The sequence below is a fragment of the Rhodnius prolixus genome, unplaced genomic scaffold, assembly GCF_049639745.1.
Source record: "Rhodnius prolixus isolate KJV_2025 unplaced genomic scaffold, Rpr scaffold_6, whole genome shotgun sequence".
In the NCBI taxonomy this organism is placed as follows: Eukaryota; Metazoa; Arthropoda; class Insecta; order Hemiptera; family Reduviidae; genus Rhodnius; species Rhodnius prolixus.
In genome coordinates, this window is record NW_027411634.1 from 22,255,318 (window position 1) to 22,742,904 (window position 487,587).

A 487,587-nucleotide genomic window follows, 5' to 3' on the forward strand; every position below is an offset into this window, starting at 1 on the left:
CTTTATGAAAGGCAAAACGCCTCAGGAGACTAAAGAGAAGCTTGATAAACATTATGGTGACTCTGCACCTTTGATTAGAACAGTTTATAAGTGGTTTCAAAATTTTCGGAGTGGCCATATGGGCACAAGTGACGCTGAACGTTCTGGACGCCCTGTTGAGGTTACTACTCCAGAAATCATTGATAAAATCCATGATATGGTGATGGATGACAGAAGAGTGAAGGTGCGTGAGATTGCTAGTGCTGTGGGCATCTCGAATGAACGGGTACATAATATTTTGCATCAACATTTGGATATGACAAAGCTACCCGCAAGATGGGTGCCGCGATTGCTCACGCTTGACCAAAAACGAAATCGTGTGAAGTGTTGCAAGGACGGTTTGCAGCTGTTCCAGAAGAATCCGCAGGACTTTAAGCGTCGTTTCGTCACTGTGGATGAAACATGGATACATCACTACACTCCTGAGACCAAAGAACAATCTAAACAATGGGTTACCAAGGGGGAAGACCCCCAAAAAAGGCGAAGACCGTTCCTTCGGCCGGAAAGATTATGGCGACTGTCTTTTGGGATTCGCAAGGAATAATCCTCATCGACTATCTGGAAAAGGGTAAAACTATTACAGGTGCATATTATTCATCGTTATTGGACCGTTTGAAAACCGAGCTGCAAGAAAAACTCCCACGATTGGCCCACAAAAAAGTCCTTTTCCATCACGACAACGCACCAGCTCACACCTCAGCAGTTGTGGTCGCAAAATTAATGGAAATAGGGTTCCAACTCGTTTCACATCCTCCCTATTCTCCAGACCTGGCTCCTTCGGACTACTATTTGTTCCCCAATATAAAGAAATGGCTGGCGGGAAAAAGATTTTATTCAAACGAGGAGGTGATTGTAGAAACGAATGGCTATTTTTCAGACTTGGACAAATCCTATTATTCGGAAGGGATCAACAAACTAGAGCAGCGTTGGACGAAGTTTATAAGCCTAAAAGGAGACTATGTTGAAAAATAAAAAAGTTTTACCCCAAAAAATTAAGTAGTTTTTATTTTTGCACGGACTTTTCAAACGACCCTCGTATGTGAATAGGAGCTAACAAGGCAGCACTGAATAAGCTTCATGTATACCGAAACAATGTACTCCGTATCGGGAACACTTTGTTTCATACAGAATGAAAAAAAAAAAAAATCCACAGAGAGCTGGATGTAGCCGTATTTTAGAATATTTAGCAGGACATCATTCAGATTTCTAATTACCGACGAAGTACAGAAGCTAGACAACCGATATCAATGACTCGGACAGAAATCATTCCACTTCAATTAAAACTAAATATTAAATATGAAAATATTTAAAAAGAAGAAGAAGTGTATCGCTCAGTACAAATTGAAACTAATTTATGAAACTTCTATTACCTATTTTGGTAGAAGCTGCTATGTCTAGGGGGGCAGAGCCCTCAAGTAAGATTCTATACGTGAATATTAAATAATTAAAAATAATATTTTGATTAAAATAAAAGAAATACTATTGACTTTAGTTGTAGATAGAATCCTTAGCAAATACGAGTACATTTCTGTTATTATCGCTTGCCCACTGTAACAGACCTGCGCCTGTTTTCAGCTAGTCACGTCAGACCTCAGTGCATTACTGTACTTCAGGCATTGCCTATCTACTCTTTACCGGCGTCTGTAAAAATATTACGCGATCTTCCAAGAAATACATATTTTACTGTAGTACATATATATTTTATTATTATTATTATTATTATTATTATTATTATTACTATTTTAACAGAAGTGTTTCAACGTTAAGTGGATTAATTATTTAAATATAAAATGGTGAAAAAAATAAATACAAATTTAAGTGAATATTCTGAAAACAAAACAAACAAATATGAACATTTGGTAATTTAAAAAAAATTAAAAAAAATGGCAATGCAAAAAGATATAAATTACTTTAGTGTTTAAAAATATTCATATGAAGAACTTGTTGAAGAGGAACTCCAGGAATAAATTGAAAAAAGAAAATTTAAGTAAGTACTTATTCAAATTCTTTTATTTAATTTTTAATATTTATCGTTTTCATTTTCAAGTACGATATAAAAGAAATCGATTTTTTTTCTGTTATACAAGGTGATCCATTTAAAACGCGCCAATCGCTAATAACTTTTTAGGAAAGCAGAATTTCGAAAAAACCCACGAAGTAAACTACATGCTTTTTTTTGTCTACTTTTCAAATTTTCAACCCCCGATGCTGTATCTATATTTTTAGCGAAGTTATGGCTATAAACCTGATTGGGATTTCATAAGGACCACTGGTTTTGACAATGATTATGAAAACTACATACAAAACTGTGAAAAATGACGTCAACCCCGTTTCGATATCCCTAATATTAGTTGAGATATTTAATATCTAAGTTACAATTTTATCTATTAGTGGTCGGTTTTCAATATTAATTTTCCACCAGAAATACACCAGTTTTGGGAGGCCCTCTGGCTGCAATAAAAAAGAAAAAGTTATTTGTTACGGCAAGATATTCTTACCGTAATCACAGTTCAAGAAGTCTTGCATACTGGGTGCATTAAAATGATGTGATGATTACTTTTATTTGATGATAAAACAAATTTATCCTGATTCACCCACAACCATTATACTGTACTACACGTTTTAAAATCTTCAATTATTATTATTCTTTTACTTTGCGTCACCAATAACATTTTTTGCAGTCAGAGGAACTCCCAAAACGTGTATTTCTGGTGGAAAATTAATATCGAAAACCGTTCGCGAATAGAAAAAATTGTAACTTTGATCTTAAATATCTCGACTAATATTAGGGATATCGAAACGGGGTTGTCATTTTTCACAGTTTTTTATGTAGTTTTCATAATTATTGTCAAAACCAGTGGTCCTTACGAAACCCCATTCAGGTTTTTGCCCGTAACTCCGCTAAAAATATAGATACAGCATCGAGGGTAGAAAATTTGAAAACTAGACTAAAAAAAAAACATATAGTTTACTTCGTGGGTTTTTTTCGAAATTCCGCTTTTCTAAAAAGTTATTAGCGATTGGTGCGTTTTAAATTGATCACCCTCCATATTAAATGTCCTTAAAATGTAGATTAGATACACCCATATATATTTGCTTCTATCATTGCTTAGAAAACCAAATTCTGGTACTTATATTAATCCAAGGCATATTTAGTTATCCAATAAATAATTGAATTTAAAAAAATAATAATAATTGAATCAATTTTTATAGAATTTAAAAGAATGCTGGGAAAAGTAATTCCTAATGCAAAATATCTTAAGTTATATAAAGAACTAAATGAAGATCTAGCAGCCAGCAGTTATACTAATAATGGTTACTCAAAAAATTTAAAAAAAGTCACAAACCATTTATCCTGACAGATAAAATTGTATCTCAAAACTTTTAGTGTCGATAGATCTGAAGAAATGATATGATTTGTGAGCACAGCAATATTGGAAATATTGAAAATGTGATTCACATTATAGAGAACTTTCCCATCTTGAGAGAGTTCCTGTATCCAGGATAGCTAGGCCTATATCAATCGAGACGAGCTGATATCTGACAGCTGGAAGAATGTTTGCACTTATGCTGGAGAAGGCAATGCCGAGCTTTTCTCATAGAAATATGATGCTTTAAATCATTCAACATTTATGTGATCTCTTAATTGAATCAAGTTCATGGATGCAGAATATATCATATTATCCGAAATTTATGGTTGAATTTATAAATTGCAACTTTTGTAGCTTCTTTTCAATTAAAAAGCATACAAAATATTTTTATTTTATTAACAGTTCCAGCCTTTTGTATTTTACTTTATTGCTCTCTGTAAATATATTTTTGGTTGTACTTGCCTGTTTGATTATATTTCTTGCATAGTGCTGCACGAGAAACGAGACAAATCTCGGTCTCGGTCTCGGTCTCGGTACCGAGACGAGACTTGAGCAACCGAGACCGAGATCGAGACATGATTTATATCTCGTCGAGAAATCTCGGTCTCGTCTCGGTTTTTCAAATATTAATTTTTAGCTACAAAATTATAAAATTGTGTTCTTTATTAATAAATAATCATTACGAGTATTGAATTAATTATTAAAAGATACGATTTTATTATATTTTAGAATTTTAGAATTAATGAATTTGAAAAAAAAGACTATCTATGCATCTAAAAAATATTGCCACAAATTTTCGTTTTTAAGATACACTTTGCCCAAGCATCGATACATAAAAGAGCTTTTACTGAGTCAGAAGTTAGAGAAGATCTTCTATTGTCATTATCATCGCAGCTTGCGAAAATAATCTTTCCGATGGCACTGAAGTTGCACAGATACTAAAAATATCTTTCGCCATTCTAGACAAATTTTTGAAGGAATTCTCAAGTGTTTTCCACCATTCTAAAATGTCAACGTCTACTGGTGCTTGGTCTAATTTGGTGTAATTAATTATTTCTGTCTTCCATGCTTCGGTGATATTTGCTGATTTTTGAGCAAATGGTGCAAAAATATTGATGCAGTCGCCGTCGTCGTCAAAAGGTGAATCATCAGATTCTTTATCTTCACCAACAGCGATAACTAATGGAGCGGGAAGTTTGTTGGGAGGTGTATTTTTTAATTCACGAATCGACTTGTTATAGCAGGCAGATTATGTTATTTGGGTCTTTCATTTGGCGCGTTTTTAACATCTTTTTGAAATTATATAAAGATATATAACAGTAATAGTAATATATGATGCATTGAAGTGTAAGTAGTTGTCTTCTTTTACACACATTTTCATTACCAATATATAAATTAAAATAATTATTAGAAAATAATAACATTTTTTGAAAAGATTATTAATAGCAAACCGCTTTTAATACTTAAACAAAAATTCAAAAAAACCGAGACCGAGACCGAGATATCTCGACGAGACCGAGATCGAGACTGCATAAAGTCTCGCCTCGTCTCGATCTCGTATTGGCGGTGCCAATTAATTTATTGAAATTATTTTTTAAATTAAAACTTTTGTAATGTTGACGATATTCCTTGTTATCACCATTTCACCAGTAATGCTCTTTTCTGTCGTCCAGAAACTCCATCAGTAACCTCCTTTTTAAATCTTTACTTCTTGATTGTAGACTCTGATGAAATGATTTCAAAATTCCCCATTTTTGCATTGTCTAGTAAAGTTTTATGCCCGGATAGTTTTTTTACCGTAATAATTCTAGCTAAAAAATTAGTTACGTTCTGAAATTTGTTTCAATACAGGACTAAATAATTAACATGTAGTCTCATTGCATTTTTGTTAAGTTGGGTAGGTTAACAGCCCTCTGAATGTAACCTGTATTGAATGTTTAGGGCAGTTTCATCCATATGAATACGAGGGTCGTTGGAAAAGTCCGTGCAAAAATAAAAACTACTTAATTTTTGGGGGTAAACCTTTTTTATTTTTCAACATAGTCTCCTTTTAGGCTTATACACTTCGTCCAACGCTGCTCTAGTTTGTTGATCCCTTCCGAATAATAGGATTTGTCCAAGTCTGAAAAATAGCCATTCGTTTCTGCAATCACCTCCTCGTTTGAATAAAATCTTTTTCCCGCCAGCCATTTCTTCATATTGGGGAACAAATAGTAGTCCGAGGGAGCCAAGTCTGGAGAATAGGGGGGATGTGAAACAAGTTGGAACCCTATTTCCATTAATTTTGCAACCACAACTGCTGAGGTGTGAGCTGGTGCGTTGTCGTGATGGAAAAGGACTTTTTTGTGAGCCAATCGTGGGCGTTTTTCTTGCAGCTCGGTTTTCAAACGGCCCAATAACGATGAATAATATGCACCTGTAATAGTTTTACCCTTTTCCAGATAGTCGATGAGGATTATTCCTTGCGAATCCCAAAAGACAGTCGCCATAATCTTTCCGGCCGAAGGAACGGTCTTCGCCTTTTTTGGCGCAGATTCCCCCTTGTTAACCCATTGTTTAGATTGTTCTATGGTCTCAGGAGTGTAGTGATGTAGCCATGTTTCATCCACAGTGACGAAACGACGCTTAAAGTCCTGCGGATTCTTCTGGAACAGCTGCAAACCGTCCTTGCAACACTTGACACGATTTCGTTTTTGGTCAAGCGTGAGCAATCGCGGCACCCATCTTGCGGATAGCTTTGTCATGTCCAAATATTGATGCAAAATATTATGTACCCGTTCATTCGAGATGCCCACAGCACTAGCAATCTCACGCACCTTCACTCTTCTGTCATCCATCACCATATCATGGATTTTATCAATGATTTCTGGAGTAGTAACCTCAACAGGGCGTCCAGAACGTTCAGCGTCACTTGTGCCCATATGGCCACTCCGAAAATTTTGAAACCACTTATAAACTGTTCTAATCGAAGGTGCAGAGTCACCATAATGTTTATCAAGCTTCTCTTTAGTCTCCTGAGGCGTTTTGCCTTTCATAAAGTAGTGTTTAATCAACACACGAAATTCTTTTTCGTCCATTTTTTGAAAATCACTCGACTTCCTCGATTTAAAGGAATGCCAAACACAAAGAAATAGACCGATCTGGCTGAAACTTGGTGTGTGTTCTTCCAAGAGATGCTACTAACTAAACATAACCTCGATACGCGCCAATGGTGCTATCTCTCTGACTTTGCACGGAATTTTCAAACGACCCTCGTAGCTGTAATTTCCCCACCTCCTCAACCACTTCATAATCAAGCTCTAACATATGGCTTCGTCTTCAACATTTTCACCTTTCTATTTAATAATACCGTATTCAGGTAAAAGACGGTAGTTGAAATTCTTTCTTTAAAATGCTGTGACAGAGGCAGCATTTCAATTTTGTTTCGTGTTTCTCTAGAATCCTCCACAAACATTTTCTCCTTACTATAATCTGAGATTTTGTCAGTTTAATTTTCATATTCTTCAAATCACAGTACTTTTTTAATTGGTTTATCATTTATTGCGAAACTAATTAGACATTAAACAAAATCAACAGCGTATTTTAATAATTACATTGTTATTCTGGCTATACCTAAACCTTATCAATATGTTCCTCTACATCTTTTATAAGTTCCATGAATAAAAGTCTCTTGTTAAATATCCTGTACGCAGATATTTCATTCTGACCATACTCAACACCAATTACAACATGTTTATGATGGTGACATTCCATTTGATTGAGATGACAGAAACGACGGCTTTAGCATAATGATTATTTAAACATATTGAAATATTATGGGAACTGAGTATAAAATCTCAAAGGAGCTGGCTATAATCCTGCTTAATAATAGGTTGGCAACTAAGTAATTTCGGTTTTGAATTATGATATGAAACTCATTCTTTTTATTACAAAAAAATAATTTTTAATCAATGACATATTTTCCATTTTGTTCAATGACATTTTGCCATCTTTCTTGCAGCTTCATGATTCCGCGCTCACAGAACTTTTGGTCCTTATCAGCAAAGAACTTTTCCAAGTGCGATTTAAGGTCATATTCATCTGTAAAAGTTTTGCCGTTCAAATAATTCTGTAAACTCCGAAATAAGTGATAATCAGCTGGAGCCAGTTCAGGGCTGTATCAGGAGGATGTGCCATCACTTCCCAATCAAGCTCCAATAATTTCCCGCGAGTTGCCAAAGATGTGTGCGGCCTTGCATTATCATGGTGGAACACAATTCCTTTTCGATTTGACAATTCTGGCCGTTTTTCTTCGATTACTTCTTCAAGTTTCATAAGTTGTTGACACTAAACCTCTGAAGTGATGGTCTGATTCTTTGGAAGCAATTCAGAATACACAACACAACAAATGATCTTTATTTTGGTGCAATTCTGCTTTCGATGTGGTTGGTGCTGATTCATCTTGCTTGCACCATGATCGTTTTCGCAATATGTTACTGTAAAGGACCCATTTTTCATCACCAATTATAATTCTTTCCAAGAAACAGTCCGTTTCATTGCGCTTAAGATGCATATCAGAAATTTTGATTCGTTGTGTTAAAGTGAATCTCTTTCAGTTCATGCGGTACCCACATATCCAGCTTCTTAACGAGTCCAAGACGCTTTAAGTGTTTTTCAATTGTTGCATGGGATACATTTAACTTCTCTGCAATCCCTCGAACAGGTATATGACGATCCTCTTCAATTATGACTTTGATTTGGTCATCATCAACTTCAGTAGGTCGACCAAAGTGTTGCTGCTCATCTTTGAGGGAAAAAAATCTCCAGAAAGAAAATTTTGTAAACCAATTCTGACAAGTGCGCTCTGTTAAGCAGTCAATGCCATAAACTTCGCATATCTCTTTGTGAGCTTCAGCAGCTTTTTTCCCCTTTGCGGAAATAAAAAAAAAGTAAAATATGCCGAAAATGTTCGTTTCTGCACTCCATTTGAAATTGACCCAAGAAGTAAGGGTTTTGGAAAAAGCACGCATAACTTACCTCTAAAGTAACCTCAATATTACCTTTACTAAATATGATAAGGCAAAGTACGCCACCAACACGACTAATTAAAAAAATGAAGGTCTGCTCCCTTTGAGTGAAAACAGAAATTACTTAGTTGCCAACACAAATATACATTTTCCTGAGCTTGAAAAGAGCAGTTGTAATGATAGTAATAAAAAAAAGATTAAAGGTGGAAGTAATTAGTGCTTCTCCATTTTAGTTTTTAAGAAAAACTGTCTATTTACATAAAGTTCATGGGGCGAGTGGTGGTCTAGTGGTCAAAAGCGTGTCTTTGTAAGCGAGTGTTCCCCAGTTCGAATCCCGCGTATGACTACTTTTTACGAGGGTCGTTTAAAAAGTCCGTGCAAAGTCAGAGAGATAGCACCACTGGCGCGTATCGAGGTTATGTTTAGTTAGTAGCATCTCTTGGAAGAACACACACCAAGTTTCAGCCAGATCGGTCTATTGCTTTGTGTTTGGCATTCGTTTGAATCGAGGAAGTCGAGTGATTTTCAAAAAAGGGACGAAAAAGAATTTCGTGTGTTGATTAAACACTACTTTATGAAAGGCAAAACGCACTCAGGAGACTAAAGAGAAGCTTGATAAACATTATGGTGACTCTGCACCTTCGATTAGAACAGTTTAGTATAAGTGGTTTCAAAATTTTCGGAGTGGCCATATGGGCACAAGTGACGCTGAACGTTCTGGACGCCCTGTTGAGGTTACTACTCCAGAAATCATAGATAAAATCCATGATATGGTGATGGATGACAGAAGAGTGAAGGTGCGTGAGATTGCTAGTGCTGTGGGCATCTCGAATGAACGGGTACATAATATTTTGCATCAACATTTGGACATGACAAAGCTATCCGCAAGATGGGTGCCGCGATTGCTCACGCTTGACCAAAAACGAAATCGTGTGAAGTGTTGCAAGGACGGTTTGCAGCTGTTCCAGAAGAATCCGCAGGACTTTAAGCGTCGTTTCGTCACTGTGGATGAAACATGGATACATCACTACACTCCTGAGACCAAAGAACAATCTAAACAATGGGTTACCAAGGGGGAATCTGCGCCAAAAAAAGGCGAAGACCGTTCCTTCGGCCGGAAAGATTATGGCGACTGTCTTTTGGGATTCACAAGGAATAATCCTCATCGACTATCTGGAAAAGGGTAAAACTATTACAGGTGCATATTATTCATCGTTATTGGACCGTTTGAAAACCGAGCTGCAAGAAAAACGCCCACGATTGGCCCACAAAAAAGTCCTTTTCCATCACGACAACGCACCAGCTCACACCTCAGCAGTTGTGGTCGCAAAATTAATGGAAATAGGGTTCCAACTCGTTTCACATCCCCCCTATTCTCCAGACTTGGCTCCCTCGGACTACTATTTGTTCCCCAATATAAAGAAATGGCTGGCGGGAAAAAGATTTTATTCAAACGAGGAGGTGATTGCAGAAACGAATGGCTATTTTTCAGACTTGGACAAATCCTATTATTGGGAAGAGATCAACAAACTAGAGCAGCGTTGGACGAAGTGTATAAGCCTAAAAGGAGACTATGTTGAAAAATAAAAAAGGTTTACCCCAAAAAATTAAGTAGTTTTTATTTTTGCACGGACTTTTCAAACGACCCTCGTATTTGTTAGGAAAAAATTGTTTACAGTAAAGTATGAGCTTCCGCCTCGTCCGCGACACCTAATTGGTGTTTGGAAGTTAAACTCCGCCTGAAATAAAACAGTACTCTATATAAATTTCACCGGCTTAGTTTTTTAAGCAAGAAAGGTTATTTCGTTGAACTATACTGTGTCAAACTCACTCCAGCAGAGCTATAAGATGAGACGATCAGTTGTATGTGACCTTATTACTAACAATTGCGACCTTTTTTGAAATCTGCTCCAGACAAGTTCTCTGATATCTGAAATTTATAAAAAAAATCTTCAGCAGCCAACCGAGAGCTATTTTTACAATATGTTATAAGCACGCTACTTCCTATAATTAGGAACATATATTTAAGGATACATACAGTTAACGGGAATTCTGTTGTTATTATTTATTATTTTTATAAATTTTTTGTAAGCTTTGAACCAGTAATGATTGTCTAAAAAGGCAATCGAATAATCAGTAAATGAAAGCAATCTAATCTTACAGAGCAGTTTGGAATTTTTTTTTTTTTTTTTTTTAATTTATTTTGTTATTTACAATCTGTATAATACACTATACAATAAGTAAATAGGGAGATTGAAGTATAGAGGCGTGAAAGGCAGGAGGAAAGAAACTGCCCAGCGGCAGCACTTTCTACAGGATATTAATTTTAAGCCTTCAGACTGCGAGGAAGTCGCGGGGCCACTGGCGATTCAGTCGGCGAAGAGGATTGTTAGGAATGTCAGAGGAGGCGAGAGACTGTACTAGAGGATTGGAGCAAGTGGAGAGAGCACTATGGAATTTTTGATATTTAGTCTTGGCTAATTGGTGTACGAAAGGTATGTTGAGGTCGTTGTGTAGAGTGAGGTTAGTTACGTAGAAAGGAGCGTCAGCTATCTGTCGAAGTAGTTTTGATTGAAATGTCTGTACAGTCCGTATGTTTGTAGGTTTGGCTGAACCCCACAGCTCCAGTCCGTAAGTCCACATTGGTTTGATGATAGTACTGTATATTAATCGTTTGAGTTCAATAGGTAATTTGGAGCGTCGTCCAAGAAGTCTGTAAAGTAGTTTCGCACGTTTTGTCATTGCTTGTCTTTTAAGTCTAGTGTGTGGGTTCCACGTGAGTCGCTTGTCTATGTAGAGCCCAAGGTAGCGCACCAGATCTGTATAAGGAAGAGGATTGCTGTTGAAGAGAACAGGTGGACAGGAGCCCCGCCGGAGAGTAAACGTGGCGTGCTGGCATTTCTGTGAGTTCATTTTAATCCGCCACTTCTTGGCCCAGAATTCTATTTTATGTAAGTGTGTCTGTAATTTGTATGAAGCTGATGTAGGATGTGTACTTGTGGCTAGTATGGCTGTATCGTCTGCATATGTACAGAGTAGTGTAGAGGGTTGTACAGGTATGTCTGATGTGTATACTGTGTAGAGAACGGGGCCAAGTATACTCCCCTGCGGCACTCCCGCCCTCACTGTGGAGAAAGAAGAGATTGCTGAGCCAGTACTAATTTGAATGAACCTATCTGAAAGATAGGAGCGCAAAATGAGGTAGTATGTTGAGGGAAGATGCTTTTTTAGTTTGAACAGTAATCCAGGATGCCAAACACGGTCGAAAGCCTGGCTTACGTCTAAGAATGCCCCTGAGCAATACTGTTTTTTCTCCAGTGCTGAAGCAATAACATCAACAACCCGGTGGCATTGTTGAATAGTGCTATGATGACACCTGAAACCAAATTGGTGGTCTGGTATAACACCAAACTCCGACAATATGGGGTTAATACGCTTAAGTAACAGTTTTTCAAGAACTTTTCCTAGAGTCGGCAGTAGGCTGATAGGTCTGTATGATGAGGGTAGGTGAGCAGGTTTTCCAGGTTTCGGAATCATTCGCACCACTGAATACTTCCAGGATAGCGGAAAGCAGTTTGGAATAATAAAAGATAAGTGTGATAAATATTTTATAAAAATTAATTGAACTTACTCAACATTATCACAGCCTAATCTCTGTTCTCAGAGAATATCAGATCTAAGTATCTGTCGCCCAAATCTCTGAACATACGACCATAAAGAAATAATCAATAAATGAAGTTGAAGTTTGGTGTCCAAAGATTCACATTTTCAACTTCTCATTGCTTTGATTACTCTTATCGACAAAATATTCAGCCGCCATTCTAAACTTAGCTGAGATTGCCTGGGTATTCATCCAAATAGATTGAATAGTTTTTAACGTGCTTAAAGAATGACTGTTATAAGTAAAAGTTAACTTGACAAATGGCGTGATTACAGTAATATTTACACATAAATCATTTAGGGTGCAATAATTGGGCTTGAATTGGACATTCTTGTCAGATTAAGCATTTTTGGTGAGAACAAAACCACTAAAAGATCTCTCCTACTTTGCACCATTATTCCAGAAATATTTTACACCATCGCAAATGTACATTTAGAACAACAAAAGACTTGGAGATTCTTTCTTTCTAAACCTCTATTCGTTTCATTTAATAACGTTGGCATACCTGTTATTATTTTCATTTTTATATTTGCTTCATTGTAAATTTGTTTTGTTTTTACTTTAATGTACTTCCAACTATCGCTGATTATTAAATAATTTAAATCACAACTTCTCTTAGGGAAACAGCGTTGAAACCTTTTCTAAAATCATCAAAGATTTGAACCTTTTCAACTTTAAATTAATTGTTGATGGGAAAATAGAAAACAGGTCTGTACATGTTCAATTCGATCGAAACCCTATTGTTTTTTCATGATACATGATTCTAATCTAACCATTTCTGTAAGACGCCATTTCCCAGCATTTGTGTGAATAATTTACTGGTACAAATAAGTAATGTTCAGAATCAACTGGTTTCCTTTCTTTTTTTTGATAAATTGTATCAAATTTAGATACCAACTTTTAGTAACTATCTCCTGATTCCATATTTCATTAAATACTCGTAGATTCTGGAAGTCCGTGACACTAAGCAACAGGCAAAGATTTATAACTCGTTTGGGACGAGATATCCATTCCAGTTACTTTATTAGATTTACTGTTATTTATTGAGTACAAACTCTACATCAATTGCAATTTTTCGATCTTAATTTGGATGAGTTACATCAAAAGTCAGGGATGTATTCGTTTTTATTTATTAATTTTTTTTTTTTTAAATAAAACCATTCCCAATGTCTTAAATTATCTTGGTCTAAAAGGATTTTCAATTTAGAATTAAATTTATTCAACAGACTAAAACTGTTTTATATTTTTTTCGTTTCTGAACTGAGATTCTATCCTCTTTGGACTTCTCTTTTGTCTTACGAGATCTCTATTCTCCTCACCAGGATTAATCACTCTTCCATAAAACCAATTATTATAGATTTATATAGTAGTAGTAGTAATAGTCTTTATTGAATTATACTAACTTGAATATTAATTTAACATATTTACACCACGTTTACTCTCCGGCGGGGCTCCTGTCCACCTGTCCTCTTCAACAGCAATCCTCTTCCTTGTACAGGATCTGGGTGCGCTACCTTGGGCTCTACATAGACAAGCGACTCACTTGGAACCCACACACTAGACTTAAAAGGATGACGAAACGAGCGAAACTGCTTTACAGACTTCATGGACGACGCTCCAAATTGCCTACTGAACTCAAACGCTTAATATACAGTACTAACCTCAAACCTATGTGGACTTACGGACTAGAGCTGTGGGGTTCAGCCAAACCTACAAACATACGGACTGTACAAGACATTTCAGTCAAAACTCCTCCGACAGATAGCTGACGCTCTTTTCTACGGTGACTAACCTCACTCTTCACAACGACCTTAACATTCCCTTCATAGACCAACTCGCCAAGACTAAATACCAAAAATTCCACACTACTCTCTCGACTAGCTCTAATCCTCTTGTACTGTCTCTCGCCTCCTCTGACATCCATAATACTCCTCACCGACTGAATCGCCAGTGGCCCCGCGACTTCCTCGCAGTCTGAAGAGCTAAACGCCATTATTCTCCTCCTCACATTCCCCTATCTCATATAGAGAGTGCTACCGCTGGGTAGCTTCTCTCCTCCTGCTCTTCCCGCACCAGTTCATCTCATTCACCTCCTATTTACTTATTGTATATATTTATACAGATATTAAATTAAAAAAAAAAAAACATATTTACAAATAAACTAGCAATCACCATGGTCATAGACTGTCGATGGAGTCGTTTTAATAAATAATGCAAAATTAATAATTAAATGAACAAAATCTCTGTGGTTCCATTATGTACAGTTTGAATAAACAGAACTAAATAAGAAAAAGCAAAAAGAAAGAAGAAGAATAAAAGAATGTACAAAAAAACTGTTCTGTAAACTAATAACAAAGAAATATACTAAAATAATAGATAAAGTTATCAAAGAAACAGAAATACATTGAAATAAACTTAATTTAAAGACTGATTAGTTTCCTTATTTACCATTTATCATTTCTATTTTCTATTTATGTAACATCTATGTCGAACCTCTCAATAACGGACACTGGCGGGGGAAAGCAAAGTGGCCGCTGTTTGGAGGTGGCCGTTAGAAGGAGGTAGGCAAGTTTCATAGTGAAAAAATATTGGGTCTTTTTTCCAAACATCTATTTAAAAATTGTTTATTATTAATAGATTTAAAAACGTACATAATTGCATAATTATTTAGCTATATGATATGCATCAAGTTCTTCTTAATTATCCAAAACATTTATCAACTTTATTAAATTCTCCCGAGCACATTGCTATTGTGAAAAACAGAGTTGCAAAGAAATCCAAACCAACAAGAAATACCATCCCCAAAGAGACAATTCTGAAAGAAAAGGATTGTCCAAAAAAGAAAACGCTCACCTTCCCCAAGTTCCGATGAAGAGGACGAAATAGGAATCGAATTTGAAGAGGAAAGTGATGCCATTTTAGAAATCGATGAAACTGAATGTACAGGATATGGGGAAAGCTACAACAAGACCAGAAACAAAAGATTGGTTGGAATGCATAATATGCCGGAAGTGGTTTAACGAAACTTGCTCTTCTTTTGCATACGCTTGCCAAAATTGTAGTAAAAGCGCATTTAAAAAGAAGAAGAATAAGTAAATATTAAGTAACCATTCATTTTTTCCTGTTATTTTTACGTTTTACTAGTGCAATTTCATTTACAATATGTGGCCATCTCTCCCAAGTTACACTGGCCAACTCACCCAACCCAGTGGGGATAGACGGCCAATTGCTATTTTTTTGTTTGTAAGAATAAAAAAATGTTTCCCTCAGCATTTTTCCTGAAATTTTCTCCTTATCTCATGTTTGTGAGCGTATGAAGTTTCCAAAATAATAATAAAGTAAGCCTAGCCCTTTCCAAAAATTTTGCTGGCACCCTCCAAATAAAATGGTGGCCATCTCACCCGACGTTACCCTACAAGATAAATAAATATTAGATAAAATAAGATATAATTTATATAGTAGAGACAAAATTATTATTAAATTCATCCACTGAATTACTATTAAAATAGAACTCATTAATAATCTATTTCAATTATGCAACCTAGTCGCACTTAATTTAACTCTAATTATTCAACTAAAACAGAACAACTGAAATTGATTTAATATTCAATTCTGAGAGTAAGTGATCTGTAAAATAAGTTTAATCATTTAGCGCTATAAAATCTAGTCAATCTGTCAATAAAATTTTCCTAACAAGGTCAATGACACTTCAGTTTTAGTGAGCCATGATGAAAATTGGGAAAATTGAACAGGTTTATGAACTCGAAGCTCTAGTCATTACAAAGGATCAATCCCATTACTTCAATTAACCACCGACCTCTAGAATTAATTTGGTTATCCACAGATTTTTTTAACTGCCACCAAAAACAAGAACAGATAAATACCTGAAATTATTTTTAGTCCAAATTATTTAAACCACTCACCTTAAAATTGAAATTGCCGCCTACAATTAATGTCACTTAATGCCATTCAATTCTGGCTAAAAGGCCCAACAAAGTGACACTAAAAGCGCTTATTATTTATGAATTATTGAGGCTAGACACTAAATAAATTAACTCTATAATTTAATTTTTACAAATATACAGGGTGACCAGAGTTATATGCTCCACCCACTTTTTTTTTAAACGGCGGGAAATTTCGAAAAAATAAAAAACACGTATTTAATCATTTTTAGTCTAGTTTATTTTTAGTGATTGACCAATTTTTTTAAACCCCTGTATCTCGAGATACAGCTCCCAACTTTTGTTTTTAAATGGAACGTTATATTTTTTGTTGCATATTTTTATAGCATTTGAGCTCCTAAAAACAACAAAAAAATTTTTTTTGAAATCGGTTAGGTTTTTCAAAAGTTATGGTAATTTAAAATATGAAAAACAAATTTCAGTTTATTGTAAAAATTACGTTATTTTTTTTTTAAAGAATCTGTTCAAATTGGACACAATCAACGGATAGGCAAGCCAAAACTCTGGACTCCCACGCTTTGCTTGTAGCAGCACTTATGGTGGCGAAGTCAAGATCTAGGCAGGCTAGAGTTATTCGACGTTTCAGATCATCGACTGAAGCCACGGGATTAAAGTTACTGTACACTTTATTTTTTGTAGCTATCCCCACAAAAAAATAGTCCATTGGGGTTAAGTCCTGAGATCGAGGTGGCCATTGGATGGGTCAATGAGTCCCTAAGCACTTTTCATGGAAATTTCTGTCCAGGTAACCTCGAACAACTCTCGCATTATGTGCCGGGCGACCATTTTGTTGAAAACACATATCTAGTCGACGTAGATGATCATCTTCAAGCAGAACTGGCAAAATGTCTCTTAAAAAAAGTTAGATACCTTGCAAACAGTTAAGTTCTCTCTGTAGAAGTACGGGCCGATTAGATTGATTTCCTAAAACTCCACACCAAACGTTTGTAGAAAATAAACTACCTGAACGTCGAATAACTATAGCCTGCCTAGATCTTGACTTCGCCACCATAAGTGCTGCTACAAGCAAAGCGTGGGAGTCCAGAGATTTGGCTTGCCTATCCGTTGATTGTGTCCAGTTTGAATAGATTCTTTAAAAAAAATAACGTAATTTTAACAGTAAACTGAAATTTGTTTTTCATATTTTAAATTACCATAACTTTTGAGAAACCTAACCCATTTCAATAATTTTTTTTGTTTGTTTTTTAGAAGCTCAAATACTATAAAAATATGCAAAAAAAAAATATAACGTTCCATTTGAAAAAACAAAATTGGATGCTGTATCTCGAGATACAGGGGTATAAAAAATGGGTCAATCACTGAAAATAAACTAGACTAAAAATGATTAAATACGTGTTTTTTATTTTTTCGAAATTTCCCACCGTTTAAACAAAAAAGTGGGTGGAGCATATAACTCTGGTCACCCTGTATTACTATTTTTTTTAAGTTTCTATTCGGGAAATAAGTGTTGCCAACAAAATGCAATTAAATCACCACTACTTCTGGCTTCAGTCGCCATTCTCACAGTGTTATTAAAGTATCACTTATAATTGTTGGAATATTTAGCAAATTAATATCTAATTAGGTTTAACGCAAGCAAATTTCGTAAGTGATTGAAAAACTCGATTTCCTGAATTGTTCCATTTTTCAACCTATATTACTGCAATTTTTCTTGAGTAATTAGCCTTTACCCTTTCGTAGTTCCTATTCTGTGGCTATAATTAATAGCTCACATCAAGAATATTCCTTCTTTAATTCATTAAAGCGCCTTCTATTATCTTCTAAAGGAACACCAAGTCGTTTTTACAAATCACCGATGTATAATTACGTTATTTTCCTTACATTTATCTCTTTGCTTGAACCAAAATGGTTTTCTTTAAAGATTCTAGATTAGCCTTCATTAAATTCATTTCGCTGGCCATATAATTACATCAACTTGTGCAGCTGTTACTTTTATTGCCTCATTATCAATGTTATTGCTTGCATAATACCTTTCTAGGGTACAAGATCTTTTGGAAGTATGATTAAATTATATAAGTAACAACCTTTCAAAATTTGATTTCAACATACTGGAAGTAATTAGTTTCAAGTAGCGGTCACAAATTATAATAAAATACTCTGGCTACAATAAGGAATGAATTGTTTCATAAGATGCGAAATGATAAAAATGAGCTCAGAATAAATGCAATTGAATTGTTCACATTATAAATTAAATATGAATATATAGGTTTCGAGACCGGAAATTATTTAATTAAGGATTCAAAAGTGGCGAGGAATCGTTCTCCAGTTCTGGCTCTTAGTTTCTGTAACTTAACCAACCCGCATAGCCACGTAAGTTTCAATAATTATAAAGAATTTATTGTATTTTACTTTTGACGTGAATACGTCTTTAAATTTGCTATCATATAGAGACAATCCAAAAAAACCTAATGATAACAAAATCGGGGAATACAGTTTGGCATTATAGTTTCGAATCTATCGTCTACATCCAAAATTAAATTAGACCACTGGATAGCTAAAGGATCAAAGAATTCATTACAATAAGCGAGGACTGTGACGCATCGCGCGCGGTGGAGGGGGAAGCGCCGCCATTTTGAGATCATTTTGCTGAGTATCAAGATTTGCAATTAGTATAACTTTTGTCCCGGAGAAGCTACGATGTTCGATTAAGTTTTAATCGTCAGCTGTCGTCACAATCTATTGATTGCGTATAAAACATTAGTGTAAAATAGTGACAGTGAATATAATAAGGTGTTAGAATAAAAAGATATCAAAAATATATAATGTCGGCCTATAAGCGTCGAAAAGCCAAAACCAAATACAGAGATCGTATACGGTTGGAAAGGGCTTCTCAAGAACATTCGAATGGTAATAATAAAACACCATATGACCGAGTCAAGCTGTGCCGGGAACGTAAAAGAATGAATGCGGCCGAGCGGATCAACGACGGTGTCAGTACATCTATCTACAGCTGGGGCGGTTGAAATTGTGCAAGTGGATGATGAAATCACTTCTACATCGACAACGGACTGTATAGGCATTGTGTTCGATCGTCGATTATGAAGACACATTGGGCAGCAGCTAGAGCACGTTTCACTACGACGTTTGTCAACAATACATTCGAACATAAGTGTGATCGTCTGTGGTTTCTGCGCTCATTGAAGCTAGCAAAAGAAAAACACTTACCACTGCTTTCATCCTAAATACATAAATAAAAATATTTTATATAAAAAATATAACCCGTTACGTAAACGTATTCACGTACAACACACGGCCGTGTCCATGGCACAGACACAGTTTTTTTTTATTTTTATATTACTGTTTTTTTTACTGATTTTCTGTGTTACTGATTCTCTAAATTGTTAGTATTTTTGTATTTGTAATATCCAGGCCCTGAAGAAGACAATATATTTGTCGAAACGTTGGCAAAAAGACGAGTTGTTTGTTTTTATTTGACCGATTCCTCGCCAATTTTCAATCCTTAATTATAAATTAAAGTTGAGCCATTTTGGGAACATAAGACACAACTAACCTCATATTCTCTATCACGAGATAGACATGGCTATTGAAATCGTACGTTCCTAAATTACTCGTCTATCCATCGAAAGAATCATCTTCCTCGACGCGTCTATCCCGGTATCCATTCGTTGACGTATCTGGACCATTTTTCATTTCTGGCTCTTAAAAAAAATGGCCGTCCTGTGTCCATTTAAGTAGCCATACGTACTTTAATTGACCTTTCCTTAACCCAAGCTGAGTATTATGTGCTTCATGTGCCACTTCTAGACTTTGTTTTATTTTATTTTTGTAGAATCGAGGTTTTTGTTGCCAAATATAAAAACAAGAAGTATTTTACATATTTTTTATATATTGTGATTTTAAATAAACGCAAGTGACCTAAATTTCTTTTACCCAATTACCACTCCTTTAATTCGGAAAGTAGAGCCTGACCCTGAAGCAATTATTTGTATTATGACTAAGGAACGGATTTTCATGTATTTAAAAATGCCAAATATTTAACTAAAATATGCATTTATTTTCGTCAATTATGTGGAAAATATGTGATTTTCTTAAAATATTTTCTGGAATATTTAAGTAAAATGGACATTTTTTTTTATGAAAATGGAATTTTTTTTGGGGGGGGGCAAGTTTTTCCCCCCCCCCCCTTTGTTATTGGCCTCTTGAGCAAGCAAATCAGCCATTATTTAATTTCTTCTTTAGCATCTTGAATATTTACAGAGTTATCCTGTTGTTTGTTATAAACTCAAAGAGCTCTGTGTAAATTCTGCCATCATCAGCTGCCAGAATAGTATTTAAATTGGCAGGTAACGGACATCCCGTCGCTATCACTGCCCTCCACAAACGCTCTCTTCCTTTAGTATTATTAGTACATTCCAGGATTAGATGGTTGGCGTCTGCTATTACTCCTGAAGTACAGGAACACTGGTGAGATGTTTCCACCCCGATCCTGGCTAGATGGTGCGGCGAATAATTGTGGTTGAACCTCATTCGAATGACAGTGCTAACAAACTTCCTATTGTGGTTTTTGTATTTGTAAAACCATGGTCTTTTGGGGACACTACATTGGATGGCTGTGTAAAATTGGCCTTTTCTCGCCTTTGCCAATTCGTATGTCCGCTGCCATTCTGTATAGCACTCCGCTTTTGCATAGTTTTTAATATCGGAGACCAACAGTGAGTATGGCGATGTATGTTGTAGGGAGATCGCTTCCTTGGCTTTACGATCCACGATTTCATTTCCTCTCAGACCTGTGTGACCCTTAATCCAGATTAAATGTACCGATTTGCCTTTTCTTAGAATATTATTTAATAATTCGGAAGTTTTTAAGATTAAAGCGGGAGCATTATTTCCAGAATTTTGTAGTTTTTGGAGAACACTTTTGCTGTCTGTGAGAATTAACACCAGCGATTGGTCTATTGAATCTACGTACTTTAAACATTGATATACAGCAAATAATTCGGCTGTGAATATGGAAGCGAGCTTATTTAATTTGAATTGTAAGGAGACGTCAGCCGAAAGGTCAATCATTGCACATCCCACACCGTCTTGATTCTTAGAACCATCTGTGAAGAGCTGATATCCGTTGGGAAAGTAGCGGTGTAATTTGTTAAGAAGCAGTGCGTTGTTGCAAGAATTTGAATAGTTTTCTTTGTATTGGAAAAAGTTTGTATGAATGTTCTTAGTATTTTCCATAGAAACCAACAGCTCAAAACTGAAAACAGGGAGCAAATCATAGCGTTTTATTTCTAAGGAGAAGTGAGATAGTTGGCTGAACTGGTTTACTAATATCGGGCTCCTCTTCTTGTGCCAGAACTTGTCGGTAAAAACTCGGGCTGATATTCTGCTTATCCTTTGAATGCTGGGTTGTCTTTTGATACAGAACCTTTCAATGATAAACCGTGAAGCTAACAACTTCCTTCTGATTGCCAAGGGTTGTTGCTTGGCCTCTGCTAGGAGCGCATTAGTCGGCGTAGAAGTCAGGGCACCCAGACTTGCTCTCAAGGCTTTGTATTGCAGTTTGTCTACGTGGTTAAGGTGAGTGGATGCTGCATCTCCATAGAGGAAGCATCCATAATCCAATCTAGATAGAATTAGTTGGTTGTATAACATTAACGATGTTGCAACATCTGCCTCATAGTTAAGGTGGTGAAGGTATCTCAAAATATTCATACTTTGTTCGCACTTTTTAACTATATAACTAATGTGCTGTCTCCAGAGTAATTTACTATCGAGGTACATTCCCAGTGTTTTCATGACCGGCTCTACCCGTAATTGGAGTGCTCCCAGTTTTACTGGTGATTGTAGAGTATACTTTCTTTTTCGAGTAAACACCGAAATACTACTCTTCGCTTCGGAGGGTGTTAGTCCCTTGTTGTAGCACCATTTACCGAAGATAGTCATAGCACGATCCATTGTGTTTATAGCTTCCTTTAATATTCTGTTACTGCAATACAATATTATGTCGTCCGCAAATTGAGAGATACAGACTTCCGGACCCAAATTCTCACCGACGTCTGCTGTGAATATGTTAAATAATATCGGGCTTAGTACTGCCCCTTGCGGCAAGCCCATATGAGTTTGTCGTGGACCAAATAACCTTCCACAACATCTGACTTTTATAGTGCGAGATGCAAGGAAATTACAGACATGATGTACAATTCTTGAGGGGACCCCTATAGAATCCATCCTGTGAATAAGACTGGGGATATGGACGTTGTTGTACGCATTTACTAGATCAAGGTTTGCAGCGATCTTGAACTTACCGTCTGTAAAAGCTTCATATGCGTCCATTACAAAATTGGCCAAAGCGTCCAAAGTGCTGCGTTTTTTCCTAAACCCGTTTTGGAATGCCGGAAGTTTGTCCTCCGATTCTATCCACCATTCTAGCCTGGTTTTAATTAGCCTTTCAAAAGTTTTTGCTACGCATGAGGACAGAGCTATTGGTCTGTAAGACAGATAATTTCCTGAATCTTTTCCTGGTTTTAAAATGGGTATAACTACTTGATTGCTCCATGCTTCTAGTCTTATTTGATTCATCCAAATTTCATTCAAAATTTGAAGTAATTTAGTTTTGCCTGGTTCTGCAAGGTGTGTAAGCATGGGGTAGTGAATCCTATCTTCTCCTGGAGAAGTGTTATTATTTGTTTTCAACGCTGTCAGTAGTTCTAAGTAAGAAAACGGCTTGTTTAGTTCGTGAGGCCTATCAGATATTTCGGGTAACTGAATTTTCTCAGGAACAATTTCCGGAGTCAAGGCATTGAGGAACTCTGGGATCCACTCACCACTTGTAGGTCCAACCCTGTGGAAGCCATGCCTGAGAGCCTTTACCTTCCTCTATATCTCCTTTATTGGAGAGGATATGTTAAATGACGAGCAGTATTCAATCCATTTTTCCCTCTTTTTTATTTATATATATTCTGCGGCACTGAGCTGTAGCCTGTTTGCACTTTATGAAGTTGGCCCATGTAGGAGAGTCTTTATACATTTTATAGGCCGTTCTATTTTTTCCCCTCAAGCTGTCACACTCCTCATCCCACCAAGGTTTGGGTGGGTGTTTTGGTTTACGTCCTAGGTATGGCTTTGTTTGCGGAATAACTTGATTTGAGACTGTATGAATAATATTTATCAATTTGTTGTAATTAGTTTGCGGGTTATCTCCTAATTCTAATTCTGCTAACAGTTTTCCCGTCAACAATGTATAATTGTTCCAGTCCGCCATCCTTAGATTCCATTTTTTGTTAAGTATGGGATTGCTATTATTGATATTGCCAATGCTAATGTCGCAAATCTTTATTAGTATGCCCATATGATCAGATCCAAACGGTTCTTCTATGACTGACCACTCCAATCTAGTAGCAAGCGCTAGGGAACAAATCGTAAGATCAACTGCCGATGGCTGATTCCCTGGTCTTTGCAAAAGAGTTGGTGTGCCATCATTGATGATCAAAAGGTTTTCATTGTGAATAGCATCTATTAGTTCATTACCTTCATAATCATTCAGTTTACAACCGCAGCTAGAATGATGAGCATTCATGTCACCACAAATCGTGATTGGTGTCTTCCAATTTTTAAAAAGTGTTGTCCACTCATTGGATTTAGTTTTATGTTTTGGGCCACAATATACAGATACAATGGTAAGATCCAGTTTCATTAGTTCTATGGTTATTGCACATGTTGTACGTATTCTGCTGTTATTAAATGTATGTTGCACATTTAAAGTTTTATACCTGTAATGGTTTTTGATAATGATACATGATCCTCCATATCCGTCATTTCTGTCGGCTCTCACAATATCGTATCCAGGTATGCTGAAATTGTCCTTCATCTTTAACCAAGTTTCTGAGACCACAGCTATATCAACTTTATTTAACTTCAAATACAATTCTAAATAATTTTTGTTACAAACGATTGACCGTATATTTATTTGTAAAATCTTAATCATGCAAATGTATTTTTAGGAGAGATTTTGTTACTGTACTAGTAATCTTCTATCTACCCTTCTACAACACTTTTTTTGGTGAGGTACTTTGATCGAATGACGTTGGTCATGATGTTAATAAAGTAATGGATTATCCTGTCCGGTATTATCTGCTCTTTGCAATTCATGCCCTAGCCTCGGCTAGGGGGCATTCCCTGACATTATGGTTTTGAGAGCAATGCTCGCATCTCATTTTGCTTCTACACTGTTCTTCAGAGTGTCTGAAACGTAAGCAATTTTTGCACTGCCTAATGGAAGGAATGTAAGGGTTTACTTTACATTTTGCTCCATATAATGAAACGTACTGTGGAAGGCTTTGACTGTCAAATTTAACGAAACATACCGGCAATTTTTCAGTCAACAATTTGTTATTTACGTAGGTTTTGCGAGTAAGCCGTCTAATGCTAATGGGCATGGACGGAGATATTAGTTCGGCCAGAATTTCATTGTCCTCTAACTCAACATCGACATCCCTGATTACGCCAGTACATTGAACTCTGAAATTGGGAATGTATGCAATTATTTCTCTTTCCTTGAGAATTTCCAGATTTAATAAATCATTGGCAGCCTGTGGTGAACGTGTGGTCACTTTCATTCTATTTTGACCCGTTACTGAAATATCGACTATTTCATCTTTATATGTACTAGATGCCTTAAACAGCCACTTACCCAGAGCCATCCTATGTAACTTACCCAAATTGCCTTTATTTCCTTCCAAATTTACTACGTATGGACCTTTGTCAGAATTGCGATACCGATTTTTCGTGGCCTTATCAATGTAATCTGATTTACTAGGAGGTTGATTTTTATTATTGGTTCTGATTTCATGGACATGAACCTTATTTACGCTACTTGATACTGCATCCCCTCCTCTTTTATTGGCTCGTACCATAGCTTCATTAGGTGCTGTAGTGGATGAATGAGGTGTGACTTCTACTTCCATATTCTTACTTCCATTCTCACATATTCGTCTTGTAGTATTGTTATCGACACTTTCATTAACAATGTCTAACTTATTTGAATTATTAGTAGTAAACGGTGGCCCGGGGCCACCGCTACTCACAGACATTTCCACCCAAAAAAGTTCTAATTTTTTAATAAATTAACTATAATGGCAACTGTAAAACAAGAAAATCAACCTAACTGCTATTTTTAACTGAGAAATTACTAATATCACACAGTGTAATAGCACAAAACTTTTTCCAATATTTAATGTTTGAAAGTTAAACATATGCAAGTTATAATCATTTATACAAGAAAAGAACATTTTTACAATTTATAATAATTTATTAGGAACAAAATAATTTGTTTTTACAAGTTATAATGATTTATACAACAAAGAACATTTTTACTATTTATAAAAAGATGTGTTAAATTTTCAATTTTGAAATCTTCACTCTTCGAAATTGTTTGCAACCACATGAAATTTCAAATGTTGGAACGTAAAGTGACGACGATCTGGGCGTAAGATGGATTTGTAACGACTAAAATCCTTTGAAATGAGGATTTTTAAGTTTGTGGAAAGGGATATCTGCTCTAACCAAAGCCCGACACAGATCTGTACTCAGTGTAGACTTACTTGATGATGGAGATGTAAGGAAGGCTTGATAGGACGTCCTCTCTTTCTTTCTGTTTTTATTCTCTACGTGCGATCCGGTGGCAATATGTTGGGTGACTTGGGAACGTTGAGAGCAAGAAACGCGCTTGTCACAAGCTATGCAGTACAAAATGTCTCCATCACTTCGAAAAAGTTCTGCTGGAAACTCGCGAAGATATTTAGCAACCAGTTGTTTGTTTGAGGCCGATGTTCGTGGCATTTCACCCAAAAAAGAATAGTGTATTCTTTGACCGAACGAAGTGAATTGGACACTTCAACGAACGAGCTGAAAGAACAGACAACTTCAAAGAACTAACAAGTGCCCGTCACTGTTTAGCAGCATTCTGTATAAATTACAATAACCATTGTACCCACTGTGATTCACAGCCCTACAGTCTGTGGTTCACAGTTCCTGTCAACCACCTCCCAATAGGAAAATATGCCCAAAATGAAAAATATGTACATATTTTGATTAAATATGTAGAAATATTTATTTATTTTAATCAAATATGTATAAATATGCGATAACATCCAAATATGTGGAAATATGTGAAATAAAAGTAGACTCAAACGGCTTAAAAAGTGTCAGTATGAATACTTCTAGTTGAAAAACGTCTGTAAATTGCCTAGAAAAAAATATGTAAATACATACGAATCCGTTCCCTAATTATGACTAATCATTAAAGCACAATGTGGACCAGTTGATTTAACATTTGACCAACTTTATTTTAATGATTTCTTTATTAAAAGCTCAAAATAGTCAGTAAATCGCCGAAACGAGTGTTACTAATATATCATTTATTCTTATTCGTGAATTATAGCAGTTTATTTATTTATTCAGTTGAATAGATCCGCCGATAGGAAGAACCCCTTTTAGAAAACTCTTTCCTCTAGTTATTTCCCCTTAGAGGAGAAGGTGGTAATATGGTCCTTTTTTACCTAGCATATTTTGAACACTACTGAATTTAAAATCTACTCTGAAGTAAAATCATAGACATACATAATTTGTCTTTGTAAATTTTTAAGTCCTGAGTGGATCACAGCAAGGAGCTGGAGTTACACTGAAAAAGTCTATCGCGGTGCCATATTGGGTTTTCAGAAAGTGTGGTGGCAATATGGGATACCCATAATAATTATAGTTAATGTTCTCGTTTCTCCATGAATTGTATTATTATTATTTTTTTTTGTTATCATTTATTTAGTTACAATCAAAGCATTTTGCGTTATAAGCAATAATGATAACAATAAATAACATTCACACATACCAGAGTGGAGAAGTTACCCAGCGGTAACACTCCAAAAACATTCTACATTCTACTGACTTTTCATCAGAGAGGAGATCGCGAGGCCACTGTCTTTTAAGACGTCTGAAAGGGTTGTCTGGAAATGTTCTCGAAGGCAGATGTTGTACAAGTGGATTGTGATGTGTTTGAATGTTAAGATGGAATTTTCTGTATCGTGTTTTCTGCCACTTGTGTTGCACGCAAGGAATGTTCAAATCTGTGTGAATGGGGTTTGATTGGTGACGTAGAAAGGAGTGGAATTGTAAAAATAAGCATTAAATACGCTACAAAACTATATTTTACACAATTATCGTACATTAAGAGATAAAAATTAGGGTGTAATCAGTTTACTTCAGATAAATGTCAAGAAATTTTTGAAATAATCTTTTTAGGCCCTTTATAGTACCTACCCTGTGGGAAAAAAAGTATTTATAAGGCACTAGTTTCGTCCTCAGTGCCACTTTTTCACACTAGTTCGGCAGTCGATTAACGAGGTTGTTATAAGGGACAACGCTGTCCCATAATACCACCATACACCGCGTACAATATAACCTCATTTTTTCCCCCAATATACATTCATATTTGAAATCCATAATACTGGCAATTAAAACTCTCTACTTTCTACATTTTTAATGTCTAAGGGAGATTATTCTAACTTTCCTCGGTATTAACCAAAAGCAGAGGAAAATCAACCTTAAGAAAACTTTTTAGCATTGACAAAATCAACACGGTCCTCTCTTGGACAAAGCTGCCACTCGATTGACGCGCTGCCTTCTGCAGCAGACAAAGCCTACCCAAAAGGGTAGTAAGGCACCAAAAACTAACAGATAGCACTACAGGGTTTCACAAAAACAGGGATGTCCCAAATTCCAACCCCGTCCCATATTACCACCTTCTCCTCTATTAAACGAGCTTCACTTTGAGAAAAACCATAACTCAATAACCTGCACCCATAGACACGGGAGTAGCTCGAATTATAAGCACATAGGCCCTTCTCCTTAAACACTGTAAAATAAATTTGTGTCACTGGACTGTACTCTACGTTTGCAGCCAGAGAAAATTTTACATCTAAAAGAAAACTTAATTGGATGTTCCAAATCTATTACAATTAAAAGCAACAGCTGCAAATAGTAACTCCTGCAATGGTTAGTTAATTTGGTCACATAAAAACAGCTGCGTCTCCTACTTTAACCACAAAAGAGCCCTTAATTCTCATTCCTACACCAAAAAATTCGCACAATTTTACTATCCCAACTAATTCCTTCAAAAATGTCATTCGATGCTCTCATATAATTCTCCTACTTTACTTCCATATCGCTAAATGTTCTGCCAGATAGAAAATTACTTCTGCCAAATTCGTCCTTGAAAAGGATTATTATAGATGGTACCCATTTCGACTGTCAGTTATATCAACAATGGCTTTCTGTTCCTCTTTAAAAGGCATAAAGCTACTTTTATCTTCAATTATAATAAAGCTCCTCAAGAAAATCTATATTAATATGTATAATTATAATTGGTATATCATATTTTGTAATTGTTTATTGATAATTTACATTTCATAATAATTTAGATGTTTATTATCTTTTGCTGCACTCAATTAGATTTACTTTACTACCACAGAGGGGTCAGCCAGATTCGAGTATCGAGTTACAACGTATTGAGAATCAGGTCTAGAAATGGTTATTACCAAATTAGACACCAAATCAATCTGCACAATGTGCAATTTAAATAAAATTGAAACCCTGAAGCACTTTCTCTTTGTCTGTCCGCTGTATTCACCAACGAGAAGACACTATCTGGGAAAGTTTCTTCAAAAAGAGTCCCAATTATTAAATATTTTAAAAGTAAACACATATGATCGCCTAAATAAGATCTACCATTATGTTATAGAATAATATAAAGCTGAGATCATTTGTAAGAAACGAATAAAGAAATAGAATTTAGCTACAATGTTTAATTTACATCAATATGATTATTATTATCTTTGGATAATGTAAAGAATAGTTACCCGGAGGTGTGGCCTGATTATTTTTAGGGCATGCGCAGTACAGCACACTTACCGTTGAGTTTTTAAACTACTTCCCGCCAATGTACTGTATATAATTTGTTTGAATTTCTTAGCTCTTATGTTTCGCGCGCATGCGCAGTACACTTACTGCATAGCAACTGCTTACTTTTTAATGTAAGGCTGGAAACATAGTGGCGCGGCGAGCAAAGCGGCGATGATAGCTGCTTCAAATCAAAGAGAGCGACGAGCAGCGAGCAAAGATTCGCATGCACATAGTGACGAGTTTAGACGCGTTTCTCCTTTCGACGAAACAAGATGGAGGAACTATTTTTATATGAAAATTCTTCGTTGAAACTTTGGAATTTGCAGCAGCTTAGTAGTAGGAGCTGCAGTGTACATGACATATGTAAATAAGTCTAGAAATGAACTTGGTGAATTTCATCACTTGTACCAACAACTTCGGGAGCATCCTGGCAAGTTTCATGCGTATTTTCGAATGTCTATATCAACATTTAATTACTTACTAGCCCAGTGTAACCCCATTAATCAAAATCAAATTTTATTGTTTTTGAGTAATACAGCTCATAACATGAGTTAGGCACAATATAGAAAAATTAACTATGTAGGTTATTAACTAAATTACAAATCTGTGTAACCCCATTAATCCTAGCAGTTACTTTAAGATAAGAAAATCAAAATAAATAAAAATAAAATAGAAATATATGCAGATAAAAAGAAATTATTCAATTAAAAAAACACAATAATTTTATTAAATCACTACACCATGATTTGTCGTAAATTAATGTTGTTCATCTGAAAAACTGGAGTAGTACGACGCTACAGAAGAAGGATTGGAGAATTCGTCCTGATCAGAAGTAGTAGGACGTGAAAATGTAATTTAATTTTGCCTAGTATTTAGATGAAAGTTAGCATTAAGGGATTGAGAACCAAATTAAATGTAGCAAAAATTACCTGAATTCTCCATTAACTACTAATTGTTAATTAATTTAAACTATTAATTATTAAAAACTATTGTAGCTTCACAAATACTATGGCCCCACAGAGGTTTCTTTAAACAAACTAAACCAATAAATGTATCAATATCCATAACCTTTGAAAAATAACCTTTACAAATTGAGCGCGATGAAAGCGAAGAAATCAAACATGTCATAACGCTTCGCTCTACTCTCTAGAGATAGCTTTGCTCGCCACTATGAGCGGTCCCATATGTTTACTTGTGTTTGATTTCGCCGCTTTGCTCTTCGCTATCATCGCCGCTTTGCCCGCCGCTCCACTATGTTTCCAGCCTAAGTGAGTTTCCCGCGAGTGCCCTGTTTGTGACTTGAGGTGCCTTTTTTTTGTAACTTTATGAGCATGAGCGTTTTAAATTTGCAGTTTTTTTTTTTTTTAAATTAAAGCATGAATGTAGTGTGAGTGAAGATGGAGTAATGAATGTTTTAAAATTTTGTATGGATGTTGGTTTGGATTTTCTGGAGGGAGTCCGCCAAGCATACCCTCCTCAGGAAAAGGACTCCACAGAATAAGGTAAGTTTCCTTTGTGTTGTTCTTTGTAATTATTGTAACGAATCTTGTGACTCAAATTAAAAAATTGAGGGTGATTAGGTAGGTTAGAAGGGGGTGTGGGGGCGAAGCCCCCCATTAAGAAATAAATAAATCAGGGGGTGTGGGGGCAAAGCCCCCACATAAAGGGGGGTTTAAATAAAATTATCAATCTTAAATAAATAAATCGAAGTGATTCTGATTCGCTGTTACCATATAACCCGCCAGATTTAAATGTAAATATAAAATAAAGAAATAGTTTTATATTTATATTTGAATATGGCGGGTTATATAGTAACAGCGAATCAGAATCACTTCGAATTAGGCCACACCTCCGGGTAACTATTCTTTACATTTACCTTATCTTTTTGATAACACAGAAATGTTTAATTTATATTATTACTCTGTAACAGTGGTTATTTAAAATTATTGTACACTTCAGAACCACGTAATACGTAAATTTACATCAAATACAGAAATTTATCTATCTATCTATCTATGTATCTAGGTTTACTTTACATTATTTCATTAATTTTTACATTATTGATTACAATATTTTGATTTTTTTTAACCCATTGTGAAAATAAGTAAATAAATAAATGATAACATTTACCTAAAAAAAGATTTCAAATAGAAGTTATAGATCTTCATGAATATAAAGCGTTTGACAAAACAAATTGTAATGCATAATTATATTGTAGGTTAAGAATGATAATTCATAATATATTATGACATTTTTTTAAGAGGTTTTGGGTATCTGCTTGTGGACATAGAAACATCTGTTTTTAAAAATTAACACTAGGTTATGCGTTTAAACATGGGGTAGGTTTGGTGTGGTGATTTAGAGATGCATTTTTTTTTTTTTTTTTGTTATTTAAAGTGGTAGTTGCTTAGTTCGAGATCCACGGAATCTACTAGTTTTTATTTCCTAAAAAACAAAAGTTTATAGTAAAGTAGCTGTTTGAGCTTCGGTGTACAATACCTCTAATTTGGTGGATGAATATTGAACCTCTGCAAGAGGCACAATTTACTTTTCAATGGTTGAATGAGTATTATAGTTTGAGTAAGTACAAGTAACACTGTATTCTGAATCATTTTAAATAGAAAAGAAAAACTTTTTTTAATGTTCGCTATTAGGCTACAAAAAGCAAGAGGAACCTATCAGTACTCTGATCAGATTCTGGTTAAGTTCAAATTTGCATATCGTACATGCTATGTAAGGTAAAACAGCAATCCAATGGAGGGCTTCAATATTAACATAGTATAATTGAGATAGTTGAATCTGATAAAGTGAAGTTATTTTAATCACTCACTTGGTTTCAAGAAGGTCCTCCTCTTGCTGAAGTACAGTACAACGAATAAGAATAGAATCGTTCATTTTTTTTTTAATTATTCCTATTTTTTTAACTTCAAACTCTAAAAATTACTTCAATAATTGGTTGTAGGTTGTGGGTGCAACCTTAGGTCAGCCGATAAACCACCTTTAACCTTCCTCTATTTGAAATGGAACCAGCTGTACTCAGCTAACTCCTTATCTACATGGGAGAATCTAATCGTTGGATGCAAATGTATCGTTAATTATAGTTGCAATAATTGGAGTGTAAAAAAGCGAATGGATGCTACCAAACTGAAGGGTTTGTATTTATTTATTTTAGTATTTTTTTAAAAATTAAAACGGGATTAAAATTCCTCCAGTTTTTTGCATAATCTTGCTCCTTTTGCTTCTAAAAATATAAATTAATTTAAACTTAAATCCAATTATTAATCTGTTTATTTCTTAAATAATATTTCATTACAAATATTGCAATCAAACGTACAGCCCATTTTCACTGACCATCAGGGGTGTTTCAGCATTATTTTACTTATTTTCTTAATAGTACCTAGATTTTAATAAAAATAATAAAGGTTCATTAGTTGTGCAGAAATGAAGACCTTCTTTATTTAATATATAACTAACTCTATCCTTATTTGTAACATCTTTTAATTAAATATTACAAAAAATAATAAAGTATAATCATCTAGATCTAGAATAACGTAACAGCCCCGCAAAATATGAAGTTAAACGATTTTATAACTTTAATAAAATTATATTATTGATTATACGTACTGTAAATTAAGTAATGAGACTGATTATTTAAAAGTTGTTTATTCAAAAAGAATTACAATTCTATATTGTCACCTTCAAAATAACTTCCTTCTGAAGCCCACACAGCGCTGGAGACGTTTCTTCCACTCCGCATAGCAGTGCTCGAACTCCGATACTGGAATAGCCTTCAGCTGGTCGATTATAGCCGTTTGAATGTTTTCGACTGTCCCAAAATGAGTTCCCTTGAGGTGATTTTTGATCTTTGGGAAGAGAATAAGGAGGCTGAGGAGCCACAGGAATGTTTTTACTGGCCAAAAACTCGGTTTATTGAAATTGCTGTGTGACAAGGAACAAATGCATGCTAATTTGTTTTTTCGATATCCACAAAATCGTCTACAAAGAGTTTCTACCTCAAGGTCAAACGGTCAATCAACACTTTTACCGAGAGGTTCTTGAAAAACTTCTAAAAAGGGTCATTCGTGTGAGACTAAACATCAAGAACAAGTGGGTGTTGCAACACGATAATGCTCCTTGTCACACAGCAATTTCAATAAACCAGAGTTTTTGGCCAGTAAAAACATTCCTGTGGCTCCTCAGCCTCCTTATTCGCCTGACTTGAGTCCTTGTGATCTTTTTTCTCTTCCCGAAGATGAAAAATCACCTCAAGGGAACTCATTTTAGGACAGTCGAAAACATTCAAACGGCTGTAACCGGACCAGCTGAAGGCTATTCCAGTATTGGAGTTCGAGCACTGCTATGAGGAGTGGAAGAAACGTCTCCAGCGCTGTGTGGCTTCAGAAGGAAGTTATTTTGAAGGTGACAATATAGAATTGTAATTCTTTTTGAATAACAAAATTTTAAAAAATCAGATTACTTAATTTACAGACCTCGTATTATATTCCTTCTTTTTAGACGTCTTTCTCATATAACAGTTCTGCATTAGTTATGGTAATGCTCCCTAACGAATGCAATCTGATCTTGTTATAGACAGCAAAATTGATGCAGGGCCCTCGTTAAAGATACAGACAAAATTTATGAATAATGGCCTTATAAATTTTTTTAAGCATCTCTAATCTGTCTTTCATTATTAATTTAAAAATTCATAAAAGTGTTATTGGATAAATAGGCATTATTGCGATTAGTATTTAAATATTGGTACAGTGGGTGGAAAAGAACTATTTTGAATTTTGAACATTTCTTGATCACAAATGGTGGCCATTATTTTATTAATTAAGTTCATCCCTTTGCTCTAACCGAGCTTTAACTTTTTTTACTGCAAAGTTGTACTTACTAAACAAAGTAAATCCACATCCCAACATATTTTTTTTTTTATTAGCATGAGCTAATATTTGTAAAATCCTCTTGTTTTGCATCTTGCCTACGTTACCAAGATATCTGAAATGTACAAATACATCATGCTGAACCCAGTTTGTATTTGTAAAAATTAATTCGGAAACTTATCCATGTTGCTTCCATCACCAAAGTTGCGCTCCATAACAGAAGATCTTTCGAGAGACAATAAAAGAGATTTTAATTTTTATATTGAAACTGAATTCTTTCGAGAATTCCATAATACTTTTTTCTTTTTTTTCACTTTATTTGTGTATTTACAACTGCAACAATTGTTGCATCAAGTAAACATGATCTTACTGGTTCAGTTCACTTGTTATGACATGATTAGAGCAATCACCCACTGGTGAAACTCTTTCGCAATGATTTAGTCACAACAGATCTCTAGGCCATTTTCGCTTCAAGCGACGAGGAGGATTGTCGGGAAGGTGAGGAGAGGAGAGTTGTTGGACAAGAGGATTAGGATGGAGAGCTAGGAGGCTGTGAAAGTTGCGGTAGCGAGACTTTATTAGGTTAGTGACAAAAGGGATGTGTAGGTCAGTGTGTATGGTAAGGTTAGAAATGTAATAAGGAGCATTCAGGATTTTCCTTAGGATTTTGGATTGTAATGTCTGTAGGCGTTTGGAGTTAGAGGGTTTGGTTGAGCCCCACACTTCTGCTCCGTATGTCCATATGGGTCTTAACAGGGTCTTGTAAATAGTCAGTTTGTGATTCACGTCGAGTTTGGATCTGCGGTCAAGTAGTCTACTAAGTAGCTTGTAGCGTCTGTTCACGTCTTGTCGTTTCAGTCGAGTATGTGGGTTCCAGGTGAGTCTCTTGTCAATGTACAGTTCTAAGTATCGTACTGCGTCAGCTGGAGGAATCGTTACACCGTTCAGTTGAACTGGTGGACTCGCAGATTTTCTTATAGTAATCGTAATGTTTACTGACTTTTGTTCATTAATTTTAATTTTCCATTTTCGGAACCAGGTTTCGAGAAGCTTAAATTGCTAAAAGTCATTTTAGATATTACAAATTTATTGCTATTAACACAGTTTAAATTCGAGGTCAACAAAACTCCCATATTCTTTACATTTTCTATTAACTACTTTGAATACTACTTATTTTTAATGTATTTATTTGTACAGATTGATTCCATGTCGATGTTTTGGACAATAAGCCTGAAAATTTTTATATTGTCAGCTAAAACTACAAAATTGCGAGTAACTTTAATTTTATGCCAGCTAAATTTATGCAATCAACCGATTCCTCATACAGATGGTTCAGATATGTGTGGCTATTAAATAACGAGACTGATGCAGCTACAGAAGAACTATGCATCAGCCAAATCCTAACGGCCGACAGCTGTTCATGCAGCCTTCTCTTTCGATTGCAGCGTCTCACGTGTTTGTAGAGAAATCTGTCTGACCGAAACCGTCGTTTGTGTAAGAGGTGTTAGTTTCGTTTTGCCGAAAACATGTTACTACACATGTAGTAGAGCAACGAATTGTCGTGAAATTTCACATGAAACTGGGTAAAACCGCTACTGAAACTTATCTTTTATTAAAAGAAGTTTATGGCGATGAATGTTAATCACGTGCGCGAGTTTTTGAGTGGTTCAAGCGTTTCCAAGATGGCCGTAGAAGACGTCGGAGATGATGACCGCCCGGGTCGCCCTTCCACGTCCAAAACGGATGAAAATATCGATTATAATTACTACCGTGAGGTGCTTGCTCAACTCCGTGTAAGAGTAAGGAAAAAACGGACCCGATTTGTGGAAGAACAAGTCATGGGTTCTCCATCAAGACAACGCGCCGGCTTACACTGCATTGTCTGTCACAAGACGTTTCTAGCCAAGTACAACATCCCAGTTTTAGGCCATCGCCTGAGCCCCATATGGCTTTTATCTGTTCCCCAAAGTCAAATCTGCATTAAAAGGAACACGATTTTAGTCCGTTGTAGCTGTAAAAGGAAAAGCGGCACGCGTCATGCTGGAGCTGACAGAAAAAGACTTCCAGCACGGTTTCGAACAATGGTAAATTCGCATGGAGCGTTGTAGGGATAGGGGAGAGGTGTATATTGAAGGTGATAATAACTAAATATGTATAAATTTAAAATAAAATGTTTTACAGCAATAGTCTCGTTATTTAATAGCCACACCTCGTATACCTAAGTTATCTAATTGGTAGAATAGCGTCCATTTGTCTAACGAGTCAAACGCTGGACGGAGTATAGCGTAATTTCAGTTCTGTTATATTGAGAAAAGATTTGATCTATTAATACCTCTAATACCCCTTACTTGAATCCCGCATGAAATACATGTAATAAATCCTACGAATTTTCCAAACAATTAATCCATTTTGCAGTATTCAGCTATCGCATTAATAAATGACAATCTCAATCTCTAGATTTCCACTAAATACCCTTAAATCCAATATAAAGTTGGAAGTTAGTGGATCTCAGATACAAAGTTTATTCTATTTATGTTTATATGTAAGGAACGGATTTTTATGTATTTAAAAATGCCAAATATTTAACTAAAATATGCATTTATTTTCGTCAATTATGTGGAAAATATGTGATTTTCTTAAAATATTTTCTGGAATATTTAAGTAAAATGGACATTTTTTTTTTTATGAAAATGGATTTTTTGGGGGGGGGGGGCAAGTTATAATTATTTATACAAGAAAAGAATATTTTTACTATTTATAAAAAGATGTGTTAAATTTTCAATTTTGAAAACTTCACTCTTCGAAATTGTTTGCAACCACATGAAATTTCAAATGTTGGAACGTAAAGTGACGACGATCTGGGCGTAAGATGGACTTGTAACGACTAAAAGATCGTTCAACATCTACAGATGTTATAGGTGCCTTGCTGAAAGAAGTTATCTCGTTGGTTGTAAAGGGTACACGATGTTCTGAGGTGACTTCTGTTCCACTGATAATATCAGAAATCTGACAGATGGTCTCCCACCCTTTGTTCTTGCTCAGTACTTCTACCAGTTTTGATCTGATCAGATCTCCCTTACTCCCAGGTATTCCTTCCACCTTTTCGATGACTTTTTTAACGTTGGACACGCTTTCTGTCAGTCGACCATTTTGGGACTCAAGTTGGGTAATGGCTTGTGCAAGAAATACGCAATTGTCAGAAATGAATGCAAGGTTGTTCCTTAAATTAGGTTTCTCGAATAAAGACTTGGCTGTATTTATCGCTACTGCTTCGTCTTCGAGATGTGAAAGGACATTCTTGATTTTATTGTAGTTTTCATAGTAATACTGAGCTGCTAGGGAACGGATTAGCTATGTGGTTAGCATACTGGACTCCCACGCGGAGGTCCCGGGTTCGAATCCAGCAGCTGACCCTTAGATTTTCTCTCCCTAGGAGCTTCTTACAGCTCACTGTCCGGTGATGGACAGTGTTGTCTGTAACGAGAGAACACTGTCCGGAGGCCGGCAGTGCACTGGAAAAAGCTCCGGGCGCTAATAACCTCAGCTGTTGATGCGCCAAAAAAAAAAAAAAAAAAAAATACTGAGCTGCTTCCAGCCAAGTACCCCATCTTGTCAATATTGGTTCTGGCGGAAGGCACAAGTCTGGATAGAGATCTTTTAGCATTTTAATGCGACTTGGTGCTTTTAAAAACACTTTTTTAACCACTGTGATTCACAGTCTGTGGTTCACAGTTCCTGTCAACCACCTCCCAATTATGAAAATATGCCCAAAATGAAAAATATGAAAAAAATATGTACATATTTTGATTAAATATGTAGAAATATTTATTTATTTTAATCAAATATGTATAAATATGCGATAACATCCAAATATGTGAAATAAAAGTAGACTCAAACGGCTTTAAAAGTGTCAGTATGAATACTTCTAGTTGAAAAACGTCTGTAAATTGCCTAGAAAAAAATATGTAAATACATACGAATCCGTTCCCTATTTATATGTAAGTATAAATTTATTTTTTAAAATACTGTCCAAAAGTTTGTTGCAGTGATTGATTGTCTCTTGTGAATTTTTTTCACTAACAATTATGGTATTAATGGGAAAGTCCAAAAACTTTATCACTTGAAATGTACTTGATAGCGATTACATCATCAATCTTCAAGAAATAAAATATTACAGGTCATTAGCAAAATAATACAGTTACTGTTCTAAAATCATTTCGCAAGTAACGCCTATAATACGAACCAGGAACAACACCTCGGCTAAAGAGAACAGCCTTAATTCTATTTTTATCCTGCCTTATCGATTGCTTAAAAATAAATAAGAAAGTCGAATCATTTTTTCATTAATTTTTTTGGTTTTTACTCAATTTTTATTGTTTCATTTAATTTAATTTTCATTATAAATGAAAAATGACAATTTTTCTTTTATGGAGAGCAGTAAACGTGTGTTAACTTTATACTGTTTAAAAATATTCTTCAGCAGCAAAGTAATACCAACTGGCCAATTCCTATTTTCGCCAATAGATTAAAGAATAAAATAAAACTCTTGAAATTCCCCATTTACAAAATATAAATTCAACAGTACGAAAAAATGAATGCCAATTTCAGCCTTTATTATTATTTATTGTTCCCATCTTTCGACCTAGGGTGCGTTCCACTAAGCGCTCACAACGATCAAAATATACCTCCAGCCGTTCCAAATGTCGACCGTGGTCATAGTGGTCGTGGCGAATACGTCACTAATGACGTCATTATTTTCGCTCACGCGAACCCCACAACGCCCCATCTTAAGAGCTGGGTCGAAGTGGGCGTTCAGAAATTTGGTGCAATTTTTTAAAAGCAAAGATGGCGACCGAAAAAATTATCTCATGTAAATGAAAGTATTATTTCATGTAAATAATAGAATGTGTTTCTCGAAAGTCTACTAAAAATAAATAAATAAATAATTACTTATCCCTTTACACACTAAATCACTGAATAACACAAAATCATTTACCTGAAATAACTTTTAAATTCTTCATCTGAATAAAGATCAATTACACTGATAGCTAATAATACGTGGCCTAAGTTTTCGCTTTTCACTATAGCGATTTTGTAAAATTGCATTCCACTGTTCATCGGAACTAGATGAAGAACTTTCTAAAGCATTATTACGTTGCATTAATAAATATCCAATGTTGCCATAAAAGACATTTTAATCTTATTTAAACGTAAATTTTATAAATACTCCACGAAAATGTAATATAAAAAATTGAATTATATATATTTTTTCTGCAACCATGTAGGGAAGTTCTCATTACTCAATTAAAATCAGCTGTGTAATGCCCAACTTCCCACACTAGTGGGGGGAAATTCCCATTAGTGACACTTTCCGCACAAGTGAGTGGAAAAACTTTATTGTGCTTCCTTGATATAAGAAGTTTTGTTATTAACATAAATATTTTCTGTAAAACTCTAATAAGCTTATTTAAATTTATTTTATTTAAATAATTAAAAAACGAATATTAAAAAATAAAATAAAAATTGAAAGGAATATAGAAATAAAAATAATACTTTAATAAATAATTAGATATTTTTAATTATAACAGTTAAAAAGGTTATAGTGTTACCTTATAGAAATTTAAAATGGATTCTAGTGATTCCTGTTTAGAAAACACTCCTCCATCAATAAAAGAAACAGCAGAAAATGTAATAAGTAATGTAAATACGTAAGTAATGTAAATAATTGTAATATAACAATAAATGTTTATAATAAATAAATTACTTTTTGTAGACTGTAAAAATGAAATTTTTAATTTTATTAGTTAATAAATGGTTGCAGAAAAAATATAATATTTAACTCGAGTGTCAAGTATTTTCTACACTTGTTAAATAAATAACTATTTTTAATATAAGTCAACTTTACCAATAATTATAAAGTTTATTATAACTGCATATAAACGGGGTTAAAATTAAAAAAACAACCTCTTCAAGCTTCTGACTTATTTTCGAGGTCGCCATTTGTAATGTTTACATGAACGGTTAAAACGCCCCACAGTCCATTCCACTTGGGTTTTCAATAGTAACGCTCGTAAGCAAGTGAAACGGGTAAAACCGCGGTCGTGAGCGTGATCGTTGTGAACGGTTAGTGGAACGCACCCCTAAGGAATAGGTAATCTTTAGGAGTGTGGAATGTTTTACACTGTGATTAAAATAATTGTATTAAAATGAATTCATTAAAATAATGAATCAGTTACCAGAAATAATGAACAGAAAAATACTTATATATTCTCAATTTAATATTTTAAATAACAATTATGAATTTCCTACAGATATTTTATAAGAAAATAATTCTGTATATGTAAATGATAAAATGTATTAATACACTATATATATAAACTAATCACTTTGAATTTAACTATGATACCCTAGTTCTAAATATATTTTTGTATAAATTTCGCAATAAATAGAACACTTTAATAAGTTACTCAGGCAGCATAATTTAGAGTAGAGTATGGATGTAGTTTTCTCCAAGAACTTTGAGTACTATGTGCTTAAAGGTTCTGAAAGCGCTAGAATGACAAAAGAGCCACTAGATTGAGACAGCGGTACCGAATCGGTATTGATTTATTAAATTAATTTCAAATAGATAGCATTTCAGCCTTTATAACTCCGCCTTAGAACTTAGCCTGGATTTCTAGCGATACAAATGTAAATACAGGATAGAATAATCCTGTATTCTGTACAAATATCGAATTTGGAACTATTGCTTTCGGTCTTTTATATGAAATTAGGTTAAGCAGGTTCAAATAATTTATTAAAGAAAAGAGATACTGGAATGCATCTTGCTAATTAATTATTTTTTTCTGTCAGAGTTTCTGAAAGTGCTTACTATTTAGAAGGCATAAAGCAAATGTGGTCTTATTATGTTCTATATTTAGTATAGAAGTACAGCATAAAAAATTGGTCCAAGTAAAACAAGGTTGTATACGTAAATATAACAGGGTGACCAGAGTTATATGCTCCACCCACTTTTTTTTTAAACGGCGGGAAATTTCGAAAAAATAAAAAACACGTATTTAATCATTTTTAGTCTAGTTTATTTTCAGTGATAGACCCATTTTTTTAAACCCCTGTATCTCGAGATGCAGCATCCAACTTTGTCTTTTAAAATGGAACGTTATATTTTTTGTTGCATATTTTTATAGTATTTGAGCTCCTGAAATAAAACAAAAAAAAATTTTGAAATCGGTTAGGTTTTTCAAAAGTTATGTTAATTTAAAATATGAAAAACAAATTTCAGTTTACTGTCAAAATTACGTTATTTTTTTTAAATAATCTGTTCAAACTGGGCACAATCAACGGATAGGCAAGCCAAAACTCGGGACTCCCACGCTCGGTTTGTAGCAGCACTTATGGTGGCGAAGTCAAGATCTAGGCAGGCTAGAGTTATTCGACGTTTCAGATCATCTGCTGAAGCCACGGGATTAAGGTTACTGTACACTTTATTTTTTTAGGTATCCCCACAAAAAATAGTCCATTGGGGTTAAGTCCAGAGATCGAGGTGGCCATTGGCTGGGACAATGAGTCCCTAAGCACTTTTCATGGAAATTTCTGTCCAGGCAACCTCGAACAACTCTCGCATTATGTGCCGGGCAACCATCTTGTTAAAAATACATATCTAGCCGACGTTGTAGATGAACATCTTCAAGCAGAACTGGCAAAATGTCTCTTAAAAAAAAGTTAGATACTTCGCACACCAGTTAAGTTCTCTCTGTAGAAGTATGGGCCGATTAGTTGATTTCCTAAAACTCCACACCAAACGTTTGTAGAAAATAAACAACCTGAACGTCGAATAACTCTAGCCTGCCTAGATCTTGACTTCGCCACCATAAGTGCTGCTACAAGCCAAGCGTGGGAGTCCAGAGTTTCGGCTTGCCTTAGAACAGATTCTTAAAAAAAAAAATAACGTCATTTTGACAGTAAACTGAAATTTGTTTTTCATATTTTAAATTACCATAACTTTTGAAAAACCTAACCCATTTCAAAATTTTTTTTGTGTTTTTTTTAGGAGCTCAAATACTATAAAAATATGCAATAAAAAATATAACGTTCCATTTGAAAAACAAAAGTTGGGAGCTGTATCTCGAGATACAGGGGTTTAAAAAAATGGGTCAATCACTGAAAATAAACTAGACTAAAAATGATTAAATATTTGTTTTTTATTTTTTCGAAATTTCCCGCCGTTTAAACAAAAAAAGTGGGTGGAGCATATAACTCTGGTCACCCTGTATTTACTCGTACATATCTACTTAAATCAAACATTATTTCAAAGAATAGAAAAGGGCACCTGCATTAACATGGTGCGAACTGTAGGGGTTATTAAAGGTCAGTCAACATGCACGATGCACGTATAGATGAAAAGAATGTATACCACGGAATGGTTGATTAAAAGGTAAAATACCAGCAATCCTAGACCCTATTTAATTAAGTAATTGCTGAGAATTTGTTCTTGCTGTACAGGTACCAGCATTACCATTGTTTTTAAATTCACTTAAAAGCAGGCTGACCAAATGCAAAATGAGTATTGCTAATTTTTGAAAGTGATACTGGAATTTGTATTTATTTAATTTTTCTCAGATACCCCTAACTTATCGTACAAGAAAATGAACAGAAAATACTGTTCTTTTTTAAATTGTGTCGCAACAGAACAGCCAATGACACAAAATGGTTGCTAACCAATGCGAGAAATCGACCCGCGGTTCTCACTTCTTGCAGCTGTATTACAAATTTGGTTTTCAGACTACACTTTTTGGTTTTTGACCCAAAATCAGGTGTTAACTCTTAGTACTTGGCTCAGTTATGGTGTGATAGCAACCAGCTTCATTTAATAACCTTCAACATCAATTAGACCACAGCCAGCTGTATTCATTACAGCTAGAATGCTCGAATTGTGCTTAATTGTAGAGGTAAACGTAGAGGTACAATAACTAGTGCTGCACGAGACCGAGACGAGGCGAGACTTTATGCAGTCTCGATCTCGGTCTCGGTCTCGGTCGCTCAAGTCTCGGTCTCGGTCTCGGTCTCGTCGAGATATCTCGGTCTCGGTTTTTTGAATTTTTGTTTAAGTATTAAAAGAGGTTTGCTATTAATAATCTTTTCAAAAAATGTTATTATTTTCTAATAATTATTTTAATTTATATATTGGTAATGAAAATGTGTGTAAAAGAAGACAACTACTTACACTTCAATGCATCATATGTTACTATTACTGTAATATATCTTTATATAATTTCAAAAAGATGTTAAAAACGCGCCAAATGAAAGACCCAAATAACATATCTGCCTCCTATAACAAGTCGATTCGTGAAATAAAAAATACACCTCCCAACAAACTTCCCGCTCCATTAGTTATGGCTGTTGGTGAAGATAAAGAATCTGATGATTCACCTTTTGACGACGACGACGACTGCATCAATATTTTTGCACCATTTGCTCAAAAATCAGCAAATATCACCGAAGCATGGAAGACAGAAATAATTAATTACACCAAATTAGACCAAGCACCAGTAGACGTTGACATTTTAGAATGGTGGAAAACACTTGAGAATTCCTTCAAAAATTTGTCTAGAATGGCAAAAGATTTTTTTAGTATCTGTGCAACTTCAGTGCCATCGGAAAGATGATAATGACCAATAGAAGATCTTCTCTAACTTCTGACTCAGTAAAAGCTCTTTTATGTATCAATGCTTGGGCAAAGTGTATCTTAAAAACGAAAATTTGTGGCAATATTTTTTCGGTGATAGTCTTTTTTTTTCAAATTCACTAATTCCAAAATTCTAAAATATAATTCAAATAATATCTAAGTTCAAAGTATTAGATTATTAATAGTGAAATTTATGAAATTGAATGAATGAATGATATGAATAGTGAAATTTAGTGAATTTATGTAAAAATTATGTAATTCGAAGGGGGACGCCACGGTAGCCGAGCGGTGCGAGACCTGCGAAGCTAATATGTATTGCGGTACTGGGTTTGATTCCCGGTCTTAGGCCTTGGATTTTATTTAATGGTTAATATGAGCAATTTACAGTAAAGTATGTTTGCTAGTCGCCTCCGTCCGCGACACCTAATTGGTAGTTGGACGTAAAGCCCGGCCTGAAAAAATAGACGATTACTTTACTTTGCTTACTTTACTTATGTAATTCGAAGTCAAATAGATGTAGTAATATTGAACATATAGTATAATAAAATCGTATCTTTTAATAATTAATTCAATACCCGTAATGATTATTTATTAATGAAGAACACAATTTTATAAGTTTGTAGCTAAAAATTAATATTTGAAAAACCGAGACGAGACCGAGATTTTTCGACGAGATATATATCATGTCTCGATCTCGGTCTCGGTCTCGGTTGCTCAAGTCTCGTCTCGGTACCGAGACCGAGATTTGTCTCGTTTCTCGTGCAGCACTAACAATAACTGTACATATTTTCGCAGAGACAGCAATTTGAAATATGAAGGAAATGAAAAACTCTCAAACATAATCTCCTTATATCTCCTTTGAAAATACAACTAGAAAGCTGGAATAACGCACAATTATATAGGTGTAGGTGTCCTTATTTTCTGAAAGGTTTGAGTGTAACCTTTATCTGCGGTAAATTTTATTTTCGAACAAATGATGATTCTCTCGTTTAAGTTGATCAAAATGCATTTACAACTTTTAGTGCCAGATTCCTTAACCTGTTGAGCTATTTTGGCGTGCAATGTATGTACATCTTTGATAATTTTCTCCTTTACTGAAAATAACGTACATCGCACGTCTACTAAATTTTCTGAGATACTGTACAACTTGCTAACTTTATGTAGTTCCTTACTCTCCTACTCATCACACATATTCTTCCGATACCTGGCTTGACCTTTTCATTATAGATTCCCAAGATAAACTTCTGTCCTCGTCGCAGCACCCTGTATCTTTCCTATCCGCTCACGATCTCATTCATATAACTTATAACCTACATACCCCACCTTTTGTTCCTAGGACCTTTTCCTTTCGCCATCTTGATTCCCTCTGTTTTGAACCATTAAAAACTGACCTTGAAACCCTTCCTTTCGAAACTTTATTTTATACCGACTCTATTGATACCAAGGTTGAAATCCTAACACATCACCTCCCATGCTCCCATTAAAACCTGTCATGTTCGACGTCCTCGTGCACCCTGGCTTACACCGGAGCTCAAGGACATGATGGGGAGAAGAGAGGCAGCCAGGAGGAGGTTTAGACGCACGCGTTCTCCTCATGACTACTCTCTGTACAAGCTCCTGCGTAACCTTACTCTGACCTCTGTCCGCCGAGCCAAATCCCTTCATATTCACCTATCTCTCTCCAATGCTCCTGATTCCAAATCGAAATGGGCTATCCTTCGTAAGCTCTCCCTCTGTAAATCCAATCGCTCCTGCCCCATTTCAATATCTCCTGATGACCTGAATGTCCACTTCACTTCCTTCTTAACCAATGCCTCTTCTAATGTTCCTGCTCTCATTTTACCCTCCTTTGATCCTAACAATTTCTTTTTCCATCATATTACTCCTGAAGATCTCCTAACCTCAGTTCTGAAATCCCGTACAAATGACTATGGCCCTGACAACATTCCTGTTAAATTAATTAAAGCTTGCCTCCCAGCGATATTGCCAGTCCTTTACCATATTTATAATTTCTCCCTTCAGAATTCTATTTTCCCATCCTGCTGGAAAACAGCCCTAGTCCGTCCTCTAAATAAAATCTCAAATCCCACCTCTCCTATTGATTTTCGTCCCATCTCTATTTTATCAAATTTCTTCAAACTCTTTGAACGTTTAGTGCAATCCCAGCTTTCTAATTACCTCGAACAAAACAATCTCCTTAATCCACTCCAATCTGGCTTTCGTCCTTCTTATTCCACTCAATCTGCACTCTTGAAAATTACCCATGACTTGCAGACGGCTATTGACGACCAAAAACTTACCATCCTTATACTCCTAGACTTCTCCAAAGCCTTTGATACCGTTGACCATCATATCCTGCTATCTAAACTACAATCCCTCTCTTTTTCCAATAGCACCCTCCGTTGGTTCCAATCCTTCCTGTCTAATCGTTCCCAATTCGTTGTCACTCCCGATAGTAATCCTTCTTCACTTCTTCCTTTGTCACTCGGTGTATCTCAAGGTTCTTCCCTATCTCCCACCCTCTTCTCAATTTACATCAATGACCTTCCTCTTTCCATCTCTCATTCCCAGTATCACCTCTATGCTGATGATTTTCAGATTTACCTATCCTTTTCCCCGTCGGATTTGTTTGAAGCTGTATTTAAACTTCAAGATGACCTCAATAATATCTCAGCATGGGCCACGAACAATAAGCTTACCCTGAATGTAGAAAAGACCAAAGCTATAGTTATTGGCTCCAACCCACTCCTTAAATAATTGGCTCCTCTTCCTAATCTTTTCCTTTACAATACCCCAATAAAATATTGTTCCTCTGTGAAAAACCTTGGTATCACTTTCGATCAAAACCTATCCTGGAAAAACCATGTTTCCCAAATCTCTCGTCGTTCCATCCATATCCTTAAGCAGTTTAATAGTTCCCGTCACCTTTTTCCAATTAAGACCCGGCAACTCCTAGTTTCCTCTCTTATATTCCCCCATTTCGACTATGGTTGTTTAGTTTATGGCGGTCTTTCTGGTGATATTGAAGCTAAGCTTAAGCGCCTCATGAACTGCTTCATAAGATTTATTTTCAGCATTTCCAGAGACTCTCGCATTTCGCACTGCTACGATGAGTTGAAGTGGCTTTTTCCTGTCTATCGCCGCCAATATTTTTTGGCTTCTTTCCTTTTTCAAGTCATCCAGTCTGAAAGGCCTTCCTATATTTTTCAACTCCTTAAGTTTAAATCCTCCATCCATTCCCGTAACACTAGATCTCGCTCATCTGATCTCTATATTCCCTCTCACCGTACCTCATCCTTTGACAAGTCCTTCCTAATACGTGCTACCTCTCTCTGGAACTCCTTGCCTTCATCTGTCCGCCATGCTCCTACCCTATCCATCTTTAAATCCCGTCTATTCAGTTATCTACTTTCTATTCAGCTTCCTCCGAAATTCTAATTGTTTTAATTTATTTCCTTAATTTCTGCTGTTTTATTATTTTATTTTTACTTTCATTTACACTTATTATATTTTCACTTTTGTAAATACTTATTTATTTATTTAATTTCTGTATAATCACAGGCCAAACTGTTAAGGCCTCTATTTGTTCCTGTATTTATTCTTAGGGGACAATTGTCCCAGAATAATAAATTTCTTTTCTATTTCTATTTCTATTTCTACCTCCTACTATCGACCACCTCCAAACAGCGGCCACTTTGCTTTCCCCCGCCAGTGTCCGTTATTGAGAGAAGTTCGACTGTATTATCCTTATTCAGATCCCTAAAATGGGATAATGATAGTGAAGGTAGTGATATTATTCGACCACTCTCAAAAAGATAGCGAGCAATGATAAGCGAGGATGAGGAGACTGGGTAGTGAATCTAGCGATACTGTTTGTTCATTTCGGGGAAAAATCTAGAATTTCAGACGAAGAAGATGGAACTGTTTGGGCATTTCTCGAGAATTTCTGGTATAGAGAAATCAACGCTTGAAGTTATGGGACAAAATGTTACACAGTTACAAGTAGTCAATGCTATATTGATAGCATATTTTGCTTTTTTTCCCCAATGTGATGGGCACACATTTTTGCTGATTGATTAATAGCGCGGAAGAGGTTAAATAATAAAAAATTTCTTTTGTGTTATGTTATAAGAATCTATTTTTGATTTTTATGTTTCAAAGATGTGTTTCAATTTCTTAATACATTGTGTAATGTCAATCAGTTCCATTTTCTGAGTATAAACCAATGTCTTTTTTTAAATTAGGAGTTCTCTGGAGGGGCTAAATAATTATTCGAGAGGACCACCGGCCGTGTTGTAAATCAATAAAACGTATCTTAAGATAAGATGACCACCTAAGAAAATCAATAATAAACTACATGGTCAGCGAAATTAGCTTTGCAATAAATAATATAGGTTAAATTCTATAACAAGTGAAAGTGGATCGATAAACGTTTATTGAAAATAATAGATTACTATATAAGTCACAGGCTACTGGCTGACCGGTAACAGATAAGGGAATGCTGAAGACAGCAATCTATGGATATTATTAAGTGACCACTTCATCATGGACCCCAGCATCCCCTAGTACCAATACAGTCCTATATGCTGGACATTAGTAATTTTTGTAATTACTGAAATTGAATTAAATTTAAATTGCAAGTTTAATAAATTTATAAATGTGTAAAATTAGAAATAAAGTATTTTCTTTAAAAGTGATGTTTATTTATGAATAGCATGACTAACAAAAACAATAATATTAAATGCAGAGAACACATTATAACTGGTATTATTGTGGTAGAAGGAATTTATATAAAATACGATGAAAAATAGTCACATAGTCTCAAAATTTAATTAAACGTTTAAAATCCTAGGTTTCAGTTACAGTTTTAATTCTAGAGGTAGAGAAAATAAAAAGATTTCTCTTTGTTTCAAACTTTTGGCAATATCTCTCTTGATTGAAAAAAATATAACAATCAATAACAATATTTACATATGGTGGTTTAGGTTAAATGTAATTAATGGAAGGTTTGAACAAGATAAGGTTATGTATAACTAAAACTTTGAAAGCAAATTACCTTCTATTAACAACTTCATTTAAATATTTTGACCTCTAGTAGAGTTATTGAAATAATAACAGCTTTCCATTCAAGTTATGGCTGAATTTTATTTTTCTGGAGCTTACTTTTAGGAGAACTTAACCAAAATTAGGTAATAAAATATAGTTTTTACAAGAAAGAATTTCTAACTAACTATAATTGTGGTAGAATAAATGTTTCTCGGGAGTAACCTTACTAATATTTCACGATTTATAAAACCTAATCCCATAAAAACATTTTTTAAAATAAGTTTCTTTTGTGTTCTCTGAATAGAATTAAAACAATAGATGAAACCGAGAATGTTAAACATTTAATACAGTTTTGAGACTAAATGTTCGGCTATTTTTTCTTCCTATGGTGCATAAAACGAGGAATATCGAGTACACTTCCCCATTGAATCGATAGAGCCATTTACTATCGATAGAGTGAAAAGCATCACATTGATGGGAATATGATGAAACAAACTTCAATTGAATTGTACATCCATTAAATGTAATCTGATTTTAATTCTATTATTGCATTAAAATATTTAAATAGAATAGGTTTATTTTTTTTAATATTTGTTTGTTTATTTTGCAACTTTATGCAGTACAATAAGCAAAAGTGATGAGAGATAAGGGATGGCACAAATATACAATATGTGTGTACATACATACACGCGCACATGCATGTGCGCCAAAGGCGTGATTGGAGTGCACGACGACCATTCAGTGATGGAAGCCGTTAGTTCGCCAGATTGGCAAGCTTACACAGCAACCATCCTAGGAGGTCGGCGTTGTGTTGAGATGGTCGCGTGGCCACCGTCGCTTTAGTCTGCGTTGAGGATTAGAAGGAAGTGTTGTTGTAGACATGTTGTAGATCAGAGGGTTGTAGTGACTGTGTAGATTTGAGTGGAGTTTTGTGTAGCGAGATTGTGCTATTTCCAGAGACGAGTGGAATATTTAGATCAGAGTGTATAGTATGATTGGAGCCGTAGAAGGGAGCGTTAACTATTGTTCTCAGGATTTTAGACTGTAAGGTTTGAAGTCGGTTGAAGTTCGATTTTTTGGCGCTTCCGTAGAGCTGTATTCCGTACGAGGGTCGTTTGAAAAGTCCGTGCAAAAATAAAAACTGCTTAATTTTTTGGGGTAAACCTTTTTTATTTTTCAACATAGTCTCCTTTTAGGCTTATACACTTCGTCCAACGCTGCTCTAGTTTGTTGATCCCTTCCGAATAATAGGATTTGTCCAAGTCTGAAAAATAGCCATTCGTTTCTGCAATCACCTCCTCGTTTGAATAAAATCTTTTTCCCGCCAGCCATTTCTTCAAATTGGGGAACAAATAGTAGTCCGAGGGAGCCAAGTCTGGAGAATAGGGGGGATGTGAAACGAGTTGGAACCCTATTTCCATTAATTTTGCGACCACAACTGCTGAGGTGTGAGCTGGTGCGTTGTCGTGATGGAAAAGGACTTTTTTGTGGGCCAATCGTGGGCGTTTTTCTTGCAGCTCGGTTTTCAAACGGTCCAATAACGATGAATATTATGCACCTGTAATAGTTTTACCCTTTTCCAGATAGTCGTTGAGGATTATTCCTTGCGAATCCCAAAAGACAGTCGCCATAATCTTTCCGGCCGAAGGAACGGTCTTCGCCTTTTTTGGCGCAGATTCTCCCTTGGTAACCCATTGTTTAGATTGTTCTTTGGTCTCAGGAGTGTAGTGATGTATCCATGTTTCATCCACAGTGACGAAACGACGCTTAAAGTCCTGCGGATTCTTCTGGAACAGCTGCAAACCGTTCTTGCAACACTTCACACGATTTCGTTTTTGGTCAAGCGTGAGCAATCGCGGCACCCATCTTGCGGATAGCTTTGTCATGTCCAAATGTTGATGCAAAATATTATGTACCCGTTCATTCGAGATGCCCACAGCACTAGCAATCTCACGCACCTTCACTCTTCTGTCTTCCATCACCATATCATGGATTTTATCAAACTTGGTGTGTGTTCTTCCAAGAGATGCTACTAACTAAACATAACCTCGATACGCGCCAGTGGTGCTATCTCTCTGACTTTGCACGGACTTTTCAAACGACCCTCGTATGTCCATATTGAGGCAATTAGGGCGGTATATAGTGTTCGTTTGTTCGTCAGGTTCAGTTTTGTTCGTTTGTCGAGTAGTCTTTTCAACATTTTATACCTCAGATTGAGGTCAGTTCGTTTGAGTCTCGTGTGAGGGTTCCATGTGGTTTATTTAATAATGAATTAAACAAGTTTTGCTAGCAAAAAGAAGGCTGTTAGTTTAATCTAAGTACAAACCTCAAGAAAACAGTATCTAGTGGGTAGGTAACCATAAAATTTTAAAACTACTTCTAGCACAAAACGAATTTTTATTTATTATACGAGATATATTGTACGAAGTCTGCATTATACTTCACTGAAGCCATATTCTATGTCTTAGCCTTTAAATGAGATATTTTTTCATTCATTTGCCGTGGAAAAGTTCTTCAATGAACAAGATATTTCATCACACACCAATCTGGTGGTTGCCCTGTCATTTATTTGAACTCACATTCAATAGATAATCTCTCAATTACGAAGAGATAAATCCCTCAGTAATGTTATCGAAAGTAAATGATGTTACAATACTAATGAGTTCGAAACTGTAGCCCGTTTATAGGCTACTTTTAGCCATATTGTAGGCTAATAAACTGTTTTCAAGATCACTGTTAATGAGCAAGGCTGTCTCCCTCATATTCTTATCCACAGGTTTTATGCGTTGAACGAAAATATTTTAATCCTCTCGTAACAAAAACCAAAAATTTGGATTAAAATATTTTCTGCAAATATTTCTACTTCCAGCTTTATTTCTTTTACATTTTTGGTTTTTCGGATGAGTTTTCTTTTTAAAAATTAAATGGCTGGTTAACTTCTAAAAAATACGAGGTCCATCAACCAAGCTTCATTGATCAAAGAGAATTCTTTGATTTCTGTACCTTTTAGATGTAATCAATAAAAACCAAAATTTAGTTTCCTATGACCAGTGACTTTATCGGTTATGTATTGCTTAATTTCTTTTGCACTGACCTATACAGATTATCATCCATCTTCAGAGACTTGAGGTTTGTGTAAATTGTCTTCCACTTATAATGCTTTAGTAAAGCGTTTCCTAACTTTTTTTGGCTCGCGTACCCACTTGGCAGTACATCATGCTAAATTGTACCACTTCGTAAAAAATGATTGTATTTCGTGAAATTTGTCATTCCGAGTGTGTTATTTTATTATTATTATCTTTATTTGTATAGAGATACAATGTATCTGTTACAAAGGAGTTCAAGTTCATGTTCACTTTGTAAAGTGTAAGATCTTAGTTTTAAAACTTTTTTAAATAATTAAAAATTGCGCACATATTTTTCTCTTCAAAATTATTAATTAATTTACAAAGTTCTTCTTTAGGATTATTATATTTGTGCCCAAATCTTCTAAATTAATTTCTTTTAAGCATTCAACTACCTGTAAGTACCAATTAAATTTAATGTTGCTTGGATAGAGCTTTCTCATTTACAATTAGTCTCTTTAAGCAGATTTTTACATAGTTATCATTTAAGTTCTGTCACATGATAATACTATTAAATTTTCTTTATCTTTTATCGATAATGATGTAGCTTTTCCTTAATTTTCTTTACAGAAGGGGTTTGAAAACCAGTTATCATTTGTGTTTTCCGGTTTTGGGAAAATACTCCATGAAAGACAATTTTAATCCTATTAAATATTTTCTCCTATATCTTGAGACAGACTAACCTTATTACTTGTACATATTAACAACTTTACTGTATAATATTATTAATTAAAATAATTTTTATGAATTATAGGGGAAAAAAACGTTTCTCTGGTATTTTTATGATTCAATTTTTTTTTAAAATATTTTTTATGACCGCCATTATTGGTTATTTTTCGCGAACCACAGATTGGGAAACGCTGTTTTAGTCTACTAATTGTCCGAACAATTCGTTTTCTTAGAGTTTCACCCTACTTTGAGAAAAATTTCTGCTTAAATTTAAATTGCTTAAATTTCTGATTAAGTAAATAAATTTTAAACTCTGTTTTAGTCTTCTGAGCAGTCTGTTGCCTTTTATTTCTAAAATAATTTAAAATTGGCTTCTGGTATACGATAGCTTAAAACTAAAAGTAAATTTATGAAATATGTAACTCTTAAAAGTCTGAAGTGCTTTTGTAATTCATTCGTTTGAAATGCTAACTATTCTGCAGTCAAACAAAAGTTTTAGTTTGTTTTTTGTTCATGAAATTTATTGAGTCAAATTTAAGAAGTTAATAAGAAAGCGACTATTCTAATCTATTTAATCAATTTAAAGGCTTTTCCGTTGTTGATTAAAGGTCTAATGATTCTACATCAGCACATTTCTGTTCGTAGGCCTTTCAACAATTAGTTCTAAGAGCCGGGTATCAATCGTTAGCAGAAAACCACCTAACCTCCTTTCTACTAAACTTGGCCAGACTCCAGGCCTCTCTGCTTGGCTCTAACGGGTTGTTCATTTCTTATTTGTCAAGCCGGATAGGTCTCTATTGTGGTAATTTGTTTTATTGACAATTTGCTAGTTTTCCTCATTATAGTGATATAGTACTCCTTAACAAAAACTTACAGTTTAAAATGTTAAGTATAAGGGTTGATTAAACGCCAAAAGGTACACAAATCAGCGAGTACCCAACATTTCATTAATACTTCATTAATAGTTAAGTAATTCTACTGCATTAATTTTCATTAATAAGTTATTTTTTAGAATTTATTAGATGTCACAGACCCTTATGCTGGCCATTTTCGTCTACAAAATATATGTTCAAGTAGCACTGTAGATTGACTGTAATATCTAGTTATTTATAATAATCAAACTATTAATTACAGATTAAAAAGAAAAACGTTATAAAAAATTCAAAACCTTTTTTAAAAAATGCTCACACCAACATACATCAACGATTTTGTTTATTTTATTTATTTATTTTTATTTTTAAATAAAAATCGTCGGTTTAAGTTCATTCTTCGATTAAAGTAATTGCTATTTTATGAAGTAGTCAAACGTTTATAATAATAGGTAATAATTATCTGGCTTTATCGCAAATAATATAGTTTTCTTCAATTACATTCTCAATCTAGGTATTCATCCCACAATGTTGTGTATATGTAATATAAAGTAAATAAGATATGCATATTTTTAGGGCAGCTAATTATTCCAGTATTTTACTATAAGTAAAATTAGGGGGATTAAATTAAATTACAATTGAGAAATGAATAATTGTTGTTGAATAATCTGCTTGTTATTAACTGTGTGTTATTTATGCTCACGAATATTTCGGTAAGACGAATTCAAGACAGTAGCCTACTCTAACTTTGTCTTTTTCTACTTTAACATGCATGTACATATTTATGTGATTTATCATAATTATAACAAAAAAATATTATAAATGAAGTGGCCAGCATAAGGGTCTGTGACATCTAATAAATTCTAAAAAATAACTTATTAATGAAAATTAATGCAGTAGAATTACTTAACTATTAATGAAGTATTAATGAAATGTTGGGTACTCGCTGATTTGTGTACCTTTTGGCGTTTAATCAACCCTTATACTTAACATTTTAAACTGTGTTTTTGTTAAGGAGATTTTTGTACCTTTTGGATAGATTTTCCTTTTTGTTTATTTTACAAAGTTACATATCTTCTCTACAGATTTTTTTAAAATTTGGAATAAACAATTCTATCATTATAATCTGATAAGGTGTTAAGTCGGAACCGTAACTACCAATGGAGAGATCTTTTTAAAGAATGATTATAGTTGCGTTCCCCCAAACCATCCTCAATAACCATTTTTTTGAAAAAGCGTTTTGAAAAACATAGGATGGTATTTGTACGTAAATAGCAAAATTAAACTGCGATTTCAGTACTTCCTTTTAAGAGGAGTAAGAAAAATAAACTACGATTGCAGTACTTCTTCCTAAAAGGCAAAGAGGCAAAGATCTTTTAATCGAACGACAATTCATTGATTTAAATCGGTTTACTCATTGATAATTTAAATGATTGCAGTACTTCCTCTTAGTAGGTGCAAGAGCATCAGCAACGTAGAGGAGCTTTAACCACTTATTCGAGCTGAATTTTATCAAAATCGGACTAAGCGTTATAGAAATATTGGTAATAATAGTTTTAGAAAGGGCCTTATTTGGGTGGGGCAAACTCCCCTCCTTATGAGGCACGGCATCGAGACTTTTAAAGTGCAAATCTGTACAAAATTTCGATTCGAATGACCCTTCATTCATGCAAATCGGTTCACGTCTCGATAATTTGCAACGATTGCTATACTTCCCCTTAAAAAGTGTAAGAGCAGATCGTCGCTTTAATGTTACGTAGGGGAGCCCTAACGCTATCATCCTACCAAATTTTATCAAAATCGGACCAAGATTTACAGAGTAATTAGTAATAATAATTTTGGAGGGGGCCTTACATAAAGGGGGCTAACTCCTCTCCCATTCAATGTATAGGATCGAGACCCCCAAAAGGCACATCTACATAAAATTCCGAATCGAATGACACCTCATTCATGAAAATCCGTTCACGCGTTTAGGCGCTACGTTGTTTACAAAAAAGGTAACAAGAAGAAGAAGAAGAAGAAGAACAAGAACAACAACAACAACAAGAACAAGAACATTTTTTGAAAAAGCCGTTTTTGCTCATTTTTGGCAACTTTTTTCTCGAAACCTATTAGATCTGGGTTGTTGCAAAAAAATTACAGATATAAAGGAGGGTTTGCCCTATAATTTAAAGAAAATTTGGGAATTTTATCTTTTATAGAAAAAGAGAAAAAAATTGTCAAAGTTGGGTGTTTTTCAACGTTACGCTTTTTCGTGCAGTTTTTGACGATCAACCCTTATACAACTGTCCTACCGGACAGTTTTAATTACCATTATATTTTCAATTTTTTATTAAATTATACAAAAAAATATTAGTATACTGGAAAAAGCTTTGCCCACCCACCTAAGTACTAAGATGCAGATGCGCCTTATGAACCAATTGATAAAAACATTCATATAATTTAGAACTTTTAATTAGAAAAATTGATCAAAGACAGTGTCTTTACTAATTAAAATATCTGCAAACAGAATAAACGCACGGTTCAAGAAATAGTGCAAATAAAAGGAGATATTTTCAACGATGAAAATATAAATGCCAGTTTCAGTCATGATAAACTTTATTCTGCCGAGCTTTCGACCTAGGGACTAGGTCATCTTCAGGGCTGTGGAACATCGTACTTAAAGCGTGTTAACAATGGTTCTATTGAAATGAATATGTATAATATAACGAAATTTACAAAAAATATTTACCTAGTTTACAATATACTGTTTTACATCATTAGAGGGTTGGTGTGTCTTCTGTCTTGTCTGTTCATGGATCACTGTATGTGATCGGTCTGTGTGTGATATGTGTTTGCTTGTAAGGAAATCAGTGTTACCAATTGTCAAGTATTTTGTAGTAAGTTAGCGTTCGAGGTGTGTGGCTATTAAATAACGAGACTGATGCTGCTACAGAAGAACTATGCATGCGCCAAATCCTAACGACCGCACAGCTGTGCAGCGTAAAGCCTTCTCTTTCGATGTGCAGCGTCTCACGTGTTTGTAGAGAAATCTGTCTGACCGGAACCGTCGTTTGTGTAAGAGGTGTTAGTTTCGTTTTGCCGAAAACATGATACAACACGTAGTAGAGCAACGAATTATCGAGAATTTCACATGAAACTTGGTGAAACCGCTACTGAAACTTATCTTTTATTAAAAGAAGTTTCCAAGATGGCTGAGAAGACGTCGGAGATAATGACCGCCCGGGTCGCCCTTCCACGTCCAAAACGGAGGAAAATATCGATTATAATTAATCAACATTACTACCGGCAAGGTGCTTGCTCAACTCCGTGAAAGAGTAAGGAAAAAATGGAACCGATTTGTGGAAGAACAAGTCACGGGGTTCTCCATCAAGACAACGCGCCGGGCTCACACTGCATTGTCAGTCAACTACGTTTCTAGCCAAGTACAACATCCCAGTTTTATTCGCCTGACCTGGCCCCCATGTGACTTTTATCTGTTCCCTAAAGTCAAATCTGCATTAAAAGGAACACGATTTCAGTCCGTTGAAGCTGTGAAAGAAAAAGCGGCACGCAGAAAAAAGACTTCCAGCAGTGTTTCGAACAATGGTAAATTCGCATGGAGCGTTGTAGCGATAGGGGAGGGGTGTATATTGAAGGTGATAATAACTAAATATGTATAAATTTAAAATAAAATGTTTTACAGCATCAGTCTCGTTATTTAATAGCCACACCTCGTACGTATATGTTCGTTTATATTGTTGGTGTCAGTTTTGAAATTTAGACTGTTTTCTGTCTTAGATATGTACATCATTTCTAGCACTTTCCTTTTTTGTGTGTGTTGGTTTCTGATTTAAGTATCTTTGTGTTTGGGAATTCGAAAATATATTGATATTTTCAAGTCTAAACTTTGCTGTTTTCTCAAACATGGTTAGGTTAACTGCATGCTACAAGCGCCGTTTGAAAAGTCCGTGCAAAGTCAGAGAGATAGCACTACTGGCGCGTATCGAGGTTATGTTTAGTTAGTAGCATCTCTTGGAAGAACACACACCAAGTTTCAGCCAGATCGGTCTATTTCTTTGTGTTTGGCATTCGTTTGAATCGAGGAAGTCGAGTGATTTTCAAAAAATGGACGAAAAAGAATTTCGTGTGTTGATTAAACACTACTTTATGAAAGGCAAAACGCCTCAGGAGACTAAAGAGAAGCTTGATAAACATTATGGTGACTCTGCACCTTCGATTAGAACAGTTTATAAGTGGTTTCAAAATTTTCGGAGTGGCCATATGGGCACAAGTGACGCTGAACGTTCTGGACGCCCTGTTGAGGTTACTACTCCAGAAATCATTGATAAAATCCATGATATGGTGATGGATGACAGAAGAGTGAAGTTACGTGAGATTGCTAGTGCTGTGGGCATCTCGAATGAACGGGTACATAATATTTTGCATCAACATTTGGACATGACAAAGCTATCCGCAAGATGGGTGCCGCGATTGACCAAAAACGAAATCGTGTGAAGTGTTGCAAGGACGGTTTGCAGCTGTTCCAGAAGAATCCGCAGGACTTTAAGCGTCGTTTCGTCACTGTGGATGAAACATGGATACATCACTACACTCCTGAGACCAAAGAACAATCTAAACAATGGGTTTACCAAGGGGGAATCTGCGCCAAAAAAGGCGAAGACCGTTCCTTCGGCCGGAAAGATTATGGCGACTGTCTTTTGGGATTCGCAAGAAATAATCCTCATCGACTATCTGGAAAAGGGTAAAACTATTACAGGTGCATATTATTCATTGTTATTGGACCGTTTGAAAACTGAGCTGCAAGAAAAACGCCCACGATTGGCCCACAAAAAAGTCCTTTTCCATCGCGACAACGCACCAGCTCACACCTCAGCAGTTGTGGTCGCAAAATTAATTGAAATAGGGTTCCAACTCGTTTCACATCCCCCTATTCTTCAGACTTGGCTCCCTCGGACTACTATTTGTTCCCCAATATGAAGAAATGGCTGGCGGGAAAAAGATTTTATTCAAACGTGGAGGTGATTGCAGAAACGAATGGCTATTTTTCAGACTTGGACAAATCCTATTATTCGGAAGGGATCAAGAAACTAGAGCAGCGTTGGACGAAGTGTATAAGCCTAAAAGGAGACTATGTTGAAAAATAAAAAAAGTTTACCCCAAAAAATTAAGTAGTTTTTATTTTTGCACGGACTTTTCAAACGACCCTCGTATTTCGTATCAAATCATTGATGTTCTTTCTTCATTCGGATTACACCCAATTGTTCAATAACTTGTAAAAAATTGTTCAGAAAATACAGATAATTATTAGTTTATTTATTGCTTGCAGAAAATACAATTCATGGCAAAGACCAATTGTAAAATTTAACAACTCATCAATTATACAAAAATAAAAGTGAAAGGAAAAACAAATAATAATAAACAAAAAAAGTAAACAAATGGAAATCCTTATTTTACATGTGTAAATAAAGATGAAACAAATTTGAATAAGGCCCTGCTGTAGCAAACTACAAACCATGTGTACATATGTAACACTTAATGAATCTAGACAAAGAAATAAACTTTCTGGTCTTTTCAAAAATTAAATAAACTTGTATAAAAAGGAGACAATAAAATGCCGAACAATCACAATCTAAAGCATATAAACACGCACAACTCAAATACAAAAGGAAACTTTAAACTACTGGCGAAAAGAAATATCCTAAATATTATGTATCATAATATTGTATAATACATTCCGCTAAAAGCATGGAGTAATGGAGTCAAAATAGAACTCTTTGGTGGTAGAAGATTTGATAAAATTGATCCAAGAAAATGCTTGTATAAAATTATAGGTTCTTTTTGGAGCGAATGTAATTTATATAGAGAAGCCAATTGTGGAGGAGACACATTGAAATATGGGATATTTATTACCTGTGTAGGGAAACAGGACAAGGTATTGATTCAAGAAACTTAGCATCCCATTCTACAATCGTGACCGCCATACTGAAATGTTAAGTGAGCAAATTGATGTCTATGGTTATTTGAATTTGGCACACCATCGGACAGAGTCTAGTATAACATGACCATCACAACACGTACAAAATTTACTACAAGGCACAATGTTATTGGAAAATACTGGTACCTTGCAGTTTCGTTTCACTCTACACGTGATTAATAATACAAATAATGAATATATACGAGGCGTGGCTATTAAATAACGAGACTATTGCTATAAAACATTTTATTTTTTTATACATATTTAGTTATTATCACCTTCAATATACACCCCTCCCCTATCCCTACAACGCTCCATGCGAATTTACCATTGTTCAAAACCGTGCTGGAAGTCTTTTTCTCTGAGCTCCTGCATGACGCGTGCCGCTTTTTCTTTCACAGCTTCAACGGACTGTGAAATCGTGTTCCTTTTAATGCAGATTTGACTTTGGTGAACAGATAAAAGTCACATGTGGCAGCCAGGTCAGGCGAATAAGGCGGTTGGCCTAAAACTAGGATGTTGTACTTGGCTAGAAACGTCTTGTGACAGACAATGCAGTGTGGGCCGGCGCGTTGTCTTGGTGGAGAACCCATGGACTTGTTCTTCCACAAATCGGGTCCGTTTTTTCCTTACTCTTTCACGGAGTTGAGCAAGCACCTCACGGTATTAATGTTGATTAATTATAATCGATATTTTCATCCGTTTTGGACGTGGAAGGACGACACGGGCGGTCATCATCTCCGATGTCTTCTCGGCCAGTTTGGAAACGCTTGAACCACTCAAAAACTCGCGCACATGATTAACATTCATCGCCATAAACTTCTTTTAATAAAAGATAAGTTTCAGTAGCGGTTTTATCAAGTTTTGATGTGAAATTTCACGACAATTCGTTGCTCTACTACATGTGTAGTATCATGTTTTCGGCAAATCAAAACTTACACCTCTTACACAAACGACGGTACCGGTCAGACAGATTTCTCTACAAACACGTGAGGCGCTGCAATCGAAAGAGAAGGCTTTACGCTGCACAGCTGTCGGTCGTTAAGATTTGGCGCATGCATAGTTCTTCTGTAGCAGCATCAGTCTCGTTATTTAATAGCCACACCTCGTAATTCGGGATAAGCCTATTTTTAAGTCTAACGATCACAATACTTCCAGGTTATACCAATTTTTTGCTATCTGCTTTCGTCCAAAAACCCAATTAGTAGTTGTAAACGTAAAGGCTGCTTGAAAAATTAAACTACTTTGCTTACTATTTTCTAACAGGAGTAAGCAATAAACAGCAATGGTTTCTGATATAATTTTTCTTATAATTTGTGTCTAAAAGTATCAGTTTTTCAAATAAGTTTAATGTTTTTCTTGAGCTTCATCTTTTCATCCTCAGCAGTTAAATTTAAAAAGGCAATAACTTCAGAAAAAAAAATACATTTACAAAGGATTTTTTTAGTTTTACCATTTTCTCGTTAAATGAACATCCTTCTCCAACAGAATTTCCATTGATTTGTAACTGCACTATTGAGGAATAAAACTGCAAGCTTAAAATCTATTTAATTAGGAACCTACCACGTACAAAATATCTATTATCGTAAAGCCAGAGAATTCGTAGAAAGTTAATAATATCTAGAGCATCAATTTGTGGGCGTCTGAGAACATTTTGAAAGAATTCATGGTATAAAAACAGATCCAATTAATAGTAATGGAAGAAGTTGGAAATAAATAGATTAACTTGTGAAGCTCATATAATTAAGAGAAGTTAATTAAATTCGAAACCAATCAATTAAATAGGGCGTTTGTTCAAACAAGCTTCAATTGCGGTATCATTTACAACTAAATATATTTTAATACAAGATTTACGGAAGTTAGTTTTTCACTTACAATTGTAAAGAAACTTACAAAGTGGAATGGTTCCCTAGTAACGAATGAAGAGAAAGAGGTCATCCGAAGTATGTGCTGATATGGATTATTTGGAAGAAACCAGTACTGTTCTATGGGGGACCTGCATCTACCTCATCGGCAGCTTCCAAAGCTATCGGTCATAGATTTAAAGCGGTATTCACAATCATTTACGTCAGCTTCAACGCCCACCAGGTAGCTAAAGTGAGGTTAAAATAGTGCTTGGTAGCCTGCAGTGATCCTATCCTGATGTATACAGCTGATAACTTTAGATTGGGTAACCTAATGTAACCTGCCCAAGATAAGCCGCCTTTGTTTCCATTTACAAGTACTCTTCGCTTCTTTAAGCTTGCTATTGTTATCTTTTCATCCACGGACCCAATTTGCTAAGTTGCTGAGGAAAGCGGTTGAGTATAGTGATAATATGGGTTTGTGTTATACTAAATTTTTTTTTTTTTTTTTTTATTATCCTTTTAATGAAATTTACACCTGTACCTACAGGTACAATAGGTAAATGCGATGAATGTATGTGAATAGCGTGGCAGACGTGAATGACGGTCATCCATTGATGGCCGCCGTTAGTCACCCAGTTGGTCACGGGGCCAACGGCGCCTCAGCCGTCTTCGAGGATTGGAGGGTAGCGTAGTTGTAGACAGGTTTGCAGCTAAAGGGTTGGGATGCAGTGAGAGTTTTTGGTGAAAATTTTTGTATCGAATTTTGGCAAGTTCGGAGATGAGTGGAATTTGGAGATCTGTATGTATAGTGTGGTTGCTTACGTAGAATGGAGCGTCTAGTATGCGGCGGAGAATTTTGGATTGCAGTGTTTGTAGTCTATTGAGGTTGGATTTTTTGGCTGTTCCGTAAAGTTCGAGTCCGTAAGTCCATATTGGTGTGAGAAGAGCTGTATAGAGTCGTCGTTTGTTCTGTAGTGAGAGTTTTGAGCGTTTGTCGAGTAGCCTGGCTAGAAGTTTGTATCGTTTGTTTAGTTCGGTACGTTTAAGTCTCAGATGGGGGTTCCAGGTAAGTCTCTTGTCTAGGTACATTCCAAGGTACCGCACATGGTCGGCTGGTGGGATAGGTGTGTGTTGTAAGAAGACAGGTGGCGGAGTTTGACGTTTGAGTGTGAAGACTATGTATTTAGATTTAGTTGGGTTAATTTTTATACGCCAGTTTTCTAACCAAGGTTCTATTGAGTGAAGGTGGGACTGTAGTGAGCGTACTGCGAGGATAGGGTCAGAGTGTGTGGAGAGAATGGCAGTGTCGTCAGCGAAGGTGTAAATAGAGGTATTAAGGTTAGAAGGTAAGTCGGCAGTGTAGATTGTGTAAAGAAGAGGAGCTAAGACACTTCCCTGTGGCACACCAGCAAGGACGGGATAGATAGAAGAGTGAGTAGTGCCTTGAAGAACTTGAAAGAATCTGTCAGAGAGGTAAGAGCTGAGTATGAGGTAATAAGTGCTAGGAAGGATGCGTTTTAGTTTCCACAGTAGACCTTCGTGCCAGACTCGGTCAAAGGCTTGCGAAACATCGAGGAATACTCCAGCGCAGTACTGTTTTCGCTCGAGTGAAGAAGCGATGGTGTCTACAACACGATGGGCCTGCTGGATCGTCGAGTGGCAGCTTCTGAAACCAAACTGATGGTCCGGTATAATTTCGAGAGATTCTGTAATTTCGTAGAGGCGTGGTAACAGAAGTCTCTCGAATATTTTGCCCAAGAGAGGCAGTAGGCTTATCGGTCGATAGGAAGAAGGTAGTTGAGTCGGTTTGTTGGGCTTGGGTATCATTCGAACTGTAGAAAATTTCCAGAGTATAGGGTAGTAAGTAGTTCTGAGAATAGAGTTGTAAATGGTAGTGAGGAAGACTATTGCTTTTTTGGGTAGTTGGAGTAGGATGTTGGCAGTAATTAGATCGTAACCAGGGCTCTTTTTTTTATTGAGATTAATAATGACTTGCTTGACTTGGGAGGGTGTGAACGGTTTTGGAGGCATAGAAAGAGGTAAAGGTATGTCTAAGTCCCTAATAACGTCTTGAGTATGTTGTGAGTTGAGAACGTCAGGATGCGGAATGAAGACAGTTGAAAGGTGCGTTGCAAATAGTTCAGCTTTTTCCGAGTCACATTTAGCCCAGGAACCGTCAGTAGTACGAAGAGGAGAGGAGGTACGTTGAAATTTTAGAATACGTCTAGTGGCAGCCCAAAGGGAGTTGTCTTCAGTAGTCAGAGATTTGGTATATTCGGTGTATTGTTTGTTGTAGTATTTGCGGAGTTCTTTTTTAAGTTGGTTTGTCAGGTGATTAAGTTGTTGTTTATGAGATGGGTATTTTGTACGTTGCCAGAGAGATCTCGTACGTCGTTTGTTAGTTATGAGTGTGCGCAAATAGAGGGGTAAGTTATAAGGTATGCGAGCAGGTTGTTTAGCGGTGCAGTTAGTCGTCGCTTGCCAGATACTCTGCTGGATGGCGGCAGTGAAGTGATCAACGGTATTGTCTAATTCTTGGGGTGTTTTGAGAGGTATTTTGAGGTCAATTTTCTTCTCAAGTAAGTCTCTGAAGAAGTCCCAGTCTAAAGGTCCGTTTATTAGCGTTGGTTTTGGTGGTCTAAGTTTGTGGTGGATGTCTATTGTGAGGATGACTGGACTATGATCAGAGGAGAGTTCATTTAAGGTGAATGAGTGAGTATGAAATGATGAGATGTTAGAGCAGATGAAAAAGTCAAGCAAGTCAGGGAGTTTATTGGGAGCAGTCGGCCAGTAAGTTGGTTGAGAAGGTGATATGTATGAGAAGCTAGTTAGAGAGAGTGCATTGTAGAGTAGGCGTCCTCTTGGGTTTGCCACCCGACTACCCCAGCGAGGATGCTTCGCGTTGTAGTCCCCACCGCTTATGAACCTGGGACCCAGAGACTGGAAGAAGGATAGAAATTGGTTTTGAAGGATTGTGTGATTAGGTGGACAGTACACTGAAGCAATGTTGTAGTGGAAGGGTTCACTTTGGAGAGAGATCACAGTAGGTTGTATGTAGTTTGAGGCATTGTATGGAATGGGAAAGTGAGATAATGAATTTTTTATGAGAATAGCAGAACCGCCATGTGCAGTACCATCAGGATGGTCAGTTCTGTAGGTTTGGTAGCCATTGATGTAGAAGCGTGTTTTCTCAGTGAAGTGGGTCTCTGTTATAAGGGCAATGTCTATCCGTCTGTCGTGTAGGAGGATGTCCAGCTCTTGTCTGTGGTTAGTTAGTCCGTTTGCATTCCATAATAATATAGTAAGAGAGAACTGAGTTAGAGGCATTAAGGAGCGAGACGGGGAAGTAAGGTGTTGACAACGGTGGTGAGAAGAGTGACGAGAGGAGTAAGGAGCGATTTGAAGTCAGAAAGGAAAGAATTTAGCAAAGTGGTAATGTCGGAAGGAGAGGCTGACTGCTGAGGCGGCGGCGGACCCGCGACCACTCGGGCATAAGATGAACAATCGTTGACGGTGGCTGAAATGTTGTTCCGTGGGAGGTTCCCTGATGAGGCCGAAGCAGCAGGTTGCTGAACAGACGCAGCTACTCTGTTGAGGGCTGAGGGATGGTCGTAAACTGGCGGTCTTCTTCTTGAGCGTTGAAGTTCCCGGTGGACTATGCATCCTTTATAGTTCGCAGGATGTTCTCCATCACAAAGAGCGCATTTAGGACGTTCTATGGTGAGCTTGCCACATTCTTGAGTGAAGTGCTCGCCAGCGCACTTGACGCACCTTGGTCGATGCTGGCAGTAACTTTTGGTGTGACCATATTCTTGGCAACGTTTACATTGCACAATAAGCCGCTGTTTGTGAGGTTCCTCAACTGTTATTCTCGTGTAGCAAAGTAATTCTAGGTCAAAAATATCCTTGTTATTATTATTTGGCTCGAGGTCAACGAAAAAAAGTGGTAATGTTTGCTTTGTAACAGGATGAATAACTGGAGTGATACTGCGGGCAATATGCCCATGTTCCGCTAGTTCCTCTTTTATTAAATCGGGAGGTGTGCTTTGATGCAGATACCTTATTACTACCCGATATGCTTTCTCCTGTTCAAGTTGGTAGGTATGAAATTCTGCTTTTTTCTCCCTGAGGTAGTGGATTATTTGTCTGTAGCCGTCAACTGTTTTCGCCTGTATAATTAAATCAGTTGCTCGGGCTTTGCATGTAAAGCAGTTTGGACCGATTAACTGTGTCAGTGCTTTACAGAGATCAGCGTACTTGGTTACGTTTTTTAAATATATTGGCGGTGGTTTCGGTATTTTCTGAGACTGAGTAGGCACAGATGCAGGCATTTCATCTGGAGCAGCTAGGGGAGTGAACGGGTTGTAGGTGAGTATTCCTGGAGCTACTATTGTGTCTGGCATGGAATTTGCAGTTGCACTGCTAGGCTCTGGATTCAGCTCGGGGAACAGAGTGGGTTTGCTTGCTAGGCTTGTTTTCGTAGTTGCTGCAGGCGGAGCATTTTTTTTTTTGTCTTTGGGGGGAGAGCTGTGAGGTGAGATTGTTCTTTTTTTGGTTGTTTTTGAACTTACAGAGGAAGTAGATAAGCTGGCGGGAGATGATTTGGAGTTAGATGTGTTGCTGAGACTCATCTTTAGAGTTGGGAATGGAGAATTGGAAGATAAATAAAGAGGGGTGAGAAATTGTCTTAGCACTTGGTTTTACACTCGGAAAGTCAAATACTTACAGAGCTGAAGGTTAGAGGTCACTATGAATGTTTTGCACAAAAAAACTAACAAAAAAAAAAAAAATTATATTTGCATTGTTCTTGCACACCGTTAAACTGGTTAAAAGTACTTTACAATCATCTATTAACACAACTTAAACTCTTTTAAACTGATTATTTAAGAGAGCAAAATAAAATAATTTTCTACTAATACTAAATTAAATTCATTATAAAGCTCCTTTTTGGGGCATGTGGTTTATTTCACACATTTTTCCTTGGATACCAACAAATTTTTCCTCCGAATAATAATTCCACCCAGACTAAATTTTTTTTTTTTGGAACTCCTATCTCTTGAAATTCTGTTGATTTTTCTCCTCAAGGTTGTGTATCATTTGAAAACTATAATGAAAGCTGAAACTATGTTCGTTCGACTTTCCTAGGATTTCTCTAACAGAGAATATCTGGTAAAATCTGAAAGGGTCCGTAATTCAAGGCACTCTGCTGCCAAAGAGATGTGGCTATTAAATAATGAGACTGATGCTGCTACAGAAGAACTATGCATGCGCCAAATCTTAATGACTGACAGCTGTGCAGCGTAAAGCCTTCTCTTTCGATTGCAGCGTCGTTTGTGTAAGAGGTGTGTGTTAGTTTCGTTTTGGTGAAAACATGATACTACACATGTAGTAGAAGTAGAGCAACGAATTGTCGTGAAATTTCACATCAAAACTTAATAAAACCGCTACTGAAACTTATCTTTTATTAAAAGAAGTTTATGGCGATGAATGTTAATCACGTGCGCGAGTTTTTGAGTGGTTCAAGCGTTTCCAAACTGGCCGAGAAGACATCGGAGATGATGACCGCCCGGGTCGCCCTTCCACGTCCAAAACGGATGAAAATATCGATTATAATTAATCAACATTACTACCGGTGAGGTGCTTGCTCAACTCCGTGAAAGAGTAAGGAAAAAAACGGACCCGATTTGTGGAAGAACCAGTCACATAGGTTATCCATCAAGACAACGCGCCTAGCTCAGACTGCATTGTCTGTCAAGACCGTTTCTAGCCAAGTACAAACATCCCAGTTTTAGGCCATCCGCCCTTATTCGCCTGACCTGGCCCCATGTGACTTTTATCTGTTCCCCAAAGTCAAATCTGCATTAAAAGGAACACGGATTTCAGTCCGTTGAAGCTGTGAAAGAAAAAGCGGCACGTATCATGCAGGAGCTCACAGAAAAAGACTTCCAGCACTGTTTCCAACAATGGTAAATTCGCATGGAGCGTTGTAGGGATAGGGGAGAGGTGTATATTGAAGGTGATAATAACTAAATATGTATAAATTTTAAATAAAAATGTTTTACAGCAATAGTCTCGTTATTTAATAGTTTGATCTTGAAATTTTAAAATTCCTGTACACAAACTTTGTTACAATAACTAATTGATCAAGAAAATATAAAACGTGCATAAAGTAGTACAATCAAATAACAATAGAATACTGAAATATCATAATGAACCCTTTAGAGATAAAACATTTTCATGTTTATTAATCAATCGATTTTATGTTGTCTAGTTTCAAATTGCCATAATCACACTGCAAAAAGTCCACACTATGAAAAAGTAGAAATCGATTGTTTTTTTTTATGGGCGAACAAATTGATTATCGAACGTAACTTATAAAATTGTTATCGATAATTGAAAGCTTCAAACACTTAGCGATAGAAGTTTTTAAAAAAACCTTGTTACGGATGCCATAGTAAAACGTATTAAATCGCTCAGAATGAAAGCTAATACTTTAAAAATTGTGTTCAAATAAAAATTCCTATTTTAACTGGTTTCATGTAAATATTTACTTTAAAATTTATATACATACAAAGTAAAAGAGTTCGATGCTCGGTCTAGGCGTTGGATTTTATTTAATGGTTAATATGAGAAATTAACAAGTATGTTTGCAACCGAACGTACCTAATTTTAAAAAATGAACTTTACTTTAATTTATACAATGTAAACAATTAAAAGGTCTTTTTGTATTTTTTTTTTTAAAGCAAATCAATTCAGTTTTTATCAAAATTATTTCGTAACTGAGAATTTTCTTATATTGGCCCCACCCGCAAGTAAAATGCGAAAAATATTTTTACTTTTCTTCATCAACTTAGCCAACAGCTAGTCACACGAAACAGGCTTTGTGTGGCATAACCAGGACCTGTGGGAAGACTTGGGGTCTTCGCCCAAAAATGACCCACTGGCTCTATACAAGAACAGTCATACCTATTATCACCTATGAAGCGGTGGTGTGGTGGAGGAAGACTGAACAACAGACGGCCATAAAGGCTCTTGCTAGAGTACAAAGGATGGCCTGTATGTTGATTACAGGGGCCTTTAGCAGTGCCACTACTGCTTCAGCTTGTTATTCAGGCGGAGGCAAGGGCTGGCGCGTACAGACTAGCGAGAAATGGACAATGGAGGCGCATTAGCTCCTCTATTGGACATATGAATATCACAGACAAGGTCCACCCTTTGCCGGTCATAGACATGGTTGGGGACAGTGTCTGTCCTAAATACAGTTTCGAGACTCCGTTTCAGGTGATCCTCAAATCGAGGACTGAATGGAGGGTAAACTGGACAGAACAGTGTCAGAAGGGAGCCATGTGGTTTACGGATAGCTCCAAGATGGCTTGTGGTACCGGAGCTGGAGTGTGTGGGGCTAAACCTAAGGTACTCATTGAGAATGCTCTTGGGAGATATGCCACCGTCTTACTGGCCCGAGGTCTTTGCCATTAAAACTTACGCTGAGGAAAATCTGCGAATGGATCTTAGAAATGGGGAGATTTGCATCTTTTCGGACAGTCCAGCGTCACTGAAGGCCCTTACATCCTTCAGAACTACCTCTTCCCTGGTCTGGGAATGCAGAAAGGCCCTAGAACAACTGGCTCGGCACAGTAAAGTCCAATTGGAATGGGTGCCGGGCCATGTGGGGATTAAGGGGAATGAAGTAGCTGATCAGTTGGCCAGAAATGGAGCTACTACTCCCTTCATTGGTCCGGAACCAGTTCTGGGGATCACTAGGGGTGCAGTTCGTGAGGCCCTCAGAAATTAGATCTGGAAAGAACACGAAAAGAACTGGGTGATGCTTCCTGGTGTCAAACACAGCAAGAGCGTCATGCCCTTGTTGTGCAAACAAAGAACCAAAGTGACTCTAGGTTTGGGCAGAAATCAGATCACTCTGATTACGGGCCTATTCACGGGGCACGGAAGGTTCAGGAAGCACCTGCACAAGGTAGGGCTTATTAGCTCGGAACCGTTGTGTAGATTGTGCCAGGAAGAGGAGGAAACGGCCTCTCACCTGTTGTTCGATTGCATTGCAATTGAGAGACTGCGCTACGACATCTTTGGTACCTTGAGACCAAAGGAGATTGTAGTGCAGAAGGAACTGGTAGGGAAAGTCCTCAACCTTCTTAGAAGGGGAGGTTTCTCCTACTAGACTTAAAGGAAGGCACAATAAGACTCTTGGTGGCTGCAGTGCGGTGGGGCATAAGGGGCCTGTCCCGCCGTGTAAAATCTAAAATCTAATCTAGCCAACAGCTAAAAATTGGGAGAAGAATATAACTTGATCACAATACAATAAATGTCGTGAGATTGTTAGGTTAGTTAAATAGAATTAAATGCTTCAAGCATACTAAACGATTTCCTATGCCTTCCTAGATAAAGAAATTCCAGAACTCCTTTACACCCAGTGAGTTAAAGAGGTAAACTGATTCATAAGATTACTTTTAAACCGAATTTTATTATTATTTTAATAATGTATCCTACATTTACATCAACCTAGAAAACAAAATGGGTAATAATTCGAGTTGTATAATAAATAACAAGGGTAATATTGTATGATTTAAAAGCCAACCAGACATAACTAAGGAAATTGAATACAGTAAAATGTGCTTTGAATAGTTAATAGTATTTTGAAAGACTTTTCTATTCATGCTTTCATATAGGAATGTCTCGTTTCTAAAGATTTATGTATTTATAATGTAAGTGAGGTTACAAATAAATTTAAAAAACCATACTTCTTTCAAATTTGCACTGATAAAGCCGATATTTCATGAAAAAAAAACTACAAAAATAAATAAATAATTTAAAAGATCTGGTATTATTTTTAAAATTTTGTGGTATTACTAAACATTGCCTTCTAGATTAAAACTTTAAAGTACGCAGCTGGGCTCCAGTGTGGTACCACTGCCATCAGTTTATCTCAAAATAATTATGTTGTTTTATGTAAAAGGAATAATAAAGAAACTGTTTTATTTATTAAATGCTGAAGTTCACTGAAAAAGCTTTGGTGAGGTTAAAAATCATCTCATTTTTCATTAAAACTGTCCGGTAGGGCAGTTGTATAAGGGTTGATCGTCAAAAACTGCACGAAAAAGTGTAACGTTGAAAAACACCCAACTTTGACAATTTTTTTCTCTTTTTCTATAAAAGATAAAATTCCCAAATTTTCTTTAAAATGTAGGGCGAATCCTCCTTTACAACTGTAATTTTTTTGCAACAACATAGATATAATAGATTTCGAGAAAAAAAGTTGCTGAAAATGAGCAAAAACGGCATTTTCAAAAATGGTTGTTGTTCTTCTTCTTGTTGTTGTTGTTGTTACCTTTTTTGTAAACTGCGTAGCGCCTAAACGCGTGAACCGATTTTCATGAATGAGGTGTCATTCGATTCGGAATTTTATGTAGATGTGCCTTTTGGGGGGTCTCGACGCTGTACATCGAATGGGAGAGGAGTTAGCCTTCTTTATGTGAAGCCCCCTCCAAAATTATTATTACTAATTTCTCTGTAAATCTTGGCCCGATTTTGATAAAATTTGGTAGGATCATAGGGTTATGGCTTCCCTACGTAACATTAAAACGACATTCTGCTCTTACACTTGTTAAGAGGAAGTATAGCAATCGTTTCAAATTATCGAGACGTGAACCGATTTTCATGAATGAAGTGTCATTCGAATCGAAATTTTGTTCAGACTTGTATTTTAAAAGTCTCGACGCTATGCCTCATAAGGAGGGGAGTTTGCCCCACCCAAATAATAGACAAAAAGAAAAATCTATCCAAAAGGTACAAAAATCTCCTTAACAAAAACTTACAGTTTAAAATGTTAAGTATAAGGGTTGATTAAACGCCAAAATGCACACAAATCAGCAGGTAACCAACATTTCATTCATACTTCATTTATATTATTTAAGTAATTTTACTGCATTAACTTTTTATTTAATTTTTTAAAATTTATTAGATGTCGCAGACCCTTATGCTGGCCACTTCATTCGTAAATTGCACGATTGCAGTGCTATCTGTGAGAAGTAAAAAAAATGTAACAAGAATTTTGTCTTAAAGCGCTGGAAAAGATAACTTCTAATAATATCATTTACTACAACGTAAGAATGAAAAAATATCTTATTTATTTATTTATTTATTTATTGTTATAGTGGTCTTGTTTGCACATTAACCATTACTTTATATTTTTAGTACTCAGGTTCTATCACTACTTCATTCAACCTACAACAAAGGTGCAGAATGGTGTTTACTGTCAACTAATATAAGGCGACTCTGAAACGATAATAGAGAGTTACATTATAGTTTGCCGATAATTTTTTTTAATAATACCCTATAATTAGACTGTGAATGTTTCTCTAGGTCAGCGTTTTCCAACCAGTGGTACGCGAAAAATAATCTATTAGATTAGATTTAGACGGGTGGGACGGGACCTATACCCCACGGCACCCCAGCCACAAGAGGCTTATTGTGCCTTCCCTCTAAATCTAGTAGGTGAAACCTCCCCTTCTAAGAAGGTTGAGGGCTTTCCCTACCAGTTCCTTCTGCGCTATAATCTCCTTTGGTCTCGTAGCGCAGTCTCTCAATTGCAATGCAATCGAATAACAGGTGAGAGGCTGTTTCCTCCTCTTCCTGACACAATCTGCACAACGGTTCCGAGCTGATAAGCCCTATCTTGTGCAGGTGCTTTCTGAACCTGCCATGCCCTGTGAATAGGTTTTCTGCCCAAGCACAGGGTCTCTTCGGCTCTTTGTTTACACAGCAGGGGCATAACACTCTTGCTGTGTTTGACACCAGGAAGCATCACCCAGTTCTTTTCGTGTTCTCTCCAGATCCAATCTCTGAGAGCCTCACGAACTGCACCCTTGGTGATCCCCAGGACAGGTTCCGGGCCAATGAATGGAGTGTTGGCTCCATTCCTGGCCAGTAGATCAGCTGTCTCAATCCCCTTAATTGTCTGAAAAAATGCAAATCTCCCTATTTCTAAGATTCATTCGCAGATTTTCCTCAGCGTAAGTTTTAATGGCAATGACCTCGGCCTGAAAGACGGTGGCATATCTCCCAAGAGCACTCTCAATGAGTACCTTAGGTTTAGCCCCATACACTCCAGCTCCGGTCCCGCAGGCCATCTTGGAGCCATCCGTAGACCACATGGCTCCCTTCTGGCACTGTTCTATCCAGTTTACCCTCCATTCAGTCCTCGATCTAAGGATCACCTGAAATGGAGTCTGTATTTAGGACAGACACTGTCCCCAACCATGTCTATGACCGGAATTGAGTCGGAATAATCTATAATGGCGGACATTAAAAATTGAATCATAAAACTACCAGAGAAATTTTTTTTTCCGATAATACATTATTTTAATTAATAATAATATTATGCAGTAAAATTGATAATATATATAAAGTAATAAGGTTAATCTGTCTCAAGATATACGAGAAAATATAATAGCACATTTAACAGGATTAAAATTGTCTTTCATGGAGTATTTTCCCAAAACCGGAAAACACAAATGATAATTAGATTTCAAACCCCTTCTGTAAAGAAATTTTAAGAAAAGCCACATCATTATCAATAAAAGATAAAGAAAATTTTATAGAATTATCATGAGACAGAACTTAAATGATAACCTTGTAAATATCTGCTTAAAGAGGCTGGATTGTAATGAGTAAGCTCTATCCAAGTAACATTAAATTTAATTGGTACTTACAGGTAGTTGAATGCTTAAAAGAAATTAATTTAGAAGATTTGGGCACAAATATAATAATCCTAAAGAAGATCTTTGTAAATTAATTAATAATTTTGAAGAGAAAAATATGTGCGCAATTTTTAATTATTTCAAAAAAGTGTTAAAACTAAGATCTTACACTTTACAAAGTTGATAAAGTGAACATGAACTTGAACTCCTTTGTATAGAGATACATTGTATCTCTATACAAATAAAGGTAATAATAATAATAAAATAACACACTCGGAATACAAATATGCACGAAATACGTACAATCATTAACGAAGTGGTACAATTTAGCATGATGTACTCTAAAAGGTTGGGGTTGGCTCTAGGTTAACGCAATACCAATAAAAGAGCATATAACCTAAAGCAATGTGGAATAATCTAAACGTGACTGCGAATTGCGGCCAAAATGTAAAAAAATATATTAATTTTAGGTTTGTAAATGAATTGAATAAAAAAAAAAGAAAGAAATACATTCTTGTAAAGCTATCGGCGTTGGTAATAAATTTTGTTTAATGAGATCTCATCAAATGAATCATGATTTTAATTAAAAAGTGATTGGAAATTCAGCATCAGAGAATAAAATGAATGGTAGCTATTGTGCTAAAAATAGGAAAATAATATGTTGATATCAGGGAAAAAGTTGGTCCCGATTTTGCCGTTGCTTTTTAAAACTAAGGTACATTTACATATTTCTGAATTTTACTAATATTAAAGACACTTTTTTTAATGAAAGCCCTTGAAAGGGTTCAATGATCATCTCATTAAAGTTAACTTTAGGCTAACCATTTTTATCAAGGGATATGTCAGCCCAATTATACAGAGTGAAAAGCCTCTCATTCCACTTTCCATTAGGCTGATTACAACTAGCTATGGGTACCTCTTTATGAGAAATATTCAGTTTAAAATTATGTACAAAAGAAACATTCTAAATTTAATTATATTCTTCATTTTCAATTAAATGTTAATAAAAACTTACCTGTAATTAATGTTCATTATTTTTGGTGACTGAATCATAGTTTCAATAGGATGAAAAATTAATGCCAGTTTCAGTCATGATAAACCTTATTATGCCGAGCTTTCGACTAAGGGACTAGGCTGTGGAACATGTTAACAGATTGTTAACAATGATTCTATTAAAATGAATATGTATAATAAAACGAAATTTACAAAAATTATTTACCTAATTTACAATATACTGTTTTTTACATCATTTAAGAGTTGGTGTATCTTCTGCCTTGTCTGTTCATGGACTGAATGTGATCGGTCTGTGTGTGATATGTGTTAGGTTGTAAAAGAAGTCAGTGTTGCCAATTGTCAAGTACTTTGTACTAAGTTGGCGTATACGAGGGTCGTTTGAAAAGTCCGTGCAAAGTCAGAGAGATAGGACCACTGGCGCGTATCGAGGTTATGTTTAGTTAGTAGCATCTCTTGGAAGAACACACACCAAGTTTCAGCCAGATCGGTCTATTTCTTTGTGTTTGGCATTCGTTTGAATCGAGGAAGTCGAGTGATTTTCAAAAAATGGACGAAAAAGAATTTCGTGTGTTGATTAAACACTTCTTTATGAAAGGCAAAACGCCTCAGGAGACCAAAGAGAAGCTTGATAAACATTATGGTGACTCTGCACCTTCGATTAGAACAGTTTATAAGTGGTTTCAAAATTGAGTGGCCATATGGGCACAAGTGACGCTGAACGTTCTGGACGCCCTGTTGAGGTTACTACTCCAGAAATCATTGATAAAATCCATGATATGGTGATGGATGACAGAAGAGTGAAGGTGCGTGAGATTACTAGTGCTGTTGGCATCTCGAATGAACGGGTACATAATATTTTGCATCAACATTTGGACATGACAAAGCTATCCGCAAGATGGGTGCCGCGATTGCTCACGCTTGACCAAAAACGAAATCGTGTGAAGTGTTGCAAGGACGGTTTGCAGCTGTTCCAGAAGAATCCGCAGGACTTAAAGCGTCGTTTCGTCACTGTGGATGAAACATGGATACATCACTACCCTCCTGAGACAAAAGAACAATCTAAACAATGGGTTACCAAGGGAGAATCTGCGCCAAAAAAGGCGAAGACCGTTCCTTCGGCCGGAAAGATTATGGCGACTGTCTTTTGGGATTCACAAGGAATAATCCTCATCGACTATCTGGTAAAGGGTAAAACTATTACAGGTGCATATTATTCATCGTTATTGGACCGTTTGAAAACCGAGCTGCAAGAAAAACGCCCACGATTGGCCCACAAAAAAGTCCTTTTCCATCACGACAACGCACCAGCTCACACCTCAGAGTTGTGGTCGCAAAATTAATGGAAATAGGGTTCCAACTCGTTTCACATCCCCCCTATTCTCCAGACTTGGCTCCCTCGGACTACTATTTGCTCCCCAATATGAAGAAATGGCTGGCGGGAAAAAGATTTTATTCAAACGAGGAGGTGAGTGCAGAAACGAATGGCTATTTTTCAGACTTGGACAAATCCTATTATTCGGAAGGGATCAACAAACTAGAGCAGCGTTGGACGAAGTGTATAAGCCTAAAAGGAGACTATGTTGAAAAATAAAAAAGGTTTACCCCAAAAAATTAAGTAGTTTTTATTTTTGCACGGACTTTTCAAACGACCCTCGTATGTTGTTTAAATTGCTGGTGTCAGTTTTGAAATTTAGACTGTTTTCTGTCTTAGATATGTATATAATTTCTACCTGCAATGTATAGGGTTGGCAAATAAGTTCGTTCGGTTTTTGATGGTGGAATAAATAACAATTTTTTTGATACACAGAATAAATTTTAATCAATTATATATTGACCATTGTTATTGATGACTTCTTGCCATCTTTCCACCAACTTCATTATACCACGTTAGTAGAACGTCTGTGGCTTATCGTCGAAAAACCAATCAAAATGTTTTTTGACAGTCTTCTCATTATCGAAAGTTTTTACGTTCATGGAGTTCTGCAACTATCAGAATAAATGATAATCAGAAGGTGCCAGGTCCGGTGAATACGGAGGATGAGGCAAAACACTCTAGCAATTTATTCCGAGTGGTCAATGATGTATGCGGTCTGGCATTGTCATGGTGGGAGACGACACCTTTGCGATTTGCCAATTCTGGACGTTTTGTGTGGATAGCTTGGTCCAATTTGGTTAACTGCAAGCAGTATGCGGTTGAATCAATTGTTTTGCCTGACGGTAACAGCACGTAATAGATGATACCTTTATAATCCCACCATACGGAGAGCATAATCTTCTTCGGATGCAATTTCGCCTTCGAGCTTGTTTGCGGCGGCTCACTGCAGTGCTTCCATGATCTTTTGCGCACTACATTATCGTAGACGATCCATTATTCATCTCTCGTTACCATCCGCTTTAAAAATGGGTCGTTTTCTTGACGTTTCCGCAACGAATTGCAAATGGATATGCGAGTGGCTAAGTTGGCCTCGGTTAATATTCAGCGGTACCCAAAGAGCCGAGAAACGTACGAGTGCTTAAGTTATTTGAAAAATTGAAAGCAAAAGGATGAACTTGCTTTTAGAAAGAATTTTCATTGTCGAGTTCAGGTGAAAAGAATGTTTTACGGCGCAGTCGAGTGAAAAAGAAAAAAAAAAAAAATCAGAGAAATAGAACTCGAGCGGACGCAATAATAATTTAAAATTCGTCGACTTTTTGGGGAATTCATTTCTCAGATTTATTGGAATAGCGCCTTTATAAAGTGGCTTTTAATATTTGATTCCTTTGAAAGAGATTTGAGGCGATGACAGCTAATAAAAAAAATACTGTAGATTGCGCTAAGGTTTTAAAAGAAAAAGTTGTGAAATAGATGTTAAAAGAGAGAAGTATTATTTAAATAGAAAGAAGCTGTGAGAAAGAAAATAAAAAATTAAAATGAAAAAAAAAAGCAAAGGAAGATGAAAATGAAATGAGATATTTAAACACGAGAAAGAGTATTGATTTTGTGACAAGATGCTGAGGAGTGGCATCGACTAAGGTGAAAAGATTACCACCATTGGAGAAGAGATTTGAAAAACCACTGGGGAATAGAAGTTGTTTGTGCAAATCGAGTTCCATTTCAGTGCAGAAACTTGACGGGAAAGTTGTTTCAGTAAAAAAAAAATATGTATGAGGAAGTATGATTGGTTGGTTACTGGGAAATAGTACATTTCGACACCAATAGAATGAATGAAGACTGTGCCTATCAGGAAGTTAGTTAGGAACTTTTTTTCTCTCTGTCTCGCTTTATGTTTTCCTGTGTTTCATTTACAAACTGCCTATTGGCTCAAGTAAAAGAGACTAGTTATATATATAGATGCCATTCATTACTCTGAATTCACCAGTGAAGAATGGATTTGGAGTATTAATGAATTGAAGAGGATTGAAAAGCACCAGGCATAGGACCTCTTGATGAATGAACCCTATTTCCGCTAAAGCTTGCTGGGTTTAAACCCTTGTCCAAGTCAATGAATATCATATCTACGTTTGTTTTTTTTTCAGTTTTCTACTCTTATTTACACTAAGGAAATTAGAAGTTTATTTACAATTTAAAATAGATTTACAAAAGGAGGTATCTGGCTGCAGTGCCAGGGTGAACCAGTAAGTAATGTCCATAGTAATGTCCTACTGTGTATACTACATCTGAAGTGGACTTCAAAGACGTATTGGCCAACTTCATATTTTCCACTGCACTTGAGTGTCGTTACTTTACTTTTTTTTTTCTAAAATCATTACTTTTTTCCAATAAAAATGTTATTACTCAGAAAGTTTTAGTCCCGAATTCGATTCTGATGACACGGTTAGAAAGACAGATAAATTTTCTAAAAAACTGACACCATTTCGAAGCATAAGTTATTCTCCAAACAGCCTCAATCTTCCTCCTGAATACTGGAAAAATAAAGGTAATCGAAAATTTTTGAAGAAAACACATTAGGCCCTTTACGTGATCATTATCAGACCTAGGTGCTGGCCATTTTTTAGTAAAAGTTTCCTTGTTTAATGGGCTTTCAAACGGTATATCATTTTCCAGGATTCCTTTTATCTTCGAGCGAGAAATTACGTTTGTTTGGCAAGAAAACGTGTTCATGAGCACGCCAACAGTGTTATTTTATCAAGTTGTTTAATTCATTAAAAACTCTTTTAGATGGACCAGTAGTCAATTTTTAAAGTCGCTTGTCTTAAAATAAGGAAGCCAAAGGTTACAAATTGCACTTTAAACATTTTACATTTACTCAAATATTTCAGTGAGATCAGAAGTAGGTCTGATAATGATCACGTAAGGGCCTAATGAGTTTTTCTTAAAAATTTCGATTACTTTTATTTTTCCAGCATCCTGGAGGCAGTTTGGAGAATAATTTTTGCTTCAAAATGGTGTCAATTTTTAGAAAATTTATCTGTCTTTCTAACCGTGTCATCAGAATCGAATTCGGACTAAAACTTTCTGAGCAATAACATTTTTTTATTGCAAAAAAGTAATGATTTTAGAAAAAAACTTTAAAGTGACGTCACTCAAGAAAAGAGGAAAAGATGAAGTTGGCCAATACGTCATTGAACTCCACTTTAGATGTAGTACACACAGTAGGCCTATGGACATTACTTACTGGTTCACCCTGTATATTGTACAATCAATTTACTTACTGGCAAATGGACGTACAATGGAGTGGTAATATAAATAAAACTGAACTCACAAACATTGAGAAAGCAAAAAAATTATATAACTACGAAACGTGACAACTAAGCGTAATGCTTCTCGGCTTGCAAAATACAGCTTATTAGATACTCTCAATGCAATGATGACAATAAACACAGGATTTTGGGCGAAATCAGAGAAGCTTCCCATTCTTATACACTAGACCAACGTTTTCACACTCCTTTATGGCATATAAGACGACTTACAGCAGACGGAAATAGAAACTGATTTGGAAAACGTTCCTTTTCTTATCCCAAAACCATTTAGCCCACCTGAACATAAAAATGTATCATCCAGTTCCTTCCTTCTAGAAAAATCCCCTACGATCTCATAACACCTGGATTTCCCTTAGAATAGATTTTATCTACTTTATCTACACCTATATACAGGGTGTCCCAAGCTACTCGTATATGGATAACGACTTTTTCTCGCAAACTAAGATAGCTATAACACCAGAACAGTAGGCCTATGGACAATACTTACTGGTTCACCCTGTATACACTCCATAACCTTAATATTTACATCGGTAAATCCGTCCAAACTTACATACTAAGGCAAAAAAACATAAAAAATACCTTACTATATACAGTTAATGAAAGCAAGATATGCTATAGCCTTTTGTGCTTGTATTTTTTATAACGAAGAGAACTTAAGTTGTAGTCTACAATACTTCTTAAGGGTAGGGACTATGTGTACAGGAAGATACAAATTTTTCCGTAGCATTGTAGATAAATGTGGACCGCTGGCAACTTCAAGTGCTACATGCATCTAGTCTATGGGTGTCCATCGGGGATATGACCCAACTAGCATTCAGCATTTATTTTGGACTCTTTGTAACTTCCCATAGTTGGTAAGACAGGTATTGGAGATAATAAATTACATTTTTGATTTAAAAAAAATCCATGTTAGAGCTGCGGTTTAAGTGAGGAAATAGATTGTACATAATACCTATTGCTTTGTCGCAAACTTGTATCTGTGTTTGGTGAAAGTTAATTTGGAGTCTAACACCAACCCGAGGTATTTAACTTCCTTACTCTACGGAAGGGAGTTACCGTTAATTTGAACTAAACTATTCACTACCGGTCTACGTGTAAACAATTTAACTTGTGTTTTGTGCATGGTTTGGCCTTATTTTCCATTTTGTGAAATATTTGAAACTTTTGTCAAAGGCTATCGATAAATGTTTGGCTATTGTGTCAACTCTCAATGAAGAAATAAAGAAGGCAGTATAATTATTTATTATTATTGAAGCTTTAAAAACACAAGTATTCTTCTTAATAATCACTTACTATCTGCTGTTATAAAACAAAACCATAACTTATGTCATATAACAGATTCTATAGAGATGTTGAGCATCATGGGAACATGTCCAGCTTATCGCTAATCCAACGGTATCATCAATCATATGAGGCTGAATGCCCAGATTAGGCTTAGTTTATAAGGCCATCTTAAATCGTTTTGTTCAACAGAAAAAGTATAGCTTTCATGACAACCAAACGTATCTATCGTGCGGATTATTTGCAGGCAACATTATCGGATGTATAAAGAAAAGAATAAGGAATATCTAGTAAAACTAGCAAAGATTTTCATTTTACAGTTTCTTCTGCACTTTTACTTCCAAAATTAGACGACCTAATGAGTATGATCTAATCCAGGCATAGAAATAGAGTCCGATGATGCCACTAATTTTGAAAAATTGCTCTTGAGTTCGAGATAAATGTACTTTAAGTAAAGTGGATCATTTTTTGGAGAATGAGCTTATTGTACGAGTTCCAGAAGCTGTTCCAAAAGAATCCGCAGGACTTTAAGCGTCGTTTCGTCACTGTGGATGAAACATGGATACATCACTACACTCTGAGACCAAAGAACAATCTAAACAATGGGTTACCAAGGGGAAATCTGCGCCAAAAAAAGGCGAAGACCGTTCCTTCGGCCGGAAAGATTATGGCGACTGTCTTTTGGGATTCGCAAGGAATAATCCTCATCGACTATCTGGAAAAGGGTAAAACTATTACAGGTGCATATTATTCATCGTTATTGGACCGTTTGAAAACCGAGCTGCAAGAAAAACGCCCACGATTGGCCCACAAAAAAGTCCTTTTCCATCACGACAACGCACCAGCTCACACCTCAGCAGTTGTGGTCGTAAAATTAATGGAAATAGGGTTCCAACTCGTTTCACATCCCCCCTATTCTCCAGACTTGGCTCCCTCGGACTACTATTTGCTCCCCAATATGAAGAAATGGCTGGCAGGAAAAAGATTTTATTCAAACGAGGAGGTGATTGCAGAAACGAATGGCTATTTTTCAGACTTGGACAAATCCTATTATTCGGAAGGGATCAACAAACTAGAGCAGCGTTGGACGAAGTGTATAAGCCTAAAAGGAGACTATGTTGAAAAATAAAAAAGGTTTACCCCAAAAAATTAAGTAGTTTTTATTTTTGCACGGACTTTTCAAACGACCCTCGTAAGAAGCCTCTTTGCTGAATAGTAAGCATTTAAAATGTTTTAACCCTTAACTTGGTATCCTCAAAATCTCAACTTCAACTGGTATCGTCGGGTCAGCTTTGACCCGAAACTTTAAATGCACATTACTTTTAAAAGGTCATACATATAATTAAAGTCGATTTAGTTTTTCTTAGAAAATTTATTTAGCAAACGAAAATGGTGAATATTTTGTTAAATTTGTTTCATAAGATTAAGAAAAACCAAAAAAGTTTTGTTTTTCCATAATTCTGCAAGTGCTGAATTGCCATGATGCGAGTATAACGTACTTGTGTTGTTTTGGTACAAAACACCACCGTTTTGTTGCCAGTAAAAACAAACAATGAAGCTCCGACGGTAGTTTTCTTTATTTGGAATTATATAAGAGGGGTTTTCTTTTTTATTTTTTTCGTAATGTCCCCGAGTAAGACAAATTTAGCTTGCCTAGTTCATGGACCAGCTTAACTGAACACAACCAGTTATCAGCAATAATATTAAATATTATGTAATGTTTACTATATAATATTTAATATTTTAGAATAATATAAAAAAAATAGAACAGAAAACAAACTCCAAAACGTAAAAATAAAAATAAAAAGTTAGAACGTAAATGGTATTGTCGGGTCTAATAATGCACTTTATTTGTGCATTGGAATAAGTAATTCCAACACTTCCTCATTTCACTAATTAAATAATTTACTTCACAAGACTCCTTCACCGCCAGCTTTGCTTGATGTTTGAGTGGCTTAACCACTTCCTCCGTTGTTAGCAACCATCCCTACACCTCAGAATAATAAGTGCACAGGTTCTTCTTCCTGAAATTCCACTGGATCCTGATTTAGTAACTTTTGGAATTAGTCTACCCATTCATTGATTCCGCGATGTAATTAACTGTGCATAGAAGTTATACGAAAATGCAAAAACCACTTCTAGTCAAGTTTGAATTTCTTCAAAAGTATTTAGTTCTTATTTACATTACTCTGGTGCTGCTGAGACTTGAAAGCCTTCGAACCTCTAGGGGCCGACAACTTTTTAGTGAAACAGAAAATCAAACCGGGAAAGCCATTAAAGTTTTCAAGGGAGCCATGGAAAGGCATTTAAAAAAAAGCAATTATTCATCGTTCTATCCAAACGATTACCTTTACTGTTTAGGTCCATGCTAATGGAAGCGTGAATTCTAACCACAAAATAACCTTTTTTATTGTTTTGATATTCTTCCATCATAAGGGTAAGTATTCATAAGTAAATAAGAAAATAAATATAATAAAAGGATAAAAAAATGCTTTAATGTTTTACGTTTTGGAACAACTTCGGTGTCGTTCTTTTTTGCACTTTATTCGTTTATTTATTAAGTATTTATTTTATTTGGTACAATGCAACACTCCTCTTAACTACTATCTACAATTCAGTACTAAGAACAACTTACTTCCCGATTCTATGGAAATCCTCCTTAATTTACCCTATTCCTAAACCTAACTTCTTCTTACCGACCAATTAGTCTACTGCCAATTCTTGGCAAAATTCTTGAGAAACTTCTTTTAAAACAAATTCTTCCCATACTCGAATCCTCTAATATAATTCCAGACCATCAGTTTGGATTTAGACGACAACACTCTACTGTACAACAGTGCCATCGAGTGGTAGACACGATTTCATCCTCCCTTGAGAAGAAAGAGTGTGCTCGGGTGTCTTTCTCGATGTGAAGCAAGCCTTCGATCGAGTGTGGCACCCGGGCTTGCTCTGGAAACTCAAGGGCATTCTTCCGTTCACTCACTTCCTCATCTTGAAGTCCTATTTGTCTGATCGTCATTTTCAAATTCAAATCGGGACATCGTTTTCAGCTAAACATCGTATTGAAGCGGGTGTTCCTCAAGGAAGCATCTTAGGACCTATCCTATATGTTATATACACTGCAGACATACCAATCCATCCTGAAACTGTCCTTCTAACTTATGCAGATGATACCGCTATACTTTCTCCTCACATTGATCCGGTAACTTCACATAGAAACCTTCAAACACATCTCTTTTCTCTTGAGGAATGGTTTAAAAAATGGAAAATCAAGTTAAATGAAACAAAATCTCAAAATATCACTTTTACTCTCCGCCGCATCACTCTTCCTCCCGATCTTTTATGACTCAATTCCAATTCCTCCTGCCAATGTTGTACGTTATCTTGGGCTTTATTTAGACAAAAGACTGACTTGGAACCCGCATACACGACTTAAACGAACTGAAGTTAACAGGCGTTATCGACTACTTAAAAGACTACTAGACCAACGTTCAAAACTTTCACTTAACAACAAACGACTGATTTACAATTCCATACTAAAACCCGCCTGGACGTACGGTATTGAACTGTGAGGTTCAACGAGACGCTCCAATATTCAACGAATTCAATCTCTCCAGTCTAAAATTCTCCGCACTATCGTTAACGCTCCAATTTACGTTTCAAATCTAACCATCCACACAGACCTGGAAATTCCGTTTGTAGGTCCAGGTTGCACGAACTCGCTATTAAAGCTTTCATCAGAACTTGCACTCTCATTCCAATCCTCTTGTCCGCCACTTATCATCACATCACCATCCAGATCATCCTCCCAGACGACTGAAACGCCAGTGGCCTCGCGATTTTCTCTCTTCTGAGGAGAGTAGCTAATCCAAGAGATGACTTAGGGAGTGTTATCACTGGGTAACTTCTCCCCTCAATAGTGAGTTTGTAGTGGTGTCAGCTATTGTCATTGTTACTAATAGTGCACCTAGCGCTGGTGTAACTTTACAAATAAATAAATAAATAAATAAAAAAATTTGGTACAATAGTCTTTAATATTTGTTCTTAACATAGTATCTTTTGAAAATTCTGATGTTCGTGTAGACCTAATCTGTTCAATCATGGAAGTTATATTTGTAACTTTTTTTTATCAAAAACTTAGGAATAATTAGGTAATATACTCGTAAATGCATAGTGAGCAGTCAGTCATTGAGATGCTTATTGTTAAAAGAGTACAGAACTTTGACACCAACGAAAAGCACTGATTTAATAAATTGCCTATTTGACAACAAGAATATTTTCTCGCTGATGTCCATATTAGTTTTTCTCACATTTTCATTAACCTAAAGAAATTAAAACTTATTTTAAATTCAACTAAATTTTCTACGAAACCTAACAAATTTAAGGTTTAAGATACATTGAATGAATCTATTGAATTGAAATTTAACCATTTATTTTGTCAATTTATAAATATTATATTTATCAATTTTTTTTTTTTTTCTACTCAATAATCAACTATGTCGTAGCTGTCCCGTTGCTTAACTTACGTTGTAAATATTGTGGACACAATGCTGGGCACCTGCAAAATAAAGAAAGTATTAATCTTCGTATATGTAATTCACATATTTCAAAAAGAAATGTATCCTAGAAATGTATTTATGTAAATATTTATTATTGCATGACTTTCATTTAACCTTTAAGAAGTTACAAACTGTACGAGATGTGGCTATTAAATAACGAGACTGATGCTGCTACAGAAGAACTATGCATGCGTCAAATTCTGATGAAGCTCAAGAAAAACATTCAACTTATTTGAAAAACTGATACTTTTAGACACAAATTATAAGAAAAATTATATCAGAAACCATTGCTGTTTATTGCTTACTCCTGTAAGAAAATAGTAAGTAAAGTAATTTAATTTTTCAAGCAGCCTTTACGTTTACAACTACTAATTGGGACGAAAGCAGATAGCAAAAAATTGGTATAACCTGGAAGTATTGTGATCGTTAGACTTAAAAATAGGCTTATCCCGAATTACGAGGTGTGGCTATTAAATAACGAGACTGATGCTGCTACAGAAGAACTATGCATGCGCCAAATCTTAACGACCGACAGCTGTGCCGCGTAAAGCCTTCTCTTTCGATTGCAGCGCCTCACGTGTTTGTAGAGAAATCTGTCTGACCGGTACCGTCGTTTGTGTAAGAGGTGTAAGTTTTGATTTGCCGAAAACATGATACTACACATGTAGTAGAGCAACGAATTGTCGTGAAATTTCACATGAAACTGGGTAAAACCGCTACTGAAACTTATCTTTTATTAAAAGACGTTTATGGCGATGAATGTTAATCACGTGCGCGAGTTTTTGAGTGGTTCATGCGTTTCCAAACTGGCCGAGAAGACATCGGAGATGATGACCGCCCGGGTCGTCCTTCCACGTCCAAAACGGATGAAAATATCGATTATAATTAATCAACATTACTACCGGTGAGGTGCTTGCTCAACTCCGTGAAAGAGTAAGGGAAAAAACGGACCCGATTTGTGGAAGAACCAGTCACATAGGTTATCCATCAAGACAACGCGCCTAGCTCAGACCGCATTGTCTGTCAAGACCGTTTCTAGCCAAGTACAACATCCCAGTTTTAGACCATCCGCCTTATTCGCCTGACCTGGCCCCCATGTGACTTTTATCTGTTCCCCAAAGTCATATCTGCATTAAAAGGATCACGATTTCAGCTCCGTTGAAGCTGTGAAAGAAAAAGCGGCACGCGTCATGCTGGAGCTCACAGAAAAAGACTTCCAGCACTGTTTCGAACAATGGTAAATTCGCATGGAGCGTTGTAGGGATAGTGGAGGAGTGTATATTGAAGGTGATAATAACTAAATATGTATAAATTTAAAATAAAATGTTTTACGGCAATAGTCTCGTTATTTAATAGCCACACCTCGTATGTATAAATTTGACTATAAATAAATCTAATTATTTTTATAAAAATCCAAACTCTCTTTTGAGATAGTTGATGCCATTTTCTTTGTATTATACCTGACAGAACATGTCTTTGACCTTAAAGTAACCTTAAAGTATTTAATATAAAAGTTATAATCATTTACAGAGTAGTCTAAGTAGTCTGTAAAAGTAAGCTGAATGGCCATTTGTTGAAAATGGTTCGATGCAAAATTATTGTGCTTTGTCTTAGAATAACCAGAATAACGGAAAGGGATTGGATATACTCTGGTGACATGGACAGTTTCATAATCCTCCACTATTTCTAAAGTCTTGGCCAGCCACCACCCTAAAAGAGTAAAGATACTAAGAAATGTAAATTTCCAGGCAAAAAAAATTTGCTCGAAGTTTCTTTGCAAACGGAGAAACTAATTTGTTCTAAGATGTAATAAAAGCGAAATGATTTCAAATTAGATTAGCAATTTGTTATGTTTTTTTGAGTGTCATACCTGTTGAATCAAAGCAGATTATTTTCATTTATTTGGGAATCATTACAATCTACATGCTCCATTGTGGGACGACCTAATCAGGATCAAAGGGACAAAGCTTAAGGTTCAGCTAACGTGATGGATTTATTAGGGATGATAGGTGATGCAAGATTCTGATTAAAGTAATTAGTACTGACAGAGGATGCAGTGGGGGTATTGGACCTTAAGCGTGAGGAACAATCAGGATGTTATGGATTCTAAGGTTTAAGACATAAAACAAAAATACGTCAGCCTTGTGTTAAGAGTAATTGGCTCAGAAGTCCTGAATAGATTTTACGAACTTTGGTTTGGTTGAACCTCACAGTTCTGGTTGTAATTTAATATTTGGGTGAAAATCCACAATAGTATTCAAATAATCCATTTAAATAACTCTCTGTTGACTACAAGGAATTTCCTATAGAAGTTTGGTGAAGTAAATTTTACACTCTATTAGAGAGAGAAAGAATTGAAATAATTAAAAGGTAAATTTAAGATCAAAGATACAGAAATTTTACATTTCTATCAGTCAATTAACAACACCAATTAACGTTTGAGAACTTATTTCACTTATAAAAACTTAGCTGAGGCAAGAGGCGAGCCTTTGGTTTGACCAAAAAGTAACAGTTCAAACAAAATAATTATTAACATAATGAACACTACAGTATTTCTGAACATGATGAACTAAACTCAGACAGCTTTACTCTCTAACTAATAACGAAATTTGATCGCCTTCTCCCAAGAAAACTAAGCCAAATATATCAAAGAAAGAAATGAGCCGTAAAAACTGATAACCTCAGCTTTGTGAAATATCTTAAATTGGTCCAAGTCATAGCTTTTTATATTTATTATAAATTTCCTTAAAAATAAAGATTAACACCATTAGACGACATTTCTTTGGCCATTGAATAATAAATAATTTATTTCAGAAGCCATTTTGATTAACTCCTTGCTCTAATGTAAATCGTAGCAATAATTCAACTCAAATTCAGTAGCAAGCGCTGAATGATAATGGTAAATTTATTTGAATTTACATTATAAATGGAATTTTAAAAAAACAATGTAGGGGAGAGTGGGACACCTTTGAACAGTTTTAATTTCTCGCCAAATATTTAAAACATTTATGATTGGTAATTTTCTCCATATGTTGTGGTAGACCTGTTGTATAATTGACAGAGTTTCCCTTCCGTTTTCATTGTTTGGTAAAGTCCAGAATTGAGGCATGTTATATTTTGTGTAAGGTGGAAGTAAAATTTTTGTTACAGCTTTGGAAGTGTATTGTGAAGATTGTAGTGGACAAGGCGTAAGTATTGTTAGTCCATATTAACATTTGGAATTCCTATTTTTTAAATCAAGTATTTACAAAAGTCTACTTGCTTGCAAAAAGTGTTGGATATTATATTTTCTTTTATGGAAGGAGAGGGGGCGTTATTTCAACATCACAGTTAAAATGTGCCGCCCTACCGACCTGCAAGTTTGTGACTTTTTTTTAAATGCTTAATCGCTGAGAAGGGGAAAGTGGTCCGAACCTACATTAAGAAGCGCAACGAACCGAACATTTTCTTGATTTTTGAACTAGATTTCAGTGGTTTAAAAGAGAAAGTAATGTAGTAGTGAGAGAAATAACTGATAGAAGGTAGATTCAGAGTAAAGTAATATCATTTCTTTCTATTTTATATTGTGTTCAAAGGTACCCCACCAGTGGGGCAGATATTAACATTTGACACAACATTTTTAAATTCAAAAAAATGTAGATATGCGTGTAAAGTACCAACTGTTTATTGATATAGATCTGTTAAGAAGACTTGAAAGTTGTAGAAAACAAAATAAAAAGGTTCAATAATACGATTCTGTGCACTCTGAAACAGAAAATGTAAATTCTGTTCAAATGTGCCCCCCTCTCCGCTACATTATTTCATTGCATTTCTCCATTTTTTTTGGTTTTATGGTGTTAGTCGAATTGTTCAGTGAACATCTCAAGTAATGAATTTTCTGATTTGGCTAATGGACGGCCAGGTTATTCTGATCATCACCCAACCCTACTACAATTGTATCTCTCCTTCAGGCATTCCAATTACTTCTGTCATCATCATCTACAACTCAGTTTTGAGTGTAGGCCTTAGTTTCTACCAAACTAGTCTAATCTGATACAACTTCTCTCAAAGAAAGTTTATTGGCAATAACTAGGTGTAGTCCTATCCGATTTTAGAATTATTCACACCTGCGAATACTCAATGTGAATACAGGGTGTCCCAAGCTATATGGATAACGACTTTTTCTCGTAAACTAAGATAGTTAGAAAAAAAACTAAAAAATACGTGTTCCCTTAGTTTTTTGTAAGGAATCCAAATTTAATTTGTAAATTTTTTTCGGTGCTTCCAGAAGCGAGATACAGGCACCAACTTCATTTTTTCAAATCGGGAGGTGTGGTTTTTATTTAAGAAATAGATTCTGAGTGACATTTTACAAGTTATGAATGAAAACATGATTCTTATAAGAAATTTCAAAATGATAATATTATAACGGTTTTTTGATTGAATAAGAAGAAAAGTACTATTTTATTATAAATTTTACTCCTCATTAATATTACAGATCATGCTCGAACTGGCCTCCACCATTAGAGATGCATAGACATGCTCTTTCCTGCCAATTGTCCCTTACTGCCAAAGAAATAGATTCGGCTTTAACCGAGTTACAGGCATGTATTATTCTTTGCTTTAGTTCATCTACAGATGCAATTCCGGCTTGATTCTTGATACACCTAGATTTAGAAATGCTTTTAGGTAAGCAGAAATAAGGAAAGAAAGAAAAAAGTTATGAATAATCACCTTGTTTTTCAGGTATCCCCAGAGGAAATAGTCCATAGATGTCAAGTCCGGTGAGAGAGGTGGCCACTGAATCGCCTCCTGTGTCGATATAACATGCCCATCAAATTGCCTATCGAGATATTTCTTTACATGCCTGATGGTATTATAGCTATCTTAGTTTGCGAGAAAAAGTCGTTATCCATATACGAGTAGCTTGGGTCACCCTGTATTTAGGTGTAGATAAAGTAGATAAAATCTATTCTAAGGGAAATCCTGGTGTTATGAGATCGTAACTAGGGGATTTTACTAGAAGGAAGGAACTGGATGATACATTTTTATGTTCAGGTGAGCTAAATGGTTTTGGGATAAGAGAGGGAACGTTTTCCAAATCAGTTTCTATTTCCGTCTGCTGTAAGTCGTCTTATATGCCATAAAGGAGTGTGAAAACGTTGGTCTAGTGTATAAGAATGGGAAGTTTCTCTGATTTCGCCCAAAATCCTGTGTTTTTTGTCATCATTGCATTGAGAGTATCTAATAAGCTGTATTTTGCAAGCCGAGAAGCATTGTGCTTAGCAGTCACGTTTCGTAGTTATATAATTTTTTTGCTTTCTCAATGTTTATGAGTTCTTGTTTTATTTATCTTACCAGTCTATTGTACGTCCATTTGCCAGTAAGTAAATTGATTGTACAATACAGGGTGAATCAGTAAGTAATGTCCATAGGCCTACTGTGTGTACTACATCTAAAGTGGAGTTCAATGACGTAATGGCCAACTTCATATTTTCCTCTGTTCTTGAGTGACGTCACTTTAATTTTTTTTTTCTAAAATCATTACTTTTTTCCAATAAAAATGTTATTACTCAGAAAGTTTTAGTCCCGAATTCAATTCTGATGACACGGTTAGAAAGACAGATAGATTTCCTAAAAATTGATACCATTTCGAAGCATAAGCTATTCTCCAAACAGCCTCAATCTTCCTCCAGGATACTGGAAAAATAAAAGTAATCGAAATTTTTGAAGAAAACTCATTAGGCCATTATTAGATCATTATCAGACCTAGGTGCTGGCCACTTTTTATAAAAGTTTCCTTGTTTAATGGGCTTTCAAACGGTATATCATTTTCCAGGATTCCTTTTATCTTTGTTTGAGAAATTATGTTTGTTTTGCAAGAAAACTTGTTCACGAGCACACCAACAGTGTTATATTATCAAGTTGTTTAATTCATTGAAAACTCTTTTAGATGGACCAGTAGTCAATTTTTAAAGTAGATTGTCTTAAAATAAGGAAGTCAAAGGTTACAAATTGCACTTTAAACATTTTACATTTACTCAAATATTTCAGTGAGATCAGAAGTAGATTTATTTTTAAACAAAAGGAACTATGCTTTTTCATAGTTAAATAATGATTATCTTCATTCTAAAATAAGAAACTTAAGTAATTTTAAATTCAGGCCATTTGACCGGTGACGGTAGGAATAGTTATGCATAAATGTCGGTAGGTTTAGTGTTTAACGATCATGTCCAGTTTGTAGTTGAAAATTTTGACAAATATTTGTACCTGTAGTTCTACTACAATAATTAGCAAAAACATATTTTTAACGAGTGTTCTGCGTGTTTTATGCGCGCCAATACGGTTGTGAGTAGGAAAAATATGTACATAAATAAGAACCAATGAAACACGTTATAACTTTATTTTGAATTTGGATCGACTTTCTATTGGTTAAGGCAGAACTGAGGAAGACAGAACTGAATTGGTGCGTTAAGTGTTTTCAGTTTGAACGTTTTATAAAGGGAATTTAGTTGTTCCATTTACTATAGCGTGGTGCCTCAAATTAGGCGTAGAAATGCCCAAGGCTTCAGCTAGTTACAGATGCCACTCAGGCCGCTTTGGAGCTGGTGAAGATTGGGCTGTGTACGTGCTCTGAGCAGTCGATTAACCTTGTTTAAACAGGAGGATATTACCATAAATCCTTATGGGTCACCAACAGTTGTGATTGGTTTAGGTTATTTTCTCTAATTATTCAAAAGCATCCCCAGGAAGGCAGAAGTCTCTCTCTTCGCCTTCAAAGAGCGGGGACACTTCGATTAAGTGTAGGTATTTTACACAAGATAGGTCCATCAGTTCTGAGATTCAGTTCTCTGCTGAGCATGATAGTCGATAGTTGCCCGTTTTGCAGATATACTAGTGAATTCAGGGGCAAATTCATTTTGCAGAGAATGCTTCGGAGATCTGAAGCTCAAGGTTAACTTACTTACGGTTGCCTTTACGTACGTTCAGCACTCTTTCTTTTTTTTTGTTTATCACCAATTTCGGACATTCTCCCAATATCAGAGGTTGGCTTAGTTGTTGAGTTAGGGAATAAATCGACGATATTACCCACTACTATGGCCCTAACGCCTTTTTTATCATCCTGAAATGATTCACCACCAGCTGACTCGCTTCGATAGCCACAAAAAGGAGTATGCAAAACATCCATCAGCTTCTGGAATTCCTCCGCTGGGAGAATTGAGGTCAAAGAAAGCAGCTATTAGCATGAGCACTGTACTGACCTTTCTTCATCTCTACATTTATTTCTTTTGCAAGTGCCTTTTAAATCCCACTAGGGACACAACTAGACATTTTCTTACGTTACAAACAATTTACATCAGCTATGGGAGCTGCCATTCTTATTCTAACTTCTAAGTTACATCCAATGTAAACGCTGACAGCTCACTCTACACTTCCTGGTTCCTGACATTCTGTACGTTTTCGGCACTACTCGCAATTTCTTTTAGCACGAATCAATAAACATTTACAAACCCTTGGTTCAAGAAAAGCTAACTTTCACCGCTAAGACTGTTCTACAAACATTAATTTCAGGATCTAAAAAGCAAAATCTATTTTTCTGAATTCATTATAATTTTTTTTTTTTTTTTTTTGGCGCATCAACAGCTGAGGTTATTACGCCCAGAGATTTTTTCAGGGCACTGCCGGCCTCCGGACATTGTTCTCTCGTTACAGACAACACTGTCCATCACCGGACAGTGAGCTGTAAGAAGCTCCTTGGAAGAGAAAATCTAAGGGTCAGCTGCTGGATTCGAACCCGGGACCTCCGCGTGGGAGTCCAGTATGCTAACCTCATAGTTAATCCCTTCCCTTATTATTATTACCATTATTATTATTATTAATGTAATTCGCAGTAACAAGCAAATATGATAAATGTACTAGTGCTGTATGAAAATCAAACATAAATAATAAACAGAATTACTTGAAGGACTTGGTAGATCACACAATTGTGACTTTAATAAGTCAGTTTTCCCAAATATGGGAAAGCCTTTTTATTACATCGAACGCTAGCCAAGATTTGATACCAAATTTGCCGGGTTTATTTGGCATGTACTGAGTAAATCTGCACCTTGACTTTGTTGGGAGCAATTGTCCTTGGAAGAGATATGTGCTATTGGTTATAAACAGTTTTGACAATTCTCTACGAATTTGTTCCAAAATTTAGAAATCAATGCAAATTTATCGGTTTGTAAGCGATGATTTCTTTGATCCAATCGAATAAACCTCATAATTTCCGTCTATACATTTCTGCTCACAGTGTTTGTGAAGAATGCTCGTCCCTATTTTTTGTTCCATAGAAAAGGCCAATATCGTACATTTTTTGCCTCATATGCACCACATGCAAACAATAATCCGATAAATGCATTATCAAATTGAGTTTTCGAGATCGACAAAAGACTAACGTGGAATCCGCACACTAAACTGAAAAGACTAGAACTCAACCGACGAAACAAATTACTGTTACGACTAATTGGCAGACAATCCAAACTACCACTGGAACATAAACGACTAATATACAACAGTATACTTAAACCGATCTGGACTTACGGACTTGAGCTGTGGGGTTCAACCAAACATTCCAATTCACAAAGAATACAGTCCTTCCAATCAAAAATTCTCCGACAGATTACAAATTCTCCATTTTATGTGTCTAACTCTACTCTCCATAACGATCTCAAAATCTCATACACAACTGACGAATCTAAATCTAAGTAAAGAAAATTCTTTGACTCTCTTCCATTCTGTACCAATCCTCTTGTTCTAAATCTCGCCTCCACAACGATTCCAGATCGTCCTCCACGACGACTGAAACGCTGTTGGCCTCGTGACAATCTCCAGTAATGTAAGAAACTCCAGCGAGAGTGTTGCCGGTGGGCAGCTTCTCTCCTCAAGTTGATCCAGTCAGGAAGACTTCTTTTATCGTATTCACTTATTACGAATTCTATTCTTTGTAGATTGTGAATAGCAAATAAATTAAAAAAAAAAAGAAGAGTTTTCGAGAGAATTCTTTTGCCCCCCCCCCCAAAAAAAAAATAATAATAATAATAATAAATAAATACAATAAAATATTAAAATAAGTAAATAAAATGAAAATATTCAGCCGGTCAAATGACCGGTCGCGATAGTTTAGACGGACTACAAATTTTTCTCAAAAATCAAATATTAGGAAAAGAAGTGAATATTAAAAAAACAATTGTATACACATTTTAGGAAAAGTCGTGAAGTTTAATGGCGGTATGATGACGCTGTAATTAGAAAATGTGAACCAAATTTAAAAAAAACGGTCAATTGATCGGTCGTGGTAGGTTTAGTGTAAATTAAAATTCTTCAGCCATTTTTTGTTTGATGTTAAAATAAAATTAAAAAAAAAAGCATTTAAACTGGGAACTTTTAACAAATAGATTAAAAAACGAAAAGAAAACAAAAGACTGTCACAAAAGTGACAGAAATGTTTTCATTTTTTGCTTTGCTTTGTTTTAGATATTTTGATAACCTGTTTCTCAGTAAAAACAAGACTCGTTAATACTATTATTTTGATTAGAAAAGAGATATCCAGCGTGCATTGGTTTCTCAGTATTTAGTAGTCTCTATGTAAACATTCCATAAATTCTCTCTAAGCTTTTAAGATTCAGTGTTGCCAATATTTCAACAACTTATCACAAAAAACAAAGAAGTTGCGAAGGATAATAATTTGTGTCAACTATTGGATAACCCGCTTTTCGATACGAAGATCGTTCTTTTTTCTTTCTCGAATGGAGGGCTTCAGAATTAAAATGTATTAATGGCGGCGGGAACTAATGATTTTTCAATCAATAAAATTTAACTTCAATACTCGATTATTTTAAAAAAAATTAGCATTTAAAGAACTGTCCTGTAATAGTTGATTATTATAACAAGATTATTAATAATTCCACGTATTAATAATTAATTTATGCAAAGATGGAGTTTGTATTACCTTCCAATGTTTACAGTAAAATTAACAGTGTTTGATTTGTAAACAGTGTTCGAATGTCACTTGGTGTTAAATGTTTGCATCTGTTTGATTTTTTTTTTCTGTCAAGTATTTTTATTGTTTTTAATTACGGTCAATGTTATTTTATTTTATTTTAATGACTTTTTGGAAGTTGATACTTTCATCATGATGTTTTTTCTTTAACACACAAAACTTGAATTACCAGTCTGTTTTCTCTCTAAATTAATTTCCTGAGACTTAAGGCGAGGAGAAAATGGTGACTTTAACAAAACTTTCTCAGCAATCCATCCACTTGGTATATTTGATTTAAAGTTTGAAATTTTACAAACTGAAAATTAGCAATTTATAGAATAAGCCCAATTAGCTTGGATTCGAAATAATTATTTAATCTTAATCTTCACTTAAGCCCAAGTTATCTGCAAAGTCTATTAGTCTCTCTTTCTACTAAATGTTACTTTACGTTCCTTTCAGTTTATTGTGAGGATCTAACGAATAATATTTAACAAATGTCTGAAAAGTGACCCAAAGTTCTATACTTCAAAAGGTGCGATTGTCCAAAAATTTAGACAAGTTTTCTTTTATCGCCAACAAATTCTAATTTTTCACCAACCTGTCGACCAATGGGTGGAATGGGTGCCGGGTCATGTGGGTATTGAAGGGAATGAAAAACTGATTATCTGGCCAGGAATGGAGCTAACACTCCTTTCATTGGTCCAGAGCCTGTCCTGGGGGTCACCAGGGGTTCGGTTCGTGCGGCTCTCAGAGATTGGATCTGGAGGGAGCACGAAAAGAACTGGGTGACGTGTCCTGGGATAAAACACAGCAAGACCTTGATGCCTTGGCTGTGTAAGCAAAGATCCAAAGAGACCCTGTGTTTGGGTAGAAATCAGATTACTCTGATTACAGGCCTATTCACGGGGCACGGTAGGTTCAAGAAGCATCTGCGCAAGGTGGGGCTTATCAGCTCGGAGCCGTTGTGCAGATTATGCCAGGAAGAGGAGGAAACGGCCTCTCACCTGTTGTTCGATTGCGTTGCAATCGAACGTTTGCGCTATGAAACCTTTGGAACGTTGAGGCCGAAGGAGATAGTAGCGCAAAAAGAACTAGTAGGGAAAGTCCTCGACCTCTTTAGGAGGGGAGGGTTCGCCTACTAGAACTAAGAAGGGACTGGCACAATAAGTCTTCTGTGGCTGCGGTGCCTTGGGGCATAGGTCCCGTCCCATCTACTATCTTATCTTACGTTCCTTTCAGTTTATTGTGAGGATCTAACGAATAATATTTAACAAATGTCTGAAAAGTTATCCAAAATTCTGAGTTGAGGTAATATCAATATTTCAAAAGGTGCGATTGTCCAAAAATTTAGACAAGTTTTCTTTTATCGCCAACTAATTCTAATTTTTCACCAACCTGTCGACCAATTCGGTGTCTTCTTCAGGGCCTGGATTGTGTGTAAATTTTTTTTTCTCCTTGAATTCCCAAAGGACGAAGGAAAAAATATATATTTATACAGGTTTTTTTACTAAATGATATTGTGGTCTAACACCTCATAGAATGAATTTTAATTAAAAATATGAAATGAAATAAGCAAAGCAGCAAAATATAATCCTTTATAGCACTTAATGCACATACCGACAATATTCCATTTCATATTAATATAACCTATAGAACAATAACCTCCTGTTTAGCCCGCGGTTTATACAATAAAAGGAAGTTTTAACCTAACCTTTACCACAGTTCGTTTTTGTTACTCGCAAAACCAAATGTGTTATTTTAAAGTAGGTATAAACCACTAAGTTAATTGTACGGAAATGATTACATTATTTATAAATTTTATTTATAGATATTTTCTATTTTTGTTTTGCTTTTTAATTACTTACCAATAAGGACCTAAATACCAAACTGTAGTTGAAATTGTTGTAACTTTCTTAGTTGGTTTTGGTGTAGTGGTAGTGGTTGTAGTTGGTGGTTTTGTTGCATTAGTTGGCTTGATTGTTGTAGATGAAGTGGTTGTTGTACTAGATGTAGTAGTTGTGGCTTTTGTTGTAGTCGCCGTTATTCCTGGCCACAATACTGGCACCGTACTATTTAGGATGAAATAATTATTGCACGGGCATCGTGTACACTGTTGAGTACAAGGGTATGGACTATAAGGATATGGATAAGGATATTGTGAGGATGTGGGATAAGAAGGAAATGGGTACATCAATTGGCTCACCTGGAAAAAGAAATGATTTATAAATTAAAAGAATTTATGCAGATTATTTACTTAGCTTCACCTTAACCAGTTAAGAGTGGAATTTAGTTTAAAAAAACAACCCCACAGTGTGCGGAATTAAAATCAGACAATGACGTGTATACACGTCGAAGGCAGGGCAAAACAACCAGAAGTTTACAACGTCGTAATAGTCACTGCAAACACTTTTTCTGCAATCTCTCTGGGGCTTGAGATTACAGAGCTTCAAAATTTTGCACCGCTTCACGTATGCATTGCCTAGTTAACTAGAGACACAAGAGCTTTTTTTACAAGGAAGAAAAGAGCTTTGAATTCTGTGCAAAATGAAATCATGCTCGTACTGAGGTCTGAATCTCTATCTAAGGTAAAAAGCGGCATTGCACAAGGGTTGAGAGCTTCTATTTGTGCGTGGTAATTCCCAATCTCTAATGCGGAGACCAAACATGTACCAACCACTTATCATTTGGCTGGCTCCCACCGCAGTTCTATTGGTAAGATAAAGGAAACATCTCACCAAATAATATTCTTATTGTATTTTATTAAAATTTCGAGTTTTTATAGCTAATTGTAATTTGATATTTTTTACATCGTACAGGGTGATCCATTTAAAACGCACCAATCGCAAATAACTTTTTAGGAAAGCGGAATTTCGAAAAACCCACGAAGTAAACTATATTTTTTTTGGTTTAGTTTTTAAATTTTCCACCTCTGTAGCAACAGTATCTTCATTTTTCACGGAGTTACGGCCAAAAACCCGATTGGGGTTTCATAAGGACCACTGGTTTTGAAAATGATTATGAAAACTACATAAAAAACTGTGAAAAGAGACGTAAATCCCGTTTCGATATCCCTAAAATTTGTTGAGATATTTGAGATCAAAGTTACAATTTTATCTATTCGTGATCGGTTTTCAATATTAATTTTCCACCAGAAATACACGTTTTGGGAGGTCCTCTGACTACAAAAAATGTTATTTGTGACGCAAAGAACAAAAATAATAAGAATTGGAGATTTAAAAACATGTAGTGTAATGTAATGGTTGTGGGTGAGTCAGAATAAATTTGTTTTATCATCAAATAAAAGCAACCATCACATCATTTTCAAGCACCCAGTATGCAAGACTTCTTGAGCTATGATTACGGTAAGAATATCTTGCCAGGGAGGGGCGGGAGTGGTCTAGTGGTCAAGAGCGTGGATTTGTAAGTGGGAGATCCCAGTTCGAATCCCGCGTTTGCAGTCATTCTTATTACTTAAAAAACCAAAATCCTTTTTTTAATAAAGTGTAGTACTACGCGGGATTCGAATGATGATCTCCCACTTAGAAAGCCACGCTCTTGATCATTAGACCAACACCCTGGCAAGATATTCTTACCGTAATCATACGTCAAGAAGTCTTGCATCTTGGGGTACATTAAAATGATGTGATGATTGCTTTTATTTGATGATAAAACAAATTTATCCTGATTCATCCACAACCATTACATTACACTACATGTTTTAAAATCTTAAATTATTATTATTTTTTTACTTTTTACAATTTTTGCAGCCAGAGGACCTCCCAAAACGTGTATTTCTGATGGAAAATTAATATTGAAAACCGTTCACGAATAGATGAAATTGTAACTTTGATCTTAAATATCTCAACTAATCTTAGGGATATCGAAACGGGATTAACGTCACTTTTCACAGTTTTTTATGTAGTTTTCATAGTCATTGTCAAAACCAGTGGTCCTTAGGAAATCCCAATCGGAATTTTTGGCCGTCACTCCGCCAAAAATGAAGGTAAGGAATCGGGGGTAAAAAATTTGAAAACTATACCCAAAAAAACATAGTTTACTTCGTACGTTTTTTTCGAAATTCCGCTTTCCTAAAAAGTTATTAGCGGTTGGTGCGTTTTAAATGGATCACCCTGTATATACACGTCGAACGCACCGTAATAGAGATTTGACTCTCTTAACTGGTTAAGGAAAAACGATGCCAAAAAAAGGAGCATTCAGTTTATTATCTTCGTATATTTAGCATCCTGGGCCATTTCGTCCTTCACTACAAAAAATTAATTTAGGTTCGATTTAAAAACTCGTTTGGAATTTAAAGTAGTCGTTTTTATTATCTGTGTACGAGTATAACGTTATGAGGGGAAAAATCAAAATTATTTTACTTTATGCGCGAGTACCTTTTTTATAATTTATTCGATACTTCACAAAAATCTATCTTAGCCACTACAACAGTCCTGGGCGAGATCCCATTAGAAGAAAAGCCAAGAATTGTTCGAAGAAGGACACCCGAAAGTCGTGCTTAAGATGGACGGACGTACCATCACTTCTTCCAAAACCTTCTATTCCAGCAAGCAACTCATTCTTATTATTCTACAAAAAAAGGAATGTTGCCTATTTGATCTGTTATATTCTTCTACAACTGCCTAGCAATATCATAAGCAATGCCACCTATATTTTATAAATCAATCCTTCATACGTACTATGTTTTCCCCATTCTATTCAGATTTCCCTCGAGAAGAATTATTATTATCAAACTCTAGAAAAGCTATCTATCTCCCCAGTAACTGCAATAGGAAAAATATATGAAAAACTAGCTTTAAATAGAATTCAAATAGACATTATGCCGAAGGATGAACCCCAGTCACCATTTTTGGCGTTGTTACTCCATTATTCAGCAGGCAAATCGCGTTATTGACATCATTGCCTCTTCATTTCGGCTAAAACATACTTTCTTGGAATATTCATAGAATATACAGGGTGTTCATTTTAAGACGGCTCAAATGCATTTCATGCTTAAACGGTTGATCGATTGGAAATCTCCTGTCACACATATTTAAATTATTAATATCTTACTTTTAAAGGTTCAAACTTATTCTTTAATTTATCAATTAATGCACTTTACGCAGTTTGTGCAGCATGTACTGTGTCTTTAAGGCTGGAAACATAGTGGAGCGGCGAGCAAAGCGGCGATGATAGCGAAGAGTGAAGTGGCAAAAACAAAAACTAGAAATAGATAGAGTTGCTCTATCTTCGCTTTGCTCGCCACTATGCGCGGTCCCATATGTTAACTTCTGTTTGATTTCGCCGCTTCGCTCTTCGCTATCATCGCCGCTTTGCCCGCCGCTCCACTATGTTTCCAGCCTAAAGGTGCCTTCTCTGGCTCGCAAGCCAGGTTAGCCAGGAGGATATCTACTAGTTTTTTTGGGGGCAATTAAACGCAACTCTCCCAAAATTACCCAAAAAAGTATTAAACCTGCTTGTTTGTAACAGAAGTAAAAATTATTTTTTAGCCCCTTTTGTCTAGGCTTGTGAACATCTAAAGCTCTTAACATTTGATTATTGCTTAGAAAATCACTCGGAAAACTACTTATTTCCCGATATTAAGAAAAATACTAGCTTTACTGCCTTGGCAATATTTTCAGTAGAAAGGGGATGAAAAAATACATAAAAATGACGCGTGCTCTTCTTTCTCTTTGATAACACGTTAAAAAATTGAAATATGATTAATAAATACCAGATTTTGAAATTGCCTAGCACCATTAATTTTGAAGATATCGAATTGTGGTTTCCGGTTTCTTTCATAACTTTTTATACTCTTTAAAACTGTGTATATGAAAATGGGGGGTCATCTGCGAACCCTCACTTTTGGTCGCAGGAATCTAAAATCAAGTCACATATTCTGAAACTAGAGGTGACGGGCAACAAATTTTTCCTCTACCATTTTTTGCTCAGATTAACTGTTTAAGCATGAAATGCATTTGAGCCGTCTTAAAATGAACACCCTGTATATTCTGTCTTTGACCGGGTTTAGTACCAAGGTCAACAAGATCAAGGATTCGCTTTTACCTATTTTATCTGTTCGATTGTTACTTCCACGTCTTCATAAACCCACTTCTATCTATCTAGTCTATTGAGGCGTTCCTAAGGGAAGCCAACTTGTCCCCAGGCTGATCTTGTTATCCATCCTAATAAAACTACTCTACCATCTTGTCCCCAAACTCCGTCCGTAATCTACAAAGTCACCTCTAATCTCTTTAACCCTGATTACGCCATTACACGATCAAGGTAAACCGTTTGCACATAACATTCACCCTAACTTGAAAAATTGTCCTTTCTTTTTATTTGTATCTCAATAACATTCAATGTTCCCATTACGAAGTACTCGGTCTTAATCATCTAGACTAAGCACTTAGATAGAAACCCACAATTCCAAACTAAAACGGTTGGACAGGTAAAAACAGAAATAAAGTGCTGACAGTAATGTTTAACAAACCCTCTAATCTGGGCTCTATTCAACAAAAGAAAAATACACTGCGTCTTATTCACTCCTTTTGTCAATAAAATCGTCAATTACGGCTGTTCCCGAAACCTAATCGATAGTTGAGGTTAAAGCTCCGCGTGTAAAAGCGATTGCTCAACTTTATTGGCACACGGACTTTGAACTATATTGGATAGACAAACGAACAATCAACCAAATCCTAGAATAATAGTAAATGATCCATTTTATTTCTTCAACCTTATTCTCCTATTTTCCAAGATTTAGACCAATCTCCACCACACAAAATCCCATGCCAAATTAGAGTTCCATTATATTCCTTTCCTCTGGAACCTTCCAATTAACCTTCCTCGCTAACTCAGGCGCTAATGGCCCCGTTTTAACTGCATAAGTCGATCGCCTTAAATTTGTTATCAACTTGTAGTAATTGTCCATCAACCAATAGGTTTTTCGCCGTTCACGTTTAATGAATTTTTGAGTTTATATTTGGTATAAGTATGAATGTTCTATATTTCTATGAGTTTAATTGTTGTATTATTATTGTATAGTCACTAATAATTATAATATTTGATTGAAACAATGTTCAAATGTTATTCAAAGGTGTTCAGAATGTTCAGATTATTTTGCCTTGTTTAAACTGTCCGGTAGGACAGTTGTATAAGGGTTGATCGTCAAAAACTGCACGAAAAAGCGTAACGTTGAAAAACACCCAACTTTGACAATTTTTTTCTCTTTTTCTATAAAAGATAAAATTCCCAAATTTTCTTTAAAATATAGGGCAAATCCTCCTTTATGACTGTAATTTTTTTGCAACAACATAGATTAAATAGATTTCGAGGTTTTGCTGAAAATGAGCAAAAACGGCTTTTTCAAAAAATGTTCTTATTCTTGTTGTTACCTTTTTGTAAACTACGTAGCGCCTAAACGCGCGAACCGATTTTCATGAATGAGGTGTCATTCGATTCGGAATTTTATGTAGATGTGCCTCTTCGGAGTCTTGACGCTGTACATCGAATGGGAGAGGAGTTAGCCCCATGTATGTGAGACCCCCTCCAAAATTATTATTACTAATAACTCTGTAAATATTAGCCCGATTTTGATAAAATTTGGTAGGATGATAGGGTGAGGGCTTCCCTACGTAACATTAAAGCGGCGATCTGCTCTTACACTTGTTAAGGGGAAGTATAGCAATCGTTTCAAATTATCCACAAGTGAACCGATTTCCATGAATGAAGTGTCATTCGAATCGAATATTTGTTCAGATTTGCACTTTAAAAGTCTCGACGCTATGCCTCATAAGGAGGGGAGTTTGCCTCACCCTAGTAAGGCCCTTTCTAAAACTATTATTACCAATATTTCTATAACGCTTAGTCTGATTTTGATAAAATTTAGCACGAAGAAGTGATTAAAGCTCCTCTACGTAGCTGTGAAATGCCATCGTGCTCTCAAACCTACTAAGATGAAGTACTGCAATCGTTAAAATTATCAATGAGTGAACCGATTTACTGCAATGAATTGTCGTTCGATTCAAAATCTTTGCCTCTTTACCTTTTAGGGAGAAGTAAAATAAGAAGAGAGGAGTTCAAATAAAACTTTAATTTAATTTTGAAGAAGAATTATACATTTTATTATTATTATTATCACATAAAAATTATTTTAAGTGAAGTGGCCAGCATAAGGGTCTGGGATATCTAATAAATTCTAAAAAAATTTAATGAAAAGTTAGAGCAGTAAAATGACAGACGATATCAATGAAGTACATATTAATGAAATGATGGGTACTTGCTGATTTGTGTACCTTTTGGCGTTTAATCAACCCTTATACTTAAGTTTTTGTTAAGGAGATCTTAATTATGTTAATCTCAAGTTAAAGGAAGGTTAATATGTTATTGATACTTTGATGATTGGCATTATGGATTTTTAGTCTATTGAGGAGTGCAGTTTGGTAAACAATTATGGAATTATTTATCAGTTTTATTTCAAAGATTGAGACTTGTAGCAGTTTATCCACATATTGTTTCAGACTCCGTCCTGTAGATAAGCAGTTAACATAATTTAAAGAATATATGAATTCATATAATTTGAAACAAATTTAGACCTGCAGGAAACACTTAATAGAACGAAAATAGAACCATTAAAATAAATGTATTATTCATAATAGAGGTATTGTAACAATAACACGGAGAAAACAGAGAATTAATGGTCATTATTGTAATATCGTTCTAATTTAATATTATTATTACTATGATAAATTGAAGTAACAAATTTAAGCTCTTTACTCTAATAATTAATGTATTGTTCTTAATAAATACATATAAATATACTCGTATACATATAAATATATAAATGCAAATTAGATTAATAATAATAAAGAAGAGGCGTATATGATTAAAACATAATTTTTTAAAAGAATTGTGTGCACAAACCATTAAAATGTAAGTATATATTAAAAATTAATGCTTTGAAGCAGTTTTGAATGCGAAATGTAAAAAATGTGCGCAATTAAAAAGTTAAAAAAGGTCATTCAAGTGAGGGAATGAACGAAATAATTGTCGGTACTGAGAAAGAACCATTCAGAACTGAAAATTATTGAAAGCTAAAGAAATCTAGTAAATTAAAAAAAAAGATTTCATCGCTTTTTGTCCGTGATAAGAAAAAGAAATCCTTAAGCACAAACTTGAATGACATGAATAAATATGTTTTTCATTAGCTGGCTTTTCTAATTTCCTGTTTACTTCTTCAACATGATCTTTGGAAAATCAGATTGAAAGGAGCTTAGAAATTATCCAATCTCTTTCCGCAGCAGAGGGGCACAATTTACCAAGGACTAGCTCAAAAGATCTTTACCTTAGAAAGAAAGTAAATTTAGAATGAATTAGAAGTTAGGAGCTCGGTATGGAAAGAAAGGGAGTATCAGAAAGTATAGGAGGTCATCATTACCAGGATTATATAATAATAAAAGAGGTCAAAAAGTTGAGCTCTTAATCTCTCTTTATCCTTTGTTTTCCTTTACTATACCCCAAAAGAATTGATAAAATTAACGAAATAAATTATTTTATTCATAAAATAATAAAATTAAAGCTGCTTGGAGCACCAATAAATAAAATTCTGGGTAAAATTTCAGCCACGTAAATTATCCTAATGTAGTTCCAACGTTTGTAATCGCAGAGCAACTAACGTTATGGTAGCAATGATATTGTTGGTGCATTGCAGTGGCGATAAAACTCGAAAAATGGGTGTCTTATGATTTGAATTTGTCGACATAAGTTTTTAAGTTGGTAGTTTTGTTCTTGACTGTATGTGGACAACCAAAAAAAAAACGACTCATTTTTGATAAAAATCGTAACTTATGTTGAAAAACATGTACTGCGCACCAATAAGAATCGATTTGGATAGTTGTTGGGCGTGGCTGAATCTCCCAAAAACTGCTTGCAAGCTAAAAGCATTGGACAGCGGTTGGTGTCAACCTCTACATATTTTTATAAACCGCAAATCATGGTTAACAAAAGGGATTCGATCTTATTGCTTGAAAACGGTCAGCCATGCGTTTATCGTTCAAAAATTGACCCCTAACTAGAGGAACATACACCACTGAAATTCATGCAAAAAAAAACAGCATTCACCAAATACTAGGAATCCCCAGAATTTCATCTTTGAATTGATGGTATAAAGCGAACTGTCCTTGTTAGTAAAAATGATCTAATGAAAATGTTGTTTCTTTCGACTAAATCGAACAAATATTACTCGAGTTATCGAATTTCAAAAAATGGCTTCTAGCAACTAAGCTGTACGAAAACTGTGATTTAGTTTGAATGCCACGCACAAGTCCAAGGGAAAGAAAATAGCAGAAGGGAATTAACTAGATCAGCGTTTCCCAACCTGTGGTACGCTGTGGCGGACATAAAAAATTTAAAAAAAATAAAGCATAAAAATATCATAGAAACGTTTTACCTTCTAATATATGTACGATATACAAATTATTTTAATTAATAATATTATACAGTAAAGTTGTTAATATGTACAGTAATAAGGTTAGTCTGGCTCAATATATACGAGAAAATTTAGTAGCACATTCAACAGGATTAAAATTGCCTTTCATGGAGTATTTTCCTAAACCTGAAAATACAAATGATAATTGGATTTCAAACCCCTTCTATAAAGAAAATTTAGGAAAAGCTACATCATTATCAATAAAAGGTGAAGAAAATTTAACAGAATTATTTTTAGTACAATAATGTTAAAGAGAAAAAAAATAATGCAATTTATAATTATTTAAAAAAAGTTCTAAAACTAAGATCTTACACTTTACAAAGTTTATAAAGTGTACACGAACCTGAACTCCTTTGTAACAGATACATTGTATCTCTATACAAATAAAGATAATAATAATAAAATAGCACACACTGAATAACAAATTTCACTAAATACAAATCATTATTAAGAAGTGGTACACCACTGAAACATGATGTACAACCAAGTGGTAACCGAGTCAAAAAAGGTTGGGTAACGCTGCTCTATGATAATATAATCCTAGCTGTAAATCTTGGCCAACAGATTGTGATCTTTCTAAATTTGAATTGGATTCATTTGTAGCTATGAGAACACATTTTTTGCGTAGTACGTAGGCTATTTTACCATTCAAGCGAAACGAACACTAGAAATAGGGCAAAACCCTAGGAAACCAATTCCAAATGCATCCTTCATCTTTAGACAAATCATTAAAAGAAGTAACGATGAATAGATTGAGTGAATCATTTGATAAGCCACAATTTTGAAGAAAGATTAATGATATACTCACCACAGGATAATTAAAAACCACAATTATAGACACTAATTCCAATTCAAACATGTTAGTAAAATAACTGAATATAATTTAACATTAGACTATACTACAACTTTGGTTTTAAAATACTTTGCCGTTAGTGATTGCTGTTGAATGAAACAGCTCTAATTTCCCGTTGCCAACATGTATAAAATGAGGAAAAACTAATTCGTAATTATAGTAATTTGTCAAATTTTAACGTTTTTATAATAACGTTTTAGTGACAAGGTTGAAAGAGCATTAAATTATTATTGTCAGTGAGTTTTTGTTATTCCCAATCATTTATTTCATCTGTAATTTTCTCACAATTTTATGTGACTGCAACATAATTTTAACTGTTATAGCATAATAACGCGACCATGACTGGATATTACGTTGTGTAAAATAAATGATGTGGCACGTAATTATAATCAAACTATCCTTGATTGTATTTTAAAATGTAATAATTACTGTAATAATAATAAAAGCAAGGTAAAGCGTTAATGCAGCATTGATTGATTTTTTTGTATTTGTATTTGTGTAATGATTACTTTTACGTACAGAACATGGTCATTAGTGTTCTAAGTGAATTCGCACCGAGTTGTTACTCTAGATGGAATTGGGTTTGATTGATGAGTTCCATTCTACTAAAATTCGTCGGAAAAAAAACGACGAACAGACTCTAAAATTTCCACTTCCATCGAATGTTGTCATCTTCTTTGGCGACAATAGACCTTTCTAAATTCTTCAATGCCTTTTCAATCTAATCATACAGTTAAACCAAAATTGAACTGATAAAATCTGATTAATTTGTTACCGATAAAAATTGGCCACATTAGAGTTATAGAATAATTTTATATTAAAATAATTAATTAGCAAATGGTGGTGTACATTTTAATTAATTCTAAAAGAGTAGTAGAAAGTATAATGTTTTTAATATATTAGTAGCAAAGAAATAGTACAGATATGAATCGTTGTCAAAATATACAATAAGAAAACATCATGAAATCAAAACAAACAATAGAACATCATGAAATCAAAACAAACAATAGAACATCATGAAAACAAAACAAAGAAGAGAAAAACATGAAATCAAAACAAACAGAACAAGATCGACCCAGGGAGGGGATATAAAAGGACGCTGAGGGAGAAAGACAAGAAGTAGTTTTAAATGAAGCTTAAAGTGCACATCTCTTTGCATTACTATCGTCTTGGCTGGAATACTATTTCAATTTTCAGGTTAGGAAATTGTAAGTTCTTGAAAGTAATTTTGTGTTTTACTTGGACAAGATGTGAGGTAAAAAAAACAATCACGGCCGTGATTGTAAACATGTTGCAATTGTTAGTACGTACAATATTCCTAGTTCAATATTGGAACAAGTACAGTTGAGATAAGGTTGACTAAAGTAAAATACAATATGGCTTTTCAAAATAAAACTTCTCCAGTCAGATAATTATTCCTATCTCTACTAATTAAGTAAACATTTTTGGTTTTAATAAGAAATTACAAACTGCGTTCCATAGTGATGTTAAAATTTAGAGTAATTAGCATTAATTTAGTACAATTATAATGAATAAAGTTTAGCATTCAGACTCTAAATCTTAACCGGCCAACAATATCTTATCTCGTCAAATTCGAATTAAGGACATGATGTTTGTTTAATAACCTAGTCATCTAGCACATTTATCTAGGCTAGTTTTAACTTCCTCTCTGGTCAGCGCATATTTCCGGCCATTAGACCATGATAGACTCATGGAGTCTGGCTAGAAATTACCAACAAATAATTGGGTCCATTGTTTGTTACTTCGGTCAGTAACAGAAAAATTCATCAGATCTCCGAACATTTAGTACTAATGACGCTCTTCGGTACAAAGAACTGCGTGGACTTAACCACATTTTAAATAGTTCAGCTAATCAGGCTACAATAAACAAGCGTGCTACAAAGAATCAAAAATCAAAGATACATACGTTGGAATATTGTATACAGTTCAGCTAATCAGGCTAATTAAATGATGGATGATGGATTAAAATCCGAAACCAGTCTGGACTACAATAAACAAGCGTGCTACAAAGAATCTACAACCAAAGATACGTTGGAATATTGAATACAGTTCAGCTAATCAGGCTAATTAAATGATGGATGATGGATTAAAATCCGAAACCAGTCTGGACTACAATAAACAAGCGTGCTACAAAGAATCTACAACCAAAGATACGTTGGAATATTGAATACAGTTCAGCTAATCAGGCTAATTAAATGATGGATGATGGATTAAAATCCGAAACCAGTCTGGACTACAATAAACAAGCGTGCTACAAAGAATCTACAACCAAAGATACGTTGGAATATTGTACACAGTTTAGCAAATCAGGCTAATTAAATGATGGATGATGGATTAAAATCCGAAACCAGCCTGGGGCCTGGGCTACAATAAACAAGCGTGCTACAAAGAATCTAAAATCAAAGATACGTTGGAATATTTGCTACATCAATAAAATTGTTCAATAAGATTGAATAAATGCAAAATTATTTGATCTTTTTAGTGGTGGTTGCTTAATATTGGTCAGCCTCGTAGTTAGTCATAAATATGTATGTTTTTCTGGAATGAATTAATGAGAATCGATTCACGCTATCTTTTGATTTATAGCACCTGAGTTTAGGCTGTACATTTTAACAAAATAAGTTTGCTTGCTTTCCCTATAACTTATCTGTGTCAGAAAGGTACTGTTTATACTAGACTAATGAATATTTATTAAATGAACAACAATTTGTTAGACAGTTAAGCAATACTTCTAAACAAAACTATAAATAAATAACATTTTTTTGCAAAAAAAAGATTGAATTAACTTAATGTTGTTAAGGTCTTATTTATATCTTGTGCGTGATGAATAACTTATCGATTTCACAATTGGCAATAAACAAATTAACTTTCTCACGTTTCCAGGAAGTCAATTACATTATAATCCAGCGTTCACCATTTTTACCTGCTACTGCATGGAATCAAATATGAAGTCTTTTGTTATTTAATTCCTGAAATCCTTATGATAAGAGAACTTCTCACTCTTTACTGCTTTTTGTTTATTAAAACTGTCCGGTAGGACAGTTGTATAAGGGTTGTTCGTCAAAAACTGCACGAAAAAGCGTAACGTTGAAAAACACCCAACTTTGACAATTTTTTTCTCTTTTTCTATAAAAGATAAAATTCCCAAATTTTCTTTAAATTATAGGGCAAACCCTCCTTCATAACTGTAATTTTTTTGCAACAACCCAGATCTAATAGGTTTCGAGAAATAAGTTGCCGAAAATGAGCAAAAACGGCTTTTTCAAAAAATGTTCTTGTTGTTGTTGTTCTTCTTCTTCTTGTTCTTGTTACCTTTTTTGTAAACAACGTAGCGCCTAAACGCGTGAACCGATTTTCATGAATGAGGTGTCATTCGATTCGGAATTTTATGTAGATGTGCCTTTTTGGGGTCTCGATCCTGTACATGAATGGGAGAGGAGTTAGCCCCCTTTATGTAAGGCCCCCTCCAAAATGATTATTACTAATTACTTTGTAAATCTTGGTCCGATTTTGATAAAATTTGGTAGGATGATAGGGTTAGGGCTCCCCTACGTAACATTAAAGCGACGATCTGCTCTTACACTTGTTAAGGGGAAGTATAGCAATCGTTGCAAATTATCGACACGTGAACCGATTTGCATGAATGAAGGGTCATTCGAATCGAAATTTTGTACAGATTTGCACTTTAAAAGTCTCGACGCCGTGTCTCATAAGGAGGGGAGTTTACCCCACCCAAATAAGGCCCTTTCTAAAACTATTATTACCAATATTTCTATAACGCTTAGTCCGATTTTGATAAAATTCAGCTCGAATAAGTGGTTAAAGCTCCTCTAGGTTGCTGATGCTCTTGCTCCTACTAAGAGGAAGTACTGCAATCATTTAAATTATCAATGAATGAACCGATTTAAAGCAATAAATTGTCGTTCGATTAAAAGATCTTTGCCTCTTTGCCTTTTAGGAAGAAGTACTGCAATCGTAGTTTATTTTTCTTACTCCTCTTAAAAGGAAGTACTGAAATCGCAGTTTAATTTTGCTATTTACGTACAAATACCTTCCTATGTTATTCAAAACGCTTTTTCAAAAAAATTGTTATTGAGGATGGTTTGGGGGAACGCAACTATAATCATTCTTTAAAAAGATCTCTCCATTGGTAGTTACGGTTCCGACTTAACACCTTATCAGATTATAATGATAGAATTGTTTATTCCAAATTTTAAAAAAATCTGTAAAGAAGATATGTAACTTTGTAAAATAAACAAAAAGGAAAATCTATCCAAAAGGTACAAAAATCTCCTTAACAAAAACTTACCGTTTAAAATGTTAAGTATAAGGGTTGATTAAACGCCAAAAGGTACACAAATCAGCAGTACCCAACATTTCATTAATACTTCATTAATAGTTAAGTAATTCTACTGCATTAATTTTCATTAATAAGTTATTTTTTAGAATTTATTAGATGTCACAGACCCTTATGCTGGCCACTTCATTTATAATATTTTTTTGTTATAATTATGATAAATCACATAAATATGCACATGCATGTTAAAGTAGAAAAAGACAAAGTTAGAGTCGGCTACTGTCTTGAATTCGTCTTACCGAAATATCGTGAACACAAATAACACACAGTTAATAACAAGTAGATTATTCAACAACAATTATTCATTTCTCAATTGTAATTTAATTTAGTCCCCCTAATTTTACTTATAGTAAAATACTGGAATAATTAGCTGTCCTAAAAATATGCATATCTTATTTACTTTATATTACATATATACAACATTGTGGGATGAATACCTAGATTGAGAATGTAATTGAAGAAAACTATATTATTTGCGATAAAGCCAGATAATTATTACCTATTATTATAAAAGTTTGACTACTTCATACAATAACAATTACTTTAACCAAGAATGAACTTAAACTGACGATTTTTATTTAAGAAATAAAAATAAATAAATAAAATAAACAAAATCATTGATGTAAGTTTTTATAAAAAAAAGTTTTGAATTTTTTAGCCTCATAATTTTTTTTTTATAACGTTTTTCTTTTTAACCTGTAATTAATAGTTTGATTATTATAAATAACTAGATATTACAGTCAATCTACAGTGCTACTTGAACATATATTTTGTAGACGAAAATGGCCAGCATAAGGGTCTGTGACATCTAATAAATTCTAAAAATAACTTATTAATGAAAATTAATGCAGTAGAATTACTTAACTATTAATGAAGTATTAATGAAATGTTGGGTACTCGCTGATTTGTGTACCTTTTGGCGTTTAATCAACCCTTATACTTAACATTTTAAACTGTAAGTTTTTGTTAAGGATAGACAATTCGGAATCAATTCCTTGATTATTGTAGCAAAGGATTATTTATTTATTCAAAAAATGTATCTATATTTAAAAAGTTATTGGCTAGAATTATTTTTTTCATTTTAAAGGTATTTCAGTAGCTCTTATTAATTTCTGAAAATTCTTTTTAAAGTAAAGTATGTATTTAATTGAAATATGAAGTTTCATTGGACTGTTCTAATCGTTGACAAATGACCAACGCGAATGTCTTACGCATTTTCGTAGTCAGAGGCAATCTTTTACCATAAATGCCCAGAGAATATAAATTGTACTAAAATTTCAAGTCAAAATGAAAAATACTGCATTGCGACTGCCTCGTCTCTTCAGAAATCCTGTTCATCTTACGATAAGAGCTACTCTTCCTATGCACCCTATCTATTACAAATGATTAGATTAGATTAAATTAGGGTGGCCTCAAGGCCTGCGCCACCGCGACCCCTATGGATCTATTTTGGCTCCTTACAAATGATAATAGTGAACATTTTTAAAAGCAAAAACATTTACTACTAAAAATAACTATCGACCAATAATTAGAACAAACGTTTTGGCCAACAAAGTGGAATATTTATAGTTTCTCTCTGCAAATCTTATTAAGTAAACAGAGAAAGAAATGGATCGAGGAAGCCGGATTACATTTTAAACATTCATTGGGCATTTTGTCTGGCCCTAAAGTTTTATTGCTTTTACAATAATCAATACTTGCTACTATTTCGCAACCAGTTTTGATACTACCGTTAAAAATATACAGGAAAAACCTCTACATCGTCACAATTTTAGACGGAAGAAGTGGTGTTCGAAGTATACCAAGATCGGTGATTTACCTTTATTTCTATTCCTTATATTCTATAAAAAACACCTAAACTCCGAACCATTATCAGAGATAATTATTCTAGATTTACCCTTAACTGGTATTCTCAAAATCTCAACTTCAACTGGTATTGTCGGATCAGCTTTGACCCGGAACTTTAAATGCACATTACTTTTAAAAGGTCATTGATATAAATTTTTTTTTTTTTTTCTTTTATTGCAATTTAGCACTGCAACAGCTGTTGCAACAAGCAAATACGGTGAAAGGGAAAAGAAATAACGGGAAATCATGAGTGGAGAAGGCACCCAGTGGTGCCACTCCAGTAACGTGCTTAAGATAAGAGAAGATCACGAGGCCATCTTCTCTTTAATCTCCTTAGAGGAATACCTGGTAATGTGGAGGAAGATAGGTGTTCTATGAGAGGGTTAGGATGAGCTGCTGTAGAGGAATGAAATTTGAAGAAACGAGTGTTAGAAAGATCTGTAATGAAAGGAATTTTGAGGTCATTATGGATAGTGAGGTTAGATACATAGAACGGAGCGTTAAGAAGTTTTCGAAGTATTTTTGACTGTAATGCCTGGAGGCGTAGTGAGTTGGAACGCTTAGTTGATCTCCATACTTCGATGCCGTATGACCAAATGGGTCGCAGTAACATTAGATATAAGAGTCTTTTGTTATGTAGGTTAAGTTTCGATCGGTTGTCAAGTAGTCTGGCGAGAAGTTTGTAGCGTTTGGTTAGTTTCTTGTCTTTTCAGTCTAGTATGGGGATTCCATGTCAACCGTTTGTCTAGGTGCAGTCCAAGGTAGCGTACTTTGTCCACAGTTGGTGCAGGAGTTTGGTTCAAAAAAACCACCGTTTTGTTGCCAGTAAAGATAAACAATGAAGTTCCGACGGTAGTTTTCTTTATTTGGAATTATATAAGAGGGGTTTTCTTTTTTATTTTTCTCGTAATGTCCCCGAGTAAGACAAATTTAGCTTTCCTAGTTCATGAAAGTAATATTTTGAGATTTAGTGATTTTTTCCATTTACTTAAACCATTCCTCAAGAGAAAAGAGATGAGTTCTGAAGGTTTCTGTGTGAAGTTACCGGATCAATGTGAGGAGAAAGTATAGCGGTATCATCGGTACAATTTAGGAGAACAGTTTCAGGATTCGGATTTGAATTTAAGTGATAAGTTGATCCAAAATTTTTGAACATTTAGAAAACACAGTCGAGTAATTAAATTAATTTAAAGAAAATTATTGGAAATAATGTAATATTTAAAAGTACATTCATTGATACTTCCAAAAAAGAAAAGCCTTATCGGGTTTTCTTTTTTCAAATCTTGAGAACAGTAGATGTATAAATTTCTATGTATTTATATAAAATAACATCCCACTATTTAGATAAAATTAAATTTATTCATGAATTTTAGGAAAAACAAATTTAAATTTTCCGCTTTTTCGAAGCTTTAATAAAAACGGTTACTCCTTTATGAAGAAATCATGCATTCCTAATCAGTACTACCAACCCCGGAGTGCACATGCTAATAACAATGGCATTTTCTCCTCTAACCCCATTTTTTCTTTTTAAATTAGAAAATGCTATTGTTGTTACCAGTGTTATTAGTGTGGCTATTAAATAACGAGACTATAAATAACAATTCAATAAAATCCAAGGCCTAGACCGGAATCGAACCCACTAACCAACAATACTTCTTAGTTTTGCGAGCCTCGTCTCTAACCGCTCGGCTATCGTGGTGCCTTATAATTTTGTATAAATACATGTTATATAATTTCAATATTCATTGATGAAGTGTTTATTAAAATTTGTTGGTACATACGAGGTGTGGCTATTAAATAACGAGACTATTGCTGTAAAACATTTTATTTTAAATTTATACATATTTAGTTATTATCACCTTCAATATACACCCCTCCCCTATCCCTACAACGCTCCATGCGAATTTACCATTGCTCGAAACAGTGCTGGAAGTCTTTTACTGTGAGCTCCTGCATGACGAGTGCCGCTTTTTCTTTCACATCTTCAACGGACTGAAATCGTGTTCCTTTTAATGCAGATTTGACTTTCGGGGAACAGATAGAAGTCATATGGGGCTCAGGCGATGGCCTAAATCCGGGATGTTGTACTTGGCTAGAAACGTCTTGACAGACAATGCAGTGTGAGCCGGGTGCGTTGTCTTGATGGAGAACCCCGTGACTTGTTCTTCCACAAATCGGGTCCGTTTTTTCCTTACTCTTTCACGGAGTTGAGCAAGCACCTCATGGTAGTAATGTTGATTAATTATAATCGATATTTTCATCCGTTTTGGACGTGGAAGGGCGGTCATCATCTATGGACGTCTTCTCGGCCATCTTGGAAACGCTTGAACCTCTCAAAAACGTGATAAACATTCATCGCCATAAACTTCTTTTAATAAAAGTTAAGTTTCAGTAGAGGTTTCGCCAAGTTTCATGTTTTCGGCAAAACGAAACTAACACCTCTTACACAAATGACGGTTCCGGTCAGACAGATTTCTCTACAAAAACACGTGAGACGCTGCAATCGAAAAAGAAGGCTTTACGCTGCACAGCTGTCGGTCGTTAAGATTTGGCGCATGCATAGTTCTTCTGTAGCAGCTTCAGTCTCGTTATTTAATAGCCACACCTCGTATCAAAGGTTGAAAATTAGTTAACTTAATTATATTTTTATTATTTCATTACTTTATTACTTTCATTAGGTGTCGATTTGTTTTAATCGATTTTTTTTTTAAATATTGTATTTAACTGTTCTAGTTTATTTATAGTTTCTAAACAGTTAGGGCTGTTTCCGATAATATTAAAGCAGGATTGGTTACCTACATTTCCGATAATATTAAAGCAGGATTGGTTACCTACATTTCCATGTCGCCATTTCTTTTCTAACTCCTCTTAAAAAACCCCTGAATAAAAACCAATTGAAAAACTAATGAAAGTAAAGATATGAATTTGCAAAGGTGCTTGTGAAAAGGGGTTTCTAACGGTAAATACGCCTCTCGCTCCAGTCTCTAGCAAGGGTCTTTAATCAAATTTTCCCGAGTGCCACTAATTGAATGGAAACCATTTTCCACTTTAATGGAAACCATTTTCGAAGGTAAAACGCTAAAAATATCTGTTTAATAAAATGTGATTTCTCGTCAGACTTTTTTCTTTAAATATCTTAAAAGTTCCTTATTCAATTTTTTATTCTTATTTATAGGATGATGTCTAAAATCATTTCGAAGAACCAACCATCCCATTTCCAGAACTTTTTTTAAATTGAATTGTCTAAAAAAAGTACCAATTTAAATTTATAGACCAACATGAGTATACGAAGCTTAAAGAAATTGGAACCATTTTGAAAATACCGAAACATTCACTAAATTGTGCTTCCAGGTTTCCGCTGGGGCTGATTTTGTCTTTAATTGTCGGTTCCGTCAGTGGTACCTACTCCCGATATTACGATACTTTTCAATTTTCAAGATTTTATTAGATAGATGGATACATAGTTAGTGTTTTTATTTACAAATTTACAAAAAACATATAAAAATTCAATACGAGGGTCGCTTGAAAAGTCCGTGCAAAGTCAGAGAGATAGCACTACTGGCGCGTATCGAGGTTATGTTTAGTTACTAGCATCTCTTGGAAGAACACACACCAAGTTTCAGCCAGATCGGTCTATTTCTTTGTGTTTGGCATTCGTTTGAATCGAGAAAGTCGAGTGATTTTCAAAAAATGGACGAAAAAGAATTTCGTGTGTTGATTAAACACTACTTTATGAAAGGCAAAACGCCTGAGGAGACTAAAGAGAAGCTTGATAAACATTATGGTGGCTCTACACCTTCGATTAGAACAGTTTATAAGTGGTTTCAAAATTTTCGGAGTGGCCATATGGGCACAAGTGACGCTGAACGTTCTGGACGCCCTGTTGAGGTTACTACTCCAGAAATCATTGATAAAATCCATGATATGGTGATGGATGACAGAAGAGTGAAGGTGCGTGAGATTGCTAGTGCTGTGGGCATCTCGAATGAACGGGTACATAATATTTTGCATCAACATTTGGACATGACAAAGCTATCCGCAAGATGGGTGCCGCGATTGCTCACGCTTGACCAAAAACGAAATCGTGTGAAGTGTTTCAAGGACGGTTTGCAGCTGTTCCAGAAGAATTCGCAGGACTTTAAGCGTCGTTTCGTCACTGTGGATGAAACATGGATACATCACTACACTCCTGAGACCAAAGAACAATCTAAACAATGGGTTACCAAGGGGGAATCTTCGCCAAAAAAGGCGAAGACCGTTCCTTCGGCCGGAAAGATTATGGCGACTGTCTTTTGGGATTCGCAAGGAATAATCCTCATCGACTATCTGGAAAAGGGTAAAACTATTACAGGTGCATATTATTCATCGTTATTGGACCGTTTGAAAACCGAGCTGCAAGAAAAATGCCCACGATTGGCCCACAAAAAAGTCCTTTTCCATCACGACAACGCACCAGCTCACACCTCAGCAGTTGTGGTCGCAAAATTAATGGAAATAGGATTCCAACTCGTTTCACATCCCCCCTATTCTCCAGACTTGGCTCCCTCGGACTACTATTTGTTCCCCAATAAGAAGAAATGGCTGGCGGGAAAAAGATTTTATTCAAACGAGGAGGTGATTGCAGAAACGAATGGCTATTTTTCAGACTTGGACAAATCCTATTATTCGGAAGGGATCAACAAACTAGAGCAGCGTTGGACGAAGTGTATAAGCCTAAAAGGAGACTATGTTGAAAAATAAAAAAGGTTTACCCCAAAAAATTAAGTAGTTTTTATTTTTGCACGGACTTTTTAAACGACCCTCGTAGTCTGATTGCTAACCGTAAAGAAAGGTGCGTAATGATGGTGCGTAGTATTTTCGATTGAAGGGATTGGATGCAGTTAAGATTGGAGCACTTGGCTGTACCGTACAATTGAAGTACAATGCTGTATTGAGTCTCTTTATGTTTGTTATAATCTATTCGGATCGTTTGTAGAGTAATCATTTCATCATTCGGTAGAAGTTCATGTCGCTTAAGTCGGATATGGGTATTCCACTTATGAGACGTTTGTCGAGGTAAAGTCCAAGCTATCTGCTGGTCTTGTTCAGATAAATTGGCGGGAGTTCCTTGTTATTGAGAGTAAATGTTGTGTAATGAAATCTAGCCTCGTGGACCTTTATTCTCCATTTGCGAAAGCATGGTTCGAGGATATGAAAATGAAACTGGATGGATCGAATTGCGTTCATTGGATCTGAATTATGGGATAGGATTGCCGTATCATCGGCTTTCGTATAAATTGAACTGTTGGGATAGAGGGGATAGGTTCTCCATATAATTAATTTATCAGCCGTATCATTAATTTGTAAATCCACTTTTTTGGATTCTGGTGAAAAAAATTCAAAATAAAAATCTGCAAGGAGTTGTAGAAAGCAAAAAATCGTATATATATCCGGCCCAAATTTCAAAAATCCTATTAAATAAATGAAAACTATAAATACATTCTTGCGTTATCTCTGAGAATTCCTCCTGCTATTTGATTGGCTGCAAAATGAACAAGGAAATAGATATTCTAATTTAAATTACAGATTAAGCGGTGGTCTTGGTTAGCTCTTCTGGTGTGCTCTCTTTTTTTTATAGAGTTTTCTAACTGCTGCCTATTAATCAGATTTGAAGTCAAAAGCAAAGATCTAAAGAGAAGTAAAATGTCAGCTTGCGATAATGAGTACTATCTTTCAACTTTAACTACGTCGTACAATTCCAGATTTAATTGAATTTTCAGGTTGAATAATTGGGCTGCAGATCGTACTTAATCATTTTTCCTTTCACTGTCACCCAATTTAGACAATTACGAGGGTCGTTTGAAAAGTCCGTGCAAAAATAAAAACTACTTAATTTTTTGGGGTAAACATTTTTTATTTTTCAACATAGTCTCCTTTTAGGCTTATACACTTCGTCCAACGCTGCTCTAGTTTGTTGATCCCTTCCGAATAATAGGATTTGTCCAAGTCTGAAAAGTAGCCATTCGTTTCTGCAATCACCTCCTCGTTTGAATAAAATCTTTTTCCCGCCAGCCATTTCTTCATATTGGGGAACAAATAGTAGTCCGAGGGAGCCAAGTCTGGAGAATAGGAGGGATGTGAAACGAGTTGGAACCCTATTTCCATTAATTTTGCGACCACAACTGCTGAGGTGTGAGCTGGTGCGTTGTAGTGATGGAAAAGGACTTTTTTGTGGGCCAATCGTGGGCGTTTTTCTTGCAGCTCGGTTTTCAAACGGTCCAATAACGATGAATAATATGCACCTGTAATAGTTTTACCCTTTTCCAGATAGTCGATGAGGATTATTCCTTGCGAATCTCAAAAGACAGTCGCCATAATCTTTCCGGCCGAAGGAACGGTCTTCGCCTTTTTTGGCGCAGATTCCCCCTTGGTAACCCATTGTTTAGATTGTTCTTTGGTCTCAGGAGTGTAGTGATGTATCCATGTTTCATCCACAGTGACGAAACGACGCTTAAAGTCCTGCGGATTCTTCTGGAACAGCTGCAAACCGTCCTTGCAACACTTCACACGATTTCGTTTTTAGTCAAGCGTGAGCAATCGCGGCACCCATCTTGCGGATAGCTTTGTCATGTCCAAATGTTGATGCAAAATATTATGTACCCGTTCATTCGAGATGCCCACAGCACTAGCAATCTCACGCACCTTCACTCTTCTGTCATCCATCACCATATCATGGATTTTATCAATGATTTCTGGAGTAGTAACCTCAACAGGGCGTCCAGAACGTTCAGCGTCACTTGTGCCCATATGGCCACTCCGAAAATTTTGAAACCACTTATAAACTGTTCTAATCGAAGGTGTAGAGTCACCATAATCTTTATCAAGCTTCTCTTTAGTCTCCTCAGGCGTTTTGCCTTTCATAAAGTAGTGTTTAATCAACACACGAAATTCTTTTTCGTCCATTTTTTGAAAATCACTCGACTTCCTCGATTCAAACGAATGCCAAACACAAAGAAATAGACCGATCTGGCTGAAACTTGGTGTGTGTTCTTCCAAGAGATGCTACTAACTAAACATAACCTAGATACGCGCCAGTGGTGCTATCTCTCTGACTTTGCACGGACTTTTCAAACGACCCTCGTACACTCATTTAGACCGATCTATAAATACTTTAAAGAATATCTCTAAAAAGCACTAGTGAATTCTGGGTAATTAAAATATCTAATGTGGTATTTTTAATTAAACGCTAAGATAAAATTATATTTAAGATTTACTTCGGAGTAGGTACAACTTCTTTTCTGATTTTGTAAATATTGATTATATTCAGAACTTTATTTCTTGATAGTATATACTACATTTTGTAGAGTCGATAAATCAACTGTTGTTAGTATGTCGAGATAAACAGTGAAGGACATTCAATAGTAATTGTCTCTGACAAAAAAAAAAAAAGACTTAGAACAGAACAAGTACAATCGCACACTATTTATTTATCGATATGTTACCATAGTGGGCGATCGACCGCATTCGATCAATCTCACCATATAAATGAAACAAACAATGGTAGAAAACAAAAACCAAAAAAACGGTATTTACAGTTTTGTGTATAAAATTACCATACAGTTGTTATCCACAAAAAAATATTACATTGCTAAACTTTAATTCTACTTTAATTTATTTTATTATTATTTTTTTTCCAGAAAGATATATCGAAAGATGCGGAACAACACTGAAGCTACAGTCCAACCAAAGAGCACATCGACCACTAATACTGGAGGCAGTGATAATGGCAGTGGAATATCTGAATTAATGATACCGCTATATATGTTGATCTTTATACTAGCGGTTGTTGGTAATTCCTTAGTTTTGGCGACATTAACCAGAAATAGAAGAATGCGCACTGTTACCAACGTTTATCTATTCAATTTGGTGAGTAAATATGTTTTGAGTTTATATATGGGTTTAATTTTTTGATGTTATTATGGGTAAGTCTGCTTGGGCTTGTAATACGTACTGGTAAACCGCGCTGGTAAATTTTGGTATAAATATTTAGAATAATTAAGGTTATTTGAGTATTTTATTAACTAGTCTGGCATTTTTAATAATACAATCCAAAAAAAGAAAAATAAGTGCACTTATTTTTTAGTAAATATATTACAATCTACATTTATTTCACTATATAAAATTATTTTACAAAAATTATTCTTTCTGTACTTATTACTTACATTATTAATAACAAACTTTTAAATTCTTGTTTTACATTATTTTATGCTAACAATTGGCAAGAGATAAAGAGCAGCTTTTTGTAAACCATTTTATTACAATTTAGTACTACTTCTATCCTGAGAGATTTATCTCCTTCAAAAAAATGTAAATAGGTGTGGTTACCAAGTTCATTGGTTACCCAAGAAGTCCTTCTGCGAGACATCTTATTTATTTTATCTTTTTTTCTAAAAACTCTCAGACACCATCTTAATGAGTTTGTTTCAAAATTCATGGGTAAAGGTCCGCTTTGATGTTCAAAAAAATGTTTTTCGCAAAATGTTATTATGTATTTACCTATCACTCTGGTTTGACAGGATTGTTAATTAAAGGAAGGTTATGGGGAAGGTTCTAAAAGCACGTTTTCTTCAAAACTTTTTGTAAATTTAATTATAATATATTAATAAATATAATAATTATAATAAAATAAGGAGGATATTATCTGAGTGGTTAGCGAATACTGGATTCCAACGCGGAGATCACAGGTTCGAATCCATCTGCTGGACCACAGATTTGATCTTCTTCCTAGGAGCTTCAAACAGTTCACTTTCCGGTGATGACTAATATTGTTTGTAACGAGAGAACACTTTCTTAACTCCTTAACAAAAACTTACAGTTTAAAATGTTAAGTATAAGGGTTGATTAAACGCCAAAAGGTACACAAATCAGCGAGTACCCAACATTTCATTAATACTTCATTAATAGTCAAGTAATTCTACTGCATTAATTTTCATTAATAAGTTATTTTTTAGAATTTATTAGATGTCACAGACCCTTATGCTGGCCATTTTCGTCTACAAAATATATGTTCAAGTAGCACTGTAGATTGACTGTAATATCTAGTTATTTATAATAATCAAACTATTAATTACAGGTTAAAAAGAAAAACGTTATAAAAAATATAAAAAAAAAATTATGAGGCTAAAAAATTCAAAACTTTTTTTTATAAAAAACTTGTACCAATGATTTTGTTTATTTTATTTATTTATTTTTATTTTTAAATAAAAATCGTCGGTTTAAGTTCATTCTTCGATCAAAGTAATTGTTATTTTATGAAGTAGTCAAACGTTTATAATAATAGGTAATAATTATCTGGCTTTATCGCAAATAATATAGTTTTCTTCAATTACATTCTCAATCAAGGTATAATTAAATTAAATTACAATTGAGAAATGAATAATTGTTGTTGAATAATCTACTTGTTATTATCTGTGTATTATTTGTGCTCACGAATATTTCGGTAAGACGAATTCAAGACAGTAGCCTACTCTAACTTTGTCTTTTTCTACTTTAACATGCATGTACGTATATATGTGATTTATCATAATTATAACAAAAAAATATTATAAATGAAGTGGCCAGCATAAGGGTCTGTGACATCTAATAAATTCTAAAAAATAACTTATTAATGAAAATTAATGCAGTAGAATTACTTAACTATCAATGAAGTATTAATGAAATGTTGGGTACTGCTGATTTGTGTACCTTTTGGCGTTTAATGAACCCTTATACTTAACATTTTAAAAAAATCATTAATGTAAGTTAGCTGACCCTTAGATTTTCTCTTCCTAGGAGCTTCTTACAGCTCACTGTCCTTTGATGGACAGTGTTGTCTGTAACGAGAGAACACTGTCCGGAGGCCGGCAGTGCACTGGAAAAAGCTCCGGGCGCTAATAACCTCAGCTGTTGATGCGCAAAAAAAAAAAAAAAATTAATGTAAGTTTTTTATAAAAAAAAGTTTTGAATTTTTTAGCCTCATATTTTTTTTCTTTTTAACCTGTAATTAATAGTTTGATTATTATAAATAACTAGATATTACAGTCAATCTACAGTGCTACTTGAACATATATTTTGTAGACGAAAATGGCCAGCATAAGGGTCTGTGACATCTAATAAATTCTAAAAAATAACTTATTAATGAAAATTAATGCAGTAGAATTACTTGACTATTAATGAAGTATTAATGAAATGTTGGGTACTCGCTGATTTGTGTACCTTTTGGCGTTTAATCAACCCTTATACTTAACATTTTAAACTGTAAGTTTTTGTTAAGGTACCTACTATATTTTGAGTTCAATGGAATATTTGGCTGTTCTACAATTTTTAACCAATTCTCTTAATTAAAACAAGTTTATACGCATTATATTTCTAGTAAAAAATTTTGGGCTTCTGTTGTTAGAATAAAAATGCAAAACCTCCAGGTATAATTTTAAGTTATACAGGGAAAAAGGTAGTATTTTGGATTACAAATATAAGAGATAAATTAATTTGTGTAAGAAGGAAGGTTAAATATAAAAAAAATTTAATAAAGAAACATAAATTTGTTAATATTATTGTACCTTCTAGGGCAGTGGTGGCAAATCCATGGCACACGTTGCTAAAGATGGCACGTTTTAAAATTTGCATGACACGAGGCCCAATTAAAACCTTTCTACTTTTAATTAATGGTTTTCACTCTTTTTTTTAAATCTTTTATTGGAATTTACCACTGCAGCGATTGTTGCAACAAGCAAATATGGTACCTGATGACAAAAAATAAAAGAAAATCATGAGTGGAGAAGGCACCTAGTGGTGTCACTCCAGTAACGTGCTTTGCTCTCACGATAAGAGTAAATCACGAGGCCATCTTCTCTTCAATCTCCTTAGAGGATTACTCTGGTAATGTGGAGGAAGATGTATGGAGGAGGATGTTCAGTGTACAGCGTCGAGACCCCCCAAAAGGCACATCTACATAAAATTCTGAATCAAATGATACCTCATTCATGAAAATCCGTTTAGGCGCTACGCAGTTTACAAAAAAGGTAACAACAACAAGAAGAAGAACAACAAGAACAAGAACATTTTCTGAAAATGCCGTTTTTCCTCATTTTCAGCAACGTATTTCTCGAAATCTGTTTAATCTATGTTGTGGCAAAAAAATTAGTCATAAAGGAGGATTTTAAAGAAAATTTGGGAATTTTATCTTTTATAGAAAAAGAGAAAAAAATTGTCAAAGATGGGTGTTTTTCAACGTTACGCTTTTTCGTGCAGTTTTTGACGATCTACCCTTATACAACTGTCCTACCGGACAGTTTTAATGATTAAAAAATACTTTTTATTATAATAAAATGTACCAACTGAAAGCTTTAGTTTGTTTCTCAAATTCTGTCCTTAAGAGAATTTAATTAAGATTATTGTGATGAGGAAGTCCAAGATTGTTATTAAAGTTTGTTAACGTCAAACAAGAGTATAAAGAAATCTTTATTAATTCAATTTCAGAATTATCTTATTTGCTTCCTCAAAAAATTACTTTGTTTTAGATTGAAATTGCCCAAATTGAACTGCCTTAATCTCTTAAAATCTCTTATTGATAGTAAAGATATTTGGATTTACAGCAACGCGGCTTTTGTTTAAAAATTGTTGAAACTATTTACAAATTTAAGATCTTTTTATCTTAAAAATGCTTTTTGTGGACATCCTGGATAATCAGGGCTGTCAAGGGGTGTTGCTGGAGGCAACAAGGCAGGGTGTTTGCTAATTTCAGGAAGATTGGCTAGCCTTAGCCTTCCTCCAACTCGTAACACTCCATCAGTATGCAAAAACAGGCCTAAGGTTTTAACTAGGCGTAATTTAGGTCGAGGGGACTGGGTATCTTGGTTTTCTTCTATGAACGAGTGTTGCTGCGCTCGAATAATCAGGGCGCGCAAGGCTTCATTACGTTCTTTGACCTTTAATGGACCTGACATGTGATGGGCTGAATTTCTGGCATTATGGGCGAATCTCAGGCACCAGGCTACTACATTTATAAGTGTGTGCAAACTGGAAAACTTGAATTCCAATTCCTCGGGGCAGGAGGCTGCGATCGATACGTTAAGAGCCTGGGAGCGAATTTCTGCTCCCACAATCGGGTCTGACAAATCTGCATTTACTTGTCCTAAGGGCCATGAGTCTGGTGGTTTACTAACTCCTGGGGACGTAGCCCACGTGAGGCACAATCAGCAGGGTTCTGCGAGAAGGGGGCATGAAACCATTGGGAAGCGGGTACCTTTTCTAATATGGCAGCCATTCTATTGCCTACGAATACCTTCCAATGCGGAGGTGGGGTAGCTGTTATCCATGCGAGAGATATGGTGGAATCGGAAAAGGCTAAAATGTTTGGAGAGGGTATTTGAGGGAAGAGGAAACTGACTTTATGGAGGGTGAGGGCCAGGAGATGAGCGGCGCAAAGCTCCAGACGTGGGAGCGTGACAAGTTTCATTGGAGCCATTCTGGCTTTAGACATGACTAGGCTAATGATTGGTTGCTCAGATAATGACACAAGATACATTACAACCGCTTTTTAAAGCAAATCCTACTTGGAAGAATAATAAATTATGGAATGTCCTTTATCTCTTGAACAACAGGGTTCATGATTCACGTTAAGCTCAAGTTACTTTTGCTCGAAATTAACTTAGTTGGAATGTAAAAAATAGGAAAAAAAAACCAGAATTTCATTAAAACAAAAAAATCAGAAGTAGTGTTCTTATTGTCTTGTAAGGCTCAAAGAAATAAGGCATTTTGCAGAATTATTTTCGTGAAAACCTAAAAGGAAATTAGATTGAGAGAGGAATAATAAGTGGATTCACGAGTACGGAAAATATAACCTTTTCAAGTGCCACTTCAAGTTTATGCTTTAGAGGAAATCTTTCTAAAGAAAGATTTATAGTTAGCAAAAAATATTAATTAAAAGGAAAGAAAGAAAATTTTTTTTAATTAATAAAATTAATTATTTAACGAAGCAGTAACTCTGTAATTATTATAGTTCTTTGGCGAGCCGGACATTCACCCCTTAGTTCTTCTCTTGGTGAATTCGTTTACACTTCCGCACTTTATAAAAAACAAAAAAAAAAGTTCAGTAAAGGTGTGATATTGATGGCCAAATTTCTGTTAGATCTCATGGGAAGGTATGCAAACAAAATTGATTCTTTTTGATGGCAAATGTTTGTTTTTTCTAGGGTTATCGCATAAACAGGATCAGGTTATAAAAACAACTATTTCTCTGTCATTCAAAACTTTAAAATAGCATTCATGTTTGTTTCCTGCTCTCTACCTGAAGAAATCAAGTTACGTATGAACAGGTAGACATTCACTTTGTTTCTCCAATCGCACACTGATGATAATGAGTCTGATTCTCAATCTGTATAAATAGAATAAGAGCTGAAATATGCATCATAATCAAATGTTAAATTGCTTCTAAATTTATACAAATAAGGTTTATCCTTATGATGATCTTAACATAGACTTCTCAAAGAATCACTTTACAATTCTATACTATTGGTGCGTTCCACTAAGCGCTCACAACGATCAAAATGTACCTTCAGCCGTACCACTTGACGACCGCGGTCGTTGTGGTCGTGGCGAAAACGTCACTATTTTCGCTCACGCGAAGCTCAGAACGCCCCATCTTAAGAGCTGGGTCGATGTGGGCGTTCAGAAATTGGGCGCAATTTTTAAAAGCTAAGATGGCGATCGAAAAAATTATATCAGGTAAATGAATAAGTTTACAAGTGTTATCTTATGTAAATAATTGAATGTGTTTCTCGAAAGTCTAAAAAAATAATAAAATGTAAAATTACTTATCCCCTTACATACTAAATCACTGAATAACGGACCAGTTACACTTTTATAGTTAAAAATATGTGGCTTAAGTTTTCGCTTTTCACTATTGCGATTTTGTATAAAATTGCATTCCACTCTTCATCGGAACTAGATGAAGAACTTTCTAAAGCATTATTACGTTGCATTAATAAATATCCTACTGTTGCCACAAAAGATATAAATATGTACTTCACTTTAATGAGGAGAGTACAATTTAAGAAGGAGAGCTTTAATCCTTCCTTAGCTTTAGTTTCGTTCGGCAAAAAAGGTAAGTTGAGCGTGTCTTGTCAGATCCTTCCAGAAAAAAAACATGAAATGCTCATCTCTGTCGCATCACTCCGGTAGAGCATCTGCTTTCGTCTTTAGCCATACTTCAATGGCCCTAAAGGGTACTTCTTCTTCTTCTTTGTCTCATGCGTTTCATCGTCGAGCTTTAGATAACTTAGGCCTTTAACCATCGGACGAACTCTTCTCTGTCACTTGCCAATCTTCGGATAGATGACCTTCTGTGACGCCGCTTGTGCCAATCGTTCGATGTAATCTAAATAGCCCAATCTTGGCCTGTGGCCTTCAGATTTGGCCTCCATCAAGCACCTAATCTTCTCCTTTTCTCTGCTTCTCCTGCAGACGTAGCCAAACCACCCCCAACAGCCAATTCTCCAACTTGGATACAAAGGGTTGTATCTCTAAGCTGCACCTTATCGTTTCATTTCTGATTTTATCCTTCGACACGGCGGAGAAATCTCATTTCAACATCCGTAACCCGGCAAGCATGCTTATCCAGCATAGACCCGCGATTCTGTCCCATACTGAAGAAGACGGTCTTTTAGGCGGCCAGTTACACTTTTTTGCTGACCTCTCTTTTACCGACCATAGTATTCCTAATCAGACCGTAGGCTTTATTGGCCACATCCACCCGATTCAGCACCTCTTAATCAATTCAGCCATCCTGGCTAAACAAGACTCCTAGGTACCTAAACTCCTCTACCTGTTTCACACTCCATCCGGATTGATTCCTGTATCCTTCTAACATTACCTTACTTTTAATCACTATTCCTTTCCATTTGAGCACTTCATACCATTCAGCTTCTTAATGCTGCGGATGCTCTTTGGTACTCGCTCCCTAAAGAGCACATTGGTACAAAATCTGTAAAGTTCCCAGGCGATCTTTTTAATCAATCTTTCCCTAGTCAAGCCCGTTTGCCTCCTCTATACAATTAGTACTTTTTTGCCTTGACAGCAAATTTAGCCTTACGTTGTTATTGTAATTCCTTCAGAACCTCTATTTCTTTGTGGCATTTTTTGAAAATCTTCGATCTATTGTAGGACGCTGTGGAGTGATCTGACTTACAGAAAAGCTTGCGATTCTTCTGCCTGTAGTGCCCTTAAAAGTTCAGAATTTAGGGCGCACTTGGTGAAGAATTCAGCCGGAAAGACTGCCGGATTGTTCCAAAGAAGAATGACAATGACGTCGCCAAAATCCTTCCTATAGAAGCCAGTTCCAAAAACTGCCACTAGACCTTTTTCTCGGGAGACAGGTGAAATACAACTTACTGACACATAAAGCCCGATGAATTAGAAATCGTTAATTATTTGATGACTAAATCTAACTTTGTAAATTTACATTTATTCTAATAATAACTCTTTCTAAGTCCTGATGGACTCGAGGAAATAGATGGTGGGTGGAAATCATTAAATAAAGTGGCTAAAAAGTTAAAGTAGTTAAAGTACCACTTTACCTCACTTATTCCTTGATTTGCAAGTAGAAATCATTAAATAAAGGGAGCGAATTTGTTTATAATTGCATTTAAAGCAGCAATTGCTCTCCACGTTTCTAACTATAGATATTCAAAATAAAGCTTTATTCTCTACTTCTGATTGAATCATTCTCAAATAATGTTAAGATTAAAATACATTTTACGAGTAAATTCTACATATAATTACATTAATGAAATGTTCTCTATTTTATAAATAGTTCGCCCACTATAAATGTAGTGATATCAAGAGAATCCACTATAATAACAGATTCTGATAAGATTTTGACTGTTAAGTATTCAGTCCACTGCTATGCAAATACTAATTGACAGTTAAGGGCTTGAATTGGAATTGGCTTAGGCAGAGGAATCTTAACGTCTCTTCTGTTTACCGCGCCTCAGTCACTAAGTATTCTTATAAATACTCTGAGAATTACAAGGCTCTGTTTTCGCAACAGTTTTAAAAGTCTTTCAAGAGGCCACCATTATTGTTATAATGGCCTTTAAATGGGTTTTGGGTGCCGAAATAGTGATAAAAGGTCTAGAGGGAAAGACTTGTACTGTAAGAGTGTACAGTTCGCACCAAAAGGTTACGTATTAGACTCATATTCATTTTTAAACTTTCAAACCATAAATGCGTTAGATCGAAATTATTAATTATGGAAAGTATTGCATAATTTATAAATATCGGGTTGGCAAATAAGTTCAGATTCATTCCGATTTTCTTTTTTTATTCTCGGCGCAAGCGCACAACTCGATTGTTCATTTGAAAGATTATGATAAGCGTAACCTTTCTATGAATTTCGGTTTAACAAACATTACTATTGTGGCTGCTGCGTAGCTGTAAAGATGGAAGTAAATAAAGTGCATTTTCGTCATATTTTGCTCTATTATTTTAAAAAGGGCAAACGAGCTGCTGAGGCTAATAAAAAGATATGTTGTGTTTATGGTGATGATGTCTTAACAGAATGCGTGTGCCAAAAGTGGTTTGTCAATTTCTGTTCTGGAGATTTTGACATTAATGATGCACCCCGCTCCGGTGGCCCGACCGAGATTAATTCAGATGATGACAAGGGCGTAATCGATAAAGATCCATGCCAATCGGTGAGAGAGATAGCAAGTGCACTTAACATATTGTATACGAGCTCCAAAAATCATTTGCGCCGGTTGGGATACGTTTCTGGGCTCAATTTTTGGGTACCGCATTAATTAACCGAGGCCAACTTAGCCACTCGCATATTCATTTGCGATTCGCTGAGGAAACGTAAAAAAAAATACCCATTTTTAAAGCGGATGGTAACGGGAGATGAAAAATGTATCGTCTACGATAAGATCATAGAAGCACTACAGTGAGCCGCCGCAAACAAGCTCGAAGGCGAAATTGCATCCGAAGAAAATCATGCTCTCCATACGGCGGTATTATAAAGGTATCATATATTACGAGCTGCTACCGTCAGGCAAAACAATTGATTCAACCACATACTGTTTTCAGTTAACCAAACTGGACCATGCAATCCCCACAAAACGTCCAGAATTGGCAAATCGCAAAGGTGTCGTCTCCCACCACGACAAGGCCAGACCGCATACGTCATTGACCACTCGGAATAAACTACTGGGATGTTTTGCCTCATCCTCCGTATTCACAGGACCTGGCACCTTCTGCTTATCATTTATTCTGATAGTTGCAGAACTCCATGAACGGAAAAACTTTCGATAATGAGAAGACTGTCAAAAAACATTTTGATTGGTTTTTCGACGATAAGCCACAGACGTTCTACGAACGTGGTATAATGAAGTTGGTGGAAAGATGGCAAGAAGTCATCAGTAAGAATGGTCAATATATAATTGATTAAAATTTATTCTGTGTATCAAAAAAAATTGTTATTTATTCCACCCTCAAAAACCGAACGAACTTATTTGCCAACCCTATACATTATATTAAGTATTATTATATCACGGTAGCCGAGCTGTTAGAGGCGAGAACTGCGAAGCTAATATGTATTGTGGTACTGGGTTCGATTCCCGGTCTGTAGGCCTTGGATTTTATTTAATAGTTAATAAAAGAAATTTACAGTAAAGTATGTTTGCTAGTCGTCCCTGTCCACGACACCTAATTTGGTAGTTGGACGTAAAGCCCGCCTGAAAAAATAGGCAATTACTTTACTCCTATAATTATTATTTGCACTATTTACTGCACAACTCGATTAAAAACAAAAAAAATGGAGAAAAATTGTACATTGTTTTTAAAAGTTCCGTTTATAATATAGATACAAATAAATTTACCGTTATCATTCAGCGGCTGCTACTGAATTTGGATTAAAGTGTTGCAACGATTTACTTCAGAGCACTGTGTTAAACAAAATGGTATTTATTATTCAATGGCCAAAACATTTTTGTCGTTTAATGTTGTTAATCTTCATTATTTAGGAAATTTATTATAAATATGAAAAGCTATGACTAAACCAATTGCTTTGTCACTTAAATTTAAGATATTTCAAATTGTTTGACGAGTAAAACAGTTTGTGCAGTGAACGGCTTATATATGAACAACTAATCAAATAATGGGTTACATTAGAATATTTGATATTGACACAAATAAGGGGAGAATTGTATCTCGTAGAAGGCTGTCTATAGCTTGTCTTTTTCCCATCACTACCCTAACTAAATGGAGATGGTAGAAAATAACATTGTCTGAAATATTGACATATGTCTTCAGCTGGAGATCGCTTAAAGGCATCGAATATACATCCTCATTTGTTTGTCATTTTAGAACCATTTAGAATTATATATTTCCTTGCGTTATCCATCTCAAAATTTTGTGGAACTTTAAAAATTGAACGTTCCACTTTTTGCTTGATGAAGTGGTTGTAGGAATATGATTAGGATCTGTTATAGAAGCCCTTGGAAATTTAGAGTGATGCGTCAAGTTTAAAATTAATAAGCCTAAGATGGGTTTTATTATTATTATTATTATTTGTAGTAATTTACTCTGATAAATCAATAGAATTACATTGAGGTTTTGTGAGGAGAGCTCAATAATAATTTTAATAATTTTTCATATTAACTATTCAATAAAATCCAAGGTCTAGACCGGAATCGAACCCACTAACCAACAATACTTCTTAGTTTTGCGAGCCTCGTCTCTAACCGCTCGGCTATTGTGGTGCCTTATAATTTTGTATAAATACATGTTATATAATTTCAATATTCATTGATGAAGTGTTTATTAAAATTTGTTGGTACATACGAGGAGTGGCTATTAAATAAGAGACTGATGCTGTAAAACATTTTATTTTAAATTTATACATATTTAGTTATTATCACCTTTAATATACACCCCTCTCCTATCCCTACAACGCTCCATGCAAATTTACCATTGTTCGAAACCTATGCTGGAAGTCTTTTTCTATGAGCTCCTGCATGACGAGTGCCGCTTTTTCTTTCACATCTTCAACGGAGCTGAAATCGTGAACCTTTTAATGCAGATTTGACTTTGGGGAACAGATAGAAAGTTGGGGCCAGGTCAGGCGAATAAGGCGGATGGCCTAAAACTGGGAAGTTGTACTTGGCTAGAAACTGTCTTGACAGACAAAGCAGTGTGAGACGGCGCGCTGTCTTGATGGAGAACCCCGTGACTTGTTCTTCCACAAATCGGGTCGTTTTTTCCTTATTCTTTCACGGAGTTGAGCAAGCAGCTCACGATAGTAATGTTGATTATTTATAATCGATATTTTCATCCGTTTTGGACGAGGAAGGGTGACCCGGGCGGTCATCATCTCCGACCTCTTCTCGGCCATCTTGGAAACGCTTGAACTTCTTAAAACATCCATCGCCATAAACTTTAATAAAAGATTAGTTTCAGTAGCGGTTTTACCAAGTTTTGATGTGAAATTTCACGACAATTCGTTGCTCTACTACTTGTGTAGTATCATGTTTTCGGCAAAACGAAACTAACATCTCTTACACAAACGACGGTTCCGGTCAGACCAATTTCTCTGCAAACACGTTAGGCGCTGCAATCGAAAGAGAAGGCTTCACGCTGCACAGCTGTCGGTCGTTAAGATTTGGCGTATGCATAGTTCTTCTGTAGCAGCTTCACTCTCGTTATTTAATAGCCACACCTCGTAATTGACTGTCAATTAATGTCCAAACATAATTTGGAAAAAAAAGCTGATTACATTATTTTTTTTTATTATACGCTTATTTCTTTGCATACTTAACTTCGCTTCCCTCTTTGTGGTTTTCTTTCATGACGTACAAAACAAGATTTCCAGGACGTTTTCCACTCTGCTACTAATATTAACATAAAAACGTAACATATTAAAGCTTCTTGCAGTATGTGAAGACATTTTGGGTGAATTCCTAACACATTTGCATTAAGTTCCACAGCCTGCATACCGTTCCCAACCAAGAAAAGCAGAAATGTTCCCATATATTTGCAAGTAGTTTCATTTTAAGGTGCATAATATTAGAAACACTTTTTTCTCTTTTCCATTAACAAATTCCATTTCCAAGCATTTCATAACTTACGTATATTATCTAACCAAGTCGTTTAATAGCTAAAAGTTATTATACACTATTAAACAACGGACCGAAATTAAATTATTATTAAAAATTAATTATAGAAAAAAGTGTACAATTTGTCTGTAACTCAACCACACCCTGAAGAAGGCAATATACAGGGTGTTCATTTTAAGACGGCTCAAATGCAATTCATGCTTAACCCTATAGTGCATCGTGTTGCATATCTGCTACATAATCTTTAGCTTTGTGCCGGAGAACTCTCTTGGATTTCATTTGAATTAAAATATGATGAATATATGCCGCAACATGTCTAGTGTCAGTTTATATAAGGTTTATGTCGGTTCTAGAAGGTAATGAGCTAATATAAAGCCAAAAGTGAAAAAAAGTCAACACGACCGTAGACTGTGGTAAAGACCGCGGAGAAATTACCGTTCTTGTGCCTATTTTATTGAAAATTAACATTTTTAAAAATTTTACGTGCTTGGGAAAATTAGTATTTATCTATTATTACTTTATAAATTTGATAACAATTTTTGCTTAGACCAAAAATTGAAAATCATTTGTGTTGCATATATGCAACATCATGTTATGAGATAATATGTCTTCTAACTTTGTACACTGATGTCTGATAATATCAATTCCGTAATTTTGCTTGAAGTTAGTACTATATTAGTACATCTTCTGTCCACAATTTATAGCATAGAACCGAAAGATAAAATTAGACGATTTGACAGGCTAAGCAAGGAAGTTAATTGCCCGAACGCAATGTATGTCGCAAAAAGAGTACAGAAAGGAACTTGGTGAGACCTTGTGTAAAATAGGCAGATCCATGGCGCCTAAAAGAGGAAGGCCATCTCCTTCACTGCACACTTTGAGGAGAAAAAAATCTGCATCAGCGAGACAGCCAGCTAGCGTCAGAAAAGATGGATTAGATCATTGGCCCTTATGGGATTTGAAACGAAATATATGTAAATTAATTGGTTGCACGGGTTATTTTTATGCAAAGTGCAATTTAAATTTTTGTTTCAACAAAGACAAAAACTGTTTTTATAATTATTATAACCAATAAACTTTTTTTCCCATCAATTTTACATTTGATAATCCCATCCTCATTTTACAACAAAATCAATTTTTTAACATGATGTTGCATATATGATACATAACATAAATTTCACTTTCCTGAAAATTACAAGCGACTAATATTTTTTAAAATATTTTTTCGTTGTTTTATATCAAAATATAATATTAAAAAAAATAAATTTGAAAGAAATAAAAAATCATGCATTAGAGGGTTAAACGGTTGAACTGAGCAAAAAATGGTAGAGGAATAATTTGTTGCCTGTCACCTCTAGTTTCAGAATATGTGACTTGATTTTAGATTCCTGCCCGCATACGCAGTTGATAACCTCCTGGCTAACCTCCAGGCTTGCGAGCCAGAGGAGGCACCTTTGAAGGCACACTACATGCTTCACAAGTTGAGTAATGTGCATTATTTGATAAATTAAGGAATAAGTTTGATCCTTTACATGAAAGATATTGATCACTTAAATATGTGGCTGGAGGTTTCCAATTTTTATGGTAATTAAACGCAACTCTCCCAAAGTTATCAAATAATTATTAAACCTTCTTGTTTGTAACAGATGTAAAATTAATTTTTACCCATTTTGTGTATGCTTGAGAACATCTAAAGCTCTTAACATTTGATTTTTCTTAGAAAAATCACTCGGAAAACGACTTATTTCCCGATATTAAGAAAAATACTAGCTTTACTGCCTTGGCAATATTTTTAGTAGAAAGGGGATGAAAAAATACATAAAAATGACGCATGCACTTCTTTCTCTTTGATAACAAGTTAGAAAATTGAAATATGATTAATAAATACCAGATTTTGAAATGGCCTAGTACCTTTAATTTTGAAGTTATCGCATTGCGGTTTCCGGTTTCTTTCATAACTTTTTATTCTCTTTAAAACTGTGTATATGAAAATAGGGGTCAACTGCAATCCCTCATTTTTGGTCGCGCGTCAGTCGCGTGTGCGGGCAGCAAACTAAAATCAAGTCACATATTCTGAAACTAGAGGTGACGGGCAACAAATTTTTCCTCTACCATTTTTTTGCTCAGATTAACCGTTTAAGCATGATATGCATTTGAGCCGTCTTGGACCGCTGCTTCAGATCTGCCAACCGTAGAAGAACCTAACATAATTTTATATATTAAGTGTGGCTCCAGTAAAAGTGTTGTTCTTGTTTGGCGAGTCCACTTCTACTTACAGGGTTATAATATATATCTAGGGATGAATGGATGAGGGGATGATTAGATTGTGGTGGTGATGATCAACAATTCAACAGCAAAATTGATGAATGCTCTCAAAACATGTCCAGGACGTAGCATTTGTAATACATAAATTCTTCTCATTTTTTAGGATAACTCATTATATTTTCAGAGACATCTAACAAACTCAAGTACAAATTTTTGGGTTTGATTTCTGGTCTTGGCCTTGAATTTTAATTATAAGGAGCTGTATAGTTGCGTACAAGTCAATGATGGGTAATTGGACGCAGAGTCCGTCAGCTATATACTTCAACTTAACCCAATTAACACTTAAATGAATGTTGTTAACCAAGTATTTCTTTTTTATCTTACATAATTCTGAATCCTCCTTTTCCATATTTCTGATTTTGTTAATTCATTTGAACCAAGATCAATTTCAATAAACAATTATTACAAGTTATCTTCGTCGCTTTTATTTTTAAACGAATAAATGAAAGTTAAATGCCAATATTGGACGAGAAGGATGTCCAGTGGACCAATAGATTAGCTCTTAGTATAATTAATCATAAACTATTGATTTCCTATTGTCTGTAGTTGACAGATATCAAATGACGAATCCTTCTTTACAGTTCTCAATTAATTTAATTCAAAAACTTAAGTTCTTGACATGATTTAAAAGATTTAATTAGTTGCTATAGATTTTAGTATTTGATCAAACATTTCAACCTTTCTGTGTATTTTGTTAACTCAATTTTAAACTTTTACTAATTAAAGATGTCTCTGTATTGTGAAAGCTCTATTAATTTAGGACATTTTATGCGCTAGAGGTGAAAATGGATTATCTATTTCATCAGTCCTAAAATACATAAAGTTCTGCCTGGACCACCAATAAAGAAATGCGTACATTACTTGTACTGCGTTCGATTTCTGGGCCTTAGCTTTAAATTTTCTTTAATATTTGCGCAAAAAATGAAGCTATGCGTACTGCTTTTCTACAATCTACAATTAAAAAAAAACAAAACATTCTTTTGGTGATGCAATACCTTAAGCAAAACCTTTTACATGACAATGTGAAGTCTCACTGTTTACGTCATAATAGTTATTAATTTCATCTAGCTAGAATTATCATTACAAAAAACCATTACTTAATCATAATAGAACTAGCGTGCCTTATCTGTATGAAAGAGATGTTTGATTTAACTCTATTTACTATCGCCATTTTTGTTGTATAGTTAGATTTCGAATTATCTGTGAATTAACAGCGGTCTCTGTATTAATAACTAAGCCAGAAGTGGAATATACAAACAGGGTAGACCTAATTTGGAATTACCATTGTAAAAGTAATGAAAAAATAAGGAATTCTTGACTAATTTGATTGGAAAGATTAAAAAATGTGTTTCTTAATATTCGTAACTAAGCCAGAGGTGGAATGTACAAACAGGGTAAACCTAATTTGGAATTACCATTGGAAAATAATGGAAAAATAAGGAATTCTTGCCTAGTTGGATTGGAAAGATTAAGATTTGTGTTTCTTACTATTAATAACATAGCCAGAGGTGGAATATACAAAAAGGGTAGACCTAATTTGGAATTACCATTGTAAAATAAAGGAAAAATAAGGAATTCTTGACTAGTTTGATTGGAAAGATTAAGAAATGTGTTTCTTAATATTCGTAACTAAGCCAGAGGTGGAATATACAAACAGGGTAGACCTAATTAGGAATTACCATTGTAAAATAAAGGAAAAATAAGGAATTCTTGACTAGTTTGATTGGAAAGATTAAGAAATGTGTTTCTTAATATTCGTAACTAAGCCAGAAGTGGAATATACAAACAGGGTAGACCTAATTTGGAATTACCATTGGAAAATAATGGAAAAATAAGGAATTCTTGCCTAGTTTGATTGGAAAGATTAAGATTTGTGTTTCTTACTATTAATAACATAGCCAGAGGTGGAATATACAAAAAGGGTAGACCTAATTTGGAATCACCATTGTAAAATAATAGAAAAATAAGGAATTCTTGACTAGTTTGATTGGAAAGATTAAGAAATGTGTTTCTTAATATTCGTAACTAAGCCAGAGGTGGAATATACAAACAGGGTAGACCTAATTTGGAATTACCATTGGAAAATAATGGAAAAATAAGGAATTCTTGCCTAGTTTGATTGGAAAGTTTAAGATTTGTGTTTCTTACTATTAATAACATAGCCAGAAGTGGAATATACAAACAGGGTAGACCTAATTTGGAATTACCATTGGAAAATAATGGAAAAATAAGGAATTCTTGCCTAGTTTGATTGGAAAGATTAAGATTTGTGTTTCTTACTATTAATAACATAGCCAGAGGTGGAATATACAAAAAGGGTAGACCTAATTTGGAATCGCCATTGTAAAATAATAGAAAAATAAGGAATTCTTGACTAGTTTGATTGGAAAGATTAAGAAATGTGTTTCTTAATATTCGTAACTAAGCCAGAGGTGGAATATACAAACAGGGTAGACCTAATTTGGAATTACCATTGGAAAATAATGGAAAAATAAGGAATTCTTGCCTAGTTTGATTGGAAAGTTTAAGATTTGTGTTTCTTACTATTAATAACATAGCCAGAGGTGGAATATACAAAAAGGGTAGACCTAATTTGGAATCACCATTGTAAAAGTAATGAAAAAATAAGGAATTCTTGACTAGTTTGATTGGAAAGATTAAGAAATGTGTTTCTTAATATTCGTAACTAAGCCAGAGGTGGAATATACAAACAGGGTAGACCTAATTTGGAATTACCATTGGAAAATAATGGAAAAATAAGGAATTCTTGACTAGTTTGATTGGAAAGATTAAGAAATGTGTTTCTTAATATTCGTAACTAAGCCAGAGGTGGAATATACAAAAAGGGTAGACCTAATTTGGAATCACCATTGTAAAAGTAATGAAAAAATAAGGAATTCTTGCCTAGTTTGATTGGAAAGATTAAGATTTGTGTTTCTTACTATTAATAACATAGCCAGAGGTGGAATATACAAAAAGGGTAGACCTAATTTGGAATCACCATTGTAAAAGTAATGAAAAAATAAGGAATTCTTGCCTAGTTTGATTGGAAAGATTAAGATTTGTGTTTCTTACTATTAATAACATAGCCAGAGGTGGAATATACAAACAGGGTAGACCTAATTTGGAATCACCATTGTAAAAGTAATGAAAAAATAAGGAATTCTTGCCTAGTTTGATTGGAAAGATTAAGATTTGTGTTTCTTACTATTAATAACATAGCCAGAGGTGGAATATACAAAAAGGGTAGACCTAATTTGGAATCACCATTGTAAAAGTAATGAAAAAATAAGGAATTCTTGACTAGTTTGATTGGAAAGATTAAGAAATGTGTTTCTTAATATTCGTAACTAAGCCAGAGGTGGAATATACAAACAGGGTAGACCTAATTAGGAATTACCATTGTAAAATAAAGGAGAAATAAGGAATTCTTGCCTAGTTTGATTGGAAAGATTAAGAAATGTGTTTCTTAATATTCGTAACTAAGCCAGAAGTGGAATATACAAACAGGGTAGACCTAATTTGGAATTACCATTGGAAAATAATGGAAAAATAAGGAATTCTTGCCTAGTTTGATTGGAAAGATTAAGATTTGTGTTTCTTACTATTAATAACATAGCCAGAGGTGGAATATACAAAAAGGGTAGACCTAATTTGGAATCACCATTGTAAAATAATAGAAAAATAAGGAATTCTGGACTAGTTTGATTGGAAAGATTAAGAAATGTGTTTCTTAATATTCGTAACTAAGCCAGAGGTGGAATATACAAACAGGGTAGACCTAATTTGGAATTACCATTGGAAAATAATGGAAAAATAAGGAATTCTTGCCTAGTTTGATTGGAAAGTTTAAGATTTGTGTTTCTTACTATTAATAACATAGCCAGAGGTGGAATATACAAAAAGGGTAGACCTAATTTGGAATCACCATTGTAAAAGTAATGAAAAAATAAGGAATTCTTGACTAGTTTGATTGGAAAGATTAAGAAATGTGTTTCTTAATATTCGTAACTAAGCCAGAGGTGGAATATACAAACAGGGTAGACCTAATTTGGAATTACCATTGGAAAATAATGGAAAAATAAGGAATTCTTGACTAGTTTGATTGGAAAGATTAAGAAATGTGTTTCTTAATATTCGTAACTAAGCCAGAGGTGGAATATACAAAAAGGGTAGACCTAATTTGGAATCACCATTGTAAAAGTAATGAAAAAATAAGGAATTCTTGCCTAGTTTGATTGGAAAGATTAAGAAATGTGTTTCTTACTATTAATAACATAGCCAGAGGTGGAATATACAAACAGGGTAGACCTAATTTGGAATCACCATTGTAAAAGTAATGAAAAAATAAGGAATTCTTGCCTAGTTTGATTGGAAAGATTAAGATTTGTGTTTCTTACTATTAATAACATAGCCAGAGGTGGAATATACAAAAAGGGTAGACCTAATTTGGAATCACCATTGTAAAAGTAATGAAAAAATAAGGAATTCTTGACTAGTTTGATTGGAAAGATTAAGAAATGTGTTTCTTAATATTCGTAACTAAGCCAGAGGTGGAATATACAAACAGGGTAGACCTAATTAGGAATTACCATTGTAAAATAAAGGAGAAATAAGGAATTCTTGCCTAGTTTGATTGGAAAGATTAAGAAATGTGTTTCTTAATATTCGTAACTAAGCCAGAGGTGGAATATACAAACAGGGTAGACCTAATTTGGAATTACCATTGGAAAATAATGGAAAAATAAGGAATTCTTGACTAGTTTGATTGGAAAGATTAAGATTTGTGTTTCTTACTATTAATAACATAGCCAGAGGTGGAATATACAAAAAGGGTAGACCTAATTTGGAATCACCATTGTAAAAGTAATAAAAAAATAAGGAATTCTTGACTAGTTTGATTGGAAAGATTAAGAAATGTGTTTCTTAATATTCGTAACTAAGCCAGAAGTGGAATATACAAACAGGGTAGACCTAATTTGGAATCACCATTGTAAAATAATAGAAAAATAAGGAATTCTTGACTAGTTTGATTGGAAAGATTAAGAAATGTGTTTCTTAATATTTGTAACTAAGCCAGAAGTGGAATATACAAACAGGGTAGACCTAATTTGGAATTACCATTGGAAAATAATGGAAAAATAAGGAATTCTTGACTAGTTTGATTGGAAAGATTAAGATTTGTGTTTCTTACTATTAATAACATAGCCAGAGGTGGAATATACAAACAGGGTAGACCTAATTTGGAATTACCATTGGAAAATAATGGAAAAATAAGGAATTCTTGACTAGTTTGATTGGAAAGATTAAGATTTGTGTTTCTTACTATTAATAACATAGCCAGAGGTGGAATATACAAAAAGGGTAGACCTAATTTGGAATCACCATTGTAAAAGTAATGAAAAAATAAGGAATTCTTGACTAGTTTGATTGGAAAGATTAAGAAATGTGTTTCTTAATATTCGTAACTAAGCCAGAGGTGGAATATACAAACAGGGTAGACCTAATTAGGAATTACCATTGTAAAATAAAGGAAAAATAAGGAATTCTTGCCTAGTTTGATTGGAAAGATTAAGATTTGTGTTTCTTACTATTAATAACATAGCCAGAGGTGGAATATACAAAAAGGGTAGACCTAATTTGGAATCACCATTGTAAAAGTAATAAAAAAATAAGGAATTCTTGACTAGTTTGATTGGAAAGATTAAGAAATGTGTTTCTTAATATTCGTAACTAAGCCAGAAGTGGAATATACAAACAGGGTAGACCTAATTTGGAATCACCATTGTAAAATAATAGAAAAATAAGGAATTCTTGACTAGTTTGATTGGAAAGATTAAGAAATGTGTTTCTTAATATTCGTAACTAAGCCAGAGGTGGAATATACAAACAGGGTAGACCTAATTAGGAATTACCATTGTAAAATAAAGGAAAAATAAGGAATTCTTGCCTAGTTTGATTGGAAAGATTAAGATTTGTGTTTCTTACTATTAATAACATAGCCAGAGGTGGAATATACAAAAAGGGTAGACCTAATTTGGAATCACCATTGTAAAAGTAATAAAAAAATAAGGAATTCTTGACTAGTTTGATTGGAAAGATTAAGAAATGTGTTTCTTAATATTCGTAACTAAGCCAGAAGTGGAATATACAAACAGGGTAGACCTAATTTGGAATCACCATTGTAAAATAATAGAAAAATAAGGAATTCTTGACTAGTTTGATTGGAAAGATTAAGAAATGTGTTTCTTAATATTCGTAACTAAGCCAGAAGTGGAATATACAAACAGGGTAGACCTAATTTGGAATTACCATTGGAAAATAATGGAAAAATAAGGAATTCTTGACTAGTTTGATTGGAAAGATTAAGATTTGTGTTTCTTACTATTAATAACATAGCCAGAGGTGGAATATACAAACAGGGTAGACCTAATTTGGAATTACCATTGGAAAATAATGGAAAAATAAGGAATTCTTGACTAGTTTGATTGGAAAGATTAAGATTTGTGTTTCTTACTATTAATAACATAGCCAGAGGTGGAATATACAAAAAGGGTAGACCTAATTTGGAATCACCATTGTAAAAGTAATGAAAAATTAAGGAATTCTTGACTAGTTTGATTGGAAAGATTAAGAAATGTGTTTCTTAATATTCGTAACTAAGCCAGAGGTGGAATATACAAACAGGGTAGATCTAATTAGGAATTACCATTGTAAAATAAAGGAAAAATAAGGAATTCTTGCCTAGTTTGATTGGAAAGATTTAGATTTGTGTTTCTTACTATTAATAACATAGCCAGAGGTGGATTATAACAATATGTTTAACAATTCTTTGTTTTACGAAGTATAAATTGTTGATAATAATTAAATGTGTCGCAAAAGTTTGCAGTCAAATCTAGAGAGAAGTAGATAACTAAAACTATATAACTTATTTGGAAAACAATACAAAGCAAAAGTTGAACAACTGAGATAAAAATCAATAAAAAAGGCCTTAACTTTATAATACTGAACTCACATACAGCAAGTTACATATAACAGTTACATTAAAAAGCAAATTTAATAAGTCTCTTTCTATACCTGAGGCCATATTGCTGCCATTAATATAATTTCTTATAGAAATGTATACAATAGATGGAAAAAAAAAAGAAGCTCTCAAACAGGCTGTGCACAACAATTTCCAATTTATTATATCAATGGATCTCTTGTAACGTTATTTTAATAAAATATTAATTGAAAGTTCTAGATTTGAGCAAAATAATTGGTAAACCTGAACGGCTGCTTAATAATTTACTATTGAGATACTTCATCCAATTGTGGTACCCTAATTGTCACTAAAATGCAAATCTTCTAGCGTATAACCTGTCCAGAGTTGTAAGCAGATTAATTTGAAGCTTGTTTAAAATCTATCTAAAATGTGTCCCCAAAATTAGCAGTTTGAGGAAATTGATGGTGAATTGATGAAAAAATGTGAGAAACGTCGTAAGTGAATGTGTATGAGACATTATTCACTCTACATTATTTTATATATGTACGTACATATACCGAACTGCCCTTTTTTTGAGGTTTGATTTACGTACTCGAATATACTCCTTAAAGGGAATTCACTGCCGTTATGATATTAGGCTAAAACCCTTCCTAGTGTCAATCAGGTATGCTTTCATCCCTCTTTAAAACACACATTACTCAATAAATGACAATACAAAAATGAATTTATTGCGATTGAATATAAGCAAGAGATAAGCAAAATATTTCCTGCAATGTTTCGTTTACTTTTGTTATTAAAATGTTGAAAATATAAAATTATTTCATGGCTAAAAATGAATATAATAAATACTATAATCTGCTAAAGTAAATAACAAGTTTTAATACTGATAAAACTCATGGTTGTTTAAAAGTAGTAAAGCAAAGCAGGTGACTTACTTTTATTTACAGGTTCATTAATCAAACTGTTTGTATCGAAATACAAGCTATAAGGGAATTCCTTTTCATTTGAATACTTACTTATCTCTTGTTCCGGTCTATTTAATTGAATTAAATAGTTCATTCGATAGGAAGTGACGTAATATTAATTTTGTTTTCTTTATTCAACGTCTAACTTCTAACCTTTAGTTTTACATTTATCGATTGATGTTATAAATATCGAAGATTTTTTTTCACTTCAATTAATCTTTTCTTATTTTCAAAATAAGTATCTATTGTTCGTCTGAGTATTTTTGTTTTCTCTTTTACTAATAGAAAGACGTTATTAAATCTAAATTATAATGTAACTATAAATCATTAATATAAATTTTGATCTGACGTAAAAATCTTTACTTCAAAGAAATGCAGAGAATTAATATGGGGGACTCTTTAGTTAAAGCTAGATGTATGCATCCCCTGAAAATGAAATATTAAATTATGACAAGACAAACATAGCGTATATTGTATAGAGAATTATATTGTATAGAAATTGTCACATACAATAAAACATCGAGTTACATATGGATCTGCAAAGTCTAGGAAGCTATAACATATTTACCCTTACCTATATACATTTAGATTCCATGTATAACAACTATTGGGCGATAGAAGGTACTTTTCACTATATATAAGTGTCTGTATTTTGCTATGGAAGTTTACAAAAAGATGGTAGGTTATGTGAGAGCCATCTGAACTAGTATGTTATTCAATATCTAAATGGCCGAAATTGGAATAAACTGTAAAACTACCACATTTATCGTAACTGGTTTGAAGAGATCCAAGAATATAAGTACAACCATATTGCACATTTAGAAATAATTTTTACTGGATACATTTCTCTTACAAAGTCTTAAGCCCCTTTGTATTGATACACTAGTTATAGATTTATATAAAGAATGGCTGCCCATTTATCAAACGATTAATAAACAAAAGGCAGTATCCAAAAAAAATCTATTTTTCTATGAAAATTCACTGTTTCAAACGAAACCGAAATTTAACTCTAAATATCTCGTTTCCTACTCGACAGATTTTTACGAAATTTTTAACGATTATAGAAAAAAGTTGTCTCTATAAACAGATAAAATATAAACAAAATCTATCGTGTAGTTTTCGAGATATTTGAAGATAAAGATTTCACTGTTTCAAACGGAACCGAAATTGAACTCTAAATATCTCGTTTCCTACTCGACAAATTTTTACGAAATTTTATACAATCATAGACAAAAGATGTTTCTATATACAGATAAATATAAACATAATCTATCGAGTAGTTTTCGAGATATTTGAAGAAAAAGATTTCACTGTTTCAAACGAAACCGAAATTGAACTCTAAATATCTCGTTTCCTACTCGACAAATTTTTACGAAATTTTATACAATCATAGACAAAAGTTGTCCCTATATACAGATAAAATATAAACAAAATCTATCCAGTAGTTTTCGAGATATTTGAAGTTAAAGATTTCACTGTTTCAAACGAAACCGAAATTTAACTCTAAATATCTCGTTTCCTACTCGACAGATTTTTACGAAATTTTAAACAATTATAGACAAAAGATGTTTCTATATACAGATAAATATAAACATAATCTATCAAGTAGTTTTCGAGATATTTGAAGAAAAAGATTTCACTGTTTCAAACGAAACCGAAATTGAACTCTAAATATCTCGTTTCCTACTCGACAAATTTTTACGAAATTTTATACAATCATAGACAAAAGATGTTTCTATATACAGATAAATATAAACATAATCTATCAAGTAGTTTTCGAGATATTTGAAGTTAAAGATTTCACTGTTTCAAACGGAACCGAAATTGAACTCTAAATATCTCGTTTCCTACTCGACAAATTTTTACGAAATTTTATACAATCATAGACAAAAGATGTTTCTATATACAGATAAATATAAACATAATCTATCGAGTAGTTTTCGAGATATTTGAAGAAAAAGATTTCACTGTTTCAAACGAAACCGAAATTGAACTCTAAATATCTCGTTTCCTACTCGACAAATTTTTACGAAATTTTATACAATCATAGACAAAAGTTGTCCCTATATACAGATAAAATATAAACAATATCTATCCAGTAGTTTTCGAGATATTTGAAGTTAAAGATTTCACTGTTTCAAACGAAACCGAAATTTAACTCTAAATATCTCGTTTCCTACTCGACAGATTTTTACGAAATTTTTAACGATTATAGAAAAAAGTTGTCTCTATAAACAGATAAAATATAAACAAAATCTATCGTGTAGTTTTCGAGATATTTGAAGATAAAGATTTCACTGTTTCAAACGAAACCGAAATTCAACTCTAAATATCTCGTTTCCTACTCGACAGATTTTTACGAAATTTTTCACAATTATAGACAAATGTTGTCTCTATAAACAGATAAAATATAAATAAAATCTATCGAGTAGTTTTTGAGATATTTGAAGTTAAACATTTCACTGTTTCAAACGAAACCGAAAATGTTACTCTAAATATCTCGTTTCCTACTCCACAGATTTTTACGAAATTTTAAACAATTATAGACAAAAGTTGTCTCAATATACAGATAAAATATAAACAAAATCTATCAAGTAGTTTTCGAGATATTTGAAGTTAAAGATTTCACTGTTTCAAACGGAACCGAAATTGAACTCTAAATATCTCGTTTCCTACTCGACAAATTTTTACGAAATTTTATACAATCATAGACAAAAGATGTTTCTATATACAGATAAATATAAACATAATCTATCGAGTAGTTTTCGAGATATTTGAAGAAAAAGATTTCACTGTTTCAAACGAAACCGAAATTGAACTCTAAATATCTCGTTTCCTACTCGACAGATTTTTACGAAATTTTATACAATTATAAACAAAAGATGTTTCTATATACAGGTAAAATATAAGCAAAATCTATCAAGTAGTTTTCGAGATATTTGAAGTTAAAGATTTCACTGTTTCAAACGAAACCGAAATTTAACTCTAAATATCTCGTTTCCTACTCGACAGATTTTTACGAAATTTTATACAATTATAAACAAAAGATGTTTCTATATACAGGTAAAATATAAGCAAAATCTATCAAGTAGTTTTCGAGATATTTGAAGTTAAAGATTTCACTGTTTCAAACGGAACCGAAATTGAACTCTAAATATCTCGTTTCCTACTCGACAAATTTTTACGAAATTTTATACAATCATAGACAAAAGATGTTTCTATATACAGATAAATATAAACATAATCTATCAAGTAGTTTTCGAGATATTTGAAGAAAAAGATTTCACTGTTTCAAACGAAACCGAAATTGAACTCTAAATATCTCGTTTCCTACTCGACAAATTTTTACGAAATTTTATACAATCATAGACAAAAGATGTTTCTATATACAGATAAATATAAACATAATCTATCAAGTAGTTTTCGAGATATTTGAAGAAAAAGATTTCACTGTTTCAAACGAAACCGAAATTGAACTCTAAATATCTCGTTTCCTACTCGACAAATTTTTACGAAATTTTATACAATCATAGACAAAAGATGTTTCTATATACAGATAAATATAAACATAATCTATCAAGTAGTTTTCGAGATATTTGAAGAAAAAGATTTCACTGTTTCAAACGAAACCGAAATTGAACTCTAAATATCTCGTTTCCTACTCGACAAATTTTTACAAAATTTTATACAATCATAGACAAAAGATGTTTCTATATACAGATAAATATAAACATAATCTATCAAGTAGTTTTCGAGATATTTGAAGAAAAAGATTTCACTGTTTCAAACGAAACCGAAATTGAACTCTAAATATCTCGTTTCCTACTCGACAAATTTTTACGAAATTTTATACAATCATAGACAAAAGATGTTTCTATATACAGATAAATATAAACATAATCTATCAAGTAGTTTTCGAGATATTTGAAGATAAAGATTTCACTGTTTCAAACGAAACCGAAATTCAACTCTAAATATCTCGTTTCCTACTCGACAGATTTTTACGAAATTTTTCACAATTATAGACAAATGTTGTCTCTATAAACAGATAAAATATAAATAAAATCTATCGAGTAGTTTTTGAGATATTTGAAGTTAAACATTTCACTGTTTCAAACGAAACCGAAAATGTTACTCTAAATATCTCGTTTCCTACTCCACAGATTTTTACGAAATTTTAAACAATTATAGACAAAAGTTGTCTCAATATACAGATAAAATATAAACAAAATCTATCAAGTAGTTTTCGAGATATTTGAAGTTAAAGATTTCACTGTTTCAAACGGAACCGAAATTGAACTCTAAATATCTCGTTTCCTACTCGACAAATTTTTACGAAATTTTATACAATCATAGACAAAAGATGTTTCTATATACAGATAAATATAAACATAATCTATCGAGTAGTTTTCGAGATATTTGAAGAAAAAGATTTCACTGTTTCAAACGAAACCGAAATTGAACTCTAAATATCTCGTTTCCTACTCGACAGATTTTTACGAAATTTTATACAATTATAAACAAAAGATGTTTCTATATACAGGTAAAATATAAGCAAAATCTATCAAGTAGTTTTCGAGATATTTGAAGTTAAAGATTTCACTGTTTCAAACGAAACCGAAATTTAACTCTAAATATCTCGTTTCCTACTCGACAGATTTTTACGAAATTTTATACAATTATAAACAAAAGATGTTTCTATATACAGGTAAAATATAAGCAAAATCTATCAAGTAGTTTTCGAGATATTTGAAGTTAAAGATTTCACTGTTTCAAACGGAACCGAAATTGAACTCTAAATATCTCGTTTCCTACTCGACAAATTTTTACGAAATTTTATACAATCATAGACAAAAGATGTTTCTATATACAGATAAATATAAACATAATCTATCAAGTAGTTTTCGAGATATTTGAAGAAAAAGATTTCACTGTTTCAAACGAAACCGAAATTTAACTCTAAATATCTCGTTTCCTACTCGACAAATTTTTACGAAATTTTATACAATCATAGACAAAAGATGTTTCTATATACAGATAAATATAAACATAATCTATCAAGTAGTTTTCGAGATATTTGAAGAAAAAGATTTCACTGTTTCAAACGAAACCGAAATTGAACTCTAAATATCTCGTTTCCTACTCGACAAATTTTTACGAAATTTTATACAATCATAGACAAAAGATGTTTCTATATACAGATAAATATAAACATAATCTATCAAGTAGTTTTCGAGATATTTGAAGAAAAAGATTTCACTGTTTCAAACGAAACCGAAATTGAACTCTAAATATCTCGTTTCCTACTCGACAAATTTTTACAAAATTTTATACAATCATAGACAAAAGATGTTTCTATATACAGATAAATATAAACATAATCTATCAAGTAGTTTTCGAGATATTTGAAGAAAAAGATTTCACTGTTTCAAACGAAACCGAAATTGAACTCTAAATATCTCGTTTCCTACTCGACAAATTTTTACGAAATTTTATACAATCATAGACAAAAGATGTTTCTATATACAGATAAATATAAACATAATCTATCAAGTAGTTTTCGAGATATTTGAAGATAAAGATTTCACTGTTTCAAACGAAACCGAAATTCAACTCTAAATATCTCGTTTCCTACTCGACAGATTTTTACGAAATTTTTCACAATTATAGACAAATGTTGTCTCTATAAACAGATAAAATATAAATAAAATCTATCGAGTAGTTTTTGAGATATTTGAAGTTAAACATTTCACTGTTTCAAACGAAACCGAAAATGTTACTCTAAATATCTCGTTTCCTACTCCACAGATTTTTACGAAATTTTAAACAATTATAGACAAAAGTTGTCTCAATATACAGATAAAATATAAACAAAATCTATCAAGTAGTTTTCGAGATATTTGAAGTTAAAGATTTCACTGTTTCAAACGGAACCGAAATTGAACTCTAAATATCTCGTTTCCTACTCGACAAATTTTTACGAAATTTTATACAATCATAGACAAAAGATGTTTCTATATACAGATAAATATAAACATAATCTATCGAGTTGTTTTCGAGATATTTGAAGAAAAAGATTTCACTGTTTCAAACGAAACCGAAATTGAACTCTAAATATCTCGTTTCCTACTCGACAGATTTTTACGAAATTTTATACAATTATAAACAAAAGATGTTTCTATATACAGGTAAAATATAAGCAAAATCTATCAAGTAGTTTTCGAGATATTTGAAGTTAAAGATTTCACTGTTTCAAACGAAACCGAAATTTAACTCTAAATATCTCGTTTCCTACTCGACAGATTTTTACGAAATTTTATACAATTATAAACAAAAGATGTTTCTATATACAGGTAAAATATAAGCAAAATCTATCAAGTAGTTTTCGAGATATTTGAAGTTAAAGATTTCACTGTTTCAAACGGAACCGAAATTGAACTCTAAATATCTCGTTTCCTACTCGACAAATTTTTACGAAATTTTATACAATCATAGACAAAAGATGTTTCTATATACAGATAAATATAAACATAATCTATGAAGTAGTTTTCGAGATATTTGAAGAAAAAGATTTCACTGTTTCAAACGAAACCGAAATTGAACTCTAAATATCTCGTTTCCTACTCGACAAATTTTTACGAAATTTTATACAATCATAGACAAAAGATGTTTCTATATACAGATAAATATAAACATAATCTATCAAGTAGTTTTCGAGATATTTGAAGAAAAAGATTTCACTGTTTCAAACGAAACCGAAATTGAACTCTAAATATCTCGTTTCCTACTCGACAAATTTTTACGAAATTTTATACAATCATAGACAAAAGATGTTTCTATATACAGATAAATATAAACATAATCTATCAAGTAGTTTTCGAGATATTTGAAGAAAAAGATTTCACTGTTTCAAACGAAACCGAAATTGAACTCTAAATATCTCGTTTCCTACTCGACAAATTTTTACAAAATTTTATACAATCATAGACAAAAGATGTTTCTATATACAGATAAATATAAACATAATCTATCAAGTAGTTTTCGAGATATTTGAAGAAAAAGATTTCACTGTTTCAAACGAAACCGAAATTGAACTCTAAATATCTCGTTTCCTACTCGACAAATTTTTACGAAATTTTATACAATCATAGACAAAAGATGTTTCTATATACAGATAAATATAAACATAATCTATCAAGTAGTTTTCGAGATATTTGAAGAAAAAGATTTCACTGTTTCAAACGAAACCGAAATTGAACTCTAAATATCTCGTTTCCTACTCGACAGATTTTTACGAAATTTTATACAATCATAGACAAAAGATGTTTCTATATACAGGTAAAATATAAGCAAAATCTATCAAGTAGTTTTCGAGATATTTGAAGTTAAAGATTTCACTGTTTCAAACGAAACCGAAATTTAACTCTAAATATCTCGTTTCCTACTCGACAGATTTTTACGAAATTTTATACAATTATGAACAAAAGATGTTTCTATATACAGGTAAAATATAAGCAAAATCTATCAAGTAGTTTTCGAGATATTTGAAGTTAAAGATTTCACTGTTTCAAACGAAACCGAAATTTAACTCTAAATATCTCGTTTCCTACTCGACAGATTTTTACGAAATTTTATACAATTATAAACAAAAGATGTTTCTATATACAGGTAAAATATAAGCAAAATCTATCAAGTAGTTTTCGAGATATTTGAAGTTAAAGATTTCACTGTTTCAAACGGAACCGAAATTTAACTCTAAATATCTCGTTTCCTACTCGACAGATTTTTACGAAATTTTATACAATTATAGACAAAAGATGTTTCTATATACAGGTAAAATATAAGCAAAATCTATCGAGTAGTTTTCGAGATATTTGAAGTTAAACATTTCACTGTTTCAAACGAAACCGAAATTGAACTCTAAATATCTTGTTTCCTACTCGACAGATTTTTGTAAAACGCTAAAAGGTAGTTTAATCAACCCTTATACTTAACATTTTAGACTGTAGGTTTTTGTTAAGGAGATTTTTGTACCTTTGGGATAGATTTTCCTTTTTGTCTATTTTGCAAAGTTACATATCTGTTTTATAGATTATTTTTAAATTTGGAATAAGCAATTCTATCATTATAACCTGATAAGGTGTTTAGTCGGAACCGTAACTACCACTGGAGAATCTTTTTAATGAATGATTATAGTTGCGGTCCCCAAACCATCCTCAATAACAATTTTTTTGAGAAAGCGTTTTGAATAAAATAGGAAGGTATTTGTACGTAAATAGCAAAATTAAATTGCGATTTCAGTACTTCCTTTTAAGAGGAGTGAGAAAAATAAACTGCTAATACAGTACTTCTTCCTAAAAGGCAAAGAGGCAAAGATTTTGAATCGAACGACAATTCATTGTAAATCGGTTCACTAATTGATAATTTTAACGATTGCAGTACTTTCTCTTAGTAGGAGTAAGAGCATGGTGGCACTTCACAGCCACGTAGAGGAGCTTTAACTGTTTCTTCGTGCTAAATTTTAGCAAAATTGGGCCAAGATTTACAGAGTTAATTTGTAATAATAATTTTCGAGGGGGTCTTACATAAAGGGGGCTAACTCCTCTCCCATTCGATGCACAGCGTCGAGACCCCCAAGAGGCACATCTACATAAAATTCCAAATCGAATGACACCTCATTCATGAAAATCCGTTTAGTCGTTTAGGCGCTACGCAGTTTACAAAAAAGGTAACAAGAAGAACAAGAACATTTTCTGAAAATGCCGTTTTTCCTCATTTTCAGCAACGTATTTCTCGAAATCTGTTTAATCTATGTTGTTGCAAAAAAAAAATTACAGTCATAAAGGAGGATTTTTAAAAAAAATTGGGAATTTTATCTTTTATAGGAAAAGAGAAAAAAATTGTCAAAGTTGGGGGTTTTTCAACGTTACGCTTTTTCGTGCAGTTTTTCAACCCTACCGGACAGTTTTAAACAGAAAAATATTTATAAGTGATAAAAGGCCAGCACAAGGGTCTGTGACATCTAATATATTCTAAAAAATATGTTAGAAAAAGTATAAATGAAATGTTGCTTACCTGCTGATTTGTTTACCTTTTGGCGTTTAATCAACCCTTATATCTTTTAAAACTTTGTTTTTGTTAAGGAGTTAATTAATGCTATAGTATTAATGCTATACTATAATACTATACTGTAGTATTCTATTATATACTGTAGTATTATGTTTGTATTATTAATACTATAGTATTATGTTTGTATTATTAATACTGTAAAGTTTTTCTTGTCCTTTTACTATGAAAGAACTTTTACTTACACAACGACCGGCCCTTTTGTCTACACAGTGGTGGCCTGATACCGACTTTGGTCGCTTATCCCCTAGAACAATCTAGGCCTTTCGTTTCTGCCCAGGTCAACTTCGTTACAATACTATAGTACTATAGTATTATGTTTGTATTATTAATACTATAGTATTATGTTTGTATTATTAATACTATAGTATTATGTTTGTATTATTAATACTATAGTATTATGTTTGTATTATTAATACTAAAGTATTATGTTTGTGTTATTAATACTATAGTATTATGTTTGTATTATTAATACTGTAGTATTATGTTTGCCTAACTGATATTTATTCTAAGAATGGAACTTCCAACCTTCAGCAATGAACAATTAAGTAAGGGAAACTTTTAGCATCTACTGATAAAATCATAAATTCTTTTGTTTATAGTTTAAAAACTGAATTTTTTGTAACTAGTTTCTAACTTTATAAAAATCATAAAAGGTCCATGATTCGTATTTAAGTTTACTACTTTGCTGAAGTTAACCCTCTTTAGCTGACGCAGCCAATTTTTTTGGTAGTGAAAATAATTGAAGAAAACTGTCACTACTTGATATCAATTGATTGTGTACACAAAACGAAACCATTTATTCAGTCAACAGATGTATATAGTATATAAACGTGTAACAGACTGTCGAAAACAACAATATGTTATCCCAAAGCAACACTTGTTTGGCTGAACGGTGGTTGTTATTCTGCTAAAATTGGCCGGGATAGAGTAGTACACGTCTTACAGCAGTGACATCACATTGAGGAACAGCCTTTCCTAGGACTATACCTGGAATAACTAACGGCTTCCCAGCTTGCATGCTAATGAGAGGGTCTTTCCTTGCTGCACCTGAGACATACTGTCCTCTGTAAAATGTGTGCTTTATTGTTCTTAACAATTGTGACATTCTATTGTCTTCTTTAGAGCTCGTTAACAATCTCACAATAAATCTTTTTAAAATGTAAACAAACTCTTAGATGTAAATGTTAAATTGATGCCCCAATTTTTTTTTATTTTTATTTTTTTTATTTATTTATTTTGTAATTTACAATCTGTATAAACAAATACAATAAGTAAATAGGAGGTGAATGAGATGAACTGGTGTGGGAGGAGAGCTGGAGGAGAGAAACTATCCAGCGGTAGCACTCTCTGTAGGAGAGAGGAGAATGTGGGAAGGAGAGAGGAGAAATTTAGTTCTTCAGACTGTAAGGAAGTCGCAGGGCCACTGGCGATTCAGTCGGCGAGGAGTATTGTTAGGGATGTCAGAGGAGGCGCGAGACTGTACTAGAGAATTAGAGCTAGTCGAGAGAGCAGTATGGAATTTTTGGTATTTAGTCTTGGCGAGTTGGTCTAAGAAGAAGATGTTGAGGTCGTTGTGAAGAGTGAGGTTAGTCACCGTAGAAAGGAGCGTCAGCTATCTGTCGGAGGAGTTTTGACTGAAATGTTTGTACAGTCCGTATGTTTGTAGGTTTGGCTGAACCCCACAGCTCTAGTCCGTAAGTCCACAAAGGTTTGAGGATAGTACTGTATATTAAGCCTTTGAATTCAATGGGCAATTTGGAGCGTAGTCCAAGAAGTCTGTAAAGCAGTTTAGCACGATTCGTCATTGCTTGTCTTTTAAGTCTAGTATGTGGGTTCCACGTGAGTCTTTTGTCTATGTAGAGCCCAAGTAGCGGATAACCCAAATAAAATTGTTATACCAAACTAAATATTTTCTCAATTAACTTATTTCTGTGTAAACTTTTTTATAAAAAATATTTTTATTTTCTGTCCAATGAACTTGATTTTCAAACTATTCTTCGAAATACAAAGATTATAACTATTGTATTTACTTCCTTGAAACGAGGAATTTCGAGGTTCTGATCATAGCACATTATACTACACGAAATTGCCCTTTTGTGAGAATCGTAACTAATCCTTGAAATTATTTCCATAGAAACAATTCATTTCCATATGCAGAACCTTTACCTCCTTCAGTAAAACCCCTCTTGACCGGTCTATTGTCTTCCTCCCCTATTGTACTAGCACTTTCAACCGAACCAAATCCTATTCTCCTACATAATGAAACAATCTGACAAGATCTGTTGGACCTAGCCTTAGAATGTCTGGAAAGTGAAGTGAGTGTAGTTTGGATGGAAATCACCCTACGCTACCTAGAGTGTCCAGTTAGATACCAAAGTTACAGGAGAATATATGTTACCCAGAATCCTTTTTGGGGTAGTTTTCTTCATAATATTTAAAAAAGGCAATGAGGCGGAGGAATGAGTTAGCTCCAGGAAATAGTTAACCCTTTCTACTGGCTCCAACTTCTCTACTGTCTATGTAATTCTCTAGCGTACCTAGGTGAGATGTTTAATCGCCGGATGCTGTAGGAACTCATCTGCCCTTCAATGAATCTAATTTACTAAGGCAATACTCCAAAAGTTATTTGTTGATGATTTTTTTTTCTACCTTCAATAGGTGTAAAAGGAATAAATGTTTCTATGAAGTTACTCCAAACCAGGGGTGGCCAACAAGTCGATCGCGAGGCCAGTTCTGGTCGATCGTCGGATAACTCGCCATCGTATCACCAAATGTAGCGAATATAAGATAAAGTAAAGTAATCGCCTATTTTTTCAGGCGGGGCTAACGTCCAACTACCAATTAGGTGTCGTGGACGAAGGCGACTAAATAACATAATTTACTGTAAATTTCTTTTGTTAACCATTAAATAAAATCCAAGGCCTAAGACCGGGAATCGAACCCAGTACCACAATACATATTAGCTTCGCAGGTCTCGCCTCTAACCACTCGGCTACTGTCACTATTTTACACTATTGTTTTATATACAATCGATAGATTGTGACGGCAGCTAACGATTAAAACCTAATCGAACATCGTAGCTTCTCCGAGTCAAAAGTTATACTAAATGCAAATCTCGATACGCAGCAAAATGATCTCAAAATGGCGGCGCTTCCCCCTCCACCGCGGGCGATGCGTCACAGTCCTCGCTTATCGTAATAAATTCTTTGATCCTTTAGCTATCCAGTGGTCTAATTTAATTTTTGATAGATAATTTGATTAATTTGATAATTACTAATTTAATTTGATAGATTCGAAACTATAATGCCAAACTGTATCCCCCGATTTTATTATCATTAGGTTTTTTGGATTGCCTACATATGATAGCAAATTTAAAGACGTATTCACGTCAAAAGTAGATCATATATACAGAATAGGTGGCCACCCCTGCTCTAAACCATACCTCGGACGCCAATACGATTAAAGTTTAGAGATGGTTGCTACAAATCAAGTATTTTGACTTGCCTTATTTCAAAATGAAGGTCACAAAAGTTTCTCGCTAGAAAACAGATAAAACTACTGTTTCTAATTATCCCCACTATCATTAAAAGTACATTTATTAGATTACCACCGTTAAATATTATTTTTCTGCAACCATGTAGGGAAGTTCTCATTACTCAATTAAAATCAGCTGTGTAATGCCCAACTTCCCACACTAGTGGGGGGAAATTTCCATTAGTGTCACTTTCCGCACAAGTGAGTGGAAAAACTTTATTGTGCTTCCTTGATATAAGAAGTTTTGTTAATAACATAAATATTTTCTGTAAAACTCTAATAAGCTTATTTAAATTTATTTTATTTAAATAATTAAAAAACGAATATTAAAAAATAAAATAAAAATTGAAAGGAATATAGAAATACAAATAATACTTTAATAAATAATTAGATATTTTTAATTATAACAGTTAAAAAGGTTAAAGTGTTACCTTATAGAAATTTAAAATGGATTCTAGTGATTCCTGTTTAGAAAACACTCCTCCATCAATAAAAGAAACAGCAGAAAATGTAATAAGTAATGTAAATACGTAAGTAATGTAAATAATTGTAATATAACAATAAATGTTTATAATAAATAAATTACTTTTTGTAGACTGTAAAAATGAAATTTTTAATTTTATTAGTCAATAAATGGTTGCAGAAAAAATATAATATTTAACTCGAGTGTAAAGTATTTTCCTCACACTGCGCAATTTGCACTTGCACTCGCATCGCTTCGCTCGCTCGTGCGTGCAAACCCTGCCTCGCGTGAGGAAAAGTACTACTTTCTACACTTGTTAAATAAATAACTATTCTTTTGTTCTAGAAAATATTTTATCGGAATTTGGTCGAAATTGGAGCATCGGATGAGTATATAAAAAGAAAGATAAATCAGAGTGGAAGTAGTTGACTCACTGAATATAAATATCTTATTTAGAAAAAGAAGAAAACAAAAGAATATAGAGTAAACAAGATGAAAAGGCTGTTATTTGTAGATACGCAAAATATGGTAGAATTGTTATAAAAACCAATCCGAGTCGATTGTATATTGCAAGAAAAGTAGCTCAGTAAGGAAACAATATGCTCCTTTAAATAAACTAATGCATTATTCATGTCTAAGTAAAATTTAATACTACCAACGAACTAACTTATTCTTACCTAAGACAACAATTCTGAAATTTCTAATCATAGAAATACATTATTTTCCTGTAAATAAGAAATTGAATTCTTTTAAAAGCTAGAGTAAACTTTTTGTTAAAAGACAGTAAAAAAAGGTAAACTTTTCTGTTTGCAATTTCATTTACTTTTTCTGCAACCATGTAGGGAAGTTCTCATTACTCAACTAAAATCAGCTGTGTAATGCCCTACTTCCCACACTAGTGGGGAAAAATTCCCATTAGTGTCACTTTCCGCACAAGTGAGTGGAAAAACTTTATTGTGCTTCCTTGATATAAGAAGTTTTGTTATTAACATAAATATTTTCTGTAAAACTTTAATAAGCTTATTTAACGTAACTAAATAATTAAAAAACGAATATTAAACGATAAAATAAAAATTGAAAGGAATATAGAAATAAAAATAATACTTTAATAAATAATTAGATATTTTTAATTATAACAGTTAAAAAGGTTATAGTGTTACCTTATAGAAATTTAAAATGGATTCTAGTGATTCCTGTTTAGAAAACACTCCTCCATCAATAAAAGAAACAGCAGAAAATGTAATAAGTAATGTAAATACGTAAGTAATGTAAATAATTGTAATATAACAATAAATGTTTATAATAAATAAATTACTTTTTGTAGACTGTAAAAATGAAATTTTTAATTTTATTAGTCAATAAATGGTTGCAGAAAAAATATAATATTTAACTCGAGTGTAAAGTATTTTCCTCACACTGCGCAATTTGCACTTGCACTCGCATCGCTTCGCTCGCTCGTGCGTGCAAACCCTGCCTCGCGTGAGGAAAAGTACTACTTTCTACACTTGTTAAATAAATAACTATTCTTTTGTTCTAGAAAATATTTTATCGGAATTTGGTCGAAATTGGAGCATCGGATGAGTATATAAAAAGAAAGATAAATCAGAGTGGAAGTAGTTGACTCACTGAATATAAATATCTTATTTAGAAAAAGAAGAAAACAAAAGAATATAGAGTAAACAAGATGAAAAGGCTGTTATTTGTAGATACGCAAAATATGGTAGAATTGTTATAAAAACCAATCCGAGTCGATTGTATATTGCAAGAAAAGTAGCTCAGTAAGGAAACAATATGCTCCTTTAAATAAACTAATGCATTATTCATGTCTAAGTAAAATTTAATACTACCAACGAACTAACTTATTCTTACCTAAGACAACAATTCTGAAATTTCTAATCATAGAAATACATTATTTTCCTGTAAATAAGAAATTGAATTCTTTTAAAAGCTAGAGTAAACTTTTTGTTAAAAGACAGTAAAAAAAGGTAAACTTTTCTGTTTGCAATTTCATTTACTTTTTCTGCAACCATGTAGGGAAGTTCTCATTACTCAACTAAAATCAGCTGTGTAATGCCCTACTTCCCACACTAGTGGGGAAAAATTCCCATTAGTGTCACTTTCCGCACAAGTGAGTGGAAAAACTTTATTGTGCTTCCTTGATATAAGAAGTTTTGTTATTAACATAAATATTTTCTGTAAAACTTTAATAAGCTTATTTAACGTAACTAAATAATTAAAAAACGAATATTAAACGATAAAATAAAAATTGAAAGGAATATAGAAATAAAAATAATACTTTAATAAATAATTAGATATTTTTAATTATAACAGTTAAAAAGGTTATAGTGTTACCTTATAGAAATTTAAAATGGATTCTAGTGATTCCTGTTTAGAAAACACTCCTCCATCAATAAAAGAAACAGCAGAAAATGTAATAAGTAATGTAAATACGTAAGTAATGTAAATAATTGTAATATAACAATAAATGTTTATAATAAATAAATTACTTTTTGTAGACTGTAAAAATGAAATTTTTAATTTTATTAGTCAATAAATGGTTGCAGAAAAAATATAATATTTAACTCGAGTGTAAAGTATTTTCCTCACACTGCGCAATTTGCACTTGCACTCGCATCGCTTCGCTCGCTCGTGCGTGCAAACCCTGCCTCGCGTGAGGAAAAGTACTACTTTCTACACTTGTTAAATAAATAACTATTCTTTTGTTCTAGAAAATATTTTATCGGAATTTGGTCGAAATTGGAGCATCGGATGAGTATATAAAAAGAAAGATAAATCAGAGTGGAAGTAGTTGACTCACTGAATATAAATATCTTATTTAGAAAAAGAAGAAAACAAAAGAATATAGAGTAAACAAGATGAAAAGGCTGTTATTTGTAGATACGCAAAATATGGTAGAATTGTTATAAAAACCAATCCGAGTCGATTGTATATTGCAAGAAAAGTAGCTCAGTAAGGAAACAATATGCTCCTTTAAATAAACTAATGCATTATTCATGTCTAAGTAAAATTTAATACTACCAACGAACTAACTTATTCTTACCTAAGACAACAATTCTGAAATTTCTAATCATAGAAATACATTATTTTCCTGTAAATAAGAAATTGAATTCTTTTAAAAGCTAGAGTAAACTTTTTGTTAAAAGACAGTAAAAAAAGGTAAACTTTTCTGTTTGCAATTTCATTTACTTTTTCTGCAACCATGTAGGGAAGTTCTCATTACTCAACTAAAATCAGCTGTGTAATGCCCTACTTCCCACACTAGTGGGGAAAAATTCCCATTAGTGTCACTTTCCGCACAAGTGAGTGGAAAAACTTTATTGTGCTTCCTTGATATAAGAAGTTTTGTTATTAACATAAATATTTTCTGTAAAACTTTAATAAGCTTATTTAACGTAACTAAATAATTAAAAAACGAATATTAAACGATAAAATAAAAATTGAAAGGAATATAGAAATAAAAATAATACTTTAATAAATAATTAGATATTTTTAATTATAACAGTTAAAAAGGTTATAGTGTTACCTTATAGAAATTTAAAATGGATTCTAGTGATTCCTGTTTAGAAAACACTCCTCCATCAATAAAAGAAACAGCAGAAAATGTAATAAGTAATGTAAATACGTAAGTAATGTAAATAATTGTAATATAACAATAAATGTTTATAATAAATAAATTACTTTTTGTAGACTGTAAAAATGAAATTTTTAATTTTTTTAGTTAATAAATGGTTGCAGAAAAAATATAATATTTAACTCGAGTGTCAAGTATTTTCCTCACACTCGGCAATTTGCACTTGCACTCGCCTCACTTCGCTCGCTCGTGCGTGCAAACCTTGCCTCGCGTGAGGAAAAGTACTACTTTCCACACTTGTTAAATAAATAACTATTAAATGAAGTATTTCAAGCAAGACTTTTTTGATAAAATACTAACCTAAAAAAACGTACATACATAAAATATAAATTTGTAATCTGCAGTATAAATGGATGAAGGTATTCTAAAGCTTGTGTATGAATGCAAATTTGTAATCTCATAACATCATATTTTAGTTTACAAACTGAAATTATCTGTTTTTACATCACGCTCTAGGATGGTGAATAAACATTAGTGCAAATGAAAGTGCACATTCTGCCTAAAAAAAAAGGTTATTCAATTCAGCACAATGGAGAACAACGGTGGAATCCCACAACGTTTTCCAAAATAACCTTCCTTTTTTTTCAAGATTTGAACGACCAAAAAGCAGATAAATTTCTGTTTTGTTTTTGTCTGTAGTGATGTGTACATCACTCATTCATTTATTCCGAGATTAGCCATAAAGAAAACGGCAAATGTTATCGTTAGAATCTGATTCTTTGTTTTTGATTTTTTTTAACCAATATGCATTTCCCTTGTGAGAAGGTTATATTTATTTGCGAAGTATCCATTTTTCCTTGAAGTAAAACATATTTTGACTTTTATACATCCATATGTATTTTCCACTCAAGGAAATTCCTAATAGACACAAATAAGCTTCTTTTTCGATTATACTGTATCATGAAGGATGACCATATAGTCCTGCTGGCAAAGAGGTATTTGTGGAGCAGCAGTCCACTGTGAAGTATCCTCCATAAAGCTAGGGTAAATCTTACTTTTTCATTGTGTATTTATACAGGGTGAACCAGTAAGTATTGTCCATAGGCCTACTGTGTGTAGTACATCTAAAGTGGAGTTCAATGACGTATTGGCTAACTTCATATTTTCCACTGTTCTTGAGTGACGTCACTTTAATTTTTTTTCCCCTAAACACATTACTTTTTTCCAATAAAATTGTTATTACTCAGAAAGTTTTAGTCCGAATTCGATTCTGATGACACGGTTAGAAAGACAGATAAATTTTCTAAAAATTGACACCATTTTGAAGCAAAAGTTATTCTCCAAACAGCCTTAATCTTCCTCCAGGATACTGGGAAAATAAAAGTAATCGAAATTTTTAAGAAAACTCATTAGGCCCTTATGTGATCATTATCAGACCTAGGTGCTGGCCACTTTTTATAAAAGTTTCCTTGTTTAATGGGCTTTCTAACGGTATATCATTTTCCAGGATTCCTTTTATCTTCGTACGAGAAATTACGTTTGTTTTGCAAGAAAACGTGTTCTCGAGCACTCGTGTTGGTTTATCAAGTTGTTTAATTCATTGAAAACTCTTTTATGTAGACCCGTAGTCAATTTTTAAAGTAGATTGTCTTAAAATAAGGAAGTTCAAGGTTACAAATTACACTTTAAAAAAAAAAATTCTGATCTCTGAAATATTTGAGAAAATGTTAGGAAATATTTTAAACAAGCACTATTTTTATGAACAAAAATTCATATAGTTTGTATTTACTCCAGATTACAATTTCACACACAACTACACTGTTCATAAAGAAAAGAATGTGAATAAGCCTTAACAACCCTTTGAACCCACAAAGAGATAGTACTTTCTAACCGTGTCATCAGAATCGAATTCGGACTAAAACTTTCTGAGTAATATTGGGAAAAAGTAATGATTTTAGAAAAAAAAAATTTTAAGTGACATCACTCAAGAATAGAGGAAAATATGAAGCAAAGACTATAACATGGAGTTAGTTTGTCGGAGAAATGACTAGAGAACTTATTAGTTAAGATTTTTTTGTCTTTAACTAATTTTTTTTTCAACCAGACAACCAAATTCCACTTCGAATAGTGCAGGAATTAGGGAAGGGTTCTCAGTGGTTACCGTTTACTGGATCCCAACGTGGAGATGCAGAGTTCGAATTCAGCTACGAGCACTTAGATTTCAGTAATGTTCAGTAATGTTCATCACTGTGTTGTCTGTAACAGAAGAACACTGTCCGGAGGCCAGCCATAATGTTGACGCGCCTTAAAAAAATATTAAAGATTAATAAATAAATGGTATCTAAAAATCATTAAATTAATTTTGCCATCTTTTAGATTTATATTCACTTTTATATTTACTTGTTCACCTTCTTAAAATCGTTTGATATCCAAATCTTAATTAGTATGCAAATATTTATGTAATGACATGCAACCGAACCTTTAGCTCATTGTTTTGGACTGATAATAAAGTTATCTTATATTCTATTTAAAGGCATGTAAGGTCATGTAAGGTTATCAGCCTAAAGTAGCTTTCTTTAGTTAGCGAGTGTCTTTATCTAAGGCCCTGGATTTTGAACCCAGAAACTTCTAACATGCAAGTCTGTCGTGATTCCTTACAAATTATTAATCAATATACAAATTTTAACCCTTGGTCATTTAACCTTTATCATTTTTGTTCTAATATTATCCTTAAAGTAAGAATATATTTGTTATTTAATCCAAAAAAATCTTTTACTCGTAAAGAATTCATATCTACAAATATCTTAAATAAAACTAAGGCAAATCGTCTGCATAACTCAAAAATTATACTAATAGGCATTATTATGTGAATAGAGCTCTGCTGTAAAGAGGAATAAAGCATTAACAGAATTAACCAATGGACTGTTCATCTGGTAAATCTATTTTTAAGAAAACAAAGAGCCCCATTGATATTGGCAGGCAAATCAAAGTCACTTAGAAACGCCTTGAGTAAACAAAATAATGACATCTGTCCTTAATTATTATTGCAAACAATACATACACTGGGCCAAAAAAGTCTGTGAACACTAACCTAAATTTTATTACTTTTATTATTATCTTATTAGAAACTTCTTTTATTTTCAAATGAAATATACTATTCGATAGAGAGAAACCAGAGTTTTTCATTTTATATTCAATCTTTTATTTTTGTTCAGCAGGAATATCACAATTAAATGTTTAACAAAACAACCCCACATACGAATGCAACAAAAGTCTGTGAACAGCTGTATAAATGTGTAAAAACATTAAGATAACAAACAGAAAAACGATTGAATAAAGTTTCAAAGTTCTCTATTGTATTGTAGAAACCACAACAGTCAGTTTTGTGTATAAATAATCTAATTAGTACATATTTAATCACTAATATGGAAGTTCCCAGACCAATTCGCGAACTTATTGTGAGGTTGCGAAATGAAAGAAAAAGTATTCGAGAAATAGGGAAGATAGTTCAAAAAAACCCTTCAACGGTGCATAATATAATTAAAAAGTACGAAAAGTACGGAAATGTGACGTAGGCCACGCAGTGGACGGCCACCGTAACTTAATTCCGTTCATAAACGGCAAATTCTGAAGACTGTTCGAGAAGAACCCAAGACAAGTGCTCAAAACATCTGTCAAGAATCATCAAGTGGTTATGGTGTAAGCGTAAAACCGCAGACAATTAGAAATAAATTACATGGATACGATTATTGCGGTCGAGTCCCGAGGAAAAAACCTTTTATCAATAAAATAAATCGTATGCGCCGATTGGATTTCGCGAAAGAAAATGTTTTTACGCCTTCTAGTTTCTGGGAAACCGTAATCTTTTCAGATGAGTCGAAATTCAATGTTTGTGGGTCTGATGGACGACAAAAAGTGTGGCGAAAAAAAAATGAAGCTATGAAAATGAAAAATATAAAGCCAACTTTTAGGCATGGGGGAGGCAACATTCTGGTGTGGGGGTGCATGAGTGCTAAAGGAGTGGGCAAGTTGGATCAAATTATTGGTAAGATGGACCAATAAATAAGAAACCGGGAACAATTAAAAAACGCTATTTTAGAAGAATGGGATAAAATTCCAACATTGACGACCACAAAATTAGTAGGATCGAGGAAAGCTCGCTTGTTGGAAGTGATTAGGAACAAAGGAGGTCCTACAAGTTTTTAAAATTTATAATACACGTACATTGTGTAAGAATGATTTATTATCTGCAAAGTGTTCACAGACTTTTGTTGCATTCGTTTGTGGTGTTGTTTTGTTAAACATTTAATTGTGATATTCCTGTTGAACAAAAATAAAAGATTGAATATAAAATGAAAAGCCCTGGTTTCCCTCTATCGAATAGTATATTTCATTTGAAAATAAAAGAAGTTTCTACTAAGATAATAATAAAAGTAATAAAATTTAGGTTAGTGTTCACAGACTTTTTTGGCCCAGTGTATGTACATTAAAAAGATTGAGGCAAAGAACGTACGTGTAACCTTCCTTCCAATAATGCGGAGCAATAATATTATGCACTTACCCAAATGAGATTTAAGTCCAACAAAGCAACCAGTCAAATAAAATAATAAACAATATTCTAAAAGGGAAACAATTGCATAAAACGTACTAATATATATATATATAATTTGTTTTTAAAGGTTATTGGAATTTAATAATTTGAGTTGGCTACACTGCCTTACATTGTGGTTATCACTTTAATGCTTCTTGTGCACACCTCCACTTGTTCTTATGTCTGTTTGATACGTAGTGTTGTTGTCCTTTTCTTTTATTATTACAATAAAGTGTTATAACTGAGCTACTCGTTTTTATAAAATCCAACACTTATTAACTTGTTTCAAAGTTTTTTTAACCAATCTTCTGATTTTTATTTACAATGTTTTTGTTTACTTTCCACGATCATGATTTGTGCTGTCTTTATTTAGTTCCTTGCAAGCAGAAAGTTCTCAAATTTACTCCCAAAATACAGGGAACTTTTTTTCAGGAAAGATTTGGTTAGAGAAATAAATGCATTACTTTTTCATTTTTAATCTATTGAATAATTTATACATAAATCTGCAATTTAATCCATTTCTTCACAAAGAGAAAAGTAGATTCATTACTCTTTTTTTTTGTTCGTAAAGTATTTTAAAATTATAGTACATTTATATAGCGCTTTAAAATATTTAAACAAGAGAAAAATGTTTTTGAAAAAACTTAAGTGTACTTAAGTTTTCGGTGTACTATTCGTTTCAGTTGGGGAAATATTTTAGATGTAAATAATAATTAATTACATTTAAAAGATGTATTTCTTTTAATTATTCAGTTTTTAATTAAGAAAACTTTTTTATTTAATTTAAGTCTTATAAGATATTATCTCTTTTTTTTAATTTCTCTTTTAAGGTAAACAGATAAGACTTTTTAGTCAGTTACATCTTTTTCATGTTATTTTAAAGTGTTGATTTGTTTACATTTCATTATATTTCTCCGCTTGTTTTATAAAATCTGTTTGATTTTAAATTTACTGCAAGACTTATTGAAGTACTCTTTATTTTTTTTTTGATTGGAAAATTGTTGAAGACTCAAGAAATTGAAAAAAAAAAAAAATCATTTAGTTAAGTTAGAACTTCTGAATGAAGAATTTTGATCTCAATTTAGGGTGCGTTCTACTAAGCGTTCACAACGATCAAGCTAACGAACGCGGTTTTGCCCGTTCCACTTGCTTGCGAGCGTTACAATCGAAAACGGGGCGTTTTGACCGTTCATGTAAACATTACAAATGGCGACCTCGAAAATAAGTCAGAAGCTTGAAGAGGTTGTTTTTTAATTTTAACCCCGTTTTTAAGCAGTTATAATAAACTTTATTAATTATTGGTAAAGTTGACTTATATTAAATATATATATATATAATTCAATTTTTTATATTACATTTTAGGGGAATATTTATAAAATTTACGTTTAAATAAAATTAAAATGTCTTTTGTGGCAACAGTAGGATATTTATTAATGCAACGTAATAATGCTTTAGAAAGTTCTTCATCTAGTTCCGATGAAAAGTGGAATGCAATTTTACAAAATCGCAATGGTGAAAAGCGAAAACTCAGGTCACGTATTATTAACTATCAAAGTGTAATTGGTCGTTATTCAGTGATTTAGTATGTAAAGGGATAAGTAATTTTTCATTTTATTATTTTTTTTAGACTTTCGAGAAACACATTCAATTACTTACAAGAGATAATACTTTCATTTACATGATACATATAATTTTTTTCGGTCACCATCTTTACTTTTAAAAATTGCGCCAAATTTCTGAACGCCCGTTTCGAACCAGCTCTTAAGATGGGGGGGCGTTGTAAGCTTCGCGTGAGCGAAAATAATGACGTGACGTTTTCGCCACAACTGTGGCCGTCATGTGGAACGGCTGAAGGTACATTTTAATCGTTGTGAGCGCTTAGTGGAACGCACCCTTAGTAAGATACGTGAGGTTACGTATCAAACGGGTTATAAAGTTTAAAAGCTTCTATATTTCTTTCTAACCGGATGAATCATTGTGACACCCACTAAGTTAGAGCCCTCCCTCCAGTTCTTTCTAATTAGACTTACGAGTCTGGAAAGAGGCGCTCAGCGAAAGTGGAAGCCATGGATTTTATATATATATATATATATAAAAGCACATAGACAGATTTTCCGCCCAATTTAAAACTCCATTATAAGCTCTTCGTCGTTTCTGAAACAAAGCTAACAAAATCCACTTTAATCTTTTCTACAATAGAATTTATGATTAATGAAAAGTAGATCACTGAAAGGGTATCAGCCGAACAGTAAACCAAACTCTAGTCAGCAGAGAACCTGCTTTAGTAATCCGGATATAAATACGTTTCCATTAGTCGAAATTGGCCCAGCAGTTGATACAAGAACTGGTCCGTTTTAAGCCGTTGCTTAAACTGCTTACTTACAATCTCAATCTGCCTCCACATTATTTTTTTTTTCTGATCAATAATTATTCCAATCAAACAAGTATATAGTTTCAAAACCTAGAACTAATCGGCGTGGAATTCAACAACTTACTAGAAGATCGATGAAGAACACTTATTTTGTATATTAAAGTAATAAATTTAATTTTTGCCTAACAATAACATTTTATTTCTTTTTTAATCTTTTATTGGAATTTACCACTGCAACAGTTGTTGCAACAAGCAAATATGGTGAAAGAGAAAGAAATAAAAGAAAATCATGATTGGAGAAGGCACCCAGTGGTGCCACTCCAGTAACGTGCTTTGCTCTCACGATAAGAGAAGATCACGAGGCCATCTTCTCTTCAATCTCCTTAGAGGATTACCTCTGGTAATGTGGAGGAAGATAGGTGTTCTATGAGAGGGTTAAGATGAGCTGCTGTAGAGTGAAATGAAATTTGAGAAAACGAGTGTTAGCAAGAACCTGTAATGAAAGAGGATTTTGAGGTCATTATGGATAGTGAGGTTAGATACATTAAGAAGTTTTATAAGTTTTTTTTTACTGTAATGCCTGGGAGGCGTAGTGAGTTGGAACGCTTAGTCGATCCCCACATACTTCGATGCCTTATGACCAAATACGAGGGTCGTTTGAAAAGTCCGTGCAAAAATAAAAACTACTTAATTTTTTGGGGTAAACCTTTTTTATTTTTCAACATAGTCTCCTTTTAGGCTTATACACTTTGTCCAACGCTGCTATAGTTGATCCCTTCCGAATAATAGGATTTGTCCAAGTCTGAAAAATAGCCATTCGTTTCTGCAATCACCTCCTCGTTTGAATAAAATCTTTATCCCGCCCGAATAGGGGGGGATGTGAAACGAGTTGGAACCCTATTTCCATTAATTTTGCGACCACAACTGCTGAGGTGTGAGCTGGTGCGTTGTCGTGATGGAAAAGGACTTTTTTGTGGGCCAATCGTGGGCGTTTTTCTTGCAGCTCGGTTTTCAAACGGTCCAATAACGATGAATAATATGCACCTGTAATAGTTTTACCCTTTTCCAGATAGTCGATGAGGATTATTCCTTGCGAATCCCAAAAGACAGTCGCCATAATCTTTCCGGCCGAAGGAACGGTCTTCGCCTTTTTTGGCGCAGATTCCCCCTTGGTAACCCATTGTTTAGATTGTTCTTTGGTCTCAGGAGTGTAGTGATGTATCCATGTTTCACCCACAGTGACGAAACGACGCTTAAAGTCCTGCGGATTCTTCTGGAACAGCTGCAAACCGTCCTTGCAACACTTCACACGATTTCGCATTTGGTCAAGCGTGAGCAATCCGGCACCCATCTTGCTGATAGCTTTGTCATGTCCAAATGTTGATGCAAAATATTATTTACCCGTTCATTCGAGATGCCCACAGCACTAGCAATCTCACGCACCTTCACTCTTCTGTCATCCATCACCATATCATGGATTTTATCAATGATTTCTGGAGTAGTAATCTCAACAGGGCGTCCAGAACGTTCAGCGTCACTTGTGCCCACATGGCCACTTCGAAAATTTTGAAACCACTTATAAACTGTTCTAATCGAAGGTGCAGAGTCACCATAATGTTTATCAAGCTTCTCTTTAGTCTCCTGAGGCGTTTTGCCTTTCATAAAGTAGTGTTTAATCAACACACGAAATTCTTTTTCGTCCATTTTTTGAAAATCACTCGACTTCCTCGATTCAAACGAATGCCAAACACAAAGAAATAGACCGATCTGGCTGAAACTTGGTGTGTGTTCTTCCAAGAGATGCTACTAACTAAACATAACCTCGATACGCGCCAGTAGTGCTATCTCTCTGACTTTGCGCGGACTTTTCAAACGACCCTCGTAGGTCCCAGTAACAACAGGTATAAGAGTCTTTTGTTTTGTAGGTTAAGTTTCGAACGTTTGTCAAGTAGTCTGGCCGAGAAGTTTTGTAGCGTTGGTTAGTTTCTTGTCTTTCAGTCTAGTATGGGGGATTCCATGTCAACCGTTTGTCTAGGTGCAGTCCAAGGTAGCCTACTTTGCCCACAGTTGGTACAGGAGTTTGGTTCAAGATGACAGGAGGTAGGATTTTCCATCTGACAGGGAATATTATAAATTTTGATTTCGTAACGTTAGTTATGATTCTCCATTTGAAAAGTCAGTCCTGTAAGTGGATGATGTATGTTTGTAGAGTACGTGTAGCGATAAGAGGATCGGAATGAGGAGATAAGATTGCTGTATCGTCAGCAAAGGTGGAAAGAATGTGGTATTTGGATGTTGAGGTATATCTGCTGTATATAAGGAGTAAAGAAGAGGACCTAGGACACTGCCCTGAGGAATACCAGCTCGAGCTAGACAGATATCAGAGTCTGCTGCTCCACAGTTGACTCTGAAGTATATCGATCTTTTAGGTAGGATTTGAGGATGAGGTAGTAAGTATGAGGAAGAATCTCCCTCAGCAACAGTAACATTAAAAATATAACTACATTTTTTTTTACAAAAACTTCATTTGATAAGTTTTTGTTTGCCATGTCACTTTTCTAGACTTTTTGAATCGTCAAATTCATGTGGCCCACAGCCCAAGCAGACTTGAATTTTTATTGTTGTAAATACTTAACTAAAATATTTATTATTTCCAGGCAGTAGCCGACATTTTATTGGGTGTATTTTGTATGCCATTTACACTGATTGGTCAGTTATTAAGAAATTTTGTATTTGGACGTATCATGTGCAAATTAATACCATATTTCCAAGGTAATTTGATTTTTTAAGTTTTATTAGAGTATTTATTTAATTAATATGGGCACAGATAGTGTGTTTTTTTTTGGGGAGGCAGGAGTTGAATTGATATTGCGACGCGGTGAGCGCTCGTATCGTGGGCACTGTTTGAGAGTGACATCAAAGCAATTTAATGAATAAACAAAAATTCTAGTTCCATTTTTTTTTTTTGCAATTTTTAACCGTAATGATCTGCTGATTATAGGCGCCACGGTAGCCGAGCGGGTTAAGAGGCGAGACCTGCAAAGCTAACATGCATTGTGGTACTGGGTTCGATTCCCGGTCTTGGCCTTGGATTTTATTTAATGCTTAATGAGAAATAGTAAAGTACGTTTGCTATTCGCCTCCGTCCACGACACCTAGTAAATGGTAGTTGGACGTTAAGCCCCGCCTGAAAAAATAGGCGATTACTTTACTTTTTTTTATCTGCTGATTAATTAAAATTTGAAAATTTATAAGAAAGAATTTAATTTCCACACGACCCCATTTTTTTAGTGAGCGACAGTTTTATTCTCTTAAATTGGAAGGTAGTCTTATTTACATAATCAATTCTCCTTCCCTTTGTTTGGAATATCAAGTCATTGATGGCTCAGATGGCGCTAGTGATGGATGGGATTTTGTCATCACTCCATCATCCATAACATAAATAAATTAAAATATTAGGTTAAACAAGACATCACACTTCTTAAAACACGATTTCTTTTCGTATTTCTTCAATTTTGCCGCCCCAATTTCGTCTTTTATTGTACATAAAATCCGGACAAAGCATAAATTTTTTCCAAACATATTTTTGATTGCAAAAACGAAAAGGTTTACAAAAAATTTTTTATCCACATGATCCACAAGGTTATAAAGAACACATTTACTCAATAGATCCCCCGCTACTTTGAATGACCGCCTCCAATCTCGGTCTGAAGCATGTGCAGGCGCGCTTTAATGTGTCACGGTCCTTATCGGCGAATGCCGCTTCAATAGCGGCTCTCAATGATGCGACGTTTGGATGTCTGGACTTGTTAGTGACCCTTTCAACTACGCTGCAAACGTAGTTTGTCCAAAGGATTCAAATCTGGCCAGTATTTTTTCGACCAAAAACATGTCGACATTGTCCGACAATCAATTTTGCACTAAATGTCTGGACGTCATACGGCTTTCCAGACGACACAGTGTCCATCCATGGCTTCACTACATTTGCCAGAACACGTGAATAAACTTCATTTGTGACATTTTCCCCCGTTGTTAAAGGAATGCGGTGGCATGACATCACCCTCACTGGACACTACTCCTAACAAGTGAACATTCGCGGGAAATTTCGTTCTTGCAACAATGAGGACATCTTCAGGGTCTTGGGCGAGCCAGCGGTCATTCCTTCGATTGATTTTCGCATCCACAGTAAACATTTTCTCGTCAGAAAAAAACCTGAGTCGTCCGGCAGCATTGTTTCTTAAGGATCACAAAAGCAGATTGCAGCGTTCATATCGCTTTGTCCTGACGGCTTCGGTAAGCAACTGCTTCACTTTAATTGTGTTAATAGCGGAGGTCCTCGACGATTCGACGCATAGTTTTTTCGCTCATATCTATAACTGATGACATTTTTCGGATCAACTGCCCTGGATCTTCAAAAATCAGCTCCTGAACCTGTTGAATGATGTCGGGCATCCTGACAACGCGCTCCTTCGAGTGTGTTTTTCTCGCCAGTGTTGCAGAACCTTCGTTGGACTTCTCCGACTTATTATACTTCGCGATGACATTATACACAGTCGATTTTGGGTACCCGAAGAACCGAATTATTTCTATCGCCGAGCGCCCAGCGCGAACACTTACGATAATCGCGGCTTTACGGTTTTACTCCGCACATGGTTTCAACATTGTGACTGTTTAGAGGTTATGATGGTTTAGTACAAGGGTCAAGCTATATGAACGCTAATCGCAACATCTACCGGTGGTATAGAAAGGTGGGAATCACACTTTGTATTTTGTCCGGATTTTGGCGCCGCACCCTGTACTTTTCGTTAATAATTCCGACAAAAAAGTAAGACGTCAAGTTGTATCTTTATTTCAAAAAACAGATCATAAACGGATGATCTTGACTTTAATTAATATTTCAGAATGTTCAGTGTTGTGCATTAAACTTGCATTTTCTAGACAATATCCTAGTTTTGATTTATCATTTATGAAGTGAGATTTTCCAGGTCTGAGGATTGATTCAGAAGATGTAGACTTAGTTAAACAATTAGCTTAGTTTGGATACAATATTTTTAAGTAAATAGACATAATTATTTTTTTTCAGCTGTTTCAGTATCAGTAGCAGTTTGGACACTGGTTGCCATATCTTTAGAACGTTATTTTGCGATATGTCGCCCATTGAAATCACGTAGATGGCAGACACAATTCCATGCTTATAAAATGATCGCAATTGTCTGGGCAATGTCTTTAGTGTGGAATTCGCCAATTTTATTTGTCAGTCGATTGCTGGCGATGGGCGGTAAAGGTGAGTAAATTGCAAAATTCTCTATTAAAAACCTAATTGTTATTTCACCCTTTTTAATATCATGACAGGAGCAATTACCTTTTCTGAAGTCATGTTGAAATTTAAACTGTGTTTAAACAGAGATTAAAAAAATGAGGTTAAGATAATAAAGTTTTAACGGAATATTAGGCAGGATTTAGAAAGATAGAGATAAAGATACAGTAGATATCATTTTTAAATTGATTAATATTCTTAAGTGAAACAGATTAAATATACACAAAATGAACTTGACTTGAGCCGACAGAAATCATTTGTGCTGTCAACTTTCTTGCTTATGTACACTAGGATTCATAAATGAACACACACTTTGTTTGAATAAACGTAGTGAAATAAGCGTTGGTGTAACTAAACGGTTTGTTTACCAGAATTGGATTAATCCATGGCTGTTTGCTGCCACCTCTATTATTTTCCATGTTTACAAAAGACATACATGATTCCGTAAAGGAAGGTAAAAGCTTGACTGATTTAAACATTAGATGTTTACTTAAAGAAGAAAGAAGATAACAAGGTGTTTTTTTTTTTGTTAGCCAACCAGCTCTCAATTTTGCAGCATATAGTTAAAAGATTATCCTAATATTTATTTTTAAAACATCTGCCGGTAAATTTAGCTAATTAAATAATATTTTTCCCTAAAATCGTCAGAGGTAGGACTGGCGCAAGAGTATGGATTTTTTTATGGTGGTGAAAATAGAGGTTTAAATGGATTTCATCTCAATTCATGGATTAAATTGAGAGTATTCAGAAGTTTATATGACACCAAGGGTGGCCAACAAGTCGATCGCTAGGCCAGTTTTGGTTCGATCGTCGATCGCTCCCAATGTCTTGGATGGAATTCCGTGTACCATGGTCTTTGAAGCGATTGGTAGAACACAAAACTTTCTAGCAATAGTTTAATGCATTCTGGGTATTTGTCAAGGTCATAGATTCCTAGAATTCCTAGGCCATCGTATCGCCAATTGTAGCGAATACATCTATTCTTGTTTCGGATCTACCATACCTTTGCGAATCGGCATTTTCTTACTTGAAGCTAACGAAGACTAAAACAACGTTCTGTTCTGACTGATTCCCTTTACTGAAGACTCATTATTATTATCTTTGTCCAGGATATACAACCTAATATAACCTTCCTTGGTTAGAGACATGCAAACTCAGTCTTCCCATTGATGTTAAGGCAATAAAAGTAAATTCTAAATCTGTCTTTATCTGTAGCTACTTTGAATTAATAAATATTGTTAATAATTATCCATGTTCTTTTAATTCCCCTGGATGTGAGTTTTTTGGCCCTTTAAATAATTATTGTTGTTGTTTTTTACGTAGGTAGATAAGCCGTATATCTTTATTACAGTACGAGGTGTACTCAGCGAGCTATTGATAGATTAGCAAAAAGTAAGTCATATTATTCTTTCATGATAAATTTTCCTGGCCCAAAAGAAAAACGCGAAAGTGAAATATTGAAATCAAATTATCAGCCATACTGTGCATTTTTATAACAACTTTTTCATATTTACGAACAAATAGTACAACAACTTGCACATTGCAGTTGATAAAAAAATTAAATTGCATTTTAAGTTAGTAAAAATCTATCTTGGAAAAGTGTCGGAAAAATCGAATTTTTTAGGTACCGCATGTACGGAATGCTGCTATCAAAAGTTGGGTCTGGAAATTTATTTTCTTCATGAGCCTATATCTCGAAAACTTAATAAGTGATTTAAAAAAATAATATATTTTACTTATCTACCCACAGCTCACTGGGAATGCACCTTATACTGAAACACAGTGTATAAACATAGTATGCATTTCACACCCCTTCTTCCCCCTTAGACTACGCCTATGACAACAAGTCGATCGCGAAGACACTTTTAAGATAAAAAATTAACGTGTGACTGTGTCATGGACACGGCCGTATGTTGTACGTGAATACGTTTACGTAACGGGTTATACTTTTTATATAAAATATTTTTATTCATGTATGGATGAAATCAAGGAAACAAATCGACGATCGAACACAATCTATGCCTATACAGTTCGTTATCGATGTAGAAACGATTTCATCATCCACTTGCATAATTTCAACCGTTCCATCTGCAGATGAACTGACACCGTCGTCGTTGATCCGCTCGACCGCATTCATTCTTTTACGTTCCCAGCACAGCTTGACCTCGGTCATATGGTGTTTTATTATTACCATTCGATTGTTCTTGAGAAGCCCTTTCCAATCGTATACGATCTCTGTATTTGCTTTTTGGCTTTTCGACGCGTATAGGCCGACATTATATATTTTTGATAATATTTTTTTATTCTAACACCTTATTATATTCACTGTCACTATTTTACACTAATGTTTTATATACTATCGATAGATTGTGACGACAGCTGACAATTAAAACTTAAACGAACATCGTACCTTCTCCGAGTCAAAAATTATACTAATTGCAAATCTCGATACGCATCAAAATGATCTCAAAATGGCGGCGCTTCCCCCTCCACCGCGCGCGATGCGTCACAGTCCTCGCTTATCGTAATGAATTCTTTGATCCTTTAGCTATCCAGTGGTCAAATTTAATTTTGAATGTAGACGATAGATTCGAAACTATAATGCCATACTGTATTACCCGATTTTGTTATTATTAGGTTTTTTGGATTGCCTCCATATGATAGCAAATTTAAAGACGTATTCACGTTAAAAATAATAATAATTGTTAACTTTTTTATAAACAAAAAAGTATTTACTTTGCCTAGAATCTCACATTATATCATTAGTACGGTACCAGGTGTTTTTGCCCTTAACTTATTTTCACGTATAAAGCTGAACTTGAACTAAATTAAAAAAGTTTTTGCGCTACTGAGCAAAAAAACTGAAGGGTTCTCACAAAGAAGAATGTATCTTTACTAGACGCAGTATTAAGTTAAGCATAAGGAATGAGTTTAAGTATTAAACATGGAAAGTTAATCAATATTTCTAACTCAGTAGATATAAATAATTGTAATTTGACTTCAGAAAAATCATTATCTATAACATACAGTAATGGTTTATAGCTAAAGGTGAATGTTTGTAAAATAATGGGGTCAAATGTGGAATTACTCGTAGTATTTCAGACGGCTGGAATAGGCTTCAGTGAAATAGAAAAATTATTTATTTTTGACATGAATACGTCTTTAAATTTGCTATCATATGGAGGCGATCCAAAAAAACCTAATGATAACAAAATCGGGGGATACAGTTTGTCATTATAGTTTCGAATCTATCGTCTACATCCAAAATTAAATTAGACCACTGGATAGCTAAAGGATCAAAGTATTCATTACGATAAGCGAGCACTGTGACGCATCGCGCGCGGTGGAGGGGGAAGCGCCGCCATTTTGAGATCATTTTGCTGCGTATCGAGATTTGCAATTAGTATAACTTTTGACTCGGAGAAGCTACGATGTTCGTTTGAGTTTTAATCGTCAGCTATCGTCACAATCTATCGATTGTATATAAAACATTAGTGTAAAATAGTGATAGTGAATATAATAAGGTGTTAGAATAAAGAAATATATTATCAAAAATATATAATGTCGGCCTATACGCGTCGAAAAGCCAAAACCAAATACAGAGATCGTATATAGTTGGAAAGGTCTTCTCAAGAATCGAATGGTAATAATAAAACACCATATGACCGAGTCAAGCTGTGCCGGGTAAAAGAATGAATGCGGCCGATCGGATTAACGATGGCGGTGTCAGTACATCTGCAGCTGGGGCGGTTGAAATTATGCAAGTGGATGATGAAATCGCTTCTACATCGACAACGGACTGTATAGGCATAGATTGTGTTCGATCGTCGATTTATTTCCGTGATTTCATCCTAAATACATAAATAAAAATATTTTATATAAAAAATATAACCCGTTACGTAAACGTATTCACGTACAACACACGGCCGTGTCCATGACACAGCCACGCGTTAATTTTTATTTGAACCGATTAGGGCTGAATTTCGAGTGGAATGTTTTAATAAGAAGGTTTTACAAAGATTAGAATTTATTGATTACCTAATGTTAAAAGCTGGATTAAATTAAATCTGTTATGTCATTCACTCTGCCGGTAAATACAGTCCCTCGCTTGTTTACCGTTTATTGAATAACAAATTATATAGCAGTTTTATTAAAGTTAATTTTAGTAGGTCTTTTTTAATTTACGTTAAAAATGTTTAGAAGTTCTAAAGGAATAATTTGTTTCTTCATTTTATTATTATTATTGTTATTATTATCATTATTATTTATTAACACTACAGCTGAAATGAGGGAAAAATGACGGAGTGCATAGTGTTCCTGGTCCAGCCTGAAGTAATGTGATAAACGGTCCCGGGCTGGGTCCATCGAGGAAATCGAGGAAGTGAGGTTTTTTAGTGGGTAGGAATCCCACATAACCGCTCGCATCGGTATCTTTAGGAAGGTTTTCCTCACTTATAAAAGAAAAAAAAAAAATTATTTATTATTATTATTATTATTATGCCTTTAGATTCAGAAAATTTAGAAGTTGAATGTATTGGGTTGTCCGGAAAATAATGCAGGATTGTGGTTTTAAAAGAAAAAAAGAAAAATTAATGATTTATAACTGTTTTTATTAATCAAAATAGTCTCCATTGCTTTCTATACATTTCTGCCAACGTGTGGGTAACTTTTCCTATACCCTCTGTATAGAATTTGGAATCCTTGGAATTTATAAATTCAGAAAACGCTTTTTCTCATGTTCTTTGGTCAATAATTTTTTTTGATTTTGTAAATAGCGGTTCAGGTGTCTTAAAAAAATGGTAATCAGTAGGCGAGAGAGTAGGGCGGGCGTGGCAGAGTCTCATAGCCAAGCTCCAACAATTTTCGGGAAGTCAAACGTGGAGATATGTGGCCGAGCGTTGTGTCATGCAATAGAATTGACGAAAGATGGCTTCATTATTGCCAATTTCTGATGCATTTGGTTACAATACGATTCGGCATTGATGGTTTCGCCCGGATTCAAGAAGCTGTAATGAATCAGACCAAATGAAGCCCACCAAACAGTAAGCATCACCTTTTTGTTGATGATTTGGGGGCTTTGGAAAATGTCGTGCTGCTTCTCCTTTGTCAAGCCACTGTCCAGAGCGTCTGCTCTTGTCGTAGAGGATCCACTTTTCATCGCGTCACAATTCTGGACAGAAAAGAATCGCTGCTGTTTCGGCAAAGAAGTGCAGCACAAATTTCATCATTTGTTTGATGTGCGAGGAACCCAACTTCCAATCGCCTTGAGATGGTCATCGACGGTTGATTTGCTGACTTCGAGTTTCCCTGCCAGTTCTCAGAACAGTTGTTCTGGGATTTTCTTCCATCAAAGTTCGGAGAACATCGTCATCAAGGGCAGAACTTCTTCCACGGCCTTCTTTGTCTTCAAGGCTCAAGTCTTTCTCTCGAAATCTCTGGAACCATCGTTGAGCAGTGCACTCACTTTTATACCTGCCTTCGCCCCAGACATCATTGATATTTCTGGCCGTTTGAGCCCCGTTCCGGCCGAGTTTGAACTCGTAAAACAAAATTATGCAAAAATCACACTTTGACATCTTAGTAAAGACTGAATTATTACCAAGTAGCAAAATGTTACAGAGCTAAACAAACATTTTTGTTTGAAAGAGGATTAATAAGTGTTTACATTTATAAAAGTCAAAAGTCCAACAAACATAAACAGTTTACTATTTGGAGGGGTATTTTAAAGAAAACATAAAATCCTGCATTATTTTCCGGACAACCCAATATAGTATATATTTATAAGAAATATAACCGGAAATATAATGTTCAAAACATGTTTATTTTGGACATTTTTACGATATTAATTTTTATTGCATTTTTCTATAATTTATCAAATACCTATGGGGGAAAAATTAGTAAAAAAAATTTACATAATATTTTTCCTAGAAATAACTACCAAAAACGATTGGCTAATCTCATTGGCGAACGGGATGTGTGAAGGAGGCGGACTGTAGCTGATGACGTATGGCACCGTAAGCCACTCCCTCACCAATCAAAGCACAGTTATCCAGTACATAAACTGGTGCTCTTTCACTTTCATTCAATGATGTAGATTTTTACTTTCTTTTACCTCAGGAAAATATTTCGTTAAATTTTTTGATTCTACATTACATTAGAAGTATGAAACCGGAAATATAATGTTCAAAACATGTTTATTTTGGACGTTTTTACTGTATCAATTTTAATTGTATTATTCTATAATTTATCAAATACCTACGGGGGAAAAATTAGTGAAAAAATTTAAATAGTATTTTTCCTAGAAATATTTACGAAAAACGATTGGCTAATCTTATTGGCGAACGGGATGTGTGAAGTAGGCGGACTGTAGCTGATGACGTAGTGACGCTGTAAGCCACTAAAGTGAAGTTTAAAGTTTAATATTAGCCACTTTCATAAGTTTACTGCTTCCTAGGGGCAGCCATTCGATCGATTTTAGGATCTTTTAGAATTTTAAAATTAAAACAAGCGTAGCAAGTACGAGTCAAAGTATAGTTTGTGAGAATTGATTATATTTCTTTACTTTACTTTTTCACGTTATATTTTTATTGTCACAAGCAAATGTGTCGCGAGGATAACATAATGCAAAAAAATAAAATAAAACTGCACAGAAAAACCACCCTGTGGCGTTCCCCGTTACGCTTTATTCCATCAATGTAATCACGAAACGACTTCCACCCAACATTTACAAAATATTGGCACGTGGGGACTCATTTTGTCTAGCTTCAAAAAGAAACGTATGGCCTTATGAAAGGAGTAATAATAAAAATTAAAAGTAAAAAACAATCAGCGATGGAGTTCCTATAAATAATGGAAAACATATGATGAAAGTGACAAAATTCTGTGGCTAATATACCGCCATAAGTAAATAAATGTAAAAGAAAAAATGAGGTCTGATGAGAGCTGTCTAACCACCAAAACGTTCAATAAAGGTTCTTGAGACTATTCTGGTTTTCATTAGTATAACCTTTAATCAAGAGGAATATTAACGAAATAGTATTCAAAAAATATAGCAGTTATCCTTTTTAAATCAATCTATTAAAGTTAGTGTTGGTTTAAACAATTTTGATATTTTCATTGTATTTTTGAACACTTTTGTACAATGCTTATAGAGAGTCCGGTGCGTGGGTGAACGGTGCTGAATTTGTTGTCTGTATTCATTGGCTTTGTTTGTAGATGGTGTTTTCGTGGTTAGGTATAAGTCAACAGATGAGATGTTTGGGGAATCCATTTCTTGGGGAATGTATTTTCAACGTTAGTGTAGCAGAACTCCAATATATTTTATTTTTTATTCAATATTTGTTTTGTGACCGTACATTCTATTCTATTTTATTTCTTGCAGGGACCAGATTGTTTACTGAAATTGTACGAGCTGTGGCTATTAAATAACGAGACTATTGCTGTAAAACATTTTTATTTTAAATTTATACATATTTAGTTGTTATCACCTTCAATATACACCACTCCCCTATCCCTACAACGCTCCATGCGAATTTACCATTGTTCGAAACAGTGCTGGAAGTCTTTTTTCTGTGAGCTCCTGCATGACGCGTGCCGCTTTTTCTTTCACAGCTTCAACGAACTGAAATCGGGTTCCTTTTAATGCAGATTTGACTTTGGGGGAACAAATGAAAGTCACATAGAGCCAGGTCAGGCGAATAAGGCGGATGGCCTAAAACTGGGATGTTGTACTTGGCTAGGAACGTCTTGCGACAGACAATGCAGTGTGAGCCGGCGCGTTGTCTTGATGGAGAACCCATGTGACTTGTTCTTCCACAAATCGGGTCCGTTTTTTCCTTACTCTTTATAATCGATATTTTCATCCGTTTTGGACGTGGAAGGGCGACCCGGGTGGTAATCATCTCCGACGTCTTCTCAGCCATCTTGGAAACGCTTGAACTTCTCAAAAACTCGCGCATATGATAAACATTCATCGCCATAAACTTCTTTTAATGAAAGATAAGTTTCAGTAGCGGTTTTGCCAAGTTTTGATGTGAAATTTCACGACAATTCGTTGCTCTACTACATGTGTAGTAACGAAACTAACACCTCTTACACAAACGGCGCTTCCGGTCAGACAGATTTCTCTTTACAAACACGTGAGACGCTGCAATCGAAAGAGAAGGCTTTACGCTGCACAGCTGTCGGTCGTTAAGATTTGGCGCATGCATAGTTCTTCTGTAGCAGCATCAGTCTCGTTATTTAATGGCCACACCTCGTATTATTTATACAAAAACAATTAAGATTTTATGTTAATATCATAAAGCTAATAATGTTCTATAATAGTTATACAACTTTCGATTAACTTTAATTATTAGGTATTTATTTTTAATAATTCAAATTTTATATCATAAAGATAATAATTCAAAACCAGTTTTATTCGGCATTGTACAAGAGATAAATTATTGCTGTCCCAATTAAAAATCCAAAATTAAAGTAAACTGAAGTTATTGCTGCAATTTACAAAAGTTATTTCTTTGTCGCTTTAATTTGCTCTTGGTGGTGAATGGATTTTTCTCTTTAAAAAAAGTTTGTTTATGCCTAAAATTATATTCATATTCCTCAACATTTCAAAAAGAATTACGATGGGCACGATGACATTTTTCTTAATGAGAAGTAACTTTCCAGGGCCATAATTATTGTAATACTAGTTTTCTCTAAGGTGTAAATATTTGATTTAAATTTTAGATGCAGAATGCCTGCGAAGAATTAAATTCCAATTTAAAGTTTTTTTTCCCATTTAGTTTACAATAATCTCTAAGGCTTTAGGGATAGTTACCCTAAATAAATTATACATGTGGCTATGATTTATGATGATAGAACGTTTACTGACTTCTGCCAAGATCTTGGCCTGATTGTTCATTCCAGTCACAGAGTGATATGTACCAGATAGTGTTAGTATATTCGCTTGTCTGCCTTCACTCAAAACTACCACCTATTATATGGCCATAGGCGCTACTAGACATGAAATATGATTCAGCGAAGTGATCTGGTAAATATTAATTCACTAAATAAATATGTATGTCTGAAACTTATAAAAAGTGGTACTTTTCCCTCATATTGGTATTGTTCGATCCTCGAAAGGATGTTCGGCCCCCCCCTGTTTAGAATTTTTCATCTCTCAGTTGGCAAAACTGCGAATAATGGAAGGAATGGGGACCGCAGAGTGTGTGTAAAGTTTTGGGGCCAGTTGCCCTTGGGCTTCTTAAGAGACCGGTATGCTATGGCCGAATTCGTCTGTGCGTCCGCCATTACTAAGTTCATAGCATCGCTCTATCTAGGGTACGTTCCACTAAGCGCTCACAACGATCACGCTCACGACCGCAGTTTTGTCCGTTCCACTTGCTTGCGAGTGTTACAATTAAAAACTCAAGTGGAATGGACTATGGGACGTTTTAACCGTTCATAAACATTACAAACGGCGACCTCGAAAATAAGTCAGAAGCTTGAAGAGGTTGTTTTTTTAATATTAACCTCGTTTATATGCAGTTATAATAAACTTTATTAATTATTGGTAAAGTTGACATATTAAAAATACATATATAATTCAATTTTTATATTACATTTTCTTGGAGTATTTATAAAATTTACGTTTAAATAAAATTAAAATGACTTTTGTGGCAACAGTAGGATATTTATTAATGCAACGTAATAATGCTTTAGAAAGTTCTTCATCTAGTTCCGATGAAGAGTGGAATGCAATTTTACAAAATCGCAATGATGAAAAGCGAAAACTTAGGCCACGTATTATTAACTATCAAAGTGTAATTGATCGTTATTCAGTGATTTAGTAATTTTTTCATTTTATTATTTTTTTTAGACTTTCGAGAAACACATTCAATTATTTTGCATGAGATAACACTTTCATTTACCTGATATAATTTTTTCGGTTCGCCATCTTTGCTTTTAAAAATTGCGCCAAATTTCTGAACGCCCACTTCGACCCAGCTCTTAAGGTGGGGGGCGTTGTGAGCTTCGCATGAGCGAAAATAATGAGGTCATTAGTGACGTTTTCACCACGACCGCGGTCGTCATGTGGAACGGCTGAAGGTACATTTTGATCGTTGTGAGCGCTTAGTGGAACGCATCCCTAGAACTGTTTTGTACACGGGACTGGACAATCCTTTAGCCGCCCGGTTGAACGATGTACTTCGTTGTCTTTTGATATGTCAATTTGTGTGTATTATAATAAGTTTGAGTCAGAAAACCTGTAAGTCTAACTAAGTTAGCTGTAAGTATTTGGGCCATGATCCGTTTTGTATATGAGTTCAAAATTGTAAAATAAAATTTTATTAGATTTGTCTAAATCGGTTAAGGTATTCTGAGTGTTGGTGGCGTCCCCACCCTTCCCATTGATGTCATTTTATTTTGTGTCGCTCTCCCAAATTGCCTAGGATGGCCTATCAATGTCCCTCATTCAACAATTTTTCAGGTATGAATATTTGTTTAGCTTTGTAAATACTGATTTCAACTCTTATTCATCTTGTAATAACAATTGGTTAGTACCAATTGAATTGCAGACTGGAATGACGCTTGAAACAAGAGTAATAGAATGAGCTAATCATGAAGTCCTAAGGGAGCGGTAATCAAACTTGCCCAAAGCTAATAAAAACAGTACCCCAAAGAATGACTTACACACCAAACTGTTACAGCCCATAAACCAAATACTTGTTTGTCGCCTTCCAAAATCGAAGGTAAATCATTTTAAAAATGTTTAAAAAAATGTGTCTTAGAAGGAAATCATGTCTGAAACTTAGGATTCAAGATTGGCGAGTAATCGGTCAAATAAAAAAAATTAACGTGTGGCTGTATCATGGACACGGCCGTGTATTGTACGTGAATACGTTTACGTAACGGGTTATATTTTTTATATAAAATATTTTCATTTTTTGTATTTAGGATGAAATCAAGGAAACAAATCGACGATCGAACACAATCTATGCCTAAGCAGTCCGATGTCGATGTAGAAGCGATTTCATCATCCACTTGCATAATTTCAACCGCTCCAGCTGCAGATGTACCGACATCGTTGTTGATCCGCTCGGCCGCATTCATTCTTTTACGTTCCCGGCACAGTTTGACTCGGTCATATGGTGTTTTATTATTACCATTCGATTGTTCATGAGAAGCCCTTTCCAACCGTATACGATCTCTGTATTTGGTTGTGGCTTTTCGACGCGTATAGGCCGACATTATATATTTTTGATAATATTTTTTTATTCTAACACCTTATTATATTCACTGTCACTATTTTACACTGTTTTATATACAATCAGTAGATTGTGACGGCAGCTGACGATTAAAACTTAACGAACATCGTACCTTCTCCGAGTCAAAAGTTATACTAATTGCAAATCTCGATACGCAGCAAAATGATCTCAAAATGGCGGCGCTTCCCCCTCTACCGCGCGCGATGCGTCACAGTCCTCGCTTATCGTAATGAATTCTTTGATCCTTTAGCTATCCAGTGATCTAATTTAATTTTGGATGTAGACGATAGATTCGAAACTATAATGCCATACTGTATCACCCGATTTTGTTATTATTAGGTTTTTTGGATTGCCTCCATATGATAGCAAATTTAAAGACGTATTCACGTCAAAAACAAACTCGTCTTTTTGCCAATTTTCTTGAGATTTCTTGAAAATTGTCTTTTTCTTGAAATGTGCCACATAGTAAAACAGAACAACGCAGTTAACTTTAGAACAGACACATCGAATTTAGCCAACTGCTACAATTTTATCATTAAAAAAATAAATAGATATTCAAATTTTGTACATAATTATTGCTGGGTTTGTTTAAATTTACTTCAAATCTTTTGGTTATTTGTTATTTAGTGCATAAGGGTTATTTGGTTTCTCCTGTGTTTTGTGTTTAACGGTTTTTGTTGTTTAAAGAAATTTCCCAATATTTATTGTATTTACTCTTTTGTTGTAATTAGACTATTGTATCTGTCCAATTGTAATTACCAAACTTCCCCTATTAGTCCCGCTATATCTGTATATATATATATATATATATATATATATATATATATACCTGCTTCTCCATTTCTGGCTCTTAGTTTCTGAAACTCAACCAACCCGCATAGCCACGTAAGTTTCAATAATTATAAAGAATTTATTGTATTTTACTGTTTCTTTTTGTATTACTGATTTTCTATGTTACTGGCTCTGTAAATTGTTTTGTATTTTTAATATCCAGGCCCTGAAGAAGGCAATATATTTGTCGAAACGTTGGCAAAAAGAAAGAGTTGTTTTATTTGACCGATTCTTCGCCAATCTTGAATCCTAAATTTAACAATTTACGGTCACGAAACTTATATGTTCATGTCTGAAACCACTATTAACCTAAAACAACTGTGACATTCCTATTTGAATGCAGATATTTCAAAATACGGATTATTTGTATCCACGTTTAATGAGCAGGAAGATAATTGATTTGTTAAATGAGTTCGAAACATTACCAGTACTAGAAAATAAAATTGTGCAAAGAGAGAGCAAGTTTCTCAAGAAAGTTAGTAAGGGCGCTATTATAGTATTCAAAAGTTTTTGTCCCGAGGTCTTTCTGTTTTTAAAAGTACCAAGAACTGAGAAGAGTTCATCCATGTAGAAAGTCGAATCAAGGGAGGAGCAAAAAACTATAAGGTAAAACGTACATAGTAAACGGAACAGGTTTCGTGGTTTAAAGCACCTGTGGTAATTAATTTCAGTGCCACAAACAAAGCCTCTACGTTTGTAACATATAAGTTAATTAAAAGCCATAGTTGTTGTGAGTGTCCACAGTCTCCTTACATTTAGCAAACTAATGGAAGCAAAGAAACTTTTATTAACTAAATGCAGAGATTCTTGTTGCAGCTTCACGTTTTTTGAAAAGAAAATTGCAAAATAAGTGTTCATACTTCTAAAACAATTTGTGAAACTTAAAAATTTTTTGCCTGGCTCGAATATGATGGATCTTGGCTTTAAACGAAGTAGTCTAATATTATGTTAGGAATCGAAGAGTGCAGAAACCTGAGAAGAGGTTGAATATTAACAGAAAAATATTGTAGACAAGATTTTCTTTATACGCTTGTTCCTTACTAACCAGCTAAGATAACTGTGGTTATCATGGAAGGACACAAGAGTTGCTCAAATCTTGTCCATGCCGAGAAGTGATCAGAGAATTATTGTAGAAGCAGCTCGAAGTCATCGTTCATAGAAATACAAATAAGAGAGGCACAGCATAAATGAGCCGTTTATTTTGAAAGTGGGGCAAATTCCATTTTTGAAAAAATGAAGATAATGGTAATTATAAATAAAAACTTAGTTTGATCTTTTTATCTGTAAACAATTTTTTTTTTTTTTTATATCTTTTATTTGAAATTTACACCTGCACTCGTGCAGTACAATAAGTAAATATGCTGTGCGTACAATAAAAATGGCGTGGCAATCATGAATGATGATCATCCAGTGATGACCATCATTAGTCTACCAGTTGGTCACGGGGCCAACGGCGCCTCAGCCGTCTTCGGGGGTTGGAGGGAAGTGTGGTTGAGAATAGATTTGCAGCTAAAGGATTAGGGTGAAATGATAGTTTTTGGTGGAATGTGTTGTAGCGGGTTTTGGCAAGTTCTGGTATAAATGGAATGTTGAGGTCTGTGTGTATGGAGTGGTTACTGACATAAAAGGGAGCGTTTACAATGCGGCGGAGTATTTTAGATTGGAGTGTTTGTAACCTGTTGATGTTAGATCGTTTAGCTGTCCCGTAAAGTTCAAGTCCGTAAGTCCATATTGGAGCAAGAAGGGAAGTGTACAGTCGACGCTTGTTCTGTAATGTTAGTTTTGAGCGTTTGTCCAGTAGTCTAGCAAGGAGTTTGTATCGTTTGTGTAATTCAGCCCGTTTAAGTCTCGTATGAGGGTTCCAAGTTAGTCTTTTGTCTAGGTACAGTCCAAGGCACAATTTAAATTCAGAATCCTTTTTTTTTTTTTTAATGATTTAAGGCGCGTCAACATCTAAGGTTATTGACGCCCGGGGCTTTTTTTCAGTGCACTGCCGGCCTCCGGACAGTGTTCTCTCGTTACAGACAACACTGTCCATCACCGGACAGTGAGCTGTAAGAAGCTCCTAGGAAGAGAAAATCTAAGAGTCAGCAGCTGGTTTCGAAGCCGGGACCTCCGCATGAGAGTCCAGTATGCTAACCTCATTGCTAATCCCTTCCCTACCAGAATCCTAATATTTGGGAGTTTCTTGGTAAAAGCATGTACAATTACATGTAACTGAGATCATAATGGAAGGAGACAAGATTCGCTCAAATCTTGTCCATGCCGTAAATCAGCGAGAAGTGATCAGAGAATTATTGTAGAAGCAGCTCGAAGACACCATGTTACCTACCTAAAATGGAGATTTTCCTTCCTCCGGGAAAACCTTGTTTAGAGGCAACTAAGTGCCTGCCAGCTTAGTGGAGGTGGGGAGGTTCGGGAAGGAGACGATAATAAAAGACTGGGACAGGGAACCGGGTTAGAAATAAATCAAATAAAAAAATAATAAAAATAAAAAAAAGAACGACCGAAAAGGAAGAAAGCAGAAAGGGGGAAAGGAAAAGAAATAGATAAATAAAAGAAATAACTGAGTAAAAAGAAACGGGAGAGTTCCACGCTCAGCGAGCTGCGATCCTGTAATACTGGTGACGTGAGCTAGTTATCTAGCCCACTAGACCACACTGCTCTCTGCTGCAAATCTGCCTTCAGTGGTCACTCCAGTCACCTTCCAACCCACTGCTAGGGCAATTTTCTTTCAACAAAACTACAATTTCAATTTCTATACATGTATTTACACCAAACAAAACAAAGAAAAAAAAGGAAATACTCTTTACAACAAAATCTAATTTGCCCTAAACCAGGTATAAGAAAAAAACCACAAATAAAAATAAATTACGTAACTTAAAAATACATCACCTTGATAAAAAAAAATATGTTAATTAAACAAAATATAAATTAAGGGCCCAGTTAGTACTTTGAAATAATAATAATAATATTCACAATAAAGATAGAAATCATAATAATAATACTAATAATCATCTTAATTAATAGTGTCTTCAAAAAACCCCACACCGACGAAAACAAGATGGATACCGGGTAGCTTCCCGTTTTGAGCACCTGTGTTGGTCGTAGTCTCCTCTCCTAACAGAATCTCCGTCTCTTCTGTTCCCTCAGTCCGGCTCGGCCGTTTTACGGATTTCCGTACGGGAAGCAGAAGGTTAAATATCGTATCGCCACTGTGATACCAATCAGTCGCTGCGGTTGGCCAACCCACACTGACTACTCGCACTACTGCGCGTGATCGCTCTCCCTTCCACCATCTACTCCTCTCCATTCCTCTTCGCTCCTCCTCTTCATTCTCCTCCACACCGCCTCTTCTTCTCCAGCCATAGTCCTCTCTATTTCTCCGCGCAATCCATTTTATCCTAATATCCTAACCCTAAGTACCTATTCTACCCAACTGATCTAAATCTAATTATTTTCTACTAATACTAATCTAATTATTCTCTAAAGCCGCTTAAACCTACCTAAACCCTAAACTTAACCTTTAATTCTACTTAAACCTAACATAACTTAAATTAAACCTAAACCTAACTTAAAACTAACCTGGCTTGGCGGTAAATGGAGTGACCAAAGGGAGGGGCTCATAATTTTTCTTTTGCGTAGCAACCATTCATAAAAAAATACAATTAATTACTTTACTTCATTCAATAAACTTATTAAATTCATAAAAAACTTAAATAATTCATAAAATGAAATAGGTTACTTAATTCATTAAAATTATTTATCCAAGAACTAAGGTTTAGACAGTTATTACAAAAACATTTAACTTATTCCTATTTATAGAAACGACAACTTTACCATGAACGTTTTTCAAAAACTAAAAGATTACCTTTTAAAACTCCATTTCGTACCATACAAAAATCTCTCCTCTAGGGTGACCAAACTTAGTAGCGGACTTAGTAGCTGATATGCAAACCAGGATATACGAGGGTCGTTTGAAAAGTCCGTGCAAAAATAAAAACTACTTAATTTTTTGGGGTAAACCTTTTTTATTTTTCAACATAGTCTCCTTTTAGGCTTATACACTTCGTCCAACGCTGCTCTAGTTTGTTGATCCCTTCCGAATAATAGGATTTGTCCAAGTCTGAAAAATAGCCATTCGTTTCTGCAATCACCTCCTCGTTTGAATAAAATCTTTTTCCCGCCAGCCATTTCTTCATATTGGGGAACAAATAGTAGTCCGAGGGAGCCAAGTCTGGAGAATAGGGGGGATGTGAAACGAGTTGGAACCCTATTCCCATTAATTTTGCGACCACAACTGCTGAGGTGTGAGCTGGTGCGTTGTCGTGATGGAAAAGGACTTTTTTGTGGGCCAATCGTGGGCGTTTTTCTTGCAGCTCGGTTTTCAAACGGTCCAATAACGATGAATAATATGCACCTGTAATAGTTTTACCCTTTTCCAGATAGTCGATGAGGATTATTCCTTGCGAATCCTAAAAGACAGTCGCCATAATCTTTCCGGCCGAAGGAACGGTCTTCGCCTTTTTTGGCTCAGATTCCCCCTTGGTAACCCATTGTTTAGATTGTTCTTTGGTCTCAGGAGTGTAGTGATGTATCCATATTTCATCCACAGTGACGAAACGACGCTTAAAGTCCTGCGGATTCTTCTGGAACAGCTGCAAACCGTCCTTGCAACACTTCACACGATTTCGTTTTTGGTCAAGCGTGAGCAATCGCGGCACCCATCTTGCGGATAGCTTTGTCATGTCCAAATGTTGATGCAAAATATTATGTACCCGTTCATTCGAGATGCCCACAGCACTAGCAATCTCACGCACTTTCACTCTTCTGTCATCCATCACCATATCATGGATTTTATCAATGATTTCTGGAGTAGTAACCTCAACAGGGCATCCAGAACGTTCAGCGTCACTTGTGCCCATATGGCCACTCCGAAAATTTTGAAACCACTTATAAACTGTTTTAATCGAAGGTGCAGAGTCACCATAATGTTTATCAAGCTTCTCTTTAGTCTCCTGAGGCGTTTTGCCTTTCATAAAGTAGTGTTTAATCAACACACGAAATTCTTTTTCGTCCATTTTTTGAAAATCACTCGACTTCCTCGATTCAAACGAATGCCAAACACAAAGAAATAGACCGATCTGACTGAAACTTGGTGTGTGTTCTTCCAAGAGATGCTACTAACTAAACATAACCTCGATACGCGCCAGTAGTGCTATCTCTCTGACTTTGCACGGACTTTTCAAACGACCCTCGTAATCAGCAAAATAAGAAAAGTAAAATCAATGTTTTCCTTCTGGACAAAAGTTACAAAAACGAAATTAATACTGGGTGTATCAACATTATGAACCAGACTGTAAACAAAAATATTGTCCGTATGTTTAGCTGTGTGCATTATATTTGGGAAACCAAAACCTTTTTAAGATATTGCTCATCCGCTCATGTAGAATATTTATTGATGGCTTGATCCGGTCCCATGTGTCACCTACATAGAAGTAAATAATTATATAGTACAGACGGTAAGAAGAAATGGAGTATAGTTATCTAGTTCTCTGCAACTATTTCATTTGAGGTAGTAAAAGTCAACTAGCAAATTCTTTAAAATAACAGTAATAAAAAGTAACAGTACTTGTAACAGTACTTAACAAATATTACCTCCCCAAACGAGTAGATGTCTGCAAATTTAATGTTCCTCTGCCATAATTGTGTTGTAAAGTAATCGTTAAAAAGTTTTTTCTTAATCTAAAATAGCTTCAGTTATGATACCTAATCACAACGTAATATTGTGCTTTAAATTCAAATTAATTCAAATGTAAACTTGGTTTTTATGGTAAGTAGTTATATTTTCACCAAGAACTTGTTTAGTGTTTTGACAAAGTTGTAAAAGTTTGTTTTAAATAAATGGTCTTATTTCTTGTAGAAAATTAATTTCAGATTTAGATTCTGAATTTTGTAAACTATATTTGAAATTACGATGCAAAGTTTATCAGGAAAAAAACTTATTTTTAAAGATACCTTTGAAATATACATACATATTCGTTATTCATATAACTTCTCGCTTCATTTCTGTTGTAAATTAGAATAAACGTATCAGCAACTTGCGAAATCACTTTAAATTGAAACTATGTATTAATTCTACGAGATTTGAAAGAATGCGACTGGTCTAAAAATTACGAACCATTTACCATTACCATTTACGAACTAAGCCCATGCACTAATGGGCTAGTAGACACACCGATTTAAAATTTAAACAGAGCACAATTATTCCTGATAAAATAAACATTGTGCATTAAATATACTATGAAATTAACCTCAAGAAGTGTAAATTGTTATTTTTACATTTCAGGTAGGCACAAATGCCGAGAAGTTTGGCCAGGCAGGAGAAGCGAAGGAGCGTATATAATATTTCTAGATATAGTCCTGTTGATGATTCCGTTATTAATAATGAGCCTAGCCTATTCCTTAATTGTATTAAAATTATGGAAAGGTTTACAAAGAGAACTGAAACACTCAAATAGCTGTCTTCAAACTGGTAAGTTTGATTTAGTTATTTTATTGATTATGTAGTTTTTTTTTTATTTTGTAATTAATTTCGTAATTAATCAGAGTATAAAGAGAGTGATCTTCAACGAATTTAAAAACTTCAGGGATATTTTATGGTAGTTATTTAAAGTGAAAATGTTAAACGAACGTAATTCCTATGTCGATCAACTATAAAATTATTACAAATCAAAATTTTCTGTAGAGTGTAGACAAATATTCAATTACATCTGTTTTAAAATATTTATTTACATCTAAAAACAAATCATAATTGTCAACAATTGTTATTTAAAAAAGTAAGCAGTCATTTGCTGACAATAAGTTATTATTTTGTAGAGAATTTAGCGCTAAAAGCAGTGTTTCAAGGACTGGTATGCTGATACTGTGTTTATTTAACGTTCTATTTTACATGGTTCAATAAAATTACCCTTCCCACAGGGTATAAGACCTCACCTTATCACAGAGATATGAACAACTGCTCAATGTAACTATGGTGGCAATCATTGTGGTGGTAATGTTCGCAATGAAGAAAATGAAATAATATTCAGTTTTGGAAAAATCCCACAATAAGTATTAGTGTAATTACACCCTTCGCCAAACTAAATTGAGAAGAACTACATGCATCCCTTCATTCCGTCGGGATCCGAACTTACAACAAGAAGTTTATGACCAATGTACGCAACTGGTTTGGCAAATGCAAACACTTTTTCGCTAGCCATGTTCTAGACGCAGTGAGATCTGACCAGAAATTTGTATATACAGGGTAACCATGGTTACATGCTCCACCCACTTTTTTTTAAACGGCGGGAAATTTCGAAAAAAATAAAAAACAAGTATTTAATCATTTTTAGTCTAGTTTATTTTCAGTGAATGACCCATTTTTTTAAACCCCTGTATCTCGAGATACAGCATCCAACTTTGTTTTTCAAATGGAACGTTATATTTTTTTTTTGCACATTTTAATAGTATTTGAGCTCCAAAAAAAAGCAAAAAAAAATTTTTGAATTCAGTTAGGTTTTTCAAAAGTTATGGTAATTTAAAATATGAAAAACAAATTTCAGTTTATTGTCAAAATTACGTTATTTTTTTAAAAAGAATCTGTTCAAACTGGGCACAATCAACGAATAGGCAAGCCAAAACTCTGGACTCCCACGCTTGGCTTGTAGCAGTACTTACGGTGGCGAAGTCAAGATCTAGGCAGGCTAGTTATTCGACGTTCCAAATCTTCGACAGAAGCCACAGGATTAGGGTTACTGTACACTTTATTTTTTAGATATCCCCACAAAAAATAGTCCATTGGGGTTAACTCCTAGAGATCGAGGTGGCCATTGGATCGGACAATGAGACCCTAAGCACTTTTCATGGTAATTTCTGTCCAGGTAACCTCGAACCACTCTCGCATTATATGCGGGGCAACCATCTTGTTGAAAATACATATCTAGCCGACGTTGTAGAGGAACATCTTCGAGCAGAACTGGCAAAATGTCTTTTAAAAAAAAGTTGGATACCTTGCACCAGTTAAGTTCTCTCTGTAGAAGTATGGGCCGATTAGTTGTTTTCTTAAAACTCCACACCAAACGTTTGTCGAATAACTGTAGCCTGCCTAGATCTTGACTTCGCCACCATAAGTGCAGCTACAAGCAAAGCGTGGGAGTCCAGAGTTTTGGCTTGCCTATCCGTTGATTGTGTCCAGTTTGAATAGATTCTTTAAAAAAAATAACGTAATTTTGACAATAAACTGAAATTTGTTTTTCATATTTTAAATTACCATAACTTTTGAAAAACCTAACTGAATTCAAAAAAAATTTTTTTGTTTTTTTTAGGAGCTCAAATACTATAAAAATGTGCAAATACAAAATATAACGTTCCATTTGAAAAAACAAAGTTGGATGCTGTATCTCGAAAATGAATATGTGTAATTACTTTCAGTTTGAAGATAAACAAAATAACCAGTAATTTATGGTTAATGTTATTTATCAGGATAACTCCACAGGGAAAGGGGATAATAACAAATAATGTTTGTTAGGGACAATAATTTATTTTAGGGAATTAGTGAGTTTTCCTTCATTATTTAGTCAACATTTAATTATCCCTCTGATCATGCAAAAATGGCACGAAAAAAATCTGTCGTGAAAGCTAGAGCGAATTAGTCAATCTAAAAGTATTCTAATTTTCGGAAAAATAATAATAAATGTTTAAAAAGAAAAAACCGGCTTGAAGTCTTAAATACAAAAATAAGCTTTTTATTTACTGGTTTTTGACTAAGACCACTTCTTAAAGATATTATTTTTAGATTCAGTAACTAAATATACATTTTTGGTAAATTAAGGGTTTAAACATAAGACAGTTTTAAATTTCATTTCAAATTTTAACTTGTGATTCTTCAAGATTTTATTATATTTTACATAATCAATTTTGGATCAGACATACAATCAAAATAAATAGCAGAAATTACCAAGATTTGTTTATCAACACTTTTTTACTCAAATAACTAATACAACTTCACTTTTCTCAATGTTTTTTGTAATAAAATTTCTTCATTTGATTTGACCATTACAGATACAAGTATATTTTTTTAATGCCTAACAAAGGTTCTCAAATAAAACAGTACACATTTAGCTATAACTATATTTAAAAGAAAATGTATCACTTTATACACAAAATAAATAAATCAAAATGAAATTCATTACAACTGGTACAATACAAAAATGGCAATGGTTAACCCATTTCTTCTCTCTTGGTTTCAAAAAAAAAAAACAAAAAAAGAAGAAAATAACCAAAAATGTTCTTATTAATTGTATCTCCGTTTTTGACTGCTTATATATAAAACATTATTACCCCTTAAAAAAGCATCTCCGTACTTTTCTTTTAACTGTCCATTAACATATTCTTCTGTTTGCTCTAAAGCAATATTCATGTAACCGTCTAAACATGCAAGAACCCCTAAAACAATATAAAATCCAAGAAATTAATTTTTTAAGGTCTTGTAAATTGCCAGTAGCTATCTTTAAAATCACAATTTCTGATTACCAACCTCTATAATCTACACCACTGTTTAATTTCACCACTACAGGTCTTCCATGAATTTGTTGAATAAATTGAGTCAATGGTTCTTTCCTACTCATTCTAGGGAAGTTAAATAAAGAAATTAATTTTTTCTTCATTATTATATAAATGGACTAAAATAAATCGAAAAACTTACTTGAAACACGTTCAAATTTTAATGTTAAATGTGTAAAGATGGTTTAGTAATAGAAAATCCACAGTTCCCAAACAAACGTACACTTCACAACGTTACTTCAACATAAGCGTGCAACCTTCACACTGTTATAACTGATGAAACCTATCTCAAATATTACCCATCATGCATTGGAAAAGTGAAGCCATTGGGCTTACTGCTTAGAATTTGAAATAATTCTCACTCAGTGATTTTAAAAGATACAAAGTATAAACTTGAGAAATATAAATTTATTAAAATAAAATAAGGGATAATGATATTTGTTTTTATTTATTCAGAATCTTATTATATTTAATTACATTATACATTGTATTGCATTAATGTATCATCGATTATACCTTCTACCTCTTTTATTGTTGAAAAGAATCTTACTCCGCATCATTTTGAATGGATTTTAGGTAAATTAATTGATTTCATGAACAAAAGACCTACAATACACAGAAAATATTTGTTAAAATTCTCTGAACTTGTACCCATCCTAACTTATCTTGTTTAACTGAACATTGTACATGGCCACATAAGTCTGTGTAGACTTATCATAGAATTTGGCCACAAATCGTTGGGTTTGCCTCTAAACTTGGGGTTAGAATGATGAATTACCCAGTTTACACACTGCTAGATAGCGTTGTTCACATAACATTCTGACATGTTGAATCGCAAGTACTGTACTAGGTGCTTAATTCTACTATAAATTGCTCTGAGTATGGAAATTTCATCGTTATGTTTTGGGTTACACTGACACAATGAGAATTTATTATTACAGCAGGCCGATGTAAAGTAATATTTTAGAACATGCACGATTTTATCAGTTATGAAATATTTAATGATCTTGAAAGCATCACTGGAACTCGATATTCTACTAGAACTAGTTAACCAGAAATGAAATCTTGTTGAAAGCACGTTTAATTGGTATTTATAAAGGATTGATAGGTCAGAGTAACCATACGTTTAAACAGCGCATTAGGGTTTATTTAATAGTTAGAATTGATCTGAGTCACTGTCTGGATGAACGATTTATATATAAGCTTACCCATCATGCATTGGAAAAGTGAAGCCATTGGGCTTACTGCTTAGAATTTAAATAATTCTCACTCAACAGTGATTTTAAAAGATACAAATTATAAAATTTGAGAAATGTAAATTTATTAAAGTAAAATAAGGGATAATATTATTTGTTTTTCTTTATTCAGAATCTTATTATGTTTAAATAAATTATATATGTATTTATATAATGCGCTCCAGAGTCTTTTTCAGTACTCTGCCTACTCACTGATAGCGTTCTCTCGTTATAACCTGTTCTATAAATTAAGTTTTAAAAGGCTTCTAGGAAGTGAAAATGTTAGGGTAGGCAGCTGGACTTTCCGAGTGAGATTTTAGTGCTTAAACTACTGAAGTAAACTGAAGCTAATAAAATAATAAAAATACTAATAAAACTGAGAAAACCTAACAGTAAAATTTTATTTACAATTAACTGGTTATTGTCAATTTGGGAATTAATTCCAGGTACAATTTTAAGATCCTTTATGTTTAAATTCTAAATAAGTAAATTAGACTGAGTGAGATTTCAAATAAAAGTGGAGGGTGAATTCTGTAAGAAGTTGAAGAAAAATATTAAAAAACTTTTAAAAAAATCCCTTCTGTGTAGGTAGATTTCGAACGTGAACTTAATCTCGATGTGGTTCACACAGCATCTCTTCTTCAACTTCACTAATTTTTCTGATACTTTCTGCTGCAGAAAATCTCTTTTTAGAACATTTCATCACATATAAATAAAATAAATATAGTGAATAAAAAGAGTGATCAATGCAGATAACAGATTTTTTTTATTTATTAATTTATTAGTTAAGTTAAACCAGCGCTGGATACGCCATAAGTAACTGTGACAATAACTGACACCACTACAAACTCACTAATTGAGGAGAGAAGTTACACAGTGATAAACACTCCCTAAGTCGTCTCCAGGATTAGCTACTCTCCTCAGAAGAGAGAGAAAATCGCGAGGCCACTGGCTGATTTTAATCGTCTAGGAGGATGATCTGGAAGGTGATGAGATGATAAATGGCGGGCAAGAGGATTGGAATGAGAGTGCAAGTTCTGATGAAAACTTTTATGGCGAGTTCGTGCAACCTGGACCTACAAACGGAATTTCCAGGTCTGTGTGGATAGTTAGGTTTGGAACGTAAAATGGAGCTGTTTAACGATAGTGCGGAGAATTTTAGACTGAAGAGATTGAATTCTGTGAAGATTGGAGCGTTTCGTTGAACCCCACAGTTCAATACCGTACATCCAGGCGGATTTTAGTATAGATTTGTAAATCAGTCGTTTGTTATTAAGTGAAAGTTTTGAACGTTGGTCTAGTAGTCTTTTAAGTAGTCTGTTAACTTCAGTTCGTTTAAGTCGTGTGTGCGGGTTCCAAGTCAGTCTTTTGTCTAAATATAGCCCAAGATTGGCAGGACAACATTGGCAGGAGGAATTGGAATTGAGTCATAGAAGATCGGAGGAAGAGTGATGCGGCGGAGAGTAAAAGTAATAATTTGAGATTTTGTTTCATTTAACTTGATTTTCCATTTTTTAAACCATTCTTCAAGAGAAAAGAGATGAGTTTGAAGGTTTCTGTGTGAAGTTACCGGATCAATGTGAGGAGAAAGTATAGCGGTATCCGCATAAGTTAGGAGGACAGTTTCAGGGTGGATCGATATGTCTGCTGTGTATATAACATATAGGATAGGTCCTAAGATGCTTCCTTGAGGAACACCCGCTTCAATACGATGTTTAGCTGAAAACGATGTCCCAATTTGAATTTGAAAATGACGATCAGACAAATAGGACTTCAGGATGACAAAGTGAGTGAACGGAATTAGGCCCTTGAGTTTCCAGAGCAAGCCCGGGTGCCACACCCGATCGAAGGTTTGCTTCACATCGAGAAAGACACCCGAGCAACACTCTTTCTTTCCTAGGGAAGATGAAATCGTGCCTACCACTCGATGGCACTGTTGTACAGTAGAGTGTTGACGTCTGAATCCAAACTGATGGTCTGGAATTATATTAGAGGATTCGAGTATGGGAAGAATTTGTTTTAAAAGAAGTTTCTCAAGAATTTTGGCCAAGAATTGGCAGTAGACTAATTGGTCGGTATAACAGAATTTAAAAAGCACTTTTGTTTTTACTAATCGATTTGCAATCGTAAGAGATTACAGTTATAGGCGCACTCAGCGAGATTTTTGAAAACCCAAAAAAATATTTGAAAAAATAATTTTTTTCTAGTAATATGTTGTAAAACAAAAGTATTCTAATTATAAAGTGTATTAAATATGAACTTCTCAAAAAAAAATTAAATCGCTGTCAGAACAAAATTACATTTATATGAGACACCTTAATCCATCAGTTGTTTGTATTATAAACATAATTTTCTAAAACAAATGAGACCAAAGTTTATATAAAATTGAACTTCATGGGAATTGCTCCACCGCTATGCAGGGAATGTGTTGTGGCACCCTCTTATTGGAGCACTTCTTTGGTCCTGAATGTTTGATTGGACTTAGTATGAAGAAGAACTCTTTGGGAAAGCCTGAAGGCAAAGTTTTTCTTCTCTTAAGTGCCGGTCTCTACCGTCGTACTTCCATTACATAGACTGAAAATACTCAACATGTATGGTAACCGTTTCTTCTTCATCACAGGAAACTTACTAATTTTCTAATATTGAAAGTTTTCTTCTGCTTTTGGCCTTTGGTTTTCTGCCACTATTTCTGAATCCACCCTTAATTGGCTATGTTTTGCGGCATTTTTCCTTTGTCCTTTAAGAACACTATGAGAACCCTTCTCGCCTCATTACGCTTTGGTCTCGAATTGAATCGAGGAAGTCGAGTGATTTTCAAAAAATGGACGAAAAAGAATTTCGTGTGTTGATTAAACACTACTTTATGAAAGGCAAAACGCCTCAGGAGACTAAAGAGAAGCTTGATAAACATTATGGTGACTCTGCACCTTCGATTAAAACAGTTTATAAGTGGTTTCAAAATTTTCGGAGTGGCCATATGGGCACAAGTGACGCTGAACGTTCTGGATGCCCTGTTGAGGTTACTACTCCAGAAATCATTGATAAAATCCATGATATGGTGATGGATGACAGAAGAGTGAAGGTGCGTGAGATTGCTAGTGCTGTGGGCATCTCGAATGAACGGGTACATAATATTTTGCATCAACATTTGGACATGACAAAGCTATCCGCAAGATGGGTGCCGCGATTGCTCACGCTTGACTAAAAACGAAATCGTATGAAGTGTTGCAAGGACGGTTTGCTGCTGTTCCAGAAGAATCAGCAGGACTTTAAGCGTCGTTTCGTCACTGTGGATGAAACATGGATACATCACTACACTCCTGAGACCAAAGAACAATCTAAACAATGGGTTCCAAGGGGGAATCTGCGCCAAAAAAGGCGAAGACCGTTCCTTCGGCCGGAAAGTTTATGGCGACTGTCTTTTGGGATTCGCAAGGAATAATCCTCATCGACTATCTGGAAAAGGGTAAAACTATTACAGGTGCATATTATTCATCGTTATTGGACCGTTTGAAAACCGAGCTGCAAGAAAAACGCCCACGATTGGCCCACAAAAAAGTCCTTTTCCATCACGACAACGCACCAGCTCACACCTCAGCAGTTGTGGTCGCAAAATTAATGGAAATAGGGTTCCAACTCGTTTCACATCCCCCCTATTCTCCACACTTGGCTCCCTCGGACTACTATTTGTTCCCCAATATGAAGAAATGGCTGGCGGGAAAAAGATTTTATTCAAACGAGGAGGTGATTGCAGAAACGAATGGCTATTTTCAGATTTGGACAAATCCTATTATTCGGAAGGGATCAACAAACTAGAGCAGCGTTGGACGAAGTGTATAAGCCTAAAAGGAGACTATGTTGAAAAATAAAAAAGGTTTACCCCAAAAAATTAAGTAGTTTTTATTTTTGCACGGACTTTTCAAACGACCCTCGTAATCTTGGCAGCACAAATGAATTGCTTACTAGCTCTGTCTAAAAAAACGATGTCTTGTATCCATACAACAAAGAATGTGGTCACTATACCCTAGGCTTTCCAAGATATCATCAATTCCGGCTCCCTTCTTCTTTCATATCATAGCCATCCGAGCCTTACAGTGTCATAACCTTAAATGAATTATTTAATTATTAATGACTGAAAGTGAATAAAACACAGATTTTCTTGAACTATTCAGTAAACCTTTGGAATTAACAGGTTGTGAAGTGCTAATGAATAAGCCGAGAACAGGATGTTGTGGGCAGCTAATGAATAAGCCAAAAACTTATTATTTGCTCTAATCCCCAAATTAAATAATGGTAGATGGAATACTTCACCGGACCGCCTGCACACCTCCACGATCGTCTTAGCGTTCGGAACACCGTATCAGGAAAACATCTAGAATACTCCCGCCTAGCTTCTCCACTATTCCAATCTACGAAACCGTAGATGTATAACATAGAAGATTGTAAAACAGTTCGGCTTATTCATTAGCTCTTCACAACCTGTTAATTCCAAAAGTTTATTGAGTAGTTCAAAATGATGATTTATTCACATTATTTGGCATATTTCTTTAATTAACTAAAGAATAGCACACAGATCTAAACTCGTTAAACGAAAATCCTTTCTTTCGAAATTGGTACCCAACACTCATTTAACATCATATTCATTTTTCTTCTTTTTATTTTATTTATAATGTAAATTTTATATTTTGAATATAGTTCTTAAATTACTTAATTATTAAATTACACGCTTGCAAAAAATCGTACTGGATTTGACGTTTCTGATCAATTATATTCTTATGGTAGGTGAGTTCCTTTCATAATGCCGACGCTGTTTTGAGGCCAACTTTTTTGCAATTAATCACAGATTTCTGCATCAATTTTTAAAATAACCACTATTAATGATATACCTTTCGAAAGGTGTTTGTATGTAGATGTTTTTCATGAGTAGTGCTCGTTTTAAACTTATATAATATTGTTGAGAAAAATGAAGTCCAAGTTTTTGGAAAAAATTAGAAACTTGCTATTTCTTATGTTTGGGCCACAAAGTAAAATACTTAATATTATTATTTTGAAATATAAATATAGCTTATTTAAAAGGAAATTTAACCTTCTTTCTAATGAGCTTATTGAAATTGCTGTAGCTTTAATAGTTTGAGAAATATAGGCAACTTTTTGCTAAAAAGTAGTAACACCTTGAAAAAACATAAAATTAAAAATATCTATAAAATGGAGCCGGATCGTGCCATAGTTTATATGGAATTTTTTGTTGCAAATGATGCCCAGAATCACCTCCCGAAGTAACGGTAGTCTTAATGCTGAACACCCTGAATAGAACTTGTAATATTGTTTTAGTAACATAATGTCAACTTTTTATATACAGCAAAAATGCGTTCTAATTGCAAATAGTTAGTATACAAACCATTATATTTATATATAATACATATAAAGTATATAATATACTCGTATATAGTGTATGTGATCATAAAATGAGTGTTAACGCTAAATGGGAGCAATCATGACGCTGCAAGTCAAGCGGTATAGGCCAAATTGTACGATTTCTCCTTGATTTTCTTTTGTTCGCTTCTCACGGCCAAATTGAATTCAATAAAACACAGTATTCATTAGTGCTTTTGTCTAACTTATAGAACTCTGAAGACCATGTTAAATCATTAAATTGTAAATACTTCTCTCTAAAATTCACTCTAGTGAGTATGTAAAGTTCAGAACTTAAATTCGAAATTAAATGTTAAGTTTTGTAAATGTACGTATTACAATTAGAAAGAGTTTATTTTACAGATCAATGAAATTAGAGGCTGAACAAATTATCCGGGCATCCCATAGAATATTAATCTCCTGCTGCCACAACTACAATATTTTATTGCATGACATTTTAATCAAGAATATTGAAATCTATTGTTATGGGTGAATTGGTGTAATTATGTGCTTATTTGATGACGTTGTGCTGGAATAGACTTTCTTAATAAAGACAATTAAAGGAAGGTTAAATTATGGTATTCCGTGTAACACCATCAAAAACCACAACGGAGATTAGAATAGCAATTAGAAATTATTAAGGTTATTAAAATTAAAAACCAAATGAAGCATACTTAAGACTGACGTCAGTGGCTGGTATAAACTCCATGTACTTGTTATGCTAGGCAAAGGACTTTTGAGGTGAAATGTAGACATCAAGTATATGAATGTTATAACACATAATTAGTGGAAATGTGGCAAACCTATTCATCTCCATCAAAAAGGATGTTTGTGAAATACCAGATTCTGGAACGGTTGGAAAATCTTTTTTAAGACCTAACACCTAGGCTTTCAAATGAAAGGTGACATTAAAGTTTGTTGCTAGGTGCACCGATTGGTGTCTCTTCCATTTCAATCACAGAATCTGCACGTGCCAAAATCTTAAGGGCCAGCTTTCCTCTGAGGTGGAACCATGTTTTATGAGGCAATCTCAGCCGGGATCTACTTCAGATCTATTCTGTTACAATTTTAAAGAATTATTTTTTTTAAAGAATCTATTCAAACTGGGCACAATCAACGGATAGGCAAGCCAAAACCCTTTGCTTGTAGCTGCACCTATGGTGGCGAAGTCAAGATCTAGGCAGGCTAGAGTTGTTTGACGTTCAGGTTGTTTATTCTACAAACTTTTGGTGTGGAGTTTTAGGAAATCAACTAATCGGCCCATATTTCTACAGAGAGAACTTAACTGGTGCAAAGTATCTAACTTTTTTTTAAGAGACATTTTGCCAGTTCTGCTTGAAGATGATCCTCTACAACGTCGGCTAGATATGTATTTTCAACCAGATGGTTGCCCGGCACATAATGCGAGAGTTGTTCGAGGTTATCTGGACAGAAATTTCCATGAAAAGTGTTTAGGGACTCATTGTCCCATCCAATGGCCACCTCGATCTCTGGACTTAACCCCAATGGACTATTTTTTGTTGGGATATCTAAAAAGTAAAGTGTACAATAATCTTAATTCCGTGGCTTCAGTCGATGATCTGAAACGTCGAATAACTCTAGCCTGCCTAGATCTTGACTTCGCCACCATAAGTACTGCTACAAGCAAAGCGTGGGAGTCCAGAGTTTTGGCTTGCCTATCCGTTGATTGTGCCCAGTTTGAACAGATTCTTTAAACAAAATAACGTAATTTTGAAAGTAAACTGAAATTTGTTTTTCATACTCTAAAGTACCATAACTTTTGAAAAATCTAACCGATTTCAAATTTTTTTTTTTTAGGAGCTCAAATACTAGAAAAATGTGCAAAAAAAATATATAACGTTACATTTGAAAAACAAAAGTTGGATGCTGTATCTCGAGATACAGGGGTTTAAAAAAATGGGTCAATCACTGAAAATAAACTAGACTAAAAATGATTAAATACTTGTTTTTTATTTTTTTCGAAATTTCCCGCCGTTTAAAAAAAAAAGTGGGTGGAGCTTATAACTCTATATATTCTAACACTGGACTGGTTTTGGAACATTAGAGACGGAAGTTACTTGTTAATCATAATAACTAGACTTGAATTTCTAATTTTTCCACGTGTTTTTGCACATTAAAGTTCCAAATGAGAGCGATCCTTGTCTGTACATTCTAATACTGGCCCAGTTTTGGGATTTTAGAGATGATATCTTTAATGATACTAACTTGGTTTTAATTTTGACATTATCCTCTTGTATTTGCATTTCTACATTCTACTAAGAATGACTCTTTGTATACATTCTACTGCTAGACTAATTTTGGGGGACTTTGTAGAAGGAAGTTTCCTTTGAATCATACTAACTTGGGTTGAATACCTTATTTTTCCTCGTGTATTTGCAATTCTACCTTCAAATATATGTGACTGTGTGTATTCATTCTAACACTGGACTGGTTTTGGAACATTAGAGACGGAAGTTACCTTTTATGGTAATCACAATAACTTGGTTTTAATTTCTAACTCTTCCTCTTGTATTTGCACTACTACCTTTAAATAAGTATGACTCCGTGTTTACATTCTATCACTGGCCTAATTTTGGGACTTCATGTACGAAAGTTACTTGTTACACATAATAACTAGCCTTGAATCTAATAAATTACTGTAATATTTACTTTTAATAACAGGTAAATATCTTATTCTAGAGAGTATTCATTCACGTTGACATTTGAAACAATAGTCGGTATCTCTTCATGAACTTTTATCGTTTAAAGGTTGACTTATTTTAGATAATGGGTAGGAGAGAATGTTTTCAAAAGTTTATGAAATTGTAGAATAAGTTGCATGAATACAATGATTATTTTAAGGGATAACTTAGGAAAGAAATTGAACTGTGTACACGCTTATCTATTCTCATATAAAAAGGGAACATTTTAAAGTATGATAAAACCTTAAAAGTAACAAGAAAATGTGGGCAAAACATAAAACAAATTTATTTCACTCTAAGAAGTTTTTTATCAAATTAAAAGATTCTCGCTAGTGTTGTGACAGAAGTCGCTAGACCCTAATATCACTTTTTCGTAGTGAAATGATTAGGGTAAATTGCCCAAATTTCGTCCCCCCTTCAGTATATTGAATTTTATTGTAAAATAAAAAGTAATAATAACTTCGACAAAATTTCTGTTGTTACCTTGAAGATTCAGTTATTGATTTTTGCAATAATATTGTTTAAAAAAAGTGATCTTAATTTCGTCCCCTCGGCCACAAGTAATAAAAGAAATTAAATTAAAAAATATTGGGTAATAAAGAATATTGTGTTTTTACAATATACTATATATTGATATAACAAATCTCAAATAAGATGAAAAGACAAAACTCTGAACAAATTTCACAAACAAATTGTTTTTGTTTGTGAAAAAACTGGCATGTCTTTTGTTTGAGAAATAGCCGTACTCATTTTCAACCCGCTTTTTGCTTTGTTGCAGAAAAAAGGTGAGGCAAATTGTTCTTCTTAGCTGACTGAAACGCCATACGAGGCAAGTCTCCGACAGTTAACCCGTAGAAGTTTTCTTCTATTGTCAGGCAGTATTCTGCAAGCATTTGCTCCATGACTTTGGGCAGAACTGTTGGTCGGCCAATATTTCTATTAACCATATCCTCTGGTTCTAATGAGGATTGGACATAATCCTTCAGCGTTGCTCTTGGAACTTGGAATGTCTTTGCTGCCGTTTTGTATCCCATTTCTTTTTTTCTCACCGCCATCACTGCTTCTACCATTGCCTTAGGATTTCATTGTTTATGTTTTGCCATCTAAATCGAAAGCAAATAATCAACTGTTTTCTATAACTTTTTCAAATATGAAATAAAAATAATGTTCTAAATTTCGTCCCCGGGACGAAATTTAGACTACTTAAGGGGACGGAATTAGGAACAATTACATTTTTAAAGATGGCTACCACTATAGAAACAGCACATGAATGAACTGACGTTTCGTTGCAGAATTTCAAAATAAAGACAATGTGTGACATGCCCAAAGCAACATGAACATTTGAACGAACCTTTAAAAGACTGGAATACTGGTTTTGAAACACTACCAAATATAACCACTCATTATGACTAAAAATATAACAGTTCAAAACTCGGCTGGACATGAACCATACCCCGAGTTGACGTTTCCAAACGATTACTGCTTGCCTCAATGTAGCTTTCTTAAAATTGCCATTAGTGTGCAATAATTGGCGATTGTTTTAAATAGGGCGACGAAATTAGGCGCAGGAACGAAATTTGGGCACTTTACCCTACAATTTTGTGCTAAAAACCACTAAACTAAATAGTGTATGCGGTAGGTGGTGAGAATAGTAGTTTTAATCTGGCTGAGAAAATAAGAAAAATAATGTAATACCTATTTTTTGAGGCGAACTTTACGAATAACGTAACAAATTAAGTGTTGTGGTTGGAGGCGACTACCAAACGTTCTTTACAATGAATTCTTCTATTAACCATTAAATAAAATCCAAGGTCTAGAATCGGGATTCGAGTTCTGTAGCACACAATATTTCTTAGGGGGTACGTTCACAACGGAGCTGTGAGCATAGATGATAGAATTGAATTTTTCATTTTTCTGCTAGCTGAACTCCAGTATCGGAACTTCAAAATGGACGTCGAAAAATTATTTAGTGCTGTCTTTACTCATTATTTTTGGTTATTATTTTATTATTTACTTTTAAACAATATTTTGTTTTTTAAATCGTGCTTACATTTATTTTCATGCGTATTTATTTGTTGTTTTTTTTTCAATAAAATCATTACTAACCTAAGAGTAATCACTAGTTTTTCTTCTATGGTTATAGGATTTCCATGACAATTTTTCCAAAGTTTTCTCTTAATTTTGACCTTATTTTTCCTAAAATATAGTCGAATGTGGGTGGACCCATCCTCACATATTCAAAAAAACGATCCGGATAATTTCTAAGTTCCTTATATAAATGGTGAAATTTATCCAAAGTACTTCGTTTTTTATTTATGGGATGTACATGATATTTTCTAAAGCGTTTTTTCTTTAAAATATACCATTTCGTTGCTGCTGAACATAAAAACTCTTCTTCACTACTCGACATGTTACATGTATCACAGCTCCGTTGTGCACACTAATCAGCGATTTTATTTTACTCTATCAGTTATCATTTCTGCTATCATCTATACTCACAGCTCCGTTGTAAACGTACCCTTAGCTTTGAGGGCCTCGCTTCTAAGCCCATAGACTATCGTGGCCCCTCAATCTGGCTAAGATTTATTATGGTTGGATCTCTACTGTTATGTTACAGCGCACTATTCTTTCTCTTACATTTTTACGTACATTTCATGGCAAAGGTAAAACGACAACTTAGTTGATTAACCAAAACTCACCATAATCATTACAGATGGACAGAGCATTGACTTTTCGTTGCTTAGGTATAAACGTTGTTTTGTAGCTAGTACACTTTGAACTCCAAAAGGCATGCCACGTGAAGGAACCTCACTTCCAATTAGATTCATACTTGGTCGTAACTTCATTACACCAAAGTGAGAGCCTTTTACCTTTCAAAGCAATCCAGATGGCCGAGATAAACAAATAAATAACTTTTTATTCGTATTAAAAACTATTTATTTGTTTACATTAAATATTTCAATACAATAAATATTAAATATGTAGTATAAATTATAATTTCTTAATTTTAAATGACAAAAAATTTGCCAAGTAATTTATTAAAAATTTTAGTAAACTAAAAATTAATATAATTATTCAATTAACAACCAGACATTTTACATTTCAAAATTTTTATATAATTTATATAAAAGCCTTACTTTATTTACGAGTATATTAAATAAATCTTAAATTAAATCTTATAAAAGCAATCGTTACTATGGTAACTAATATTTATTAGTGAAAACACAATTATCATCACTTATTTTTAATTAAAATCAAATGAGGTTTCAGATATTATTAAATCACCATCAATGATAATATAGCTACATCTCTATTTTGATTAGTATAAGCGAAAAAAAAAAAAATGATTTATTTAGAGAACCTTTACAGCATCCTCAACAGGATGATTAGAATCAATAGCCTGTTTCTTGGTGAGCTGAATTTTTGAAAAATCTTGAGATATAAATTTTCTATAACCTTCATTGAAAGATATCTAATGATGAACTGTAATGGTTAATCAGCAATAATTTAGAAACATCTGATAATAGATGTAAACATTATCACTTCATGAAAGTTTCTACAAGTAATTGTTCTTAATTTTAAAACGTCAACGTAAAAAACAGTTGGAATGTTGCATGATTCGCAGTAATAATTCTTCCTTTAGAAATTGTAATTTGAAATCCCTAGCGGAGAAATAGATAACTAAATTAAAAATAAAATAAAATTCATGCTGTCCATTTCGATACAAGTTACCAAATTATTATTATTATGACTTTTTAGTTAAATTGTGACAGTTGTTCAAACAATTGAAAAGATTAATTAATCACCTATGATAAATAATGAGGTCAACCGTAATTTTTAGTGGAGTCAGAAATAAATTTAACTTGATCAGAACAAGTACTAATCAGAACAAAGTTGGTTAGTTGGAAAATGATTATTTATAAGTGAAGACATTTAAGGTTTAAAAAGATATTTATTTTACTAAATTAAATGGTTAAAATTTCTTAAACCAGTTCATTTTTTAGTAAAAATTATCTAATAATAAATGAAGTTTTGTTATTAGAATAGGTTATTTCATTTTTTTTATGATCACATGGAACATAAGAACCTATTTAACGCATTTGAGTAAAGATATTTAGCAACAGATTTAAGTACTAAATTACATACTTCTTCAAGCTCCAATTGAAAAGCATTCAATGATTACGTACTTAAATTCTGTCAATTCTAAAAAAAAACGACTTTAATTACCAGATAACAAAACTATACTTGTATTGCTTGCTTTTCACTGTTTTTACCCCTATCTTATACTTAAAAAAATTCTGTAGATCTTAAAAAGTAGTTTACTATTCAGTGACAAAAAATTCTCTGGGGGCCTCTGCATTAGCTTGGTTTCGCGTAGGCTGGAAACATAGTGGAGCGGCGAGCTAAGCGGTGATGATAGCTGCTTCAGATCAAAGAGAGCGACGAGCAGCGAGCAAAGAGTAGCATGTACATAGTGACGAGTTTAGTCGCGTTACTCCTTTCGACGAAACAAGATGGAGGAACTATTTCTATATGAAAATTCTTCCTTGAAACTTTGGTATTTACAGCAGCTTAGTAGTAGGAGCTGCAGTGTACATGATTTAAATAAGTCTAGAAATGAACTTGGTGAATTTCATCACTTGTACCAACAACTTCGGGAGCATCCTGGCAAGTTTCATGCGTATTTTCGAATGTCTATATCAACATTTGATTACATACTAACCCAGTGTAACCCCATTAATCCTAGCAGTTACTTTAAGGTAACAAAATAGAAATATATGCAGATAAAAAGAAATTAGTCAATTAAAAAAAAAAAAAACAATAATTTTATTAAATCACTACTCCATGATTTGTCGTAAATTAATGTTGTTCATCTGAAAAACTGGAGTAGTACGACGCTACAGAAGAAGGATTGGAGAATTCGTCCTGATCAGAAGTAGTAGGACGTGAAAATGTAATTTAATTTTGCCTAGTATTTAGATGAAAGTTAGCATTAAGGGATTGAGAACCAAATTAAATGTAGCAAAAATTACCTCAATTCTCCATAACTACTAATTGTTAATTAATTTTAACTATTAATTATTAATTGTTGAAAACTATTGTAGCTTCGCAAATATGTATTATGGTCCCACAGAGGTTTCTTTAAACAAACTAAACCAATAAATGTAACAATATTCATAACCTATGAGCAATAATAACCTTTACAAATTGAGCGCGATAAGAGCGAAGAAATCAAACATGTCATAGTTAGGCGCGAGCGATTTAGGTCGATTTATTGCATAGCTTCAACAAATTTATAATAAGTATTGCTGCAGTTAATACAACTCTAATGTCGAATTTAGGTAGTCAAAGCCATCTAAAGCATTTTTTATCACTTTTAATAGATATGGATGTGTCTTTTAACTTGTCGAAGGCTGTTTGTTTCGAGTGAAACAATTGTATCATTTACATTGAAAAACACTTTTTAAGGAAATATCCATTTTTTTAATTTGAAAAAGTAAATGTATAAAAAGCAAAATATTTTAGAATCTTGAAACTTAAAAGCTAAAAATTGGCAGTAAGTGATGTCTTAAAAAAGCTTCGAACCTTTAATGATTTAATTTAACATTCAAAATATTTTATTACAGTTTCATTTAATCTTTCATTGTTCACAATCTTATTTGGCAATCTTATCTTATATTTCTAGTTATAATTATAAATTTATAGAGAGAGAAATTTAGGCTACTTCTTTTTTTTTTATAAATATTTATAGGCATATAATGTACAAGGAAACTTCTTGCCAACCTCCTTCTTCTTGACAAAATGAAAATAAATGAACGTTGCGAAAGAAGTCAGATCTAGTCCACCGGAACTAGTTAATGGCGTATAAATGATGCCTTAGTACACCATATCGACCTAGTGGACAGAACCTTTGCTTCTCAAAGCAACAAAAGTGTTGGATCTTTCCAACACAGATGAATCGATTCAGTTTCAGTTTTTTCAGAAAATAGATTCTCCTGCCTCCACTCGGTTTTAGGTTTAGTTCATTAAAAAATTAATGGAATATTTTTGCAGAAAACATTAATTTTTTTTTTGTAAATCTTGAGCTCTTATTTTGTTATATAAGCTTCTCCATTAAATACAAAATAATAATATAAATTGGTACGACTTTAAAACAAAAAATACCAAAATAATATATTTTTTTTTTTAATTCGGTTTTATCACAGATCCTTTTATTTAAAAAAAAAAAAAAAAAAAAAAAATAGGCAGGTAATCGCCTATTTTTTTTGAGGCAGAGCTATCGCCCAACTACCTATTCAGTATTATAATAATTGTTATTGTATATTTTTGATTGGAATTTCAAAAAGGGGACATGATTTTGAGTGCAGTCTGAACACTGAATCACCTCTTGACACTGATCATTTATATTATTTATTTTATTAATATAAAACAATAGAAAAATTCACTTTCATTTAAACAATTTTGTTTTTTGCTTTCAAGATATTATAAATTTTGAATTAAATTGCTTTTTTTATCAGTGGGTAAATAATTAAAATTTATTCTCGCATCATTGTTACCTTCTTGCCATGTCAATTATTATACAAAGATTCCAATACTGTACCCTTAGTCATTTTTTTAGTCCAAATATCAAATTGTCTAGCAACATCCGGTGACATTTCTATCTTCCATGAATCTATTTCACCTCTTCTGATGAACGTTAAAGTGGGATCTGATGGGTCTAATCCATGCCTTTGTTTAACCTCTTTTATAAGTTCTTCACCGTTGATTGCACTATTCGCTTTCATCTTTTCAAATGATAAATGATCGGCCAATTTTTCAACTTGATCAGAATTTAATGATTTGCCTAGAAATTTAGCTGTTTTACGAATTACTGATGATAAGTCCTAGAAAAAATGGAAAAGTATAAATATTAGTGTTCCTTACAAAGATAAATAAGAAAAAATAATGACATTATCTTTATTAACAATCTGTACAAAATTTCGATTCGAATGACCACTTCATTCATGAAAATCGGTTCACGTGTTGATAATTTCAAACGATTGTTATACTTCCCCCTTAACGAGTGTAAGAAGCAGCTTTAATGTTACCTAGGGGAACCCTAACCCTATCATCCTACCAAATTTTTATCAAAATTGGGCCAAGATTTACTGAGTAATTAGTAATATTAATAATTTTGGAAGGGGCCTTATATAAAGGGGGGTAACTCCTCTCCCATTCAATGTACAGCATCGAGACCCCCCAAAAGGCACATCTACATAAAATTCCGAATCGCATGATATCTCATTCATGGGAATCGGTTCGCGCGTTTGAGCGCTACGTTGTTTACAAAAAAAGGTAACAAGAACAAGAACATTTTCTGAAAATGCCGTTTTTCCTCATTTTCAGCGACGTATTTCTCGAAATCTGTTTAATCTATGTTGTTGCAAAAAAAAATTACAGTCATAAAGGAGGATTTTAAAGAAAATTTGGGAATTTTATCTTTTATAGAAAACGAGAAAAAAATTGTCAAAGTTGGGTGTTTTTCAACGTTACACTTTTTCTGAGCAGTTTTTGACGATCAACCCTTATACAACTCGCCTACCGGACAGTTTTAATTAATCAACCTCCTTACTGCTATCGAGTCAATTTTTCGAAATTGTTTTCAATGGAAAGGCCATGAGCGAGAAAAGTGTTTTTTTTTTACCAAATTTGGAGTATATTTGTGAGTGTTTTGGCTCCTAGAAAGAGAATATCTAAGAGACAACCAGCAGGACCTCCGAAATTGAGCGAGTGCATTAATTAAAACTGTCCGGTAGGACAGTTGTATAAGGGTTGATCGTCAAAAACTACCCGAAAAAGCGTAACGTTGAAAAACACCCAACTTTGACAATTTTTTTCTCTATTTCTATAAAAGATAAAATTCCCAAATTTTCTTTATAATATAGGGCAAACCCTCCTTTATAGCTGTATATTATTAGATAATATTTTATAAATTTCACTTTTGGTGAGTGATAGAATTAAAGATAGAGTAGGAAACTAAGAAAAATGGTTTCCTAAAATCACAGAAACGAGCGGTAATCTAAAAAGTTATTCTAAAACAGGATACTTTATTGCTTCAACATCTAAAATGTACTTATTTCATTTAATTTAACTTAATTGAAGCACCTTCAACCAATTACTTTGCACCCATTCTTGCCCTCTTTAGCAACTAATTCAGCAGTCTAACCTTTTGATGAGATTAAATTCAAGGTTACACAGGTAACGCCTTTAATCAGGTAAATTATCTTTTTAAAGAAGTATTTTCGAAATAGATTTTAGTCTTTAATGGACTCCTAAGTTTAAAAATATCAACTAAATTATGCAATACATGATTATTCTTATTCACACACTACTATTCAAAATTAGGCAGCGTAATAAATTGGTGTAAATCTTTCATCTGTTATTAATTCAAAGTATTTGCGAAACTCCATTTTTCCTATACTCGCCATTAACCCAGGGCCCACTTAAATATTTATTAAATAAAAAACAAAACACTTCTATTTCTGAAATTGATTCTTTTTGGGTGGCATCTGTCTTCTAAATATTCATCACTCTTATCTGATTCTATACAGCTAAATCCAACTGAGCACGAAATGATCAAGAGCGGTAGAAAAAATCAGGTAACTATTTCACGTGCTCCATCATACGAGTTGTGGCTATTAAATAACGAGACTGATGCGGCTACAGAAGAACTATACATACGCCAAATCCTAAAGACCGACAGCTGTGCAGCGTAAAGCCTTCTCGTTCGATTGCAGCGTCTCACGTGTTTGTAGAGAAATCTGTATGACCGGAACCGTCGTTTGTGTAAGAGGTGTTAGTTTCGTTTTGCCGATAACATGATACTACACACGTAGTAGAGCAAAGAATAGTCGTGAAATTTCACGTGAATCTTGGTAAAACCGCTACTGAAACTTATCTTTTATTAAAAGAAGTTTATGGTGATGAATGTTAATCACGTGCGCGAGTTTTTGAGTGGTTCAAGCGTTTCCAAGATGACCGAGAAGACGTCGGAGATGATGACCGCCCGGGTCGCCCTTCCAAAACGGATGAAAATGTCGATTATAATTAATCAACATTACTACCGTGAGGTGCTTGCTCAACTCCGTGAAAGAGTAAGGAAAAAACGACCCGATTTGTGGAAGAACAATTCATGGGTTCTCCATCAAGACAACGCGCCGGCTCACACTGCATTGTCTGTCAAGACGTTTCTAGCCAAGTACAACATCTTAGTTTTAGGCCATCCGCCTTATTCGCCTGACCTGGACCCATGTGACTTTCTATCTGGTCCCCAAAGACAAATCTGCATTAAAAGGAACACGATTTCAGTCCGTTGAAGGTGTGAAAGAAAAAGTGGCACGCGTCATGCAGGAGCTCACAGAAAAAGACTTCCAGCACTGTTTCGAACAATGGTAAATTATCATGGAGCGTTATAGGGATAGGGGTGGGGTGTATATTTGAAGGTGATAATAACTAAATATGTATAAGAAACCGGAAACCGCAATTCGATATCTTCAAAATTAAAGGCAGTAAAGCTAGTATTTTTCTTAATACGCAGCTTGTGCAGCATGTAGTGTGCTTTCAAAAGTGCTTCCTCAGATACAAAGAGCAGTTGATAACCTCCTAGCTAAATACTAGCTTTACTGCCGTGACAATATTTTCAGTAGAAAGAGGATGAAAAAATACATAAAAATGACCTATCGCGTGCTCTTCTTTCTCTTTGATAACAAGTTAAATAATTGAAATATGGTTAATAAATACCAGATTTTGAACTGGCCTAGCACCTTTAATTTTAATGATATCGAATTGCGGTTTCCGGTTTCTTTCATAACTTTTTATACTCTTTATAACTGTCTATATGAAAATGCGGGTCAACTGCGAACACTCACTTTTCGTCGCGCGTCAGCCGCGTATGCGGGCAGGAATCTAAAAATCAAGTTACATATTCTGAAACTAGAGGTGACTGGCAACAAATTTTTCCACTACCATTTTTTGCTCAGTTTAAGTATGAAGTGCATTTGAGCCGTCTTAAAATGAACACCCTGTATAATGTCAATCTCTGGCCACATTACATTTTTTTTTTTTTATTTTAGTTTGGTAACTCATGACCAATGAGAATATCTTGGGAATTGAAAGAATCAATTGACTGCTAAAAACTAATGATTATGTTTGGGATAATCTTAAAAGACGGCTCCAATGTCACGTATTAGCTCTTCCGGGCATTGCGCCGGAAGAAGTTCTCTTGGAGGATGACTGAAGGAGAGCTGTATCCGCTATTGATTGCCAAGACAAAGTTACCAAGAACTTCTTTTATCCCTTTTATTAGATTTTTTCTATCTAATTTCATTTCAGTTTTCTAATATCAATGCTGCGCTTCATAAGTCTAATTAATATTATATTTTAGTTATATTTTTTGAAATTAAAAGGAAAATTCGAAGATGATGAATTTGAAACTGGAAATTTCTTAATAATTAAATTTTGATCAATCAAGTTTGAAACAAATCTCCAAATTGCATTTAGTAACAGTGCGAGTGTTCTCTAGAAGTTTTTTATTTTAAATATTTATATTTTTTTCCCTTGTAGACTTAAGTTTAAGATGCTTCTAAATTTTATTTACAGAATTCTTCAAAATTCAAAGAATTCTTTGATGTTTTATTCTGTTTTAAATAACAACTTTATTTAAAGTTGTTCTTTATTTTTGTTAAAAATAATTTTGTTTCTTAAGTTGGTAAACTGATATTTTCTAGATCATATTAAACCTCCATTTCTCTTTAAATGGTAAATGCAGGTCTTTATTTTTTGTTTGTTTCATTTTGCTGTTAACCCATTAACTGCCAAATTTTTGTTTTTTGAGAAATTTTACTATTTTTTCAAAAAATATAGTTTTTTAATAACTCCAGTATTAAATAAATAGTTTTTAAACATTTCATTTTATTAAAAAAATGAATTTCTTTGAAAAGTCCCATTTGGGGATTATGGCAACTACAGGTTCAAAAAATCATTTTTTAAAAAACATTTGATCTTTGTAAAAACTAACTATATTCATCAACAGAGATCATTTTATTATTGAAAGAATGAACCTAAGGGTTTAAAATATTAAGTTTAAAAAAAATTAATAAGAATTGTCAAATTTTTGAAAATAGGAGTGCCATTTTTCCGTACATTCTACATGTATCCCTACAATGCATTTCCTAAGTTTTCCACATCTTCATCCTCGTACCAATATATCTGCTCTTGCGGAAGAGAAAGGTATCCAGTAAGCAGGAGGAATAGAGTAAACTTACGAAGGCAATCTATAGAAAACTGGATTTTATGACTATTATTTTGGCAGCGTCAGATACACACTCACTTTCACGATATTCAGCATTGTCTTCTGATATCAGGGTTTCGAGCATCCTTACAGGTGATTTTCCTCGAAGAACCTTTTCTTTTTTCCTCTCTTTTTAAAGTTACCTTATTACCTTCAAAGAGTTTGAAGAAATCACTTCATTTTCTTCCAAGATGACCTTACAGGCTATTTTTTTTTTTTTTTTTGGTGACATTTTTTAGCTTTTTTAGGCGGGCAAGGTAATTCTTCATTGATACCTTCTTTAGGAAGATTGTTATGAATTTCGATACGTCCTGGTAGGTTCTTTGGGACTGTAGATTCTAAGACATTCTCATCACTCTCCTCGTCATCAGTCAGAGCAGCTACTTTATCTGGTGGTAACTACATGACGTGCATAACATCACTGCCCTCAATTCCATCATCAAATTATTCTAGAAAATAGGGATCATTTTCTATTGATTCTAAGTTCACCCAAAGTGAATTGTTTCGAACCCATAGCTGGAGAAACAAAAAAACTGATTTCACAAAAAAATGTACCTCCATCAGCCATAAGCCCCAAATGGGGATCACTAAATATAAGGTCAATACTCGAAACTAAAGGCTTCATTTGGGAAGAAAACTATATGTTTCAAAAGTTAAAGATATATGGCACATATTAAATGCAGAATAAGTTTTTAACTCCAATTCGTTGATAATTTTTTTAAATAGTGAACTCGGTCATAATTATTCTTACCGCTCACCTTGCGTGTTGACAACTTCAAAACATTATTGTTTAGTTAAAAAAACTCTAGTTATTCCAAACTCACTTAAAATGTTTACACACTGTTTTATTAAAGATATAGAAGGGTACAGTATCAAAACTTCCAATTCTGCCGACAGAAAAACCTAAATAAAGCCATGATCCCCAAATGGGGCCTATGGCAGGTAATAGGTTAATTCCAGAGTACTTGTGCCAATTAGACAAGACATACTGCTACAATGCTAGTTCTTAAAACAATGCTACATTGCTCAACTGAAAATATAATATTATACAATATGTGACCATAATTATACTAGTAGGTACACTCAAACACAAATACGAGTATACTCGTATAAGTATAATATAACCAGTGTAACCAAAAAAATGAAAATAAAACAACCTATAGCAAATGAAAACTAGAGTAAAATGCCACCAAGCATGCTAATCTACGAGGGTCGTTTGAAAAGTCCGTGCAAAAATAAAAACTACTTAATTTTTTGGGGTAAACCTTTTTTATTTTTCAACATAGTCTCCTTTTAGGCTTATACACTTCGTCCAACGCTGCTCTAGTTTGTTGATCCCTTCCGAATAATAGCATTTGTCCAAGTCTGAAAAATAGCCATTCGTTTCTGCAATCACCTCCTCGTTTGAATAAAATCTTTTTCCCGCCAGCCATTTCTTCATATTGGGGAACAAATAGTAGTCCGAGGGAGCCAAGTATGGAGAATAGGGGGGATGTGAAACGAGTTGGAACCCTATTTCCATTAATTTTGCGACCACATCTGCTGAGGTATGAGCTGGTGCGTTGTCGTGATGGAAAAGGACTTTTTTGTGGGCCAATCGTGGGCGTTTTTCTTGCAGCTCGGTTTTCAAACGGTCCAATAACGATGAATAATATGCACCTGTAATAGTTTTACCCTTTTCCAGATAGTCGATGAGGATTATTCCTTGCGAATCCCAAAAGACAGTCGCCATAATCTTTCCGGCCGAAGGAACGGTCTTCCCTTTTTTGGCGCAGATTCCCCCTTGGTAACCCATTGTTTAGATTGTTCTTTGGTCTCAGGAGTGTAGTGATGTATCCATGTTTCATCCATAGTGACGAAACGACGCTTAAAGTCCTGCGGATTCTTCTGGAACAGCTGCAAACCGTCCTTGCAACACTTCACACGATTTCGTTTTTGGTCAAGCGTGAGCAATCGCGGCACCCATCTTGCGGATAGCTTTGTCATGTCCAAATGTTGATGCAAAATATTATGTACCCGTTCATTCGAGATGCCCACAGCACTAGCAATCTCACGCACCTTCACTCTTCTGTCATCCATCACCATATGATGGATTTTATCAATTATTTCTAGAGTAGTAACCTCAACAGGGCGTCCAGAACGTTCAGCGTCACTTGTGCCCAAATGGCCACTCCGAAAATTTTGAAACCACTTATAAACTGTTCTAATCGAAGGTGCAGAGTCACCATAATGTTTATCAAGCTTCTCTTTAGTCTCCTGAGGCGTTTTGCCTTTCATAAAGTAGTGTTTAATCAACACACGAAATTCTTTTTCGTCCATTTTTTGAAAATCACTCGACTTCCTCGATTCAAACGAATGCCAAACACAAAGAAATAGACCGATCTGGCTGAAACTTGGTGTGTGTTCTTCCAAGAGATGCTACTTACTAAACATAACCTCGATACGCGCCAGTGGTGCTATCTCTCTGACTTTGCACGGACTTTTCAAACGACCCTCGTACAAGAATCCAATGTTAATATTTTGTTAGTATTATTATTTTTTACTCAAAAATCCCGACCTTACGATTATCATTAATATAGTCCATTTTTAAAAATATTATACTTCAATAAGTTTTTAATAAATCATAGTTAAATAAGTATAAAATAGTTAATAATTGGTAATTAAAAAAATAATCATCCCTTTATAAACAAATCTAGAGATTGCCAAATCTCAAAAAAAAAAACTTGCGCTTTTTAGCTTAGAAAGCTTACAAGGAAGAAAAAGAGCTTTGAACTCTGTGCGAAATGAAATCATGCTCGTACTGAGGGTCTGAATCTCTATCTAAGGTAAAAACGGCATTGCACAAGGGTTGAGAGCTTCTATTTGTGTGCGTAATTCCCAATCTCTAATGCGGAGACCAAACATGTACCAACCACTTAACATTTGGCTGACTCCCACCATCCCCCTCCGTATAAAATACTTAGCAATTCTATTGGTAAGATAAAGGAAACATCCCACCAAATAATATTCTTATTGTATTTTATTAAAATTTCGAGTTTTTATAGTTAATGGCAATTTTATATTTTTCACAATGAGTATACACGTCGAACGCACCCGTAACAGAGATTTGGTTTGACGTGTATACACATGTTATGACATGTATACACGTCAAACGCGCTTAACTGGTTAATGTGAACGATGTAGAACTTGATAAGTTTCAATAATCGAATATAATTCTTTTAGATTTTAACGCTAGCACCATCATCAATCGTAAATAGGAAGTTTCAATAATTTGAAATTTAGACAATCTTTATGACTTTATGACTCTTTACGATTATACTATATTCACCCGCATTATTCTATTTCCTGATTGGAATCTTTCATCAAACGGTAGAAATTTTCACAGTTGCAAAATATACTCTTAGAAAGGTAAAAATGCAAAAGATTTTTTGTGAGTTTACACAGCTTCTGGAGCTACTTTTTATAAGCTATCAACAAATTTCACATGTTCAAATATTTTTTAATGTTTGAATTGATTTATTAAGAATTAAAGTAGGAAATTTAATGCTTAATTTAATGCCCTTGAATTCTGAAAGTGCTTTTGTTAAGACGTAAGGTCAGGATTTTTCAAATAGAAAAAAAACAGAAATAATCTTAACTTGGAAAGAAATAGGAATAATAATCTAATATACGATCAAAATAATAAAAACATTATAATTGTTTACCTTTTTCATTTCCTCATAAGAATTAATTAGAATGTAAGGTTCAGATTCCAATTTTTTATATTCAATCACGTGCTCCCAGAATGGACTGTAGACAACTGTAACAGGAAAAATAATATTCCAGAATACAAGAAACAATATTTATGTAAACAATGCTGTTAGGTAAAATATTAAGCGGCCTTAAATACGATGTATTGTATTATAATTATGTTCACTGTAGTTAAGAATATTTTGTTTAATGTTATTCATTTTTCTGTTTTTGTTTGTAATGAAACTATTTCACCTTTCTTTTGTTGGTTATATATTTATTACAGTGACTCCCATTAATATTGGGACAGTACATACAGAAGTTCAAAATTGACGAAAATTAAAAGTGGCACCCATTTATTCAAACTTTTATCAATTCATTTCATTTTATAATTACTATTAATTAAATAAAAACTATTTAAATAAGTAAATAAAAATGTTTTGGTAGATTAAAAAAAATATATATAATAATAAGAGCAAATTCTACCTCTCATAAATATTGGGACACTATTATAATTTATAGTTTGTCCAAGGTTTTGCCCGAATATTTATACAATTTGTAAATATTTACCTTAAGCATATACCTATTCAATATGAAATTAATAATTAAATTAGGTTATATAAATCAAGCCAGGTGTAACATGTCGCGCAAAAATACAAATACAACGATTGAACAAAGAAAAATTGTAATTTCTTTGCACAAAGACAATAAAAAGTGTTAGAGAGACGGAAAAACTGATCGGACCTAAAACATCTACTGCGTGGAACATCATTCAGCGTTACCAAAAAGAAAAAAGAATTGTTTCAACCCCACAAAAAGGCCGTCCTCGACTGCTCTCTGAGAGAGAGCAGCGTTATATATTAAAAGAATTAAAAAAGATCACCGACTTAGTGCTCCAAAACTTCTATGTGAAATTTTTGACATGTTCAGAGAGCAAAAAAGGAGCAGAAACAGTTCGGAGAGTGCTAAGAAAACTCGACTATCATGGTAGAGTAGCCTGGAAGAATCCTTTTGTCAGTAAGATAAATCGTGCTAAGAGAGTGAAATTTGCCGAAAAATATTTTAATGAAAATAGTGAATTTTGGAATGATATACTCTAGCGATGAATCAAAATTTAATGTTTTTTAGCCAGATGGAAGGGATATGGTCTGGAGGAAAGCGAATGCTGAACTCGAAAAGAAGAATTTACAGCCAACTTTAAAGGGTTTTAAAGCTGCACCACCGGGTGGAGGTGGGTCAGTTATGGTTTGGGGCTGGATGTCCGCATCAGGATTTGGAGAATTAATGTTTGTTGATGGAGTGATGGACAAAATGGTTTATAGTAATATATTAAAATATAATTTGAAAAAAGTGCCCAAACATTTGGTATTTTAGGGTCTTTTAAATTCTACCAAGACAACGACCCCAAACCTACGGCTTGGGTGATACGTCAGTGACTGTTTTACAATTGCCCAAAAGTTTTCCAAACCTCTCCGCAGTCACCAGATCTTAATCCCATTGAACATTTATGGCAATATTTAGCCAGTGCTTTAAGTAAACGAGTAATATCTAACAAAAATGAATTAAAACGATGTTTCCTGGAAGAATGGGGAAAAAACACTACCTGAATTAACCAAAAACTTGTTTCACCCATGCCTGATCGTTTGAGGGCTATTGTAAATCAAAAAGCAATTATTAAATTATTACCAACCAATTATTAAATAGTAGGAGATTTTAAATACTGAACATTTAAACTCTAGCACTTCTGGTGTCCCAATATTTTTGAGAGCCTTATTTTACACTTTTTCAAAAAGTGCTACCGAACAGTTTGGAATTTCATTGAGTTATACTTATATATAATTTCCACAGATGTTGCTAATGTAATTTAAAAAAAAAAAAATCCCAAACTTTTGTATGTTGTTTTCATTTTCCTTTTAAATCATTTTGTAATAGGTGCCCCAATATTAATGGGAGTCACTGTATATTAAATAAATAAACATGTAATTTTGTAAACATTTAAGTAAAGACACTTTACTATTATTATTTATTTATTTATTTATTTATTTTTTATAATTTAAGGCGCGTCAACATCTAAGGTTATTGGCGCCCGGAGCTTTTTTTCAGTGCACTGCCGGCCTCCGGACAGTGTTCTCTCGTTAAAGACAACACTATCCATCACCGGACAGTGAGCTGTAAGAAGCTCCTAGGAAGAGAAAATCTAAGGGTCAGCAGCTGGATTCGAACCCGGGACCTCCGCGTGGGAGTCCAGTATGCTAACCTCATAGCTAATCCCTTCCCTTTATTATTATTATTAAACAATACTGTGTAATGAATTTTTAATGCAAACGATCTAGATTTGTTGCTTATGAGTAATTGACTTCATCACAAAGTAAATAATCAGGATATCAATTACTAGGCGTTACTTTCTAATTTGAAAAAGCTAATGGAAAAATTAGTCGAATATTTACTTTCATTTAATGCTAAAAGTGGCATTTAATTTAATACCCTAGGTGGGCTAATTTTGGAATGACTTTTTTTTTCAAGTGTTTTGTTTTCTCTTAGGTTTTTTGACGTGAATACGTCTTTAAATTTGAATCCAATGGAAGCAATCCAAAAAACCTAATGATAACAAAATCGGGGGATACAGTTTGGCATTATAGTTTCGAATCTATCGTCTACATCCAAAATTAAATTAGACCACTGGATAGCTAAAGGATCAAAGAATCATTACGATAAGCGAGGACTGTGATGAATCGCGCGCGGTGGAGGGGGAAGCGTCGCCATTTTGAGATCATTTTGCTGTCTATCGAGATTTGCAATTAGTATAACTTTTGACTCGGGGAAGCCACGATGTTCGGTTAAGTTTTAATCGTTAGCTGTCGTCTCAATCTATCGATTGTGTATAAAACATTAGTCTAAAATAGTGAAAGTTAATATAATAAGGTGTTAGAATAAAAAAATATCAAAAATATATAATGTCGGCCTATACGCGTCGAAAAGCCAAAACCAAATACAGAGATCGTATACGGTTGGAAAGGGCTTCTCAAAAACCATCGAATGGTAAAAGTCGCAAAGCCGGTGGAGTCGCCATACATCGCAAAATCAATAGCTTCACTGATTGTAATAGAGTTAACATTGACATTTCGGAAATTTATTTGGAAATGAAAGACGCAAAAGCTGGTGATGTGTGTCTAGTAAACGAAAAAGGCCAATGGCATCTTCAAATTCGTACTCGGGTGTGTGTATATCCATCCGGGCACAGCGTTAGCAGAAATTAAACTCTTTATATTACGATCGTTGTTAAAATATTCCAAAAACATCTCGAAAATTATACCCGATTAAGAGCCTGATCTTACTACACCAATTATGATAGTTGGAGACTTTAATGTTGATGTCTCACAAAACCGCTCATTGCTCGACTTCATGCTCAGCGAGTTCAATTTGTCTTATATTGAAACTTCTCCAACAACGTTAGGTAATACCTATATTGATTTAACGTTTACCAGAAATCTCGATGTATCTTGTATGCCATTTGTGTCGTACTTTTCGTATCAGAGACCTATAATTAATAAAGTTATATTGTTACACAGTAATTATTTGTTTCCTTGATTTCATCCTAAATACAGAAATAAAAATATTTTTATATAAAAAATATAACCCGTTACGTAAACGTATTCACGTATAGCACTCGGCCGTGTCCATGACACAGCCACAGTTTAATTTTTTATGAAAAGAAATTGTACATTCCATTTATAAAGCAAACGGGACGTTGTCACCAAGCTATCTCTAGTTATTAATGCTAATAAATTGTGTGTTGAAGCTAAATAAATAAATAAGTGGCAGGTATTTAATTATTATTCGAAAAAGGATAAAAAAAACAACAAAAAGCAAGTATGCTCCGTTGAAATTTTTAGTATAGCATCCATAAAAGTATTTATTTTTGGTTTTATGATGGTGACCACTGGTACAACCAGGTTGGATCATCAATAAAGGATGATACATACCAATGATTTCATCTATTACAGCCCACAGTTTTTCTTCTGTCCGTTACGGTTGTCATAGTAAACGGAAAAAGTAATTAAACTTTAAAAGTGGCATTCAAATTTCTCTAGATATATCTCCAGTATTTAATTTCAGAAATTGAATGAAAATACAAAAATTTGTCAATTAAAAGTAAACAAGCACGCTGTGATGGAATCACTTATCTCTTCTCTCTCTCTCTCGTGATAATCGACTTTTACCGCCCTTCACACTGTTATCCCCTCATCACGAAACTGACCAATTTCATGTTATTACTGCAATCCATCTCTCTAGAGATCTCTCCTTACCTTATATTTCTTCCATGTCCTTCGTTGACATATTTTCCCTTTCACTTTAGCATCAAAAATATTTTTTCCTGTATCATTCTACATTTGTTTTTATCTTATAACCAAGCCCCAAATCTCATCCATCTTACATAACATGGTCTAGCCCAGTACTTTCCTCAAATAAAATCGCATCTCCATTTTGCTTAAATTTGGCTTTTTATTTTCATTGTTAAGTGTTAAATTGATAATTCAAGATAAATTGCTCGCTAATTATTTTTTTAAATTTTCCTGATTTTTAAATATTAATTTATAAGAATTTCCTGATAAAACAAACAGAATTAATTTGGCTAGCGTGAACCACCCAATTAAAGTTCGTTACAAGAGGCAAGGCTTGGTCGTTATTAGTGATACTAATTAATATTATCGGGTTGGCCAATAAGTTCGTTCGGTTTTTATTTTGGTACAGATTCATTCGGATTTTCTTTTTTTATTCTCGGCGCAAGCGCAGAACTCGACTGTTCATTTGAAAGATTATGTTAAGCGTAACCTTTCTATGGATTTCGGTTTAACAAACATTACTATTGTGGCTGCTGCGTAGCTGTAAAGATGGAAGAAAATAAAGTGCATTTTCGTCATATTTTGCTCTATTATTTTAAAAAGGGCAAACGAGCTGCATAGGCTCATAAAAAGATATGTTGTATTTATGGTGATAATACCCTAACAGAACGCGTGTGCCAAAAGTGGTTTGCCAAATTCCGTTTTGGAGATTTTGACATTAATGATGCGCCCCGCTCCGGTCGCCCGACTGAGATTAATTCAGATGATGTCAAGAGCGTAATCGATAAAGATCCATGCGAATCGGTGAGAGAGATAGCAACAGCACTTAACATATCCTATACAAGCGCCGAAAATCATTTGCGCCGTCTGGGATACGTTTCTCGGCTCAATGTTTGGTACTGCATGAATTAACCGAGGCCAACTTAGCCACTCGCATATCCATGCGGAAACGTAAAAAAAATACCCATTTTTAAAGCGGATGGTAACGGGAAATGAATAATGGATCGTCTACGATAATGTAGTGCGCAAAAGATCATGGAAGCACTGCAGTGAGCCGCCGCAAACAAGCTCGAAGGCGGAATTGCATCCGAAGAAGATTATGCTCTCCGTATGGTGGGATTATAAAGGTATCATCTATTACGAGCTGTGACCGTCAGGCAAAACAATTGATTCAACTGCATACTGCTTGCAGTTAACCAAATTGGACCATGCAATCCGCAGAAAACGTCCAAAATTGGCAAATCGCAAAGGTATCGTCTCCCACCACGACAACGCCAGACCGCATACGTCATTGACCACTCGGAATAAACTGCTGGGATGTTTTTTCTCATCCTCCGTATTCACCGAACCTGGCACCTTCTGATTATCATTTATTCTGATAGTTGCAGAACTCCATGAACGGAAAAACTTTCGATAAAAAACATTTTGATTGGTTTTTCGACGATAAGCCACAGACGTTCTACGAACGTGGTATAATGAAGTTGGTGGAAAGATGGCAAGAAGTCATCAGTAAGAATGGTCAATATATAATTGATTAAAATTTATTCTGTGTATCAAAAAAATTGATATTTATTCCACCCTCAAAAACCGAACGAACTTATTTGCCAACCCTATAATAATATAAAAATCAAGGCGCCACGGTAGCCGTGTGGTTAAAGGCGTGGTCCGTGAAGCTACTATGTATTTGTGGTAGTGGGTTCGATTCCCGGTCTAGGGGCCTTGGATTTTATTTAAAATTTTAAATAATTTTATTTAAGCCCGCCTATAAAGTTTACCTTACTTTACTACAATAATGAATTCAGCTTACGCTTATCTTCAAGGAACGCTTGCATAAACAACGGAAATACACCAGTATATCCGTTCCACAATCTGTGATGATGATAATAAGATACAGCAGCGTCCTTTACATTTCTTGTGACATAAATTATCTGAAAATAAAAACAAAAACATATATTAAAACTTATCTAAAACCAAAAAAAAATGTAAATAATTTTGAGGTTAAATTGTAAAGTGCATAAAACAAAGAATTTTGAATGCTAGAAAATACTGGAATTTATTACAATGTGTTCCTTGAAGAAATACTTATTGTTTATCTTCTAAAAGCTCAAAACTAATTTACATGTTACGAGGGTCGTTTGAAAAGTCCGTGCAAAAATAAAAACTACTTAATTTTTTGGGGTAAACCTTTTTTATTTTTCAACATAGTCTCCTTTTAGGCTTATACACTTCGTCCAACGCTGCTCTAGTTTGTTGATCCCTTCCGAATAATAGGATTTGTCCAAGTCTGAAAAATAGCCATTCGTTTCTGCAATCACCTCCTCGTTTGAATAAAATCTTTTTCCCGCCAGCCATTTCTTCATATTGGGGAACAAATAGTAGTCCGAGGGAGCCACGTCTGGAGAATAGGGGGGATGTGAAACGAATTGGAACACTATTTCCATTAATTTTGCGACCACAACTGCTGAGGTGTGAGCTGGTGCGTTGTCGTGATGGAAAAGGACTTTTTTGTGGGCCAATCGTGGGCGTTTTTCTTGCAGCTCGGTTTTCAAACGGTCCAATAACGATGAATAATATGCACCTGTAATAGTTTTACCCTTTTCCAGATAGTCGATGAGGATTATTCCTTGCGAATTCCAAAAGACAGTCGCCATAATCTTTCCGGCCGAAGGAACGGTCTTCGCCTTTTTTGGCGTAGATTCCCCCTTGGTAACCCATTGTTTAGATTGTTCTTTGGTCTCAGGAGTGTAGTGATGTATCCATGTTTCATCCACAGTGACAAAACGACGCTTAAAGTCCTGCGGATTCTTCTGGAACAGCTGCAAACCGTCCTTGCAACACTTCACACGATTTCGTTTTTGGTCAAGCGTGAGCAATCGCGGCACCCATCTTGCGGATAGCTTTGTCATGTCCAAATGTTGATGCAAAATATTATGTACCCGTTCATTCGAGATGCCCACAGCACTAGCAATCTCACGCATCTTCACTCTTCTGTCATCCATCACCATATCATGGATTTTATCAATGATTTCTGGAGTAGTAACCTCAACAGGGCGTCCAGAACGTTCAGCGTCACTTGTGCCCATATGGCCACTCCGAAAATTTTGAAACCACTTATAAACTGTTCTAATGGAAGGTGCAGAGTCACCATAATGTTTATCAAGCTTCTCTTTAGTCTCCTGAGGCGTTTTGCCTTTCATAAAGTAGTGTTTAATCAACACACGAAATTCTTTTTCGTCCATTTTTTGAAAATCACTCGACTTCCTCGATTCAAACGAATGCCAAACACAAAGAAATAGACCGATCTGGCTGAAACTTGGTGTGTGTTCTTCCAAGAGATGCTACTAACTAAACATAACCTCGATACGCGCCAGTGGTGCTATCTCTCTGACTTTGCACGGACTTTTCAAACGATCCTCGTAAATGGTCAGCATTTTCTTAGCAGTTTAAAAAAAAACAAATATAATTTCTGTGTTTATTTTAACAGTAAAAAACTTAGTATTTACGCATTTTCACGAAGACTATTTCATTTTTTCGAAACACAAAACAGCTTATTTCTATTGAAAAACGAAATCGTAAATTTTTATTTGATCGCAATAATTTCCTTAACTAATTTAAAAAAAATAAAAATTATAATGAATTAATTAGATTACAATTAAAGTTGATTGTGTTTTGAACTTAAGAAACCGTGGTAACAACGAAACTTGAGCTGTGAGGTAATTTCCCTTCCCCAACTTACGTTCAGACATCGATTAGATACCGCGGGCGGAAGTGCTTGGCAAATATTATACCTTTCATAATAATTTACATATTCATTAACACGAGTTTTATAGCCAAGGTCGTGAAATCTGAACGCGTGATAGATAACCTTATAATAATTACGTATTAAAATCAACTGTCACCAAATTAAGCGAATCTATTGCTTTTAATTAAAGTCTTCATAATAAGTTGCATTCAGTATAAATAAAGACAAATACAAGTAAAACAAAAAAATAGTGCTCAATTCGAAACTACCCAGCGGTAGCACTCTCTATAGGAGAAGGATGACGTTTAGGTCTTCAGACTGTAAGGAAATCGCGGGGCCGTTGGCGATTCAGTCGGCGAGGAGTATTAGGGATGTCAGAGGAGGCGAGGGACAGTACAAGAGGATTAGAGCTAGTCAGGAGAGCAGTATGGAACTTTTGGTATTTTGTCTTGGCGAGTTGGTCTATGAAGGGAATGTTGAGGTCGTTGAGGAAGTGTGAGGTTAGTCACCGTAGAAAGAAGCGTCAGCTATCTGTTGGAGGAGTTTTGACTGAAATGTCTTGTTCAGTCCTTATGTTTGTAGGTTTGGCTGAACCCTACAGCTCTAGTCCGTAAGTCCACTTAGGTTTGAGGATAGTGTTGTATATTAAGCGTTTGAATTCTAAGAGCAATTTGGAGCGTCGTCCAAGGCAGTCTGTAAAGCAGTTTCGCACGTTTTGTCATTGCTTGTCTTTTAAGTCTAGTGTGTGGGTTCCACGTGATTCGTTTGTCTATGTAGAGCCCAAGGTAGCGCACCCAGATCTGTACAAGGAAGAAGATTTGTTGTTGAAGAAGCTGACATTGTAGTTGGCATTTCTGTGGGTTCATTTTAATCCTCCACTTCTTTGCCCAGGATTCTATTTTATGCAAGGTGTGTCTGTAACTTGTATGAAGCTGATGTAGGATGTGTACTTGTGGCTAGTATGGCTGTGTCGTCTGCATTTAAGGAATTTTCATTGTATTCGTTCGATTTGGGCTAAGTAATTACTGTTGTAAATATGATTAGATCACTGCTGGATAATATAGTTGATTTTGTCCTCGTAACACGCATTTTCATTGTAAACCTGACCTATTTCATACTTTCGTAGAAGATGTAATTAGACTTTATCTTAAAATTAGGCTATAAACAGTTTATAATAAGGACTAAGGTCTATGTTAATTTGCAATTTATTAGAAGCAAACGCCAACAAAAATAAATAATAAATCTATTTCCGATACAGAAACCTGCCTGGACTTACGGAATGGAATTTTGGGGCTCAGCCAAAGCTTCCAATATCTATAGAATCCAATCCTTCCAGTCTAAAACACTCCGTCGAATCGCAGATGCTCTTTAATTTGCCTCAAACTCTATCTTGCACCGAGATTTCCTTGTTCCATATGTTTCGGAAACTGTTATGATCCCTGTTACGTTAATTTCCACGCTTCAATTACCTCTCATCCTAATCCTCAAGTATCCCAACTTACTTCATTGCCTAGGAAATACTCTAAGACGGTTGAAGCGCAGGTGGCCACGCGATCTTCTCAATGAAGCCAGAGCCAGTGCATAATAGTGAACTGTTCTTCTTTGGGAGTTCCACCAATGGGTGAATTCTACCCTCATGTAACTCATATTTGTACTATGCATTATGTTGTATCAGCTTCACTTATTGCAGAAATATACTGCAGTTGTGAAAATAAAATAAAGTAAAACAATTAAATAAAAAAAAAAAGGTAAACATTTAAGATACCTGGATCTAGTCCTCTCTCTAAAGTTAAAATACGACTAAAACAAAACTCTGTATTAAAAGTAGTCCTATACTTACTTTTGGTTTGACTGTCCATATTTGATCAGGAAGGAGGCTCACAGGTAAATGAGATTTAATAAACCTGGGAGAAGGCAAATCGTCGGCGTAACTTATTGTGTCGGCATTGAATACCCATTCATCGTCGTCACCGCCAGATTTCTGACTTTCAGATATAATGCCTACAGCTCTGTAACAACAATAGATAATATCATAAATCTGATAATAATAATTGAATTCACGTATGGACACGGCATGTTTCTAACCAAGGTATCATAATTTGGTGTAATATCCGGACAAAGTAAATGATAAAGAATATTCACTATCTTTATCGTCTCCTATCGACTGTAATCGACTAACAATAGCTTTTACAATCGATTGGCAATACCTGATACGAGGTGTGGCTATTAAATAACGAGACTGATGCTGCTACAGCTGTGCAGCGTAAGCCTTCTCTTTTGATTGCAGCGTCCCACTTGTTTGTAAAGAAATCTGTCTGATAGGAACCGTCGTTTGTGTAAGAGGTGTTAGTTTCGTTTTGCCGAAAACATGATACTACACATGTAGTAGAGCAACGAATTGTTGTGAAATTTCACATAAAACTTGATAAAACCGCTACTGAAACTTATCTTTTATTAAAAGAAGTTTATGGTGATGAATTTTAATCACGTGCGCGAGTTTTTGAATGTCCAAGATAGGTCGCCCTTCCACATCCAAAACTGATGAAAATATCGATTATAATTAATCAACATTACTACCGTGAGGTGCTTGCTCAACTCAGTAAAAGAGTTAGGAAAAAAACGGACCCGATTTGTGGAAGAACAATTCATGGGTTCTCCATCAAGACAACGCGCCCGGCTCACACTGCTTTGTCTGTCAAGACGACGTTTCTAGCCAAGTACAACATCCCAGTTTCGAGGCCTTCCGCCTTATTCGCCTGACCTGGCCCCCCATGTGACTTTTATCTGTTCCCCTAAAGTTAAATCTGCATTAAAAGGAACACGAGATTTCAGTCCGTTGAAGCTGTGAAAGAAAAAGCGGCAAGCGTCATGCAGGAGCTCAAAGAAAAAAGACTTCCAGCCCGGTTTCGAACAATGGTAAATTCGCATGGAGCGTTGTAGGGATAGGGGAGGGGTGTATATTGAAGGTGATAATAACTAAATATGTATAAATTTAAAATAAAATGTTTTACAGCAATAGTCTCCGTTATTTAATAGCCACACCTCGTATATGACCAATAAGCTATAAACAATAAGCCTTTTTTTAAAAAACGTTATTCACCCCATAATATGTATTGATAAAACAGCATTCAGCCATAAATAATAACCTTGAGAAATAAGTTATTATAAGCATTGTTCTGCATTGTTTTCTACAAAAATATAAATTACACACTTTTACTTTTAGTAAGTGCAATTAATGTGATCGAAATGAATTTTCGATATTAAAATTCGGGGTCCTTTCACTGAAAAATAACTAACAAAAACGAATTCGTTCAAGCATCTCCCACAGATTGAAAAATAATTGAAATATTTTCATTAGTGAATAATATGTGGACGTATGAGAAAACCCAGTTAAAGGTAAGCACATTAGAAGCATGTATTTCCGTCAAATACAACTTTCAGAAGAACTGTACGGAATTTTATGAATTTTTAAAGCGTGCAGTGGTGCTATTAAAAGAAATTAATTCTACTGTAAAGTATCCAAATTAATGTTATTTAAATTTTTACTGTGTGTGTATTGAAATTGTTTAAAATTCTATTTTTAATGGATGCATTGTTGTATTGCCCTATTTTCGGAATTAATATCCTTTATTTTCTCACCAAAAAATATGGTCACCGTACCTATAGTTTATTTGCGGAAGAATTTCCAAAGAAATTAGATTACGAGCACTTGCCGGAGAAGAAGTACGAGGATCGTTTGAAAAGTCCGTGCAAAAATAAAAACTACTTAATTTTTTGGGGTAAACCTTTTTTATTTTTCAACTAATCTCCTTTTAGGCTTATACACTTCGTCCAACGCTGCTCTAGTTTGTTGATCCCTTCCGAATAATAGGATTTGTCCAAGTCTGAAAAATAGCCATTCGTTTCTGCAATCACCTCCTCGTTTGAATAAAATCTTTTTCCCGCCAGCCATTTCTTCATATTGGGGAACAAATAGTAGTCCGAGGGAGCCAAGTCTGGAGAATAGGGGGGATGTGAAACGAGTTGGAACCCTATTTCCATTAATTTTGCGACCACAACTGCTGAGGTGTGAGCTGGTGCGTTGTCGTGATGGAAAAGGACTTTTTTGTGGGCCAATCGTGGGCGTTTTTCTTGCAGCTCGGTTTTCAAAAGGTCCAATAACGATGAATAATATGCACCTGTAATAGTTTTACCCTTTTCCAGATAGTCGATGAGGATTATTCCTTGCGAATCCCAAAAGACAGTCGCCATATTCTTTCCGGCCAAAGGAACGGTCTTCGCCTTTTTTGGCGCAGATTCCCCCTTGGTAACCCATTGTTTAGATTGCTCTTTGGTCTCAGGAGTGTAGTGATGTATCCATGTTTCATCCACAGTGACGAAACGACGCTTAAAGTCCTGCGGATTCTTCTGGAACAGCTGCAAACCGTCCTTGCAACACTTCACACGATTTCGTTTTTGGTCAAGCGTGAGCAATCGCGGCACCCATCTTGCGGATAGCTTTGTCATGTCCAAATGTTGATGCAAAATATTATGTACCCGTTCATTCGAGATGCCCGCAGCACTAGCAATCTCACACACCTTCACTCTTCTGTCATCCATCACCATATCATGGATTTTATCAATGATTTCTGGAGTAGTAACCTCAACAGGGCGTCCGAAAATTTTGAAACCACTTATAAACTGTTCTAATCGAAGGTGCAGAGTCACCATAATGTTTATCAAGCTTCTCTTTAGTCTCCTGAGGCGTTTTGCCTTTCATAAAGTAGTGTTTAATCAACACACGAAATTCTTTTTCGTCCATTTTTTGAAAATCACTCGACTTCCTCGATTCAAACGAATGCCAAACACAAAGAAATAGACCGATCTGGCTGAAACTTGGTGTGTGTTCTTCCAAGAGATGCTACTAACTGAAGATAACCTCGATACGCACCAGTGGTGCTATCTCTCTGACTTTGCACGGACTTTTCAAACGACCCTCGTAGTAAAAGCTCTAATCTCTTTAACTCTGCCTTTAAGAGCTATTTTTATGGATTACATGGAATTACAGCTTTTAAAATATTAACAAAGGTTTAAATTTGAATTGCTAAAATTTCGAATGAAAAGAATGTGGCTTGCTTAGAAGTGCTTCCTAAATTTGTGCGAGAATTAACAACAAATATTTTAAATACAGTTTTTTATTAGACTTAATTACTTTATTTAAATTAATAAAATATTCAACATGTTTAAAAGGGGCTAATTTCGTTGTTTGTAACATTCTTTGAACGCACTAAACGGTTTAGTAATTTCCACAAATATTCTTGCTTGCATTCCTGTATCAGGGCTACCAACTGGAGGGTTTAATAAATTATGTGTGTAGTAGATAATATATTAGAGATATATTAGGCTTAGTTTAACGAAATGGAATGGAACTCGTATATAATAGATCAATTCATCTCACAATAGTATTCTCTGGTACATAACTGCCCACATATCAGTGATAAATGCCTTTAATATGACGTAATTAATTAGGTGAAATAGTTCAATTAATGTCAGGATTGGGAGGAGGGGAATGCTTTTAATGTAAAGAAAAATATTTATTTTCTAAAACTGTTATGCTAAAACTTAGAAGTTATTTAAAGATTTTTTGCGCAGATTTGAGCTTACTATACAGGGTGAACCAGTAAGTATTGTCCATAGGCCCTACTGTGTGTAGTACATCTAAAGTGGAGTTCAAAGACGTATTGGCCAACTTCATATTTTCCACTGTTCTTGAGTGACGCCACTTTAATTTTTTTTTTTTTATAAAATCCTTACTTTTTTCCAATAAAAATGGTATTACTCAGAAAGTTTTAGTCCGAATTCGATTCTTGTTGACACGGTTAGACAGATAAATTTTCTAAAAATTGATACCATTTCGAAGCATAAGTTATTCTCCAAGCAGCCTCAATCTTCCTCCAGGATACTGGACAAAATAAAAGTAATAGAAATTTTTGAAGAAAACTCATTAGGCCCTTATGTGATCATTATCAGACCTAGGTGCTGGCACTTTTTTTATAAAAGTTTCCTTGTTTAAAGGGCTTTCTAACGGTATATCATTTTCCAGGAATCCTTTTATCTTCGTATGAGAAATTACGTTTGTTTTGCAAGAAAACGTGTTCACGAGCACACCAACAGTGTTAGTTTATCAAGTTGTTTAATTCATTGAAAACTCTTTTAGATGGACCAGTAGTCAATTTTAAAGTAGGCTGCCTTTAAAATAAGAAAGTCAAAGGTTACTAATTGCACTAAAAAAAATAAATTCTAAACTGAAAAATTCAAGTAAAAAATATTTGTTTTACTATATTCAGGCATTGCTGCAAATTTTTAATTAGCATTTGCGTTTAGATTATTGCAAATACAAGTCTTAAGCTTATTTTTATTGTTCTGATTTTGTTGGCTACCCGAAAAAAAAGTCATTAACCAACTTCAAGTAAGTGGAGAGACAACTAGCCGAGAATTAAAATAGATTTATCTCGGAATAATCGCGCGCCGGTAGAAGAGATAATGGACGTTTATGTACCTAGAAATGCCAAATGTCAAATGACAAGAGCATTCAACTCTTAACTTAATTTAAATAAATTAAAAATTGAGTACTTACTCTAAGAATGGAAATCGTTGGAAAAGCAATTTACTTTTGCCTCCTTCATAGTCCAAATCATTACCTATCAGCCAAACCATTTCTTGAGTCCATGTTGTTCCTAAATAAACAAAAATAGAATAGTTAAATAAAAAAAAATATTGAATTAAAAACAACACAAAATGTTTTAACGTTTCATTACAACTTTAATAATTTTATATTTACTCTGCGCGATTATGTGGAAAAATTCTTGGGTAAATGTGGAGGTAATCTGTTCTAGAAGGTTTGCGATCATTTAATAAACAAAGTAAGTGAAATTAGAAAACATTACGATCAGGTGCAGGGGTTTAAAACTGAAATATTTCGTGTTCTATAATTCATTGAAAAAGAGATTAAAACAAGTTGAAACTTGTATCTTTATTATATTTTATTTTGTTTCAGAACTTTATTAATATTTAAAGTAATTATTAGGGACGGTTAATATAATTATAGCATAAAGTTTGATATGAGGAAATAAAGATTTGTTGTTGATGGCCAAAATATGAAAATATGTTGAAAGTTACGATTATATTGAAATTGTTACGATGAAAGGTAAAATGTTTTTGTTGTTAAACACAAGGCTTATTTACAAATGATTAATTACTCAATTTTCAATTATATAAGCTTATAAAATACATTTTTTGTTAATTAGCAGAATATTTTAGGAGAACTGTAAGCTTTCTGGGTAGCTATTGTTTCTCTAAAAGCACATTATATCAAAACAATTGGGTTATTTCATGGGAAGCCTGAACTTTTCATCTACCCATAGTTCTACATCCCGTATTTAGACTTTCTGGGAACATAACGGAAATTTTTATTTATTTTAAACTTATTTATTTATTTTATACTTATTTATTTATTTATTTTATACTTATTTATTTATTTATTTTATACTTATTTATTTATTTATTTGTTTGTTTTATACTTATTTATTTATTTATTTTATACTTATTTATTTATTTATTTTATACTTATTTATTTATTTATTTGTTTGTTTTATACTTATTTATTTATTTATTTTATACTTATTTATTTATTTATTTTATACTTATTTATTTTTTTATTCGTTTGTTTTATACTTATTTATTTATTTATTTTATACTTATTTATTTACATATTTATTTGTTTTATACTTATTTATTTTTTTATTTTTTTACTAACGAAGTTCGTCTAGATTACCTAAAAATGATGGCGGCAATTATATTAATAACAACTCAAATGACGCTAATGGCCATTGCAATAGATGCCCGGAGACTCAAAAAAGAGATTAACTCATAGATTTTTCTCTTTATAGAATCGTTTTGCAGTTTACTGTACCGTGACGGTATCCTGATTTAGCCGACTAATCGTTGGTCATCGTTGATTGGCCCTTAATCAATTCTTTCAATTTATTTTGTTTCATATGTTATACGCATATTTACTTATTACTTGAATATCGTAGTTGTAAATTAAATATAGGTAAAAATAAATAATAGATTTACCGTTGGCTATCGATAAAACGAGTATCTGTATAAAAATGTAGCACTAAATAAATTTTGGAATAGATTTCAAAATGAAATAAAACTATTTTCCAAAAATATTTAAATTATAACTACCAATCAGGGTACAATCTTAAAAATAATTCAGCTCCCACAAAACGACTACGTCTCCTCGAGCATGCTAAGCCGAAACTAACCAACTGCACTTATTCTGCACTAGCCATTATATTTCGTGGCTACAATCTCATTGCATTCTTTTATTGAGGTGCCCATAAAACCATGGACGGAAATTAATTGGTACGAATTAAAACTCTTATAAACTAAGAACGATGTATTTTGGCTTTGCAAGTCACATTAAGAGCGGGGTGTGCTTTTAACGACATAGTTTGGATCAAGGTAAACGATTCTTAATCGGTGGAAAGGGCTTAAACTTTTGTTTAAGATAAATCCAGACTGTAGTAGGCCTATTCTGCCCAAATCATCTAGCCGCCCGCCAGTAAATGTTCGCTTTGGGTTTTAGCCTTAAAATTTTTGGCACCTAATTATTATTTTACGACTGCTTAACTTGAGCAATCCCTTGCCACCATAGAAATTGCCGTAGAAAATGTTTTATTAGAGAAAAATTCTAATTTAATAATAATTTGGTCAAATAATTCTAAACAAATCCCTATCATCCAAAATTAAACTGAGTTTATATTAATTCTATAAAAACAACTTTTTAATGCAAGTTATCCTGGAGTCTTTTTTGTTATTATTAACTGTGGACACCTTAGTAAAATTTAATATCTTTTATTTCACTGTAAAAGCTCTCCATTTAAGGAGATACTAACAACGTAAATTAAATATTCAGCAATGTTACATTAAATTAGCTGCATTATGTATTTTACTTGCCAAATAGTGTGCTATTTTATATTTAAATTTTTATCCATTTAATTTGTCAAATATTTTCTTTTTTCTTATCATCAAGTTAATAATATGTTTTTAGTTCATTGGTTTAGTTTATTTTTTAAGGCGGGGCTTAACGTTCAATTACCAATTAGGTGTCGCGGTACGGGAGCGGAAGTTCATACTTCACTATAAACAATTTTTACTAACAAATAAAAAGTAGCCATATACAGGATTCGATCCGGTGATCTCCTACACACAAAGCCACGCTCTTGACCACTAGACCAACACTTAGTGTATTTAAGTAGTTGACGAAAAATCTTTGAAGAAGCCAAATATTTTATTATTTTTGTTTAGTTATGAAAGCAAAATAACAAACATTAAAAGTCTTGAATTATTTTTTTTGTTATTAAGCAAGTTTACAAGATAAAACAAAACAAAAACGAAAAACATGAAAACTGTGGTACTCAGATCGTAGAGATAATAAATATTTTTATTTATATAAAAATTGTAACAGAAAGAGTTATTAAGAGAAAACTCGCTGCAAGAGATAAATACTCAGTAGAAAATACTAATACTTTGAAGTGCCCTTCAAAAGTTAATAAAGTTAAAAGTTGAAACAGAATGTATAGTTACCAACAAAAATGGCCCAATCGATACTTTAAATAAGTTCTACAAGAATGTTTTTAGTTAATAAGTTCTTAAACTTTCTACAGGTGCTAGAAAGTACATAAGCATTAGTACGTGTATGTAGGAAAACATGTTGGCAGCATTCATGACCTCTCTGGAAGCATGAACACTCTCTTGACAAACATATAGAAAGACTCATGAAAGGTTAGAATAGTGGAATAAAAAGGTTTCTAAAAGGTATTAATGCTAAACAAACTACAAGTAGCAAACGTCTGTGCCTTTTTTCTCCTTACACTTCTCAATCACAACTTTAGTTTGTCTTAGCTAATGAAAAGAACTAAGAAATCTAAGCGATTTAATAAAAATGGTTGAATGAATCAACTAGAAACTTCATTACAAGCAATTTTCGATCAATATCATAATATGGCTTCGAAGCTGAAATTAATGAAGTAGTAGAAAATGCTCTATTTCAGCATAACATGAGATAGACTTCATTCACGGGCTTGTTTAAGAAATTTAAATGCGGAGATCCGTGCACAGATTCAGAAATATTTTAAATAAATTAATCTTCCAAAAGCTGCAACATACAGGGTGTTCATTTTAAGACGGCTCAAATGCATTTCATGCTTAAACGGTTGATCTGAGCAAAAAAATGGTAGAGGGAAAATTTTGTTGCCCGTCACCTCTAGTTTCAGAATATGTTAATTGATTTTAGATTCCTGATCGCGTACGCGGCTGACGCTCGTCCAAAAGTAAGTGTTTACAGTTGACCCCCATTTTCATATAAACAGTTTTAAAGAGTATAAAAAGTTATGAAAGAAACCGGAAACCGCAATTCGATATCTTTAAAATTAAAGGTGCTAGGCCATTTCAAAATCTGGTATTTATTAATCATATTTCAATTTTTTAACTTGTTATCAAAGAGAAAGAAGAGCACGCGATAGGTCATTTTTATGTATTTTTTCATCCCCTTTCTACTAAAAATATTGTCAAGGCAGTGGAGCTAGTATTTTTCTTAATATCGGGAAATAAGTCGTTTTCCGAGTGATTTTTCTAAGCAATAATCAAATGTTAAGAGCTTTAGATGTTCTCAAGCATCAAAAGGGCTAAAAATTAATTTTACATCTGCTACAAACAAGAAGGTTTAATAATTATTAGGTAATTTTGGGAGAGTTGCGTTTAATTACCAAAAAAATTGGAAACCTCCTGTCACATATTTAAGTGATCAATATCTTTCATGTAAAGGATCAAACTTATTCCTTAATTTATCAAATAATGCACTTTACGCAGCTTGTGCAGCATGTACTGTGCCTTCAAAGGTGCCTCCTCAGATACAGAGAGCAGTTGATAACCTCCTGGCTAACCTGGTGAGAGCTACAATAGATCCAAACGCGGTGGCGTAAGCCTTTAAAGTCGCCCTACTAGAAACTAATCTAATCTAGATAAAATTATATAAAGTTGATGTTTGTAAATAGTAAAAGAAAGATGTATAATCGATGAAAAAGAATCTTATCTCTTTACAGCAGAAGTATTTGAAGGCAAAGGCGCGGAAATAAAATCCAAAGACTCGATCGAGGATCAATTAGTGGTGGTACGGGTTAGCTCAGCTAAAAATTATTTAAATATTCAAAAGACATAAAACAGCAAACAAATTACTAAATAACAGTTATTTGACGAACTATTGAGGCCAATGTTATCACACGCAGTGTAAGCAAAGCCCTACATGAGCGTAGCTAGTATGGTTGCCTAAGAAACATCAACATTTTCTTAACAACATAAGGAAAACATTACTTAAATACTGCTATAAGAAGAGTTAATATTCAGGAGCTTAAAGAAGGGAGACCTCTATGGCCCCTGTATACTTTATTGCTCACTTTTATCTCACCACTATTGAATGCTACAAAATTTGTCACAACCTACAAGCATCTCTAAATCAATGTCTTAACATCGATCTATCAACATTTAATCTTTGCGAGACAAATTCTATGCTCGATTATCCAGAATTCGTCAATTATCGATACATCGCCCTACTGTTCTTGCTCATTACATCAATCATTCCGATAATTCTATCACATCATTATACGAGGTCTGTCTAAAAAGTATCCGACCTTTATTTTTCCCTCGCAAAATAAAGACGATAGCGCGGCGCCACTGTACTCAGTTAAGGAAGACACCTTCATGAACATGTGTGAATTTTTTCACCGCCTTCCAGCGCGTCAGTCGCTGCCTGTGGGTCGCTGAGTGAGGTGCTACACAACGTGTTCGTCGCATTACCGATTCTCTCAAGATGACTGAAACATCAAATTTTGTCAAAAGCTTGGTGATTCTCAAAGCGAAACAATTCTTAAGATTCAGCGAGTGTTTGGAGACAAAGCGATGGGTGTAACACAAATTAAGGAGTGGTTCAACCGTTTCAAAAATGGCCGCACATCAGCGGAGAGTGACCAGCGTTCTGGCATGTCCCAGACTGCTCGGAGTGCAGCCGTTGTTCAGACTGTGCGAAATTTGGTGATGGCCGTGCGGGAGATTGCCGAAGAGGTTGAAGTTATTGCAACTTCAAAACGGAGGTCCTTTCGTTCCGGCGACAACAACTTGGTCACTCTCCGCTGATTTGCGGCCATCTTTGAAGCGGTTGAACCACTTCTTAATTTGTGTTTCACCCATCGCTTCGTCTCCAAACACCTGCTGAATCTTACGAATTGTTTCGCTTTGAGAATCACCAAGCTTTTGACAAAATTTGATGCAGTGCCTTTGCTCATCACGTCAGTCATCTTGAGAGAATCGGATCCGGAAGTTGGAGAATCGGTAATGCGACGAACACGTTGAGTGGCACCTCACTCAGCGACCCACAGGCAGCGACTGACGCGCTGGAAGGCGGTAACAAAATTCACACATGCGCATGAAGGTGTCTTCCTTTACTGAGTACAGTGGCGCCGCGCTATCGTCTTTATTTTGCGAGGGAAAAATAAAGGTCGGATACTTTTTAGACAGACCTCGTATATAATCGATTTTTCTTGACGATGAACTCAGTAAATATATTTATTATAATCATATAATGTTACGATTTTTTAGTGTTTCAAGTTAAACAAATAAACAAAATGAAAATTAAACGTACTCACCACATTTTGGATAAGAAATCACCCAAACATCATCGGCTCTAACTTGAAAATTCTTTATACGATCGATGTATCTAGAAAATTCTTTTGGCATAATAAGTCCGGATGGTTGTAATCGTACATCGCCGACTGGCATTAATCCAGGTATTCTATGTTCTCTTACATAATCGGCTATTGGATCTTTTAATTCTTCTACCGTTACCATACTGGAAAAAGAGAAAAGATACATTTGTAATTTCATCGATTAATAAAAACAAAATTTTATTTTTAGAGTCCGTAACACTAAAACACAAACAAATGAAAAAATATATAGAAAACACTTTAATTCAAATAAAACATAATATAACTGGTGCACAGATATCGTAATATGGTGGGTACATTATTGAAAATTATTTCATGCAGTGATCGATGTGTATTATTTAAGTGATACCAAGAGTTTTGCATAAAACGATTGTTTATTTTCATTACTTAACTTTTATTACTTTTATTTACATTAGATTAGTTCCTACCAGGTCAACTCAAGGCTGGTTTGGGACTGTCTGGGTGCTCTGAAGGAAATTAGTGACCAAAATAAGGTCTTTCTGGTCTGGGTACCTGGTCATTCAGGACATAAGGGAAACGAAGCGGCAGATTTATTGGCCCGGGAAGGTTCTGCGGGGCACTTCGTTGATCCGGAGCCCTGTTGTGGGGTCTCTAAGTGTCTTAAGACTGAGGTCATTAAATTATGGGCGCAGACTATGTCTCAGGAGTGGTGGCTTGCCACCACTGGGCAGAGACAGGCGAAGGAGTTCATTAGAGGCTATTCGCCGAGGCTGGCTGCAAAATTAATCCGTCAAAACCGTGGGGCTATAAGGATGATTGTAGGACTATTAACTGGGCCACTGCAGGCTCAGAAAACACATGCATCGCTTGGACCTGGCAGATGATAGCCACTGTAGGTTCTGTCAGGAAGAGGAGGAGGAAACGGCACTGCACGTGTTGTGTCAGTGTGAGAGGCTCGTATGGCTAAGGATGTTACTTCTCGGGGAGGAAAAACCAAGGCCTGAGAGCTTTACCCAAGAGCCGCTCTCCAGCATCAAGAGTCTGATTAAAAGGACAGGTCTGGAGGGTGAGCTTTAAAGTGAGGGGAGCCACAATAGATCCAAAGGGGTCGCAGTGGCGTAGGCCTTGAGGCCGCCCTAGTCTAATCTAATCTACATTAGATAGGGAAAAATAACGATCATGCGAAATTTTAGAAATTCAGTTGTCACTGAAATATTTAGAGTTTTCTGTTTCAGAAAAAATTGGTCTGCAGGTGTGAACTAATTATTTAAAAAGTAAAATGAAATAAAAAAAAAAATCTCAGTTACTAAAACTTTATATTCTGATAGGCTCCTATCAGGATTGTTTCTGACATATTATAAAGAAGAGATAGGCTGTTAAGTTGGTATTCCGTGAAGGAATAAATATGCGACAAAAATTCTTTGCTCCTGGTATTCTTCTAGGGCAGGAATGGCGAACCTTTTTGAGACGTAGATCAAATTTTGTTCATTTTTTTTTTTTTAGCACTAGCTCTGGGATCACTAATGCCCATTTGCACAAAAGTTAAGTTTAAAAAGTTTTAAACTGAATATTTTCAAAACTAAATATCTTTAAAATTCAGTTGGTTTAACGGGACGAAACAAGTGCTATGGAAGTCTCTTTTTACAAACATAACTGAACAAAACCTTACCTAAAGTGTGTTTTATCTGAAGAAAAATCTAAATATGGTTATTTGCTTTGGGTTGTCGATTTTTTTTAACAAACAAAATATGAGTAAAATTATACATTTTATTTGATATTTTTGTAAACCCTTTTGCTTTATTTCAAATACTACAAAAGCATTTGTCGTCATTTGCGTTTTAGAACTGTAATGATCAAACTAAAGGTTATAGATAGCATTTAAATTGCTTTTGTGTCAATGCGTGTTTGAAAAAAAATACAGATAGAATATAAATTATCCACACAATTAGAAAATCTAAATCAACCCGCGTAAACAAACAAATGGTTGCCTAGCAATTGTTGGTCAGTGAAAAAACTTGCGTGGGTCAGTGTCTGACCCGCGCGTTAAAGGTTCGCCATCGCTGTTCTAGGGAAAAGAACAAATTTTCTTATCAAAAAAAACAACACATTTTTGCTAGATGTCTTAATCTGGTTTTAGGAAATAAAATAAATAAATAAATAATTTCGCCGAGAAGATAGATTTTTCATTCAGATAAAAAAAATGATGAAAGCTATGCATCATGTTGATATTTTATGAACCTGAAAAGTCCTGATAAAATTGACGAAAATGGTCCCATGGTTTGTTGCAATTGTTAAAACATTTTTTCCCCAAGGATCTGGAAGGCACATTGAAGGCAACAGTCTTGTTATCTATCTTGTGGTGTAGATTCAGCAAATAATAATAAAATAATATAAAATGTTGAAATCAGTGACCTAAAACTGCACCGTCTCCCTTGTAAGATCCATTGTCACTGGTAAACTCTTTAGAAACGTAATCTTGCACTATAATGATGCAAGAAAGATGCATGTCACTGGCTGCATAATCAAGATCGTAAAATAACTGAATCACTGTTGCCAATGGATTATTGGAGATGGTATTTTTGAGAAGAGATAAATTTGTATTATCTTTTAGCGACCATAAACTATTAATATTTAGGATTAAACTAGCGAGGATTCGGTCAAAGTAGAAAAACAGCAATTCCAGTCTTAAAGCCAACTTTTCGACAAATAACTATCGTTTCTATAACTTAATCAACTCACACAAATACGCCTTGAAAAGTCAATAAATCTGTCGAAACGTTGGCGTAAAGTTGGAGTTTCTATACAGGGTGTTCAGCATAAGACTACGGTAACTTCGGGAGGCGATTCTGGGCATTATTTGCAACAAAAAATTCCATATAAACTATGGCTCGATTCGGCTCCGTTTTATAGATATTTTTAATTTTATGTTTTTTCAAGGTGTTACTACTTTTTAGCAAAAAGTTGTCTATATTTCTCAAACTATTAAAGCTACAGCTATTTTAATAAGCTCATTAGAAAGAAAGTTAAATTTCCTTTTAAATAAGCTAATTTGTATTCCAAAATGATAATATTAAGTATTTTACTTTGTGGCCCAAACATAAGAAATAGCAAGTTTCTAATTTTTTCCAAAAACTTTGACTTCATTTTTCTCAAAAACTTTTTATATGAAAAAACCGTGCACTATTCAGGAAAAACATCTACATACGATCACCTTTCGAACGGTATACAATAATTGGGGTTATGTTAAAAATTGATGCAGAAATCTCTGATTAATTGCAAAAAAGTAGGCCTCAAAACAGCGTCAGCATTATGAAAGGAATTCACCTACCATAAGAATATAACTGATCAGAATCATCAAATCCAGTACGATTTTTTACAAACGTGTAATTTAATAATTAATTAATTTAAGGACTATATTCAAAAATATAAAATTTACATTATAAATAATAAAATAAAATAAGAAGAAGAAAATGGTGTATGATGTTAAATGAGTGTAAGGTACCAATTTCGAAAGAAAGGATTTTCGTTTAACGAGTTTAGATCTGTGTGTTATTCTTTAGTTAATTAAAGAAATATGCCAAATAATGTGAATAAATCATCATTTTGAACTACTCAATAAACTTTTTGAATTAACAGGTTGTGAAGAGCTAATGCATAAGCCAAGAACTTATTACTCGCTGTGATCCCCAAATTAAATAATCGTGGATGGAATACTTCACCGAACCGCCAGTACACCTCCACGATCATCTTAGCGTTCGGAACACCCTGTCAGGAAAACATCTAGAATACTCCCGCCTAGCTTCTCCACTATTCCAATCTACGAAACCGTAGATGTATAACATACCGCGATATTCAATATTCGAATACGCTGGCATAATGATAGCAAAATGACAACTAAATATCTAATGAAAATGTAGACTTTAAACTATCTTTTCTTCTTCTTGTATTTATTTGTTTTTATAAGCCGTATTAGGATAAAACATATCAGTTTTTAACTTGGAGATTAGAGCGATAAGTAAGTTCCTTTCATAATGCCGACACTGTTTTGAAGCCTACCTTTTTGCAATTAATCACAGATTTCTGCATCAATTTTAAACATAACCCTAATTATTGTATACCGTTCGAAAGGTGATCGTATGTAGATGTTTTTCCTGAATAGTGCACGGTTTTTTCATATTAAATGTTTTTGAGAAAAATGAAGTCAAAGATTTTGGAAAAAATTAGAAACTTCCTATTCCTTATATTTGGGCCACAAAGTAAAATACTTAATATTATTATTTTGGAATACAAATTAGCTTATTTAAAAGGAAATTTAACCTTCTTTCTAATGAGCTTATTAAAATAGCTGTAGCTTTAATAGTTTGAGAAATATAGACAACTTTTTGCTAAAAAGTAGTAACACCTTGAAAAAACATAAAATTAAAAATATCTATAAAACGGAGCCGAATCGAGCCATAGTTTATATGGAATTTTTTGTTGCAAATGATGCCCAGAATCGCCTCTTGAAGTTACCGTAGTCTTAGGCTGAACACCCTGTATATAGGGTGTATACGGAGGAGTGGTCGAAACTTCGGGAGATGATTATGCAGCTCAAATGCAACAAAAAATATTCTATTCACTCTGGCCCGATTCTCAATAGTGTCCAAGATATTTGCATTTTTAACTTTTCCGTCGATATTCGCGTTTTTCGCCATAAAAACGGCCGTAACTTTTCTATCCTTTATCCTACAACAAATCTGCTTATTCCAAACGAAAGAGCATTAAATTTCCTATAAATCTGCTTGGTACAGAGCCTCAAAACGATTCTAATAACAACGAAATTATTACTTGAATGTCTAAAAATTTCGTTCTCGATGATTTTTGTTAAAATTTTTAACTGCATTTTCTCAATGGTTAATGAATCAAGGAATCACATATTTTCAGAAAATGTTGCGCATTTATTGAGCTTCAAGATCATATGGATTTTTTTGGTTTTTAATAAAACCCTATCGCGATCAGAGGGGTGTAAATGCAGAAAACTGGGATTTTGCGAACTGACTTTTCATTAATAATTCACTCAAATGTCAATTTTTGAAGAAGGAACAAAAAGAAAAGTAACCATTTTAGTTTTTCATAATTATTTTATAAAACGGAAGTAAAAAATAAAGTAGCAATAAAACACAGAAGTGAAAAAGTACAATAGGCAGGTGCCTAGTTAAAATTGCTACAAAAATCGTTCGAACTATTCAAACAAGGAAGTGGGAAAGAATTGTGGCAAATTTTTAGTTTCTTGACTACAATTGTTTGTGCAACTTATTTGAACGACATAATGGAGGGTTTTTTTTCATCAAAGTTAATTAATAATAATTCAAAAAATAAAATGGCACTTTATTCAACTTGTGAAGCATGTACTGTGCCTTCAAAGACGCCTCCTCTGGCTCGCAAGCCAGGTTAGCCAGGAGGTTATCAACTGCTCTCTGTACCTAAGGTGGCACCTTTGAAGGCACAGAGTACAATGCTGCTCAAGATTTGAAGATTTTGAAAAAGAAACGGAGGCTAAGGGTGACTGACTTTAGTGGACCCAATAGTAAAGAGAAAACTGTAATTGTATAGATACTCAGAAAGATAGCCACAGGTGGTGAAAAATTAAAATCCTCTGGGAAAGAAGACTATCTTAAAGATGGATGGAGCATAGATGAACTGACAGAGGTGAATGCTGGGGCAGAAAATGGTAGAAAGACAATTTGATCTGTTGGCAACCCTGCAGAAGGCAGAACGCCGATTAACTAGAACTTGGTATGCCATATTATTAAAAAGAAAATGTAATAATCCAGTCTGAAAATATACCAGAAATATGTTCTATAAATATAACGTACAGAGTAAAGTAATATCAGTGGTTCCCAGAATAGCAGGTTAGGAAACTGCTGTTTAATTAACTTGCAACACACCCACACACCTTCACCATAAACAATAAAAATTCTCCTGAACGCCCCCCTCCACCATTCAAGAAAATTTTATACAAATATTTCCTCATACAAAAATTAAATATTCATTACGTCATCTTTCAACCTGTTGTGTACGTTGACTTTTCCTTATTTGCTAAATATTATGATCACTCCCAAGTATTTACAAAATTTCCTGTGTTGTGCTGGGTCATGCAAAAAAACAAATGCATCTTATATTATTGCATCTTTATTTATTTTTCTATATTTTTCTGTGTTGGTACCAAATAATTCTTACGTCATCTTTTTGAAAATGCCATATCTTCTCCGTTCAGAACAACTGTTGCCCATGTTAGAGCGAGGAATATATGTATCTCTCCTCACTTTGTCTCGTTCTCTTTCTAATCTTTGTAATTTTTATTTTTTGGATAGCTTTAAATTTTTTGAGATTATCATTAAAATGCTGAAAAAATAATGAAATTAAAGTATTCAGTTAGTTTATTTTTTTCTTAATTATATTGGCAATATTTAATATAAAATTATTTGATGCCTATAAATTATTTGTAACCTGGTAAAATCGACAAACAAAGAAAAGAAAACAGTGTCTTATTAAATTAGTTGAAACATCTAAGACAGTTTTCAATTCTCACAAACAATCATACAAATCCATACTACAAAATAATTGCTTCGTCTAGTTTACACTTAAAATCTTTAACATTACATATACCTATTATATACGGTGACCATTCCTACTGTTTTTGGCAGGACAGTACTGATTTTTAAGACGCTGTCCTGTTTTTATTTATTTGTACTGTTTTTCAATGAAATTTAAATTATACTCAAATTTAATTTTTGAATGTAAAAATATAGTATAAATTAAGTTCGCAAATAATCGTTTAGAAAAAAATTTTCTGTGTACATTAACTTTGGACGAACCTTTAGCGTAAAACACAACCTGTTTTACCGATAGAGTAGACTAGTCGACTAGTGTAAACATCGATCGCTAAACGCCATGTAAAAACTAATAACTAAACTAACCTATACTATTAATCCATTGTTTTGTAATAACCGATCTCGTGTTAATAAACGTATTAATATTTTTTATAGGTTTTTTTTTATCTTTGTCCTGTTTTTTGATACAAAAATAATGGTCACCGTACGTAGGTATATACTATTTCCAAGTTCAGTATCATTTCACAAATTAGATTAGCCTCAATTATATACTATATATATATTTTTAATGATTTAAGGCGCGTCAACATCTAAGGTTATTAGCGCCCGGAGCTTTTTTCAGTGCACTGCCGGCCTCCGGACAGTGTTCTCTCGTTACAGACAACATTGTCCATCACCAGGCAATGAGCTGTAAGAAGCTCCTAGGAAGAGAAAATCTAAGGATCAGCAGCTGGATTCGAACCAGGGACCTCCGCGTGGGAGTCCAGTATGCTAACCGCATAGCTAATCCCTTCCCTCAATTTTATTATATTCATTTTTAATAATATCTACAAAATACAAATAATAGCAGACTATTGTTTATCTACAGAAAAAGACAATCTAATCCATTTTATTGTAAATATTTATCAAAACGACTAAACAATAACATATTGAAGAATTTAAAGTTATCGTTCTGTTAAATATTACTTCTGTCGAGCTCCTTAATGATTTGTAATTATTTACTACTATTAAAACCTTGAAATAAAGAAAGTAATAGTTTCATTTCATATTATTGTCCATTTTTATTATTTTACTCTCATATCTTCTATTATTGTTGTTATTATTATTATTATTATTACTATTACTATTATTACTATTATTATTATTATTATTATTTGTATCATTTATTGAATTTTATTTCATTTCTTTCTCCAATACTACAATCGAACTACAGTCACTACAATCGAAAATAATGATATTTTCCTACTTGTTGCTTATCAAAATTTGGTGCAATAAACAACTAGAATACACCAATTTTAAGAAGTTCTACAACTTATTATTATTTTAATAGGGATTTACAACTGTCAAAAATAATAAAATAAGTAAATACATATGCTGGGGAGGTTTCACTGATTTTGTGTTCTTGAAAGATATTTGTCCAGTATTTATTGACATTAGTCGAACACGTGGATGGTCTTATGGGCAACCAACTCTTTGGAGATTTCTGGAGATGAAGTTTGGCAGGGCGTTAAATAATTTGAGTGAAATAGAAGCTTAGTGAGGAAATCCGTGGTAAATAGTAAAGGGATTATTACCATTTGTGAATAGGGTAAGGTTGTATTTGGATACGGTTTAGATTGGAACGCTCAACCAATACCTTATAGTTCCAATCAATAAGTCCAGATTGGTCTCAGTAGCAGGATGTAAAGTAATCTTTTGTTAACAAGTGATAATTTGTAACGGTTATCAAACAGTCAAGAGAGAGACTTCCCTATTGCTAGGGTTTATCCCCTCTTGACTAGATAAGCCCCAGCAAGCTTACATGATCAACTGGATGAATGGGGGATTCTATTGAAGTAAAAGGGATGCGAATGACGACTTCTTTAAGCAGCAATAGAATTACTGTTGATTTTGGTATCCAGAGTGTTAATACAAGAAATAATCGACTCAAATTAGATGTTAGTTGTACATAATTATAACGATGACGTTGTTTACATAAAACTGGGATAGTTATGAAAAATACTGAAGTATGGTTGGTCGTTGGAGCTTGTAAGATTGTTGACAGTCCAAATAAAAATACTATTTGTAAATAAAAACAAAACCTTAATAATAATAAAAGATTATTAATTAAAACCAGCACAAAACTTTAGCTTCTTGTTTACAGAATTGCCAACATCTCCTCCCCACACGCAACTATTTATTAGAAACCTAATGATAGAGAGTGTATTTCATTTCCTAGCAATGATAATTAACTTTGTATTTAATATAATTAATTCGTCTAAATGACGAACTAATTTTATTATGAACAAGATCGTTTGCTAAGAACTAATAATTTCTTGCGATCATATTTACACTAGACTTGCTTCAATTCTAGAAAAAAATAAAATAAAAGGTATTATGTATTTTTCATGGAAATGCCTGGTAATAAAAGAGCTTAGACAACAAAGTTATTAACTAGGTTTTTAATTACAACAGTTATTTACTCTAACCTATTTATTATATTAAAATAAAAGGAAAACTTGATTCTTTTAATGCAGAAGACAAGATTCTTACAAAAATTCCTTATTTTAGCTACAAAGAAATTCTTGAAATTCCACAACTAAATCTGTAATTTAATTTTTTTTATTTACTAATTTAGTTAATAAAAAAAAAAAAGTTTAAGTAATTTTAATTAAATAACTGATGAAAAAGAATATAATTAAATAGAGTCCCAAACTTTATATTTTGTTAGGCTACTTACATGAAACTTTGCAAAAAGTTAGCTGGTAAAAAAAACCTCATCAGGATTTTAGACTTCATTTTCTAATTATATGTCTTAAATAGGCTTATGATTTTCTTTAAATATAATTTGTAAATAGTCAACAAATACAGTAAATAATTATACATAATTCATTAATAAATTTTTAAATAATTGATTAAGTATAAATATTTAAAGATAGATCTTTAATATTTGTGTAGAGAAGTACTCGTATTTTTTGTTTTTGATTAAATATTTAGTTATGTTAATACTTAACTCAATAAAAGAGGAGACAAAAATAAATTATGGTAAATATGATAACTTAATATGTAAATATGTAATTAAACCAATAAAGGCTTATTATTTATTATTATTATTATTATTACTGTTATTTTTTTTTTTTGGCGCATCAACAGCTGAGGTCATTAGCGCCCGGAGCTTTTTCCAGTGCACTGCCGGCCTCCGGACAGTGTTCTCTCGTTACAGACAACACTGTCCATCACCGGACAGTGAGCTGTAAGAAGCTCCTAGGAAGAGAAAATCTAAGGGTCAGCTGCTGGATTCGAACCCGGGACCTCCGCGTGGGAGTCCAGTATGCTAACCTCATAGCTAATCCCTTCCCTTTTACTGTTATTATTATTATAACTATTATTATTGTTCTTACTATTATTATTATTACTTACACTTCTGTTTAAATCGTCATTTTATTTTAATACAAGGTTTCACTAACATATAATCCTAAATTAATTTACTTTCGTTGGGTTGGTATTCGTGTATTTGGTAAGATAAAATTAGCCTCACTTTCAATCTCTTTATTTTTTTTTAAACAATTTGAGCCTACCAAGAACTCTCTCGATTTTAAATCTATAGAATTAGTCGTGTCAAACTAAATTATACAAAGGGCTATTTATAGCGATTGATGACGAAATTCTCACAGGGCATATCAAACTTTTGAAGCGAGATTGCAGTAATAAAGGTGATGTAATTAAAGCACAATATTTTGTTTAGTGAATTTAGTCCAACAGTATATAATTGATTTAGAATTGCTTTTATCTATACAATTATTTGATTATTTAGAGTGGAAGTGCAATAAAAATACGAATGAATATTTAATAATTTATTGTTTTAATATTTAGTATTTTTATTATTATTTGAAAAAGCTTTGAATTAGTACTTGTTAACGAAACTTTTACACACTAAACTACACAGAAAAGAATTCCAAACTAGCTGTACCCCGCCATGCGTTGCTTTGGCCAGCCTGATGCGAAGTAGCAGCAGATCGATTCGGTGATGACATTCCCAGTTGATTGAGAACTTTTTTCACGTTAATTATCAATTTATCGAAGCATTATCATTGCTTCGTTGATTTCTGCTGTCAAATCATGCGGAAAAAAAGTAGAAACATTCAACCTTGATTGAGATGCACGGTGTACAAGTCTGATTGTAGTTTCATTAAATATGCCAAGTTGTCCGTCGATTCGCTCTACTCGTTTGCATCGTTAAAATGTATTTCTTCTTTTATATAAATTCGATTATATATTTATATAAATTCTTCAACTCTAAATTTCTCTTAATTATAAATATTATTCCACTCTATGGATAATGGTAAGTGTTTTGTTTTTATTAGTAAATAGTTTAAATGTTAAAATTTTGATCTGTTGCCCTGTAATTTATAAAAGCAAAATCCATTTCTTCTAACTAAAAATGACCTACCAAAAAAGAGTTCTTTTTTATATACGAAAAAGATCACCCCGTTCGTACTCTATTTTTAAATACTTTATTTAAATATATATTTATTTGTCTGTATGTGTAAAAGACTAACAATAGATGTGATTATATAATATACAATCAGAATGATATTTTAACACATATACAATCTGGTATAATAGAAAGATTAATAGTCTATTGTAATTTCAATTTAATTATTGTTGCATCGATAAGTATAATAAAGGAATTAATCGACAATTTATTACACCTTGTTGATAAATAGTATCGATAAAAAATATTGAATTATAACTCTCTCTAAAGCCAGGAACCATATCTCTCTCATAATTTTTTTAGCAAATCACCTAAGAATGTGTCAGAGGTTTTACAGTAAATCAGTACTAGCAGCTCTAAGTAGCAAAATACTATTTTTAAACTCATTTTTTCTTTTTTGGCATTGGCTTCCGCCATACAGCCAGCATCGTCTAGGTGCTTATCACTAGAATATCACTCACTCTCCATTCTTACTTATAAATACATTCGCTTCACACATTCATCTCTCTACTATATACAACTATTTACATATACTATAACTAATGGATGGATCAGTACTCTATATTCCTGCCATCCTTATAGCTTAACAAAAATTTAAATCACGTAATCCTTCTCTAATCATTTTCTTCCATTCTTTCTAATCGGCTATAACTTTTAAATACATTCAAATTTCTTTGCTAGCTCTGCTATAGACTTAAGCACATAGATATTGGTGAAGAATGTTATTCAGCCGTTTGAATGTTTTCGACTGTCCCAAAATGAGTTCCCTTGAGGTGATTTTTCAACTTCGGGAAAAGAAAAAAGTCACAAGGACTCAAGTCAGGCGAATAAGGAGGCTGAGGAGCCACAGGAATGTTTTTACTGGCCAAAAACTCGTTTATTGCTGTGTGACAAGGAGCATAAAGCTCAGAAAGCAAGGATGGCGAAGTCGAAGATCAAATGCATGCTGATTTGTTTTTTCGATATCCATGGAATCGTCCACAAAGAGTGTCTACCTGAAGGTCAAACGGTCAATTAACACTTTTACCGAGAGGTTCTTGAAAAACTTCGAAAAAGGGTCATTCGTGTGAGACCAAACATCAAGAACAAGTGGGTGTTGCACCACGATAATGCTCCTTGTCACACAGCAATTTCAATAAACGTGTAAAAACATTCCTGTAGCTCCTCAGCCTCCTTATTCGCCTGAATTGAGTCCTTGTGACTTTTTTCTCTTCCCAAAGTTGAAAAATCACCTCAAGGGAATTCATTTTGGGACAGTCGAAAACATTCAAACGGCTGTAACCGACTAGCTGAAGGCTATTCCAGTATCGGAGTTCGAGCACTGCTATGCGGAGTGGAAGAAACGTCTACAGCGCTATGTGGCTTCAGAAAGAAGTTATTTTGAAGGTGACAATATAGAATTGTATTTCTTTTTGAATAAAAAAAATCAGTCTCATTACTTAATTTACAGGCCTCGTATGTTACTAATTCCTTCATTTATTATGATTATTATTATTATTATTATTACAGAAAATGAGGCTATAATAATAATTCTGATGTACGCAATAATTAATTGGAATACCGCTATTTCAATAATTGATTATTAGAACCATGTGCATTAATTAATTACTAGTACTACTTGAATTATCTTCAATGTTTTGTACCAAATTGCGTTGATCATTTTTGATTTATAACTAAATCGAAGATACACGTAAATGCAGCAACATTTAATTTAATTTTTGTTTCCGCAATTTTAAATTTTCCTTATTTGTTTTGTCAAGCCGAATAAATATTTAAATACAGCAAGTAATTGTGTATTACGTTAAAGCTAAACAAATCGAATTTAGAAATCCAACAGGTTGCTGGAATATGTTAGCAGCGCTTCGCCCTCCTATAGTTGAACCGAAAATGAATTACAAAAAGTGCAGTTGAACGATAGGTAGTGGAAGGGAAAATTTTGAACTGTTTTATTGTAAATTTTGTGGACAAATTTGAAATCTTTTAAAGAGATATAGAACAAAATAGAGTCGATATTGCGTCTTTGACTAAAGAGTTAGGAACAATTTGAGATCAAGTAATTGGATCCCTAAATTCGCTACTTAATATTCTTAAACGTCTAACCTGGAAACCATATACTAGACTCAAACGGAAAGAACTGAACAGACGATTCAAACTTCTCTCTAGACTTCTCGACAAACGATGTAAACTCTCACTACAGAATAAATGACTTATCTACACTATGATACTGAAACCTGCCTGGACTTACTGGAATGGAACTTTGGGGTTCAGCCAAAGCTTCCAATATCTACAAGAATCCAATCCTTCCAGTCAAAAATACTCCGTCGAATCGCAAATGCTCCTTACTATGTCTCTAACTCTACCTTGCACCGAGATTTCCTTGTTCCTTATGTTTCTGAAGCTATAAGATCCCATTATATTAAATTCCATACTTCAATTACTTCACATCCTAATCCACTAGTATCCCAACTTACTGCGTTGCCTGGAAATACTCCAAGACGGCTGAAACGCGGGTGGCCACGCGATCTTCTAAATGAAGTAAGTGCCAGTGCACAATAGTGAACTGTACCTCTTTGGGGAGTTTCACCAATGGGCGAATTCTCCTCTCATTTATTCATGTATCTATTCTGTTATCATGCTGTATCAGCTTCACTTGATGCAGAATTATACTGCAGTTGTGAAAATAAATAAAGTAAAAAAAAAATGTTCTCAAAAGAAAAATTCTGTGTCATACTTGCAAACTGCATAAAACTAAAAGATTACAAATATAATGCAGTTGATAAACAAAATACCTTTACATGCATTTTTTGCATTAGAATTTATAATATTAAAATCAAATACGTTAAATTATAAAGGTTAGTATTAAGTTTTAACATTTATTTCCATACCGTAGTTAGTAAACAATAATAATCATTATTTTAATTTAATATTATAGAATATATTTAATATTATTTTAATGAGATTTAATTATTAATTTATTAGACGGTACATTTAATTAATATCAACTTTTGATTTAATATTGTTGGTAATAATACATTTATAACTTCTTAAAAACTTGTAGGGCTATCGGCGATATGTTTGGAAAGGAAAGACAGAGAGTAAATTAAATAAAACTTAATAATAAAGCCAATAACAGCTATACTTCTGAAATAATATCTGAAAGTTCAACTTCTTTCCATAAATCTTAAGCAATAATGGCCTCATTAAAATAACGAATGCGGGAAAAAGTTATTATTGCATTTATAAACAAAATATGAATTATACAATACACAATAATTGCTAACACGCACCATTGGGCACCTCCTGGCGAAAAAATAAAGAAGAAAAAAATGAATTAAAATAATGTAAAGTTATTACTTTTATGACTTATCTTCTATAAATATATTAAAGACAAATTACTTAATGTTTAAAATTTCAATAATTACATCCATAACCATAATTAGCACAATAATTATGTAAAAAGAATTTCCGATTTCTCTCTTCAATAACTATTTAATTCTCTTCAAAGTCATATTTTCATTTACCTTTTAATAATTATTTGTTTATCCCAAGAAAGATAATTAAATAATCTTTCGCTTGTATTATATACTATATAATTTATGTTCATTATATTATTTTAATGAGATTTAATTTATTAATTTAATTTGATGTTGCATTTAATTAATATCAACATTTGATTTAATATTGTTTCATTACTCTCGTCTATCTGTAATTATTAAATGATATTGTAAGATGTATGCACAAATTATAACAAATATTTAGCTGTGAGAATAAAACTGCTCCTGTATTTACCTAGAATAGAATCTAAAATAACCCACATTTGCTTGATGTATTGGAGTTTTACTCTAAATACATTTAAATTTATCATTATACAGGGTGACCAGAGTTATATGCTCCACCCACCTTTTTTTTTAACGGTGGGAAATTTCGAAAAAATAAAAAACACGTATTTAATCATTTTTAGTCTAGTTTATTTTCAGTGATTGATCCATTTTTTAAAACCCTGTATCTCGAGATACAGCAGCACTTATGGTGGCAAAGTCAAGATCTAGGCAGGCTAGAGTTATTCGACGTTCAGATCATCGACTGAAGCCACGGGATTAAGGTTACTGTACACTTTATTTTTTAGATATCCCTACAAAAAATAGTCCATTGGGGTTAAGTCCAGAGATTGAGGTGGCCATGGATGGGACAATGAGGTCCTAAGCACTTTTCATGGTAATTTCTGTCCAGGTAACTTCGAACAACTCTCGCATTATGTGCCGGGCAACCATCTTGTTGAAAATACATATCTAGCCGACGTTGTAGAGGAACATCTTCAAGCAGAACTGGCAAAATGTCTCTTAAAAAAAAGTTAGATACCTTGCACCAGTTAAGTTTTCTCTGTAGAAGTATGGGCCGATTAGTTGATTTCCTAAAACTCCACACCAAACGTTTGTAGAAAAAAACAACCTGAACGTCGAATAACTCTAGCCTGCCTAGATCTTGACTTCGCCACCATAAGTGCTGCTACAAGCAAAGCGTGGGAGTCCAGAGTTTTGGCTTGCCTATCCGTTGTTGGTGCCCAGTTTGAACAGATTCTTTAAAAAAAAAAAATAAGGTAATTTTGACAATAAACTGAAATTTGTTTTTCATATTTTAAATTACCATAACTTTTGAAAAACCTAACCGATTTCCAAAATTTTTTTTTAGTATTTTTTTAAGGAGCTCAAATACTATAAAAATATGCAAAAAATATAACGTTCCATTTGAAAAAACAAATTTGGATGCTGTATCTCGAGATACAGGGGTTTAAAAAAACAGGTCAATCACTAAAAATAAACTAGACTAAAAATGATTAAATACGTGTTTTTTATTTTTTCGAAATTTCCCGCCGTTTAAAAAAAAAGTGGGTGGAGCATATAACTCTGGTCACCCTATATAATATATAAATAACTAAATAAATTTTTTGAACAAAAATATAATAATCTCCATACTAGCTCAATCTTTACGAAAAGAAAACTGCCTGAGGAAAACTTGTTAGGGTTCTAGTGACAACAAGTTTTCTGTAAACCTCTTTTCAGAACCTTTTTTCTACGTATTCGTTTGATTAACTGAGACATTATTGGTACTGTTCAAATAGTATCTTTCAAGGATCTGTAAGTTCTCCTTCATTTTTTTATATTTTTCTTTGTTTACGATGTATTCAAGGAAAGAATATTTTCCAACACAAATACGAAGAATGGGAAACATGAATGTATTTTCATTATTCCATTTTCTTCCCCATTACAAATAATACGAGATAAGAGTAAAGCTTAGGGCAAAAACACTCCATGAAAACTATTTAATCTATATTGTGTTATACAAAAAATACTGTTTTTCTGCAACCATGTAGGGAAGTTCTCATTACTCAATTAAAATCAGCTGTGTAATGCCCAACTTCCCACACTAGTGGGGAAAAATTCCCATTAGTGTCACTTTCCTCACTAGTGAGTGGAAAAACTTTATTGTGCTTCCTTGATATAAGAAGTTTTGTTATTAACATAAATATTTTCTGTAAAACTTTAATAAGCTTATTTAACGTAACTAAATAATTAAAAAACGAATATTAAACGATAAAATAAAAATTGAAAGGAATATAGAAATAAAAATAATACTTTAATAAATTATTTGATATTTTTAATTATAACAGTTAAAAAGGTTATAGTGTTACCTTATAGAAATTTAAAATGGATTCTAGTGATTCCTGTTTAGAAAACACTCCTCCATCAATAAAAGAAACAGCAGAAAATGTAATAAGTAATGTAAATACGTAAGTAATGTAAATAATTGTAATATAACAATAAATGTTTATAATAAATAAATTACTTTTTGTAGACTGTAAAAATGAAATTTTTAATTTTTTTAGTTAATAAATCTAATGGTTGCAGAAAAAATATAATATTTAACTCGAGTGTAAAGTATTTTCCTCACACTCGGCAATTTGCACTTGCACTCGCCTCGCTTCGCTCGCTCGTGCGTGCAAACCCTGCCTCGCGTGAGGAAAAGTACTACTTTCCGCACTTGTTAAATAAATAACTATTTTCTCGACCAAAGAATGAAATATCAAGAGACCCTCGCACATAATAAATAGTAAAGAAATTATTTTCCACCGTAACACAATCGCAATCATGGCCTAGAAAATAGTAATTAACCCAAAGCCAAAGGTCCTACATTATTCAATTACAGAGCGAACACAAATATCGAACTAATTTTAAAAAAAACCACGTTTAATTTAAACGCAATCAAGAATGGAGGAGGAATGGATCGGTTCACAGCCACGCTGTGGGTAACCACAACAGAACGCAAGCCGATGAAACAAGTGTCATCTCTGAAATTTGTAATTTCAGTTTTTCATACGTAATTGGATGGGAGAAACTGAATTCTCTTTTAGTAGCAACAATGTTGTAATTATGATTAACAACTTGTGTAACGAAAGGAATGTTCAAATCTGTGTGAATGGTTTGATTGGTGACGTAGAAAGGAGCGTTTAACTGTAGAGCGAAGAATTTTAGACTGCAAGGACTGGATCCTTTGCAGATTTGAGCGTATGGTTGAACCCCACAGTTCGATGCCATAAGCCCAGACTGGCTTTAATATACTTACATATATAAGTCTTTTGTTGTCTAGAGTGAGTTTTGATCTGTTGTCGAGTAGTCTTCTCAGTTGTCGGAAGCGTCTGTTGAGTTCTGTTCTCTTAAGTCAAGTATGAGGGTTCCATGTAAGTCTTCTGTCAAGGTAAAGCCCAAGGTAGCGGACTACGTTGACAGCTGGTAAAGGAATTAAATAGTAAAAGATAGGAGGAAGAGTGATGCGTCGAAGAGTGAAGGTAATGTTTTGAGATTTTGTTTCGTTCAGTTTGATAGCCCATTTTTTGGACCATTTTTCTAAGTAGGTGAGGTGAGACTGAAGGTTTTTATGAGCTATTATTGGATCTTTGTTAGTAGATAAGATGGCAGTATCGTCTTTTGAGAAGAGTAGTTTGAGGATGAGTAGGTATGTCTGATGAGTAGATTGTGTACAGAATGGGGCCTAGTATGCTGCCTTGCGGAACTCCAGCGTCAGCATGGCTGAATGGAGAAAGAATAGTAACCTACCTTCACTCTATAATGTCTGTCAGTCAAGTATGATTTCAAAATGAGGAAATAGGTGGCTGGAAGGATGGTCTTGACCTTCCAGAGAAGTCCAGTGTGCCACACCCGTTCGAAAGCCTGCTTCACATCAAGGGACACCCCAGAACAATACTCCTTCTTCTCAAGGGAGGTGGAAATTACATCTACAACTCGATGGCACTGCTGTATGGTGGAGTGCTGTCGCCTGAATCCAAATTGGTGATCCGGGAGAATGCCAGTAGATTCAATTATTGGAAGAATACGTTTTAGCAGGAGTTTTTCAAGAATCTTTCCTAGCCCTGACAGTAAGCTAATGGGACGATGTGACGTCGGGAGTTGTGGAGGTTTATTTGGCTTTGGTATCGGAAGTATAATGGAAAATTTCCAAAGTAGCGGAAAGTAGGTGGTGCGGAGGGTGGCGTGTAACATTTTTAAAAACAATAATTGATCTTACAGGCTGTGGCCATCAGTAAAAGATGTCCTTGTTTACAGGACGATTTGTACAACAATGTGTTATTGTAATGTGATTTCATTGGTTCGAAAAGTTTGGCCACACGTATTACACATGAACAAAAGCAAATCTGAAAAAATTGTTACAAGTAAACACAAAAACATTATTAGAATTTTGTAACCTACCCTTGCCACTTGTCAAAGTGAGATTCAGGAGTTCACTTCTTGAGGAAATGATTGTCCATGAGTGATCCTAAAGAGTGGTTTCTTACTAAATTTCTATTCTGTAGGCCGTGATAGTTACTAGACTGAGTTACTAACTGATCTTATATTTTTTTTGTGTGTAATGTCAGTTCGTATCGGTTTTCAAGAATTCTTTTGACTTGAATACGTCTTTAATTTGCTATCATATGGAGGCAATCCAAAAAACCTAATGATAACAAAATCGGGGGATACAGTTTGGCATTATAGTTTCGAATCTATCGTCTACATCCAAAATTAAATTAGACCACTGGATAGCTTAAGGATCAAAGAATTCATTACGATTAGCGAGAACTGTGACGCATCGCGCGCGGTGGAGGAGGAAGCCCCGCCATTTTGAGATCATTTTGCTGCATATCGAGATTCGCAATTAGTATAACTTTTGACTTGGAGAAGCTACGATGTTCGTTTAAGTTTTATTCGTCAGCTGTCGTCACAATCTATCGATTGTATATAAAACATTAGTGTAAAATAGTGACAGTGAATATAATAAGGTGTTAGAATAAAAAAATATTATCAAAAATATATATAATGTCGGCCTATACGCGTCGAAAAGTCAAAACCAAATACAGAGATCGTATATAGTTGGAAAGGGCTTCTCAAGAACAATCGAATGGTAATAATAAAACACCATATGACCGAGTCAAGCTGTGCCGGGAACGTAAAAGAATGAATGCGGCCGAGCGGATCAACGACGACGGTGTCAGTACATCTGCAGCTGGGGCGGTTGAAATTATGCAAGTGGATGATGAAATCGCTTCTACATCGACAACGGACTGTGTGGGCATAGATTGTGTTCGATCGTTCGATTAGTTTCCTTGATTTCATCCTAAATACATAAATAAAAATATTTTATATAAAAAATATAACCCGTTACGTAAACGTATTCACATACAACACACGGCCGTGTCCATGACACGGCCACAAGTTAATTTTTTAGCAGTCTAAAGTGGATAATCAGATCTTGTCGTTTCAAGCTAGGATGAGGTTTTAAGTTCTAGCAAAGTATAAGCATTTTAATGGGAACGTAATTGAAGTAAACGTGAATAACGCAAAGATAAACATGTACGGATAAGATGAACATTTCTTTTTGAGAAATCAGAAATCATTCAACGAAATAATTACAAAACTTATTATCATTTCATTGTTTAATTATTTTCTTTAAGTATTGAAGTATCACCTCAAAATTTCAAAACACACCTCGAAGAATAATGTCATATCTGGAAAAAGAGTTACTGTTAGCCTTGGGAAAACCAAATTTTGTGGAAAGTAACGATAAATTTTAAGATATTACTATAAAATACCAAGACCTACGGTAAAAATTTAAGATAAGTTTTCTAGGTTGCCATCAATGTATTAGGCAATAAATTTTCAAAGAATCATAATTTTTCTTTTACCCTTATAGAAAAGTTATCTTTTTTTTTTGACTTTAGACATTTTTCTTGGCTGCCCACGAAAGTGTACAACATGCAGAGTAGTAAAATACATATTACTCGATAGGAAAAGAGTGTAGGATATATTTCAGAGAAAAGTTACGATTTTATTTGAGAATAAACGATAACTTATTCGTTCTTCACAGCAAGTACAGGCATAAGTTGAGCCCAAACTCTTTGCAATTGATGAGGATTTACTGTGATCTTAGAATTTTGTATATACAGGGTGTATACGGAGGAGTGGTCGAAACTTGGGGAGGTGATTCTACAGCTCAAATGCAACAAAAAATATTCTCTTCCCTTTGGCCCGATTCTCATTAGTGTCCAAGATATTTGCATTTTTAACTTTTCCGTCGATATTCGCGTTTTTAGCCATAAAAACGGCCCTAACTTTTCTATCCTTTATCCTACAACAAATCTGCTTATTCCAAACGAAAGGGCATTAAATTTCCTATAAATTTGCTTGGTACAGAGCCTCAAAACGTTTCTTATAACAATGAAATTTTTACGTTAATGTCTATACATTTCGTTTTCGATGATTTTTGTTAAAATTTTCAACTGCATTTTCTCAATGGTTAATGAATCAAGGAATCACATAATTTCAGAAAAAGTTGCGCATTTATTGAGCTTCAAGATCATATGGATTTTTTTGGTTTTTAATAAAACCCTACCCCAAACAGAGGGGTGTAATTGCAGAAAACTGGGATTTTGCGAACTGACTTTTCATTACTAATTTACTCAAATGACAATCACACTGAAAGTGTTAACTACATTTACCACCAGAATGCAACACTAACCGATCTGTGAACCTAATTTGTAGCTATATCACGGTTCGCCTAGAACGATTTTAATTGAAAAGTTCACCAACATTAAAAAAAAAATTTCTCCTTATTATTTGGGTCAAAACTAACCAAAATCCACTGAAAACCAAATCGGTTTACGTTGCGGATTATTTTTTTTTAATTTTTCAGGTCAAAAAACGGGAAAAACAGCTTTTTTTTTTGCATTGTTAAGCCTAATCAATGGAAAAACAATACAGTTTTTTGTAAAACCAATGCATGCATTTTGAAGCTGAGAGAATTTTTCTCATTTTTGAAAAGTCCAATTCCCTTCTACAAAAAAACGATGATTTATTTGTTAAGTACGCTTTGAAATGCGAGAAACACCTTGTTTTTGCCTTATTTTGCTCAAAAATGTCTTTTTTATTGATTTTGAATGTCGAAATTTCATTTTTATCATTTATAAAATACATCAATCTGTCGGAAATTCCCTCAGCTTCAAAATGAATGCATTGGTTTTGCAATAAACTGTATTGTTTTCCCATTGATTAGGCTTAACAATGCAAAAAAAGCCGTTTTTCCAGTTTTGGACCTGAAAAATTAAAAAAAAATAATCCGCAATGTAAACCGATTTGGTTTTCAGTGGATTTTGGTTAGTTTTGACCCAAATAATAAGGAGAAAGAAAAATTTTTCTTTATTTATTAAACATATAATTTGCGAATTAGGCAATTAAGTGTAGCAGTACGAAATTAATAAATACAAGAAGATTCTGTTTAACAAACTGAAATGTATTCAATCAATCAATCTCTAAATTTTGGTATCGCTCAAATTAATTTTGATTTTAAATTTATCAAAACTTAACTGCATTTTTATACTTAGTTAGCAGCAAATGAAATATGGCTATAAGTAAATATAACTTCGTTGAAATTCTGTAATTGGTTGAAAACTGTATTCAATTACAGATTATCAAGGTCAGTGAGCTGTAACTCCTAGGAAGAAAAAAAAACTAAGGGCCAACAGCTGGATTTGAACCTGAGATCTCCAGAACCTAGCATGGGAATCTAGAACGCTAATCACATAGCTAGTCTCTTACTTTATAATTATTATTACTTTAAATCGAACCAATTTACCCTAAACATTGAGAAATGCTGAACGCATGGTTGCAGGTGTTAGAGAAAGGAACTATTGTCGTGACCTTCAGTTTTGATATCAGGCGCCAACATTGCTTTTACTTTTCTCTGTCTTAAGGAACTAATTTTTGTTTTTTTAAAAACAAAAGATCAGCTGACACTTTATATAAGTCAATCGCAAATTAATTTTTTACTTTCGCTTCTTCTTTGTGAATGGAAGTACTGAATTTTTAGAATATTTTGAGTTTCCGTTTGAAAATACTTGCTATGATATCGCCATGATACGAACAGTAGGTATTAAAAGTTGTTGCATAATAAAGAGTGAACTATAACAAAGGCAACTTTGGGAACTTGTTAGTAAAGTCATTTTAGGTAAAAACACTCAACATTAACTATAAAGCATTTAGATCAATACCAGAAGTACAACATATCAAAGTTTTCGAATTCGTTATATATTTATCAATTATCCAGTCTATTTGTCTAATGTTCTTGGACTGACAACGCTAAATTGAAAAGTAGATTAACTGCCTGTTTGTTCTGGCGGGGGGCTTAACGTTTAACTACCGTAAAGTAAAGCAAAGTAAAGGTCGATACTTTGTCGATTTTGTTGAGAGATAACTGTCATCTTTGGACTCTACTAAAACCACAACCCGTGCAAAAGTTGTGATTTCAATATCGCTTTAGTGTTCTTTTTGAGCTGATAAAAAAATGAGCTGAAATATTCCTCAGTTAATGTTCAACAAATTCACGACCGAAGTACAAGCCCAGGATGTGGAAGATGCAGGTTATAGTATTATGTTAAGTGAGGAGGTTGAAGATTAGATGTCCTAACTGTTAAATTTAAATCTCTAGGTCAGTGCTTCCCAACTTATGTGCAGCCGCGGCACACAACTGAGTACTCCTTCCTTTCAGCACTACTTACCTGTGTGAGAAGGCATTCTCAGCAATGACACTGATCAAAACGAAACACAGAGTATGCTTGTCAACTGAGGTTAACGCTCAAATTGAAACACTTTCACGGACCTTGCAAAGCCAGCCGTCACATTAAACACACTGTTGGTCACTTGACTAGTAACTGTTTAAATTAGTAAAATATGTCATAGCTTTCGTTCTTCTTTATTGGCTGTTTAGTTTTTGTAACTTTAATCTCATTTAGAGGTGCTTTTAATCACTTTCTTTTAGTTACGGATTTGCAATTTTACATTAATTACAGGCACTTCTTGACATCAATAATGGGCATTAAAATAAAGAATTTCTTTGTCATAAGATTCATTGCTACTGTATGCATGTAGTTAATTGTATTGACAGAGAACGGTATAGACGGGTGAATGATTGGGTTTGTTATTAACGTTACATCCTGCCACGAAAACTTGTATTTTTGTAGGATTGTAATAGTGTTGTTATTACAGCACTAGTTGAGCATAAGTACGTCATTTTAAAATGAAATGGGAGCATTTCAGTTCCAGTGTGCCGTTTACTGTTTGGTATCTGACTAATCTGCCATGACCAGAAAAAGATTGAGAAGCACTGCTCTAGGCTACAAAATAACAAGCTTTAAATACCTAGTAGTTTCAAGAAAAGAAGTGTTTGAGAGAATCTAGTTTCTAAATTCGGTACTCTGGAGCAAATATGATTCAAATATATATAACATTATTTTTGAAATTATAGTGTTATACAATTCAGTAAATCTACTCTAGAGGAGAAAGAAAGATATACACTGTATCACCATTGTTGCATCAACTAAATTTGACTACTGCAGAACATCGGCGACAAGACCCAGAAGAGTAAAAAAATATGGTAATTAGAGAAGATTTAGTAATCAATGACAGCGCCTTTCAAACCAGAAAATATACAGGGTGATCCATTTAAAACGCACCAATCGCTAATAACTTTTTAAGGAAGCGGAATTTCGAAAAAACCCACGAAGTAAACTATATTTTTTCTTGGATCTAGTTTTCAAATTTTTCATCCCTGATGTTGTATCTTTATTTTTAGCGGAGTTACGGCTAAAAACCCAATTGGGGTTTCATGTGGACCACTGGTTTTGAAAATGATCATGAAAACTACATACAAAACTGTGAAAAATGACGTTGACCCCGTTTCGATATCCCTAATATTAGTCGAGATATTTAAGATCAAAGTTACAATTTTATCTATTCGAGAACGGTTTTCGATATTAATTTTCCACCAGAAATGCACGTTTTAGGAGGTTCTCTGACTACAAAAAATGTTATTTGTGACGCAAAGAACAATAATAGTGATAATTGAAGATTTTAAAACATGTACTGTCATGTAATGGTTGTGGGTGAATCAGGATAAATTTGTTTTAACATCAAATAAAAGCAACCATCACATCATTTTAATGTACTCAGTATGCAAGACTTCTTGACCTACGATTGCGGTAAGAATGTCTTGCCAGGGTGTTGGTCTAGTCGTCAAGAGCGTAGCTTTGTAAGTGGGAGGTCCCCAGTTTGAATCCCAAGTATGACTACATTTTTTTAAAAAAAGTATTAATATTTTTTAAGTAATAAGAATGACTGCAAACGCGGGATTCGAACTGGGATCTCCCACTTACAAATCCACGCTCTTGACCACTAGACCACTCCCGCCCCTCCCTGGCAAGATATTCTTACCGTAATCATAGGTCAAGAAGTCTTGCCTACAGGGTACATTAAAATGATGTGATGGTTGCTTTTATTTAATGATAAAACAAATTTATTCTGACTCACCCACAACCATTACATTGCACTACATGTTTTAAAATCTCCAATTCTTATTAATTTGGTTCTTTGCGTCTCAAATAACATTTTTTGCAATCAGAGGACCTCCTAAAACGTGTATTTCTGGTTGAAAATTAATATTGAAAACCGTTTACGAGTTGATAAAATAGTAAATTTGATCTTAAGTATCTCAACAAATATTAGGGATATCAAAACGGGGTCAACGTCATTTTTCACAATTTTTTATTTAGTGTTCATAATTATTGTCAAAACCAGTGGTCCTTATGAAACCCCAATCGGGTTTTTGGCCGTAACTCCGCCAAAAATAAAGATACAGCATAGGAGGTGGAAAATTTGAAAACTAGACCAAATAAACATATAGTTTACTTCGTGGGCTTTTTCGAAATTTCGCTTTCCTAAAAAGTTATTAGCGATTGGCGCGTTTTAAATGGATCACCCTGTATAAAACGGGTTGGGCACTTGCAACGGGATTAGGCGAGAATAGTATTCCAATACCAAGTTTTAAGTGGTAGAAACCAGAGAGCATGAAAAGAGTAAAGTCCAGGTCGAGATGGAGGGATTGAGCTAGAAAGACAGAAGATTAGAAAGAAATGGAGAGAAAAAAGGCTTCTTTTTTTTTTGACAGGAATCACAAATGTGGTAAAAACCCTAAATGGGGAAAAATAATTTCCCTTTTTTTCACTTTTACTTTTTCAGGAACATAAAAAGAGCACACAGGGTTTTTATTTTCTCCTCCAGCATTCAAGGCTTATCGCTTGTAGAGTCTCATGGAGAACACATTACCTCGTGTAGATTGTGGTTCTTTGCAATGGATATGTCTAGAAGAGAAACTACTTTAAAAAAACTTCTATTTAACGAATTTGAAAAGGTAGTCACTACAATGAGACATGTAAAGCTAGCTATTGTAAAGATTCAATTTGAGAGTTGTAGGAGCATTAAAGTTTTCTATGGAATAGGATAAGATGCCTTCTGTGGCCCTTTCCTTTAGGATACAAGCCTCGCCATTAATAATGGTCCGTACCATGGTACTTTACAAAGAGCAAAAAAAAAGGTGTGAATAGATGAAAGATTAGGATTATTGTTTTTCATTCATTTTGGTGACTGATTCAATAGTTTCAATAGGATGAAAAAAATAATTGCCATTTCTTGAACAGACAAGACAGAAGACACACCAACCCTGTAATGTAAAATATATTACTTTGTAAACTAGCCCTGAAGATGACCTAGTCCCTAGGTCGAAAGCTCGGCAGAATAAATAATGTATCACGTCTGAAATGGCAATTATTTTTTCATCCTATTGAGAATTCTTATTATTTTATTTCTCGATAGTCACTACATCTTATTTACGATAGATTGAATCGGTTATTGCAGAAACAACTCATGTTACAAAATCACGATTTTTTAGGTGACTGCAGAAACAACACTTGTACAGCACATGAGTTCTTTCTGTACTAAATGATATACGAGGGTCGTTTGAAAAGTCCGTGCAAAGTCAGAGAGATAGCACTACTGGCGCGTATCGAGGTTATGTTTAGTTAGTAGCATCTCTTGGAAGAACGCACGCCAAGTTTCAGCCAGATCGGTCTATTTCTTTGTGTTTGGCATTCGTTTGAATCGAGGAAGTCGAGTGATTCTCAAATAATGGACGAAAAAGAATTTCGTGTGTTGATTAAACACTACTTTATGAAAGGCAAAACGCCTGAGGAGACTAAAGAGAAGCTTGATAAACATTATGGTGACTCTGCACCTTCGATTAGAACAGTTTATAAGTGGTTTCAAAATTTTCGGAGTGGCCATATGGGCACAAGTGACGCTGAACGTTCTGGACGCCCTGTTGAGGTTACTACTCCAGAAATCATTGATAAAATCCATGATATGGTGATGGATGACAGAAGAGTGAAGGTGCGTGAGATTGCTAGTGCTGTGGGCATCTCGAATGAACGGGTACATAATATTTTGCATCAACATTTGGACATGACAAAGCTATCCGCAAGATGGGTGCCGCGATTGCTCACGCTTGACCAAAAACGAAATCGTGTGAAGTGTTGCAAGGACGGTTTGCAGCTGTTCCAGAAGAATCCGCAGGACTTTAAGCGTCGTTTCGTCACTGTGGATGAAACATGGATACATCACTACACTCCTGAGACCAAAGAACAATCTAAACAATGGGTTACCAAGGGGGAATCTGCGCCAAAAAAGGCGAAGACCGTTCCTTCGGCCGGAAAGATTATGGCGACTGTCTTTTGGGATTCGCAAGGAATAATCCTCATCGACTATCTGGAAAAGGGTAAAACTATTACAGGTGCATATTATTCATCGTTATTGGACCGTTTGAAAACCGAGCTGCAAGAAAAACGCCCACGATTGGCCCACAAAAAAGTCCTTTTCCATCACGACAACGCACCAGCTCACACCTCAACAGTTGTGGTCGCAAAATTAATGGAAATAGGGTTCCAACTCGTTTCACATCCCCCCTATTCTCCAGACTTGGCTCCCTCGGACTACTATTTGTTCCCCAATATGAAGAAATGGCTGGCGGGAAAAAGATTTTATTCAAACGAGGAGGTGATTGCAGAAACGAATGGCTATTTTTCAGACTTGGACAAATCCTATTATTCGGAAGGGATCAACAAACTAGAGCAGCGTTGGACGAAGTGTATAAGCCTAAAAGGAGACTATGTTGAAAAATAAAAAAGATTTACCCCAAAAAATTAAGTAGTTTTTATTTTTGCACGGACTTTTCAAACGACCCTCGTATTTACGCGGCCGTTAAGACTATTTAAAGTACTGCAGATGTGTTATTTGTGCACTAAAATGTGCGTTTCTGGCTCAAATTATGAAATAATGTAAAAAAACAAAAACCAAAATGGCCGAAATGTCACATGTGTTGTTTCTGCAATAACCGATTCAATTAGATATGTTAATAGTATGAACAAAAGAGTATTTCGACCCATTTTTTTTTTCAACCTCTTTGCGGAAAAATTAATTTTAGGAAGGTTTCAAAAATGTTATTAAGAGAATTGTACTAGTTGGCCTTCTAATAAAACACCGAGTAATATTCAGACATTTTTACTGAAATTCAAAGTTCAAAGAAATTAATTATTTTCTAAATTAGTTTTCAAGGAAAATCCACATTTTTAACAGAACTTTAAGAAATCAAAGCAGAAAACATGATAGCCGAGTTGGTTAAAGGCCTTCAAATTAGCCTTCAAAGCTTAAATTGTATTGTTACTGGGTACTGGGTTCGATTCCCTGGGAGTCTAGGCTTTAGATTTTCATTTAAAGTAGTTAATAAAAGAAATTTCACAACAAATGATTGGTAATTATAACAAGTTAAGCCTGCTGGAAAATGTTGGCATTACTTTACTTTTAATTAAATTAAAATTTAATTTAACCTATTCTTGAGTACTGCTCTGCATTATGGTCTTCTTATCACAAAACTTACGTCAACAAACTTGAATCACTTCAAAGGAGATTCCTAAGATTGCTCTGGTATCGAGAGACAAAAGCCATGACGGAAGTACCGTAAGATGACATAATGGAATTTACTGGTTTAAGAACTTTACAGTTTCGAAGACAAGCCACGGACTTAATTTTTATTTTCAAAATTCTAAATAATAATATTAACTGTCCTGAACTGTTGTCATTGTTAAATTTTCACTTGCCAACAAACAGTACTAGACAAAGACAAGTGTTTTCTAAAGTGTGCCATGGTACTAATTGTCGTAAGTTCAGTTATTTTCCAAGAGTTGCGGATCAAGTTAATCATCTACCCGCTGATATATTTGATATATTAAAGCAATTTGTAATTGTTATTTTATATATGTATATCAACCTCCGGCAGACGGTTTTCCATTGCCATAGAATACTTTTCTTTTCATTTTTTATGTTTGTATTAGAATTTCTTTTCAAATAAAGTATTATTATTATTATTATATATTATTATTATTATATTTGATATATTCAACACCAACATGATCGAGTTGAAACATTTGTTAAATAGCTGATTTTGCGGTGATTGGTACTGGGGAAAACTTACCGGTTATTTGTGATATTAAGATTTATTAATTGAGTAAAGTTTATCTATTTTTAAGGTATATTTTATAGTACATATTGTGAAGTATTTTTATCTATTAAGTAAATTATGTGTATATATTATTTCTATTTTATTTTCATTTCTATTTTACGATATATATATGTATAAATGTATAATATATGTATATTCTATAATTATTATATATTGAGTTATTATTAAATGTTATTTTAAATTATATTTCTTTGTAACTGGGTGATTGCCCGTTTTGTAAATAAATTAATTAATTAATTAAAAAGTTCCAAGAAAAAAATACTTCTAGACAGTTCTGGAAGAAGGTAAGTTTAATCTTACTTTAAGAAATTTAAGCGCATTAAATGACTGATTACTAGTATACCTAGATAAGTATTCATAAGTATAAAATTAAAATCTGAGTTAAAGTGAATAAATTCTGAAGTTTTCCAATGAATTTTTGCGCACAAAATAGTTTTTGTAACCTTCATTTGATAAATATGTCAATTGAGTGTTTAATATCAGACATTGAATTTTTTTTGTTCCTTTATCCAGTAAATATTGTTGCTAAGTTTTCAAATATATTATATATCGGTTAATAAAGAAAGCTTGCCTTAAAAATATTAGCACAATCGAATCTACTTTAGTGATATTATAAAATAGAAACATTACTTACTTGTCTTTCTGTTCTTGTAATTGAAGGAAATAGATGTGTAATGTGATTAAGTAATGAAGTCTAGTTAGATGCAATAGTAACAAGTATCGTATAAAATAACTAGGCACTGTACACTGTGTCAAACTGCCGAGAAGAGCTTGTGCAACACACTGGCCTGTCTATCTCACACTATCTACTCAATATCACTTCTATGTGGTGGTAGGGAAAGTAAGGAAAAGAGATAGAAACAACTGTAGTAAGAGATAACAACAGGGAGAGGGAAGATTGTGTATAATAAAGTGAATGTATAATAAATTTAGTATAGGGAAGGGTGATCACATATGGCCAATAATAAAGACCTTCAAGAAATATCTTATGAAGGTCGTGGCCAGATATTAAAGTTTATTTTTTTCAATTTTTTTTTTTTATCCGGTTTTAAAACAAGGTTCTACTAATTTATTTGTATTTCCTTATAAATATATATAAAATTATATCAATTTCTTAACTTTCACTAGATTCATTTAGAATGTGGAGTGGCAGAGTTATTTCTGTTCAATAATCTATTGCTCAGCTCTACTGAGAGTCTTAATGCCTTTATGGGATAAGTATTACCTTATAACTGTAATGCCATAAGTCTGGGTTTTGAATCCAACAAGTGATATTGTAGAAATATTGGAATCGTGCAGATTTTAATTCTTATCGTCAGAAATACACATTTTGAAGTGTGAATTTAAAAAATTGTTTTGACGTGAATACGTCTTTAAATTTGCTATCATATGGAGGCAATCCAAAAGACCTAATGATAACAAAATCGGGGGATACAGTTTGGCATTATAGTTTCGAATCTATCGTCTACATCCAAAATTAAATTAGCCCACTGGATAGCTAAAGGATCAAAGAATTCATTACGATAAGCGAGCACTGTGACGCATCGTGCGCGGTGGAGGGGGAAGCGCCGCCATTTTGAGATCATTTTGCTGCGTATCGAGATTTGCATTTAGTAGTAACTTTTGACTCGGAGAGCGGATCAACGACGGTGTCAGTACATCTGCAGCTGGGGCGGTTGAAATTATGCAAGTGGCTGATGAAATCGCTTCTACATCGACAACGGACTGTATAGGCTTGCCACCACTGGGCAGAGACAGGCGAAGGAGATTATTAAAGGCTATTCGTCGAGGCTGACTGCAGAATTAATCCGTCAAGGCCGTGGGGCTATAAGGATGATTGTAGGCCTGTATTTGTGTATAAAAAATAAGTAAGGATTTACAAAAATAAGGATTTAAATTAAGGAAATAAATTCATTCAATTATTATTTCGGAGGAAGCTGGATAGAAAGAGGATAACTGAATGGACGGGATTTAAAGATAGAAAGGGTAGGAGCATGACGGACAGATGATGGTAAGGATTTCCAGAGAGAGGTAGCACGTATAAGGAAGGATTTGTCAAAGGATGAGGTACGGTGTGAGGGAATATAGAGATCAGAGGATCGAGATCTAGTATTGCGGGAATGGTTCGAGGATTTGAACTTGAAGAGTTGGAAATTATAAGAATGGTCTTTGAGATTGGATAACTTTGAAAAAGAAATGAAGCCAAAAAATACCGGCGGTAGTACACAGGAAAAAGCCACTTCACAACTCATCATAGTAGTGCGAAATGCGAGAGTCTCTGGGGAATACTGAAAATAAATCTTATGAAGCAGTTCCTGAGGCGCTTGAGCTTAGCTTCAATATCCACCAGAAAGACCGGGCCATACACTAAGCAACCATAGTGGAAATGGGGGAAAATAAGAGCAGGAAACTAGGCGCCACGGTAGCCGAGCGGTTAGAGACGAGACCTGCGAAGCTAATATGTATTGTGGTACTGGGTTCGATTCCCGGTCTTAGGCCTTGGATTTTATTTAATGGTTAATAAAAGAAATTTACAGTTAAATATGTTCGCTAGTCGCCTCCGTCCACGACACCTAATTGGTAGTTGAACGTTAAGCCCCGCCTGAAAAAATAGGCGATTACTTTACTTTTACTTTAAGAGAGGAAACTAGGAGTTGCTGGGTCCTTAATTGGTGCCGGAAACTATTTAAACTGCTTTAGGATGTGGATGGAGTGTGAATTAAGGAGGTCTCATGCATTTAATAGATCTAAGTAAGAGGTCAGGATTAATTTGTGAGAAAGGATAAGAAGAGAAAAATTTTCGGAGAGAATATTGGAGGATTTACTATATATTAGTTTATTTCCTGGTTGGCTTAATTAAAACATAAAAAAAAAAAGCTCTCGCTGATTTTCAAAGGATTTCGGAATGCGGAAAAGGATATGAGTGAATGTGGGGCGATTATTAGAATAGCCATAGTTCAGTGAGGAAAGGCCAGTTTGCTTCATTAAATGCGTTCCTAAATCTGACTAACAGAGTTATACTTTCTATCTGGGTAAATGAGACATTTCCTGTTTTATGTACTCATGAGTTCTAAGTAAGCCTTTTATCGAGGATTCCCCAAGGCAACGGCTGACATCAGAGACAGGAAGAGAACTCTCGACGTAGTACAGTGGAGAAGAAATAATTCTTCAAAGAAAAATAGAAGGTTTTCGTTTGTTGACGTTCAATTAAAGTGTGCCAACTTAAGAAATTAATTTATAAAAATCATTTCCTCTGAATATAATTTTGATAATAAAAAATCTTTGAGAGAATGTTATTGTTCAAAAATCACTTTTTCTGTTTGCTAAAAACGGAAAAATACATTTTTATTATTAAAATTTTGAATAAATATTCAGAAAAAAAGAATGCCGTATTATGTTGTAAAAAGAAGCAAGAAGTTTCGGAGATTCAATAGCAGCAAATTAAAAACCTGGCATAGTTGTCAAATTTTTGACAAATATTCTCCACTTTTATGGTTAGCCCTGTTCAAAAACTTTTCATTTTTGTATTGCCCATGTACGGATGAAGGTCTCCAGTACTTTAAGGTGATCTTTAGAAAGGATAACTGCCCTTATACACCAAATGTTGCAGCCTTAATCTGTTCTTAAATCATGACCTTTTTCCCCTCAAAGTGCAGTTTTAAAAGACTGTCTTGGAATGGTTAGGCCATCCATTTTCGACAAATTTCCTTCTTAAAAGCGATTAAAGCTTCCTTTGGCCAAATCCTCGGTAGTGATTGGGTAAGCTTGAAATGTTCACATTTCTATTGCTTTTAACACTGCATTGCCAAAGCTCGAACTTAGTCAGTTATTGCCAATGTGGAGCCATATTGACTCTAAAATTTAGTTTTATCTTTTTTTTAAATTGATTTCAATTTTAATAATAAAATTTGCTTTAAAGGATGAGAAAGAATAGGAATTAAGAACGAATAAACAAATTTTGTCCACAAATCGGCTTTAACATTTCACGCAGAAGGAATTAACTTCAACTTAGGATCGCAGTAATTTCAGTATTTTCTAGAACCCTGACTGGACTGCCTTCTGATCAGGGACATTTTCATTTTTTTAATTACATTCACTATTTTTTTCAATTAAGTCAAGTATTAGTTTAAATATAAATTTAATAGAATATACAGGGTGTCCCAAGCTATATGGATAACGACTTTTTCTCGGAAACTAAGATAGCTAGAAAAAAAACTAAAAAACACGTGTTCCCTTAGTTTTTTGTTAGAAATCCAAATTTAATTTGTAATTTTTTTTCGGTGCTTCCAGAAGCAAGATACAGGCACCAACTTCATTTTTTCAAATGGGGAGGTGTGGTTTTTATTTCAGAAATAGATTCCTCTATTTTTTTAAAGAAACTTTTACTTGAACGGTTTTTTTCTGTGAGCGATATTTTAGAAGTTATGAATGAAAACATGATTCTTATAAGAAATGTCAAAATGATAATATTATAACGGTTTTTTGATTGAATAAGAAGAAAAGTACTATTTTATCATAAATTTTACACCTCATTAATATTGCAGATCATGCTCGAAATGGCCTCCACAATTAGAGATGCATAGACATGCACTTTCCTGCCAATTGCCCCTTACTGCCAAAGAAGTACATTCGGCTTTAACCGAGTTACAGGCATCTATTATTCTCTGCTTTAGTTCATCTACAGATGCAATCCCTGCTTGATTCTGATACCTAGATTTAGAAATGCTTTTAGATAAGCAGAAATAAGGAAAGAAAGAAAAAAGTTATGAATAATCACCTTGTTTTTCAGGTATCCCCAAAGGAAATAGTCCGTAGGTGTCAAATCTGGTGAACGAGATGGCCACTGAATCGTCCCCCATGTCGATATAATACCATGAGGCATGTAAAGAGATATCTCGATAGTCAATTTGATGGGCATGTTATATCGACACGGGGGCTATTCAGTAGCCACCTCTCTCACAGGACTTGACACCTATGGACTATTTCCTTTGGGGATACCTGAAAAACAAGGTGATTATTCATAACTTTTTTCTTTCTTTCCTTATTTCTGCTTATCTAAAAGCATTTCTAAATCTAGGTGTATCAGAATCAAGCCGGAATTGCATCTGTAGATGAACTAAAGCAGAGAATAATAGATGCCTGTAAGTCGGTTAAAGCTGAACCTATTTCTTTGGCAGTAAGGGGCAGGAAAGTGCATGTCTATGCATCTCTAATGGTGGAGGCCATTTCGAGCATGATCTGTAATATTAATGAGGAGTAAAATTTATGATAAAATAGTACTTTTCTTCTTATTCAATCAAAAAACCGTTATAATATTATCATTTTGACATTTCTTATAAGAATCATGTTTTCATTCATAACTTCTAAAATATCGCTCACAGAAAAAAACCTTTCGAGTAAAAGTTTCTTTAAAAAAATAGAGGAATCTATTTCTGAAATAAAAACCCCACCTCCCCATTTGAAAAAATGAAGTTGGTGCCTGTATCTTGCTTCTGGAAGCACCGAAAAAAATTTACAAATTAAATTTGGATTTCTAACAAAAAAACTAAGGGAACACGTATTTTTTAGTATTTTTCTAGCTACCTTAGTTTCCGAGAAAAAGTCGTTATCCATATAGCTTGGGACACCCTGTATATTCTATTAAATTTATATTTAAACTAATACTTGACTTAAGAACTGCTCATGTTGCAAAAGCATGATGGTGGCGCAAATTCCATTCTACCATTAGTTAGTAATTAAAAGTACTTCAACAGTTTTATCACTAACATAATATTATCTTGAATTTAATGAGTTGCTGAATTGCTAACAAATGAGCTCAAAGTATTTTCTCAAAAACCACTTCTGTTCTTGTTTTCAGACTTAGTATCATAAACCCCTCAAATGATAAAGCTTTAAACTTTACTGTGACTAGTGCGTACCATCGTGTAATTTTAATGAGAATTACGAATTTAGGAAGCTAAAATTCCGTGATTCCTTTTAGAAAGATTTGATTGGAAGAGTAAAGCACTTTTAGGAGATTTTTTTAATATAGTTTTCATAGACGGAACAGAATTAATACAACATCTGGAGTTTGCAGTCTTTAGCAATTGAATTTGTTGAATTAATAAAACCGCTTCAAAATTAGGAGCTGCATGTAAATGATAAAAACATCGATAAATCATGGTAGAAGCTGGAAAAATGTAAAGATTTGGAAATCATGTTTTTAAGACAGCATGAATGTTAAGAATTTGAAACCAACTGAGTTAAGGTCTTAGTGTATCTTATACACAGGGTAACCATGGCTACATGCTCCACCCACTTTTTTTTTAAACGGCGGGAAATTTCGAAAAAATAAAAAACACATATTTAATCATTTTTAGTCTAGTTTATTTTCAGTGATTGACCCAGTTTTTTAAACCCCTTTATCTCGAGATACAGCATCCAACTTTGTTTTTCAAATTGAACGTTATATTTTTATAGTATTTGAGCTCCTAAAAAGAAATTTTTTGAAATCGGTTAGGTTTTTCAAAAGTTATGATAATTTAAAATATGAAAAAAAAAAATTCAGTTTACTGTCAAAATTACGTTATTTTTTTTAAAGAATCTGTTCAAACAGGGCACAATCAACGGATAGGCAAGCCAAAGCTCTGGACTCCCACGCTTTGCTTGTAGCAGCACTTATGGTGGCGAAGTCAAGATCTAGGCAGGCTAGAGTTGTTTGACGTTCAGGTTGTTTATTCTACAAACGTTTGGTGTGGAGTTTTAGGAAATCAACTAATCAGCCCATACTTCTGCAGAGAGAACTTAACTAGGTGCAAGGTATCTAACTTTAAGAGACATTTTGCCAGTTCTGCTTGAAGATGTTCCTCCACAACGTCGGCTAGATATGTATTTTCAATAAGATGGTTGCCCGGCACATAATGCGAGAGTTGTTCGAGGTTACCTGGACAGAAGTTTCCATGAAAAGTGTTTAGGGACTCATTGTCCCATCCAATGGCCACCTCGATCTCTGGACTTAACCCCTATGGACTATTTTTTGTGGGAAGTCTAAAAAATAAAGTGTACAGTAACCTTAATCCCGTGGCTTCAGTCGATGATCTGGAACGTCGAATAACTCTAGCCTGCCTAGATCTTGACTTCGCCACCATAAGTGCTGCTACAAGCAAAGCGTGGCAGTCCAGACATTTTGCTTGCCTATCCGTTGGTTGTGCCCAGTTTGAACAGATTCTTTAAAAAAAAATAACGTAATTTTGACAATAAACTGAAATTTGTTTTTCATATTTTAAATTACCATAACTTTTGAAAAACCTAACCGATTTCAAAAAAATTTTTTGGTTGCTTTTAGGAGCTCAAATACTATAAAAATATGCAAAAAAAAAAAAATGTAACGTTCCATTTGAAAAACAAAAGTTGGATGCTGTATCTCGAGATACAAGGGTTTTAAAAAATGGGTCAATCACTAAAAATAAACTAGACTAAAAATGATTAAATACGTGTTTTCTATTTTTTCGAAATTTCCCGCCGTTTAAAAAAAAAGTGGGTGGAGCATGTAACTCTGGTCACCCTGCATAATGTCTCGGTCTCGGTCACTCAAATCTCGGTCTCATTCTCGGTACCGAGACCGAGATCGAGACCGAGATTTGTGTCGATTCTCGTGCAGCATTAGAGAGGCCAAACTATAACCATGAATTGGCTAAAACCTTTGTTGGTGGTTGTTAGTAAAAAGTAAAGTAATCGCCTATTTTTTCATGCAGGTTCTACGTTCAATTTCCAATTAGGTGCCGTGGACGGAGGCGACTAGCAGACATACTTTATTGTAAATTTCTTTTATTAACCATTAAATAAAAATCCAAGGTCTAAGACCGGGTAATCGAACCCAGTACCACAATACATATTAGCTTCACAGGTCTCGCCTCTAACCGCTCGGCTACAGTGGAGCCTTTTATTTTTTAGAAAATACAAATGTTTAAACCTTTCACCATGAATAAATGAATGGTCAGGTTAAACATTTTCTATTTAATTGTAGCTTTTTTAAATTACGCTAGCCAAATAGATAGTAAAAATACTCACACAAAAACAAGAACGAGAGTTTTAGATTAAGTTGGAGGGAATTCCTATGACCCACTTTGTGCATACAGGAAATTCCACTGAAAATTTGACTTCAGAAATTAGACAGTTGATCCTTCCGCTTATTGCGTTAATAAGAAAAGAAGAAACGCAATTAAAATAATTATTTTCCGAGTACCAACTGACTAGAAAATCCGGAGCACAGATGGGATGTGACGTATTAATTAAATTCCCTCACCCTCACCCAAGCTAAACATTATGTCGAAAGTTCAATAATTACATTTTACATTATATATTAATTTTAGCTGTAAAATAATTAATAAACAAAAACTTCCTAATCTAGAAATTTAATTTAACAAGCGAAACAAAGATAACAAGGAAAATAATAAAACGTGACTAAATACATAATTTCTCTGAGAGAACTGTCAGCCAAGAAACGTAGGCAACAGATTGCGTTAAACCTAACTTTGCCACCTTCATTCATCTGTTAAATTCTCTTGATCATAGGGCCAAGATTCTGTGTTCTCAAAGTGTACATAAAAAAGAACTATAAGGACTGTCACAATAGGGAAAAATTAAACTGGAAAAATAATGACAGAATGAAAGAATTTGTGATATTGTGAGCACTGTCTGTATTTTTCCACAATTTGGTACTACTCCTCCGTGTGGTACTACTTCTCCATTTGGTACTACTTCTCCATTTGGTATTACTCCTCCATTTGGTACTGCTTCTCCATTTGTTACTACTTCTCCATTTGGTACTACTCCTCCGTGTGGTACTACTTCTCCATTTGGTACTACTTCTCCATTTGGTATTACTCCTCCGTGTGGTACTACTTCTCCATTTGGTACTACTTCTCCATTTGGTACTACTTCTCCATTAGGTATTACTCCTCCTTTTGGTATTACTTCTCCATTTGGTACTACTTCTCCATTTGGTATTACTCCTCCATTTGGTATTACTCCTCCATTTGGTATTACTCCTCCATTTGGTACTGCTTCTCCATTTGGTACTACTTCTCCATTTGGTACTACTTCTCCATTTGGTACTACTTCTCCATTTGGTACTACTCCTCCATTTTATACTACTTCTCCATTTGGTACTACTTCTCCATTTGGTACTACTCCTCCATTTTATACTACTTCTCCATTTGGTACTACTTCTCCATTTGGTATTACTCCTCCATTTGGTACTGCTTCTCCATTTGGTACTACTTCTCCATTTGGTATTACTCCTCCATTTGGTACTGCTTCTCCATTTGTTACTACTTCTCCATTTGGTACTACTTCTCCATTTGGTATTACTTCTCCATTTGGTATTACTCCTCCATTTGGTATTACTCCTCCATTTGGTACTACTTCTCCATTTGGTACTACTTCTCCATTAGGTATTACTCCTCCTTTTGGTATTACTTCTCCATTTGGTACTACTTCACCATTTGCTACCATTTCGAAATTATATTCTATGTTTTATGTATGTTTAAAGAGAGGTAATTATATTGCTTCCACTCAAAAAAAAATTCCACAATCAAAAATATGATTTTACTGAAAGATTTTTCACATTTCCTGGACTTTTCAAAATAAGCTTCTACTAGCTTCTCTTAACAACGTATTTTGTAAAAAAAAAATACACAGATCTTTAAAGTCGATTTGAATAATTTTTGCAGGAAAAAATTGATTTTAGGCATTCTGAGGAATGGGAAAAAATTAAATGTGTTTTAAAATTTGGATTAAAAAAAAAAAAATAAAATAGGATAAGTTAGAACCTTGAAAATTGCTACAGGACAAAAGTCGAGAGATTGTTGACGCAAGATATTAATGTTTCTGCTAAATGCGAAGTATCCGATCGAGTAAGCCATTTAAGTGCTAATCCCCCCCAAGCTTAAGACGTCAGCTTTAGTAGAAAACGTCACTATATTTCTACTTCAAGATGTGCCCTTAATCGTAGTATCGTGGGAAAAAATATCAAGTAATCATTGATGATTGTAATTTAGAGGGCGGTTAATAACAATAGTACAATCATTAATTTGAATTATTAACTAGCGATTACTTAATGATTCTAACAGAGAAAGATATGTACATTAATACATTAAATAAACATTCATTTGTTTATTTATTTTTTCACGAACCAAAGCTCTAATTACAATAATGTATTAGTTGTTACTAAAAAACTGATATATCGATATAAACTGTTTTTAAAAAAACTTTGCAGAAGGCAAGAAAAGATAAATGAAAGATTAAAAGTAATTTCAAGTACATCGAAAAAGTGTAATGCATTCAAAATAATTTAATGCCTAAATTACTGAAATTAATGGATTTCACTTGACTTTACTAAATCGAAAACTTCTTCATTTATTAATTTCTTGACTGCTGTGGTAAAATGCCTAAATTTCTAGTTGAATATATCAAAATCTTTTACATAATTGGTTAGTTCAAGTCATAGATACGCTTAGTGGTGCATTCTGGTGTTACATAATTACACTTGTATCACTTGTAATGCGAAAAGATTTTCCAAATCTGATAAATTTGAATGGAAAATAGAAATTAATTAAACTGAACAGATGGTAACAATCTGACTTACTTGAATAATAATAGTTTTACACAATATTCACCAAAGAATTCTAGTAAATTACAAGGAGAGCAGTTTTTTTACTCATGTAGGAGCTCACTGAGAGAAAGCTATCATTTATTCTCTTAGCTCTTAACAAAAATTTATAGTTTCGGTAGGCACTAACAAAAAAATCTCTGTTGTCCCACGGGGTTAGTTCAAATATTTTTCAGTCTAAGACAAGAGAAGAGAAAATGATCTCTTCATTGCTATCTGATTGCGTTGCGAACACCAATGTACGTTGCTCAAGGAGAGGTTTCTTTACCAACCAAAACTGTAAGAGCTCAGCACAATTAGCCGCCTGCTTTGGCCGCAGAACCAGCGGTTACTGGATTCTCCTAACCTAATCTTATCCTAACAAAGGTCATACTCAGCAGTGTCTAATAAATATAGTATGTTTGTATTGTAAGCGTTTTCAATTAATATTGATTATGGATATTATTACGAGTACATACCTGTACATTTCCAAACATTTCAATTATATGTAAATAAATAATTATCTTCTTATCTGCGCAGGCTATATAAATTAACAATTTGATAAACTAAATAATACAAAATCAATCTTTTTTGCAATCTAAGAAAAACTTACAGATTAAGAAGTTGAGTATAAGGGTTGATAAAACGACAAAAGATTCACAAATCAGCAGGTACCTAACATTTCATTAATACTTCAACTCGTAATTTCAGCCATTTAGAAACGTACAAAAAAGCTTACGGGTTTCATTCAAATTTTATAACAATAATATCAAGAAGTACCCATTACAAGAAATACCCATTATTCCCAATTTTCTCTTTACCCTTACGTTATCAGTATCGAAAACGAGACATGAAGCAAGAAATTTTGTTTTTATTGAGAACATTTTTTATTGCATAATTTGATACTTTATTAAATACTTATTTTTATAGAAATTATTATCAATAAAGTATTGGCCAATCACAGTGAAAAAAGGAAGTATGAAAAGTGGGTTAGTTGAAGAGCCAATCAGAAGCGAGAACAGTTTACTAAACCACGCCTACCTACCTTGTATGTCACACCACGCCCCCTTTAGCCTGTATTAAAATGGAAGACCTGTATTTTTCATTTTTTCGACTTTCTATGGCTTTTGTAATATTTTATTATATTTTATTTTAATATATAACTACTACAATTAATGTTAAATAGGTGCTACTCTTTCGTGAACAAATATTTTGTATTGTATTTGAAAATGATCAGCATAAGGGCCTGAGACACCTAATCAATTCTAAACAATATTAATGAAAAATTATTGCAGGAAAATTAGGAAAATAATATTATTTTTATAAAATTTGAATAAAACACACAAGCTTTTACAGAAGTTTCTAAATGGCTGAAATTACGAACTGAAGTGTGAATGAAATGTTGGGTACTTGCTGATTTGTGTACCTTTTATCGGCTTAATCAACCCTTATACCTAACTTTTTAAACTGTAAGTTTTTATTAAATTCATTAAAAACAATTTGAGATCATTCCTTACAACACACTGTATAAGATGTTTAATATTAGTTGATTAGGAACTAGAACTCTAGTAAGTTTTGTAATTTTTTGCTTAAAAACTTTATAGAGAGCGTTCATCTCATAAATGAAGTTTGTCTAAACCTACCTTCTATTCACTTCAGAGCAATGTTAACTATTTGTTTCACTTCTCGGAAGGAAAAATGAAGAATTAAATAAAATAAAATCATTTTCACTCACCCTGAAATTAATTTTGTTCAATTTTTAAAAAAAGGCCAAGAGAAAACTATATATTTCAAGGAATACTAGTTTTACAATTACAATGAAAATTATATTTATTTTCTTGTATTTTAATAACAAGATACTAACCTTGAACATGATTCATTTTAGTTATAGCTGGTGTATAATTCCAAAAGTTTGAAATATGGAGCTAATTGGAGACTCAGAGACTGAGAAAAATACGATTAAAAATTAATAATATTAAAATTTCGAGACTAGTTGTCAAAGATACCATCCACAAACGGATTTACAACAATCCGTGCGTACTAAAAAGAATACTCAAAAAATGGGATAGTTGTTTACCAAAGGAGAGCAGGTGGTGTCCTAAAGCCTCGGACGCCATTCTGAAGTGGGTGTTGCTAGGACAAAAGTAATTACATTTACTTTACTTTTAAAAATACAGAAAATTAACTGTTTATATTAACTATTGCAGTAAGTAAATGTAAGGAAGGTCTGTCTTTTGTAAGGCTAACTTAAGAAGTCAAGTCCTAATTAGAAAATAAAATATTTAAGTCTATGACTTTAACTAAACATAGGTACATAAATAATGTAAACCTCTCTGAGTGCCAACCTATTGCACAGCGCGCGCTCCTTCTGATGCGCGCGCTCTCCTTGAGCTTCTGCACACACACACACACAATCACTCTCACACTCACACGACCATTCACACAGGAAGAGGGGAGGAAAAGCCACAGTTTTTAGAAATGATTTATTATAATGAATTACCTGTTATTCTAACATAAACATACACACACCTATATACAAAATCTCTCTCTACAATTACAGTTCTACAACATAAAAAAAACCCTGAAATGAAAAACACTAATAAACTAAAGAATATCCCTTATTATAAGTAAAACAAAATAAACCAAAACTTATTAACAAAACAATAATCTCTGATTAAATGAAAGGCGAGAGGTACTATTAACGAGAGTTAACGCCCGAACCCGGGTGAGTGGTTAGGAGCACACAGAGGGCTTTAGCTCGGAAGTAGCTCACCTCACGCCAAAGCAGCTCGTTATGTAATTCTCAGCAGCTCGTATGTAATTCTCAGCAGCTCCGTGGTCTTATCTCGGCAATGGCTCGCCACCTTCTGCCTCCGTCACTCCTCCCCACCACTCACCAGGGTTCTTACCTTATCGACCTCTGCCCTCTACCTACTTTTGTTATTTTTATTATTAGTCGCTTGACTTTCTTACTATTCCTGAACAATACCAACACTTTACACCATTCCCCCCTTTTGAAAAGTAGGGTATGTGTCAAATCCATCCTCTACTTTTACTTCCCCTATCTTCGTTTTCTTCATTTCTTGCTTCTTCTTGCTATCTTGGTCGGCCTTGGCAGACTGTTTTGATGTTGTGACGCCTGCTATCGTTTTCCTGTTTTCTGTGACTACGTGTCTCCATTTTTCGGTTGTCCCAGCGAGGATCGTGTACGCACCTTCCCGTTAAACCTTTTCGCCTTTTTCCTTCTGGATGCTCTGCCCCTCAGAGAGGTTTGCTTCTTTTGAAGGTTGCCCTGTCAAGCCGGTGCCACGTGCCTGTCCTGTTGTGAGTTTCCCTGCCGAAAGCTCCTCCCCTCAACTCCCTTTTCCCACTCAACCAAGTTCCCCACATTGTGTTCTACTAGAAGGGTATTCAATGGGGGGGGGGGTCCCGGTATGGTCATTCATTCCATTCATTCATCGCTCTCACTCGTTTCCCTTTGTCTTTGTCGTCTTCTGGGTCGTGTGTTCACCAGCGTGTATGGTGGCCTAATTGGTGAGGAAGGACCGTCCGCACCTGTCATCTCACGCCCTCTCAAATTATATGGGGACCGCTCTCGTTCATGTATAATCCGGCGACCGGGATGCCATGTTCGATCGGCCGGGTCTACGACTGTTTCTGGGGGTTCCCTTCCTCCTATGGTTTCTCTTGCTAAACCGCTGCGTTCTCTCGGGGAAGTCACTCTCCCGCTCCTACTCCCATTTCCGGCTGGATCGCTCGCCGTTCCCTCTTCGGTTTGCCTTGGGTCACTTTCGGAGCTAGTCGTCCCGCTATCACTTTCCTCGAAGGACTGCGCTCCCCTACCTGGAGGTAACGTTGCTGGTATATCCACTTCATTTTCTCGTTCTAATGCCGGTTTCAAACGATCCGCGTGAACTACATATCTACCCCCTGATTTGAGAGCCAACTCATAGGTCGTAGGGGCAATAACCTCGGTAATGACATGTGGTCCTGTCCATGGTTTATGAAACTTTTTTGCATGGTGACGGGGAACCGCTGGTTCTAATAAGTAAACCTTTTCTCCCCTTCCGAATACCCGTAACACCTTCCCGCGGTCATGGGCTCGGGTCCATCGTTCTCTGGCTTTTACATCCGTCTCCTTCGCATCTGCGTAGGCCTGTATCAGTTTTTCTTTTAGGGTCCGCGTGTATTCTTCTAGATCATGGTTTTTCTCCCTCAAAATATACGGATAATCGAATGGTAATTCCGGCTCCCGCCCATAAAATAAGTAATGCGGTGAGTATCCAGTGGATGAATGGATGGTGGTTCGGTAAGCCAATAATGCATAGGGAATCCACTCATCCCAATCCTGTCCATCCCGGCGAACATAATGGGCTAACGAATCTACTAGAGTGCGATGCAGACGTTCTATAATCCCATTACTTTGGGGATGATATGCTGTTGTTTGCAGCTTTTTGATTCTTAATTCTTGACACATCGCTTTGAAAAGTTGTGACACAAAGTTTGTCCCTCGATCCGTTAGAATGCACCTAGGTGCCCCATGTCTTAAAATAATCTCTTTCAATACTGCTCTAGCTGTTTCTTCGGCAGTCAGACTTCTTAAAGGCACCGCTTCCGCGTACCTAGTAAAATTATCCACCATGGTTAGCAAATAACGGTAGCCGCTCCTACTTTTTGGAAATTCGACTATATCCAGCGATATTATTTCTAGTGGGAAGTTTGCAGCCTCCACCCTTCCTAAGGGATTTGTTAACCCTTTTGGAGTTTTTCGGGAATTACACGAATGGCAACTTTTCACAAATTTCTGAATATCCTGGTCCATCTTTGGCCAGTAGAACTGTTCCCGGATCCTAGCGGCCGTTCTTTCCGCTCCCGGATGCCCTGACCAGGGAGTATCATGATGGGTCTTGATCACGTGGACGCGGAGCTTGGTTGGTACCATGATCTTCCACCCTTTACGGTTTGCCTCGCTTTGGGTCCAATACCATAACCCTGACTCCTGTGCTACTTTGTCCGGGAACCTGTGTCTGGCCCCTGTACACCATGCATCCCGTTCTTGTTCCCGTCTCCATCTGTCCTTTTCGCTAAGTCCTTTCTGGGCTGCGGGGTTCCCTATCTCCTGCGTTTGGGTGTTGGCAACGGCGCGGCTTAACCCATCCGCATTTTGATGTTTAACCCCCGGCCGATGCACTACTTCGAAATCAAATTCCGATAGCCGCAGCGCCCAGCGGGTCAATTTGGCCGAAGGGTCTTTTAGGTGCAGCATCCACTTCAACGCTGCATGGTCTGTCATCAATGTAAATTTACGCCCGACGAGATAACAACGAAATTGAGCTGTAGCCCACACTACCGCTAACAACTCCCGTTCCGTTGCCGAATAATTTTGCTCTGCTTTATTAAGCTGTCGGCTGGCATAAGCAACTGGTCTCTCATGGCCTTCTCGAATTTGGGATAAGACCGCCCCTACCGCTACCCCGGAGGCATCTGTGGCTAACAAAAAGGGATCCCGGAAGTCGGGATATATCAAGACATCCGAGGAGCATAACACTCCTTTCAGATCTGTAAAAGCTTCCTGTTCTCGATCACCCCACTGGAAAGTCTTATTTTTCCCCAGCAATGCAGTTAGTGGTTTGGCGCGGTCCGAAAAGTTTGAGATAAAACGCCGGTAGTACCCAGCAAGCCCAAGAAAGCTTTTAACGTCTTTGGCGGATGTCGGTATCGCAAAGGACCTCACGGCCGACACTTTCCCCGGATCGGGTCTGACTCCCTCAGACGATACTACGTGGCCGAGATATTTGACTTCCGTCTGGGCAAACTTGCATTTAGCCAAATTAATTTTTAATCCAGCTTCCTCTATTTTTTGAAATATATGGTCCAGCCTCTCGCAGTGTTCCCTCAGGTCCCGGCTATAGATTATTACATCGTCTAAATACACCATGCACTCCTCTCCCTTTAAGTTCATTAGGAGCTGGTCCATCAACCGTTGGAAGGTTGCAGGTGCATTGACCAATCCAAATGCCATGCGCCTATATTCAAAATGGCCCCCAACTGTTGTGAATGCGGTTTTTTCGCAATCCCCCTCACGAATGGGTATCTGGTGATATCCACTCGCGAGGTCGATTGTGGAGAAATACTTACTTTGGCCCAAGCTCTCCAGGGTTTCGGAAATAATCGGCAAAGGGTAGGCATCGGTTTTCGTTATTTTGTTCAGCCCTCGGAAGTCGGTGCAAAACCGGTATTGGCATTGGCCATTCTCGCCTCTTTTGGGTACCAGCACCACAGGGGCTGACCAAGGGCTCGTGGAAGGGACAATGATCCCCTTGGCAAGCATATCATTTAGATGCTGCTTAACTAGGTCTCGTTGATGGAACGGTACTTTGTATGGTCTCTTGGCGATAGGCCCTCCTTCTGTCGTTTTGATCGCGTGATGAACCGGCAACTTACATCCCTCCTTTCCCGGTTCCCCGAATACTCCCGAGTACTTCCATAAGACTTGGAGTAATTTACGCCGTTCCCTTCCCTTCAAATGGGCCAGTTTCTCGCATATTAATTCCTCCAGATTGCCCGCCCCACCCTGGGCTTCCGTTGTAGCCGCAACCACTGTATGATCTACTGAAGTAGAGGTTTTCTCCGCGAAAGCCAATATCTGCCCTTTCACTAACTGAATTTCCTCCCGTGTGGGGTTGATGACTTTTACCCAGACTCGTCGTCCTTCTACTCGGTTCACACTTCTGGCCACTCTCACTCCACCGTGTAATTGTTGAACGGGCTCCAACACCCAATCCCCTTCCAGACGGCCGTCTAACTTGCCCTCAATCATTTGTTCGTGGAAAGGCGGTATCGAACTAGCACCCCCAGCCTTAACTGTTTTGGGTGATAAGATTGGAGAGTCCGCTTCCCCTAACACTTCCCTCTCGGAAGTTGTGCTACCCAATATTTTGTCAGGTTCCTCTCCTTCGGGCAAGATTACCGAGGATACCGGTTTTCCTTCTACTTGGACAGCCCCATTCCCCGCATTGATTATAACTCCTAGCTTAGTCATCAGATCCCACCCTATAATGCCGTCTCCACGCGTTGTCACCTTTGCAATGACAAAGACATGGTGTACTTCCTTGCCTTCAATTTTACACACCAACTTCTGTTCGCCTAGAATGGGGATTGTTCCCCCCATAACCCCCGTCGCCCTCGTTTCCGAACTACCAATTCTTACTCCCGGGATTGGCTGCTTAAGTATTGATATCTCGGACCCACTATCAAGGAGCAATTGTAATCTGTGTATGCCCACTTCTGCAGTTAACAACAGGCCTCGAAGGCGCGTTGATGAGACGCTGGGTACGAGAGCCGGAGCTGCCCCTAATACGGGTGGGCGATCGACGGTGGGGCATCCATCGAGCCCTCGCCTTTTGGGTTAGTCTCTTCCTGAGATCTGGTGGCCGCTACCCTCCTTAGAGTGGCTCTTTTGTCACACTCGCGCGCATAGTGACCGATTTGCCCGCACACATAGCAGGTAACTGAGCGCGCTGTACCACCTTTCCGCGGGGTGCGGGCTTTAGGAGCTACGCTTCCCTGAGATACCTTTGGTCTTCGCTTACAATCCCTGGCGAAATGGCCCTCTAGGCCACACTCGTAGCACACCCCCTTTTGCTCTTGATACGTCTGACCCGGAGATTCCTTTCGTATAGCCCACACCTCTCGGGGGTTGCCTAGTTTCACCTTCACTTGCTCGATCCGGGCGGCTCTAGTCATAGCCTCCTGGAACGTGCCAGGAGGTGTGTACTGCAATTGCCGACCCGCTTCTCCTCTAAGGCCTTTAATGTAAACAGCTATTAGAAATTTTTCTAAATTCGCCCTCGCCCAGGCTGCCTCTTGAACAGAAACCCCTGGATTGAGCGTCTTTTCGCCCAGCCTCTGACAACGATCCGCGAATTGTAGGGCATCTTCCCCCGGGAGCTGTTCTACCGCGTTTAAGGCTATCAGATGTTCCTCTGGCGTAGCAGTTCCTGCGAATCGGCGCAACAACACCCCTTCGAAATCTTTAAAAGTGGCCATAGGTTCTAATAACTCAGGGTGTCCGGCTATACAGCTGGCAGCTGCCCCCGTCAGTTTCAGCCTACAAACCATCAGTTGCTCTGCTTCCGACCACCCACCATTTCTCGCCACTATATTGAAGTTAGTGAGGAACTGCTCCACTGGTTCCTCTAATTCGCCTCCCCCCCAGGTCCTAATAAGACTCTGAAGGGTTAAGTCCTTTTGTTCACGTTTTTTTGGACTAGAGGATCGCTGAGAGATAGACTGTCTCACATTATGAAGCTCCGCCCTCAATTCCTTAAGTTCGGCTTGCATGGCTTCCATGATAACCTCAGTCAATACTATTCCTAGCTAATAGAGCTCGAAGAGCTGGTTCGAAGGATACCCAACACTTAGGTGTCGTAACCACGGCTATCCCACAATTTACAAAGACAATATTTCCCGCGGGAAATTTATATGTAGGAAAATGAACTAAAATTTAGAACGTTCCAAATTTTACATTAAGGGTATCGCTAAATTCAAAATTTTAGTCAAAATCGATGAGGGACGTCGCGTTTCCCAGATACAGGCCGAGCGCTATTCCTGTGGGAGCGTTGCTACTAGCTCTGACCGCTACCACCTGTCACCAGTTGTAAACCTCTCTGAGTGCCAACCTATTGCACAGCGCGCGCTCCTTCTGATGCGCGCGCTCTCCTTGAGCTTCTGCACACACACACACACAATCACTCTCACACTCACACGACCATTCACACAGGAAGAGGGGAGGAAAAGCCACAGTTTTTAGAAATGATTTATTATAATGAATTACCTGTTATTCTAACATAAACATACACACACCTATATACAAAATCTCTCTCTACAATTACAGTTCTACAACATAAAAAAAACCCTGAAATGAAAAACACTAATAAACTAAAGAATATCCCTTATTATAAGTAAAACAAAATAAACCAAAACTTATTAACAAAACAATAATCTCTGATTAAATGAAAGGCGAGAGGTACTATTAACGAGAGTTAACGCCCGAACCCGGGTGAGTGGTTAGGAGCACACAGAGGGCTTTAGCTCGGAAGTAGCTCACCTCACGCCAAAGCAGCTCGTTATGTAATTCTCAGCAGCTCGTATGTAATTCTCAGCAGCTCCGTGGTCTTATCTCGGCAATGGCTCGCCACCTTCTGCCTCCGTCACTCCTCCCCACCACTCACCAGGGTTCTTACCTTATCGACCTCTGCCCTCTACCTACTTTTGTTATTTTTATTATTAGTCGCTTGACTTTCTTACTATTCCTGAACAATACCAACACTTTACAATAATATAAAATTTGTTTTTTTTTAAAAAACATACAATTTTTATAAAAGCTGGAGTCCAGCCTAAGTTTAATATTCAATAATTATACAAAATACAAAGAAACCACAAATAAACAAATTAATTCTAATATACAAACAAATTACTTTAATTAGTTATTAGTTATCGATATATCACACTATATCGATACAGTAGTTAATGTCGAGTAGATTTATAGCCATCGTTGAATTTCTCTTTTATTATTATACATTTTTTTTGTTAACAAAGCTACAGATTTTAATTGTTTTTCACTTACACAATTTAAGAGGAGATCTAACCGGTATAAAAGACCATAATTATAAGGCAAAATATACTGGACCAATGTACTTTGTTCTGAAACTACTGAAGAATTTACATTCAATCAGAAAATGGGCGACTGTATCTCGCAACTTTTCTGAGCAAAGCTTGCAGTTAATTTCAGGATTGAATTTGTAAATTTTATTTTTTTTAAATAATCCGCACACCAGCATTCTGCCATTCTCTCCACACACTCTGACCCTATCCTTGCAGTACGCTCACTACAGTCCCACCTACACTCAATAGAACCTTGGTTAGAAAACTGGCGTATAAAAATTAATCCAACTAAGTCTAAATACATAGTCTTCACACTCAAACGTCAAACTCCACCACCTGTCTTCTTACATCATACACCTATCCCACCAGCCGACCATGTGCGGTACCTTGGAATGTACCTAGACAAGAGATTTACCTGGAACCACCATACGAGACTTAAACGTACCGAACTAAACAAACGATGCAAAACTTCTAGCCAGACTACTCCGACAAACGCTCAAAACTCTCACTACAGAACAAACGACGACTCTATACAGCTCTTCTCACACCAATATGGACTTACGGACTCGGAACTTTACGGAACAGCTAAAAAATCCAACATCAATGGACTGCAAACACTCCAATCTAAAATACTCCGCCGCATAGTAGACGCTCCATTCTATGTTAGCAACCAATCAATTCATACAGATCTCCAAATTCCACTCATCTCCGAACTTGCCAAAATTCGATATAAGAATTTTCACCAAAAACTCTCACTTCATCACAACCCTTTAGCTGCAAACTCATCTTCAACTACGCTACCCTCCAATCCTCGAAGACGGCTGAGGCGCCGTTGGCCCCGTGACCAACTGGGTGATTAATGGCGGCCATCACTGGATGACCGTCATTCACGTCTGACACGCTATTGATTTATACCTATCACATTTACCTATTGTACCCTGTAGGTACAGGTATAAATCTCATTAAAAGGATAGATAAAAATAAAAAAATAATCCGTGGAAATTTTTCATTGGCTACTCTAATTTGTGAAAGAATTTTTAGCAAATTCATACTCTACATTTAACCTTAAATACGATTCGTCATCTTGAAAATTACTGATGAATCTGATGTAGCTATTATATCTACAAATTATAGACTTTATTAATGTCAATACTAATCAAGTGCAACTTATAAGCATTAATTAAACTATTTCTACTCTTTTTTGACCTGATTATAGTTGTTAGACTTCCATAAATCTGTGGCTCCAATTTGTTCAAGTGAACACAAAAGAGAACTACACCAGTTAAAGCGCATTAAGTGGCTAGTTAAACAATTTACACAATCCGTCATAACACAATCTAGGTATACGATCATCACCCATCTGTAACATGACCATCCACCAATTGTACTATGTACCCAAACAATTAAATGATTACAATAAAATTAAAACATTTTTAACAGCTATTCATTGGCAATGCGTATTGCCATCAGTACGGTACGAAGACAGTTTCAGCGGACACGACATACTATTCAGCTAGTGACCGAAATGTAATTCTTTTAAAAGTACAAAAGAATGGCCAGATACCCTACAAACAGGGGCGGCTTAACCTATAGTGCAGGGTGTGCAATGCACACGGGCGCCGCGGCGCTCCCCTGAGACAGCTAAGAGCATCGTCTTGGACCATCATGGTACAACAATGATATGACAGAAGCGGCCAGCCAGCGCGGTGGCGGCAGTTATCAAACGCGATAACTTAGTTAATAGTTATAGCCGCGGGGGGGGTCAGGCCTAGGGGGCGCCAGGGTTTCATTGCACACGGGCGCTACACGAGCTAGAGCCGCCCCTGCCTACAAAATGTTCAGAGATCCCAATCCATGGATTTGCTTCATATTAGGAATTTTGCTGGCAAATTCCATTCCTATTATTATTAATTAATATTGGTAATATAATTAATTACTCAGATAATGAGGTCGCAGATTAAGTAAAAACATTAAAGTTATTAATAAAAGATGGAGACATAACATGAGCTAGTAAGTTGTTGCAGCCCACAGATCAGAAGAAACCCTCTTAGGTTACAAAAAAAATGTACTAGCTATTAAATGTGGCTATTAAATAATGAGACTGATGCTGCTACAGAAGAATTATGCACGCGCCAAATCCCAACGACCGACAGCTGTGCAGCGTAAGGCCTTCTCTTTCGATTGCAGCGTCTCAGCGTGTTTGTAGAGAAATCTGTCATGAAATTTCACATGAAACTGGGTAAAACCACTACTGAAACTTATCTTTTATTAAAAGAAATTTATGGCGATGAATGTTAATCACATGCGCGAGTGTTTGAGTGGTTCAAGCGTTTCCAAGATGGCCGAGAAGACTTCGGAGATGATGACCGCCCCGGGTCGCCCTTCCACGTCCAAAACGGATGAAAATATCGATTATAATTAATCAACATTACTACCGTGAGGTGCTCGCTCAACTCCGTGAAAGAGTAAGGAAAAAAACGGACCCGATTTGTGGAAGAACAAGTCACATGGGTTCCCCATCAAGACAACGCGCCAGCTCACACTGCATTGTCTGTCAACGACGTTTTTAGCCAAGTTTTAGGCCATCCACCTTATTCGCCTGATCTGGCTCCATTTGACTTTCTATCTGTTCCCCAAAGTCAAATCTGCATTAAAAGGAACACGATATCAGTCCGTTGAAGCTGTGAAAGTAAAAGCGGTACGCATCATGCAGGAGCTAGCAGAAAAAGATTTCCAGCACTGTTTCGAACAATATAGTAATTATATAAATTATAAAGGAAAGGGATTAGCTGAGTGGTTAGCGAATAGTGGATTCCAACGCGGAGATCAAAGGTTCGAATCCAGCTGCTGGCTCCTTAGATTTTCTCTTCATAGAAGGTTATTACAGCTTCAGCTGATGGACTGAGTTGTTTGTAACTAGAGAACACTGTACAGGAGTTTGGCAAGTGCACTTCAAAAAAAAGCACCGGGCGCCAATGTAATCAGATATTGACGTGACTTAAATAAATAAATTATAACCCATTGTTGGCGCAAATGACCTTGGGCTTTCATTTTATAGTGATGAATATTACAAAACAATGCCAAATACGTAGTTTACATTAATCCGTTTGTCGGTGATGCCATCAGATATTAAGAAGCAATTAGAACGTGTATTTAATGAAAAGTAAACCTAACTGACATTTAAAAAATGAAATTGAAACAGAAAAACTGTGATAAATAAGCTAGATACAATTAAAAGCTTACAATAGATGTCCAATATACTTTAAAATCACATACACAAAAAAATGGCAGAAGTAAGGTTAAGCAGGGAACATAAACATTTGTTCATTAAAGCACTGAATCATTTCGTATCTGTATTTTTAAGCATGGCGTGCATATTAACGAGATTTATACTGTTTTTTTTTTATTATAAAAACTGTAAAAAATAATAATAACCTCATATCTGCTTCATATGCGTGGCCCAGTCAGAGAAAATTTATCTCTGTTAGAATGATATATTCGGACAAACATTGAATCACAGCTCTTCACTTTGGCAAAGCAGGGACGGACATCCGGTCATCACCAGAGCAATTGGGTTCTCGACAGTTTTTTTTTTTTATAAACTACACGACAAAAAATGATACTTGATTCATTTAGAGGAGCAGCATAAATTTGACTTTAAAAACCTCAACTATCGCAGAACGTACTGCAGTAACAGTAAATTTAATGACTTCAGTACATCGTAAATAAATTTTGCTTAATATTTTTCTAATTTTGTAAGGAGAAATTCTTGCCAAGCAAACAATAGTTATTTATTTAACAAGTGTGGAAAGTAGTACTTTTCCTCACGCGAGGCAGGGTTTGCACGCACGAGCGAGCAAAGCGAGGCGAGTGCAAATTGCCGAGTGTGAGGAAAATACTTTACACTAGAGTTAAATACGTATTATATTTTTTCTGCAACCATTTATTAACTAATAAAATTAAAAATTTCATTTTTACAGTCTACAAAAAGTAATTTATTTATTATAAACATTTATTGTTATATTACAATTATTTACATTACTTACGTATTTACATTACTTATTACATTTTCTGCTGTTTCTTTTATTGATGGAGGAGTGTTTTCTAAACAGGCATCACTAGAATCCATTTTAAATTTCTATAAGGTAACACTATAACCTTTTTAACTGTTATAATTAAAAATATCTAATTATTTATTAAAGTATTATTTTTATTTCTATATTCCTTTCAATTTTTATTTTATCGTTTAATATTCGTTTTTTAATTATTTAGTTACGTTAAATAAGCTTATTAAAGTTTTACGGAAAATATTTATGTTAATAACAAAACTTCTTATATCAAGGAAGCACAATAAAGTTTTTCCACTCACTAGTGCGGAAAGTGACACTAATGGGAATTTCCCCCCACTAGTGTGGGAAGTTGGGCATTACACAGCTGATTTTAATTGAGTAATGAGAACTTCCCTACATGGTTGCAGAAAAAGGTGTTTTTTTCTTTTTCTTCTTCTTAAAATCCTGAGAATAAAATGTGCACAATAGATACAACAATACTTCTGGGTAATATTTCACAAAAGGATTTCATTTTTCTATTTTTCTTTGTTTTGTTTATTCTTTTCAAAAAATTCTGTTTAGCATAAAATATATATGGTCATGATTCCAATGGGACCAAGAAATTTTATGACTTAAGCGTAGTGGTTTCCAACATTCTGTTACCTTCCTTCTTGTTCATAATAATTTGTAGGTACAAAACAATATTCTGTATTTTTTATGCAATACTAACAGTTAATTCAGGTAGGCAAATCTATCTTTCGTGATTTCTGAACGTTTCTATTGCTTTTTTTATCGCCTAATGAGACATCTACGTAACAATTTTTTGTTGGCTTATTATTAATTAAAAAAGATATTCTGATTAAAGCCAAGGCTCCTTGCTCAGTGGTTGCATCCTTAAGTTTGTGAAACTTGCATTAAAGTATTTGAAATGGTCTTTTAATTGTTATTTTCATACTAGAAGAAGCTTTACAAAAACAGAAAGAAAAATATTAGAGTTAAATCAGAGCTGTACGTTTTTTTTTTTTTTTTTACTTTACCATTATATTGAAAAATGATTCAGAAAGATCTATTAATTTTACTCAAAGGACTTGTGACCAGCCAACAATTTTATGCCCCTCCTGAGAATTTCTATCTTTGGAAAGAACACTAAATATCCATTATTATCACCTAATAATACAGGGTGACGAGAGTTATATGCTCCACCCACTATTTTTTTTAACGGCGGGAAATTTCGAAAATAAAAAACACGTATTTAATCATTTTTAGTCCAGTTTATTTTCAGTGATTGCCCCATTTTTTTAAACCCCTGTATCTCGAGATACAGCATCCAACTTTTGTTTTTCAAATGGAACGTTATTTTTTTTTTTGCACATTTTTATAGTATTTGTGCTCCTAAAAAAAACGATTTTTTTTTTTTTTGAAATCGGTTAGGTTTTTCAAAAGTTATGGTACTTTAAAATATGAAAAACAAATTTCAGTTTATTGTCAAAATTACGTTATTTTTTTTTAAAGAATCTGTTCAAACTAGTCACAATCAACGGATAGGCAAGCCAAAACCCTTTGCTTGTAGCAACACTTATTGTGGCGAAGTCAAGACCTAGAGTCAGGCTAGAGTTATTCGACGTTTCAAATCATGGACTGAAGCCACAGGATTAAGGATACTGAACTTTATTTATCCCCACCAAAAAAATAGTCCACTGGGGTTAAGTCCGTAGATCGAGGTGGCCATTGGATGGGACAGTGAGTCCCTAAGCACTTTTCATGGAAATTTCTGTCCAGGTAACCTCGAACCACTCTCGCATTATGTGCCAGGCAACTATCTTGTTGAAAATACATATCTAGCCGACGTTGTAGAGGAACATGTTTAAGCAGAACTGGCAAATGTCTCTTAAAATAGATACCTTTCACCAGCTAAGTTCTCTCTGTAGAAGTGTGGGCCGATTAGTTGATTTCCTAAAACTCCACACCAAACATTTGTAGAAAAAACAACCTGAACGTCGAATAACTCTAGCCTGCCTAGATTCTTGACTTCGCCACCATAAATGGTTTGGCGTCGTTTGACGTCTCGCGTGATGCGTTGCGTTCATTTTCTGAAGGTGATCTATTTTAAGATTGTAAGGAGAGATATTTTTCTGCCAAAGCTGAAAGTACGCGTACTAGCTGTTAGTAAAGACGTCACCATCCTGAGTAATAGCTCAAATGATAACTCGCTCAGATCTAATCCATTGTTTGTACTTATTGTCAAAAACTATACAAAAAATCCAGTTTTGATTGCTGGTTTAATGGATTTGGCTGGAAATGATAGGCACTCATGTTTAGAAGAAAGGTTTTCTGAGTCTTCAAAGTCTACGATCAAGTAATATCAGTAGATAGGATTTGCCGATTCTGGCACACCTAAAATACAAAATGGCGGCCATCCCCTCCCCCTCCCCCACCCCTACCCCCACCCCTCCTTATTGACCAATCATCGATTTCGACGACCACTTAGGCCACGCCCCCTACCCCCACCCCTCCCCTTTTTGACCAATCATCGAACTCGACGACCACTTAGGCCACGCCCCTACCCCCACCCCTCCCCTTTTGACCAATCATCGAACTCGACGAGGGCTTTAGGCCACGCCCCTTCCCCCACCCCACCCTTCTTAATCGACCAATCAGCGAATTCGATGACACCCCTTTTACCCCCACTCCTTCCCCCACCCTTATTAATTGACCAATCAGCGAATTCGACGACACCTCATTACCCCCACCCTAGCCCTACTCCTATTACATGACACCTACCTTTACCCCCACCACCTCTAGGTCGTCGTATTCGTTGGCCTCTTAAGCTCCTCCTACAAGATGGCGGCTCTCCTAACAGCTGTAGTACACAAGATGGCCGACCTCGTACCAGCTGATGACCACAAGATGGCGGACCTCATACCTCCACCCCCCTCGCCCATTGATAGACAGGAGGGGATTTTTTTTTTTAATTATTTTTACTTACCTGGGATTCGATCCTACAACCTTCGTACTGATAGACACGTCATCTGCACCAGTCGGCCACAGTGGTAGTCTCGCTTACTCTAGTTTTGAATGTTCTCTTATGTTTTAACTTGGAATTATTTTTTAAAAAATCTAACCCCCCTCACCAAGAATTTTTTTTTTTTTTTATTTAAATTACCCCCACTATCACAAAAATATTCAACTTAAATAAAAATGGATAACCTCACTTTAGGTAATAGAAAAAATTATTTACTTACCCCCTCCACCTGGCTGCTTCCGCTGCTGATGACGCGACCTACACTCACTGAAAACTAAACCCGAACTGACACTTGGACTGCGATACTAGCATTAACCCCCCACCACCACAATTACGTCACACTCTAACTAGCCAATAGAATTGCATCTTTTTTTCCAAATGATTACCTCTCTGGACAGGTCTCTGTAGCAAGCCACCCCCTTTCCCTTCCACATCTTTTATCATACCTGTTAATTTATATATATGCCAACATAGCTGAACATGCTCCAACAAGTCTGGACATGTAGCCAGCTGTTTGAACAGGCAAGTAAAAATAATGATGACTCATACCATTGTCATATCCTCAACGAACACAAACATGCTCCAACAAGTCTGGACATGTAGCCAGCTGCCTCTTTCGCTTTAACCGTTTTTTTTTTTTGTTATTATGAAGTTAAAAGTAAATTGAACTTTGAACTTTCATATATCTTATTATTTCCGTTTACCAACTATACCAACCTGTATGAACATGCTCCAACAAGTCTGGACATGTAGCCAGCTGCCTCATTCGCTTTAACCGTTTTTTTTGTTATGTGTGATTACCTGAACATGCTCCAACAAGTCCGGACATGTAGCCAGCTGCCTCATTCGCTTTAACCGTTTTTTGTTATTATGAAGTTAAAAGTAAATTGAACTTTGAACTTATTAATAAAATATAAATAAGTTTTAATTAACTTTTCTTTATTTATAAGTGTATAAAGTAAAAATAAGAATGAACAAACATTAATTAAAACATTTTATTTTTATTTAACGGAAGTATACAAGTAAAATAATAACATTTATTTCACAGTATAAATTTTATTTAAATTCTATGTCATATCTTCCATTATTAAAGCCTTTGTACATTATTAACAGTTTTTTCTTTGATTGTTGGTAATCTTCCACCATTTCATCAGTTATCACTGCCGCAAATCTGCGTGGAAGGAAGATCCTCGTTGGGTAGTCCATTGTCGGGCCAATATAATGTAAATGGGCAACGATGGCATCTCCAAATTTAGTGTTGATTCTTTCGAATTGCTTCACTTCGTATGAGTATCCGGTTCTTAGATCTGATAATTTGCCAATGCCCACAGACCTTGTATTCACATCATTCAAAAAGCTTGCCAACTTAGACATCTGAAAGAAGAATATTATATGAAAGTATCACATCATTATCAAAATATTGTTTCAATAAAAAAAAGTATTATTACTTACCTTTGAAGTATGAAGTTAACCTCTCGAGCTGTGGGCAACGAATGACGAATTACCTTACAAGCTTCACTACTCTACCGTTACGGATGTCCCCCCCCCCCACTCTATGACGTCACTTATAGTTAGCCAATAGAATTGCGTGCTTGTCTTCCCTCTCTCTCTCTTGCAAGTGTCTCTCTCTCTCTCTAAGGTGAATCATACCTCCCACCTTTGATGCAGGACTCAACCTGTCCGTTAACTTTATATATGTTTCTTAGAAAAAAACAATATTTTTGAAACTGAACTTTGCCCTTATTAGCTTTTATTGCTTTATAAATAATAAAACTTTGAATGTTTTGGAGACTTAAAAACTTACTTTTTAAAAAATGTTAACACGCTTGCACAACATGTTTGAACAGGCAAGGAAAAATAATGATGACTCATACCATTGTCATATCCTCAACGTGCACAAGCTGCAGCTTAGTTTTTTCTTTTTTTTTTTAACTAAATAATTTTTGGATATGCGCCCCTCTTAGTTCGGCTTCCGCCTTAAGCTTCCTCACCACGTCAAGGTGGAGGTCATCGAGGAAGTTTTTATTTTTTTTTTACTTTTTTTTATTTTTTTTAATAATTTTATAATAATAAAAGGAATACTTGAAAAATAAAGCAATAATTTAATTTAATACATTTATTGAAATAAAACTTTAAAAGATACATATACCTCAGAAAAATATATAAAAACTTAAAAATCAACTTCAAATACAAATAAAATATTTAACTTCTAATTAGTACATTAAAGTGAAATAAATAAGAAATGTTTTGCTATCGAATCAGTTTATTTTAATGGTTGTTGGAATTTTAGCTGCCTTGCATCAATCGCATTCATACATTGTACAGAATCTGCACAAATCCATTCATGGTTTACGGGGATTTTACACCCCGCCAGTGACCAACATTCAGGTTTGTGTGCAACTCAATGCATTCGCCAGTGACCACATTCGTTCTTCAAGGCAAAAATATTTCCGTCTCATTCCAACCAAATTTACTGTTGAGCCAGCAATTGATGGCTTTAATTCGATATTGCGTACATTTCTCTTTACAAGTATTGTGCATAATACAATGATTTCCTGCTGTTTCTAATGAATCAAGTTTTGGACAGTCATAATCTTCTAAATTAATTACACAACAACTGTACAGATTTTGTAAAAGAAATCTTTTCTTTTCATAACCCTTAACAAACACAAATTTATAATTACAATCAATAAACTTGAAAATATCTCTAATCATTTCATATTCAATATCCCCGTCATTCCACTTAATTTTATGATAATAATTTTCTAACCAATAATTGGTTCTTCTACTTTTTTCACATTGTTTATGTTGGACAGGTGGCTTGAATATCCAGTGTCTGACTGATTGAAAATTATAGTCTAATAGAGAAAGCTCTTTAACAATATAACCTCCTACACTGTCTACAAAGCACTGGAAGTCAGCTATCAGCACGCCTGTCTGAGCCATACTGAACACTGAACTAGCTCTTCAAGCCTTCTTATACCATACGACGTACAATACCTGTTAGAGGATTATATTCTGCCACCCTGTCGTGAATAATAAGGCAATAAGCAGTGGTGTTGGGCGGGAACATTTCTTTTGATTCAAATTCCAATCTAACATCTACCGGGCCACATTTGATAGATTCACACTGTTTAGAACAATCTATTACAATTAAGGGTGTTTTCTCTTTGAAATTTTGTAAAGAACTTAGAGGATACATTTGTTCTCCATAATATGACATTTGAAAGGAAGCATACATATGATATAGAATGGCAAAACGGTTAGAGGAAAAATCTACATTCAAATCGCCGTATGGGAAAGCTTTACAATTAAGATAAAGTTTTACATTTGAAATTGAACAGTGGTCAAAGTGACTAGCGTTGCTTTCCACATTATTAGCACGTCCGGTTTGAAAAGCTAGAATGATATATCGGGGCTTTTCCATTTGACTAGATGTCTTTACTGACCAGATTTGCCTCTGAGTGGCCGGCAACAAAGGGTAATCATAGAGTTCCCAACTTCTAAAACTTAGAGCAAATACCTTAGCAGATTTAAGATGACGCATAAGAGCCAATCTCTGATGTTCGTTGACTGTTACATAGGGCAGCATCCAGCAAAGAGTTCGTATCTTATTTCATCAAATAGAAATGCAAAAGCATTATTGGTCAATTTGGATGAGACAGGAACTGCAGAGCCGTCTTCCTTTAAAAACTTGCCTTCCAAGTAGAGCAAACTTTGACTGGGTAGCGTATATAGATCTTGATGTTGTACACTAATGCGTATTTCATCGCCTGGCAGTAGTTTTGAAGAAGCATATGGGTGATGGGAATGCAATTCTATGCACTCGATTGAATTGTCAAACTGACATTTCTCTTCCAAATCTAACACTTCCATGATGATGATAGCACGTAGTAACCTGCAGCCTGAAGAAATCGAATACTGCTGTTGGTCAGCGATGTTCGCTCGGCAACTGTTCTCACTGGAATGATGCTCTTTTTCTCCGCAACTGTCCTTTTATCGCCTCTTCTAAAGTCTAAACCCATCTCCGTCTAGTGATCAAATGGCCAACTTCAGTTGTGAGCCTCTCTTTTATAAGACATCCAGCAGGAAGAGTAGACAAAGCTGACCGCAGTTGTTAGTGCCAACTTTCTGATACTGCTTCCTGTTCCATGAAATTCGACTTCCCTTTACATATCGGACAAATTCAGCAGGGGGATTGGCACCACTGCTATCGAAGAATTGAACATATTCTCCTCTCTTCTTGTAACAAACCCAGTGAGTACCACTGCCAACACTGCTATCCAAATTAAAAATGGCTCGTTCATTTTTCCAAGGTTTCTTTGGGAATTCATCAATCATGAATACTCCTCTGAAATGAGGAATTTTATTTGATTTCGCCAACTTAATTAGATCAAAATTACTTAACCGCAGGCGAGGTAGCGTATCCAGCATTCGTTTAGCTTTTCCACTCAGTTTTGAAGATTTGCCACCCATTCGTCTAGGAGTGGGGATGATTCTCTTCTTTTTCTTCTTATCTTTAGCACGTCTCATGATAAACTAAAACGTTGTTAGTTGTTTCTGGCTTTATATATGAACATTTTTAACATTCTCCCAACTGTTGTGTGAATTATCTAAGCCCAACCATTTCACCAAAATTCTATCACCTTTCCGTTTAATAACCTTCTCCACTAGGTAACTGTCGGGATGTTTGGCCAGCTGCAGTTCCTCTTGATAGAAACCTCCAGCAATCATTTGCCCCTTATAATCTTTCAGATGATAGGTGATCGGTATGGTATTTTTCACTTCAGCAACTTTAAATATTTCTGTAGACCATGAAGGGCAGTAGCCTTTAGCAAATTGCGCTTTATATTTGGATATGCGTACATGATCACCAGCTTTGAACTTGGGAATGCTGGCATTTTTCAAAGTTTTCTTCGCATATACTTCACGTAACAGCTGTTCTTCTATTTCTTTTCCCCGTACTGAAGCCGGTGCCATTTTGATCGTTCTGTGTTTAGTATTATTATATTTGTTCACTAGCGATTTAATACTGGTTAACCAGTCGTACGATCCTTGGAGACTAAATTTTTTCCACATTGCCGCTTTCAGAGTACGATTGAATCTCTCCACTATTGAAGCTTTTAAGTTACTATAGGAGGAATAGTGATTTATACCGTTCACGTTCATCAGCTTGCCAAATATCTTGTTGTAAAACTCTTTTCCATTATCCGTTTGCAAATTGTTTGGCTTCCGATCGGCTAATACTTTCTCGAATGCTTGACTCACTTCCAGGGCTGTCTTATTCTTCAGAGGGATCGCCCATGCATATTTGGAGAAACAATCAATCACGGTCAACAGATATTTGTGGCCTTTATTGAATCTAGCGTAGGGTATTAGTTCCACCAAGTCGGCTTGCCATAGGTCATCCAAGCCCTTCAGAAGGACTGCTCTTCTCTTGAACACTCTTCTTGCTGGTCTGTGCAACTCGTTAACGATCTGTTCCTTAACAGAGGCCATGATGAAATGAAGCTTGCTCATGTCCACACTACGCTATTATACCTCCATCTCTCAGCTGGGCTTCAATACTTTTTATTTCCGCGCTGGCATTGTTGGTGCCAAGTAAGCTTCTTAATCGATCTACAAGCATGTTAGGATCTACATATCCAGCACCCCTTTTTGCTGAAAACAATTTTGAAATCACATTCTTGTATTTCATGTTTGTGTTCAGAACTTTAATTGGTCCGGAAGGGCTGTGCCCTTCTCTATGAGCGTTCGTCTGTTGCAGTATGCTCTTATAATTGATATAATCCGTCTTTTTCACCATAGACAAGTTTGGATTTGTCATGAATAATAACTCGAAAAGACCTGGTGTGCCGAAATAGGTATTATCACCAACAGATAGAATATCTTTGCTGATGGAGACCACTGAGTCACCAATACTAAATCTCCGGCCGTCATAAACTACACCATATATCATATCCAAGTCCTTGGTCTCATTTTTAATAAATTTTTTGATATATTTTGAGGACATGTCTCCAACTTCCTTCAAATATTTTGCTGAAATTTCCTTCCCTTCGGGCGTTTGTGCTTGTTCTCGTACCTCTTGAAGCGGGCTGGCTGCTTCAGCAGAAGCAGAAGAAGATAACTTTAGAACTTCCGGTCGCTTTGGGGTTGAAAGTTCTTCATGCCATGTTTTTGTAAATCTTGACGGCGGTGTTGTAGCCGATTCCAGCCTCAGAAATTTTAGTCTCTTTGGAGGTGGAAGGGGTGTTTCACAAGTAGCTACTTCCGGTTTAGGAGATTGTTTTAATTCAAGTGGTGGCTTTTCCTGCTTTTCCACCAATGCTTTCAATGGACTCAATAAAGGTTGATATTTCATTTTCAAATATTCATCGGTCTCTTCTCTGTTTCTCTTCAATAAATTACACTTTTCTTGAATCGCCTTTCTGGTTTCGATTATTTCACGCATTACAACGTCACTAGTTGACCCCTCCATGGCTCAATGAACAATGATCTTCAAGTACATAGTTAAGGTATTATATAGGCTTCGAAACCTTTTCGATACCTTCCCTCATTAATCTGTCTATCTTTGTCCAACACTAGAAAACCATATCTATTTTCTTTCCAACACCAGTGGCAAATTTTTCTAAAAGTTTGGAATTCCATGTCGGAATTGATATGGTCATCGTAAATTCTTCTCAAATTTAATTCATCTTGCCGAAAGAGTATTAGGAAATTTGCATTTTCTCTCACTAGGTGCTTAGGAACTCTAGTATAACTTTGACTTAGATAAAATATATCAACTCCACTGTGGCGCCCCATACAAAAATAGGCTCTTACATTATCTTGCTTGTCACATGCTATATCATCGAAAATAATTATTGAATTTGGCAGGGCCTCTTTAGGTGGGGGAACTTGAGAATTGTCTTCAAATTCAAAGTACCCAATATCTTTTAAAGGTTCTAAAATTTGAGCTAGCTTCTGGTACTTGGGCTGTTGTAATGACTTTGCAAACAAATATATATTTTCATATCTCAACCCCTTTGGATCGTATATTAAGCTCAACATCAGGTTAGTTTTCCCACAATTGGACGGCCCACTTATTAAACATCTAATGGAATCTGGGAAAAGCTGACCGTGTTTGGAGCATTTCTTGGAAGAGGCCCTGTCGTCAAGATTTTGCACGGAGAGGGTGTGATGTTGCTTTATCAAGCGCATGATGGGAACTAATAAGGAACGCTCTCTCGCTTCTGTATATATATAACTAAGCTATGTACATGGCACAGGAAATCTATCTACACTGCATTCATACACCCGCCACCAACATTCACACATCCTATTTACATAAAATAAAATAACTTAAACTAAAATACCCACCACCTTTTTTTTTTTATTTATTAATTTTTTTAATTTTTTTTTTATTTTAATAAACTATTAATTAGAAAAAACTTAATACTAAATACTAATAATAAATAGAAAAAAATATTTACAAAAAATAATAATATATGGAAAAAAATATTTACAAAAATACGTTTAAAAAAAAAAATTAATAAATAAAGATTGACTAGAACAAAAAAAAAAAAAGACCTACTCTAAACAAGGTAACCATGTACATAGTATATGAAATATATATATTTACAAAAAAATCCACAACTTTACACAGGCAAGTCCGCTATGGTAAAGTGGCCATGGGCGAGAGTATGTACACGATCGACTAGATGGCGTTTGTCGTCGTGGGGCGAAAGGGATACTTTTCTCTGTTCGACGGAAAAGAGTTTATGTTCTTTAGAAATTATTGTTCTAAACGTGGTTGTAAACTCTTTTCCCTCGAACAGGGCAGCCATATAATCATCAAAGGTGATTTTTTTATCTACGGCTGCCTTCTTTATCCCTTTCGCCCGCTTCTTCTCTAGGCCGCGGATGCGTACTGCGTACATCTTTGCGCGGAGGCCCACGAATTCAGAGACAGGCTCTCCACTGGCTTCATCCTTGAACTTCCCCAACACCTTCTTATTTCTGTTGCTCTTACATGGATGTCCGTCAGGGTAGTCACTGGTGTCAAACTCGTCCATCATTGTAGTTATGTCCTCGTAAAAGTCTCTCGTCTTTACTAAGTACATGAGGCTGTCAGTGTCTGTGTATAAAAGTTTTAGTTTGTCAGGTCCGTATTTGGTCAGCATTGTACTGTAGTGAAAGTCATACATCCGGACTTTGGACAGATCAAGAATGGCCATCCCAACATAGATTGGTTTGTTCATCGTGATCTGTTCAAAGTCCAGATGTACAGCAGTCAGCGTCTCAGAGTAGATCGTCCTGTCTTTAAAAGTAGGTTTCGCTATTAGTTTCCGTATTCTACGTTCGTCGGTTACTAGTTCTATTTTTGTTCGTTTTCGTACGTCCTCCATGAATTTGCCAAATACTGCGTTGTTCATTAGTTTGTAGAAGTCTTTGTCAAAGTCGTTGGTCGCCTGTTGTCTCATTTGGGTGTTGAGGTCGATGTAGGGACGAAGCCAACGGGACTGCCTGAATCGCAGCGCTCTATGTACGCGTACCAACCGCAGACCTAAACCCATAGCCTGCCTCAAGTTGACGAAGTGAACAACGTATTTCTCCCTGTTGGTCAATGGAGCCAACAATTTCTTATTAACCTGTCCCGGAGGCACCCTATTCTCCGGGAGAAGGGGGAAATCGTTGTGCAGTTCGTGCAACTCGGCCGGATACTCAATATCGGCTTCGACAATATACCCGAAGGGACCATCTTCCTGCATATTGCCCCAGTCTAGAGTATCCGGATCTGATACCCATTCGAAAGCCCCGTAAGGAAGTGGATTTGACATTGCCCACCCGTACAAATTATTTGCATCTAGGTAGGCAATGTAGCTAGATTCCTTATGAGGATCTCGATCTGGGTACAGATAAGCATTATCAGCTTTACCATAGCGAAGACTGCACTGGCAAATGCCACCCCTAATGCCCCGCTCAACCATCAGGAGCTGGTCATAATCAGTGAGTAGATCTAATTGTACCCCTGTACACTTCAGCATAGCATCCCAAGCCAGTCCTGGGGCCGTGAAATACCAGGCAGGGTCTAGCGAATATGCTCTTATGCAAACATCTCTGAAATTTTCAAAGATGTCACATAAGAGCATTACGTCTACCTTAAGGTAGAGTTCGCTGTACCCCCCTAGGGTTCTAATTTCAAAGGCCTCCCAAACTGACTGGGCATGCTGATAGTCTTCGTCCGAGATGTGGCATTCATTAAGGGTGCTATAGAATGCCTCCTTAGGGGGTAGAACCGTCTCCCTAAGTTTCTCGAACGAATCTGTGTAGTCATAGGGGTACACTCCTTTTCTTACGACCAGATCCATCTTGTCGGCGGGGAAGAATTTGCCCGTGTCTATAAATTTATTGTTGGGCAAATTCTTGGCCAACCTATCTAAGCTAGAAGACATGAAACGGAAGGTGTCCACAAATCTGACGGTTAGAGCGCCCACTTGCTTGCTGAATGAGATGTATTTCTCTTCGCTGTTGGGGATGACGTCAATGCGACTTGAGTCATACCCCAACTGGCGAACAATAAAGTGGGCGTCATAGCCGCTCAGATTGTGGAGGAAGACGGGAAGGAAACGAGGAGTGCGGTAAAGGATATTGCAGGAATTGTGAGCAGGACCACGATACACACCAGTGATGTGATCGTGATCCGCCACTTTAGGATCGGATCTATTGAAGGGAAGATTACAGAGGTGACATTTTGGGGACCGTTTAAAGTCTTCCAGCTGAGATGGTGTCAGGGGTAGCATTGGCCGCTTAATGGAGTATACCAGAGCCACCTTCTCGGCCACCGCCTTTACGTAAGCCATAAATTTCTCTGCGGAATCTTCACCCGTATAGATGTAAGGTTCCGCAGGAAAATCGGCAGGAAGGCAGTGGCGTATGTCTTCTGCCACTTTCACATAAGTGCAGAAACTCATAGGAAGGTGGCTCTGGTAGGGAGTTGTGTATGACCGGCCCAGATTGTTTCCGTTTGTATCCATTTTTTTTAAAATTGCCTCAAAATCAGCATAAACGACGAAGGGAACCCTCATTTGGTTTTGTATTTTTGTAAAAGATATTTTTGGAGGGGTCCCATCGTCGTTACATTCTGGCAATACAATCCGGGTCGGTCTATTTACTCCACAATACTCCATATGTTCCCTCACCCGCTCGGCGATGCTTTCACCATCCATGTTGAAATGGGTAAAGCACCGCTTGCAAACGTGTACCCTTTTTCCATGCGCAGTAATTTGACTGACGACTAATCTATCAAAATCTTTAATATAAGTGTAATGACTTCGGCCATTCTCTAAAGTCAGAAGAAGGAGATCGCGATGGTCTTCCTTCTCCTGCTTTACCACTTTTAGAGGGTACACGTTTCCTTTCTCTCCAAGGGTGAAAACATTTATCGTGATGTTGTTGTACTTTTCAAATTTTTTCACCTCATGGAGAGGAGTGGGGAAGGAAATGCAGTCAAAATTGTACCTGTGCTCTATATTAGCATACTTACTAACGCGTTGTGGATTCTGTGTGATGAAGCAAGAGAGTATCGCGTACTGAAAACATCGGTCATCCGTATTTTGAACATTAATAACAGCCTTTTTGTTGGCAATGTGAGGAGGAAGGGGAATGAAGCTGGAGCCGCCGAGAGGGGTAAATTTATTTACTTTTAAGAGGACTCCGTCGAACTCTTTTAGGCACCAGCCGCTCCCCTTTAGTGTTGACTCCTCCATCTCTACTACAATCTTCTTGAAGCTCTCATTAAGAGAATCGTCTATGGAGGAGTCTTCATAAATTACTTTATTCTTAGTCTTGAAGGCGCGATCACAAGTTTCACCTTTGATGTTTTCAAAGGTCGCCTCCAAGACCAAGTTATATTTGAGGGGAGAATCGCTGTCTGCCATTACTTCCTGAAGCAGACGACGCAATGTTTCTATCTGACCTGTTAGAAATTCCATTGCGTCGACTGCCCCGGAACTTGGAAGGAAAAAAGTTCGAAGAGTCCTCCCAAAGGCTGACTCCACTTCGTACAAATGGCCTTGAGCTGCCTCAATACGAGCTCGTTTTGCCATGACTGGTGTTTCAGTACCGCAGCGACGCAAATGAGCAAGCATCGTTTTTCTTGAGGAATAACTTTCTCTACAATTAGGACATCGACGAGATTGCTCATTTGCGGCGCAAGCACGTTCATGACGTTCCTTATAATCCCCCCGTAAAAACATTTTTCCACAATATTGACACTCCATTATTATTCAAATAGTGAGTAACACAAAATAATAACTACAAATATATTATATATTTAAACCACGAATATTTCAAAATTACTAATAAAAATGAATAAAGAATATAAACTAGACTAAGATATTACTAAAGAAATATATACAAGAAACAGAATTAACTATATAAAATGAAATTAAAATTGAAAACTTATAAAAATGAAATACAAAGAAGTGAAGTAATAAAAAAAAACGAATATATATATATTTGTTGAAAATTAATAAAAAAAGTACTTACAGTTCAAAGAAGGCAAGACGCTGGAAAAGCTGTTGACACTAAGAACACTAAACACTGTATGACCGCAGCAGAATTCGGAGCGACTTTTATATTATCAGAAGAATCGATTATGATAATCGATTATTAGTAAAAACATGAAATGCTATTGGCTAACTATAAGTGACGTCATACCCAAGGGTGGGAGATATCAGTTAATTACTGACCAATTCAAACAGGGCAAGCTCAGACATGCAAGTTGAGCAATATTAAGCCATATACAAATTATGTGATAAATAAAGAAAAGTTAATTAAAACTTATTTATATTTTATTAATAAGTTCAAAGTTCAATTTACTTTTAACTTCATAATAACAAAAAAAACGGTTAAAGCGAAAGAGGCAGCTGGCTACATGTCCAGACTTGTTGGAGCATGTTTGCGCTCGTTGAGTCAAAGTTTTATTATTTATAAAGCAATAAAAGCTAATAAGGGCAAAGTTCAGTTTTAAAAATATTGTTTTTCTAAGAAACATATATGAAGTTAACGGACAGGTTGAGTCCTGCATCAAAGGTGGGAGGTATGATTCACCTTAGAGAGAGAGACACTTGTAAGAGAGAGAGAGGGAAGACAAGCACGCAATTCTATTGGCTAACTAAAAAACGGTTAAAGCGAAAGAGGCAGCTGGCTACATGTCCAGACTTGTTGGAGCATGTTCAGCTAATCATACGTGTCATCCTATTGAGACTATAACGATATGTTCATACAGGTTTGTATAGTTGGTAAACGGAAATAATAAGATATATGAAAGTTCAAAGTTCAATTTACTTTTAACTTCATAATAACAAAAAAAAAAAACGGTTAAAGCGAAAGAGGCAGCTGGCTACATGTCCAGACTTGTTGGAGCATGTTTGTGTTCGTTGAGGATATGACAATGGTATGAGTCATCATTATTTTTACTTGCCTGTTCAAACAGCTGGCTACATGTCCAGACTTGTTGGAGCATGTTCAGCTATGTTGGCATATATATAAATTAACAGGTATGATAAAAGATGTGGAAGGGAAAGGGGGTGGCTTGCTACAGAGACCTGTCCAGAGAGGTAATCATTTGGAAAAAAAGATGCAATTCTATTGGCTAGTTAGAGTGTGACGTAATTGTGGTGGTGGGGGGTTAATGCTAGTATCGCAGTCCAAGTGTCAGTTCGGGTTTAGTTTTCAGTGAGTGTAGGTCGCGTCATCAGCAGCGGAAGCAGCCAGGTGGAGGGGGTAAGTAAATAATTTTTTCTATTACCTAAAGTGAGGTTATCCATTTTTATTTAAGTTGAATATTTTTGTGATAGTGGGGGTAATTTAAATAAAAAAAAAAAAAAATTCTTGGTGAGGGGGGTTAGATTTTTTAAAAAATAATTCCAAGTTAAAACATAAGAGAACATTCAAAACTAGAGTAAGCGAGACTACCACTGTGGCCGACTGGTGCAGATGACGTGTCTATCAGTACGAAGGTTGTAGGATCGAATCCCAGGTAAGTAAAAATAATTAAAAAAAAAAATCCCCTCCTGTCTATCAATGGGCGAGGGGGGTGGAGGTATGAGGTCCGCCATCTTGTGGTCATCAGCTGGTACGAGGTCGGCCATCTTGTGTACTACAGCTGTTAGGAGAGCCGCCATCTTGTAGGAGGAGCTTAAGAGGCCAACGAATACGACGACCTAGAGGTGGTGGGGGTAAAGGTAGGTGTCATGTAATAGGAGTAGGGCTAGGGTGGGGGTAATGAGGTGTCGTCGAATTCGCTGATTGGTCAATTAATAAGGGTGGGGGAAGGAGTGGGGGTAAAAGGGGTGTCATCGAATTCGCTGATTGGTCGATTAAGAAGGGTGGGGTGGGGGAAGGGGCGTGGCCTAAAGCCCTCGTCGAGTTCGATGATTGGTCAAAAGGGGAGGGGTGGGGGTAGGGGCGTGGCCTAAGTGGTCTTCGAGTTCGATGATTGGTCAAAAAGGGGAGGGGTGGGGGTAGGGGGCGTGGCCTAAGTGGTCGTCGAAATCGATGATTGGTCAATAAGGAGGGGTGGGGGTAGGGGTGGGGGAGGGGGAGGGGATGGCCGCCATTTTGTATTTTAGGTGTGCCAGAATCGGCAAATCCTATCTACTAATATCGTATGCAGAAAAGGAACGATTCGGTCGTTTCTAGCATTCATTCCGAGATTAGAACGAAACGTAGCTGGTGGTAACGCCTAATTTACTAAGATAAATAACCGAGACAAATCTTGCTTTCTAAACTCAATTCACTCTCTCGAAACTTTTAGTATTAGCTTCAAAGAAGACCTTATAAAAAGAAAGCCTTCATCATACTTCATTAATTTCTTAAGCGACTGATGTGGAAATTTATTGTAGCCTTATTTAATATAGGACTAGTGTCCCAAAATAGCCTGAATTTTAATATTATTATCATTATTTTGAATTCAAATCGCAGTTATCTTTCTTTGAGCTTTATGATAGCTATTAAGGAGCTGTTTCCCACAAATTGTCTTGCTACGAGAGGTACATTTTAACATCTAGACATGTGCCTTGTTGCAGCATCATCAGAGTGTCATGCTCCCGTTGGAGGGTACTTTAAAGTGTAGAGATATCTCCCTAATTAGAATGAAATATTCTAAATCTTTCCAAATAATTGCATTATCATAGTTTCAATTTAATTAACTCAGATACTATAGTTAAATAAAACAATAAAACCTTTGCTACTTGTTACACCTTTAAATATAAAAGTAGTAAGAACAACCACATGACATGTCGTAATGTAATTATTACATCATCGAGGTTTAAATGAAATAAAAACAAGAAATACATTAAAAACTGCGCAAATCTGATGCAAGCGGAATGAACATTGCTGCCAACCATCGGTCCGATACATTGTGGAACTAGCAGACCGAACTAAAAGAAAAAATATATATATTTATAATGTGACTATTTAGATTGTAATACGCATTAATTTTTACATATTTAGTGTTTCAATAACTAGTTTATTATTATTATAAAAAGATCAAAATAAAAGTCAAGGGTACTTCATTTGTTTTCCTTTTGTTATATTTCTGTTTTCTTTGTCATTTTAAATTAGACTGATATTCATTTCTCTATTATTCTATGTTTTTAGAAAATTCTAATTTATTAAAGGAACTTCAAAAAAACCCTAAAGTGGATCATCTGTTCAGTATTAGCGATCTAACATCGTAATTGTAAATTTGATTCAAATTCGGTACATTAAGTATGTGATTAGAACCTTAATCAAATTATATAACATACTTAAGATATTGGGAAAATGATAATTATGGTAGTTTGAAATATATACAGGGTGAACCAGTAAGTATTGTCCATAGGCCTACTGTGTGTAGTACATCTAAAGTAGACTTCAAAGACGTATTGGCCAACTTCATATTTTCCACTGTTCTTGAGTGACGTCCCTTTAAATTTGTTTTCCTAAAATCATTACTTTTTCCAATAAAAATGTTATTACTCAGAAAGTTTTAGACCGAATTCGATTCTGATGACACGGTTAGAAAGACAGATAAATTTTCTAAAAATTGACACCATTTCGAAGCATAAGTTATTCCCCAAACAGCCTCAATCTTCCTCCTGGATACTGGAAAAATAAAAGTAATCGAAAATTTTTGAAGAAAACTCATTAGGCCCTTACGTGATCATTACTAGACCTAGGTGCTGGCCACTTTTTATAAAAGTTTCCTTGGCTTTCTAACGGTATATCATTTTCCAGGATTCCTTTTATCTTCGTACGAGAAATTATGTTTGTTTTGCAAGAAAACGTGTTCACGAGCACACAAGAGTGTTAGTTTATCAAGTTGTTTAATTCATTGAAAACTCTTTTAGATGGACCAGTAGTCAATTTTTAAAGTAGATTGTCTTAAAATAAGGAAGTCAAAGGTTACAAACTGCACTTTAAACATTTACTTCTGATATCTCTGAAATATTTGAGAAAATGTTAGGAAATATTTTAAACAAGTGCTATTTTTATAATCGAAGGTTAATTTGCTTAGTTTACTTACTTTTATTTTTCCATTATCCAGGAGGAAGATTGAGGCTGTTTGGAGAATAACTTATGCTTCGAAATGGTATTAATTTTTAGAAAATTCATCTGTCTTTCTAACCGTGTCAACAAGAATCGAATTCGGATTAAAACTTTCTGAGTAATAACATTTTTATTGCAAAAAAAAGTAATGATTTTAGGGGAAAAAATTAAAGTGACGTCACTCAAGAACAGTGGAAAATATGAAGTTGGCCAGTACGTCATTGAACTCCACTTCAGATGTACTACACACAGAAGGCCTATGGACATTACTTACTGGTTCACCCTGTATATATTGTATCTAGATAGTATAAAAGATATGTGCTACACGGACTGCATCACTGAGCCAAACGTCGCTTAGTTTGTTGGGCTGGAAAGATGGTGCCAAGAGATTATACGGGGTTAAGATGATCCTGTAGATTAGTATGCAAATTTTAGGGAACAGGAAATGGATTAATTGAACGACATTGTGGTCGAGATGAATGGTGCAATTTGTAAACGTAATAGGGTGCAGTGACTGTTCAGCGAAGGACTTGTAGTTTGGTAAGATTATAAGGGTTTTATTTTAAAAAGTTTAATGGAGTCCCACACTTTGCTCTGTATTGGTCCGAGTAGGGTTCTGTACGAAACTTGGAATTAATAGGAAGGAATATTTTGTGATACTTTGTTTTAAATGAGTAGTTTGAGGAGTAATTTTGCAAGAACTTTTGATAATAAAGAAGACCTGTAAAAGTACACCCCACTCTGGAAGGTTTTTGAGGTTTAGCGTAGAGGACAACAATGGAATATTTCCACTTCAAAGGAAAATATAAGCAAAAGATAGAACTAAGTGATAATATGTAAAGTTGAATATATGAACTAAATGAGTAAAGACTTTGTTCCGAGTAAATTAATCAAAGGACAGTGCAGGGTTGCAGGTCAGCGACCACATGTTAGTGACACAACTTAGTCGGTGGGTACGCCATCCTTTACAAAGGTAGTTCATTTTAGTTTGCACAGGGGAAAGGTAGTGTTCCTTCGTTTTGTGTAAAGTCCGTCTCTCAAATTTAGTTCTATGTAAATAAATTGAATTAAATTCGTGTCTTTTATTACTTATTATTTCTTTTATTGTTTTCATGCATTACTAGTGTTATTCCGTTAACTTCTAGGCATCTAGGTCTAACTTTACATTGGGAGCAGTAATGCCCATTTTGGAGACAGTATAAACAATTTTTTTTGCCTTTTTTTGGCATTGGCTTTCGCCATAGAGCCAGCATCGTCTAGGTGCTTATCACTAGAATATCACTCACTCTCCATTCTTACTTATAAATACATTCGCTTCACACATTCATCCCTCTACTATATACAACTATTTACATACAAACTTACAACTAATGGATGGATCAGTACTCTATATTCCTGCCATCCTTATAGCTTAGCCGAAATTAAAATCACCGTAATCCATCTCTAATCATTTTCTTGCTTTAATTCTAATCGGCTATAACACGTTCATATTTCATTGCTAGCTCTGCTATAGATTTAAGCACATAGATGTTGGTGGAGAATATTATGTCTTGGTAGCGAAATGGTGCATCTAAATACCTGTATATGTCGTCAAACATTCGTTTCCTTTCTACCACATAACGTGGACATATCATTATTATATGTTTGAAATCCTCCACCTCATCAGTAATCTACGCAAAGAGGAGAGAGGACCTTTTGTTGATCCTGTGAAGGTACGATCTAGTGCTGCACGAGACCGAGACGAGGCGAGACTTTATGCAGTCTCGATCTCGGTCGCACAAATCTCGGTCTCGGTCTCGGTCTCGTCGAGATATCTCGGTCTCGTTCTCAGTTTTTTGAATTTTTGTTTAAGTATTAAAAGTGGTTTGCTATTAATAATCTTTTAAAAAAATGTTATTATTTTCTAATAATTATTTTAATTTATATATTGGTAATGAAAATGTGTGTAAAAGAAGACAACTACTTACACTTCAATGCATCATATATTACTATTACTGTTATATATCTTTATATAATTTCAAAAAGATGTTAAAAACGCGCCAAATGAAAGACCCAAATAACATATCTGCCTCCTATAACAAGTCAATTCGTGAAATAAAAAATACACCTCCCAACAAACTTCCCGCTCCATTAGTTATGGCTGTTGGTGAAGATAAAGAATCTGATGATTCACCTTTTGACGACGACGACGACTGCATCAATATTTTTGCACCATTTGCTCAAAAATCAGCAAATATCACCGAAGCATGGAAGACAGAAATAATTAATTATACCAAATTAGACCAAGCACCAGTAGACGCTGACATTTTAGAATGGTGGAAGACACTTGAGAATTCCTTCAAAAATTTGTCTATAATGGCGAAAGAAATTTTTAGTATCTGTGCAACTTCAGTGCCATCGGAAAGATTATTTTCGTAAGCTGCGATGATAATGTCCAATAGAAGATCTTCTTTAACTTCTGACTCAGTAAAAGTTCTTTTATGTATCAATGCTTGGGCAAAGAGTATCTTAAAAACGAAAATAGTGCGAGACCTGCGAAGCTAATGAGTATTGTGGTACTGGGTTCGATTCCCGGTCTTAGGCCTTGGATTTTATTTAATGGTTAGTAGAAGAAATTTACAGTAAAGTATGTTTGCTAGTTGCCTCCGTCCGCGACACCTAATTTGGTAGTTGGACGTAAAGCCCCGCCTGAAAAAATAGGCGATTACTTTACTTTGCTTACTTTACTTATGTAATTCGAAGTCAAATAGATGTAGTAATATTGAACATATATAATAAAATCATAACTTTTAATAATTAATTCAACCCGTAATAATTATTTATTAATAAAGAACACAATTTTATAATTTTGTAACTAAAACTTAATATTTGAAAAACCGAGACGAGACCGAGATTTCTCGACGAGATATATATCATGTCTCGATCTCGGTCTCGGTCTCGGTTGCTCAAGTCTCGTCTCGGTCTCGGTCTCGGTACCGAGACCGAGACCGAGACCGAGATTTGTCTCGTTTCTCGTGCAGCACTAGTACGATCCGCACACAGCATGGTTCGCTCTCAGCCTGCTTATTGTCGTAACAGTTTAAACATGGTCTCCTGCTTTGTACATAAGACTTCACAGCAGATCCTGCAAGATCTTGACTGTCCAAGAACAGAAAAAAAGATATCTTAAGCAACATGTCTTACTGAGACTAAGACTACAGAAATCAACAACAGAATTACAATACGACACTGCTTTGAAGATACCAGGTCAGATAGTGTACACTGAACACTCAACATACAGCGATGAACGACACAGTTTTTTTTACAAAATTTGATTGAAGCAAGAAAGGATCTGAAACCTTCTTTAATAAACTTCTCACAGGTTACTGCACAAAATGTTTCTATTCTTGAAATGCAGAAAATTACGCATGTATTCATCTGCAACGATGCAACCAACTTCCAAAGAGTCCATAATAAGATGTGCATAGGCAACGGAAATTCTTTAAACTATCGCTAGCAAGTCCCCAATATAATATCTCTATCGAACGTCTCAACCCCACTTTTATTCTACAAGTGACCAATGAAAAGCATGTTACAAACAACAGGGGAAACTAAGTCACATCCAAAACATCATAGGATAATCTTTTCTACAAAAGGACGTTGCACCATAACCCTCAAGATTCAGTTCAGGAAGGGACTTAACCAAAAACATGATTTTTTGTAAGGATTTTGATTTGTAAGTTTTTTATAGAGCAAAATAGCAAATATCAATTCTGTTCAAAAATATGAAGCTACTTGGAACTTAAAGATGAATGTTACCTAGATTAGATTAGATTAAATTAGGGTGGCCGAAAGGCCTGCGCCACCGCGACCCCTATGAATCTATTGTGGCTCCCCGGCTTTAGAGCTCACCCTCAAGACACGTCCGCTTAATCAGATTCTTAATTCTGGAGAGTGGCTCCTGGGTAAAGCTCTCAGGCCTTGGTTTTTCCTCCCCGAGAAGTAACATCCTTAGCCATACGAGCCCCTCACACTGACACAACACGTGCAGTGCCGTTTTCTCCTCTTCCTGACAGAACCTACAGAGGCTATCTTCTGCCAGGCCCATGCGATGCATGTGTTTTCTGAGCCTGCAGTGGCCAGTTAATAGGCCTGCAATTATCTTTATAGCCCCACGGCCTTGACGGATTAATTCTGCGGTCAGCCTCGGCGAATAGCCTCTGATGAACTCCTTCGCCTGTCTCAGCCCAGTGGTGGCAAGCCACCACTGCTGAGCCCTACTCTGCACCCATAAATTAATGGCCGCAGACTTAACACTTTCGAAAACCCAAAGCACGGCTCCGGGCCAACGAAGTGTCCCGCAGAGCCTTCCCGGGCCAATAAATCTGCCACTTCGTTCCCCAGAATGCTACCTAAAAGGAGATAAATTATTCCCTCAAGTAAAAATGTACAGAAGAATCAATTACAACACAATATTTTCCTATAGTCCAAACCTTCAATTTATTTTTTCACAGAATTCCTAATGGAAGCGCGCCAAGTAATGAAGTTTACAATTCAATGAGTAATTCGTGCGAACGATTAGCACCATCCTGATTACCTTCATTAACAACCAAAATTATTCACAAAATTCTAGTGACAAAGGTTGGATTAATTAAAACAGAAGTGTCTCTGAACTGAGAGTGACAGGTATGGATGTTATTTGGACTGGACAGTCCACACTGATGAACAGTCTTACACAGTCGTATTGAAGTTTCACTGACTGACAAGGGTTCGACGGATAGTAATGATGGTTGTAACTGGCTTTCTTGGACCAATAACCTCCTTTTAAAGTTTGGTGGAGAAATAATAAATTTTTTTGTAGAGCTAGGATACAAAATAAAGAGACATAGAAAAATGGAAGCTATTCTGGCAAAGAGTATTGAAAATATTCTTTCTTTCTTCTGGATTATTTATTTAGATTTGGAGAAAGTTAAAATCAAATTTTAGGACTACGAGTAATAATTAATTTGTACCAATTTCAGTTTGTGAGCTAAATTAATATTGTTTCTATTAAGACAATAGTTCAAACTTAGTCAAACGTTTTCTGTTAGTAAATGAAAAACTTCCAAAGAATGTCTCTTTGTTGAATAAGAAATATTAACAAAGATAGCCAGTTTGATTAGATGGCAGATTCTTTGAAATATTTTAATTTAATTTGTGTTGCAGAGAAAAAAAACATTTGTCTGTTTCTACGAAGGCTTTGAAATTATTAAAAATCTACAATTAAAATTACATGGTGTGGCTATTAAATAACGAGACTGATGCTGCTACAGAACTATGCCAAATCCTACCGGCCGACAGGTGTGCAGCGTAAAGCCTTTCGATTGCAGCGTCTCACGTGTTTGTAGAGAAATCTGTCACGAAATTTCACATGAAACTGGGTAAAACCGCTACTGAAACTTATCTTTTATTAAAAGAAGTTTATGGCAATGAATGTTAATCACGTGCGCGAGTTTTTGAGTGGTTCAAACGTTTCCAAAATGGCCGAGAAGACATCGGAGTTGATGACCGCCCCGGGTCGCCCTTCCACGTCCAAAAAGGATGAAAATATCGGTTATAATTAATCAACACTACTACCGGTGAGGTGCTTGCTCAACTCCGTGAAAGAGTAAGGAAAAAACTACCCGATTTGTGGAAGAATAAGTCACATGGGTTCTCCATCAAGACAACGCGCCCGGCTCACACTGCATTGTCTGTCATGAACAGTTTCTAGCCAAGTACAAACATCCCAGTTTTAGGCCATCCGCCTTATTCGCCTGACCTGGCCCCCATATGACTTTCTATCTGTTTCCCAAAGTCAAATCTGCATTAAAAGAAACACGATTTCAGTCCGTTGAAGCTGTGAAAGAAAAAGCGGCACGTGTCATGCAGGAGCTCACAGTAAAAGACTTCCAGCACAGGTTTCGAACAATGGTAAATTCGCAAGGAGCGTTGTAGGGATAGGGGAGGGGTGTATATTGAAGGTGATAATAACTAAATATGTATAAATTTAAAATAAAATGTTTTATAGCAATAGTCTTGTTATTTAATAGCCACACCTCGTATTACAGTCTATTCAAGAGCCAAATTGAATGTTTCCTCTATTTAGCAGCTTTTGAAAAAAAGTACCAACGTTTTATAGTTTTACTGTGTAGTGTAGTAGCGTTAGTCTTTTTTTAGAACTTTTTATTATTAATTAAAAAGAATAATATAAAGAAAGAAATTATGTATTTGAGATCCCCGCAGACCAAAAAAAATATTGATGGCAAAAAATGTTTGCTAAGTGTAATTATGTAAGGGCGAATGAATTTATGTATGTGGTGATGTGATTGTGAATAAAACATCTTACAAGAGGGAAATCGAAGCTTCATACTCGATTAGGATTGGTTTATCTCTTGAAAATATTTGTCAAAATTTAAATTTTCTAAAAATTTATTAAAAGGGAGAGTTGTTTTATTTAAACGTTTCTCCTTAAATTAATAATACTAAGTTAATACACATACAATTACTTAGTGAATGTGAACCTATCTCGCTTATAAACAATTCAAATTCTCGGATTATAAAGCAAAACTTACGCCTAAACACAGAAGTAGATTACAGAAATCACCTTCAATCTGTAGAAGTAATTAATTTACCTTGATTTGCGGAGGATTCTTTGGTATAAATCTTCATTATAAAAGCAAAGAACAGAATGCGAAAAAATGTACTCTTCCTTAACGATCTCTAGCGGTTTTTTTAGGAATGATAAGTGTTGTGACAAAATGTCGAATCTTCCATTCACTTTGATGAAGGGTGAAATTCCTCTTTGTTAAAGGATGGAATAATGTGTGGTTTATTCTTCGATTTAGCTTGTTTTTTTTTATATTTATTTTATTTATTTGTTCGTCACTGCGTGTATCATTTTTGTTACACATTAATTTACTGCAGAGTTTGCTGAATGGATAGACAGCTGTGTAACCTTTACTTCACATAAGATTGTAAAATGTTCTCAAAATACTAAGTGCATAATACTATCGATAAACGGACGAAAAAGGGATCTTTTCTTTGGTTACAATCAGTAAGTAAAATTAAATCAGTATAATTATAAATCACTTGGCAATAACATTTAGTTGGCAAACTGTTCTAATAAATTCGTCAGATAGTGTTCACCGAGACCCAACCTGTCAATGACTGCTGGAATTGCCGTATTTCAATTGTTGTTAAACAAATATTTCTGTATAACAAGCTGTACGCTTCATTTAGCTAAATTTATCTAGTGTCTAGTAAAGCATATTCAATCAATTGACACGTTCGCTGCACTCGTGTTATGCATACAAACTCGAATTTATAAAAAGCGTCACTATTCTCCAGTAAATATTTTTTTTTTAACGAAGTAATTAAAAAGAAATGATTGCTTAAATATGTAGTCCCTAATTTAATGAATTTACTGATGTGTGGCTCAGTTCTCCTTTTTTAAGTTTGTATTCAGCTTTATTAGTGAAACTCTTGAATTTTTGATTGATTTATTTATTTGTCTATAGTTTTACTAGGATATGTACGCTTATCAGAGACTTATATGACACTGAGTTACTATGGAAAAGATGTAAGAACCTTGTCGAAGTTGTACTCTTTGTTGTGATTAAAATTAGGAGACTGCAATGGAGACGGTTGTCGCTCTTTTCTTAATTAGTTTATATAATGGGGGATATATACTTGGTTAGGATATTTTTTTTATATTTGGGTGGTCCGAGTGCAAATAGGATCTTCTTTCTTCCCAATTCTACTCAATTAAGTCTACTCAATTTCTCGCAGAACTTAAATTATTTAATTATAATTCTTTTGTCTAAAAATGTAAGCTTTAAGGCGCCACGGTAGCCGAGCGGTTAGAGGCGAGACCTGCAAAGCTAATATGCATTGTGGTACTGGGTTCGATTCCCGGTCTTAGGCCTTGGATTTTATTAAATGGTTAATAAAAGAAATTTTACAGTAAAGTATGTTTACTAGTCGCCTCCGTCCACAACACCTAATTGGTAGTTGGACGTTAAGCCCCGCCTGAAAAAATAGGCGATTACTTTACATTACTTTTTACTTGGTTAGGATATTTGTTTTATATTTGGGTGGTCCGAGTGCAAATAGGATCTTCTTTCTCCCCACTTAACCATATCGACGCTGGAGTTCCGCAGGGCAGCATTCTGGGTCCTATTCCTTATTCCGTTTACACTTCAGACATACCAACAGATCCTAACACCACCCTTCTCACATACGCAGATGACACCGCCTTACTGTCCTCTAATCATGATCCTGTCCTAGCACACAGAAACTTGCAGTCACATCTTTCCTCATTAGAACAATGGTTCAAGAAATGGGCTATTAAGCTTAATGAAACTAAGTCGCAAAACATCACCTTCACTCTTCGTCGCATTACTCTTCCTCAAGTCTTCTATAACCTAACACCTCTACCAGTAGTAAACGTTGCCCGCTACCTTGGGCTTTACTGAGACCGAAGACTTTCTTGGAACCCCCACACTAGACTTAAAAGAACAGAACTGAACAGACGCTATCGACTACTTAAAAGACTCTTAGACGGCAGATCAAAACTCTCTCTGGACGACAAAAGATTGATTTATACTTCTATTTTGAAATCCATCTGGGCGCATGAAATACAGCTGTGGGGTTCAACCAAACGCACTAATCTCCAAAGGATTCAATCTCTTCAATCTAAAATACTTCGAACTATTGTACACGCACCAATTTATGTCTCCAACCTGACTATACACACTGACCTTAACATTCCTTTTATCACCGAAGTTGCTAAAACACGATACAGAAAACTCCACTTCAGCCTGCAATCTCATATAAATACTCTAGCTAAAAATGTTTCTTCTAGAACTCTTCCTGATAACCCGGACAAGACGTCTTAAAAGACAATAACCTCGTGATCTCCTCTCAAGTGAAGAGAGCGACTAACCATATACGTAATGTTTTGGATTGTTACCACTGGGTAACTTCTCCACTCGTTACTTATCATTTGTTACTCTGTTATCATTGTTATTTATAGCGCTAACGTGCTGATTGTAGCATAGATATTTGGATGGAATTACAATGAAAACCACTAATAGTATCAACTTCTAGTTGATTCGTCTTAATTATTTGATTTAAGACTGATACCTCAGCGCTAAGATTAATCTTAAAATTACTTAATAGATATTTATGGGAACATAAACTGTTGGAAAACAGTACCTACTTGGCAAATTTATTATTAACATCAATTCATGGAGCAAGCTTTTCCTACAGTTTTATTGAAAAGTTATGCTGCACTTGAGCCCCCAAATCTGTTTGACAATTGTTTCTAAATCTGAGTGCTGTAATGGATGGAAACACGTTGAGAAACATTGGCGAATGGTGGGAAGCTAAACATAAATTTCTGGTTGAATGTTAGTACGGTAGTAGGGAAATTATTGTGCAGAAGTCGAAATTGTAGTTGAAAGAAGAAAGTCTGTATTATTAATAACAGCAGCCATAACGATTATAAAAACAATTGGCCTCCAGCAGTATGCAGTAAACTAACTTCTAAGAAAATACTAAGTACAACTTTTAACGAAGCTCGCAAATTGATTATCTTGTACATTCCGATAGATCATCCTGAGTAGTACGAAAGGCGCTGGAGTTCACTCAGATCTAAAGAGTGTTTTGGTAAAATCGATTAACACCTTTGCTTACCAGAGAACTTACTCTTGAGAGTTTCTTGATATCGCAACCTTAAAAAAAAATACTGTTATTTTTGTTTCTTAATTCTAATCGCCGTAATCTTGCAAATCTTCCACACGTACAACATGTAAATGTAAATACTAGTAAATGGTAATTCCAGTCCACAGCTTTTACAAAATTAATTTGTAAACAATTACTAAAGTATGTTTCCATTGATTTTAGCAGTATTCTGGAAAGCGGTAATACCACTAATATTTTTTAATTGCCTCTTGAATCGAACTACCTTCGATGTCGAAGTAGGAGCGATTGTATGTTTTTTGTATATGGTAACTGGATTTAAGTAGGAGTTTTACCTGATTTGTTTTATTTATTTATTTTTAAATTAGTACTTGAAATGTACTAAATACATTACTAAATATATAGAGAGCTAGTTTAAAACATTTAAGACAGTTGTTAGCCGTGGAAACTCAAGGTTGGTCTGTATTTTCCTTGGCTACATACATTGTTTGTTAAAAACTAGAACCAATTATTTTATCACCTACAATCAGTGTTTCCCAACCTTTTTTGGCTCGCCTACATCATGCTAAATTGTACCACTTCCTAAAAATGATTGTATCTCATGAAATTTGTTATTCCGAGTGTGCTATTTTATTATTATTATCTTTATTTGTAAAAATATACAACGTATCTGCTACAAAGGAGTTCAAGTTCATGTTCACTTTATAAACTTTGTAAAGTGTAAGATCTTAGTTTTAAAACTTTTTTTAAACAATTAAAAATTGCGTACATGTTTTTCTCTTCAAGATTATTAATTAATTTACAAAGTTCTTCTTTAAGATTCTTATTATATTTGTTTATACGTAGTGGGATTCTAAAACTTTCATAGACTTGGCAGCTGATAAACAATTAATGTTTCCGGCTCGTTCTTATTATACATTAAACAATGATCTTTGGGGTTTGATTGTATAAATTACAGTATTAATTTTAAATTTAATAAAATAAGGGCCACCCAATTTTATTTCAAAAAGAATTCTTATAACTTGAAAAGAAATGAATTTATCCGGAATATTGTTGACCAACATTTTGTAATAAATTTTGAGAATTCCGAAATATATTATACATAATGTTATTTACTTTTTTTTAAATCAGTTAAGGGCAAATGTTCCCTGTTTTATTACAGAAATATTAGGTTTGTGATATAAGCATTCTAATTCTAGGAATTTCTAATCCAATTATCATCTGTGTTTTCGGGATTTGGAAAATACTCCATGAAAGACAATTTTAATCCTGTTAAATGTGCTATTATATTTTTCTCGTGTATCTTGAGACAGACCAACCTTATTACTGTACATATTAACTGTACTACTGTATAATATTATTAATTAAAATAATTTTTATGAATTATAGGAAAAAACGTTTATATTTATATGATTTTTTTTTTTATGTCCGCCATTATTGATTATTTTTCGCGTACCACAGGTTGGGAAACGCTGTCCTACATCATTTTTGTTACTGTTTATTTTGGTATAGTTCAGATACACATCTTAATGTTTAATTGAAAGATATTTAGATTAAACATGTCAAATAAGCACCAATGATTTTTTTTTCATTTTTTTATTTTAACTTATCGAATTTTCCTTTATTTTCGAATCGCAGACGTATAATGGTAATTTTTTAAATCTTCCTTTTTTAAGTCGCAGGAGCGGCAGTAAACAACGGTTGTTTGGAGCAAAAAATTTTGAAGTGTTATTAGGTTTTAATGAAAACTGAGGAAAAGCTTCATAATTTGAAGAATGGTGTGGTATAGTGGAGAGGGGGCAGGCACCTTTGAGCAGTTTTAATTTCTCGCCAAATATTTAAAACATTTATGATTGGTAATTTTCTCCACATGTTGTGGTAGACCTGTTGTATAATTGACAGAGTTTCCCTTCCGTTTTCATTATTAGTAAAGTCAGAATTGAGGAATGTTATATTTTGTAAGGTGGAAGTAAAATTTTTGGTGCAGTGTATTGTGAAGATTTGTAGTGGACAAGGTGTAAGTATTGTTAGTCTATATTAACATTTGGAATTCGTATTTTTTAGATCAAGTATTTAAAAAAGTCTATTTGCCCCACCAGTGGGGCAGATATTAACATTTGACACAAAATGTTTAAATTCAAAAAAATATAGATATGTACGTAAAGTACCAACTGTTTATTGATATAGATCTGTTAAGAAGACTTGAAAGTTGTAGAAAACAAAATAAAAAGGTTCAATAATACGATTCTGTATTATTAATAAACGGTTAATCTGAGCAAAAAATGGTAGAGATAAAATTTGTTGCCTGTCACCTCTAGTTTCAGAATATGTGACTTGATTTTAAATTCCTGCCCGCATACGCGACTGACGCGCGACCAAAATTGAGGGTTTGCAGTTGACCCCCATTTTCATATACACAGTTTTAAAGAGTATAAAAAGTTATGAAAGAAACCGGAAACCGCAATGAGATATTTTCAAAATTAAAGGTGCTAGGCCATTTCAAAATCTGGTATTTATTAATCATATTTCAATTTTTTAACTTCTTATCAAAGAGAAAGAAGAGCACGCGATAGGTCATTTTTATGTATTTTTTCATCCCCTTTCTACTAAAAATATTGTCAAGGCAATAAAGCTAGTATTTTTCTTAATATCGGGAAATAAGTCGTTTTCCGAGTGATTTTTCTAAGAAAAATCAAATGTTAAGAGCTTTAGCTGTTCTCAAGCATACACAAAATGGCCTAAAAATTAATTTTACATCTGTTACAAACAAGAAGGTTTAATAATTATCTTGTAATTTTGGGAGAGTTGCGTTTAATTACCAAAAAAAATTGGAAACCTGCCACATATTTAAGTGATCAATATCTTTCATGTAAAGGATCAAACTTATTCTTTAATTTATCAAATAATGTACTTTAAGCAGCTTGTGCAGCATGTACTGTGCCTTCAAAGGTGCCTCCTCAGATACAGAGAGCAGTTGATAACCTCCTGGCTAACCTGGCTTGCGAGCAGGAATCTAAAATCAAGTTACATATTCTGAATCTAGAGGTGGCGGGCAACAAATTTTTCCTCTACCATTTGTTGCTCAGATCAACTGTTAAAGCATGAAATGCATTTGAGCCGCCTTAAAATGAACACCTTGTATATTCATGTACGAGGGTCGTTTGAAAAGTCCGTGCAAAAATAAAAACTACTTAATTTTTTGGGGTAAACCTTTTTTATTTTTCAACATAGTCTCCTTTTAGGCTTATACACTTCGTCCAACGCTGCTCTAGTTTGTTGATCCCTTCCGAATAATAGGATTTGTCCAAGTCTGAAAAATAACCATTCGTTTCTGCAATCACCTCCTCGTTTGAATAAAATTTTTTTCCCGCCAGCCATTTCTTCATATTGGGGAACAAATAGTAGTCCGAGGGAGCCAAGTCTGGAGAATAGGGGGGATGTGAAACGAGTTGGAACCCTATTTCCATTAATTTTGCAACCACAACTGCTGAGGTGTGAGCTGGTGCGTTGTCGTGATGGAAAAGGACTTTTTTGTGAGCCAATCGTGGGCGTTTTTCTTGCAGCTCGGTTTTCAAACGGCCCAATAACGATGAATAATATGCACCTGTAATAGTTTTACACTTTTCCAGATAGTCGATGAGGATTATTCCTTGCGAATCCCAAAAGACAGTCGCCATAATCTTTCCGGCCGAAGGAACGGTCTTCGCCTTTTTTGGCGCAGATTCCCCCTTGGTAACCCATTGTTTAGATTGTTCTTTGGTCTCAGGAGTGTAGTGATGTATCCATGTTTCATCCACAGTGACGAAACGACGCTTAAAGTCCTGCGGATTCTTCTGGAACAGCTGCAAACCGTCCTTACACGATTTCGTTTTTGGTCAAGCGTGAGCAATCGCGGCACCCATCTTGCGGATAGCTTTGTCATGTCCAAATGTTGATGCAAAATATTATGTACCCGTTCATTCGAGATGCCCACAGCACTAGCAATCTCACGCACCTTCACTCTTCTGTCATCCATCACCATATCATGGATTTTATCAATGATTTCTGGAGTAGTAACCTCAACAGGGCGTCCAGAACGTTCAGCGTCACTTGTGCCCATATGGCCACTCCGAAAATTTTGAAACCACTTATAAACTGTTCTAATCGAAGGTGCAGAGTCACCATAATGTTTATCAAGCTTCTCTTTAGTCTCCTGAGGCGTTTTGCCTTTCATAAAGTAGTGTTTAATCAACACACGAAATTCTTTTTCGTCCATTTTTTGAAAATCACTCGACTTCCTCGATTCAAACGAATGCCAAACACAAAGAAATAGACCGATCTGGCTGAAACTTGGTGTGTGTTCTTCCAAGAGATGCTACTAACTAAACATAACCTCGATACGCGCCAGTGGTGCTATCTCTCTGACTTTGCACGGACTTTTCAAACGACCCTCGTAACTTAGGATTTGAATGTTTTTCCTAATTTTAATGGAGGGTGCAGTAAGTTTCTAGTTCATATTTTAGAGTTAGTTTTATTCAAAAATAAGCAGCAGTTCATTGTATTTCTTATTTTAAAAAAGACGAATTATTCAACAATTTTGTTTAATTACATATTTTTTGTTTTCTTATTTTGTATTTTTATTTTCATTTCAATAAGTGAAGGTTTTAATTTGAGATGTTTGTTTATAGTTGTATAAAGTACAAGGCAATTGCTTGCTGATAGGTATCGTACATTTTTGTACAATACAAATATTAATATTAAGGCGAATAACAAAATTAATCTCATCTACTAGATGGTGTATTCTCTAAACCACTTATTTTGATAATTACTTTAATTTTACAGAAATGTTAAGCAACGATTGTGGGCAAATATAGTACAAATTAGACTCGTATTTATTACAGCGTAAAATATGTTGGCAATTAAAATGTAGCAATATAATTTCCTTCTTCATCATGCAAAACTTGCTTCATTAATATTATTATTATTTTGTTCGTTAAATCTTTAATTTAAGTTTTGTTAAGTATTTTATTATTTATTTGTTTTTGTACATTTACAGACCATAGTTTCCAGCATTGGACTGTTACAATTTGAACCCGGGATCTCGCGTGGAAATTGCTTCATTATATGATTGTAATTATCGAATATCGACTGTATATCGATTCATTCATAGCTACATACACTTAATTGTTTATTCATCATAGCACGTCTGATAAATTCTGACTTCTTTCGTTTTAAAAAAAAAAAACTTCTAGAATATTTGGGGCCGTTTAAGAATTTATATGAACACTGTTTTGAGCCTTAAGTAAAGCAGATGTACAATCCAGCTATGGCAACTAGTTCTTGAATTATACGGCCCTAAGTTTTATACGAAGTTCACCCAGATATAGATATTATGTACATTAGCTTTAAAAAATTTTTTTTTTTTTAAATCTTTTATTGTAATTTACCACTGCAACAGTTGTTGCCACAAGCAAATATGGTGAAAGGGAAAAGAAATAAAAGAAAATCATGAGTGGAGAAGGCTGTCACTCCAGTAACGTGCTTTGCTCTCACAATAAGAGTAGATCACGAGGCCATCTTCTCTTCAATCTCCTTAGAGGATTACTCTGGTAATGTGGAGGAAGATAGGTGTTCTAAGAGAGGGTTAGGATGAGCTGCTGTAGAGGAATGAAATTTGAGAAAACGAGTTTTAGCAAGGTCTGTAATGAAAGGGATTTTAAGGTCATTATGGATGGTGAGGTTAGATACATAGAACGGAGCGTTAAGAAGTTTTCGAAGTATTTTTGGACTGTAATGCCTGGGAGGCGTAGTGAGTTGGAACGCTTAGTCGATCCCCATACTTCGATGCCGTATGACCAAATAGGTCGCAGTAACAGTAGATATAAGAGTCTTTTGTTATGTAGGTTAAGTTTCGAACGTTTGTCAAGTAGTCTGCCGAGAAGTTTTGTAGCGTTGGTTAGTTTCTTGTATTTTCAGTCTAGTATGGGGGATTCCATGTCAACCGTTTGTCTAGGTACAGTCCAAGGTAGCGTACTTTGTCCACAGTTGGTACAGGAGTTTGGTTCAAGATGATGGGAGGTAGGATTTTCCGTCTGAGAGTAAATACTATAAACTTTGACTTCGTAACGTTAGTTTTGATTCTCCATTTGAAAAGCCAGTCCTGTAAGTGGTTGATGTATGTTTGTAGAGTACGTGTAGCGATAAGAGGATCGGAATGAGGAGATAAGATTGCAGTATCGTCAGCAAAGGTAGAAAGAATGGTATTTGGAGGTTGAGGTACATCTGCTGTATATAAGGAGTAAAGAAGAGTACCTAGGACACTGCCCTGAGGAACACCAGCTCGAGCTAGACGGATATCAGAGTCTGCTGCTCCACAGTTGATTCTGAAATATCGGCCTTTTAGATAGGATTTGAGGATGAGGTAGTAAGTATGAGGAAGAATCTCCCTCAGCAACAGTAACTTTAAAAATAAAAATATAACAACAAATTTTTTTGCTCACAACATTATTAATGTTTAAAGGATTTTCCGTCTGAGAGTAAATACTATAAACTTTGACTTCGTAACGTTAGTTTTGATTCTCCATTTGAAAAGCCAGTCCTGTAAGTGGTTGATGTGTGTTTGTAGAATTCGTGTGGCGATAAGAGCATTAAAATTAGATCTAAAAAAAAAAACGGGTTGAACAGAAAAATGATTTTGTTCAAATTGCTATCCTAAGGGAGTGTTACCACAAACCCATACAAATTTTTGATGCTTCTAAAGAAATATTTTGTTTCATCACAATCCTCAATGTTTATACTACATATCGATGGAAACAAATAGCTAAAAGTTCCTGAAATAAGTTTTAGAAATAAGGCGGAAATTATATAAAAAGGATGCTCAGGAATATTGTGGACACATCTTGATGGTCAAAAAAGTAATCAAGAAGTTGGCTGGAGATGATACACAATGGTATCGCTATATAATGTACGGTGGGTAAGCTGAGGTCTAAACTACTTTAACTCTTACCATAAACACTACAATTTCCAAGACACAGTAGAATCGTTCATTTTGCAATAACTGAGTTACTAGATTAGAAAAGTTACATATAGTTGTCGTATCTCCTGTCCGTCCCAATACTTCTTGCCAGTTTTTGGAGAAAAAGAGAAGATTTTTCCATTCGTATTCTCCTTAGTCTAAGATTGGTTCATTATATCAGTTAATGCTGTATAAAATTAAAGAAAAATAGCCAGAAATGAATCTGGCTAATACTAACTGTACAGCGTTTAGTTTCGCTATAAACTAGATGTAACCTCCTTAATGAAAGGTTTTCATATTATATTTATAATTATCTTTTTTATGTTTTCTGTAAATCAATTGACGTTTTTACTGAAAGGACTTGAATATTTAATTGATTTTTAGGTCAAGTTAGATTAGATTTTTAATTAAATTTGTTACTTGTTTGTAAGCCTACTCTGTACCACTCACTCGTTATTTCTTTATTTATACAAATATTTTTCAATTACTGTTTTCTTTTTTACTAATCTTCCCTTTTTAGTGCTTATTCTTTACTTTCAGGAATTTATATGGGTAATTCCACGGATCTTCGTCACACTTGAAAACATGAGGGCCGAAAAAATGGATGAAAATATGATTTTTGGATTGTGCTTCTGGACTAGAATTTACCTGAATTTTTTCAGATTTTTTTTTCAAGGTCATTTATTGTTTATAACATTTTTTATTTATTAAAAATATGAAAAATCAGAAATTTCAATGAATTTTTACGCCAATTCTGGCCAATAAACAAAAAAAAACATACCATATAAAAAGTTTGTGTTTTTGTCCAAATTTTTCAAAAATGATATTAGTTTAACGTTTTATACAATATCTTTATTTCTTATTTGAAAAAACACTTTAAAAATCGCAATTCCCAGAAAACGCCACCTTCTATCAGGCTGAAATTTGGCAATAATATTGGGTGTACATTCCAAAAGACACATACAAATTTTCAGAGTGGACCCCTAGTAATGCCTGTTTTAACGATGTTGTGACTCCTTCTGTAAGCATCGCTTTGTGATGGGTGAAGCTGCAATTGCATTCAGAAGACTAGAATTGATCACTTCAACTTCATAGTTTCTGTCGTGAAAAGATTTGTCACTTCCAACGGATTGCTGTGTTTGCAATGAACCGTCGTTTTCGTCTATCTCATAATCATCCGCAATTTCTTGCTGCTGTCGTTCATCTTGGATCTCCATTTGCTGGCCTTTTTGTTTTTGCAAAGACAGAAAAGTTTCTCGGTCTGCAAAAATTTTGATAACAATAAAGTAACTGACAACGTAACTATGTGTACCATAAACATAACCTCAAAACCTACCTGTGTCATACAATTTCTTCCTGTACTCATTACACAGCCGACCTCCCAGGTAACCAAAGTTTTTTTTCAAAGGCTTCGAGGGTTTTCTCAATTTTGTCTTGATCAAGTGCCGATCCAAACCGAATGGATTGGAACAACGGTCTAAATGTTTATAATCTGAGCGACTTGCCAAACTCTTTCGTGCGACTTTTTTCTTCGAATTTTTTTCTTTTTTGCCTTCTGTGTGTTTCGCCGAACTTTCATTTTCCTTTTTCAGAGATCAGACTAGACCGCAATTATTCCAGCGCCATCTACAATGTGTTGCCATACGAAAAATAACAGGCGGGGAGGTTTCAATCGACAACTGTAGATGTCGCCATATTTAAGTGTTATAAAACTTAAAAATTCGTTAAAACCAGCATTACTAGGCGGTCCACTCTGAAAATTTGTATGTGTCTTTTGGAATGTACACCCAATATTATTGCCAAATTTCAACCTGATAGAAGGTGGCGTTTTCTGGGAATTGCGATTTTTAAAGTGTTTTTTCAAATAAGAAATAAAGATATTGTATAAAACGTTAAACTAATATCATTTTTGAAAAATTTGGACAAAAACACAAACTTTTTATATGGGATGTTTTTTTTTGTTTATTGGCCAGAATTGGCGTAAAAATTCATTGAAATTTCTGATTTTTCATATTTTTAATAAATAAAAAATATTATAAACAATAAATGACCTTGAAAAAAAAATCTGAAAAAATTCAGGTAAATTCTAGTCCAGAAGCACAATCCAAAAATCATATTTTCATCCATTTTTTCGGCCCTCATGTTTTCAAGTGTGACGAAGATCCGTGGAATTACCCATATTGACTAATTCAATTATTCATATTTAAACCTAAGATAGGTGGCCATTAATTTAAAACTGCATTGTTGAAAAATATGACAAATCCTGGCAGACGGTTAAGTTTATTTATCTTCTGTAAAAAAAGATGTATTTTTGAACTATGTAATTATAATCCCCCTAAATTAAATTCAAATTACAAATTTGGGTTGTCAAGTATGAAATGGAGCAAAAAATGCACATAATTGAATTCGATTTTTTCGAATAAAAACTTTTGTTTTTTAATCGAAAGTATGCACCCATATTATCGATACACTTTTGCCATTTTAGAGGTAACTCATTTATTCCTTTGCTGTAGAAGCCTGGATCACGGGAGTAGATGAACTGTTGAAACGCCATTTTGACAGCCTGTGCAGAATTGAATTTTTTTCCAGATAAAAAGTTGTTTAAATTTTTGAAAGAGATGATAGTCAGTGGGGGGCAAGGTCTGGCGAGTACGGTGGGTGACGGAGAGTTTCCAACTTCAACTCCTGTAGCTTTGACACGGTCATTCGTGCGGCATATGGTCTAGCAGAAGAATTGGAGTCATCCGATTAACTAATTTTGGCTGTTTAATCGCAAGATTTCTCATCATTTCGTCTAGTTGCTAACAGTAGACATCCGCCGTGATCGATCGGCCAAGGTTCCATAAAGCTGTGGTGGATGACCATCTGATTCAGACCACCAAACAGTGACAATCAGCTTCTTCTGGTGGATGTCTCGTTTCGGACAATGTTTTGGTGGTTCATCTTTGTCCAACCATTGCGATGAACGCTTACGATTATCGTACATTATCCATTTTTCATCGTACATAACGATTTGATTGAGCAATGGTTCGGCTTTGTTGCGAGAAAGAAGAGAAAGTTAATGCGTCGAGTCTTCGTTCCTTCTGTGCATCAGTCAATTCATGCGGTATCCACTTGTCCAGCTTTTTCACTTTACCGATTTGTGCCAAATGAGTCAAGATTTTTTGCTTTGATACATTGTACATTATTGATAATTTACGGGCACTTTGGCTGGAATTCTCTTCCACAGTGGCTTTCAGGACGTCATTATCCACCTAATCTAATTATCAAATTAGAATAACTTCTGAATGAGTTAAATGTTACAGTTCCAACTATAGATCGATTTTAATTTGGTTTAAGTGGTGAACACTTTTCATTGTTATCTGGAGCATTGCCATGGTATCCGTACACACACAGAAATCACTATTCATCACCGGACAGTGAGCTGTAAAAAAGCTTCTAAGTAAAAAATCGTAAGTAAGGGCTCTTCGTGTTGGAATCCAATACGCTAACCTCATAGCTAATCGTAAGATAGGTAAGGAAAAAAAAACATCTTTTCAAATGTTGAGAATCATGCTCATATTCGGGTATGTAACCATTAATCTAGAAACTATTGAAAGATAAAAGTACTGGTTAGTAATGGCAATAGAATAGAATATTAGATGGAACGGAACCTAGCCCCACGGCACCGCAGCCACAAGTGGTTTATTGTGCCAGCCCCTTCTTAGTTCTAGTCAGCGAACCCTCCCCTCCTAAAGAGGTTGAGGACTTTCCCTACTAGTTCTTTTTGCGCTGCTATCTCCTTCGGCCTCAGCGTTCCAAAGGTTTCATAGCGCAAACGCTCTATTGCAACGCAATCGAACAACAGGTGAGAGGCCGTTTCCTCCTCTTCCTGATATAATCTGCACAACGGCTCCGAGCTGATAAGCCTCACCTTGAGCAGATGCTTCCTGAACCTACAGTGCCCCGTGAATAGGCCTGTAATCAGAGTAATCTGATTTCTACCCAAGCACAGGGTAGCTCTTTGGTTCCTTGTTTACACAGCCAAGGTATCATAGTATTGCTGTGTTTAACCCCAGGACACATTACCCAGTTCTTTTCGTGCTCCCTCCAGATCCAACCTCTCTGAGAGCCGCACGAACCGAACCCCTGGTGATCTCCAGAATAGGCTACGGGCCGATGAAAGGAGTGTTAGATCCATTCCTTAGTGCTGGCAATAAAATGTAAACGAATTTCAAATATTTTTAAAAAATCTTTATTAGAGAGTTAATCGAGAGAAATCGAACATCATTTTGCGGGCAGGCAGCTGAATGACCTGTCTAGACAGCTTTAGCATTTTTAAATTGACTTAAGAATTGTTGTTCATTGTTTTTGGTGACTGATTTATAGTTTCAATAGGATGAAAAAATAAATGCCATTTCAGTCAGTAAAATTTATTTTGCCGAGCTTTCGACATAGGGACTAGGTCATCTTCAGGGCTATGGAACATATTTACAGTTTGTTAACAATGGTTCTATTGAAATGAATATGTATAATAAAACGAAATTTACAAAAATTATTTACCTAGTTTACAAAGTAATATTTTTACATTACAGGGTTGGTGTGTTTTCTGTCTTGTCTGTTCATGGACTGAGTGTGATCGGTCTGTGTGTGATATGTGTTAGGTTATGTGGTAGTCAGTGTTGCCAATTGTCAAGTATTTTGTAGTAAGTTTGCTTATATGTTGTTTAAACATTTTCTTTTTCAATTCTTAAACAACATATACGCAAACTTACTACAAAATACTTGACAATTGGCAACACTGACTTCCACACAACCTAACACATATTACACATAGACCGATCACACTCAGTCCATGAACAGACAAGACAGAAGACACTCCAACCCTGTAATGTAAAAGTATTACTTTGTAAACTAGGTAAATAATTTTTGTAAATTTCATTATATTATACATATTCATTTCAATAGAACCATTGTTAACAAACTGTAAATATGTTTCACAGCCCTGAAGATGACCTAGTCCCTATGTCGAAAGCTCGGCAGAATAAATTTTACTGACTGAAATGGCATTTATTTTTTCATCCTATTGACTTAAGAACATGTGTTCAATATATGGAGAAGTCTCTAATGATCAAAATACAATTGGCATTGTTTAAAAAGAAAATTATCTGCCCATAGAAACGGATAAATGATAGTTAAGGAGATATATACATACTTCCAGAGTCGATTTGTTTGGCCAGGATGTTCAAAATATCCTTGAAGAATGCACCATTTCAAGAAGAACTTCAGGATGGTATTGTCAAAAGAAGGAAGGCTAAGAAACAATAAAAGAGACAGGATAACTGTAGAGTCGCTAGTCAATTTAAGGGCTCTCAACATGAAATAAGGGCTCATTAGAAATTGGGAATTTATTTTTACGGGTAAGCTTGAAATGAACACCAATAATTGAATTGACAATTAAAATTATTAATACCAATCGATTCGGTTGAAATCAATTGATTAGAACAAATGCATGAAATTATTACGCAATCTGTATAAAACTAATTATATTTTCAACTATTAAATCCTTGAAAAATGTTGTGGTAGACTAAGCTCAAGAACTAAAACATCATTAGTATTTTGTTTGGTATAATTGGAGATTTAATTTGAGATTCCTCTTGATACTACCTACCACCTAAATGACTCTCATCCATATTGTTGAAATGGGTTCATTTTGAGTACATGAAGCTAATGGAAACAAACTGGCTGGTCGCCACTTGAAAGAGGTTGGAGTTATTTGGGTATTTCGAATTTCAACCATCATTATAAGTTACTGTAGTCAAATTACTTTACCTTCCGTGGAAACATTGCAGCATTTATTTTATAATATTTCTCTTTGAATTATAAAGTCAAAGGTTAAAAACCAACAGGTTTTTCTTCTATCAATTTTTTTTAAATATCTTACATAAACACCTTACACACAATTGGCCTAATTCAATCTCCTTGTTATTTTATTAAAAAAAATTCTCTTTCAGTTACCCACTTCACATTATTCTAAAGCCCACGCTAAATTTTTTTTTGTTTACTTAACTCGAACTTAATTAAAACTTTAGCTGGAGGCTAAAATTGTGAGAATCTTCCTCTCAAAATATTTTCTGTGTATCTTACAGATAAAAACTAATGGGTTATCTTAAAGGAAAACGTCAGGCATGTTAGCAAAATAAAAAAAGATATGTACAGAAATATTTGAGACGAAAGGATCATTTTTGAACAAGAATTTATTTTTCATAGATCTGTGCTTTGTAAATGTGATTGAAGGTAGAAATTGCTGTCATTTAACGTCATATTGAAGTTATGGAGCTGTGAACAAATAGTTTTGAAAATAAAATCTATTTTGGAGACTGGTCCTTAAAGATATTGATTGATGTTAGTTTGGATGTGTGTAAAATTGCACATTTTCCTTTAAAAAGTGGACTCAAATTTATTTTTCATCATAGAGGGGAAAAAAAAGCAAAAATAATATATACTTCTAAAACTATTATGAAGTGAGAATGCATGAAAACTGTTACTAATTGGTTCAAAAGTAGGACGTTCATAGCGCTAGCATACAATTATGGAGGACAATATTTATTACTAAAATTCCAATTGTGAAACAAATTCTTAAAAAACAAGCATAATTTTTTTCGCTCTTTTGAGATTTTCTTCGACTGTTACATCTGCTACTTTTTCTAAGTTTTAATTGAATCATTTTCAAGGGACATTTTAGGGTAGATTTGGAAGTTGTAACCTTCACTATATAGGGTGCGTTCCACTAAGCGACCACAACGACCACGCTCACGACCGCGATTTTGCCCGTTCCACTTGCTTGCGAGCGTTGCGATCGAAAACCCAAGTGGAATGGACGGTGGGCGTTTTAACCGTTCATGTAAACATTACATATGGCGGCCTCGAAAATAAGTTAGAAGCTTGAAGAGGTTATTTTTTAATTTTAACCCCGTTTATAAGCAGTTATAATAAACTTTATTAATTATTGGTAAAGTTGACTTATATTAAAAGAATATATATAATTCAATTTTTTATATTACATTTAAGTGGAGTATTTATAAAATTTACGTTTAAATAAAATTAAAATGTCTTTTGTGGCAACAGTAGGATATTTATTAATGCAACGTAATAATGCTTTAGAAAGTTCTTTATCTAGTTCCGATGAAGAGTGGAATGCAATTTTACAAAATCGCAATGATGAAAAACGAAAACATATTATTAGCTATCAGTGTAATTGATCTTTATTCAGATGAAGAATTTAAAAGTTATTTCAGGTAAATGATTTTGTGTTATTCAGTGATTTAGTGTGTAAAGGGATAAGTAATTATTTATTTATTTATTTATTGCAGACTTTCGAGAAACACATTCTATTATTTACATGAAATAATATTTTCATTTACATGAGATAATTTTTTCGGTCGCCATATTTCTGAACGCCCACAGTAGAGGGGAAATGGCGGTTCTGGCACACCTAAAATGTGCACCTTTTTTGTGCAAGATGGCCGCCATCCCCACTCCGCCCAACCCTACCACCACCCATCCTTATTGATTAATCATCGAATTGGACGAGGGTTTAAGCCACGCCCCCTACCCCCTCATTATTGTCTAATCATCGACACACCTAAAATGTGAAAGATGGCTGCCCTCCCAGGCAATCATCGATTTCGACGACATCACCTTTACCCCCACCCCTTCCTAATCGACCAATAAGCGAATTCGACGACACTACCACCCTACCTCATCCTTCTTAATCGCCCAATCAGGAACTTGGATGAGGGCTTTAAGCCACGCCCCTTCCCCCCCTTAAACCATTAATCGGCGAATTCAAAGACACCACCTTTACCCCCCACCCAGCCCTAATTACATGACACCTACCTTTATCCAACCTCTCAGTCGACAAATTCATTGGCCTATCAATCCTCCTACAAGATGGCTTAACCGCTGTAGTACACAAGATGGCGGACTTCGTATTAGCTGATGACGTCAATATGGCGGGCTTCATACCACCTGTATTACTCAAGATGGCGGACCACATACCAGCTAATAAAACATACCTCCACTCCCTCGCCAACTGATAGATGGGAGAGTGCATTTTTTTTTATTTATTTCTTACCTGAGATTCGATCTTACAACCTTCGTGTTGGAAGACACGTCATCTTCACCAGTCGGCTACAGTAGCATACTCGAGTTATAAACGATCTCTTCTTTAACCTCCAACCCCTCACCAACCGATGGGAAGGTTTTCTCACGTGGGAGTCGATCCTACAACCTTCGTGTTGGATATTACGTCATCTTCACCAGTAGACCACATACTCTCGCTTACTCTAGTTTTGAATGCTCTCTTATGTTTTACCTTGGAATTATTTTTTTAAAAATCTTACCAAAAATGTTTTTTTTATTTTAAATTGCCCCCACTATCACAAAAATATTCAACTTAAATAAAAATGGATAACCTCACTTTAGGTAATAGAAAAATTTATTTACTTACCCCCTTCACCTAGACTGCTTCCTCTGCTGATGCCGCGACCTACACTCACTGAAAATTAAACGCTAACTAACACTTGGGATATCCTACGAGCTAGCTTCTAGTATTATCCCCCACCACAATTACGTCACACTCTAACTAGCCAATAGAATTGCGTCTTTTTTTCCAAATGATTACCTCTCTGGACATGTCTCTGTAGCAACACCCCCTCCCATCAACTGCTTTATATTTTCTGTTAATTCACACATGTGCCAACAGCTCTTCAACAATATCTTCTCAAGTAATGGATCTGTACTCAAGAAAAATATAGCATACTACTCAGTAAAATATAGTGTGTAAGAGCACAGAAGTTCATACGAATAATCTGTTGTTTACTGTGGGAGTTATAAGGGGCCCATTTCGCAGCAAAACAATGACCCAAAATATTTTCAACTCTCAATATCTTCTCAAGCAATGGTTCTGTACTCAAAAAAACTATAGCGTACTACACAGTAAAACAGAGTGTGTAAGAGCACAAAATTTCATACGAATAATCTGTTGTTTACAGTGGGAATTATAAGGGCCCAATTTCACAGCAAAACTATGACCCAAAAAAATTTCAACTCTCAATATCTTCTCAACTAATGGTTCTGTACTCAAAAAAACTATAGCATACTACTCAGTAAAACAGAGTGTGTAAGAGCACAAAAATTCATACGAATAATCTGTTGTTTACTTTGAGAGTTTTAAGGGCCCCATTTCATAGCAAAACCATGACCCAAAAAAATTTCAACTCTCAATATCTTTTCAACTAATTGTTCTGTACTCAAGAAAATTATAGCATACTACTCAGTAAAATAGAGTCTGTAAAAGCACAAAATTTCATACAAATAATCTGTTGTTTACTTTGGGAGTTTTAAGGGCCCATTTCACAGCAAATCCATGACCCAAAAAAATTTCAACTCTCTATATCTTTTCAACTAATTGTTCTGTACTCAAGAAAATTATGGCATACTACTCAGTAAAACAGAGTGTGTTAGAGCACAAAAGTTCATACGAATAAACTGTTGTTTACTGTGGGTGTTATAAGGGCCCCATTTCAAAGCAAAACCATGACCCAAAAAAATTTCAACTCTCAATATCTTCTCAACTAATGGATCTGTACTCATGAAAACTATAGCATACTACTCAGTAAAACAGAGTGTGTAAGAGCACAAAAGTTCATACGAATAATCTGTTGTTTATTGTGGGAGTTATAAGGGCCCCATTTCATAGTAAAACCATGACCCAAAAAATTTCAACTCTCAATATCTTTTCAACTAATGGATCTGTACTCAAGAAAACTATAGCATACTACTCAGTAAAAAAGAGTGCGTAAGAGCACCAAAGTTCATACGAATAATCTGCTGTTTACTGTGGGAGTTATAAGGGGCCCATTTCGCAGCAAAAGAATGACCCAAAATATTTTCAACTCTCAATATCTTCTCAAGCAATGGTTCTGTACTCAAAAAAACTATAGCGTACTACATAGTAAAACAGAGTGTGTAAGAGCACAAAATTTCATACGAATAATCTGTTGTTTACAGTGGGAATTATAAGGGCCCAATTTCACAGCAAAACTATGACCCAAAAAAATTTCAACTCTCAATATCTTCTCAAGTAATGGTTCTGTACTCAAAAAAACTATAGCATACTACTCAGTAAAACAGAGTGTGTAAGAGCACAAAAATTCATACGAATAATCTGTTGTTTACTTTGAGAGTTTTAAGGGCCCCATTTCATAGCAAAACCATGACCCAAAAAAATTTCAACTCTCAATATCTTTTCAACTAATTGTTCTGTACTCAAGAAAATTATAGCATACTACTCAGTAAAATAGAGTCTGTAAAAGTACAAAATTTCATACAAATAAACTGTTGTTTACTGTGGGTGTTATAAGGGCCCCATTTCACAGCAAAACCATGACCCAAAAAAATTTCAACTCACAATATCTTCTCAACTAATGGTTGTGTACTCAATAAAACTATAGCATACTACTCAGTAAAAAAGAGTGTGTAAGAGCACTAAAGTTCATACGAATAATCTGTTGTTTACTGTGGGAGTTATAAGGGCCCCATTTCATAGTAAAACCATGACCCAAAAAATTTCAACTCTCAATATCTTTTGAACTAATGGATCTGTACTCAAGAAAACTATAGCATACTACACAGTAAAACACAGTGTGTAAGAGCACAAAAGTTCATACGAATAATCTGTTCTTTACTGTGGGAGTTATAAGGGGCCCATTTCGCAGCAAAAGAATGACCCAAAATATTTTCAACTCTCAATATCTTCTCAAGCAATGGTTCTGTACTCAAAAAAACTATAGCGTACTACATAGTAAAACAGAGTGTGTAAGAGCACAAAATTTCATACGAATAATCTGTTGTTTACAGTGGGAATTATAAGGGCCCAATTTCACAGCAAAACTATGACCCAAAAAAATTTCAACTCTCAATATCTTCTCAAGTAATGGTTCTGTACTCAAAAAAACTATAGCATACTACTCAGTAAAACAGAGTGTGTAAGAGCACAAAAATTCATACGAATAATCTGTTGTTTACTTTGAGAGTTTTAAGGGCCCCATTTCATAGCAAAACCATGACCCAAAAAAATTTCAACTCTCAATATCTTTTCAACTAATTGTTCTGTACTCAAGAAAATTATAGCATACTACTCAGTAAAATAGAGTCTGTAAAAGTACAAAATTTCATACAAATAAACTGTTGTTTACTGTGGGTGTTATAAGGGCCCCATTTCACAGCAAAACCATGACCCAAAAAAATTTCAACTCACAATATCTTCTCAACTAATGGTTGTGTACTCAATAAAACTATAGCATACTACTCAGTAAAAAAGAGTGTGTAAGAGCACTAAAGTTCATACGAATAATCTGTTGTTTACTGTGGGAGTTATAAGGGCCCCATTTCATAGTAAAACCATGACCCAAAAAAATTTCAACTCTCAATATCTTCTCAAGTAATGGTTCTGTACTCAAAAAAACTATAGCATACTACTCAGTAAAACAGAGTGTGTAAGAGCACAAAAGTTTTATACGAATAATCTGTTGTTTACTGTGGGAGTTATAAGGGCCCTATTTCACAGCAAAACCATGACCCAAAAAAATTTCAACTCTCAATACCTTTTCAACTAATTGTTCTGTATTCAAGAAAATTATAGCATACTACTCAGTAAAATAGAGTCTGTAAGAGCACAAAATTTCATACGAATAATCTGTTGTTTACAGTGGGAATTATAAGGGCCCAATTTCACAGCAAAACTATGACCTAAAAAAAGGTCAACTCTCAATATCTTCTCAAGCAATGGTTCTGTACTCAAAAAAACTATAGCATACTACACAGTAAAACAGAGTGTGTAAGAGCACAAAAGTTCATACGAATAATCTGTTGTTTACTGTGGGAGTTATAAGGGCCCAATTTCACAGCAAAACCATGACCCAAAAAAATTTCAACTCTCAATATCTTCTCAAGTAATGGTTCTGTACTCAAGAAAATTATAGCATACTACTCAGTAAAACAGAGTGTGTAAGAGCACAGAAGTTCATACGAATAAACTGTTGTTTACTGTGGGTGTTATAAGGGCCCCATTTCACAGCAAAACCATGACCCAAAAAAATTTCAACTCACAATATCTTCTCAAATAATGGTTGTGTACTCAAAAAAACTATAGCATTCTACACAGTAAAACAGAGTGTGTAGGAGCCCAAAATTTCATACGAATAATCTGTTGTTTTCAGTGGGAATTATAAGGGCCCAATTTCACAGCAAAACCATGACCCAAAAAAATTTCAACTCTCAATATCTTCTCAAGTAATGGTTCTGTACTCAAAAAAACTATAGCATACTACTCAGTAAAACAGAGTGTGTAAGAGCACAAAAGTTCATACGAATAATCTGTTGTTTACTGTGGGAGTTATAAGGGCCCTATTTCACAGCAAAACCATGACCCAAAAAAATTTCAACTCTCAATACCTTTTCAACTAATTGTTCTGTATTCAAGAAAATTATAGCATACTTCTCAGTAAAACAGAGTGTGTAAGAGCACAAAAGTTCATACGAATAAACTGTTGTTTACTGTGGGTGTTATAAGGGCCCCATTTCACAGCAAAACCATGACCCAAAAAAATTTCAACTCACAATATCTTCTCAACTAATGGTTGTGTATTCAATAAAACTATAGCATACTACTCAGTAAAACAGAGTGGGTAAGAGCACAAAATTTCATACGAATAATCGTTTTTTTCAGTGGGAATTGTAAGGGCCCAATTCCACAGCAAAACCATGACCTAAAAAAAATTCAACTCTCAATATCTTTTCAACTAATGGTTCTGTACTCAAGAAAATTATAGCATACTACTCAGTAAAACAGAGTGTGTAAGAGCATAAAAGTTCATACGAATAAACTGTTGTTTACTGTGGGTGTTATAAGGGCCCTATTTCACAGCAAAACCATGACCCAAAAAAATTTCAACTCTCAATATCTTCTCAAGTAATGGTTCTGTACTCAAAAAACTATAGCATACTACACAGTAAAACACAGTGTGTAAGAGCACAAAAGTTCATACGAATAATCTGTTCTTTACTGTGGGAGTTATAAGGGCCCAATTTTAATGCAAAACCATGACCCAAAAAAATTTTAACTCTCAATATCTTCTCAAGCAATGGTTCTGTACTCAAAAAAACTATAGCATACTACACAGTAAAACAGAGTGTGTAAGAGCACAAAATTTCATACGAATAATCGTTTTTTTCAGTGGGAATTGTAAGGGCCCAATTTCACAGCAAAACCATGACCCAAAAAAATTTCAACTCTCAATATCTTCTCAAGTAATGGTTCTGTACTCAAGAAAATTATAGCATACTACTCAGTAAAACAGAGTGTGTAAGAGCACAAAAGTTCATACGAATAAACTGTTGTTTACTGTGGGTGTTATAAGGGCCCCATTTCACAGCAAAACCATGACCCAAAAAAATTTCAACTCACAATATCTTCTTAACTAATGGTTGTGTACTCAATAAAACTATAGCATTCTACACAGTAAAACAGAGTGTGTAAGAGCACAAAATTTCATACGAATAATCGTTTTTTTCAGTGGGAATTGTAAGGGCCCAATTTCACAGCAAAACCATGACCCAAAAAAATTTCAACTCTCAATATCTTCTCAAGTAATGGTTCTGTACTCAAAAAAACTATAGCATACTACTCAGTAAAACAGAGTGTGTAAGAGCACAAAAGTTTTATACGAATAATCTGTTGTTTACTGTGGGAGTTATAAGGGCCCTATTTCACAGCAAAACAATGACCCAAAAAAATTTCAACTCTCAATACCTTTTCAACTAATTGTTCTGTATTCAAGAAAATTATAGCATACTACTCAGTAAAATAGAGTCTGTAAGAGCACAAAATTTCATACGAATAATCTGTTGTTTACAGTGGGAATTATAAGGGCCCAATTTCACAGCAAAACTATGACCTAAAAAAAGGTCAACTCTCAATATCTTCTCAAGCAATGGTTCTGTACTCAAAAAAACTATAGCATACTACACAGTAAAACAGAGTGTGTAAGAGCACAAAAGTTCATACGAATAATCTGTTGTTTACTGTGGGAGTTATAAGGGCCCAATTTCACAGCAAAACCATGACCCAAAAAAATTTCAACTCTCAATATCTTTTCAACTAATTGTTCTGTATTCAAGAAAATTATAGCATACTTCTCAGTAAAATAGAGTCTGTAAGAGCACAAAATTTCATACGAATAATCTGTTGTTTACTTTGGGAGTTTTAAGGGCCCCATTTCACAGCAAAACCATGACCCAAAAAAATTTCAACTCTCAATATCTTTTCAACTAATGGTTCTGTACTCAAGAATATTATAGCCTACTACTCAGTAAAACAGAGTGTGTAAGAGCACAAAAGTTCATACGAATAAACTGTTGTTTACTGTGGGTGTTATAAGGGTCCCATTTCACAGCAAAACCATGACCCAAAAAAATTTCAACTCACAATATCTTCTCACCTAATGGTTGTGTACTCAATAAAACTATAGCATACTACTCAGTAAAACAGAGTGTGTAAGAGCACAAAATTTCGTACGAATAATCGTTTTTTTCAGTGGGAATTGTAAGGGCCCAATTTCACAGCAAAACCATGACCCAAAAAAATTTCAACTCTCAATATCTTCTCAAGTAATGGTTCTGTACTCAAGAAAATTATAGCATACTACTCAGTAAAACAGAGTGTGTAAGAGCACAGAAGTTCATACGAATAAACTGTTGTTTACTGTGGGTGTTATAAGGGCCCCATTTCACAGCAAAACCATGACCCAAAAAAATTTCAACTCACAATATCTTCTCAAATAATGGTTGTGTACTCAAAAAAACTATAGCATTCTACACAGTAAAACAGAGTGTGTAGGAGCCCAAAATTTCATACGAATAATCTGTTGTTTTCAGTGGGAATTATAAGGGCCCAATTTCACAGCAAAACCATGACCCAAAAAAATTTCAACTCTCAATATCTTCTCAAGTAATGGTTCTGTACTCAAAAAAACTATAGCATACTACTCAGTAAAACAGAGTGTGTAAGAGCACAAAAGTTCATACGAATAATCTGTTGTTTACTGTGGGAGTTATAAGGGCCCTATTTCACAGCAAAACCATGACCCAAAAAAATTTCAACTCTCAATACCTTTTCAACTAATTGTTCTGTATTCAAGAAAATTATAGCATACTTCTCAGTAAAACAGAGTGTGTAAGAGCACAAAAGTTCATACGAATAAACTGTTGTTTACTGTGGGTGTTATAAGGGCCCCATTTCACAGCAAAACCATGACCCAAAAAAATTTCAACTCACAATATCTTCTCAACTAATGGTTGTGTATTCAATAAAACTATAGCATACTACTCAGTAAAACAGAGTGGGTAAGAGCACAAAATTTCATACGAATAATCGTTTTTTTCAGTGGGAATTGTAAGGGCCCAATTCCACAGCAAAACCATGACCCAAAATATTTCAACTCTCAATATCTTCTCAAGTAATGGTTCTGTACTCAAGAAAATTATAGCATACTACTCAGTAAAACAGAGTGTGTAAGAGCACAAAAGTTCATACGAATAAACTGTTGTTTACTGTGGGTGTTATAAGGGCCCCATTTCACAGCAAAACCATGACCCAAAAAAATTTCAACTCACAATATCTTCTAAACTAATGGTTGTGTACTCAAAAAAACTATAGCATTCTACTCAGTAAAACAGAGTGTGTAAGACCACAAAATTTCATACGAATAATCGTTTTTTTCAGTGGGAATTGTAAGGGCCCAATTCCACAGCAAAACCATGACCCAAAAAAATTTCAACTCTCAATATCTTCTCAAGTAATGGTTCTGTACTCAAGAAAATTATAGCATACTACTCAGTAAAACAGAGTGTGTAAGAGCACAAAAGTTCATACGAATAAACTGTTGTTTACTGTGGGTGTTATAAGGGCCCTATTTCACAGCAAAACCATGACCCAAAAAAATTTCAACTCTCAATACCTTTTCAACTAATTGTTCTGTATTCAAGAAAATTATAGCATACTACTCAGTAAAATAGAGTCTGTAAGAGCACAAAATTTCATACGAATAATCTGTTGTTTACTGTGGGTGTTATAAGGGCCCCATTTCACAGCAAAACCATGACCCAAAAAAATTTCAACTCACAATATCTTCTCAAGTAATGGTTGTGTACTCAATAAAACTGTAGCATACTACTCAGTAAAACAGAGTGTGTAAGAGCACAAAAGTTCATACGAATAATCTGTTGTTTACTGTGGGTGTTATAAGGGCCCCATTTCACAGCAAAACCATGACCCAAAAAAATTTCAACTCACAATATCTTCTCAAGTAATGGTTGTGTACTCAATAAAACTGTAGCATACTACTCAGTAAAACAGAGTGTGTAAGAGCACAAAAGTTCATACGAATAAACTGTTGTTTACTGTGGGTGTTATAAGGGCCCTATTTCACAGCAAAACCATGACCCAAAAAAATTTCAACTCTCAATACCTTTTCAACTAATTGTTCTGTATTCAAGAAAATTATAGCATACTACTCAGTAAAATAGAGTCTGTAAGAGCACAAAATTTCATACGAATAATCTGTTGTTTACTGTGGGTGTTATAAGGGCCCCATTTCACAGCAAAACCATGACCCAAAAAAATTTCAACTCACAATATCTTCTCAAGTAATGGTTGTGTACTCAATAAAACTGTAGCATACTACTCAGTAAAACAGAGTGTGTAAGAGCACAAAAGTTCATACGAATAATCTGTTGTTTACTGTGGGTGTTATAAGGGCCCCATTTCACAGCAAAACCATGACCCAAAAAAATTTCAACTCACAATATCTTCTCAAGTAATGGTTGTGTACTCAATAAAACTGTAGCATACTACTCAGTAAAACAGAGTGTGTAAGAGCACAAAAGTTCATACGAATAAACTGTTGTTTACTGTGGGTGTTATAAGGGCCCTATTTCACAGCAAAACCATGACCCAAAAAAATTTCAACTCTCAATACCTTTTCAACTAATTGTTCTGTATTCAAGAAAATTATAGCATACTACTCAGTAAAATAGAGTCTGTAAGAGCACAAAATTTCATACGAATAATCTGTTGTTTACTGTGGGTGTTATAAGGGCCCCATTTCACAGCAAAACCATGACCCAAAAAAATTTCAACTCACAATATCTTCTCAAGTAATGGTTGTGTACTCAATAAAACTGTAGCATACTACTCAGTAAAACAGAGTGTGTAAGAGCACAAAAGTTCATACGAATAATCTGTTGTTTACTGTGGGAGTTATAAGGGCCCAATTTTGCAGCAAAACCATGACCCAAAATATTTTCAACTCTCAATATCTTCTCAAGTAATGGTTCTGTACTCAAGAAAATTATAGCATACTACTCAGTAAAACAGAGTGTGTAAGAGCACAGAAGTTCATACGAATAATCTGTTGTTTACTGTGGGATTTATAAGGGCCCCATTTCACAACAAAACCATGATCCAAAAAAATTTCAGTTCTCAATATCTTCACAAGTAATGGATCTGTACTCAAGAAAACTATAGCATACTACTCAGAATCAGGGCGAGGGGGTGGAGGTATGTTTTATTAGCTGGTATGTGGTCCGCCATCTTGCGTACTACAGGTGGTATGAAGCCCGCCATATTGACGTTATCAGCTAATACGAAGTCCGCCATCTTGTGTACTACAGCGGTTAAACCATCTTGTAGGAGGATTGATAGGCCAATGAATATGATGACTGAGTGGTTGGTTAAAGGTAGGTGTCATGTAAGTAAGGCTGGGTGGGGGGTGAAGGTGGTGTCGTTGAATTCGCCGATTAATGGATTATGGGGGGAAAGAGGCGTGGCTTAAAGCCCTCATGCAAGTTCCTGATTGGGCGATTAAGATGGATATGGTAGGGGGTAAAGGTGATGTCGTCGAAATCGATGATTGCCTGGGAGGGCATCCATCTTGCATATTTTAGGTGTGTCGATGATTAGACAATAATGAGGGGGTAGGGGGCGTGGCTTAAACCCTTGTCCAATTCGATGATTAATCAATAAGGATGGGTGGTGATAGTGTTGGGCGGAGTGGGGATGGCGGCCATCTTGCACAAAAAAGGTGCACATTTTAGGTGTGCCAGAACCGCCATTTCTCCTCTACTTACAGTATAATAGTACGAGGTTATAAATTGTTCAATATTACGTAGAACTATTTGTTTCTCTAATTTTGAAAATTGTAGTCAGAGGAAGTGATTAAGTAAAGGGATGTTTCTAATTGTGAAGGAACCGTATTTTTTAATATTCAAAAGCTTTCTGGTTTTTTTCTTTACTTTTTTTTTAATGAACGAATTGTTTGGTTATGTGCAGATTAAATTCAGGACACACATGAGAGTACGGCCCAGTTGAGAAAATCAATTTGTCCAACGAACTGAAGCTACAGTTTCTAATGGTGTAATTGTAAGCCTTAACCCCCGTTCGCTCTTAATAAAATGGTTAACCGCTAGAACCTACAGTTTTGCTCTAATTTCATTCCTTTTCGCTCCATATTTTATTAATGTTTTTTTAACTCTAACTACCGCTGTTTTTTCTATAAAAAGGTGGGAAAAAAGACAGTGGACCAGAAGGATGAAATTGTTTGGAAAAACAATAGAATTTTTGAAGAAATAAATGAGCTATTTCTAGTTCAGTCACCTAACTGTAATCACAACAAAGTTCAACATTCGCCTTGTAGAATTAATGTCCATGTTAAATCAACCACTGATGAGCACATACAACAATCAAAAAAGATCTACACCCAACAAGCCAGAGTTCAAAACACAGGCAAAAAAGAACAAGTAAGCCACACCCATATTTTTAGAATGCAGGCAGTGTTCTTACTGTAGGAAAGTGTTTTTATAAAAATGATTTTGAAATCAATAGTTTACTAATTTGTCAGCTACTAGAACCAAGATTTGTTAAGTAAAGCATCATAGTGGAGCTCATCAATTTAGTTACTTTACACACTTACGAGGTGTGGCTATTAAATAACGAGACTATTGCCGTAAAACATTTTATTTTAAATTTATACATATTTAGTTATTATCACCTTCAATATACACCCCTCCCCTATCCCTAAAAAGCTCCATGCGAATTTACCATTGTTCGAAACCTTGCTGGAAGTCTTTTTCTCTGGGCTCCTGCATGACGCTTGCCGCTTTTTCTTTCACAGCTTCAACGGACTGAAATCGTGTTCCTTTTAACGCAGATTTGACTTTGGGGAACAGATAGAAAGTCACATGGGGCCAGGTCAGGCGAATAAGGCGGATGGCCTAAAACTGGGATGGTGTACTTGGCTAGAACCAGTCTTGATAGACAATGCAGTGTGAGCCGATGGAGAATCCGTGACTTGTTCTTCCACAAATAGGGTCGTTTTTTCCTTACTCTTTCACGGAGTTGAGCAAGCACCTCATGGTAGTAATGTTGATTAATTATAATCGATATTTTCATCCGTTTTGGACGTGGAAAGGAGACCCAGGCGGTCATTATCTCCGACGTCTTCTCGGCCATCTTGGAAACGCTTAAACCACACAAAAACTCGCGCACGTGATTAACATTCATCACCATAAACTTCTTTTAATAAAAGATAAGTTTCAGTAGCGGTTTAACCAAGTTTTCATGTGAAATTTCACGACAATTCGTTGCTCTACTACATGTGTAGTATCATGTTTTCGGCAAAACGAAACTAACACCTCTTACACAAATGACGGTTCCGGTCAGACAGATTTCTCCACAAACACGTGAGACGCTGCAATCGAAAGAGAAGGCTTTACGCTGTACAGCTGTCGGTCGTTAGGATTTGGCGCATGCATAGTTCTTCTGTAGCAGCATCAGTCTTGTTATTTAATAGCCACACCTCGTATATATGAAGTAAAGAAAATCAGCTAAATCGTCATCTAATGGCTTAATTTATTTAACTTCAGTTATTTAACAACCAGTTCAACAACGCTATTCTAGTTTGAACTCCATTCTAGTTTGAACTAGAAATATTTTGTTAAAAAAAGTTTTGAAAGCTATAATTGCTTGATTGTTATGTCCATATAGTTCTGAACAAATACGGAACAATACAATTTCAAGGAAAAAAAATGGTTCATACTTAAGAAGCAGGATAACCTGCCCTTATCAAGATATTCGTGGGACAAAGTTTTGATGGAATTATTTTGAAAAGCGTTTAATATTTATGTAAGAAAAACGTTTTGAAAAGCTATAAGCCATTACTCGTAAAATTTTCCTTGCTACTTCAATTAAACAGTTAAATCTAGTTTGTAATTCCAGTAGGTTATGTAGTTCTAGTAGATATTAATTCCAGTAAGATAGAATATTTAAGGAATAATCTATTTAAATGTATTGAGTGCATTGTTCATCGTATAGTTTTACCATTAGGGAAGTTATCACAACTTTAAAAAGCAAATCAAATGGTTGCTAACATTACGTCGTTATTAAATTTTATCTTAAATTGTTATTTTTTTGAAAATTTTAACTCGATATTAAATCTATATATATAAAAATGAATGTGTGTCTGTTTGTTTGTTTGTACTCGATAGATTCAAAAACCATACATCCAATCGCCGTGAAAATTTGGGAAATTATTAGGTATATCCCCGGGAAGGTTTTTGCAAATTTTTTTTAAAATCAGAGTTGGGGTTCTAGGTATAAATATCCCAAAAATATCAAAATAACATTTAATTAGTAATATTTGTTGAAAGTGTAACCATGAAAACCATGAAAAACAGTTTTTTTGCAATTATTAATACGAGAATAAATTATACCGAAGATGGTGGAAAATCCATTAAACTAAAAGTACTCAACAATACTATTGACGTTGATAATCGTTGGGTAGTACCATATTCTCCATTACTACTAAAAACGTATAACGCACACATAAATGTTGGGTACTGCAATTCAGTGAAAGCTATAAAATATATTTGCAAATATGTGAACAAAGGAAGCGATATGGCAGTGATTGGGGTGGAAAATACAACTGCATCTAACGATGAAGTCACCCAATATCAACTGGGACGCTTCATAAGTAGCAATGAGGCTGTATGGCGTATTATCTGTATATCATTTTCCATTCATGAACTATATTCAACGGTTGTTCATTTAGCTGTACATCTTGAAAATGGACAGCGTGTGTACTTTACATCAGAAAATGTACGTGCAAGAGCAATGTCACTACCGCCAACAACATTAACTGAATTTTTCACATTATGTAGAAATGATACCTTTGCAAGGACACTACTGTACTCTGAAGTAGGGATAATTTTATTGTTAATTTTCATTTCGATGTACATTTGGTCATTAATAAATTATGTTTGAGGTATCAAAACTGCCTTTTTGTTCAAACACAGCAACGTGTGAACGGGTACAGCTAGTAACTAATAAAAGTTAAGTTCAAACACAATTTTTAGTTATTTGGATCAATTATCTAATTATATGGCCTTTATTGGTATTAAAATAGTTCAAGCTAGTCGTGAAACCTTCTGTACTTAAAGAATTTTGCAAAGAAAATCTAATTTTAAATAATATTCTTTTAGTAACTGAGAACACACATACACAATGAAAATTTCGTGAACATGCAACAAGTTTAATTGTCCTTGTTGTAAACCTTGAATTATAGTAAAGTTATATTCATTTATGCACTTTTATGTGTCCCAGAAACGTCATCATTCCAGACAAATTGCAATAAACTTAGTTTATTATTAAAAAAAAATTATTACTTCGTGTTTTGTCTGATTATATACAGGGTGACCAGAGTTATATGCTCCACCCACTTTTTTTTAAACGGCGGGAAATTTCGAAAAAATAAAAAAACTCGTATTTAATCATTTTTTAGTCTAGTTTATTTTCAGTGATTGACCCATTTTTTTAAACCCCTGTATCTCGAAATACAGCATTCAACTTTTTGTTTTTCAAATGGAACGTTATATTTTTATAGTATTTGAGCTCCTACAAAAAACAAAAAAATTTTTTTTGAAATCGGTTAGGTTTTTCAAAAGTTATGGTAATTTAAAATATGAAAAACAAATTTCAGTTTACTGTCAAAATTACCTTATTTTTTTTTTTAAAGAATCTGTCCAAACTGGGCACCATCAACGGATAGGCAAGCCAAAACTCTGGACTGCCACGCTTTGCTTGTAGCAGCACTTATGGTGGCGAAGTCAAGATCTAGGCAGGCTAGAGTTATTCGACGTTTCAGATCATCGACTGAAGCCACGGGATTAAGGTTACTGTACACTTTTTTTTTTTTTGTATCCCCACAAAAAATAGTCCATTGGGGTTAAGTCCAGAGATCGAGGTGGCCATTGGATGGTACAATGAGTCCCTAAGCACTTTTCATGGAAATTTCTGTCCAGGTAACCTCGAACAACTCTCGCATTATATGCGGGGCTACCATTTTGTTGAAAATACATATCTAGCCGACGTTGTAGATGATCATCTTCAAGCAGAACTGGCAAAATGTCTCTTAAAGTTAGATACCTTGCACCTAGTTAAGTTCTCTCTGTAGAAGTATGGGCCGATTAGTTGATTTCCTAAAACTCCACACCAAACGTTTGTAGAATAAACAACCTGAACGTCAAACAACTCTAGCCTGCTGCCTTGACTTCGCCACCATAAGTGCTGCTACAAGCAAGAGCACGTGGGAGTTCAGAGCTTTATGGGTAATAAGTAATAACGATGCCAAAAAAAAATAATAATAATAATATCGGCGCTAATGACCAAGCTGTCGATGCGCCGGAAAATAATAGTAATAATAATAATTAACACCAGTCATTTATAATTAATATTGATTTTATATCTTAAAGTCAATTACCTAATTATTTTGTAAAGCGTAAATCACTGAAATTATCAAGAATTAAGAAAGTGATTGTATTTATTGCTTTATTGATTGCATTGACTTCTCAATCCAAAAAAAACTATCTTGGAACACCACTGCTTTACCTTAAGAATGACCCATAACATTGTACTCTACTATCTTTGCTAAACAAAAATGGTGGTTTTAAAAGTTGACTCGATGCTAACAGTAAATGATGTAAAGTTTCCCTCTCAGCATTAAAAATATGTTTTTCTTTTTTCCAACTTACGAAACAAGATTATAATAACAAAGCGTAAAAGTGAAAAGGTTAATTACAATATGCTAAGTAAACAGGGCTTTGCTTTCTATATAAAGTAATAATATTAAAAAGTATGACAAAGTTGTTCCTATTAAAATGGAAGAATAAGCCTGCCCTTTTAAAAGAACTCTTTGGCTTAAAAGTCACTAATAAACTTCAGTTCGTAGTTAGTCGAATCGAGAAAACGTCATTATTAGGCGATGAAGTACCTGACCTGAAATGTATTCCTTCATTAGGAAGGCAAGTTTATACGACCATAAATAGACCTTCGGCGCAGGATTGAATGGCTGTTCAAACTTTTTCTCGTCCTTTTCCTACTTCTTAGTTGAAAATTTGTATTATTTAAACTTTTACTACAGTCAGTCTCATGTACACTTTGATTCACAAAACTTGGTTAGGGTAAGTAATCTTATATAGGATTAAGAGGACACTGCTTTCACTCTCGGACATGATATTTTGATGACTGTATAGAGCTGGTGAGATAGCAGAACGCCAAACCCTTTTTGGTGGTATTTATCCAGTTGGAGCTACCACTCAATATATTTTAATTAAGAAGGTGAAGCACAATTATTAGTAGTTAAAAGAGTACCCAAAACAAAATGGTTTATTTTATTTAAAACACACAAAGAATACATTAACTTTATAAAAACACAAGTAATCAAAGTCCAGAACGTTCGAAGCTCAAATAGGAAACTGTAACGGTAACTAAAAAGGTTGATGTATGGTTATAAACCTGTAACGTTGCCGCCACACCTTCATGGCCCTTAACCTCTGCGATCATCAAAGCAAATTTCGTGAGAATAAGGTTGGAAACTGCAAGCTAGAGGCTGGCAAAATCATTCATTACTAACTACTTGTAAACGTAAGTTTACTGCAGAATTAGTTCATTGGAATTAGAATCCAAAAAAACAATCGGAATGATTGTTTTTTCTATATGTTCTGTTGGATCGCTTGGGTATATCCAAAGATAGGCTTCATCTGGAAACAAAAAAAAAAGAGGCTTGTATTGTCCAGAATTCGGTTTCACGGAGAAGAAAAATTTTGGCTGTCCAGCTTTAATTAAAAACTTCTTAATTAGTCAAAACGAACAAGAAGATGCTCAAACTAAACCTCTTGGTTCAAGAAGGTTTTACAACCAACTTTCGCAGGATCTTATACCTAGGAGAATTACAGGAATAAGAAATATTTGTAAACAATGGGAATCCGACTTAAACTGTGATTCCAGAAAGAAACCAGAGTGCTAAAACTAGCTGGTTGTGAAAAAAGATGGGCTGCACTAATGGCCGAACATCAAAAGTTTTATCTTCGATTACCGTAGTTAGGTCTGAATTATCTTCGAAATCAAACTATCTAGACCGAAATTTCTGGAATCAATATAGCACTGTGCTTTTATTAAACCATTTTCTCCTAAAAAAAAAAAGCTTTAACTTTTTAAGCTATTTCAACAGTGCTTATAACTTTTTCAGCTAGAATTTACAAAAGAAAATCGTTCGAAACTGCTCCCTTGACATGTCACAATGATTCTGAAAAATAGAGATACAGTAAGTGAAATAAATACTCATTAAAAATAACATAGGCGTTAAGTAGGGGGATGCCTCTTAAGCCCATTGTTGTTTTCTTTATTCATCAATGATCTAGAGGAGGCCATTGATTGCGGAGGTATCAGGGTGGGCGATGCGAAAATAAAGATTGTTGGTGTATGCGGACGATCTGGTCCTTTAGTTTACAAATTATTATTAACGTATTCTTCGAGTATTGCAATGCTTGGAATCTGAAAATTAACCTAACAAAGTCACAAATATTAGTTTTCCGAAATGGGGGAAGGCCTTCGAAAAATGGGAAATGGATATTAGGGAGCGAACTAATACAGGTTACTAATAGGTACAAATACTTGGGAATAATACCTACACTCTCGTTTAAACCTCACCTTCATGATAAACTTCACAAATCAAAAATAGCACTAAATTCAGTGTGGAATTATTTTATGAAAAATCGAGATATACCATTTTCCGCTAATGTATTTAATACAGTTTCAAGGACAGTAATGTGCTATGGTGCACAGGTGTGGGGAGGAAATATGTTTGAAGAGGCGGAGAAGCTGCAAAGATACTTTTTAAAAAAATGTTTTATTCTTCCGCGGTTCACCCCGACATATCTGCTGTACCTGGAAACAAACTCGACACATCTCTTCATCTACACGCTCAGATTGCACTTAAATTATATCCAACTTCCAACTAATAGGTACTCTCTCATATTATCAAAAGAATTGATAGCAAAAAAACTATTTTCTTATTCTGATTTAGAAAACCTCATAAATAAATTTAATATAACTGCGGATTTTTCTTTTGAGAATATGAGTAATTGGAAATCTGAATCTGATCTGGCTGAAACTTGGTGCGTGTTCTTCCAAGAGATGCTACTAACTAAACATAACCTCGATACGCGCCAGTGGTGCTATCTCTCTGACTTTGCACGGACTTTTCAAACGACCCTCGTATTTTGCCAAAACTTGCGAAGCTTCCGTTTCTCAATCTTAATTCATTAGATGCAATAAATTTTTGTTCTTTAGACAGTACTGTCCTACAACATCAGATAAAACTTCTTAAAATACTTTTGAGTTTACTTTAAAATCAATAAATTTCATATATGACGTACACTGAGCGCAACCTTTATCAGGCAAATAATTCATTTGAAATTAAAAATGAAATCCAGATAAACCTAACTCTCTCTTTCATGTAATTCAATCAAAATTTAATGGAAATAAATATCAAATATTTTAAAAATGTAGGAAACAAAATAAATTCTACACGTAAAAATAGAATCGTAAAATAATAAAATAACAAAAATGTAGTAATTACTTTTTTAATTAAAAAAAAAGGAGTATTTAGTATCGGAAGCTGTGCATGTTATAATTAAAATCTTCGATTAATTAAAAAGGGACACGATACAGAAAATTAAATATTTTATAAAGCTAAAATGTAATGTTTGATAGAAACTTCTGATCGGCAAATGTTTAATGAGAAATGTAAATTAATTTGTACTAGAAATTTCACAACTAAACTCTAGAATAGGGAAGTTATTTGAAAATTGCTCTAAATTTAATTTATAAAGTAAATAATTTTAATTATACGAATTCAGAAAAATAAATAAGTAAAATCATTTAGTGCTTTGAAACTGACAAGTTCCAGAAGATGATGGTAACTCAAGGATGAGCAACACGCGGCCCGCCAAGCATTTCTAAAATTGTATTTATTTTATCGACTTTCTCCCATCAATATATTGTTATAAAATTAATTATAATAAAATGGTAGTACATACTAAACCGAAATATTTTTTTATGGCGAGTTACTTGTCGACGACGTTTTTAAACATGCAATACGAACGCGCCGCGTCTGCGCGACTTTTTTGGTGACGAGATACACACTTGTCGGTGACTTGTTCAAACATGCAATACGGACGTTTCGTTAATCTATGTGTTAATTAAAGAGTTAATCTATGTGCGGCCCGCACAAAAAAAATTTAAATTTAAATTGGCCCATTGATTAAAAAGGTTGCTCACCCCTGTGCTAACTCCTCAAAAGACTGGCATTCCATTCAATTGTAGATGGAAGATAAAGTTGAATAAATTTGAAATGCGAACAACAATAGCTATTTATTTAACAAGTGCGGAAAGTAGTACTTTTCCTCACGCGAGGCAGGGTTTGCACGCACGAGCGAGCGAAGCGAGATGAGTGCAAGTGCAAATTGCCGAGTGTGAGGAAAATACTTTACACTCGAGTTAAATATTATATTTTTTCTGCAACCATTAGAGTTATTAACTAAAATAAAAAACTAAACAGGAATCACTAGAATCCATTTTAAATTTCTATAAGGTAACACTATAACCTTTTTAACTGTTATAATTAAAAATATCTAATTATTTATTAAAGTATTATTTTTATTTCTATATTCCTTTCAATTTTTATTTTATCGTTTAATATTCGTTTTTTAATTATTTAGTTACGTTAAACAAGCTTATTAAAGTTTTACAGAAAATATTTAATAACAAAACTTCTTATCTCAAGGAAGCACAATAAAGTTTTTCCACTCACTAGTGAGGAAAGTGGCACTAATGGGAATTTTTCCCCACTAGTGAGGGAAGTTAGGCATTACACAGCTGATTTTAATTGAGTAATATAATTCCTACATGGTTGCAGAAAAAAGAAATGAATCTAAACTGTCACATATGGTCACTGCACGACTTGATTAACTCTATACAACATCAAAAAAATAGAGAAATGCGATGAAATAATGTACATTGTTTTTTATAATATAAAGTCAAATAAAACCGTTATCATTCAGGAACTGCTACTGAATTTGAGTTGAATTATTGCATCGTTTTATATTATACAACTGTCCTACCGGACAGTTTTAATTAGAGAAAGGAGTTAATCATAATGGCTTCTGAAATATATTATTTATTATTCAATGACCAAAAAGAATTTCTCGTCGTTTAATGGTGTTAATCTTTATTATTTGGGAAATTTATTATAAATATAAAAAGGTACGACTTAAACCAAGTGCTTTGTCAGTTAATTTTAAGATATTTCAAAACAGATTATTTAGACACTACTATCTCTTTTCACGTAATCTTATCACATTCCTGTTTTTAGTGTGGAGAACTTTGTTTTGCAAAGAATTGATGGATTCATATTTCTATTTAGATGTGAGAGGAATTTAAGAGCAACTTTAATCTTGTTGTAAAGCTGGAATTTTCTAAGCAATGCGTACAGTTTACCCTGCAATTTCATATTTATTATTAAATAATAAAAACTTTTAATTTTATTAATTATTTTTAAATGTTTTACAAGAAAAAAAGGAAAATTTATCCTCAAATGAATCTATTAACAGACTAAAACTCAGTAAAGATTAAGCACAGTAGGCGTACCAGGTAAACCTAAGTTCTCAGTGATGAAAATTTATATTAAGGAATTTTCCTTGTAAAACGAAACAGGAAAACCTGTAATATATACAATGAACTCTTATACGTATAATGCTTAATTGAAAATCTCAAGAAAGTTCTTTCTAAAAACTTACATCATTATCAAAAGATGCTTTCTAAGAACATCTTTTTAGCGTTGACATCAACTTAAAACATAATTCTACCTCTTTAACTTTCGAAATATATAGCTTTTAAAGTGCAAAAACTTTAAAGAGTTTCCAGCATCACAACTACCATACTATTTTAAAGTATACATCTCTGTACCTGATTTGCTTCTTCTTCTTTTTTTTTACATAATTTAAAAGTTTGTGTTTCGCGCGTGTTGCTTGATTTTTATTTTATTTATTTATTCGTTGTTTGATGCCAAAGTCAATAACCATAAAATATAATGGAGCAAGAATTTTTTTAATAAAACCATTTTGCCCATTATTAGAGAATGAATATTCTCGCATAAGTTTCATACGAGAGTTTCTAAATAATCCGCTAAAGAACTATTTAAAACGTGAGAATAAAATACATTAGGATTGTCTCTAATGTGAAATTTTGGTATTAGAATACCTCTTGTTATGATAGTAACGTAGATATTGATTTCTTTTTGGGTTATGCTATTGTAGGTTTATGTTAAACGTTTTTTGGTTGCTGATTTTAATTTTAAAATGGTTAAATTATTCTAAATTCGCTGATTATTCCTCTTCAGCGGTTAAAATTACCAAGACTATTACCAAGACGGTCAACGTACGCGGAAGATAGTATTGCTAGTCACGCTAGATGTCAAGAACGCGTTTAATTCCCTCAAGTGGTCCGACGCCCTGCAGGCATTGGAGAGGAATTTCCATATTTCGCCATATTTATTGAGGGTTCTCGACGACTACTTCAGAGATAGGTCGCTAGTCTATCAAACAGAGGCAGGTCCTAAAATCATGACTGTCACTGCGGGAGTTGCGCAGGGGTCGATTCTAGGCCCCGATATCTGGAACGTCACTTATGACGGATTACTGCGGTTAGAAATGCCTGAAGAAACGGCATTAATCGCTTACGCTGATGATGTTGCAGCGCTGATATCGGTGCGTAATTTAGAAAAAGCGCAAACTAAGTTACACCAGGTTATGCGAAGAGTGAATGGTTGGATGGTGGAACATGGACTGGAGTTAGCTTTGGCTAAGACGGAGGTCGTCATATTGACAAAGAGAAGGATCAACCCGTGCATCCCGTTCTATGATGGTAGGGAAGTGGTGTCTTCGGCTAGAGCGGTTAAGTACTTGGGTGTAACCATGGACGTTAAGCTCAGCTTTGGAAGACATATCCAAGAGGCTGCCGATAAAGCTGCGAGTGCAGTAGCGCGTCTGTCAAGGTTGATGACTAGCGTGCGAGGTCCCAGGGCGAGTACTCGCAAAATATTGATGAGTGTTTCCCACTCTGTGATGTTGTACGGCGCAGAGATTTGGGCAAGAGCCTTGCGAAAGAAAATGTATAGAAAAAGGCTCGCGCGGGTGCAGAGACTCGGCGCACTCCGGATTGCCTCTGCTTACCGCACCGTGTCGGAGCCGGCCGTCTTGGTAATAGCCGGGGTTATACCTATAGCCCTCCTAGCTCAGGAGCGTGCAAGAATCTATGCTAGACGGGGCGAGAATAATCGCGTGGATATAGCTAGGGAAGAGCGAGAGCGTACCATGGCAGCGTGGCAGGAAGAGTGGGATGCGGAGCACCGAGGCCGCTGGACCGCTATCTTAATTCCAAACATCAAAAGCTGGGTTGGTAGAAGCCATGATGAGGTAAATTATCCCTTGACCCAAGTCCTTTCTGGACACGGATTCTTCAGAGATTATCTGAAAAAGGTAGGTAAAGAAGAGGTATCGGCCTGCTTGTATTGCCAAGCTCCACGCGACGATGCTCGGCACACGGTTTTTGAATGTGAAAGGTGGGCTCGACCCAGAAGTAACCTTGAGTGGGAGGTCGGGGAACTGGTGCCTGGAAGATTTGTCCAGACTCTGTTGAGCAGTCGAAACAACTTGACAAAGGTTACTTCCTTTGTCCGGGAGATAATGTTAACTAAACGTGCAGAGGTGAATATGGGAGAAGGGGCCCGTTAGGGCTAGGTTAAGGAGCCTAGCCTGATGCAGTGCTGAGAAAGCGAATCCAGGCTAGGCTCAGGTGTATGGGGGGGGTTTTAGCCGGTAGGCATATTTATATGGAGTCCGGCACATTGATGTGCGTAAGTAGCATTTCCCCCCTCTGTGAAAAAAAAAAAAAAAAAAATGTGAATACGTAAGTATTGTAAATAATTGTAATATAACAATAAATGTTTATAATAAATAAATTACTTTTTTCTGCAACCATGTAGGGAAGTTCTCATTACTCAATTAAAATAAGCTGTGTAATGCCCAACTTCCCACACTAGTGGGGAAAAATTCCCATTAGTGTCACTTTCCGCACTAGTGTGTGGAAAAACTTTATTGTGCTTCCTTGAGATAAGAAGTTTTGTTATTAACATAAATATTTTCTGTAAAACTTTGACAAACGTTCGAAACTTAACCTACATAACAAAAGACTCATATATCTACTGTTACTGCGACCCATTTGGTAATACGGCATCGAAGTATGGAGATTGACTAAAGCGTTCCAACTCAACACGCCTCCAGGCATTTCAGACAAAAATACTTAGCTTATTTAACGTAACTAAATAATTAAAAAACGAATATTAAAAAATAAAATAAAAATTGAAAGGAATATAGAAATAAAAATAATACTTTAATAAATAATTAGATATTTTTAATTATAACAGTTAAAAAGGTTATAGTGTTACCTTATAGAAATTTAAAATGGATTCTTGCGATTCCTGTTTAGAAAACACTCCATCAATAAAAGAAACAGCAGAAAATGTAATAAGTAATGTAAATACGTAAGTAATGTAAATAATTGTAATATAACAATAAATGTTTATAATAAATAAATTACTTTTTGTAGACTGTAAAAATGAAATTTTTAATTTTTTTAGTTAATAAATCTAATGGTTGCAGAAAAAATATAATATTTAACTCGAATGTAAAGTATTTTCCTCACACTCGGCAATTTGCACTTGCACTCGCCTCGCTTCGCTCGCTCGTGCGTGCAAATCCTGCCTCGCGTGAGGAAAAGTACTACTTTCCACACTTGTTAAATAAATAACTATTTTTTTGAAACTTCTTTATTAAATATATGTTGTAAAAGAATGATGTTGCTCTTAACTATATGTACTTACGTTTCCAAAATTGAACTTAGTTCTGTAGATTTAATGTGGTACTCTATTTATAACTTGAGATAACAATGTGGATCTAAATGTAGGTAACTTTCTTAACTCTCGGGCCATTTTCCGTTAGAACTTTCTATTCACAAAGTTTCTAACCTACCAGAATCAAAATTTATTTCTAAATCAAATAAAACAAAATATAATTCCGGATCATCAATTCGGTTTTCAGAGACATCACTCAACTTCTCACCAGGTGCTTCGCGTTGTAGACACTATCGCTACCTCCTTCGAGCGAAAGCAGTATTGCCCGAGTGTTTTCCTTGACGTCGCTCAGGCGTTCGACAGGGTGTGGCACGAGGGACTACTGTTTAAGCTGAGGGAGATTCTTCCTCATACTTACTACCTCATCCTCAAATCCTACCTACAAGACCGATATTTCAGAGTCAACTGTGGAGCAGCAGACTCTGATATCCGTCTAGCTCGAGCTGGTGTTCCTCAGGGCAGTGTTCTAGAACCTATTCTTTACTCCTTGTATACATCAGACATACCTCAACATCCAAATACCATTCTTTCTACCTTTGCTGACGATACTGCTATCTTATCTCCTCATTCCGATCCTCTTATCGCTACACGAACTCTACAAGCACACATCAACCACTTACAGAACTGGCTTTTCAAATGGAGAATCAAAACCAACGTTACGAAGTCAAAGTTTATAGTATTTACTCTCAGACGGAAAATCCTACCTCCCATCATCTTGAACCAAACTCCTATACCAACTGTGGACAAAGTACGCTACCTTGGACTGCACCTAGACAAACGGTTGACATGGAATTCCCATACTAGACTGAAAAGACAAGAAACTAACCAACGCTACAAACTTCTCGCCAGACTACATGACAAACGTTCGAAACTTAACCTACATAACAAAAGACTCATATATCTACTGTTACTGCGACCCATTTGGTAATACGGCATCGAAGTATGGAGATCGACTAAAGCGTTCCAACTCAACACGCCTCCAGGCATTTCAGACAAAAATACTTCGAAAACTTCTTAACGTTCTCCGTTCTATGTATCTAACCTCATTATCCATGATGACCTCAAAATCCCTTTCATTACAGATCTTGCTAACACTCGTTTCTTCAAATTTCATTCCTCTACAGCAGGTCATCCTAACCCTCCCATACCTATCTATCCACCCACCACCTATCTTCCTCCACATTACCAGAGTAATCCTCTAAGGAGATTGAAGAGAAGATGGCCTCGTGATCTACTCTTACCGTGAGAGCAGTATAGCAAAGCACGTTACTGGTGCCTTCTCCACTCATGATCTCTTCTATTTCTTTTTTCTTATACCATATTTTAGAATCTGCCCTCCATTGTGGGGCTATTATATCTACTGACATTATACAATAAGGTTTTTGAGATTGAATCCGTTCCTAGGGATTGGTTTTTACGTTGTTGTTTCAAAGAAAAGTTGATCGATCGATTCCCTATATTCTTGGAAGAATTGCTTTGCCTTGACCACATTTTAAAAATTTTTACGCAACTTCCTTTATTAGACAGAAGATTGACGGTTTTAGGCGTCAATGGTTAATGCTATCCTAGAACGCTAGCCTTGCTTTCGTAGAGGTCGTGTATGTCAAGACAATTTATTCACTTTAAACATTATTGTCGTTCAATTGAGACTCAGGCAGAGTCGGAAACCTTTTTCTATGCATTATTTGTAGATTTTAGCAGGGCTTTCGACAGCATAATCCATTAGTTGTGGTATAAACTGTTCAATATTGATTTCAATTCAAAAAACAAATTCAAGTATTTAAATTAATATCCATGCAAACGCTTAAATGAGAATGAAACGAGGTGGCCACTTGTCACCACTTGTTGAGGGAGTTCTCCACGAGGAGCAGTACAATCTATTGTTAATACACCTAACCTGGCTCAAGAAATAGGTTGGAGGTTGCAGGAAAAGCAAAAACTTTTATCATTACTTTGAATAGTTCTTTGGTTCATTAGATTATCCTTTATGCTGCTCAAATCTATTTTTAAACCATGAAACATTCAAAGAAATCGCAAGTAATATTTCCCCATAATTATTTATTATCAATCTTATTTATAGAATGCTAATTTATATTTTAAGTCAGTTATATTTTTTATTTTGACTTTTTTTTTTTTTTAAAGAACTGACAATATTATTTAAAACTATGAACCTTGTGGTTTTTAACCTGAAGTGCTTTAGCTCAGTTCAAAATATCTGGTAAATATATAACTAAATTTACTTATTAAAACAGTACATAAATCATTCTGATGTATGCAAAAATAATGAATTAATTATCTGCTATCACAAATTCTATGCAAAATGTCCACATTTTAATTCTTTAAAATAGCAGTTTGTTCTAGAGTTATTAGTTTTAAATTTGCCAACTTTTTTTTTTTTTTAATTAAAACAAAGTTTCTGTTATTTAATAATCCATAAAATGTATAATTATATACTATCAATGCACAAAAGTTGAAATTTTTTAGTGATTTATTAGTTTAGTTCAATCAAAATATCTTCTTTTTTTTAATATAAGGTCTAACAACATCTAAGGTCATTGGCGTTTGAAGCTTTTTCTCAGTGCACTCCGGCGTTTGGACAGTGTTCTCTCGTTACAGAAAACACTGTTCATCACCGGATAGCGAGCTCTAAAAAGGATTAAATTGATTATTTTAATAGTCAAATGGATAACCTCATTTCAGAGGTAATAATTATCACTAGATGTAAGAGTGTGATCCTAGTTACATGTGATTAAAGTCCAAAGTTGGTAGGCATTTTATAAACGCTGAGTCTGAAGAATTATCAGCTTTAAGGGTAAGGAGGGGCTCCTTATCAATATGTATAACTACTTGGTGACCCTGTTCATGTAGCTCGGTTTATAAATTTCCACAAAAGAGTAATGATAGATCAATCGACTAAAAAATCCTATCAACTGCTGCCTTAGCACAACATAGCATATGATGAATAACATAACCCAATAAATCAATCTAAACTGAATTAATCATTAGTCGTGACCAAATCTAAACTAAAACTAAACTTTAGAACCTAATCGTGATACTCATACGATTCTAGTCATTATAAATTGATATTGTAAATTGATTTTGTTTTTTTAATAATCATGATTATTTTCAGTTGATCGCAGTGCATCATTGCCAACAATGACTGAAGTTGTAATTAGTAAAAATTTAAATACTAATTCCGAAGCAATACACAGAGTTATTCCTGCAGATTCACAGCAAGGACAATTCTGCAATAAAAATCCTGTACAAATGTGGTTGTTAAAGGTAAATTTTTAATTTTGTTTTACTCATATTTCTCTTTCGGTATTTTCTCTTCTACTTTTTCTTTTTAGTAACAAATTGAACTAGTGGAATTATTAGTTATTATTTTTTTAATTAATGCACGATTAATCAATATTGGCACCTAAAAACGTTTTACAGTAATATTATTAAATCTTTCCGGTAGGACAGTTGCTTGTACAACTGTTGTACCCTTGGGTCGATCCTCAAAAACTGCACGAAAACCAATTATTTTGTATAAATAAATTAGTATTTTAGAAGTCTCGACATTATGCCCTTTAAGGAGGCGAGTTTGTCCAACGCAAGTAAGGCTAGAGATATGGAAGGTTAAATTTTGGGTATACTGTAGGTACTCCCTTTTCCTTCAAATTTCAAACACTTATATCTTTTTTCCTATTTATCAGATTTTAATTACCGAATTGTAGAGAAAAGATAGCTGTATAACTGGTATAAATAGCAATAGTTTTTACTGATAGTAGGTAATGTGTTATAGAAGTTTAAATTTTGGATGTTTTCAAATTCCTTCAAATTTAAAACTTTTATATCACGTTTCCTATTTTTTAGATTTTAATGAATTCTTTACGGAATTATAGAGAAAAGTTAGCTCTATCACTGGTATAAATTGCAATGTTTTTGTGATAATAGGTAATGAGATATGGAAGGTTAAAGTTCGGATGTTTTTATATGTATTCCTTCAAATTTCAAACGGTTTTATCTCTTTTGGTATTTTTGAGAATTCAATGAATTTATTACCGAATTATAGAGAACATTTTTAGTGATAATAGGTATTTTTAGTGATAATATCGTATATTATAGATAATATAATTGGTTAAATTTTAAGTAATAGATAGTGCTGTTGTCGGTCTTGTCGCTGAACAGAGTTAAGGAGAGACGTTTACTCTACGTATGTAAGCCCTCTTTAAAACTATTAATACTAATTACTCTGTAAATCTTGACTTGATTTTAATTAAGTTTGGCTGAAAGGTAAGGCTTTTCTGCGTGACAGTGTTATCCTGTTCTTTCACGTACTAAGGGAAATAGCAGCAATTGTTCAAATTATTGACGCTTGGACCGATTTACATGGAATGAATTTCCATGTGGATATACGAGCTTTTGTGGATCTTGATGGTCTACAACATTAGAAAGGGAGTTTGCCCCACTTATGTAATAGCCCTTTTAAAACTATTATTAATAATCTTCGCCCGATTTTGATTAAATTTTGTAGAAAGTAGTGGTTCGAGCTTTACTGTATGTCTTTAAAGTGGTATCCTACTCTTACAACTATTTAAGGGAAGTATTGCCATCATGCTTATTTGATGATTAATTTCACTTTGCCTTTTTAGGGAGAAGTATTGCAATTGCAGTTTAATTTTGCTATTCACGTACAAATACCTTTATATTTTATTTGAAACAGCACTCCTGCTTAAGTTTGGACAAAAAAAATTTACATTTTTGCTACTCATGTTCAAGACAAAGAGAACTTCAGTAAAATGTCTACTGCTACTTTTCCTTATTTATTATTTTTCCTTTTGCCTCGCGACTCAATAGATGACTGTACAAAACAAATTATTCCTTTACAAAGAAGTCATTAGGTCTGCTGTGCCCTAGGTCAGAACCTACAGTAAATTTTGATATAATCAAGAATTCCAGACAAGAGACATAAAATAAATTCCTTATACTAGCAACGACATATCAGAACATTCTCCACAAAATATATACATATAATCTTCCATAATTCCAGTATCATTCTTTATCCAAAACCTTCCAGCTTATATAGTCAGCTTACCCATTCTACAGCAAAGCATTCAGACATATCCTTTAATATTCTCCTCAAGTAGCAGGTTATTCCTTCTTTTCCCATCCACAGGATCTCCAGATCTCTACACTAAATGTCACTAAACAAACAATGTAAAAAGAGCATAATGTTTCAGAATATATTGAGTTATGCTGATTTATGTTGTTTTAACATTTTTAAACTAAAGTATATCCATGATTTTTTGCTGTCATTGTTGTGATTCATTGCTATGTGACATTACTTTTGCTAATTTATTTGTTCAAATATAAATAATAAATCTAGAGTGTGACTTTAAAGCTTAAGAGATAAAGAGAAAACTATATTAATTACTTTATTATGGCAAATTTAACTGTTGAAACAGGAATAAAATAAAATTAAAAAACATTAAATTTTCATGATTTTAGGTAACATCTCTCGTCTTTTATGAAATAGCCTGTCAAATTAATAATAATTACTTTATTATACAATCAAATTTAACTGTAGAAACAGGAATAAAATTAAATTTTTCATTGGATTTGTTTACCATTATTTTTTTAAAAAATGCATCAATTTTAGAGTTTAAAGTTAAAAAACATTAAATTTTCATGATTTTAGGTAACCATCTCTCGTCTTTTATGAAATAGCCTGTCAAATTTCATTAAATATTTATTAACTAACTTCTATCTCAAAATCCAGCAGTAATTTTACTTTAAAAAGTAGGTCAAAGAGGCAGTACAATAATCGAACAGATATCTAATTTGGTATTTTCAACGGAAAATCTCATGGGGTCATGAAAAAGGTTATTTCTTTGTTCATTTTTCTTTTAATCTAGTCTGAGCGGCGAAGTCTAGTGTGATTAACAAGAACAAATCTAAATTGTAGATGGTACTTTTGCTCGTAATTAGAATTTTTTTTTCAAATTGTCTTTAACAATTTGATGTACCATTTAAACAAAAAAACAGTCAGTATTGTAATGAACGTTCTTGAGTAAACAAATATTATGAAAGATTTCTTTTTGGGCAAAAAATAAACCAGTAATGAAAAGTAACTGATTCATTAATTCTGTAACAGTCGAATCATTCATGACGCAGACAGTCTTATGCGGTCATAATGCACTCCGGCCAGCCTTGAGTTAGAATGTAGGATAAGGTTGATCAAGAAAAATCTGTAATCAATTTGGAGGATTTATTAAATTAACAGAATTAATTTTAGAATTAAAAACATTTTAATTATAACTCTTGTTCTTATTTACAATGGTAAATATTCGAAAATCTATACGCTTTTAAATGAAATTAATAAATTTATTAAATTAACAGGAATAATTTGAGAATTAAAAACATTTTAATTATAACTCTTGTTCTTATTTACAATGGTAAATATTCGAAAATCTATACGCTTTTAAATGAAATTAATAAATTTATTAAATTAAAATTGGTACGACTGAGGCCACTATGTTAGTATAACCTTCTGTAGCTAAAACTTACATTGTTAAAGAATTTGCAGGGCACAGATAATGAAAACAAACTCGTGATTTCATAAATACAATAACTGTTTAAATCTTAATTCATTTCTAATTTTATTTAAGTGTAACGTAAACTCCACCAAGTTGTTTCTCATTCTCAGAGTGCTCTTGTTTTCTTTGTTAGTTTATTTCAATATTTCATCCATTAACAGAAGTTGATTTCATCATGTGGGCGTTGGATATTTGGTTTATTCAGAAGTAACTAAAGCTTATTTAACACAATTTTTTTTCCCCCACTTTGCTAGAATTTTGTAAATATTTATATAAATAGACTGTTGAAATAAAGAAACTTTTCCGTCTGTGTACCATCTGTTATTTTTGAAAGTTTTATTGTCTTATAGGCTTCATTAAATCCTGTATCACCATTTTATAATTTGATTAACGACTGGTCCACATGTGCTTGTTTCCCATCTATGTATTTTAAATTCGTAAAGCATCTTGACCCGTAATAAAGAATAGACAAAATCAAAGCAATAATTATGCTTACTCTTAATAAGTGTAGGGAAAAGAATTACGATTACATCATACTTTTACTATCGATTTTTTCAGGTGGTCCCTTGATTCCAAAAATAATATTAATAATAATTGAAGGGAAGGGATTAGCTTTGCGGTTAGCGTACTGGACTCCCACGCGGAGGTCCCGGGTTCGAATCCAGCTGCTGACCCTTAGATTTTCTCTTCCTAGGAGCTTCCTACAACTCACTGTCCGGTGATGGACAGTGTTGTCTGTAACGAGAGAACGCTGTCCGGAGGCCGGCAGTGCACTGAAAAAAGCTTCGGGCGCCAATAACCTGAGATGTTGACGCGCCTTAAATAATTTAAAATAATAATAATAATTGTAATAAAAATGTTTTTTAGAAAGCAAAAGTGTGTACCAATCATCTTAAAAATAAAAAATCTTGAAGTTGAGACTTTATATTTTGGCAAAGTCACGACCATAATCTAGAGAACAAAATCCCAACAGAAAGTAACTCTATGTTTAATGGATTTTCTCTTTTGAATAAAAAGGTTTTATTAAATATTTTGGTGGCCATTATGCCCAGAGATAGGCTATTCTTCAGGGCTAGGCTATGCGGGTTGGTTGAGTTACAGAAAATTAGAGTTTTCTCGCATAGCCCACGCCCTGAGGAAGGCAATATATTTGTTTGAAACGTTGGCCAAAAAGGTGGAGTTGTTGTTTTTTATTTGGACCGATTCCTCGCCAATTTGAATCCTTAATTTAATATTTTTTACGGTCACTAAAATCAATAAATAATCATATTATGCCCAAAACTATATCAGACCTAAACAATCTCTTTTTTGGACGTAAGTTATTTTCTCCTCAAATTATAGGGCTGTTTATTACTTCGTTTGTCTTTATTCTTACTTCCTTATATAAACATATTCGCGCGAATAAATAACGTCATGAATGTTAGTATTCCTAACTATAAATAATGGTTTAGGCTATCCATTTTTCCTAATAAACAGAGTTGGTAAGGCCGCATTTTAAATATAGTGATATTTTCAAAATGGTAGAGTTAGAGCGCAGAGCTTGCCAAATTCGATTTAAACATAAATGCAGAGTAAACAAAAAATGATTTGGCGATATTTTTGGTTGGGAGAGTACAGTATCGATGCTACAGACAAATTTAAAGTTGTTTAGAATCGATTATTCAAAGAACAGTAATGTCAGCGGAGATTTGTGGAACAGATTTGCGACTGGGAATCGATGTATCGGCTGCCTTGACTGCAGCTCTAAGCAATAAGAGAATATCTCTGGAAGAGCCAAATTAAGCTTACGAGGCGTGGCTATTAAATAACGAGACTGATGCTGTAAAACATTTTATTCTAAATTTAAACATATTTAGTTATTATCACCTTCAATATGCACCCCTCCCCTATCCCTACAACGCTCCATGCGAATTTACCATTGTTCGAAACAGTGCTGGAAGTCTTCTTCTATGAGCTCCTGCATGACGCGTGCCGCTTTTTCTTTCGCAGCTTCAACCGACTGAAAAACGTGTTCCTTTTAATGCAGATTTGACTTTGGGGGAACAGATAAAAGTCACTTGGGGCCAGGTCAGGCGAATAAGGCGGATGACCTAAAACTGGGATACTTGGGAAACTTGGCTAGAAACAGTCTTGACAGACAATGCAGTGTAAGTCGGCGCGTTGTCTTGATGGAGAACCCATGACTGGTTCTTCCACAAATTGGGTCGTTTTTTCCTTAATCTTTCACGGAGTTAAGCAAGCACCTCACAGTAGTAATGTTGGTTAATTATAATCGACATTTTCATCCGTTTTGGACGTGGAAGGGCAGGGCGACCCGGGCGGTCATCATCTCCGAAGTCTTCTCGGCCATCTTGGAAACGCTTGAACCACTCAAAAACTCGCGCACGTGATTAGTATTCATCGCCATAAACTTCTTTTAATAAAAGATAAGTTTCAGTAGCGGTTTTACCAAGTTTCATGTGAAATTTTACGACAATTCGTTGCTCTACTACATTTACAGAATATCATCTTTTCGGCAAAACGAAACTAACACTGCTTACACAAACGTGAGACGCTGCAATCAAAAGAGAAGGCTTTACGCTGCATAGCTATCGGTCGTTAGGATTTGGCGCATGCATAGTTCTTCTGTAGCAGCATCGGTCTCGTTATTTAATAGCCACACCTCGTATATATAAAACAACTTTTTAGGCCATGATTCTGGATAGAATAAAGACCTTGACTCTGACTACAGCTTCTGAACTCGGTCTGAATTATTGGGAGTGTACTAAGGATCTTATTTGGTCCAATAGTGGGAACTGGAAAGTAGATATGAACAGAATATCAGGAGTGCTCTTTAAAGAGGAGGAAAAAGCTAAAATTCCAAGGCTACCATGATTTGAACACCTTCAACCTTCAAAGAGGGAAATCGTGTTCCGATACTTACTGAAGAATCACATCCTTGCAAGGTGAAAGTCCCGAGGTTGGCCAAGGTCTCTTTGATAGTTGAACAATATTGGATATAGGTTTTAGAACGAATTGAAGTGAGGGAGCAGAGGAAAAAGGCGTTAAACTGAGATTCAGTTAAAGGAGGCCAAGATCATTGGGTTTTCTGAAAAGGGAATGAAGGGGATTGTAACTTATTACCCCCCCAAAAAATAACTTTTGCCCACGATATTTCAAAATAAAATTCCACATTGTAGACGTGCAAACTATTTGCCCCCATTACCCCATTTGCGAACAAAAAAAAGTAGTTTACCTACTTGACAGACTTTGTAGAAGACATTTAAAAAATTTAAAATTAAATTTAAACATTTGTAAAACAAAAAATTTTACTTGAAATTAAATATCGCTCACTTTGGGTGAGAAGAATTAATTAAAACTAAAACTGCTTAGGCAACAACTTTTCTTAACTTATTGCGAAAATAATTTTACTAACTCCCTTTGTTTCAAAATTTTCCCCTTTAATATCTTTATTCTGTTATTTTAAACTTTAATAATTAGGTTTACCATTGTTTGGGTGTTTGATAGATTTTAAAACTGTTCCTGGAATATATATTGGGGCTCTCTGATATTATATATACTATATATGAAAAACTTTGCCTGATTATGGAAACATTTTCTGCTTCACATGAATTTGAACTTTTTTCAGTTTGTAGAGAGCACTAAAAAAGGAATTTTGATGGTTATAATCTAACCTTTCCTTTTAATGGAGGTGCATGCTTTTTTTTTTTTTTTGGCGCATCAACAGCTGAGGTCATTAGCGCCCGGAGCTTTTTCCAGTGCACTGCCGGCCTCCGGACAGTGTTCTCTCGTTACAGACAACACTGTCCATCACCGGACAGTGAGCTGTAAGAAGCTCCTAGGAAGAGAAAATCTAAGGGTCAGCTGCTGGACTCGAACCCGGGACCTCCGCGTGGGAGTCCAATATGCTAACCTCATAGCTAATCCCTTCCCTTTTTATTATTATTATTATTATTATTATTATTATTATTAAAACTTCCAGTTCAATAATTAGCCGTGTAAAACATATTAGGAAAGGAAATGACTGAATTCGTTTTTATTTAAATCACTCAATAAGCAAAAAACAAAACACTATCACAGAAACAAAACAATATGAAAAACAAAACACTATCTAAAAAACAAAACAATATCACAAAAACCAAACACTACCTGAAAAACGAAACACTATCACAAAAACAAAACACCATCACAAAAACAAAACACTATCACAGAAACAAAACACTATCTGAAAAACAAAACACTATCACAAAAACAAAACACTATCACAGAAACAAAACACTATCACAAAAAACAAAACCCTATCACAAAAACAAAACACTATCACAAAAACAAAACACTATCACAGAAACAAAACACTATCACAGAAACAAAACACTATCACAAAAACAAAACACTATCACAGAAACAAAACACTATCACAAAAACAAAACACTATCAAAAAAACAAAACACTATCACAAAAACAAAACAATATCACAAAAACCAAACACTACCTGAAAAACGAAACACTATCACAAAAACAAAACACCATCACAAAAACAAAACACTATCACAGAAACAAAACACTATCTGAAAAACAAAACACTATCACAAAAACAAAACACTATCACAGAAACAAAACACTATCACAAAAAACAAAACCCTATCACAAAAACAAAACACTATCACAAAAACAAAACACTATCACAGAAACAAAACACTATCACAGAAACAAAACACTATCACAAAAACAAAACACTATCACAGAAACAAAACACTATCACAAAAACAAAACACTATCAAAAAAACAAAACACTATCACAAAAACAAAACACTATCACAAAAACAAAACACTATCTCAAAATAAATAAACAGAAGAACCTCTTATAGTAACCTTTTGACAGGTTTTTGCAGTATATCTGAGATTTATTTAGGTTTGAATTTGCTGTTTTAAATTTAGGGTCACGTCAGTCTACAAAAAAATTAAATAACTTGGTAAAATTATTATTTTTAACTGACCTTAGGAAGCCTTTACCAAACTTTAGTTACTCTTATTTCTTTGCGGAGGAACTTCTCTTTCAGTCCCTCCGTAGAGGAATTTAGTGCATGAGTATTTGATTCCAGATATAGCAACATGTTTAGCTAATAATTAAATAGTATTAAATACTAAAATGCAGCTGAATTATGCTGACCAACGGAAGAGACAGCTGAGCAACGTTGTTAACCCATGGGAAAAAACAAATCTGCCACCATGAAACAGTAGAAAACATACAATTAACCTGGTCACTACACTCCAGCTGAACTTCTGAGATACTAGCAACGCACCGAACTCCTCTCTACAAGGCGTAGCCCAGGCTAGAATAAATCCTTGAGTTTTTCGTTACTAAAGACAAGTCTCTCTATATCCAAGAAATAACCAAGAATGTGGAACCAGTGACAAGTGTAAAACAGTATTTGCCAGTTCAATGTGTCTGTCATTTTACGGTATCGCTAGGCGAAATGTTCAATTTTACAGTTTATGAAAACATACTTCAACCTCACACATCTTACTTACTTATCCGGCGCTACCGTTCGATATGAACTTTGGCCTCCCGTTCGATCCTGTTCCAGGTATCCCGGATCTACCGCCTTCGTCCTCCATGCAGTCACTCCAAGTCCTGCTCCACGTCTCTCAATCAGCTCGTTCTGGGACGCACTCTTCTTCTTTTTCCATCAAACTCCTGCTTCATTATTTTACTTGTCAACAGTCCCTCTGGTAATCTCTCTATATGCCCAAGCCAACTTATTCTTCTCTCGACTTGACAAACCTAACTATATTCTCATGCTCCATGAGTTCATCAAGTTCTCTATTCTTCCTAACTCGCCATGTGCCGTGTACGCCAACTAGGCTGGAGTATCTTTCTTTGGTTTCCCTGGTCAACAGTCTTGATTTCAAAAGTTTTTGCAGGCCAAAGAAGGCTGTATTTCCCGCCATGATTCTGCTTCTGATCTCCTCGCTTCCCTTGTTTTCGCAGTTTAATTCTACTCCAAGGTACGTGAAACGATCAACAGCTTCAAAGCAATCTAATATAAACGGTTGTCAATTGGTTTTAAATGGATGGTATCTGATGCTGAAACGAGAAGACAATGAAAGACCTCATTTTTTATCAAAAACGAAACTAGGAATAGTTCTGGTATTTGAAAATACTGCAAAGCTGACTGCATATTTAATCCGTCAAGGCCGTGGGGCTATAAGGATGATTGTAGGCCTATTAACTGGGCCACTGCAGGCTCAAAAAACACATGCATCGCATGGGCCTGGCAGATGATAGCCTTTGTAGGTTCAGTCAGGAAGAGGAGGAAACGGCACTGCAAAAACAAAGACCCGGTCTTTGCTTATCGCTCCCTTCAATTCCATTTAGAATCTATTAAGCCTTGGCTAAAGAAATGGTGAGTTAAAATCAATGAAAACAAATGTAATTACATTACATTCTCCCTGAGGCGAACTATTCTTCCACTTGTTTACCTAAATCTCACTCTTCTTCCCTTAAAAGATTGTGTTAAGCACCTAGGACGCACTGCACGTGTTGTATCAGTGTGAGGGGCTCGTGTGGCTAAGGATGTTACTTCTCGGGGAGGTGAAAGCCAAGGCCTGGTGAGCTTTACCCAAGAGCCGCTCTCCAGAATTAAGAGTCTGATCAAAAGGACGGGTCTGGAGGGCGAGTTCTAGAGTGGGGGAGCCACAATAGATCCAAAGGGGTAGGTCTTAAGGGCCGCCCTATTAGAATCTTAATCTTAATCGAAAATACTGAGGCATATTTTGAGCCAAGCTAATGAATACGACAAAGTGGCAAAGAAATCTCTTTGCTCTTAACCTAAACATCCTAAAACAAACAATCTAAAAGGTTATACTGTTTTGGAACATTGTTATTTCTTTAGGTTAAATGTTTTATGTGTAAATATTTCTGTATAAAAATATCTTTCTCTAATTATATTTTCTCTCTTTTTGTACATGAAAGGTGAAACTTGAAGAAGGAATAGCACAAAGGAGTGGAACGCCTCTTGAGCCTTTAGAAAGCCCCGGTCCTAAGTTCACTAGACACGCCATCAGGTCTAATTATATGGATAAAAGTATAGAAGCTAAGAAAAAGGTATTTTATTTAATACATTAATTATTTAGCATATGCTTTCATAAATTATGTGAGTATTTATTGAAGTTAATGGCAGATATTGAAAATTCCATTTTTCGTTTACATTTTATTAAGCGACATATTTTAAAGCAAATTTTGTTCTCGTCGTACGGCTCCAATTAATTGATTAGAAGAATTAACATATTATTTTCACTATGGTTTAACTGAAAAGGCAGAGTAACCGTAACTCAGTATTAGAGATAAAATAGGCATCAAGAGAACTATAGTTTACGAGGTGTGGCTATTAAATAACGAGACTATTGCTGTAAAACATTTTATTTTAAATTTATACATATTTAGTTATTATCACCTTCAATATACACCTCTCCCCTATCCCTACAACGCTCCATGCGAATTTACCATTGTTCGAAACAGTGCTGGAAGTCTTTTTCTGTGAGCTCCTGCATGACGCGTGCCGCTTTTTCTTTCACAGCTTCAACGGACTGAAATCGTGTTCCTGTTTCAATGCAGATTTAACTTTGGGGAACAGATAAAAGTCACATGGGGCCAGGTCAGGCGAATAAGGGCGGATGGCCTAAAACTGGGATGTTGTACTTGGCTAGAAACGGCCTTGACAGACAATGCAGTGTGAGCTGCCGCGTTGCCTTGATGGAGAACCCCGTGACTTGTTCTTCCACAAGTCGGGTCGTTTTTTCCTTACTCTTTCACGGAGTTGAGCAAGCACCTCACAGTAGTAATGTTGGTTAATTATAATCGACATTTTCATCCGTTTTGGATGTGGAAGGGCGACCCGGGCGGTCATCATCTCCGACGTCTTCTCGGCCATCTTGGAAACGCTTGAACCACTCAAAAACTCGCGCTTGTGATAAACATTCATCGCCATAGACTTCTTTTAATAAAAGATAAGTTTCTGTAGCGGTTTTACCCAGTTTCATGTGAAATTTCACGACAATTCGTTGTTCTACTACAAGTGTAGTATCATGTTTTCGGCAAAACGAAACTAACACCTCTTACACAAACTACGGTTCCGGTCAGACAGATTTCTCTACAAACACGTGAGACGCTGCAATCGAAAGAGAAGGCTTTACGTTGCACAACTGTCGGTCGTTAGGATTTGGCGCATGCATAGTTCTTCTGTAGCAGCATCAGTCTCGTTATTTAATAGCCACACCTCGTATAATATAGAATCTAAACATCTAAAATGGTACGGCCATCTAAGATGTTGGAAGGAAATCGCTGACCAAAAAAAGAGTTTACAACCATCCGCCGAAACGAAAGACACAAACGAGACCCGCTGGATTTAAGGTTGTAAAAACAAGCATAGCTGCTAGAGGACATAGAGAAGGAGATCGACTGGACTGTAAATTATGGGTCCCGGGGATATGACCTAATAAACCCTTATAACAAACCCTTTACAATAACAATCCATAGAAAATGGCGACTTCTTTACAGTATGCCCTCTAACTGATTCAACCAATTCAGTGTTGTTCTTCTTAACTAGGGCTCAACGGAAAGTCATAGCTAAATTCAGACATAGAATAATTTTAGAGGATCATAAGCTTGAAATGAGTTGCCTTCTTAGTTTTAAGAGGTGACAATACTTTGAAGGTAAAAATTTAGTTGTAATAATCAACACAGTGGATAATATTTTAGGCTTCAGTGCTTTATTTCATAAGCTATTTGAATTATTCGAGTAATAAGAATGTTAGCTTACTTGGAGTTACTTTATACAATAGTATAGCTTTTTCTAAGCTTAAGATGGCTAGATTTCGCTCGTCTTTAGCTCACTGGTAGAAAACTCGTTTGCTCATTTATTATTTTTATTAAAATATTAACCAATTCAGCGTGATCTCTATTATGGTGCGTGAATATGGTGTATACTCGTTGTGAAAAATATAAAATTGCCATTAACTATAAAAACTCGAAATTTTAATAAAATACAATAAGAATACTATTTGGTGGGGTGTTTCCTTTATCTTACCAATAGAACTGCCAAGTATTTTATACGGAGGGGGAGTGGAGGGAGTCAGCCAAATGATAAGTGGTTGATACATGTTTGGTCTCCGCATTAGAGATTGGGGAATTACGCACACAAATAGAAGCTCTCAACCCTTGTGCAATGCCGTTTTTACCTTAGATAGAGTTTCAGACCTCAGTACGAGCATGATTTCATTTTACACAGAATTCAAAGCTCTTTTCTTCCTTGTAAAAGCTCTTGCGTCCCCTAGTTAACTAGAGCAATGCATACGTGAAGCGGTGCAATATTTTTGAATGAGCACAGAATGCTCTGTAATTTCAAGCCCCCAGAGGTTGCAGGAAAAAGTCACTTTCAGTGACTATTACGACGTTGTAAACTTTTGGTTGTTTTGCCCTGCGTTCGACGTGTATACACGTCATTGTCTGATTTTAATTCTGCACACTGTGAGGGGATTTTTTAAAACTAAATTCCACGCCTTAACTGGTTAATAACCACAAGTTTTTAAATATGGTGATTTCCAAAACATTAAGCCTCTGATATTAGATTAGATTAGATTAAATTTGGGTGGCCTCAGGGCCTACGCCACTGCGACCCCTTTGGGTCTATTGTGGCTCCCCTAACTTTAAAGCTCACCCTCCAGACCTGTCCTTTTAATTAGACTCTTAATGCTGGAGAGCGACTCTTGGGTAAAGCTCACAGGCCTTGGTTTTTCCTCCCCGAGAAGTAACATCCTTAGCCAAACAAGCCCCTCACACTGGCACAACACGTGCAGTGCTGTTTCCTCCTCTTCCTGACAGAACCTACAAAGGCTATCATCTGCCAGGCCCATGCGATGCATGTGTTTTCTGAGTCTGCAGTGGCCAGTTAATAGACCTACAATCATCCTGATAGCCCCACGGCCTTGGCGGATTAATTCTGCAGTCAGCCTCGGCCTTTAATAAACTCCTTCGCCTGTCTCTGTCCAGTGGTGGCAGACCACCACTCCTGAGACCTACTCTGCACCCATAAGTTAATGGTCGCAGTCTTAATACACTTCGGAACCTCAAAACAGGGCTCCGGGCCAACGAAGTATCTCGCAGAGCCTTCCCGGGCCAATAAATCTGCCGCTTCGTTACCCTTATGTCTCTGATATTACTAATAGCATGTGAAATTGACTTATTTTTTGCTCACTGTTACAATCAATACGATAAGGTGTTGTGAAGATTTTTTTATTTTGTGTTCTTATTGGGAAATTTCACCAGAATCTGAAAAAAATCCTGTTACAAATCAGCCTGTGAGTTTGTAAGCCAGCTAAATTCAAAAATGGAAAAAACTGCAGTATGATGTTCAAATTTGATATTTTTTAATCAACGGGATCGTTGGATCCAGTAATAAACTTTTGAAGAAAAGTAGTGACTGTTCCAAAATTCATTCTTTAAAATTTTGAATTCTTCTTTATCCCGTGGCTTCAGTCGATGGCCTGAAACGTCGAATAACTCTAGCCTGCCTAGATCTTGACTTCGCCACCATAAGTGCTGCTACAAGCAAAGCGTGGGAGTCCCAGAGTTTTGGCTTGCCTATCCGTTGATTGTGCCCAGTTTGAACAGATTCTTTAAAAAAAAATAACGTAATTTTGACAATAAACTGAAATTTGTTTTTCATATTTTAAATTACCATAACTTTTGAAAAACGAATTTTTTTTTTTTAGGAGCTCAAATACTATGAAAATATCCAAAAAAAAATTTATAACGTTCCATTTGAAAAAACAAAGTTGGATGCTGTATCTCGAGATACAGGGGTTTAAAAAAATGGGTCAATCACTGAAAATAAACTAGACTAAAAATGATTAAATACGTGTTTTTTATTTTTTCGAAATTTCCCGCCGTTTAAAAAAAAAGTGGGTGGAGCATATAACTCTGGTCACCCTGTATATGTAAGTATTCTAAAGCCAGTCTGGCCTCATAGCATCGAACTGTGGGGTTCAACTAAACGCTCAAATCTGCAAAGGATCCAGTCCTTGCAATCTAAAATTCTTCGCTCTATAGTAAACGCTCCTTTCTACGTCACCAATCAAACCATTCACACAGACTTGAACATTCCTTTCGTGCAACACAAGTTGCTGAAACACGATACAGAAAACTCCATCTTAACCTTCAATCTCATCACAATCCACTGGTACAACATCTATCTTCCAGAACATTTCCAGACAACACTTCCAGACGACTTAAAAGACTGTGTGGCCTCGCGATCGCCTCTCTGGTGAAGAGTCAGTAGAATGTAGAATGTTATTGGAGTGTTACCGCTGGGTAACTTCTCCACTCTGAGTGTTATATGTATGTTGTGTTGTTTATTGTTATAACTAAGGAACGGATTTTTATGTATTTAAAAATGCCAAATATTTAATTAAAATATGCATTTATTTTCGTCAATTATGTGGAAAATATGTGATTTTCTTAAAATATTTTCTGGATTATTTAAGTAAAATGGACATGGGGGGGGCAAGTTATAATTATTTATACAAGAAAAGAACATTTTTACAATTTATAATAATTTATTAGGAACAAAATAATTTGTTTTTACAAGTTATAATGATTTATACAACAAAGAACATTTTTACTATTTATAAAAAGATGTGTTAAATTTTCAATTTTGAAAACTTCACTCTTCGAAATTGTTTGCAACCACATGAAATTTCAAATGTTGGAACGTAAAGTGACGACGATCTGGGCGTAAGATGGACTTGTAACGACTAAAATCCTTTGAAATGAGGATTTTTAAGTTTGTGGAAAGGGATATCTGCTCTAACCAAAGCCCGACACAGATCTGTACTCAGTGTAGACTTATGTAAAGGGGTAAATAACAGATAGCGAAGTATTCGTAACGTGGGGTTAAAGTTGAAAAAGAATAAAACAGAGGTTCCGTGTGAGGAGAGGTAGTGGGGGTTGGCAGGTGTGTAAGGGACTAGGCAGAGAGTGGGCAGCCACAGCCTAGCGCAGACCGACTGACAGACGCAAGCCGAGAAGCTAACATAAAATCTAGGTGAGCTTGTGTGTCGGTGTAATAGTCCCTTACTCACACGGCCTGGTGTAGCGGTGTTAACTCTGTGTGTGTTTTAAGACTTATCAAAGTAGCTAGTAAGCGCATTGTATATATTTGATTATTATTTGATATATATCCGTATTATTTGATAGAAGAGTTCCTTTATGTTATTTTCAGTTTGCCTTTTTATTTGCTTAATAAAGTTTTGTTCCGTTAACCAATTAACTGTTCCTCATTATTATTCCCTTCCCTAGAGTGTGCGTGTGTGTGTGTGTGTGTAGATTGGAGTGTGCGTGTGTTCGAGAGCATCTCAAGGAGCGCAGCAGCGCTGCGAACGAGAGACCGCGAAAGCAGCGACTCGCTGGGTTTACAACTGGTGTCAGGTGTGCGCGGTCACAGTGGTGGGGACGCGCCTAGTTCACTAGCCCAGCGAAAAGGCGCTCGGCCGATATCTCGCGAACGCTTGGTCGTTCAGCGATTTTGACGTTTTTTTTGAACTCAGGAAGTAGAGAACTACTTATAATTGGTGATTAAAAAATTTTTTCGAGTTTCCATTATTTCCCAGGTACGTCATCAAAAAAAAAAAAAAAAAATTCTCGAACACTTTGTTTCTGAGTTATAAGATCTAAGTGTGAGGTATCGTTTCAAACAGCTCGTCGAGCTCTTGAACGTACTGCTAATATTGGCGTAGGTTATAATGGCCGACCTGAAACAGGTAAAAGAAGAATTAGAGAGAGTGAAAGTAGAACTCAGGCAATTAAGGGAATTCTCTACTTCTGAACCGAGGGCCCTCCCACGAAAAGACCTATCACTTCAAACCCTTATTAGACCTTGGGGTGGAAGTGAGCAAGAAGAACCAGTAGAACATTTCCTATTGGGGTTTTCGATAGTAGCGAATAATGGAGGATGGACAGATGCCGAACGGTTGATGGTTTGCCGTTTGAAATTGACTGGGGCCGCGGCCAATTGCATATCCAGCTATCCAGAACTACTGCAACCCAATGCGACCTTTGGTGACCTTGAGGCTATTCTTAAAAATCGGTTTGCTGGTATGGTTACTCCCGAAGAACAGTTGCTGGCGTTAAACGAGGTGGAGCAACAAGTCGGAGAGAATGTACAGGAGTTCGCGGACCGTTGCCGCCGGCTGGGAGAGAGAACGGTGAAACCAGGGGCATCAAAAGAGGAAAGTACTTGGGCTAGAGGGCAATTAGACCGAATATTGGTGGCCGCGTTTATAAAGGGGTTAAGAGGAGAAGCGGGCCGACAGCTGCGGTATGTGCCTCCAGCGTCTTTCCAAGAGGCGATTACGCGGGCGGCGAGAGTCGAACAGGCTCAAGCAAAACCTAGAAATACGCGCGAGGTTTGGGCCGTGCAGGAGGAGTCGCCTGAGTGCTTGGCCATTCAGCGGACGCTCGGACCTTGCTTTAAATGCAGTCAGAAAGGCCACCTCGCCAGGGATTGCCAATTGCGGAAACCAGCAGGACCAGCCCCTCGAACAACTAGGAACCGGCGACCGGAGCGAAGCCAGGGGGCCATATGCTTTGTTTGTGGGAAGGTGGGACATTTCGCAAGGGAATGTTCTCGGAGGGCCACTCTATCCAGAGAGGGAGTTCCCGCTACGAAAGAAGAGGTCGTCCCAAACGCCGAAGGCCAGGTGGAAGCCCCGCCACTCAGAGCCTATCGAGCGTAGGGGCGTCCAGTGTAGTACCACACATAACATCCTCCTCCTCTCGCGGTCCCATGCTAGATCTTATAGTGGGAAAGCAGAACCTACGGTTAATATTAGATAGCGGTTCTGAGATTTCCATACTGAAAGAAAAGGTGCCCGGGTATGAGGTAGCAAATTCCCCAATTCTGGCAACCGGAGTTATGGGAGCCCAGATCCCGATTCTAGGAGAGCAGATACTGCCATGTCGAGTAGGAAAGGTTTGGGTGGAGCATACGTTTGCCATCGCTGCGTTAACGACCCGAGGAGACGGGATATTGGGATGGGACCTGATGTCCAAATTGGGATTAATCCTGGATGCGAACAAAGGAACTGTTTCGGTGGAAGAAAAGCAGGTATCCGGAACGAATTCAGACCCACGAGCTTTACGAAGCGGTATTGGGACTGGATTCCTTCGGTGTGAGCCAGCTGAAAAGGCGGTACGAGCCATAGGGGGTATCACGATACCTCCCTTTTGTGAACAAATCCTGGAAGGGAAACTAACAGTACCTGCAGAAGGTGAATGGCTGTTAGAACCGGCACCGCAAACCCAAGGGGGGTTGAGAGTCGCGAGAAGCGTCAACTGTTTGGTAGGCAGACGAGTGGGCGTGAAGGTCGTTAATGTCACGGGGGAAGATATTAGGGTCCAGAAAGGGCAGTTGCTTGCCTTCGTTGAGGAAATTCTGCCGTTGGATAGCCCACTATTAGTAGCCTCGATCTGCGAAACTGAACAGGGAGACACAGCAGAGTTAGAGAAGAGTTTTGCTTTCAAGTTAGGTCATCTACCAGCAGAGGAGAGCAAGATGGTCTCGGAGATTCTGGAGCGGTACTCCGGAGTTTTTGGAGAACCTGGCGTGCAAGGATGTAAACTCCCACTTCACCACGCAATCAACACCACCGAGGAGGGGCCGATTACTAAACGACCCTACAAAGTCCCCTATCATCAGCGAAGTATCGTTCGAGAGCACGTGCAAGATATGCTAAAGAAGGGGATTATCGCCCCGTCCACGAGCCCGTGGTCAGCCCCAGTAGTATTGGTGCCGAAAAAGAGCGATAAGGGCCAGTGCCAATATAGATTCTGCACTGATTTTCGTGGGCTAAATGGAGTGACGAAGACAGATGCATATCCCTTACCCCTCATCACTGAAACCCTCGAGAGCCTGGGTAGAAGCCAGTACTTTTCGACGCTCGACCTCGCGAGTGGGTATCATCAGATACCCATCCGAGAGGAGGACTGTGAGAAAACAGCGTTCACCACGGTGGGGGGTCACTTTGAGTACCGCAGGATGGCGTTTGGACTAGTGAATGCGCCAGCCACTTTTCAGAGAATGATGGACCAGCTTCTGATGAATTTGAAGGGGGAAGAATGCCTGGTCTATCTTGACGACGTAATTGTCTATGGGGCGGATATAGAAGAGCACTGTGAACGACTAGGCCATGTCCTGCAGCGTCTAGAGGACGCTGGACTGAAAGTGAATCTGGCCAAGTGTCGATTTGCCCAATCCCAGGTCCGTTACCTCGGTCATATCGTGTCAGAGGACGGAGTGAGGCCTGATCCGACTAAACAGGAAGCGATCCAAGCTTTTGCTGCACCTACCTCCGGGAAGGAAGTCAAGAGCTTCCTTGGGTTAGCGGGATATTACCGCCGATTCATCCCTAAGTTTTCGGAGCTAGCAAAACCGTTGACGTCCTTGTTGGGGAAAAACGCTACTTTCCAGTGGACGGAGTCCGAGCAAAAGGCTTTTGATGCTTTGAAGAGCGCCCTATGTTCCTCGGCAGTACTGATCTACCCCGATTTCCGCGACCCATTCTTGCTCGCCACCGATGCGTCTGGAGTGGCGCTTGGAGCAGTACTGTCACAAGTCCGAGAAGGCTATGAAAGGCCCATTGCATATGCGAGTCGGCAACTGAGTCCTGCCGAACGGAATTATTCAGCGACGGAAAGGGAATTGCTTGCGGTGGTGTGGGCAACTGGGTTATTTCGGTGCTACTTATTGGGAAGAGAATTCACTCTAATTACGGATCATGCGGCTCTTAAGTGGATGCTGCACCTGAAAAGTCCCTCCGCGAAGCTAACTAGATGGGCGTTGCGGTTATCTGAGTTTAATTACAAGGTCGTACACCGTCCCGGAGTGAACCACCAGAACGCAGATGGGTTGAGTCGTGCAGTTGGGGCTGTCCAGGAGCCTGTAGAAGACACGGAAAGCCACCTGGAATGCGACAAATGGAGACAAGAGCAGGAGAATGACTCCTGGTGCAATCGCTGCCGCACCATCCTTCCAGATAAGGTAGCTCTGGGGGAATCGGGACTGTGGTACTGGACCAATGGCGAGGGGGATCCAAAAACCTGGAGAGTGCTGGTACCGCTGAACCGACGCACGCACGTTATCCGGTTGTTTCACAATACGCCTTGGTCAGGACATCCGGGAGTAGATCGAACGATATCAAGAGTGGCCGAGCAGTTTTATTGGCCCGGGTTGCGACCAGATGTGGAGAGGTTTGTAAAGAGTTGCCAGTTGTGCCAGGCGCGCAAAACACCGAAAGGATTAACCGTTCCATTAGGAGAGGTCGAAAAGGCCTCATACCCATTAGAGCTTATCTCCTTGGATGTAGTTGAGTTCCCAACAAGCCAGAGGGGTAACCGCTACCTCCTCACGATGATTGATCATTTTACGAGGTATGCGGAGGCCGCACCGATGAAGACCCAGACCGCGGAGGAAACTGCACACCTCGTGGTAAGAAATATCATCTTGCGCCACGGAGCGCCAAAGTATATTCTTACGGATCGAGGCACTAACTTCACGTCCCGTCTATTTAAAGCAATGTGTCACTTTCTGCATGTGAAAAAGATTCAAACCACGGCGTACCACCCGCAGAGTAATGGCATGGTGGAGCGTCTGCATCGAACCTTGGTTGACTCCTTGTCCCACTATGTCCGCCGAGATGGGCGAGATTGGGACGAATGGATTCCGTACGCCTTAATGGCCTACAGGTCCACAGTCCACTCATCACTTGGTGTCACGCCGCATTTCCTGCTGTACGGGCGACAGCTGGACTTGCCGTTCGATTGCTCACATTTGCCCGAGGAAAGATCGGACGGGTGCGAAGATTATATAGCTTCATTGCAAAATAAATTGGAAACCGCGCATGAAATCGCTAGAAAAACCGAGTCCTTGGCGCGGGAGACCTGGACACGGAAATATAATCAGGGAAAGCAGAGTCGGGATTATGAAATAGGGGACAAAGTATACCTCTTCGAGCCGGCGGCACCACCACATCACGCAAAAAAATTCTATAGACCGTGGACGGGGCCCCACGTTGTGCGGGCAAGACTTTCCTCTACGACTTATGAGCTTACATTAGGCTCGGGGGAGAAGTATGTCGTTCATGTAAATAGGTTAAAGCCAGCGGCTTTACGGGAGGACCCAATTCCGGAGCCAGCCTCAAACCACGATAACAACAGTTCAATAGAAGTGCGTGGAGAAAGAGTGTCCCCTCGTGCTATGGGAGCCAGTAGAGGGACACCGGAGACTAGGCCGCTCCCCCTGATAGATAGCGAAGCCCTTGAGGGGCGTTTCGGGATTGAGCGAACACTTCCTAATGAGCTCGTCGAGGAACAGAGCACACATACCGGTGATCCCACATGGTACCCAGAGAGGGTACAGCTAAGTGAAGCCGAACAAAGACGGTCTCCTTACGATCTACGCGGGCGGGTGGATCAAGCGCTCGAAGAAGAGCCTACTCCTTCTCCCAGGATAGGAGTGAACGTTAGGCCACGAAGGCGTCTTGGTGGAAGTGAATGTATGGTTGAGAGTGAATGAGAGAGCTCTTCTAGGAGATGAAATCTTTCATAACCCACAATTCCCACACTTACAATAGTCTGGAACAGTTACTAGTAAAATATTGAATCAGCCCTGAGTTTCCTACGCATGAGCCTCCCCCCCCCCCGGACAGGTTTCGCCTCTTACACCAGGGCCTGGAGTTGGAAGGGCGGGTGCACGGCGTGCAAGTGAGCTGGAGCCCGGAAAACAAGCGAGGATCAAGCGCTAGGCACGACAGGGCAGCCCTGAAACGAGGGTACCCGAGACTGTAAGGACTGGAGAGGGTACCAGAACATGTAAAGAGCGCTACCGCGAAGGAGGGACGTTTGGGCAAGCCGGAGTTCTTCCATGCCCACAAAGATGGTGGTTGTGAGCAGCTCAGCGGACGGGAAAGCAGATGGAAGAGGAAGGAAAAAGGTGCAACCGGAAGAGGAAGAAGAGGAAGGAAGAAAGCGAAACCGGAAGAGGAAGGAGAAGGAAAAGAAAGTGAAACCGGAAGAGGCTTCACTTTTAAAAAGGGGGGAGCATTGTAAAGGGGTAAATAACAGATAGCGAAGTATTCGTAACGTGGGGTTAAAGTTGAAAAAGAATAAAACAGAGGTTCCGTGTGAGGAGAGGTAGTGGGGGTTGGCAGGTGTGTAAGGGACTAGGCAGAGAGTGGGCAGCCACAGCCTAGCGCAGACCGACTGACAGACGCAAGCCGAGAAGCTAACATAAAATCTAGGTGAGCTTGTGTGTCGGTGTAATAGTCCCTTACTCACACGGCCTGGTGTAGCGGTGTTAACTCTGTGTGTGTTTTAAGACTTATCAAAGTAGCTAGTAAGCGCATTGTATATATTTGATTATTATTTGATATATATCCGTATTATTTGATAGAAGAGTTCCTTTATGTTATTTTCAGTTTGCCTTTTTATTTGCTTAATAAAGTTTTGTTCCGTTAACCAATTAACTGTTCCTCATTATTATTCCCTTCCCTAGAGTGTGCGTGTGTGTGTGTGTGTGTAGATTGGAGTGTGCGTGTGTTCGAGAGCATCTCAAGGAGCGCAGCAGCGCTGCGAACGAGAGACCGCGAAAGCAGCGACTCGCTGTTATTTACCCCTTTACACTTACTTGATGATGGAGATGTAAGGAAGGCTTGATAGGACGTCCTCTCTTTCTTTCTGTTTTTACTCTCTATGTGCGATCAGGTGGCAATATGTTGGGTGACTTGGGAACGTTGAGAGCAAGAAACGCGCTTGTCACAAGCTGTACAGTACAAAATGTCTCCATCACTTCGAAAAAGTTCTGCTGGAAACTCGCGAAGATATTTAGCAACTAGTTGTTTGTTTGAGGCCGATGTTCGTGGCATTTCACCCAAAAAAAAGAATACACTAAGTGACCGAACGAAATGAATTGGACACTTCAACGAACGAGCTGAAAGAACAGACAACTTCAAAGAACTAACAAGTGCCCGTCACTGTTTAGCAGCATTCTGTGTAAATTACAATAACCATTGTACCCACTGTAATTCACAGCCCTACAGTCTGTGGTTCACAGTTCCTGTCAACCACCTCCCAATTATGAAAATATGCCCAAAATGAAAAATATGTACATATTTTGATTAAATATGTAGAAATATTTATTTATTTTAATCAAATATGTATAAATATGCGATAACATCCAAATATGTGGAAATATGTGAAATAAAAGTAGACTCAAACGGCTTAAAAAGTGTCAGTATGAATACTTCTAGTCGAAAAACGTCTGTAAATTGGCTAGAAAAAAATATGTAAATACATACGAATCCGTTCCCTAGTTATTATTGTTGCTTTATAACGCAATGCGTTCATTGTAACTAAATGAACGATAAAAAAAAATAAAAGATAATGTTTAATTTCTTTTGGTTTCGATATTTCTAAAAATAAATTTTTCTATATTATAATATAAATTGTTCAGAAAATAATTTTAACATTTTCAAAAACTCTCAGAGAGACTAGAAATAATTATACACAATCATGTGGGTGATGACTAAAACTTCTGAATAACCATTTTAAAAAGCTTTTCTCTTCTTTTACAGGTAATACGAATGCTATTTGTAGTAGTGGCAGAGTTTTTTATTTGCTGGGCACCGCTACATGTATTAAATACATGGTATCAATTTAGACCAGATCTGGTACATCAATATGTAGGGAGCACTGGCGTGTCGTTAGTACAGTTGCTGGCCTATATTTCATCCTGCTGTAATCCAATAACCTATTGTTTCATGAACTATCGTTTTAGACAAGCTTTTATATCGCTCTTCAATTTTCCAAGGTAATTTTATTATTATTGATTATTTTTAATTATTCCATTATACATCATTAGCTAATTGAGCTAATCACTCTTAATTTGCCTATTTTTCCTTCTTGTTTACTTAAACGAGGAATAAGCGTGAAGGTTGTAACAAATTCAAATTGAATTTAAGCAGAAATATATATTATTTTTATTTATTTTTTTGACGTGAATACGTCTTTAAATTTGAATCATATGGTGGCAATCCACAAAACCTAATGATAACAAAATCGGGGGATAGAGTTTGGCATTATAGTTTCGAATCTATCGTCTAATCCAAAATTAAATTAGACCACTGGATAGCTAAAGGATCAAAGAATTCATTACGATAAGCGAGGACTGTGACTGTGGAGGGGGAAGCGCCGCCATTTTGAGATCATTTTGCTGCGTATCAAGATTTGCAATTAGTATAACTTTTGACTCGGAGAAGCTACGATGTTCGATTAAGTTTTAATCGTCAGCTGTCGTCACAATCTATTGATTGAATATAAAACATTAGTGTAAAATAGTGACAGTGAATATAATAAGGTGTTAGAATAAAAAAATTGATAATGTCGGCCTATACGCGTCGAAAAGCCAAAACCAAATACAGAGATCGTATACGGTGTGGAAAGGGCTTCTCAAGAACAATCGAATGGTAACAATAAAACACCATATGACCGAGTTAAGCTGTGTGCCGGGAACGTAAAAGAATGAATGCGGCCGAGCGGATCAACGACGGTGTCAGTACATCTTCAGCTGGGGCCGGTTGAAATTATGCAAGTGGATGATGAAATCGCTTCTGCATCGACAGCGGACTGTATAGGCATAGATTGTGTTCGATCGTCGATTATGAAGACACATTGTTTCATCCTAAATACATAAATAAAAATATTTTATATAAAAAATATGACCCGTTACGTAAACGTATTCACGTACAACACACGGCCGTGTCCATGACACAGCCACACGTTAATTTTTTACTTTAAGGCGTGTCAACATCTGAGGTAATTGGTGCCCATAGCTTTCATTTTACTGCATTGCGAGCTTCTAAACAATGTTCCCTCGTTGTAGGCTATACTATCAATCACCGGACGTTGAGCTTAAATAGCTCCTATATATACGTATGTATATAAAAAAATCTGAGGCCCAGCATTTATTTACAATATTATTATTTTATTTGTATGAAAAAATAAATAAAAAAAAATCTTTATTTTCCTTATATTTCAAAACTCAAAATTTATATTCATAAAACATATACTCGTTAAAGTTTCATGACTATGAAATATGGTTTGTGGAAATATAGGTAATATTTTTTAGTCATCGTCGAGTTAGGTTGGCTGTCCTACTTGGCAATTAATTTTAACTTCTGTTGCTGATAGATTATCTAGAGTCGTCATGTTTTAAAAAGTTTAATCAGTGTTATTTTTGTACTCCCAGTTCATTTGCTTATTGTGTACGAACCACGGTGTTCCCAGGTGACTTTGAGGACTCTATATACGAGGTGTGGCTATTAAATAACGAGATTGATGCTACAAAACATTTTATTTTAAATTTATACATATTTAGTTATTATCACCTTCAATAAACACCACTCCCCTATCCCTACAACGCTCCATGCGAATTTACCATTGTTCGAAACAGTGCTGGAAGTCTTGTTCTGTGAGCTCCTGTATGACGCGTGCCACTTTTTCTTTCACAGCTTCAACGGACTGAAATCGTGTTCCTTTTATTGCAGATTTGACTTCACAGATAAAAGTTACATGTGGCTAGGTCAGGCGAATAAGGCGGATGGCCTAAAACTGGGATGTTGTACTTGGCTAGAAACGGTCTTGACAGACAATGCAGTGTGAGCTGGCGCGTTGTCGTGATGGGGAACTCCGTGACTGGTTCTTCCACACAAATCGGGTCGTTTTTCCCTTAAGATTGAGATTAAGATTAAATTAGGGCGGCCTCAAGGCCTACGCCACTGCGACCCCTTTGGATCTATTGTGGCTCCCCGACTTTAGAGCTCACTCTCCAGACCCGTCCGTTTAATTAGACTCTTAATTCTGGAGAGTGACTCCTGGGTAAAGCTCTCAGGCCTTGGTTTTTCCTCCCCGAGAAGTAACATCCTTAGCCATACAAGCCCCTCACACTGACACAACACGTGTAGTGCCGTTTCCTCCTCTTCCTGACAGAACCTACAAAGGCTATCATCTGCCAGGCCCATGCGATGCATGTGTTTTCTGAGTCTGCAGTGGCCAGTTAATAGGCCTACAATCATCCTGATAGCCCCACGGCCTTGACGGATTAATTCTGCAGTCAGCCTCGGCGAATAGCCTTTAATAAACTCCTTCGCCTGTCTCTGTCCAGTGGTGGCAAGCCACCACTCCTGAGACCTACTCTGCACCCACAAATTAATGGCCGCAGTCTTGACACACTTCGAAACCCCAAAACAGGGCTCCGGGCCAACGAAGTGTCCCGCAGAGCCTTCCCGGGCCACTTCGTTTCCTTTATATCCTGAATGACCAGGTACCCAAACCAGAAAGACCTTATTTTGGTCACTAATTTCCTTCAGGGCACCCAGACAGTCCCAGACCAGCCTTGAGTTGACCTGGTAGGAACTAATTGCCCGTAGAGCAGCCTGACTATCCCAGAAAATTACGACCTTGGAATTAATAATTCCTCGCCCTTTAATCTCGGTAGTGCAAAACCTAATTGCAGCTAGCTCAGCTTGAAAAACTGTAGCTAGTTTTCCTAGGCTAACCGAAAAGCTACATTTCGGCTTCACCCCGTACACTCCTGCTCCTACACCCTCTCCCATCTTGGAGCCATCCGTGTACCACATCGAGTCTCCCATAACTGGGGGTCCACGTCTCCAAGCCTCCCGGTCTCCAGTACAGACTTTGAAAGGCTTGTCGAAGTTATATTTGGGAGTCATAAAATCTGAAGGCAGGCCCAAAATAGGGTCCGCCTCCAGCTCCTCGTATAACTCTTGATACGCTCCTCCGTGCCTAACGGTAATAGGAGCTTGTCCTTTCATAAGCCTAGTGACAACGGCCCTTACAACGCCTTGAATATATATGTGCAATGGGGGTAAATTTAATAAAACCTCCAAGGCCGCAGTAGGGGAAGTCCTCATGGCACCAGTGACACTCAGGCAAGCCAGCCTTTGAATACCACTTAGTGCCCGAACTCCACCCACCTGCAAGGTTTTTACCTAAAACTGGGATGTTGTACTTGGCTAGAAACTGTCTTGACAGACAATGCAGGGTGAGCCGGCGCGTTGTCTTGATGGAGAACCCCGTGACTTGTTCTTCCACAAATCGAGTCCGTTTTTCCCTTACTCTTTCACGGAGTTGAGCAAGCACCTCACGGTAGTAATGTTGATTAATTATAATCGATATTTATAATGGAGTGGAAACGCTTGAACCACTCAGAAAACTTGCGCACGTGATAAACATTCATCACCATAAACTTCTTTTAATAAAAGATAAGTTTCAGTAGCGGTTTTACCCAGTTTCATGTGAAATTTCACGACAATTCGTTGCTCTACTACGAGTACATGTATAGAATATCATGATTTCGGCTAAACGAAACTAACACCTCTTGCACAAACGATGGTTCCGGTCAGACAGATTTCTCTACAAACACTTGAGACGCTGCAATCGAAAGAGAAGGCTTTACGCTGCACAGCTGTCGGTCGTTTATGCATAGTTCTTCTGTAGCAGCATCAGCCTCGTTATTTAATAGCCACACCTCGTATAAGTAAATAGAATAAATTTCCTGTTTTTTGTATACGAACCCCCCAAAAAAATAAAAGTTGCCCTTCTGCGACTGAATTTTATATCAACACTTGACTGAATATTTTGTAAATTTGTCATAATTTTCACGACAGTGGTACCAAAAGATTGTCCTCAAACTTCCCATATTAGGTAATAAGAAATATGATTATTTATTTTGATTGAATGTGTAGTCCTGACGTCGACCATGCAATTATCCTGATTTTACTTTTCTTTTGTTTCTCTTTTTTGCCGTCTTCTGTTTAGCGTTTCTTCATGGACCATAAAGTAGCCAGCAATAAAGCTGACTATGGTTTCTTCAAGATCAGCAATAAAGCATTTCCACCCACTTTTAGTCCAATCTAAACCTAGTGGAGATCCATTCCTCTCTCCAAAAATCCATTTTCATTACCTCACGGTTTTATCTTTCCATTTCTATGCTACTGTCTCACATCCATATAACAGTATATTTTCCACTATAGCCTTATTTATTAACTTGGTGGTGTAGAAGTTACCGAAAAGTGTCCATTTCTTCCATTGGTAATTAAATAAATTATACTTTAAACGCCACATTGAGAAAGACCTTAAAAGGCTACGCAAAAGAAAAAACTACGACTTCTACATCTTGGGTCGGCTAGTTTTGGGCGTTGAGTTTCATAAAAATGAGGAAAATGAAATGCCACTGAATCGTCCACCTTGTCGATATAACACCATCAGGCATGTAAAGAGATAACTCGATAGGCAATTTGATGGGCGTGTTATATCGACACGGGGGGCGATTTAATGGCCACCTCTCTCACCGGATTTGACACCTATGGACTATTTCCTTTGGAGATACCTGTAAAACAAGGTGATTATTCATAACTTTTTTTCTTTCATTCCTTATTTCTGCTTACCTAAAAGCATTTCTAAATCTAGGTGTATCAGAATCAAGCCGGGATGGCATCTGTAAATGAACTAAAGCAGAGAATAATAGATGACTGTAACTCGGTTAAAACCGAATCTATTTCTTTGGCAGTAAGGGGCAATTGGCAGGAAAGAGCATGTCTATGCATCTCTAATGGTGGAGGCCATTTCGAGCATGATCTATAATATTGATGAGGAGTAAAATTTATAATAAAATAGTACTTTTCTTCTTATTCAATCAAAAAACCGTTATAATATTATCATTTTGACATTTCTTATAAGAATCATGTTTTCATTCATAACTTCTAAAATATCGCTCACAGAAAAAAACCGTTCAAGTAAATTTTTCTTTAAAAAAATAGAGGAATCCATTTCTGAAATAAAAACCGCACCTTCCCATTTGAAAAAATGAACTTGGTGCTTATATCTCGCTTCTGGAAGCACCGAACAAAATTTGCAAAGTAAATTTGGATTCCTAACAAAAAACTAAGGGAACACGTATTTTTTAGTTTTTTTCTAGCTATCTTAGTTTCCGAGAAAAAGTCGTTATCCATATAGCTTGGGACACCCTGTATAGCTTGGGACACCGTGTATATTGTACACCTTAGGTCGGCTAATTTTGGTAGTAGATGTTTTGAAAAAAGAGAAATCTATAGTAATCTTCATCAGTTATTCTGGAATTTCCTTATTTCCTGTTTCTAACATTGTATTCTTAAGCCAATCATACATTGTACACCCTTAGAGGTCGAGTAGTTTTTAATGTAGAGTTTCACAAAAAAGAAAAAAGAGATTCAAAAATCATCGTTAGTATTTGTCCATTTAGTACAAGGTGTACAAATGCTGGCACTGCTTTACTTTAAACTTTCTAGGCCTAAGATTATGCTTTTAGTGTTGGCGGTAATCCCCCTTTCAAATAGCTTTTATCAGGGTGTTGGGTTTTAAATTCAATACAAAGCTATCCTCAGTATTCTGAAAGAATCTTGCGACATGCCCGTGAAACTTTCTCTGACTAAAGCGCTTTATGAAATACAAATACACATGAAGAAAAGCGAGTTAGTTGAAAAATGTGTCAACCCAAAGTACAATATTCCTTATTGCTTAACAAAGTTAACTTTTTGCCCTTGTGAAGTGTAGTTTTCTGTTAAACATTTTAAAAGAACGTACAGATTAAAACAATTCTAGTTTGTACACTTACACGATATTCTGTTACCAAAATTAAATAATCTTAAAACTTAGTATCTAGAATTTATCTAAAAAGATTGATTATTTCAATTTTATTAAAATTCTCTAGTAAAATATTGGTGAACGAAGCGACGTCACAGCTCCCTGCGACCCCTATAGATCAATCTTCCGCAGAAGCAAGACATAAAGATTACTTTATGACATACTTTATGTAATAAAATTAAATAAAACCCTTTGGCAATTGTATGAATATAATAGTAGTATAATATTATAATAATAATAATATAATATTATAATAATAATAATATAATATTATAATAATAATAATATAATATTATAATAATAATATAATATTATAATAATAATATAATATTATAATAATATAATATTATAATAATAATAATATAATAATATAATATTATAATAATAATAATATAATATTATAATAATTATATAATATAATAATTATATAATATGATAGAATAAAAAATATATATATAATATAAAGATTAGAAAGAGTATACAATGTGCAAAGTTTAAAGATTAAAGAGAATCATTGAACTATTTTTAAACCAAATCACCATTTTTCGTGGCCATTTTTAATAATCTCATATTTTCATTTTCAATAATAGCATTTATATTAAAATAGCAGACAGCCAGCTTCGCCAAAAGTTTATTGCCACGAGCAGAAACCCTGGGATTTATTTTAACAATGAGAACCATTACCTATCCAACACACTTGCTTATTTATTGCCATTGCAGTTAAGACAAATTTAATTAAATAAAGTAGTTAGCAATACTACCGTATCATAAATAACCTGTTAATGGCGAATTTAATTTCTTTTTTTTACTTAACTTATAATTTGTAACAAAAATAAACTAATTTCTAATCATTTAACAAGAAGTTTTGTTACATAAGGCAATTTTAACATTATCAAAAAAAAAGGGATAATTTAATATTCAAATCAATTACAGGTTTTCGAAGTTGTTTAGATCGGATGGCTGTTTATTACATGTAGTAAAGCAAGGTTTGAAAGGTTCAGGAACTTGACGAGAGAAAGTAAGACCTGTCACTAATTCTTGAGTATACTTATCTAAATATTAGTACTACCGTTGACATTGAGATATAAATTTACATAGTTGTGACATTAAGATTAGCATAATAAGGCTTATTAAGATGTGGCTCAAATCATTAGCTAGTCTGAATTGAAATCAAACGTCAGAGATAAAAATTTTCAATGTTTCAGTATTTATCAGAAAATATATTTTATATGTAAACAAACTTTCCAACACTGAACTAACCTACATTGCAAGATTCGTAGAAAGCCCACGTACAATTTAACAATACAATAATAACTCAGAGATTTTATTTTCTCCTTATTTAATTTAGTTATTTAATTACTACAACATTAGGATTATTTAAAGTATTATTGTTTGTATGATAACGTTTTTATTTATTTATATTTATTAATTTAGTTATTTAATTACTACAACATTAGGATTATTTAAAGTATTATTGTTTGTATGATAACGTTTTTATTTATTTTTTGTAATTTGGATAGATTTCTTTCTTGCTGTTCATATTTTTATGTCTTTTCACTCTCATTATCAACCTTCGGCAGACGGTTCTACCATGCCGTAAAATGTGTTGAATTTCTTTACTTTTGTATATATTATTTTATTAATAAAACATTATTATTATTATTATTATTGACAACTCAGAGGCCATCAGAGTATCCATTGGTTTTGTTTTGGTTATAACATAAATAATCAAAAATAAAAATAATTTTTAAAGTTTGACCCTAAACGTAATAGTTCTTCTGCAAGCAGTAAACGAGAGAACAAATTAACAATTAAAAAATAAAAAATAAACAAATGAAACTAATAAAAATCTTTTATATTAGAATTACTCCGAACATTTAAATGTTTTTTGTGGTTTCAGTAGCTTATTGTTTATATGTAATGGCCCAGCATATTTACATGAAATTTAGCCAGCCTTTAACAATTATTTGAAATGAATTGGTCGACCAGCTTACCACAAAACCTTTATAGTACCATCCCTACACCTTACAAAACTTCTAACTTAGCGGTTCTACAGCTATTTTCCAGTCCTACAAATCTGAACATTAAGTCCAATCAACTGAACGGAATCTAATTTACAACTTTCGCTTAGATATAAAAGAAGATTGTATTCACAAAATTTTCATAGGAGGTAACGACGCGAGCACGATAAATATACATATTGCATTTGCTAAAGTCAATCTTATATTCTAATAAAATTTACTTTCAAATCCTATTTCAAATAAATTGAAATTCCATATTTATCTCCATAAATAAATTTAATGTAACCTACCTCTACTTTCCCGTAGCTGCACCCTTCACCTAACATTAATTTCAATAAAAGTTAAAGAAAATTATTCTAATAAAACATTTAATGACAGAAGTATATAAACAAAAGTAAAGTAAAATTTATCGTGGATTATTATAGGGAAGGTTTCTCCGAAAATACTAAATTACCGCTAAATTCTTTTAATTTAAAGGTCTATACTATTAATACTAAGGCAATTAAATTTACAATTCATAGTAATAGGGTATCTAATCCTAATCTCATATTGAATTTTCATACTTTAATAATAAATTGAGAGGTAAATTGTTGAATTAAAAGCTACAATTACGATAACTGTTTTTATAAAATATAAGACAACAAAAAATTTTAAAGAACTCTGTCAATTACATTACTAACATTAACCATTAACTATCTTCTTCAATTTTGACTAAATTATACATTTAATAATGAAATATATTGACTGTTATTATAAATTATCACTGTCAATTTAATGAATGAGCTTCAAAATAGAAGGGAAGGTTTTCATTGTTTACAAGTAAGCTATTTTTATCTACATTTTATTTCAAGCATTTATTTGGTGGAATCTGGCTTTAGCAGGCTTGCCAATACTGAAAAAAAAAAAAACAATATTAGGATTATAATAAAAGTTTATGCGTTTTTCAATTTCCTTTAGTGAAAGAACTTTTAGAGTGGTGTAATTAGAGTTCCTCCCGTTAGGTGTGCTGTCATATCTAACACTAATCAGCGCAATTAGTATCCGTGATGCCTTAAGTACCTAATAACATTTAGTCTATAGGTTTGAACTGTTCTCATTTTGATTATAGAACTATTTTGGACTACCTTTTATTCCGATGTTCAGTCATTTTTTTTTTTTATGGAATAAACAATTTTACGACGGAATAGTCAATAAAAGCTGACTGTAATGAATTCTTTGTTTTAAAAACAGTGGTACCAAAGAGTATTTGAATTTCTCGAATTTGAATGTAATGGAGTATAATCTGGGCATTCTTTTTTTTTAATATCCATTAAAGTAAGTCAGACAGCTAAAAAAAGGCGAAGACTTTTATTACACTACAATGGAATGGTTGTTGTAAGACCGAGGCGACATTCCATTGTAAACAAATTTCAAGCCAGACGTAGCAAAAAAAATAGCTGCTGTTTTTCAGTCCAAAAAATCTCATCGATAAAAGATTTTTAATTACATATATTGTTACAGACACACTTACATAAAATAGAATCCTGGGCAAAGAAGTGGCGGATTAAAATGAACCCACAGAAATGCCACGTTTACTCTCCGGCGGGGCTCCTGTCCTCTTCAACAGCAATCCTCTTCCTTGTACAGATCTGGGTGCGCTACCTTGGGCTCTACATAGACAAACGCCTCACGTGGAACCCACATACTAGACTTAAAAGACAAGCAATGACGAAACGTGCGAAACTGTTTTACAGACTTCTTGGACGACGCTCCAAATTACCCCCTTGAACTCAAACGTTTAATATACAGTACTATACTTACGGACTAGAGCTGTGGGGTTCAGCCAAACCTACAAACATACGGACTGTACAAGACATTTCAGTCAAAACTCCTCCGACAGATAGCTGACGCTCCTTTCTACGGTGACTAACCTCACTCTTCACGACGACCTCAACATTCCCTTCATAGACCAACACGCCAAAACTAAATACCAAAAATTCCATACTGCTCTCTCTACTAACTCAAATCCTCTTGTACAGTCTCTCGCCTCCTCTGACATTCCTAACAATCCTCCTCGCCGACTGAATTGCCAGTGGCCCCGCGACTTCCTCGCAGTCTGAAGGCCTAAAAATCATATCCCTGTAGAGAGTGCTACCGCTGGGCAGTTTCTTTCCTCCTGCCTTTCACGCATCCATTTATCCTCCATTCTCCCTATTTACCTATTGTATATTATATTATACAGATTGTAAATAACGAAATAAATTTAAAACAAAAAAAAATCTTATTTTGTAAATAATCGATTTCTAAGAATGTTACAAATCGTTTGATTTTATTTACTTTCGATCTTTCTAAATATTTGATGCTAGCTATCGAATATTCGTATTTGTTTGTCTCGATTATTTTTTAAAGCTGACAGCTTGAGGTTACGAAGTGCTGTTTTTTTTTAAAAAAAAAAAAAATGTATTATGGCGCGACAACATCTGTGGTTATTTTTTCATTGCACTGCCGGACTGCGGAAAGTGTTCTCTTGTTTCAGACAACACTGTGAGCTGTAAGAAGCTCCTAGGAAGAGAAAAACTAAGGGCTAGCAGCTGGATTTGGTAGCTAATCCTTTCCTTTAATAAGTACTGGTTTTACACAAAATCCATGGACCTAAATTCACTACAATCCAAATAAATATTCCTAACATTCAACAAGTGAAGAACCACCATTTATTTAGCTAATTTTCAAAGGAAGCCCCAAGACGAAAAATGTTTGAGATGCTAAATATATACAGAAAAGTTATTTTATGCAGGGATTGATCTATTTTGTATTTTGCTTGTGAGTTTCATAATTCTAAAAATAAATAAACGCTGTAGGCCTTATAAATTTGTTTGAGTGGTGACGTTGTCAAGTAAAGGGTAGCTCGTGTTGGCTTGGATACCACAAGGCTACCAAATGCCGTAAGAACTGAAGTTAACCCAGTTTCTTACGATGTGGATTAGCAGTTATTGATCAGCTAAAATAATCGCCAGTAAATATACAAAAATTAGGCATATAAGATTTTAAGGAAGATAATTAAGTCTGAATAATGGACAACATGTATAACTGATTAATGATTTTTAACATATAAGAGTTACTTATTTAGTATTGGTTACAAATAATTATTTGTTTGTATAATTTGCAGGCTTTGCTGTTGGTGTGGTATACCTGTTGAAAGCAAACTTGCCCAGAGAACGGACACTGCAAATGAACCTAATTCATTATCAGCAAATGATTCCACATTGTATGCAGGACGAGCCAACCGCTCTGGTGAGTGCTTTAGAATCGAATTTTGCAATTGATAATAGTTAATTATTAACTAATCACTTATTTAGGCCAAAGGTATAGCCCGATGATAACTGTGTTGGTAACAACCCTTTTAAAGAATAAAATAACCAGTAAGCACTGACATTGTTAGGGTTAAAGGGGGAAATTAAAAATAGTAATAATATACAGGGTGTTTACGGAGGAGTGGTCGAAACTTCGGGAGGTGATTCAGCAGCTCAAATGCAACAAAAAATATTCTATTCACTTTGGCCCGATTCTCAATAGTGTCCAAGATATTTTGCATTTTAACTTTTCCGTCGATATTCGCGTTTTTCACCACAAAAACGGCCGTAACTTTTCTATCCTTTATCCTACAACAAATCTGCTTATTCCAAACAAATCTGCATTAAATTTCCTAAAAATTTGCTCAATACAGAGCCTCAAAACGTTTCTTATAACAATGAAATATTTACTTTAATGTCTAAAAAATTCGTTCTCGATGATTTTTGTTAAAATTTTCAACTGCATTTTCTCAATGATTAATGAATCAAGGAATCACATAATTTCAGAAAAAGTTGCGCATTTATTGAGCTTCAAGATCATATGGATTTTTTTGGTTTTTAATAAAACCCTACCCCGAACAGAGGGATAAATGCAGAAAACTGGGATTTTGCAATCTGACTTTTCACTACTAATTTACTCAAATGTCAATTTTTGGAGAAGGAACAAAAAGAAAAGTAACCATTTTAGTTTTTAACAATTATTATTTAATAAAACGGAAGTAAAAAATAAAGTGGCAATAAAACGCAGTAATTGACTGCAATTGTTCGTGCAACTTATTTGAATGACATAATGGAGGGTTTTTTTCATCAAAGTTAATTGATAATAATTCAAAAATAAAATGGTTATATTCTTTTTGTTCCTTCTCCAAAAATTGATTAGTTTTGAATTAATATTAATTAACTTTGATGAAAAAAATCTCCATTTTGTCGTTAAAATATGTTGCACAAATAATTGTAGTCAAGAAACTAAAAATTTGCCACAATTCTTTCCCACTTCTTTGTTTGAATAGTTCGAACGATTTTTGTAGCAATTTTAACTAGGCACCTGCCTATTGTACTTTTTCACTTCTGTGTTTTATTGCTACTTTATTTTTTACTTCCGTTTTATAAAATAATAATTGTTCTAAACTAAAATGTTACTAAAATGGTAAAAATTGATATTTGAGTAAATTAGTAATGAAAAGTCAGTTCGCAAAATTCCAGTTTCTGCATTTACACCCCTCTGATCGGGGTAGGGTTTTATTAAAAACCAAAAAAATCCATATGATCTTGAAGCTCAATAAATGCGCAACTTTTTCTGCAATTATTTGATTCCTTGATTCATTAACCATTGAGAAAATGCAGTTGAAAATTTTAACGAAAATCATCGAGAACGAAATTTTTAGACATTCAAGTAAAACATTTCACTGTTATAAGAATCGTTTTGAGGCTCTGTATTGAGCAGATTTATAGGAAATTTAATGCTCTTTCGTTTGGAATAAGCAGATTTGTTGTAGGATAAAGGATAGAAAAGTTACGGCCGTTTTTATGGCGAAAAACGCGAATATCGACGGAATAGTTAAAAATGCAAATATCTTGGGCACTATTGAGAATAGAATATTTTTTGTTGCACTTGAGCTGCTGAATCACCTCCCGAAGTTTCGACCACTCCTCCGTATACACCCTGTATACAAACAACAACACTGTAAACAAATTATAATTATAAACAAATTAAACACATTTTATAACCTTAGAGGCATCAACCTTCAGCACAGAATATAAGATAGATATAAGGGGCGCGCAACAACTACTCCCTCTACCCCACTCCTTCCAATGGTACCAACCGAAACTTGCCAAAATACTAAATAATATTTTATTTCCCTAACGTCTGTTTAATTAACAACTTAAAAATACTCTTAAATCTTTTTATCGCGACTACATTAAATTATTTTTTGTTAAACGTTTAACTATACAAATACAAATAGCAAATCGTACAAATTATCAAAAAACATCCTGAAACAGATTAAAGTAGAACTTGTTCTGACTGTAGACAATCTAAGAGTTATCAGTTATCACTGATATGCCTTCAAATAAACTGCTAATCTTCTTGATTTTATCCATCCGTAGCAGCACGCATGTTTATTGAATCCATAACCGGTTTGGATATTCATCCATCATTAGATACGAGAGATTAAATTAATAATATTATCCAGCACTGCTAACCAAAACCACATTTTCAATTAGCTAAACATTTTTTATGAATAAAATTAAAGAGGTAGGTCTATTTAATAGGTATATTTTTTATTAGATTTTTTTTTAATTTATTTTGTAATATACATTGTATACAATCAGTAAATATGGAGATAGTGATGAACTGGTGCGGAAGGAGAGCAGGAGGAGCGAAGAGACCAGCGGTAGCACTCTCTATTGGAGAAGGATGACGTTTAGGTCTTCAGACTGTAAGGAAGTCGCGGGGCCACTGGCGATTCAGTCGGCAAGGAGTATTAGGGATGTCAGAGGAGACGAGAGACAGTACAAGAGGATTAGAGCTAGTCGAGAGAGCAGTATGGAATTTTTGGTATTTAGTCTTGGCGAGTTGGTCTAAGAAAGGAATGTTGAGGTCGGTGTGAAGGGTGAGGTTAGTCACCGTAGAAAAGAGCGTCAACTATCTGTCGGAGTAGTTTCGACTGAAATGTCTTGTTCAGTCCGTATGTTTGTAGGTTTGGCTGAATCCCACAGCTCTAGACCGTAAGTCCACATAGGTGTGAGTATAGTACTGTATGTTAAGCGTTTGAGTTCAATGGGCAATTTGGAGCGTAGTCCAAGAAGTCTGTTTGTCATTACTTGTCTTTTAAGTCTAGTGTGCGGGTTCCACGTGAGTCTTTTGTCTATGTAGAGCCCCAAGGTAGCGCACCCAGATCTGTACAAGAAAGAGGATTGCTGTTGAAGAGGACAGGAGATGACTGTTAAGAGGATGTCTGTGAGTTCATTTTAATCCACCACTTCTTTGCCCAGGATTCTATTTTATGTAAGTGTGTCTGTAACTTGTATGAAGCTGATGAAGGATCTGTACTTGTAGCTAGTAAGGCTGTGTCGTCTGCATATGTATAGAGTAGTGTAGAGGTTTGTACAGGTATGTCTGATGTGTATACTGTGAATACTATAGTAAGTAAAGTAAAGTAAAGTAATTGCCTATTTTTTCAGGCGGGCTTTACGTCCAACTACCAATTAGGTGTCGTGGACGGAGGCTACTAGCAAACATACTTTACTGTAAATTTCTCATATTAACCATTAAATAAAATCCAAGGCCTAAGACCGGGAATCGAACCCAGTACCACAATACATTAGCTTTACAGGTCACGCCTCTAACCGCTCGGCTACCGTGGTGCCTCTGTGAATACTATAGAATTTGTTCAATTACATTCTACATTTATTTAACTCTATTGGAAGATACATATTGTCTTTATAACTTTGATTTCTTTTCAAGACAAATTTAAAGTAAAAAGGACTATTTAATAAGAGATATTGTAAGTACTTATTTTTGTTAGAAACGAAGGAACACTGCTTACAGTGCACTGAGAATGATATGGGCGCTAAAAGATTCTTTAAAAAATAGTAATGTAACAATGGGCAACCCAGAAAAATTTAAAATATTGTATTCACAATATATAGTAAAACTAAGTTTTAATAAAGATAAATTTGCATTCATCAAACAGTAAAACAAATGTGTCTAAACATTCAATAAATTCTCTTAATAAGAAATAATAAAAATTAACAAGGTAGAACATTAATAGTGTTTAAACACGTACCAGTTAACCGTGATTTCATGGACTTTATAAACAGTATTTACCGTTCTCTTTCACCTTGAATTTTGCTATGCGCAATATAATACGCATTATCTCCATGATTATCGATTTATTACAGCAAAGGACAAATTAATAATGTTTCCGGTAACTTTATATGTTGAAATAGATAAAAAAAACTGGTCTTATGCTATTGTTGTACACAAGCTAATAAACACAATGACCTAATTGTTGATAATTTCAACTTGGATTACATTAAAAGAAATTGATAATATATTAACAGCTAAAGATAAAATTATGCCCTGTCCCCTATTAATATAAACTAAAAGTGGAAAGTTGATACGATGTACTTTCGTTTTATTCCCAAGGTCTCTACTGCCAAAAAATTACCTTCCATGTGGTTTCCACTTCCATCTTGAATTACGACTTGGCAGTGTAATTCAATATTCAGTTGGCACTGTATTGAACAATACAGCAAATGTGAGAAACGTTTAAATGAAGAAAATATTTTAATAGTTTTAATAAACATATAAAAGAACCATTAAGATGTTTTCAATTTCTAAAATCGTTTTTCCACTGAAAATAAAGAATTTATAAGTAAAAAATATTGATTAAATCATCAGCACCCGTTGAGACAACCACTTGCACCGGTCCTGTTCTCTTTTAGCCATATTTACGTATTTACTGATGCCGTTTCCAATTTCTAGACAACAAGGAGAGACCTTTACGTGCCAGGTACGAATTTTATAGTCTTACGTTTCACGAAATACCATGTGTTTTAAGCAAAATGCTTATCCAGTTTCTTTATTCGACTCCAGTAATGAACTTCATTTTTTAGATTTGAGTATGATTCAATATTCATGGAGGGATCAGTGTTTTGTACATTTGGATTTTGATAAATCGAAAGAGGAAATTGGTTCATACGTAAGTGTTTCGCTGGTCGAATTAACACATTTGTAAGCAACCATAGTTCTCTAAATTTCTTTTTGCAAGTTGTTAGATTAGATTGTTTTAGACGGGCGGTTCCACCAGAAAGGGGAAGGAACGCAGGTAATACAAAATGCCCATTGTACCCCGCCTACCACTCATCTCATAAGAGATACCGGGGCTTTCAAACTAATCCGGCTAAAGGTTGCCAGATACCAATACAATAAACTAATAAAGTAGTACCAGGGCACTGGGGAGCATGGCGACTCAATCGCCCAGTGCACTGAATAAACCTAGAAAGGTCGTTAAGATTTCCAGAAGCCACAATCTCCGGCTGGGAGACATTTGACCTTCCGAAGACGAGGAATCTAGTTTTAGAATAAACAGGGCAGACCTCTACAAAGTGCCGCACAGTCTCATTGGACTCACCACAGCCAGCGCAGATTGGCGAGACTGGATAAGGCCGCATTTGAAAAGATGGTACGCTAAATTCGCATGTCCACTGAACACACCTGAACCAACTGGCGGATCCGGGACCTGCTAAAACCAACTATAGCCGTTTTTGACAGGCCAAGGATTTCCTCGGGATCTCCGACCGTTTCCGATGTTCCTTCAAAAATCCACTGCTCCACCTCTATGTTCTCCAACGTCGATAGGATACAGGGATAATGGGCTGAGGAGTCATTGTTATCAACGCAGCTCCTTCCTTTGCTGTTTCATCAGCAAATTCGTTACCCGGAATCCCAGAGTGACCAGGGGACCAAAAGCAATCGAAACAGTATTCAAAGCTCCTAACAAATTAAGAGCAACGTGGCAAGAATTGACCGAAATTTGGTTCTTACTAGGAGAGGCCAGAGCTTTCAATTGCAGCCTGGCTATCCGTGAAGAACCTAACATCAGTATCGGCAAATTCCTTCCTGCGGATTATGCAAGATGTTAAACCAAGTTCACTTTTACATAAAGAAATACTTATACAGGGTGTTCATTTTAAGATTGCTCAAATGCATTTCATGCTTAAACGGTTAATCTGAGCAAAAAATTGGTAGAGGAAAAATTTGTTGCCCGTCACCTCTAGTTTCAGAATATGTGACTTGATTTTAGATTCCTGTATGTACTGTGCCTTCAAAGGTGCCTCCTCTGGCTCGCAAACTAGGTTAGCCAGGAGGTTATCAACTGCTCTCCGTATCTGAGGAGGCGCCTGCCTTTAAGGGTGCAGTACATGCTTCACAAGTTGAGTAAAGTGCATTATTTGATAAATTAAGGAATAAGTTTGATTCTTTACTTGAAAGATATTGATCACTTAAATATGTGGCAGGAGGTCTCCAACTTTTTTGGTAATCAAACGAAACTCTCCCAAAATTACCAAATAATTATTAAACCTTCTTGTTTGTAACAGATGTAAAATTAATTTTTAGCCATTTTGTGTATGCTTTTCTTTATGATAAATACGAGGTGTTGCTATTAAATAACGAGACTATTGCTGTAAAACATTTTATTTTAAATTTATACATATTTAGTTATTATCACCTTCAATATACATCCCTCTCCTATCCCTACAACGCTCCATGCGAATTTACCATTGTTCGAAACAGTGCTGGAAGTCTTTTTCTCTGAGCTCCTGCATGACGCGTGCCGCTTTTTCTTTCACAGCTTCAACGGAGCTGAAATCGTGTTCCTTTTAATGCAGATTTGACTTTAAGGGAACAGATAAAAGTCACATGGGGGCCAGATCAGGCGAATAAGGACGGTTGGCCTAAAACTGGGATGTTGTACTTGGCTGGAAACGTCTTGCGACAGACAATGCAGTGTGAGCTGGCGCGTTGTCTTGATGGGGAACCCATGTGTCTTGTTCTTCCACAAATCGGGTCAACGGAGTTGAGCAAGCACCTCACGGTAGTAATGTAGATTTAATTATAATCGATATTTTCATCCGTTTTGGGACGTGGAAGGGCGACCCGGGGCGGTCATCATCTCCGACGTCTTCTCGGCCATCTTGGAAACGCTTGAACCACTCAAAAACTTGCGCATGTGTTTTTAACATTCATTACCATAAACTTCTTTTAATAAAAGATAAGTTTCAGTAGCGGTTTTATCAAGTTTTGATGTAAAATTTCACTACAATTCGTTGCTCTACTACATGTATAGAATATCATGTTTTCGGCTAAACGAAACTAACACCTCTTACACAAACGACGGTTCCGGTCAGACAGATTTCTCTACAAACACGTGTGAGACGCTGCAATCGAAAGAGAAGGCTTTTTACGCTGCACAGCTGTCGGTCGTTAGGATTTGGCGCATGCATAGTTCTTCTGTAGCAGCATCAATCTCGTTATTTAATAGCCACACCTCATATACACGCTGATAAATTTGTATAACGACTGTTTCGAACCGATATTAAAACGAATATATCCACTGCAGAATTACAATAATCTCTTTGTAGAATAAAAGGAAGTATTAAATGTTAGACTTTATTTAAAACAACCTCATAATAAAAAATTACATACACCACCTGGAGGAAAAAATGTTTATAATAAATTGCAGGTTAGTGTGTCATATTGAAAAGTAGGTTAATTACGACAACCTTGAAACAGTTCAAGTCCTGCTTGGCGCAAGTAATTATTGTATTTCTTGTTTGTAATAAATTAAAACAAAAAAAAATATTTAAGGAAAAAATTTAATAATTTATGTTTATTTTGTTTTTTGCTTATCTAATAATCTCTTTTAATGGCATTCACGACATACAATACCTAAGTGTTATAAGTGATTTGATTTTTTTTAAAACAGAAGTACAAGTTATAGAACGTTGGAGAGATGCAATTACGATATACCACTCACTGGTGGAACTTCGTGTCAACTTATTAAATCATTTGGTTGGCAGTGTTCTTTATGACGTAGGACAGTCCGTGTATTAAGCGGATTAGAATTGTTTGAACACGAGTGATGGAATTTTTCGTCATGGTTTAATTTTTTTAATAATAAGTTTTAATAGAAAATAAATGTTAAGTTCAATTTGAAGAGTTAAAATTTGTTTTTTACAATTTAATGATTCTTCTTAGAACTATTGGCCTGTAAGGATTTAAATTGGTATTCATTCACATTATTTTGCTGCAGCAGTAAAAGTGCATTGATCAGTCATTCTTGGAACCGTATAGTACAATTCCTTAATTAATTTAGGATTTTGTTATTAATTAAAATGATTTAGCATTGGCTCAAATAAATTTTAATTAATTATAATCAACTTCAGAACTTCTTCATGCTAAAACCAACTTCTTAAAACAATTCCTTCTTATAACTTTATAGAACAACTTATACTAGTTGAATTCCACCTACCACCAACTTTAAACCATAACATCCTTATCAAACTTATATTTCCCCAAATGTCTCTACTTTTCAAAAGGCTTGATTTTAAATTATTATTATTAGCAATTTTTTTTTTTTATACATATGATTTAAGGCGCGTCAACATCTAAGGTTATTGGCGCCCGGAGCTTTTTTCAGTGCACTGCCGGCCTCCGGACAGTGTTCTCTCGTTACAGACAACACTGTCCATCACCGGACAGTGAGCTGTAAGAAGCTCCTAGGAAGAAAGAATCTAAGGGTCAGCTGCTGGATTCGAACCCGGGACCTCCGCGTGGGAGTCCAGTATGCTAACCTCATAGCTAATCCCTTCCCTTATTATTAGCAATTATTATACAATCAATTAGACAGAAATATGAGCTGTTATTTTTGAAAGTGGTATAAGTCCAATTTTTAAATAAATGAGTTAATGGTAATTTCAGTAAGATATAGACACAGTCTTTCCATATTTATAATCATACATTCAATGGAGTACGATTTTTTTTTTTTAAAGTCAACAAAAGAATTTTGACTACAAAATGTTATCACAAAAATATTCTTTTTTGAAAGTGGAATAAGTCCATTTCTAATAATTATAATTAAATCAACTTTCTTATTGCAATTATTTTTGATTATTGCTACTTCAGTGTACGCTGCTCGTTAGAAGATATTATGCTAACTGTAAAAGTAAGTTTAAATATCTTTTTTTGCTTTAAAGATCTTAACGAAGTAATTTTCATTTTTATATTTTTAATATAACTGAAATTAAAAAAATAAAATAAACTTGGTTATTCGTGTATTTAAATGTCTTTATTTTAATTATTACTTTTTACATAAAAACCCAATTTCAGTAAAGCTATAATGTCTATAAAATTATGGACTTAAATTTATTTCTTGTAATATGTTATTTTTGAAAGTGGTGTAAGTCCATTTGGAGCTAAAAAAAATTGTTTACTTTTTTAAAAATTTTATAATAATTATGATTTCATAATAAAATTTAAAAGGTGTATAGTGTTAATAACATCACTTGAATAGATTAAGGGTTTCGAATATTTTTAAATTAATTCAAATGCAAAGCCTTAAATATCTCGATACATGGAAAAATGGACTTATACCACTTTAAAAAAATAACAGCTCATATTTAGAAAGATGTTCTTTTTATATTATACTCTCTGTTAGGTTCAAATGATAAATTTATTATGAATTAAGTTTTTATTTATTTAAAAGAATTTCTGAGAAGCAGTGCCTATTTAATCTTAATTTTATGTTTATCTTATAGTTTATTCAGTTTCATTTATATTTTTATTACTATTTATTTAATGAAAGTTTCTTTGTTTACTTTTGTATTAATTAGCTCAACTCTTTGAATGTGATTTCACAAAACAAATAAATAAAACAATTATTTATTAAACAGTCTCTTAAGTTGGCCATACTGCTTTGAATTCGCCCTGTTAACTTCAATTTTTTTACTTCTTCATAATTCTTTTTGCTTTTACAATTTTTGTTTTTGCTTTGTTTACTGAGTCTTCAGCTTTCAGTTTTTTTTTTTTCTCTCTTTATAAACAGATTATTCTTTGAATTATTTTCTTTCGATCTCATCTTACTTACTTCGCACCTTGTGTTTCTTCTAAAATAACCTACCAGTTAGTTTTTATAACCTTATTTTTCTGTAGTTTAATGAATACTTTTTCGACATTTTTCTATTCGTCTTGAATATTTTTCAATAATCTTTCTGTATTTTGTAAACTTGTTCTAATTTTTTATTTCCATCTTTTTTTTTTTTTATCCTCTTCACCTTAACAACAGCTTTTAAATTCTTTTAAAATATATTACTTTGAGATTGCAGTTTCTGCTTAAACTTCATTTTGTTCTCATCAACTTTGTTCTCATCGATTTTTATGCAGTTTTCCTTACCACTTCTTCTTCAAATACTTCTTTAAACTTAATCCAAGCCTTTTTTTTTTCGGTTTTACCTATTACTCCTAACTCTTAATGAATAAAATAAGCCACCAACTATTTAATTATTGAATTCTTCTACAAAAACTTCCTTCAGAGATACCCTACTTGTCTTTCTTTTCTTTTTTTCATATTTCACAAATTTTGTTGACACTAAAAAAATTTTTTTGCATCCATTAATGCATTTTCTTGTTCGCCCAAAATATCGTATTATGAACTCGAACATCTCTTAGCCTAATTGAAACATTAAATGATACGAGTTGGATTGCTTCCACAAGTGTTAGACTTCCTTAAAAATGAATGAAGTTATTCCTTAATGCAAATTCTTTAATCGCATGCATTCATCTGAATAATGTTTTTGCCATTTTTTTTATGCACTCTTCCAAAAACTCCTTTACTTTTTTTCTACCTTTTCGAAGTTCATTTCATTGCATTGAGATCCAAAATATAGGATGATGTAGGATTCTTATTTATTTTACAACTTTATCAGTGATATAAGCAAGGCTGGACTCGAAACAAGTTTTATTAATCTATAAGTAACTTCTAATTCCTTTGGTTACCACCTTAAATGGCGTCTAATCTTCATTTCTTTATCAACTATTACAATATCTAACTAACTAAGTGTGCTTAAATGTAAATTATTACAGTATAGTTTGGATGGAAATCTATCTCGAATTTACTTGGGTAAATACCATGATTTACCAGAGATATTCATGGTACACCATAAATCAATAGTGCTTCCCAATGAGCAGCCTCACTGTCTTTGTCCCTGAGTACCTTCTCAGTTTGTGTTGTCACATTAATGCAGAAGTCTTAGATAATTTAAGAAATTAAAAATAATGAGAAGAAGCTTGACAATTCTAATTGAATTTTTAATGAAGTGGTTATCCTCTTCAGACAGACTTAATAGCAATTAAATCATTGAGTATTGTTAAGCACTGTCTATCCTAACTTCTCATTAATTAGAAATTATTTAGTTAACTTTAGTGTACCACTTTTTTTTTTATTATTCACAAACTGCTTAAAATGTTTTTCTAAATGAAAATATATGCACCAATTAAACACCTTGGCTCGATGGGGCCATTTCAAATCAAAAGACTGAAAACAATTTGTAAATTCAAATATCTTGTTGCATTCAAGCATCATATTTTCTATTGAAAACTGATTGTTAATATTTCGCAACCATTCTTTAAATAAATCACTAAAGAATTGGGCCCTTTTTTGCCCAAAATTTTTGTTGCCAACCAGTGGCGTAACTAAATTTTTTGGGCCCATAAGTAAATTCTAACTACAGGGACCCCTACTAACATTTCTTTTATTTCAACTGTTTATACAAAGGAAAATTATTTTTTAACTTAAGAGCAGAGAATGAAAAACTACCTATATTAATTGAAACATTTATACATATATTTAAGGATTTTAAATTACATTTAAATACGAGGATTAAACGTTTAAAAGAAAACTGATTACAAATTAAAAACAAAACATATCTGAATATAAACAAAGTATAAAAAGTTATTTAATTGATTCTTTGTCTAGATTTTGCAGCCGCAAATTTGTCAATTAGAGTGTTCGTGTTTAATTGACTTGCTTCTTTATTCTCAATAGCAATCAATGCTAAATATTTCAGACGAGAAACCAATAGATGAGGTTACGTGGATGATTATTTAATAATCTTGTTTTGTAGTTATAATTTAATTTTTAATAATAGAATGCATTCGATATTTCAATACTTCTAAACGATATTTATAAACAAAAAAGAAATTAATTAAATATCGTAGTAGTAGTAGTTGTTCGTAGTAGTGCAAAATCGATTAATATTTAAAGGTCCACTACCATTGATCAAAAGATTTTTGTTTTGCTTTTTTTTTTTTATATACAGAGGCCAGAGCTTTAATTGCAGCCTGGCTGCCCGTGAAGAACCTAATAACAGTATCGGCAAATTCCTTCCTGTGGATTATGCAAGATGTTAAACCAAGTTCACTTTTACATAAAGAAATCCTTATACAGGGTGTTCACTTTAAGACGGATCAAATGCATTTCATACTTAAACGGTTGGCCTGAGCGAAAAATGGTAGAGGAGAAATTTGTTGCCAGTCACCTCTAGTTTCAGAATATGTGACTTGATTTTAGATTCCTGCCCGCATACGCGGCTGATGCGCGACCAAACTTGTAAAACATGTACTGTGCCTTCACAGGTGCTTCCTCAGATACAGAGAGCAGTTGATAACCTCCTGGCTAACCTTGATTTTGGCTTGCGTGCCAGAGAAGGCACCTTTGAAGGCACAGTACATGCTTCACAAGTTGAGTAAAATGCATTATTTGATAAATTAAGGAATAAGTTTGATTCTTTACTTGAAAGATATTGATCACTTAAATATGTGGCAGGAGGTTTCCAATTTTTTTGGTAATTCAACGCAACTCTCCCAAAATTACTAAACAATTATTAAACCTTCTTGTTTGTAACAGATGTAAAATTAATTTCTAGCCATTTTGTGTATGCTTGAGAACATCTAAAGCTCTTAACATTTGGGTTTCCTTAGAAAAATCACTCGGAAAATGACTTATTTCCCGATATTAAGAAAAATACTAGCTTTACTGCCTTGGCAATATTTTCAGAAGAAAGGGGATGAAAAAATACATGAAAATGACCTATCGCGAGCTCTTCTTTCTCTTTGATAACAAGTTAAAAGATTGAAATATGATTAAAAAATACCAGATTTTGAAATAGCCTAGCACCTTTAATTTTGAAGATATCAAATTGCGGTTTCCGGTTTCTTTCACAACTTTTTATACTCTTTAAATCTGTGTATATGAAAATGGGGGTCAACTGCGAACCCTCACTTTTGGTCGCGCGACAGCCGCGTATGCGGGCAGGAATCTAAAATCAAGTCACATATTCTGAAACTAGAGGTGACGGGCAACAAATTTTCCCTCTACCATTTTTTTGCTCAGATCAACCGTTTAAGCAGGAGATGCATTTCAGCCGTCTTAAAATGAACACCCTGTATAAAAAAATCTTAATTAAATGTTTTGTATCTTTTAAAATTATTAGCAAAACATGTAATTGTACAAAGTTTATTTAAATATAATTTGTTATAAAGAGAATGCAGTTGGAAATGGTCATTTTACTTTCAAGGTTATGAATAATTAAAGAAGCTGTATTAAAAAAAAAAATATTAAGAAAAATATACATTTTTGAAAAATTTCTATTAATTAATGTTAAAAACAACTCAATTTTTTAAGTGTTTCGTACAGAATTTAATAAACAAATAATTTTAGTTACTGAAACGTCTAAATTACGGAATATTTTGCATTTATAATTTGAAATTGATTTACTATCAATCAATGAGTGATTTTTTAAACACTTTTTGTTTTTAAATGAACTTTGATTTTCGGCCCGTCGCTCTTTGAAAATTTAAAATTCAACATTTTTTGAAATACCCTAATCGATAGTACTGTCAACTAACTTTATTTTTGTAAGCATTCATTTAACTATAACTCAATCCCTAACGGTAAAATATGATAACGCACCCATAAATTCACTAGATTTAAACTTCCACAAATTTCTAGCGTTCAGAAAATACTGTACTATGAAAAGGATTAAAGCTTTTGTCGGGGAAGAGATTAGTTTAGTGGTTAGGGTAGAGCAATCCCTTGATAAAATCCCACATTCGGTTCCAGCTGCTTAGCGTTAGATTATTTTTTCCCCCCTTGAATCCTTTTACAGTTCTTAGTGTCTGGTAATGGGACAGTTTGGTCCGTAACGAGATAAAGCACTGTCCGGAGACCAGCAGTGCACTGAAATGTGAAATATGGCAACTACCTTAGATTGTTTTTACTTTAAAACAAAACAAAAACAAAAAAATTGTATGTATATAAAATAGTGGTATTTATAAATTTGTAGGTAAATTTAAATGTATGATATAGAAGTGGCAACACTGTTGAGGGATAGTAACAGTTTAGGTAGCAAGTGACACCCTTTGTGATATGTTATACTTTATGTTAGCGTTTATGTATTAAGTGAATAAACCCAACTTATGTTTAATTGTGTTTAATTCAATCCTTAGAAAAGTATTTAAACGTATAATTTTTGTTTTTTTCTGCAACCATGTAGGGAAGTTCTCATTACTCAATTAAAATCAGCTGTGTAATGCCCAACTTCCCACACTAGTGGGGGAAAATTCCCATTAGTGTCACTTTCCGCACAAGTGAGTGGAAAAACTTTATTGTGCTTCCTTGATATAAGAAGTTTTGTTATTAACATAAATATTTTCTGTAAAACTCTAATAAGCTTATTTAAATTTATTTTATTTAAATAATTAAAAAACGAATATTAAAAAATAAAATAAAAATTGAAAGGAATATAGAAATAAAAATAATACTTTAATAAATAATTAGATATTTTTAATTATAACAGTTAAAAAGGTTATAGTGTTACCTTATAGAAATTTAAAATGGATTCTAGTGATGCCTGTTTAGAAAACACTCCTCCATCAATAAAAGAAACAGCAGAAAATGTAATAAGTAATGTAAATACGTAAGTAATGTAAATAATTGTAATATAACAATAAATGTTTATAATAAATAAATTACTTTTTGTAGACTGTAAAAATGAAATTTTTAATTTTATTAGTTAATAAATGGTTGCAGAAAAAATATAATATTTAACTCGAGTGTAAAGTATTTTCCTCACACTCGGCAATTTGCACTTGCACTCGCCTCGCTTCGCTCGCTCGAGCGTGCAAACCCTGCCTCGCGTGAGGAAAAGTACTATTTCCACACTTGTTAAATAAATAACTATTGTTTTTTTTCTCTCATTTTTATACATTTAAAATTATTTTTATTTATTTTACAGAAGTTATGGTACTAGAAAAGGAAGAGCGAGTTTAGCACCGGTCCCTGGGACGAAGCTTATCTCTACAGAGTTGTCTGGAGCGATCATCGATCACAGCAAACATTATACGCTTGAACGCATTAATTGGTTATCACCATTATTTGAATAGCTGTGCGCAGGTAAGGAAAAGAACACAAAATGAATCCAGCGACAGAGATGATCATAAAGGAAAATTGATAGTGATGAGATACAAGGTGGGTAGGAAATGGCACCGACTCACTTTGGTCAAGATGCCTTTATGTGATGAACATTATCTGTAATAAGAGATATCTTCGTTCAATTGATGGAAAAAAAATAATTTTGGAATTTATATCTAATTTTAAGTTACAAGATGTTTCAAGTGACTTAGGGTGCGTTCCACTAAGCGCTCACAACGATCAAAATGTACTTTTAGCCGTTCCACTTGACGACCGCGGTCGTTGTGGTCGTGGCGAAAACGTCACTAATGGCGTCTTTATTTTCGCTCACGCGAAGCTCACAACGCTCCACCTTAAGAGCTGGGTCGAAGTGGGCGTTCAGAAGGTTGGCGCAATTTTTAAAAGCAAAGATGGCGACCGAAAAAATTATATCAGGTAAATGAAAGTATTATCTCATGCAAAATAATTGAATGTGTTTCTCGAAAGTCTAAAAAAAATAATAAAATGAAAAAATTACTAAATCACTGAATAACGATCAATTACACTTTGATAGTTAATAATACGTGGCCTAAGTTTTCGCTTTTCACTATTGCGATTTTGTAAAATTGCATTCCACTTTTCATCGGAACTAGATGAAGAACTTTCTAAAGCATTATTACGTTGCATTAATAAATATCCTACTGTTGCCACAAAAGACATTTTAATTTTATTTAAACGTAAATTTTATAAATACTCCATTAAAATGTACTATAAAAAAATTGAATTATACATATATATTTTTAATATAAGTCAACTTTACCAATAATTAATAAAGTTTATTATAACTGCTTATAAACGGGGTTAAAATTAAAAAACAACCTCTTCAAGCTTCTGACTTATTTTCGAGGTCGCCATTTGTAATGTTTACATGAACGGTTAAAACGCCCCATAGTCCATTCCACTTGGGTTTTCGATTCAAGTGGAACTTGCAAAACCGCGGTCGTGAGCATTGTGAGCGCTTAGTGGAACGCACCCTTAAAGAGATGTTTTTTTCCCCCCTATTTATTTATTATTTTAAATGTACTGTACATGTATATATACGTACAGAAACTTCTCACTTCTTCCAACCTAATTTTTATTTTTAGAATGATAACAAATGTTGCCCTGAAAGATTCCTATGTACAGTAAAAATCCACCGTCTTCCCATTAGAGTTGTATATTACTGCAATTAACCTCAAACCTTACTCCGTATATTCCAGATTAAGATTTTAATTAGTTTTTATTGTGCTCTGAAAGGCATTAAACCGGTCCAAATTACTGTGTCAGTCCCTAGAGTGAGTGGTTAAAAAGAAGCGAAGAATACAAATTTTTAAAAAAAGGAAGAGTAAGTAAGTGTAAGAAAAGTAAATTATATCAAATAAATGTTCCACGAGATGCATCTAAATCCAGTCTCTGAGACTCTAAAGAATTATAAAGGTCCTCTGGTCTAATTCAGAAAAGGCTAATTCAATTCCTCAACTTTTATAGAGTTGCCTGAATGCTCAGCAGTAACATTAAACTACGTTTTAGCTTTGCTTCCTCTAATATATTATGGCTAATAGCCTTATGCTGCTGAAAACATCTAAAATTAATGGGAGCACTTATCTAATTAACCACCAACCAGGCCCTAAAAAGTTCATGATCTTAGAGAGGGACCAATTTGTAATAAACTTCCATTTCTATTGGTCTGAGGTTTTGCCTGAAATGTTTTATGGAACCATGAAGCTACGCTTCATGCATATTTCAGAAGATCTAATCACAGGTTCGGAGATTACTCCGAATTATTAAATCGTCATCAACAAAGTAAGTTATTGATTTTTTTGCTTATAACATCATCCACTCTCTCTTTTTTTGCGTAGGCTATCCATTTCGACTTGATCAGTTACCCCAATTTTATAATTTCAATCTGAATGTCTAAACGATCTAAAGGCAATCAGTTATTTATCAAATGATTTCCCTGTTCCGTGACTGAGTGTCAAGAGAAATGTTAACCTTTTTGTCTGCTCGCTAGATAGTTTACAAGTCACATTTTATTTATTAGGAAAACTAGAACATTCGTGCATAGAATGGACAACATTTAAATTTAGGTCGCAGGCCATGAACAACTTAGACCTAGCACCCTTCAAGCTCATGAACAAAATAAAAATTATTTCATTGATCCATGAACTGGACTATATTTTTATTCCTGATATAGTTTTATTACATGTTTTTTGTTAATAAATAAACGTTTTTTATAACCTCTTTTTACTTTTGTATTACAATTTAAAAATTTATTTTAAAGCAAATGCAATCATCGAAAACATTTAATAAAAAGAAATGTTAAAACAAGTAATTTTTCTATTGAAAAAGAAAATCAAAGTTAACATTTGTTCATTGATATTATATAATCATAATTTATTTCTATCTAGTAGGCATAGATTTTTTATACAGTTTAAGTAACATGCAGACAGTATTAGACCGAAGCATCACGCCATCCATCATTCTTATACTGGCTTGCTAATATTTTTCCTGCCTAAACATTAGAAAATGTGAAAATTATTTATTTTTTTAATAATTTATTTCTAGGTTATACCCAAAAAAATAAATAATTAATTAGTTCCTTCTACTCTTTCTAATCTAAGAAACACATAAACTTCAGTTCATTGGTAAATGAATTATGTCAAAAGAAGGTAATTCTCACCATTTTTTTCTTACAGTTCAAACCTTTATGTTTTTATTTTAGATCATTTTATTCTCAATCGAAAATTGGCTAAGATGCTAAAGAAACAAAATTCTTTAGCATAAGAAATAGAATTCAGTGATCTATAGAACATAAAATAAAGGGGAAAAAAAATGAGATATTAAAATTACTAATCTGGGAATTGCATGTCATAACAATGTAGCTATTAGTTCCATCTAACTTGACAGGTTGCGCCACATGTCAGATCTCTTAATTCCATTTTTTTTTTGTTTTTATTTATTGGTTAAGTTTAGTGTACTGAGCTTCAGTCAAATGATTGCTGTTCATTCTGGGTATGGTAGAATAAGAAAGGAAGTGTCTAGATTAGATGCATTCGTGAATCTTAATTCCCTAATCGTGAGAGAAAGATACTAAACAATTAATAAATCCTTTTTCGAACTCAACACGGATTTTTTTTTGGTGAAAAGTTTAAAATCTCTACGATGGCAATAACTGCTGACAAGATTACAGAGTAAGTGAGTACATAATTTTTTTAGTAAAAAGTGGAAAAGTCTATTTTTTCAAACGGGCTTTACGCCCAACTACCGATTCAGGTGATCTAGACTTTTTTTTATAATACATAGTATAGTTCTTCTAAAAATTTCACAGCATATATTTTTATTTTAATGTATGGCTACAAAATATACTTTTATTCCGCTAATTAGCACCTGTTTACAAAAAGCTGCATAGCTGATGTTGACCCTTTCCCTTCCTAAAATGATTCAAGTAATCATAACCGTAAATACAACACCCAATAAATGTAAATAATCTTTTGAATTTCACAAAGTACTTATCAAATAGATAAATGTAGTTCCATTTTTAATGTGTAAAGTTTCTAACATGTACAACTGGATTGCAGAAATATAAAATGTGTACTAATAAACTGTAATTTTAAATGTATAAAAAACGAAACTTATCAGCTGGCTGTGATTTAGTTAAGAAATTGTGAAATAATTTTTGTAATAAAATGTAAATTTTGAATAATTAGTTACATTTGAAGTCTCAAGTAATTGTTATTTTATTATTACGAGATATCCTAAACTAGTGTACATATGTATTTTGTGATTGTAAGATACTAATATTATCGTATTTATGCAAAATTTTGCTCTTTTTTTTTTTAATTAAATCAATGATCCAAACTTACATGTTACTAAAGAAAGAAACTATTAAAAATTATTATCAATTTTAATCAATACTTATTATTACTATTATTATTCAGATATTCAGGAGTGACAAGCAATTTAACGTATCTATTTGGATTGCAAAAATAAATTTTCCATTTAATCTTCTCTTTTTTGTAAGATTTGTTTTTCATTTATCTTTTTATTAAGAAAATTTGTAAAATATAAATAAATGTTCACAATCAGTTGATCTGTTTGTATTTTTTTAAAAATAAATGTTCTGAGAACTTGTTACTACTTTCCTCTTGTTTTCATCTTCATATTTCGTTTTTAAAATGAAGCATTTTAGAATGCCGAGTGTAGAGATTTTATGAGAAAAAGATTTAATTTATTGAAGGAATGATTTACTGATTTATTTATTAATTTTATTGAAGGACGAGGTACAGTTACTGTGGAAACACTAGCAACTATAACAAAGCGTTTTTTGAAAATTCAAAAATATTAATAAAAATCTCAAATATGCCTACTAAGTCAGCTAAGAAGGTGGTGAACGTGGCTGGAAAGCGTAAAGGGACGGAGAGTGGATCGGTCCCTACCACTAGAAGCATGTTGCGCCAACCGGATGTGAAGGTAGCTATGGAACTGACTGAGGTAAGCACCAACCAAGAAGCAAACAAGGTAAGTGATGAACAAATTTACACCAAGGCGAACAAAAGTACAAATGGATACACAAATATGGCATATCAAAGTACGGATTTAGGACCCTTTTATGTTATTGTGGAAAGCACTAACAAGGACAAAAAGGGGCTTTCGAGGGTGCACCCAATGTCAGTTGGGAAACTATTATACGAAAAACACATAGACATTGCCAAAAGTATCGACGGAATTAAAAAGCTCGGCGTAAATAGAATGAGAGTTGAGATGAACAATGGGGTAGCGGCCAACAGATTAGTGAGTTCCGCAATTCTAAAGGAAAAGGGGTTCCGAATATACATACCCAGATATTTATTGCAGAGAAGGGGAGTAATTAGGGATGTAGACACGGATCTGACAGAAGAGGAGATAAAGGAGGTTATGAGGGGCCCATTAGGGGCTGAATACCAGCTAATAGAAATCAGAAGATTAAAGCGAAAAGTGATAGACAGGGATACGAAAGAAACAAAATTCGTTCCCACTCGGTCGGTTTTGTTCTCGGTTAGGGGACAGCAGTTACCACAATACGTGTATATACATTACGTAAGATGCGAAGTGCACAATTACGTTCAAAATGTTATACAATGTAAACAGTGTTTACGATTTGGTCACTTTAAAGACCAATGTAAAGGGAATGTAAGATGTGGGAAATGTGGGGAGAATCATGAAGCATCTCAATGTAAAGATAACACACCTAAGTGTGTGAATTGCGGCAGTGCTAGCCATTTGGCAACTAACGTGAATATGTGTCCCCAATATAAGAAAGAGAAAACTCTAAAGCAATTAATGGGCGAGAAGAATATCTCATACCTGGACGCAAGAAGATTGCTATCCAGTAACTCGTTTGCCGCCTTAGCGGAAAAACAAGCCCCCACTTTAGATAGTCTAAAAGAATTCCCCTTACTAAATAAACTCGGAGGTAACGATAATAGGCCATTCGCGTCTACCATCTCTTATAAGAGGAAAACCAAAAGAAATAGGTTTGAGGTGTCCCCTAATTTCGATAAAAAATTGATTAACGACCTATTAATTCAACCGGGTACGAGTAAAAGTACACCAGGAGGATTAATTCCTCAAAACCCATACCGCCCCTCAGAGGTAATGAAAACTGCGAAATCCCTTCAACAGGATCCCCATTTAGATATATTATATGAAGCGGTATACTCCATTTTAAAGAGTATAAATGGAATAGAATTAAAAATACCTGACGACAAACTGAGATTACTAATCAAAGATAAAGTGATAAGTTTGAACGAGGCAATGTAAATTTCCAATTGGTTCTGTTATTAAGTAACAAATACTTTTTAACTGTACAGTGTATATAATATCTCATAGTTTTACTTAGTATACTTTCATTTACAACACATGAATAAAATAAAAATACTACAATGGAACGCAAGATCAGCCGTTTCCAACAAAGGCAGCTTGGAAATCTGTCTAGGCGATGAAAAAATAAATGTAGCTATATTAAGCGAAACTTGGTTTAAGCCAAAGTCAATTATAAAATTTACACATTTTAATATAGTGAGAAACGACAGAATGGACGGAAAGGGCGGTACAGCGATACTAATTAAAAATGATATCCCTTTTAAAGAAATTACCAATTTGTACAAAATAAATAAGCTGATGACTGTGGGCGTTAAAATTCCATTTTTTAAGGATGAATTGTCGGTAATTTCGATATACAACAACCCGGAGAATAAAATAACATATCGCGAATGGAATTCACTCTTATCCCCTCCCTTTGTGGTTGCTGGTGACTTCAATGTACACAGCCAAGCGTTTGGCTCTAGTTACACTGAGTCTAAGGGTCGCTATCTATTAGAAGCAATACAAGATAACAATTTAGTTTATTTGAATGACGGAGCGCCCACTTTATTGAATAATTTAAAACAAAAAAATAATTCGGCCTTAGATATTACGATTTGTACCGCACAAATTGCTTCAAAATTTTCCTGGTCCGTAATGGATGATACAATGGGCTCAAATCACTTTCCCATTATTATAGAAACGAATGAAAAATGCTTAGAATGTATTTGTCGACAGAATTTCCGGACATGGAATTTAAAGAAAGCCGATTGGCCGACGTTCCAAAATAGGTTAGATGAGGCTATTTCCAGTGTAGAAGATTATGACAGTTTCATAAATGTTTTAAATATTGTAAATGGAAAAGCTATACCTAAATTAAATCCACGGGTAACCTCGCGTAGTAAATGCTGGTGGGACGAGAAATGTAAAGCCAGTGTAGCAAGTAGGAAAGATGCATTTAGAAAATATAAGTTGAATCCTAACTACGACAATTATATAGAATATAAAAAACAAACTGCTAAGACGAAATTAATTATTAAAGAAAGCAAAACGAAACATTGGAGGAATTTTTGTGAAAATTTGAACAAAAATACTCCAATAAGGCTAATATGGAAAAAAATCAAATCTTTAATGACCCCACCAAATAGTTACATTCCAATAGTTAAAGGTGATTGGTCCAACGATTTTATAAACAAATTAGCTCCCCCTTTTACACAAAATAAAATAGAATTAATGGGCAATAATAATGATAAACATACGCTATTAAAACCGTTTACCATCAATGAGTTTAAAAGAGCTATCAAAAACCACACGAATACGGCCCCAGGAATGGACCAAATACATTACGCAATGATTTTTCACCTTCCCTTAGCGGCTAAATACAGGCTGTTACAATTGTATAACGAAATGTGGAGTAAAGGTGAATACCCACAACAGTGGAAAAATTATTTAATAAGTCCGATAGTGAAGAGAAATAAAAATAGGGACCAATGTGAGTCATATCGACCAATTTCGCTGTCTTCTTGCGTCATGAAGACGTTCGAAAGGATGGTGAAAAACAGGTTGGAATGGTGGCTGGAGTCAAAAGGTTTACTTCCGAATAGCCAATGCGGGTTTAGGAAAGGCAGATCGGTACAGGATAGTCAGACTGAGCTCGTTACCGACATTCAGTTGGGTTTCACGACCAATAAAATAACATTAGCATTGTTTTTAGATTTTACCGCTGCTTATGACTCGGTTCAAATACCTATACTAGCAAAAAAGTTAGAAAAATTTAAATTGCCGGATAAATTTATTAGGAATATTATCGAACTAATATCAAACAGACAGATCTTCTTAAAAATAAACAACCTTCTGGAAGGCCCCCAGCTGACCCAGATAGGCTTACCGCAAGGAAGCATTTTAAGCCCAATCCTGTACTCTATGTATGTAGCGGATATAGAGACAGTGTTGGTCGAAAATGTTAAAATGCTACAATACGCCGACGACGTGTGCATCTACACAACACAAAAAACTCCTGAGGATTGCAAAAAAGCGCTTGAAGAAGTTATGGTAAACCTAAAATCCTGGACACTTCTGAACGGGCTGTCGCTGTCAGAACCAAAATCAGTTCTCTGCCCATTTACTAGAAAGAGGAGATTGGGCCTCTCCGGTGAGATGGTACTGGCGAACTGGAAATTTCCATGCCAAATGTCCGCAAAATTCTTAGGGTTGACAATGGACAAAGTACTTAATTGGAAAAAACACATCGAAACCGTGGAACTAAAAATAGAAAAGTACTTCAACACACTACGAGCCTTTTCCCATAGGAAGTGGGGGGCGGACCCGGAGGTGTCCCTAATGTTCTACAGGGCCACAATAAGAGCGGTACTGGATTACGGGTGTTTTCTGTACGGTCAGGCCTGCAAGTATGTTATGCGACCCCTTCACGTATTACAAAATAAATGTATCAGATTGTGTCTCGGATTCTTGAACAGCACACCTGTGGACGTAATGTACGCAGAGGCTGGCGAATTACCGCTCGCTTATTAAAACTGTCCGGTAGGACAGTTGTATAAGGATTGATCGTCAAAAAGTGCACGAAAAAGCGTAACGTTAAAAAACACCCAACTTTGACAATTTTTTTCTCTTTTTCTATAAAAGATAAAATTCCCAAATTTTCTTTAAAATATAGGGCAAACCCTCCTTTATAACTGTAATTTTTTTGCAACCCCCCAGACCTAATAGATTTTGAGAAAAAAGTTGCCGAAAATGAGCAAAAACGGCATTTTCAGAAATTGTTCTTCTTCTTCTTCTTCTTCTTCTTCTTCTTCTTCTTCTTCTTCTTCTTCTTCTTCTTCTTCTTCTTCTTCCTCTTGTTGTTGTTGTTACCTTTTTTGTAAACTACGTAGCGCCTAAACGCGAGAACCGATTTTCATGAATGAGGTGACATTCGATTTGGAATTTTATGTAGATGTGCCTTTTGGGGGTCTCGACGCTGTACACCGAATTAGAGAGGAGTTAGCCCCCTTTATGTAAGGCCCCCTTCAAAATTATTATTACTAATTACTCTGTAAATCTTAGCCCGATTTTGATAAAATTTGGTAGGATGATAGAGTTAGGGCTCCCCTATGTAACATTAAAGCGGCGATCTGTTCTTACACTAGTTAAGGGGAAGTATAGCAATCGTTTCAAATTATCGACAAGTGAACTGATTTTCATGAATGAAGTGTCATTCGAATCGAAATTTTGTACAGATTTGCACTTTAAAAGTCTCGTCGCTACGCCTCATATGGAGGGGAGTTTGCCCCACCCAAGTAAGGCCGTTTCTAAAACTATTATTACCAATATTTCTATAACGCTTTGTCCGATTTTGATAAAATTTAGCACGAAGAAGTGATTAAAGCTCCTCTACATGGCTGTGAAGTGCCATCATGCTCTTACACCTACTAAGAGGAAGTACTGAAATCGTTAAAATTATCAATGGGTGAACCTATTTACATTAATGAATTGTCGTTCGATTCAAAATCTTTGCCTCTTTGCCTTTTAGGGAGAAGTACTGTAATCGCCCGTTTATTTTTCTTACTCCTCTTAAAAGGAAGGTCTGAAATCGCAGTTTAAATTTGCTTTTTACGTACAAATACCTTCCTATTTTATATAAAAAGGCTTTCTCAAAAAAATTGTTATTGAGGATGGTTTGGGGACCGCAACTATAATCATTCTTTAAAAAGATCTCTCCAGTGGTAGTTACGGTTCCTACTTAACACCTTATCAGGTTATAATGTTAGAATTGCTTATTCCAAATTTAAAAAAAACAGTAAAGCAGATATGTAACTTAGCAAAATAGACAAAAATGAAAATCTATCCAAAAGGTACAAAAATCTCCTTAACAAAAACTTACAGTTTAAAAAGTTAAGTATAAGGGTTGATTAAACGCCAAAAGGTACACAAATCAGCAAGTACCCAACATTTCATTCAAGCTTAGTTGATATAATTTAAGTAATTTTGCTGCATTAACTTTTCCTTCACATTTTTTAGAATTTATTAGATGTCACAGAACCTTATGCTGGCCATTTTCATCTACAAAAAATTTGTTCAAGTAGCACTGTAGATTGACTGTAATATCTATTAATCTATAATAATCAAACTATTAATTACAGGTTAAAAAGAAAACGTTATAAAAAATAAAAAAAATTACGAGGCTACAAAATTTAAAAACTTTTTTAAAAAAATGCTTACACCAACATACATCAATGATTTCGATTATTTTATTTTTAATAAAAATCGTCTGTTTAAGTTCATTCTTCGATTAAAGTAATTGTTACTTTATGTAGTAGTCAAACGTTTATAATATAATAAATAAATAATAAATAATAAATAAAGCCTTTATTAATTCCTTCAAAAAACACAAAATCAGATATAAAATACAAATAAAATTCATAAAATTCAGATAAAATTTCTATTTAAAACTGTTTTTTTTTTTTTTTTTTTTTTTTTTTTTTTTGTTTTGTTTTGGAAACTAGGCCCAATGTTGGGCAAAGGCCTCTCCCAGGTGCGCCCATTTCTCCCTATCCTCAGCCATCCTCATCCAGTTCTCACCTGAAACCTTTACAACGTCTTCTTTCCATCTCATCTTTTGTCGTCCTACTTTTCTTACTCCCCATCTTGGAACCCACTTTGTTAAGGTTTTTGTCCATCTTCCATCTTTTAGTCTTGCAATGTGACCCGCCCATTTCCATTTTAATTCTTTAATTATCTTCATTACATCATGTAATCTTGTTGTGCCTCTTATTATTTTATTCTTTATTTTTTGAAGTCTACTTATACTAAGTAGATTTCTCTCTATTGCAGACTGGGTAGAAGTTATTTTCTTTACTATTTTTTGTGTGATGGACCAAGTTTGGGAACCATAGGTTAGCGTTGGAAAAACACAACTCCTGACAATTTTTATTTTATTCGCCAAACTCACCTTATTATTTTTTAAAATAAACTTTAATGACCAGTATTTCCTCCAGGCGACAGCACATCTTCTTTTTGCTTCCTTTTCGCTTCTTTCTTTAAATGAGATAAGCTGCCCTAGGTAGATAACATCTTGGTTCCAGTTCAATTTGCGGCCTTCTACCTGAATATCCACTTCTTTTCTATTAGTCAAGAGGTGTGTCTTTCCGGGGTTTATGCTGAGACCAGCTTTCTTGCTCATATCTGTAAGGCTGTGTAACATAAATTGTAATTCTTCAGAGGTCTTAGAAATTAGTAAAATATCATCAGCAAAGCGTAGATGGTTTATATATTTATCATCCACTCTTATACCTAATTTACTCCAACTCAGCTGTTGAAAGATTTCTTGCAAAGCTGCGCTGAAGAAAAGAGGCGATAGCGGATCCCCCTGTTTAACACCTTTTTGTAACCTAAAGTATCGTCCCGGTTTTTCTAATAAAATTCTTGCATAGTTATTTTGATATATGTTTTTAATTAAATTGACAATTTGAGATGGTATACCTTGTTTCTGTAGGGCTTTGAAGAGGAAGGTGTGATCCAAAGAATCAAATGCTTTGGTAAAGTCGACAAAGGCCAGGTAGAGTCCAATTTGAAATTCTTCACACTTCTCAATCAATTGGTTTAGCACTTGAAGATTATCTAAGGTAGAGTATCCACTTCGGAAACCTGCTTGTTCAATGGGCTGATACATATTTAAAATTGGTTGGATTCTATTTTGAATGAGCTTCATAAAGACCTTACCAATACACGATGTGAGGCTAATGGGCCGGTAATTATTTATGTCGTGGAAATCTCCTTTTTTATGAAGTAGAACTATATCTGCCCTCTGCCATACGTTTATAATAATAGGTAATAATTATCTGGCTTTATAGAAAATAATATAGTTTTCTTCAATCACACTCTCAATGTAGCTGTTCTTCTCACAATGTTATATATATGTTATGTAATATAAAATAAATAAGTATTGCATACTTTTAGGACAGATAATTATTCCAGTATTTTACTGTAAGTAAAATTAAATTACAATTGAGAAATGAATAATTGTTGAATAATCTACTTGTTATTAACTGTGTGTTATTTGTGCTCACGAATATTTCGGTTAGACGAATTCAAGTCTGAAATATTGTTTTAAATCCTCCGTGATTCAAATTTAAACAGTAGCCGACTCTAACTTTGTCTTTTTCTACTTTAACATGCATGTATAAGATGTGACAACTTCAGAATAAAGGGCATATTAAAGATAAATCAGAAGAATAATAATTATTTGGAATAGAGTTAAAATAAAGTACCTATTTAAAAACGAAGATATAATATACATTTTATCATAAGTATAACCAAATAATATTATGAACGAACTGGCCAGCATAAGGGTCTGTGACATCTAATAAATTCTAAAAAATGTGAAGGAAAAGTTAATGCAGCAAAATTACTTAAATTATATCAACTAAGCTTGAATGAAATGTTGGGTACATGCTGATTTGTGTACCTTTTGGCGTTTAATCAACCCTTATACTTAACTTTTTAAACTGTAAGTTTTTGTTAAGGAGATAGAATAGAAGTACTGTCCGATCGATATGTCTTAAAAAAATTAGCCACGAACCGAATAATTTATAACAAAATAAGCCAATTAAATACCGAAGTCCTCACTCACAAATATTGGACAAAAAAGAAAGGCCCCATTTACACAGAAAGTTTTATTAGAATCTCTACCTTTAGAGATAAGGTATATTCGAATAATAAGTTAGATGTGTACAACTTAAAATACGAACATTTATTGAGCGAATTAAGTGTTAACACTTCCTTCGACTTGATAAAGGTACCGGAAAAGATGAGAACTGCGGCCTTCGAAGATTACATTTCTTCCCATTATCCGGGCTCATATCGTTTATTTACAGATGGGTCCAAAATCAATAATAAAGTCGGAAGTGCTGTGTATGATCCGGTTCGGAACTATTTTACGATAATTAAATTAGAAGATGAGGCGTCCATCTATACAGCGGAGCTAATTGCTATTTTAACGGCTTTAAAATATATTTATTCGTTGTCGGAGAAAAAATATACCATTATTAGTGACAGCCAGAGTGCGTTGTGTAAATTATCACATATACACAACCAGTCTGCAGGAATGAATCACATTATCGCAGAGATTGTAGAAACTATTGCCATTTTTAAAGAGAAGGGAGTCTGCATTAATTTTTTGTGGGTAAGAGGTCATTGTGGTATAAAAGAGAATGAAATTGTTGATACACTTGCAAAGGAAGCCACCAATAGTGGGGAAATGGCTAATTATAAATTACCACACACCGATATCAAGGGTATAATTGCAAAAGCAGCACTACAAAAATGGCAGACAGATTACAATAATGGTAATAAAGGTAGATTCTATAAAACTATGGCAGATCAGTTACCTAGACAACCATGGTTTAAGGGAACTGGCACTAATAAATGGGTTGTTACGACAATAAGCAGGCTGAGAGCGAACCACGCGGTGTGCGGATCGCATCTACACAGGATCAACAAAAGGTCCTCTCCTCTTTGCGTAGATTGCAATGAGGAGGAAGATTTCAAACATGTAATAATGATATGTCCACGTTATGTGGTAGAAAGGAAACGAATGTTTGACGATATATACAGGTATTTAGATGCACCATTTCGCTACGAAGACATTATATTCTCCACCAACATTTATGTGCTTAAGTCGATAGCAGAGCTAGCAATGAAATATGAATGTATTTAGAAGCTATAGCCGAATTAGAATGAATGGAACAAAATGCTTAGAGAAGGATTACGTGATTTTAATTTTGGTTAAGCGAGAAGGATGGCAGGAGCACAAAGTGCTGCTCCATCCATTAGCAGTAGTTTATGTAAATAGTTGGATATAGTAGAATGATGAATGTGTGAAGCGAATGTATTTATAAGTAAGAATGGAGAGTGAGTGATATTCTAGTGATAAGCACCTAGACGATGCTGGCTGTATGGCGGAAGCCAGTGCCAAAAAAAGAAAACAAAAAAAAAAAAAAAAAAAAGGACGAGGTAGTGCGACCTTTCTATACTTGTGTACGAATTTTGGCTTCAGACTTCCAAAAGTTGCCCTTGACGAAAGAGGCAATATTCCTCATAAAAAATTTGGAAAAACTATTGGTTTTACAATTGCAGGTATGATTTCTTCCAAAATTATAAGTTTGTATGTGATTGATGGAACTAATTTTTACAAAAACATTAAAATAGAAATTTATTAAGACCAAATACTTTTCCGTCAGACTTCTCATACTTAATTTTTACTCTTACTTGTTGATGTTCGATTTATAAATTAATTTCGAAAGTTGTTTCAAAATTTCCTTTTGTTTGATTCTCGTGTTTTCTATAAACAAGTACTTTTTAAAATTAATCGCTGGTTTATCCCTACGAATAATAAACCAAAAAAGTGATAAATTCTGTCATGGGTGAACTGGGATTTTTAGAAAGAAAAAATCTAAACTCGTATATAACCGAATGAAAATCATTGACTGAATTGATAAAAGCATTGTGCAAACATTATTTGTTGTGAAATTAAGAGAAAAAAATCATTTACTTTATGGAAGCATGTACGAGATGAGGCTATTAAATAACGAGACTATTGCTATAGAACATTTTATTTTAAATTTATACATATTTAGTTATTATCACCTTCAATATACACCCCTCCCCTATCCCTACAACGCTCCATGCGAATTTACCATTGCTCGAAACTGTGCTGGAAGTCTTTTTCGATGAGCTCCTGCATGACGCTTGCCGCTTTTTCTTTCACAGCTTCACCGTGAAATCGTGTTCCTGTTTTAATGCAGATTTGACTTTAGGGGAACAGATAAAAGTCAGATGGTGGCCAGGTCAGGCGAATAAGGCGGATGGCCTAAAACTGGGATGTTGTACTTGGCTAGAAACTGTCTTGACAGACAATGCAGGGTTTGCCGGCGCGTTGTCTTGATGGAGAACCCCGTGACTTGTTCTTCCACAAATCGGGTCCGTTTTTTCCTTACTATTTCACGGAGTTGAGCAAGCACCTCACGGTAGTAATGTTGATTAATTATAATCGATATTTTCATCCGTTTTGGACGTGGAAGGGCGACCTGGGCGGTCATCATCTCCGACGTCTTCTTGGCCATCTTGGAAACGCTTGAACCGCTCAAAAACTCGCGCACGTGATTATCATTCATTGCCATAAACTTCTTTTAATAAAAGATACGTTTCAGTAGCGGTTTTACCAAGTATCATGTGAAATTTCACACGACAATTCGTTGCTCTACTACATGTATAGAGTATCATGTTTTCGGCAAAACGAAACTAACACCTCTTACACAAACGACGGTTCCAGTCAGACAGATTTGTCTACAAACATACGTGATACGCTGCAATCGAAAGAGAAGGCTTTACGCGGCACAGCTGTCGGATAGTTAGGATTTGGCGCATGCATAGTTCTTCTGTAGCAGCATCAGTCTCATTATTTAATAGCCACACCTCGTATTATAGAGGATTATAGTTATAATTGGCACTCAGTACATAAGTATGGTTTTACCAGTCGCTATTTTTCCTACTGGTTTTCAAATTACTTTTTTAGCTGTTTTAACTAATTGAATAAATTTAAACAAGGGAACAAACTGAAAGGATTTTTGACTGAAATAGAATGATGCATTTCTGACTCTTTCGAAAACCACTGGATGAGTTTTTCATCCAAGACTCTTAGTTATCCATGAAAAGATAAAGGATTAAAATACATTAAGAATTCACTTTATTCCCATTAACATTTAAACATATCAAACAATATCAATCTATGCTTTTTCTTTCATTTTTTGGAGTTCTTTCCTTAGTGAAGGTGAAAGGTTCATTTTTTCATGAAGTTAATCCAAAAAAGGAAGAAAAAACATTTTACAACAACAGCACGCCATATAAAAATAAAGAATTCTTTCGCTTGTTATTGTAACCATGTAAATAATGCAAAAATATGACTTTTAAAATGATCAAGTCAGAGACTAGATTACAAAAACATAAGGTAATAGTGAAATTAGAAAATACAAAATCATCTAAAAATAAAATTTTAATAATACTATAACTAACTTTCACACTTTTTACTGAATGCCACGAAAACTCCTCCAAGGGCAGAATTTATAAGACTACTTCTTGGATCTTGTTTAATACCTTTCAAAGGATTTCTGAGTCTCAGCTTAAAATTTATAATTATTGATATAACAGCTACTTTTAAAATTAGATCGGCAAACTTCTCTCCTGAAAAATATACAAAATTTGCTAATTAGAAATTATGATTACATTAGAATCTGCCATTTAATCTTTGCCAAAAAGAAATCAAGAAATCGTTTACTATGAAGATAATTGCCACCCAAACTTTGTTTTACTATTATGGATTGCATTCCACTTTTCATCGGAACTAGATGAAGAACTTTCTAAAGCATTATTACGTTGCATTAATAAATATCCTACTGTTGCCACAAAAGACATTTTAATTTTATTTAAACGTAAATTTTATAAATACTCCATTAAAATGTACTATAAAAAAATTGAATTATACATATATATTTTTAATATAAGTCAACTTTACCAATAATTAATAAAGTTTATTATAACTGCTTATAAACGGGGTTAAAATTAAAAAACAACCTCTTCAAGCTTCTGACTTATTTTCGAGGTCGCCATTTGTAATGTTTACATGAACGGTTAAAACGCCCCATAGTCCATTCCACTTGGGTTTTCGATTGTAACACTCGCAAGCAAGTGGAACGGGCAAAACCGCGGTCGTGAGCGTGATCGTTGTGAGCGCTTAGTGGAACGCACCCTTAATAGAACGAAGAAAATACTAATTACAGCATTTAGAAATAGTATAAATGTTGTTTAAAAATAAAAAAAAAAACAAAAATTAATATATTAATGAGATTGTAAATAATGTGATAAATGTCAGGAAACAGCAATTGAATAGTTGTAGAATATAGTCGTAAGAGCCATGGAGCGACGGACTCTCTTTGTAATCTGTTTGGAACTTAGAGCATGCGGTTGGCTTGACACTAAGCGCAAGCACATTCTGAAACATCTCCATATGCGGTAGCATATACTGAATTTGGGGTGGCTATCCATCTCATACTCTTACTTGTGTGGTCATGAATTCAGTCTACCAGCCACTGCCTTTTCACTTTCTTTTGTGAGGTTATGTGGGAATGAAGTTGTGCTTAAGTTTGAGAGAACTTAGTAGTTATACTATTTGTTTCGTAGACCTTTCTGTATTTGCTTTTGATTGTGTCTGCCAGTAATAGTAGGTTTAGAACTGTATATAATGTGTCAATGAGATGAATCTATCAAACTAGATTTAATAGATCGTTTTGTAAATTATTATAACACCACATTCAATTTCACTAATTATATAATGCCATCATTATAAATATGAACATCACATACAATTACAAATGAACATAATTGAAATTTTGAAGAAAAATGCTTATCTTACACATTCACTCGTGTATGATACAAATTTGTAAAAGTTAATTTTGAAATTTCTCCAGAGTTATAATCAAGTACTGTGGTGATAATATTTTTATCTTTGAAACAGACAAAACTTAGAATTACACCTATGAAATATAGAATTAAAAAAGAGAGCAAGTAACAAGAGCAGAAAAATAACATTGCACGCTATCTATTAAGAACTACAGGAACTAGTTATAGTTCACATGCTTGATTAGTATTAAATATTGGCATTAGAACTTAGAATCGAAGTTGATTTAGAATTTGTTTTAAATTTGATTTAATAATAAAAACGTAAAATTCAAACTTGATTAATTTTTTGTATGGAATATAAAGGCTAAATTCAATGACTGACCTGGGCATGCTCTAGGCCCTCTACCGTAAGGTAAGTAAACATAATCATGCCTTTGTGATTTCGCTTCAGATGTAAATCTTTCTGGGATAAACTCATTTGGATTTTCAAAATACTTTGAATCCATATGCAGAGCATACACAGGCACTGTAATCGGTGTTCCTATTTCTACTGGATACTCATGTTCATCCAGTTTTAAGGATGTTTTCTGTGTACAGACTCGTGTAATAGTTTGTACTGGTGGATGAAGCCTCAAAGATTCTGAGAAAAAAAAGGAAAGAAAATAAATGTTCCTCCTAACAAAAATTTAATTTAAAAAGGTACAAGTAGTAAATGTCAAACTCCTACCTGACAAAATCATTTCTAGGTAGGACATTTTCTGGATTTTATAAAGGTTAATATCATTAATGGTATTAATTTTCAATGACTTTATTTCATCCATTAATTTATCCTGAATGCATTCATTAGCCGCCAGATCGTACAGAAAATAAGATAGTGGATTTACTGACATAAAATATCCATCAAGGAACAAGGTCATGCACAGGCCAGTAATCTTGTCATAGTTGTAAACTAATACAACAGTTAAGACACTTTAGATTCACAATAGCAGCAATATTTTATGTAAATAATAATAATAATAATAAATTTGTAACCTGTTCCTTCGCCGTTAGCTTCAGATTCTTTGTTTACATTGATTAAATGTTGAAGAAAATCATTTCCCACAATGTTCTCTCTTACTCTGTATTTACATATATCTGAGAGAAGACCAATAAAATATTTCGATACACTTTCCGGTATGATTCTTGAACAGATATCAGAACAGATTACAGAATCATGAATTTCAATTGTTTTATAATCAACAATAATCAGTGAGATAAAAACCTGTTGAAATTAAAGATAAAAAAATTACCTGTATTGAAACCAATTAGCAAGATTTGGTGCATACATTGCTAATAGTAAAGCTATGTTTGATTTTGTATTTGTTTTTAATAATTTATCAGATATTTTTCGAAATTGTGAATCTGGTTCTTTAAATGAATTCGTCTCCATGCCTAATGTGCAACTAGCTATTACATCACTTATGTATTTGGCAGCCATGTCTTTACACTGAGAAAAAAAGGAAAAATCAACTTGTTTAACGATTATATTTTGAAATGACTGTAAAATAATGTAAAGGAAAAGTAATAAGATATGCAGACGTGGGAGAAAGTGGATGTAATTTTAAGTTCATTTGGAGAGGTGTTTAACTTTTATTAAAAGGGCTTTAAATTAAATTATTTTTCATTAGGAACAGAATGGAACTCTTTCTTGAAAACTTGTAGGCGAGAGCAGAATTATATTAAAAAGAAATCCTTTGTAAGTTGGAAAATGTATAACGTTTTCTTCGAATTTTATTTACACATTTTATTTCTATTATTATTATACAGGTGATGAGGCCGTAGATTACATTGGAAAGGCACTTTTGAAGATTTCCTACCCCAATCATAAGTTTTTAGATTAAGAAAAAGATAATTCTCAAAGCGGTGTGTACCAATTATAGAGGAACACAAAAAGTGGTAGGAATTACTCTTGTACCGCTAAAGAGTGGTGAACCAGGAAATATAAAGTGATATTAAAGTTATAATATTATCATGAATATTACCAATAAAAGAATTTAAAACCAAGAAACAGCCTTTTCTCCTTTTTAATTCTGATGTTTCCGCAAGTTTTAGCATTTACCCACAATTCAATGTCTTCCCAAATGATTAAGACTCAATGTCTTTTAGTGAATTTATTTAGCGTTAGATTGACTTCCAGGCAACTCTGACTTTATCCCTTTGATTTATTAGTATTTAGTAAAATTTTGAAAGAATAGCCTGAACGGAGCTTTTTTATAGATAGCTTGCAATTGTGTGTTTGGCAATCGAAAATTGACTGAGACACATAAAGCGTGCACAAATCTAGAGACGGTTTTGCATAAGTTTTGTTTTAATTGTTTTTGTGGTTATCAATGTTTATTTCGAGAAAAAATGTTTAACCCATTTCATACTGGTAAGGTTTGCCTCCTGAGTTTAATGTGATTGTATTACAATTTAAAAAAAAATGCAGTGATCGGGATACGATTCTATGTAATATGTGGATGAAGCATTATACAGAGCAGAATTCACAGAATCCTTTTGTTTTGGTGACTTAATCAACTTCGCTATTGTCTTAAAACATAAATTAGTCCGTTTCATATTCTGATATAGCAAACAACTCGAAAGTTGGGATTTTGCTTTGCGTAAAGGATAAACAAAGTAGCAAATTCATTGGAACGATTTAACTAATTGTAAATTAATTAACAAATAACCATTACTTTATTACCTCAACGGAAATTACTCCTTGATCGTTAATATAATCAACCATTTGTTCAGAAATGTATTTCATAGAGTCGACCATATTATCCAAAGTTTTGTAATCACCAAATAGTGTAAATGTAGATTTCATATTTTTCCACCTGTAATGTTTCAATTAAATGAAATTATTCACTGATTACAAAGATCTGGTCATAGATTTTATAAATGAATTGTAATATTTTAGTTTTTATAAACAATGTCGGGGAAGGTCACAAATCGTCCTGATATTTACTAATGTAAACGCTCAAACTATTTACTCTTTCTAAATTTCTTGAATGTGAGTGCTCTCTCGTTAAAGACAACACTGTAACAGTAGCACCAAGGAAGATAAAATCAAGGAACTAAAATTATCGAAGAGAATACTAAGGAAGAGAAACTAGATTCGAATTTGGGATCCCCACTTGGGGATACAGCACTGAGCTGAATCCCTTAACAACGAATATAGTCTTTCTTATTCTGAGAATTTATGAACTTATATAAAAATGGTGAGTTTATCTAACGTAATAGCTAGCCTTATTTTATCATTTTCCTTCTTTTTAAAGCTTAATTTTCTAATAATTCTTTACTTCCTGTAAAATACCATCTTTAATTTTAAGACAAGTTATTCATAAACAATTCCTTTTAGGGAAAGTAGGGCTAGCTATTTCTTGAAAGAATATCTCATATTCAAAACCATATTTTCAGGAACATCTCCAAACCCATAGGACTTGCAAAATTGTTTATTGGGGTTTTGCAAACCCACAAGCAAATATAGCTTATCATCACTCGCAAAACCACTCATACTTCGTAGTAAACACATTGTAGATATTACTAATTACAATATTTGTAATTAAGGCATTAAGATTAAGACATTTTATCCGTTAATTTGTAAATGATTTGCACTAATTTTTTTCGGGTAATAAATGTCATGAATCAATATTATTATTATATTTAATGTGCATTATATAATTATTATGCATTATAATGAGGTGGTCAAGAGGTAAGATATAAATGTTATCATAAGATAACCTTACATGAATTGCATATTCTCTTGGTAGGTCATTTAATACAGGAATTAGTTTATATAGAACTTACATGCTGGAAAATGTTAATGTTTTTTTATAAATACGCCTAGAATATTGCATACTATGAGATATTAAAAATACTTACGCAGCTCCAGACGCTAAAATTGGATTCATTTTAAGCATTGGATGAGCATCTCTTCGTACGTGTATATCATTTGCTTGGAAATGGGTGAATTTATCCATTAATACTTCCTTGATTAGTTCAGGATCTTTAACCATTAATATTGGTTGGCGAAGTTTGAAAAATCCACCAACTGGCTTGTCTCCTAATTTTCTTTCCAATAATTATTTTAATTTTGTAACATTTGCATAACAATAAATTAACAAAAAAGAAATATATAGATAAGTTGAAAAGTTAATCAAGATGGATTCTCAGCTGATTCAAAATCTGCTGTGAAAAAGATCATTTACTTTTTTACTTGCATTTAGCTACGAAGCTACCTCGAAAAACAGGACTATTAAAATATTCTGGGCTTCACGAAACTTCTGGAAGTTTCGGAGGTTCACATATATAAGTCATTAGCTGTTATTGGTAAATCTGAAAACAGCTCTGAAGACCTTAAGGAATTCAGTTTCCCTCTTACTAAGAAGAAGATTCAGAGCCTCTACTAAGAAAGAGTTTTCGACTTCTCATCAAGTCATACAAACTTCGCCCTCCTACGCCTCTTCGTACGGCTAATCATTTGATCATAGAACTATAAGATACATTTTATATGTTAATAAAGCGATCTATAGATACAAAATTTGTCTTGAAATTAAGGAGAATCAAACTTTTAGATTTTTAATAAGAGAAACAATTCAAGTTCACATAATTGCGGCCCACCGATAGTTTCTAGCAAACCTTTCATGGTTTCGGAGCCATTTTGCCGTATTGCCTGAGCTGAGACGTAATCAGTTTTGAAGTCTTAGGTCCACAGCATTTTGAGGTTGGTGGTGTAACACCACCGGTCATAGATAGTTTGGTGAAGGAATTTGTACAAAGTTAACCTCAAAACTGCCAGAGCAGAGCCGAGGAGTTGTAAGAATCTGGTAGGCTTGCCAATCAGACTCAAGAGACACATGAAGAGCCTGCTGGGTCGTTGGTGGTCATTAAGGAATTTGCATGATTGATGAAGAATCAGCGTTCCACATACTTTGTCATTCCAAGGGCATAACGGTAGCAAGACTCCTCATACGAGGCGTTGAGCCTCTCTCAAGCGGCTGTATAATAGCTTGCGTATCTGCTCTGAGCCATCGGTTAGTGTTAGGGAAATGTAACAATAGATCCTGCTGGTCGCGGTGAGAATGGACTATTTCATGTGTCCATAAACTTAATTAAGAGTAATTAATTAAATATGGAAAATGGAGAGTTATTGTGGTAAATTGAGTCACTTTTGGGTATTATCTATCTCTTTGTATACACATGAATCGCTTTATTTTTTCCCAAATAACCCAGAGCCAATAGAATGTTGATTATTTTTATTACGACACATTTCGTTTTTATTTTTAGAATGCCTTATTGATCTTTGTTATCACAAAAAATTCAAATCCTAGCGCCTCTACTACTGCATGATATTGAAGTAATATTGAACGGCTCTGATACTGTTGGAATGCTCATACAGAAGGACAATAAATCAACGTTATAAAATGTATTAACACAGAATTTCTTTGAAACTGATTTGTAGTGCCGAGAAACTACTTTGATGTGTTTTCATTTCATTTTTTCGTTAAGATGTAGTTTCTTGTTGGTATGATTTAGAAAGTATGAATTAATACGATTTTAAGGCAGACTCTATTTTTTTTTTTTTATTTTTTTTTTTTAAGGCGCATTAAGATCTGAGATAATTGGCGCCCGGGGCTTTCTCCAAAGCACAGCCGGCCTCCGGACAGTGTTCTCTCGTTACAGACAACACTGTAAGAAGCTCCCAGGAAAAGAAAATCCAAGGGGCAGCAGCTGGATTCGAACCCGTGATCTCCGCGTTGGAATCCAGTATTCTCTAACCACTCAGCTAATCTCTTCCCTTAGGCCGACTTTATTTAGTACAATTTAACTACTGGGCTTGAAATTAGATTATTTCTATTAAATATCATGTCAAAATTATCTTCTAAATTACTTTCAATAAAAATCTTACTGATTTAAATTTTTATTCAACACTAACGAAGTATCGTTCATTAATTTAAACATTAAAAGTAGCAAAATATAATTACCTATAAATTTCTTGATACACTTCACCAATAGTTCTTCTCATTAAAATCACATCTTTAATATTACCAAATAATTTTGTTGGCTCAACGAATGGTATTTTCAGTTTTAACCAATAATTGTCATTCCATGATAGATACATACATAATATAAACCATAATGATAATAAAACAAAAGTAATGTTTGCAAACATTACAAACAAATCACCTTGTAAATTCTCTAACATATTTTTTGTTGTTAAAGATACACAAAAAAAAGCATTCAGATGTATTACAGCAATCACTGTTGCACTTGAAGAATTGAGACACTTCTGATAATATTAGAGACTAGTTTTGATAAGATATAAAATCTACAGTAGCTCTAAACAATAAATTGGAAACTTTGGAATTTATTATTATTTTCATTTCCTTATATTAAAGTGCATTCTATAGGATTTCAAATGAACTATGTATTTTTACAAGATCATAAATTTATTCATCCAAACATTTAAAATTTTAATTACATACACTTGTTTCATTTTAGCTTCCAAATCTATTTGTTTTACTCATTCATTTTGTGCCAAAATATTTTACCTTACAATTTCTCTTTTGATTTCACAGCAAAAATAAAAATAATAAAATGAAATATCAATGCTCAACATAGTCCCAACTTTTCTACCTTGTCAATTTTTTAAAATTTTTGAAAATGTACTCAATACATGGTGAAGCTATTGTTGTCGCTCATGCTACCACACTTCTCGACCTATAAATTCTTAGAAGGAAGCTAAAAAAGAAGGAAGGAGCCATGATTTAACAAGTTCTAAATCAAAAAGTTCTTGTGTAAAATTTTGTATAATTCTACAAATTTAACATTAAAAGTTAAGTTAAATTAACTTTACATCCTTTTTTACTTTCACATAAATTACATATCGAAATTAGGGTGCTACTAAAATTGTTTTCTTGCCACTGTATGTAGAGTTGAGATATCATTTTAATATACTTAAGTACAAAAATATTCGGAATTTGTAATAAATTGTTGGACTTCAAAACGATCTATACATATCCTATTCAATTAAGGTTTATTGAAATCGCAAATATCTACATTTTGCCTGAAAAATATAATCTCTTATAATAAACTAAAAAATACGTCTGGGGATTTCAAATTCTGGTCAAATAATAAGTAGTCATTTAAAGGGGAAAAAAATTATAAATACATTTTTTAATTTATTTCAAAAATTAGTCATATAAATTTAATTATTTACTTCAGAGAAAACTGAAGTATACTTCGATCAAATTCTACCATTTTTTAAAACAAAAGTCCTATGTACATTATGTAGCACAAACTCAGTTCGCTTATTTTTTTCAAGCAATCTTATTAAAATTTAACCATATTCCATCTTTAGCTATATGAAACAGAAAACTGTTTGGATCTAGTTCAATCGGCTTGTTATCCCTAGGAGTCACATCAAAATTTAGCAGTATCGCTATTAATCCCAATTTAATTTGCATAATTGCAAACTTCATACCTGCCAATGTGAAAGTAAGAAATTAAATTTAAAAATAAGTGATAAACTGATAAAAAAATTATTAAAAATATTTACCTAAACATATTCTCGGACCTTCTCCAAATGCAAGATATAAATATCGATCCCTTTTAGCTTTCTGCTCTTCAGAAAACCTTTCTGGAATAAACTCTTTCGGCTTAGGATAGAATTTCTCATCCATATGAATCGCTGTTATTGGTACAGTAACTGGTGTACCTTTTTCTAATTTATAATGACTTCCATTGCATGACAAAATCGTATTTTTGGTACAAACTTTTGTTAAAGTTTGTATTGGTGGATGTAGCCTTAAACTTTCTGAAATTACAAAATTTAAATGGTTTTGTAAGATTTAGAAGCTATTTAAGTGAATTAATTATGTTTTATTTTAATTGAGTAAAACAATCTACCATATATGACCATATCCAAGTAGTTCAAACTTTGCACTTTATCATAATCAAAATCCTGTATCTTAGCGCTAATAGTTTGGATTTCCTTTCTAAGATTTTGCTGTATTTCAGGATGTACGGCTAATTCGTACAGAATAAACGACATGGCAATTGAGGTCGTGAAAAAACCATCCAATAACATAGCAAAACATTGACTTGTTATTAAAACATTATTATAACCTGTAAATGGTAATATTATTTTGAAATATCTAGATACTTGCAGATGATTTAGAGAATTACATCAGTCAAATACAAATGTGTAACCAGCATAAACGAATATTTATCAAGAAGAAAATCCGAGCGATTGCCACATTAAAAGAAAACTTAAAACCCTTGTTAGTCGCCTACTTTCAAAGCAAAAGGGAAAGTACTATAAAAGTATAAAGGTTACTTGGTGGTTACTATATTTAAGATAACCGAAATCTTGGTCTTTGGTTACAGAAAACAATAAATAACTTGGACTTATGCCTAGAGAATGGAATGAAATACACGTGCTCTGTATGAAATTAATTTAGCCTGAGAATTGCTCTGAGAATGGCTCTTTTAACTATACCATAACGCTTGATGAACCGTTTTCAGCGGTATGCAGAGTAAGCACCTTCTAAGAGCACTGGGACAAATTCTCCTGCACTGTACGGATTAATAAATTAATTATAAAGATTTTTGAATATATATTTTCTTGAGTTGACATGAATTTATAAAAATAAATTAAATTTAAATCAACAAATGCATTTGAATTAAATATATACTCGTAAATCAAAATTACCTTTTTCATCATTTTTCATTGTTTTGATCATCAGATTCAAGAAATCTTCTCGTTGTACCCCTTGTTTTTCACGATGGTGAATTGTGTCATTTATAATTTGAATGAAATAATCTGATATATCTTTTCTAATCATCCTGCAAATTAATCATCAAATAAATTTACTAAACTCAATGTTGAACCATGCTAATATCATGAAATTATCAATTAAAAAGTTGACATGATAAAATGTAATGTAATATTTAAACGCTTATAACTTAAATTTAAATTACTTTTTAAGCCCATTTTTTATTTATGTTCCATTGAGTTTTTATGGCCCTCTACGATTTATAGTCCCGCACCCACTCGTTGTTTTAAGCCAACTAGCTGCTGTGCTCCTTGATACGGGTTAAATCAAAAACTTCAGCACCAGTTTTAGCTAAGGTGAAGTTATTATGTTTCCAAATCAAAGAAACGCGTGTATTCGACCAAAATAAATGGTAACTTATACTAAGTCTAGGCTGTAGGTAAATAATATACGTAAAAAGAGAGTATTCCATAGTTCCAGAAAGACCGTAGGACCAACTTTACCTCAAGCTGCTTTTCAGTACCATCTAGAAATTTAGTTTGCCTAAGATTTTTATAATGACCACCTATCATTGGATATTCCAGTAAACCCAATTATCATACACACCTTATTCTGTTGTAGAATTGCGTTTAGTAATGATTTCTTAAGATTCTGGCAACTATCTAAAAACTAAAAGTGTTTTTAGGCGTCAACATTACAGAGAACTCACGGCATGGCCACTAAAAACTAAGCAGATAGTCTTGAATGAAAGGCACGTTCAGGGCAGTATATCATAATTAAATATCATCTATTCACTCTTCACGTAGAATACAGTTTGAGACTGACGCATCGTCAGTTGTGTAGTAAATCTTTTAATTTACTTTTGTAAATCGTTTGATGGTCTTAGCTAGACTGCTTTACATAAAGCCTCATTGTACATGATGATGACTGGACGCTCTGAACTTCCATTCTTTCATTAATCTTTTGATAATTGACACCTGATCAAGTAATTCTGGTTCTAATGTTTACACATAATTTGTGAACCTGATCTTTTTTCCGTTAGTAACTTAAAATTACCAACAAATCGTGAGACACAGTCTTGTTTTCTATAAAACCTCAATATTGAATTTGTAAAACCAGATGATATAGAATGATTTTAAAGTTCTTTGCAAAAAATTGTCTTATTTTAATTTTTTCTTTATAATACATCCCATTAAATAAAACAATGTATATACTAACCTAAAAACATTGAGTAATGATGGTATAAAGAATGACATCATCGTCACAAGACCAGTCATTTTATCACCTTCAAAAACCTGGCGTGCAACTTTACCAAATGCAGCATTTGGATTTATTAATGAATCACATTGCAGGCCAAAAGCACAAGAGGCTACATTATCTGTAGCATAAGAAGCGCATAGATCTCTAGCCTGAAAATAATGTTCTCAAATAAAATTGATTAAATATTATAAATTTTATTGTACAAAAATTATTTGTGAATAATTAGATGTACATATGTACTTCTATTGGTACTGAGTGTTTGCTTCCAATAGCTGTCACCAAATTCTTGCATACATCGATGGTAAATGGTACCATTCCTTTTAATTTAGCTGGGGTCATTGAACCAATATGAGAATTTCTCATTATTTTCCACCTAAATGGACAATGTGAACACACACAGCATTTTTCAGTAAAAAATAAAAGAGTCTTAAAACTAATCTGTTATTTATTAATTTATTTTTTAATGGGGCATGTCCTTCCCCAATTTGATGCTGGATGAGAATTCTCTCATACCGCACTCTCCGGTAATGAAACAAACCCGTCACTCACGTTCTCTAAGGATATACTAAAAGAACAGTGATCATCAGCAGGTGGTACTTCCAGAGCCAATCATACGTCTCCTCACAATACCTAAGAACTACAAAGGCTCACCATAGAAGTTCAGGTAAAGCTAGTAGCAGTGAGGAAAAACTATTCTGGTGCCACTAACGCCATTCCTACACTCATTTTCCACATTTATTTAGATAGCTTCCCTTAGAAGAGAGGTAAGCCGAAAGTCAGCGAAACTAGACTCCAGTGATCCATTTCTTCCGCAGACGACACACCAAGTTAAGGCAGGTAGATTTCTATAGAGAATTAAATCCTCCAAACATAACCGTCCAGGCTGTCTAAGGAAATTGTAAGAGAAGAGAAGAACCGGCAAATGGAAATTCTAAAAATTATTTAAAAGTTATTAAAAACCATCTGCTGTTTAACTCTTTTATTCCACTCTCATTGTAAATAAAACTACTAGAATTAAACAAATTTATTGCTTCAGTCAGCAGTAGAACCTCTTTTCAGTAAACATTTTTATGCAATTCCATCTTTTGAAGGTAATAATTTCTATTAACCATCAACCACTTTCACTAAAATTATCTTAAAAGTTGCAGGTAAAGATTAAGTAAGCAATCAAACATGTATCAAATAAAGTATGCATGAACTGAAGGTGTGTTTGAAATCAAGGTCAGAAGTAGATTATTCAAATTGCTTCACTTTCAAGCAACAAGAAATTAGGAGATAAAACTTCTTTTACTTTTTCTCATTAATTTTAAAGGAAGTATTGTCATCGAATTATATTTTAACTTCATGTATTCGCAGAAATATCCGATTTAAACAGGATATCCCACTTACAAATCCAGTTCGTGACCACCAGCCCAACATATTATGTTATAAATATGTTTTTACAAAATTAAGAAACATCTATGATTTTGTAAACCATTACGAGCTCATAGTGCTGGCAATTAATAACGTCAAACTATTAAAAATTATTGCGATATAAATATGTGATTTTAACCTGATTACTATTTACCTTTCTCCTTTCAAAATAAATGGATTGTGAGCTAATAGTGGATCTAATCTTTCGCTGACAAAAACATCATTATCATGGAAACTGTTGAAATCTTTTACAAGAATAGTTTTAATTAGCTCTACATCCCTTACTAATAACATTGGTTGCGCAAACTTGTAGAAACCACCAACGGGACTGCCATCAAAATTCCTGTAAAAAGGATAAGAATTATTATTTCAAAAATAATGTATATATACTTTTTTTTTAACTGAGCTGAAGAAAAACCTGAGAAAAGGCCTTTAAAAAAAAAGAAATTCTAATCGTTTCGTCATCCAGTCGTAATTTAAGCATTACCAGCTACTTTAACTTCTTCATCTTTTATTTGGAAGCAGAAGGTCCCAGTTACCGGTTTCCTCGCACACAAAGTCACACTGGAATGGGAAAATGCCAACCACCTTGCAAGGATTTGCATTGCTACCCCTTTCTTTTCACCTAGAAACTAATCTAAATATAACGAAGGCACTGCGCGAATATCTCTTATCCTTGAGTAAAATCCTTGGAAACAATTCCATCAATCAAAAATGGTAAGAAGAATGGTAATCTTAGTAAATCTTAGAAGAGCCTTTCTGTATACGATAATAGCTAATTTGAACTCTTGGCATCTTGAGACCACAGCAGATCTTATTGTATTTAGAGAGTAAAATACTGACCCTGGTGAAAAAGACTCCCATGGGGATGATCGGTCTTCCCAAAGCTGAGAACTTTTTAATGATAAAGTAAAATTAATTTTGCTTACATTAGATAACTTTATACGCCTCGCTGTTTTACTCCAACCATAAATACAAAGGGATTAAATTATATCTGTATGAATACAGTAAGTTAGGGTGTATGCATAAATTTTTCCCATACGTAATGAATGTCATGCTATTAACTTAGTAATATATCAATAAGAAAAGTTTTTTCCTAAAATAAACCTCTTTTAACCTGCAGTCTACACAAGGAAAACAGAATATAATTTTGATTTTACGTGGAATAAAAAATATATTTGTACTAAAAACCTATTCACGACGTTAATTACATAAATAACAGAATGAACGTTTTTACTGAATGTTACTGAATCATAGCTTGTACATTCAAACTTATTAACTACATTGCATCAATAATATTATACTAAGTTAGTTTTTCAGAGAAGATCAGAACTGTTATACATAATAATAATGAACTGAAACTTGAAACTGGCTAAGTTGAAGATTTATGTTTTGTAGATATAATATTAAAATTGATCATTTTCAAAGTCTAATTTGAAATTAGAATGTTAAAAAGTTACTTAATAAGAGAGATTTATCGTGAACAGGAGAGATAAATTTCAAGAAAATCAATTTTTTTTTTTAGTCCAGGTCACTACAACCTCAACGGGTAGTTTTCCAAGTAAAACGTAATTTTTAAAACTAATCACGGACACAGTAACCTCAAAAACGATTGAGAAAAAATGCTTAATTAAATAAACTTACCTGTAAAATTCATCGTAAAGTTCCCCTACAGTTTTTCTTAAAAAGACAAGATCACCAATGTTACCAAAAGGAAATGTCGGTGAAATGTAAGGTATATTTCTACTTTTCCAATAATTGCACTTCCATTTAAAATATAAATATATAACAGTAAAACTGCATAAAACAATTCCAAATAAAAGTGAGAGCATAGTGTGGAGTTAACTGCAAAGCTCTCTAAAAGCAATTCCTGAATGTAATAAAAAAAAAATCCTTCTGTTTATCAAAAATGATTAAATATTTCTGGTTCTAGATGAAATAATATTATAACTGAATCACAGAATAAGTTATTACAATTGATCAATTGGACGTCAAGGACTATTAAATATCCCCTCTCCAGAATTTATCTCAATTTCATGATAAAGATTTTCTTTTTCTTTTTTTTTTTTTTTTAAAAAAAAGTTTTCACTTTTGTTTTAAATCCTAAGTTGATTATTAAATAAAGAAAGAAAGAAAATGAAAATTAAAACGCTATGCAAGATTTGTTTTATACTTTGTTTTTAATAAATTTTTGACATGAAGACATAATATTTTGGAAGAAACTAACGTGGAAAAGCATTCTGAAGATTCTTGTACAGTAATTGTGGCAGCTTGACAAGTGTTCACTAAAATTAGTATTTTACAAAGCATTTATTATTACCATAACATTCTAATATTCCAACAATAATCAACAATTGTTTAATTTAATTTACGTTCAGATTAGGCATTACTTTATTTAAGACATTTTTACCTAAAAGAACATCAATTTTTACTTGAAAACAAACAGACAACTAAAATGTCAAAATCATTGCACATAATTAATTATATAAACTTGTTTTTAGATGTTCTATTATAATGTATTATGAAAATGTGTGCGATTTATATATACAACAAAATAGGATACGTGAATTTAAATTCTACAGATCTAAGGCTATATCATCAAAGCTAATGCAAAAAATAGTAAATAAACGATTAACATAAAGCAACAATTCTTAACTTCGTTGACCTAATGTATTTTATAAAATTAAATATCCAATAATTTCAAAAATTTCCTAAAATTTCAATGTGATAAAAAAATCGTTCTTGAAAGGCCAGTACTTAATGCATTATTTATTTTTCTTATTTATTCTAAATGTATTCTTTATTAATTAATTATACTTCTATTTTATTATACTAGCAATCACTTAGGTAGCCCTAAGATCCTGTTGCACAGAATAATTTACCTTCGTTACAATATACTGAGAAATTTTTAATAACTTCAACAAATATTCGATATAGATTTTAATCCAATATAAAATGCATTTAAAAAATAATAAAAGTAATTGTGCGAAGATTATACTAAGAAATGATATCAAGTTTTCAAAATATGTCATAAATTTCGGTTAATTTTGAGAAACAAAAAATACTTATTTAAAATGAACATTAATACATGCTGATATATAACTGAAAAACATTTCTTGTTTGCTAAAAAAGACTATTACATAGGAAAAGCTAATTAGTTTTAGCTAGAGTTAATTATCAATTACAAATAATGTTAATTAAAGAAATAAATGAGTGCAGTACGCATAGCTGTTTTTTAACTTTTATTTTGTTATTTATTATTTAATTTTTATTATTTTTTTTTACTTTTAAATAATATTTAAAGTTATAAATAGATGCATTGATAAGTATTTAGTTTGAATTTTATTCAATTTAACATTTCAAACAAGTCTATCTTATCAAGTTGAACAAGCTATCAAAAGTAAATGCTCGAACCATCTAGCGGAAATTTGACAAACTAAAATTCTAAAAGAGTTTTTTTTTAAACAAAGATCGGACGATGAAAGAAATTAGCTGCCTACCAATTTTTTGTCTTCTAAAACCTGATTGAATTATTGGGATTTAAAGTTTTTGTCATTAAAATAAAGATAAAATGAGAAAGTGGAGCCACACAAAATCTAATCTAACGAGATAATTGATGTACAAACTTCATATTGAATTTTAAAAATTGGTTATAATAATCCAAGTCAATCTCTTCCTTTGGATAATTTTAAATGTTTATATAATTCAGTTTTTTTTAATTTACATTATTATAATAACTCCTTTACAAAGTGCAACATTTTAGCAATAAATTAATAATAGTCTTTTGAATGTTATCAAACAATGTACACTGAATATCATTTGAATGGAAGTGCTTCAATAAAATGTACGATTGCTCAACTTGTAGTGGAACAAAACAGGAAAACTTGTTAGTTTACTTTATTTAGAACTGTGAAACACAGGCTCCGCCTATTTAGTACAACATAATACTGGCAATATATAAAATTCAATTTAGTTCGTTAACAGATCAACCCGATGTCATACTAAGCACATAATGTAAGTGAAAACATTTTACATATTCTAGAGTACCTTCGTTTATACAAAGGAATTAATTAACTTCTTTGCTAAAATTAAATATAATTTAACAATTTACTTTTAGTATATTTACCACCGAAGCGTTATTTATATCAAATACACTTATACATAAGCAAAGCATTAAAACTATCGTGATGGGCTTATTGAGCAGACTTGGTCCATTGGAACAAATCCAATAATGGAATGAGTTAATTCAAATCCCTATTTTAAAACAAGTGATTCCGCCCAAAAAATTAAGTCAAATTAAAATGAAAATAATTAATACTGAAGTAACTTAGATGTTATACTAAAATAAAATTTTTAACGGACATGAGGAAATTTACTTTTAAATAAAAGCTTTCAAGTACTTAATCCTTATTTAATTAATTTAACAGTTTATTTATTTGTCTAAAAAATTCCCTAACACATTTAATATTTTGCTCTATGTACCGCCGAGGCGAGTACGAAATTTAATATTTTAAAAAAATTAATATGAGAAAAAGAGGTTTAATTTGGTCAAATAGTAAGCTTATTAGATTGAAAATTGAAACATTATTTATTTACATTGAAAGAGAAAGATTATTTATCAATAAAAATGTTATATGCTGTGATACTTAAGACTTATGAAATAATAGATAAGACTACCTAAAAAACAGTTCCACACTGGCAGCGTGGTAAGTAGATTTTCTTGATTTTTTTATACTTTACAATAGACTTGATGAGAATCATATTATCGGCTGCTGGATGTAAAAAAGGAAATATATCGTTGATTTTGTCCGTCAGTTCATTGAATTCCTTAGATTTTGCATTATCATCGATGATAATTCAGTTTAAATATATGGTGAAATCTGCAGTAGTTATGTTTCTGACAAACACTAAATACTATAATTCAAATGCAATAATTAAAAAAATAATAATCTGGTTTTTACAATACATCTTTATCATAAAATGTGCGTATGTTTGTACTTACAAGGTCAATTTTTGTAATACTTGCCGTTGCCAATAGTACAGGTTATGATATAACAGTATGCAATAAAATCCTTCCCTGAATTAAACGTCTATAACAACGATAAGTTTAAGTTGTTAATATTGATAGTTAAACTTACAGAAAGATTAAAATGTAAATAAATTTGGTGTCGGCTAAAAAATTGGTAATTGTCTGATAGTTGGTTTTTATGTAATTATTCTTTTGCTTTTTTATATGATTATCTAATGTTATGAATTGTAAAGTTATTTGTAGGTTGTAAGTGATCATTTTTGATTATTTTATTTTCAAATTCAAGATTGTGCTTAAACTTCATTTCATGTATATTAACTCTATTTAATGATTAATTAAAAGAATAAATTTATTGTTCATACATAAGATGGTGTACCCAGACATCTTGCCTATTACTCACCATAAATTGTAAGTTTTCTGAAATATAGTTCTTTACTTTGAACTAACAATTCAGAATTGAGGCCCTTTAAAGGTCAATAGATAAGAACCCATTGAACTATTAAAATAACAAAAACCAGAAAGTTATTTTTTTAATTTTGAATTATGGATGAATCTTGCCGATTCATCAACTCTTGGTATGTACGCCAACTTCTTCAGGCGGTAAAATTATTTCTTCACAATTAAAATGAAGCTATCGAATATGAGAAAGTAGAATATGACTAGTTTAAACTTAGTTTTATTTTCTCTCATAATGTCACTAATAGTTATTGTTTCTCCTAACGTCATGATCAGCATAGACTATCATTACTTTTTCAGCAAAATAACAAAAGTGGCTCCATGTTTGTCAGTAGTCGTTCTCTCCCTAGTGAAGAGAGGCCTTTCCACATGCCTTTCTAACATTTCACAATATCTCCTATCCTGCGTAAAACTGTTCAATATTGCTGACAACTATCAAAGTACAATAAAAAAAAACTCCAATCAAAAGTATTTACATCTCACTTTTCATTGCAGTCATTACCCAACATAATGGGCTGTTTTCAGACAGGATTTATTTCTTGAATCAGATGTCATTGATGAAGGGTTATTGCCATTACAGATTTACTGCAGATTTTTCTAAAAAACAAGTAAATCCCAGGCAAGACTGTCAATTTGCAGAGTTGCACTAAATAACTATGACACAAATATATATATTTATAGATAGACATAGATTTACACAAAAATAATAACCAATTGTAAAACTGAATACAAACGGGAATACATAGGTTATGAAAATTAAGCATATAAATAACCTTTATTGCATACACACAAGAGCATAACCCTCTTGCTGTGTTTGACCCCAGGAAGCATCACCCAGTACTTTTCATGTTCTCTCCAGATCCAATCTCTGAGAGCCTCACGAACTGCACCCCTAGTCATCTCCAGGACTGGTTCCAATGAAAGGAGTACTAGCTCCATTCCTGGCCAACTGTGCATACACACAAAGTTAATAATTAAATTGATTGATTAACATTTGTCTATAATTGCCACCTGAACGTTTAAATTTATTTAATAGCAGCCAATCTTTTCCATTTAAGTAATCAATTACTTCTGTCACTTTGCCCAAACACCTGATTCTAAACTCCCTCAAAATTGAATTGGATTTTTTCAAGTAATTTGCTGACAAATGAATAGTAATTAAATGAAAACCTAGGAAAATTACTTTTGCAATCAGCGTATTAATGTTAATAAATATTAGGTATCAAGAAGTTATATCGTAATCGTCAGCTAGTAGCTTCTTCAGATCAACTTAATTACCTTATTTGTTTAGAATCAATATGAATGAATTAGGAAATTGCCGAAACACTAACATGGCATACTCTCAAATAAACATTCAACTTTGAGATCAACCAATAGCAGGTCGTGGGATCTCTGAAGTGCACAAGATCGTCACATCTCAAGTGAGGTATTCAAAAGAATCTCTGTTCAATTTTTTATTTATTCAGGCAAAAAAAACATGAACCGAATCATAGGTGAAGCAATGTTCAGTTTATACAAACAGCAGTTGAATTTGTTATCTTACTGATACGGGTTGGAGAAGTAGCTTAAAATTTTGATAGAGAATTTATGGCCTGATCTCTACCATAAAAGGCAGTAGCAGATAGGTGCCTGTAACGGGTAATGATACTGCTTGTCTATTATGTCTGCCCGAAAGGAGCCGAAACGCTTGTCTTTTGAGAGTGTAAGAATTGCCACACGACATTAGAAGAAGAAATATAGCCATGGAATGGTTTTCTACGTATCTGCTGAATGAATGACATTCAGACAAAGTGAGGGGCAGAAACAAACCATCTCTACCCGTAAGCACAGCAAACCGCTTGATCTTGCGTCAGGAAGACCACAGGCAAATTGCCGAATAAATAGAAGGAAAGTGATTGGAACCTCTATTAGACCAGGAAAAAGGAATCCATAGTAACCAACCAAGAAGAGCTAGGGCATTGTTACCGATTGGCCATGATTATCTCCATGTTAACCTACAAAAGATAAATTCAGACCATTCTGACGTGTGTACAATCTTTGAGGATCAAAGAAGAAACATTGACCACCTCGAAAAGTTTTGAGAGAGGGTGTAGAAATTGACAGGCAGTAATGTTCTTTTTAAACTCTTTAAAATTGTAGTACAATATACGGGAAAGACCTATTACAAAGTTAAGATAACTCTATAAACTTAAAACTTTACGATATATATGATATACTAGCTTTAAGATTGTTACAAAAAAATTCTAAAATACATGATACAACATGAATGCAGATTTACAATGGTGTCCCTAAAGATACTAAGATTCTCTGAGATTACTTATGTTTACACGGTGAACTGCACATAACAATATTCGCATTCACACCTTCAGACATCCAAAATGATGTTAATGATTTTTTCAAAAAAAAAATTCAGATTAAGAAATCTCATATTGTTTTCTGACTTGAATTACTTTTGATGTAGAAGATTTTTTTTAATTGTTAACTTGGTGTATAAACATATTATTTTTTATGTTTCAGGGTTTTTCTTACCTTGATCCTTACACTTATCACAATTAAAATACTCTTGTGTTACATGTGGAATAGGAAAGTGTCGTACTGGAAGGTGAGAGGAATACCATTTATTCCTCCAGAATTACCTTTTGGAAATATTAAAGATTTAGTATTTATGAGAAAGACTTTAGGGCAACACTACAATGATATCTATCGGTGCTTTTTTTTTTTTTACTACATATTATCAATTAATTATAGTTTGGCTAATATACATTTTTTAACGCAATTTGTTTTTTTAAGGAAATTTGAAGGAGAGCCTTTTTGTGGTGTTTATCAATTTTGGAAACCTGCTTTATTAATCAGAGATCCAGAACTTATTAAAACAGTATTTGTTAAAGAATTTCAATCATTTCATGATAATCATTATTTTGTAAATCCAGAAGTGGATCCTATACTTGGGCTAAATCCATTTAATAGTAAAGGCGATAAGTGAGTACTAAAGTTAATAAGTATAATTAACTAATTTTTTCTATTTTAGTAAATAATTCGAAATTTAAATATGGTTGAATAAAACGCACTGTAAGTGAAGTGTAATCATGAAGTTAAAAACAAAGGTACTTATTTTGTAGGTGTGGATGGTTTAAATATTTCCTCTATTTTCACATAGGTTTTGCTAATGAGTTTCGATAATTGCTAATTTTCAAGGCTCAGTAAGTTACATTTTGTTGCTACGACTGTGAGATTATTTCCTCTAAAGTCAAATTTTATTGTAAAATAATTAGTCCTATACTCTTTTTAAAATACCACATCACATTCCATTAATACATTTCCTGTTTATACAACTAATATCTAGAAATTTTGGATGTTTATTTAAAGGAACTATTTTTTACCTCCATCATTCGTTTAGGAATACAAACGTAATTAGTAAAATTTTCGAAAATAGGTCATGCTCTCTAATAATTCAGCGATAACTATATGATTTTTCGAACACTTCTGATTTTTCATCTAGATTGTACAATGAAGAGAAATTCAACTCTTTTGTTTCCACCTTTTGAATTTTTGGTTTTTGGATCTCTTTAAAAGACGATTCTATAGTCACTTTATATACGTTACGACGCTAGCAAATATTTATACAGTACCATAAATAGAAGTGGAGAACCTTGGAACCTTGATAATAGCTGTTTTGCATAATTAAATATGAATGGTAAGAGATTAGCTCAGTGGTTAACGTATACTGGATCCCAGGTTCAAATCCAGCTGCTGGCCCTTAGATTTTATCTACCTAGGGGAGCTTCTTACCAAAATGGTCGAATTTTGCATTACTTATTGTATTTCTAATCAATTTAGTTTATTATATCTAAGTCTACAAATTCTTTCAGATGGTTAAAATCAAGAAAAATTTTAACTCCTTCTTTAACTGTAGTGAAGATCAAGTCAATGGTTCCTCGTATGTTTGAAGTCTGCAATGAATTGATTAATTATGTGAAAAGAACTGATGAAACATATATTGAGGTAGTACTTATTGCTTTTTCCATAAGTTTTTTCTAATGACAGAATGTTTCATATACTTTAAGGTACATAAGTTTTTCTTAAGGCAATATCTCAACACCCTAGTGTTCTTAACACACCGTTTCTCCTACTGAGAATATAAATAATACAGAGTTAGTTGTTTATTTGATAAAAATTTTGGAGTTCTATTATCTAGACAAACATACCTGAGCGGAGTACACAAATTAGTGGGCCTTAATCTTGCCGCAGGGTAATTACTAATGGCGTTTAACTTTGTGATGGCAGCTAATATTGCACACGAGGCTACTCAGTCAATTACTACTACTATTAAAATATTAATTCAGAAGATTGTATCAATTATCGACGATTAAGATGATTGCATAGCCATTATAATGCACTGGATTGGGTATACGCTTAGAATAATAAAATTAATTGAAACATATTCTTTTAGGCACACGAAATGATGTGTAAATATTCAACGGATATTATTGGTTCTTGTGCTTATGGAATTCAAAGAAATTCTTTTAATGATCCAAACAATGACCTACGGCAAATCTCTAAAGCAATTTTTGATAGTTCTTATAAAGGTAACATAGCATTACTTTGTGCTTTATATGCACCAAAATTGGGCAATTTATTAAAATTTAAGTAAGTAGGTAAACATTTTCATATTATGATTTACATAAACAAATATGGTTTTTAAATTAATTTTATAAATATTGTAGAATTTTATCAGAAGAAGCTAGCCAATATTTTGTTGATTTCGTCAGAACAACCTACAAATACCGGGTAATGAATAATATTCAATGCAATGATTATCTGCAGACACTGATTGATACAAACGAAAAAGCAAAAGCCATCGGCCAGAAATTTAGTAAGTAAATGTTAAAAGATTATAAGCAAAATGAAGACTATTCATTAACTCACTTGAATGTTATTACTACGGTGTTCGAATAAAATGTATTTTATTCTTGTACAGTATTTTAAATGTAATTATAATCAAGCTAAACGTAAATTTTATATTAAATATCGCGAATTTTAACACGAAATAAAATTTGAAGAATTGTGTTTTACTTATTTATAACCAGCTAATGAGTTTATTTGGCTGCAATTAATCGACTATTACTAGACATTCACATTTATGACATCATACTGAAGATCAAGACATTGTAAAGCCCCAAACTTTATTGTTCCTGCGAGTGTAAATATGCTAATAGTTCTAAGACATATGAAAATTGAAATACTCTTCATAGTATCTCAATAAAAGAAAGAAACAATTCAGAGAATGAAGAATGTCATGACATTTTGAAACTTAAATCATTGTTGAATTTTTTTTTCATTGGAGAAAAAAAAAAGAGATCACTGATAAAAATGTTAAAAACAGAATTAAGGCTGTCAGTGATATACAACCATCTTACGATGTGCCAAGTACTTTTAACTCCATGGTTATAATGTAATGTAGTTAGTTGGACCGACTATTTTGCTATTTAGCAATACGCATAAACCTTTAGTTCAACTTTTTAAGAGTACTAATTGTTCGCTTATTCCTAGTCCTATTTTGAATGCATTTTTAAAGCTGTTCTTTTCATATCGTTCATAACATAAATCTGGTATGATTCTCATCAGACATATATAAAAATTAATTAATATAATAAACTATTTACAGGATTTAATGATGTAGAATTGGCTGCCCATTGTATGACATTTTTCTTGGATGGCTTTGAAACTACAGCTATACTTCTCAGTTTTATTGTTTACGAATTATCAATTAATCAGGAAATCCAAACAGCAGCTAGAAATGAGATTAAGCTTAATGGAGAAAAAATTGAGGACTTTGATTTTGATACTGTATACAAGTTAGATTACTTACACATGGTTGTAATGGGTTAGTAATTTGATGAATTTTTAGCAGTAAATAGGAAATTTAAATCATGCGTGTTGGACATGTTCTCTAATTCAGTTCTCTTAACATTTGATTTTTAAAGATATAAAGAGCAAATTCAAATCTTCATATTTACCAAGTTGAAAACATAACCTAGCCCCTAAGGTCTTTTGTTTCTAGTACACATGTAGCTGGTGCTTCATGATAATGGGAGGAAGAAATGGCCTATTATGTCCTGATTATTGCGTTTCAATCGATACTTTGCTAAATGAGACTTTTAGAACTAGTGAACAGCAGAAGAAATCAAACGCAAGAATTGATTGAAAAACTCAAGGCTTTGTAAGATGTTTCTTATACTAGATGTACGAGGGATCGGAAAATAAGCCTGATTTCCATCTTTGCCAGCGGTGTCTGGAAAATAGAACCCACTTTTTTTTTTGTATAATATAAGAAGCCCAACTTTTAAGAAGACTTCCAGTAATGCTAAGATGTATTGTGGTATTAGGTTCGATTCCCGGTTAGGCCTTGAATTTATTTGAGAAATTCATAATAAAATGGCCTCCGTCCTTGACATCTACATGTTCATCGTAAAGCTGCCTGTAAAACTATGCATTACTTTAACTTTACTAGATGAAGAGGGATCGATAAGTAAGCTTCTTTTGCCTATTCAGGACCTATTCTAATCTAATTTCATAAATAAAAAGACTTGAATAGTTTTTTACCCTCGCTATGTTGTAGTAAATTAGACATTTTGGGTGTAATTAATAGATTTTTTTAAGAAAAGTTAAAATAAATAAATTATAATCTAATTATATTAACTAACTAATTAAATTATACTAATCGTCAATATTAAGTTACTTTAGATAATAGAAGAGTAAATTATATTGAAATAGCAAAATACATCAGCCCTACTAAACTCATAACCAAGTTATCTTGATCAAGTTGCTTTTAAAAGATTAATATGAGTTAATTATTTAAAGTTAGTAAACCAAGTTTACTAGATCATAAATAGGCACTTTCAATTTGAAAGCAAAAATTTCTTACATTTGATAGTTCATTTACAAATATTTATGTTCTCCCTTTTTATAATAATCTAAACTTTCAAAACTTTGATCAGAGGGACTGCGTAAACATCCGCCAGGAACTACGATGGCAAGAACTTGTACCAAGAAATCTGTTCTAAAATCAGCCAATAAGGAAGTTCATGTTGAAGAAGGTGTACCTGTAATTTTACCTATGTATAGTATACATAATGATAAAAATTTCTTTCCAAATCCAGAAATATTTGATCCACTTAGATTTACTGAAGAAAATCAAGCAAAAAGGCCACAGTTTGCTCATTTTCCATTTGGTGGAGGACCAAGATCTTGTCCAGGTAAAGATTCCACGATTAAAAACTAGGTTATTTGTTTTTTTTTAAGGAAGGCAAAAAAAGAATTATAAAAATATATCTTTTTTTCAGGTCACAAATTTGCTCTAACAATGGTCAAATTAGGTATTATATCTTTGTTATTAAATTTTAGATTAATACCAAAAGAAATCCCATGTGGAACTGTAGTATACAATCCTATGAATACTTTTTTCCATACAGCACTGCATGGCCTCTGGATAAAATACGTACCCATTAATTCCAATGAAAAGTAATATATTTCTTTTTAGGTTTATTACTCGTTTCTTTGTAAATAATTCAAAGAAATTGTCTTTCTAAATAACGTTAATGAACGTTATGACTTATTAAATTCATTATAAATGAACGTTATTTAGCTGAACATTATCAAAATATAAAAACCCTTATTATTTACGCCCTTAGTTAAATCAATAAAAGTAACTGATCAAAGGGTGTTCAAAACATAAGTGGATTATTTTTTATATTGTATTAAAGGAATAAATAGGTTATGTTTCAGATCAAGTCTAGTTTGGCCATTTTGATGGAAAAACGCGAACATTAATAGATTTTAGCTTTTTTGACACTAAACAAGGAATTAGATTAAAACTGAGACTTCTGTTTTGTTTTTAGCATCATTGCGTAAAAATGTTAATGGTTGATATAATGCAATAATATGTTGCTAAAAATACAGTGTTTTCAAAGATAAATGAGTCATGTTTCAAAAAAAAAAAATTGAAGTTATTAAGTGCCTTTTTATTAATTAGTTATACATTTATCAATGTGGCTAAATTTCTTTTATATTACCAACTTATTGATCAATAAATACATTTTTACTGTGAGAGAAATTAAAAATTAATTCATAAATATTTTGAATAATTCAAAATTACTAATATGAGATAATTAATTGTTAATCAAGAAAATGATTATTTTTAGAGACTTGAAAATGACTATTTCATTGTATCAAGTATCAAATGGCACTTTTGAACTTAACCAGAGACTGTATTAACTAATTGTGACTACCTAGTCGATAAAAAAGATAGTATTAAATATTAAAAAATGGTGTACCCAAATAAAATTGTGGACAATTTTAGTTTTTTTTTTTACTCAAATATTTATTCAACAACGTAAATGCATCATTTTGTCATAAACTAATAAGAAAAAAAATAATAATAATACAGAAAGCTGTGGAGAAAGTGATTATTTCGAAGTTACTTACTTTTCCCATCTTGAGGAACTTATAAAATCTTATTTAAAATAGCATTAAAAACATTCATAGTTTGATCGTCAAGTAATACAATATCAAATTTTTCCAAATACTGTGGTAGAAATTGATCTATCTGAAAGAATATAAAATATAAAAATTTTCTTTCTATTTCATTACTACAAAATATAAACAAAATAATTATTCAATGAAACTTACATGGACACTAAGAAATCCTATTTTTAGTATGCAACCATTGCCTTGTACCCCTTCGGCCATACTAGCATCGCCCAAGGAATCACCCATCAATATAACGTTCTCTCTCGGGGCCAACTCCTACAATTAAAATAGAAAATTCATTTTTTTCTTTTCGCTAGGTCAATTAATACTTAGGAAATCATAGACTGCCCCCCTTCTAGCTGCTTATGACCTAAAAACTTTTCAGTATTGATGCTGCTGCTTGTAAACCAATATTTCGTTTCTCAATGAGACGGTACCGGCTGTAGTAAATATTTAAGGAAATTATTTAGTTTGATCGTAGGAACCACTCTTGGACTGTGCCTGAGTGCCGTTGGTACTTTTCAGTAGAGAATGATATTTTAAAGAAAATTAGGCAGGTTATTTATCCCCAAGAGAAATAGAGTCAGATTTTTACTATTAGATTTATATGAATTTAAAAAAACAAAACAAAAACAAACTGAATATCGATATATTGAGTATATCAGAAAAAGGATTGGAGAGATCGAATTGAAAGTTTAAGATCAGATGATAATTTTCATGTAAACGCATAAAAGAACGTCTTTGTTCACCTTTGACAACAAATATTACAAATACCTCCTCAAGTTTCATTGAAATGTCATTCCAACTTTCTTGCCAATAGTCTTACTTTTTTGCATGGTTTATAGCAAGACTGCTAAATTTCAGGTCTTTAAGAAAAAAAAAACTATTTCTAATTACTCTAAATATTTCTGACTAAAAACACAACTAGTTTGACATGCACGCTCATGCAGGTAATACGATTGTACTTCACAAAGCACGCTCCGCTTTAAGCGCTGAATCCCAGAGAACACACTTGCATATAGTCAGAGTATGTACAGTCAATGCCATCTCGATAATTCCGCCACAAGTAAGGTTATTAAGGTCATAGCCTTGTGGGAGTAAATCGTTTCTTCTTTAGTGGCAGGTTAATTATGGGTTCATTCTTGCAAAAAGGCGCCTGAATTCACGTGAATTCTAATGAACTACATTAAACCTATCTGAATCAGAGAAAATATAACAATATAACTAAACCGAGAGCTAACAATATTCATACTCAACTAATCCAAAATTTCTATACCTACATTTATTAAAAATTAACAGGACGCCTGCATTTTATGTAAAACTGAAATTAATCTACAAAGGAAAAAAGAAGAAGCTATATTCTATAAGGTAAGTGTAAATTCCACATTATAACAATTTAAACTTACCTTAAAATAATCACAATTTTCAATTGCATATTGATTTTTATTGAACACATGTAAAAGTGTTCCTTCAAAACCAGTAATGATTCCTTTTTCCATTTTGAAGAAATTTGAAATTACATGTACATTACTGTATTTAATATTGTAATGATTGAGTGTGGCAGAAACTACATTTCCTAATCCTGCTGAAAACACTAATACCGGTATTTCTGATAGGTATAACCTTAGAAATGCAGAATCGGTTCCATCTCTAAAAAAACACAAAAATAAAAAGAACAAATAAATAAAAGAATATAAAAATCAAATATTCTAATTCTAACACTTAACACTCACTGAATAAAGTTCATAGTGTCAGTAATGTGTGTTATAGGTACATTTAACGAAAAATATACATACATATGCCGAAATATCTGGGGAAATGAGAAATTTAAGTTAAGATTGTATGAACACGTTTACAGAAGTGTATCAAAAAACGTGATGTAAACATGAAAATCAAAGAAGTACTACAAATAGGTTAAAGTTAGAAATATTGGAAATATAGTTACGGATAATTATTTTTATTTTTTAGTAACTTCATTTCATTTTTTTTTATTTGAGTTTCTCAAGAAACTAAATAAGAAAATAATTAAAGGAAAGAGAGAGATTATAACTTAATCTTATACCATTTTATAAAACTTTACAGGGTTTTTTTACTTTCAGCGGTCACTTACTTTGTGTAGACAACCATGGAAATAATTTTAAGCATATGGATTTAAAGAGCATGAATCGATGGCAGATTATTACTTTAAAAATAATTTTTTTCTAACTTCACAGAACAATATTTTTTCATTTAAAGAAAAATGTAAAAACAAAATTAGCAATGAATGTGAAAATGTTGAAATAAATATCTTAAATTTTAATAATTTTTTCCCTGCAGACAGATTTCTACCAACAGTTCATATCGTTTTTATTCCCTATTTAAATTTCTCTAGCGATGACCAGTTAATATTTCTGCTATTTTTTACAACATTGAATTATGCAGATCTCATGCAAAACTTACAAATAGACATATAAACAAAATGCCATCACCAATATTTTTAGAAACTATTTTGAAAATTCACACAACTTTCTCTTACAAAGTATCTTCCAAATTGTTTACGTATTGAATTTTTAAAATCTAGTTAAAATAATAACAAAAATAAAATTGAGCCGATATGTATGCTGTAATGAAATGTATGTTTACGGTATGCCCTAAGCCATTCCACAAACTAATATGTATGCATGTACAGTAAAAAGTAAAGTAATGCTATTTGTTTCTGGAAGCCTTTACGTCTAACTACCAAATTTGGTGTCATGAATGGAGGCTATTAGCAAATTATACTTTACTTATATTCTCATATTAACCATTAAATAAAATCTAAGGGCCACATCGGCAATTGAACCCAGTATCACGATACCTGTAAGCTTTTCTGGCTCCCCACGGTACTACAATCTCAAGTCTCAAATATATATATATAAGATAAACAAGAAGCCGATATAAGTTATGAAAGAACTTAAAATTTAAAAAATAAAAATAAATAAATAAAACTATACAATGAACAAGAAGGGAGGCCCAATTCCTTCCCATGAAACAATATCAATAATAACAAAATATACGTAGTTTAAGCAAAAGCGAAGCGTTTTAATTAAGCAAATAAAGATAATAAATCAAATCATTGGAACCATTTTTGAGAAAATGCTGAAGTTTGAAAACTACAATACATATCAAGGCCAAACTGTTGAACTTACTTCTATCAATAACTAAATTTTTTGCAATTACTTTAAATAAGTTGTTTTTGTATGAATAGAGTAACTGATAAAAGTTTTTATATTTATAAATGAATGCAATAAGCAAATTAGTAACGCTCTTACATCACTGGAGCTTTCCTCGTTAAGCAAACAATTTAAAATAATCTTGAATAATAAATATTCTCTGTTACTTTGCCTTGGGTCCAAAAAATAATATAAAAAGTTTATATAACACTGTTTTGTATAAACAATAGCTTAAACTGGAACATTATAAGAAGCTCAAATTTCTTTTTCGTATGCGTACCTTCTTGGAACCTGACACTAAGTTAGTAATGAAAATTCCTCATCAGGATATCCTACTTTCAGGACTGTATATTATTTAGGATTTTCTGCAAAATGGCTCCAACGATATTACAACTCGTGGATCTACAATTTTTATTTGAACATTTTTCCACGAAAATTTGATTATAAGCATTTCTAGGGAGATTAATGTTACTTCTTTGGTATCATTTTAATTGATAGTGAAAGAATATAACTTACTATATTATATAATAACGAGGCTTAAATGCCTTTGCTAAAATTTCGAGTTTGTGAAAAATGTTTCGAAAGATCGTGTTAGCTTGACAAGCTATGTTTACTGAATCTTACTGGTGTTTTTATATAATACATTTATGGTGTTCTAATAAATGTTTTTAAAAGAACGAATGATTATTTTTTTATAAATAATCATCATTAAATAAATCTTATTAAAAAATAAAACAATCGTAAGAGACAAACATTAATAATTGGTCTAAATTTAATGTAGCACCCAAGTCTTCTAGCCCAAAAAATAAATAATTTGATGATTTCTTATTGGACAACCTGATGTTTTTAAGCAAATTAGTAACGCGTTTACAACACCTGAACAAACACGTTAAACAAAAACAATTTTAAAAATCTTACAACAATAATAAATATTCTCAAAAATAAAATTGAGAAACTAGCCTTTATATCTCTAATGCACATACTTCTTTGAGTACTTCAAGTTTCGGTTAAGAGAGCGTGCCAAAATCCATTAATTGAGAAGGAAATTTGATTCAGTTGTCACAACTTTCTCGAAAACTGCTCCAATGATTTTTGTTTCTTATTGGATTGTTAAATATTTATTAGTAATTTATTAAAAAAAAATTATAGAAAAAAAAGAAATTTATTTGAAAGGGTCTGGGGATTTATATATTATGCTTACCTCTATTATTGCCATTTCGGTAAAGTTATGACTTGATAGAAGCACTGCTTGGTGATTGATTTACAATTCTAGTCAATTCAGGAAGCTCTTATATCCTAGAAAACAACAATGTACATTGTACCATCCCCTCCACTAATCGTAATGTTAAGGGCAACTAAAATTTTAATAAAAGTTCCTACATAAATAAAAGATTAAATACAGGGTAACTGAATACATAAAGCGAGGTCCTAACGGAAACACACGGCTCTTATTTCAACACCACTTCACTTTTTTAGACCCATCAGAGACCGTTAATCTACGTAAAATAAATTATTTGTGTCTCAAATAAGGTGCACCGTATTTCAAATTAATTTTTTGACTCTTTAAGTTAGTCAAAAATAAAATGCTCGATATGAAGGAGAAGACCCAGAATCTCTCAATTATCTGATTTTACGAGAGACAGTCGTTCGAATAATTGAGATAGAATTTTTTAGGATTCTGTGATTCCATCTTTCCCTAGTGATCTTGAAAAGTTTCTACATGATTGTTGAAAACTGAGCAGCAAATCTCGTAAGAATGCAAACAGAGCAGCACCCTACAGGCTTTTCCAAGAGTTCACATAGTTGTAAAAAAAAACGTGGAGGATGATGGGAGGACTAGATATTTTAAACTTTAAAATTCTTCTTTTTTTATGTAAACTAAGTTCTTTGTAGTCAACTAAAAAAGAAATTTCTAAAAAGATAAAAATAAAATATAAGCGGCGAACTTTGCAAAATTTAATCATACACTGCTCCACAAAAAAAGTGGCGCACTTTAAAAATGCGTTATTTTTTTTCTCTGTAACTTTTTTGTTCTAGATTTTATTTTAGTTAGCAAATATAAGAAGTATAAAGTTACGGGAGGGCTAAAATAAAATAAAAAATGATCTAAAAGAAATAAAAACCTTTAATTTAACAAAAAAGTACTTCTCGGCAAAAAATGAATTTGAAAAAAAAAGTATTTCTTCCGATTAAAAAAGAGAAAAAGAATTTTAGTAACGTGTATTGCTCGCATTACTGCATCCAACCTCCTCGGCATACTCCTTATTAAATTTCTCACGAAATCTTGTGTTAATTCCTCCCATATCTCCACCAGAGCACCTCGCAACTCTTCTAAGCTCCTGGGAGAATTATTTCTCCATCTTAATCGCCTACCCAGCTCATCCCAAAGATGTTCAATTGGATTTAAATCTGGGCTGCGTGCTGGTCATCTCAGAACACGAATGCCAGTATCGTGGAGATATTGAACAACACAGGCGGCAGTGTGTGATCGGGCATTATCTTGCATAAAAATAAAATTTTCCCCAATAAATGGTGCATAGGGTATCACATATTGCTGCAAAATTTCCCTCACATACAAATCTGCATTCAAGATTGCCCTGTTGAACATATGGAGCTCAGTTTAAGCCCCCATAGAAATCCCAGCCCACACCATCACAGAACCACCTCCGAATGGTAGTCTACCAGAAATATTGCACGGAGCGTAGGGCTCTTCAGGCTTTCGGTAAACTCGTCGCCTCCCATCAGGTGCGTAGAGAGCAAAACGGGACTCGTCTGAAAAGGGAACGTTTCTACAATCGTTCTCAGAGGGTACGATTTCTCAGAGTGTGAATTCTAATAAATCGGTCATCAAGTGCTTCTGTGGCTCTTGGTCGACCCGAACCTTGTCTGCGAGTGCAGAGGCCTGTCTCCCGGTAACGATGGATGGCTCTACGGACGGTGGTCTCAGGTAACCCTAACGTTCGTGCTGCATGCCGCTGACTCCGTCCATCCTCAACTATTGCAATAATACGGGCCACTTGCTCTGAAGTAATCACCATTTTCTGAGAATTTGCAATGCTTTCAGCTTGAAAAAAGTCGAAACGTAACTGTAGAGGTCAATAAATTTATTTACTGTTGAGGTAAAGTTCATGTTGTTGTTTACACAAAAAGACCGAAGGGGATTAAACGAGGAATTGCTTCTCTATTTACAAGAAACTTTGGGCCTTGTTTCGATTAATTGTTCCCTGACAGTTTATGAAAATAATTAAAACTAATAATCTTTCCCCAAAATGTGATAAAACAAAAAATAAACGCTTTTTTCAAAGTGCGCCACTTTTTTTGTGGAGCAGTTTATATTCTATGTCTACTTTTTTTTCTTGATCCCTCTCATTATAGAACGAATTATTGTCGTTTCATTTTGGCTGATATCTGTCAACTAGAAATATGACTTTCCTGAATCAATTTTTAAAATTTACTAGTATGTAGATGGCTAAATTGTACTAATCATTCATCTAAATACGTATCATTTTTATTTGAAAAGTTTTCCCTTAAAAACGGTTCTCAAGGAACCGAACTTAAGGTACCCCTCTAAAATGAAACGTGAGGATAAGATACAGTTTCTTCGTACGTGAAATATCAAATACTATAAAAGTATTGCAACAGTATCAAATTTGAGAATATTGATTAATTGGAACAGCAACAATACAAAGTAGTTTTCTGAGTTTTTTTTAAATATTTAAATAGCTCCATCAATTTTTATTGAACTTAAATGCTACTTATTTCGAAACAAAAAAAAATTAAAAACATACTTTCGAATTAGATGGTGATGCAGTCTATTTATTACTATCAGACTACATATCAGAATAAGAGAAAATTGTAATATTGGAAGATACAATTAACAATTAGTTTTGTATTATTTATAGAGAAAGTAATGTGAGTATTCAAAATTTTGTTTTTTACGTTAGTGTTTTTATGAAAGTTTAAAGTATTGTTTTAAGTAAAGTGAAATTGAAACGAGAATAAAGAATGGAAACAACAAACATAAAGAACTGAATAACAAAAATTGTTCCTCCAGTTCTATTTATTTTCTCTTAATAAAATTAAAAATCTTATGATGAGTTATTCCCGTTTGTTGTAATAACGATTACCACTAGCTATATTTGCATGCACACACTATATGCGGTATTTTTCCTAAATCATTTTGCAACTCATGTAAAATTCAGAGAGGATTAATTCGCTTTCTTAAATGCTGGTACGATTTTTCCCAAAGATGGAACCATCGATTTAAAAATCTCGGCAGCTTGTTGGCTATCTTAGGTTTCTTTAGCATGTACTCGTATTTGAAAGAATTCCTTAAAAATAAAATAATAATAGAAAATGCGTGCGCGTATGTAAAATTTCATAAACCTCATCCTCTCCGACATTGATTAGCACCCAAATTCGATATCTGCTACACAGAAAACAAAAGGAGACCCGCCTGAAAAGAATAAATTCTATAAATCGATCTCAGAGCCCTTGTAATGTTTGATAAGAACTCCAAGCGAGCTCTTCGATTTTCTACAGTGAACGACGTTCCTGAGACAGTCTTCTCGGTTATAAATTCATTTCTGAAAGCCTTATTACAGTTTTAAAAGCAGTTAAAATTCCGTTACATAGAAAGAAGTACCCGAACCATGTTCTCACTCAGTTCAGGTTTTAGTCGATGGATATTCCACACTCAACAGTAAAATAAAATTTTTCGAGAAGTAAACAAGCCATACAGCGATTCAAACAACCCTTTGTATTCTAATAAATGTAAAGGTTAAATCGTATTAAATACAAGAAAAAATTAAAATGTGATAATGCACAGATGTGATAGAAAAACTGAAAGAGTAGAGTTTAAAGAAGGAAGTGTTCACAACTGAAGTAACAATTTCTCACCTCAACGTTACTTTCGATTCAACGATTGCTTGTGCCACTTCTTTTTCATTGTAAGGTATACCAATAAAGAGTTTCTCATTTAAATCCCACCATTGTTCCATATAAGGTATCTTTTCTTCAACTGTCATTTTAGGATTATCTTCAATATTCCGAAACTTATTATACAAAGACTGTGCGCCATCAGTGAACTCTTTCGGTAATGTTGGTATTGTCTCGAATATACCTGTAAGTTGTAAACACATTTTTTTTTATATATATACTATCAGTCAATTCCAAAAACAACGAAATTCCACAAATAATTGCACATACGAAACACTCGTTGCTCATCCTCATTAAGTTTAAGGTAGAAATGGAATACCATAATTTACTACTTAACATATTACCCCAAGTATAAAAATCTTAGTCCTAAGTTCAAATCAGAAATGAAAACCTACATTTTTCAAAAATGATTATAACTTTTAACTCACAGTAACTACTTTTGGTGGTCTCCCCGTTATGATGATGTTTGCTAACTGTCCTGTCAAAATCCGTTATAATTTGCAGTTTTTGTTTTCCTTCAAATATGATTTTTTCAATTTTTTTTAAGACGGTATCCTTATCTTTCATACGAACATTTTCCTTATTAAGTTCTGGAATCTATACAGATTTTTATTGTTCCTTTAAAAGCAGTTCAAAAAACTATCAACTTTTCAAAAATTAAAATACAATGTCGTCTTACCTCAAGCTGAACCATGATTATTTAAGCTGAAAACTGATTAGTGATTACTGAGCGGGTAACTTTTTAACTTTTATTTGCAAGGAACATAGATAGGTAAACAAGTAGTACTCAGCCTTGAGACTAACTTTTCTAACTGAGGAGGTAACTTAAAGGTTAATAGTAATCTTAACCTTAACGGCCTACAATCGGCAGAACTCAGAACTAATTACGCGCCTTCATCTAGTCATAAGACATAAACTGACGTAAATAGAGTGAAGAAACAAAATTTATCCAGGAAACGAAACAATTAATTTATGCACAAGAATTGATAAAAGTTTACAAAAACTATTAAATTTGTGCAATAAAATAGATAAGGAAAGAAATATTTAACAAGAAAATATTGAACGATAATTTAGTTGTTAACAATAACAAGTACTATAAAGTGTTGTCGGATAGGCTCCGGAATACACAATGCGATCTGTCGCGGCGGGACAACGGGCTTAGATCGCGTGATCGTTGCGCTGATCAGCAACTTCTATGTAGTCACGTTTAAGGCGGCACTATACATTTTCGTTGAATACAAATTTAATTCAATAAAATTTCGGACAGCGACAAGAATAAGTTTGTTTAAATGTGAAAAAAAAGAAGATTTTGAGAGTTCTATTCTCTAAGTACTGAACTTAAATCATGTGGTCATGACTTTGCCTTACAGTCAAACTGAGGGATCTGATGGCCTAGAATTGAGGAGAACACAATGAGAAAATTAATTGGTACAAAGGAAAGACAAAGTAGAAATGGTGGAAAGATTAGCTATTTGTGCGAGGTAAGTTAACAAACATTTTAGTTGACAAAACATTAAAATTATGTTTATTTATCAAATAATGTGAATTTATATTTAATTAGTTTGGTAAAACCTCTACACCGTAAGATATATAAGGTGGGGACTGAGTAAGTTGTTTGGTAAAGAGGCCTCCGATAACCCTTCTCAATTTTGGTGGCCAAAAATGTTAGTTTTCTCCAAATATGTTCAACACTAATCTCTTTCAAACTTGTGCGAAAAATGAAGTATAGTAACAGCCTCATGAATAGCCCCTCAGAAAAAAAAAAAAAAAAACGCGCAGGATTTTACTGTGAGGGCCTATATCAGGGAAAATAGCTGTAGAGTCAAGGGCCAATAATTTTTACTAAGAGATAGAAAGGTTAACCAAATTTTCCTGAAACTAAGCCAAACAATTCAAGCTAAAATATGTCTGCCTTTGGTGGCATGCAGTTATTAAAAACAGCACACTTCTCTCGAATGAAAACTCTTGTTAGCACTAGACGGTGGTGGCCTCCCATTGCAGCTTGACTGGGAATGAAATTGCGAGTAATTTGACGAAGGGAAACAGTACTCTCTCGCACTTCTCATATACTATAATCAAACGTTCCATGAAAAGGTTACAATGTAACTGCAATCTCATTTTTTGATTTTTGTTTTTACTTTTACTTACTCCTCGCAGAATAAATTATTACAGTGGTGATGATTTTAGATTTCGATTTTTTGATGCAATACATGTTTTAAAGTCCCTTGAACATAGAAAAGAGGTTTTTACGAATTGTTCTGTGTTTGTGTTTCTAACAGTCTTAGCATAACTAGAAAACAAAAAGTTTTTATCACTTTGCCAAGATGCCCCCTCAGGAAAGGGTAGTTGTGGGTAGTCTCATAATTCCATTGAAACGTAGCAGCACCGATTTAATATCAGCGCGAATCAAATAAGTACTATTCTTTATTTGAAGAGAATCGCTTGGCTAAAAAAGTGAATCACTTAAATGATTACTTATTTATCTAGAACGCCAAAACTTCCCTCAAAAGTCGTTTTATTATAGCGAAGCCAAAAAAAAAATGATAAATTAGAAGTTTAAAGAAAGGCGATCATTTTACTTTAATAAAAACATAATAATGTAAAATTTTTCTTTTATTTTATTTCTATGTTTCGACTTGGTGCATTAGTTAATTTTTGTTTACTTTTATCCGAGGACACAAATATATAATTTTTTACGTAATGCCATTTAATCAGTTTTTATCATTTATACTTTTAACATTTAATTAATTATTGCTTACTATTTTACAAGGTCACCTACATTATATTTTTCGCGCAATGCCTTCAAAGTGTTATATATTCTTCATATATATTTATCCATATAGTGTTATATATTCAAACAGATATATTATTCTATTTGCTATCTGCTTTTTTTTATCATGTTATATAGAAACTCCTAAATGAAAAGCATTTCTAAAAAAATGAATATTTTTTTTTGTGATTTTATTTGGAACAAATTCTTTTCACGGATGGATTCTGAAAAGAACATAGGTTTTATTTCTATTGAACCTCTCTTCGAAAAAACTTTACTTATATTCTTATCCAACTGCTCGAGACAATTTTACGAGTTTAAGGTTTGTAAATTAATTCTACACTTGCCCTGAGCACCTTCAGAGTTTTGTACTCAGTCCTGAGACGGTCTAATGGCCTCACCAATTCAGGTTGGTTTCACCGCTTTTCGGCCATTTTAGGTTCTAAATTCAAGAAACCTAAAATTGATACCAGCAGCAGTTAATAAGAATACCCCTCTCTTTTCTTCTTTGGATTTTACTAGTTGCTTCTAATTTGAGCAAAATAAGTATGCAAACTGCCGCCTTTATCCTTGACACTAAATCAGAAATAATGTAGCCTTACAATTCAAAGACGATAAAGTACACAATTATGCATATCTACATTAATGTAGTTTTGATAGCAAAAATAAATATATTAACACAGTCTACAACACGAGCTAGCTGTTTTCTCATTAATTGAATTTTCTTATTAGAAAAACTTCAATAGATCAGCAAATTATTGGTTATGCAGTTATTGTCTTATGATTGATATTATATCAACGCAATTTAGAAACAGCTTTTTTTTTGTGCAAAAATTATTCGCAATTTTGTTTTATATATGCAAAGAAATCTATTGTAAAACAGCATTGGATTTCTCTTTCAGTTGTTCTTTAGGATTCTAATTTAGAAGAATTACCAATCAACAATTTTTAGTATAGTGCAAGTGGTTTAAATTCTATTAATTGCATCAGAATGGAGCAAGTTCACGGAGCGACGTTTAGCGTTGTGTTACATTTTATTAGACTGTAGTTTTTTTTTAAAAAAAAGATGGAAAATTTCTTTGATATTTCGTACAAAACTTAATTGAATGGTGCCAGATAATATTCAAAATTTGCAAATAGTTTACAAAGAGGATGTGCCAAAAATAAGATATGTTCGCAAATTACTGAAATGTTTTTGAGATGGGTAGCAAATAACTAAATGATGTCTTCACTTTGCAATTAATGAGGTTGCTTTTTGCACACTTTTTAAACATTAACTAGTTAATTAAAACAAAAAGTAACACAGAACGAAGTTAACTTGCTCTGTTTTAAAGGACACTGTGTTTATTGTAAGAGTGTTTACTGTGTGGTTAACTGGTCTTTTAACAAAATATTTTATGTACCTTCGTGCTGCATTAAAAATGTTGGATGTAAATAATTGTATGTACCCTATCGTTTCTGTACTCTAGGCTACATCGAAATTCAATTCCTCAGTGTAAAGTATTTAAAATAAATATGGTAGGCATTAATTGGAGGCAAGCGAAAGTATCTTAGAACATTAATTTCCTCTTGAAAACCATTTGAAAGTCAACAGCAAAAAGTATCATTAATCACTAAACCTATTGCTATCGCCTGTCTACGTCCTCATTGATGATCAATGCTATTTGTATGCAGTAAAAGTGAACATTGTTAAGTTTAAAACAGCATATATTTTAATAAATCACCTTATTTGCTCATTGTAATCCTAGAACCACTTTTTTGGGGGTTTAACTTATTTAAATATTTAAAGAATTTAGTCTCTTTTACATTTAGCGCAGATATTAATTATTTCTCTCCCCTAAAATAGTGAATACGATAAGATTTGGCTTTTCGAAGCAAATGAATTCTATGTAAATACGTTTTAGATTACACTAAGAGTGGTTTCTTTTTTAAATATTTTTAATGCCACTATTTTCAGTTCTTGATTTAAAATTATTATTATCATTATAATCCCAACAGCCTTAATTAATAAATAGTGGGAAGGGACGAAGCCCTACATCATCCAGAACCCTATATATTCCCCATTGTAGCGGTTCAGATGAGGGTATGGGGTTTTCGCAGAATGCATATTGTGTAAGTGTCAATGAGGGTGTGATAGTTCTCCCTGTGGGTTCACTAAATCCGAATTTTTCAAATGGAGATCTTTAGTGCATATCCTATATGTATTGTGTAATAGTTAGGCAGGGATAACCGCAAGAACGTTAGGATGCCTGAAGAAATAGTTAGTCCACTTTCTGTTACGGGATCTTAACAATCTTAATTTCAGTGTCAAAACAATAGGTGAGTTTTTTTTTATATAACGTTACTTTTTGTAGTCTGTTAATGAAAAAAAAAAAATATTTACATGCATAGAAAATGAAATTTAATGATAAAGTCAATGAAGAGACCAGTTAAATTTAGTTTTTTGGTGCGCAATGTTGTATACTAAGAAAATATTGTATAACCGGTCTCAGAAGCTTAGGTTATCTATTACATTAAACAAAAAAATATATTAAAACAAGTGCCTCCCATATTTTAGATTCTTATAAATGCTTGGTTTAGTTTCGTAAAATTCTTTCAATTGGTCAATAGGAATCTATTGTGAATATGATCAAAACAACAATCTTAACAAAAATATTGTAAATTTTGTGGGCTGTTCATTCATATTATTTTTACTTACTACAAGTGCCAAAAACAATGCACCACCCAAAATAAAAATAGTTGCAGAATTGCAACTTCACAGTTTATTGTGTAGATTAATTTACTATGTTTTCAGGTTGCCATTGGCACTGCTGTTATGGAAGTGAACCTTGTTAGGTTATTGTGTAGATTAATGTATTATGTTTTCAGGTTGCCATTGGCACTGCTGTTATGGAAGTGAACCTTGTTAGGTTATTGTGTAGATTAATGTATTATGTTTTCAGCTTGTTATTGGCACTGTTATTATGGAAGTGAACCTTGTTAGGACCTTAGGGTTAATCGCTCACTCCCTCAAGTGAGTTTAGGGAAAGGTTTCTGTCTTCTTTTAGCGCTTGGACTTGAGATCAATGAAGTTCAAATTTGCGTTTGATTTCACTTCTACTAGCTTTGCCAACTTTTTACAATTATGTATGCAGGTATGCAACAAAAGGCACTCAGGCTCCAGTGTTGCCAAGAACGAAAACAGTGGGTCGCCCAGTGGGATCACATCATCTTTTTATTTAAAAAAAAAAAAGTTCCTGTTTTAGTCTGCTGGAAATAATTGAAGATTGGTGGAGAGAGGGGTTCTGAGATGAACCATGTGTTTACCATGGTCATAAAAACAATAAACATCGAGAGAACCTATAGAGATCATGACGTTGAATTAATTCGCTTTTATATTCGTTTGTATAGTTTAGGAAACATTTTACAATCCTAACCTGGAAGGCCAGAGACAGATACAGGCCTAAGATAAGTTGCCTTAAGCCCACTTAAGAGTCCCATATACCTCCTCTTATTTGTAATCTTTAAATGTTTTTTGGTGTCAGTGTACGTATTTAAGGACTCCCACACCTTCAGGGGTGCTAAGTTCCATGTAGAAAAGGTCTTGCAGAGTGATACTGAGTAAATTATTTTGTTATGTAACTTAATATGTTGAATTTTTTTAGGAAATTGTCTACAAGTTGTCTAATTTCTTAGTCTCATGCAAATTTTTTCATGTTAATTGCCAAAAGTGATGCATAACGTACAGATAAATATTAATTTTTTTGTTTGTTTTAATTTGTTGATGTTTATATCTTCCAGATGATCCGGGGTGCCTGGATGTAAATTTAGAACAGCCAGATTATATATTTCAATTCTATAATGTGGATAGTCTCTTGAAGAGAAAGGACCAGCTTGATGTTCACTGTCCAGTAATTGGGCAATGATGTCTATCGCACTGTCTGGAGGCCGGCATGCACTGGAAAGGCTCCGGATACTAATAACTGCAGGTGTTTGTGCGCTTTAAATTGATATAGAGAAAGAATTAATAAATAACCTCCTTTACGTTAAAGCTGTGTTAAGTTTACAACACAGTTCTTTGACATCCCATTAAAATTAATTCTTTCTCACCTAAAAAATCCAAAATATCCATCTTAACGGCACTCTTACCTCTAACGATGGATATGTACAATAAAAATTTCAGTTTTGTAAAAATATTTCAAGTTTGTTCAAGCAAGATTTCAATATCTGTAATTAAATCAACATGATTTTAGTATATCAAAGTATACTGAACGTACGAGTATAATGAACCCCAACTCGTCTCTGGCACCGCAGACAAATGACGGGGGTATTACGCCGACTTTTTTTTTTAATGTATAGTTGGGGATATTTTCTTAAGATCTTGGATTTTTCTAATTAGTCGTTTTTGCGACCATATTAGCTTTAAAAACACAGAAAGCCATGTAGCGATTGGAACGTAATCAAAATTGGAGAGGACGTTCAGTTTAATAAAAATGGTTATCCATAACCATTTAATAAAAGAAAAAAAACAAGTGTAATTCCCAATATCTGTACAGCAGTTCTGAAAAATGTAAATTTTTTACTTTCAAAATTAAGAAAACTTTATCGAATTACCCGTATTTTAATTATAGTAACACCATAAATTATTTGTTGAAGTTTAAGTATCTTTGACACAAATAAATATCTTTGAAATATCATTTGGCTGGATTGTTTTCACAAAGTTTTCATAAAGCTATAATTATAAAATGAAAAGCATTTAAAAATATATTCCTCTCTTATCGTAATTAACGTCAGTACATTGTTGGTGGGGGTGTGCTTTATCAAATACATTTATATACAACAATGTGGTATAATTTCTTACTTGGTTGAAAAATTGTTAACAATTTAAATTGAACTTTTTAAAATTTTGATTTTACAGTAAATAATAATGATTTTCATAACATTTGCATTAATCTTGTTGATTGCGGCACTTTGGTTTTATTACTGGATGATTAAAGAATACAAGTATTGGGAGAAACAAGGCGTTCAATTTATAAAACCGGAATTTCCGTTTGGCAATCTTGTTGATATGGTAATGATGAGAAAAACTGCTGGTGAAGTATATCGTGACATTTACAGGTATCTTATTTTCTTTTGACTGTTGTAGTAATTTTTTTCAACATGCCCGATCAAGACTTGCTTCTTTATAATTTCTACATAATACATATTGTTTTGTGTTCTAATATTGTATTTCCAATATATCCGAGATAAACGATATGCACTTTGTAAAACTATCCGGTCGAAATATCAAAATTGTTGGCCACATGCCCAATGTTAGAATACTCCAACATTTGGATGTCATTGTGAGACATGAAGAAATTAGGTGTAATTATTTGAATTAATATATGTGCTGTGGTTGATGGAAGTTTTACTTTGAATTTGATAAACATAGATCATAAATAGTTATGAATGAGATTCAAATTTCGCTGAAGTAGTGTAAAAAAAAAGCTCTCATTTCCACGGATTATTATAATTTCCATAATAGTTTTGTTTGATAAGGATGCGACAACTTCTGAGGTTATTGTTGCTTGGATGTTCTCTTTGGGTACTGCGGTCTGAGGAAGTGTTCTCTTTCATTCAAGTCAACATTATTTATCACCTCGCAGAACACTAGGGCAGTTAGGACAAGAAAGCCTAAGTCCCAGCACTCTTTACTCGAACCTGGGCATCACCGGATAGCGAATTAAATTGCGCAACATTATTGAATTGATTTTCTATTTATTTATTGTAATTTTCTCAAAATATGGCATCAATAATTTTTTGAAAATTCGTATTCTAAACACTCTTAGACCTGTAGTTTTTATTTGTAATATTTTTTTTATTTGAAAGTTCATTGTATCAAAATTCTAGGGTGGGGCCATATTTTGGATAGTTACTCTTAAATTTTATTTCAGAATATTGTTTTTTTTCTGTTTAATATTAAAAAGAATTACTTGTGTTGCCAAAATTCCAAAAGGCACTAATGGATTCTCTATTTTCGTTTAACAAGGGTTTTGTACTAATACATTTGAAGGGGTGTCCTACTGACTTGAAACTTTTTTCAAAATTATGTAAGCAGGTATAATGTGGCGATCTCTCCAATCCTGTCAGCAACTAAACATTTACTAAAAATAAGGGAATTTTAAACTCAGGAGTTTAATGAATTTTTTTTGCCTTTTCTTCTATTAGTATTTATATAATTAAGTCGGTAAGTCACTTCTTATTGCACTAAGTCACTAAAAAGTGTTTTCTCGCCCTGAAAACGTTGCTGTTCAATGGACAGTAAGCCCCCGTGAGCTTCTTTTAATTAATGTGCTTTAAATTCCTTCCCCAAAATACTGTTATCTTCATTATATTGATGTCTTTTTAACAGAAAATTTGCTGGACTTCCAGCTGGAGGATTTTACAAGTTAAGAAAACCAGTATTATTACTACGTGATCCAGAGTTGATTCGTACAGTAATGGTAAAAGAATTTAACAAATTTCCAGACAATGATTTTGAAATTGGAAGAGAAATAGATCCACTACTGGCTATAAATCCTTTTGCTACAAAGAGCCCGGAGTATGTATTCCTTTTTATTAATTAATTTATTTTATTTTTGTCAATTTATTAGGTTATTAAGGTTATTGACGATCTAATATATTTACTAAAACATAAGAACCTATTATCGCATTTAGAACGATTTTACTCATGACAGTTTATCATAATTTCGCATATTCAGGGTGTTCAGCATAAGACTACCGTAACTTCGGTAGGCGATTCTGGGCATTATTTGCAACAAAAAATTCCATATAAACTATGGCTCCATTCGACTCCGTTTTATAGATATTTTAAATTTTATGTTTTTTCAAGGTGTTTCTACTTTTTAGCAAAAAGTTGCCTATATTTCTCAAACTATTAAAGCTACAGCAATTTTAATAAGCTCATTAGAAAGAAGGTTAAATTTTCTTTTAAATAAGCTAATTTATATTCCAATATAATAATATCAAGTATTTCACTTTGTGGCCCAAACATAAGAAATAGTAAGTTTCTAATTTTTTCCAAAAACTTGGACTTCATTTTTCTCAAAAATATCATATATGTAAAAAACGTGCACTATTCATGAAAAACATCTACATACAATCAACTTTCGGACGATATACAATGCATTGGGGTTATATTAAAAATTGATGCAGAAATCTGTGATTAATTGCAAAAAAGTAGGCCTCAAAACAGCGTCGGCATTATGAAAGGAATTCACCTACCATAAGAATATAACTGATCAGAATCATCAAATCCAGTACGATTTTTTTGCAAACGTGCAATTTAATAATTAATCTATTTAAGAACTATATTCAAAAATATAAAATTTACATTACAAATAATAAAATAAAAAGAAAAATGAATATGATGTTAAATGAGGGTTAGGTACCAAATTCGAAAGAAAGGATTTCGTCTAACGAGTTTAGATCTGTGTGTTATTCTTTAGTTAATTAAAGAAATATACCAAATAATGTGAATAAATCACAGATTTTCTTGAACTACTCAATAAACTTTTGGAATTAACAGGTTTCGAAGAGCTAAGTAATAAGGACATAGGCTTCGGCGCTCTTTTTCAGTGCACTGCCATCCTCCAGAGATAGTGTTTTCTTATTACTATCAAGACAAGCGCTATCCGTCACTGTTAGAAGCTCCGCCAAAGATAAATTTAAGAAATGGCAGATGTAATCTTTAAAAACAAAATCTATTAAAACAATTATTTTTTTATCCGCGTAGAGAAATCGGAAATGACTTATTAACTCCGCGAATCCGCAAACTAAGGTTTATTGCAAATGATTTTACATAATAGATTTTTTAAAAATATATTTGTAATTTTTTAAAGTAAAGTAATCGCCTATTTTGCAGTCGGGGCTTAACGTCCAACTACCAATTTAGGTGTCGTGGACGGAGGCGGCTAGCAAACGTACTTTACTATAAATTTCTTTTATTAACCATTAAATAAAATCCAAGGCCTAAGACCGGAAATCGAACCCGGTAATAACAGTAGTGTTTATTTCTTAATGTTTTCAACGTATTAGGATCCCAAGAAGCCTACAGCAATAATACCTCAATTATCTAAATAGTATTGGTTAAAATTATTTTAATTAGCATTTCACATTTAACCTAGGTTCTAGATCTAGGTCCTTCGCGTGTAATCCTATAAATAGTTTCTGAGAGTAATACATCTCTCTTGCTGCTTTTAAATACTTTTTGTTTTATTTTATTTTCTGACCTACCAGATTAGCCATCTCATAATGATATTTTAAAAGATGTTGTAAATATATGTTAGCATTAGATCAAGTTAATTTAAAAACTTCTAATTTAAGTGTTATTAAGTGGCTGTCACTAGAAACTGGACTCTTTTGTGCTGAATATTTTGCTATAATAATAATAATAATAATAATAATAATAAGCCTTTATTTACATATTTTACAGAATAATAACACAAATAAACATACATCTCTCAGTTTAAATAAGACCAAAAATTAAAAAAAAAAAATAAATAAAATAAAACTTCACTGATATAAATCATTATTCATTGCACCATTCTGCTGTAAAATATGTAGGCCTTCCCATAGGGGAGTTTTTGGTCCTTTGACGGTGACCAGCCGTACCTAAGGATAAGAGTTCCCTAATTTCTCCATCTGCTCACATTTCTTGTTCCAGTAGGCTCTGTCTTCCGCTTTCTTCATCCAGCTGACTCCCTCTTCTTCCCTCATCTCGTCTGACCATCTTTTTCGCTGCCTACCTTTTTTCCTTTTTCCTTCTAAAGGTAACCACTCAGTAACCAACCTTGTCCATCTGTGGGTATCCGTTCTGGCCAAATGTCCAGCCCACTCCCACTTTAACTTCTTGCAGCACCGAGCAGCGTCTCTCACTGAAGATCTTTCCCTTATAATTTGGCTTCTAATCCTGTCTCTTCTCTTTATGCTTAGCATACTTCTCTCAACGCTTCTTTGCCAAATTTCTATTTTCTTCTCTACTGCTTTTGTGGTCGACCAAGTTTGGCATCCATACGTCAGCACAGGAAGTATATTGCAGTTGAATACATAGCTCTTCCATTTAATGTCTATGTTTGTCTTCATTATGCACTTCAAGGACCAATATTTTCTCCAAGACAGAGCGATGCGCCTCTGAATTTCTTTTTGGAGCCTGTTTTGAAAAGAAACTGTTTGACCCAGATAAACAACATCGTCAACAACTTCAATACTGGGATGCTGTATTCTTATCCGACTAACCACGCTATTTGTAATGACTTTAGTTTTTTGGTAGTTCAGACTAAGACCAACTTCACGACCCGCTCTTTCTAAATCTTCAAACATTTTGCTCAAGTGGTCTTCAGATCTGGCTATTAGGACCACATCATCTGCAAACTTTAAGTTATTGATATATTTTCCATTTATATTTAACCCAATATCATCCCATTCTAAGCTTTTAAAGATGTTCTCCAGCACTGTTATAAAAAGAGTCGGGGATAATGGGTCTCCCTGGCGAACACCTCGCTTTATTGGGAAAGGATCACTTCCGACATTACCTTCAATAAAAGCTGTATTTTCTTTGTACAATTCTTTTATTACTCCGATATATTTCTTTTCCAAACCAATGGAGGCTAACGCTGAAAAGATACTGTTATGGTTTAAAGAATCAAAAGCTTTAGAGAAATCTACAAACCCTAAATAGAGATTAAGATTATATTCTTTGGCTTTTTGAATTAGTTGATTAACGGTGTGTAAATGGTCTATGGTTGAGAATCCTTTTCTAAAACCTGCTTGCTCGGGGGTCAAATTTTCTTGTACTTTTTTCATTATCCTATTGTTTAGTATTTTAGTAAATAATTTACAGAAGGCTGAAGTGAGAGATATGGGCCGATAATTTTCTATTTTGTTTCTATCTCCTTTCTTATAAAGCAGTACGATCTTAGACTGTTTCCATTGCGTGGGTATTTTCTCCTGGACCAAAACGCTATTAAAAAAGCCACATAAAATCTCTATCAAATATTCACCACCTGCTTTTATTAATTCATTACCGATTCCATCCTCGCCTGGCGTTTTTCCCTTCTTCAAATTCTTTATTACATTTGTGACTTCCGATCTTAAGAAAAGCGATACCTCCTCTTCATTTTGCCTAAATACTGTCTCACTGAATACTTCTTCATCTTCTCTTTGAGCATATAAATCTTTAAAGAAGTTCCTCGCTATATTTGACATTTCTTTCCTTTGAGTAATATTTCGTTTCTGCTTATTTTCTAAAGATAAGATCCAATATTTTCCTGCATCAAGTTCCTTTTTTAACTGTTTTGTTGATCTATTAGTTTCCAGAATTTCCATTACTTTATTCTCTTCAAATATTTTTAGGTCTTCCTTTATTGCTTTCCTAATAAGATTATTAAGTTTTGTTACTTCTGTCATACTCTCCTCTCCTTTTTTCACTTCTTTTCTAGTTTGTAACAGTGACAGGGTGCTTTCTGACAATTTCGAACCATACCCCTTCTTCTCTCCTGTATCTTTTATTGTGTCTATGTTACACTTTTTAATAATCATTGTCATTTTATTGTAATATTCCTGAACTTGCCCCAAGCAGTCGCCCAGTCGTTCGTTTTCACACATTAATTTAAATTTTTCCTGGAAGGTTTTTTCCGCCCTTTCCCCTTTCAATTCGTAACATTTTCCCGTTTGTATTGGAAACCTTTTTCTCTTCATACTTCTTATATTCAAAGAGATTCGGACCATTCTATGGTCAGAATTAAAGTTAAATCTTGTTAATACTTTTACATTCCTAACGGAATGGAGACTATCTATTAAAATATAATCTATTTCGTATTTTTTCCTATCAGGTGCAAGCCAGGTCCATTTATTTTTCTGTTTAGCTTTAAAAAAGGTGTTCCCAACTTTTAGTCCCTGACTATAACAAAAATTCATTATCATTTCGCCTCCTTCATTCCTAGTACCATAATTTGACTTCCCAATTATAGCCTCCTCTCCATGCAGTTTTTGCCCCACCCTTCCATTCCAATCCCCCATTACAATCAATATACTATTTCTATTCTTATACTTTTGCACTAAATTTTCTAACATCATATAGAACTTCACTTTATCCAAGTATTCAGAAGATGAAGTAGGAGCATACACCTGGATTACAACCAGCTCTTTCTTGTCGGTTAATTTAATTCTTAGAATTGCTAATCTTGTGCTAATTTCCTTAAATTCTGTAATGAATTTTTTCCATTTATTATTCACAATAAATCCAACTCCGTGTTGTCCTTTAACTGATCCTGTATGCATAAAAACTGATCCGAAACTCTTTTCTGAAATTCTTGGATACTTTCTTCGTACTTCCGCTAGACCAACTATATCCCAATTAATTTCCTTCAAAGCATTTTCCAATTCTAACCACTTGTCCTCGCCCAATAATGATCTTACGTTTAGTGTACATATATTCATGATTTTTTTCTTTGAATTTAACATATTCCTTTTATTTATTTCCTGTTGTCTATTGTTTACGTTTTTTTCCATATTCCTGTCCAATCGTCCTTTAGAATATCCATGATCCAATCCAAATGTATCTGTCCGTACATCCAATAACTGCTAGTCTCTCACGACATATTGATACGATATGTTAGGTGACTGCACTTTCTTTTCATCATCCCCACCTACCTTACGAAAAAAAGTCTCAAGACTGCTACTTCGTGTTCTTTTACCTGAATTTTTTATTCTATCCGTTATATATTTTGCTATAGATTAAACTTTAATAATTTTTGTATTTTTTAATGACTAGATGGAGAAATGTTCGTGCTATACAATTGCCCTCACAGACATCGAGCAAAATTAAGTTAATGATACCAGATATGATTAACTGTTGTAAAGAAATGATTGCATATATAAAAGATAATATATATAAAGCGCACGAGGTAAATCATAATTCTAATAAAATTATATATTTATTTAATTTCCTTTAAAGGGATAATAGTTAAAAAATTATTCCTAGGCAAAAGCAATATCAGCCTGTTATACAGGTGACACGGTAGCTAATTGTGCGTTTGGACTAAAATCTAATTCTTTCTCAAGCACTGATCCAGGATTTGCTGCTGTAGCTAAAGGAGAAGTATTCGGTTCAAATTATTGGGATAATTTTGCAATACTTTGCGCTATGGTAGCTCCTGCAATTGGCAAATTGTTAAGATTAAGGTCAAAAGTGACTGAACAAACATTTATTTACGTACTTTTAATATTTAAAAGGTAGACTTAAATTTAAATTTTATTGATTTTTAGAATTATTCATAAAGATGTTGAAGATTATTTTGTTAAAGTTATAAATTCTGCTTCTGATTTTCGAATTAAAAATGGTACAAGGAAAAATGATTTCCTACAGCAGTTAATTGACACTAATGAACAAGGCGGAAAACCTGGTTAGTATTAGAAAATATTCAGATTTTATTTCTTTTTTTGTTACTTTCTGGCATTATTTTAGTTTGAAGAGGGAAGGTGTGAAAATCAGTGAACAAGAATCAATTGTATGAAAATATCAAAACAATTCTGAAAAATTATTATTTTTCAGTTTATAATCAAATTGAAATGGCAGGCCATTGCATGACTTTTTACATGGATGGATTTGAAACAAGTTCCATATTATTGAGTTTCGCTTTCTACGAATTAGCTCGCCATCCTCAAATACAAATTGAAATTCGAGAAGAACTACTGGCGAAGTCGAAATATATTAATGATTTTGACATTGATGCAATTAATTCCCTAACCAAATTGGATAATTTTGTTTCAGGTAAGAATTACTTTTGTTTTTGAAAATTTCTTTACTTCTGTTATTGGTACATTCGTGAAAAAGCACTCTAATTTTTATGTAAATAAAAACAAAAAATCACCAGAGTATTTTTATTTTAAGCTTCTTGAAAGTAATCTTTATTTTAACTTAGGAATGTTGTAAGAATATGGTCAAGTAACTATAAGTTCCCAGAGAGAGGGCTAAGAAGGCGCTATCCTGATGCCCTGGGCCTATTTTACTGTCTGCAATATTTATATTTTTTTAAAATTTTAAGTGCGTTAACATTGCCTTTTTCATTCTGAACCTTTGATAGGTCAGTTTTTTTATTATTATTATTATTTATTTTTTGAACTATATAAGAAGATAATTCTTTCTAAACAAATTCGATAGAAGAATTTCAGATTGCGGCATTTTGCTTTATAGTGTGTATTGGAAATAAGCGCTCGGCTAAATTAATTCTTGAAAAATCCTATGGTTGGGCCCGCTCTGCTGGATACCATCGTAAATCTTATCCGTCACAGCACGCATGATAAGTTTAGGATTTTCATCCATAATCAGAAGCTAAATCTTCAGATGGTTGCAGAGAATTTGATTTCCATTTTTAATACGCTAGCTTTTCACTCTTTCTGAGTTCATTAAGATTAGCTTGTCACATAAACATTCAAAGTGGGTTTCATATTTGCTACTCATAATTGATGAATCATCTTCCCTGATGATGTGAATCAAGACAGGAAAAAAATGCGAGGTACGTTGTTCTAAAAAAACGTAATTTGCTTCTTGCCGTGACCATATCATTAATAAATATAATTCTAAAATGGTAAAACACATTTTTTAATTTTTCATGAGTTCTTTTCTAAGATAAAGCAGGCTTCTCACAAAAGGCAATTAAAATTGTCTAGTTCGTAGATTTGGTCATGATTGCTTTTCTTTCTAGAAACATTAAGATTACATCCACCAATACAGTCAGTAAGCCGAATTTGCCGGTCAGATATAACTTTAACATCCAGAGGATATGAATATAGAATTAAAAAAGGCTTGGCGGTCGTTGTGCCCATATATGCTTTACACACAGATCCAGAAAATTTTCCGGAACCAGATGTATTTAAGCCAGAAAGATTTAATAAACAGAATCAGTCAAATATTAAGAAATTTACTTATTTACCATTTGGCGAAGGACCTAGAATGTGTCTTGGTAAGTATGTTTTGTTGAGATGAGTATTCAATTCCTTTTTAGTTGATTATTTATTAAAAGTAAATTAACTTCAATCTTCAGATCTCACTTTAGTTAATATATTCTAAAAAACCTCAAGGGGCTCTGGAAATTTTGGTTTATTTACCTTTGTTGTGAAATCTGATAGGTCCAAAACGTTATATCTGCGTATAAATCAACATTTTCCAGGCTGACTGGGAATAATGCATATAATCTACTAATCCACAATAAAATATTCAGTATAATATAACTTCTACATCCTAAGAATCAATAAGTAAAGTGCTAGTAACATATTGTGCTGAGTGGTTAGAGTCGATGGGTTCGATTCTCGGTTTTGGCTTTGCATTTTATTTAATGTTAGAGAAATTTATAGTAAAGTATATTATTATCTCACCTCCTCCGTACACCATTGAACTCCAAACCCGCTTGAAAATTAAGAATTACTTTTCTTTTGTATCAAATAACATTTACTAAAAAAAATTATAGTTTGTAGTTAAATTATTATTCAGTTTACATCAGCAATAAGAAAGAAAACAAAACTTTTTTTTATATTTGCTGCTTTTGTAGTGTTTTAAATTTCCGTTGGGCTCCCTGCAGGTTGTTTTTGTGGGACAAGATGCTTCTAATCTTTTTCTTTTTTTATATATAGAATAAAAATAAAAGAATTTATAGGAAAATTTTTTGAAGAATGAAAGTAATTGCAATTGTCTTATTCCATTTTTAAATTTGGTTTATTTTGTTATTGAAGGTATTCGTTTCGCATTAATGCAAGTAAAACTAGCATTGATTTCTGTACTATTAAAATTTCATATAACTACAAATGAACAATTTAAAGGAGAAATCAAATTAGATCCAAAAAGTACGTTTCTTCATACAGCAAAGGGTGGTTTATGGTTACGATTTGAAGATTTGGAAAATGTTTGAAAACAGCCCATTCCGATGAAAATCATTACGATTTTTTATTGATAGTAAGTAAACAAAATATTTCGCAACGAATTATTAATCAAAGAAGTGTGCCACTTAAAGTAAAAATTTCACTGGTTATTCACAGAAATGCGATGGTAGGTACATAAGTATGATAAAATTTTGTTAGTCAAGGCTTTTTTCCCCCTTACAATTATCTTTAAATTATTCCAGAGTAATTATTATTATGATTATATTTTATATATTTAATTTATTGTCACTTCAGTTTTCATCATTTTTCGACAAGCAATCAATTTTAAAAGATACTTTAGATGTTTCAATTAGAGAGATAAGGAGTTCTATTGGTAACTTAAAACGTGCTTCACTAAAATATATTTTCAACTTTTCAAAAGTTTTCTCTTCAGGAGTCTATGCTTTTCATGTTAATGGATTTCTTATTTTCTACCATATCATCATGCTAATGATTAACGGCTTCGAAACTTATCGTTAGGTCAACCATCACTGCGTTTTTTACTATTTAGTGAGAGGTCTAACTCAGTGAATCGTTTGACAATGAATTTAGTAAATCCAAGTTAGCTACAACTCTTCTTTTCAGAACCATGTGTTCTAATTTGCATATCCTAATTTTCTGTTACAAAACAGAACAATCTGATTGTTGCAGTTGACAGTTTGTAGATTCTCTCATTTATTTTCACATGTGATAATGTTATGAAATAGAGATGTAAATATTCAATGAAAACATCATATGCTTTAAGTAATTTATTTATTTATTTTTTTAATTTTCAGTAATTCTGATTGATTTAAAATGAGTGATGTTTCACAGTTATTTAAAGAATACATATCTGACAAAGTAAGTTTTTTAATCATGTAACTACCTCATTTAAAATAATGACCTAGTTTTTTAAAAATTGAACTACCTCTTTTGAAATATTATCTTACTGCCTACTTTTTCATGTAGTAATGAATTTTCTTTCATAATGTTCATAAAAAAAAAAAAAATTGTAAATAAATACCAAGATTACTGATAAATTTTGTTCTTATTTTCTTGGGTCTTTACAATCACCTTAGTTATTTAATTACTCAAAAGCTAATTGCATTCAACAATTTTTTTTTAATTTTGATTAAACCTATACCAACTTTTGACACATTTGGATTCTGCACACACACATCCGCAGATATAGTACGTACATATCGTATGAAGTATTGCATCTCTTTGCAGCAGTATTTACACAACAAAATTACTTCCACAACAAATGGGTATACCGACCGATAGATTTCTGAAGATGGACTTCAGCCTACTTAACAAATCCCCATAAAGTAAAACCCTCAAATCTTAAATTAAAACTTCAAAAGATAATTGAAGTTTATGTGGTAAACATAGCTGCAGAATATTTAAAATTTTTGAAAATTTTAGTGTGCGTTGAATTATTTTCGGTGTTCAAAATGTACCTACAGAAGTTTGCCAGTTAAGGAGGAGGTAATGGCATGAGCTAGCTAGGAACCTTTTAAGAATGAATTGGACAGCATAGCTTAGTGATCATTAAAGTATGGAAATCAGCAGTTTCAATGCGTGATAAAAAATGAATAGATAGGTCCACAGGGGACATCAAAAATCTTTGTTTTTTTTGAGGAAAATACAGCTTAAATCACTAAAAATTCTTTAGTTGTAGGAGTATCTACGATATTTAAGAACTGGTGGTTGGGGATGAAGCATCTCCATATTCTAAAGTATGTTCCGGGCGAAGAGAGCCTCTTTAAACTATCAAGTTTTTCCCCTCGCTCATTATTAGTAGAGAATTAGCCAACTTGCCATCGTGACTTTGACTTCTTTTTGTTTAACAAGAGATTCCAGGAAATGGGAAAGATTTCTCAGAAGTAGCATTGCTTATATTCTTCAACATTTGATTAGACATAATCGATTGTGAATTATCCATTCGTAGACAAAGAACATCGGCTAATGTAAACAATAGTTACCCGGAGGTGTGGCCTGATTATTTTTAGGGCATGCGTAGTACAGCACACTTACCGTTGAGTTTTTAAACTACTTCCCGCCAATGTACTGTATATAATTTGTTTGAATTTCTTAGCTCTTATGTTTCGCGCGCATGCGCAGTACACTTACTGCATAGCAACTGCTTACTTTTTAATGTGAGTTTCCCGCGAGTGCCCTGTTTGTGACTTGAGGTGCCTTTTTTTTTGTAACTTTATGAGCATGAGCGTTTTAAATTCGCAGTTTTTTTTTTAAATTAAGGCATGAATGTAGTGTGAGTGAGGATGGAGTAATGAATGTTTTAAAATTTTCTATGGATGTTGGTTTGGATTTTCTGGAGGGAGTCCGCCAAGTATACCCTCCTCAGGAAAAGGACTCCACAGAATGAAATAAGTTTCTTTTGTGTTGTCCTTTGTAATTATTGTAATGAATCTTTTGACGCAAATTAAAAAATTGAGGGTGATTAGGTAGGTTAGGAGGGGGTGTGGGGGGGCGAAGCCCCCATTAAGAAATACATAAATCAGGGGTGTGGGGGCAAAGCCCCCACATAAAGGGGGGTTTAAATAAAATTATCAATCTTAAATAAATAAATCGAAGTGATTCTGATTCGCTGTTACCATATAACCCGCCAGATTTAAATGTAAATATAAAATAAAGAAATAGTTTTATATTTATATTTGAATATGGCGGGTTATATAGTAACAGCGAATCAGAATCACTTCGAATTAGGCCACACCTCCGGGTAACTATTCTTTACATTTACCAGAACATCTATCCACGTTCATTGACACAGTTGATTAATACCCTTCTCTAAGCAATCCCCCATTCTACTTCCACTTCCAAATGCATGCGGAAGGCGGAGGCCAGAAGGTAACACTATCGAAGGTTATAGAAGTATACCGTGACATGAGAAGTGTACATATATACAAATAATAGTATGTAGTTAATGTTGAATTAAGCCGATAGGATATTGGACTAGTGTTTGGACGTTGCCAAGGGATTACTAAGATTTCAATTAATATATTGCTTCTTCCTCAATTGCGATGAACGTAAGTTTTTCCTTTTTTTTTTTTTAGCCATTTTAGTTTTTTTTAATCAAATAACTATTGGTATACAACAAAAGTGTTGATAGCTAAGTATTTTCGTAGAACTTTTGTCTTTTACACTCCATTCACAACAATCACTTTTACTATTTTAGAAACCTGGAGTTTCGAAGGTAAAACAGGCTAGTTGGCAACCGAAAACAAGTAGTGGACCAAAATATAAACTATTAGATAAACATAAGGAGGAACTTTATCAAATATTTGACATGTTGGATGATGGAAGTGGCTCCATTAAAGTTAAAGATATACAGGTAAGATTCTTCTCCTATTTTTTTTTTTTTTAGCCAAGCAAGTTGATACAACATTTCTGTTGTAAGTTTTTCTTATATTCTTTATAAGTAGGTATTAGTTTTTGATTCTGATTGGGTGCCTTCATGTAATTGCCAATATTTCTTTTTATTATTATTTTATTTATTATGCTCAAACGACTAAGAAACCTACCGTAATTAATGTGAATTCTGGAAACATCTGCATAAGGCAATATCAACTGCTGTTCTCCTTAGGTGAAAAGCCTTTCGTTTCTATTATTTTTTTAATTTTTAGCAGAAAGTACTAATAATTTAATTCTAGGGATTGAATATACAGAACCGGATCAAGATCAATACTTAACTCTAAAAAAAGTTTTGAAATTCTGGGTTAGAAGCAAAAGAGGTATTTTCCAGGTTCTTTCTCCCCGTTATTGCATCAATAGGTGTCTTATAAATGTGTGCCACTTATATTGCAAAGTGAGAATATGAGAACTCATGAAATTTATTTGTTCTCTGTCTGCTGCTATATCACACTACTAAGAATCTTGAATCTTATAGATATTCTAACTTCTAAGAAAATCGTTGAATAAAAAGGTTCAAAAATGTGATGACCTGCATATAACATAGTCAGCCGTCATAATGGCCATACTCTTCCTTATTCCTAATGGCCACAAACTACATAAATGCTAATACAGATAATTGTACTAAGATACTCTTCAGTCTGTTGGTATATTATGTATACATTTAAGTATACCTTGCACTAAATCCCTAGGCTGTAGGTAACTCATGAAAATTAAGTTAAGAGCAGAATTTTTGAGAGTATTTTCTTAAGCAAATAATTTTTGTATTATTCCTTCTCGAATAATTTTCATAAAGTAACTCTTATTTTATTTTGTATACCTTAAATGATACTTTGTATTATTAAAAGATCTATTTTTAATTGATTACACCTTCTTTTTATAAAATAAGTACCATAGAATTGCATTCGTCATCTGCTGTTTCATAATCCTTAGGCCCTCTAGAGATGGAAAGTCTGGCTCGTAGACTACCATTTTTACTTTTCGTACTTCTTTTGCTTATTAATGTAGTTCATTAAATTAAATTAATTGATTTTTTTTTTTTAAGTTTATCATAAGCTCCGTTCGTGGAAAAATAAAAAAAAAAAATTCTCCATTCTAATCCAGGTCTTTAATAAGATTATTTCTTGGAAAAAATTAAGTCCTTCATTTTTAAAAATGCAGCTTTTTCTCCTTCTATTTAGTGTACGTATTTGCACATATTTTTAAGATTATTTGAACTTAATTGCAGAACTGAAATTATTGTATTGATTCCACTCTTCCTTGTATAAGCCATTATTTTTTAAGTTCAGTTTCAGATTGTATTAAAGGGTGGTTCTACCAAAAAGAGGAAGGAACGCAGGCAATCCAAAATACCCCATGTTAATGGTGTTGATTTTTATTATCGATGTTTAATTTAAAGTAAATTATAAATGTGATGTATTTTTTTTTAGTCTGTGTTCAAGGCCATGAATTTCACTGTTGATGAAGCCGAAATGAAACGATTGTTTAAAGGTATCAAATCAGGTTAGTTCTTTAATTTTTTATTTGTTTTTTGATCAGCGAGGTGATCATCCTATAATTTAGATAGTGAGGATTGTTATTACAGTTTCTGATTCAAGATTTATGATTGGGTTTGACGGTCAAGTTGCGTATACCCTACCCTCCCATCTTGTCCAGGAATTCAGATGTGTAATATATGAAATTTGAAGAAAGTTGGTGGAAATATTTTCATGAAATCTAAAAAAAAAAAAAATGCTTTTAAAACAAATTTGGTATCGGAATAATAATACTCTTATTGGTTATACCAAATTTTAGCTTTCATTTTTTGAGATTTTTCTGTACAGTCTCACAATTTGAATGACTGGCAACATATTTTTTCATTGCATTATTTTGTAAAAGAAAAAAATACTAAAAAAACTATCACTAAAAAAATACGTTATTAAAAAAATCCAAGGATGTTTTTTTGTAGAAATAAAATAGATAAATTTATTCATTCTTTGATAGTGCAGAAATTATAGCGATAAATGCGTTTTTATCTGTGTTAAATTCAAATTCAACATCGGGGGTACTGGATTGTTGGAAAACCCAAAGGTTGAAATGATGTAAGGATTGTAAAACAAAAAAGTAGGATTGAAAAAATTCTAACAGTAATGGAATGACTTTTCAATTGAATGGTTATCAAAAGCGATTTCTATTATAAATTACTATTTTTTATGATAGTTTATTTAGTTCTCTGAGATGATATTTCCTTTCCAGATAAAATCACTGCTGATACATTAGTTACTATCATGGAAAATAAGTTAGCAGAAGATGAAACTAAAAGTGATTTGAAAAGAATTTTTGGTGCTTTTGATTACGATAATAAAGGTTTTATTACTGTCAGTAATTTAAAGAAACTTGCTGATTCATTAGAATTAGAAATAACTGACGACGAATTGCAGGTATGGTTGTTTTTCCTTTATATCTGTTAATTTTGGTAGGAATTAATTATTTTTACTTTCTCTTATTGTAAGAGCAACTGTTATAATCGTAAATTGTGAAAGGTTTTATTTATTTATTTTTCAGGAAATGATTGACGAAGCAGATTTAAATCAAGATGGAGTCGTCAATGAAGATGAATTTATAGAGATCATGCTGAAAGTGGATCTCTAAAGAAGAAAACTTTTTTACTGTTTCTCCGTCATGATATATATTTATATATATATATTCACATACAAAAAAAAGTAATGTAAATATCGATAAACGTCAATATGTTTTTACTGAGGTCTTTTATAAGTTAACAAAAAAAATGTTTTAAATTAATAAATCTCTAGTCAGCAAAGTATTCCCAGGTCATTTAATTTTAATTTAGGTTTCAATTTTTATTATAATGAAATTATGAGATTGTTTGAATATTTTATAATATACTAGAAAGTTAAGGCATCATGGTAGCTGAGCGATTAAGGTGAGGCCCGCGAAGCTAATATGTATTTTGGTATTGGGTTTGATTCCCGATCTAGCCTTTAGTTTTTATTTAATGGTTAATTAAAGGAATTTTAACAACATATTAAATTTACTGTTGAAAAATAGGCATTACTTTACTCTACTATAAGATTGATCTTGTATTTAAAGAACGAATCAACTTTCTAGAATAAAATATAGGAGACCCTAGAATTTTATAAACTATAGTGCCAAAGAAAAAATTTGAAATGGTTTTTATTTTATTTTAAATTTTACTTTTTTTAGCCTCAACAATTGTGAAAGTTTGACTTTTATAATATAAATACTTACAACTTACATATGGGCCAGCTCACTAAGAACTTTATACATTTTGATACAATTAATTAAACTCTAATTTACTGTAATATAATATTGAATCATATTTTTTATACAAATAAAAAAAGAAGTACATGGTATCCCATAGTTTACTATAACTTCACTTTTAATGTTGCATTTGTCTTTTTGTAAATATGTTCTTGACCGATATCTGGTTATAAACATTTGCTGAACAAAAATGTATGATACTTACTAAGTTTCTTTTTTTTTAAATATATAATTATCGCATTCAGTATTATTATATCTTGATTTTTAACTTCAATGTAGTTCAATATTCTAACTCAAGCTCTACAAATAGTTATGCAGCACCACCCCTTCACACCCACCCATGTTGCAGCATTTTACATAAAAAACAATGGTAAAACCACCGCAACCATTTCATTTAAGGCTCTCATATGTGGCATTGACAGTCACGAAATTGGGTCAAATAAGTTGTATTGCACATACCTACATATTATATAAAACTTTTAAGAAGAATATTTGTTTACTTTCTCTAACTCTGAGGAAAAAGTTTTGTAATCGATTCGACTTTTCTCAAAGTAAATTGCCTTTTCTCTGGAAGTACTATTTTCGGGTTCTTGATTATGAAAATATGTTCTTAGGACATAATGTGTCAATAAGTATATACAGGGTGTTCATTTTAAGACGGCTCAAACGCATTTCATGCTTAAACGGTTAATCTGGGCAAAAAATGGTAGAGGAAAAATTTGTTGCCCGTCACCTCTAGTTTCAGAATACGTGACTTGATTTTAGATTCCTGCCCGCAGACGCGGCTGACGCGCGACCAAAAGTGAGGGTTCGCAGATGACCCCCATTTTGATACAGACACTTTTAAAGAGTATAAAAAGTTATGAAAGAAACCGGAAACCTCAATTCGATATCTTCAAAATTAAAGGTGCTAGGCCATTTCAAAATCTGGTATTTATTAATCATATTTCAATTTTTTAACATGTTATCAAAGAGTAAGAAGAGGTCGTTTTTATGTATTTTTTCATCCCCTTTCTACTAAAAATATAGCCAAGGCAG

General features: G+C 34.4%; 10 protein-coding genes across 28 annotated transcripts; 5 read left to right on the plus strand and 5 right to left on the minus strand.

The window, feature by feature from the left end:
• The first annotated feature begins 1,647 nt into the window (after positions 1–1,647).
• LOC141461079 (cholecystokinin receptor type A-like) lies at positions 1,648–430,585 on the plus strand. Its single transcript, XM_074141758.1, has 13 exons — positions 1,648–2,026; positions 119,584–119,812; positions 168,646–168,760; positions 171,072–171,272; positions 189,735–189,920; positions 361,577–361,728; positions 372,007–372,138; positions 384,717–384,952; positions 396,010–396,134; positions 411,053–415,526; positions 425,098–425,220; positions 430,206–430,273; positions 430,345–430,585. The coding sequence occupies exons 2-10, from the start codon at positions 119,600–119,602 to the stop codon at positions 411,085–411,087; spliced, it is 1,395 nt and encodes a 464-aa protein (XP_073997859.1). The 5' UTR covers positions 1,648–2,026; positions 119,584–119,599; the 3' UTR covers positions 411,088–415,526; positions 425,098–425,220; positions 430,206–430,273; positions 430,345–430,585.
• Positions 31,275–71,188, plus strand: LOC141460958 (uncharacterized). 7 transcript variants are annotated; one of them, XM_074141478.1, is made up of 3 exons: positions 31,275–31,549; positions 31,932–32,120; positions 71,050–71,188. In XM_074141478.1, exons 1-3 carry the CDS (start codon positions 31,483–31,485, stop codon positions 71,118–71,120), a joined length of 327 nt encoding a protein of 108 aa, XP_073997579.1. In that variant the 5' UTR covers positions 31,275–31,482; the 3' UTR covers positions 71,121–71,188. The 7 variants fall into 7 exon arrangements, 5 of the variants coding, with proteins under 5 accessions (XP_073997579.1, XP_073997580.1, XP_073997582.1 ...); XR_012462447.1 differs by lacking the exon at positions 71,050–71,188 and adding an exon at positions 48,000–48,164 and having other exon boundaries at positions 31,276–31,549; XM_074141479.1 differs by lacking the exon at positions 71,050–71,188 and adding an exon at positions 58,576–59,276 and having other exon boundaries at positions 31,276–31,549.
• On the minus strand, positions 84,080–105,788 carry LOC141461190 (uncharacterized). The gene is made up of 3 exons (XM_074141988.1): positions 105,637–105,788; positions 96,211–96,548; positions 84,080–84,341 (listed from the first exon to the last, which is right to left on the minus strand). The coding sequence occupies exons 1-3, from the start codon at positions 105,685–105,687 to the stop codon at positions 84,278–84,280; spliced, it is 453 nt and encodes a 150-aa protein (XP_073998089.1). The 5' UTR covers positions 105,688–105,788; the 3' UTR covers positions 84,080–84,277.
• LOC141461081 (U6 snRNA-associated Sm-like protein LSm6) lies at positions 192,541–193,284 on the minus strand. Its single transcript, XM_074141761.1, has 3 exons — positions 193,131–193,284; positions 192,963–193,054; positions 192,541–192,871 (listed from the first exon to the last, which is right to left on the minus strand). Exons 2-3 carry the CDS (start codon positions 193,051–193,053, stop codon positions 192,720–192,722), a joined length of 243 nt encoding a protein of 80 aa, XP_073997862.1. The 5' UTR covers position 193,054; positions 193,131–193,284; the 3' UTR covers positions 192,541–192,719.
• LOC141461080 (luciferin sulfotransferase-like) lies at positions 205,779–268,204 on the minus strand. Of its 2 annotated transcripts, none has more exons than XM_074141760.1 (7): positions 267,976–268,204; positions 238,227–238,429; positions 232,097–232,196; positions 227,321–227,489; positions 223,546–223,666; positions 217,371–217,465; positions 205,779–209,221 (listed from the first exon to the last, which is right to left on the minus strand). In XM_074141760.1, exons 2-7 carry the CDS (start codon positions 238,426–238,428, stop codon positions 208,907–208,909), a joined length of 1,002 nt encoding a protein of 333 aa, XP_073997861.1. In that variant the 5' UTR covers position 238,429; positions 267,976–268,204; the 3' UTR covers positions 205,779–208,906. The 2 variants fall into 2 exon arrangements, with proteins under 2 accessions (XP_073997861.1, XP_073997860.1); XM_074141759.1 differs by lacking the exon at positions 267,976–268,204 and adding an exon at positions 244,485–244,552 and having other exon boundaries at positions 207,921–209,221.
• Positions 426,813–441,976, minus strand: LOC141460427 (uncharacterized). The gene is made up of 16 exons (XM_074140414.1): positions 441,654–441,976; positions 440,164–440,352; positions 438,837–438,969; positions 438,555–438,745; positions 437,273–437,406; positions 436,468–436,686; positions 436,118–436,375; positions 435,885–436,042; positions 434,544–434,857; positions 432,442–432,630; positions 431,261–431,393; positions 429,828–430,024; positions 429,571–429,719; positions 429,266–429,487; positions 428,921–429,178; positions 426,813–427,323 (listed from the first exon to the last, which is right to left on the minus strand). Exons 1-16 carry the CDS (start codon positions 441,839–441,841, stop codon positions 427,151–427,153), a joined length of 3,105 nt encoding a protein of 1,034 aa, XP_073996515.1. The 5' UTR covers positions 441,842–441,976; the 3' UTR covers positions 426,813–427,150.
• A 1,891-nt stretch (positions 441,977–443,867) lies between these two features.
• On the plus strand, positions 443,868–453,852 carry LOC141461416 (probable cytochrome P450 6a13). Of its 9 annotated transcripts, none has more exons than XM_074142477.1 (10): positions 443,871–444,023; positions 446,786–446,920; positions 448,012–448,200; positions 448,285–448,473; positions 449,364–449,496; positions 449,945–450,141; positions 450,219–450,367; positions 451,160–451,378; positions 452,493–452,750; positions 452,838–453,852. In XM_074142477.1, exons 3-10 carry the CDS (start codon positions 448,067–448,069, stop codon positions 453,017–453,019), a joined length of 1,461 nt encoding a protein of 486 aa, XP_073998578.1. In that variant the 5' UTR covers positions 443,871–444,023; positions 446,786–446,920; positions 448,012–448,066; the 3' UTR covers positions 453,020–453,852. The 9 variants fall into 9 exon arrangements, with proteins under 9 accessions (XP_073998574.1, XP_073998578.1, XP_073998581.1 ...); XM_074142476.1 differs by lacking the exon at positions 443,871–444,023 and adding an exon at positions 445,062–445,192; XM_074142481.1 differs by lacking the exon at positions 443,871–444,023 and adding an exon at positions 445,062–445,192 and having other exon boundaries at positions 448,078–448,200.
• cN-IIIB (cytosolic 5'-nucleotidase IIIB) lies at positions 446,146–462,991 on the minus strand. 3 transcript variants are annotated; one of them, XM_074142486.1, is made up of 7 exons: positions 462,832–462,991; positions 462,581–462,749; positions 462,114–462,336; positions 455,430–455,673; positions 454,183–454,299; positions 453,979–454,099; positions 446,146–446,443 (listed from the first exon to the last, which is right to left on the minus strand). In XM_074142486.1, the coding sequence occupies exons 1-6, from the start codon at positions 462,844–462,846 to the stop codon at positions 453,998–454,000; spliced, it is 870 nt and encodes a 289-aa protein (XP_073998587.1). In that variant the 5' UTR covers positions 462,847–462,991; the 3' UTR covers positions 446,146–446,443; positions 453,979–453,997. The 3 variants fall into 3 exon arrangements, with proteins under 3 accessions (XP_073998587.1, XP_073998586.1, XP_073998585.1); XM_074142485.1 differs by lacking the exon at positions 446,146–446,443 and adding an exon at positions 452,225–452,597; XM_074142484.1 differs by lacking the exon at positions 446,146–446,443 and having other exon boundaries at positions 453,848–454,099.
• Positions 454,427–483,146, plus strand: LOC141461417 (cytochrome P450 6j1-like). 2 transcript variants are annotated; one of them, XM_074142482.1, is made up of 13 exons: positions 454,427–455,391; positions 463,523–463,633; positions 468,703–468,890; positions 469,820–470,019; positions 471,293–471,481; positions 476,714–476,846; positions 476,924–477,123; positions 477,208–477,344; positions 477,494–477,712; positions 478,647–478,904; positions 479,671–479,890; positions 480,633–480,696; positions 483,035–483,146. In XM_074142482.1, the coding sequence occupies exons 4-11, from the start codon at positions 469,829–469,831 to the stop codon at positions 479,844–479,846; spliced, it is 1,503 nt and encodes a 500-aa protein (XP_073998583.1). In that variant the 5' UTR covers positions 454,427–455,391; positions 463,523–463,633; positions 468,703–468,890; positions 469,820–469,828; the 3' UTR covers positions 479,847–479,890; positions 480,633–480,696; positions 483,035–483,146. The 2 variants fall into 2 exon arrangements, with proteins under 2 accessions (XP_073998583.1, XP_073998584.1); XM_074142483.1 differs by lacking the exons at positions 454,427–455,391; positions 479,671–479,890 and having other exon boundaries at positions 463,083–463,633.
• LOC141460428 (centrin-1-like) lies at positions 482,680–485,898 on the plus strand. Its single transcript, XM_074140415.1, has 5 exons — positions 482,680–482,706; positions 483,035–483,190; positions 484,698–484,770; positions 485,503–485,687; positions 485,812–485,898. The coding sequence occupies exons 1-5, from the start codon at positions 482,680–482,682 to the stop codon at positions 485,896–485,898; spliced, it is 528 nt and encodes a 175-aa protein (XP_073996516.1).
• Positions 485,899–487,587: the final 1,689 nt, after the last annotated feature.

Excerpts from the sequence above, each read along its gene's own strand:
- LOC141460958 (XM_074141478.1), top strand. The coding sequence starts at position 31,483 with ATGAATATTGAACCTCTGCAAGAGGCACAATTTACTTTTCAATGGTTG. Across the intron at positions 31,550-31,931 it reads GAATGAGTATTATAGTTTGA|GTTGTGGGTGCAACCTTAGG; the intron begins GTAAGTACAAGT and ends AATTGGTTGTAG. Across the intron at positions 32,121-71,049 it reads GGATGCTACCAAACTGAAGG|ATGTCGCAGACCCTTATGCT; the intron begins GTTTGTATTTAT and ends AAAATTTATTAG.
- LOC141461190 (XM_074141988.1), bottom strand. The coding sequence starts at position 105,687 with ATGTTTGAATTGGAATTAGTGTCTATAATTGTGGTTTTTAATTATCCT. Across the intron at positions 96,549-105,636 it reads TGGTTTTTAATTATCCTGTG|GTGAGCCAATTGATGTACCC; the intron begins GTGAGTATATCA and ends TTCTTTTTCCAG. Across the intron at positions 84,342-96,210 it reads TGGTATTTAGGTCCTTATTG|GTGCCCAGCATTGTGTCCAC; the intron begins GTAAGTAATTAA and ends TTTATTTTGCAG.
- LOC141461079 (XM_074141758.1), top strand. The coding sequence starts at position 119,600 with ATGCGGAACAACACTGAAGCTACAGTCCAACCAAAGAGCACATCGACC. Across the intron at positions 168,761-171,071 it reads ATTAATACCATATTTCCAAG|CTGTTTCAGTATCAGTAGCA; the intron begins GTAATTTGATTT and ends ATTTTTTTTCAG. Across the intron at positions 189,921-361,576 it reads AAATAGCTGTCTTCAAACTG|TTGATCGCAGTGCATCATTG; the intron begins GTAAGTTTGATT and ends GATTATTTTCAG.
- LOC141461081 (XM_074141761.1), bottom strand. The coding sequence starts at position 193,053 with ATGAGTAGGAAAGAACCATTGACTCAATTTATTCAACAAATTCATGGA. Across the intron at positions 192,872-192,962 it reads CAGTGGTGTAGATTATAGAG|GGGTTCTTGCATGTTTAGAC; the intron begins GTTGGTAATCAG and ends ATATTGTTTTAG.
- LOC141461080 (XM_074141759.1), bottom strand. The coding sequence starts at position 244,537 with ATGGGCAACAGTTGTTCTGAACGGAGAAGATATGGCATTTTCAAAAAG. Across the intron at positions 232,197-238,226 it reads GATTTCTTATCCAAAATGTG|GAACAACATGGACTCAAGAA; the intron begins GTGAGTACGTTT and ends TTGTTTATTTAG. Across the intron at positions 227,490-232,096 it reads CAACGATTTCCATTCTTAGA|AGCTGTAGGCATTATATCTG; the intron begins GTAAGTACTCAA and ends TTGTTGTTACAG.
- LOC141460427 (XM_074140414.1), bottom strand. The coding sequence starts at position 441,841 with ATGCTCTCACTTTTATTTGGAATTGTTTTATGCAGTTTTACTGTTATA. Across the intron at positions 437,407-438,554 it reads TCATTACTCAATGTTTTTAG|GATGATTAGAAAAGATATAT; the intron begins GTTAGTATATAC and ends ATTAATTTGCAG. Across the intron at positions 429,179-429,265 it reads CCTAGAAATGATTTTGTCAG|AATCTTTGAGGCTTCATCCA; the intron begins GTAGGAGTTTGA and ends TTTTTTTCTCAG.
- LOC141461416 (XM_074142472.1), top strand. The coding sequence starts at position 445,406 with ATGGTGTACCCAGACATCTTGCCTATTACTCACCATAAATT. Across the intron at positions 445,447-448,011 it reads CCTATTACTCACCATAAATT|GGTTTTTCTTACCTTGATCC; the intron begins GTAAGTTTTCTG and ends TTTATGTTTCAG. Across the intron at positions 450,368-451,159 it reads AGCCATCGGCCAGAAATTTA|GATTTAATGATGTAGAATTG; the intron begins GTAAGTAAATGT and ends AACTATTTACAG.
- cN-IIIB (XM_074142486.1), bottom strand. Across the intron at positions 462,337-462,580 it reads GACCACCAAAAGTAGTTACT|GTATATTCGAGACAATACCA; the intron begins GTGAGTTAAAAG and ends TACAACTTACAG. Across the intron at positions 454,100-454,182 it reads TAGGATTTCTTAGTGTCCAT|ATAGATCAATTTCTACCACA; the intron begins GTAAGTTTCATT and ends ATATTCTTTCAG.
- LOC141461417 (XM_074142482.1), top strand. The coding sequence starts at position 469,829 with ATGATTTTCATAACATTTGCATTAATCTTGTTGATTGCGGCACTTTGG. Across the intron at positions 476,847-476,923 it reads ATATATATAAAGCGCACGAG|GCAAAAGCAATATCAGCCTG; the intron begins GTAAATCATAAT and ends AATTATTCCTAG. Across the intron at positions 477,124-477,207 it reads GGCAAATTGTTAAGATTAAG|AATTATTCATAAAGATGTTG; the intron begins GTCAAAAGTGAC and ends ATTGATTTTTAG.
- LOC141460428 (XM_074140415.1), top strand. The coding sequence starts at position 482,680 with ATGCATGCGGAAGGCGGAGGCCAGAAG. Across the intron at positions 482,707-483,034 it reads CGGAAGGCGGAGGCCAGAAG|AAACCTGGAGTTTCGAAGGT; the intron begins GTAACACTATCG and ends TTACTATTTTAG. Across the intron at positions 484,771-485,502 it reads GTTTAAAGGTATCAAATCAG|ATAAAATCACTGCTGATACA; the intron begins GTTAGTTCTTTA and ends TTTCCTTTCCAG.